Raw genomic sequence first — 576,716 nt, forward strand, 5'->3', positions numbered from 1 at the left:
AGCAGAGCCCAATTGCTTTGGCCAATGCAATATTTCTAACTTTAACAATTTTCCCTATGTAAGGATGTGGCTTAATTTAATGTACCATATTCTGTACCATGTCAGCAAGGATGAAGTGAATAGCAGAAATAAGATTATATTCCTAGCTATGCTAGAATTCAAATTATTACACTTAATAATTTAGATTTGGAAAAGAAAGCTAAATATCAATATAATATCTAAAATGGCCAGATTAATATCACGTGTAGAAGTTATCATCTTTAAGAAGTAAAAAAAAAAAAAAATTAAAATTGACAAATTCTAGTAACTAGAAGTATCTCTTCTGGCAGATGGAGACAGTATGGCCTGTAGATAGCCAATACCAATCCAATAGTCAAGCTGAGGAATTCTGGGGCAAGAAAAAAGAAAGTTTTTCCACAGAGAATTTTCAGACTTGACAAGCATAGAAAACTTTTTGAATTATTATTACAAATATCTATATCTCATTCCTGTCTGGTAACCATTTACCCCATACTTTCACTACATCTTTAACTTGCACTAATTGTCATCTGCTCCACCTGGATAATTCAGTTTGGGTTTTTTTTAGACTTCATGTTTCTCATCTGCTGCTACCTGATAAACTCCTAAATGATTTCAAAATAAAAAAGCCCAAATGAAACAAACCAGTACAAGAAATCACAAAATTCAGTCTACAGAATTAGACTGAGTTCACACCAAAACTCATCTCTCTTTCCTTCTTCACTCCCTGATTCCTTAGCAAGCCCCAGATCTAACAAGATTTCCATGCTTTAGAAAGAAAGGTAGATTTAAAAAGAGGAGGAGGAAAGAGAGGAGTTTTTACCAGGTTGAAAAAGCAGAAGAAAGCAAAATGAACAAAGACAGGTATGAGTACAATTAAATGTAGGCAGTGCAAAGAAACATTTGGGGCTACTCAGCATCACCCTGATGTCTTTGTGCTCTTCAGTGACTAACAGACTGCAAGAGAATATCTACTTTTTCCAATTTCACTGAGCTGAAGAAATAGCTGAAGACATTCATAATTTCTGATCTCAGCTGAAGGGTTGATCATAACGTATAACCCATCATATCTGGCCATAATTTACATAAAAATAAGTGGAGTCTTCTGAGACATAACTTGACAGTTAAGGAACAAAAAGACTTCTTACAAGAAAAACACAACAAACCACAAAAACACCGACAAAAAAAACCCCACAACACCTCTCCAACCTAGCCTGATATTAATAATGTTTAGGCATATCATTTCAAATGTTAAAAAGAGGACTTCAGAAAAAACTTAAAGTTTTACAAATGCCATGCTCCAGACATATTCCATCTCCTGGTATCCCTGGTACTACACCTGTACAGTTCAATAGCACTTGTAACAGCACCACCAGGGCATCCCCTTTTATGCACTTACTTAATGTCTCTGATTTTCTAGTAAAATGACAAAGTTTAAGGGAACTAAAATATACTGAAAATCTGAGCTGTGCCAGCAGTTTCCAGTGATTACCTGACATGATTTTTCCCCTAGCTGATATCCAAGTAGTTAAGGAATTTATAAAGTCCAGCCCAGTTCATTCATATAAAAATTAACTTTCTGTACCATGTAATATTCCAGACACATCTGGAGGATGGAAGAAAATGGTTAAGGAAATTCATTAGCCTATATATTATTGTAGGATTTATTCAAATCTTGTAAATTAAGCATGAACAACTGGAGAGGAGGAAAGCCCAGACAATGTTCCATAAGAGAATTTGGAGGATCATTTTAGACATAAAACCTAAAAAAGTAATAATACAGCTTGGAAAAACAGAAATATGGTGGAGGAAGCTGTAAAACAAAGTCACAGCTGATTGGATTTTTTCCTGGATTTCTACTCTCAATAAATCTGCATTAAAATCATTATTTTTTTCTTTATTGCAAGGAAGAAAGCTCAACTTGTATTTCAAGAGCCATGCTGAAAACCCGTCCATATTTTATTTAGCACCACAACCAGGAGCAAAGAGCTCCACTGGTCAAAGACAACTCTGTAGTAAACTTGTACTACTATAACCTTACTGGCGTCCTCCTCAGTAACACTTATCCAAGCCCATTATCTTTTCTAAAGTCTTTTGCATGGAATGTAAAAACTTTTTTTTTACAAATTTGTGATTTTGTTTTATAATTTACAAACACTACCACCCATAAAAAAAGAAAACCACTCAACAGGAAAAAAAGAAAACAAACCCCACCAGTAAACCATTCTTCCTGATAACCAAGTGAGTTTTGTTTCCCTTGGACTATATTTAGTGGGCAGCAGAAAATAAACAAAAACCCAACCACCCTAAAACAATACTTTCTGATGGTAAACAAAAGGTATCTCTAAATACCTCCAGGAAGATGTTTTAACAAGTAAATGACCTCCTCTTTTTAAAGGGTAGTACAAAAACTTGTCACAGCAGACTAAAATACTAAGAAGATATGGTTATTTTAAAATAAGTTTAGTTGCAAACAGAAAGGTTGATCAAACAATGATCAGCATTTATGTATGTCTATTATAATTACTTTTTAAAATACTGACTTCTGGTTTTATTAAAAGGAGATAGGATATTAAACTCAGTGAAGAGTCACCTTCAAATAGTAACATAGTGCAAAGACCCATCTTACCATACCAGAAAGAGTAATGAGTTATTTCACATTTTAATTTATATTAACTAACTGTCCATTCAAGCTGATTTATGACAAGCTTGCAAAGACCTAAAGTGCTGGTAGGTACTTGGAAACACAGTTCATTGCTTTGGAGCTCAGAGACACTACATGGCTTGCCATGACTATGAACACAACACAAGACAAGACATTTTTCCTTGGCTTTTTGGCTTGCGGATATCCATGCAAAACACTTTGGCCAAATCCTGCTTGAGTTTGTTTGACTTTGTACTTTCCATCCTGCCATTTGAACAGAAACAGTCTCAGAGAGCACAGATGCAGCTGAACTTTCACAGAGTTGGGCATTTCTGAGGAAAAAGAAAACTGTATGAGATAAATGTGAATAAAGGAGAAGAGAAGAGCAAGCAAACCTGGCTTCCTACTCTCTTTGCAGACCTATCAGAAAACACACACTGCCCCGTTTTCTGCTTCCCTTCTGTTGATCTCGTGTTTGTCTTGACACAACATGATAGTACTACTGTGAGTTAAAAAAAAAAAAACACTTCAGACAAAACTGGCTTGCTTAAGTATTAAGAGAAGAGATGAGTAAATAGAGGGAGGTAAAGAAAGAAGAACACAATGACTTCAAAAACAAAATAAAAACAAACCCAAAAACCATAAAATTAACAATTTAAAAAATACAGTCATGTATGTGTGCACCAGATTTATTAGACTGCAGCCTCTCTGGAGCAGGGACCACGCAAGACAAGGTGCTTATTCAGTGCTCAAGTACAAGTTTGCCATCAGCTGAGGCTGCCTTTGGACATGACCTCATTGTAAAAACATTACCCTCAATCACAGCGGTCCTTGAAAACTGCCCCCTGGCTAGTTGATTGTTATTACAGATTTCACAGTAGCTATTACGTATATTTGCATCTGCGTCTTTAAAATCATGAGTGAGAGAGAAAGAGATACCTGGGGAGTTGCAGGGGGAGAAATAAAAAAGCATGTCTGAACAGATGATCTTTACAGTTCCCTCCTCCTGCTGCTAGAAGCTTCCCACTCAGCTTCTGCTCCTATTTGTTCATCTTTCTCTGGCAAGAACTACTCTTAACTGTGTTAATTTTCTTTTTTGTGGGTTAATGTTGGGTAACGTGCTTGCAATTGCCCACAACTAATAGATTTCCAGTGATTGACTTTACTGCACCCCTGGCAGTAAGTAGAGCATATTTCTTGAACCAGGGTCATTTTAAAAGATTCCAGAAAGTACCTTCAGACATTTCATGGTTCCATTTAAACAGCTACTTTCTTGGTTCCATATAGGATTTTGAGGAGGAGGACAAAATCTTCAAAGGGAGGTCACTGTCCTCTAGAATTTTAAGTTAGAACCATTTCAAGAGTTTGAACAAAGCATGAAGCATGACCTTTTTTTCATTTATTTATTTAAGGCTAAACTTGGCAGATATGAGAATATCCAACTGTAGTTAGACAGCCATGATCTCAGCCTCTGGCTGTGCAAAGACATCTTAAATCTGTAAGTTCTGTGCAGATCCAGGGGATTTTTGCCAAAAAGTTTCCTGAATAAAAATTAAATATTCCGTCATGTTAAGCTTTACAATTTTCTCTTCTTCCTGTCCTAGCCTACTATAATCCCAAATTAAAAATATATCACACTTTAGGATTAGCACTGCTTATACTGCAGTTTCCCAGCCAAAAGTGACTGCTATAATTCTTTAACGATTTAAAAAAGGTTAAGTGTCACATATCTTCTGCCTTTAAAAACCAGTGAGGCACAGCCTTTTCCTAATTACTGTCCAGTTACCTGGGAGTGAGAAGGGAACAAGATATAGTCCTGCCGAAGAAAATCTTGGGAACACCTAATGCCTGGGTTGCAGTCACAGAATGAATGGCATCTGTCCAACGCATTCTGTGAGAATGTGGCAGTGGCACACTAAAAGCCACTTATATCATTAGCTTCTGAGGCTTAGATAAAGGATTATCTAGATGCTTTGGCCCTTCAAACCCCCCCCCCCCCCAAAAAAAAAAAAAAAAAAGGTGTATACAGCATATTTATATATGCATAACTATATTGGTCTCTTCCTAGTGTTAACCTACCCCTTCCTTCAATTTAGCAGCTTCACATCTTCATTAAAATCTTTTCCAAAGCTACACATGCAGCATTAGCAGAGGTATATGTGTAGGTTTCTTTGCAAGTACTAGCTACCACCAGCCAGGACTGTGGCTTTGTATTTCATGGAGCAAAGAGAAAATTATAATGGTCTGTAGCTTTCTAACTATCTCTGCAGACTAAGTGCACTGAGTCTCCTTCCCCCAGATGTGGCAAAGGCAGGTGTGTGGCTAGGGCACAGTTATCTTCCTGTGCAGTTTTGGATCTGTAGGGCTGTGTGCTGACATTGTCAGTGTGCTATAGGCCCTTCATCAGGTCAGGTTCTTGTGTCTCCTGTGCACCTTCAACTCCTTGCCTAAACCTTAGCAAGTGGCTCTTGCATATGGCACTGAAATCCCAAGTACCTTCAAGTGCCAAGGTAAGCATATACAGTTTTAAACTAACAGGCTCTGCAAGTCAAAGGAAAAGTAATACAATAATAGCCAACATTCAAATAGGCCATTCTGCAGAGAAGTATCTGGATATTAAGAATGAACCTTTTTCAGGTACCATGACCAGAACCTAATGCAATCCACATGATCCACCTCAAAATCCTACATGGGCCACAGCACCATCTCCTGGAATCAAAAGTTTCATTACAAGAAAATGCTGCACTTCTTCAAGTACTGTGAACAGAATCAAGCAAAACAAAAAAATCCACCAACATCTCCAAAACACTGTAGGCAAGGGGCTGGAGTTAGTGAATGCAAAAATTGGCCTGCACAACGTTTCTCATGTTTCCAAGAAATTACTGAGGTTCTTAAGAAATAAAGGCATATCAACGAAGAAGAGAGAACTGTCCACAGCTCACTCCACACAGCTGAGGACACTCTTCATGCTCTGCTGGAAGGTGAAGCTGTTAGTTACCACTTCTAAGACAAAACTTCCCACAGTGCAAATCTGGGAACCTGGTTTAGGTTGGCCCTTGAAAGAGACAACAAGTATTCGTGCAGTCTTATACAGATGGCACAAAAGACCTTAAAAGCAGTAGGAAGACCACAGATTCAATTGTTTCTATACAGCCTCTAGGAGTGAATGCTCCTAGCCCCACTTACAGCAAGGTTCACACAAAGTTGAAGTCATTAGCTTTTTTTCCCCAAAGACAGCTGTAGAGCTTGCATGGGCTAAACACTGTTAAAACAGAGACCTACCATCTGAACATACTAATTTCCAATCTTTAGTTCCAAAACATAATATTAGAAAGTGATTAACAACATAAAGAGCAGATCTGCAAATCCTGAATAATAATTATAGCATAAGCCTATCTTGGCTGTATCTATACTGAAGGAAATATAACAGAAAAAAAATGCAGGTGAATAGTAAAAGCAAGAAATAAATCAGACTTGGCATGAGCAAAGCCTAGAAAGCCAACCTGATTGCATACAGAACAGTCAGATTTGTTACTCTAACATAACAACTACAAGACTAAAACAAAGACATAATCATGACTATGAAAAAGGAGCTATTTGTGAAGATAGTGTTTTTCTGATATTCAGCCTGTGCTCATGCAGAGTTTGCCTTCTTCACGTCTTCACTCTATCATTTTTCAACTTTCTTCTCTAAACTTAAGTAGGCCTTCCCTTAAAGGCTGTATGTCTCTTAGTACTTTTCTGAGGATTTTTTCCTCTTTCATTTTTTATAATTATTACTTCGCAGTGCTATCATGTATGACTCCTCCACTCCTGGTCCTATTGTACTGGTTTTAACTTTCCAGTGTTTTATCTAGGCCCAACACATACTGAAAAAAAAGTAAGAATCAATTAATTACCAGCTTCCCCCCCAGCTCTGATACAGTACTCAAGTAAAACACAGTTTGCGTGGCTTTAATACAGCTTGACACTTGAAATACAACTGCTCATTCCACATGTGATCAGACATACTAGGAATGGACTTAGGAGCACAAGCTCCTAATGCCCAGTGTGTGGGCACACCTTAAATGTCAACATTATTACCCATCACACTGTGACTGAAGTGATAAACACACAAACCAACTGTATTCTAGCCCATCACACCCAGACAGCATCTCTCTGCTCCTCCTCCAGCATAAAGCCACAACTGTTGCTCACTGAGTTGCCAAGCTTTCTACATTATCATTAAAAACAGGATTATGCTCAAATAGTACAGAAACTTAGGGCCACAGGCTGAAAACACTTAGTGACTTCAGTAATGAATAAGTGCTTCATTAGACATTAGAGTCTCTATTCTTGTGCATTAATAACACAATGCCTTAAAAAAATAAATAAATAAATCTGCATTTTCATGTCACTTGCCTTTTGCATTTCTCCTCCCTTCCCTCATAGAAGCACTGGACACCTAGATATGCTCAGAAACTATCCAAGGTGCTATCATCAACACAACTCATCGTCCTGTCAACACAGAGTGATCAGGTGAATGTGGACACTCTAACAGGGGACCAGGACTCTCCCTCACATTTCATAGTAAGGATAGATGCACATTCCTTTGCTGACCAGGAACAGGGAAGCAGCTTCATTTATTTATTTAATATTTATTTATTTGCAGAAGGAAGAAGAAGGCTATGAAAAACCAAACTGAAACCATGCAATGCATTCCTTGTAGATCCAGGAGATTCACACCTATTTTCATTCTACCAGAAGTTTAAAGGAAACCTGCAAAGCTTTTACTTCTTTTGTTTCACTTCCTTTATAATCCTCTCACCTTTATGCTGCCCTCCCTATTTAGCTTTTTCTTCAAGTGTGAGGAGGCATCCCAAATCAAGGGTCTTCCTCCTCTGTGAGCCAGGGTTCTCCATTTCCCAGGCAGCACCTGACCAGTCAGGGGAGCACCTGAGGCAGCTGAAGACCAGGTTCTCCAAAGACTAGTCCTAGTCCTCCCTGGAAGGCCACTCAGGCCACTGTGCAGTCAGGAAGATGTCTTCATTGAAGGTCATTTTCAGAGCTGCTCTTTCCCCATTGCCTCTCAAGTTAGAGAGACAGCAACCACCAAGTATGGACTCAGCCAACTGCACAACTCTTTTCCATTTAACAGCAGTTTCTACATTGAGTTAGCACTTCTAGTACACTGGAGTATCTGCAGGTGATCTGCAGGCTGGGGCCAGCCAGGATGGACACAGATGGAAATGAGACTACAACACTGTCATCATGAGAACTACTCTGCAACTTTATGGAGCCCAAAGCAGAGTCTCAAACACTTAACACAAAGCTTCAAGATACGTTTGTCCTTGAAATGCTGGTTATTTAACCAAAGCACCATTTTTAATAGCTACTCAGGAGACTTCTTCACTGCTTTTTTTGCTGAAATTATGAATCCTGTCTCACTGGGTGTTTTTACAGCATTACCATTCATGCTACATGACCAGCATAGCTGAAATTTCCAAGTGCCCACAAATAATTAAAAAGCCATCTCCACTTTTTAAATGTTTGGATAAATTTATTTATAGGGCAAGTTGGCAATTCCCCCGAAGTCATACCTTCCAACCAAAGCAACTATGTCAGGTACTTAAAATATCACCCTTTCCCCTATGGCTCTGCCTCTCACGTCAGCTGGGATAGCTTTTTTCCCCTAGAATGCAGATAGTGACCTCAAGACTTGCTAGCAGCAGCTAAAGACCAAGCTGTACTAGGCAGTACTGCAGGGCTGGGCAGAAAAGGCCCCTCCTACTTGGAAACACCAACTCAGCTTAATGCTCAAGCACTGGCCTTTGTATTTTACTTCAAACAAGGCTCATAAACTCATACCCAGGCACACACTAGCACAGCACTCTAAAACAAGTGGGAAAAGAAACACTCCTCAACAGTCTTTACGATACAATGGATGGAAAGGCATGTCAGCACCAAAGCCTGAGGAAGGTATTTTTTCCAGAGAGTGCTTACAACACTGTTCCAACAACAGCATATATACTTGCCCCCGATCTCTCTTCCCAAACATTTTGGATCCTCCTTAGCTTTACATTTTTCCACCAATCTTAGAATGCAGCTTCACTTAAATTGAAGTAAGTTCATAAAACAGCCATCTTTTTCAGCATATTAAATCTGATCCTCTGAAAAAGTTTGACCCCATAGATTGTTCACAGCATCTGGAGGACAGATCCTTGACTGTCTCAGAAGAAAGAGATTAAAAAAAAATTAAACACAGGAAATTATTGGTAACCATTGAGCTAATCAACTTTGGAAAGCATGGTTCTTTTTTCATTAACAAAACCCTTAATAAGCTGTTGATGCAATTCTTTTGTCTTTTTTTTTTTTTCTTGGTGACACAAACTTCTTCCTGTGAATGAAGTCAAAAGGATCACTTATTTCTGTGTTATTACAGTATCGGCACAAAACCCAAGCAGTACAATAATTCCTTTCCCATGCCCTAACAAACACATAAGCCTCTGTCGCTGAAAACCTTAACTCTGATTAGCCAGATCTTCCAGAGTATGATCCAGAGAGGGCTTGTTTGTTTCAGGGATCAGAAGCTAAGTGGAAAGAAAAGAATGCTCAGGACACAGAGGACGGAGAAAAGTAAGTAAGTATGTGAGAAACTGAAGCCACAAATCACACACACGAGTGAAGAACTGCCAAGGCAAGAACTGCTTTGCTTTTCTACCTGCATCAGAGAAACACAAATATAAACTACAGTGTTCAGAGCTCTAAGGAATCACAATATTCACTTGCTTAATAAAACAACAACTGGAATAAATACTCTAGCTAATTGCATTGAGAAGACAGTATTTGGAAAACTAATTCAGAAGTTGGGTGCAATTCTGACTTTCATTACATCAATGTAAGCCTTCAATAACAGGATAGAGCTTGGTTTCCTGTGCCAGATGATCCCAAATTAAGATTTAATAATAATCAGAACTTAATACCAAATTTCAAAACAAATGTGAATGCTAACCAGTCACACAAATCAAGTGTTAGAGAGAACAATTTAGTATTAACTGGTCCCCCTAGTAATCACTAAGGAAGTATCCCTTGCATAGAAGTGACCCTCAAGAGGGCTTTGATTAGTAATAACTAAGACCATCAAAACCTTGAAAACATTTCCTTATGCACATGATTAACTTCTATGTAAATAGTCAGTACCATCAAAATAAAAAAAAAATAGCAATCACATCTTAAAAGTTACTTGTGGGCAGACAGGAGTTCAACTTTGTCTCTCGAAGAGTTTTGCAACAATTCTCTCTTTAGAGACCAGTTTTGTAAAGCACAGAAAACTCTCAATTATAACTCTCATTTGTGACAATGGAGACCATTTGAACAACTGGACCACAGGGGAAGTTGAAGAAATGCATTTATTTATCTTCATACAAAATGCAAATTGAGAAAGAGCAGTCCAATGAGAATTTACAGATTACTCCTTCCTTGAATCCATCATACTCAAAAATCTCTGCAAGAAAATTTCCAAAATACTGTATTGCACTCTATCCAGAAACCACTGGAAAATTGTGAGCAGCATCACTGTATAATTTAGGCACAAGATCATATTGCATTTGGTCCTGACAACCATCCATATTTTATTTGTTTGTTTTTAAACCAACACTCTCCATTTTCACATCTTCTACACTAGCTTTCAACACATTCATAGAAAAAAAATAATTCACAGAAAAAGGACCTTTCTTCAGGTTTTTTTGTGCTACAATTTTGAGCAAAAGGGTTATTACCAGAAAGGAAGTCCTCTGCTTCAACTTCAGCTGAAAAATATCTTTGTCATTTGACTTGCACTGAAGCCTGAAAGATCTGGTCAAAAGTCAGGAGTCATCTGCTGAAATACAGCTGTCTACATCCATGCTAGATGTTTGGACTACTTTTATATTCAATTGGCAGAAACAGCACTTCTCAGATCTGATTCTGCTGACTAAATGTAGACTTCCACTTCAGGAAGAGATGAATTGATCCCTAGAAATGTTCTGCTTCCTGGCTATAAAGGGAGTGCAGAGAGCTGAGTTTCAACACACAAATCCCACCTTCTCCATGCTGGGTATCACGCTGAACAGCTATATCTGGTTTCTCCGCTAGGGCCTTATCAGCTTTGCTGGAATTTCTGACATTTTAACTGGTACAAATAAACCAGTGTAGTTAACCTAAGCTTCATGCACAATCAAGATAAAGAAAGAAGCACCTCTGAGAAGCAATTCAGCTCAAGTAAGAACCTGAATTCTCCCCAAAATATGCCACTGTGTCGTCAGAGATTATGAGAATGAGCCTACCCCTTAATAAGGTGGAGAAATGAAGTGTCTTGAATTAGACAGACAGGTTCAGGCTGTTGCTGCTGAGAAGGTGGGAGATACAGAGCAGCCTCATCCCTTATCTCCTCTCCACACCAGTGAGGCTGAAACGCACGGCATCAGACCCCACAATAAAAGGCGAGGTTACAGTATGGATTACAGAGTCCTTATAAAATACTTTGAAGGAGAATAAAAACAAAGCCACACCACGGAAGTTTGAAAAATCTGTATTGTGGCCTACATAGTGTCTATCCTCCTACAGCTTCGCCAAGTGAGGATAAACAAGAGCTGAATGAAACTCTGCAAGCGCACACTTCTGTTGGCCAAATATCCAGAACCGTCTGGAGCAGCTAAGAGTTAGTCCACACTCTCTTAGTATTTAAAAACAGAAGCGCAGACCCTCAAAAGGGTCTGAGACTCCTCTGTTAGCAACACCTGCTGCCAGCTGACCAGATAACATAGAAGAATAAGATGGCAGACCTGGATCCAGGCTCTCTCATTCACGCTTCTGCCACTGAAAGAAGTCACCTCGTTAGCTGAGGACAGCCGGGCTTCCGCATTCAGCTTCTGCAGGAACACAGGATTTGGCAGCCTCCAGAAATCTGAGCTCTCTGTTTTTCTTCTCTTGGTTTACTAATGCCCATTTTGCCTTCCCTGCCTCCCTGCTCCAAATGAACACACATTTTAACGCTAAGCCCCAGGTGTTACACAGTTTCTCCATACTTCCAGGCAAACACCACACACTTGCCCTCCAAACTTAGCAAGTATGCCTTCTCCACAGAGGTAGTAAACCTACTGTAAGAGCACAATGCTTCATAGTAAGATGCTTAAGCTTAATTAAAAAAAAAAAAAATTCTTCCCATCTCATGCCTTAAGAAAGTCTCACACCCACCATCTTAACACAAAAATACATTCCCTACAAGACTGTGATACATTGCACACTCTTAATGGTTTCTACAGTTACATAGGCACAGACAATGTAATTAACAAGCAACATTCCTTCTTGTAAAAAAGGAGGAAGAAAATAAACATAAGTTCACAAAAATATATTTAAGCTCAGAAATAAAACTACGTTTTTTAACCTAATTTCATTATTTACTATGTGAGAAAAGAAAGACCCTGGATTACCAAGGTGCAAAACACAAGTTTTCAATCTGTCTGATTTGCAACATACATCGTGTCCCCTTATGAGGAAAATGATACCTTATTTACTCCCTTTAGATACACATCAATACTTTATCAAGTATTTTTTTTCACTTTCCATTTCATTTGTTTTGTGCATACTGAAATCAAGAACAATCCTGTGTTAAAGTTATATTATGTTTTCTATTTCTTGTTACATAACCAGAAGTGTTACAGAAAACATTATTATGGAGTTAAAAAATAATAAAAAAGGCACTTAAAAAAATTCTAACCAGAAAAGCATCACTGCATCACAATAATGTGTAAGGTGCTTCTACACCCACTACTGGCATACATTTAAATTAAAATTATATATAATCTACACCAAACTTTCTGAATGCTGAATGCCCTTTCTGCATTTAACCTCCTCCATTGCTGACAAAGAGGTAAAATTTTCCAGGTTAGTAACAGCAAAATTCCACATTTTGCAAAACATTGAATGCTGTCATGCATATAAAGTCATTGTCAGGGTCTGAAAATATCCCTCCCATGTCAAGATTAGTCTTAAGCAGAGAAGTGGCAAGACAATATGAACATGTTATTTTCTTGTGGGAAAGCCAAGCAATTAAAAACCAACAACCACATAAACCCTAAACCATATCTTTTGAGAGAAATGGTGAATTTCAGTGCTCCTTTCTAATGAAACCAGAAGAACACATCAACTACTGTGCTGGAAATATTTCCCTGCAAAAGCAGACACATCCATGGTGGTAAGGGAATCTCACGATGGAGGTGATTTGTGACATTAGGATCTTTCACATCATTTACAAAAAGGGCCACAGACTCCATGTTGGAAAACACACTCATGCCATCCCTCTGTGCTCAGTGTACACCTGCCCAGGCAAAAACACCATGTTTCTGAATTCGAGCATGCACAGAGACATACTCACACCGTCATCTGAACCCACCACACACCCACCATCTCCCACCAGAGCCACTCGCAACAGCCTGAAACACTGCTCTGAATCCAACCGGAATTTTCCTCTCCTCTCTGCATTACAGCCACAAGCCCAAAGCCCTGTAGCTCAGCTTGGTTCATCTGGGCCCACTTCGTTAAAATAAACACAAAGGAAGGGAACCCACTGGGCTGGCTGAACAACAAGAAATTCGGCTGCAGAACTCCCTCACACTTATGCGCACAGCCGATTCTACACCAGGCGCCTGCTACGTTCACATTATTTTGTCAAAAAGTACGGAGCAGCTTTCACCACAAATACTTGGAGCTCGAAAATTGCAGCAAAACCAACTTCAGCTGGGTGCAAAGGGCGCTACAAGAGCGGCGTTTGAAGCCCCAACGTGACGCAACTGAAATGTACCAGGGACAGGGGCTCGCTGCAGGACACTGGCCCCACGCAAAGCCACAAGGTATGTACCAGGTGCCTATAGCTCATCCGCTGCCCCGGCTAGGAGCGCCCTGCAAACACATTTACACGAGCTACAAATCAATGAGGCACCGTGGCTGTGCCCATGCCAGTGACAAACTGCAGTGGGGAAGGGAGCCTGGGCTGCTTGGCAGACCTGCCATTCCCCTCGGCCACGCTCCCGCACGCCCTTCCCTCACCCCTTCCCCCCTGACGAGTCCGGCGTGGCTGCCGTGGGAGCAGCCCCGCAGCCCTGCGCCCGGCGCTGGGAGCAGCCCGGCCTAGGCGCCCGAGCCGCCCCAGAGTGGGTGGGCTGCAGGAGGCCGGCCGGGCCGGCTCGTCCCCGCCGTGGGCTGCCAGCCGCCCGGCCACCTGCAGGCCTCCGCCGCCCTACCTTGCTCCTCGCCGGCCCCAAAGCAGGCTCTGGGGTCCTCGGGGGGGAGCGGGGCTCCGCCGCCCTCCAGGGCTTTGCGTTTCTTCGACATCTGGTCGGTGTTTGGGAGTTGAGTTTCTCCTCTCTCTCTCTCCGGGGAGATGAGTGTATGTAGAGAGAGAGGGAGAGTGTGAGGGAGAGAGACACAGGGAGGGAGAGAGAGAGATTGAAAGAAATCGCTGCTTAAAGAGAGGGGAAGAGACTTTGGAGTGGCTGGAGAGCAAGTAGGAGGCAGGGACTAAGTGGAGAAATCCTACAAATCACAATCCCATCAATTCAGCCCCACGTCTAGAGGGGCTGCTGAGGTCTCCCCCTTCCTTGCTCATTCATCTGAGTGTGTGAGTGAAAATTAAAGATAGAGGTAATAGTCCTCTGCTGCTTTTCCAAATGTTAGCAGGTGGTGCTTTTTTCCTTTTTATGGGGGGTGGGGGGGGGAGGAAAGAGGGAGCTGATTGATATTATTTTCCTCTGCTGGGATTTCTTCTGGTTAAAAAAAAAAAAAAAAAAGGGGGGGGTAAAAGCTGAATGGATCGGGGTGGGGGGGGGGAGTTGGAAGGGGGGGTAGTGGCGTGTGGAGAGCGGGGGTAACGAGAGGATTAAAAAGAAAACCAGGAGCAGAGGAGGAGGGATGAGAAGAGCCTGCAGGTGCAGGGAGGCAAAATTCCCTGCAGGGGTCATGTGCTCTGGGAGCCGGAGATCCTCGGCTCCCCGGAGGCTGCCGGCGGGCAGGGGCGCGGCGCGGCTCGGCGGGGGCTGCGGCCACCGCGCCCGGCACCTGCGGGAGCGGCGCGGGGCTGGCAGCAGGCACCGGCAACTCGCACCTTGCGAACTCCGCCGCCGAGTCAGTACCCCCGCAGCCGGTCTTTCTCACTCCCTTTGTAACCCTTTCGGCTCTGGGAACTAGATGTGCCCCTCCCCTGGGGAGTCCCGTCCCGTCCCGTCCACCGCCGCCCCCGACCTGCCCCCTATTACAGGCGGATTTCAAAGCTTGCTAGAGGGTATTTGTTAGAGGGGGTGGGGGGGGGGGGAGGAGGGGGCGAGGACACAACTTACCCTCCAAACTATGCACAAGCTCGTCTCTGCTTTCCCCTTCAGATCAACTTTACAGAGCAGATTCTCAGTCAGTCCGGGAGGCAAACAGGCAGGGGAGGAGAGGGGAAATTGTTTAGGAATAGCTGCTGCCAAGTGGGTGAAGTTCAGGGCACAATCCTGGCTCTTCCACGCTCCAGCAGCCCAGCATCTTCCCGGGGTCTGGAGAACAAGGTGTTCAACAAGTCTTCCTTATTACCCGAAATTGATTGATGATGGCTTTCCCGCCGGGCTGTATTTAACAAAACGATGCAGAGAGCTACTCTGACGAGCAGGAAATTTTAGAGGAGCTTGCAATATAGCTGCGGCTTTAATTTATCTGTCTCTCTCTATACATACGTACTTACACACATACACATGCACACCTGTGTACGTGTGTATGTATATATAAATAAAAAGATATAACTCTCTCAATACAACGTTGGGTCCACGGGATCTTAGAAAAGCTTGCCTGTCGGCTGCGTGGAAGTTAAAGAGTTTTTCTTAAGCAAAAGGGGCTGATGCTTGGACACATCTCACGTCCAACAGGAGGCAATGACGTCTGTAGCTTCATTGCTATAACAGCACCAAGGCTGCAATTGCCATTCACTGAAATGATAAGGGGCGCTCAGACGTAAGCAGTCTGGACCTCTAGCAAGAGACTGAAGCGAAGATGATTTTTTCCCCTCCCAAAACAAATAATAATGCTAAAAAACACCTCAGGAAAGAGACGGGGAAACAGGGAAAGGAATCTAGGTCTTGCAGTCACACGCTTCTGCAACATGATCCTCTAGCACCAAAAACATTTAATTTTTGCAGCTGACTAGACTTTGGGAAATTTCAGTATATTATGATTATTCGGGCGGGGGGAGGGGAGGGATTTTTTTTTTTTTCCCGTAATTATTTCTGTCTCTCTTCAAGCAGGCATTGATGAAAGCCGGGTAAAAGTGCCCTCCCCCCATCTTTCCAAATATATTTCGGCTCGGGTACATGCTGAAGTGTTTATGGCTAGATCTTCTTAAGTAGCAATTTCTTGCTGCAAAGGGTGCAAGGGTATGTTTTTTGGGGTTTTTTTGCTTAGCAGTGTAAGGCACTTAGAAATGAGAATGGAAAAAGCCGCTGGGTAGCAGGGGGCTCCTTGTGGCGCGGGGTCACACTCTGGCAGCGCCGCGGCTCGGACCGCGCGTGGGGAGCGCTGCGGAGCCGCGGCGGGGGCGGGCGGCGGTGCCGGGCGCGGGGGCGGCCGCACCTCGGGGCTGCCAATCCCCGCGGGGGCGGGAGCGCTTCCCCCGCCGCCAGCCGCTGCCCTGCGAATGACGGCGCGGGTGCCGCAGGAGCTCCCGAGGCAGCGGGCACCGCACCGCGCCCGGCCCCGCCGCGGGGGAGGCAGCGCCGCGCCCGCCCACGCGTGTCCGCGCTGCGCCGCAGCCGGGCGGGGACAGCAGCGGGCAGCCCCGGCCCCGCGCCGTGTCCCCGCCGGAGAAGGGCCCGGCCGTGACACGGGCGGCGCTGGGGAAGGTCCCGGGGGATCGCGGTCCAGCCGCGTGCCTGCGTTCCCGTACCGAGCCATAGGGGGGCTGCGGTTGTCATCCCCAGCCAGCTGGTGAGGCCGGGGGCGTTGTGTGAGGTGGCCCCCGAGTGCTGCTGTCTGCTCTCTGCAGCCCCAGCCCCGGGCTTGGTGTCCAGAATTTTCATTCTGCGTCCTCTCAGGCCTGGGGCAGGGTTTGTTTGGCCTCCAGCTGATTCCAAGCAGTAAGTGGCTATTTGCCCAAACCATTGAGCCATTCTGTGCCGGAACAATTGTCGATACCGGTGATGGAAGTGGTAGCGCTGCAAGCCCAAATCAGGTTCATGAGCTGCTGAAAGCACCCATAAGGTACCGGGTTCTTTCTTCCTTCAAAGTTTATTTTGGTGAGAAGCAAAAGGCAGCAAACTGGAGTGCCAAGCAGGGAAAGGAGGCATAAAGACTCGTGCTAGCATGGATGCTAAATTTGGTATCTGTGGTGGCCCTTGAAATATCTTAAAATAATTGCCCACACAAAGCTTTGGTGAGGCTGGCTGCATAGTAAAGGAGGAGAGTTTTCAAATCATTAGCAGGAGATGCTTTCTTACATAGTCTGGTTTAGCAAGGTGTTTACTTTTGTGAATGATTTGTGGAGGTTTTGGTGACAGAGTAGCACATCCTTCAGCGAGATACTAAAAAAATTTACAGAGACCGGAATTGTATGTATTTGTCAAGCTTTAGGGGAAATCCTATGCTATCTTCTATTTAATTTTATCATAAGTACTACAGTGCTAAATGGTTCTTTTTTACACCCATTCAGCACCCAGAATTCACAATATATCTCTCACAAAATAAGACATATCATTCTGCATCTGTGTTTTAGGAAGTTTCCATCAAGATCTGCCTTTACACAAAAGTTTCCACTAAATTGTTCACGCTGATGACAGATCATGTTTTTATTACAGTATCATGGAAATCAGAGCTGGAAATACAGAATAGATCATCTCTTGGGGGGAGGATATGGGGTGAACAAGATAAATCTACAAACAATAATCTCTGAGGTTGTATCCAGCCAAACTATGTCTAACTAATCCCTTTGGGATTTTATTCCATCCTCTCTAGTAGATGTTGCCAAAAAAAAGCTTTCCATTCACTCACTTTAGCACTTTTTAAAATTATTTCATCCTACTGCATACAAGATGAGGACCATTGCCTTTCCCATAATTAAAAACATTTGGCATAGAGAATCATTAAGGTTGGAAAAGATCTCCAAGATCATCAAGTCCAGCCTTTGACCAAATACCACCATGCTCACTAAAACCATGTTACGAAATGCCATATGTATAACAAGAAAGAAGGAGGAAGAAGTAAAAGGAATGCAGTACCAGTTTCCATATTCTGTATCATGGCTTTCTACACTCTCAGTCTAGAAGAGATTGTGCACTTCAAATCATTTTGGGATAGTCTTAGAGGGAAACAAAAAAAGGGGAGAAGATGGAATGTTGCTGGTTTACTGGCAAGACCCAGAGTAGAAAAGCAAAGACTTCTGGTGTGGGGATAATACCACTTTGAAATAATTTACCAGTGTTCGGGGTTTCTTGGTTTATCACCATTACTTACCAATTTTTAATTTTTTTTTTTTATAATGTTAGTAAGCAGTTCAGTAGTAATCATTCCCACCTCCAGAAGAATGCTCCCTTCCTTCCCTCCTGCCACTGTGATTACCTATCACACAGGTAGGCCTCAAGGAAAAATACCTAATCATGTACATGAGAGCTCTGATATTAGTTAATTTTTAATGCCCTGAGAAACAACTAATTTTTATGCTATTACTCAATTTCTATGCTATCCACTTTCAGTGACTGCAGTAACTTCATTTGGATAAAATTACATGAGCTGTTTCTTGTGGTAGGCTTACATCACCAAACTGAAGTAAGTGGTATTCAGTATATAATGCCCAGTCTTTTCACTAGAAGAGAAGGTGGTCCTGGTCTAAAACCTTTGAAGGCAAATAGGAATCTTTACATCACATTCGGTCATCCCTCCCTTTGAGTTTTGAGAATTCAGCCATGGGACCTGGAGTTAAGTCACACAGTTGTACACAGAGATAGACTAGAAGTGTTTTCAGGTTTATTGATTTAGACTTGGGTGTTTGCCTCACATGAGTCAATAATTGAAATCGTCAGGCAAAAGGTCCTCAATAAATATTTTTGCAAAATAAAAAAAATGTTTGCAAACATTCTACTTTTTGCTTTATTTTTTAAAGCATTGCTACCCTAGCCTGTCAGTCATGTTCACAAAGGACCATTCATGGTGGTTTTCAGTGACTAGTCAATCTGAACACAGTGTATTTTAAAGATACACACAATTAAAACTTTAGAGGATATAGGAATAGTAACTGGCAAGACAAACACCTCTCAGTACAATCCACACTGACTCAGCAAACAACCAAACCCAGTGGTCATAAAGACCAAGGGAGATCTCATATTGCAAGTTTGCTTTTTATTACTTCTCATGTGGCTGACTCAGTTCGGAGCTGTTTGGCCCAGCAATACTTAATGAGTATGTAACAGAGAGCACAATGAGAGAATCAGTTGTCTTTCATGCAGTCATATTATCACTTCTCCCAAGCAGCTTGGATTTTTTTTCCTTCTATGTATTTAGGAGGTGTATTTATAACACAGCATTTCAGATATTGAAGATATCTGTATCATTAATGCCTATTTCTTGCAAAAGCCATCTCCCAACTCAAAGCTGGTTTTTGGTATCTGTCCCTGAACTGTGAATACACTCCTGCACTTCTTGACGGAATCCTTACCACTTGTAGAGCATTTGGGTTTGTCTTCAAAGTGATTTGCTAACATGAGCAAATGTATCCTTCTAACACCCAGAACAGTTGTTGTATGTTATTATCCTCATTTTGTAAGTTGGGAAACAGCAGCAGATAGAACAGACTCTTCACCTATCGTCTTTATTCACATTTGATTAGTGCCTTAATCCCTGGATAGTTCCACTGCTTTCAGTGGGAATTCTTGCATAGTAAGATACTATTTGATAGGACTGAAAATCACTCTGTCTTTTACTAAGTGATTTGAGCAAGGCCATGGAGAGAGTTTCAGTGCAGGTCTAGAACTGAAACTTTTTTCTCAAACAAACATTCTTTTGTTTCATCCACTTTCCTAATTTAAAAAGAAAACCCAGAACTTAGCTCCATATCTGTCATTTTTCCACCTCCCAAGCTAATTTGCAGTAGTAATAATGATCAAGTAGCCCCACTATACTGACATTACATACAATACGAGTTGACACATTACACAAAGAAAACTCACAGGACTGACGCAGTTCCCAGTTTCTTGTGCTATGAAAATGACCACCTTTTTGATCTCCTAATTTAACAATTCAAAGGAGGGGGCTGAAAAGCACAACTCTTATAGGGAAGTTTCATATGAAATTCAGCATAGGAGGAAGGTAGGACTAAGTCAGTTTCAAGATACAAAGCCATGTCTCTGGGTTTTTTAAATGCTGTTCTTTCAGCATGAAATATGTACTCTAATTTCTCTTTGTATTTTCACACACAGATAAAGATAGGTACAATTATTTGGAAAGGTCTTGCTAAATTTCCTCTGTTAAGTTAGATGGAAATGGGTGTGTTCACCTTCCAGGATCAAGTTATTTTGTTCACTTTTCCTTCCAGCTTCTGCAAAGACCTCATATTTGTTCAACATGTGACCACTACGTCCTGTCCTCTGCCTCCTCATAAATCTTAGCTATCATTGTGCAGTAGCCTTTTTAATTGTAAAAGTATGGTGACTTCTTTGAGCTGTTACCAGTTTTTAGAGCTGTGCATCGGTTGACTGGATTTTCACACACCTCTCTGTTGAGAAGAATGGAAGTGTTCAGGGCAGCAGCTCTTTAAGACAGAGGGAAGCATACAGAAAATTCCTATTGGCAGGAACGCTGATTTTCCACTGCTTTTCCTCCCTTTCCCTGCCTCTTCTCCATCTCTTTCTCTTCCTCCTCTATTTCTATAGAAGGAATTCCACAAGTCCCTTTCTTCTGGGAGATAATATCCAACATCCCCTACCCAGTAAAGGAAGCACACACCTGCCCTGTCAGTGTCTATGATGTCAAGGTGATGAAACTGTAATTATGTTTCATTTTGTAAAAGACACACTGGGTCATTCCAGTTAAATGTTTCTAGCTTCTCTAGACTCTAGCCCAGCATCAGAAGGTAGGAACTGAGAGTTTCTATGATGACGGGGGTATGTGGAACACTCCATGCTTAAAAAGTCGTTTTCTATACCTTAGGCAACCAAAAGGGCTGGAATAGGAGAAAACTGTCTGCAAAGTTCTCTGGTCCTCAAACATTGCCACATTGGGCTATGGCCCTGCCACTTTCCATCATGCTCTCTTACACAGATCCAGGACCTGTCTGTCTTTCTTCATTTATTTTATTTACTTCTATAGCCCTCTTCCTTGTAGCCTTCTTTACAGCTCAAAATATCTATGGCAAGACACAGAGGCCCCTGGGGGCTGCTGGCAGAGTTTGTGGTAGGGAAGGAGCTGCCAGCACAGGGCTCTGTTACCTTCTCCTGGCAGCACAGCATCAGGCTGGGAGGCAGACCAGGGATGCATCCCTGTGCAGTGAAGAACAGCTCAGACCTGCACTGGGGAGTGCCAGGGGGGTACACCAAGGTGTACCACCTGCTCTGCCTCCCCACTTGCTCTAGCCAGCACATTTTGCAGCACAGAGCTTATCTTGATGCCTATCTTGATGTCTCTTGTACTCAAATGTTTCAAGCAGTGAGGTCTCAAATTCATCTGGGTAAAAACTGATGTTTGATTATATATAATTTCTATAGGAATGAGCAGAAGCAACTAAGAATCAGTCTAAATAAGAATTAGTCTAAATAAGAAGTTCCAGTGTTGGAAAATCATGCAATTTCCTCTTACTGTTCATTCAGCTTTCATTCTGTTTTTCAGCTATATAATCTCAACTATCCCAGTGGTTCACAAGAGTTATGCTTTTAAACCCCCACCACAGTGTCCAAGCTACAGGTTTTTGTTTCTTCACTATACTCTGTGAAAGATGGAGGGAAAAAAATCAATTCTAACTGCATGTTTCTGCAAGATAACCTCCACTCTATATTTTCAATCATTTTTAACTCTTTATTTAAGGAATTCAGAATAAAGCCAAGTTCTGTGAGAAACATGCAACTCCTATTACAAATTCTATTCTATAGCAAATCTTTTACCCTTATGGTTTTGTCTCTCAGAAGGTAATTGACAGTATTTCCATCTGCATATACTTGGTAGCAGAAAGAAAAAATAACTAAAAAAATCCACTAAGTGTTGCATACTATCAAAATACACTATAAATTTAAAGGAGAAGGTAGAACAAAATATTTATAGTCTTTAAGAGGCAATTCAGTGACCATACACAAATAATTTTTTTCCCTTTAGATTCAACAGCACTAGTTTCTTCTACCGCTTTTATTAACATAGAGCAGGATTTACTGCATCTACTTCCAGAAAGCACAAAACTAGTATAAGTGAGAAAAGGAAGGATCTGGATCCCGAGATTCAAATCTGTCACTGGTGGCAGCTCTATTGATGTGCTCTAAAACTACTGTGCACGAGAGAAAAGGGCAAGTTAGGCTGAGCAACCTGGTCTGATCTCTCAGCTTTGGCTTTGAGCAGTTTGGCTGAGGCCCCTCCTCACCTGAACCTCTAATTCTGCTTTCTAAGTTCTTTTCACTTTTGTCTTCACTAGTGACTTTAATGGGAACTGATTCAGACTTTTCTAAACACACTGGAGTTTTTGGGATGGTTTTTGAATTGGAGATTTTTTTAAAATAAAAACATTATTCCCTCACTTATTTTTGCATGACCATTCAAGCCCACTACAACTGTCTGAAAGAACTCTCTTACACAGTTTCAAATAGTGAAGTGGATGAACTAGTATAAGTGAAAATGTAAGACAGGAAGAACAAAAACCACCACTACTCATAGTCACAACTCTAAACAATGTTCCAGATAAAAATTCTGGATTAAAAGCTCCATAAAAACCTTCAGCAATCCTCATTTCTTCAAGAACACAACTTCTCTTTCAGAAGTTTTGCTTTCACAAGTTTAGTAGAACACAGGACAGAGACCTTTCTGGGGAGAAGAGAGGAGGAAAGAAAGGATTCTCTTCTTTCATTTGACAAAAAAAAGCTCCCAAATTGCTCTGATGGTTGTGGGAGTACAATCAGGTGACATAGGCTCCTATGAATGCCCTGCCTGCATGAAGGAAAAGTAATGTACTGCATGACTTGACACTGGCTAGGACACTGACACCAGCAGCCATCTTATCAGTTTCCTCTCAGATTCTGACACTGTATTAGCCTCTGATTTTTCCAGTCAAGGCCTGTGCGTCACTTTTTTTTTTTCTTCTTCCTTGCTTCCCTTCAGAAATCATCCTGCTTGACAGAGGAGGAAAAACTCTTTACTTGCATGGCCCTTTTCATAAAAATGTAGTGAATAGAGAGCTGAAAGTTACCAGACTGATGACCCCAACATGTGAGGTCCTTTCTAAGTAGTGTTTGGGAACAGCACAGCATCAGTCATTAAGAAAGTATTTTCATTGGAACACTAAAGGCAGGAAGCTGCAGCAAAAAGTTTATTGTTGCCACCTTTCACCATTTTATGAAACTCTTCGGGTCCTGGAGCCAAGTCAAGGAATCATAGAATGTCTTGGACTTGAAGGGACTTTATAGATCATCCAGTACCACCACCCCTACTGTGGGCACAGACATCTCTCACTAGACAGGTTGTTCAGAACTCCATCCAACTTGACACTAAACACTTCCAGAAACAGGGCATCTACAATTTGTCTGGGCAACCTGCTCTACTGCCACACCACCCTCACAGTAAAGATTGCTTTCCTAATATCTAATCTAAACCTGCTCTAAGTTTGAAGCCATTCTGCCTTGTCCTCTCAATACATGCCCTTGTAAGTAGTCCCTCTCTGTCCTTATCAGTTCCTTCCACATACTAGAAGGCCACAATTACATCACCCCAAAGCTTTCTCCTTCAGACTGAACAAATGCAATTCTCTCAGCCTTTCCTCATAGCAGAGATGGTCCATCCCTCTGATCAACTTGATGATCTGTCTCTGGACTCAGTCCAACAGGTCCATGTCCTTTCTGTGCTGGGGACTCCAGAGCTGGATGCAGCACTGCAGGTGGGGTCTCACCAGAGCAGAGGGGGAGAATTCCCCCCGGCCCTGCTGGCCACACCGCTTTGGATGCAGTCCAGGATACAATCGGTTTTCTAGGCTGTGAGCACACATGGCTGGGTCATGTCCAGCCTCTCATCAGCCAGCATCCCCAAGTTCTTTGCAGGGCTCCTTTCAATCTGTTCATTCCTCAACACAGGTGCCTCACTTTGCCCTTGGTCTTGTTAAACTTCATGAGATTCCCATGGGCCCACCTGTCCAGGTCTCTCTGGTTAACATCCCATCCTTCAGGTGTGTCAATAACATCAAGTGGCTTGGTGTCATCTGCAAACTTGCTGAGGGGGAAATCCCAATGATTACATTGTAGCTGCAGAGAAATGCCTGGGATTGGGATTTGAGTTCTTTCTTAACTGACAGAAAAGTCAGCTACAAAGACAAGCAAATTCTAAGTGTCAGTATCATCAGCAATACAATCATTGCTTTTCTTTGCATCTTAGAGAGACTGTACAGGAAAAGCCTTGGGAAACTCACAGGAAAGATGAATTTCTCATCCCTGAAGGCCACAAGCCCCAAATTTCCTATAAGCTGCAAGAAACAAACTCGCAGAGAGGGGATGAGCAGGCGGTTTTCATTTGCTTCCCAAGTTGTAGAGCAGTAACTCCCAGACAATCCACACTTCCTACCCACATCCATCAGCCTTCCCCGTTCAGATCCATGAAGGCTGATGCTGTGAGCCCACGGGGCCACGCAGGCACAGCGGGGCTGGGCGGGAGGGGCACAGCCCCTACTCCTGACTCGGGGATGGGGAAGGGGGTGCAAAGAAACACCAGCAAAAGAACGCCGCCCAGCGATGCCCCCAGCCCGCCGCAGCGCTAGGCAGGGCAGGGCAGGCAGAGAGCGCCTCGGCTGCGGAAAGCTGGGGATGGGGGACAGGAGCCTGGCGCTCCCTCCCTCCCTCCCTTCTCCCTCGCTCCCCCCGCCCGCGGCTGCTGCCGTCAGAGCTGCCTGCGTCAATGCTGCCTCAGCGACACGCACCGGGGCCCTGCGCTCCCGCTCCCCCACCCCCTGCCGCTCCCGTGGAGCCCTTTTTCTCTTTTCTAATTCTCTTCTGCCTTTTCTATTTTTTTTTTCCCCTCTTCTCAATGAGATGCCTTACTGGCATTTATTTATTTATTTTTTATGATCCCCGCTCATGGAGCCGATGCTGTTGGCGCGTTTAAGGTTCCTTTGTGCGAGGGGATTTCCACCCTCCCTCCCCCTTTATTTTAAAAATTAATAATTTGAGGACTTATTACTATTTTATTTATTTCACGCACGTCTCGTGTCCCTCCTCAGGTGCCGATCCCCACACACGCCGTCCCCACCCCCGATTTTCTCCCCTTTCTCTCCCTGTCACTGCAGCACAGACTGGAACCAGGAGGCTGCACCAGCAGACACTCGGCTTTACTATATCATAACGGATTTCCCTCTCTTCCCAGAAAAGCAAGCTTTTTTTTCCCCCTCCTGTTTAATAGCCCACTCACTCAGCATTTGTACATTATCCGCACACCCACCGCTATTTCTTCTCTTGCCACTGCCTTCACCACCCCCTCCATTAATCATCAAGTCCTGGGCTCTGAAGAATAATGGTTTATAAAATGGTTGCTCTGTGCATGTCCTCAACTGCACACATAACCCCAGCCGCCTGTCTGTGTGCCTCTTCTGCACATCAAGGTCAGAGGGAAGATTTAAGGGCACAGTTAAACCTAAAACTTATGCATTTGCATTTTCTTCCCAACTGTCTCCTTCCACCCCGTTTCTTTTCCTCTGGAGAATTTAATGGCAAAGCTCCCCGGATTTCTGTGGGGTCAGGCCTTGCCCTGTTTCAGAATGTATCTGTGCTTAGCTCGGCAGAGGACAATATCCCGGTCCCATTAAAGTCAATGGCAATCAGTGAATTCAAGCGTCACCGGATTTGGCTGGCAGAGCATGCACAGCCACGCTCTGGCCAAACCCTGCCCCGTTTCAATTCAGCTTAACTGCAGCAGTGCCAAGCTGCTGCGAAGCTGGCTTGTGATGCTGGCGCAGCGCTGCCCTCTCATACAGGAATCCTTGGTGACGTTAAACAGCTGGAACAGATCCTGCACCTCCCTGCTGCCGCCATGCAGGGAGCCAGAAACTGGCTTCCACCTCCTGGCACCTCCCCAGCAGATAAAGGTCCTTCGAGGTCGAGATTGGCTGGATAAATTAGAGCAGCCCAAAGACTATATTAATTCATACTGCAAACGAGTCTGGTGCTGCCCAAGTCCCAGTGGTGCAAGGCACAGCCATTTCTGCATCCTCCCAGCTGCACTTACCCCTGCTCCCCTCCAGCTCAGGGCTGGGTACATTAACAATTACATGAGATCAAGTCTTTTTTTTTTTCTGTCAATCCAAATCCCAAACGTGTTAGACAGTTCAGTTCTGTAGCTCCAGCCACTTAGAATAACTATTGTGCTCCTAAATAAAAGAACAACCAATTTTAAAAGTGTAAACTAAATTTCTGAAGAGGGAAAGAAATCTACCAACTGAATAACTTGTGCACTGCAAGAGCTTCACTGTGCATTTGAAACTTACTATTTGCATTTATTACACACAGCAAAACACAAACAAACAAAACCTCAAAAAAACCCCAAACAGCAACAACAACAAAACAATACAAAAAACCCCTCCAAATCCAGTGTCATAAAAACAGTGCTGAATGGCAATAGGGATCCCCACAGCAACAGGAATATGAGCTTTTAATGCCTGGCTTATACATACAACTGCATTTACATCACTTCTTTTTTCAGCTGTATTGTAACTTAATTGTGTCAGTGAGGATGTTCAATAGCTATCCGTTTAACAGATAGACCAAGAAGCTATGCAGGACGAGGTTTTCAGGGTCTCAACCAAGCCCTGGTTCATCATACCAGATACAAAGCAAGCAGCTCAGCAATCTGCCCCAGTTGCAGGACATTTGGGGAAACAAGGGCTCCCACAGAGTCCCAGGGATGGCAAACACCCTGACTTTACCCATGGTCATCTACATTCTACCACAGTGACTGCCCTTTGTCATAAGTTATCATTCTCTTTTTTTTGCTATTTTATTTCAGTGCAGCAAAACCAACCTTGGGATGGATTTGTGGGTATTTTTCACATTATGAGCATGCAACTCTCAATCTCCAAGTATGTAAATGGGAGATGGGACAGATAGCATGTACTAGCACATACTAATAAGGGTGACTTGACTGCTCATTTCCCTACAGTAAAAGGTGACCTTGTGAGAGCAAGGGTAGCCACAGCTAGTGCATGCTGCATGATACTGACAGTGGAATAATGCCCACGGAGCAGGAAGGGGCCCACTGTCTAGACAGAAATAGTCCCTCTTCCCTGTCAGCATGGCAGAGGGGAGTGCCTACCTGATGGACAGGGTAGCTCCCTGCCTTTTGCACAGAACAAGGCACTGCACTCAATAGATCTGCCTTTGGAGAAGCAAGTTTGAAACCAGTCAGCCTTTGCTCTGCCTTGAGAGTTGCTCCAAATCTTTGCCTGCAGATTGCAATGCTAAACGGAGACCATTATCTTGCATTGAGCTACTTTCATCCTGAAGTGCTTTAAAGGCTTAGCAGATATACAAGCTATGGTGCTATATGCACAGGAATCACTCCAGCTGCTAATGAAATGCAGCCACATATTAACCAGAGTCATGTGGTGCCTGGTCCCTGGGTGTGATGACTGCCAGATTTTGCTTTACCCAGCTGAGTTGAGTCTAGTTTTTGGTTAGTGAAGTACTTCATGCCATTTGAAAAGGACAGCTGTTAGGATCTTTACATAGAGATATGTAGGTATAGGCAGTTACACTCAGCCCAGAAATTTGAAATACCACCACTGAGACAAGAGTCTCTTCTCTGGAGTCCTTCTTTGTTCCACCACCCATACACAATATTAATTATCAAAACGGTCCTCTTTCCACTTAGTGGTACAGAGCCTGAACATCCAGAGCCTTTCACCCATGGGGTAGTTATTCAAAGGTCTCCCCAGGGCCAGATGTGAATCAAACACCACGCATGCTGTTTTGGTGATTTATAGAAAATGAATTAATATTTTCACTGCAATTTATTGGAACTGTATGGGTAAAGCACTACAGCCACCTCTACAACCAGCTTTAATTCATATGTATCTGTCCTGTCTGTAAGAGGGAAGAAAAGTGAATCACCGTATATTTACCGTTATGGACAATTCGTTTTCAAATGAAAAAGCACAGCAAAATATAAACTGTGTGCCTCAAATGAACGCTATAGCATCCACTTAGTACTGTACACACACCTTTGTATAGACAGCACACACGGCATTAAATAAGCATGCTTCCCTGTCTCTAGCTAGGGTAGAGAGGGAATTGTGTGGTGAAAGACGTAATTTGTACATTAGGAAGTCTCTGTTGCCAGATCAGCAGCAGCAGCACTGACGTCTGTACTCTCTCGCTTTGTTCCTGCTGCTATAAATCAAAATGACTACAGTCCAAATGCCTCACTTGTTTAACTATAAATGCACTGTTAGTCAGAAAAATCAACACCAGGAGGGATCTAGATATACTGCATGTATTTTAAAATGATTAAATAGAGATTCCTCGAAAAAAGGAAAAGAACAAAAATTATAAGTGTATGCTTTCTGCAACAAAAACTTTTGAAGGGTGGAATCCAACAGAGCTATAAAAATTTTGTGTATACAGGCACTGATGTCTTTATTAAATGAACTATCAAATTTGCCTTTCTAAATGTACATTGGGATTGAAATTTTTTTCCCCCCAAATTAATGCAACCTCTTTAGAAGCCTATTTTCCCCTGTGCCCTCCTGTATTTTCCTACTTGGGGAAACTACTGGAAGGAAATTTTAAAAGGATAGATGAAATGGGTCACGTTTTACTTCCCTTTTTTAATATGCTTGTGTGTTTAGAATAAATATAAACATATCTAGCTCAGGCTGGCTCTCGTTTTGAGGAGAATTTTAAAAAGCTAAATATCTCATTTGCAGATAAATGAGCTCCCAAGGCCTAGAATACAACTTAGATCCTTTCCAAGTTCTAAAAGAGGACTTGATAGTTACATAAAAATGGTGGTGCCAGTGTCTGCTGCTGACCTGTTGCTGTGGGAAAGCAGGGGAACTCTCTTCCTAACACCTGGAATCATTGGAGGAAAAATGCAGCACAATTTCTTGAATAAAGGGAAAGAACAGAAGAAATTAAGAAGGTAACCTTCCAATACCAACATCAGCTCAGCTGAGCTGTAAATCCTGTGTATCAGGCGACCCAGCCAGAAATGTGCTGAGCTGTAGTTCTGAAGAGGAAATAACAGGATCAGGGAACAGCAGGTGAACACATTGTCAACGCCACTCTGACGTTGCTGTTGGAGCTGCTGCATTACAGTTCCTGAGACCACCAAATTTCTACAGTAAGATCTTCAAGAGAGTATCAAGGCAAGAAGTCTAAAGGTATTAGCTTTACAGAGGCTGTCTTGTTCAGACTTGGCTAATGAATTTGCAACCAGATGTTCATTTTAACCTCTGATCCAAAATGCACTGAAGTCAATGGAAAGTCAATTGGAAGTTCCAGATTATTGGAAAAAGTTACTGTAGAGACAATTTAAAAAAAATTACACAGAATGTGGCTGTTGGTCATTCCGTTTGTCACTGACTGTAGGCAAACCTGTGGAAGGGCAAAGGAACAGATGCAGTTAGCAATTGTACGTCACTGCAGCTGCCATGTGAATTGGTAGAGACTACAATTCGAAAATAACTGTATTTACCTCTTTCTCATGCAGGCCAACTTAGCCCGCATTCCTACTCATTTGCCATGGATTAAGAGCATGTACACATGGTTACTATACCTCAGCTGGAACTTCTGTAATATTTTAGGAAGTTGTAACTACGTAAAATAGAGGATAATAATGTTATCAATGCTATGATGTTACCATCACTTTTTAGAAACATCTCAACAGGTCACACAATACTTGAAATTTTTGTTTTGTTTCACTTCAGTTTATAAATATAAATGTTGAAAGAGAACTATCTTGAGGTAACAGGCTTCTACAACTCTTTTGAAATTAGTTCAATTAACACTGATTTAAAAAGCTGTAAACAATAAGCAGTATAAGACATATTAAAGAGTCAGACTGGGATGCAGTGTCTGCAAAAGCAAAGCTAAACAAAGTCTTCTGACTTTTAAAGAAACTAATTTGCCTTTGCAGTCACTTCCCTGGACACAGTTTGCTCCATCTGGAATCTTCAACTCAAGACTTACTGGATATTTTTCTAGATATTGTAATCTTACTGCAGAAGTTTGCAGCAGGGATTCTCTCGGCTCCACTCTTCAGGAAGACAGACAGTTATCCTAATGGTCCTTCTAACTCTGAAGACATCAGACCTCAGTAGCTGGTGAACAGTGAGCACAGATTAGTCTACTCTTTTACCTCTAAAGTAGGGTGCCCTTTGGGAAAAATTCAGTTTCTCCTCTTGTGTATATCGGCATCTCTATGATTTGCACACAGATCTAAAAAGTAATTCTAACAAATCATGCACTATCTTTGCATCACAAGGAGGCTGTAAGTTGATGGACATTCAAACTCACAGGAGAAGAGAAAGAACAACAAATTTCAGAAGAGGCTTTGGTGCAGTCCTCCCTCACACCTATTGAATTAGGAAAGAGATGGAATTAAACTGAGCAAATGTCCATACAAAAATCTGGTGAGAACTGCAGTGGAGTGGAGACATCTAGCTGCCTTCTGTCTCCCAACAGCATCTGTGAATCAGGAAATCCTGGATCTGGAGCGAAGTTATAGATACTAACTTCTTTAGGAGAAAGCAAACAAGCCCACCCTCGTCAAGAGGGGGCATAAAACTGGGATGGAGAGAAGATTATGCATACTGTTTATCTTTCCTCTTTCCCTCTCTGGACCCTTCCCTAACAAAATCTTATTTCCTTTTATTCCTTAAGTTTGGATTCTTAGGCGGGCATTTTATTTTTGCAGTTTGGGTTACATGGTTTTAGAAAGCAGCTTTGGATGTGCAAATTACCACAAGAAACCATGCTGAAAACACCTCCTTGATCCAGCATTGGAAGAGCCTGTATAGTTCAGGCTGCACCCCATGCCTGACTACAAAGCCTAAAAGCAGAGCAGCATGTAATACTGTGATCAACTCTCCCTTACATTGTAAGCAGGCTCAGTTCCTGTCTATTTCCAGATGCACAGCAAATGCACAGGCTTCCCAGCAAGGTGGGACTGTGCACAGCACATCACACCTGCATCCCCACAGGGAGAGACTGAGCAAGCTGCATGGTGTCCTGCTCTGTGGAGACACTATTGGACCTCTGCCCATGAGCAGCAGCCTGCTGAATCCACACACAGAAGCATAGATCTAGACTCATGAGCTGAGGAATGGAAAATTAAGATTCGGTATCTACCTACTTGAGAGCTTTGAAACATCATGTGTGCCCCCCATTTCATATGGCCTCAAGCTGCTGCAGCCAGATGTCACAGGCTCTGGGACTGCAGCAGTCAGCAGCAGGACATGGCAGTGAGGCTACAGCCTTGCTCCTTCAACTGTTCAGCACTTCTCCTTCCAGCTCCAGCCTGTGCCTGCTCCCAGTGCACATAAACATAGGCACGTGCTAGCTCCAGCAGTAACTAAACTTTCCAACACTCACAAATTCTGACTCTACAGCTTGGGAACTATCCAAAATTGCAGTTGGAGCCCAGCTGTTCCATACCATCACCCCATAAACAAAGGCCAGGCAACTCTGCATTTATGCTTCTGCAAGAGAGGAGAACAGGGAGGCGCTGAACTGGTCTTGCGTGAAAAAGTACAGGGATTATCCTAGTTACAACTGTCTAATCACAACAAAATAATCCCTGTGACCATGGAGGTGAGGCCAGTATTCGGATAATGACGTGCATCTGGAATGAAATAGGAGATTTCGGACATCAGGACAAAGGAAGGATAATAAGAATACTGGCCCAAGCTCAAACACTAATGCATACCAAACATTAATGCACCACAAAAAACAGCTGCTGCAGAGGATTGGTTTTGATTTTCTTAGGGAAGAAATATCACCAGCAGAAGGAAATCTGCTGTTTTATGTTCTGCTGGATGAGGAGACAGCTTGTGTTCTGAAGCCCACACCTATGTCAGGAGCAACATCACATCCACACTTCAGACCAAGGCAGACACATCTAGCTCAAAACTGTCTGAGTTTGCAGGCAACTCTGACAACGTAAGCAGCAAGGTCACATCCGCAGAAGCAAGTACTTTTCTCCCCTCGAGAAATCCCTTGAGAATGAATTTGAGGTTGTCCTTATCAAGCAAGGAAATTTGCACTGCAGCATCAACTGCTTTTCCTACCAAAGCCTCCAGGGATGTTGAGTTTGTTGTTGTTCTCCCCTTCTCCTTTCCTCCTTTTGTCAGCCCAAGAGGAACAAGAGAACCAAGTGAAATCTGCCAGCTCATTTGGTCTTTCCAAACCAATGCTTTTGCCAGGATTTTCTGTGCCTTCTGTTGCTAGGATTTTCAAATGTCTCCCCAAGTCTCAGAGTGATATGAAACCTCTTAGCTTCTAGGATCAAGTGTATTTACTGTAATGTAAATTAATTGTAACACTTTGAACTGGAGCAAAATCTATCAAAGGAAAGCACATAGTGAGCTACTCGTGAAGGCCATTATTCTAGAAGGAAAATGTGAACATAAGAACTAAACTTTACCCAGAAAATTTAAGCTGAACACTTCCCCCATGATTAGGGCAGCTGGAAATTGAGGGATATAATTTTCAAGAAAGCTGTGGAGAAAAACACTTGGTGAAGGATTCTCACCATTCTGTTTACAGGTGCCAGTGTAAGCAATTTTGTGGCTTCCCAGTGAAAGATAAGTGAATGAATTTGAGTTCAAGTCTTACTTGTAAGAAGCCCTCATGTTGCCATGATGAATTTTGGCCGCTTACCAAATCTGAGAGAAACTCAATGGACCAGCATAATCCCTGATCACTGAAGTTAATTGAGGTTGAGTCACACCCAGAACAATCTTTCCTGTTCATTCATTAAGAGAGAGAAGACTAAAACACTACATAGACAGCTTCTGGTATCAGAGGCAAGGTGTGCTAAAAAAAGGTATTTCTGACTTAAGAGCACAAGGTTTCCTCCCCATCTCCCCAGAAGAGAAAAATGCAGTTTTGTAGTAAATTCAGATCTAGACTGCCACGTTTTCCTAGAGCATCAAGGCTGGCCCCACTACCTTGACACACGAGTCAGTCACAGCCTGTTGTGCCATAAAGGAATTTTCACCACCTGACTGAATTAACAGCACCTTTGTCCTGTACCTGCTGGACTGCACTGGGACAATCAAGGTTATTTAAGCTTAGTCCAGCTTACACATTGCTCCAACTGGGACAATGACCAAGGTAGCAACAGGAGGATAGCGGAATGATGTTCTGTCACTGCCTTGACTTTGACTCTGTGCTTGTGCCTGCAGGGAAAATGCCTACTTTTCTTATTGCCTTGAAAATGCCATTACTGGTGAGGCATTTCACATAAAAGACCTTGAAGAAATTAAATTTAGGGTTTCTTTTCATGCAGTGTATGAAAACAGCATTCAGACTCATACATAAAAATTCCTTCAAGTATCTTAAGTATCCAAGGAACAAATTTTTTGTTTTGATAGCAGTAAAACCCAAAGATGCATTTACAAACATACCTCAAATTTTCCCAACTGCAATTATTAGGCAGATGTTCTTCCTGGTCTGGCATTCAATGGTAGTTATTCAGTCACTGAGAAATTGCTTTACAAAACCAGTTCAGAGCTAGCTCTAGTTTTGGGAGTCTGGAATCAATGGTATGTTCCAAGGAGATATTTACCTTGGGTTCTTGGCTTTCCTGGAAAAGAGTCACTAGGCTGGGACTTTACATCAGCAATGTAACTTCTCTGTATTCTTATCAGTAATGGAGGATGCCAAAGCTTTTGAAATAACTCATGTTCATCTTTTACAGAAGCTTGAAAAACAAAAACACAAGCATTTGCCCCTGTTTTTTACCACTGTTTATTTTAAATAAAATAATGATAATAAAGAAATATCTACTCCAGAAAGGCTTTTAGAACAAGGAAAGCAAAGACTAAGCCTAAATGATCCATTCCAGATTTTACTTCATACTTAACTGCTTCTGAAAAAGGAAAACTTGGGTGGTTTATCAATTCCCTGTAGATATCCAGCCAGGATGTATGTATTGAATTTTAAAAAACACTTCAACTTACTTGCTGCAGTGAGGTACTTTGGTTAGTTCTTTACCTGAGGTAATAAATTAAAAGCAACCCATTATCTGGGTTGCAGTGCAACTCATTTCAAAAGCCTGACATTTACAGTAGAGGAACTCAAATATATAAACATTTCCCACTTTTACTAATACTAATCTCTCAATTCACTTTAACCACAAATGATTTTAAATAGCTAATAGATCTTTAGAATCACTTGTATTTGCAGTTCTGGAATAGTCATCAAATGTCCTAATACATCTACAGTAAGGTAATGCATCCTGAATATAGTTCTAAGAACAATTAATTAAAAATGGAAAATGTTTGGAACAGTTCTAGTAAGATTTATTTACAAAAGCTGTTTATGTGGGCAGTAGTAACTGTTGTACTCGTCTTTAAAGCCCCCTTGGAAGTATTTACACCTAAATGGAATGAAGATTTCTCAGAAGAAAGATAATGATGACAGAGGCAGCAAAGTTATGTGCTACCTGTTGGTTTAAAGGTTTTTCTTCCTCAGCAGGGTTAGATGGATATCTCATCATGGTGTTAAGGAACAGTGCTTTGCTGAAGCTCTAATTCCCTTGCATCTAGACAGAGGAAAAACAGTGACTATCACATGCTTTCACAGTTTCACAGAAATACCCATGCATGTTGGAAGAGCAGCACAGTCACTGATAAACATCTCTGTAGTGAGAGCCCACACTTCACATGTCAAGAATATGCTGCATAGAAAGAGCAGAAGAGTTGCTCTTACAGCTAGTTAGGAACTAGAATTCCAGTCTTCTAGAAAAACCTCACGTTTTCCTTGCATATTACAAAAAAATAATGGCAATTTCAGATTTTCTCATAAACCAATTGTGAAGCCAGTCAGTTAAGACAGCAACCTAGCATATTATGCTTAATTTAATTCCTATGTCCTTGGTCAGTCGCTGTGTTTCATGGGAACATTAGTTCAGGGGACTTTAACCCTCTTTTCTTCCAGAGCCTGTACCCTAGATGCACCCTTCCTCACATGCCATAGCAACTGTGCCTGCACCAACACCCTTCCTCACATGTGCCTGCAGCAGGAGAACCATGCAGGGGGAAGAAGGAGGACTACCAACTGCAGTAGAAATCAATTAGCAGGTAAGGGATTAATGACAAGCCCAAAAGCCTACATACAATACTCAGGTAGACAGCCTGCACAGCCTATCCACACACTTGCCTTGCACTTGCTGGTGTCTAACTTTTATTGCCATATTATCTCAAACAACAGGGTGCTAGAACTAGGTTATGGTTATAGAAAAATGGAGGGACTGTCAAAAAGTGAAAAATGTCACTTGTTTTATTCTCATCTCAAAACCTTATGGCTTACCACCCTGAAAGGAGACAAGGGTGTGTGCAGCAACAAAATCTTCCATTGTGAGAGGACTGACAGATCTAATCATCATTTCTGCCTCAGAAATTTTTAAAATGCAGTATGTGAAAACATGCTGACCCTTGGGAAATAAGTGGGGCTGTTAAAAATAAATAGGTTCCAGCTTTTCAGGAAGAGCAGATTCACTACAGTGACGTAAAAACACCCAGCAGCTTGTCCCAGCCATTTCCCGTGAGACACTGCTGATGTAGGAAGAAACAGCAGCTCACACAGCTGCCTGGAAATTTAAATGCCAGGATGTTACTTCTTGAACATCTTATTTCTTTTCCAAACCTCACCTTTGACACAGCAGCAGTACTGGCACAGTCCTTCCATACCCTCAGAAAGACCCTTTGACCTACTGAAGACTTTGTTTTTTGAAAGAAAAAATGAACAAACAATAAAATAAAAAAACAAAAAACAAAAAACAAAACCAAACCGAAAACCATAACAAAATATCACATTATGTCTCCAAATACATTATAAGATACTAGCAGTCCTACTAATGTCCTCTTACTGCTGAGAAAAATTTTAGTTTTAGAAGTTAAAGACTTCATAGTTTTCATTTTAGGGTCTTTAATTTTCTATTGGAAGGGATAATGCAGCCCAAGTATATTGTGTGTGTCATGAGCACATACTTGCTAAAAAAGAGGACCAATGCTGGGATATGACACCTTAATGCAGAGGTACGGTGTGTGGTAAGCCTGAGCCAATCACATAAAATAAAAAAATGAAGTGCTGAAACAGGTTTTTCACTGAATGGAAATACTGATTTACAGCAGACTATTTCTGCTGAACTACAGCTGCAGGCTTGGTAGTGACAAAGCAAATACCTTCATTTTCAAAGCATACATCTGCATTTTCAGTTCAAAGTGGTTTGTTTCAGACGCATGTAGAGACTGCCTGGGTGAAGTATTTAGTCATTTTAGTTAGGAGGACAAGTCTTTCAGCAAACATTTCATGGTACCTCTGTTTTCTCTCATATTAATTCATCAGGATCTAGCTTCTTTACTGTTTCCTTCTTAGATTTCCACTCACTTTTTCCACAAAAGCCCTGTTAAATCCTAACCAATGTTTTCCATAAGACGGAACACATGAATTAGTGTTTGTTTATAAAAAGAGTGCAGGGATTACATGCTGGAAAAGATTCTTTACACATAATCACTTCAACACGTGTGTCTTTCCACCCCATTTACAGTAAGACTGCAAGTCATGTTAACATCTCAATAAGAAAAAGAATATTAGTTTGCCTGTTGTACTGCTCCAAGAGAAGGAAGAAAAGACTGTTTGTATATATTAAAAATACAAAGATTATATAAACCCATTAAAATATGTGTCCAGAAACTGAATGAAAGCAGAATCATCTCAGTAGGTTCTCCTTCATAGATAAGGATTCACGTAAATAACATCAAGCAAGATCCATTTTTTTTTTCATCCTCTCATTTGCCCTGGATGATACATAGCCACTACTAGAGCAGCAGAAGTCCATTTCACAGATGAGGACCTTCAACAGAAAGTAATCTCTCTTCAGAGAATTTCTGGTGGCAACATCTGGTAGGAAAAAGCCACAATCAAAAACTGAGAGATATAGTGAAGTTGCATGTCTTTGAAGAGAAACCCTATAGCCTGTAAATTTTACAGGACAGAACTTGACACTTTTAAGTAGGTTATTATATATGTAAGGAATAGGAAGGAGCCAAACCAAACAAGATCCTGTGATTTCTACCACCAAGAGCTTCCCTTGACCACTGCATCATCCCCCTCAAACCTTCCTTTCTCAGACCTCTTCATCAGAAAAGGGAGCCCCTTAAAGACAAACCCAGCTATCCCTGTCACAGGAAGGTCAATCTCTACAATGATTTCAAAGGCCCATGGTCCTAAAGGAATAAGACAGCAGCCTTGCAATGAAACCAAACACAGTGGAAGGCTAGAGTTTTGCTGTTGGCTTCAGTACTAGCAAGGCTGGTTTTGCTGTTATTTCAGAGTCTAAGAATTACACTGGCAGCACCTCCTTCCTCAGCTCAGTTCCTGGTGTTCCCCAAATCAGGGAGTTTAATGATCATTGAAAGCTTGTTTCAGAGTTGGTGGAAATTGAGCAATGGGGCTAAAAAGCTATTAGACAGAAAGGAATGGGGATGGATAAACAGACAGTGAGCTCACATGTCTTGTTTTTGTAGTTCAAGCTAAAAAAGAACTTTTTATACATACATGTAGAAAGGGCTAGTAACTGGCAAGATTCTCAGTATCAAAGGAAGCTTGGCCCTGTTTCAAAAAACCATCAGCCTATTTGAAGTTAGCTGGTGTTTTTTCTCTGGTAATGACTTTAACAGTGTTCACTTTTACTAGCCACGCTGGGCACTATTCCATTTAACAGACTACAGAGCTCAGCTCTCCAAGTAATGCTGCAAGCCCAGCAAGATTACTCAGGGTAAGTCAGCCAGACATGTTGCATTTCTTCCTGAAATGAGCCTGTTGCAGGTGGAGGGGGTGATATTTTTATGAATCAGAACAATCTTCTCCAAAAGACAAAAACTATGTCCCCCATTTTGCCCTACTTCAGATGGGAACAGTCCAAAATCCACCAGGATGGACATTAATTGGAGCAGTTCTACTGCAAGGGGCTCCAGGGGTGCTAGATGCCAAAGAAAAATATTTTCCAGACCTTCAGCACAGCTGGAGCTATGAGAAGTCTGGCTTTGATTCACCAGAGGGTGTAAGTGTCACAACATTCATTATGGGGGCCCTTTGCTTTTTTGATAAATTCATGATTCAGGTCTCTAAGTTAGAGATAGACGGGAAAGAAGTGGGTCTGTGATTTATTGCTAAAGAGAAATTTAAAGAAATTAATTTGAAGATGAGTACATAATTTTTAGTTATTTTCATTATTTTTCCTGATGTCTTTGCATTAAAAATATTCCTGAAGAAAAACAAAATCCCAAAATTAAAATTGAAAATTCAGTCTTTCCCTGAATTATCACTTTTTTTTGAGACAATAAAAGCTATCCATCACATTTAGTGTGACTTCACAGCTAATTCTGATAGACCCAGTCCTCTACAGCATAAAAAATTCCCTCTGTCGTAACAAAAATATGTAAATGGTTCCAGATATCCTAAGCAAATGAGCATTTGCTTATCTTCAATAGACTTTTTTTTTTTTGCATTATCCTTATTAGGAATGACTGGATACAAAGCCTTTATAGTTCATTATCAGCTTTATCACATAGGCAAGAAAACAAAGTTACAACATCTGTTACAACAATTTAGCTTCCAGACACCTCAAATTACAAAAAGACTCGGAGTTGTAACTGCCAAACTGCCCAGCTTTGGTCCATAAATTGTGATGCAAGTTCCACTCCTTGATCCATCAGTGTTGGCACATGATGTTCATGTAACTTCTATGCCCAGCTTCCATCTTAGTAAAAGTTGATCTCACTCATTTTTATGAAGTACCCTCGTCAACAGCGCTAGAAATAGTGTTAAATAAAAGACTAGCAGAATTTTTCTACCCATGTCTTGTGTCCAGCTCTAAACTTGCCACTGAGTGTAAAACAGCCCTCAGAAATTTTTCATTTTCTTTTGTGTTTCATAGATATACACTGATATACCATTTATTTAACAAAACATTTTAAGAGTCCGTGAAAAAAATTGCACATGCAGTGCTTACATAAAACATGGTAGTCTCATTTTAGCTTCTCTGTCTTTAGGTGAATTTGAAACTTCCAAGTTCTCTGCAGTATTTTACATTAAGGACATTCAGAAGAGAGCAGGGTCTGCTCTGCTGTGTTACAATTCCAGCTTAGTTTTCATTCTGTATTACATTTTCAATGCATCTGCCTCACAGAACCTTACAGCAGTCTCCCAGTACCTAAAACTGTTCTACAGAAAAGCTGGAGGAGAAGTCACAAGGGCATGTGGTGACAGGATAAGGGAGAACAGCTTCAAATTGAGAGAGGACAGAGATTAGATACAAGGAAGAAATTCTTCCTAATGAGGATGAGACACTGGACCATGCTGCCCAGAGAAGCTGTGGATGCTCCATCTCTCTAAGTGTTCACAGCCACATCAGAAAGGCTTTGAGTGTAGCCTGGTCTAGTGAAAATGTCCCTGCCTATGAAGGAGGGTTGGAATGAATGATCTTTAAGGTCCCTTCCAGCCCAAATCATTCTATGATTCTATGAAATCTGACTGTTTTCTCTTCTGAATTAGTATTACACAGACAGTGATGTCCATTTAGAATGGAAAATAAATAGTTGCATTTAGAATTTAAGAACCCCTACACAAGAATTACTGCCTTACACCAGATCCATGTGCTTCTGAAAAAATATAAGAGAAAAAAAATCCTCAATAAGTAGTTTTGAAATGGCTTTTTAACTGGATTGTTTTTACATGAGTTAGCATTTAGTTCATGTCCCATCCAAATCACTCTTGCAGCTTTCAAAACTCAGCGTTGTAAACCTCAATAGGAAAAAAAAAATCTAATTTTGTTTTAATATCAGGTCAGGAATTAAAAATTTGCTTATGGCACAGGAAACAAGCCTGTTAAATCTTACTTGGAGATTCCAAAAAAATAAATGCATTTGGCTCTGTGGTTCTGCTATTCAGTCCTCATGGGTAACAGAGATCATGGTCATCATCTGAACACACATGGTAAAAGTGAATTCCACCAGGATACCAAAAAGCAATTGACCTAATTCTATAGCCAGTGTAACCCAGCAATGACCGTTTAAAACAAAAATTATGCAGGAAATAAAATCCAAACCACGCTATTTTTAAAAAAAGTTATAGTCTCACATTCTCACATAAGTAAGCATATGACTATTCTGATATTATTGAATGAACCACAGATCAGGCTTGGTATGAAATGGTATCAGACCAAACCTGTCTTCTAGGAGATAGTGTCTCCTTTTATTGTTATGCTCTCCTTTTAAATCGCTGGCACTTTCTTGCCTTCAAAGAGATAGCTGCTCTCCCTCTCTTTCGTGAAATCCCAGCCAGATCTGATACCCACACACACACACTGCTACAGTTCTGCACTTACAAGTCAGCCCTGAAAAGCGGCAAGGGGGGCTACTACAGACCACCTTGAATTAGGCAGTTTTTACGGATGCAAATGGAGAAGCCTTAAGCTATACATAGACACATCATTGTCACTCTTCCTTCAAGAATGTCAGAAATTACAAAAGAAGACAAGAATATTTCTTAGGTCTTAGCCTGTTGGTTAAGTTTCGGGTTTTTTCAATTAATAGGAGACATAAGAACTACCCACTAAGGAGATTATAATTTGTACTGTCATTAACTGATTTATCATTAATCACTGCAATGTGGGAAAGCAGTGAGGGTTAACCCCCTTCTCCATCCTTACCCAGTATTCTGCTCAAAAGCAGAACTGACCCAATTGCAACCCTACCTGGAAACCTCAGTTCTGGATCAGGCACCCATCAGCTAAGTGTCTTTCAAACAGAAGGCTGAGAGCAATTTACTCTGTCTAATGCACAAAATCAATACTCTGATGTTAATCTGTGTGAAGAATATGCAACTGCTATTTCTCTGGACAGATAAACCACAAAAAAACAGCAGAAATTCCATGTCACACCAAAACTACAGCCAACCCAGCCAGCAGATTAGTTCAGTATAGTGAGACCTGCCTCCCTGTGCTTTCACGTGGCTATGGGATTGCTGGTCATTGCTATTATGACACAGCCTTAATTATTTCATCACCCATGTGTGCCGCAGAAACATCAGGCTGACATCTGTTTGTTCTAACAAAGTGATAAACAGGTGACTGCTGTAACAAGATGGCTTATGACCATGACTGCTGTGACAATGAGTGGAAATTGCAGAGCTCGATGCCATATGGCATTTGTCACCAGACAAGAGAATGGAACAGAAAGATGATCTTCTCTCTCTGCTATCGAAACTTCTTCTGCCTCAAGACACCAAAACCACAGCCTATGACTTCCTGGGCAAAACCTAAAACACTTTTCTAGTGTTCTCAAAGCCTGTACAATCTTTCATTATGCTGCCTTTACTTGGCCATAATTTGATCTCATCACTTCCTTACAGAAAAACTAGGCCATAGTCCAGGTCCAGCCTGGACAATATCCCAGTCTGTGAATTAGGGATGTGGCTGGAAAGAGATAGACTGCAGAAATAACTGAACCAGAACTATCACTTCCTAGGGAGGGGTTGCAAGTGACTGCCAGATCCCTATGGAAGAGGTGAGCATTGCTTCCCTCTCTGCTGCTTTGCTTGAGCATAGCATGGGCAGCAGTGTGTTTTGTGTTCATGTGTGCTCTGAGCATATTGAGAGGAGGCAACTTAGGAGTTTTCAGCCACAAACATTCCCTAGACTGTGGATCCTTAAGGCCCCCAAGTTGTCACAAGGGACCCAGTTCCCCACACTTTGCTACATGGTGTGTATTTGCACATCCAGGTTTATGTGCACAGCTTTTGGACCAAACAGGAACTTCCTTGGGTTTACACATCTCTAGCAAGGCAGATAATGAGTGGACTGTCTAGTTTTTGCTGTCTTTGATCTAGGTGGATAAATAGCACTGAAAGCCTTTTGATGTCAAAACACTAACTCCAAGAATCTTGAATTAACAGGACTTCTCAATTTCCTATAAACTGACTTGTCAGAATCTGTCACTGGAGAGGGAAACTTTAAGGCACAGATACTTTCTGTTACCATATATGTTAACATATACGTCAGCATATAGTCACTTGAAAACTGGCCAATAGCTATTCCTATTTATTTCCACTTACTGATACATTGAAATATCACTAGGAGCGGTTATTCAATAGATTATTATGATGCTAAGTGCTCCTGCTGTATCCTACCTTTCTAAAAAAAACCACACAGAATTGCTGAATTGCAAAGTAACTTCTGGAAATCATCTGGTCCAAACCCCCTCCTCAAAGCAGGATCAGCTACAGCAGATTGGTCAGGTCTGGTTTTGAATAATCCTAAAGGTGAGACTGTACAGCCTGTCTGGGCAACCTGTTGAATTGCTTGACCAACTTCACATACAAAGTGCTTGTATTTTGTTTAAATGGAATACTTTGAATTTTAGTTGGCTCCCACTGCCTCCTGACTTCTGAATTTTCTTTGAGATAAGTTAATTCAACAAATCAAAGCTTGCATCTAATGAAAGAAACCCTGTCTATTCCTCCTACAGGCCTCAGCACTGGAGAGGTAAGGATTAGAAGGACACTGGATTCTATGCACAACAACACTGCAGAAAACACATTATCCCTTGAGAAACATGCAACCTCCCTCCCAGGGCGCTGCTGCAGGGCTGTCAGGACCTGCACCTCACAGCCAACTGCAGCTCCAGCTAAGGAGGGCTGTTCACATTGCTGTGTGAGCCATGAGTGCACAGATAAGCCATACTTCCCATAGCCCTTCCTTTGGCTCAGTGGATGCATAAAAGTGCCTTCCTCTGCAAAGGACAAAGCCCTTGACTCCATGTCAGTATGATAGGATGTGAATTCCCCAAATTCCCAGGATCTGGAGATTCTGTCCATTAATGGGTAGCAAAACTATACACCAGAATATGCAAACACTAGTATTACTCACAGTTTTCTTTCATGCTAGAAACTCATCTAAATTCCAGTAAGAACTTCTCTAGGTAAGGATCCAGCAGTAGGGAGAGCTTGAACATTATTTTAGAACTAAAAATGCAGCAGCAGAACAGTTTTTCTCAACAAAATCTCCAGCTTACTCATGGAACTTCTACCAGATTTCCCTCAGCAATGCTGTTATAGTCCCTGAAGCATATTCCAACGTTTTTGTCATCTGATCAGCCCTGCATAATTTTCTTGATAGCAGCTGTGCGTGCTTTCTTTGTACTTCCCCCCCAGTGCATTAATACTTTTTTGTAATCTTTCCAGAGATTGTAAAAAATGGCTTTTGTTTCTTCCTTTTCTTACACTCCCTTCCACATTAACACCAACTTATACTTTTCCTTAATGGAAAACATCCAGGTTGCACCAAATAAAGATAAGATGCAATCCTGAAACTTGTTTTTTTCAAATCTAGAAAAAGAAATATATTTGCTTGTTATGAGAGACCTGAGCTTAGTTTATGCTCTGCCACAAGTCTCCTCTTTAACCTCAGCTGGACTCAGCCTACCCTGTTCTTGCCGAGTTATTCTGGAGAGCTATTGGGAAAATAAAATACCCAAAAAGAAGATATATTGGGTGAAATCTTTCCATATCACAATAATTTTCCTATTAGATACTAGAAGATTGCAATAAAATAGATTCCTTTGCATTTATGTTGTTGGGAGTTTAAATGGAAGCCAACATTATGCAGATATCTATTTTAGTGATGCTCATAGTGGGAAAAGTCAGGAAATAAGAGCAGTGGAAATGAGTACATCACCTGTAGAGTTACATTCAGTAAGAGTCTCTCTCATAGAGGTTACACAGCTGGTGACTGAGATAAAGCAGAAAGAATATCACAAACTGTGTGTTTTGCATGAAAGAGTCACCAGATTGTAATATGGGCTATTTCTGTAGTTCTTGTACATGATGAGTTCTCCAAATCATGCTGCAATTTATTAACCAGAGAGGAAGGAGAACAGTGGGGAAAAAAAAGATGTTAATTTGTGACACAAATTCCTTACTCAGTTGAAGAGGAAAGAGGTCTAAAAAGTATATCTGAAAGCAATATCCTGGCATGAGTTTAATCAAATTTAAAGTAACTCAGGGTAATCTTCTGGGGCCTGTTATGTCTGTGAAAAGTTATTTCTTTCCTTAAGCCCTGCTTCCCTTCTGGAAGCCTGTTAGTCATGAAATAAGCAAGCAGTAGTGTCTGAGGCAGTAAATACAGCAGTCACCCCCCATCCTACCCTCCACCCAGTCTCTCCTTACTGCTTCCCCAAACAGTACATCAACTTTTACTAACAAAACAGCTACTTTTTTTTTTTCCCCCTGAGATAAAGAGGAATGAACAAGAGCAACGGCAACCGTCATAATGGACGGACATTACAGGGTTTTGGCAGTCATATTCAAATGCTGGAACCAGAAGTTTAATATTATTTGAGGAGACCAATTTGAACCACCATTTTCCCCTCTTGTTCTTTAAAAAATATTTTCTTTAGCACATGAATCCAGTGCTGTTGACTGAGATTTCTGGAAAGCCTCCGAAGACCTTCTTATGTTTCTCTGTTTAGTTTTTTGTTTTGATTTGTTTGGGAGTCTTTTAATCTCTTTACCCACAGTGAAGTATCTAGTGTCTTCCTTTATGCTCTTTTCTGTCTTAAAGAAGTCACTATCACCAGCAGAACTTGTTTTTCTTTGCTTTTCTTTCCAGGAAAGAAGGCTGGGTTCCATTAAACCTCTTCAGCACTGAAGTGAGCAAGTGTCCCACTGGACACCAACTGCATTCATGTTAAGCATCTCCATGCTCCAAATTCTCAATAAGATATTGAGAAACACAAAACTACCAAAGACAGCTACCAAATGCAGCTGGTTCTCAGTTTTCAAATTTAAGTACCAATTTGTATCCTGGGTCTAAGGCTGCATTCCCACAGTACTGTCAAATTTCACCTTTGATTTTAGTATGATTACTGAAGGATGCCCCTCAAAACCCAAAAACAGCGTAATTAAGAGGCATCTGGCTTCTACCGTGTTAGCTTAGAGGAATTTCCATGCTGCACATTAAATCCAAGTGCAAGAAAAGGACAAAGCAGGCGTGTGTCTGTGACAACCCTGAGGACAAGCTAAAACTCAAAAAAATCAAACAAACCTTTATTTTCTTTTTAGCTTGGACTAGTCATAGCTCCAGGCTTGGAGCCATTTTTTTCATGCAGAGGGCTCCTCAATGCTTTCCATGAAAGATCCCCACAAGATGCTGTAAAACTCAGTGCGTTGGAGATTGGGGAAGGTTGTTTCCAACTCCTTCTCTCAAGCTGTTCTCAGTGCAATGGAACTTTCTGCACACACAGCTTTTCCTCCTCTGAAGTTTCCTTTATTCTTTCAGCTCTGATTTCTGGGATTTCTGTCCTGTTATTTTCACCATAGGCAAGATATTATTACAGCTTCTCCTTCCCTCTCCTATCCCCTTGCATGCTGTCAAGAACATTGCAGAAAGAATTATTGCCAATTCATTTGCCTGCCTGCCAATTAGCAGTATACTATGTCAGAGTCAAGTGAGTAAATACCAATAAACCATATGACAACTATCCAGCCCATCAGACCCTCTGACAGTTTTCAGTGCTTTCTACTTTATTAGAATGAGGTATTAATAGAACAGATATGTTTCACAAGACCCATGTATCACAGAACTAATTTTATAGCCAGAAATGCAGATTCTTTAGCATGGTTCTTTATGCCAAACACTGTTAAATCATGTCGTTTTGAGGACTTTTTTCCTTGCATTCCTGCAATAAAATAATCACACTGGAGAGCGGGTAGCCTCCTAACTTGCTCTATCTTTCTAATATTTGATTATAAACACTTGATAGAGGGACCAGCTCATGTTGTTTGCATAACATCCTAAGGTCCCAGGTCTAGATCAGAATTACCAGGTCTTCCTGTAAAACATAGTAGTTTAGCAGACACTTTATGTTAACAGATGCCTTGGATATAAATAGAAGGAACAGGTCTCTCCTCCAAAAAGCTGGCAATGGAAGACCTCAACTCCCTATTGTGCATGGTGCCAGAGAAATTTTGCTTGCCCAGAAACACTTATTTGAAGGCAACACAACATGGGCATGGAGGGCAACTGCACACTTCTCAGGGAGGTGCTGGAGCATAAACAGACTACAACTTGGAAGCAGCAAGCAGCCAGACATATGGTCTCATGAAAATATATCCATCTCATGCCATGTATATTTTTAATACAAGGAAACAATCTGACATAGCTCATACTCAACCAAGTTAAACTATTCATATCAATATGTACAGGTTAGTAGTTTTGAAATTGTCCACTTGGACGCTGCAATTCTTTTGCAAGCAAATAACCTTATGCTGCATCCATTTCTTTTTCACTGAAGAAAACATTTCAACAATTATTTCCAGCTTGCACATATTGAAATGTCCACCCTTAAAATATGGACAGCTGAATTACTGGAGAAAGGCCAACCACAGTTCTAAACTGCAATTGAGAGTGAAGCAAGACAGATACCAACACCCCAAACACTCTCACTCAAGCCAGGGCTGTATAACAGAAGAGTCTCTTTGCAGCAGTAAATTCAGGCAAGTTTTAAAATGTGCTGGCATGAGGAAATAAAGGCAAAGCCTAATGTGAACAAGGCACAGTGCTACAGGATGCTTTGTGAGTTTTCAGCAAGTGACTGTTTTCTGACAAAATTAAACTGCAGCAAGTAGCTAAGTCAAGATGCCTTGCTATTGCTTAGCCAGAGATTTTAGATGAAAGAAAAATTGCTTCTCTCCCCGTTCTTCTGAGATGCACATGCAGCTTCTCCCATTAATGGTTCCATTCAAATAGGATCCTTATATTGACTCACTACTAAAAGATCAAAGTTGATCTGCAGAAACATTGTGCCTGTCCCCTCTAAGTCTCTCCATTAAAGATCCTTACATCTTTTTCCTAAGAACTTGCCCTGTGCTGTTCTTCAGCAACTGTGCCAAGAGCTTTCTCCCTTACATATCCCCAAAGACCTACTTTGAAGCAACACATTCTGTAGCCCTACACCCCCAGCAAGCAGAGCTCTGCAGTACCCAGCACTTCACTGAAGCATTTCTTTATGCCCCCACTCAGCCATTTTATCAAAAGAAAACCTACTATAAGTAGTAATTCACTAACAAAGTACACAATCAATATTTCCTCACAATTAATAGAGGAAAAACATGTGGTCAACAGACTTCCCTAATAAAAGGGACAGAAACCTATACTCGATACTACTAAACAGAGGTAACTTACACTTGTGAAAAAGTTTCAAAACAATTCTCCCTGGAATAGTGGTATATGTTGCAAAATTTCCATTTTGTCCCTGTATACATGTTAAATGGATTAAAACAAGACACACTTGGTAAACCATGACTGCCTCACTGTGGATTAAAACAAGGCTTGCTTCCAGTTTTTTGCTATTACTACCAAAATACTAGCTTTTTCTTCATCCCTAAGAAATATACAACAAAAAAAAGACTTTGTTCAGGTGAATAGTCCAAAGTACTTCTGAAGATACTATCACAGCATCTAGCTGTCTGACAAATAGCTTACAATAGGTGAAGCTGAATAATCGCTTGATCATGGCTGGAGTCACAGCATGCATTTCACAGTATAAATGCAAGCTGCATGTGAATTATCCTCAGGTTTTTGCAAAACTCTCAATAGCCCTGCAAAAAAATCTGTTTCAACACTGAATACTAGGTGTTAAATAACATTAAGATATGTTCAAAAACTTACCTGGCAAATTTATTGCCATACCCAAATTCCTATTTCCTTTTTCCCAATATTCTCATGAACTTATCTTCCTTGGAAGCACAGGCTGGCTGAGCTGCAGCTTTGAACTTCCTGGAGGATTTGCTTAAACAAGTACAGACTCACATCTGATCAGATGGACAGCAAGAAACCTGATTTTATTTTCCACATTCTTGCTCTCAGAGCATGACCCCTTGGGTCCATTACATCTTGGGATCCATTACCCCATGTATGTCCTTTGAACCTGGTTCCATCAAAAGCAGTTAAACTGGAGTTGCTATTCCATATAGTCTTATTTCCAATTCTTTTACTGCAGCGTCCCAGATTGCTTACAGTAAAATCAGTGCTTATGCAAAAGCACAGACATAACCTCATACAGAAGACAGTAGTACCTTGTGAGATACTCAACACTTTGAATTGTATGTGGAACCTCTTGTTGTAGCTGGGTGTTGTTTAGTGACTTCTTAGCCAAATCCAGAAGGATCAGTTGCACAGCAGTCTGAATTATGCAGGCTATTGTAATAACTACACTCTCAGGGCATTACCTGCCATTCAGCCACATCCCCATTCTGACAAAACATAATTCCCCACATAAGCAAGCAAAAGCCAATTTATTCCTGCCCCATCCCTTTGACTCCAACTGCCATCCTCCCAGTCTAGCCTTCATGAACAACTATTTACCTGAAGTTTAAAATCAGTAACTTTTAAGTTAAACTGCTGTACGACTTACAGATGGTCACCAAGAAAGTACTAAACAAACAATGAAAAAGCATTATACATCTATCCTCATGCCCTTAACAAGGTACTAAAGAGCCTAGGAAAGGCCACAGGCAGAACCTTCAGAGTGATGCTGGAAGCATTCCCAGGAATGCTGGGAATATTTCATGAGTCCTCAAACTGACGAGGTCGGTCCAGAAGAAATTTCTCTCCCTGAGACTCTTTCCTAGTGTCTGTTGATTATTATTAATGTTATGAAAAGACTCAGAGTAGCTGTCATATGGGACAACTCTGAATTTTAACAGTCCCAAGATAAAGTGATGGGATGAATATTCTCAGGAGCCACAGTAGTCCCTGAAACTCATGGGCAAGTGGGTGATCAGCATTTTCTTCAAGCTGTATAAGACAATTACTATTTTATTGGGAAAGATTAAATATCAAGCTGAAATCTTGGTGAAGGAAAAAGGAGGAGGTAACCTTGCCTTAGTAATACTCTTGTTAAAAAGAAAAAAAATACAAATCTTAGCTCTTCAATCTTTGATTTTCCTATTTACTTGGATTTTGGTGAAGTCTGTGCCCTTTTGCCAGCAGTTAGAACTATGCATTCTGTGCTTGTCACCTCCTTGGCTTCCTTTCACACAGCACCATTTCCTTGCTTCCTGCCCAACAGGACTAAGCCAGCCCAGTTTCAGACAGACCCCCACGCCCTTGCACCCTCCCATCACACCAGATGCCCTGAGTTAGATGCTCCAACACACCCTGAGGTGCCTGCTCTGCACACACAGGGTCGGACAGAGGGGTGGCTGATGCAGGCATGCAGCAGCATCTGCCCAAGGAGACTTGCTCCAGGTCTTCTTTCCAGTGAGAAAGTTCCTCAAGGCTCAGTTTCTCCCACACCTTTGGATGCATCTGGCTTCCTGCTCACATGCAACAAACTGAGCAATAGGCTCAAAAGCTTTTGGGATAATACTGACAGGCAGCCAGCAAAGTCCCACCTGTGCTGTTTCCTTAGCAGGCAAGGATGAACATTTGGGAAAGGTTGTGCTGGATGGCCAGAAGCTTGGGGCTTGATGGAGAAGAGAAGGGAGCAGTGTGCTTGAGGGATGTTTTTTGTTCTTTGATCTTGCTGCTAAAAAGATATGTTTCTTATAGTAATTGATTTACTGATTTTGAAAACTCTTCTTTTTCTAAGTTTTATACCCTCTCTGTCATATGAGAACCAATAAATTCACAAGCTGCACTGACAATAAAGCTTTTGAAAGCTAAGGTGCTCCATTCCTAACACATGCTTTTCCTGCATATGCAAAGCATCTGTGGCTAAAACAGCTCCTTGAGGAAACCCAAGGGAGGAAATTCAAACATTGTGAATCAAAGCTGCAGAAGGAGAGGCTATTATTCACAAAAAATATCTTCCTGTCCCTTAAAGAAAACATGCAGGACAAGAACAATGTATACTCACTCACTGAACACAGACAAGTCTCACTTCAGAAACATTTTACCTTGATGTGCCTTGCTCTGGCCTCTGCTGCTCTTCCCTCAGCTCTGAAGGCAGAGCCTGGCCAAGGAATTATGACAAAAGGATTGCTGAATAAATTGGTTTTGTTTCAAAACTCCAGCCTGATTTTCCAGGAAAAAGGGTTTAGTTGTCTATTTCCATGAACAACTCTCCTCCCTGGAATAGGGTTTAAGAGCTCCCCCTCAGCAGTACATGGAACCTGTACTGGGAGGAAGCATTAGAAGGACCTGGGGGACAAAGCAGGGAAAAGAAAAACCCATAGCAATCATGACATGGAGAAGAGGAAGTTTCTTCATTAATAAAAAAACCATGTCTTTGTGCACTGGAGCAAGAACAAATACAAAGTTGTCTGTGACAGGCTTGATTTTTCCTGGCTGCCTGCAGAGGCTGGAAGCAGCAGCTCCTCGGGCAGGTTGCCATTCACACACCCCTCCAGTGCAAGATCAGCCAACCTGACCAGGCTGCATCAGCATGGAGCACATTCCACACCACGAAGCATCGTCATGTATTTGCTTTGGCAAGGTGGTTATGCTGAACTTCAGGCTGCTCCACCTTAGATCACACAGCCCAGGGGCACTTGGGGCTAAGTGTGTGAGGATGATCCAGTGGTTCAGTACTACAGATCATCTACAGGAGAGCACTGAATACCCCTTAGCAGGCAGGTGTCAATGTATCTAGGCAACCTGGCTCCCTAGACAGGCATCAGGAGTTTATCCCCAATGTCCTTTTCTCCTACCAGAAGGTCAATGTGACAGTGTGCTGTCAAGGACTTGATCCTAAACCAGAGCCCACTGCGGGTCTCACATAGCACTGATCCACGTTCTAACCTCTTCCTGTCCTAAAACCAGTGCTAAGGGTCGAGGGTTTGCTCCAAGAAACTTTGAGAGCTGGCAACAGCTAATGCCCAGAAAGCTGGAAACACCCCAGGCATAGCAGCAGATCAATCAAAGCAAAGCATCAATCAGAAAGCACTGCTGGCTATGGCAGTATCTGCTCTGGCTTCAGAGGAAGTGTCACAAAAGAAAGGAACAATATTGATACAGGTTTTGCACGTGCATTCATTGCCTGACCACCAAATGCTGTTAGAACCCTTTAGCTCAAATAATCTCTCATTTTTCCTAGGTCACAGATTTCTACCTATGGCAGGTTTTTACAGTAAAGCAGCTATTCCTTCTCTGAATAGTAAATAAAAACAACAACAAAGACAACATTAGATGAGGTAATCAGATTCCAGACTCTCCAATAGATTTATTCTTCTGTCAAGGTGCTCCTTTGGAAAACCTGAGCCAGTTCCAAGAGAATCAGCTTTTAAACTAACAGTGTACTGATCCAACACAAAGCTCTAAGTTATTCGACAAGTATTTTAAAAGTGTGTTTGATCTTACTAAGCTGGTTAGCTACCTCTATTTATTAAAACAGTGAGCCTAGCTTCAGAATATAGTGTTGGCACTGAATGTAAACTAGTGTATTTCCCTCTACCAAAACAGATAAAACACACATAAATATGCAGTGAACAATGAACACATTCATTCAACAGCCTTCAAGGGTCCTGGGTCAAGGAGTGACACTCCTGTGTCACTCACAAATATCATTATCAGGGCCAGCAAGATGCCTCATACACTCCAGGAGACAGTTAAGATAGAAAACTGTACCATGGACATTGCAACTGCAATCATTCATCTCTGCCTCCTGGCTTCATGTGTCAGTGTAACGTCACTCCAGGAGAGTGTATTCACCTTTTGCAAGAGAAAGGTTCTTAGCGCTAAGCCAAAAAGCCAGTCAGAGCAGTGCAAAGACCCGAGTTCACTCAAGACTGATCTCATCCATCACACTGCCCTCCCCATGTCTATAGGCTTATTATATTTTAATTATAATTTTTCTTATGTAAAATTTATAGGATGTTTCTTTCCAAACTAGAAAAGCCTCTTGGTAGCACTGATGAGCCACAGAGGGAAAGCCCTTCCCTTCTTGTCAGTATCAGACTAGAGAGACCCAGCCCAAAGGTCTGGTTCACAGTCTCCTCCCCTATGGCTTTTTGCATTCCAGGCAGGCCAACAGATACAAAAAATAAAGGACATATTTCAAGTGCACTTTATTTGAAGTAAATTACCTAAAGTGGAAAAGTTTGTGTTCATTAGCAGACTTATTCAGAGATATGAGAACAAATCTCAACAGTTAACCAGGGGCCATACTTGGTGGCATTTATGAAACTATATGCGTAGCCACCAAAATGCTATCACTTGTCCATGGCTCAGCTCTTCCAAACTTCAGTCAAAAGAGATTTAAAATGGTCAAGAACATCAATCACAGATGCCATTAAAGCAAAAGTAGAAAGGACAAGACTTTGAGCAAGGCAGATTCTGAGAGGCAGAGCAGGTGCACAAGTAAGGGATGGATTTATTGGATTTGATCATATGTAAGACAGCACCAAAAAAGTGACTAAAACACAGGCAAATCTGAAGTTACTGTCTGCATCTTTCAGATATGCACTTTTAAACTAAATTTTGTTCTCCTCCTTGTTAAGTTACCTAAAACTTACACAGCACTCTACAAAACATTAGTATTTCAGTTGCTAAAATGCAATTTATTAGCAATGGAGGCAATGAACAAGCCAAAACATGAAAAGAAGCTCTAAAAATTTCAGTTCTGCTTTGCAAATGTAATGATGGTTTCATTTGCAGCAGCGTTTATTCACAGGGCCGATTTGAGGTTGGTTCACACTACAAAGTTACACCCTCGGAGGTGGGAAAGCCAGCGTGCTTTAGTAATTAGTATATAACATGCTTGCCTAGCAATTAATTTACAGTTGAGAGCTGTGCCAAACCACACATCCTGCTGCAATCTCACCTGCTCGCAGGAAGGAGAGAGAGGTCTGTCCACAAGAGGGAGATCACAGACCAGCAGTGGAGCCTTTTCCTCTGGTACAGGTCCACACTAAGGAGCTCCTACAGCTCGGAGAGGTGTTCCTCCCTCTCTCCCTGAGAGCCTAGAAAGCATCCTGGGGGATGGGGAAGAGCAGAACAGGGCTAAAGGGGAGGGGAAAGCAGCATTTTAGAGGTTAATAAAGTACTTGCTTGCTTCAAAATTCTGAAAGGGATCTGAGCAGGCAAATAAAAAAATTGGCTCAAAACAGCTGTAGCTTTGTTAGATTTCTATTTTTCTTATTTTTAGTATTTAGTCTGACAAAACCATTTTGATTAGGCAGGCAAAAAGGAGATGTTCAAGCTCGCAGTAGCCCAAAGAGCACGCCTGATGCTTCGGCAGCTTATTTATCAGTCAAGAGTGTTTTATACTATACAAAATATAACAAAGCATTTATTTTTCATTTTTTTTCCTTATTGAAGTAGCCCTGATGTGCTGGAATCGAGGCCTGAGAACAGAAACTACCAGTTCTTCATAGGCAAGGCATGCTTGATCTTGTTCTAGGAATAAGAGTGACATTGTGGTGGTCACTTCAGGACCTTGGCACACCCTGTCAGCCAGCAGAACTCTGGCTCCCGTGCCTCAGGGAGCACATGTGCCACATCTGCAGCACAGAGCCGAGGAAACCGTGCTGGGGCTGCGCCCTGACCACACACTTGGGTGGGGCAGTGCAAGGATGGGCTTCCTGCAGTGCTCCTTTCTGAGGCCAAATCACAGAGCTGTCTCAATTTTTCTAACTCTAAATACTTGCTGAGTGCCAGCAGTGGCACCCTGAACTCTACAGAAGTTCATCACGAGATGGGGGCAAAGCAGATAATTCCCAAACATTTCAATTTCAAGAGCCTACAGAGGGAAGTCTCTGCACAAAGTCCGTTCTCCAAATCCTGATTTTTGTCCAGAGCACTTTCCTGAAGCAATCCACCAGAAAGTAGCATGGATGAGGCTGCAAGCAGAGCCAGAGTAAGACTGTCAGCACACACACATATACCTATGGGGACCATCTCACTGGCAGCAGTACACCAGAACCCATTCCAGAGGGGCAGAACAAAAGCTAAAGCAGAGACCAATGTGTCTGTCAGAGTCTTTGACTCTTAAAAGACAAACAAAAAAAAAATATAGTGCAGGAAAAAACAACTAAGAAACTCAAGTTTCAGGATGAAAATTGACAGTTCAGTGATAAATTTCAATCCTTAATTTAATTGGGATCACCACAATCACATGACAGATGGAATAAAACTGAGGGTAAATAACAACCATTATATTACAAGTCTGTCAAAGCAAAACATACCATACCAGCAGCCTTTCTGAACATGGACTTTGTGCATGTCATCAGCCAAGCTTCACTACTGCAAATTTATACAAGGAAAAGGAGAAAATCAAGCTGTGGGGTGAACCTATCTGCTGAAACCTTGCTTTGGCACATGAAGTTTGCTTTATTTAATTACCTAACAGCAGAAATTCAACAACGAAATACATTCCTTAAACTGACAAATTAGCAGGCTGAGAGAGTGCTGTCATCTATTCAGTAACCAAGGCAAGATTAAAAGTGAGCTTTGTTTGCTCTCACTGGTCAGTTTAAAAACACAAATTCAGTCTTCTGACAGACAATTTTTCAAGGGCTGTTTAATTGCTACCATTTTTCAGCAGTCAGCATATTTGCAGAATTCACTGGCATGCCCTAACAACAGCTCTGAGTTTGCAGAAGCAAGTGCTTCCAAGATGAGTACCATTCCTCACCTACATAGAAAAATGTGCTCATAAGTAAAAAAAAAAAAAAAAAAAAAAGCTAAGTAGAGGAGAAACTGCTTGTGTCCAGTTGCCAAAGTTCATCTCTTTTTATTCAAACTTGAATGGAAAGTATCAATGACCTTATATTCAAGTTACCATACAGTTGTTTGTTATTTTTGGAGTGCTAAAAAAGCAACTCCAGCTTAGGGTAATCATATTTACTCTCATTAATTTCCTATTACCATCTACATGAAAGCCATAGTGTGACAGCATGGCAATCCTCTATGATCTTTCTGTAGAAGGGATCACTACACTCACTACAAACAATCCAGTCAGAGAGAGAAGAAAATTTCCATAAATGCAAAACAGGAGTTATTTTCTCAAGTTTCCTGACTCAGTGCTCCCCTTCTACTTACATGTCTCAACCTAAATCTGGATTTCCCCCTTCCCCCTGCACAGATCCCCAGCTCCTGCCCTGCAAGCATCCTGCCAGCAGCTGCACAGCAGCTGAAGCACCACCGAAAGGGGACAGATTCTCTGGCTGCCAAGGGCAAAAGAAAAGCCTACATCCAGCCTGCAGCTATTTTTTTGGGGTGTTTTTGAGCGTTTGCATTTGTACAAACCAAAAGAACAGGAGGAGCGCAGAAGCTTCCCCTGGCACCAGTAGCAAGACTGTATTTCATTCTGCAGAGATGCAAACTAACTGTGGGAACTGCATAAAACTGCTGCTGGGGCGAGTGGAAATTTCTCTTTCCCCTCCCACCTACCATAGTCAACCTACAACTGGGCAAAGAACAGATGATGGAAACTTATAAGAGCCACCCAGCAAAAGTGGGACAACCAGAACACATCACTATCCTGGATTACAAAAATTATAAATACCTCTCACACAGACCATGCCCCTCTGAACAGTAATTCAGGCACAGGACACAGCATGGGACACCACTTCTAATGCATTGAAACAAGAACTTTCATGTGGGAAGTTCTCAGAATTATTAGTTTCACAATTACCACTACAAATGCTGTATTAAGGTGAAAGACAGATCAAGAATTAAGTTTCACACATTAATTGCAGTGCCCAGAACCCAACTCAAAAATCCAAAACCTTTTGCAAAACAGTGCCAATGACTGTGCAGGTAACTAGCAGAAGCCACCTTGAATTTAAAATAACATGAAATTAAGATAAAGCCAAGACCAATTACCAGCCAATTTCAGCTTCTCTTAGAGGAGCCTCCTTTTCTAGGAGGCAGCAGAGTTTTCTGACACCAAGACAAGTTGGTATTTTGAAAGCTGGCAGAGTCTCCAGGTTCCAGCTAGCAGCCAGCTCCCTTTCATTGGGGATGCCCTTTTCCCCTCAGCACTGGCAGGTCAAGCAGCAGCCAGCATCACCACTGCCTCTCTGTCCCCAGGACAGGCAGAAGATACAGCATTCTTCCACCCCAGAAGCAAGAGGGGCCTTGCCAGCAGCTAAAGGCAGCCCTCTTGACACAAACAACTATCAGTTAAGACCAGTTAGTGAGCACCAAGACCACACTGAGCAAAACTGCTGCTGTAGAGGCTGTGCCACAGAGCAGCTCTCAGGACAACACTTCCACTGTCTGGGCCATCCCACCACAGCACTAAGCAGCAGCAGAAGACCTCATCAATCCACAGCAGAGCTCATTCCTTCCAGTGCTATCAGCATAACCTTCCACAGCATAACCCCAGCCCAGGAGACATTCCACCCCTTACCTGCAAGTCCAGGCTGGCAATTCCTGAGGAAAAAAAGCCAGGCTCACCATTATCCTGCACACCCCAAATATATCTGCAATTCCCTCTCTTCCCCACTTATGGATCAACCTCCCACACAGTCAGCTGGCTCCGCCTGCTCCAAAATCCCCACCTGTGCCCACCCAAACTAGCATCACCTGCCTGCTCCCCCTCAGAGCCCACTGAGGCCAGCCAACAGGGAGGTGTGTCTGTGCCACCTGTGTGCCAGCTCCGTGGGCTAGGGCAGTGTCTGTGGGGCCACAAGGCTTTTGTAATGCACCAGGAGCTCTCCAGCCTGCACACCAGCCCCTGCTAACCAGTATTGGATCTGGGATCACCAATATGAACAAACAGGCAGATACATTCATGAGCTGCCAAATGTTCTGATTGCCTTTCCACATGTCCTGTCAGGCTTCTCTGCTTTTTTCCTCATTCAGTAAACGGGTTTTTTCCAGATTGCCTGTGTAGCTTTCCTTATATTGACCAACAGAACTTGGGCCTTGGATGACACTGCAAGGAGAAGTCACTGAACAATACTGAGAGCCCAAGTGCTGCAAAGCAGAGCCCAGGCACTGCCAAGAGTGAGGACCAGAAGAGAACACCTTCAGTTCATGTGCACAAAGAGAGGAGACAGAGGAGTGGGGGCACTGTACCATTAGAGCAGGATGGAAATTCAGGCTAACACAGGCGTTTTTCCACAAGCATTCATTACCCTGCTTCTGTTCTCATGGGAGCTTTAGCATTTTTCATTAACGTCTTAGTCCAAAAGTGAAGAGAGCATTGACAAAATCTCCTGGAGATGTGAGGTTAAGAGATGTCATCAATGCGGAGCAAAAGGGAGATCTCCCACAGGACCAACCAGAAAACTGGGGAGCAATCAAAGTGTTATAAACTGACTGGGACAAGGGCAAAATCAGTCAAGAGACTAGTAACACTTTCTGACAGAAGATTGGAGATCATCAGCAACGAATAGCTAAAGAAGGTTGTGGATCATCACGACCAGTCAATCACTAATCTAACTCTAGATAATGAAAATGTGCTTCTCAAAGGTATCAAAACAGCTAATTCCAGTGGAAATAGGGAAGCAGTATGCCATTGCACAGGCTCTTCTGCAAGTTCATGCTTTGTACCACAGACACTCTATCTTTCCCTTTCTTCAAGGCAGACACGGACAGAAGGCCAGCAGGAGAGGGAAAGCTACCAGGAAGGAGAGGATTTTTATAACCTACCAACAGAGAGGCTGAGAAATTACTTTCTAACAATGCATATCAGCTTAAAGACTACCAAGGGAAAAGAATCATTTAAGCTGGGAATAGGTTTTGGCTCAAGATCAGATAGTCATAAGACTATTACAGATAAATTTCAGCTGGCAATTAAAAGATAGCTCCTAAGCAATGAGAAGCAAGGGGGCTGCAAAGTCTGCCAATCAAAAAAAAAAAAAAAAAAAGCAACACCACTAGGCACACACAAAAACCTCCCCAGAATCTCACCCATTGTTTTTAAGATAAACCACAAAGTGTTTTCTCAAAAGGTCTTGGTGAAGGGATTTCCTATAATTAAGAAACTAGATTCAGTAAACCCCTTCCAACTCTCTGGTACAAGTCTGGTAATTGCACATCACAGAGGAATTATTGCATTGACAGAGTTACTGAAGCAATTAATTAGTTTACTAGCATCAAGAAACAGTAACCTACTTTTGTAGTGCTGCAAGACTGGGAGAAGGAAAAGCAAGAAAAAGCTTCAAGTTGCTTGCCCAGAGGGTACAGACTGTCATCCCCAGGAGTCCTCAGGTCACACAGCTGTGGCACCATCTCAGGTGGTGCCTCTGGAGACAAGGCTCAGAGACATGTCAGGAGTGCAGCACCAGAAGGGTATTAGGGTAACTGTGCCGCTCATAAAAAAAAATCAGGTGCAGGGGAAGGAAGCTTTGATTGGCTTGAAATTTGAATTGCAGTGAGCTGTGTGATCATACAGGAGATATGCAATATATGGCAGCCCCACACTGCTGCTTGCTCCATATGGACCACCCAACATCCACCTTTAGGAAACCGGGAATGGGCTTCAGCACCTCGCCTGCTCCTGTTGGCACTGTAGATAGACTCGAGAAATGACAAACATGATAAACACAAGGCAGCACTTCAGCTAACAGACAGGAGTAAAACTAGCAGTGTCCACTTAGGAGAGCAGGGAGACCAGATGAACTCAAAGGATGGAAGGACAAAATCTGTGAATGATAGAGCACTGGTAGCTCCAGGAGGAGATTCCTGAGAAGCCCTGTTTATAGCACTTCCATTACTCCTCAGTTTTCTGGTTGGTCCTGTGAGAGATCTCCCTTTTGCTCTGCATTGATGACATCTCTTAACCTAACATTTCCAGGAGATTTTGTTTCTGCTTCATTCTTCTTTACACCTGTCTTTGGGGGGGGGAGGTTAATTTGTTTTTTACTTGTGGTTTAAATGCATATTTCTGCTTCCATCTTCTTTACACCTGTCTTGGGGGGGGGGGTTAATTTGATTTTTACTTTTGATCTCTATTACTTTTTATTTATATTTACATGAGTCATGCAGTGCCTTAATGTATATTATCTCAACTCATAAATCTAATTGATATCTATGGGGGAGAGACAGGCTGGAGACAAGGCATTTTATTCCTGCTTGGAACTCGTTATTGACATGGCTTTTGGAAGCAGAGCAAGACATTTCTGCACACCTGAGATGAGAGTTTTACAAAGATTTTTTTACAGACAGCAATTATTTGTTACTCAGAGGAAAATAAACATAAGAAGCATTAACCCACTGGGATGGCAAACAGTATAAATTTCCTAAGACTTCAGAGCATTTGGTGACAGCTTTGTTCCAGGGCATTTGGACCCGTCCCAGCCTCACAGCAGTCTGTAGCCCCAGTGTTTGTCTGGTGTGCAGCACAGTCAGGAGTGGTGAGGAGTCATGGTGGAGCTGGTAGAAGCAAACTCACAGGTGGGGGATGCTTGAGGTGAGCCATCTCACACCAGCCTTCCTCAGCATTTGGAAATGTCACCTGCATTGGTGCATCCCCCAGCAGCCTCAGGACTGCACCAGCCAGCAGCTGAGGAAGGAGCACAGCACAGCACTGCTACCCTGAGCCCACGGGTGAGAAAAGCTTCTCCAGATGGGTGGCACAAAGTTCATTTTCAGATGCAAGTATATAGATAGTGAAATGCTTCATCTGCTTTAAAGTGATTTTAAAATTGCACTCAATTAAAGGTTTTGGTTTCTTTAAATTGAAAGTAAGAAAGGGAATTTAAATTGAATTAAATTGAAAGGGAGAGGGAAAAAATTCCCACACCAGAAAAAGCCAACTAGGTAAGATCCATCTGATAACAGCATTAAGCAAGGCTGAGCTCCTCCACTACACGGCCCAAAGGCTTTAGATGCAGGCAGGTTAGTTCAGAGAGCCACAGCTCATTCCTATAAATAAGTAGCCTCAACTATTTTTGTCCATGTGGACATGGAATCACTTCTGCAGTACAAGGTCTACAAGAACCTGAGAAACCAGTGAGCCCTGTGCTGGGCAGCAGCTGTGGGCTGTCCTCCACACACACTGTGGGGGAAAAAGATCCACAGTGGGCTGCAGGCTGCAGGCTATGCCCAGGGACAAGTTCCAGCCCTAGGTCTAGGACCTCTCTCCTGTTTCATGGGTTCCCTTCACCGCACAGGCTGCCCAGGGACATGGTGGAGTCACCATGCCTGCAGGTATTGGAAAGACGTGTGGATGTGATACTTGGAGACATGGTTGAGTGGTGGTCTTTGCTGTGCTAAGAGTTGGACTCAGTGATCTTAAAGGTAATTTCCAAACTAAATGATTCTACGGCAGATTGATCATGTCTGCTTTAAGGGCACAGCTCTGGGGCAAGGGATAAAGCTGGCTGGCTTCCTCCCCAACAGGAGCTGGGCTCCCCCCAAATCAGCTCTCCCAAGTGGCATGCACTGCTCAGCTGCACACAGAGCCACAGAAGTGCTGATCACAGACTCCTGAAACAGCTGAAAGCACCAGGCAGCAGCGTGGCATTTATTATTGGGGGCAGGGACCCAAACACGTTTGACAATCTGGTTATTGAGGTGTAACACAGCAGGTGCCAGGCCTGCATCCAGCCTCAGTTAGGAACTGGTCACTGTGGGAAAAAGAGTTTTCACCCAGCACCACATGCAGCAACCATCTCTGAAAACCAGCCAGTCACGGATTTACCAAAACAAGGGAGAAACAGATGGGGGTGGAAAAAGCAGGGAGAGGTGGATGAGAACTGTTTGAACTTTCGCCCACAGACAGAAACTGATGTGCAGCAGGAATCATTTTTGAAACCACTCAGTGGAAGGTCAGCATACTCCAGGTTCAATATGGCTGATGTGCATTTGTTTCACCCTTCCCACCACCCCCACAAACTAGAAATCAAGCATGGAGTTTTTCTTAAGAATCTTTACTTTTTTTTTTCCTTAACTTAAATTATACATCCAAAATACAAGTATAAAACCTCACAATGAAAGATGGGGCTAATTTCTACAAAACAGTCTAAATAATAATGCACTTAAATCATTTACACAATTTTCCTTCACAATAAAATAGGAGCACTTAGATCAGTATTTACATATTGACAGAAGATGTGGCTGTGCAGCCATCCACATCTGGCTGTCTCCTGCTGGAGTACCTCTGGGAGACTTGCCTCTGCAGGGAACAAGCCCTGCCAAAACCCTTCTAGGTGCAGGAATCTACCCAAAAGGCACCAAACAGACCAAAATGGTGGCAAATATTTGCTTTTTCATCTTAAAGCTGCCACTGCAGCACACAAGCACACATCAATGAGTTATTTAAGGAATTCCCTGATACAGAATTTTGCTTTGCTATATTAGGCACTTCATTATACAAGTTATTTAGTATGGCTTATGCAAAAGAACTCACTTTCCTCAGGATATGTGTTTGCCAGATTGAGTGGGAAAAAGAGACACAGATAAGGGCACACTTTCAGCCAACGTTCTGGGTTAGCCTGCATTAGGAATTTGGATCACATTACTTCGTATCAGTAGCGAAGGAAATATTTTATCAAGACCTGTTCCTTCCAGCAAGTCAAGCACTCAGTGTGTTTTAAATCTTAGTATATCTGCACTTTGGTGCAAAATCCTTGGTATCTACAGATTTCCCTCTTCCAGTAAGTGAACTACTTACATCCATGCTGTTCCATGTGCCATGGGGTGACATTTCCCACATATGATTGTCTTAAAAGAGTACGCTGTAGGTTGAGGGATTATTTACATATCTTAGTAGTAGAAGATAAAGTTGTAACTTACGAAATAATAAATACAAATCGGAGTACAAGATTGAAATAAAATAAATTAGTATGATTCCCTAAGGTGTTGAATTCCTTCTCTTAAGGCCTGAGTCAAAGATTCAAAGAAACAAAAAAAAACCTGACAAGTGATGTATTTTAAATGGTTCAAAAAAGGTTTTGTATAGGGCTTCTAATTAGACACTGTCTGTTTGAAAATGAGATGTGTAGCTAAGATGGTGGGTATTTGAAACATACATGATCAAACAGCAAAACTCACCTCTAAAAGGATTCTTTTGGGTAAAACCTTTTAGACCAAACATTAATACTGTTTTTATTGGGAAGAACATAGTTCTCAAAGATTGTCTCAACGTTAATTCAGCAGCAAGGAAATAAGCATATAGTTAAGAACACAACGTATTTGTGAAGCAAATACGTGTTAGTGCACATGATTTTCCAAAAACTTCACTCCTCAGCTACATTTGTGCATATTTCAGAATGCTTCTAACTAGTTGGTTAATAAAAATCTTCTCATGACTATAGCTAAGTTTGCCATTTAAAAAAATTAACTGAAAAACAGTTAGGAGTAACTTACTCAAGAACGATGCCAAATTTCAGGTCCAAATATATCAGAACACCAAGAAATTTGGAATCCAAGTAAAAAATTTTAAAACTTAGGTCTATCAACCTCTAAAAAAGAAAAAAAATATTAAAAGCAGTGAATCTGCTCTCAGAATTGCACACTCACCAGGTTTGTAAACTCTACATGAAGTCAGTGATGCACTGTTCACTATAAGAGGTATAATGTGGATGCTCTATGCAGAGCAGTGCAGATGCTTTTTGGTTGCAGTTTCCTTCACGTCTCCTCTTTCTCCTCCTTGAGGATCAAGCATCTAAAGTAATTCAGTAGCTAAAAGTGTCTCAGAGGGAGAGGCCTGTGTTTACATGGAAGGGGAGGTGACAGGTGTCCATGTGGATGCCAGCCTGGCATGTGCAGAGGTGTCATACTGGCTCTCGGGCAGCTCGGCGGGCGCGGTGCCATCGTACAGGGGGGAGGCAGAGGAGGCTGCCGGCACGGGGTGGGGCAGAGCAGAGTAGTGTCCTGGAGAGCCACGCAGGAACTGGGAGCTCAGCCCGTTGGACATCCCGCTCGGCTGGGACACCGGCGTGATGGTGCTGTTACTCACAGACCACAGGTTGGGGTACTGACTGAAGAGGGAAAGCCAGAGATAAAACCAGTTATTAGTGACTCCAGTGCCTGCTGGCAGCTCCTCAGCTCACAACACAGCCCCTAGGCCAGGTCTGTCTGCGGAAACAGTGAAATTCTCTAGGCAGTTCCCAGCCACAGCGAGGCAGGATGGACCCCCAAGAAGAACTTGTGCTCATGGCATCCCCACAAATAAATGGAACTCCCCTATTTTTCAAAAGATAGGAGGTTAGATAAAAGGGGTGGCAGAAACACATTCCTTGAGGTTCCACAGTTCCAGCTCTACTGGTTTTACTGAACAACTCAGTGCAGGAATTGAAACTCAGGGAACTTTGCAACTTCCTAAATATGCATCCTGGGGATCAGACAGAGAAAGAAGTGCTAGAAGAACCTCTTTACTCAATTTATCTGTTCAGGACGAAAACTTATGTTCAGTAATACAGTTAACTCATACTGGGTAGTAGTAGGTAGCCTGATTTAACTGTTAAGAATCCATGTGCATGGTTCAAATCCAAAAACACTTTCCACAAACAGAATGGTAGGTCTGAATCTGCAGAGAAATATGTCTGAATCTTGTTTCTCTGCAGTTAATAGCAAATATTTTACCACCTTTTCTGCATCTTTTTTCAATTTTCAAGTTTAGCTCTAAGGGACTAACTGCAAGCTAAATTTTTGCAAAAGGACCCAAAAGTTTAATTAAGGTAAATACAAAGAGGAGAAAAGATTCATTTTTTATGATCACAAAATATCAAAGACTTTCACCACATGTACAATCCCATGCTATGCTAGTTAGCATAGCTTGGCAATGCTTAAGTAAAGAATTACTGCCCCAACCGTGTGCTCCTTCTCCATACTACAGTTCACTGCTCCATCATTTGTAGCAGAACAAAGGTTTATGGAGATGGCTGGGAAAGCTGTGACCAGTCAAAATGGAAGGGATAAATAAAATAAACTTTTTAAACACCATTATGCATAAGAGAGATGAAATTTGAGAGCATTCTTAAATTCAATCTATGTTTGTTTAAACAATTTGCAATCCTTAATCCATCGAATATTGCTGTCACAAGTATCTACATTTCCAAAACCAAAACATAAAAAATAAAATTCTATTTCTTCAATCTGTTTTCTGTATGGACAGTCCTTCTCAGTGCTCCAAAAGTGCTAATGGGTCATACCAATGGCCAAAATGCCTTCTAATATGCTGGTGACTCTTTACCTCCTTTTTCAGCCTTTTCTTCCCAGAAAGTACCAATACAGGAATTTGAGGGCTGCTGAGGGATGGAACTCCTACCTGGAGCTGGTAGCTGTGCCAGTGCTGTGACCCATGGGCAGCATGGCTGTGTGTGTAGTAACTCCCAGAGAAGACCAGTTGTCATGGGACTGCAGCATGGACAGGCAGGCAGAGGAGTTGTCAGCATAGGCTGCTGAGAAAACAAGTAATCACTTACAAACACTAGAATTAGGCCAAACAGCAATCTTGTATCTAAATGCAATGCAGAGGTTTAAACCACCCTTCCCCACTACTGCCTTGGGAATGAAAATAAAATTATACACACAGAAAAAACCAAAGCCAGTAACCAGCTACATCAAGCTCACACCTTTATCGGCATTGCCCCGATGTGTTGTTTTGCTTCACTCATAACTGCAAAACCTTATTTCTGTGAAGGGCCTGTGGCCAAAAGGCTGTCTGCAAGCCAGCTGCTAATTCAGCACGTGCTATTTTAATCAGCCAGTGGGAAAAGGAGTCACCTGGAGACCTTCCATCTCCATCACCTACACTGGCAGTAACAGTCTGGCAAAGCTGGATAACGAGCCTATCACTGGATCATACATCCCAGTTTTGAGCTGAGCATGCCACCTTGAAATCTGCCTTAGGCACCATCAGGAGTGACTGGACTGTGGATCAGACTACTTGGCTTGTGACCCAGACTGGCTGGCTCACAGAGCAGGGGCACTAGGAAGCTATAAAGGGAACCCCATACAGACACCCATACTGAGAAAGAAGCTGCTGTGGTATCTAGCTAAGGGAAAGAGGTTTTTTGCTGAGGACCAGGGAATAAGAAAGAAAACCATAGAGGTTTTGTTCTTTTATTCTTTTTTAAGACTTGCACAAAATTTCCAAGATGCAAGAGAAGTTCACAGAGAGCTAGTTTTCCACTTCAAAATGGACTACAAAGCTACATACAAGATAGGTCAGGCTGCATCTAGAAGCCCATGTATTACTTCACAATTCAAAATAATAATTTTTTTTTAAATGGAAACCTTCAATATCTATACAGCCTGAAAGCTGAAACTGTTAACCATTCTTCTTTGCCAGAAGAAAAGAAATTTTAAAAAACCAATGAAACAAACAAAAAACCTCCACTGCTAAAAATGCCCTCTTCACCCTTAAGTACCTAGTGCACGAGGTACTAAGTCTTAAGAGATTTGGCTACTTCTGAGCACATCTTTTTTAAAAGCTCTGCAGTTTACTCAGCTCTTTATTATTGCTACCCATCCAGCGGTGGGACTTTCACAGACAGACACTGACTACATCCATAGTTAACAGAAACTAAAAATCAGACCCTCAGTTTTAAAGACACTGGGAACACGTACTCGGCTCAGCCCTCCCTTTTCACAGAGCTGCAGGCTCAGACTCACTTGGGGAGTTGTTCCTGTGCGTGTAGGGGCTGGTGTAGGGCGCGGGCCGGTGGCTCCTCAGCGATGAGTACCTCTCACAGCTGTGGGCAGGGGACAGCGACAGCGGGGCTCCAAACTGGCCGTGAGGATTGGCAGGTGGGCACAGAGCCCCACTCCCAGGAATAAGCCAGCTACCTACTGTGGGGGAGCGAGAGGTCTGTAAGAGGGGTGCGTGGTGCAGCCGTGCAGAGAATCACAAATAACTGAACAGCGAGGAAATGCACGCTCACGAAAGGAAACTGAGTTTTGACGTAGCTGAAAAATCTGGATCTTTACAACTTTGGTAAATGGTCTTATGAAGGAAAATTAGAAAGCAGCTTAGAAAAAGTCTTGTGTCAAGCTAACTTGTTTTTAAATTACCATTTAATCACAACCACAGTGAGGAAACATGGAAATTGTTAAACTCTCCCATACGTAGGTAGTATGTGTTCAGTAATTGTTACCATAGTATTCAGTTTTAAATTGTTCTTTAGGGGTCTCAATCTATAGCTAAGCTCTGAAGTTGCTCAGACTGCTAAGAACTCTTAAAAATTAAGTTTTTTCCCTGAAACAAATTAATTCCTACTGCAAACCAACTCACCCATCATTTTTAGGTTGCATTTTGTTGTCAATCATCTGTTAAAACAGTAATCATTAAAATGCTCACGCTTTTCAATCATCTGAAAGAACATTTTCAGCAAATGCCCATATCTTAGAGTACTTAAAACATGAATATTGTCTCAATAAATTTTATGAAATAAACTTTTGTCTCCATGTCTATGTGAACATTGCTGTCCTTGTATAAAAAGGCAGAAATCTTTTTGGACATAAAGGGAACTCTGCAGGATTCTATTAAAAGATTTTGAACGCAATAAATCCTAACCACAGAGATTACAGTGTTTACACAATCGTAAACATGCATGAACCACAACCACAGAGATTGCTAACATTCCTCTCTCTATGAACTAACAAGCTAGCCATCAAGCACTGGTCTTGAAGTTTGCTTAACTTAGCAGAGAGTAGATGGAAAAAATCAAAGTTATGCTCACGATGCACAATGAAAGGAAACATACACTGTGAATATCCAGACTGTTGGTTGTCTCCCACTTCCTCCATCATGTCTTTGTGATCACTTCTATAAAAGAAACCATGTTGTATTAGTTAAGAATATGCCTTCACAAACTTATCTTAAAAATCCCATTTTAGAATTAAGTTAAAAGCTCTCACCTTTCTTTTGCATCAAGAAATGCCTTTGCAAACGGATTGTATTTAATTTTTAAAGCTGTGATCTAAAAACAACAACAAATATCTTTATTCACATGTATCACCATTCATTATGACATTGGTATTAGGATTTGAATTGAGACTATCCACTGAAGTTGGTAAAATCACAGATCTTTGAAGAAATAAAAGTAAGCCCATAATAGCAACTGATGGGCACGAATTAAACAGCTCCTTAAGGTCTGACATATTATCAAAGCACTAGGAGTTAGTCTCTCTACCAAATTTTAAAAGACTGAATTGCCTGAGTTCATTGATCATCCAAGGAAACACCTAAGAAAGGTAGTAAACTAAGTAGTTATAAAAATCTTCACATTTCAAGCCAGAGCAGACTGGACATCAAAGAAATCTCAGAAAACTTGATAACTGCAACTTCATTCAACACAGATATGCATTTGGGCTAAAAGAAAAAGGGTTGCTCCAAAAATGGCACTTTCAATCATTGCATTTGTAAAAAATACAACTGTATTTTTTACCATAGTTGTTTGCCCCTCAGCGTCTTTTAAAAATTACTCCCTCCTATAAGGAATCTGCAGTACATATTGAGACGAAGAGTGGTCAGAACTTTGCTCTATAATTCATTCATTCATAGGGCTTTTACATACATTAATTTCATCTTTTATATTGAGCTTCAAACAAAAGCATAGGAAGCACTACAACATGCGAAAGGAGATCCATTATTTTGCTCTGTAACATGCACACTTTGCTACTTGAAACATCCCGGTAGTGGCATCCTCTCTTCCCCGCTGTGCATACCTCCTCGTTCTGGTAGGCTGTCACAGCTATAAACTGGGTTTCTGGGAAGGAATGGCTGGTGATCATCCGCTGCGGGCCACCCACCCGCACTATGTGAATCCGTGGCTCGTACTTGTGCAGGGAGTTCAGCATGATCTGTGAACAAATACAGCAGGTGAGCAGCGACAGAGCAGTGACAGAAGCTGCCAGGCACGAAGGGCACTCAGGTTTAAGTATTCATCTTTCCATCAGAGGTGGAAAAGGCAGTAAGTACGAATAAAGCCTAAAGCTGAAGCTGTGAGACAAAGAAAGGCACTGAGGACAGACACCATAACTTTCTGCACAGTTATCCTGTTACTTGACAAGGCACGCGGAGTCCCAAATGCATCAATGATAACTCAGCCAGAAAGATCCATCTACCACACCACTGACATCAGCAGATATCCAGACCAGAAAGAGATTTTCAAAAAAGACAAAGTGATGACACATCAAGGCACCCATCCTCTGCGGAAAGAATAGCTCTCCCGAATGAATGAACTGGGGGCGGCAGGGCGACCCATCCCAGCACGCTCGGTAAGGGAAGTATGAAAATGAGCAGTAAGGAGAGAGCGCGCCCGACAGGTCCCGGTGCCGGTATTTACCTGCCCGCCGCCGTTGAGCTTGTTGGTGAGTTTGACTTTGCTGAAGGAGACGGGCGCCTTCATCCAGTGCGCGCCGAAGTTGGGCGAGTCGGGGTGGATGTAGACGCAGCTGGGCGCCTGCGGCTCCGGCTTCCCGCCCGGCACCCACTCCCCGTTCACGTACTTCCAGCGGTGCCCGTCGGCCGCCACGAAGTCCAGCAGGAAGGAGTACATGGCGTTGGGGTCCAGCCCCGACACGCTCACCTTCAGCACCGGGAACATCCTCCTGCGGGGCGACACGGAGGCGCGAGGCACGGCGGCGGGCAGCCGCGACCCCCGGGCCGGCCGCCGGGACCCCCGAACCCCCGCGGGCGGAACCGGGCTCGGGAGGCGGCGGGGGTCGGCGGGGCCCCTCCCTACCTGCCGTTCTTGGTGACGATCATCTCGTTGGTGAGCTCCTTGAAGCGCAGCCACAGGTCGCTGTCCTCCAGCGCCACGCGCAGCTCCCGCTCCGTGGGGTCCCCCTTCTCGCTGCCCGCCTGCAGCTCGCTCTCCACGGCGCTCAGCAGGTGATCCACGCGGTACTGAGGGGGCTTGCCCGCGCCCTCCGCGCCGGGGGAGCTCATCCTGGCCCCGCGGGGCAGCTCCCTGGCACTGGCACGGACACGGCACTGCACGGACACGGCGCCTGGCCCGGCCGCCTCCGCGCGCCCTGAGCGGCCGGGCCGCTGTTATAGCCCGCCATAAACGGGCCGCGGTGACATCACCGCCGCGGCGGGGGGGCCCCGCTGATTGGCGGGCGGCGCCTTTGATGGGCGCGCGCGGCGCTGCCCATTGGCCGCCCGCGGCCATATCAGAACGGTGCCCGCGGGAGCCTGTGATGTTAATTGCAGCCCGCGGGATTAAACGCGGCTATTTTATGTAAATCTGCCCCCAAATGTTTGCACCTCTATCAAAGCCGCCGGGGCCGGGGCTCCGGCAGCCGCGGAGGAAATGGCCCATCTCGGCAACAGCCTCACAACCGGCCAGCGCGGCACCCTCCCGCCTCCCGGCGCAGCGAGACCCCCGGTCCGCTTCCAGGCGGGGAGATCTGGACGGGAGGCGCTCCCGCCGCGGATTCATCTTTTGGGGAAAAAACGGGAAGTCCTCTTCTCCAGGTGGCCGCGAGCTGACAGCAGCACCTCGCCCCGCACGCCCCTGCCCCCTTGTCAGAAACTTCTGCTGCAGGGAAGGGAGCAGCTGGCAGCCACAAACCTTGCGGGAAAAAACAGCCAAAGAGCTGGAACCGCACTGTCCAGCGGCTGGCCACAGACCTGGCACTGTGCACGGGCACTCCCCGCTTTTAGCGAGCCCATGAGCCCGCCCGTGAGAAAAGTGGCCGAGTTTGCCCCGTAGCACCAGCACGGGCAGTGCCTTCCCAGCCGGGATGCTCGACTGGTTTGGAGCCGTCCCACCTAAATAACTTTTTTTAAAAATCTGAAAATTAGATCGATAGCCATCCCACCTAAACAAAAACATACTTCTGAAAAACAGATCGATAGTTAAAGGCTTTGCTTGGTGTGGGAAGGAGAAATCCCTCCCGAGTTCCTGCGGGCTAGCGGGGAGGAATTCATGGGTGAAACTTTGCAACGCAGTGAATTTATTTTAAAGTTATTCGACACAAAAACAAGGGCCGGGACGAGGGAAAAGAGGGATGCTCTGAAGCACTCCCGCCGGCCGGTGTTGTAATAGTTTGCATTCTCCGGAGCTGCGACGGTCTGTGGTGTGAGGGAAGTTTATTACCTTTCCGTGAGAATCCCTGGATAGAGGGCGAGGGGGAGAGAGGTGACAATGAGCAGGAAATAGTTCAATGGGGTCTCTTTAAACAATAACAAGTTCTTTAAACGGGAGCAAAGGAGAGGGGAAAAGAAGCGGAGCGGTGTAAAAATCAGAGTTGTTTTCAAAACAAGCATCTCCTCTTCCCCAAACACCGCACACCATCGCTGTCGGGATTTTTCAAATTTTAGGAGAAAGTGCCCGGGATACACTGTCAAGCTGCCTGGCAGCAGAAGGAGCTGGTAGTCAGGGCTGCCAGGGGAAGGCACACTGAAGGTCCCTTCTGCGGGATGCAGACGGCGATTTTGGTTTAGTAGCTGCGGCTTAGGGCTGTAGTTTCATTACACAGCACCATCAGGCTCATGCATCATTCACTTACTCAGCTCCTCAGAGCTTGCTTTCTCCCTTCGATCTGGCAAGCCAAACTCCTCGAGCCATCTCTCTTGAACCACTGTGCAGAAACAGGCGGGAAAAAAAAGTTATTCCTTCAGATTAATTCTTGTCTTAAAGTTTCTTAAAGCTCTTTCTGCCTGAGCACCTACTGCCTGCTTTTTGTCCACTTCAGAAGGGGAAAGCAGCATTTGCAGATAAATTAGGGGCAAAGTTTACTAAGTTGATACGTGGTCACCGCTAGCCATAGTTGGAGATGATCTTTTCGCTATCAGGTGTTTATTTCACTGAAGGCGCCCGCTCTCAGCAAGCACCCACGACCTAACAAAGCCCACGGACGCTCAAACCCAGCAGGAGCACGGGACGCTGGCCCTCGGGTGCGCTGGCAGCCCCATCTTCGGGTCTGTGCTTTGAAGGAGACATTCCCAACATCTCAATCCTGCAAAAGCCGAGTAACAGGAGAGGCTAACCCCGAAGAAGGACTCGCACGGACAGCTCCCCGCTCCGTGCAGGTGACAGGGACAGAGGGGACTTTTGGCCCCTTGCAGAAGTCCCGTCACTTTTAGGGTGCCGTGCGCGGGGAAGGGGGGAAGGGGAAAGGGGACGAGAGCAGTGGGGGTGGTGGGGGTGGTGTTGGTGGGTCCTTGTCTTGCCTCAGCTTTTCCTCAGCTCGACGCCACCTGACAATGAACGTGTTTAAGAGCCGAAAGCAGGAACAGCCGGAATTGAAAGCGGCGGAGCGGTTTCGGTGGAATATGAACTGTTCTGAAAATATATAAATCAATATAATTAGAGACGATCTAAATTTTTATTCCTGTGATCTGAGCTTTTAAAACACCATTTAATCCTTTCAAATGGATGCTTCAAGAAAGGACCAATCCCTCTGTAGATACATGCACTCAAGGAATGAGAAGCCCTTCGGCAGCAGACTCCTATATGGTTAATATTTTTTGCATTGATCACTCTCTTTAGTCAAAGAGAGGAAAGCTGAAGTTGAGCTTGATTTGATATATCTCACATTTTACTTAATACTTAGCAAAAGAGTGAGCTGCTCGTCCAAGACAAATAATGTATGTTCTCAAATTTAGCTCGTAAAAAAAAAAAAAAGTATTTCCAGCTTTAAATTTTGAAATCACCATTAAAAAGAAAAAAAGTTTCCGGGAGTTTATGTATAATTTTTGGAATGCCATAAAATAAAAATAAAAACAACCTAACAACCGCTCCAAAACAACCAACAAACCCAAACCGTGAAGTTTTCCCTCAGGTTGGATTCCTGTCGTCTTCATTTTATTTCCTTTCCCCTCTTTCTGATCTTAATTGCACTTTGGTTCTCAGGAGAGAGGACTCCCCACTTCCACAGTCTTTTCAGCGGGAGCTGCAGTGCATGACAGTTTACAGCCAAAAAACTTCCTCCAGCCGAACAGCTATAAAGATTCCCGATTTATAGCAATACTTTCCCTCTTGCATGGGAAGATTAGTAGCTTCCAGCTGTCACTTCGTGTTCAGAAGGCCTGTCCGTCATTCCCTCCCTCATTCCCCGGGACATCGCAAATCCCCAGACACCTTCCCAGCGGGAACCAGCCCGTCCCTGCGGTCCCAGGGTACCAGCTGCCCCTCCGCAGCTTTAACCGCCTGAGGATGCCAGTGTGTTTAAGTATTGGAGGTATTTGTTTCAATATCCTGCAGCCTGCAGTTCTGGGGGGGACCTACTTGTTTAACACCACCTTTGGTACCAGATCCGTGTCCCTGCTGCACCCGGGCTGGGCCAGCACCCGCTGAGCCCGGGGGTGAAGCCCACCTTCCAAAGGTCAAAACTTGCCGCTTCTAATTCGCTGAAGAGCCAACACCTGCTTTCCCTCCACCTAGGGTTTTTAACCCTTTCCCCCCTTAAGAATAATGAACACATTTATCATTGTATATCTGTAATTGAGATGTGCATTTCTGTTTGTCAGTGGCTTTTTCCTGCACACTGAGGAGGAATGTCCTACTGATACTACTGTCGAGGCATTGATGTCCCTGTAAATGCCATTTTCCTAGAAAGGCTCTGGATCTTGTTTAATCTGGCATATAATTTTCCTTATATAAAGATTTACACAAAGCCTAAAGATTGTGTTGGAAGAGCTCTTTATAAGAGCTCACCACTTTGTAACCCCAGCATGCAAACATATACTTACAAAGGACATGATAGCCTTTGAAAACGTGTATCTGTTTTGTCCATTTTAATGTGGGTATTTAGACTCTGGGATAAGTACGTTCCAGGATCTCCACTTTTAGTATTTAATAGGACTGATTTTCTCCACATGTTTTGATGTAAACACTTTTTGGAGAAACATTTTCTTTTTCAAGTAGTCTGGGCAGAGCACAGCATGTTGGTTTTGGTATGTTTTGCTTTCCCCCTTTAGCATTTGGGAGGCCAAGGCAAAGGCAGAGTGCCATCCTGCATTTTTGGAAGGTGGCAAAACTCCCGTTGATTTAGTCAGATCTTTGCTTGAGTACTGCTAAGTGCCCTCTCCAGCTCAAATGCTCAGATCCTTAGGTTTCCCTCATGAAAGTCAAAGATCAAACTTCCAGTGACTTCAGTGCCTGCTGCACTAGACAGCACCAACTGGGGAAAGGCAACAAAATAAATTAAAGCTCCCATGAAAGTCCTTAAGAGAATGTCTGGCACAAAGATAGATGAAATCAGCAAACGTGGGAGCAGAATATCTTGACCTAGAATACCTTTTTCAATATCTTAGCGATATTGTTTCGATGACAAGAGCTGTTTAAACCAAGTTTTCATGAGTGAACAAGTGAGAACAAGGAGATGACACAAACAAGAGCCACTCACCACTCTTAACAGACCATTTCATTTAAACCTGCAAAGAGGGACAGGCACAACAGGGACTACAGGGGATGCAGAGTGAAGTAGTAGAATAATAGATACTGTTTATTTACTGTATTATCCTGGACCAAAGGGTAAATTTTTAAAACTCCAATCAAGCGAAAACTAAAACAACAAAACAAACAAACAAAAACAAAACCAACCAACAAAACAAATAAGCAAAAACAAAATTAAAAAAAGTGCCACCCAACCCCACACTGAAGACATACTCTGCTTCAAACAGAAACCATAGAAATCTGAGGACAGAAAGTACTAGTGTTGTCATAAATGTCCCAGCAGCAGTCCTCTTGGGAGACAGACCCTACCATAAACAACACCTTTTCTTATACTTCAATCCATATAGTTCCCAAAGGGCACTAATGTAAACTCTACTTGCTGAGATGTGCTGGAGGAGGTTAAAAAGCTTGTGCTCAGGTATTAAGTACAAAAGTCCTCAGATTTGCTGACACTAATGACCAAATGACTTTTACTGGAAATATTCATCTTTTCCCTAAGCATATGCCTGTCTTTATAAAAGTATGCAGTGCTGAGAATCAAACTTTCTTTCACAATTATTTTAATATCAATAAAAGATTTGAGGAATTTGGAAATCTATCATTTTTCCTCTACTTTGAACATTTCATGAAGATTACTGCAAGGCTTCAGACAAACTGGGTACTTCACGGCTAGACAATGTTAACACCTCCACATAGAGAGATATAAGTCCTGATTTGTAATTGCAGAATTTTAAAAACCAAATCAATCTCTTTTCCGTTTTGTGAGGGTTTTTTCTCCTCCTTTACTGTTAAGTGTTTTTCTTCCTTCTCCTCACTTGTCCACAGGAAAGACAAATGCACAGCGTTAATGAGCATTATTTTATGTTTTATAAGTAAGGATAACATTCTTAGTATTCATCTGTCAATTTGTGTCTAAATCTAGATTATCTCATGCTTTGGAATTAGTAATTGCCTTGAATGTGGCCTTGAAGCTTACAGCCCTTCCTGAACTCTTTATTACCAAGATTATTTCCTGATTTCTTGCTCTAGGTAACTCTCCTATCCATAAAAAATAAAAGGATTTGGAGAGCTTCAGCAATGAGGGGTTACTGAAAACAAATTCTCTGCCTCTCATCAGCAAGGAAGCTCTCAGATAGAAAACTATTTTCTTTATCTCATTTGAGATAACCTCTACTGACTGGCACCACCAGTTTTGTATAATTGATGCTGTTTTCACCATGTTGGTGCAGCAGATTCAGAGGAAAAGACAGAAACTTAACTCAGTCTAGGGATTATTTGAACTCACACATAGCATGCTCTCACATCAACTGAGCCACTTTCTAGGTCCCTCCACTGTACCCTTTCTTACACTGCTCTGAACACAATGAATTTCTTCTAAGCTGTATGTGACGTATGTCTGTTCTCTATACCTAACTCTTCATCTTACCCACACTCACTTCACCAACAAGGTCTTCTCTACATCTGTTTTCATATTATTACTTCCAAGAAAGTGAAATATTCACAAATTGATCAAACCACTACCATATTTCCCCGTAAATCTTTTTCCTGTTTTGTGCACAACATTTATGTTGCTCACCATGCTGGACAGATCTGTTCAGAGGAAAAATACACAGGAGAGGGACCCCACAGAGCAGAAGAACAGGACTGTCACTCCAATGAAAAGTTAAATTAAATGTAAATCTGGACAAGGAATAAATAAGTGAGGCAACATTCATTGGAGAGTGGTAATTGCAGAGAAATCAGGAACTGCTGACACCACAGCTCCTTAAAGAAGCTCCTGTTTTTCTCAGAGAGACAATGGGCAAAACTAGTGCCTGTCACACAGGACTCAGACCTGGAGAGCACCTTCTGGGACCTACAGACATCCTTGTGGTTCTCTGCTTATGGCTCCATGAGGAATGTAGACTGTTTTGCTAGTTTCAGCCTTTTTGCATCAAATGTAGCCATCAAGCTCTGACAAACACAAATGTTTCTTATGGTTTCCTGGTTTGAATTCAGCTAAGGTTAATTGAGCCTTGGCCACTTCTTTTGGCTTTATGCCACCTAACAGGTTTAGGAATGGGGAAATGGTTGTTGTAATGTACTGCACAAGCCTTTTAATGCCAGGAGAGCTGATTCTGGGCTCTACTGACTCACTGTCTCCCTTCAGGCAAGGCTTCAGGATGTCATTTCACTCACTTCAGAGTGAAAATATTATTCAGAAAGTTTCATTGCTAATATCCCAGGCTTGTTTTCCCTAGAACTATTTGTAATGCAAGCAAGCATCCAATAGCCTAATAATACATAATGAAGAGTAATTACATGTCAAAACAAAAATTCACTGCCTTTGATGTCTGGTAATGCAAATTTGGCTTGATTTTCTAATAAGGTTGTATATTTCCTGCTGGATGTTTCTGGAGCACTGGTGTTTTTATTAAACTGCTCATTTTAGGACACTTAGTTCCAGCATGCTGTGGACATTGGTTCCTTTTGTACATTAAAATTGTTTAAAAAACCCAAAACAAACAACACCAAAAAACCCACAAAAAATAAAACCTCCAAACCAGTCCACAGAGTAAAAAGGAAGCATGTAAGCTCTACCTTTTTATCTAGCAATCTGTGCTCTCAGTACCACGTGCAGGTACAACAGAGATGATAAATGAGGAGCAAATGACAAATGTGTGGGGACACCACTGCCTGTGCCATAGGAAGCAGTGCTAGGAATGCCTAGGGGACACTGCAGAAACGTGAGATTCTCCATTCAATCATGGACTTTCCACTTACATCCATGGTAATGTAGTACATGAATAAACTTGCAGACACATTGCAAACACTAATTTGCCTTCTTCAGATTTTTTTTAACAAGCGGAATTAAAACAAATTAAAACCAATCTCAGTCATGTTACATTCTTTTATACTGGTAAAAAACACCACTAATTGAAGCCTTCTCCAATTCTATCCTTAGACAGCTTGTTACTTGCATTTAACACTGGCTTTGCAAAAATTTTTTAAAGAAACCAGAAAGAAGATTTCAATATTGTCCAAGTCAGTAATTTCAGGTGCATTTCATTTCAAGAACCTTGTGGCAGATGCCATGTATCCCCTAGAATTAATTTCCTGTTTCTGTCTGTCCAGATGTCAAGGACAGGGTCAATCTAAGAAAATAACTTCAAGGCACCTTTTTTTTTAGGAAGAAAACACTTCAAGCCTTAACACATTGGCAGCTTTGATAAAAATAGGATTTAATTCAAGACTTTATCCTTGGCAGATGTCCTGTCTCACACATTAAGTTGTCTACACTTGTAGTAAATATATTTCCATTCAAAAAGCAACCACTGTGATGCACTGAAAAGTCTTCACCACATTTTACATCTAGAAACACGAGATTACAGTGTGCAACACTGGCACAATATTAAGTAAATAAGTCAAGTATACATTTCTAATAAAGAAATTTCAAAACTCACAAACTCATTTTATTAATGAACCCTTAATGTTAAAAAAGTTCTTAAGTATGAGCTAGTTTATACAGATTTAACCTCAGAAATATTTCTGTTGAAAGCATAGTAAATTTTTCCATGAGTAATCCACACATGAATAAAACTGAACAAAGTATGAATATGTCCCCAGTTCTTACAATTTTTGTTCTTAGATCAACTACTGGAAGCTGAAGACTCTTGTATTTACAAGGCTGGATAATGACTTGTGACCCTATTTTATTACTGCTTACATGTTTAACTTTTTTTGTATTTGCACACTGAGTAACAGTAAAATAGAAGTGTCACTTGAGAGAGTGTACACATTACAAGTCTTCCTTTCAGAAAATAAAGGATTCGAATTAACTAGTCTCCAAAATTCTTGCTTTGTCCCTGACTTTCCTTTTAAAACTCCTGCTTTGCCACAAGGAGGTTTTGGCAAAACATTTATTTTGGGAACGGGGGAGGAGATAGAAAAGTAGGGGGAGGAACCTAAAAATCTCCACCTTTTGGCCATCTCAAGTCTGCCTGGAAGCTCAATATGATGCAATTAATGAATGGCAATCCTCCACCTTCAGTGCTTCCTTCCCTTGCTCGAGACAGATGTGCTGACAGCATGGCACCTTCTTTAAAGGAGCTCAGTTTTATGGAAGCTGATCTCTCAGCAAGGCACAAGTGGCTACAAGCTTTTGGCTGCCCCATGTATTTTCAAGCAAAATCACCGTGTTTCACGCCAAGTATTCAGAGACAATAACAGAGATGAAAACCCTTTCTATCCAGGGTCCAGCAAATGCCTCTTTTTTCTTTTTCCAGAGTACTTTTGAGTGTCCATACATGTCAACGTTTTCTTTCATTGTTTTGGAAAACACTCTTACAGACAAATGTATCTTGTTTGCAAGCTTTCTTCTCACATGGGGCACACATTTTTCTCTGCTTAGCTTTAACCCCCTTCCTTCTAGGCATATCCTGATATGCAGCCTCAAACCAGTTCTCTCCCTCCATGCTTTTACATCTCACAAGACATAAAATACCACCCTCTCCTCACTTATAGCCAAACTCAAGAAAGAAAAATAACTCAAAATTCAGCCTGAGTGCCTACAATTAAACACCAAATAAGTTACCTGTTAATCAGGGGTGCTAAATACCTACAATTCATACCAAAGTAAAGAACTGCAGAAAACTAGAATAATTCAGCCCCCACAACCTCCATTTCCCACCCTCCCTCAAATACAGAAAGCATATTCCCAGCTTTAGTAACTAAACTTATTGTGATAGGCTCAATGACAAAGGATAAAGCTATTTTAAGCAGAAATTAAGTTATTGGATTGGATTCTCATGCCTAAATTTCATCTCAGAATTTTAATACATTTTTAGCTTAAATATTCCAGTAAAAAAAAACCAAGAAGATAGAAGAAAACAACTAAATACACAAAATCCCAGATTGCCTTCCAAGCATAGCTCCAGGAAGCCTTATGGATATCAACCAGCTGTCATGAGGGACAGAGAAGAGAACTGCTCCTTCCACACTTCATTCTTCAGAGAGCCTTTCTGAACAAACAATCTGAAGGATGCAAACAGGGTAAAATCTTACCCTCAGGTCTTTCTCTCAAAAAATTCATTTTCCTAACATTGTCAATGTTCTGACTCAAAGAAATACCTGAGGAAAATAGTGATCCCTAACATACTTAAAGTGTTTGTGGAGATAAGTTTTGTCTCTCTACATAAAACTCTGGATTAAACTTCAAGCATAATTTAAAACAAGAGCCACAGTTTTTAAAAAAACGACAAAATTTTCTATAAATTATTTCAGAGTTAAGAAAGCAATGTGAAATTGGAACAGAATCATTTGAACAGAAATACTGAACAGTAACTGAACAGTAACAGCAAGGGATAGGGGGATGTTTTCAACTGATAAATTTGAGATGCCTCAATTGAGAAACTTTGACACTTAATCCCAAATACTTCTAATTATTTTCACTTCAGAGCTTTGTTGACTAGGCTTCCAAGTAGAAATCCTGAAGTGGCTGCAAGAGCTCCATCTTCCCTTCTGCTTGTAGCTGAAGAGCTTTGGGCTTAGCACCAGAAAAACTCCTGTCACTGAAAGTCCTCAGCTGAAAAGTGAGAGTCTCCTGCAATAGAACAAACCCATGGCAACCTCAGGAAGGGAAAAGCAATTGCCCACTTCATATCTGTTTTGAAATTACTTTCTTCATTCTACATAAATTAGCAACTCTAGAAGACTTCATAGGAAAAGGAAATTATTCTCACAGGATGCTGGAAACTTTTCATGGAAAACTGGCTGAAGATCTGGTGTAAAAAGGCTGCCAGCAGAAATATTCTCTTCTGGAAAGGGATGCTGGCTTAGCAATATGCTTTAAAATAAATTAATCACACTTAACATTTCTTCTGCCTTTTCCCATCAGCTAGCTATAAAGAGAGAAGCAAAGAAATAGGTAAACCTATTTGAGAATATTTTCACCCTAAAGGAACATGGGAATAGATGGCTTAAGAGTTTTGCCTGAAGAACAGCTATGGTAATTTAATAGTATTTCCCTTGACAAAAGTGTCTAGATTAAAGGCTAAAAGACCATATTTGCAGTTTCTAGTTATTTAAGCATCTCACGGAAGAATGCTAAGATTCAAATATTCAAGGCCTGAAAACAGCAGTGATTGGCAATGAAAGTAGAGATTAATTGGAGAGTCAATGCAACCTATGAGAGTCATAAGAATTACAACAATTCAAAAATCACCCACAAGTATGTGGAGTCTGTTTTATTTGTGGTGCCTAACAGAAGTTGTCAATTTCTATGTATTTTGCTTTGGAACATAATTTGAAACAATGATTTGGGTTTGGCACTTACTGATATATCAGCAATTAACAAGTTGTTAAAAACATCACAATCTTTTGAAGACCATATTGATCCTTGGGGTATTTTCCTGGCCTTTACACTACCTTATTTTCCTTATATTTTAAATTACCTTCAGTTATATGCAGATAATAAAAATAAGCCTTTATTTGACTCTATTTAACTTACCATTGTCAGTCCAATTTTTTTTCCCATTTGAGCAATTGTTCAGACGGAAATCAGCCCAGCAATGACATAAAAGAAAAAAATCCTAACTCCTTCTTTAGGTCTTTTTTGCTTTGAGGTGTTATCTTCAAAGTCCTCAGATCTTTCTCAAACTCTTAATTATGTATTTCTTTTCTTATACCCTAAATCAACTGCTAGACTTGGGGCAAACCTAGGATCCCAGGACCTTGCAGGGGAAACCTGCCCAGCAATTTAATTTCTGTCCTACGTGCAGAAAGGGAGCCCCTTTAGGGGAGCAGCAGAAACCACAGTTCAGGCAGAGTGGTTTTAGTTTGCCCCCATAGTAAAAACTCTTAGGCTGCTATTGCAGCCTAATGGGGCTGCTGGTGTGCATTCACACAGTCCTACTGAAATGCCCTCCTCATTAAATGGGTTATTCAGAAGCCAACCTCTGCACTGACTTCGGTTTCTAAATAACTTTAGATTCAATGTCAGGGTCAAAATATAGCTCCCGAATGGCTTCGGGATGGCAGAGTACCTGGTGATCCCTAGGATGTGTGCAGTAGAGCAAGGAAAGGGGAATCAGTAGATGAAGATCTGGGTATCTAGTCAGGTTTCTTTGCAATGCAAGGTCTCCTTTTACACCAGTGTACTGTAAATTGCCAGGGAATTGCCAGCAAGGATAACAGCATTTTGTCACAGTTGTGATTAAGAGACTGAAGCTTTAGTGCCCCTTTAAATTGCCTCTCCTGTTGTCCTAATTCAAATAGAATTTCATTGTTTCCAATGCATGGGAGGAGGATTCAGGGGGAAACACTAGCAAATTTCACTTCTCTCCCAGAGAGGTATGCAAACAAACAGCAGAAGTGAACTTCTAGAGAAATTATTTTACTGCCTATTAGTGTCTGCCAGTTCTCATAGATCCATCAGGATGCATGAGAATTCCCTTATAAAGTAATTTATGAGCTGTGCTGCAGAGCAGCACTTTGCTCTTTTGATCTTTGATATTAGGGATAACCAATACGTAGGCACCTTCAGCTGCCTTGCAATCTAAGCTGCACTGGCCCAACTGCTGCTTGTTCCATTAACTCAGTTTTAAGTAACACATGATTATCTCAAGCATAGCCTGGAAGCAGGCAGGACTTTTGAAGAACATGATTAGAAATAAAAGGGACTTCATTTTCAATCCTACTTTTCTTTATGTCCTGGATTCAGCCAGGATAGAGGTAATTTTTTAATAGGTAAGGAGAGACACAGCACGTTGTAAACATCTTTTTTTAGCTGCTTAAACTTGTTTTAGCAGTTATGCTCCTAATCAAAATACGGTGGTGGTAATAGTTGTTTTTTATGGTTTTGATTAAAAATTCGGCATATGCCCTTCCAAAGCTGGGAAAACGATAGCAGTGCTTTCTCTTCCTTTTTAAAGAGAATGTAACACTCTTATCCCGACCATCCTCATGGCAGCAGGTTAATACTCTGCACCTGAGGCCTTGCTGTACTCCACTACAGAAAGCTACAGTTCCTTGCTAAACATCTGTAAACAGATTTGAAAATATTATTTCTATGTGTAAGAGCTCTCTGAAAACCTTGTGAAGCAACTTCACCTCACCTTCTTCACTTCCCTTTAAAGGTGCTTCTTTCAATGTTGTTGAACTTGTTGTGAAGAATGTTCTTTGTTTTGTACAGATCATTTACACAGCAATCTCTCATAGTTGCATGCAAGTTGCATACAGTCTTTCCTGGGACTTGTATCTTCTTCTAAAGGAAAATATGGCTGTGTTTAATGATAGCATTTTCTTAAGGCATATGATGGTTGCTTCTTTTCTCTGCTGTCTTCTTGTATGCAGTCAGTGGGGCTTCAAATGTTCCGTGTTTCCTCCCTGGAAAAAAAAAAAAAGAAAAAAAAAGAATTAAAGAGAAAGAGCTGAGCTCCTGCTGCACATCTCCAGAGCCCTGTGGGAACAAAGAGCCAGGAGTGATGGGAGGGAGGACGGAAAACCAGTGGGAAGGGGCAGGAGACAGACAGGGCGGTGGGGGAAGGGACCGTGGGGCAGCGGGGGAATGGGAGCAGAGAGGAGCCAGACCTGGTGAGCTGAGGAGAAATTGGGCAGGAGAAACTTCTTTGTTTGAGGGACAGAAAGAACAAAGGGGAAGGGGAAATGATGGAAGCAGCAGAGCTGTCGGGTTAGGAGCTGCTCGTTGCTGTTCCTACCCACTGTCCACCCGCACCCACGGAGGGAAAAGGAAAAGGCAGAGAGGGAAGGGATTAGCATGTGCAAACACGCTTCTTTTGCTCTGCTTGTGGCAATCAACTGTCTCCTTTTCCTTTCTTCTCTCTTTGGTTGGCACTTTGGACAAAAACAATTGGATATGAAAATGTAAAGTTGAAAACCTAATACGGAAAGGCTATAGAAATACTGACTCCATTGATCTAAATGTAATTTGTCACAGGTCAGTAGCACTGGTTTCTCTTAGACAGGGCTAACTGCTGCAAAGAAAACTAACCTCCTCTAAATCTAATATCTAAAACTTAATTTTTTTGGTGTGTCCTGAGAGATTTATCAGGGAGAAGTTGGCATTAATGTCGCAAGTTTTGTATTGTTTGTATACAAAACTGTTTTGTCTGAGGTTAAAAACTCCTAGTGGAAACCATTTATTTGTGGAATGAAATGTCAAATCCCTGTGAGAAATTAATCCATATATTTACTTATCAAGCAGACCATCTAAAATATCAAAACCAGAGCAATACTCACCTTTTCTAAGTTAACCAATATCAGTTCTTTGCTGTAGGACTGTTTTCCTCCTAGCAATATTACAGCAGAGTAGTCAGCATTTCAATGTAATCTGCACTACAATGCCCTATGTTAATGCAGACAGATACTTCAAAAACAGAACAACATGTTAATTGTCCCTCCCATATAACTCTTGGGCCTAACAATTAGTACCCACTTTTATTAGCAGTTAAGTGCAGAAATATACCATTTAAAAATCTTACAACCTTTGTTCTGGATTTTAGGTGACTTCCACAAAATGTGTCTTTACTAATTTCTTTTGTAAGATTGAATCTTTGTTGTAAAGAGCATTTTTATTCCCTGACTTGTTGCCTGGATAGTAAGGTGGAGAAACAGGATACTTTATTTTGCTAAAACTTTAGTTTTATTTTTAAATTTTATTTTAAGAGATTAGTAAAAGCTGGAAAACATTCTTGATTGGTCATGATCATGGGTGAATTTTTTTCCCAGCTCTTTATCTGCTGTACTTGGAACTCTGAATCTGGTCGTTGGAAATGAAGCTATCTTGAAGGTTTAACTCCTCAGTTATAAAATTGGATTAAACTTCAATTTCTTGATCAAATCTGAAAAAAACATGGTTAAAAAGAGAGTACTATCAAACTCAGGAAGATTCTTCCTGCGAACATGAATTAGCAGAATAGCTATGTTCTTGCAAAATAAGCTGGCTAATCCCATTTTTGTTGTTTGGTGAATACTCATTGCCAGCTTCACTTTTCACACATTTATCATTTCAGTTGCTCTGTTTTAAGACGCGCTTTGTTCTGTGCAAGATAAACAAAACAAGCAGCAATTTCTGGAAGTAAAATATGGAGTTGCCCTGCAGATTCCTTTTGCTGCAATGAAGTTTGCACTGCCCTTACATGCTCATCCCCATCCTGCTAGTAACCAGGGTGTTCAAGCCTTAAACCCAATCTCTTTTGCATGGTAGCAGTGTGATAAATACCCTCCAAAGGCTTGCTTACGTAGCAGTGGCCACCAAGCACGGGCTACTGATGCCTGCTGTGGGGCTTTTCTTGCTGCAGTGGTGGGGGAGTTGCTGGCACTTTGATTTTATCCCTGCTTAAATGAACTGAGAGTTGGCCAAGCATTCCTCAAGCACCCAGAACGTGCTTTATGTACCTGGATAAATTTGCCTTGCAATTTACAGCTGTGACAAGAAAAATAATTTTCCTGTCCCTTTCGTGTTTTAAAGGATGAGGGAATCAGTTTTTACAGATGTAAAAGTTGGGTGTTTTATCTCACATGACTTTCTGGTGCTTACATATTTTTTCCTCCATCACAAATTATTAACTTTTAAATTTTTTTTTAACCTCCTAGCTCTCAATGGATATTTCTAGCTGAAAATAGTGACTCATCTATGAGAGGGGTTTTTCTTTTCTTCACTGACCATCTTTGAATCCTCAGTGTTCTCATCTCTCCCATGGCAAGAGTTTTGTTCTCTCATGCAGCTGAGGGTATTGTCTCTGCTACCATGGTCTGTTTATTTCCATGAGCAGCTACCAAGAGAGTGTAAACAGCCCACTCAAACGTGAGGTATGAAGACTTCCATAAAATGACACTGAAAACCATGCTTTGCAATATACCATGAACATGCTTCTAAATATGCTTATTTTTACTGCTTCCTGGAAAGGTGAATTTGTTGATTCATACTCAGTTTTGTTGCTGGCCCATACTGGTACATGGAGGGTCTTACACTTTTCCTTCCAGTTTAGTTGTGGTACAAGATAAAGTAAAAGATCACTGGTATTGTGGTTTTCAGAACTGGAAGAGGAACTCAAGTTTCATTACAGCAGTTTAAGCTTTGAGTTGCAGCAGCACCAACCATTCTGAAAAATTACTTCAGAGATTTGCTGCAGAAAAAGAAGACAAAAGAGTGGCAAAAACCTCTTGTCTTCATGTAAGGCCAGGATTATTGTTTATACCAAAAATTTCAAGTATTTATAGATAGTGTGTACCTGATGTAGCTTTTGGTGAAGTAATTTCTTGCTTCTATATTTTAGTAATTCCTTTCCAGTTTATGAAATTTTTCTTTATCTGCCTTATTAGACCAATGAGTAAGTCTTGATTTAGCTGCTTAAAGTTAAAAAATCAAACAAAATTTCACCATTACACTGAAGAATTAAACCATGTAAATTAATAGTATCAGTCAGTCCTGAACAAGGGATGTGTCATCATTGTAGTTACATCAGCTTATTTAAAAATACTTCTAGTATTTTGCTACTTAATTAAGAAGGGAGAAAAATGCAGTATTTGCAAAAATAAGCATTTTCACAGAATATGTATAATTTGAATTGGGAAAATCAGTATAAACAAGAATCCGGTTTTAAGGCAAATCTGAGTCCCAGTTCTACTGTTTGTTAAACCAGTCTAAATGTTTGGAGCCAAGTACAAGACCTGCCTTGGAGCTGGATTCTGCATAAGGATGGTGTCTTATTTCTGATGGGGCTTCCTTGGCTGGACTGCACATCCTATTTTACATGTGATGCCAGGAGGAGCCCCCTCTGGTAAGTGGAGGATTCCTGGGTGAGTGGAGCACGGGAGCAGGGTGTGGTGTGGGAGCCTGGCAGAGGCACTCTGTGCTTTTCTTTCTTTGCTTTTTTGAGTTACAGCCCCTCTGAGTCAGAAGAATACAGGGTAGCTGAGCTGACCCAGGGCATTTAGTATCATTACACTGATGTTCTTGGCTCTGATTTGCTGATTTACTGAGGGACTGAGTTTTCAAGACAAAATGCCGTTTACTTATAGCCAGACTACATCTTGAGATTTCTTTTTGTTTCAGTGAGATGAAAATATTTTACTTTGTTTTTTTTTTTTTTTTTTTTTGGGGGGGGGGAGCTTTTAGGTTTCTTTTTGGTTAGGTTTTGGTGGTTTTTTGTTTGTTTGTTTGGGGGGTTTGTTGGTTTGTTTGTTTGGGGGGGTTTTGTTGTTTTCTGTTTGTTGTGTTTTTGTTTTTTTTCTTTGTTTTGTTTTTTGGTTGGTCGGGGTTTTTTTGTTCAGGAAGGAGAATATGTTTCAAAATTCACGAATTCTCATTTTTCATCAGATCTACTCCTAATCAGATCCCCAAAACCTGTACTTTAAGAGTTCCTAGTACTGCATTTTAGGGAAAAGTTATTAATAACAGTATGTGCATGCCTATACAAGAAGTAGAGTTAAAGTCTTTGTTGCTGCATTCAGACTTCAGTACAAAGTCAAATCCGAATCTCCCTTCAAATTAGACAAAGCTTCCAAACTTCGTTCAAGAGACTTATGGAACCAAATACAATCGTATGGAATCAATGAGGAGAAACATACCAGCACTGGATGCTTCAGAGCCATGTCCTGAAGTGTCAAAAATTTCTTTTCAAGCTACAGCACTGGCACTGGATTTCTGCAAGACATGTAAAATACACCTCTGAAAAGGCTCATTATAACCAATTCATTTCATAGACCTAATTTGAATATTTACAGCATGGTGCTATGTTTGCAATACAATTATATTGGATATACTTTTTCTATTGTAATAAATTAATTTCCGTCTCTTCTGTTTTCTAGATCATCTCTTCTCTAGTAGGATAACATCAAACCTTCCTGACCTCAAACAAAGAGAAACTATTAGCAAAATGTTTCTCAGAACACCTAAGCAAATTTATCCAAAAATGAGCTGTGAAAAATTTTATTTGCATGTACTTTTGCATTCAAGGACGTTCCAAATTAGTTTCTATTAATAAGGGTACCAAAGTCAGCACAAATGGCACAAATCCTTGGAAGGTAAATATGTGCCTTGTTCTGTTTGAAGAAATCTTCAAAATGGCAAAGTTATAGACTTTTGAAAACATGCATCCTGGTTTGCACAGCAGGTTTTTAACATCAGAAGCAAACACCAGGATGTGATGTTTTGAATATTCACTTTCAGTATATTTGAAAGCTCACACCTACTTGTATTTGAATGTGTGATTACTTTCAGTAACTGCATTGTTCTGAATCAGTTACAAAAAGAAAAGGGTGTTGGAGACCTTAGTATTTATAATAAATCATGTTTCTGCTTTCAGTCAGAGAATGAAAGAATATAGGCATTTTACTCGCTATTACTCTTGTAGACATAAACTTTAGATAGAGCTTCCTGCAAGAAAGGCTGTGATCTAGGAAATATGCTGATTCAAACCATTATGTGGAGAAAATATACTCACATTTCTGTGACACCATTATCTTAATTTCTCAATTCATAGAAAACTTTCATGCTTTGGAAGATCTCTTGTAGTTCTCTCCCTGATGCTTCTTTCTGGCCAAAACTGGAATTGTGTTTTCCTCCTCACTGTCTCAGTGACACTTGGTGATTTATGCTGTCTTGGAAATAGATAATCTGCCTTGGGATAAGAGAAAACCAAAACTGAGTAACACAAAGCAATTCTGCACCCTCCTAGCAGAATACTGAACAAAGCTAAAGGGCACAATCAATAACATGCTTGGAACTGAATGCATCTTTCAAGCTTTGGCTTGAAACTTCTGTTAGTTACTGGAACTGTTCACCATCTTTTTGCCTAGGCCGTAGTTTTAGACTGGATTTTGGAATGAATAAGAAAGCACATTTCTGCCAGTTGGCTTGGGGAGTGAGGTTCATGGCTAACTCATTTCTGAGTTCACCAGTCTAGATCACCATAAGTGACAGAGGATAGCTGAGATAGAGAGAAGCTGAGATGCTTAAAAATAGGTAAGAAAAATGCTGTCAGAATCAGCTACTATTTGACATGTGCTTCCTGTACCAGAGTAACACACACAGTCAATATCTCCATGCACACTGCTTGTTAAGCACACAGTATGAAGAAGCAATTGGAGGAATAATGCAAAAGGGGTTAGTGTTTGTTTCTCAAGCCATACATCCCTGAATTCAGGAAGAATGTCCCACAGCCTGAGATTATCATACGCCATCATTATCATTGATTTTACTGGTTTTGATATTCAGTAAAGTATTAGCTAAATAAAGGAAATATTTATTTATTACTTTATTCTCTTTTGTTTCTTGAAATAATTGTTCTTTAGTCAAATATCTGTCACTGATATATCCAAAAAATCAGAAATTAATTTAAACAAAATGGGTCTTTGCTCTCAAATTTTCCCATTGACTTTCATTTATCTTTTTAGTAGTAAATATTCAGCATTTCTTTTTATTATGTACTATAATAATAAAAGCTTACTACTCCTGGTTTTACTGCAGTTCTGGACTCATACCTGAAAACTGGTATTCTGTAAAAGTCCTGATATCATTTTCTTGAAAGGCTTATCTGTAGGCATTAGATATCATGAGATATGAAACCCTATTTTCAAAGCCTAGAAGATCTAGAAAAAATAAACTTTTGTAATGGTTCATACTTGAGAATACAGAATTTCTAACCTGTAGAGTAACAAAAACATGAAATGTACATGCAAAAATTATTTTAAATTTATTACTTTATCCTTGCCTCCAATTTCTTTGAATTCTTTTTCTTTCAATAAAAGTCATGCAGAGCAGAGAGAGGTTGAAAACAGATGTGAAGCCCTGCCCCTCCAGTCTTCTGGGCAGATTTCCCACTGATCTACCAGAAGAGTACTTTTTCAAATAATTTTTAAAATAAGAATTTTGGTCAGAGTTAGCTCTACCTTGAAAAAGTGTACCTCTGCATACCGGGACAGAGTAATATACATGCTGTTATATATATACTGTTAGAGTTCTCTCCCAGCATTACAAACAATCTCCTGTTTTTCTAGAGGACAGAGAGTCTTTTGTCACCAAAGCAAGTGCTTCGTCAGAGCTCAAGTATGGAACCAGGTTTTGTTTCACAGGGGAGAACACATGGGTCAGGGTAAATTTTAAATAGCTCAGCTTTCCATCTAAAATGAAGCCTCACTGTGACTTTGAGATCATTAGAACACGTGAGAGCCCCATCAAAACACTGAGGCTGCTCTCTGTCACGGAGCCAGCTGTATTCCTAAAGGCTTCAGTGAAGCTTAACCAAGGAGTCTGCAAGGAGGTCCATCAGCTTCCTGAACGAGACTGGGGTTCTACAAGGAGAGGACTTTGTTTAACAACAACAAATACAGGCCACCACTCTCATCCTCCACTCACATTCTTAGAACAAGATTCATAACATTTCGTTTATTACTCTGGTAGCTGGAAAGGGATTTTAAAATGGGAAAACAGTGATCTGGTCTTAAGGCAACTGGGATTTTCTTTTTGTTCATCTGGTTCTCTGTCCCTAAGGCCTTTTGGTCCAACAGAGATGTGTTCATTCATGGAACACACAACATGAAACAAAATAGACTTATAGCCTTCCTTTGCCAAAGGTTGTTGTTATACATGGGGAAATAAATCTGAAGTGTAATTAACTTTTCAGTTAATTGCTATCTGGCCTCTGTATTTTTTTGAGCACGTGGTTAACATGGGAGCGCTAGTGTCAGTTATTTTAATGATTTTTAATATTTGGGACAATTTTTCCCATTGTTTTGGTAGTCAACAATTGTGAACAACAATTTTTTGCAAACGGAGAAACAAAAACAAACACTTGTAACTCAAAAGTTAGTATAATAACATATTTTAGAATGTTACATAAATCTGTTAAATAGTGAAGCTACTTGTTTTTCTACATAAAGCTCAGAAGAACTGAATATATTTTAATACAATATTAAATATATTCATACATAATAACAGTAATTGACCTCCCAGACAATGTCATAGTAAGAATGCAAACTAAAAATTTTCCTTTCATGTTGAAAATATTTCTTTTTTTACAGGTTTTGTACTGTAAGCAAAAATATAAAAAAAAAAGATACTGTGACTATTATAAACGGAGCTTACTCAAAGGAAATTTCATATTTTAATCAGGAGATAAACATTGTCTGTATAATACTGTGTAACACTGGACATTTAATGACCTCCTTAAATTCCTATTCACACAATTAATTTGATGAAGCATTGCATTGGACTCAGAAATGCCAAAACAAAAAAAGATTCTGTATAAAAAAATCTTTGGTTTAATTACCGGGTTTTTTTTACCATATTGGAAGAGCTGTAGAAAGATATAATTTTCTTTATAAAATATAATTTTTGTATTATGTATCTGAAAATAGATAGCTTTTAACTTCCCCTATTTTGTTGGCTGTTCCAGCAAGCAAACATGACTTGTCACTAACACTCTCTGCTTTTCATTTTTTTACTGTGTGACAGCATCCCTCGTTCATGAAATGTATATCTACCTGTAATTTACAATGAATAAATAAATTGTCATAAATGATTTTGAGTAGCAATTTTTAATCCCAACAATCTTTAAATTTTATGTATATAAGATGGCAAATTCACTGAGGTCTTTATTTTGTTGTTCTGCATGAATTCAGTAGCTTGAATTATTTGCCTGCCTCTCCAAGGAAGTAAATCTAGCCAAAAAAAAAAAAAAAAAAGAAAAAGTTATTTTATTTCTAACGAGAGTTATTCGATCACTAAAATCCCTGAGTGACTTCAGGACCAGCTGTGAGCCAGGGCTCTGGAACTGAACTTCAGAAGATTTCAGGAAACGTTCTTAATGCAGCCTCCACTTTCAATTTATAAAACACAGGTGTGGGTGACTCGTTCTAAAACACTTTCAGCATTCTGTGTTCCACTAGAGTGAGACCCAAGCAATGGGTAGGGCTGTACAGAAACAGGAGCAGGGCCATGGGCTCCGTGGGCTGCTCGGCTGCACATTTTGGAAAGGAACTGATACGGCACTGTAGGGGATGGATTTTTCTGTCCCACACCTAGCACTAGTTACAAGTTACAGTGAAATAAACTGAAACAGCAAATGAAATCAGACAAAACAGTGTATCCCGGTGACATCTTTGGAAACAACCTGTGAAACCAGTAGTCTGGTATATGTAAAATAATGTTTAAGACCAGATGTGACATCCTTTGGCACTGACCACTCAATACATCTGTGCCTACTTGCAGTCTTTGGGACTTTGGTGACTGTACCTCGCAGAGCCCGGTAGAAATAATTCCCTGCTATGAAGAATGACAGCAAGGAAAGTGCAGCTTTAGCTTTCATCTGGAACTTCTGTCCTCAGGAGTTTTGAAGCTATATTTGTTAAGTGGCACGTCATATCCGCACCTAGAGATTTAAATACATACAGTACCACTTCTCTGGGCATATATGAATCTGCTCATGTGTACTGGGTCTTTAGGTGGCTGGGATTTAAAGAGCGAATGCTCCCATACCTGCTTGACTGGAATATTTGTCCCTTTGAATCCAAATTAACAGCTTTTTAAAGGACCGCCAAAATCCTCCCACACTTAGCGAATTATTTTGGCATCTGCAGTAACAGAGCATGATGCTCACAGTTACTAGAAGCTCCTCTGCTTTTTCATTATTCAGTCCTTTACGCCTCTGAAAAAAAACCCCAACCAACCAACCAACCGAAAACAATCCAAAAAACCAAAAAGCCAAAAAACCTCAGGAGGACTAAGAAGACCAGGGCTCCTGGGAAACACGGAGTTAACACCAGCCGGTTTTGTTGCCAGGCGTAGGAAATAGCTCACCCCGGCAGTCAATTTGCCTAATTGATTAGAAGGCTGATTGCAGCGGCGAAGGAGGCGATACCGGGAGGGGGGATGTGCATGCACAGAGGCTTCCCAGGAATGGGGGCTCCTGCCCTGGGAAATCATTCCCACCCCTCATCCTGTGGATGGGCACCCCGCCCGTCTCCAGCGGGTCGGACTCGGAGAGACGGGCGCAGCAGGGCAGGGAGCGCCGGTGTCACCTCCTGGGTGTCACCTCCCCGCTGTCACCTCGGGCCCCAGTGGGCACAGAGCCCATCCCGGCCGGGAATACCCTCAGCCCCCTGCGGAGAGGCTTTTCCGAGGGACAAACCTTGTTTTGCCCACCCAAGCTCTCCCCACCCTCAGTCGCTCAGGGCTTTGCTGCTGCGGCATTCCCTGCTCCAGCACTGCTCCCAGCAGGGACCAGAGATGGTCTTACACTTTGCCTTCCAATTTAGTTGTGGTACACAATAAAAGGACAAAATGAATCCACTGATACCGTGGTTTTCAGTACTGGAAGAGGAGCTCAAGTTTCATTACAGCAGTTTAAGCTTTGAGTTGCAGCAACACCAACCTATTCTGAAAAATTGAGTGACGGCGGCGAGTGCCCGCGGTCCCCGGGCTGCGTGGTTCTCTAATCCTCTCTCGGGATGCTGCCCTGGCACTCCCAAGACAGTAACCCAGCCCCTCGTCTGGGCTTTTCCAGCTTGGCTTCATTACGATTACCATGATAAAGACCAGCTTTTTTTTTTTTTCCCCGACTTCCCTTTTTAAGTCTCTACTTGCTCTTGACTTTTCTGAATTTCTCTTTGAAACCTTGACACTTTGGTCGTTCTCCCAGACAGATCTAATTACAGGAGTTCAAATAAACCTTGGGGTTTTTTGTTGGGCTGGGAGGTGAGGGAGTGAGGGGAAAGCATGGATAACAGAGAGATGCTGTGAAGATTTTCTGGAAGAACTCACCTCCTGACAATGCTCTTCATGTCTTCTCTGCAATTCTGAGTGCCCAAAAAGTTGAAGCTGTGGGACATAATCCAACATCCAGGTTTAGCATAAAACAGAAATACCAAAACATGAGTCTAACAGGATAAGTATGAATTGGAGGCTGCCAACTCTTTCCATGTGCAATACTCTGACTTCTTCCAATAACACTTCACCATTCTTACCTTGAAAAAAACATAACAGTTTAAATTTTAAAAATAAGAAAAACCCATGTAAAGGCTCATTCAAACCATCACACTGTGAAACGGCCTGGTTGCTTACAGTCTGCTACAGCACTCATTTGGTGCTGAAGTGAACAAAAATGCCTTTTAATTTTTCCCTCCGTATCTCCAGGATTCGCTGGATTTCCTGGACAGTTCCCAAACCCGCCCACTCTCTTTAACTTGTAGGAATTACTGATCCCCATGTTGCTAGGGTTGCAAGGCATTACCAAAAAAAGTATTTCTGGGCCCTTTATGAAAACTTCTCTGTCTGATCCAGACATGACAGAACTCAGGTCAAATTTCCTGAGAGCAGCACGATTTCAGTCATGGCTCACCTGGGGGTGGTTTCCAGAGGTTTTCCTGTATGTCAGTACCAAAAAAGGCAGTCAGCTAGGGAGGGCAACATAGCCATCATCAAAACCCAGGGTAAAAGGGAGAGCTATGACAGGGGTTGACTTTTGCCCTGCTGACATTTGTAAATCACCTGGAACAAAGACACGTGGGAAAACTGAGCCTAGCCTCGTCAGAATAATTATTTTGTTATCACCAATTCAATATTTAGTTCTGTCACTAGAGGTGCTAATGCATTTTTAGGAAATCAGGCTGTATTTCTATCGTTGTTTCTATGTATGTAAGGCTAGATGTTGTTTCTTTTTCTCCCATTACTTCCCAACTCCTTTTCCAGGCTGTAAGTCCTTGTATACCCATACACTTTATCAGAGAGGCTCCTGATTTAGTGTTCTGAGGACCACTATTAGAACCACTAGACACAGCTTTAATCCTTTTGACAAACTCTATTTGTATTCCTCCTGTATTAATCTTGGAGTCCATAATACATCATGCAGTGAGAGAGTAGTGGATAATTTTATTAAAGCTGTGGGTGACACCAGGTGGGAAGAGACTACAAGGAAGTTGGGTTTAGAATACAAAGTGATTTGGATAAATTGAAGGCATGGTCTGAAGCGACAGCAGCAGGCTATCCAAACGCAAGACAGTGCTCACAGGCAAGAGTAATGCACTGCATGAAGCCAGGCTGCCAAGCAGCTGCTTAGGGTGTGAGATGAGAGCTGAGTAACTACCAAGGGCTGCAAGCCTTGCAAACCCAAACACTGCAAGAGGAACCAGAAGCATAAATCCAGGCTGGAAATCACAAAAAGATAATAATTCAGTCATTGTGCTGTGTTACATCTTTGAGGCAGTACCACATCCAGATGTGTGTGAGCTGCTTCAAGTGGGACACTGAAGCAGAACAATGAAAGTCAACAGAAATTCTGAAAATGCAAGTAATTAAAACGGTGATAGCTTAAAAAAAAAACCCTGAAGAAATTATGATCTGGAAGTCTGTGTAAAGGAATTGATAGGGTTTTTTCCTATATATTTTGTTACTGGGAAAAAATAATCTAAAAATAATTTTTAAAAGGAGGAATGGCTCTAGTTGCAGGAAGAAGGTTAAGGTTCCAGTTTGAGAAATACACATTTTAAAGGAAAGGAGATGGGGAATCTGGGCCGAGTTTGACAGGGAAAGCAGGTCCCTGAGAAAAGGATATATAAATATCTATTAATGATGAGTGGGTATTACCTGAGGCTGCACTGGGAAGACGAGTGGCTTAGATTATCTTTTCTTTAAAATATAGGAATCTTCCAGTTCTACAGTTCCAATAGCAAATTCAGCCTAAAGCTTTTGCAGTAACAGAATTTTCCAAAATCCAATCCCTTAAAAAAATGTACAGGTTTTGAGAGAGTCTCATAAAAATAAACTGAAATATTTATGAGCTATGTTATTGATTCACCTGTATTTTACCATCCTCTACAAAATGCTGTTATCTGTTCATATTTTATTGTAATATTTTAGGGGAAAAAATTGTCTTGTGCTTAACTAAGCAGAGAGTGCAACAAGCCATCAACTCTAGGCAGACTTTTTAAGGCCATTAGTATATAAAAATTACTTCTGAAAACACCATGAAGTCTGTCTACAGTACCTGACCTTAAATTAAATCAACACTCCTAAACTAGCTAAAGAGAACCATCAGTCTGCAAGCTCCCTAGTATGCTTTTCTGTTAATTCTTAAGTCCAGAGATAGAAAAGAAAAATCAAGGAATGACAGACTGATTTATTATGCTAGAGTATGTACTAGATTACTAAAAATAGATCATGTAAAATAAATTAAATAATATCTTAAACTGATTTACATAAATATTTTTCTTTACCTATGATATATCAAATTATGTACTTCAACTACAGTTTATCAACATGAATCTAAGCATTCTTTTTAATTTTCTGCTTAAAAATATTGTATTAAAAAATCACGTAAGAATAATTACTCCATGCTCCAACATTTTTTTTAAGTTATGCAAATCACCTGTGTATAACAGAATTCAGTTTGGTGTCCCCTTTTTCCCTTTTTTGAAACTTTTAAACACACTGACACACTGGACCACATTCAACTCCTGTATGAAACTAAATTTCTACCTGAATTTGGTGGATTTATAGTAATATCCAATGTTACTTTTTCTTTCAAGCAGAGAACAGACTCAAGACTACTGCAGTTACACAGCACAATGAAGTTTTATGTCATTGGTATTACATCTTGGGACTTTACTGTGAGATAATTTTATACTTCATATCAGGACAGTAGATAATTCTGTTGATTTTTTTTCCCCCCGTTCATTCTGAAAGATTTTTTGTATCCCCAGTAAATTCCCAAATTAATTTTTTGAGGCTAGAGCAACACTCACTGAACTTGTTCAGGATTTGACTGTATTGTCCTTTTATCACCCCACAGAAATTCTCTACCTGGTAGATAGCTCATTCGGTTCTGAATTACTAGAGTTTTATCTTTGGATCTCACCCTAACATAGATGATAAATATCAGAATACTCTTAAGCCTTGTAAATTAAACGCATATAGCTCCTATATGGATGACAACAGCAGTTTGCATTTTCTCCCTGAACACACTTTAACATGCATAGACAGGAGTGGGGATATACTAGTTCAAAGTGAGCTTTTGGCCTCTTGGGGGCACAGGAAAGTTTGGTTGCTGCAGCAATTGCAATTCCTTTACAGGATCCCTCCAATTCGGATTTCAGCTACAATAGCACAAATCAAAAGCAGCCTCCTGATGCTAGCACGGATATCGAGCAGAAGTTAACACTATATACGTATAATAAAAAAATTCAACCTGTGAGTCCTGGAGGTGTGTCCTTGTTGCTATGGGAGTGGTAATCATCAATTTCCTGGCTGGTATGGGCTCCAAGTACCCTTCAACATAGCTTTAATGTTGTTTTTCACACTTGCAAAAGATACAGATTTTAGCTGTAGTTCAGGCGTTCCCAAGTGAAATAAGCTCTTTTCCCTGATATTGTGCTAGGATATTTAACTTAACAACGCAGAACAAAACAAACAAAGAACAAACAAAACCAAGCCCAACCAAAAAAAAGATTAAAAAAAATTAAAAAAAATAGTCATGTTGTGATGAAACCCTTACAGTGTTACCTTCAACATTTCCAACAACCTCCTGCCAGAAACCATTCAAACTGGTGGCTCAATGTACCTGAGACAGCTAATTAAAGAAGGAAGTGGTCAAAGTCATGCTTTTTTTGTTGGTTTTTTTTTTTTTTTTTTGGGTTTTTTTTGGGTTGTTTTTTTTTTTTTTTTTTTTTTTTTGTAAACTTCAAAGGTGATCCCTCTCCTTCCTCCTCTTTACATTTTACTGTCTGGCTTTCTGCCCATCCTGCAGCTGTTGGCTGAGCCTGTCTTTCATGGCGTCAAACCTGCCTCCTCACGGTCCATAAAGTTACAGCAGAGATCGTGATACGCAGGTGTGGAAAAGCCAGAAGTGCAAGATGGGCCCGTTAATGATTTTTCTGGCACCCCATGCTGAGCTGCTGAAAAAAACAGAGAGCAGCTCGCAGAAGGCAAGGGACTCTTTGTTTGCAGAGGTATTTGAGATTGTATTACTTCTCCCACAGCAAAGGTGTTGGGTTTTCACTTTAAGGGCTGTTTACAGAAATGATTCACCTTTTATACTGCTTTTAAAAAATGCTTTGAGGCTTTAATTGGACACGGGATTTACATCACACCAGTATGAAAACTCTTACTTTTCATTTATCCCCCCATTAAATCATTCAGTGATCCTACTCAGTGATAAGCAGCCACCTCCCATTGTGTGGACTTCACAGAGGAAAATAAAAATCAATCACTAGGGATTCATTTATGTCATAAACTTTCATCTGGAAATTTCTTCAGCCATTTACATGTGGGCAATGAAGGCAGAGGGGACCAACTGCTGGGGAAGAAAAGAACAAAACAGGAAAAAACTCAATAATTTTCGGTTGTTCTTGAAATAACTGAACAATTTAATAAACTGTATCTAAAACTCTTATCTTATAAAAGTCACTTAAAAGTTTGCTTTATTTTAAACGGTCCTTGAGATGTGAACTGGGCGTAAAGAACAACTTTTAGCAACTCCAGCTCAAGATTTTTAGAAATGGGTGCCTGAAACGAATAGCCTACAGGAACAATTTTCCAAAACACACAAGTGGCACATGATATTCTCCACTACTCAGAATCAATGGGACTTGAATTTTCAGATCATCCAAACACCAAGGCATGGCCTGGATTTCACAAAATATTTAGTGCCCAACTTCAACTAATGTCCCTATCTCTCTGTAGGAGAGAGCCTGAACAGCTGCTTGTGGGCTTTAAATCTGCCCCTGAGCCCCTAATTAGGTGTGGGATGCCAGCACTTCTGCAACCTCTAGGTCCTAGATTACCTACCACCCCAAATTTTAGACATTTGTATTTTAACCTAGGGGCTTTACACCAATGTTTTAAAGCTGGGCAGCATTTTGGTGCTAAAAAATTGTGAGCAAATGACTGAGAGAAGCAGCAGGCGAGGAACATATTGCAAGGGGATGGAAGGTTTAAAAGGAGTTTTAGTGAGTCAGAAAAGTGTCAGCTGCACTGTCATCTCTGCTGTTTGCTCGTACAGCAAAAGCTTAGAGAGGGAGGGATTTGTCTACACAAAGATACTGGGCATCGCCCAGATCTCAAAGCTCTCAGTTCTGCAGCTGCTCATCCATCTAGACCTATGCCATGGTTTAACCCCAGCCAGCAGCCAAACCCCACTCACTCCCTCATCAGCAGGATCAGGGAGAGAATCAGAAGGGTAAAAGAAAACTTGTGAGTTGAGACAAAAGCTGCTTAATAGGGAAAGCCACACAAATAAGCAAAGCAAAACAAGAAATTAATTCACTTCCCATGGGCAGGCAGGTGTTCAGACATCTCCTGGACAGCAGGGCCCCATCACATGCAATGGCCACTTGGGAAGACAAAGGCCATCACTCCAAAGATCTCCCCGTGTCCTTCTTCCCCTACCTTATACACTGAACATGATGTCATGTGGTTTGAAATGTCCCTTTGCTCAGCTGGGGACCTGTCCTGGCTATGTCTCCTTCCAGCCTTCCATTCACCCCCAACTTCCTCATCAGTGTGGCCATAGGAAAAGCAGAAAAGGCCTTGGTTCTGTGCAAGCCCTACTCAGCAATAAAAGAAACATCTCAATATTATCAACCTTGTGTTCAGCACAAATCCATAACACAGCCCCATAGCAGCCACTGTGAAGAAAGTTGATTCTTCCCCAGACAAAACCAGCATAACCTATATGATTGATGTGCCCCATCTGACAAGCAGCCATAGATGAATTTCAAGCTCCTGACCAGCTCACATATTTTTTTTCCTAATACTTTATTTTCACTAACAACTATTTCTGATGAAGCAATTCCTAGAACTGGGAGCAGTCACAAACCTGAAGTCAAGCAGAGCTAACCATAAATGGGCTGAATCCAGGTGCACGATGCTTCTGCAACTGCTTCAGCAGTTGTTTGTGCCATTCAGTGGCTTATGAAGTTCTGAGGCATCTGGACATCTCTTCAAGAGAGACCAGTAGGAACCAGAATTTTTACTGTCTGCAACAGTAAAAAATGCAGTGTGGTCTTCTCTATGCCTCAAGTCAGAGCTGGCATGGCATGGCTTTGCTGACAAGCAAATGAATGGAGCACCCTTCTAAAGCCATCAGGGAATGATTTGCATGGATTTCATGCTGCTCCTAAATCCAATTCTGTTAGCAGAATTCGAAGGGAACTTGGTACATGTAAGACGCTGTCTCTCCTATTTTCCAATAACTGCTGTGGAAACAATGCCTGGACCTTCAGCATAGAAATACAACACAAACTGTCCAACCCAGGACTCGATAAAGATGGTCTGTGACCTAAAAAAGCAACCAAAGCTCAGAAACCTAACTCAGGAACAGAACTGTCAGACTACTCTTGTACAGCAAGGAAATATGGAAAGAGACATAGAGAAGGTAACCACTCTCTATATTTTTACTGCAAACTTATTTCCCAGCTGTCAGAGGGAAGAGTAAGGTGAGCTCATGAATAATTGCTTCTGCAGGTTCCCTTGACCGCCAGACTAATCTTTAGCTATCCATCCTGCAGCAGTCTGTAATAACCTTCCCACTGTGTGTCAGCAGATAGATTTTTTACAGCAAAGCACAAGAAAACAAAATCGTTTTTAAACCCCAAAATCTCGATAGCCTTTGTGCTGCACTCACAAATCACCTCATAACATGGACTGGCCTTTCTCCTTATGTTTGTGATGCCTCAAAATATCTTCCCATCTGTAGGTATCATAGTTCATGACAACTCTCTGCTATCAGCTTTTCAAGAAAGAAGCTGTAACCTTGCAGCTCTGGAGGGTTATGAGCCAGTGCTTCCACAAGAAATTTTTTTTTTTAAAAAGCATATTAGGAACTGAAAAGCTGAGGGAGACTGGATATGGAGGGGGAGGTGTTGCTGAGTACTGTGGTAAATTATTTGCTGTGCCACAGGACTCCTCTTTAGCCACATGCATACTATAAAGTCTTTTTGCATCACAACTCTCTTCTCTGGTGATGATGGCAATACTCTGCAGTAATAACTCTGTAGAATAATAATAACTGTAGAAATGGCTACCAAGTGCAGTTCTGGTAAGGTCAACGGAAAAAGCTGCTGAAAAAAATAGCTTTAATTTCATACACTCATCTTAGTAATTATAGAGCAAAATTTAGCTGAAAGGAGCCAGCAAGGGCTGGGGTTTTCACACTTACCATAGGAAATATTTGTTCTGTTTCTTTTTGGGCTCTGTGTGTTTATGAGAACGAGGCAGCCATTGGCAGGGTGCTGATCCCAGCAGCCTGGCTGGGTGCTGTGGGCAGAAGAGAGAAAACAAAGTCAGTAGGATGAATTTTATACATGGGATATTCAACTCACGATAGTTTATTTGCCCCTTGATATGCCATCCTAAAATTAATCTTCCCCTGGAAAAAAGTAACTAACATAACATGCAGGAATGTTTTGGAGATAATGTTTTCCTTATGGAAGCCAATCTCCCTTTATTTGAAAGAAAAAAGACTTCTGAAGAGGACCACATTATGTTTCATCCATGCTTCACTCTCTTCTCATCCTGTGTATTTTCTTTCCATTGGGCTGTATTCTTCACTAATCTACTTTCAATGGAAGCAGAGAATAAATGATTTAGTGTCAGCAAAACAGGTCCAGTTTTACAAGGGCATATCTGAAGTAGCCCTTCCCTGTTATGTCTCAGCCAAAACAGGTGGAAATTATCAGCTACAGGAGGTCTTCTCCCCTCCTCCTGGTATTTGTACAGCTACGTAATCAGCCACATCAAGAAGGCATCTACAAACTAACCTGAAGAAAAATTAGAGAGTGGAATGGGGAGATGATTTTCCTGCAGATCAGAACTAAGATCTGCCTCCCAACACAGGGGGTGTGAGATCCAGCAGGAGCACAAGCAGGAAAGAGCTGGAGTTGACAAATTAACTTTACACAGCACACTTACATCAATCCAAAATTGCTGTGAAACTAAAGTCCTGGCAGTCAACAATTAAGAATAAAGACACATACACACACACCAAAAAAAAAAACAAACATTTTTTTCTTTTTGGTTGAGCTGTGTGAGCTGGCTCACTCTAGTGTCAGAGAAGCATTATCAGGAGACCAAGGACAAGAAAGGGAGGGGAGCTGGCATAGCAGCTATAGCTGTTATGTAAGCTTAGGTGTAGCACCAACCCATCATTTAGAGCTTCTGTGGCAAGCTGATCATTAGCAACACTACAACTTGAAAACTCTTGAGATAATTTTATCTCTTTTTCTTGCTGGCTAGAAAAATTACAGTGGTTCTTCCTGAGATCTGTCATAAAAGGCAGTTATACACGACTATACAAAATCTGTCTGAGACAAAGAACTGAAACAGAGATTAAAACTTTGCTCAGGCCACGTAATCATTCTTTCAAAGAAAGAGAGGGGAGGGAGAAGATCCTACGAAGTGTTGCACAAAGGCTGTTCTGATGAATCCTTAAATACAGTGATTTTACTTGAGGCTGTTATTATACTTTCCATGAGCCCTGGAGAAGTGCAATTACTCTGGTTCCCTGTTTGCTCCCGTATCTTCCTGCATTTGCCTCTCTCCCAGGAGCAGCACACAAGCTGCACAGCACTGGTGATTCAGAAATGCCTGGATCTGGCTCTGCTGGAAGCAGCCTAAGTGTAAGGTATTTACACATTTTCATTTCCAGGCATGAGCCAGAGGTGCAAAGGTTCACAACTGGGGCAGCAAAGGAGACCTCAGCCATGAGGTAGGCTCGACTGGATCTGATGGCAAATTTCACACAAAAGCTCACGTCAATGCCTCAGCCAGTTTTGAGGCTCTCAGATGAAAGAGTTTATGACAATGATTTACTGAATAAAAACAATGAATGCCATCAGCAGATTCTCATTATTTGACAGGTTAGGTTGGCGATAACAACTGTGTGGATGTGATACGCTTGGATTTTGTAATGCATCTGATTTAAAATTTTCCCATGAGACTTTGTACTTGTCAGCACAGGAAGGTTCAGAATGAGTACATTGAGACAGGCCAAGTTGAACTGAGAAAGATCCTGAGCAGCATGATCTAGATTTGAAGTTGAAGCAGAAGTCACATGAGAAAGCTCCAGAGATCCTTTGCAATTACTCTTTTCAATGCTTTTAAGTGCTTATAGCAGTAGATTTGATCTGGTCACTTTAGCAGAGGCATCCTGCTTCCCTTGAGTACTTTACCAAGAGCACTTACAAATAGTGACAGCCATGGTAATTATCAAAACCGAGCACCTCTCTGGACTCTGCCTTGGCCAAATATCAGCCACTGCCCCGTGTGACAACTGAGTGAAATATAATGGACCCTTGAACAGGGTCAATAATCAGGCCCTCTTGGACTTAAAATGTAATGAATAAATATAGGATTATATGAAGAGATGTCAGGGAAAAAACACTCTTTGAAGTTTAGCATTCTTCAAACTGTGAGACCATTAGTCTTAGCCTGGAGAAGAGCTTGTGTACCTCAGAGACCATCTCCTTTTTGCAGCTGGTCTAATTTAAGAAGCCTACAAATAATCTTGTCTGTGTCTTTCTGACCACACAATTCAACACAAACTGCTACTGAGAGGGAAAGTGACTGCAAACATCCCTGTTACAGCAGGAAGATTAGGCAGGAGACCAGCTGAGCAAAGAGAGAAGGCAGCAGGGCAGCCTCCTGGACCTGGTGCCAGAGGTTAGCTATATATTGTACTTTGTAAACAACAAAGTCCTTGCAGCTCTTCTCCTGCAGAAACCCTGCAAACAAGTTAAAGCAAGGAAAGGGAGTTATTTCCAGCAACCTCCACAAGTGTGTGCATCCCACAGTTCTTTGTCAAACAAACATTAATTTTGATAAAATGAAATTTAAGGAAGGATAAGTCTCAGAGCAAAGCTTTCATCATAACTCCCCGAGTCTTTGTTAATGTGTTAAACATAGGAGCTCTACTTTAATTCCAGCCCTGGGGAGAAGGGAAAAAAAAAAAAAGAAAGAAAGAAAAAAAGGAAAACCTTGCCACAATGCTTAACTATTATGGCCTAAAAAAAGAAAATTGCTAAGTTCTTGCAAGACAAGTAATACTTCCATTTCCTGCATGAAGAAAACAAGGGGGAAAAAAAGAGATCCAAAGAGGGAAAGGATCAGGCATTCAGCCTAGCCTCCTGACTCAGTGAGAATCGATTTTTTTGCTTCTTGCTGCATGGTCCTGCAAGTCAATGCAGATCCTGACTTCTTGCCTCAGATCTGTTTCAGGAGAGATTTTGCACCCATCAGGCGAAGTGTGCCAGCACTGGAGTGAGCAGTGTTATCGGGTGTTAGCTGCAGCACTCTGATACATCCTTGAGAACTAGCACATCATTAGGGATATTTTCACAATGGGATGTGGGGGTCTTAGGTCCACGTCAGACAAAACTGAGGATGCTTTCAAGGAGGAATTAAAAAGACAGTAACAACTTTTAATAACTGTTCGTTTAAATGTCCTTTTCCCATATGACTTCAGCACTATTTTTTTAAATTTAAAAAAAAAGTTTTGATAAAGCAAATCTGCACACGCTTCTGTTAAAAATAATAAAAAAAACCAATTACACAAAACACCCACAACACACCCAAACAATGAAATACACACCACCACCCCTTTCCCCCAGATGGAAGTATTTTTTGAAATGTGTTCTGGAAGAGAAATGAACAGGAAATATATTTCATAGTGCAATACCCACTATAACAGAAACAAAGTCTGAGTCTCTGCACTTTGGGCAGTTATTGCCACCTCCCTGAATTAGCCACAGTTTACACCTACTTGTGCTGATATAAACGACAACACAAGAGCAAAGTGATAGAAAACAGGTTTGCAATGTCTAGCTTCAGCCAAACACACCTGCAACCCTCTCACAGAGCAAACTATATCTAATTTACTGCATACTACAATAACACTAATAAGGTCTGTGGAATCACATGTAAAAAATTAGACATTTTATACACTGGCCTTACAAAAGATTTCATATTGATCGATATACACACCAACATTGAAACATCCCTGTTCACATGTTACATTCTAAACACATTTTAAAATAAATTAAGATGTGTTCTTTGGCACAGCTGATGCAGGACCTGCTTCCCCAGCAGCCACTTTGATGAAAAAAACAGTGAGAGTTCACACTCACCAAGGACTTGTCAGCTGAAGGCATCACAGTTCCTGGAGAGCACTTCCAATTCCCACAGGCAGGTCTCTGTCTCAGTGACACAGCTTCAAGGGCACACCACAGACAGCTATGAGATTAAATATTAAACTCCCTGGCACACTGGCACACAACCTCAGCCATTATTATTTGTAAACTACATGGCTGAACAACTCCAGATTTTCAAAGAGAGAAGTGATCCTGTGGTTCACTGTGAGTTTGCTGAAAAGCACAAAGACCTGTGGTGCTTCCAGCCTTCCTTATCTATGCTGCTGAAAATGAACTGATATAGATCATTCTACACATCAATCACCCCCAGTGGGATGTCAAGAGACCACAAATATCATATCTGAGACTACTCTACTCATGAAAGAATTTGCGCTTAAGAACTCTAGATGATTTCCTGATTATCAAGTTTCATTCCAGAGATAACTGGAAATGTTTTATTTGAAATTAATTCTTGAGGGACAATCTTAACAGAACATCTATTCAGATTATCTACCTGTATCCACTCTGTGTAAACAAGCTTATTCCTTAGCATTGCTAAGTGTGTGAAGGGAAAAGCCCCTGTCAGAAGAGTCATCAGTCTATTCACAATACACCATCTGCTTTACACCAGTTTCCACATAGAATGTTTCCCATCCATAACTCACCTGCATAATAACCAGAAAACCTCTACAGTGGGGTCCTCCTCGAGTACTTTTACTAAGAACACATTTATCTCCTAGCGAAGGAAAAAAATTAATTTCAAATCCATGCCTTGTCTCTGATGCAGTGGAAAAACCAAATTAGTCTCTGCTGAAATACCACTTCCTTTTAGGATGAACTGCTTTAAATGTTCTAAGCAAATAATGATTTTTTTCATTCTTAAACTCCAAACTGTTTTTTAGAGATTTATCTTATATATCTGCCTCTCATTCTTAGAAATTATATACGGTATCTGTTTTTTGCATAGATTCTCTGGCATCTCCTGCTCCATATCCAACTCTATTTGTTGCTAAAGTTAACGGTAACTTTAGAATGAAATGAATGTTAACACATAGAACTTTAGAAAGCAGAATTTCACACTAATCTCAGCTGCTGTGTCTAGAGTTAAAACAGGAGCAGCTGGTGTCCAGGAGGTTCTGGTTTGGGAGTTGTGGTGCCAGTGGAAGGTGGACTGGAAAGAGAAGGAAGTTTATTTATATGACTGATGACAATCTCTTGCCTATCAGGGCTTGCTTTTCTCACATTTTTTTGCCAAGAAGTGAAAGAATTTTGGTGTGAGTCCTCAGAAAATGCGGTTCCTCAAAATTCCACATCAAGAGGCACAGTCTCTCTTCCTGTCCCTGCACTGGGGGCCAGGTCCCACCACCCACAGCCTCCCTTCTCCCAAGGCAGGTGCATTTCAGCCGTGCCTGGGAGAAGGAAAAGCCAGAGTCCCTTTCAGGACATCTTGGGGCACACAGACTGGTACTGCTCTGGGAAGGAAAGGCTGGCTGAAGCATGAAGAGGACCAGTTTGGGGATTTATTTTGTTGTTATTAGAAACTAATGAGGGAAGGAAGAGAAGGGAGCCACAGTCTTTGCTTGCTAAGATTCAAGTAGTCACCAGACACACACACAAGACTCCAAGTGCCAGGCCCTCCTTGGTATTTAAACTTCTGCCTTATCCCTCTGAAGCCTGATGTTCCTATTCACAATCAGCACCTCTTCCCTGACCCAACCTGGCCCCTTCCTTTTTTCCTCTTCCTCTGCTATGCTGAACACTACACGAACCTCATTCAGTTTTGTCCCCTTCTCAGCTATGTGACAGTCTGCACTAAATTTCTCCTTCCTGATTCTGACCCTTCCTTGTCACCCTTTTTCTCCTTTAAAACTTACCTTGGCTTTGGCCCCTCCTTTTGGATTTATGTCTATGGATTTAAGGAAGAGATACCCCATTTATTTTAACACACAAGCTCAAACAGCCATAAGTTTGACCTAGGCTGCAAGGAGCAGACTGTGGGCACTTCTATGCCCCCCAGTCCTAAAAAATCACCTTCTATGTTCCATTGCAGCCCAGCACACATATGGATTTTCCATCACCCTGGAATGGCTCCTCATTCTCCACTATCTCTTGTCCTGTCTGTGAGAGCTCTTCAAAGCTCTATCCTAGGTGTCATTTTCTGTATCTTATCCTCAGGGAGCCTCTCCTCTTCACACTGATATAACTATTACCTTTAGGTAAATGGCTCACAAATCTGCATCTCAATACCAAAGTGATCTCCCTCAGTTTAGCACTACACATTTAATAACACTTCTGATCTGCTGCCCTGGAAGGATGACTATTTGTTTAAAACTAAACTTTGCAGTTATTACTGAGCGGATTGTCTTTTTCCTTTGATGTTATTTCCTTTTATGTTATTTCCTCATCTCCATCGCTGTTAGCAGCAAAATTCTTCCCGTTTCTAAAACTTCAATTTTCAATTCCTACTTTTAATACTTACTTTTTCTACCTACCAGTGCTGGAATAATTCCTGCCTTTCAAATTGTCCTCCACAATAAAAGAAATAAATCCAGACAACATGCTTATCCATATCTTGGCCGTCTTGTTCTACTACAAATATTTTCTTCTTCAATTCTTCTCTGCTTCTTTTTGGACCAGTGATGAACTGAATTATACAAATACATTACACTCCCAGGACATGTTGCACTTGATATAGTAAGGTAATCACAGAAACTCTAATTATATTAAAAATAAAATGCAGCAGCAGTAACGAAAATTGTTGCTCTATCTCTTCTGTGACTTCCCTTCCTGTACTGCTGAATTTTCAATTCCTGCCAAGTTATACCTAAGTTCTATACTAAATCTGGGTAAAAGCTCTCACTTGCTGGCTTCTTGCAGTGCCCATGATGAACACAGCCTCAAAGTGACATTTTAAAAAGCAACTTGGCCTTGTATTGAAAATCTCCTCATCAGATTTGTGCCTGATTCCCACTCCTGTTTCCAGATACCAGTTTTTACAAACCTTTCTGGAACCTTGATACAAATCCACCCAGCGTGCCCAGAAGGGCAGAAAGAGGGACAGACAACAGAGCTACAAACACACCTAATTTCCTTAGAAGAAGAGTGAAGAAATTATTAATTTACAGATTTACACCATTTGCTTACACTTTTAGTTCCTTCAGCTTCCTTTCAGTTAAAAGAATTACAATGGAAGAGGCAACAATCATTGCATTGAAACCATCATCTTTATGATTCAGATCTATTTTTCTAGAGGCATGAAATGAAGGAAGGAGTGAATGTCACTGATGCAGGATACTCTGCCATTTCAGAAAGCCAAGACACACCTGTTTCCTCTCAGCATTCTCATTGATTTCTTCACGTGCCAGACCCACAGACCATTTCTTAGGGGCTGCTGATGCTCTGCCAACACCAGGAAATCAGAGGAAACCTTCCAGCACAGCAGCTGAGCAGCATGAAGCCACTGTGCCCGTGCCAGGAAACTCTCCTACCTTCAGGCCAAGGCAAGCTGCTGATCTGCAGCCCTTCCCAGAGCACCACAGCCACTGCTCTCCACAACAGGACTGTCTGGCACCTTTCAGTCTCCAAGATGTCGGGGTCTCCACCTAAACCAAGATTACAGACTGCATTTCTGTGCCTGAGATGGGTTTTATTAAAGCTCTGACATTCAGCAGTGGAATACATACAATTCTGCTTAGACATAAACAGTGTTCCAAGTATAATGAGTAACATCTGAAAAAGTAATCTATTTTCTTGCTAATCAGTCAAATTTCATTCACTTCCAGAGTTTATTAGATTTAGTGGCTTCTTGCAAGAAAAAAAGAAAATATCTCCTTACCCAACTTGTAATTGTTTTAATAGCTATTTGGGACAAATTTGCAAGAATTACAGGTTTTTTGTAAAATATTTTACATATGGACTTTTTTTTTTGTTTGTATTAATAGGGAGATGATCACTCTATGTCCTTTCCAGCTGAACTATTCTACACTGTTTTGTCTTTTAACACTCAAGAGAAGTATTGAAATGTGAACTCTGGATCCAGTCCTCCTCTAGTCTAGGGTTGTTCCCTGCAGCAATCCCATGAAAATTCTGTTTTCTCAGAATAACATGAAGTGTAAACTGTAAACTAGTGTTTCTGTAAACTAGAGTGGGAGAACAAGAACTGGAGAGAAAAATTATTTTAAGGAATTTTTTTTTTTAACTTCATGAGGCAGAGGATCCTCATTTAACTGAAGCTGAAGAGCACAGCTGAATCAAATAAAAATTGAAAGAAGACTTGCCTATTCTTTTACCATGGGAGCAGGCAATTAAAGGAAAATGCAATGGAACTAACATTTATGGAAGTTTGCACTGTGAGCATAAGCACCTAAGAGTGCAAGCAAATATTAATACAGTGGTTGAATATATCTCTGTAACCCTGATGGGCAACAATACAGGAAATGCTCTAGGCAATGTCTATGTAAAACCCACATCAATTGCTTGTATCAGTTAAAAAAACAGAGATACATTTAAATTAGTGCTAGTTTGTGAGCAGGCCTTTGATTGAATTCCATTTGCATTTCATAGAGAAAAACCAAAGCTTTCTGGGCCTGTTTCTTCATAGAGTTGCACCCAGGCAGCTGACTATAGACTTGCATTGCATAGGTTATCATTATAGAGTGGCTCAGTATGATAATTATTTGCAGCTCCTTGTGTGACTAGAAATATATTCCTAAAATGCAGAATACTAGGAGGAAGGAAAGCCAGCATCCAGAAGCCAATCTGTGTGTGTGCCCTGTTCCCCTCTTGCTTTTCCTTCCCCACTCCTCTCCTGGGACCACAGCTAAGCTGCTCCAGGCTGGACATGCCAACAGGAGCCAACTTATTGCAATCATAAACTTATGGCCTGAATTTTCTATTTTCCATAGAGCATTACTGTTCTAAAAATACCTCGACTGCTCTTCATTTGCTTGTCTTTTGTCGGGCCAGTATTATAGCCTGAAAGGCTCAGTGGTTTTCAAATAATTTCCAAGTGGCCTTTTCCCCTTTTCATGCATTAAAGGCTGCCCCTTGGTTTCTCCACTTTACTTTTCTCTCACCTGTTTGTGAACAATCACTTCAGCCTCAGCCAAGCACACAGAAACAAGCCCTGAGCCAAGGCATATTTGCCTTGGCTCAGGCAAACAGGGTCTGTGTGGCCACCCTTGGCCCGGGGCAGGATGAAAGGGCATCCAGGCCCCCTCACGGTTTGGTGACACCCCAGACAGCCCTCCCTTCCTTTGGGAACAATTACAGAGAGGCACCCAAAAGTGGCTACAAATAAACCTCTTTCCGTGAGCTGAGAGAAGCTGCTTTCTTACTCGGGACCTGTTTTCTGCTGTCACTTACACTGGTGGGACCCCAGGGTGCTGTCATGGAGGGAAATCACCCAGGATTTTCTCTGGGTGCATGACCTGCCTTCCTGGCAACTAATCCAGACTAGGCAGTAGTTCACATGTGGTTTTATCTCAAATAAAGAATGAGAACTATTATACTATTATACTATACTATACTATGTGTTTTCTCTTTTGCTCTGTTAATGGGTAATTTCAACTTTCTTTCATGCTTTCCTTGCCAGTTCTGCACACTGCACAACAGTTAATCTAAATCCTCCTAAAGACATCAGCTGGAGGCTGAATTCTATGGAAAAGTAATTTTGAGAATGGATGAAGTTTATAGAGACAAGTTTGCCCGGACAGTAAAGGTGGAAATGAACATGCTTTTAATGGCAGTGGAATAAATCTGTTCCAGTAAATCATGGGTGCCAAGCCTTCCTGTCAGCCTACACAAAAGCATGAAGCAGCCCTGAGCCCTCCTCCTCTGCAGGATCCTCTCATCACAGAGGTTCACTGCAAGCTACTCCTGGCTCCAGCTTGGAGAATATAGCTGTCAGGTGCAAAGAGAGAAAGCAGAGTGAAATTTGCTTATCCAAGCCCTTTTCCAGCCTACAGCCAAAAGATACTGTCTGCTATAGTCCAGTATATACTGTGGGCCAAGGGCAAGAACTCCACATTATGTATGCACATTATGTATGCACACAGCACTTTTCACTCTAGTCTCACTGGAAGGAGAGGGACTGGGTCTTAAACTGGACAGGAGGCTGAAGCCCTCTTTTGATCAAAAGAAAAGCATTTATCATATCAAATCAGTCATCTCTTCCTCTCACATTAGAAGCCATCTTAAAAGCCTCAGCCTTATCGCTTAAATCCTTTAAGTCAAATCTAGCTTGCCACCTGCATCCTTGCCACAGGAGGAATGTGCAGCCTGACAATGACATCAGCTGCAAGGGACCCAGCTGAAGCTGTCCAAGGGAGAGCTGGGCATTGGCAGGCCCATTCTTCACCACTGGAGATGAGGACATCAGACACGTGTGGGGGCTCTGCCCCTTCTGTGGCATGGGGCCAAAGCTTGTACCTTCTCCCTTGAGCCAAAACAGAAAGCAACCCATGCATTATGGGTGAGTGATGGGGAGGAGAAAAGTCCTTTACACAAACATTACTAAAATTGCTGATGATGTTACATTGTCTATGTGATGAATATACTACAAGTCTGGAGAGTGGGGAAAAGTGGTTCTGATGATAAGTTACTTGAGTGTTTGGTGTCAGCCTTTCTGAGAGGAGGAAAAAAGGTGTCTCATGTCACAATATCAAATGGAGAATCACTTAAGAGCACCTGCCTCATGTTAAGGAAACCAAAAAAGGTAATTTCAATAAAATTAAACTAAACGATTATTAAAGTTTCGTCTCAAAACACTCCCTAGCCATTTTCTTCTTTTTCTCTTTCAAGCCCAATAACCTTCCTTGAAAGAAAAATGATTTTCTGATTCCTGTTCCATCACTAGAATCATAGGGATAATAATGTTGGAAAATAAAAGGAGAGAAATAATTTCAAAATCTCATCTTCTTAATTTATTGCAAAATGGTCTTAGAAGACTGGATAGACCACTCCTCATTTATATAACTTTATTTCTTATAACTCGTATAACTTCTTACATATTTCTTTAACTTGCAGTGATACTGCCAGAATTTACAAATGCTAAGTTTTTCCAAATGGTTCAAAAGTTAGGGGTCAGATAATACACTTTTTGTATTTACAAATTAAACTTTAAGCCATATTGTCAAATGTACAATGTACAATAATGTCAAATGATAAAGTCTTAGTTTCCTACTCTGTAATCCTCCCCCCAAAAAAACATACTTCTCTTTTCTTTCAAACTCTTTCATTGTCTAGGTTATCATTTGGTAACTCTAAATTTATAAAAGACAATAAATTAAAAATTCTAATATGGAACTGTGTCCTTATGATGTGTGTTATATTGCAAATATGGCAATTAATACAGCAACTTATACACGCAGAACAGGTAAATTCAAGGACAAAGTGACCACAGATATACCTATGCACAATAAAAAATATCTGGATTTAAGATTAGAAGAGAGCAAGGGTCACCACATTTTTCATTGCTGTAAAAAAAAAGGATGCTATTTTTGTCCCTTGCAATACAAATGAGCTTAGTAGGCCCAACATGTGAAATACCTTCCGGACAGAACTGACTTTATGAAAAGATAGATGGATGGAACCACTGAGTTCATAATCATACGACCACTCTTGACTTCTCTCCAGAGCATGTACTACTTAGGAAAAGAATGCAAACTGCAAATTAAAGCCTCCCTTATCCCCAGCAACCTGAGTGTCTGGCCCAAGAAATACTGCTAAGTCTGGCAGAGCGGGGGAGCGATGTGTGCATCGCACGGAGGTGTGAGGAACGCGGCCACCCCGGCTCATCTCGCGGGGCACAGCTGCAGGGGCAACTGTACACAAAGAGGGGAAACAACTGGCTTTGAGGGGAGGAGGTGAGAAGGGGCCTAAAAAATGGGAGATGCTTTGGTTTCCTTCATATCCTCCTGCTATTTCAGCCAAGCATTTTTCATTGCCGACCTATATGAGAAGTGGTTTCTTACCAAAATAGTTTTCAGATGTCAGAATGAGTCCCTTTGATTAATGTAATTAAAACTGGGTGTGCTACTGAGTATTTTCAAGCATTCTTCATCAGCATCCTTTAAACCTGCCCTTTTTGCATTTTCAGTTTACAGCACTTTTGCACAGGGACATAATGTGCTGCAAGGGAAGGTGTTCTAGCAAGACTGGGGCAAACACCAGCGAAGTTTCTTCTAAGCATTTTCACCCTCCTTATCTCTGTGTCATTCTTCAACTTACACACCCCCAAACATTCTCACTGTCTTCATGCCACTTAGTTTCTGTGGGGAACATCAAAAACCTGGATACCTTGACCAAAATTCTTTCCTTTAGCTCTTTGGCTTCCCCCTTAGCAGAAGCAGCAGGTCCCTGAATCGAGCACAGAACTTCCCTAGCCTAAAACCACTGTCCAAATAATTAATATTTCTCTCCTCCAAATTTCCATAGTCCCTTTCCCCCTTTTGCTACTCCCAATGTATGCAGGCGTACACGAGTTCCCTCTAAAATTTACAGTAAAATGAAAGGATCATCCCAAGCCCTCCAAGAAAAACACAAGGGTGTTAAACTTCATTCTTCACGACTGTGAAGTTACAAAGAGCTGAGACACTAGATGAGCATGTTCCCAAACCTAGGGCCAAGTTTAAGCCTTGCCAGGCAGCCATCTGGCTGAAGAATACTGCAGGGAAGGCAAGGAGCAATTCCACCACCATGGGGCACAACTACTCTAGCAAAACCACAGTAAGCCACAGCTTGACAGAAGAAGAAAGAAGAAATTCTGTTCCGCTGGAAAAATGTTTCTTTTCAGGGAACATCTATCAGTGAAAGAATTCTTTTGCCTTTGTAAAAGCATTTTGACCACAAGGAATGAGGCAGCAGGTTTCCTATCACAGCAGATCATGGCAGCTGCCTCCACTGCTGTCCTGTACATGTGCAGCTTGGGGAGGAATGACTTTGGATGGCACAACACCACTCTGAGTAGCACTGTTTGAAAGCACAAGGGTTCTGTTTAACTATAACATAAGTTGCTTGCCTTTTTCAGCTGCTCACATCCTTTGCTTAGAGAAACCAGGGCCAGCTGCTCCAAAATGGATCTTACAAAGGCACCAGAAGGCAAACTTTTGGAAGACACCACTCTAAAGTCAAAGAAAAACCATAATCAGAATTTTACTGGCAACATATGAAAGAAATCAAAATGGTTCCATTTTAACAGTTTTCCAACACTTGGGTACTCAATTTGTAGAATAGCATTTATCTCTATTTTTTTAGCATCACAGTACTCCTATATTTGTGTAAGATATTTTATACTATAGGCAGAGTAATCTGTGCTCCAGATTGACTGAAGGCAATTGAAACACCTCTATAGAAATCTAGGGAATAGTTTTAATCAACTAATACTGCTTTCCCTTATTTCATATATCTAGTAGCTGTAATTCAACAGTCAAATTCAGATTAATGGAAGACCTGCAGTAAACTTCTTTCAATGACTTTTAAGAGGATCAAAATGAGCAAGTGATACATAAATTATCAAAACCAAAAGTCAAAGTATTTCTCGCCCTAACCCAAAGAAAAATGTCCTTGAATAATCATGCTGTAGTTTTCATGACAGTCAGTCATGAAAACCACTTATTCACATGTTGGGCAAATTAATCAGACTCTCTACATATTCTGGCAGAGAGGCTTCTTTTTTATTTAAATAATTGAAAAATTACTTTCGATTCTAGTGTTTCACATGTCTTTTCAAAAAGTAGTCCAGTTTTCCTTTTTCTAGAGACTGGGAACTGTGAGAGAAGAATTGCACTAAAGAGACAACACCATATTACTGTGCTTGATTCTCAAGTGACACAAATGAGCACTGATCCATTGATGTTAATGAGTTACACACTCCCACAACACTTAAAGATCTGGCTTCTTTTCTTGCTGCCTTCTTGCTGTCACTTTTTGCAATCAGTTTTGGTTTGGGGCTTCCTTTCCTTCCTCCCCCCAGCTAAACTGCCGAAATATTCAGCTATGACCAAGTGTGTAAGAAACTCAAGTTTTTGATTTTATATCCTCAGGTTTTCTTTTGAGATGTTAACTATTACAGCCCAGCAGAAACAGCAGCCTAAAGTCTTCACAGTCCTGTTGGTTGTGCAGTTTATTCTTTAGCCTTACAGTCTGAGAAAGAGGATATGAAAATACTAGATTAGTTAATACTCAAACCCAAGAACAAATCAAAGAGAATAAATACCTTGCTAAATCTTAGAATATGCTCTAGAAATATAATTAGGAATGAGAATACCCTAAAATATACTGAACTGGGGACAAATCTGTTTATTCCTCCTTTGCTGTTTTCTGAGCATCATCTTTCCACTCAGAGGAATGCAGCACTTTTTTCTTACTGTTCAAGATCCTTCAGGAATTACTGATAAGGGCTCCCACAGCCTGCAAAGTGGAAAATCTGCCTGGCTATATGTTAAGGATATGTTGAAATCATCTTCCTTCCTCCTCTCTCCAGCACCTAGGTCAGCACAGAATATTAAATATTTGGAACTCTGTACCTAAATCCTGGTTGTCTACACTGTGTAAAGTTTCCTTCAGATCTAAGTAGCTTCCAAACTCCATGCCTGCTAAAGGAGAGCTCCAGCCAGCGTTATTTAGGTTGGTAACACCAAATAGCATGAGGTAATACTCTGTGGACAGTGCACCTGCAAGGTGTATGAGCCAAGTGCACACGGGAGGGATACGCAGGTGAAACAGCTGAAATTAGAGTCAGTGGTAATCAAGGAATTCGATTTATGTCCCCAGACAAAGTGCTCTGCACTTCAATGAGAGCTTCTCCCACATTGTCTTGTCTGCCTCTGAGGCATCCCAAACGCTGTCTGAAACCTGCTAGAGACCTGGCTCTCAAACACAGCCTGATCACAAACTGATTCAGGTCTTTGCAACCATGCTATGTTTCTGTGTATCAAACTGCCCACCCCTGTGAACAGAGGACAAACACCTAAACATTCTTACAGTGATAATTAATTGCTAAATTGGGACACAGGTATTTTTTTCTCTCAAGTCTGTGTTGTTCTCTAGGATTACTGAAACTAAATTTCCCTTGACACCACTCAAAAGAAACCCCAACACCACAACCCAGCATAGGAGAAGCAGAGGATTTAAGATTATAGGATTAGGATGTTTTTACTATTCTAATTCCTTCTTCATGAGTAATGTGTATATGTGGATATTCACCACAAACTATTCACTGTCCTAGTTAAAAACGGCAGTTTCACTCCTTTTTCCCAGCGGGGAGGTGTTCACACCATAGCTGAAACTAACAGGGAAACCAAGAACAGGATAAGCAAAGAGTCTGAGACACTGACCTGGATAGTTTTCTTTTAGTCCCTTTGGATTAGAAGAAAACAACAACAACAACAACAACAAAACCCCACTAAACCAGACAGCAGCTGTATCACATACAGAAAGGGGATTATTCTGTAAAAAAGTTCTGAGCGTTCAAGGTTTCATTCTTCTTCATCTTCGACAGACATCCCACAAAATAATGAGATTTATAAGAGAAACGGTCATTTTAGGAAAACAGATGCTTATAAATAAACCAGTGTTATCTGAATTATTTTTCAAATGTTCAATCATGCAAAGCTTTGCAGTAGGCAAAAGACATGGTTATTGCATAATTTTTCAAAATAATAAATATATATTGCATATAATATATAATTTATTATATATTATATGTAAATAATGTCTTGAAAAAAATCTGTTGATCTGTTGCCTTTTCAAATTGAAAAACAATATTCACAGAAAATGTAACTTTAGAAGCCAAAGAGGACTAAGGAACAGTCTCAAGTACAAGACAATTTGCAGTGTGGCAGTTGATGTCCAAGGATGTCCACTTAAAAGCAAAATAAAGTTTTGGTCAGTATTTTTTTTTCCTTCCAGTAGCTGGGAAACAAAGCACAAAACAAATGACAAGTAAACATTCAGCCACAGGAAGCCATTAACAACAGTGGGCACCAATTAGGGCCCAGCAGGTATCCTTTACACCGCCTGGTGCTCTAGCTCCTCCTCAAATACTTTGGCATAACACTCACAAACTCAGGCTTAGGAAACAACAGGCTGTTTCATTTACTCTGCAATTTGTAGCCACATATTCCTGCTGATAGGCCCATAAACCTGTTTGTAGTCTTCTTCTGTTTCCCTTCAAGTTTGTGTCATTAGAAACTACAATTACTGTCTGTCCAAAGAGAATACTCTTCAGGAAAGAAAATAAAATTGAGATACTGTGATCCTTTTCCTCTTTGTCTCTCTCTCACTCCTTTTCAACTTTTCTTTTGGAGGAGAATGCATAACACAATGGCTGATGTCAGGCAAATGGGCTCACTGAGAAAAATATGTGTGAATTCTCAGATTTTTGCAACAAGGACATGAATTTTTCAAATCACACATTTTCTAGTAGAACAGAGTGAAAAGCACATTGTTATCAAAAGTAAGTCAAAGTTTGCAAGAATTAAAATAGAGCAAAAAATATATTCTACTTCAGCCAAAACCACTGCACAAAATACATGCAGTTTTGAGATCCTTATATCAACTGTAAAATATTTTGTATCTCCTGTCCAAAAAAACCTCAATAAATTACCCAAGCCTTTTAAGGTCACTCATGGATTCTTCCTTACTTCTTCCCTTAGGAAGCACATAGTTTTATGTGACACAAAAGGATATTCTCATCTTTACATTGAGATTGTAAAATAGAAAATAACAAAGCAGGTTGCAATCCACCAAACTAAGGTTTTACCAGCTTGTCACTGTTTCTCTGAAATGTAAAAGTACTTTCATGGCATTATAGCACTGCAAAAAGCAGAGGAAAGTCAGAGTGCAGCCCAGACAACTGAGAGATCTTCTTAGTGAGTGTCACGATATAAAACAATATGGGTGAAACAACCCATTCAACTCCACTTTTTTGTCTTACAGCCATCCACAGCCAGGGTGCTCTCATGTGCCATCTCTGTTTCTATCATCACTGCTAAATGCAAGTTAACCAAAACATCATCAGTTGATAGTTTCTTGATGTTTTTTGGCATTACAAGACAACAAAGAAAGCAGATTAAAACCGTGCTAATTCAGAAGTCTCCATGTTTCTCTTTGATTTTCCTTCATTTTAAATTATCTTCTCTACTGTTTTTCGTCATTTAAAAAAAAATCAAAGCAAACATCAGCAAACGAGTCGTTTACTTTCCAATTGCACTAAATGTTAATCCCCACTGTCTTTTGGCAAAAGTGTGCTCAGTTACCCATCTCTTTGCTCCCTCCACTGCTTCTGCTGAGAGTTCTCACTGAAGCTCCCTGCTCCTGCTCCTGCAGCAGCATGACAGAGCTGTGCAGCCTCTGCATGCAACAGCCCCCACAACCAGTGCTCAAAGTCATCTGGCACAGAGAGAAAAACTCTACAGCAGAATTCCCAGAACCCCTATCCCATGAGTTTTGAGGAATAACCAGATATATACCTCGTGTCATGTGTCTCGGTACTGCCCTACAGGTGTGTGCTATAGAAATGTCCTCATCATGCCCAGATATTGGCAGCCTAGAATCCAGAGAGATCATTGGCAAACGACCCACAGTCCTTGTGTGTCCCCAGAGCTCACCTGTCCAGTGCTTATGTCATGGGAAGTGTCTAGGAGCCACTGCATCAGCCCTGGCTCCTCACTGCTGCTGCTTGGCAGCTTGGCACCCCAAGGAGACCAAGTGGCCACCAAGGTAGAGGAATTCAGTATCTGTCTGATTCCTCTTGGCTCAGAAGGGAACCAAATGCTGGAGGCTCCACATCATTGTTTCCTGGCATGCTGGGACAGGAGCACTGTGTGACAGAAGTGAGTGAAACAATCCAGGCACTGATATTCCTCAGCAATACAGAAAAACGACTCGTGAGGAAGCCTGAGTACAGGAGGCCAAACCAGCTTGCCCATTTCCACAGATCTAGATTTATCAAAGAGCTGGACTCAGTGGGCTCTGCTGATGTGCTGATCTGTGCATACATGTGAACTCAAACATCCTCCTCCACAGCTAAAAGACTACGACTATTGTGGACATTCACAGAATTTTCAGAATGAGGTTTATTTATTCCATTTGAGATTAGCCTGGCCTTTCCCAGGTACCAGACTGGTTGGGGACTTTCACTCATTACAATGAGAGCTTCCCTGTTCCTCTGTGTGAAACGAGCAGTTGTGCCTGTGCAACTTACCTGCATACACAAATTTCGGTTTTGTCTTGATACTTCTCAGAAAGAAACTTGGGACACAAAATAACATACCTAAATACTGTATGCATCTAAGTGCACACAAATCCATACACAAAACAGCAACTAATAAGAAAGGTGTTACTTGCACGAAATAAGATACTTGCATATAAATAAGCTACCCTTTCAGCACTAAGAATATATCTTTGAAAACTACATCTTATACTCTAAGGTTAAGAGAGGTAGTGCCCCTGCTCTTCAGCCACCTAGAAATCAGGTGGCTCGTCCAAGCCAGTCATCTAGGCTCCTTCTGTAGTCAAGCAAGAGAGATAAGTGTCTCCAGATTGCCATTTATCCCATTCTAGGATAGGTGAGTAAAACAGGTGAGATGAATCCCTGGCATGGTATCTGCTGAGGAATTACTTCCTAGATTACTCCCTTAGGAGAGATACTTAACTTTTAGCAGCTAATGTTGAGAGGAATCCCATGCTACAAGATTAGGGAGGATTATAAAGATTCACACACTTGTGAAAATTCCCATTATATTGAGCTTACAAAGAAAGCCAAAATTTAAATTTCCCATGCAAACAAAGCCATCTTACGCTCTCCATTCAAACTGTAGATCACTGTATCTATTATAGTCAGAGATTTGTGGAAGTTTTGGGTGTTTTTGTAAAGAAATAATGCAGTTCTATTTTCCCAAGAAAATTAGGTTCACGTTCTGAATATTAAGAAACTGTCTGCTCTAAACCTGTTAGCCATTTAAATATGACAGGTATATAAAAAAACTTGAAACACTTAGTGGGAGCATGTTACTACGTAAAGGATAGATCTGTCAGTGCTGCCAAAGAGGAAAGGTGGAACATGTCATCACTCCTGAGATCAGAAATGAAACTTAACCCAGAGAAGGAACTTGTTTAGCTCACTGCTTCCATTCACCTGACACTGCAGTGTCAATTAGAGACAACAGTTTTCCCACATCTGCTGCTCTTCAGGAGTTCAAGGTTCTATTTAGGTTTTGCACAACATCCATGCAAAAGTAAAACCAGCTCCCATCTGGTATTTCTCAATGGTGCCTCCTGCACTACTGGAACCAGTGGCACCATTTCTTTTTTTCCATGTGTTAACTGCCTATAAATGTAACTCATTTCACATAGGCAAATATCCCAGAACTAAAACCTGCTCAGCACAACTGGGCCACAGTTTGCAAGTTCTTTTAAACTACAAATAGTTACATTAAATAGGGGAAAATACTTAATACTTTGATGAGATTCACACCTGGCATTCTTGCAGGGCTAACTCTCAAAGAAATTGAAAAATTCAGGCTCATATTAGTAACATGTATAATCTTCAGTCACAGTTTTTCCCTGCATGGAAAAACTTATTCAGGGCTACTTCACAAGCCCTGAATAAACTAAGCTCAGAAATAGGTTGAGAAAGGGGCAGACATTGTGTTTACTGTCTTTCTCTGTTCATTTTCTACTGTCACCCCCTTTAGGATTTTCCCTTCTCATGTCAATTATTTACAAAATGGGGAGAAAGCATAAAGATACGATTAAATGACATTATGATTAAAAGTGGCTCTAAATTCTAGAAGGCAGAGCCCGATGCCAGAAAGCAAGTACAACAAAGACATGAGATCTGCCTTTCTCTGCATTGCTGTGGCCAGTTGAAAAGATTCACAGCTATCTATCACTAATATATTGATATTCAGGAGTTGAAAAGCAACTGTCAGAGTCACAACTGAAACGTCAGCCTACATACAGTCATTGACATCTTGTGTTCCTTCACATAGAACTATAACCCTGTCATGCTAACAGTCCCATGGGAATCCAAAATGGGTGAGGAGGGGAGCAAAAGCTTTCTTTTCCTTTCCTAGTTACTTTACAACCAGTTCACCTGTCTTGTCCCGGAGTCTGGTGCTGCATTGCAGTGCTGCAAGCACTGGGAAGGCTGGAGAGGTGTGAAAGGACCATAAAACAGAAACACCAGGAGACACCATGGAGATGATCAGGTCACACACTGCAGTTTTACAGCCCCAGTCTGCAGCCACCCTAGCTCACAGACAGGCAAAGCCTGGCCTTCTGCAGGCAGTGAGAGGAGCAGAGCAGTGGCTCTGCTGGATACACCCACTTGCTCCCACTCTCCATAACCCATCTCATATGTCCATCCCCAAGCAGAGCAGCTGTGAGATTTGAGTTCACAAAGGGGGTGAATTTGAGGCATTAAAGCATGTCTTGGTGCATTGCTTCACTGCAGAAGTACTTTATGGGGCTTTTCTTGTACTACCTGCTACATCCAACAGAAAAAGAGATGTAGGTCCTCTGTTAGATGAGATTCCAGCTCTCAGTTTCTCCTGCAGTCACTTTCCCCCTCTTCCTCTTCAATATTCTCCAAATAATTTTCTTCTGAAGAAAGCATCTAAAAAAAATTCTAAAATTACCATCCTTTAGTCCTACACACTTTCATTTTTTAATACAGTCTAGTATAACCAAGCCTGAAGTATTTAGGTTATTTTTATTTTTTTTCTCAAAATAAATAGCTGCCGGGATTAAAAATCACTATTAAAAATAGTGATTATCTGCTAATATACAAATTAATTGCATACCCAAGCTGAAGATTTTAAGTTTTACAGACTTCATCAGTACAAATGACTCAAGAGGACCAGGAGTTTCACACCCCATAAGATGCATTACAGGCAATTTAAGATTAATGAAACAGAATCTGGGAGCACATCTCTGTCCACATCTGCATTAGCACAGCACAGAACGGAGGAAGCTGAACCTGCAGAATGAAAGTCAGCACTGAGGACCCAGCACCCACCCAGGTTTTTTTTAACTCTGAGCTACCTCAGCTACCTCTAGTATGGAACTGTGAACCAGAACACCCACTGGCAGCTGGCACACACAAGGCAAAGCATGTCCATGCGTGCATCCATGCATCCATCCATCCATCCATCCTCAGCCTCACTTCCCAATGTGAGCCTCCAAGAGCCAACAGGGAGCAGCTGGAGGCTCACTTCAAAGTAGGTCTGAGGTAATTAGCTCTAAAAGCTTTTGCTACATGAATATTAATAGTAATATTTTAATGTATCTCAGGTATTTCCAATTTAAAATGGTTGGGATAAAGCCAATTTAAAGTTTATCAGCAACCATGGTCACTTAATTAAATATGCTTGTTTTCATCACCACTGCTGTTTTCCTGCTCTATACCCAAAAAACCCATGGCACACCATAGCCATGCAGACTTGCCTACAAATGAACATGAGGGAAATTAGACATCTACAGGCCTTTACAACAAAAGAGCTGAGCTATTAATTTCTAAAAGTGTAGTCTCCCTCACAGGTAGATCTTGGGCAGAAAAGAAATTGTTCATTTTTATTTTTTAATCTAATTTCCATACTTATATTAAATCCATATATATAACTCTCTGTGGAAAACATACAATTTAAACAAGCTTAAGACCCTAGAAGAGAAGAAAACTTGAGCTGTTGTTTCTTTTTAGGCTTCAAGGTCCACATGACACATTTGACAAGGCTACAAAAGTTCTACCATTTTTTGTGTGCAGGCCCAGGTAGAGGTCTGCATTTTCCAGCCACCCATGTGTTTATTTGACATAACATATAATGGGAAATAATGCTGTGGAAGCCACGAGCAATAATGTGTGAGGCACTCCTGTAAAAAGAAGCATTAACATACTTTGACAAATTGTTATGACAGCTTAGTAATTGGATACAGCAACTTTTCCAGACCTATTGGCACATGAGTGTGGGAAGAGCTTGCCTGGAGGCTGCTGGTTCTGCAGGACAGTAGCTGCAGGCAATTCAGGGCACACTTTCACTGGCAGCCGCAGGTCAGGAAAATAAAGGGAAAAAAATACTTCGGAAAAAAAGTCTCAAAAAAGAAAATATGAAAGTAGACTTTTGATGGTTTGAGCAACATAAAGCTACTTAAAACTGTTTGAACTGTTATATAAGAGTTATTTAAAGAATGTAAATAGCTGGTTTGATTTTAAAAGCACTTCAGGTTTTCTTAACTCTCAAGCTTGAACAAAATCACCTAAGTTTTTTTTTAACAATTCCTAACAGTTCATGAGGCACATTTGAGACTAGGCACCAGACAAAAGGGTGCATGCAAAGATCTATCCTATTCCTTCCCCACCTGCAACTCTCAGCTCTTGCTCAAACTGAACACTGAATTTTAAACTTGTGCAAAACTTTTATTTCAGTTTTGTGTGACTTACATCAATTCGGTCTAAATCCACTGCTTACTAACACAAGCTAAACAGATAGAATTCTAAATTACAATGACTGTTAAAGACAAGGATTTTCCACTGCAATATCTAAGTCAGTATGAAATTGACCCTAGTTTTAAAGATAATTTTGTAGTATGCATAAAGCCCTAAAGTACTCAAAAACAAGTATGCTACTATTGTTAATATAAATAAAACAAAACTTGCAACACGGCTTGTAGCCTTGTAAAAAGGCTACAAGAGCGGCCTTTGTAGCCTTTTCTTAATAAGATTTTGATAAAATACAAGTGAAAATACTCTTTGCTCAGCATTTCCCTAATCTTTACCTATAAAGAAGAAAAGGCACAGATGGGTCAATACTTTTCAAATCGATTGATACTTTACACAAGACAAAATTAAGATTCATATGTCATGATTAAAGCAATTCTCTCCCAATAGTGACTGTGTTACTCCAAAAATAATTCAATGCAGTATTCCCCTGCTAAGTATGGAGAAAAGTGTTTCCTTTAGAAGAGGAAATTCTCTTAAGGAAGTTGTTTTAAGCTAAATAAAAGTTCAGGATGAAGCCAGCAAAAGGTGTGAAGGATTTCTCTTTGATTTCCCAGCTTGTGTATTTGGGCTCAGACACAGACTACATTTTATGCACATATTAATAGGATGCTAATAAGTCTACAACTCTACTTTGACAGGGACCTGTAGAGACAACCTGATATGTGGCACCAGATATAATAGCTGTCCTAAGCAGGAGATTTATTTCCCTCTCACACAGGGGGTGAATCAGACAACATATTTTTTAATTGCAAGTTCAGGTGAAAATGTCTTGCAAAGTTAGGCTGCTGTTTTTGTTGTAATGTTTCTCAGTTAAAGTAAACCTTCAAAAGGTGGAAATAGAACCCAAGCCTTTGAGACTAACTAGAAGCAGCTTTTGCTCTTCACTGGTAACCTTACCTTGCAAAATGAGGCCACTCAGTTGCAAACCCTCGTAAATTACCAGGTCATGAAAAAAATCCTGGTATCAAAAGCACAGAAATTGGCAGCATTTATTTCAACAGCTTGCTGCATCCCATGGAAAACTTGGAGAGAGATTCTATCTAGCTGCAAACTGCAGAGATATTTCCTAGTTAAATCTTCTTAAAACAACATTGAAAATTTTATAAAAGCGATAAAAAGAATAATAATTCCTTATTATTTATCCTAATTTCTATTTACCATTTAAAAAATAATCCAGAAATTACATCTATTATGTCTGGTGCCCCATATCCTAAAATTTAACTTAACCACACATTTAAGCAAGGTTTCCATATACTTGCTCCCCCAAACAAATTTTGTTTTCACCATTTCAACTTAGAGAATATTTTCATATTTCTTGAACAACAACAGCAGATTAGGACAAACTTTTTTCATCTTCAGACACTAAAAAAAGGCCTTTTTCTTGAACAGCACATGCAAAATGAAATTTAAAAAATAATAATAATAAAAAAAACCCCTAAAAAATCCCAGAATGCACAGATAATCTTCATTTTAATTTGAGATTAAAATTCTGGAAAATTGCGGTTGTTCTTAACCTGTTGACACAGAAGCTTCTCCCTTTTATTGGCTTTTGCTTTGAAGAAACTTTAAAAAATTATAGCAGCAAGGTTTTTGGTGTTTAAAAAAATTCTACATGGCTTAAGCATTTTACATTTTTAAAAAATATAAAGATAGATATGTATTTTTCAATAAATTTATATTTCCAGTCTGGTCAATTGACCAGCATGTGTGCATACAGATACCAGTAAAATTGTGTGAAATATCTTCTCCTATCCTGGATGATTCTCAGCTTCAAATTTCTTTCTGCCATCTCAAGGCTCTACTGAGAAGGACTTCAGCCATCAACAAAAAGGATGGACAATTGTCACTCATCAGTTGTTCTTATCTGTCATCTTGAAGAAATTAATGCAGACTTTCTATTTCTTACTGTGAAATAAATGAGCATAGTTCTGAAATTACAGAGTAGTTTATTAATTTGGAAGTTGTCTGAATGGGATTCCCCTCCCCTTTCCTGCCATTTCTGCTTAGGGAGCTTCATCTGTTCCTTGACCTTCTCCTCAAGGGAATGGGAAGAGCAGAAGCAAAGTGCTGCCCAAATGACAAAGCTGGGAATCCAGCTTGGAGAAGACAAGTAGGAAGGTCCGGAGCTTCGGGCACCAGCTTCTCTTGCCGAGGGAGGAGGTCTAGGGGATCTCCACAGTGCCTTGAAGGCTGTGCCTTGATGTTCCTGTGTCTGGTTACAGTGACACTGAAAAAATAGCAACCAGTCAAGTAACTACTATTGCCTCTTGGAAAATCTGCTTTGGTTTCCTAGCTGCAGGACTTAAAAAGCCAGGGTCAAACCCTTCATAACCTTCAAAAACCTTCATTAAACCAGAGCTCAGTCTATTGTATTGTTATGCAGGCTGCACACAGATACAAAAGCACACATACATGCTGATGTACCATACTAAACACATATAAATGCACTGCTGGTCACATTCTGTACTGTAGGCTGTGAGATGTGAAGGGCACATGTGCCTGCAGCCCTTGGGCAGCTGTCCTGCAACCCTTTGGGTGCTGTTCAGACAATGCTCCAAAGCCATTTTGTCTTCATGGTTCAAGCATTATCCTTGAATCCAGTAAAGCATTTATGACCCGCTGCTTAGGAGCTTCCTACATGTGTAAAATCAAGCCAGCTTTCTTCCTGTGGCTTACCAAACATCCACATCAACCTTGACAGGCTCTGTTCAAATTCTGACATGTGGCAGCTGTTAAAGGTCACATGGGAGTAACAGAATCCACAGAATGCCTTTTGGGAGAGCTCCAAAATATTTGAACTATTAGGAAACACACATTATCTGAAGGCGATGGCCAGCTCTGCAGTCAAAACTGAAATGAGAGCATTTCTGTGCAAACACAAGTTAATTTTCATCTCTGCTGTCAGGGTCCCAAATATCAGAGTGGCTGCAACAATTCCACCATTGTGGAAATTTGTGAAAGCTCCTCTGGGACACTGTGTGTATCCTACCACCACTAGCCACAACCTGAGTCCTTCTCTGCTGCCTCTCACCAGTTCTGACACCTAAGCAAGCCATCTTCACCCTCATCTTCCTCCCTCCATCAGCCCACTCAGGACTGGTTTGTAGCACAGAACTCTCCCAATGTAAACCACATACAGGGCTCACCCCAAGGTAATAACAAACCATTACTTTTGGGAAAATGAAATGCTGATTTACCCTGAGGTCAATGTGATGAAGTCCGCAAGGAAACTAACCTTGGCAAATTCACTTCACAGCACCTTAAGACAATGCAAGTTTGTTTACTGCCCTGACACAAACTCACACTTTTTTCACCAGTGGAGAAAAAGTTTAGTGTTCCAGAAGAACAACCTTAAAGGAGCAGTACTGGCAACTGTATTATTCTCTCTAGGATAAAGCTAAATAAATTTTTAAAAATAAAGAAAAAGGAAGGAAACCCTAAGATACAACAGCTTAGCTTATTTGATCGGGGACTATTTAGGTTTCAACAACAGTCTTGCTTTTACCTGTATCATGGAACTACATTTTTCCCTTGTGGGCATAGTGGATAAGTGGAACCCACAAATGTAATTTTTTTTTCTGTGACAATCATCCACATTTCAATCTAACATTCAAACAGAAAACCAAATCTTAAATCTATTTAATTGTCTTACTACATCCCACAGATGTTAACCATGTTTTACTCATCTGTGAGCCCCCAAACTACTATGAGCACACAGATAACAATACAAGATTATTCAGGCAGAATAACCCCCAATACAAAACACAAGCACCTGCCCACGATGAGATCACTGAGATCACCACAAAAGTGCTGTCACAGAAATGCTCCTGTGCCATTAAACCCTGAGCCCCACACCACATGGGCTACTCCAACAAGCCAGGCTGCTGAAGGCTGCTGCCAGGATGAGTCAGCCCTCAAAAGTCAGCCAGCAGGCTGGAGAGTTTACCCTGAGGTGAAATGTAAACACTTGTGCCAAGATATGCTCCATTAATAGATGAAAAGCAATAGTACTACCTTTGTGTTTGTTTCTTCCTCTCCTTTCCTAACTAACTTGCAAGCATTTTTTCAGAAATTGGTCTGTTTTTAAATCTATGTTTCAGTATATTGGTTACATAGTTTACATACTGGAAAAATTGCTCTTCAGAAATAGTCTCCAATTCAAGTAACAGCACACAGCTCGATTAACTCATTTATCTACAGAGACTATGGAGTTAAACCGAATTTTCAGCTAAAGACAAAAATGAGGAAGCAAGAATAAGAAAGTAATATATTGCATACATTTAGCTATGTTATACTCTGCAGAGAAACATATTTTAGCAGATATTTAGAGCAGCTGTTTAGACAATCCCACACCACACCCAAGTAAGAGTAAGTTTTCAAAGGAGAAGATGTAGAATAGGGAATGAAAAGTACTGATAGAATAAACTTAAAGAAACCCAAACGAACAAGAACCCAACCAATTAAAAAAAAAAATTACAACAAGCCTGATATTTGGGTTTTCTTGGTTTTGTTTTGGGTTTTTAATAACAACATTGAAAGCAAAAACAAACCCCAAATCCTTCACACCAAACAAAATCTAATAATAAATGTAATGTAATCTTCAAGCCAAACTCTTGTCTTGGCACTCAGGAGTGCTGAGTTTGGATGTGACAGTGTCCAACAGTTTTGTCTGAGGCCGTTCAGGGAAGTACTGCTCACACTGTGCAAACTACTTCTTGTATATTCCCTCAAATATTGAGACCAAAGTTTTTAGAAAGAAAAAAAAAATACTGTAATGGCTTCGGACACCTAGTTAAGCAGCTTATTTCCGAAAAGTGCTGACGACCCAGGAGCTCCCATTCACTTCAAAGTGTAGGATTTGGGAATGTTTGTTGCTTTAAGATTTATGGTCTCCCTACATCCTAAATGAGAGATTCAAGAAATTACAGCAAGTAGCTCATCTCCATTAAAATTAGAAAGGAGTGCTAGACTGATTTGTGGCATCTGTTCCAGAGACCAACACATTCATGTCTTCGCTGATGCTGCTGGAGGAATAAATGGTGTAAAGAAGTGAGGATACCCGAGGAAAGGCTTTGCTGAGGAGCAACAGGGCACCTCATCACACAATCCTCGAGCTGACAGAAGCCACAGCACAGGAGACAGAGAACTCTCTCTTCCTGCAGACTAGTCAGTAGCAAAGGAACAGAATTCAGCTCACAGCTCTGACTATATTCCTGTCAGCCAGCCAGCTCAGCAACATTGTGTAAAAACAGAATCACAAGCTGGGCAATAACAGACCAAGGCAGCATGTGGAAATCCATAGCTAAACAAAATAACACCATCAGGAGCAAAAACTTTGATTGAAATATGGTGGGGGGGAGAATTCTTATCATGTAGCAAAGCTGTTGTACAGCCAAGCTGACAGACCAAACCTACAAAACCTCTACAGAATCTCCTAACATTTAGATATTGATACCCACAGGGATTTTTGGGGACTGGCAAGTCGCCAAAATAAATGTGTTATTTCACTCCAGGCAGGACTGTTCCCCAGTGCTTCCTGAAAATATGGCATGCTTCACCCGTGAAAGTTTGGGAAGGCTTCCTATTCTGAGAGGGAAAAAAAAAAAAAAAAAAAAAAAAGAGGAAAAAAAAAAATAGCAACTGCTAAGGGTAAGAGTCCATAAAGGGATGTTACTGTTAGCAACCTGAGTGACAGACAGGAAGGAGATTTCCACAATTGGCATTTGGTGAATTGCAAGCTATAAAAACTGTTTGGAGATTGGCTGGGTTGTCTGCAATTTCTGGGGACAGTAATTTAATTCCGCCTGTTACTAAAAGATCTTATTTTATTTTTATTATTTATTTCAGAATTTCTTCCTATACCAAAGTAAAGCAAAAAAGCAGAACAAATTACACTTCTTACTAGGTTATTTTATCAGTGATTGTATAACTAGAAAAGCGGTTTTAATATCTCAGGGTTCTTTACACCTATCATTAGAAAAAAAAATTCATCTTGTAGTTACTGTTACAGTCTTCCATTCGTCTGATTTATTTTGCTTTTATTATGCTTTTTGTACAATCATTATTTTCCTCTTGTAAACCTGCAAGTTAGTATTATAATACAACTATGCTGAAGTTGAACCTTAATAATCCTAGCCCACAGTGGTCTATTTTAGCTGAGCTGGAGAAAGAAAATCCTCTCCTGCACCAAGAAAGCTTTCAGAGAAAATACAAATAAAATCCTACTAAAAAAAATAATTCTTCTTGTAATTCAAAGAATTTAATACATAAATATTGGGTACCCCACTTCCCAACATCCTCCCGCTCCTCAGCTTCACATCTTTTTCTTCTTTTGCTGTTAAAGATTTCGTTTGACTCTACAATCAGACATTAAGATCTGATTTATCTGCTTTCGAACTTCCCTATTCAGCAAGTCCTGGGAGCATAAATAACATTTCTGTGTCTGTAGAGATCCTATTACATTTTAAGGTGGCACTTGAGGGGATGGGAGAAAGGAGAAGTCTCACTAAATAATTCACACTTGGCAGGTTTTTTTTTAATTAAAAAAGTGTATTTTTCATCTTATATACACAGACACACGTGTATATATACATATATATGTACACACACATATCTATATACATATCTATATCTATGCATATATATGTGTGAATATGTATAGCTATATATACATATATACATATATGTACATATATATATGTATATATATATCTCCATCCTGGATATATGGAAAATGAAGGAAAAGCTAAAGGAGCTCAAATTCTTTAGCAAGTTGAAACTATTGAAATAATAAGCCCTTTGAAATGTCTTTTCACCAACTTGTTTTATCTTTAAAACAGAAGAGACAGTCTAGTCTTTGATACACACCTAAGAAATTTACCTGCATTATACAGTTAAAGGAAATAAATTAATACAACAAAGAAGAGGATGCTTAACTTTACTCAGAGTGCTATGGACCTCTTAGGAGCACAAACATACTAACACTTCTATTTGATGCAAGTATAGGGTGGCTAAGTTGGACACTGAGACATTTAGGGCACAGAGGAATGAATATAAGCAAAAGCACCTTGTACAGAATACAATTATAAAAAGCACAGGCCAGTAGTAACTGCTTGAAGCAAATGTCCATAGTAGCAGTGGCTTTTTTCCCTGGGGAAAGGAGAAGGCAACAGCAGATTTAGTGCAAGGATCCTTTTCCTTCCCCAGTTTCTGGAAGCCTCTTTTCCCTAAACTCACCTTAAAACAACCTTGGCGGGAGATGTGCATTTTCCAGCGGCTGGCACGCACACACACTATTACCCGCACACTTTCCAGCCCCGGAGCAGGAGCACCAGAAGGCAGCATTTCCCGGGATTTCCCAGCTGTGGGCAGCTGGCAGCTCCTGCAGAGCCCCAGTAGATGGCAACGTTGACCTGAGCGTCCTTGGGCCCCGCCGTCCGTGCAGGGCTCTGGGAGATGCTCGCTTGTTCCCATGTGCGATCCCGAGCCTCCGGAGCCGGGATCAGCGCCTGCCTTAGCGTGCAGGGAAGCCTCTGCTCCACTGCAGAACATGCCAAGCAGCGGTGCATGGTCAGAGCCACGGGAAAAGGAGGAAAAGAAAAGCCACAGGAGCCAGCTTTCTGAAAGAAAAGTGCATTCGAGCCAGCAAAGGAATTGCAGAATCATAGAATGGTCCGGGTTGGTTGGGACCTTTCAATGTCACTTCATCCTGCAATGAGGGACCTCTTCAACCAGCCCAGATTGCTCAGAGCCCTGTCCAGCCTGACCTAGAATGTTTCCAGGCATGGGACATCCACCACTTCTCTGGGCAACATGTTCCAGTGTTACACCACCCTCTTTGTAAACAAATTCCTCCTATATCTAACCTGACTTGACCATCCTTCAGTTTGCAACCATTATCCCATGTCTATCTCAACAGGCCCTGCTACAAGTTTGAATACAAGGTGTCTTTTCAGCTGTGTCCCATTACTGTCCCTGGCACTACAGAATTACAGCTGTCACACTGCTGCATGCACTGTCCTGCAAGTGACATGAGGGTTCCTGAAGTACAAACAAATCTCTCTCAGTTATCAGCAAGGCACGAGCTGAGAACCAGCTGTGTCAGAGTGCACCCTGATGGAGAAAACACTAGAGCTGTGAGAAAATATTGGGAGCATCTCATAACAGTCACTGCAAAAGCTTTTTTGAAAAGAGTCTTCTGATATAGCATCTATTTTCATATGTCATTATCCAAATAAATACTGCTGAATACCATCGACACCATTCCTCTAATGTCTAGGTTAACCAGGGTGGACTCTCATTTGATGCACAAGGGAACAGTCTGTACTGAAAATGACGAAAGAACTCCTTTCCAGCCTAGCTCTGCAGACTCTCCCCTGCTAGCTGATGAAAACAATGGGCACTACAACACAGTAACAGCAAAACATCACACCTAAAAAATCTCATTTCCTTTAGTACATGGCAGATTTTTTGAAGAATGCCTTTAGCATTTTAGGCTATATAATCAATTTTTGCTCTCGCCCACACAGACATAAAGAATAAAGATAAATTCATTAAAGATGCGGTAGAGTAACCACAACTGATGTCAGATTCCATTCTTTTACCAAGGTGCTCCACCAATACAGAAACTGTCTTGGCACTAAAAAGGGATCATGAGCCCTTGGGCAACCAAATGATTTCCTTGTTATTTGATCAGAAGTCCTGAAATTCAGTGCTGTCTGCTACCAGGTAGCCTTCCACAGTTATATTACCTGATGCATTAGGGCTTGTTTCATCACACCTTCTTAATCTTCCTCACTAAATGCTGATTTGACATTTATCCTCTCTGTTTGCCATTTTTGATAGTCACCTGCTGTTATTCTGTACTAAGATAAATTGGTGTCAAAAAAGAAGAAGCTGTGCAATTGTGGCAATGGATACCTTTGGGTTGTCTTTGCCAATATATAATTCAAACCACGAATGAAGCTAGAATATAGTTGGCCATAACACATTTATCCACACTACACATATTTAAATACCAAGAACATGCATCTGGTTCTCAGCCATCTCCAGTAAACTGGAGTGGAATTGTGCATCCTTTCTGGTAAGTTAACACTCAGCAGACACAGTCTTCTGCTGGACAGCCAAAATCCTACAGGCTGCAACAGCAAACCACAAAGATGCCATAAACAACCTATAAATCCTGCTGAAATGCAAGGTTTCTTGTTCCATGTGTAATACAACTAGTGTATCAGGGACATACATACCAGGTAGGTAGCTGTAACTCATGACCTCCAGGTGATGGACAACAGCTGGAGATCTGCAGGGATGGTCTGTGGTAGAGGAACAGCTCTGGTGGCTCACAGGCATGCAAGACTTGCTCAAAGTTTTGATTACAAAGAAGTAAACTATGCCAATTAGTGGAGTGTCTGTCACACATTTAAAACCACACAGGATTTTAATGGGTTATCAAAGAATCAAAGCAATTCTTATGACTATGGACAAAAAAAAAAACCACAAACAAACAAACAAAAACCCCACAGAGATTTTAAAAAATGTTTCATTCATATCTCACTAAAATTGGACTACTTAGAAGAGCTATACTACCTGATAGAAGAGGGTATCTGTCAGACCCTCTCTAAGCTTTAGAAATGGCAAGTGTTCCAGGCAAGCAGGAGCCTAAAACAGATCAGCTCTTTGTCCTGCACTGATCTGTGCCCTCAGATCTGGCTTGAGGAACTAAAGTATTCGTGTACCAGACAGAATAATCTTATGTTATTTAGCATACTCTATCTGTGGCATGCTGGGGTTTTCTGGTTTATTCTATCAAATGTTCAGCATCCAACTCTGACTAAGCCTGATACTTTTCTGGGCTCACCAAGTTTCTAAATGCCATTCCAAGAAATAGACCATACAGAAAGCATCCTCTCAATCCAAATTATAGAGCCATAGCTCTTGTGGCAAAGCTTCTGAGGTGGCACAAGCTCCCTCACCAGAGGTCAAGAGGCAACACAGAATAGTTAACATGTACATTCACTCACCACTACCAAGTGCTATTTGAGATGAGGTCTGACCACAGCTTTCTTGTTTGCAGGAGACTGACAACTGCAAAGAAAACAGTTGCCATCTCACAGAAATACCTGGCATTACTGACATCATTCATGCACAACACCGCTTTTCTCCCTCTTTGTCTCCCTGTAGTACAATCTGTTGCTCTGAAATCTCAAGAATGCCAGTGATTGATTTTGAAAGTCAGTGAATATCTAATGTGTATCTAATAAGCAGCAAAATGAGGCAGATGTGACAACAAGCAAAATGACACAATAAAAATGACTGATGTTTAAAAAGAAGCTCAGTTTTGTTAAAAGAAAACAACAAAAACAAACCACAAAAACATGAGCATAAAGCGCCACTACTTCCTCCTCCAGCTTATTTGCAAAATCCATCTCGCTGGTTAAACACCGAAGCACTGCTCAGGAGGCACATTGCTCACAGTGGGAAGAATCCCACTTTGATTGCAAGTAATCCTTTGCTACCAAGGACACGAGCAAACATGCATAATCCTGGTGGTTCCCAAGCTGCAGAAAGGCCTGCAGACACTCCCTGTGTGCAGAGGAGTGGAAGGGAGTCTTGGCACCCACCTCACCCTGCAAGTATGAGGCAGCAACATTGGCTGGGGCAAAGAGCCACAGCAATAATGCCTTATGGCACTGACAGTGTTTTGTAAGTGAGAGGGCTAAAGAGAGAAACTTGGAATCAGTAGCAGTAATTCCACCCATGCCAGTTCTCCTCTCATTTTCACACTCAGCCCTTGAAGGAGCCTGAGCAGAGAAGCGCAGCAAACCTTTACAGTTGTGTGAAAAGCATCAGGGGGAAAGGCACTGATTATGCCGTGGTTTCAGATGAATGTACAGCCGAGGTACCAGCACAGGGATCTCCTGCCTCAGAGAGGACGGGGCTGACAGATGGTGCAGGTGCTCGTGTTCTCTAGAGGCAAGATGATGTTACTGAGAATTGTGTCGGCAGTGCAAGATTTATAAGAGAGAAATGGAACCATGCCACAGACTGAGGTATTTTGTTGTTGTGCCATATCCCTAAGCTCCTGTCTACTCCTCTTCACATCAACCTTATTTTTCCATCTCCCCTCCCCCGCTCCATCTTGCAGCAGCTCCCTGGTGACATCCCATTTGCCTTTCCCCACAGAGAGCTCCCCGGCAGCACCACTCTGAGACAATTCAGCCAGCTCTCCAGAGCTGAGCTCACAGCTCTGTCTACAGTGAGCACTCAGGACAGACATACAGACAAGTCGAGGTGAAGAGACATTGTTGTGGGTCAGTGGCTGTTGACCTCTTCTGTACCAACACAGCTCTGAAGCTGATTTCTGATCCAACCTCAAATGGGCTTGAAGATAGCACAGCAAAAGTGCAGAAAGAAAAAAGAAGTAATTAAACTACCATGAGAAAACTTTCTGAGACAAGACAGTCTAAGACTCCTTTTAAGCTCATGCAACTCTCCATTTGCAAAGCTTAAGACTTTGTAAGCAGTATATCTTGTACCATGAGTTTTCATCCCTCCTACAGCACCTGTCAAGGGTAATTCAGCCTTGAGAAAGGCGAGGAATAAATCAACAGGTGGTTGTTGAAAGGAGAGGAAATGACACGAGTAATACAAGGCTGGCTTCACACAAGAGTGAGTTACAGTGCACAGCATCCTGGCATGTACACAAGGAAAAGCAGAAAAAGTATTCAGCAGATGAATAAGCAAAGACATATCACAGAATATGTCGAGTTGGAAGGATCCACAAGGATCCACATTGGCATACCCGTGTTTCCTTTATGAGTGACCCAAATCTTACTCCAAGTGAACACAACTGCTGAGGAGTCACTGTAAATGTACCATTAAATCCAAGTTCAAATCTGCCTATTTGTGTGCTAATCGTCTCAACTGGCCATTCACTCGTTGGATTAATTGCTGTCTGTTCATGAGATACTGTGTTGAACCCACACTTCCTTGTGTCAACATTGCTTCATCCTTGTGTTAGATGATGCATTGTCTACTTTCTCTAAAGAATTTAGATAAATACCCACAGAGAGCACACATTATAGTCCCAACTTCAGTACTCTATCTTTTTTCCCCACACAAAAGGGTTTTTGTTGTGCAAAAGCACCTGCATCACAACACATATAAATTAAGACAAGAGCCTGAATCTACAGCAGTCAGAAGAGGGATGTAGTCGCAGTGAGGCAACTCTTGGCACTGCCCCATCCTGCTGAGGCATTAAGCTCATAGAACAGCATTCACAAGTCCAAGCCAGACACCAAAATCCAACAGAGCCTGAGGCTCTGAAGGCTGAAGATGTGCCCTCTCACAGGAGCACACTGACTTTTTTCATACCCTGGCTGGAGAGGTGAGGATGAAATAATTTAAAAACCCCTAAAGTAATGAAGAAGTACCCAAGAAAAATGTTTCTCAAATCTGTGCTCAGATGTTGCATTCAACATATTTGCAGAGATTTAGCTATTAATTGTTACTATCTGTAAGAGCTGGGTTCTTTTACAAGCAGAAACGTTTCACTGTCATCTCTCTGATGGTGAAAACTCTCCTACAAAGTGGTAAACTTTGCATAGCATGCTAAGCAGTGGTCACTGCACTCATGTCCTCTGTATGAAGGAGTTCACACCCACATCCCCTCACCTTCCAGGAGAGCAACATAACAACCAGGCTGTTGATGATACTGAGGGAGAATTTTTAACTTCTCTTCTGACCTTACTAGACAAGGCAAAGAAGATGCCCACGATGCAATAACTCTTCCCTAAGACAAGGACATGAACCAGGTAGAGAGAAATCCTGCACTTCATTTATTCCAAAAATTGTTTTTTCTTTTAACTACAGTAGTTGTCAAGAAACAGTAACTCACAAACAACTTTTCCCTCTTCCAAATCCTTGTTTCCTATCTCCTCATGAACACACAGTTTCTCACACACACAAAGCTGCCCTTGAAACCCTAAGAGCTGTTTTTGAAACTGGAGCTTCACAAGCCAGATAGGACACAGTTTCACAGGGAAAAAAAAAGTGTTTACTACCCATAGCCAAGCAATAAAAATACCATTCAGGCAACTGCTCAAACTGTGTAAAGAGACCAAGTTACATGATCTCTATTTGCTCCCTTCCCACACACAGGCTCCCTGGCAGACGAAACACAAGAAAGACCCCATTAGTATGCTCAGGGGGTGAAAGCTTGGATTTGCCAGCCTTTTTCCAGGAAACACAGTCAACATCAACCAGAACATGTCAAAGTGCAGCCCAACAGGCTGCATAATTAGGCAGGTTCTGGCATTTTCTAGTGGCCACTGCAGTGAGCTGTTGTAAAACCCATCACAATACAGCATAAAAAACTTCTAGAAACACAACCAGGCTGCACAAGGAAGAGCAAAGCCTGAACAGCAAGCGATGTTGAAATCCCTTTTTAAAAGTCTGTATGAGCCTTTTAAACAAAGGAGGATGGATGAAATACTTCACACCTAACTTCAGAGTGATTGGCCCGACAGCCATGGTGTGCAGGTGTGTGAGACATTCTCGTGTGCTTTTTTCAAAGAGGAAAAAGTGAATGCCAGCCTTCCTCCTGCCAGCATAGGGCTGAGTGAATAAAGTGGCTCTGTCTGTGGAGCCAGTTTGTCACCTGCTACCTGATGGGTAGCAATCATGGGAATCATAGGAAGAGTTGGTACATCCATTCTCTTTGGCATTTCACAGGGATTTGCCAGCATTCTTAGCTCAGTCTCCTCTTCTACAAGACCCAACAGTGACAGCCTCCAGCCATTGCTCCTCCTGGCTGAGTCTTTTCATCCCTTCAGCCTGGCTCTGACCTGAATCTGTATCTTTTTCCCAGGCATCTGAGCATGGATCACTTTCCCCAGAGCTGTTGCCTCGAGCTCTTGTCCTTGTTGAAACCCCAACCCGAGGCACAAGAGGCTGGCAGAGAACACTGTTGGTGTATGAAAATCTATTCCTGCAGCCCCTTCTGACCTCCTGATCCCAGAAGGCAGCCGTGGCTGCTAGCAAGGTTCTGCTCCATGCTTCAAGCCCTCATTTTAAACAAGCTTCAGACTGAGAAAGCCTCCAGAAAAGAAAACCAGAACCTGCAACTTTCAATTTAATAAGACCTTTGAGAGTGTGTGCAGAGTAAAAAATCCTGTTTAATTTATCATTTGATCAAATACAGAAGCCTTAGAGAAAAAGGCTGCTATTGAATACAGAAATACAACAACTTAAATGTCAAAATCCTGCTTTAAAGCGCAGAGAAGTTACAATAGTAACAGTAAGTTATGTTAGTAATTATGGTCTGAAATCAGTGCACATTTCTATCCTTCCCAAATTTTTACCAACAGCAATTGAATTATTCCTCTTTTCACTGAAATTTCAAAAATATAAATATTTTTGATGCACACACCTGGAACAGAATTTAATTCTCTCCTCAAGTGGCTTAAGGGTTAAAAAATAGCACCAGGATCTAGGAGACATCACACAGTTCTAAATACATAAAATACTTTACCCACTTATACTTTAATCTGGATTAGAGCATGGCCAGTCAATGCTGCAGTACAAATATTTGGCAATGGCCACAGCCATGCCAGAAATGTATGAGGCAGAAGGGAAGAGAGCTGCTCATCTCATGCACATTTCGTGTCAAAATATATCATCTGTGACTGCACATCACACCTCAGCATGGCTTTGTGTGGAGGAGAAGCCGCTCTGATTTACAGCATTAGAGATGTTTGCTAAACGCCTTAATTGCCCTGTCTTCTTTCTAAGTGGCACTTCATTATTAGCTTTCACAGTGTGCTGTGTAAGGCAGATATTTTTTTCCTAATTCTTTATTGACATCTTAAAAATCTGTATTTTACTAATATTCCTTTGAATAAGAAGAGTGTCTGCTTTACCTCAGCATTCAGTGATGAACAGCCACAGTCAGCTCCTCGTTACTATGGCAATATTACATAGGAGGTACAGAAACAGACTGATGCTTTTATCTTCTCCCTTTGTACCTAGAATATGCTCACTTCCCCCCTCCCCTCCTTTATTTTTGAACAAAACAGCCACAAAGAGGGATACTGAACAGAGAATCAAAACAGAGGTTATTTTATTAACTTTGTTTTTATATTAACTGAGGATAAATTGCAGGTCTGTGAATGAGATATAAACACCCAAGACCTTCAAATAGGTTCTTGTAAACAAAGTGTTTTCTTTTTTTTCTTGAAAAAAAGAATTTTAAAAAGAAGCCTTAGTGACCCACTCAGCTTGCTTCTCAAGCAAAGCTGAACCCCTTTGCTCTTTAGCTGTACCCAGGCAACAGTGAGAGGAAGGATCACTCACACAACTGGCTGTTTCCCCTAAAAACATCTAAACCAGTCAATGTAGACACATTTGTCTGTGTCAGCTGCAATGAAATCCCGTTTTTCGTGTGACCCCCATCCAGGAGGTAACAGACAGGCTCCTGCATGATTACTGACACCATCTCATCTCTATTCATTTGTTTCTAACCAGCAATGGCCTGAGCCCTGCGCTCCAACTCCCCTCAAGGTTTATAGCAAAACACCTCATTTGCATCTCTTGACCCCGCCCCGTGTGGAAGCTCTCCCTGCTTGTTTCAGTCAAAGCAAGCCCCAAGAAGAAAGGGCTCGGGGCTGTGATGGGCTGGGATGCAGGCATGTCAAGCAGCTCAGTCAGCTGAGCCAAGGCGGGAGCTTGGCCACAGCTGGGGATCAGCCAGCGGTGGCACGGGGTGGCTACAACCAGTTTGTTGAGCTCCTTTTGTTCTGCTTGCAATCTGTATTCATCCACCAGAGGTTAGAGATGCAGCTATTGCCTTCAAATTTATTTTCAGATTCATCAAAAAGAAAAAAAAAATCATGGAACAATTTTCTCCTAAAAGATCAGCTCTTCAAACTCAAGAAATGAAATGTATGTTTAGGATTTCTAACATGATATATTCCAGTTGTTCATTCTGGTGAAAGCACCATTTGGCAGATAACTTTTTGTAATCCATGGTTCTACTGACACTTCAGTACTGCCCTAGACAACCCATTTTTCATTCTTCTTTGTTCCACTCTATAGTTTTGACAGCTAAACATTCTCAATGTATGTTCCTCTGGCTTTCAGCATTTAAAAAATATCTTGTCACTGGAGGTGGAGATTCCTGATAACTACACTTAAGTCTATAGGCCATCGGTTTACTCTTTCAGAAATTTCATTAAACTCTTAGACATAACCTGCATATTCCAAATAATCCCCAAACTGCGAGATTTTTATCTCAGACATCTGAGGGAAACAATGTAGGAGCACATATTCCATAAGAACTCTGGAAAAAGAAGACACCTCAGCAGTAAACTGTAAGTATGACCCATAACAAGGTTACCAACAGACATGTGAATAACATATCTTGCACAGTGAACTTTCCCGACATGCTAGGAACCAAAAAGTAGTCCAAAAGGCATTGTAAGCATCAATACAAATTCAATATTTGCTGTTTCACAGTAATTGCACTCTGCAATATTGCCATTTTAAATTAAAGGTATCATGGAGATCATTAAGAGTATCTGGGTCAGACTATTTCCCATTTTGAAAGAATCTTTTTGTAGCCTCACTGGGAAAAAAAAAAAAGAAGCCATGAGATTAAAAACAATAGAATAATGTTTTCCATGTATTTGTAATTTAAAGGAATTGCTTGCTAATGACATCCTGTGCAATATCCTTCAGATACAATTGCCAAGCCAAATTATTTCTACTCTAAAATGACCTGAGTGAAGTCTACAAACATTTTCTTCAAAGCTAAAGAAGCTTAGTGACCACTACGAGTTGAAAAATACCCATTTTCCATGGACCACGTGGTTGAATACAGTGATCAGTACAAAACATCCTCATAATAAGTACTTAACTCCAGGGCATCAGCATTCCTGTTTAATGCTGGCTGAGCAAAGCGTTTGTGCCTGTCCCAAGAAAAGATCTCAGGCACTGCAAACTGATATGGGGAAGGCACGTGGATGTGTAAAACAGACCACTTGGTTAGAGGCTCTAAATTCACTCTCAAAATCTGTTCAGCACTTCACAGGGTAGTAAAAGAATAAATCCCAGTGACACATAGTCCCACACAACAGCCTCTCAGGAACATTTATTTAACTGTTGGCTCTTTTTCTGTCTGGTTTGAAACTTTGAACTTCAGGGGTGAGGGTGAGAAGGGCAGAGAGGTTTAGCTCACTCTCAGGGACTATATGAGAAGTTATAATAGTGGTTGCTGCAGGAGAAAAACCACAGGGAGGACTGTATTATATGAGCAGCTATTAAAATGGCTGGATCTCTGTTAAGATCTTCACTTACTTGGCACTAAGCAAACAAAATGCTTTCAGAGAACAAAGCCATAATTACTGCATGGATTGTGTTCAAATAAACAAACAAAAACGACTCACAAAAAAACCAAACCAAACCAAAAAAAAAAAAAAAAAGAAAAGAAAGAAACCAAGAAAAAAAAAAAACAGAGAGAAAACTGAAGCCACAGGTTCTTACTGAGGACTGTGACCTGTTTGGTGGGCTGGGCCATGTGGCCCCAGGGCAGAGCAACCCTGCTCGGTCCCTGGGGCATGTCCGGGAGGTTCTCGGGATTCTCTGTCCCAGGGGAGTGGGACACCCCCCTCCACCAGCTTTTCCCTTGACAATTCCTCTCAGGTGCTTCGTGCACCGAGAGCCTTTTCTGCAGAATTTTGCTTTTATTTGCTCCTATTTCTGTCCCAGTCCTAAACAGCCTCTGTTGGTTTTCATTTAAAGTTCTGTCGCTTAGTGCTGTTCCCACTCGGGTTTTGCTATTCTGGAAGCTCCCTGGCAAAGCAAGAGCTGTGATTCATTTCCCAGCCCCTCACTGCGTGACGCACCTGCCCGGCTGTTGGGACCATGCTGGCGGGTGAAACTTTGCCAGCCAAGAGAATGTTAAAAAACAATAAATTTGGAATACCAGAATTTACTACAGTTTGCTCTCTCCTGTGCTAATTGATAAGAAGGTAACAGCTTCGGTGCTAATTAATTTTTTATGTTTAATTAGGAACCTTTTTTCCTTTTTCATTCAAAACTCAGCTTTTACCAGCACTCAGAACTGTGATAGCGACAGGAAAAATAAAGGAAGCATTACATTCCTTTCAGAGTGCAGAGAAGTGAACATCAGTTGACCCTCACTGAAGAGTTCATTTAACCAAAAAGCAGAACTAATTGGGGGTGTAGAAGTAATTCTTAGAATTTTTATCACACCTAACACTTCCACCCAAAATGTGAGCCCTCACAATAAGAATGACCTATTGTCACTGTTGTGCAGGTGGCAATTAAGCACTACAGCAGCCACTCCTCATCACCCTCCCTGCCTCCACCAGTGCAATGGGGAGGACAATCACCAGTAAAACTTGTAGGTTGATATAGGAAGAGCTAAATAACTAAAAAAAAAAAAAAAAAAAAAGCAATAATGATAACAAAACCAAACCACAACAAACAAGTGATGCACAATGCTCACACCCACTCACCAATGCCAGACTCCATCCCCAAACCCACATCGACTCTCTTGGGTAACTACCCCAGTTTATATACTGGGCATGATATTTTAGGGTATGAAAACATCCCTTTGGCCAGTTCGGGTCACCTGTCCCAGCAGTGTTCCTTTCCAGTTTTCCTTTTGTGTGTCTCCTCACTGGCAGAGCATGAGACACACACAAAAAAGTTTTTGACTTACGGATGAGCACAACTTCACAAAAAACAAAAGCTTTCAGTGTGTTATCAACATTATTCTCATGCTGAATCAAAACACAGAGCTGTACTGAGAAGAAAACAGCTCTATCTCAACCAAAACCAGAAGAAGCATTAACTCAAGACTGCAAAACACAGACTGCATCTTTTTTTTATATATTTTCAATTTTATAAAAAAATTGAAAACCAAACCAAGAAATCTTTAAGCCGTTCCAGTACTCTCAATCCCTTATTATATTTTACAAAGAAGGAGGAAAAATTGCCCTAAAATTATGTCCTTCAAACATAACCTGTAACAGCTCTTTCAATAAAATTGAAAGGGACTAAAAGACCTCATTGCATCATCTATATATGGAACTTACTGTAATCACTGGGAACCAGCTTCTTTCTCTGGAAGTGGCTCCTAACTCATAGCTCATCCATTTCCTGGCTTGTCCTGCAGCTGGGTGAGATCCAGGCTAGGGCCCATCAGCTGCAGGCATTCATTCACTGAGGCTCACAGCATTTTCCCCACGCTCTCAGAAGAAGCAAGAGCACCTGTGAGTAGCAAATTACCAGCACTGTTTCCAGAGACTGTTGCTGCAGGTTTTCCTCCTGGAAAGGAGGGAAGGGAAAAAAAAATTCACATCTTTCTTAAGGGCCAAGAAGTGAACTGCAGTACCTTTGGTTAGGTAGTGACTTGGCACTGCTTTGGGCTCCCCTCCTTGCAGCAGTGTCAGCTGTGAACTTGCACATCTGCCACACCTGGTCATTGCAAAATGGTGACTACTCTTCCAGGAAGTGCCAAAGCCAAACCTGCTCAAAAATCTCTTCCTCTCTTCACAAAAACACCAATCGGAAGAGGCTTTTCTTAAGAGAGAAAACAGAATGTGCTTTTACCTCACAAAAATCACCCACAAAACCAAATAAAGAGCCCCCCCAACTGAAAGGACAGTTGTGGTCAAGACAGACACTACCCCACTGGTCCTCTCAGGACAGCAGCCCCCAAACTGATGCCCTCACCCAGCTGTGTCAGATCCCTTAGGCACAGCTGGGAAGGGTGTGAGATGGTGGAGATGTTTGACAACAGCTCTGGGAATACTGTTTGTCAGGGCTTTACGAGCATGCTGGTGAGGAGGATCACAAAAGATAAAAGCTGGGCAATAACATGCTCCCCCCTCAGCTTTGAAATAAAAAAAAAAATGATACTAACTGTATCAGTGGAGTGAGAAAACCCAGAGTTAGGCTAGAACCCAAGGGCAAACTCAGAAATGCACAGGGTTGAGGTTGTTCAGTTAGAAAAACATAGGTTTCACCTGTGTCTGGCCTCTCAGCCTTGCTCAGGAGCAGCAGGAAGACAACACTACTTATTGGCTACCTTTAAAAAAATTACCCAGAATATGTGTTGCTTTGGGGTGTTTTTCCACTGTAAATCATGCTGATATGTTTGGAGGAAGAAGCTATCTACCCCAAAGGAATTATTGATTATTTTAAGCATTCACAGCACCAGCTGCTCCTAACTCTCAACAGCTAAAAGGGCTATGAGTGGGAGGCTTAGGCTGAGGCAATTGGAAGATGGTTAATATACTGTAAAAAGCAAATGTAGTGACTTCCAGGCTGCCTGTTGGTTCTTATGACAAAATCAGATCTGTGCCACCTGAAAAGTGTTCCTGAAGACATCTGATCTGTTCACTAGTACAGAGCCAGAAGGGTTCTTACTTACAGCAATATTTACATTGGGGTGCAGCTCCCCAGGCTGGAGGGAGCTGGCAGTGTCCTTATCTGTCCAGGGAAAGCTCTCTCACCTTGACTGAGCACAGTGCAGTAGAGGGACAGAAAAGACGCTGTTTCACAGCATCCCACTTGAACGTTCCAGTCATGCCAACCACAACCTGTCCTGAACCCATGTGTGTGAGATGGAGGAAGCTCAGGCTGACTGGGGATCAATAGGATAGGAAGTTTTGGTTCTCAACACTTCATAAGGCTTTTGCCCTCCCATCAAGGAAAGGAAGAGTGATTAGTTCATTATATGATGCCTACTGACATATAATTAAATAATGGATCTTAGACAGCAGTAGCTATTCTGCACTGAGACAATGCAATGACTTATTGGAAGGTTACCACCACTTTCTCAATCTCCACAGGCATTTTTGCTTGTGGAACCTGCTACTGGGCTCAATTGTCTATTATAACACATATTAATGAATTAAATAAGTAGTTTTATTATGTTTAGCTACAATTTTTAGATACTGAAATCCAAGAGTTTTCTTTTAAACTGAAAAAAATACCGAGAGGCAAGCAACATGCAAAAGGAACAGAAGTTACTGCTGGTTTGTAGGAATTAACTTCCTCTGTCTATTCTAAAACCACTTGTAAGATTCCTGGGCATTTCATTTGAAAGCGTTCAGAACACTAAGGGCATAATTTCTCATTCAAAGAGAGCAGAAAGGTGGCAATACTGAAAACAATAAATCTTGACGTTACCATTTCGTGAAGGCGATACTGTTCCTAGCAGACATCAGTTATATGACTCCAGAGAGTCCAGTGGCTCTTATCATCCAGCCCAAAAATCAGTCATTTGGGGATGAGCTCATCTCAGGCCAACTTCTAGTTACCATGTACAATGACTTTCCTAACATAAAAGATCTTAGCTGCATGATCAGCTTTGTTCAAATAAATTCTTTTGGGGAAATAAATAAATAAATAAAATGTATCCAGCCATTTCCCAAGTTGTCAAATTCTTCATTCTAGGAGCAGGTTCTTTCTTCTTCAGAGTTGGCAGCCCTACAATTCCAGCCCCTCTTACCCCATACTGCATTTGCTGCAGCTGTGCATTCAAATTTATTGAATTTTTTGCCACACTTCAGACTCTGAACAAAGCAGCTTTCAGTCTCACAAGTAAGCTTTAACATACTTCAGCCCCTAATGAGTGAATCACACTTCATTGCAACTGGAGATACTGATTGTAGTTAATATGAAATCATGGAGCAGTTTAAAGAACAACATTAAGAGTCCAGGATGCTCATTTATAAACTCACATTCCCAAAAGTGAAACAAAAGGAAAATTCAGCTAACAGCTCAACTACTAGCATTTCCATCATTGTTAGAAGAGGGAAAAATGACAACCAAAAGTGGCTTTGACATCAATCCAGCATATATTAAATTTGGCAGGAGATCCGCAATTGTTGAGGCAGATTTACTTGAAGATGTTAATGAAAACTGGTAATATGACAGAACTACATGCAAACTCAGCTAAAATGATATGAAAATGCATGTATTTCATAGCTATCACTACAAATGACTCTACACTTGCTTAAATGAAATGGAATTAGTCTCCATAAATTTTCATGCCCCATGCTTTTGTCTCTGGCCTTTGAGCATAGCTACTTCACAGTTGCCTTATTTTGGTTCTTTTTTTTTTTTTTCGATGGCAGAAAAAATGCATTTAATAAATAAATATTTTCTCAAACCATCTCCCCAGTCATTCCTGAAGTTTCAGGTGAAAAAAAGGAAAAAGGTACTTGGAAAAGCATGGAGCAAAACAAAATGCAGCACATGGCTACATCGTGCAACTAATATACAGAAAGGCTTAGCTCACAGGATTTAATGGACGTCAGCACAGACATCATTTGGTGTAAACAACTGACGTCTTAGTGAAATTTGTAATACCCAATTTGTGGCACTAAACGTTGTTTTACTCCTCTAAGTAAATTCAACTGAACGTGTTCCTACATATTCAAACATTCATTTGCAAAATACTTATAGAATCACAGTAAATGCTCAGGTCTGACTGTTGTTCTGGGAAGCTGGATAACAACAATACAAGAGCAACAGTAGGTGGTCGAGACACTGTAAGCCTGGTAGACTTACCCTTCCTTTTCCGCCCCTAATTTCTGTGCACATGGCCTCTCCAGCCCCCTCCTCGCCTCTCCCAACACACAGAGGTCGGAAGAGCACCAGGCATGGCCATAGCCCGGAGCGGGGAAGGATGCAGCGGGCCCCGGGGATGGGAGGCAAGAGGACGCTGACAAAGGATGCTGTTTCTGTGCTCCCTCCCTCTCTCTTTTCTATTCCACCTCGCACACTGGCAGCAGCTCGAAAGGTCGGGTGTATCTGAATTATTGCCTAGGAGGGGATGGAATAGCTGAGTCCGTGCACAGACCCAGCCGCGCCTCTCCGGTTCGCCGGGAACCGAGGCAGCCTCTGCCCACGCCGCGGCCGCCCGCACCGCCCCATCCTCCTCCCGCTGTCCCCGTCTCTGCCCGGCAGGACCGCTCCCGGCACTGCTGCCATCTGCCCCCGGCAGCCACGGGCTCGTCCCCGCCTGCTCCGTCCCCTGTCTCCGCCGCCTCGCCGAATCCGCGGCTCTGCGTTTTCCCTGGAGCCGAGCTGTCGGCGGCTGCTCCGAGGAGCAAACGTGTGAGCGGCACAGGCTCCCCGCACGGTGACCACCAGCCCGCCATCCTTACCTTAGGGACACCGAGACCGCAGACACCGCCGGGCTGGGACAGCCCAACGCGAAGCCACCAAGGCGCAAAGGCTACCTCAACACAAGAGTCCTTTATTCAAATAAATAAAAATGAACTTTTATGTACAAATATACAAAACCATTACGCACATTTTATAAAGTAGTCAGAAATCTTTAAAAAAACCGCGAGGGTGGAGGCAGGACGCTCACAGTCGGTGCCCTCCCTCTCAGCACCCGGGCACCGGCGGGCGGAGGCCGGCGCCGCTCCTTTGTCCCTCGCCCCGGCGGCAGCGGCGCCCCGAGGATCGGCTCCGGGCCGGGGGCTGCGCTGCCCGGCCCCTGCCGCCACCCGCCCGGGCTTCCAGGGCACCGACAACACCACACGGAACACGACATCGCCGATGGCGGCCCCACCTCCCCCCGGTCCGACCGCTCCGGCAGCCCCGGCCGTGCCGCTGCCCGGTCCCGGCGGCGCTCAGAGGGTGCCCAAGTGCGGCAGCGTCTCCAGCCGCTCGGGGTGGTCGCGGCCGGCCGCGCTCTCCACGCCGCGCAGCCACTCGGTGCATTTCCGCACCAGCCCCTCGTCCGCTGCGGCCCCCGCCTCCTCCTCCTCGTACTCCTCGTCGTCGTAGCGGTGCCGGTCGTTGAGCAGCGAAACCTTCAGCAGAGCGCGCAGGTCGCCGCGCCGGGCCGGGGCAGCTCTGCCGGCGGGCGAGGGTGCGGGCTGCCCCCGCTGCCGCTCCAGGCTGCGGCGCTGCAGCACCCGGATGGCCTCCGGGGGCAGGCTCAGCGAGAAGCGCCCCGCCGCCTCCCCCGGCGCCCCGCCGAGGCTCTCGCAGGAGCGGCTGCCCGCCCCCGGCGCCCCCGGGCGGCCCCGCGGCTGCGGCGGGGTGGGCTGGGGCCGCGCCGCCCGCTCGGCCGGCGGTCTCCGCGGCGGCGGCCGCTGCAGGGACGAGCAGGGCCAGGAGCTGGAGAGGGGGCCCGGCCGTTCCGGGGGCGCCCCCCGCGCCTTCCTCGCCGCCTTCTCCTCTGCGGGCCGAGGCGCTGCTTTCTTGGGGGCCGAGGCGGCCGCCGGCGGCTTCTTGGGCTGCGCCCGGGCGGCAGCGGGGGAAGCGGAGGGGGTCGGCAGGATGGCCGGCAGGAGGGGCGGCAGCGTGGCGGGGCGCCCGGGAGTTCCCTCCGGTTCGTCGCTGCGGGCCCAGGGAGGAGCGGAGCGCGCTCCGGGCAGGGCGGCGCTTCTCCCCGCGGGCGGGCAGGGCCCCGCGGCGCGCCGGGGCTGCAGCCCCATGGCCAGAGGCGGACGAGCAGCCCCAGCCGCCGGCGCGGAATGCGAGCGAGCTCTGCGCCGGCAGCCGCCGATTTTCCCTCTCGATAACCCGTCCCCCTTCCCGCCCTTCGCCCGCCCCGGGAACACCCTTCTCCGGCGCGGGGTGGGCGTGCGCGCGGGAACGGGGGTCGTGCCGGCACTGGCCGCCCTCGATGCGGCGCTACTGCCGTGCCCTTTGCCGGTCCTCTCCCCCCCGCCCTACAGCAGAGCTGGAGGGCATGACGGGGCTCACGCCCCGAGGGCAAAAAGGCTCTAAATTCCTCCCGAAGTCCTCAAGCGTCAAAGCGTGAAAAGGCAATATTTTAAAATCATGTTAAACTGTCTTGCCGTCTTACAAACATGAATGATACTTTGAGCTCCTTGATTACATGAAGTATCGTGAAAAAGGGCAGGCAGACAGGACAAGAGACAGACACACTTAGATCCAGGGCTGACTCAGACACTGTGGAGAAGCACTGCCTGCTTTGGTAATGAAGAGTATAGTCTAGAGATCCTTCTTCTAAGCGTCAATGCCTTCTGTGACAGAGCTAAAGCACATCCCCCCGGTGGAGGTTTTTTGTTTGTTTGGGGTTTGGTTTGGTTTTTTGTGATGTCCAAGACAGAAATTTCCTATCTTTTCAAGTACCCTAGCCAATAACAGGCAGTGGGAGAGGTTTCATGGACCAGTAACAAGTAAACATTATTTCCTATGGATGTAAGATGATTACCACCACTCCAAAATTTAGCCTTAGAAGTCATGGCATATAATTTCTATAGCATTTACTTCAAAGTACTGTTTTAATTAGAGACCAAAACTTTATCAAAACTTTACCAAAACTTTATCAAAAAATGGGCAGCATGTATGCAATCCACAGGGACAGATCTTCACACCTACGGTTCCACACTATCACAAAGGATATTACTACACTGTGAAGATTCCCCAGCTGTGAGCTCTTGGAATACTCACACAGAGTAAACAAAGACAGGATGTGAAGAAGCAAAAGATACAGGGAAAACAACACAGACTGTGTGCTCTGTATGCAGATGGAGGAAGTAAACCTTTAAATGTTCAAGAGAGAAAAAAAGCCAAGGAAGGCACATGTTGTAACAGACCAAAGTGCATATGAAAGCATACCAGCACGTGGAACTTTCGGTTCTTGAACCCATTCTCTCCCGGTGATCTAAGAGATGAGTGGTAACTACTTCATTTACCATAGTGGACAAATAAATAAATTTTGAATAACCAATGTCATTCTAATTAAAGACTACAGTGAAGGTGATTGTGTAACCACCAGAACTAGTTAGTGAGGGGCAAAAGCAGCTCTGGAGCAAATGAAGGCCTGGCCCTGAAGCACTAGTGGGATGGGGTGGGATCTCCCCAGTCAGCTGAGGTTAGCAGCAGCGACTGGGGAAGGTGCAGTCACTTCCAGGATGATCACTGCCTACACAAATCCTACTTCAATGAAAGCTAAAATCTAAAAGGAACTAAAAATTCACTCAAGGGTGCCCCAGTATCCAGGGCTGGAATAGCTGTCCCTACATCACATAGCACTAGTGAGCCCAAGAGCCTGCTGTGGGGCCAGACTACCTGCCCCCCCATCACCTGCAAGGAGGATGCCTCCCTAGCAATTTACTGTTACTAAACAGTTAAAAGGTGTGGCTTAGTTGGAAGTCTAGCTGCAAAATAATGCAATCACCCTGTACACAGCTTCCCCAAAAGTTGTTGCTATGTTTTGCAACATACACTGAGATTTAAGAGGAACATACTGTACCTCAATTTGTCTCTTCAGCCTGAACTCTGAATACTAAAAACACTGAGGTTTTCCCCTTCCTGACACTGCTGATCACATCTTTTCGAAGCCATTCCTTCTAGATTTGTGGATCAAGAGAAAAAAAATTCAAACCAACTCAGTTTTGAATACACATAAGTAAGCACATGCATCCTGTGCAAAAAAGAACCTCCTGCAATATAATATCAACCATCAAACATTAAAGATTTAACTTTGCTCCAGAATAATTGGTTAGTTCTTAGCTGAAAAAATTAGAAATGCAAACCTCTTACTGGAGCCAGGCAAAGTGTTAGAGTACTTCAGTCTATTACCACATTAAGTCAGAATGAACAGCTTGTCTAAATACTAAAAGAACCTTTAAGATCACTTCTGCAGATCAATTAAACAGATTTGGATATAGTCATATACACACATTTATGCTTTCATATTTATTCAAGTGTAATGCTGAAATTTCCAGCCCTGTGTAGCTGATTCCTAAATAAAAATGCATCAGGCACTTTTAAAATGAATTTATTTCACAAGTCTCATTTATACATTAGCCATAAGTTCTTTTAGTAAAAAGTATTTAGGTATGAAAGTATTTTTAAAAAAACATTTAAAATACAACTTTTTTAATAAAATCCAACAGGTTTTAAACATACCTTTCACATTCTCATCAAGTTTTTTCCATAAGGCACATGTATAGACATTTCAAAGGAGCAGTTAATTACAACCTTCCAAATCTTTACAATGTTTATAAAACTCTGTCTTTGGTAATGCATACAATGGATAATATACAAACATAAATGGCACATTGCAAGTTTCAGACAGAACTGTAAATGAAATCTTTATGCATACTACCCAGACCTTAGTGACTTGCCTCCGCTGGGGAATAAACTGTTTCTGGATACAAAGTAGTGTTAAGACTACTCTGCATGAAGTATTTAAATGTACTTTCTTGTTAAAAAAAGCCTGGAAGTTCCAGAGTAAACAAAAATAATTCTCCAAATTTATTTTAAAAACTGTTTCTAATAAAAATTATTTAATCTCCCAAGGCAAGGAAAATACTAAATTGCTACTGAGTATTTCAGAAGTGGAAAAGTAGAGTTTTTTGAGCAAAGTTTACAGAGGAAAAAAGTTGCCTTTTAAAGCGGACAGTGGTTCCTGGCTTTAATTTACCCTAGACAGGACGAGAAGCATTTAATCACAGCATCCCTTTAAAAAAGGAAAAAAAAAAAGTCAGTTAAGGTATTTGTTATTTTGTTTATATACATCTAAACCATTACAATTTATTTCCATTACCATTATTTACAATTACAAATACGGCAGAAACTAGAGACGTGTATCAACAGCAGATCAAATGCAGGATCTGTGTTGGAGTGTCTCCACCAAAGCAGTAAAGCCTAAAGCCCAGGCTCAAGCCTGGTCGGTACCCAGGGCTTTCCATGTTGCTTGCATTGCAGGCCATGCTGAAATGCAGACACAGCTGCCAGTGCTCCAAGCCACATCGGAGCTGGACCATTACACTGCAGGAAATAAAGCACAGGCTGAAGGGTTTGAAGTGTGCACTGACACTGCAGGATGGAGAGAGCTGCTTCAGCCTTAAGATTTGGAAGAACTGGAGGGTTCCATTTTTTCAATCAACAATAAACTGTTTTCTGACTGTTACATTCAGATCACTCGCTTTAGTCATCTTTAATTTCCCTTTTCCCAGAAAAGTAACAACTTACTAAGGAGTGGAATTTGCATTCTGTTGCTAGTCAGTTTCAAAAACAAAGAAACATACTATCATCACTGCTTAAAGTCACTTAGCTGTATGGGTTTTGGCTTTGTTGCATTTGTTGTTGTTTTCATTTTAGTCTGGTTTGGTGGGGTTCTTTGTTGCCAAGCCAACAGGAGAGCTACCATTAATTTAGGAAAAAAACAAACAGAAACCAACACTCCCCACCCCAACAAATCCCTGAACAAGTAAAATTTTCTGAACAGCAAGTCATGAATAGAGTAAACCAAGGAACGATAATTTCATGAAATCAAGAGAAATGCATACTTTAAGCAAATGATATAATACTGTTCTCTGGCACTTAGTATGGTTTAGACCATTGTTCCCATAAGAAAGGCAGTAAGCAAATAACTCAGTAATCCCTAAAGAAATCACAGTATTACTAAAAGCAATCTGTATAAAATTCAGTTCTTTGGATCATAAAATCTAATAGATAAACAAACCCAAAGAATTAACTGATGCATATAACCTAATGTTCTTCTGTCCAGAACTTAGAAGTACTGTTGGTAGGGAGGAAAAAGTCAGAGACTAGAAGCTCAACTTGCTTTCTCTACAGAGAAAGCCATTAAAAAAAAACAAAAAGACAAAAAAGGAATGAACTGAGACTGTCTCATGGCTACTGGAACTGTAAGAGTTCAGAATACTACTTTTGACTGGGTTAGCCTGAATTGTCAGAGATAGTAAAATGACGGTTTGAAGCCTGAGTTCAGTTACTTTATTCACTGTAATTATCAACAATTATCTTAAAAAAATCCTTCCTCGATGAAATCTGAAGCTTTAAAAAAAAGTACAGATTTTTTTGGCAATGCTACAGAAAACTACCAGATGAAAGGGATAGACAGTACTTTGTATTCTTTTTCCCCACGCTTCTATTACAGCCTCATTAAATGATATGGAAGTGCTTAATTTTTTTTAAAAAACCCCACAGTCAGGAACACCAAACTGCATTTCACATGAATCACAGATAAAACAGACTCTTACATTCGATTACTTGCATGTGTTTTCACTATGTGTTTGGTCTGCTTTCATTCCCTTTTTGTACACACAAGAATGAAAGAGAGAAGCTTGCCAGAATGAAAATAAAGGCAAAGCGTTGCCTTTGCCCCTCCTAAACATGATGGAGGAATTCAGAAATACACAGAAAATGCCACTATGTTGTTTGTTTGCTTTTAACTAGGACCTCAGATCCATAAGTTACCTTTAATTTTAGTACCAGAAAAGTCACTATTGCATCACTGTATTGTTAAATCATTGGAGATATTATCTAAACAAAACTTTGATTAATTTTCAGTGGTGGAAACTAGAGAGAAATTTATTAAAGAGAATTACATATTATTGTTTTGTACTTCTATTTAAACCTTATATTAAACATGGCTTTTAAGTTCAGCTATGCCATTTTCTAAAAATTAAAAGGGAGAGTGTTGTATTTTTCCACACATGCAAAGTACTTTTTGCCCCTTCCCAGCATAAAGAGAACTGATTTTTGTTAAGATGGAAATTACGCAGACTCACCTTGCAAAAGGAATATAAGACAGACTATACCTGAAAAAAGAGGAAAAAAAGTATATTTGCAGAGTGTTCATGTCTCTCCTAGAACCAAATTATTTCACTTTAGCGCAGCATTAATAAAAGCAACCTGTTGTAACAAAATTTTAAACAAGATTACCTATTCAATTTAATGCTTACCTGAGAACAGATGATATGTTTGGACAAGAACTAAACCTAGTGATATGGATTTGATGGTTTACTTTTTCTTTGTTTGGTTGGGATGTTTTTCTTTTTTTTCAATGTAGTTCATCACTTCTATTGCACGTGAACTTAAAAAATCAGACTTACTAGTGCCAAATCCAAAAGGAATAGAGATTTTTGGGAAAACAGTACTCAAGATGATAGAGATAACTTTTTCCAGTTTAAAAGACAATCTAAATTACTATGCAAATATACATCTAATCATATTATTTATGTAACTAAATAGAGATATATGCTGTAGGATGAATAATATTCCACAATTGTGACACTCAGCTGATAATTCTATTATTCTCTGAAACTTTCTTCTCCCAAGCCTCCAGGCAGTGTTCTGTTCTCATGCCCAGCCTGATCAAACCCCAGGACACTTAACAAATGTGAACTGTACAGTCTGAGCTAGTGCTCTTCCCTCAATCTAGCACCATGCCCAACAATCCCTGTCCTGAACAAATGGTTCCTTATCCTCAAACCCACATTCACTACAGACTGTGTATTCAGGGCAAATTCAAACAACAACTGTGGTCACCTTGGGTTGCCCGAGAGTGAGCACCAAGTAACTCAAAGGACAAGGACACAAAGTGTGTATCTCTGTGGAAAAAGCAGTAACTTCCAGAACTTCTGCCAGGCTTGCAAGCATTATTCACCTGACTGCACTCACACACTGCCAAACCCAGCCCCTGAGCACACTCATGGTCATCAGCACCTGCTGCACTCCATTCACCCTCTCACATCCACCCACCCTTCACCCAGTATACTCCTGGGGTAGGACACATCTTTTGAAAATGTTTTTAGTTTCTTTCACTTGAAAAATGAAAAAATAGTTAGAATTTTAAAAAGAGGAGAGTATACTTTTACAACATAGAAAAAGCATGACAATTTTTTTTTGCATATGTATTCCTTTCATAAGGCTTCAGATAAGTTCACACGTTGCAGAATATACTTCAAATTACCATTTTTGCAATATGATTGAATACAGATTTTGCTGGAGTTACACAACCTAGCTGGGAAAAACAGATTGAGGCTAGCATTTGGGCACACTTATATGTGAATCATATATATATAGATTTATAATCATGCGGGTGTAGGGGCAGGGAGAAGAAATTAAATGGAATTTTAAGAATCTTACCAGGTCATTGCCAAGAACTGCAATATGCAGAATAACATTGCCAAACCTTTTTTATTCCACTAAAGAAAAATAAAGCAAATACTGCAAGTTAGTTCATTTTGCACCACACCAGTCTATACTGCAAATAATTGACACAGACTGTTCAATCAAGAATTGAGTTAACTGACAATGCCTAAATTTCCCTGTCTTACTTTGCTGTTTCTTTCCCAACAACTCATTTGATCCATCCCTCCATTGGCATCACGCTATGTAAAACTTTTCTACTTTTGGAAACACCTAACAACATCAGTATTAACATTCACTCATGTCACTGTACTTCTGCCAATATGGAAGTTCATTCCAGTGACATATTTACTTCTATGGAATGCAACTACAGTTAGCTTTCAATGAAAATGCTTGAAGATACTTATGGGGTTTTTTTTGTCTTAACCAGCTCAATATTCTGTATCCATGGCTTCTAAAGATGGCTATGCACTGTCTGATGCTTTCTGACGTAAGCATGCACCACTGAAACAAAGTAATATTTGAATTTGCTTTTCTTAGTTTTTATTCTCGAGTTCTGCAGACTAAACCTGATGCTCTAGATTTTGCATTCTCACCTACATCACATGCAGGTTGAAGGATGCATTTGCTTTACAGCCAGCAGGCTCATCACTCCAACCTAAGCTCAACTGCGGCTGACAACAAAAACACCACACACGAGCTCACCCTTCCTCCACCACTGAACTGTACCTTAAAGCTACAATACAATTAATAAACTAACCAACTGAGATTGCTTTTTAGAGAAAAAAGTATTCTCACTTACCCAGAATACAGCACACAGAGTCAATATTAGGCAAAGCTGGAGTGAGAAGGAGAGACAAAGAAAAAAAAGAATGAATATTCAAATACAAAATGAAGCAAGTATAGTAACAATTTCCATGTTTTCAATGGGCAATCAGGACTTGAAAATTGACTTATGAAGCAAGCAGAGCCAAAGGCTGTCACACAGTGACTACATGATGAACTCCATGGTGTTTTTCAAAGCCCAGTATGAGGTGTGCATGGCCAGAAGGGCTGGGACAAGTCTTGAAAGGCAGGAATTGACTTGCAGAACCAGCGGGAGTATAAGCCAGTGTGTGCACCTTTACGTGTTGGTTCTATTAAGAGGTGGGTTTAGATGACAAAGCTTTAATGAAAAGAATCAAGAAGTCTGGTAACTGCTACTCCCTTATTCCAGTACATACTACCATTTTGAACCAGATACTCATAACACTTGGCTCTGACAAGAAAGATGCGTGCATTGCTATGAACAACCCTTTATTAAAAACATCCATTTTCAATTACAGGATCTGGAAAATACAGGCTATGCCTCACTGCCAGTGTTTTTTCATCTGACACTAATGAAGAGTCCACTAGGGAGCAGCTGCCTCAGGTACAGTCAAAAAGCTCACATGAAGCTTTGTTCGAGGTCCTTAAACACATCAGATAGAACGTTACAATGATATCATTTACTATGCCAAATAATCACACCATTTGGGCAAACTTAACCATCACTTAGAACTTTTCCACTAGATCTTATCTGGCTTTCCCCATTTTTCATTACACATAGTACAAAACAGAACAAAACCACAAATTAATTTTCACTTGAAAAAAAATTTGTTGGTGTTTTATTGAAAGGAAGAAAAGTAATATACTCTTGAAATTTTCCAAACATATTTGTGACTCCTGAACCACCTACAATTCTAGCTTTGTGTCAGGATGGGGATTAAAACAGTAAAATTCATCTAAAGTTTTCAAAACTTTAAATTTAGCAGTTTTTCTGTTTTACTGAAATTTCCATACTAAAAGTCTTAGCTCTTATCCAATGTTCATGTTCACTATTAGATGAAACCTTTCATTCTCATTTTCCCAACTTTGCTGGTAGCCTCTCTGCACAGGTAGGTCTGTGATGTATGCTCTGCTCTCTGTTCTCTTTCCATTTCCCTGATGTGTTTTGTTTTTACAGCCTTCAAAGAATGTTATTTTCTTTGTCACCATGTCTGAGCACAGTGGATGACAGGATCATCGGAGCAAAATTATTTTTGTGCCTGCTGTTTTAAGTGTCTGGCTTAGGCTCCCAGTTTCATCGGAAAAAGCCCACAGCTGTAAAGTGTTGGAGAATTCATGCCTACCAAATACTCTCCTAGAAAGAGTACTCTCTAGGAGAACTGGAGATATTCTTGGGAATTTTTAATTCACGCCTACAAAACAACCTTCCTATGACTCGGTATGAGTTGAAAATAATGACAGAACAAAAGCACTCAAACAAAACAAACCTCTTCAACAAAGTTTGGACTCCAAGCAATGATCAAGTGACTTCCCCAAAAGACAGGGGCAAATGCAAGCTTCTCAAATGAGATTACAACTATTTTTTTATGTATGTGAGAGGAAGAACATGCAACCTCCATAAGCCATCCAGAAAGAATTTACGAAGACCTTCTTACCCACTAAACTAGAAAAACAAGTTATATGATAGGGAGAATAGGAAAGCCAAGTACATTTCTAAATAAAAGTTGAAAAAAATCAGTGGGAACAAGAGAGAAAGTATTAAACAGAGAAGCACCACGAGGAGAAAGTTGTTTTAACTACCTAATATAGAACTTTGCAATAGGAATTCTGATACTGGGGAGAAGGTTTTTTCCCATTCTTCTGGAAGAAGAAATGATGGTCATGGAAGTAAAGGAGCCAGGGATGTCACAATGGAGAATTTCAAAGCTGAACATGTGGCCGCCCAGACTTTGGGAAATTAATTTTCTCCATTGTTTTGAAAGTACTGAACCCTGACCTTTACAGACCAAACTGCAACCAAAAAACAGCTGTCAAGCTACACTTGGTGGCCACTGACTTTTCAAAGTAGTTAGAAAAGTCTCTCCCCTTGTTCTTGAAGAAAATATTTTAGAAAATAAATTAAAATAATTAATCTGCTATTAGCATTTACTAAGAGATATTTCATAAGGAACATTTTATTCCAAATTATTAATTAAAAAATCATAAACAACAAAAACACACATGTTCATAGAAAGGAGCTAACGATCTTTGTGACATACAGCTTGACTGTCATTTCTCTGCAGAAGGAAGAGGCAGACTGAGAAATAATCTCCCTTTAGAAAAGCATCAAATTTAGCTTTGAGGCTAAAGAGAAACCTTTTAATAAAAGGAAACAAAGATAGAATATTTACCAACATCACAATTGTAGCTATTAATCGTTTTGGATCAAACATTGCTTTCAGTTGCTTCAGTGGCCCCATCAGGAAACATGTACTAATAGGAGAGAAAAAACAAAACAAATTGTAAATCACGTTCAAATAACTCTTTCTAAAAGACTGTAGGTAATTAACCAGTTTCCCAACAGACAGATGACTACAAAGGCTTTAAAAAAAGATATTTCAGTGCTTAGCAACAGAGACTAACTAGAACAGAAGGTGAAATACTCCATGAATTTAGCCTTGGAAACAGTTTATGAGTCACCCTTGGTCACGAAATTCTTTCCAAAATATTACCATAGTGGAAAAAAAAAGTAACCAGCAAAAACAAGAACACTTATATTGGTTAAGAGTGGACAGAGTATGACAAGGATATACTTAAGGAATAACAGAAGAGCACAGAAGCAAATCAGTTTTCATGAGCTCTTTCATCAAATAAGGAAAGACACATTTCCACTAATAATCTGTTTGATGGTGCTGAATGCCATTTATAAATAAAGATGATTAAGAAAGCAGTACAGTTACAGTTAAATTTAAATCATGTTACGAGATAGAAAATGGGGGAGAGATTGAACAATGACTATAAGTAGCTCTACATGGATTTAGAGATGGGTGGGTGGTCAAAGATGTTTTGATTGTTATTTTAAGATGGCAAACACCATAATAGATAGGAAAAAAAAAGATGAGAGAACTCAGCTGCCGAAGTAAATGAGATCATATCCAAGATTTCAGGAAAGAGAATGGGAACAAATATAGTGGTCAGAGCTTTTTACATTACTAAAACAAATTATAAGTATAGCAGAGTTATCAAGTTGAAGTCTAGTGAATTTTGTGTTGAAGCTGTTATAACAACTGACTTGCCAAAATAATGTCAAGTTACAAAGATCAACCTGCTGTATAAAATTTTTGTTTACCAATAAATTTTTTTTGCCCAGGCAGAATGCAAGTAGCTACAATCGAGATTACAGGGAAGCTCTACCTCTTTTAGTCAAACTCAGCAAGCAAAAAGGCAGGGAAAAGTTCAGTAGCTTGTATTAATCCTGCTGCTTTTTCCTACTCTGTAGTTAACTTGAAGGGAGAATGAAAACCATCAGCAACACCACATGCTGTACCTTTTTATGCAAAGAAATGCCATCTGAACTAAGAGTTCACAACCTCAGGAGTAATCCTCAGGCTTCAAATATTTGAGATCAGTCTTTTTCTTCCTTGTCATTCTGCTTTGTAGAAAACACAACAATTTAATGAGAGAGTTAAAATGCCTGTAATCTTGTGGTGGTCTGATTGCTTTACTACAGAGCAGAAAACCTAGTCTAACTCCTTTTCTAGTCATTAATTTTTACATGAAATGAAGTAGGAAAGAGTTTGATAGAGCTTCCTCCTGAAACGAATCATAAGCCTTCTGTGACAGAGAAAATATGGGCATCCACATTCCAGGCAGTAAGTAGAACTCAATTTTCCACATCCGAATGTTCTCCTATCAGCAACTTTGACATGTATCTCCTTCACTTTTTTAAATCTGATGTAGACAGACCTCAAATGTCCATATTAAATGGAAAAAAGTTATTACAATTCAATAGAAAAAGAAAACTTGTGAATTCACTGCAATCCAAAATAATTTTTTCACAGTATTTTTTCATCTAGTCTACTGAGCCATAAAATTAAATTAAGACCAAAAAACGGGGAATTGAAGAACTAGAAGAATTAGTCAGCTACTGCAAGGACAGGGATGAGGAAAATACAGTGATAAAAAGGAGTTAAGTTTTGGCCACATAAAATAGGCACAAAAATATAGAAAGCAAAATGCATTTTTTGTAATCTGATTTGTATTGAGAAGACCTACAGCACAAGAGCTGCTCCAGAGATGAGAAGAGATTCCATACAGAGCAGAAAGAAAGACTGGAAAAATTTCTAGACATCCTCCAGTTAAACAGAAAAATTCCTTTAGATACAACCATTCTGTAGGAGACATACTCATCATTCTTGAGAATAATCAAGTATCGTTGTTTTCATGTTCATGGTTAGAAAATAACAGTAAAAACAAGCTAGAGGGGACTAAACAGGCTAGTAAGAGTGGCAACTGCATTTTGGTTTAAATACAGACTTGCAAACAAGCCTAGAAAAGTTTAAATCTGCATGTCAATTTGAGACTTCATTGTCATCTCTTACTGTTCTAAAAACACAGTTGCTTGACTTTTATATCGAAAAGGACTACTAAAGGAAAAATGGGCCTCTTTCTTCTTCTAATTTTAGCTGGAGTGCAGACTAAAGTTTTTCAGCATTCTCCTCAAAGAAATACTAGTCTGTAAAAACTTTCCTCTTAACTCAATTAGACTTGATTAGTACTAAGTTTCTAAAAAGTTCATTTAATTTGAAGAAGTGAAAAGACACTCAAAGTACCAGGTATAAACAACACGACCAAAGAACCTCATCCCAAACCAACAACAAAGAATAGAGTAAGATAAGGGAGAGAAAAGCAAACACTTAGCTTTGTCTGTCTCCAGTATTGACTTTTTGTCTTGTTTTAGTATGAGATGGAATAGTTCTGCAATTGAGACTCAATGTCAGTATAGACATTATTGTCTCCTAACAAATTTGTTGAGGAAAAGCAGTATCTTCACGTTTCTCAAATGTTAATGTCACCTTACCTGAGTTTTAACAGATTAACAACGCTTTGACTCAAAAGTTAAGTTATTTGACTAAAGTAAGAGTCCATGAAAGTCAAGATCAGACTCCATGGAGTTTGAGTCCCATGACCATGCCTCAACTACACTAATAAGAGAAGAAGGACAATTGAAAAATTGAAAATACCTTATAGACATTAAGTTGTTTCTTCTGTGTCTTTCAAACTGTGAAAGGAAAGTTTTCAATCTTAAAAGATTCCCTCTGCAAATCTTTTAGGACTAACTCTTATGTGGAACGCTTCAAAGAATCAGAGAGTTTAAAAATACACTGAGCAAATTTCAGATTCTGCCTTCAGCCTTACAGTCAAAACAAGGATTTCCTGAATGTTTCCTTTCTGAAAGTTTTCTTGAAAACAGGATGATCTCTGTTAAAAGCAAAAAGCTCTTTCCAGTAATACAAGTGACCACACAGAGGGCAAACTACCAGTTTGCTCCTGAAGTTGAGGTACTTCTGTACCTGGTAAAAGGACTTATGAAGGATTTTTACTTTGTAAAAAAGTACAAAACATTCAGCTAGCAATCTATGATTCATACTTCAGATATCAGTTCTTATGTGTCCACAAACAGGCATGTAAGGTAACTGATAAACAACAAAACTGTAAAACAAGCAAGTTTTTGTTATTAGCATTCAATATAAAACAATGTTGTTTATATACAACACAGACAAGCACTCTAGAGTAAAAGCAAATGGAAATGTAGCTGAAAAGGAGGATACTGTTCTAAAACCAGTAACTAAGAAATCATACCTGGCGAGCGCAGCAATATTTCCCAGGGTGTAGAACACTGCAAAAAGTTTGATCCCCTTTGGGAGCCACAGCAATGCTGTTCCCTATAAAAGATAGGTTATTGATGTGTTTGCAATTAATAATTCAATTTATTTAGACTTTATAGTCTATAAATACAACTTCATACTATGGAGAACATCATTCTGACAGACATTAGCAGAGCACACTGCTCTCAGAGTTGCAACAGTCACTACCCAGCACACTTCTATTGCCACCTGCTGGCAATGTGCTGGTTCACTGGATTTCTAGATATTTTTAAAACTAGGCAATGTCTGAACACATTTATTTGTACTGTTTATATCCTATTTCACAACACTTTCACTTTGGTTACAATGCCCCACTGTACACCCTACAGCTCTGCACACAAGATAAAATATCATAAAGCTGCACTAATATTCTCCTCCAATGAACCATTTGGGCTTGCAGCCTAAATACACATTGAGGCTGACTAAAAACATTTTAGAACTCTTACTTTCAGACATCTCTTCTTTCCACTGAACTTAAAAAAATCCAAAGCCTTCTGCTGATCACAGTTCCCTATGATGAACAGGGAGAAAAGGGACCTTAAAGATCACCTAGATACAACTGCCACTGCCATGGGCAGGGGCACCTTCCATTGGACCAGGCTGCTCAAAGCCCCATTCAGCCTGGCTTTGAACAGTGCCAGGGATGGCACATCCACAACTTCTCTGGACAACCTGTTCTAGTGCCTCACAATAAAGCATTTCTTCCTTATATCTAACCTAAATATCCCTGTTTTCAGTTTGTACCCATTACTCCTTGTCCTTTCACTACAATTCCTGAGGAAGAGCCCTTTCCTGGCTTCCCTGTAGGCCCCCTTCAGACACTAGAAGGCTGCTATGAGGTCTCCATGCAACCTTCTCTTCCCCAGTCTGTACAGACACAACTTTCTCAGCCTGCTAGAGCCTAAATAGAGCCTCCACTAGAAGCAAAACAAACTGTGATCTGCACACTGTGTCCTGAAAAAACCCAACCAAACAAAAAAGCAACTGCAGTCTCCTGAATTGCAATTTGAGTAGAAATCTGTGGTGAAAAGAAAGGAAAAGAGGGAGTGGAAGGAAAAGAAAGGGGAGGATTTCCCCAGTGTTTTTTCAGCTGTTCCTGGGAGTTTCCATGCAGCTGAAAAACTGCCTTCTAGTGCAAGTTACCTGTGTCAGATTTTGACAGAGGCAAGCAATTAACAGATCTCAACTCTTAACTGCAGGCTGCAGACTCCTGCCAGTCCCTAAAGTTCAGGAATGAAAAAATGATTTGCTGACTGTAAAAACGCCAGGAGTGCAGCAGGTTTTTCAAGTGTCAACACACAACCACAATCCTCACCTATTGATTTGCTGAGTGTGACATGCTACAATTGTGGTTTCTTCAGCCTTTACAAACCTTTCAAGCTTCCGCTCTCTTTTTTCCTTTCATTGGAGAGAATAAAAATAAGACGGGTACACACCCCTTCCCTAATACACCAGTTACTAAAAAGAGCGTATTTTGTCAGTGTTCAAACCTTTTAGTAAGAAAATGTATTATGCTACAGTAAAAATGCTCTCTTCTGTAATTGGGAGAAAAATGGCCAAAATCATAATTTACATATCAACAGATCCAATTATATATCTAATGTCCAGTTAGATAAATAAATACAACATTTAGAATGCAGGATAAAACAAACATGGAATCAGAAATAAAAGGAATATAAATGAAGTTCAACCGTAGAACAGTAATAAAGCACAAGGAAAAAAATAACTTTACTTACAAGAAAAGAACACACAATGCCAGCAACAAAGCATATGGCAAACCATCTGACTCGGGTACCAAAGCTGAGTGTTGAGGCATCAAGGACCTTAATAAGAAGACAGGAAAAAGAGGATATTAAAAATCTGGTTTAGAACAATCTAAAGGATATTTTTTTCTTTACCACTATAGTCCTGAATTTCAAAATAATTTTAGCTGGAAATAATTATTTTCCTTGCCTAACAGTTACTCATGTATTAATTATTTCATATTAAAAATCATATTATCAATCTGGAACATTTGGAAACGTATTTACAAACAAACAAAAAAGACAAAACCCATAAAGGTATATCCTGGCATGCAAGCAATGCTGCTTCACTTTCAAACATATTTTTTTATCACCACACAATTGAAAATAATCACAATTTCACCAAATCAAAAAAACGAATGGACCTTCCAGCAATTTGCAGAGGAATTAATCCATTTATGTAACACTGCAGGTTCCTATAGACATTACCACCTTTTCATGTTACTAGAGAGGACCCCTTGTACATATTAATGCCAGTATCCACTGCAAGCATTACAACTCCAATTACTGTTCCAATTACCTTCCTGAAGGTGTAGGCAGATTAACACAGTTTGTCTCATCAGACTAAACTAACTTGCTGAAACGAAATATTTCACTTCCTGCTTCTCTAGAACCTAATGAGCTGAGCTACCTGACACAGCTCCTGACATGAGAACAGAATTCATGTTCCTTCTATTCTGATGACTTGGCTAATGAGCCAAGCCAGCTCTGCAAGCTGTCAGAAAAGCAGCAGGGCTGATGTAAGGAAAGAGGCAGGGCCACGTATCTGGCAGAAAGACTCCTTTCAGTAGAAGTGATCTGTTAGATATGCTCAGCTCATCTCCACCCATGCTGTAAGAACAATGCATTTCATCTTACTCCAGGTCACTACAATTAAATGTACTTTCTGTTCTAAACTGGCCTATTAAGTGAAGCGTTGTTTCAGCTTAGATAAAATTACTTAAAAAAACCAACTTTCCTATTTGTTCAGATGGCACAGGTAAACCTGCTCTCTTGTTATCTAGTCAACAGGTATTCTAATCAAGTCTTATTATTAACCAAATACACCTGACAAATCTTCCCCAGCCAATGAGTATGATATTTCTCCTTATCACTTGAGAAAGTTCTCTTTCAGGCAGTGGTAAGCTAACCAAAGAAATTTGGTTAGAACAATTTCACATCTGTACAAAAGAAGAATCTGCATCTAGTTTAATAAAAAACTGCCACAGGCATGCACACCTAAAGGTGTTGTGATGACAGGACTTTCCAAAGGTCAGAGGATGCAGCTTACCTTGTTAGGTCCAACACTTTATCCTTATGTATGCATTAAAGAAACAGACAAAAACAGTAACTGAAAGATGGTTTAGTATTTAAAATCATATTTGATAGTCAGAATCCCAAACTCCTGCATTTTTAAGAATAGTAAGAATAGCTGGCAGCACACAGCTGAAGATACCCATTTCAATCGTGCCCTTAGTTACACCTGTTCATGCAACTAATCACAAGCACACACACACACACAATAGAGTAAAAATCCTTTCCATCTGTGTTCAGAAATGAAGTGTAGATAGGCCAAAAATATCAGTAAACCAAACATACACAATTCAGATTGCCTAGAAAACAGGGAAAAGATTAAGATAAATCCTTTATTCAGGTGCATCAGGCTCATTGCTGCCACTTACTGCTCTTCTACCTCTAATCTTATTATCTGACAGTGCTCCTTATGTGACTACCAGGAGATTTTACTCCTCAAATAAAATTGAAAACAGATTTATCTTCATTTAAATCCGTAAGAGTTAAGAGGTGAAAAAAAAAAAAACAGCACAAGAAAAAAGAGAACCACACAAAGGCTTGGAGCAAAAAATATCATAAACCCCAAAAAGTTCAATACATTTTATGGATTTAACTCTTAGAATCTAATTGACAATATATATATAACACATGAACTAAAGGTTGATGACCTGTGGCATGAGGGCTGCCAGAGCATTTTGTGTTATAATAAAACCAAATACATTAAATGGTATTAAAATGAAAGCTCATCCTTCCAACCATTCCCAATGATGTCACCATTTATGTTGTCAAGCTGAACCTATTTAATGCAGTGCTTGAAATCCTAAAACTGGGGATCTGGTAATGCATTTCCTTAGAGGACTGAGGGGAAATCTCATTGCAGTCTACAGCTTCCTCATGAGAGGAAGCAGAGGGGCAGACACTGATCACTTCTCTGTGGTGACCTGAGACACGACATGAGGGAACAGCTGAAGCTGTGAAAGGAGGTTTAGATTGGATATTAGGAAAAGGTTCTTTCATACAGAGGGTGATTGGGCCCTGGAACAGCTCCCCAGGGCAGTGGTCACAGCACCAGCCTGATAGAGATCAAGATGCATTTGGATAATGCTCTCAGGTACATGCTGTGACTCTTGAGGATGGTGTTGCGGAGGGCCAGGAGTTGGACTCGATGATCCTTGTAGGTCCCTTCCAAATCAGGATATTCTACAATTTATACTTTTTTGGATTTCATGGAAGCAATGGAACTCATTGCCTTTCCAAGACGCCTGTTTCACGCTGCAGAGAAGCACCTTGCTGCAGAAGTTGAGTTACACAGTTCAGCTGCATAAACCACAGACACCAGCTTGAGCTAAAATGCCAGGCTCACTCTAGAAGGTGAAGTTCTGACACTGCACTTATCCTGCCACGAGGTAACAGCCTAGGTTCTCAGAGACTATGAACCCTAAGAAAAAGTCTAAGATGCCCTTGCAACAAAAGCAGGAAACAAGGCAAAGGTGCTAAAGATTTTTTTTGTGCATCTGACATAAATTATACAGCTAATCCCAGATTTCAGATAAAAAGAGCTGTCATTGCAGTCTCTGGTATTTGTATTTGGAAAAGCTTTTACTTAGAAGACTGAAAAAATTGCCAGGCATGTTCCACATCTGTAGTTCCTGTGGAGAACTACACAGTAGTGGTGGCAAGGGAGTTCCTGTAAAACATATCCTTCTTGCTCTATTGCTTATCAGCTTGTTTCCGACAAGTAAAATAAAAATTAAACTGGAATCAACAAAAGGAAAACCTGAGTTTTCTATTGCTAAACTTTAATGCCAAACTCCCGAGCAAGAAGCAAAGCATTTTATTCACAGGCTATTTCAAGTTAGTAATATATGAAAGAAATGACCAAGACATCCAAAAATCTAGAGGAAACCCTAAGTGGAAACTGGAATTTGGAATGGAGACTTTCTGAAACATAAGGAACAGCCTTGCAATAGTTGCAAGTGTTAATAACAGCATCACTGCTGAACAGTCTGCAGTGGACACATCATAAAAAATATTAAGATAATCACAAGGCTGCCTTTAATCAAAAATATTTCTTGTGGCTCTGAACACCCACCTAGGCTCCCCCCAATATATTAATGATCTTGTAACAGTTTTCCATGTGGGCAAACAGAAAAACAGAACCACTTTTTTATTATTCCAGAAGCTAACAACTACATATTTTCTCAATGGTAAATATGCAAGCAATTGAGAAAATTCGAAGAAGAGTTGAGTAAATCTGCAAAGTTTCTAAGCCATGGTGAAAAAACATTTCTAGAGATACATTCTCATTTTTCCCTAACAGGCCTCCTTAGATGTTATTTCTAACAGCAGTTGAGAGTATGATGCAAGAAATGTAACGTAAGAAATGAAATATAAGAAATACAAAACAACATTTCTTATAAAAATATAAGAAACATCTGGTCTATTCCTCTTTGTTGAAATCTTGTTGAATGCTTTAAGCAGCTGTCAGCTGTCATGCAACATCCAGTGTATCATCACATGGACTGATTTTACATTAGTTTTGGTGTTGATAAAACTAAACAGCATAATGCTGACCTGAAAACATCATTACACTGCTACATCTATTATCTATTATTAATCTTTTTGGTAATGAATTCCCTTTTTAAAAATATATTTTGAATAATGGATCTAATTGCAGCAAGAAACAACAGCTGGTCATCTGAAGAATTTAGAAACTACATAAAGACTTCACTGAATCTTCACACAGTTCTTTTGTTATAGACTTGTCTTCTACTTAGCAGGAATGACTTGTGACTTCATGATAATGGTTCTGCAAAAATCAAGGGAAAGAATACAGAGATATCTATGGACAAGAACCATACTATGGCTATTACACAACTATCAGATATTCCAAAGAGAAGGCCTTTGTTTTCAGCCAAACACATGACTTGTCTGCAGAAAGATGATGAAAACGGCTGAAGATTTTACATACACAATGCATAACCTCACGCTTTCTTTCACAGTCTCACCTCTTACCAAGTGTTCCTCTCTGCATGGGTGCACATACTTTTTGCTCTAATACACACACTTTAGAAACAGTCAGCACCACTCAGCTCTAGCTTTACTGAATGTCACGTATGAACTTCCTCTCTAAAAAGAGGATTGATTTCCACTGTTCTACAAACACATTGCTAGCCTGAGAGAAAAATACACCTGAGAAATTGCTTGACCTAAACACTTGACTTTTTTCAAAGTCAAAATATATTTATTTATTTTAAATATCTTTCTGGTCCATCTCAGCATGAAACTCCTTTGCACCGTACCAAAGACACATTTATAAGTTTTCTTCTATCATGTACCAGACAGGCTTTAAGTATAGGCAGATTTTTCTTATTTAAAGTCTTTTCTGGCTGTAACAAAATCATTACATGCAAAAGTGAAGTCCTATACAGTTTAATTACTGACATTTAACAAATTAAACACATTCTTAGCTCAGTTCTCTCCACAGGATATAAACTTCAAATATTAAAGGATTAAATATGTAGGCCTTTATCTACTGATTGCCACCTTAAAACAACTATCACAGCATCAAGTAAAGGAAAACTCTCTGTCACTATCACGTGCCTTGTGTGAAATGCGCCTGGTGATGGCAGAATAATCAATTCTCTTGGAGCTGAACGGAGATTAACAGAAGTGTAAGTATTTCTTGGATAATCCTGAGAAGAGCAGAAGGTAAAGCATCTCTCCCGAATGTTGGCAGCCAATTCTGGTGTGAAAGGGGACAGATTCTACACTGGTTCCAGAATCAGTGGACACAAATTAGGTGCTTTGCTGCGGCAGAGAGGCCAAATTAATGAACCTTGAAGACCAACGGCAACTCAGTGCAAGACCAAGTGAAGCATGCCAGCAATAAGCTGCTAAAACTAACATCATGCCAGCTATGCTCAGGTTGTGCTGGTTCCCCAAGTTTTGTTAGCCGCAGCTCAGATCCCAGCCACATTCCAGCTCCCTCCACCATGCTCCAGCAGCAGCAAGATACTGCTTGATGTGGGGCACTTTGACCTGCAGTCACATGAATTAAGAGGCAGCTGAAGGAATAAATGGCTCTTTGTAAGCATGCTCAGCTTTGCTTCATCCTGGAGATTAGTTCTCAGGAATGTATGGTCTTCAAACACAGTAAAAACGAAACAAAAAAAGCCTGCTATCAACGAGGAAGATAGTGGGAAGGAAATAGAACAACTAAACCACACTTAAGGAGTAAGGGGCAAAAAGCAACTTCAGCAGAACGTGCACAAAACGATGTTTGTCTAAAGAAAAACTTCGCTTCTGCAAATTTAAGGGTATAAGGGAATGGAGAAACAATTTACACTGAATCGCAGACTCGGTCGGGTTGGAAGAGAGCATAGTATGTTACCGGATCCAAACTCCCTGCTTAAGCACAAGAAAACCTTGTAGAAACCGAAGGATCCCAAGCCACCAACGCAGCCAAAAGAATCGCACAAGAGTAATTCGCCAAAACTCATCTTCCGGGCAGAGCCGGCTGCCCACAGCCCTCATTCCTCGGCGCACGCCGCGAACTTTGGTCTCTCCTTTGCCTGCCCATCTCTGCCCCGCTCTGACACGGTCGGGCAGGCTCCGGGTTGTGCGTGGGGGCAGGTCGGGGGAAGGCAGCGCGGGGAACACTGCAGTGCCCGAGACACGGACCGCGGGCCGGGCCCGGCACCTCCAGCGCCGCTCGATCCCGCCGGGGCGGGGAAGGAGCGCGGGCTCTCGCCGGGCCGTACCTGCGCCGTCAGTCCCTGCTCCTCGTCGTCCTGCCCGGCCAGCACCCGCCGCAGCTTCTCCATGGCGACCCACCCTGGGCAGGGCACGGGTCGGCCGGGCCGCGCCGGGGGTCGGGACGGGACGGGGCCGCGCTCCGCCGCGGGCCGCCGGCCCAACCGGGAAGTGACGCGCGCCCTGAGGCGGTGGCGGGGCCGCGCCTGCGCATTCCCCGGCTCGCCGTGGGACGGCGCCGGCACCGCCGCCCTGCCGAGGTGCGGTGCAGCCCTCGCTGCAGGCAGCGGGAAGGAAGGAGGGCTTTTTCAGCCTGGCCCCGGCTTCATCGCCGCCCTCGGAATCGGCCTTCGCTCAGCAGCGTGATTTGCATGAGCGCAGTGAACACAGGACACAGAGTACAGAACACAGCACCGTGGGTGCGCAGGGCCCCGTAGAACCGCGTGGGACACGCAGGTGCTGCGGTACCTCCTGCAGGTGGAACTTCCCGAGCATCAGTTTCTGCCCGTTGCCTCGGTCCTAGTGCTCGGCACCACCGACCAGAGCCTGGCTCTTCAAATGATGCGCAGAAGTTCCACTTGGATAGGGGAAAAACTTTACTGTGCAGGTGACCGAGCACTGGAACAGATTGTCCCGAGAGGCTGTCTAGCCTCCATCACTGGATGTGTCCAAGAACCATCTGGATGCGATCCTGTGCCGCATGCTCTAGGATGGCCCTGGAGCACAGTGTGGTTCAGAGGAGCGGGCGCTCTCCGGCTCGGCCCGGCTGTGCCCTGGGCACGGTGCAGGCGGGCCGAGCGCCTGGGCACACAGCCCCAGGCACACTTCGGCCCTCCTTAGATTGGCCCACCTGTGAGCAAGCCAGGTGTTTTTCGTATCTTTTGAAAAGATCCTGTGCTCCTGCAAATGCAACTGTGAACATCTTCCAACAAAGCTTCATTACTGACAGTGACAGGTAGTGATGATCCAAAAACAAGGAATAAGGAAGCAAAAGCTGAAAGAGATAACCTCTTTCTTTGCCTCAGTTCAGGAAACCCATCTTTTCTAATTTGTCTGCAGATCAGCCTAAGTCACAGGCCACATGGTGGCTTCATCCAGCTTCGTGGTAATTGTTTCTGCTGTGACTCAGACATTTCAACATCCAGTCATCACTTCTCTAGTGACACAACCTCACTCACAGGTCTCTGATGCTCTGATGTAGAAAACTAAGGCATACAAAAACCAGCTACAGATGAGCTATTTCCCAGTGTGCTTGGCAGGCGCCTGGTAGTAGCCAGGCGTGTGTGTGATTCACAGGAAGACTGAGCTATTGCAAAACTTTGGAGAGAAAGGTAAAAGCTTTTATTGGCTCACTGTGGCCAAAACAACACATAATGCAAGGAAGTACCAAACAGCCCTGTCAGCTCATGTCTGTGTGGCATCATATGCTCAGATCAGGTAGTGCAGGCACTTGGTCAGCTGAGACACTACTGGATACCCTGCCAAATCCTTCAACCCATTCCTGTTACTAATAATAGTCCGGCTGAGAGCTGATGCTGATGTTCACCAATTTACAGTGAAGCACATAAAGTAATAGATAAGTTACTGATCACACTGCTGGCTTTCTGCTTTGCTTGCAGGTTACCCATAGCATCAAATGTGTACAAAAATACCTTGTAGTCATGGCTTCTCCATGAACAAATGCAGCAATTGTTTTAAGATTTTAAGTCATCCTAGGTGCAAGGAGATGTGGTATATCCAAATCTGTAAAACAGGAACATTTGAGATAATCTTGCTACTCTCCCTTGGCAGTGAAACATATTAAAGTCTGGAGATCTTTCTGTCCTGAAACTGTGATCTCTGATCCAGTCAGACTGCAGTGACAGATTCGAGGAGATTAATATCTTGTCCTGTCAGGAAACACCTTTAAGGTTTCACACTACCACATTTTCTCTTGAAAGAGGCTACTAGTATCATTTCCATCACTTGACACCACTCTGAAAAGGCACCCCTTTAGTCACCTTAGGACAAGAAACACAACATGAAATTATTCCCATCAGCCTCTATCCTATTATTCCTATCAGTCTACAAATCAACATCAATTAGAGCAAGTTACAGCAATGGTTCTCCCCGAGTAAGTTATGGACTAAATGCTTTCGAAATTAATTAATGCCTTCCAAATTTTAAGTGGCTTACTTTGTACCTTTACATTTTTTCTAATGCAATGGACCAAATACAGCCACCATGTAAGTGCTGCCATAACTGACACTGCCTTGTCTTGCACCAAAGGCTGGGTTTGGACCAGTTATTTATCTCCACACAAGTTTCACTTAATGAGAAAGACATGACCCAGATTTCAGACGAAACGAATAAGCGGAAAATTCCTAGTCTTGTTGCCATAGTTACTTGAAACCTGCTGTTAAAGGAGGTGGGAAGAAAGGGAAAAGGATGAAAAGTAGGAAGAGAGCAATATCATCGTTAGGCTTAGGCCATGTGATAAAGAGAGGTGATGATCTGGAAGGAGCAGGACCCCAGTGATGACACCCAGAGCAGGTTATCCAGAAAACCAATATTCCTGCTTTCTGGCTGCTATTGAGTTGATTCCATTGGTTATTTTTAAGTGGTTACCACAGTGACTAAATGCAATGCACTGGTAGGTATTAGATCTGCAAAGGCAGAACGGGATTGGGTGGGGAGAGACAGACTTCTCCACAATTAATTTAATAAAGAAATTGCCTAATATTAAACATCAGACTGATTGCTTTTCTACTTTATAGAGATTGTAAAACTTGCAGCAATGTCTTGCTCAATCACAATAAACTTTTTAGCCTTTGTGCAAGTTGGCAGCAGAAATACTCCAGCTCTATAGAAGCAGAACTACAGTCATATTGCATCAGGCAGTGAAGACACTTCTTCCCCCAATGCAGATAGGACCAATGCACCCTGTGAGACACAGGCTGAAAACCTAAGAGAGCTGGTAACTGTGCTTGTGAATATTTCCTGTATTACTGTTTTATATTCTACCGCTAACTTTAATGTCTATCACATGAGCATGAAGAAACAGACTGTATTCATTAAGGGCTTTGGACTAAGTGATACGAACATATAACTCTAATAGGTTTTTTTATTACTTGTCTCTATCTCATCTTTTCATTCCTGCTCTTTTTGACTGCCTTCACATTCTTAGAACTGGCATGTAAAGAAATAACTTGTCTGCACCTATAGCAGTGTAATGCAGTTACACATACACTAGAAACACACACAGTTGAAGTAAACACATTTGGTAGTTTATAACTAACTGGGGTAGTTATAAGACTGGTCTGTCCTAGTCTAGAACTGTATTTCCATGTCAAAACCTGTCTTGGTCCCAAGAAGAAAACCCTCCCTTTTTTACTGCGTTCTTTGTCTCTAAACTTACTGAGACTTCCCCCCCGCCCCCACGCTCAGTTCTCTGCTGTGCTGTCCTTGCTCAGATGGAGCATTGTGCTTTGTACAGAACACAAAAGGTAACCCTCAATGCTATGGAAACCCACATTTTACTACAAGTGTGTTTTCTCTGAGAGCTGGCAGGCTGTATTGGTAGCACTGTGGCCAAGAGATTTTTCTGCTAGTCTTAGAGTAGGGAACATTGACTTTATTTTGAAGTCTTAGAAGTAAAAAAAACCCCAAAACAAAAAAAACAACAACAAAAAAACCAACTCCAAAAATCCCCAAAACACCCCCCAGCCCCCCCCAAAAAACCACCACCCATATATAGAAACAGTGGCTAAAATGATTATAAAGCATGAGAGAGTAGTTGAACAAAATTCACTATCAGTAGGTGTTATTACACTCATTAAAGAAACCCTGCAATTCCTTCTCTTCTGAACACACAATTATGATTATTGCTTTCTGTCATGTAATTACCATGCAATAAAATGATTTCCACATTTGAATCATAAATCATCAAGTTTCCAGATCAAGGACACTCAATCTTGCAATAGCAGAAGACATTGTAAGCTACTTTGATATCATAGTCAGTTGTAGTTTTAAGTCTTCCCTTTAAAAAGTGACTCAAGACATCTCTTGCTCAAACTGGGGAGGAAAGGGGGAAAGACAGATTGAGAGCTTAGCTGGTACTCTCTCCTAGTAGAATTCCTAAGGGTGTTGCATTCCTTACCAGCAGTGTAGCAGGACTTGCTCAGAAAGGTGAGAAATTCTTTTCTGTCTGAAGACATCAAAGAAGACAGCAGCTGTTGCTATAGCAGTAACCACTGCAGCAATAGAGGAAAGGCCACGTGGTTCCCAGTCTTACTGTGGTGGAACAGAAGCAGAACACACAGGGCAGTGCCTGGGAGCAGAGCAGCACAGGTTTCTAGTGACAGGATACATCCTACAGATGAAAGTTGTTATTAACCAAGCCGTGAAATTAAAACCAAGTAGATATTTCAGAACAATGGCAAGTACAGACAAGCACTATAATCTTATAAATCAAATGCAAATACTGAGCTCTAACTTATAATTAATCAGTGAAACTCACATACCCCCTTCTTTCAGGCTGTGCTACCTGAGGGCAATATGAAAAGAACAAAAGGAAGCCATTAGCACCATTAAGGTATTCAAACTCAAGAATATACCATCTCCCATCCTCTTTAAGCTATTCCTCACCTTTTTGGATTATCCCAAGCAGCTCCATCCTAAAATGGCCATATGCCAGTGTGCTTCAGTATTTTGTGCCAGAGGAGTAGGACGCAGACTAATCATACAATTGTTTACTGCAATAATTCCTTTTAATAATATTTCAATTCCAGTCCCCTTACTCCCAGCACCTTTAAACAAAGAAATGGTATATAAATGGTTTGATAAATAATGCTTTGATTGACACAAGCCACTTGGTGGCACTCTGCCCATGTAAACTATTTTATTCAATAGGCAGACTGACAGGCAGTAGAAATCTAGGCCAGACTGGATTTCCCTTCCCAAACAGGGCAGGGAAGCCAGGTCCCTTCACGTCCCATAAAGAATGCTTTGCTGCCACCCCTTCCCCTCATTTAAGTCTATATGGACTACAGGAAGCATCCCTGGTTTCACATTAATCAAAGCAAGGTAAAACTCACTTTCTTCCTGCAATTCACTCTTGTTCTAGTCTCATATGAAAGAATTTGAGCCTTGTCAAGTGAATGGATAAGGGGAAGAAAGAAGGAAAAAGGTAGAAGGAAATAAAGTATGGTGCAGCTACCAGGAAAATGAGAGAAGGAACTCTTGCAAATGGTATTCTCTCAGTAGAGAAGCAAAGACACTCAGGAGCAAATGAACAGTAATCAAAGCAGGTGAGAGTAGAGTACAGCCTGTACTGCAAGCTTCATACAAGAGTAGCATTTCACACCTATGAAGTTCAAAGTCAGCTGTAGTTTATTTTTCTCTCCGGAAGTTATATAACAAACTATAAGGTGCCAAGATAATCAGCTGTCCTTATCTGCTTCTATCTCACTACTCATTTGTGCAGAAGTCTAACAGAGCTTCTATTCCAGGAGATGGGGGGGGGGGAGGGGTTTCTTTTGTGACAAGACAGCAGTACTGAAGGGGAAGTTTTATGCAGTAACTCTTTTAAAGCAAGAAGCAGCAGTCAGTACCAGCTTTAGCCACCGAGCAGACATGCCCTATTAGCCTCTTTCTTGTGTATCCATCAAAAAATGTTGCCATTACAATAGAATTAGGAGATGGTCGATTAAGACTTGGTCTAATTGCTAGAAGACAGTATGTAATACTGACTTAGTTGCATAATGAGAGCAACTATGCAGTATTTGCATCTCTTTCCTGCTGGGGGAAAAAAAGTATTAGAATTCAGAGGACACTTACCTGAACACAGTACATACCACTTCCTTTTTCAGCTGGTTTTTGCTTCATGCTGTTGCAGTAATAAAGTGACACTCCATAATAAAGTTTCACTTTTGGTCTGTTATCACAGTATGAAAAACAAAACTTCTCCAAGTGTTCAAGAGTTTTATTGCCATTTGGAACATGTTTATTGTTCAAAAACACTGCACTGAAAAAATCTTTAACATACATTCTCACATTCTTTGTCAATTTTATCTTTACAGCAATGTAATTTTCAGGCAGATCATGCAGAAAAACCACTCTCACAATGAAGTCAAAAACTACTGAAAGGCACTTCATGTCTTTCAGATCTTAGACTCCAAACAAGTTTAGTTTTTGCCTGTGTAAGAATTACATACATCTAGAGTAACTCAAACAGTAGGAAAAAATAAAATCCACTTAGAACTTCTTAATGAACAGTATCAGGCTTTGTTGCCTTCCTTCATTCAGTGCTATGCTTTTGTTTTACCAAGCCTTCTTTAAATAGTGTGCGACATAAAGATGGATGTTAATCAAGTCCCTTTACTGAGAAAAGGCATGCAGTGAGGGAAGAGGGATGGCTGCTCACTTCCAGGCTGCCTATCTACATATTTGTTCTTGCAGATCAGCAAGCCACTGCTTAAGTTTAAAAAAAGATAGAATAGGAATGAATGCACTCAAGTTTAATGGCTTTTAAGAATATGTTAATACATAAACAATGATACCACCTACAGTTCTGTTTACTGACCTCTGTTCATCCTGATTTTAAAATGAGTTTTGTCAAACCATCATGGGCCACTTTTGTAGACTGTTAGATAAAGTTGGTTTTCAAATATTGCTTGTTATTTGGGTGACTAACTTTTTTATTAAAAGAATAGTTATTAAAGGTCAGTAAGGCAGCAAGACTTAAAATGTAATGGTTTACATTGCTGAATAGTAGCTTTTAAAAGGCAAGATATAAAAATTATTAGAAGAATTCTTGGTGGGGTCATATTCATAATGGGTGTTTCTGTTTCATCCCCACTGTAATTTTCACAGCAACTGTAGATGGCATGTCTTCCTTGGCTGTCATTCAGGATGAATACATTCCCTGGGTTATTTCAAGTAATATATTTAGTTCTTTTTCTCCAGCCTGCCAAAAGAAAAACAACTTTTGTAAGAGTGGATATTGAAATGCAATTGTTATTAAAAACCTCTGAACTTACAGTAGAACTTTATGAATGGAGGACATTGGTCAGTAATTTACACAGAGACAAGTCCACTTGCAGTTTTGCACACAGTCTCATTTTCTAATTTATAGTTCAGTAGATTTCATCCTCTATTGCTCCACAGTAATTTCTTGGGGCAGAAGAGAGAAAAGCCATAATCCTGACTCACCAGGATTGCTCGGGGCAGTGTCTGCACTGCTTGCCACACAATCAGGGTGCAAGACTGATGACAGTCTGTTCCCCAGGCAAACTCAGTTGGCTCTACCTCATGTATGGAACAGTCAGCTCTGATAGATTTTGTGTGACTTCTTTCAGGCGTACAACTACTTCACAGTTTTATGAATGTGTCCATCTCAGGAATTAGTTACCAAGATGGACACATAGACAAACCAACATACTACAAAGAAACAACCCCCAAAATCACCAGCAGCTGCTGAAGGCCTTGTCTACACTCTCTCGTCACCATAAGGGCTTCCTGCCTTTTCTATGTACAGGCCTCAGAAGGTTCAAAGTGGAAAGTTCTGCCCACTGACAACAAGCTTGTTAAAAAGGTTTGCAAAAGGCAATGAAGTTTAACAAGCTCAGAAGCCATGCAAAGCTTTGCACCACAGTTAAAAATCACTAACAGGGTATTCCAGGAGCCGTTAGTTTAGGACTTCCCCATTTAAAGATGTAACTTGCCTGTATTTGATCAGTCGTCCTCCTTGAATAAGTTGTGCAATTTCATTAGTGAAGTGGCATGCAAAAAGAAGCCAATTTCTTGGCTGCACTTTGTAGGCAAATCTCATGAAAGCCAAGGAGTAACAACATAGTGCTGCAAAAGATGACAGATCTTGTTAAGAGACTGTAAATATCTGCATTTTGTTGAATCATAATTTTCCTACTGGTAAAATGTACTGACAGGTAGAAGACTTGTTGCTGCTTATGAATTCTCCAAGATCCCAACAAACGTCCACTTTGAGGATCCAATGCAAGAAAACACAAAACAGTGCTCATTTCTGCTATACAAGAAAATCTACATGGCTGCAGCTTTCCATAAAAACTAATTTTACTCATACACTACCCTGTGATGCAACTGAAGTCTTTTTAGTTTATTATCTAAATAATCTCAGCTAGAAAATAACAGTTTGTTGCATTAAGACATAGTCTGTCCTATACTACTATTCTGACTATTTCTAAGATGAAGTATTTTTAAAGACACTAATCACTTAAATACAGTTTTCTGGGAACATTTTATAATAAGACTTTAGTATCAGGAGCTTCCAATGCCCAGGAAATCATGAACATTCAGAAACATGAAGTTTTGTTACCTGCTTTCTAGAAAGAAGAGGAACTATTTGGATCTACTCTCCTACCATAATTAAATTTAACTACAGGAAATTACAACCCAAGAATTCCCTAGTTTCGTAAAGTTCTGACAGGCTTGAAGAAAAACAAAAAAAAAGGTAAATTAATTGTTCAAGGAAAACAGCCTTTTAAAAGCACAAATGTTCTTTTTTCATCTCCCAGGTTCCATACACACACCAAAATATATATACACTTGCAAAAATTTAAAAAAGTTTTTTCAACATTGCTAAGCTGGGTAGCTGCCACCAAAACACTATTTTCATAACAGTTCTGCTGTACTGGAGACTATTTAAACTAGTCTTCTGTCTCAAGGAAGCTGATTAAGGGACTGAATTACTCTAAGAAGAGCCTAATGATAATGAGGCTATAAAATTTCTTGAGCCAAAGGTATTTTGCTTGTGGGAAGAAGAATTACTCAGAATTAAGTTAAATGAATTAAGGAAGAGACATAATGCCAAAGTTAAGCTAATAAATTGAAACTGCAAGACTTCTAATCCTAGAAAAGAATTTGAAACTAGAGACAGACATCTAGGCAAAAACTATACGAGTTCCAAAGAGGTGGAAAAATATTGCTTATGTGTTTAAAAACAATTTCTCATTAAGAGTCACAATAGTCTCTCATAGACAACTGCTTTGCAAGGAGTTCAAGTCTTCTTTGCTGCTTCTCACAGCCTGCTGACCAAGCATTACCATTTCTTCACTTGGTCAGTGTTGATAAATATTTAAATCTCACAGTAACCACAAAGCATCATTGTTCTTTATACAAAGAATAAAACTGAGTAAAGAGATACATTTTGAACAAGTGTGTATAATAGTACAGGATAACAAGAGTTATACTTCAAGAGACAGTCTGGTCTTGTAAACTGCTAATGCTCAAGAGCTGCCTCACTCTCCCCTCCCAAATTAGTGGAAAGCCTTCCAAAAAAGAGCCCTTCAGTTTTTCAGTACCTCAATTTAAATGGCCTCTGAAATTATGTAACAAGATATTTGATATCTATATCTGCTTTGGTCACAAATTTGTAGACAACTAATAAAGTGTTGCTGCTTAAAAGACAGAAACTGTATTCTGGAGTCAGTTTCCTAACAAGAAGTTTGTCTCAGGTCTTACCAAATGTCATTCGGCCACTAACAATTTCTGGCGATTTCTTCATGTCATTAATAGCAGCAACAGGAAGACCCCAGTTGGCAACTGGCCCCCAAAAGTGCTGTAAAGAGGGAAAACAATAAGAAAGTTAAACAGAAACAAAAATCTCCTGCAGTATTCTTACAGTTTTTTCTTAGCCACTCAAAACTAGAAGGCAGGATTATGGGTAAAATTCCAATAAAAGACAATTTTTAATGGAAGAGAGAAACTAAACCTTTTTTTAGTGGGATCTACTCTTCAGAAGCACAGGTAAAGAAACCTACCCTGGATCTTCTTTCATACGAGAGAGGAATATTTAAAGCCATTGAAACAGAATTTTGGGCAATTATAGCTCAGCAGTCATTAAGCATCTGATTGGCATTGTCAGATACTTCAGATTTATAGCTCACTTCTATGCAGAGAATTAGCATTTCCAGCTTTCAAATAAGACTCTTCAAAAATCTAATGAAAAGGTAAGGACTTGATGAAGTGAAGAACTGAAGCTGTTTTCATTTTATATGCTGAGGATGAAGAAAAGCTCAGCAACCATCTTTGAAAGAGCAGGGCCATCAAGCAAAGCAAACTGTTACCCTGAGCTTCATCTGCAATTGCTGAAACGACTTGGTGATTACTTAAAACTCAGTGATTCAACAAATGTCAGAGGAGAGCAGTTAGCAACAGGTGTGTACACAGATAAAACAGATAAAAAGTGGAAAGGCTCTAATCAGAAAAACTGACAAGTTTATTTTGATAGGCATTATCTAAAAGACTCTGAACTGAGAAAAATGGTGTCCCAAGTTCAATTTCCACTACTGTTATGAGTAACAAGGCTTCATCAGAATTCTTTCCACAGAAGATGCACATAGTATTTGCCTCAGCTTCTTCTAATCAGAAACTCACTCTCAAAAGTAACTTGGCCAGATAGAACAAAAGAGATGCACCTCACAAGAAAAAGCTTTGTAGATACCAGCTACATCCAATTCTTTGGGCACTTTTGTAACTGTAACATGTTTAAAGATTTAGAATTCTCAGGGGGTATTTAAATTTCTTGCAATTTTAATTCTAAGATACTCTTGCAGTCTTCATTGCAACACTACAGTCAGACTAAAAGCCACACTTGCTTCCTGCACTTGCAATAGAAGAAACTTAAATAGAAAAAGGTGAGTAAAAGTTATACACACAGTTTTGATTCAACTTCAGTGCAATATGCAAAATACAGTATTTCTGCAAATTCAGATTTATAACAGTATTCTGAAGAACAGGATAAAAGCATTTGTTTGCTGTATTCCTAGTGATAGGGAAATTGACATCTGTAATAGTTAAAGCCTCTCAAGCACGTCAGATGTAATATGGCCTAACTGAGGAGAGCTGCATGACTACATGGTATTTACTGTACCACCACACCAAAGCCAACTTCAAGTGGAGAGACTCTACCTGTACTTGGTGATGGCTTTATAGTAATTTCATGGGTCTCAATAGAACAACTGTAGTTTATGAAAAATAAGCTTTTTTTAATCTATGAAATATTTACAGCTTTTAAGAATCTGGGTGACAGCTTCTGTTTTAAAAAGTAAATTAAATCAACTTGGCATTTTTGCTTAATCAATTGCCATTAGAACATAACCAAATAATACACCACAGATTATGGATGACTCAAATCCAGGCTGTGCAATCTGAAGTCTCATCAGTAAACAAAAGTACTGCAGCAGTAGCTTTTCTCTGCTGACAAGGAGTTTTATTTGGAACCTTGAGGTGGTGATGCCTTGGGTTTTAAGTGCCTACAGGCAGGCAGCCCTTTGAAGTCTCACAAGAATTAAAGTACACCTATAAGTTTGTCTTTTGTCTAGGTAGAAGAACAAATCTTCCATAATACTATGATTCACAGTACAACAGGCATAAAATTCCCACTTCCACTTTCAGAGGCAAACTGAAAGGGTCCAGGACAGAAGAGTGTAGTGTGAGTAATTTTGTACATTTATTGTCTGGCCTGAAGGCCATTAGAGATAAGCTAGGTAGTCTGGTTATATACTGCTGTTATGTAGAATAATGTGTTTCAAACTGCTCCCATCTCCTTAGCAAAGGAGTATGGAAAAAAATGTAAGACCTTCTGCAAGTGCTAACACTTGGTCACATTAACCTCAGACTTGCAACTAAATATTCCTAGTGCATCACTCCTGGAGGTTTGCAGTATGCCTTTCAGGTGTAGGCAAAGTCATAACAGTACTATGGGAAAAAGACAGCAAGTTATTGAAGTTAGGAAGAATATGAAACCAGAAATCCCTTCCCTTTTCTTACCGTACTGTTCAAGTGCACCATCATTGTTTTCCATTCAAAAAGCATATGAAAGAAAGAAGAAAAAAAGCCACACATTAGTTTCTTTCATAATCTACATAGACAAAAGCATACCACAAATAGAAAATAGGTATAAGTCAGGAAGCTGTCACAGCATTAACTCTGAATAATGTATTAGTGTTAAAAAATAAAAAAAATCCCATTTCCCACAAGAGCTATTACAAGCGTCTCACTAAGTGTTGGCTGCTCTTTTTTCCAGCTACCTGAAATCCCTTTATGGTCAGTGGAAGACATTCAACCCTTCAGAGCACCCAAGATCCCACCCCAACTAGTTTAAAGGATGCAGAAAGACATCAGGCTTTGTCAAGACAAAGCTAAACAGCTAAAATTCTTCAATGAAAGCTTTGAAGTCGCTTGGAATTCTCTGTGTATCTCTGTAAGTAGGACAAACCAAAGACTGCCAGATATGTTCCTGTCACTAAATTTGGGCCAACCGTGGCTGTGCCAAACATGAGCTATAACACGTTCTCAGTAATACATGCAATTGCACTTCAGTCATGTATGGGGCTCATTTCAGTGATCATCTAGTTACCAGTTTATGTAATAACTTAATGATCTATGCACAAAAGATAGACTACAGCATACATTTAAGACTGTTTGTTATGAAGCTTTTGTAACAAAAGCTTACTAACTTTTAAACATCTTCTAACAAAGACACTGATAAGACTTAGTTCTGAATTATGATTTACAAGAAGGCATTTCTTTTAAGAAATAGGTAGGCTGCTAGAAAGTCTAGAACTGCTCCAAGTTGCAGAACACTTTAACTATCACATCCTCACATTGATTTCCATGTTCATAGATGACCATTTTATAAATAGCTATGGTAAGGGAACAGTCAGGTCTACTTAGGAAATCACACAGGATATGTGTTTCAGCGAGTCTTTGTTAAAAGCTGGTTCAAGGTGCTTAGTTTGGATGTCCTTGACTAGTCTAACCACTTGGTTTTTGTTTTCTCTTTAACTGATCTGCGGTAACAGTTGACTGAAGTTCGAGACAAATGCAAACTAATTTTTTCATACAATCTTAACTAAACAAGTTCAGATGTTGTGTCAGATGCAGTGTCTTCTGGCACCACATTTTTGTGCCAACTGAAGTCAGCCTTAATTTTTAAAGTGCAAGTTGTTTCCAGGGGAAGTGAAAGCCTAAAATAGAATCAAACTGATAACACTTTAACAGAGTAGGCAGCTCTGGCAAAGGTCTTACAAAGTTGTCCTTACAATCACGCGGGATAGAGTAGAGGGCAAACCAAGGGCACATGGACTCTTCCAGGAAACAGGCATCCAGCCCCAAAGCTCTACAGCCAAGAGAGTTGGAACCACATCCAATAGTGAGGATACTGCACCATGTGCACTCATCTATTTCTGAAGTGACTCCATTCTGAATTAGTAGTTTCCAACAACTTCAAGAAGCAAGTTCAGTCCCCTTGACAAAGAAAACTGTACTAATGTTTTCAGAACTGTGGACAACAACTGTTGGATTTACTCACTCAGTTTCCAATTGTCAGTTTTCCGTATAAATGTCTAGACATGACAAGAGGAACCCAGGGCTGTTGAATACCTTGCATCCATACTAAGTTCCTTCCAAAAAGGCTATAATTGCAAAGATTTAGTTTTCTAAAGTTTCTGCACATATTTTCCTCATTCTGGCAATAAGAATATTAATAGGCCAGAGGCCATTCTGCAAACACAAGTGAACTGTCACTATGTGTTTTCCCCATACTGCCATCCCCTAAGTGGAAAGGGCACTACCCTTCTGCTGCAAAACAGCAGATTCTTCAGTTCTCAAAGCACATAAGGCAAGCAGATGCTGTGTCCTTCAGTTTCTAGCACATATCACTACAGGACTTCTTATTTTAAAGTTCTTATGTCCTCATATTTAAAAATTTACTAAAGAGAACTGAAGATAGCTAATTGTAGTTCTATAACCAATGCTAACTCCTCTGAAGTTTGTTTGAATTGAAAGAAAGTTCATTCCCTGGAAAACCTCAGCACTTAGTTCCTAGACAGCTCACATCAGTTTATCTCTATTTCAAAGCCCTCTAAATTACCAGAGTCCCTACATTTGCATTAGTGCCAAGTCATCAGGAAGGGACTTTTCAGAAGTGCCCCAGCACACTGCAATGTCCAAGCTTATTCTTCTGTTACCAGGAGATTTTAGGATTCCTTTGAATTCATTATGTGACAAAAGCAATTTAGGCTTCTACCACAAAAAAATGACAGCTTGTCTAGAATGATGTCTTCTCTATTAAAAGAGGAGGAAAACTGTTTTATTAGATGCTTTTCAGAAGGTTTTAAATCAATAGGATAAGAAATAAGAGGATGCAGTAGGCTACTATTAGTGGCTTAGATAACACAACTATAGTGACAGCTGCCATCTTTACAATTTTGGGAAAAATGCAACTTCAGTTTCACAATACACAGAGCTACCAGGCTTTAATATGCTAATCAGATAGTTTTAACATAACTGCTGCATTTCACAAGAAGCAGGAAAAGTCTACCTACAGCTTATGTTCTTACTATGCTCATTTTGAAGCATTGACACAGGGTAAATTTGTATTTATATGATTTACAGTCATTCAGATCCCTATTAATCACCAGTAGAGAAAAGCCAGATATGAAACCAGCAGAACAATTAATTTTTAATTACGGTTTTAAAAGCAATTTCTCCCGTTTCCTTGTGCAAGATCCAAAAGCTAACCCATGACACAATGCGATTCTAATGCCAGACATATCCACCTAAGCAAAGCAGCATGCATTCATTCCGCTTGCTTTCATGTTTGCGGGTTACGAAGCTGAAATCAAAGCAATTTATTCCAATAGATGTCTGCAAGTTTTGGTTGCCCCAAGTCGTAATAATGGAGCGCTTAACCCACCACTTTGGGTAACTTCAATTATTCTACTGAGGGTCAAGTAATCTAAAGCCTAACACTGGTATCCCAAACAATACCTTAATTCATTAATTCTGACATGTTTCATGTTTATAAAGCCTTGATTCCTTGCAGCAATTAGATACTGATTTTTAGAACGGACACCACAGTCTCAGAGCTTCCAGGACACTTTTGCCCCATGAGCGAAGAAAGGACTTTTTCTGGGGTAGTGTCCCATAGTCTGGGGAAGAAATCACCTTCAGGAAAAGATGCAAAGAGATAACGCTCCATTTCTTCTATGCAGAAGACAGACAAGTCTTTTACTGACAGCTATTTAAATTTTTAACTCAACCAAAAGTCAGTAACTTAGACACTTATCTCCTAGTGGGCAAGAAACAATGCTGAAAGGACAGAGAAGATGGAGCAACTGACTTAAGCTCTTCATGACACACCCAGTAACAGGCGTACAAATTAAGCAGGTATCTTCCTATATGGCAAGGCAAGACACATTCCATCCACAATGGTAGAAACCTGTGGAATGCTCGTTTCACTGCAATACAGTCTCATATACAGCTTGTTTGAAGACTAGATGAAATACACCTGAAAGTTTGTTTTTAAAAAACCTTCTCAGTCTTAGGTGAGGATAGACATATTTCCAGTAACTGATGACATTAGGAAGCGGCTGTTATCTCATTTGGATGTTTGTTTTTCTAATTATCAAGCAGATTACTGGTTTAACGGCCATTTATATGCTTCATATGAATCCTGTCACAATTAACTAAATCTTCGCACTAATAGGTATCTATCCATCTTACATGGTATCCTCAAGACTTTCAAAAGGAATTACAAAAGCCTGCTCCGGACCTTTTTGTTTTGCTTCAACGTTGTTCTCTTCCTTCTCGTATTTTTGTCCCGCTGTTTTTGTGGATTTTGATTTTGTGAATACAAAACAAGTTGGGCAAACTTTCCAGTGCCTCACCATTCTCACAGTAAATATCTAATCTAAGTCTATCCTGAAGTTTAAAGCTTTACTGAGCCTTTATATTATTATCCCTTGTCCATGCAGCCTTACACTATCTCCTGCTACTTTAATCAAGACGTTTCTCAGATAAACATATGCCCTCCTACATGCTTGCTCAACATCAAAGACCAGTTGCAATAGATATAGGTAAAACAGTAAGCAACAGCTACAGTGAAATATTGCTCAACCACGTTTATTAGAAGAGACCATTTTTATTTGTTTAGCCTATCAAACAGCCTGTCAGCCAGAAAAACTTCAGTCTGCCTACCCGAGACTGTGGTTCAACAAGATTTAAATATGCCAAAACTGTTCTTTAAGGCAGTCTTGTAGTTTCAGTCCAGAGTGCCATATCCCTTACCACAGCACGAAGATAAAGCTTGACACAAGCACTGAGCTGTCTGGGAGGTGGCTTAAGCCACATTCCCACGACAGCAGGGCTCTAACAAGCCTCTGGAAAGAGGTACCTACTTACACGCACTCAGAGATTCAAATAACCGATCTTCACACTGCATCCATGATCAAGCTCGCTTCTGCCCACGGCAGAGCAAAGCTCATTCTGCCCTTGCGGCAGGCAGCGGTCGGGCTGTCCCGGTCTCGGGCTCCCGTGCCCGCTGCCACCCCTGTGCCCAGCGAGCCCCTGCCCGCGGCGGGGCGGCACTCGCGGCAGTCACAGCCGGGCCGGGAAGGTCACGGAGGGGCGCAGCTGCCGCGGCAGCTTCAGAGCGCGCCGCGTCACTTCAAGGTCAAGGCCGGTTTGCCCGGGCCGGGGCGGGACAGTGACAGCCCCCACCGCCCCCGCGGGCCGAGGTGACGACGGGACCACGACACCTCTGGGCCGGCTCCTGGCTGCCTTCTCCCCTCGCCCAGTCGCCGGCGAGGGCGAGCTCGCCGGTGGCCAGCCGGTGCCAACCGTCCGACCCCGTCCCGGGCGCCCCGAGGCTGCGGGGGGCGGAGGGGTTGGAGGACCAGACGCTGGTCTCTGCCACCCGCCCGCGCAGTGCAGTGAGCTCGACGATGACGCCACCCGCGCCTCGCTCACCTCATCAGATAGTCCCTGAACTCCTTACTGCGCACATAGTCCACGGCCTTGCGGCCCAGCGCCGCCGCCATGGCGTCTCGGCGGCAGTGGGGTAGGGAGCGCCTGCCTAGCCCAGCCGCCTCACGCCTCTTCGCCGCCGCCGGTGACAAGTGCCCCGCGCGCCGCCCGCCGCCCGCTTTACGGCAGCGCGCACGCCCCCCCGCCCCGTCCCCGCGGCGCTCTCGCCGCCCATTGGCCACGGCAGCCCCGCCCCCCGCGCGCGCCCCGCCCGGGGAGACTGTCACGGGCAGGGGGAATGGCAAGGGGCCGTAAAGCAACGCGGCGGGAGGAGGGGGGAAGAGCGTCGCAAAGCGAGCCGAGGAGGGGTCGCCGTGGGCCGAGCCGCCGGCATTCCTGCGCAGCACGCGGGACAGCGTCGCGCGGCGGCTCCGAGGGCCGCGATTGGCTGCGGGGCCGCGGCAGGTGGCTCCCCATTGGCGCGCACCGCCCCGGCCGGGCGTGTGGCTCCGCCCCCGGTGGCGCGAGTGCGGCGTGAGGGGGAATGGGGGCGGAGGCGGCTCGGTGACACTGGCGGGGGCAGAGATCTGGGATAGACTGCGCTGAGAGCATGTGGAGTTTTCCTGTCTAGAAGCATTCCAAACCCACCTGGACGCGTCCCTGTGTCACCTGCTCTGGCTGACCCTGCTTTGGCAGGGGAGCTGGACTAAATAGCTCCAGAGGTCACTTCCAACCGCAGCTGTCCTGTGATTCTATTATAAGTAATACAGTAATTTTAGTTGGAGTGGTCTAAGATCCTATATCTCACCAGCACTTTCTGTTTCATACCTGAGCAGAGGTTACTTACGTAGAAGGGAAGATAAACTCTAACCTTGCGAATACTATCTCTAGAAAATTTGGGCCATACAAATTCTTCTTCTTTGCTCAGTGCACTAGAGATAGTGAAAATGGATGTTTATCTCCTGTGCTTTCCAAAGACTGCAGCCTCAGTTTTTAAGGTCCAGAGCTGAGAGTGCAGCCTGGGGCACAGCTATGCTCTGCAAGAAGCTCTGGACACCGTGGCTGTTTTGTTTCCTTCTGTTTCCCTCTTCCCTGCAGGATCTCAGGTTAAAAACCAAAACACCACAAAAAAACCCCAAGAAACCTAAACAAACAAACAAAAAAAATTCCCCCTAAAAAAGCCACAAAACCCCACAAAACACACACACCAAACCCAAAATGCTCAAAAAATGTACAAAAAAGTTGCAATCATAAGCTTCTCTTCACCCTTCTTCCCTCATTTCTTGCTTAGAGAGCAGCAGGTTTGAGAAAAAGCATTGAGTAACCTCTCCTTCTTCTATATATATTCAGCATGTGATAGAACAACCCACAACAACACCCTGCTTTGCTGTGTGAGTGGAAGAATTTTAATCCCCTTGGCATATTGCATTATGAAAAGCCAAAATGTAGCCCAGCATATTTCTGTGGACTACTCAGAATCCTATTTAAAAGCAGCAATGTGAATCTGAACGAGATCTCAAGGAATCATTTATTCCAGTCGATTTGACATACACAGAAGGTCTATGAAATCAGCTCTGTATGTTGAAACAAAATCCTCATGTGGCAGGATTCTACATATCCTAAATGGCCAGGCTCAGTCATTAATATTACAGTGACAGTTATAGAACTAATTTTTAGCCTTTACATAATAAGGCTAAAAATGTAGTCTTATTCTCCTTTACTGAAAATTTGTAATTTTTTTCTTAACTCCATATAAGGAGCAAAACAATAATCTGTCTGCATTAGGAGGCATTGTTCTTTAGTCTTTCTTCCTGGAGTAAAGAAGTTCTTCTAGCCTTTTCCCACAGGCTGTGTCTATTACATTTTTTAACCTTTTGCTTACTCCATTTATGCTTAGCTTTCTTAAGTCATAGCCAAGGGTCATCATGTCTCAGTCGAAGCCTTACTAGCAGTGCAGTCTTCTCCAATTTTGAGAGTATCTCACTTTTTTTTGTTGTTTTGTTTTCAAAGTAGTTAATGGAAAAATCATTAACCTGAAACCTGTCCAGAAGAAAGCAGTCCCACATGACAGGCTCTACCAGTTACACAACAAAACTAGCTAGCAAGGATTTGAAGTTTGCTTTTGTTCTGTATGTATTTATAGTGCTTTTATTTGCATATGGTTTTTAGGCTTTTTTTGTACGAATATAAAAAAACTGTACAAAATATCCCCTTAATGTATCCATAGCTTTTCTTTTACCCCTTTTAGCCTGCTCAATAGAGAAATTAGATTGGATTTGGCGTGAGTTGCTCTTGAGAAGTCCATGTTAGGTGTACTTTTGAGCATGTTGCTCTCTGAGTGAACATTAACTGGTAGTCTAATAAATTATTGAAGCAGGGTTTTTTTATGGTGTTTTTTTGTTTAGCTTTGTTTTGTTTTTTTTTAATGTCAGAATTAGGCTATTTGACTTATAATTTGCTGATTTTTTGTGAACCCCTTCTCTTCAGACATGTGCTCTTTTCCAGTGCAGGACTACCCTGTCCTTCCATGACCTAGAGGAAAATCACTGATGATCTCAAATTGATAATTTCAAATTTCTTTTGTGAGGGCCTGGTGGATTTAAGAGCAAGTTTCATTAGGTTTTGCCACACTTTTTTTTTTTTTTTTTCAAAAATATATTCCACCTTTTTTTTCCTAGTCAGAACTATACTTCTTTCTATTTTTTTCACGCTAAATTCATACGTATTTTGGGTTATTATTGCCACACTTCTTTTATTTGTCATGGACTCTCTCTGCATTATTTAATAACTTCATCTTCCTTTGTCTCATTTTATTTTCTAATGCTTTTATCAAACTCCTTTAATTGTCTTTTATGTCCCATGATAGTTGAAACTGATTTCATAACTCAGCCCTTCTGATTCTGCAAGCTGACATGATTTCTTTATTTTCATCTACTCATATGTCCTTTTGGCCATTTACTTGTTCCCTTTTAATTTTTAGGTCATTATGTGCTTATGAATAAGACAAGCCATGTATGTCAAAGGATGGCTCCTGTGTTTCTTCTAATCAGAACAAGTAATTGTAGCTGGTTTGGTTTTCAAACAGACAGATCCCCTGCAATCTCTTATCCCTTAGATTATCTTCACAAATACCCTGCCTGCTATTTCCTGGAATTTCTTCTGAAATTCTCATTGCTTTCTTTTGTTTCTTGTTAGCTTTGTACTTCTGACCTTTGCAAGGGGATGCTTCTGAAGTTTCTTTGCCTGTCCAGTTATTCTCCTTATTTTCCCTCAGCCTTTGGCCAGGTCACTACATTTTTAACTCACTTACTGACTTTTGTTACTGTTGATCATTAAGCTACAACTTTTTGTCGCTGGATTTGAAAGCTGGTGTGCCTGAGTCCCCTTCAGTGTTTTTAGGTGATGGACTCTATGGCTGTGCAGCAGTTACTCTGCATGGGATTCTCTAACAACAGAGGCTTTCTGTAGATAACAGTTCTGCAGCTCTTCATCCCTTGCTGACAGCTGTCTGCACTCTACTGAGCTGACAGAAGAGAGCATTCCTGACTCCTCCATCTTTGGCTCCACAAGGCTTCAGTGCACCCAGGGATGGTGTTTTTGCTTGCAAGGACACATACATAAGGTAGCCAGAGCTGGATGAGCTTTAATATTTGGTAGTATGCTCTGAGGAGGTGAGCTGTTGGATGATTGGTCTGTTCAGCAAATTAATGCTGTGTCTTCCTTAGAAAGGAGTCTTCATATCCCATTCCCCCTTTCTGGTTCTGGGGGTGACAGGGCCAATCCTCCTAGCTGCGGGGGACATATGGCACTTCCTGTTGTCATCCCAGAACTGCACCTTAGGAGTTAGTACACCTTGGTCTCCGTAGATTCAGATCCAGCTGCTGAGTAAAGCAGCCTGCCATTTTTCTCATTTTCAGGCATCTCCTGTTTTCCTCTTGACATGCCTTTGCAGGCACATGCATGGTGGTATTCTACCAGCCTGGCAATAATGGACATTGCAGAGCAATCTACTAATGATATGCATTAGCTAAGCTTGACAAGAAAATCAGTGCTAAAGAATGTTTCTAATACAATTCTAAACAAACATCTTCAGGAGGAAAGAGTGGTGCCTTTTCCCATCTGTGAAAAGAATTGCAATGAAGCATTATTTGGAATGTTGCTTGACAGACAAGGGAACAACAATTAAACAAGTTGTTGAAGAAACTGTGACTTCAGGACTGAAGGAGTTAATATTTCCCTGCTGTGGTAGCTCCAAAGTTGCAGAAAAATATGAAGAAAAGATAGACTACTTGGACAGTCTTCCTAGACCTTGTAATGAAATACCTGTTCATTAAAGGGGGCAGAAATCCCATGGTAGGTAGACAAGATTGACTAGAGCCAATATGACATTTAATCAGCTGCAGTCTCAAACGGAGCCAAGTGAGAGCACAGCTTGATGTGACACTTGCATTTCTCTTTGCATCTTTGATTACGGATACATTATCCCTACATGCTGCCATGATGCTTGAGCAGTTTTATTCCATGGGGAGCACACAGCAGTAACTAAGTAGATTGAACACCTGAGAATTCTAAGAAGGGAATCTTTGTTATAGAAGTAATGAATAACATCTGTAAAATGCATACTCAGTGCTGACACGTTTGCGAAGGCATCCTAGTAGAAATAGGACTTTAGTATTAGTCTGAAGAAAACTGAAATAAATGCCTAAAAACTAAATAACCCAAGAAGAAGCTATACCTCTTTTCAAAAAGCACTTTCTGAAATTCAGAACTACTTGGTGATGAAAAATATAGCTATAGCTTCTAGAGGTAACAGTTCTCAGTGACTGACCGTGGAGCACATTATTGCACAAAATCATCATGTATCATTTGAGAGATCTACAATTTCTGTGTAAAACCTGATCAATTAGGATAAATTAGCACATTTTGGAGCTAGAGGCATTCCATCATCTGCAGTTCTGGTAGGATCTGGAGTAGGATCAAACAGCAAAAAAACCAAAACATATATTGCCAGCTGAGGCTCTGCAAATAAGACAATGGTCTTACAAAACCACTAGAAAAAGACCCTCTTCTATGAATGGCCAAAATTACCCTATGATGTGGGCATTACAATGGACAGAGTCAAAAAGTGAAAAGCAAAAAAGATGCAGAATGGATCTTGAAAAAAATTTTGATTGCCAAGACATAAATATTGGCAAATTAGCAGCTATTGTGATTAACAGTGATTATAGGCAAGCCAAGCAACAGCTGGGCAGCAGGAACTAAAGCAAGGGTGCTGCCTATAACAATGAAAAATGAAAGTATTTTGTCAGCATAGAAGACAAGCATTTCAGGCAGTTGTTGCAATTATCACTGCTTTTTCCGGCCTTACATGCAAAAAGGCCTGTCAGTCATGATTAGATTACAGGTGGGTGGGGCTGAATACTTAAAGCTTTTATTAGCTTTAGTTATTCCTGTTATTATAAACTCTGTAGGTAAAAGCCACGCAAGCTCTAGGCTCTGGTCTATATCACACATGCATAGCTAGTCCTGTGCTGTGAAAAGCTGTCATGTCCAAAATTGTATGGACAAGGGGAAGCAGAGTACAGCAGTCTGGCAGAGAAGCAGCTGAGTTTGTAGTGAGGCTGTTCTTTTTCTCGGTGCCTGAGAAGCAGCCTGGAGGGCTGGAGGTCACTGCTCAAGGGTGGGGCAGCTCCCCACTGCTGGGCTCACTGACAGCACCAAACCTTGTGTGAGAGGTGGGAAACACCAAACCAACCCGAATCAAACATAAAAAAACCCAAACAATGTCTTCCCCTGCTTAAACTTACAGTACAGCTGTTCGTAAGGGCAAGTTTTCTCCGGGGAGTTTTCCTAGAAATCAACCATCTGTAGATGAAGGAGGCCCCCTGCATGAGTAGTACTGCATAAATACAGTGCAGCAGAACTTTCAGGCAGCTGGAGGATAGCGCCTTTATATGATGAGACCACTTTCAGTCCTCAGTTACTCAGCATAATAAAAGAGACATACAAAATTGAAAGTGAAATTGCATAAGCTAGCTTCCTGCTGAAATATGTGTACTGGTAATGGCTATATTGATGTGTGTTTTACTGTCATGAAGACTGCTTCTAAATGTTTTAAAGGCATTTTCTGGGCTGAAGTTCATCTCGAAGTTTACTCATGTATAATATTGCTTCAAATTAGATAATTTTCGATTTTAATTTTAAACATAAAGCTATATTGCTAGGGTTGTTTAGAAGAAATCAGATTTTAAACATGGGGAAAAATGTGATGAAATGGGTATATTCACAGGTTGTTTATACTTGCAGTTGGTGATGTGGATACAGGTTACATGGGTATATTGATTACTATTCAATAAATGGACCTTTAAAAGTGTCCTTTTTCTTTAACTTACGAAATTCTCTTCAGTAAAGAAGTTGTTACAAAAAATAGTAATTTTTAATAGTCATGTGCCCACTTCCTGGCGAGAAAAAGCACCAAACTGCAGTTTCTAGTGCAACACCATTGCATTCCTGTTATCCCTGGAGCGATTGTGGAGGATTAACTTGTGTTTGGGAAGGAAGGGACGAGGGCTGCTTGTTCAGTCAGATACCCTCTGTACTTTATACTCCTAAATCAGGTCAGCTGGGGTAAGAGAGCCTTTTCTTGTAAAATTGCCTTGAAAATTCACCTCCTTCTCTCAGCTGGTGAAACTTCTGTTAGAGTTAAATGACATATACTCATTTCATTGCTGTAATTATCATGTCCAGAGGAGCAGAATGGCAGGGTTGGTAATGCTCCCTAGTAGGCTGTACTTTCTAGCAGGTGTCAAACTGGGCTGCAAAGCAGAGTTGGTTTCCTCATCCTGGAAAACCTGCCTTGGTGATGAATCCAACAGGAGTAAAAAAACCAAGGAAAAAATACTTTTCTATTCCATTTTTAAAAACTATTTCCAGTTTCTGAGGGAGGACTATCAGTGATGTGGCATGTACTTCTCAAGTAAGATTGGGAGGAGATTTGCTTCCTCCATTGCTGCCTAGCAAATGTGTACTGAAACACTTGTGCTTTATGAAGACACTTCATCACCGATTTTCTCCCAACATTTGTATGTCCTTAAAGTGCTTTGACCCATACAAACATCCCACTGATTATAACGAAAAGGATCGAGTCAGGGTTCTGACTGATGGCAGAAAGTGAGGTGTCAAAGCTGAGAGACAGTGGTAAATAATTACAGTCATTTTAGTTATGTAATCTTCTCCTCAGGACTCATGGGTCTTTATTGAGCTGCATATAGTATAAATTTACTAGAAAATGATAAAAATATAGGTCTTTGGCATGGTTTGCTACTAATAAATTAACTTACTGTATGGTCTTTCCTGGAACCTTCGCTCTCCTCAGTCTAAACAACCTAAGCGAGGCTGAGGATGGCCAGGAGCAGGGGATCATGCCTGAGAGAAAAGTATAATTCTGTGCTTTTCTCCTCTTTCAGCCCTTCCCCAGTTAAACAACAACCACCTAAACTACTGCCACTGGAAAACTGAACATAAATATTGGTAGACTTATCCTAGGGAAAAAAAAAAAAAAAAGATTGTCACGTTTAAGACAAATGCATTAAGACAAATGATTACACCAGGGCTCACTTCAGTCTAATTACAGTACTCTCAGTTTTGTTAAACTTAAGTGTTTCTCTTGATGGAATGACATTTTTCTCTTGCTCGCTGGAGAACTGTGAGAGCAAGATGGTATCTTAAGATGTCCCTGACTTAGTAGAGGAAGCCAAAGGTCTCTAAATTGGTGACGTGTATCCAAACAGGGACCCTGAAATCACCTTTAGCCTTTTTCCTTGACTAAAAGAAAAAGAGGAAATTTCAGTAGGCTACAGTGTATAAACGAACTATGGGCGTACATGATGAGTAACTTGAAGGTAAACATGCCAAAGTCCTTTCCAAAGCTACTGGGATCAAAGTGAAATAAGCAATAGGTCATAGTGGACTTCTACAAAGTCATTCAGGACTCAGCACAGAGTCATTTAGGTTTGCACAAGGCCTAACAGACCAAAAAAGAGAGAGAGAAAAAAATTTAAATATTTAAGTGTGTATACTTATAGAAGAATGCACACATTTTACTCATGTACCCAAATGTGCATGTACCAAATTGAATTGGGCGGTTATAGACAACCTCCAAACTATGTAGAGAGGATCTTTTCTTATTAGAATGATTTGAAATGTTGTGTCCCACAGATACAACATATCCTTATATGGGTATTGATCTTTCCAATAAACATTAACGTTAGCTGGTGATGCTATGGCTTCAGTTCACAAAAGCTATCTTGTTTTCTACAAGAGATATCTTGTTTTTCACACCAAGTGCCTTATAAATTAAGTACTGTATCCAAAAGCTACTGATCCTTGGCACCTGGGCTGGACAGTAGTGTCTGCCCTGCACAGATAGGGAGTATTAGTTAGCCCTTGCAGAGTGCAAGCCAAACCTTTCACACACAGCAGGAAGTTCAACAAAGCCAAACCAAGAAGATATGTGGAGTAGATCGATACCCTTACTGTGACCCCCCTCTGTGACTTTGGTGCTGCTTTCTTGCTCAGATTGTCCCTCTTGAAGGCTGTGCAGAAGTACATTTTTATAACCTGCTGAAAGCAGTTCCTTCTTTTCTCTGAAAGCTCAGGAGGAGCCAGTGGGAGCATCATCTCTGCATCACATGGAAACCCTGTGATCCCAGTACTTGCTGTGGGTGCTGCAGATCAGGGCAGGGAGCCCTGTCAGCTCCTTCCTTAGGCTGGTGTTGGGAGCATGATGCACAACCTCCTGGGAGCGTGATGCAAGCTTCCAGCAGTGCAGGCTAATTCAATGCTCTTTGGACTCAAAGAAGGAATGTCACTTTGCAGGAGGGTGCCCTGATGGGAGTTGCTATGCAGCACTTCCATACTGAGTGGCTGCTCTGCACTAATTTCTGCCACAACATTCCTCAAGGAGGCTGCTGCTGCCATGTTTGTCACAGAGCTACAGCAGTGTTTGTCACAGAGCTGGAAAAAGTCTCATTAGATGTAATCCTTAGTGTTTAGGTTTACCAAAAAATAGTTCTTCTGGGAATTGCTAATATGCACCATCTTGAAGCTGAGGAGATGAGTGGGGTAGTGTTTTCCCTGGACAAGCACCTTCTTTAACAGCCACCATGCATTATTAAGAACAGCATCTATACTTGTTATTTGATAATCCTTCCTTCCTGTGATTAGAATTGGAATCTCTCTCTCAGCGTGTATCTCACAGATATTCAGAAGCTGTATAAAGCCAGTCAGTTCACAAGCTTCCGCACAGCTTCAGGCCTTGGTCATATAAAATTCAAAATTTGGTGGCCTAATTTTCACTCCATTTTAGAGAAAGTTTAATTCTAATTGGAGATCTCATTTGAAATTAAAGTCTTATTTATCTCTTTTTTTTTTCTCAAAGGTTTCACTCGTGTTTGATAGCTATTTCTGTAAGGCCCTCCTGTGGTTCATAGGATTAGTGCACTATTAATACTATAATAATTTATCTGGATTTTAAGGCAGTGAGTTTTTTACTATGTTTAAGGAACACCATTTGCCTGGTCTTGTTACAGGTTTTAACCATATTGCACCAACTGTGGGGAACAGGTTGTTCTAAATTAACACTGTAATTAGTCATAAACATCACAACATTTCAGAGTGATATTCTATATTTTCAAAAGACAGCAAATATTCTCCACGTGTGCCATAGTAAAGATACAGATTTAAACAAGGAAAGTTCATCCAGGTATTTGTGGCCTAGAAATCTTTGAATTAATCTGTGGAGTTCATACATCAGTCTTGATCTGCTCATTCAGTGCTGACTGCTTGTGGTAGGATGATATGAATGCATGTCATATTTGAAGCCCAAAGAGACCATCACAAGCATTTAAAATTGATTTCCAGGTTAGTGCAGGCTATTGAAGTAATCTGCTTGCTTCTGCACTAACCTTCTGTCTGCTAAGGGACACTACTAAAAGTGAAACAAAGGGAATGACAAACTCCTTTTCTCCTTTTATGTTTTAAGAGCAGGTCTTTAATAATCTCCAAGGCAGGTATTTTGGTGGTTTTTTTATCTGCACCTGAACTCTAGACTTTAAATATATTAAAGTTGTATTAGTTGGTGCCATTTTAAAAAATTACTCCTGAGGCTTGAACGGTGGGGTTTGCATGACATTTTCTTACCTTTAACATATACTTCCTAATCTCTTCTGATGGCAGCATATAGCAAAAGATCAGCACTGCCAAGAGTTTCTTAAAGCTGATGGGTCACCCTTGTCACTTCTCTCAAGTGAAAGGCAGGTTGTTTCTCTTCTCTGTGTTTAAGTCTCCATTGTAACAGCTGATGTTCCTAACGGGTAAATTGCTGTAGTACCAACAGGTGAAATTAGTAAATGAATGAGTAAAGGAAATAACTGATTATAACAGAATTTGCAACAGAGACAAGAGCCCAGACAGCAACATGATAATTAGGAAGTCTGGGTAAATGCACTGGAAATCACTAGTCTTCCTTTGCATGCCTTAGCAAGGAGACTATCATTAAAATTAAATCTGCAAAATTCTACAGGAGGGAAAGAGTTAGGCTTTACAGCTGCAGCTGTTTTTGCCAGTGACCACAGACCCTGAAGGACAGGAAGAATCAATTAGGCAGGAGTGTGCCAAGCCAAAACAATGCACAGGCTTACCAAAGATCGTGAGTCACCAGCCTCTTAATAAACTAATTTCCTAAACAAAAATGGAGTTGATCTCAGGCCAGCTTTGGTTGTTTAGAAGAAAATCAAAGAGCTCCTGTCCATCTAGATGAATGGACAGATAATTTTTTTTTCCCATCTTGTCTCCAGACAGCTGGCGTATGGCACTTTTAACAGATAATGCACTGAAGTTATCTATGAGTAACTTAAAAAGTTGGACATAGCCTAAAATCCTTGTCTTCAGCTCTTCTTCACAGCTTTTAATGCAAAATCTTTGCTTCTTGTGATCTTCAGACACTAGTTGCTATTGTTACTGCCTCTTGTTTGCCCTGCTGTATTGCCTGAGGTGCTCAGCCAGCAGTTGTGCAGCCCTTGAAGATGAGGCTATTCAGGCATATAACAGGATTTTCTGAGCCTTAGGACAATTCCCATGGTACATTGTTGTGGGACATAAAAAGGGGGTGAAGTGGATAAAGGAGGAGAAAGGCACAAGAAAGAAATAAATGTTGAATAAAGAACAAAATTACAAATGGGAGGAGAGTTGTTGGCTACTGTTTTGGTTTTTTAACAAAGTTTTAAACAAGTGTGTACCTCAGGGGGAAAAAAGCATGGTTACATTTCTCAGTAAGTGCAGAGGTTTAAGATGGTTGCCAATGCAAGTTTCCTAGAAGGGCTATGTCTTGGTTAGGCAATTGAGTATATTCTGGAAAGCCTTCCTCTCAGATATCTCATTTATTCATTTTCTAGCGTTGGAGGGAAAGATTATAATCTGCCTGCCAAGGGCCTGGCATGACCCATGGCTTCCTAACCAGGTCCTCTGAAAAGTTAATGTGTGTCCAGCAATGGATGAACTTGGCTCATTCCTGACCAAGAGGAATTAGAAGTGGGAATGGAAGAGAAAGGCTGGATTGGTTTTGGTTTTTTTCTCTTCAGTTTTCCTAATTGAATGTTCTTGTGCATAATTGTGGTTCTCCAGAGAAGCCTCCTTTTTTAACTGGGGGGCCTGTAAAGACAGGTGTACCAGATTTGTTTGCCTTCCTACTAGAAGAGGCTATAAACCCCCAGGATGGACCTGTGGGGCAGAAACGGGGTAAGAGAAAGGTGGAATAGCTCATAGTAGATGCCAAGGTACAGAGGAAGAGGATGGGAAGGGACATGCATGTCCCAGTGATGAAGGACCATAAGGACTAAAGGGGCAGGAAGTTTCTTTTATTAACAGAGAAAAAAAAGGAAGGACAGAAGTGGGAGTAAGACAGGAGCAGCTGGCAGGAGAAAAGAGGCATGAGACTGCCTACAGTCAGAGCAGAAATCCTATGAACAACATTCTTGAAGTCCAAGTTTGCTCGGTTGTGCTTGCTTCGACCTAAATCACATGCTGTTTCTCCATCTCTGCTACCACATGCTGTTCTTGTAAGGAACCTGAGCCAGACTCACCACCTTTGTGATGTTGCCAGGTCTAATGACAATCCAGATGTGAACGCCAGTGTAACTGTGTGCAGGCTCAGATGTAATGCCAGGGAAGCAGAACCAATCCCTCAAAGTAGGAGGGGTTGATTTTGCTTTTATGGTCACCAGTAAGCCCAGCAAACAGAAAAGGCTATGCAGGCTGCTTGCCAGAGACCACCAGTTTCCAGAGGAATGGTACCTTGGAAGATCTCAAGGGGACAAGGTAAATTTATGCTGAGGCAGCTTGTGTATAAGCACTCATTTGCCTGGCACTGAAATCCTAAATTTGTCTAGTGGGTGAACTGTGTGAACGATGGGCATTAAAGGCTTAATTGTTGCTTCTCCAAAGAGAGGTTTGAGTATTCAGGCTGCACAAAGATAACAGTTCCAGGTATAATTTGAACAGCTAACTGTGTGCTTTTATTGTGACCAACAGATGGCATTCAAACCTGGCCAGTGCTTGGGGACTGGAAAGGAATTATGCAAAAACAAACAAGATCCTTTTTTGTTTTTCTTTTCTTTTTATTTCTTTATAAAGAAAGGAAAGGATGGGCATGCCAGACCAAAATGGCAGAATACAGACAAAGGTGAGCACTGAGGCTTCTCCTTGGGGGCCATCCACAGTAAACCCTTGCCTTGGTAGGGTACTGCTCCCCATCCCTCCTGCCAGGAGGAACCCAGCATGCAGCCAGCCCTTCAGCACAATCACAGCTCTTTGAAGTTAGTTTGCACAGTTTCACAATACCATCAGCCCACATCATGGTGGGGCAGCAGCAGCTGAGGCCAGCAACATTAGCAGCAGCAACGTGGGATACAGTGCACAGAAAAAAGGGAGCAAAGAGCTTGTTTGCAAACAATTGTAGGTAACAATATAGAAAGTCCAAAGATCGTCATTCTGCTATAAAAATATTACACTTCATAAAACCATGTACTATAAAAAAAATCTATTCAGAAACGCTGGTAAACATAACAAATATCTGTACACTGGCTGCCCTTTTCATACAGGAAACATAAAAAGCGTGAACCTTGGAAATCATCATTTTGTAAACATGAATATGGAGCCTGTAAACAAAGTGCTAGATCATGGTTCATATTTTGTCAATTTAATACTACCCAAGTAAATCCCTTGCACACATCATCACCTAATGGCCAGACTCCACTACTGCAACAGGAAAGAGGACTTGACTCTGAGCTCTCCCACTAGAGTCACTGAAGGTGCATAAGGATTAAGGAATTAACACAGGAGTGAAGGCAGCAAGATTTGGCTCTGAGTAGCAAATAAAAAACAATCTTTTAGCAACTGGTTTTCATTTTCTGCACTTTAAACACATATTTTCCAGCCTCTCCTTTCAAAATTTGCCTTCATCAAAGAAGGCATGCATTTTCCTCATTTTTCTTTCAGGCTAAAGCATCTCTGAAAAATAGGTCCATAACATCCATTTAAGAGACATAATGGAGTACAACTTGACTCTGTAACTGTGTATACCAAAGCAAGAAATAGTGGTTGAACGGTTCAACACTGAACATTGTGGTTTACATAATACTGGATGACAAAAAGGGCCAAAATCTTAATTTCAGATTCTAAACTTTGGGTTGCAAAATATTTTCATGTGCAAGCCTTGTGATGACATGCATGATCAGATGCTGGCTGACATATATGTGTTGTCACCTAGTTGCACCTGGAGAAGCAAGGCTATGTTAACAAAAATCTATGAAGAGAGTTTAGATAAAATTCGGCTCTAAGAATTACTGTTACTTTATTTACTCTGTAACATTTTTGTTCTGCACAGGCTTCAATCCACCCTTCTCCTGAATACTAAGAGTTTTAGTTCTGTACACACTGAGAACCTTACTGTTAACTCAATTTTATCTTCTGAGTTTAAATTCTCATGGTTTTGCTAATTTTCAGAATAGGAGAGGGTGTGCAATTGTGTGCAAATGTCTGCTGTGGACAGACATGGAGAGAGGAGTGTGGGACTGTGTTCACACAGGACCTGAGGTGCCAGAAGCATCTTAGCTGCGGTGTTTTCAGGCAACACAAGATTTCAGGATCAGGGTCAGCTAGGAGGTAAGAATATACACTTCTAAAGGAAAATTATGTATACTTCAAAAGAGGAAAAAAAAATGGGCTTGCAATTTTACTTTTTTTCTTTTTGAATGTATTATATACTAAAGCATCTTATATTTTAATGTAAGGAATATCTGAAGGGTTTTGCTGCTTGCCTCTCTTTTAGGATTCAGATATGTGAATGTGGAGCTCACATGGCTCTTGCTTAAAGGTGTCATCTCTGGATGTTCAACAAGGGAACTTTGCTTCTAAATATTTGCTTTGGCATTTCTGATACACACATCCTAAGAGAGGGCTGCAAAACATCTGCTTGAAAATAATTTTCCAGTGAAAGCTACAATATATTTTCTGCTATAGTAATCTGCTGTATCTTCTGTGTTTGACTGCCTTACTCCTTCTAGGGATCGAGAAAGCTGCAGCATGCCCCAAAATCAAGAATTTCCTCTGCAAAAATGGACGATTTAAAAACAAACCCTGGGGTTTTTCTATCACTTTTATTAAGATAATGGTGGCAAAAATACATACAGTCAACATTATTTCCCTAGGACATGGTGTCTGTGGCCCTGCACCTTCTGGTTACAGGGAGTTTGTATGAACTTGTGGCCAATTTTCAGAAGCCTGGACTTGTCCTCCCTCTCTGTGCAGAGGGCTTGGCACTGGGAACCTGCTGCTGTACAAGCATCACATCATTTATAGCCCTGACTCTGAGCCACACCTGGGCTCTGCTCAGCATAACAGAGGGACAGAGGTGACACTCCGTACCCTCTCCAATGTTGGCAGCACTGTTGGCTAAACAGATTCTGTTGCCTTCCTGCTGTCCCCAGCCATTTGTTCTGACGCACAAACATTTGCTTTGCCCTGTGGTGACCTGGCTAAGGGAGGTGTGAAAGAATAGATGAGCAGCTGAAGTCAAGAGAAAGTGACTGCCTGCCATTTTTAGTGTCAGCACTTGCATATGCTGGCATAAATTCAGTAGACCAGCAGCATAAGAAACCTTTGTGCCATCCATGGCTTAGGGGGTGAGCCAAGCCCTGTCATAATTCGTATCACAGACACACAGCAATTGCATACTTGACTGAGGTTTGGATGTATTCAGAGATACCAGAGCTGGGTACAAGTTGTTGGAGAGAGCTGAAAGGGTCTGGCTGAAAAGAGAACCCAGTATTACATCCAGGGTTAGATGAAGTACTAGGACACACAATTCTAAGAGTGTGCCATGTGATGTCATGATGTCATGTCACACAAGATGTGCTTCACTCAGCTCTCTGTCCTTGGGCTATTCCCAGCACCCTGGGCTCTCAGGGAGCTGAAGATGATTTTTTTTCTGAGGAAACAAAGCAGAATCTATTCTCAAGTAGACTTCTTTTTCAAATGTAGAGATTTATAACAACGTGTCTGTGAGGGTCACTTGTCATTTGCTGAAACAGGCTTTATAAATGCTATCTGCTGTTAAAACTTGCTTAGAAAAAGTTAAACGGATTTTAAATAAGTGAAAATTCATGAGGGGCTGGGGCAGGGGTCAGCTCTCCCTTTGAGCAGCATCTCCCACACCTCTGCCATACAGACAAGCTGTGGTGCTGTGTAGGAACTGGGATCGTGCTTCCCATGATATTCTTCATCAGGGCCATTTGGCTTCTTCAGAATCCTGGAATTGCAGAGGTGGGGTCCAGCTCTGCAAAATGTGGGGATATGCCTCCTCTTTGCTGGGCAGACACTTCTCTCCTGAACTGAACAACAAAACATGCATGGATATGGTCCTGTGCAACCTGCTCTAAGTGAACCTTCTTTAGCAGAGGGGTAGATGGGCTCCAGAGGTCCCTTCCAACTCTAACCATTCTGTGACTGATTTTGAATTGGCCTCCAGATGAGCTGACTATGTGACAGGCACACTGTAGTATGCCTTGGACAGTCATTGCATTGTGCAGCTTGATGGTTAAAAATGTAACTGTAATATTCGTAATAGCCTAAGGCACTGTATCACTTTATGGATTAAAAACTTGCAAGATGGTATGTTGTAATTCAAAGAGATTTTTAGACTTTCAGGAGTTAAACATAACATTTAATAAAAGTCTCTTAAGGTTATATAAAGAGAGAGAAAGAGAAAGAAAGAGAGAGGCTAAGTCTTTTCAGTTTTCTCCTAGAAAAAAAAAGTGCTTATTGCTGAGCTATACCATGGCCAGGAGTCTAGAAAGGAGATGCTGGTACAAAAGCAGCCATTGCAGAAATTAGGCCACAGTCTAGGAGCCTGTCCTGGATCCAGCTGGGCCAGGGGAAATGGTGGGTGCTGTCAGTCTGAAATAATGACTGCCAGTGGCATATTCCTTCCCTTCTGTCTCCCTTGTATTTGCTTATGGAGACTCTTGTATTTCAAGTCCAAGCAAGCTAGATCAGCAAGACGACAGTGGAAGTAGTTTAATTGGGTTCACCTGACTGGAACAGGACAGAAAGCCCTCAGAAGAATACTTCCCATGGCAGGACTGCAGAGGGGAGACTGATCTGCCCTTGGAGGTGGAATGGGGATGCACATCTGGGGCAGAGGGGAGGCTGGATGGGGCAGTTTCTTCCATGGATGGGCACAATCTTTTTTTCTACACCCAGAGTTATCATTACCATTATCAATGAGATATTTCAAAAGAACACTGCAGACAAAACTCCAAGTATCATCACCTCAACCTCTGAGAACACTTCTACCCTTATTTGGACAAGCTGGGACAGCATTTTTGTGCATGTGTTTACATACAGACACATATATGCACACATCTGGATGCACTGGCAACAAAACCTTAATGAACAAAGCCCACTATCTGTATGGGCTTATGTATGGGCTTATAGTTATCACTAGGCTTATAAAGTAATTAATGAGCATTAAGATGTATGAGTCCGTATGTGCCTCTATGATAATAGCTGGTGGGTTAGAAAGAGGTAAGTCAGGAAGAGATAAAAACCCTTAAATTTTGGGAAGAACAACATCCTGTAAGGTTGGCTTACATATTCAGTTCAAAAAAATGCTCAAAGACTTAAGACTGAGTATATCTAGAGGGAAGTAGACTTTTTCCAATGGTTGTGAGAGAAAGCAAACTGAAGCAATGCAAGATGACCAGGAGATCTCAGAGGGAGACAAACACTGTACATAGTATTTTCAACAGTCTTTCTGCCCGTGTACAATACAATGCCTCTGACCATTAAAATACATTTTGTTAAAACAGCACATATCAGCTGGTACTCCAGAAAATCCAGCCCTCCCTCCAGGTTGCCCTTTGCATCCTTATGCCCACTTTGCCTTTTTCCAGGACAGAAGCAATTTCAAGGGAAACAAGGCCTGGCCAGAGCTGTTCTGCACCAGCCAGGATATCCCTGCCAGTGGATATCCTCACAGTGTGCTGTTAGCAGAAACGTGTGAGACTTCTAACAAGCAGAAAATTCTAAAGGCAGCAAAAAGCTGACACTGAGCACAGCTTAGCCAGAGGAGAGAATGTGGGCTGCTGTGTGCACAGGCATAGACACCCATCTTTGTGTTTGCACTCATCAGTCCCAGCCAATTCAGCATCTGCGTGAAGTTTCACAGCATTGTTTATTTTAGAAAAGAGAAGGGCTTCAAGGAGAGCTGCTTTGCAGTGATCCTCTGTGCACAGCACGTAAACTTGAACATTAAATATCAGTTTAAATTATTAAGAATACATTTAAATTTAAAAATAGACTAATGCAAACAAACTTCATTCAACACTGAAGGAGAAACCGTTTTAGGAAGAATATTACTATAGCAAATGAAACCCCTTGGACACTCTGAGGCAGTGATCTGGTAATTCCAGTTCAGCACCAAGATGCACAAACTACTCAGCAAGCAAAATTTACCATGTCTAGCATATGAAGCTCCATGTTCACATTTTTCTTTTTTTTCCTCCCCTGTCACAACAGAAAAAAGCTAACACAGCACAGTAGCTTTCCCCACAAAGCATCTGAGGTGACAAAATTCACTCAGAAAACAAAAATTAACAAAAGCAGTAGAATCCCGGTCAGCTTGTGACCACCAGTAAGCCAAGATGGGTAAGAAAATTAATAAAAAAATAGTTCACATCTGGCACCACAAACCTTGCTTGCTTTCTTTGAAACCAGGGAATGAGAAAAAAGTCCATTTTGTAGAGACCATTTCAACAGAAGTTTTCTTTGCCTGGACCTGGAAAACCCAGGTATTAGGGCACAGAATTTTTGTTTTATATGTATATAAATACACATGTACATATTCATATAAATATAAAAGCAGAGCATCCTCCCATTTCTCCTCATAATTTATTATTATTAAAGCTTGTAACAGAGTTGGCTGAACTCTTCAGAAGTGGGTACTCTCTGCACATTCATGGCACGGGGAGTTTAGCTCTGCTAGAGCAGAACACCCAGGCAGGGACATGGAAGGTTGGGTGATGGAGGCAGATTTGGGTGAACAGCCAGGGGAGGGCAGGGAGTGATGACTGGAAATGGCCTCTCGTACCCCAGCGTGGCACTCTGGCCTGCCAGAAGGGCTTGTGGTGAGCAGGCTGGGTGATGGTGTGGGAGGAGGGCTGCATCAACCTGCTTGGCCCCAGGGCAGCCCAGCCACCCTCTGTCTTCTGCACCATCACTGAAGGGGGACTGTCCCCTGCTTTGGGAGGGAGTCACAGTCTGCCCCCCACCCACCTGTACTCTAGCTGCCTTCGGATTATTCTGCCTGCTGTCCTCAAAGCCACTCACGCCCTTCCCTGCCTCTGTTCGGTTCCCCAGCCCCGCTTGCTGGCCAAGACCAGACACCTTTCTCTTGCCTGATCCACAGGCTCCTACTCACACTGCTTTACATGAATGCCTTCCCAAAGTCTCATAAGACACATTATTTTCCTCAGAAGACCGAATTTCTCAGAGGTTTTTTGCTGAGACTTTTGAGCAAGTCAGAACTGGTGGCACACTCTCCTTGAGAGGTGCTAGCTTCATTCCAGAGAAGGCAGGGACAAAGTGCAAAAGAATCCTCAAAAACAGAAGGTATTTACACCACCACCAGCTCTCTCTACCTCATGTTGTGTAGCACTTGTTCCAGAAAAGGTATTACTCATGTGTCTCTGCAGCCTTCACTCTTCCTGGGGTGAGTGGAGATCAGTAGATGTCTACTGGTGACCAGCCAAGTCACTTCATCATGACACATGCTGGAACAGCATTCTAACCCGACTGTGTTCTTCGTAGCAAAAAGTGCTTTTCTTGACAAACAAAATGAAAACTGTTCCCATGGAACATCTTACAGACTCAAAAATAGCTCTCCTAGGGTGGAAAGGATGGAGCTCACCTATTTCATTTGGCTTTATCTCAGTAAAGAAACAGAGCTACTGGCAAAACTGGCACATCTTTGGAGTTGTTAAACTCAGGACCCTGGCTGGAATGTAAAAGAAAAAATGCAGCAAATGAGAACTTTGCCGTACGTGGGCTTCTGCTAGTTCTGGCAATTTCATGTGCAGGTTGTCCAAAAATGTTCTGCTAGCCAAGTAAAGATGAATTTCTCAAATAATAAACTGTGGGTTTTCAAGGAGGCCTTTTGGGGGTACTGCTACAATCTAGTAGAGGTAAGTCTTTTCATGCCTCTCCGCTGAGCCAGATTGGAGGACAATACAGGCTCCAGCCTTGGTGCCTGAGGTGCTCGGTTTAAAGCAAAGTAAGTGGCTGCCATTGCACCCTGTAAAACAGAGAAAGAGAAAACTTTGAGCTGAAATTCAGTTCTTTGATGCTTTTCCCTTCTCCTATTCAGTATCCCAAAAAACTGTCACACATGCACAGTTTCCATGAAATGATACCATTTAGGCTGGCAGACAGCTAGAGAATCTCAGATTGAAAATATTGAAGAGCAGTATGTGCCACCAGGTTATTACAATGTAGCCTAAAGTTAAAATACTGAGCAGGTGACAGTGCCATATTAAATTTAGCCTCTGTGGCAAATGATCTTTCCAACTCCTCTATCACTTTTCAGACTATTTACATCAATGACAGCTCATTCTGCAAGCAAGGATGAGGGAGGGGTGAAGGAGGTACCTTAACCAGGTGAACATCCTGTCTGCTGAGTTGGTTTTGAGACAGGTACTCCCTGTTCACTATCCATGGATGTCTCAGGACTTGGACTGCTGTGAGGCGCTGATGAGGGTCTACATGAAGCATCTTAGACACAATGTCCTGGGTTGAAAAGGAAGAAAACAGTACAAGGGTTAATAGCAGTGCAGGCTTTACTAAGATCTTCCTGTTGGCAGTGTCATCATTAGCATGTCCAATGGAGAGACTGATGCACTTTAGACAGCCTTTATGTTCTTTAAGTGTCAGGTCTGATCTTCAAAATTTTCAAGTGTAATGTTCAACTCTCAGCTAATAATCCAGTAAAAACATAATGTGGAGGGTATTCATCTTATTGAATGACTGTTAATTATTGGCGACCTTGTCAGAGTGATAAACACCTAGGGAGAGGATGCCATCTGGAGGCATCTCCTCATTGACCTTGAGGCATGCTTGCAAGAGAAACTTAGAGTAGAAACTCAACACTCAGGAAACTAAAGTTCAGTTAAGTTACACATCTTAAATTACACATCTGTTACAACATCTAAGCATTTTAATTTCAAAACTGGACAGCTGATAAAAAGTTCACTGTGAGGTTCACAGGTGCTGGTAGCACGATTAATATGTTACTAGGATTGCTTGCAGTTTTGTGGTGGAAAGTATCAATGTTCTTGCATTGTTGCTAAAAATGAAATCTCTTGCAAGAATCTTTAAAGCCTGTCAAAGTTTCTGATTAATGCTGGGCAACTGGAAGCTCGCAACTTTCCTGCCCATTTACCTGTCTCACAGACTAGTGCACAGCTTCATGCCTAAAGATCTCAGCACCAGATGATTTTTTTCTCCCAGGATTTTCCTTGCTTAGTGATAGATGGGAAGCCTAATCTGTGAACTGTACAGGAATTATAACTGCCTGGTTAACTGAGAAGGTGAGTCATGCATAGACTATACATCTGTGGCACTGATAAATCTACACTTCTTTTAGAAGTGCAGTTACACCAAAAAAAGAATTCTGTGGTATTTAAATCTTGAGAGAAAATTTGAGAAAGGGTTCACTGACCTTTGCAGTATCAGATACTGAATCCCAGTTTCCTCCTGTAAGAGCATATTTGCCACTGCCTATCCTGGCCAGAATCTCTTCTGGGGTGTCGTCTGGTCCATTTGCAAAAGGAGTGAATCTATTGGGAAAAAAAAAAAAAAAAAGAGAGAGAAAAAAAGAAAAAAAAAAGAGAGAAAAAACTATTTAATTTGCAAGTACATGATTTCTAGGTTCTAGTATTAACTGCCACTGATTACAACAGGAATTTGGTTCCAGAATGTACCACTGATACTGCTACTTCATTTTCACTCAAACTATACAGGCTGGTGGTTCCTCATATTGATTCGTAGAGGAAAAGACAGATTCCTTATTTTTTTTTTAATTTTTGTTCTGTTTTAATTTTTAGGAATGAAATATTCTTTGTAAAAATAGTCGGGTTTTTACCTCTTGTTTTAACTCTGCTTTATTGCCAACACCTTTATTGCCCATACCAGTACCTTGGTAACAGCAAGAACATACAAAAATTATAAAGGAGAAGAAATACAATCTGAAACAGTAAAATAGGGAAAGAAAACAGAACCCTATTTCGCCATGCTTTGTTAATCATAATGTGCAAGTCAGTTGGGCAAAAGAAATTACCTGCAATAACTTACTTCCTTGTCCAGCCAGTCAGAAACTACTTGTAACATGCACCCAGCTTGTGACAAAATCAGTGTCACATGCAGAGGGTACACTTTTTGTCTTCATCAAGTGACAAGAGATAAGGTTTTTGCAGCTGAATACCATCTACCAAGCCCATTTTTACTCGGCAATCTTGAGCAGCTGTGCAGGTTTAGAATAAGTAGGTTTTTTTGATTTTTATATTTTTCCTTCAATCTGTCTTCTCTTCAAACTTGCCAGGGTGGTTTTTAGATTGTTGAACAGTTGGTTTGGCCACAGCTTCCCATCCCAGCTGGTTTCTCATAGCAAATTCAATTCCTCATTCTGTATTTTCTCATTTTCAAAAATATTTCAGACTTCATAGCAGTTCAGTCCAAAGAGATAGATAATGTTATTCCAGTCTGTAGCTATCAGGAGGGATGTAGTAAGAGTTAAGGACTGGCAAAAACTCTGAGGTCTATCACTAGCTCCATTAACATGATCCCTGGCCTGTGCTCTAGTCCTGGCTGTCTGGGCCCTCTCTGCTCATAGTGACTAAAGGAGGAGAAAAAAGCCCTGGATGAAAATTCTTGTCAGTTCCTACTAATCTCCTCTCCATTCATAAATGCAGTGCTGGCACCTAAAAAGGAATTCCTCAACTGATTGTGTTACTATTATTTCTCTAGTAAGTGCAGAAAAAGTGAGATACAAGTTACTGGCACCTGCCAGTAAACGGAATATCCACTAAGTTATGCTATTTGTATTTCTGATTCAATTATATTTGGAATTTTTTTCTTCATATTCAATAAAGAAGCATTCTGAATATAATCAACCAAACAAATATAACTCTGGGTAATGTGTTAATTTTATTTCACTGATTCCAGCTGTGTAGCAGCCTAGGGCATCAGCCAAATAGAAACAGGCTCCTGGAGATCCAGCAGACTGGGAAACTTCCCCAGAAAGTTTTGATATATTTCAGCTGACCTTGAACACATCTGTAGTCAAGAATAAAATAGATGAGATGGAGACCCCTGGCACCTTTTCTATAACCCACAAGGCAAGAGATGCAAATAACAAAGTCAGAGTCCAACTCTTTGTTTTCTGTATAAAATCTAGGAATGAATCCAAGCTTCTTGTCACAGCTGAATGATCATCTTAAACAGTTTAGAGAGGTCACTGAAAAGCTGCAAGCTGTGCTTAGGTATGATAAATGTGCACATACCATAGTCTGAGAAATGAAATGCAGGGGCCTGATAACTCTAGATTGGGTTTGCACACTTAATTTCCCAATCATCCCAGCACATCTTATTCCTATCCTTCACTGCTTATTTCAATCTGTGTCTTTTCCCTAGATTTCTTGTTTTAATATTTCACTTTAGCCAGCACATTGGTAGGAGTATTTTTGCCAAGTACATCTCAGAAGTTTCTGCTGCCTATTGCTATTCTTGCTGATCTCTTAGTTTACTTTCTGAATCATATTTTTCAAATATGATCTGAAAACTATGTTTGGGTGGGATATTTTTAGCTTTTAGGGGTGCTCAGACACTTCAACAACAGTAACAAATGAAGAATAATGAAGCTGAAGAGAATGCATGTATCAATAGAATGAATTAACATTCTTCCATGGATAAGGTGAACATGATGAGGCTCTTTTTACTGGTATGCATCTCTCCTAATGGAAAACTCCCACTGCTTTGGTGGTGAGTGGGCACTTTAGGAGTCTAGGTCTCAGTGCATACAGGCACTTTCTGTTAAAAACCTAAAGTATTTGTCAACTGTCAAAGATATTTATGCATTCTAGAAAAATCTTACTGCAATTCTAAGTCTTGACATCTATTTTCTTGCTTTATACAACTGAACACACTTCTCTAAGAGGCCAGAATCCCTGTCTGTGACTCTTTTCAGGCTTAGTGCTGCAGTGCTGAGCCCACTGAAGACTGCTGCTCTAGGAGAACCTCGTCACTCACCCTGCCAGCATGGTGTACAGCAGGATCCCCAAGCTCCAAATGTCACAGGCTGCATCATAACCTTGGCGTTTAAGGACCTGTGGGAAGGAGAGAGAGAGATGAAAATGGTTAATCTGCATTCCTGAATTTTTAGTTTTTGATCTATGAAAAGTACTGATTAGTGGTTATGTCTGCTGACATATCCCAGATATGCTTAGCTGCATATCTGCCTTGAACAGGTGGCTGCCTTGGGATCAAAATACTCAGTAGTGCTATGGAGCAAGACAAAGCCCAGGCTGAAAAGACCTGGTTAAACTCAGCACATCTTTCCTCATCACAGTTAGAGAGATAAGTGCAGTTTGTTGGAGCTGGGGAGTCTGGGAGCTCCTCTGACCATCCAACATGCAGCAAAGCAGAACAATATTTCACTGTTTTAAAATGTTTAATAAAAAAAAAAGCTCATTAATATTTTGAAACATATCCTCCTAACATAAAAGGTACCAAAACCACTGTGGATGCATCACAGGGCTAAATGGCAGTGGTAAATATTCCAACTGAGCTCAATTTGGATTTGATACAGCAAATGGATGTACACTGAACCATATCTAATGTCAGACTAATGAAAATGCTTGAAAATTGCAAAAAAACCTAAAAGGCTTCTCTTACTTCTGTATAAAGAAAAGTGGGCACATTTAGACTGGAGTTAATAGCAGGCTAAAACTTGACCCCCTTTTCCTGTGGCACAAACAAGACCCATGGTAGCCAGCAGAGATCTGACCAGTAGGGTCAATCCTAATACAGGATGGTAAGGTCTAGCAGTAAGGAAAAAGTCCAGATTTTATTTGTGCTAGTGCACACTGAAAGAAATACCTATTGAGCAGTGCAGGTCCAAGTGAAAGTGAAGCCACCAACTAAGCTCAGGAACCACCTCCATATCTTCCCATAAAAGCAAACTATGCTTTTAGTTTAGTTTATTCAGTTCTGACACACAGGGAGATTTGTCCTCTTTAGATGGACCAGTAGATAGATCTTTTTGCTAAGCACATGAAAAAGGAATGTACAAATTCAGCAAGTCTTTCTCTGACTTGCAGCCTTGTTACTTAGGAGTCATTTAAGTATCAGATGTCCATTCCAGAAAAGACCAAATTCTTCTAAGGAAAAAAAGTTTGAGAAAATGTTGCCTCAACAGTTTTTATAAACGATGAGTGGCAAAGCAACCATCTGTCAGGTATGCTGCTGAGCAAACATTTGCTACCTGGAAAAAAGCCCAACAAGCCAAAAAAGCTCCCACAGCAACAAAACCAGAGAAGAAGCTGCAGTTCCTTCTGTTGACAAACCTGGTAAAATCATGCTTCTGCCTCTCTCTTCTGCACATAAGATGTAGCCTTTCTGGCTGATTTATTTCTTTCTATTTATTTAGTTCCTGCATTCATTTCCCCTCTACTAATGTTAGTTTTTATGGGAAAAACTTCTTTTCTATTTGACAAACTCAGTTGCTTCTTGCTTCACCTGTGGGACTTAATATCCAACATTTATCTTTTGTTGTGGTTGTTCTCATGTTTTGAACAATTACAATTTCACTCTTTCTCTGTTTTCCTCCAATTACCAAGGACAATCAAGACCAAGGTAAGAAACAGAAAAATGGGGTAGTGATGATACTTAGCGAAGCGGGTTAATAAGCAAGTGGTTACACAATCCCAAAATGATTAGTCACTTCCAGAACTTAGTGGGATCTGAAACAGAGGCAGAAATTGGTTCTTAGTGCTACACCATAGCAAGACACTGTGGGGATAATGGGCGTCCTGGAGATAATGATACCCTGGGTTCATCCAGTTCCGAGAATGGCTCAGATATTTGTCTAACTCCCTTTTATTTCTGTAGGCTTTGACTTTCTGGGTTAACAGTGTTATAAATATAGGTTTTTCTCAGTTGTAACAAGCAGAGATATGAATGACTACAAAAGCAAATAAAAAACCTCATCATGTCAAATCACAAAGCAGTAGTCCTTCACAAATTCTGTAGGAAAACTGCAGAATAAAATATTTTTATTTTATCCAGAAGCACCCTACTGCACCAGTAGTACAACAGCCTGGCTCTTTCCTCCTGGCATGCAGCACGACTCGCACTAGGTGGCAGCGTGCCTCTTTCAGATGGCCTTCATCTTGGCTCTTGCTATCTCCTAAACCCCAAATTAACTGTTTCCAAAATAAAGGGAGATCCAAGTGGGCGAACATGTCCTCCTTCTTCGGTCACCACTCTCTTTGTCACCAGCTCAGCTGACTTTCTGCCTCCTTAATTAGTTTCATGAGCATGTGGCAGACATTGCAGTAGTACTCCGGGAATGTGAAAGTCAAATCTAGGCTGGAGGGCAGCATTATATCACAGGTAAAACGTAAAAGCACTTAAGGCTTTATGCAAGCTCTCTGCCAGTTCTGGTAATGTTTCAATTAATCTCCAATGTCTCCTGCATTAGCAGGACCTGTCTTACTCATCATGAATGTCTGGAAGTGTGATTTCTGCTTTCAGTTCAAATCAGAGGAGTCTGATCTGAAACTGGCTGAAATGTTTGTGATTACGGACACTATATAAATTAGCCCATCATGAAAAATAGGTCCACTTATATTAAGCATCGTGTACCTTGGAGGAAATCTGAGTGCTTCAAATCTTGCAAACATGATTATTTTTTGTGGTTTAGAAACTGAATGGCTGTGGTACCACACAACTTTTTCAATCTACTTTGATAAATTTTAAACAGCTCATTCCGATTTCTAAAATGCAAGCCTAACCAAACCGCAATAAATACCCCAAACCAATTTATCTTGGCAATACAAGGGGTTTTTTTTCTGAAGAAAAATCTGTTTTGAATTTATATTGCCCCAGCAATGGTCTCTATATAACAAATTCTCCTTCTGATGCTGGAAGGCCATGATTCCTGTCATTTTTGGTATCATGAAAGGATCTCATACAGAAAGATCATCCTATTTTTCTCTGCCCAGTCACAGATGAACATTGCATGGGAGAAATACAAGACCTAGGGAGGAAAAAGAAGACTGCTAGATGATAGCAACTGAGAGACAATGGTATTTGATAGTAGAGAACAGATGAAGTATTGAAAGACAGTGGTTTTTTGTTTTTCTTATAAGGACCAGAACAAGCAAAGGAAGACACACATTGGAAGTAGTGCACTGCAAGTACTAAGGTTTTTGATTTTCATCACTCCAAGAAATGGGTAATTAGCCAAGAAATTATCTTCTCGCTCCTTCATTGTGAGGAAGCAGATATGAACATCTCATAGGTGAGATACAGCAAAGAGCCCAAGCCATGAAACAGCCATATGAGCCAAGCCCACTCCTGCAGGGCTGCATGAAAGGAGCAGCACTTGCCAGTGATGCAGAACCACCTCTCCCTATGTTTGGAACAAGCTGTTTGGTCTTCCTCCACTTTCCCATCTGTAAAAATGAGAAAGCATTTCCTACTTCCCCCAAAATAGGGGGGATTGGTACTAGGAGAGCCCAAGAGGAGAGACGTTTCTTTAGCTCAATGCAGTCAACAATAAAGCTCTCACTGATTTCAGCATAGTAACGATTTCATGCAAGGAGTTTTCTTTTCAGTTTTATTACGGAATCATGGAATGGTTAAGGGTGGAAAGGTAATATAGTTCAACCTCCTTGCTCAAGCAGGGTCCCCTAGAACACTCAGGATTGTGTCCAGATGGCTTTTGGATATCTCCAGAGAAGGAGACTCCACAACATCTCTGGGCAACCTGACATCAAGATTTTCCTCTTAAGCCTTAATCCTGTTCTGCTGCAGTGCACTAAAGGGAAAGCAGTCTGATCAGAAGCAGCTAGAGAAAATATGATATTTATCCCAGTAATGAGCCAAAACATTGTGTGCACCAGTCCAAGACAGACACCAGCTTCTGTCAGGAGAAAAACAACTGCCGTGACAGGACCAGAATAGGAAAGTTGTGGTAATAGAGGCTGTGCAAGTGCCAGTAGCCTGGTTTCTGCCTTGCTCCTCTTGTAAAGGCAGCAAGGGAGGAAGGACTGCTTCCTAGGACACACTTACTGCTGCAGGCTTTGAAATGTGATCCTACCTCAGGAGCAACAAAGTTGGCTGTGTAGCAGGGAGTCATGAGCAGCCCGTTCTCCGCTCTGAGTTGCTTGGCAAACCCAAAGTCACAGATCCTGATAGAGTCTGGGTTTCCTGACTCATCCATGTAGAGGATATTACTTGGCTTGAGATCTCGGTGCACCACCTTAAGAAAGGACAGCGAGAAACAAGTGAGAAGGGGAGGTCAGGGAGCACTTGGGCTTGGCTGCCATTTCTGGTCTGCTGGTTGAGGTCGGTCAAGAGCTCATGCCGAAAATATTTAAGTTTTGGAAAAAAAGTTACTTAAAAGCCTTGGACAAATGAAGGGGAAAAAAATTAAAGTCTGTTAAAAAAAGAAACAAAATGTTTGAAATCCTCTGCGGGTGTATTAAAATGGAGGCTGCTGCTCTAAGAGAAGACAACTTCCTGAGGGTGGTCAAAATGAGCTGTTGTACAAACATCTTGGTGGTTGAGCTCCTGGAGCTTGATGGCCCTGAATACTCAGCTGAAAGGTGAAGAATTAGTCATATCATGGGAGGAAAGTGTGTAAGGGTCTTCTTGTGACTGTCCACGTGAGTGGCTCACACCTGAAAGGAAGGAATTTCTTTCCTAATTTCAAAATGTATTCCCACAATTTCATGCGACTGTGTTTTTTACCAGACATGCTGCATTTCAGTGGCAGGAAAACAGCCTTTATTTGTTACAGCAAGACTGAGAAATTACCATGAAAGCATAGAAGCTAAAGCATGAAATGCACTTTGTTTTAACCATGAAGCAGGAAAAGCAGTAAATATTTGACTAGGTATCCAAACTGCTTGTCCCTGAAATGCAAAAAAGGAGAGATTTTCAAACTGCTGTATATAAAAAGCTTAGACTTTAAAAGTCAGATTTTAACAGCATGTCAGAAGTCTTCCCCATCAGCTGCTCAAACTGCCACTTCATTTGGAGAGCTGAGCTTTTGATTTAATACTTATCTGCTGATTCAGCTACCCTACCAGTGTTGCTAAAAGTTCAGGTTCTACAATAATGATTGTGATAAAAAGTAAACAACTAATATCTCAAGAAGGTACATGAACTTGAAAATCACTGTAGCGTGGGAAAGAAAATACTACTTTGACATGCTTCAGTTCTGTGAAAAATGGACAAAAAGCCAATGACCTTAGTTCACAAACCAAATGTAATTATAAATATGGGCGTAGGTTTTCTTTTTGCGGGAGGGGAGCAACATATTTACATTTCAGAGAAACAGAATCACATCACATTTGCCATTTCAAGAAGTTGAATTTGAAGAAGGTTGATGCAGCTAAGCCAATAAAGCACTGCTTACTCCCTGAGAGTGTAGGTAGTCCACAGTCCTGGTGATGGTGCAGAGCACAGCGCTGGCCTCCCGCTCTGAGAAACACTTCTGCCGAAGGATGCGGTCCAGCAGCTCGCCTCCCCGCATCAGCTCCATCACCAGGTACACGAATTTCCCGTCATCATAGACCTGGAACAGCAACACAATAAACACATGTCTTGGACCCATCAGCTTGGTAAAGGTTGGTCCTTTAATCACAGTGTTGGCTTGTTTGTGTGTGAAGTTGCAAGAAGAAAATGTCAGCAAATGTGTGGGAAATGGGCTTTTTACATTCAACAACTAAAAAGAAAACTTTATAAAATTACTTAAGCCATCACTTTTTTCTGGTGTCTGCAGCAGCTTGCTGATTTGTCCATGCAGAAACGTAGCTTTCCTGGTTTTCCGTTATGCCAAAAGAGCAGGCTCAGCTGTTAAAAACAGCACCACTCCACACAGCTTCAAATGTCTGCTGGCTCTCACCCAAGCATTCTTCTCAGTAGTGTTCTCTCTTTCCACTTCCACAGGGTAACATTTGCCATTTCAAATATCAATATTTCCCTTTGACTCATGATCAGCTAAAGAGCTGTTGGCCAACACTTGCATCTAATGATATTATATAGTTTACATTAGCAATTCTGATGAATATATTGTTGATATCAGCTGCAAGACATATTTACATTCAATATCAATGGCAGTTGGTAAAAGACATTTTATCATTTAAATTGGAGGACAACCATTTTCATGTCATCATCCTTTATCTGGACTGCAATAATAGCAAGTGTAATAGTCATCGATGCTATATGTTTTTGGAAAAGAATATTAAAACTTCTTTTGCACAGATTTTCAGATACTCTTTAACACTTAGGAATTAGGTGAGACTTTCCTGAGGGCATGTGATTAGGCAATTCTTAAGGTCTAAACCATAATGTACTGGCCACTGACACAAGCAAGATTTTGTTCTGTAAACTCTGAATCTGACATGGTGTGGACAATCTTAGGTGAGACTTCAGGCAGCTAAAATAAAACACCTCTGAATAAAGGCCATTACTTCATTTAAGCATAGTGAAGGATTATTTTTCATATGAAATGCTGAAGAAAAATACCTTAATGACTTCTCAGGCTGCTGGAGTAGAAGGAAAATAGTCCCTGGCACTAAAACACTATCAGGGGAAATCTTAGTGACTCTGTGAGCTCTCCTCTTCCTATCAAAGTAGGCTGCACGGGAATGGCTGCTGCTCAAGAAAGATCATCCCCCTGTCCAGCAGCACCACTGTCTGTGCTCAGCAGTGCCCCAAAACATGCAGCCAGGGAGATCTCCTTTTAAATAGTGCTGCAAACCCAAACCCATTTTTTCATTCTCCAGCACTGTTTGGTGCCCTTTTGGTTTTACTTACAGTTTGTTAGATAGCAACTGGAGAATGCATAACCTGACCACTCTTTCCAAATGCTATCCAGTAATTTGTTAAGTCATGTTTTTCTCCTTGATTTCAGTGGGTCTGGTTTTAGCTCGGACCTTCAACTGAAGAATTTTCCAGACATGGACTAATAAGCAAGCCTGACTATAAGGGGAAAATCATTTAATGTTAAAGTGCTCAAAGACTACTCACATCTTTAAGAGTAATGATGTTTGGATGCTGTCCATATCGCAAGAGTATCTCAATTTCTTCAGAGGGGTCTCTCTTGCTCTTATCAATTATCTGGAATAAATGAAGGACAGTGTAGTCAAATACCAGTGAGCAGCACTAAGCACAAACCAACAAATTCCTACAGTGTAAACAAATTACTATTCAAAATTCTTCCATTAATCATTATTCTAGGAGAGGGCAGCTCAAACCATGTGCAAATGAGAGCCATGCTGACTGTCTGCCAAAGCCAGATGGAGCAATAATTAGTTTAGATTCTGAAGGCGTAGGCCCTCTTTCTGATGCCTACAGTTCTGTTTACCCATAAATAATGGCATTTACAAGAAGTGTCATTTAGAAATCAAACAACATTGAGAGTTTTAAAATAATCATATTTTTTAAATTACCTCTTTGACATAAAAAATTGATAGAATCATAATACTGGCATATGCCTGTATATATGCTGATAAATTAATAGAAATTAATTTTCATATATATTTGTCAGAAATGAAAATGTATGGACTTTTACTGTCAGGAGAGATTTGAACCAAAACTATTGGTAATCCCTTGGCTCTTTGGGCCAAGCTGTTGTACTGAACAACAGAGTGACCAGACATTGTATTTGGCCATGTAACCAGACTCTCTACCCATTCCTAAACTGGAAAGAAATCTGCTTCATAGATCACTTTTATGTAGTCAGCGTCTTTTGCTTTATTAGAAAATATAGTAAGACATGCAAACTCTTTAGTTTTGTAGCAGCAGGTCTTAGAAAAACATGACACATGCTGAGAGCATCACTGCGTAGAAAGCCAGCTATCAGGAGAGCACTGACTTCTCTTTAGTGATTCTGGTATCTATATTTGTCATGTCAGGCAAAGAGCTTTAGTCATTTGTCCACTTGAGAGCAGTGATTAATGCTTCTCACTTTGCAGATTTAAATGATAAATATGAAACAAAAAATAATCTTAAGGGAAATCTCTGCATTTTGGAATCTCAAAAGTAAGTTCACAGGAAATGATGAAAGACTCATTCTACAAGAAACTCATTAGGATTACGCTATTTTGGCCCTATGTCTTATTGCTAGAAAACAACAGCAGTACTTTTGAATAACAGGTTTACCAAAGTGGAATGGGTGGCATTTTCAGAATATAATTTCCATTATTGCCTTGGATTTCAAGGCTTCCAAACTTAAATGTGGTTAATTCTCTCCAAGAACTAAGCACAGAGCACAGATTTTAAATGATGGTGTAAGCAGGAAAAAGTAGCTTTTTAAAAACTTCTTTTGCTAATGAGGATAAATGCCCGCCTGCTTTTTTATAAAATGCATGCATTTTTCACAGTTTAATTATGGTGACACAAATTCAAGTAAATGAGTAGACTCTTATGCATTATCCATAATAATGCATAACTGGATATAAATCAGAGGTTTCATAGTCATCATGACAGGCACATATGTGCCGTGATAATGATGGCCAGTAGTTGTCCATGGCTTAGGTGTGCCTCTGAAGCCATATCAGTGACTTGATGCTGATTTGAGAGAAGTGTGACAAATCAAAGTGCACCAGGCAGCTGATGCAGGTAAATGGTTGTTGTGCACATTTGAATAAATAAAGGAAGGCCTCAAGAATAGGTGAATGAAATAAAAATTTCTGCTGCTATTCTCCCAGTTTAGCTGAGACATTCTCAAGAAGCCAACGAAGCCCTGATCAACTGACTCCACATGAGTACAACCACAGTGACTGAATGTGTCCCACTCAACCAGTAAGCCTAACATACAAAAAGATCCTCAAGGCTATTTCCTTGGCTACACTGATAAACCTCTTGTCAAGTTACTGGAGTAACTCACGTGAGCCCCTGTTAGCATCTGCCTGCCTTGTACAAACCATCAGGTATTACCACCAGTGTGAAGTACCACTATCACTACACTGCTGTAGCACGCTATATATTGCAGATTCCTTTTCTGCTGCAGTTCCCTGTGAAAGGAAATATCCAGAGCTGTGGGAATTTTTAAGCGACCATTAATAATGCAGGACTATAAAATGCATATATATGGCCTAAAAAAAATCCAAACCAGGAATAGTCTCAACTATTGACAAAACTAAAACCAACATAACCGGAAGCACTCTGCTACTGATGTAGTAGTAACAGCAGCAGATGACATTTAGTGCTCCTAATTCACAATATGCTATGTAAATACAAATTGCAAGACAGTCCCACTAAACATGCACGCTTTTTCTTTTAATGTGTGCGCAACCTGTGATACACTGACTGCACGGAGAAGCTGCCCCAAACCGCACCACAAATCACTGTCAGAGCTGTGAAAAATTCCTCTCAGTCCCTGGGCAGTCTGACTGGGCATATCAGAACCATTTTTCTCCTCCACAGCAAGAGATTGTCACCCTGACAGTGCCTCTCTTCGGCGTGCCTGTGAGTTACACTTGGCCCATGACTGCTAAAGCAGCAGAGGAAGTGTCTCCTGCAACTTCAGCAGAAATCTGTCTGCAGTACGCACAGTTTCATTATTTGTATGTTGCAATAGCCACAGCAGTCCATTAAATATGCCCTACAGCTCCACTGTGATACTCAAGTTCTCCTGATCTTCCTTTTCACAAAGTCATAGAATCCTTTAGTTTGGAAATGATCTCTTGAGATCATCAAGTCCAACAATTAACCCAGCATTGCCAAGTCCACCACAAAACCAAAGTGCCTTTTCTACATGTCTCTTAAATGCCTCCAGGGATGGTGACTTCACCATTTCCCTGGGCAGTCTGTGTAGCTATTAACGACACTTTCAGAGAGTTTTTTTGGTGTGTTGTTAAATCCACCCAGAATTTCCTGTGGTAAAAAAAGAGCATTTGCCACCCTGGTCCCTGTTTCCTCTGAGACGCTGTATTTTGCATGAATACAGACTCTTCTCTGTTCCTCTCTGGGAGAGCCCATGAACCTCCTGCAGCTCTTCCTGTGCAAGCAATGACATCTTTTTTTTAGGACCCTCATTCTGATTTGAATTCAATGAAAATGTACATATAGAAACTCTCTGTTACAGAAATAAGAGAAGATCTCAGCTACTCGTCCAGAGAATTTCAGTAATATGTAACGATGCTACTTTTCTATTTCTCTCTTTAGATGTGTGGTGAAGAAGATCAACTCAAAAAGCCACCATAATGTATAGGTAGCTTAACTGAAAATGTAACATGAGCTCTGCTGTACCTTGGCCCAGACGAGCACAAGGGTCATCCATTGCCCTTCAGAAGAGAAAGAAACTGAGCTATAATGCAAATAGACTTTTTTTCTGTGCATTGGACACTCAGGGACTGTTCAGAAACTCATCTGTGTCAAACAGTGTATGAAAGAATTTCAGAGTAAAATGGGCTCAGCATGGTCAATAGTGTCCTTTGTTCTGATAGGGGATTTGTTTTTTCTTTAACTATCACATCCTTTGTGACTAACTGAAAGGAAAAGGTGCATTTTCTTTCCTCAGTGGGATTTAAGGTAATAACCTCATGATATTTTAAAACGAGTCAAGCTCCTTTAAAGGACAATTCTGAACACTATATTAAGGAAGAAAGAAACAAGAAAGAATATTTTCAAAATCCTAATTAACGCAACTGTCCAGTTTTTACAAGTCTTCTGCATGGAAAAAATCATCTAATTCTCCTTTACTAATGGGTTTTCAATGGATTTAGTCTTGCCAAAGCAGACTGATGAGTATAAAAGAGATTATCAGTAAAATTCTGTGTGGGTAAAGCCTTGCTGGAATTGGCACAGCAATTAAATAGACAGTATATATATTTGCTTGTTGCCTTTTTGTGAAGGTATTTGCACGCTTCCAACTGTGTAGATAAATCTCTTCTTCTGGACCTAGTTATGCCATTAGCAGATGCTGGAGCCTTCAGCTGTTTGATACCACCCTCCAGCTGGGACTTACAGCCTTTACAGCCCTGCCAAAGAAACAGTACGTGTGAGCACTGCCTAATCCACTCTCAGTGAACCAGCCCTGCTAATACAAATTGCCTTTTCCAACGCTGGAATTAACCTGAATGACTGTGCACGAGACGAATGGAGAATGGCTGTGTTTCTCACATGGAGTTCTCCATCATTACAGCTGTGAGATTGGAAAAAGGTGGGAGGAAACAGTTTAAACTGCCTTTGCTGTCTGGAAAACGAGCAGCCTAAAAGAAAAGGTGAGAGAGAGGCAAGAGAGTGAGAAAAAGCATGGAAAAGAAACATGAGATGCACTGATATGAGCTTGAGGAGAAAGGATGAGGCTCTGGTCAGGCTATGTTCGAGCTAGCAGCAAGGAGACTGCTCTGTTGGGTCTTTCTGTGCTGGGGAGAAAGGACCTTGTGCATCTTTAATGACCAAACAAGACGGTATTAAAACATTTTCTTGGCTCTGACTTGACTGTTCTCTTTAAGTGGAAAGGGGCTCAAAAGCTGTCTGACCATGTCAAGTGAAATGGATGATGGTAGCCACCTCCCTTTCTAGGGAGGCTGAATGCACCCAACACTGTCACAGAGGTTTAACCCTTAATACCATGTGGTGTGTGCAATGACCATGGACTGCAGCACAACTTCTCCATTTTATTTTATAGATTCATTCCACAACAAACCCCACAAAACACGAGGAAGCATTGAAGGTACACCCTGCAGCACAGGAATAGATAAAAAGCTGATTGAGGAGCTTTGAATTAGGAGTTTTGGTGGGTCATACTGCAGAGGCATAAGACATAGCTCTTTTTGCCCCCAGTCCTAAATGGGATCAGCCTCTGCATTGTCTTTAAATGCCCCAAGTGACCTTTCCTGGCAGCTAAAACTGGAATGCCAGAATGTGAACTGGGGCAGCTGAGCTACTGGTACAGTCCCAATCTGCTGCTCCAGCTGCAGTAACACAAGGTCCAGCAGAAGGTAGCAGGGCAGACACCTGGGCATTGTCATACCTTGCACAGCCACACCCGAGGCTGCCAGTGTATTTAGGCAGTGGAATGATGTAAAGCTCCTTTTGACCAGCACTAGGGAACTTTGAATGGATTTGTGAAAAAAGCATGCAGGATGAAGAGAGTTTTATACGCTTTTTAAAGCAGCTTTATTTTCTGTTATGTACAGTGTTTTCCAGAGTCTGTTTGGAGAGTAATTGTGGGTTAATCTTTAAGAACAAATTCATTACGTAGTGTGATGTGATGTGATACTCTCTGTAAAAATCCTTTCCTTTTCTGGGAAGGGAGGGATGAACCAAAGGAGAATTCATTTTGTATCCCTTTGCACATTATATCTATGTTGTGATGTATTTGAAAATTCAGGGCACCGCTAGTGAAACCGACTATAGGTGGGATTTGCTTCTGTTCTGAAAAAAAGAGGTGTGACAGCACACAGAGATTTTAACCTGACAGTTTCATCTACAATATTAATTCCAGTGAAAGTGTCACAGAGAGAGAGGGTTCTGCAGTTCTGGGCTGCTGGAAAATGTACAGGTTTCCATTTCAGTAATATTTCCTTCTAAAAATAAGCTCTATTCATGCCAAGCATCTGTTTTAATTTGGTTCCTTTTTTTGATGTCAAATAACTCAAGCTGGATGAAAATCACTGCAGAAAGGCTAATATTATTTAAAAGAACATGGTATAATTTTACATTTAAGAGGTCTCCAAGGAGAACTTATCCAAGCCTAATAGTTTCTGAGGGACTATTTGCTGTTCTATTAGTTTTGATTAGCTTCAGAAATTCATTGCCTCCATCCATGCTTAAATCTTTCAGGAAAATAGTGAAAAATTACTATTAGAAGAAAAAGGCCTAATTAGCAATACTTTTCTGAAATAAGGACTGCCCATCTGATCAAGCTGTGCAGGTGAGACATTAAACATTTCTGCACACAGAGCATGCCCACTTGCTGACACTGTTTGCTGACTTAGCACTCCTAAGTTGTCAGCTGGAACTGTTAATTAACTGCTCTTGTTAATTAGCACTTATATGGTAGCACGTTTTCTAAGCAGAGCAGAAACATTAACAAATTTATTTCAGTAGCACCTGTGAAACAGAATAGCTCATTTTAGGGAGAAGTCTTCAGTTTTGGAAGCAGAATAGTTTGGTGGGAAAGGCTCTGCACTGTGTTTCAGCCTGCTCTGCTCAGCGCACATCCTTGGATCAGACTGATGAGTTTTCAATCTGAAAAATAACTGCAATGCTGCTCTCACCTTCTACAAAAAACTTCAGGGATGGAAACCAGTGTATCATATTCAGAATTTAAATATGGGAAAAATTACTACATCAGTATGGAAGACACATACAAGAAATATAGGCACAAAGGACCAAATTCTGTCCAAAATACTTTAGGTATTTGGCAAGCAAGTTAGTGAAGAGAAACATGATATTATTAAGCTGTAGAAAAACTGCTGCCTGATCCTAGTCTCAGAAAAGATCTAGTTAGCAGAGAGAAATACCATATTCTCACATTCTTCAGAGGTTCAGCCATGCCAAGGAAAGAGACACTGAGAGCTTTGTGATGAAAAGGGAAGGAGGCTGGAGGAATCCTTATACCAGAGATGTTAAACCACTACAGGTTTAAGATTTGCTTTGAAGCTGAGATTAAGAGGTGGCCTGCACATATTTCTGCATTTCTACCTGCCCTCTCTGATTATTTTGTTAAGAATTTAAGCTGTGCTTCGACCCCCTTTACCCCAAAAGTCAGCAATGGCTCTTGCTGCTAGAAACAGGCTGGCTACTTGTAGAAATGCTGCTCCTACCTCTCTGCCCTGCCTTCTCCCACGTTCTTCCAGCAGAGCCCAGCACTGTACAGCCTTTCTGAAGCTGCAGCTGCAGGGCTCTGCCTATTCAAGCAGCATCCCCTTGGAAAACTGACTTATTCTATGAGGAGACTATCTGGCAGAAAGCATAGAATCACAGAATGTAGAATCCTGTGTTGGAAGGGACCCATCAGGAGTACAACTCCTACCTGAACACACTCAAAACAGTAGAAAAGTGAGGGCCATTGAAATTTTGCAGGTATTCTGGAAAACTCAAATCTTAAAACATGAGGACACCATATAAAATATGCTATGTTGCCTCCTGTTATGGTGAGTGTACAGAATGACCCTGGTGCAGGGTGGAAGTCAGGCCCTTTGATTAAGTTTTTGAAATGGGAAAACCAAGAAAGCCTTCAAAAATACTCCCATAGATCAGACCTAAGATCGTCATAGGCAACAATACTCTATCACCCTTTGCTGCTTCATCCATTTTACTGTAAATAATTTTCTCTTTCCATCACATCTAGAGAACACCCTCCATGCTGTTTGTAATCACTCTTAGTATGGTAATTAGCCCTTTTTAGGGCTACTAATGCTGGTTCCTTTGCAGAGCACTCTAGAAAACAGCCCTCCCTATGCCAATTCAAAGAAGGATAAAGATTTGTGCTTAAATCTGTTCTAAAGCCTCTATCTCCTAAATGGCACCCTGTAGGCTACCAAATTTGGTGCCCCACTGCCAAAAAGCTTGAGTGTGCTTCAGACACACAAAACCATCTTTTACCTAAGTATCTGGGCCATTGTTATTTCCTGATGACCAGCTTTGTAAACCAAATTTCATGGGAAAACCTGAAACCTGGTAAGAGTTCTCTGTAGTCTATCAAGGCAGGAAGGGGTCTTGTACCCTGCATTTTAAGTCTACATTTCCATTAATATGACAAATCCAACTGCCTGGCATGTGAAGGGGAAGACATCTCGGTCATTTCCTTGAAGAGTTTGCTTTACCAACTGCTCTCAAAATTAGACTTTTTTCCCCTTAAGTTCCCTTTTTTAGCTTCAAGACATTCTGTCTTCCCTTGCTGTCTTTAGCAGCCAAATGGTTGTCATCCATCATTTATATCACCTTAGAGATATTTATAGATTTTGATTGCATCCCACCGAGCTCTTGTCTGTCTTACATCACACGTATTTGTCGCTCTCTTGATAGAGCCTGCCTTGTAATTCTTGCATATTTTCTACTATAGATTTTCTCTAATTTACTAATATTCTATGTTAAACCATGGATATCAAAAGAGCACATGATCTCACAGGGTTTAGTATTCCTACTCAGGCACTACAAGAAAAACTCATTTATATGCATGCATGTTAGTAAGATAGAAATCTATAGGTGTCTGCATATGAATTGTATTAATAAAACTGTAACTCCACTAGCAACATATTTATTAAATGCTTGTCTGATGCTGGTATTCAAATATTTGTATTTCCATCCTATGAATTATTTGAGAACACTGAATAGCTGCATTACATATTCAGGGAAGGAAAGCAAATAGGAATGAAAGATTTCAGAAAGACTGCAGTCAGAGACACTTTCTCAATAAAATATTGGAGAGTATCGTTCAGTATCGTTAGTGTGATCTTGCAGAGGCAAGAGATGTGCTCTTCAGAGATAATTTGATAAGTGATCTTGGGGAAGAGCAAGGACAGCTAGAGGCTTCTGGAAGCACAGCTGGCACTCTTATTTCCCTTCACTTGGCTAACAGGTTTTATAACGAGGTCCTTTTACGTGACGTTATGTTTTTCCTGATGCCATTTTTTTTCCCCAAAAAGTGTGAGATATGATAGAAGCCTACTCCTACCCATACAAATCTGACTGTGACAGCCACCCAGCAAAGTCAAGGGGGGTTTGCATTACTAGGGACTGAACAAGAACTGAGACAGGACCTCAGCATCTGATCCATGCTCATTCAGCCCATCCTCTCTCTGGCAGAGTCCTGATAGGGCTCTGCTCCAGCAGCAGGTAACTTCTGCTAAATTTAAAAGAGACACATTACCAGTGGCTCTGACCTGGAGATTGGTGCACATACCCTGGGGCCTGACTCTGTACCATGTTCTCGTGCAGGGAGAGTGGAGAAAGGCTGGACAAGCAGTGGATGAGTACCTGCTGGTTTGACAGGCTGACAGACCCGGGGCCAAGAAATCTGAGGTCATCCAGCAAACTTTCCATTGACCTTCCTATTTAAATACTGATATATTTATCCTTTTTCCACCAGACACTAAGTACCTCCCAAACAGACAAAAATAGATACAAAGCCTTCCCTGAAATTTCCACTGTCTGTTTCACTTCAGTGACTTTCTGTGGTTAAGGAGAGACAATATTAAGCAAATCTCTCTAGATCTACACTTTAACTTTCAAGGAGATTTAATGGTGTGTGGACTGATTTTTTTCTTTTTTTCTTTTCTCATTTCACTAAGTAAGGTTCCTATTTTCTTTACTTCATTAAGCACTAAACTCCTGACCTAACCATAGTACAGGCTATGGAGAAAATGTAGAGCCACCAAATACTACTGTGTAACCTCCTGCCTTCAGATCAGTGTGCAATTTTATCTACTTACATCAATCACCTAGAAACAATGAAACTATGACCATGAACATCAATGGAAGAGGAAAATGTAGTTTAAGGAAATTAAGAAAAAACTCTGGAATTTAAATGGGTTTTGGTGACTATGTCACTCACTGTTATTAGCAAATAAATACACATACAGAACCAGTTTGATTACAAAGGCCTGCTAACACTAGCTCTCATGATTTTTATTTATTGATAGCATGCACACATTACTTCTCTGCTGGTATTGAATTTTTGTAGCTAATTCAAATGCATCTTCTCTCCAGTCTGCACATACCATAACATGTTAGATAGATGTGCTTTCAGTGCTTTGCAGTTGGCAGAATTATACATGAGCTGTTGGATTCACTTGGTCTCTAGCATAAACTAACTTGTATCCCACTGGAAGACACAGACTGCAAACTTTGGCTTTGCTCACAACTGTGGAACATCTGGAGCCAAACAGTTGGTTAGTACATTACAGAGATAGGAAAAAGTCATGGGATTCACATGTGTTTCAAGATCCAAATTCCACTGTAATATTGGCATCTGCAAAATTGGACTTGTCAATTGAGACTATCTCAACTGTATTTTTCTTATTCAAATGAGGGAAAAATATATATCCTGTGTTTAGGATATACAATCTAGTTTTTTGCCTTGCCTCTAACAGCATAGAGGGACTAAAACCCCAAGACTTAACCAGCTGGATATTCTTTTACGCTGGAGAAAAAGGCAGTTGACATCAAGATGTTGAATCTGGCATCTAAACCACCTTCCTCTGCAATATTGGGGGCAGTACTGGGGGTAGAACTGGCCCAGCAGCAGAAATTTCTACTTGGCAATTATCCACCAGTAATCTCTCCTGGGGTCAGGAGTCAATCTGAATAGATAAACCTTTAGAGACAGGGAGATGAAATCAAGTCCTTTTCTAATTTACTTAATCTGGAATCAGTAAGAAGCACATCCAAAAATCCAGCTTGAAAGCTTCTCTAGCGTTCCAAACTCAAATGCTGTGCAATAGTCTTAAGAAAAGAAAAGCATTTGGAGTATGCTAATTGCATCACATCTCTGGAAGGATTTGAAAAATCTGACTCACAAAGAACTCTGAATTCCAAACAAGAGCTCTTAATGTGTTTAGGCTTCCATTGCAAACTTTCTTCCACTCAGAGAAACCCCTACCATCTCCTCTAGCATCCTTCTTTTACCTATTTCCTATAGATACCAATGTGACTTAATACTTCGATCTGATTTCTTTGCTTCTGACCTCACCATTACATTTATACCCATGTGAAGTTTGTAACTATGACTGACAATGCCAGTTCTCTCTGCTATTAAAAATCATTAGGCCTGCTGTAGTCAAGGTGATGAATATTATAGCAGAAGAATCTGAAACACAGTAGAGGTCCATCAGAGGAGAAACACGTTTTTCCCCCATCTCTCTTCTTTCTACCTGAGTTTAAGAAGTATCTACCTCAGAATATTCTGTGATTCAGAAGAATGAACAAGTCCTTACTTGTATTTCAGAGTTTTTTACTTTTTTTCACTTGGGAATGAGATGGAAAGAAAGTTAAGAGTAAAATTTTAAAAGCTTCTCAGAGTACATATATGCAAGTAGAATATGGCACGTAGACTTGCTAAACCAACATGTGCACTGACCTAGACAGGTGGTTGCTAGTTTCAGGGTAGACTCAATTTGCAGGAAATCTGACTGTCTACAGGGTTTTCTCTTGCAGGGTAGTGAAATGCTCTCAGAAGTGGAGATATGTCTGAATTCTGAAATATTGCACTTCAGAGCCTGAGGGCATGTCTAAAATAGCTTTGGAGTTTATTATTAGCATTTCATTTTTACAGATGACATGGAAGAAGAGGGAATAGTTTGCAAGAAAATTCTCTTTTTCAGCAGGCTCCATGATTGGATTTACAGAGGCAGTACAGCTGCCTACAGGTGCAGAGACGTGTCTGGGGGAAATTCCAAAAGCTCCTCAGCGAGCAACATGCCTCATCTCAATGAGCTCTGAAAACAGTGAAAATCCAGATCTGTTCAAACACTTTACAACACCAGCAAAGAACTTTTTTGCACTGCTAAACAATTAATTACCTCTACAAGATGCCCCCCCCCCAGCTAGTAGCAGATGGGCAGCAAAAGGAAAAGCGATGAAGTGTTTTGCATTTTAATAAATATATTCTGCTTCTGGGCTAGGAAAGGTTTTGCTTTCCTGACTGTAGCTCTGATTCAAGTTACTCTGGCCAGGTAAGACACCACACAACAACAGTAAACAAGGTGAGGGGCAGGCTCCATGGAAGGATTATTTATTTACACAGTGACATGGTGTGTGCCTTCCCACAGTCATGCCAGCACGTAATTTCCTTAACTCCTTCCCTATCACCAGCCTCCCCTGAGGGAAACAGGATGGTGTTCTCAGAGGTGTTGGCAGTTCCTCTGAAAGAGGGAGCTTTTAATGAGGTGGTGCAAGGCAAATGGGGCTGCTGTCTATCACACAAACTATCTCTGCAGACACTTTTTCCTGTGAATGTTATGTACTACAGAACACTGAGAAAATTATACTTACTAACAGGAATGAAAAGAGCCTAATTACAGTGATTTTTATAGAGAGAGTTAAAGGATGCATGTCAAAAGGGACTGATATATAATTATGATAATATCAGTTGCAACTCCTGTGCTATCTAATTACTTGAAATGGGTGGCATTGTGCAATTTTTTTGAAAGCGAGCTACTCTGACAACAAAATGATATAATCTTATTATGAAATTACAATAAAATTGAAAGAAAAGTAGAATTAATATATTGGTAGGAGTAATAACCAGAGAGGCAGCACTAAATGTGCTGGAAAGACAGAATAAACAGAAACCCACCAACTGTCTCCAGCCCCAAATCTGTGCTACACATTTGACTCACACTGTGTCAGCAACTGAGATGCTGCACATGTTGCCTACACTGGCAGTCAAAATCAAGACATATTTACGTGACAAGAAAAGAGTTGTAAGAAGTGGAGGAAGAAAGGGAAAAAAAGAGGAAATATTAAAAAAATTGGAAAGAGCATAAACCTAGCAATCACAGTGCCAAACTCTTGTGGAGCTTTGAGTGTCTCCATGCCTTGGCTTTGTTCTGGATCCTCTGAGGTACCCCAAACACTCAGGCTGCTGAACATGCTGGACTCTGTCAGATTCGGGCACTTTGACATCTTCAAGGGATGAGGATTTTCTATTTTAGTTTCACACTGGCTGTATTACACTGATAAATCTGTCCACAATACTTGATATAAATGAAATATTAAAAGTATTACTTATATTTAGTATACATTTTGTTCATCATGGATGTATTTAAATTATACAGAACCCACACCTACTATAACATAATGTCACCTGTTGACAAATGACCTAGGCACTGAAAAGCTCTGATTTTTAAAATTCATTAGAAATGGAAATAGTAGCACATTCATATGCAAGCCCACAGATCTGCTGTTAAGTCCATGCTCCTAATTATGGTGTAGCCTAGAAAAATCAACTATTGTTTGAACAGTGACATCAACAGATTGTAGGTTAATAGTGGTTTGCAGATTTTTGTGCCATCATGAGGAAACATGAAAAATTTCATTGATTTTCATGGATATTGCCTTGCCATCGGTCTAGTAGTGGAAAATAAGACTGAATAAAATGTTTAATATTATATTATTATTATTATATACCTGAGATTATTAATATCATGAACTTGAGTTCATGATTTCACGATTGGAGATACAAACACCATAACGTTACCCTAGGACAACTTCCTTAAACTCTCATCATCTCATTTAACTGCAAAGACAATCTCATTTATTTGAAAAATTTACATCTCTTTTCTAAAATTTTAAAACAGCAAAAGTAGAGTGGAAGTTGGCTAGATCCCCTCATTTACTGCAATTAGGTAAATACACTTCTCTATGTACTGCAATCTGTACATGAGATGCTACAGAGTGAAAGGATCTGACTTAACTTCCCCTGTCTTTTCAAATTCCACATTATAATCTAATCTTGTCCCTTTTTGGTACAAGAACAAAACCAAGAAATACTTTTCTAACATATGAGTGTTTTCATTGCTAAACTTTTCTTTAAAGAAAAGTGCACGTTTGAAACTCCTCCTCTGAGCTGTTTCTGCCACTGGTCTGTACTGCCCCCTGAAATGCCTGCATGCTGTTTATTCACTGAAGAGGGATGATGACAGTTCTCTGAGCACGGCCTTCCAAAGTAGTTAATTTTAAATCTCTGCTGAAGATTGACTTTTGCTCGTTTTGACAGCATTGGTTTTGAACGTGAAGAAGACAAAGGGAAATCTGAGTTTTCCAATGTGATCATGGTTTTCACTGTAACATCAGTTTAAATAGAAAAAAGTCAGACCTAAACAACTTATGAAAGAAGAATAAATCATGTTTCAACTTCACAATAATTTTATATGTAATTTTTAAAAATATGATGATTCAGTGTAGGATATATTAAAAATATTACTCAGTTTGCAAGGAGCATGGCTGATTAACAGGATTTCCATGCAAGACAGTGAAGTTTTTTTCCACTGAGGAATTCTACAAGATGGGATTGAAGTGTGAAAAAATATTAAAGACTTATCATGAAACCTGCCATTTTACAAAACAGAAAAAATCCCAAGCCACACCCAGCAACAAAAAATAAGCCAACAGAATATCCAGTGACCCCAATGCTGCCCAGGCTGGCACAGTAGTCTCAGCTGCATTTCTAGCATTTACCAGGGGCTTTCTTACCTTCACTGCAAACTCCGTTTCTGTAGCTTTATGAACACATCTCTTGCACACTGAATAGGAGCCAATTCCTATGTCCTCCTTGATCTCGTATCCATCAGTGAAATGAATGTTGTTCCCATGTAACTGCTACAGGGAAAGACAAAAAAAACAAGGTAATCAGGCCATGGGTATGTAAATGCAAGGATTAGCCTCCTCTTGAAGAAGGTGCTTGATCTCCTCTCCTTCACAGAGCTCTCTTGTCCTTCGCAGCTTTCTAAGTCCAGTTACAAAATTCTGAAGCTCTTTACTTAAACAAGGAAACATGTCTCTTCCCTTTCTACCTTTTTCCAGTCGTAAGATGGAATTGTCCATGCAGAAGTAGCGGCAAAACCGCTGTGATTTTCTAAACTATTTTTAGAATGCAGAAAATCACCATATATTCGAAATTCGTAAGAAACTGTGGCCCTAAATCTCCTGACAAACTCACATATAAACTGATTTCTAATTACTGAGGGAGGGCCAGGTAACATATAAAATACTAATAGCTTCACAGTGTTCAAGAGAGATACCCTATATATGAGGAGTGCCTCCAGATCACGAGAGGTCCTGTCTAGGATACGTTTATCTGAGATTTCTGTGTGAGAGAGAAGTTACTATTTTAAGCAATTAATTCATATGCTCTTTGGAAAATGTCTGGGCAGGTAGACTGGTTCAATGGTGAACCTCAAATCTGAGGTTTTGCTGCAAATTCCATTCCAGGACTCAAGAAATTACCAGCACCTCTAAAAATCCTCCAGAATCATCTGTCTAAAAATGTAGCCTTGCTAGCAAAGTCCACACAGAACCTGCTAAATTTTAAGATGTGAATATGTCAATATTCAATACATTTTTACAAATTAAATCACGGGAATATATATAACATTTCTGAGATATAATTGCTTGGGTACCATTTCACTTACTATGGTATAAGAGCATCTTTAAGAGTATGACACATTCCACTGTAAATAATTAAAATAGAGATGAAAACCTAAGAAAACCACAGGTAAGGTCTCCCCACTTGAGGCACATATACCTGTGGCAATGGGTAGGAGAGGGAACTTTTTCCCAGTGAGAAATTTGGCTGCATCTTTAAGCAGCCAGGTTCTTTGTCCCTGTTCATTTCTCTGATGTATCAAACCTTTTGTAGCAATTTATTTCTGGTTTAAAGTACAACTGGATAGATTTTTTTGTAGGGGAATGGCAGCAAAGAACCAAGTATCTGGAATGTTCCCCCATCAAGTACCCTGGTTTAGGTGAGTACACCCAGGTTCTTATGCAATAACAACAGGAATATGGTGGCCTCTTAATCCTTTGCCAGCACAGACTGGATCATATAATCCAAGGCAAAACTGTTGAGAAAGAAATGCATTCAGTGAAAAAACAATATTTCACTACCTGTCCTGCATAAACAACTGGAATCCTGTTTCAGATATTGAGAAGCATTTTTCATTTTAGTTGTGACAAAGTGCAGTTCCTATTTCCTTTGCAAAGATGGTGAGGAATGTTTTATACATGAAAACCTTCACTAAAAAATTCTCATTTTTCAACACCTACATGCTGCATGTAAAACACCTCCTTCCTACGCTAGGTAGCTGTGAAATACCAGTGAGAACATTAGGCAGTTAAAATGCTCTATGCACATACGTATCTGCACATCAGATGTGAAATGTAACCAGCTTCAGTACCTGCACAATTGGGTGAACAGTGATTTTGTGCACATCTTGCTGTGCAGGCTCCTGCACCAAGTTAGAGGCAACAAAGCTGAACCCTCTGAAAAGATGATGAGCATTGGCACTTGGAGGAACACCTGGGGAATCTGTAGGAGAAGGAAGAAAATGGCTTCATTAGCTGCACAAAAGAACAGAAAGGAGTAGCACCACAACAGAAAAAGTCACCCCTGCCAGTCAACTGCAGATCTGATAAACTGGCAGCCACAGGGGAATATAATTCATCTCCATATTGAGACTTTGGTGTGCCTTCTCCACTCCTTTCCTCTCTGGATTTGAGCAATGCAGGGGTACTGTTTGCAAGGACTCTTGGACACGGGCATTTTTTCACAGGGCATGTTCGTTCTTAGGCAAAGTACTGCCTGTGCCAAGAGTGCACAGAGAGAGAGAAGGCACAGGGCAGAGAGGCTCGGGGAGAGAGAGGAGCCTCGGGGCAGGGCACCCTGCAGGGCTTAGCAGACCTTCTCCAGGGAGTGGAAAAAAGCTACAGGCTGCTGTGTCTGTCCTTTGCACCACAACTTGGCTACAGAAATTACCAATACTGAAGTGGCACATTGTGTGAGTCAGGAGAACACAGAGAATGCATGAAACCAAGGTAAAAGCACAATACTCCAGTAGTGGTGGTTTGTGGTGTTATAGGAATCTTCTGGAGCAGCTTTAGGAGCTGGGACCTACTCCAGGGAAGACAACAGCTGACCTGTCCTCAGGTGGAGAAAACTGTTAGGATTGTTTTAACTAAAATTCATTTTCTCCCCATCCTTCCCCTGGAATGACAAAAGGAGGGAAGGAATGGCTAAAGTTCAAAAAATCCTGAAATATTCTACCTTTGGAATGAAATAAGCAGAGAACAGTTCTTTGTACCTGCACCACTGCTCAGTGAGAGAAGCAAGTAGAGCTCTGCTTTACTTAAAATTCTGAAAAGCTTTAAAGAGATCCGTCTCCTCAGTATATGTTTTATCCCAGGTATTTTCCTCAGCAAGAAGAATCACTTTGTAAACCATTCCTTGGCAACTTTCTGGGTATTATAAAACCTATATTACTAAAATTCGCTAATCTTTTATTTGGTTTTCTGGGGGGGTTGCATGTTTTTTATCTCCTTTTCCTTTCACATTTCCTCCAATGTGCCATATGATTTGCTGACAAAGTTACAGAGCTAAACTTTCTTTAGAAAGCTATTTCCTTGTAGTAAAGTGTGTAAATACCCAGTTATCTAAAGAAAATACATCCCCACTGAGCTTTATATCTGACTCACCTGCTTGAGGCTCTGAAAATATGTAAGAATGTGTTCTTAGCATGCACATGCCCTGTATAAATCTACTGGTCAACTGAATAGAGGAACTGAAGTCAGAATTTGATAAAACCAATATATATCTTCTTGGGAATAAACAAAACTGAGACTGCAGCCAATTCTGTTTCTCGTCGCAAAGATGCCTCAGCTTTGGCAGCAGTCAGGAGTCAGGGTGCTCTTATTGCACAGCAAGCAGAGTTCAGATGGAGAAGATTATATTTGGGAAAAATGACATGGGTTTTTGTTTATTTCTGTGTTTCTGATGGGCACTCTCCTTGCAAATATGTGGATGAATCACACCAGACCTCTTGCATCACTGGATACTTCCTACCATGGCATATCTACAACAGAGATTTTTACACAAGGGATTAATTAAGAGGAAAGAATGTTTGTTTTACAAAAAGGAAGGACAACAATTTGCATCTGAACACTTCTTAACCTCAGAAAATCTGTGATCCAGCTCTAAAACTAAAATGGTAGGTCAGCTCTGTTTAAAAATAACTGTTCTTTCATAATTCACTCCTAATAGCTTCAGCAAATACTGCAGAAGAACTATTGATGATTTGGTGTTTGCTATTGAATATTCATCACCAACAACTGATTTGCCCATTAAAACATTTTTGCTAAGTGCAAAATTATGCATAAATCATGTTAATTAACTGATAGCTCAGAAGCCTAAATCATTTTTCTAGGCCTTATAAATCAGAATAATTTCATCTATCTGAATTAGATCCACTTACAAGCACCAATCTTGTATAATGGTTATCTTTCTTCCTGTGAAAAGTAATAATGCTTTGTTCTACTGGAGCATCTAAGTTTAAGGGTTTTGAAAGGCTTCATAGCTCTTATTTCCTTCAACATGTTTCACTGGGGTTAGCAAACATCTTATTTCAAAGGAGAATACCTAGTTACTTCAGGTGAAATGTTACATACTTTTTTTGCAGCAGTAAAGCCAGTCTAAAACATCTCTGCTGCTTACAGCCTGCTATCCCATCAATTACAACAGTACCAACATTTGTGGACTGAAATCTAAGTTGGGTCACCAGAATGATCTTGTTTTGATCCTTGCTCAAGTCACCATTTCTAACCTAGACTGCTTCAGCTTCCAGCTCCCTGTAAGGAGCTGAGTCACCACAAATGAGACAAGGGCCCACAGTGGTGAATTGAGGAAGCAAATGGCCAGAAAAAGCAACTCCAACTTGGACAAATCTCTGAGAAAAAGTGATGTGAAACTATACCCACATAAATGCTCTGTCAGTGTCAGAAACCACATCTTTGGCACACTTAGACCTGAAGTTAAGAATCCACAGAATGCAGTTTCAACCTCCAGGGTAAAGGAAGTTTCTGAGGTACAGTAAATCACCGGGCTGACAAGATTTACTGGATCCAAAACTTTGACATAAGCCTGCTTTCAGACAGGAGAACTCATTCATAAAGACAGTGTAAAATTAGTATACGTTTCTGTATCCCCTCCTTGATAGTGACTGACAGCTTCATTAAAACACAACTGCATGGTCATGAAGCAGGAATTATTACAGAGCTTTCTATCTGAGGATGTTCTCAGTAACATGGTTAGTTTGTTTGGGGTCTGTGTCCTGATAGAAAAGCCACAAAATAAAAATCATTATTACTCTATTCCACTGGCAATGTGAGCCAATTTGTGATACCCATCCCAATTTGTGTGACCCAACCAGTCAACAGTCAGGGCCTGCAAAATAATCTACCAGTCTGCAAGGGTTTTTCCATCATTCTGAAAGTGTAAATGGATTCATATTTCCAATTACACCTATTTTGAAATGTTTGATTCTCAGGCCACTATCCATGGTAGCCCAAAGTAGAATTGAGGCAGGCCATCTCCCAAAAAATCTCCCAGCCATCACCCCAAAACAAACCTTCCAAGTCAGTGTCTTGTACTAAATAACAAATTTAATTAGGCCACAGCAGTAACACGTAGAGTGTAAAATATAGCCCCAGGCATCAGTACAATGAAGTGCTGAACTTCCAAAGCAATCCAAACCCTTAATGCTTCTCTGCACATCAGTGAAACTTCCCATGGCAGCACCAGAGCACACATCCCTCAAGACCAGGCTAACTTGCAGTCTCCAGTATTTCAGAGAAATCAGTGCCTCCAAAATCTAAATTAAACCTAAAATCAGATGTGTGCAATGTCTGGAAACCAAAGATCATGTCTCTATGCAGTGGAATAGGAATTTCAGAACATGACCAACGTAAACAGGAGACAGGTGGATGTTCCAGTTTTAAAAAACAATAATGTAATATTTTTATTGTTTGCAAAAGTCAGCACATCCTTGAATAAAAAAAAATTATAGAAACTGACTGAGGAAAGATTTGGAGTAGATACTTTTATTTCAAATGACATGAAAGGAAATTTGATCCAGGTTTTGAATAGAAGTTTGGGCTTGTTTTAAGAAAAAAATGGTATCGGTCATGATAAGCCTGAACAAAAACTGCAGGAAATCTCTGATTCATGTGTTACAATGTAGGTGTTTTCATAATGAAAGCTCACATCTTTCCCCCTCACTGCAATAGTTCTGAGGCAATTTGAGGATTGAAGCTTGAGACCTTATACTTGATTATTACCACAATACTATGTGATTTGTGATTTACAGTGCTTACCACCTTCAACGTGTTTTACAAACAACAACTAATTCAATTTTTGCACTTCAGGAAGTATAAACAGGTACTTCTTTACACAGGTACATCACAGGCAGAAATGTAATGTAATTTACCCATGTCTAGCAGAAGGCAACCTTATAAGTGGGATTACCACCGGACATTAATGATATTCTTGCTTTCCACTTAAAAGAGCGGAAAAACAGAATTTTGTGGAACAGTCACCTCCACTTATATAGTGTACAAAGCGTGGTATTTCTGTTAGGAAATATAAGTTACAGGAACAACATTCTCTCTGCAAGCATTTTCTAAATATGGTGGGCCAAATTTCCTGTTGGCATAACTCTGCTGACCTGAGAACTGATGATTTTTCATTGTTTTTAACCACACATTAACTTCCAACAGTCCACAATCTGTGGGATGTCATAATTTAATAAAACATCTATACAATATATAATTAAATACTCACTTGCAGAGATACAAAATTCTTTGAAGCCAAGGTAATTTAAAATAGGTAAATTCAGCTACTGTAAGCAAAAATTAGTAACAAAATAGCAAAACGACAGTTATTTTTCCTTTAAAAAATGTGAAATCTGCTCTTCCTGAAGACGAGTTAATATGAAGCCTGTGAAGTGCTTATGAGCTTCTTTTGCTGGAAAAGCAAAACCAGTCATTGCTTCCTGCTGGATATGGCAAAACTCTGTAATGCCACAGGTGATCAGACTTTTAGAATGTGTTGGAATAGAGAGGGCAAAGGAAAACTGAATTTACTAACTGAAAGGATATATTACCTGTGTGCCACCTTACTAACCTGTGGGGGTCCGAGATGTGAACTCTGGATCAAAATGAAAGGTGTCTTCTGGCCGCCCCACTGCAGGCTTGAAAGGAGGCTTGATTTCTTTTCTGTACAGTTTCTACAAGGAGAAAAACAGATCACAATCAGCATCAATGTGTGCACTCAGCATCTGGAGATAGACTCCCCTGCTTCCTTTGGGGTGTCCTCTCTCAGCTCCCTGCTATCCTTGCTGGACTGACAGAAAAGGATGATGCAGCTGTGGTTCTGGCTCTTGCTTTACTATGGGCTTAAAATCTGTGCCCTCGATGGTTCCCGCACATTGTAGCTACTGGAATCCTGAACATAAACACGAATGTTCCTGGCAAAAAATTAGCCCATAGACTAATAGTATTCCAGCTGGGGCATCTGGAAATTCACGGGTCTAAGGGGAGGACTGGGATGTGCAATGGTAAGACCAGGAAACAGGGGGACTTCAGCAGTGCAGCAATGGCAATCAGCACAAAGAACTGCTGGGAAGCCAGGACTGCTTTAGCACTTATTATTTGTCAAGAACCAGCAATGTGTTTGGTATGCTGCCAGGCTGAGCAGAGCAACAGGCTTGGCTGCCTGGTCCTTACAACCTAAACAAGAAACATGTTCTTTTAGCATATCTGGTAAAAGAGAAGGGGGTTTATAGCTGATTATTACATGAAATTACATCAACAGATGCTGGGGAGAAAGCACTGTGGATGAGTGGGAAGTCACACTGAAGCTCTACATGTGGGCTTGAACTGAAGAACAAAACAAAGGAAAAAATAAGGAAGAGGAGAAGGTATATAACAGTACTGCTAGGTGTGCGAGTTTCTGATGGTGACTGAGGAGTCACGTAGGGAATCACCTAAGTAACAGGCACCATGAGTTCATCCTAATCCATCCTTTATGCCTTTATTATGAGGGACTTCATGGCCTTTTTACTCCTTGTCAGAGATCTTTAAGAAATTGCTACACCATGCTCCATTGCAAGCATTCATACACACACAGACATGCACACTGAGGTGAGGATGTTTGGATCTGATCCAAAGCCTGTAGAGGTTAATGGAAAGAGCCCTATTGATTTCAGCCATCTTTGCATCATCTCTGCCTGAAATGGTCAAAACTGAACATCATGCTGATGGCAGCACAGGGAACAGAGCTCCAGTTTGACTCCCTGCCCTGTGTTGCAGTCCCTAGACTGCATTTCGTTTCTAGAAATGCTTTTGTTCTCAGATTTCAAAGGGCTGAATTAGTTGCGACAGACAGTTCCCCATAATTAACATGTCTGAGCATAAATAAATATAACATTTAATGCAAACTTTCAAGTTATGATAAGAAATGGAGAATTCAACTTTATGACTGCTTGCAATATGTATTTTTAGGCTAGCTCTTAACTTCCTAATGAGCTGATTTTTCAAAATGTTTAATGGACATTACTAAATGCTTGTCCAGCTCCTTGCGTGCAGGAAGATTCTTTTTAACTGTGCGTTTTCTGGGGAATTAACTTCTGTAATACAAAACATGTGGTCAAATCTAAGATATATACACATCACTACAGTTTGAATTTGATTTTGCATTGATAAATAAAGGTTCTTGATGCAGAATGTTCTGTAGCATAGTATTAGCCTTAACATAAAGGATATATTTGTGGTTGAATTATGATTCCTTGGGAAAGTGAAATAGTGAGGTTGGAAATGACTCTGCAATAATTAATGGCCATTTCACCATAAAAAGTTCCTGCTTGCACAAAACTGCTCCATATCTTCAGAGAGGAAAGGAGATGAATAACTGCTGTGAGCCACAATGGAAAGCCAGTCTTCCAAATAATTAAAAGCCAATTGCAATCTGGAGCAGGAAGTGTCACTCATCAGCTGAACAGATCAACCTAGTAATTAACATACATCTTTTTCTATCTGCGCAGAACTTTACAAGAAAACTCAGCAGCTACTGTAGGTTTTTCTGTTGCTAGGATTTCACCTTGAGAAAGCTATTTGCTTCCCAGCTTGCCTTTATTTGTCTTAATTCACAACTGCAGTGCTTCTACTGCAGAAAGCAATATAGTCACATGCACATACTTCCTCACGGAATTAACTGCACAGCTCATCCTGTGAGGTCCAAAAACTGGAAAATGTTTCAGAGCTGTACATCATTCAGGAATTGCACTCTCTTTTCATTATTGTAACCATATTCTCTCTGGCCTCTTAATTCCTTCCCCCATCTGTAGTTTCTTAAGTGCTGCTGCAGCTACATTTGTATTTTGAATCCCTAACCCACATCCTCTGCTACTAGGGAGGGATTTAAGATTCATCGTGAGTCACAGGCCACCTAAAGATTTAAAATCACAAATTCTCTTTCTGGGAGAGGATGGAAACAAAGAAGATGCTCGTGCGAGTGAAAGGCACTGCCTTTGAGCACAACCCTGATGACTCCCTTTTCCATTTCCCTACCAACTTGTGATAAAAATTAGACAACAGAACAGCAAAAGGTAAACTGCCTAAAGCATTTTTCCCTCCAGGCTCTTGAAAAGGGTAACTAAACGAAATCATTGAGGACCAGGAAAAGCAGAGTAGTATCATCTATGGGCTTCTCCATCCCACACTGGCTCCAGTTCTCTGAGTGAGCCACTACAACCCAAGCCAAATCACTAAACCAGAGGGTGGCCCAAGACAAAGGCCTGCTGCAGGCAGAACACCTCTTCCTTTAAAAACCTGTCCTGTAGCCTGCAAAACTCAATGTGGCACAAGCTGATCTAAGAAAATAGTAAGAATCACAGTCATTGCTTCCTATACACATAGAGAGTGAATCTCTTGGAGGATTTGAGATCCTTCCAGGTTTTTCAAGTATATTTCTAATTTTAGCAAATGTATTAATATATTGTCTCTTACCATGGCCCCCAAATTATTAGGGATGATGTATCATGACTGTAACCCCTTCTGGCAGAAACGAACCAGGGTGGGAAATGACAGCAAGTTAAATTTCAAATCTTGCCTTCGGCCATTTCTATCAGACTGTCCATAACTTCTGGTGAAGCTTAAGCAGTTATGTACTTTCTAAGTCTTAGTAGTCTTAGTGCTGTATGCAAAAGTTACAGTGAGTTCCATCATCTGTTTAAATGGGAACAGGGTCCCAGTTTTCCCGGTTTAAATTCCAGTTTTGATATCCAAATTTTTCTTTTGGGGCAACTGATTAGGCATTTAAAAGAGACTTTGGATATCACAGTGACAACTGGAGCAGTTAAATTTCAGAATGGGTATTTAGGATCATCATATGTTTGCACAGGTATAAGAAACGGAGGATTTTTTTTTTCTTCCACATTGTTTCCACATCCATAAAGGAGAATTGCACTCTTTAGCCATTAATGTTTTATTGAGAATACTATTTATTTATCTTTCCCAGTAAAGACTAAACTCCCACATTCCATCAACAGTTTTTTTTTAAACTGGCCACAGCATTGACTCAGCACAGAAAATGACAGGTATGAAGAATCACTGCATAACCACAGTGTTGTTGGATCCAGAGGCTGTGCTGAGGGAGTGCATAATCCATAGAACAAGGGAGATGGGCTCCAAGGTGTGAAAATACTTATTTAGATATTCACACCTGAATACATATCCATGCTTCTGACTACTTATCCACCCCTCATGTCCTCCTGAGACTTTCATGATAAGTACCTATGAATTAACTAGAAATAATTTCTATAGCATTTTAAGAAACTTTGAGCTTCTATTGACTTTCTTTCTGATTTAAGACAAAAATATTTTTATTTGAAATAACTAATCCAGGTGCCACTGTCCTTTTCTTAAAACATGTTGCCACATCCCTAGTATGGTCTTCATCTGAACACCTTTCCATCTGGAACTTAAGTAATACACAAGAGAGACTAGTAATAAAATGCTGCAATACTGTGTTTCTTTCTCTTCTTATTTATAAGTAGCAAATTTTTCATCATCTTTAAAAAACACACTCCTAAATATCCCAGAGATAGAAATGCTCTGTACATGTGCATGGCAAATATCAAGGTTTAATTTCATTAAAAACTATTTAGTCATTTCCTCAACTGAGTTTCTTTGATGAAGAATTGAATTATTCCTTAGACACCTTCTAGAAATAGAAAGATGCTACCCTCCACAGTGGTGCAGTTGTAGTGTGAGAATAAACTCCCTTGATACATATACCTGTCATGGCAAATCCAATAAGCAGACAAAAGGATGAACTACATTCTAAAATGCTTGTCCTCTCCTAGATTAATGACTCAATGTTATTGCCTGCAAATGATAGAAAAGCTAGCAGAATTCAGACCTCAGGATTACGTTTTTGCTGTTGGTAAAATCTGTAATTAAATAATTCACATTTTCAGTTCAGCTTGATCTCTGATTAATATTAAAGGAAAAAGAACTGGAATCCACTTTCTTCCCACTCCTTTCCTCAGCTGTATTTGACAGTTCATTTTCAAGCATGTCATTTGCTCTAGTTCCAATTTAGTCTGTCATCCAAACAAAAACTACTGTTTATAGCCCACTCCTCCGACAGCAATCTGAAAAAGGAGATTTCATTTTTCATTTTCAATGAAAAGCCAGAAATTCATTATGCATGACCTGGAAAGAAACAGTAGTAAAATATCAGGAATCAGACTGTGCTTTCTCAGAGCCAATGACTTAAATTATCTGAAGTCAATTCATTTTGGGTCTGCTTGTCTTAAGAGGAAAAGGAGGTGCAAGGTTAATAAGCAGGTAAAACTGTCAAGGAGCTGGACATCTCATCTCTCCCCTGAGCATCCCAGCCTTGATCATCAGAGACAGCCCATCCATTTAACAACAGATCAATTGAATTTACGTCATGGTGCCTGCTAAATGCCTCAGAGCAGCAAGACTGATATTTGCAGAAACCTCCAGCTATTTTTCACTCTGCAAAGTGGGAATTTAGGGCTTTGTTACAGGGTAACAGCTGTAAAAATGTGACTCTTAGAGAGTCTCATGCCACCATTTAAGTCTGGGTTCAGATTGTTCACAGATTCTCTGGACAGAATTCACAGATTCTGTGTCAGATTGTCCACAGTCCATTTAGTGCAGAAGTCAGCCAGAAGTTAAACCTAAAGTGGCTGGAGATTTTGCTGAAGGATGGAACCCTGGAACATGGGAATGGCTTCTGGGAAAGGCTGGGAGGAGGAAGGCTCCCTGGCCACATTCACGTTTTCCAGGATTGCCCTTACTGCTTTGGCATTCAGTGGTCACAGGTTACCAGCACACCGTGCTTGGCAGCAGCATCTGCAGCATCCTGACAGGGGCTGTGCCTGCACTGTGTGTGCTATTTCCACTGGGTGTTCATCCAAACCAGACATTGTATCTTGGCTGTGTCTGTTTGAAGACAGTAAAAGATGGGAAATGACTGCCCCAACAGGTAAACATTTCAGGGACAGAGAAAATAGCCAGCTCCAATCCAAACCCAAAGGGAACAGCTCTGAGAATACTGTGAAATGAAAGCCTGAGTCACAGGGTTCCATCTGCACTTCTAGTATGACTGCAACATCAAGATTTCACACATGGCTTAGAAGGAAGAATCCAACTAATTTCTGTTTTGAATCTCTCTTTAAAATTAGATGATGCAACCAGGTGCTTTGTTCCTGGCTATCATGTCACTCTTGTAGGAAAAATCATACTTAAAAGCAAACCTATTTCACACTGCATTTCTAGCAGACACTAACCCGTACTCACCCTTCATGATAAGGGGGCTTTTGATGCAGGATTACTTTACTACAGTTTGGAAATTTTCTGTGCTGTCAGTCGCAGCAGTCCTGTCTATCACAGCTGTCAAGGTAGCACAGAAGTTCTCCAAAAGAGCTCGCCTCTTACTCTCTGAGGTCTTTATATTGCCAAGGCATAAAGTAAATAATCATTTCTGCCCCATCCCAACAGTGCTGTTTGCTGACTGTCTGAGAACTGATATGGGAGATTCTGAACACATTATGGGAGAACAAAATGAGGGCACCAGGGACACTTTCCCTGCAGCTGTACAGAGACCAGTGCTAAACATCTATGTCTGATCCATTTCTGTTCTCTGACCCTGTTCTGTTTCTGTCCATGGAGAACACATTAACAACTGGTTGGATGATTATTTAGAGTCAGAATCCTGGCTTCAGCTCAGGGCCAGGCTCACATTGCTCTGAAATGCATACAGTGCTGTAGCTGCTGGAACAAGATAAGCCTCCCAAGATCTCCTTGAGTGATTGCAAAATTAGGATAAAATGAGGAAATATATTACAAAGATGATAGCTGGTCGGTGTAATAGTGATCTGTCTCCAAGAGAGTGCAATAAGCACTAATTATGTTGGATTAAAATGGATTTTTACAGCTATATTTCACAGCAGAGTTAGGGGGCTGGATAACACATCAAAGGGCAATTAAATCCACCTTCCTCTCTAGCTCCAAGGCATGCTCAAGCATACCTATCTTCTTCGTGGTAGATATTTCCCTGTATAGAAGAGTTTTTTCAAATGATGGAGGACTGTAGAGTTTCCTTAGGACAGGAATGAAATTGTTCCCTAAAGAATGGAGCTTGAAAGAATCACCAATTATCATGACAGAAGGTGGTCTTGAGTATTCTCTTGGGACAGAACTGACTTTTCTGGAAACCTTTCCAAGATGCAGAGCCTCATTTATTTATGATGAGTTAGTGAGCTGCTGCCCTAGCAAACACGGAAGGAAAAAAAACCCTTTCACTGTTACAGTGCTTCTTATTACAGTAAGATGTAGTCATCTGACCTATATTTTGATGCAAAGCTGAGGACTGAAGAGATATTGAGGGAATACAGAAAATAATATTATTGTTATTAATATTATTATTATTATTTAATAATTAACATAATCATCAACAGCCCAAGTTCTTTGGATTCTCTATTTTTTATTTTCACTTACTGTTCTTATAAATGTAAAGTTTTCACACAGAATCTCACTATTGGTAAGAATCAGAAAAGAAAAGACACTCTAGACTCCAGAACATATTTAATGGGACTGAAAGTCAGCTGGACTATAAAGGAAAGTCTCAAAATCCACCTTCATTGATTATATTTTAATGTGTTTATGAGTCATGACAACTCTTCAACATGCAACCCAAATTAGATTTTTCTAATGAGCATTTCAAAATAAATGGGTTTGTGGGCCTTTCAAAGGCTACCTGGGCACCACAAAATGTTCTCTCACAGAGGAATTAGCTTTACTGCAAGGTCCTGGGCAGCAGTTTGAGAATGGTTCTGTCACATAGATTCATGTGGTTTTATCAGAATTTCTCATAAGAACTGCATCAAAGTTACCTGTTGTACTAGCAGTCATGAGTGAATGCATTAAATACGGAAGAGACACAACAATACTATAACACAAGTTGGATAAAATTAAACTAGGAAATGCAAATAATTTAATTTGAAAAAATACGATGCTGAAAATGTAAAGTTTAATCTCTTATGTGTCTAAATCAAATACTCAGATAATCTGCACCACAACCACCTTTATGAGCTGTAGCTGATAGCAATAAAATAAATCCTTGATTACCGTTCTCTTAAGTACATCTGATATGTCTTACTTGAATAATGTTTAATTTGATCAACTGTTCCAATTTTGAGTACTGATGCCAACATGCAGGCAAGAGAGACAGAGGCACCCACTGAAAAGGCTCTAACTCCTCTGTGTTAGAGAAGTTAGGCTCTCTATGTCAGAGAAAATATTCTTTTCCTATGCATGGCAGTTTGTCTTCAAAAAATATAGCTAAGAAAAAAATAATGCTGCTTCACTTACATTCCAGTCTATAGTAACAAAGAAAGGGTGACGTTTAATTTCTTCTACTCCATCAAACCCAGCACCTGAGAAGAGAATGAAAGAATCAAAATGAAGTCATGCTTATAAGAGAGCTCCATGATGTCCCTTCTCCTCTCCCTCCCCATCCCCACCTTTTTTCTGACAAAGTGACAGTCCCCATCTAAACCATTCTAGTCAAGAAATTCTGAATGGTGCAAGTGCCATCCCAGTATAACTGCCATAGATACAGACAGGGCACTTCATTAATGAGCCTCTGATTCCAAGGGTCTTCTACTTTTCTCTAATTGAGGCTGCTGCCAAGGCTTTGGGTGAGACATGGGATTTTAGCCACAGCAGAATGCATGCACCAGCAAGGTCAGGAAAGGCCCCAGGATATCCTGATGCTCTGGCAAGGCTCCACCAGTGGCAGTTTTTCTGTCCACACTGAATTTTAAATCTTGACTAGCTACTGTTCTCCACAGGCACAGAAAGCTGCACTGCAGGCAAGTATAGACTCAAAATGCCAAAAGGCTCCAAAATGGTTTGAGGTAAGCCAGGATTTTAGGTTCCCCCTCTTCACATACTGTCTTCAAATTCCTGAGAGTACCGAAATCATCACTCTCCTTAATGTTATGTTTCCTTCACTATTAAATTTCTGTTACATTACTGTAGGAAATTTAGGAAAAGTCTTCTGAGAATCTAATTCCTTCATTACTTTTGCCTTATGTTTTCACTGAAGATTGAGTTTTTTATTCCTTGAGCTCAATTTATTTGCTTCAGTGTGCTATCACAGAACCAAACAAGTATGTGGTAACAATTAAAGGAACTGTCAGAGAGGATTTTAAATGCCATTTTGGGGGTTTATTTGACCTTACTAATAGCACCTCTCATTTTCATTTCAAGGAGAAATAAACTCTGGAAGCAAAGGCTTTGCACTGCAGTTCTGGAATCAGTTCCTGAAGGGTACCCAGCCTACTTCTTCACCAGTATGCTGAGCAACCTTGATTCCCAAAAAGATTTGGGATTCCTAAGCACTTTGCAAGGGGCACTCAGCACCTCAGAGGAAGCTTTTTATACAAGCAATATTTGTACTTTGGGAAGATCAACATTACAAGCAGCTTTACAAAGGCCTTGTCAACTGAAGCTTTTGTAAAATGTGATGTCTGCTCTCCTTGTGTCATCGATATTTGTCAAAATGCAATGATCAGGAACTGCCTCCTACAGCCTGCTTCACATCACTGCTGAACGGATACGGGAAGCAAACATTTTGCAAAGAAAACATGCAGGATTGTCTGTCAGGCCTGCTGGAAAACAGCGAAGAGAGATGATCTGATTAATTCCCCATCCCAGTAATCTTTCAGTAATCTTTCTGTTACGGAATGATTGAGTAGGTCAGGACTTTTCAGCCTGCAAACAGATGACCAAGGAAGTATAAAATAGACCATTAAATGATGCCAGCAGGAATCAGGTTCAGAAGAACCTGGAGATGTTTCCTCAGGAAACAGACAGTTGTGTGATGTGGAATTACTTGGAAAAGATGATGTGGTGCAAAACACTTATATGGGTTCATGGGGAGGCCAGGAAACTGCTGAAAAGAAATCTTTTGAAGATTACTTCATCGACAAACCACAAGAGGCTCAGAAAACCCCTTGCTTGACCTTAAAGCAGGAATAGGGTAGGAGACACTGTAAGACACTAGTAACATATCCTAGACTGAGGATAATTGCTAATGCATTAAATTTTCTCTTCCCTGCCCCTTCCTGACTGCTTCTGTTTTCCCTCTTGCTCAGCCTAATGGATACGTCATTGTGTGTTGGGAATGACATGCTTTTCTTCAGACCATCCATTTGAAAGCCACACTTCTTGATACTGTTATTGTCCCTTTTTCCACAGACCTACAGAAATAAGGACCAAGAAAAAAAAAAGTCCACCCACAGCTACTTCTCTTAGTGGGGGTTGCAGTGTTTGGTAAGAAACACAAGCATGCAGTTGAGGCAGGCATCTGTTTGAAAAAGTTTCATTTCCCAGTTGGGGCCACCTCAGCTCCAGCACAGGAGTATGCTGTAAAGTGCAAAGGCTTAATATATTAAAGAGATTTAGGACAATAATAGCCTCATTTTGCAAAGAGTGGCTTACTTCCGATTCTTAGCGACTGATTTTATGTGATGGAGAATGTTCAGCACTTCCTGCAGTTTTTATTCCCTGACCTTCCCTGCCAGGAGAATTGCTGGTGTAGCCCACAGCCCCTTCCTGGACTGTGTGCTGTGGCTGCAGGCAGTGTGTGCCTGCTCCTCTCCTCAGCTGGAGGCCCAAGGGTGCATTCAGGAGCAGCTCTGGGAGCCTGGAGGACAGTCCTGACCCCGCTGAAAAGTCCTCGGGAGACATTAGGGATCCGTGCTTATGGTGGAGTCTCTCTGGATTTGCTCAGCATGTTTCAGCCATTCATCTACCACCTGCAAATCTACAGGGATACTGCAAAGAGATGTGCTTTCATAGAGAAAAGAAAAGCACTGCAGAGGTCATGACTGGGAAGTCCTGCTGGATGGAGATGGACCTTTCCTGGCACAGAGATGGCTCTCCAGCAAACATCTGAAGCACAGCACGACCACAAACCTTTCACCTTCCTCAAGGTTTCTAGTGAGTTTGGGTTTTCTAACTTCACTTCAACTTCAGTTTAGCAATAAGACCTATCAGTCAAGAATAATCAGCACAATCAAACCTATTGCCTGCAAAAATTCGAATGTGGGTCACATGAAGGTCTGAGAAGATAAATAATTCTTTCAGAGCAAACTGACAGTTAAACCACATTATAGAGTGCATTTATATAAAAGCAGCCTCACATTAGTGAGAACTTAATTATCTAAGTTTTATGCCTGCAATGAAAGTGCCTGCAAGCAGTAAAGAGTAGAATGTTTTATTTTTAATTGTTTTTGATTATTGAATCATTATGGACAACAAAAGCCTTGAAATATTAAGGGGGGAAGAAGAGACCTAAGAAACCTGAAAGTTGATAACTTGGATATTCAAATTCATCAGAAAGAGTTTCCAGATAATAAAATGTTACTGTCTCCACAGCTTCAGAATCTTTTTAGTGAGCTAGAATTTTTGAGGTATTTTTCTAAGGTATACATGAAAGCTTCACAGTCACTCTGACAAAAGTGAAAGCTGCTTTGTGTTCAAACTCATAATTTTATAAAGTTAAAGCCCAAAGTTTTGTAAGTGCCAAAGCAGAATGTATCTCACCTGAAAACATGGGATTAAGAAAATAGTAATAATTTCCTTGGCTTTTACTCTGAGCCTATTAAACTTTCTTGGCCAAGATTATCAATTATAAGGACGCTGGACACTTTATACTGCTCAGCAACATAGTAAGTTTGTTAGATAATATGTTTTTTTATATAAAGTAAATTTTAATATGTATTTGTTAAATAATCATGTTAAATAATAAATAATTTATTTACCTGCCTGAGGAGATCCAGACCTTAGAGCAAGTCCCTTGCCTAAGTTCCTGGAAATGTAATGAACTAACAGTTTAATCATAAAGTTTTACTTCTGAGTGCTTAGTCCTTATTTGTCTGGGTATTCAGTTAGTTAAAGAATTTAAAATTCTGCTTATCCTTAATCCAAAATTTGCTGTACTTAGAGCAACACTACCAAAGAGCAGTGCTATGCAGACTTCAGCAAATAGACTTAGGAAAGAACAGACAAAGCCCAAAACCAGAGATACCAAAGGAAGAATTTCCATTCCTTAAAAATCTGTCACAAACATTAATATGGGCATCAGACTTAAAAATAGAAGCAGGTAAATCAGATTACTAAATTTATTTTCAGTCTTTTCTAGTTCGCTTCAACCCTAATATTTCTTCCATTAATAATCCAAAGCTTCAAAACAAAATTTCAAAATACCTAATCAATCTTCACTTCCGTTTGTTAAGATAGCAAAATCAAATGGCAAAAAGCATCTTTTATCTTGTAAATGTTTAAAACTGGATTTTGGAACTAAATGCACTTTCCACATTTGCAAATTTATGAAACAATGGCTGAAATCAAGTGTTTGATTCATAATATGGTTCATTTATTTTAGCATGCTTCATTAATTTTCCAAAGATTTTTCAAAACTGGATGTCTGAGCCTACTTTTAATACTATTATTCCTTTCCCAGGAAAAGCTAAAATCCACAAGGTTGAAGCAGTCCTTTTATCTACTGACTTCTGTTCAGTATTTAGGCCAACTATTCAAGCTTTTCTTCTCTTTTTATCAACAGGTCCCTTTCCATCTTCCTTTGTGCTGATTCTCTATCAGTTAAAACAGAGAATGCCTTCAGGAGCTTTCCATTGTTAACCCTGAAATGTTAAGATCTATTTTTCTGCTACTCTTTCAGATTTTATTTCCTTAGATGTTTGCATTATAAATAACTTCTTTATTTTTTTTTTCTCCAAGCCATCCCAGTATTTCAATAAACCTCAGGTTATAAAATCTTGACCCCTAGCAATTCCTCATTATTAAGATACAAGGGCTAGAATTGTTATGGTTAAAACCAAGTTTTAGTGAGTAGCTTTTTATTTAAGCAGTGATATCCAGAGACTCTCACTGACTTCACTGGAGCTCCATTTTGAATGGAAAATAAGCAGAGCAGAATAAAACCATGAGATGGAGACAGGGAGGAAACAGCAGAAAGAAACAGACGTAGGAAGTGGGAAAAAGTTCATATTTGGGGAAGCACCTAATTTTTCTAAACAGAGATTAAACCTAGAAATCCTAATACTCTATTTTGTCCAGTGTAAAACAAATTGCTCGAGAGCAATTGAAACCTGCTGAGAAAATGTGTTTTTCTGCTCTCATGTTCGCAGTGTATCAGACTGTAAGACTATTGTCTAGATCAGAGATAACACAAATGGGAAAGCATTCCCTCTGTGAGCCATATGGGATGCCCCTGGCAGGAGAGAGGTCACCGTGACATGCTGCAGGACAATCCCCACTGCCACCCAGCACTGGGCTTTACTGACTTGTCCCCACACGTCTGTGGGGAACAATGACAAAATCTGCAGTGGCAATTATTCCATAGACATTGCCCATGACCTCATCAAATGCAATTAATTTCTTAATAAAACCCATAAACAAAGGAATGCATGACATAAGATACATTATCCAACAAATACATCTAGTATATTGCAATCTAAGCAGGCTTATTAACAAAGGGTGAAGACACACTGATGCCTTAAGATTTTAGCTTTTATGTTTTTCAAATCCTACACTGCATTAGTGCATAGGTCTAAACTCCATATAAAGGGTAGTTAACGTTTTGGTTAGACAAAAAAATCCCTGCAGACCTGAGATACAAGGATACACCACAGCCTCAGGCCCTGAAAAGTATAAAGAAAAGTGAATTGTGGGGGAGCGAGCTTCATTACCCGAAGCTGTAATTGGAGAATTAACACCTGATATGCAAACAGACCAAACTTGTGTCTGTCTGAAAAACTTGTGACCATCGTCTCTCTTGGGTGTAGCCTCTGCAAGGCTTTTGCACTTCCCAGGGTGTATCTATTGAAAGCCTTCAATAAATACCTACTTTATTCTTTTAACTCTGTCTGGCTGAGGTAGCCACTCCAAGGCATCAACATCAGTAGAAGGGAAATGATGTATCTGGGTAATTAAGAATAAAGTCTACTGCAAGACTGCCCCTAGCTAACAGAAAAAAACAGAATTGAAATGCATTTGAGAACAGGAGAGATGAAACCTGAGATTTGCAGCTAAATTATACAGATTTTAAACTACACTTGTTTCTCAGTTCCTTATATTATCAAACATGGCAGGCATCTTAAATCATTCATAAAAGCTGGCAGTTCACTCACTCTCTTTACAAAAAAAAACCCAAAACACAAGTTAATATCATGTTTTAGATTTCAATGCTTTTGCCTGTACTCCTTACAAAATTCTCTAGTGATGCTGAAGGTTCACTGTACTCTGGGAAGGAATGCCAGATGCCACCTAATGAAGAGGGTAACCATTGGAAAAGATGAGCTGAGAGTACAACTCAGCAGCTGACAAGCACACAGCGAACGCCCTGATCAAAGCACACGTACCTAATCTGTTGGAGGGGTTCCTTTTGAAGAGGGCTCGCAGCAGGCTCTGGGCTTCTATGCTCAAGAACTGCGGCATTCCCAGCTTGGCTCTGAAAGAACACAACGCTTGAAAAGAAAATAGATTTTTCAAGCTTTTTTTCCATCCCACTGTGGCTGAAACAGCGGAACTGTAGTGGTCAGGACGGGCAGACACATGAAATCAGTGACCAAAGGCTAGCCAAGCATAGTGCAATGCACAGTGAGAAGCTGATCTTATTCTGCTGATCTTAAGGAAGGTTTGAATCCCTGACTTCACTAAAGATGGAGCAGATCTAATGGATCTCATAAAACATTTGCAACCTAAATAGGTCATTTTCCTACAGAATTTTTTCACTTTTTCAGTTTGCTGGAATAAATTTGGGAATCAAGACGAATTTGAACAATCAAACTTCATGAAAAAATGTATACTAAACTGCATACTGTTTAAAGAGAATAAAACTTTTCTCTTGGCCATTCACCAACACATTAAAAAAAATTCACTAGTGAGCAAAGCTAAGCTTCAAATACTTTTGTCTGCATTTAACATTAAATGAATGGGACATTTCAAAGGAAAAAAATTGAAACTTGGCAATAAAAAAATATAAAATGTGTTTCAGAAATCTGACTTTTCCACATTTTGTGCATACTGACATTATCACAAAAAGTAAGATAAATTTCTTTTGTAAGGCCCTCTCAATAATTCTGTTCCTACTGTTTATTCTGAAGGCAATTTTAGAGTTAAACACAGGCATCAGCTATGTGTGCCTCACTAAAATCACGCTTTGGAAAGTTCATTATGCACATCATTATTCTCTACCCATCACATACTTGGGCCCTATGGAGTCTCCAGAGGGCACAATTAACTCAGAAAAATAAAGGCAGTTTTGATACTCACTTGAGAATGAGTGCCATTGTCTCCTTTCTGTCTTTTCCCTGGAAGGGTAAGGATCCTGTCAGCATCTCAAACTGTGGAGTAACAACAAAATGGTAATTCAAATGTGCATTGAGGTGGTCTGCACAGACACCACATCCATCTTCTATTTCCAACACAACTGAAAACTAGAGGAAAATAAATGATCCAACAAGCTGTGCTTCAGAAAAAAATGGCACAGCAAGTCTGAATGACTCTTCCATTCCAGAGATGTGCTACGAACTGTTTACACTGATATTTGTTGTCAAGTTTTGGTATGTTTGGGAAGAAGTGTCATATATGGTGTTTCTTCCAGCACCTGCTGTTTTGTGACCAATGCTGGCAATGAGGTATTTGGCTGGAGGGACTCTTAGCCTGCATGGATATGGCTCTTCTTAGGTGTTTGGCATGGACTACCATGCAAGGAAAATGGATTTGATATGCCACTCCCCACCTTTTTAGGCTGAGTCAAACCACCTCTTAGATTGTATATTTCCACCATTTAAAGATGCTACTACTATATTTTGTAGGAGAAATAAGACTAAACCCTGCATTCTCAAGGCTTTTGAGTGTGCCTTTTCTCTCCTGCTTTGGTTCTTCTGGCTGTACTCAGTGATGAATCTCATAAATGTCACATTTAACTGAAACCAAATCTGAAAGCAAAACTCAACAGTCATCATCAATTATTTGCCTAACTCAAGTGTTGAAACATCAATCAGTTATGGTTCCTTGGAGACAGATTAGTGCTTTCAGTAAATTTGACAGGAATTTCACATCTGTAAGAAGTGAAAAATCCCAACAAAACCCCAGCCAAAGAAGCTTGCCTAACTTGGATTCAACACCAGGTCTTTCACACAGCTCTCACCATGGTGCTTTATGGAGTGGCAGCTGCTTTCTCTGGCTAAGGGAGGCTGAAGGCTGTGCATCACCAATACAGACACCTAGAACATAATTCAGCTAGGACACAAAGGAAAACAGCATCCGTTGAGGGTAAGGTGAGCTGTTACCTGTTTGTGTCTGTCACCCGGGCTTTGGATCTCTTCTACTACAGTGAGCTAATTAACTAGAGTAATTAATTAATCTAATAATTAATATTCATTGCTATAAGTAAATACCTGCTAAGGCAGGAAAGACTCTTCAAGGCTTATGTAGTTTTTGTGCCTAATCCCATAAGAAACTGCAGACAGCACGTTTGTACTAAGAAGGATTCTTTCATTACCAAAACTTGTGTCAGACTGCCCCACAGCCTGACTCTTCCTTTTGCCCGGATTAAATTCAGATATATCAGAAGAAAAATAAAGAAAACTAATGGTGAAACTGCTATGCTAATTTTGGGAGAAGGGCAGAGGAGATGTTTAGAAGCCAGATAACTAATTGAATATAGTTAATTCAAGGATTAATCTTCATTAGTAACAAATTACCTCAAGGCACTAAAACTCATAGTAGAAACAGAAATAAAACCACTTTAAAAAAATGTATCTGGCTGCTAAATATAAACAAGATTTAGGAAAAAAAAATGTATTAACGTCTGCTTGGGTTAAGAGAGGCAAGAAAAGAACTGCCTGGTAGACCTGGAGGAAAGCAGCTCATTTTCTACAAGGAAACATAACGGGAGAATTTTTAAACCTGCCTAGATGACGCTGGAGCTTAAATACCATTTTCAAAGTAATTCTGACCTATTAGACCCTTAGTCCTGATAAAAGTGCTAATATATACTGGGAATGAGGGGCAGAGAACATTGCTTTCCAAGGCAGCAGCAGAAATGGTACAGATTGTACCAAGCCCTCCTCATAATTTCTAGAGTGTTTATGCTCACGGTAAGTACCGAATGTTCACTTACACTTGCTCATGTTACTTTGTTATTATAATAAATCTAATTTAGCGGCACCAACAGTGGCTGCTACATCTCATTTATACTGGCATAAATGAGCTTGAAACTGCTGGTGCAGATAATACAGATAAAAGCAACTTCCTTGTCAGTGACTGCCTGGGAAAGGACCACAGTTCCCACCCACTCCAATATCCCAGGAATAGCTGCAAATGCACCGTGGCCACAAGGGATGGAAACAAGTGGAAGAAATTTGGAAGAAATTTAAGCTGCAGGAGGAATGACTGTTCTGGAGGCTGCAGGAAGCATTTACTGTGCTGCTGTAATGGCCAGCACTTGGTTACCACCAATTACACAGGCCTAGTGTTGAGATTAATTCAGGTTCAGAAGAAATGCACTTAACATCAATATCTGCAGTGAAAGTTAAGTGTACAAGAGCTTTTTACTTTAATGAACTTAGCTAAGCAGCATCTGGAAGAAAGCATTAGTTTCTCAACTGCAGTCTTGACTAAATGTGTTGAAGATTAAAAATGAAAGAACAAGACTGAAAAAAATAGAAATTGTTCATTTCATCAGTTCAAGCTATTATTTCACTGCACAGTGACCTGTCTTCCTGCTTATTTTTTCCAAAAATTCAAAAATCTTGCTAAACCTAAACATGAAAACTGAAGTGGGAACATGCTGCTTCCACTCTTGCACATAAATATAGAGCTGTATGGGTCACAGCAGGTTGACAAGAAGCTGAGACTAGGGGTGAATGAGCCCTGCAGTATTTCTGTCTATTAAAGCAGTCCCTATAGTTTTGCTGGGAGACTCAGTTTTCATTCTCCCTACTTCCCCATCTGTATAAACCATCTGCTCCTTCCTTCCCACTGATTCACTTCCCAGGTGTTTTGGAGGGCCACCTTCTGTACTTCAGAAAGCTGCACCTCCCTCCAACCTTGACTTCCTTTCTGTATCAAAGAAAGTACAAGAAAGGAAAATATTCTTTGTTCCAGTTCAGCTGCCTATTTAGAACCACAGAATTAGGCTTAATAGGAAGGGGCTTTGGAGTCACATAATCCAACCCCTGCTGAGGTCTCAAAATATTATGTAGTGCTTCCTCCCTCTAGTTTTCAGGGCAATCTCCAACTTCAGTAGGCAAAACATGAGCACTTCCCAAAAGATATACATATAGGAAGACCTTGGAAAAGAATGCCACATTCCCTGGGGAAATTCAGGATGCAAAAAGTGACTCAGGAAGGTTATTGAAGAACATAATGAATGAGAAAAAAATCCTCAGTCTGGGTGACTACTATTTGTATCTTCCTAACAGATGGAAGGAGAGCAGGTTGTGCATACTACTTTAGCCCGAGTCTCCTGAAGTATTGTGAGCATAGGATAAAACTCAAAGTAAAAAGAAACTTGATGCCACTCAGTTTTGAAAAACGGAGAGAGACTCATCAGAATGGCCAGGTTCTCCTCTCAACACTTCCAGTTATTTCCCAGGTATCAGAGAAGTGCTCAAGCACTCAGTTTAATAATTGCAAAATGCATTAAATATTTTTCATTACCTGTGTTGTGAAACATAATGACTTAGTGCTCACAAAGGGGTGAATCTCTTAACATAGCAACAGGCATAAACATTCAAAATAATGTTCATGACGACCATCTCTTGCACTGGGCATAAAACAAGTGTTGCAATGACATTTTGAAAAAGAAGATTGTAATACTTTGATATTTTGCATTTATTTTTCCAATGCCACTGTATAGTTACTACAAAATTAGTACAGAGCAGAATACTTTGGATACCAAAGGGACATTTTCTTTTCTTGTGAAGACTTAATTACTTGCTGACACACATGAACACATTTTTTCTTGTTTGGATTAGCTACTAAATCATCACAGCCATTTCTCTAATTATAGTCCCCTCTCTGCTCACATGACTCTCAAAAGTGTACACTGTTTTTTTTTCTGAACTGAAGGAGATACAACTTCCATAAGGTCTGTGACCTTGTAAATCAGCTGGTAGGATGAATTGCAAAAGCACTGCTTTGTGAGGCCTTCCAAGATGTTTGTACATGTAAGATCAGGCAGACCAGTTTATCTGGGCTCCAGAGATGGCAGTGTGGGCATCAAGAACTCTTGCAGTGCAATGAAGAAGTATTAGTTACATGTCCAACTTCTTGACAAGGTAGGCCAAACACTTGTTCATGAAAATTTCTTTTGCAGAGTACATCCTATCCAAAATCTCCAATGCAGTGAGCAAGATACAGAAAGGCAGAAAAGGAAAACTGTTTGGTCATGTTAAACCACATAAATTCACCAGCAGAAATTATAGTTGGGTTTCAACAGTCATCACCACAAATTTAATGAGAAACAGGGAATGTTTTCTAGAATGCTAGAAGGGAAGAATTTCAAGATTTTTATAACTGTACCTGCTGACTTACAGTAAGGTACCAAAAACCAATTCAAATAAACTGAGCTGCAAACAAACAGAGCAGGTAGCAGTTTCAGTTGTGTGCCTGTGCCAAAGACCTAGCTGGCAGTAAATGAAGTTTTACTGTTGTTGACAGAAAAACTCCTGGTGAATAATAATTCACAAAATTATTAATAACACAGTTAATAAATAAGACGAGAACTTAGTCATTTTCAGACAGGTTTGTTTTACTATTATTAATCACAACATGCCACATTTAAGGAATGTGCAAGGATCATTCAGTTTGATTCTAGTCTTTGCCCTGGACAATGTGGGTTGGCAAGAAGCTGCCAGCACAACCTAACTCTTCATGCTGAAGCATCAATCCCCCTTCACAGAACAGACAAGTGAGTGTTTAGTTGCTCTGATGATGAGGCTGTGCTATAACTATCTGCCTAAAATGTTCCCTTTTGTGATACGAATTTCAGATATGAAAATTGCATTATCATATACAATTCTTTTGAATCTTTGCATATTTCATCAACTGGTATATTTTCTTCATCTATTTTATATCATACTGCTAAGTGCTTAGGAAGAAATGCTAATAAATAATTTGAATACCATATAATTATCTTCAGTTTTTCAGACTGACAGAAAAACAGCTTCCATAATAGAACATACATGTGATAGAACAAGGAAAACAAGGAGAAAAGAGTAGAGTGAAAGACAGCATCAGAAAATCCTTCGAGACATTTAGTATATGGAAATATACATTTTTCAGTCCCAACCAGCTAAATCTTGAAAAGGGAAAAAGGTTGAACTGACTGACATATTTTTCTCTAAGATGTCTGGTAACACTTAAAGGCTTAAAGCAATAGCTTGGAGTTTAAAGGGTTTTACTTTCTTTAATTCATCTCCTTTTATAAGGACAGTATTACAAAATTCTTATATTTTCTAATTCTAATATGCTGAATCCTTAGGGGAGAGTTGAAAAGAGAAATGGAAAGAAAAAAAAAAAAGAAAGCCTAGCAAAACACAGGGAGGAAGTAGTCCAGTTCATTAAGAGTTTAATAACTGGTGAAAGAAGAACAATCTATACACTAAATGAACCATCATTTAATGGGAGACAAAGAGTGAGAAGACAAAGCTATTCACCAAAAATAAATATATAATGAAAAAGTTAAAGGCTAGGGATAGATTTATTCTATGAGACATAACCTATTGATTTTTGTGAATAAATGTACAGGGTTCAGAAGTGCTGAGCATCCACAAATGGATTTGTGGCCACAGGAGATAAGGAGATGTTCCACTCCTTTTATAATTCAGGCGATAAATTAGAATATTTCTGTAGATTAACTGCTGCCAACCTGCTAGATCAGTGATGCAGGCCCTCCCCAGCCCAAATTTTCACTGTATTTCACACTGCTTCCTAAAATTTCTCTGGTGCCATCAGTTGTTCGCTTCAGGCAAGCAAAATTTAAACATATTCTATGGATTTTGGTATGTAGTGGAATATATAGTTGCCAGAAACAGCCTCCATGCCACAGGAAATGGTGCTGTATTGGAAGGGCACATTGCTACACTGATTTCTGATTCTGCCCCGGTTCTGCTGTGACAACCACGGTGAGGTGCCCTGTGAGCCACAGCTGCCTGGTGATGCCATGCCCTGAGCACAGGGTAGGTCTGCACCTGCACACTTCAGGAGAGAGCAGCACCACCTCCATTATCCAAACACGTCCCTGTGAGAGTGCCTGCTGTCTGGGCTCCAGGGACAGCACTGGGCTTGATAAAACAATGCTCCCAACACCTGCTTCCAAAAACTTAGTGTTCATCAAAAAATCAGTGTCACAAACCAGCTTCTTGATCTTTTCTTCATCTACCTCAGCAACGAGAGCACACAGACTGGAGAGGCTGCAGGGGGTACAGGTTAGCACCTGAACGCGCAATTTTAAAAGGAGAACGCAAGAAAGTCTTTCCTCTCTGAAAGACTTCACTGATACTGCAGTTTTTATCTGAAGGGTCTGATCCCTCCAGCCGAGCAGCACAATGTGTGCCTTACCATGAGCACGCCAAAGGACCACCAGTCAGCACTCTGCGTGTGCCCTCGCCGGTTGACCACCTCGGGGGCCATGTACTCTATGGTCCCGCAGAACGAGTACGCTCTCTTGTCGTGGTCGATGGCTTCTTTACTCAGACCAAAATCTACACAAATCGAAGCAGAAAAAGGCTTGTCAGGTCTCTGAAAATTATTCCTTATGCTTTTGCTCGCTTAAATTGTTTGAACAAAGCACTCCAACCAGCTGGTGAGGTGCCCTTCTGTCTGTGTGCAGAGAGAGGCCACAGGCACCTGTGTGCTGGAGCCCTGCCTACGTGGAGTGCCTGGTGCTTGTTAATACACCCTGAAAATAGGCATATCATTTTCCCTGCTCAGAGCCTGAGGCTCTGGCTCAAGGCAGAAGGGCCTTTAAATGAGCAGATATATACAGTTCAGGTTTGGTGAGGGCAATGCTAGTGAGGATTCTTGCACAGCTAACCAAAGTATTAGGAATAACAATCCCAGATTACACCAGTGAGAAGGTTGGCTAGACAGTGCCTCTAGAGTGGCAAAGGGATGTCTTTCCAGCCATCCTCTGCCTGGATTAAATGGTTATATTGGAGGCATCCTTCCATCCACAGTGGCAGGCAACCAAACCTGCCTGCTTCACGTCAGCCAAGAGCACAATTTCACCAAGAAAATGCTATGCTCTCCATGTGCTGGGCAGCATGGGGGATGACAAATCAACAGAGAAACTCAACACTCAAACTCTTCTGGCTTCTAGTTTTTGTAAGCAAACTCCTCCCAACCAAAGATCATGCATGCAATATACTGAAGAAAAATAAATCAGTTTATGGCATGAAGTTTTCTCTTCCTCACATACCTGTTATCTTAATGTGACCCTCTTCATCAAGAAGAATGCTATAAAGCAAAAAAGAAACATTCATTCATTAGACAGGCACCAAGTGCAGTTAAAAAACATGAATTAAAAATGTTCAAGTCAGGTAAGGAGATATGCAAAATTCAAATACTTACATAAACAAAACCTTAGTGGATTCTATGGCTCCAGAAAGAAAAATGAACCTCAGAGGTTTATTTAATCTCATGTCTGAAGCATGCACAGCCTGAGGCAGTTCCATGAGGAGCCTCCTCTGTGCTCCACTGAATGTTCAAGGTGTGCATGCAAACAGAGCTCAAAAAGAGCAGGGTGCTCAAAGCCAACAGCTGCAGAGTATATCCTGCTTCCAGCAGGAAAAGGAGCCACACATTTCCTGTTCTTGTCACAATAAAAGGCAAGCACACAAATAATCAGGGCATAGACTCACTGGACCTAAAATTAAGTCCAAAGTTTCATGCTGAAGTAATAAAAAAATAAAACTTTTAGGCACAGTGACTAGTCACACCTAACTGCATGTATCTCAGCATCTGCTTATTTTTTCTGTCCAGAGCACAGATGAAAATTCAGCCTGGAAGCCAAATTCAACTGTTGTCACATTTTCTACCTGCCAACATATTTTTTCCTCACAAAGTCACTCTAACATTTCTGTAGTTCACAAAAAACAGTGCTAGCTTTAATGGAAAAAAGAAGGAACACTGAATTTAAAAAATAATCACAGAGTCATAGAATCACTAGGTTGGAAGAGACCTTCAAGAAAATCGAGTCCAACGATTTTGCTAAATAAAAACTGTCATAGTAATGAAGGTGGTCTTTCTTCAGCCCTAGTTAGTATATTTCTCTTTTCAAACTGATCCAGCATAGTGCCAGATATTTTTATATTCCTCTTCTCTTAGAGAATCACTTTAATCTAATTATTCAGGAAGAAAAATAGAACAGAAGCGAACCAAACATAATGGGCTATACTTTTGTGAAAAGTTGTGTCTGAACTGAAACATAATTGAAAGAAGATGCTCTTCTGTCATTCATGTGTTTAGAAAAAGCTATTGTGCAAGTCATCAAAGGCCAGCAACTAAGTCAGTACCATGAGTCCAATAATTAAAGCCTTTTCTTCTCGATAAAAGCATCTTACCTTTCTTACTTTACTCTTTCTCCACGGCTTCCTTGAACACATCATTTTCAAGTACTGATCTATACCAGGCATGGTTAAAAGAATTTTTCTGACTGTAACCCCTAAACTTCTTCAGAAGAAAACAGAATAAAACACCTGCCAGTGTGGAAGTGACCATGAATCTGTGAACTCCCCAGACCTGGATCTGGGAAAAGAGTAGGGGGAATAGAGCTCACAGAAATCATACAGAATTTTGTGCCACACCCAGGAAGCCCCCGTGAATAACTATGCAATTCAAAAGTTGTGGAAATTCCCCCAGAAACACTGATTTTACAGTTAATGGGTTTTAAATTTCATAATTTCCTATTGAAAATCCATGCTGCTTCAGTATGTACACAATACTTGTTTCCCTTACTTTGCCCTGATTAAAGTGTGCACACCTTACCCTCATTAAAGGGATAGAGGCAACACCAAGAGAGCTTTCAGACTGACAATACTGCCTGAGCATGAGTTAGAAACATACAGCAACCCTTTCTCACACTGTTTGCATGAGTAGCAAAATGAATAGATCCTGGCTTCCAGTGGGTGTGTATCCTATATCCCCTAAAACGTGATCTACAGTTCCTTCCTCCGTCTCATGTTCCCTAATCACCCTTCTACCCTGCCCTCAGCTGCTGGCAGCAGCACCCTTTGGACATCAGGGTGCCTGCCTCCACATTTGCCATCTGGCAGCACAAATAATGCTGCAGTTACTAGCCAAAGATTATATTTCATGTAAAAAGAAAACGATATGCTAACAGCGAGGGGGAAAAAAAGGCAACTGTTGCACAGAATTGTCTTAGAGTGAAATTAAGAAGAAAAGAACAAAGTACCTGCTTCTAAGAATGAAAATTACAACAACAAATAGTTTTCCTTGGCAGTAGAAGCAAACTTGTTATCTGATCATACTCTGTGCTCTCTTTTTATCTTTATCTTTATCTTTATCACTTGCAATTCCTTTTTTATCCCACAGCAGACATCTTTTTATCCTTTTTATCCTTTTTATCCATGGCAGACATTCTATTGTGACAATCACAATTACTTTAGCTATGGTTTGCAGGATAAACTAATCTGAAGTAAGATAGTATTATTCTATGAAAGGGGGAAAAAAACCCCAGTAGTTCTTAATATGATTCCGGCTTCAGAATAATCTTTCATCTAAATTAATGTTTTGAAATCTTTAAAACCATAAAAAAGTAGACTACTATTAAACGCTAAACTATTTTACAATCACTCCAAGTGATAAACTTCAGCTAGGAGGTTTTTTCTTTTTATTTATTTTGTCTAATGCTTGAGTGCTTTTACAGGATACTGTCATCGTCAAAGCAGTAATAACAGTCATTAGGTGAAAAATGTAACAACACCATAAATAAGCGAACCACATGTAGGCTTGGAACAAAAAAGGTCACAAAACAAGGGTGTTTCTTAGATAAGAGAAGACTGAGGGGAGACCTCATCAAAATCTACAGGTTTCTCATGAGGAAAAGAGGGAGGGCAGGCACTGATCTCTGCTCTGTTCTCGCCAGTGACAGAACCCAAGGGAATGGCCTGAAGTTGTGTCAGGGGAGGTTTAGATTGGATATTAGGAAAAGGTTCTTTCATACAGAGGGTGATTGGACACTGGAACAGCTCCCCAGGGCAGTGGTCACAGCATCAAACCTGACAGAGCTCAAGAAGCATTTGGACAACGCTCTCAGGCACATGCTATGACTCGTGGAATTGTCCTGGGGATATTCTATTATTCTATCATTGAACATCTTAGCATCAGGATCATCCCACAAAAATTCAAATGACTTTCATGACCTCAGTTTAAAAGTACGCCTTGAGAAAATAAAGGCTGGAAATCTCCATGCTAGAGGCTGGGGCAGCTAAATTTGTAGCCAAGGAATGACATAGTCCAAGTTAAAGGAGAAGTCTCAGAGCAGAGACTGCAAACTCCATATTAACTTTTCTGCTGCAACTTTACATGGGGGGAAAAAAACTTTGGTTGGTATTGTTTTATATCATGTCTTAAATCAAGGCCTGAACAATTCTCTCCCGTTTCTCTCTCTCTGTTTTTGGTTTTGAGTCATGTCCTCTGGGCTTCACTTTGAGGTTCAACATCCCCAAGTCAATGTGAAGTTCTGCCAATTTTAATAAAGCTAGAACTCTGGGGTTGCTTTTTGTTTTTGTGGGTTTTTGTTTGGTTTTTTGGTTTTTTTTTTTTTTGTTGGGAAGGATGAGAATTTAACGGAGGAGTTTTGCAGATATACAGAAGGTTCTATAGGAATGAAAGAAAGTTTTGATATAGAAGAAAAGAATTGCTGAGCCAGTCTTACTGGGTAACTAGAAGGCAAAGAGCAAGTGAGTTGGAAGGGGTTTTTATGGCTTAGAGCAAAGGATAAATCCACCTCAAACAAAAATTGTTTTTACCAAACAAAAGGATTTTCACAGGCAAACAAGAAAGCCAATGTTGCAAGTAGAGAAAAGATCTCAGAAATTTCCACTGCAGAACAAGTCCCAAAGCTTAACATGTAACTACTAACTCCAACGATTGGCTAGTCACAAACATAACATGGTAATTTCAGCAGTTTTGATAGGCTATATGCAAATGTAAAAGATAATGTGTATGATGTTGATTGGTAGTCATGTATTAAGACGCTCTGTAATGAAAAGTATATAATGCATTGTAACATGAATAGAATTGGGCTTCAGGACACACGGTTTGCCTATGGCCAGCAGCTATAGGCTCACCCACGACCCTCAACTGCTGTAACCTCATCGATGCAATAAACAGCATTTTAAGAGCTGGCTGTAGCCTCCCTCTCTCCGTCAGGCTCTTTTTTTTTTTTTTCTTTTTTTCCCCCCGGATGATTTAAGTTTCTTTCTAAGTGATAGCAGTTTTGCAGAAGATTCAACCCACACTTTATGTTAATCAGAAACTGCAGCCAAATTTTCAGGTGAGAAATAAAACCTGAGACTTTATCAAGAGTGTTTTATTTCATTGCACATTTTGTTATGGAAGTACCAGAGGAAGTAGCCAAATATCTACTAAAGAGATGAAGATTCTCACAAATTGTCAGTGTTTTGTGACATTTCAGTGTTTGCATGACTCCATACTATTTCACATGACCCCATGCTATCTCACCCTGCTGAACACAAATTCCTCTCTGCCATCAAGTCAAAAAGGGACTGCTTACATCAGTGGAAGCTTTCCACCATAAACCTTTGTCTTTTACTGATTGTCAGATCTCCCCTCTCTATACAGGGCAGTTACATTCATAAATCAATAGCCATGGTTGGCAACTTGCTGCATTAAAAAGGGGTGTTTGGCTTTTATATAGTTCAACATATCTGAAGTTGTTATATGCTGTTATATGAACTGTCTCTTGTGCAGACAACTGAGGGCCTTACATCACTCCTTGTTAACCTAAGCTCCTATTCCAGAACTCAAGGTTCATCTAGGTTCCTAAAAAGAAAAATTAATCATAGTTTGTCCATTTTCAGATGGAAGAGTTATTTCTAAGCCACTCATACCCTTAAACCACAGCATGGAAATAACATATGCATCATATGCTACTTTAAAATAAGTTCCCATTTTTCTACTTTGGTATATTTACCATATTTTATAGCTTGATTGTGCAGTTCTTAAGTAAAAATGTGCCTCACCATAAAGAACACAGTGACTCCCAGTGTGACTGAACAATACCTTGTTCCACAAGGGATGCCACTGAAATCACCAAGACAACTCAAGAATAATTTGTCTGCAACAATTCAAGAAAATCATCTGCTTGTTCTAAACAAGACTTTAACTAGAAAGCTCAATTACTTGTCTTTTTGAAGTAAGTACAGCTGACTTGAGAACAACTCCCAGCTGCACTTGAAATTAACTCATAGCTTTGAATTGTTAACATGGATTTTTTGCTCAGGGAATCTTAAAAAAAAAATAAATAAAAAAAAGATGAACCTTAAAATTTAATCTACTGAGGGTGCTTCTAAGTGGTTTGAACAGTGGGGGTTTTTTTTGTTGTTTTTTTTTAACATAAACAACTCAAATGAGCTTTATTTTAGAATGACCTCACAAGCAAACTCAAACCTATCAGCAGTTACTTTTGGGAGCTTCTGAAGAAGAGCAAAAACATTTAACAATTAAATCAATGCAGTGCCTATCTTTAATAAAGGGGAGAAAGGGAGAAAGAGAGGAAGAGAACTGGGGAATTACAAATTAATTAATTTATCTCCAGTTATGCAAATCTGACAGAGCAAACCTAGTGCTGTAAACATGCTGGTAGTGCCTCTGCTGAAGATGTGTGTGTGTGATTCTGCATGTTGCACTTCAAAGGAGAGAGGAAGCAAGGGAAAACAAAGGGGGTTAATGAGAACGACTGAACCCCTGTGAAGACTGACTAGTGAAGAGGAGTTCAGTACCTGGATTGCTGAGGGTACAGAAGAGGATCTAAAGAAAAGGATGTTCTCACAGTCCCCTGAGGCTGCTGCTGCTGAGCAGGACAAGCAGGTTGGGGCTTCTAGGAGGACAGGACAAGGAGCACTGGTCTGCAGTGGCAGTGAAGAAATTTCAAACTAGCTACTAAGAGCAACATTTTAGCTAAACATCTGCTGGAGCACTGCCAAGCAGTCCTGCCTAGAGCACAGATTCTCCATCAGCTGTTTTAAGCCTAGGCTAGCAACACACCTGTTGTGGTCTTGATCCTGCCAGGGGGCAAGGGGAGGATGAGAACATCCTGCAATGGTCCTAATTTTCTTTTATTATCTTATTTAGAAACATATTATTTTCCAGATGTAACACAAAAATTTAGCATTCTTTTTTCCCCTTAAGAGTAATTGTTTTATTCTTCTGTATCTATTTCTTTAATGTAAACCTGAAGTTCCAGAGAAATCATAGGTTGTCATGCTCTGCTCTCCTAAGTCTGACTACACGTTTGTAGTAGGCTTTGCACCTACAGAACTATTTTCAGAGGATATGGTTTTCAGGCAGAGGCCTTGCTTTATCTCCAGATATGAACTTCTGGGTCATTCCCTTTCCTGTACAACAGTTATATTCATGTAAACTAATTTTATACTAGGTCAATTGGATCCAAATTGAACTGCATTACAGTTAAACCATTTAACTGTACATCAAAGACCAGAAACCATATAGACAAAAGTTAGAAAATGCAAGAGTGAGGTCTGCCACCTTAACTTTACACAGTGATCTCTCTGTATAAAGGTCTTCAGTACGTGATGATGCTTTCTATTTTCTTCCAGTGAAATTTTGTCTCAGTTGGCAGACTGGTAAGACTCAGGGAGGGATTTTTGCAGAGCAGTACAGTGAAGGGGATGGCTGGTCCCAAATCAGACAAAAATACAGAGAAAACTGGATTCCACCTGCACCTTTTCAACATGCTTATATTTGACAATGACAAATCAGTGACACCTTCCTTCCTTGGATGAGCTCTAATTTCTCGATTCACTGATCCCTGATTTGAAGCACTGCAGCTTGGTCTGCAGTAATATAAAGTGCTCTCACTTGCAACTGGAGTCATTGAGAGATGTTTTTTGAGATGCTAAGTGACTCTTTCTGCTGAGTGTTTTCTGCTCAGAAAAATTCAGTCCTCAGTGTCTCAAATACAATGAACAATTTTGACATACACTTTATTTTCTTCTTGTTTTCTAACTTCTTCTAAAGCAAAAAATTACAACATGTGCCTAAGAGTGTAATGGCGTTGTGACATATCTGAATATACAAGCTCATGTTATATCATGTGTTATCTCAAAAATCAGCCTCATCTAACATCAGAGAGAAAAGGAGAGCATGATTCATACGAGTGCTCAACAGAATCAAAGTTTAAAACAGAAAATCTACCGTTGGAGTTATTCTATTGTGTATGTTTGTTGATGCTGAATGGATAAATGAGCAATTCAGAATGAAATTGAAACCAGATGATGCAAGAGCCTGTGGCTGTGGCAGCTGAGATGTCACCACTGCCTACCTGCATTTCATATCAGGAACAAACTCATACTTTTCTTCCTTTGGTTGTTTAATCTGTAGGATGGCTTCCCCTATTTGCCAAAGACTCAATGGCTGCATAAATGGGCAAGAGGAAAATTTGGTCAACTATAAAAAGTCCTCTAGCCCAAAAGACTGAGAGCTCTTACTATGTACCCTTGTTGAACTCACATAGTACCACTACTGCTACCACTATTTTTCTAACCAAAACATAAAATTGAATTTAAAATTTAAATCACATAGAACTGCAATGGAGATAAACAGTCTCCTCCCCTTCAACTTCTCTTCTACAAATTCACCTTCCATTACTTTTGGTCTCATGTTTTGCCTGTGAGTGTGAAAGTAATAACACTCCATTTTGAAGAAAGAGCTGCATATTTTTCAGTTTGATGTCACAGAAGGAAAATGCTGCTCTGCTGTTAGACTTTGAAAGCATAAGTGATTGCCAAACAGACTGCCCTCAGTGGTTATCTTTTATAAATGCCAGTGACCATTACATTAGAAAGGAACTTTGGAATGTTACAGCCTGATTTGAGTTGTCACAGCAGAATCCAGCAAAGCACCATGCAAAGGGCATAGAATAAAAACAATATCACATCACTCCCAGTGAAACTGAGGGTTTCATTTGCTCTACTGATGAATTGCAAATAAAAAAAAAGAAAGGAAAATTAGGACCACATTATGAGTGAAAAATAGATGCAAATATAAGTGAGAACAAGTATTTTGGAAAATATTTTGCACAGTTAATACAAATGTTTTAAAAGTCCTGATTATCATTTTTCTCATGAGTTAACAGGCACACAAGTTCTCAGACATGCTCATTTACTTTCAGCAATGGCTACAGTAAAACTGAACGGTGCCACACCATATTCTGTATGAGCTGGGAGCAGAGATGCTTTGAGTGGTTTACACTGCATCAGGGGGATGGCCAGACTGAATGCTGCAAACAGAGAACAGTGCCACTGAAGTTAAAGGCACAGGGATCTGAATTCTTTACTCAAATCATTCACAAAGCTGAAGGCCAGCACACAGAGGTCCCATCATACTGGAGCACAGTCAAAACATTTGGCCTCGTGCTAAGGTGGTGTGATAGGAAAACCCTACTACTGTTAGTGATGGTCTTGTGTAGTCTCACAAAGAAGAAGGAAGGCACAGCCCCCAGCACCTTCTCATTTAGTAGCGTGACAAGGACCAGAAGCAACCTGAAAGTTCATGTATTTATGTTTCAGTTCACTGTTCCTGGTTAACTTACTTTTCTGGTTTTAGATCCCTGTAAATAATTCCAAGACCGTGGAGGTGGTCTAATGCCAAGGCCAGCTCAGCTAAGTAGAACTTGACATCCTCTTCTGTAAACATCACCTAGAGAGAAGGAAGAGAAGAGCACATCTATTTATTGGACAGTGGTGGGCTGGTTTGCCTTAAACAGACACGGGGAAAGAATTGTCTAACCTGGGAGTGCTGGAAGAACCATCATACCAGGTTCAATTTTCCATAATTTGTCTGAACTGATATTAACAATTCTTACCAGATTCTCCCTATAAAGCAAAACTTGATCTGTCGAGTACCTCTGTTCCTTAAAACATACTGCTCTTATTCATCTGTTTGATCTGTTTAGATGACATTATGTCACAATATTAGGACTAAATTATAACTCCTTAGCCTTTGGAAATGAACAGCAAAATCAAAGACATCCAGTGCAGCCCATATTGCTGTCATATCCCTTAGCTTTCTATAATTTTGGAATTTGGTTACCAAATCCCCTGAAATAGCATGGGAAGCCTTTCTGGGGAAGTGGAATACTTCCAAATTTGAGCAGAATACACAGCATGAAGAGAATCAGAGATGGATTTAAAACCTCATGTCTTGGAGGTTCAAGGAATATCAGTGCAGGTGCCCTAACCAGTGATGTTGGTGCCAATGGTGCTGATATGGATATTGCTAACACTGAAAGCTGTGTTTTAGGTGAGAAGAAACTTTTGTAATCAAAAATCCAATAAGCTCTGAAAAACTCAGAGGGCAGGAAACCCCTTTGGTTCAACTTCCATTATATCTGAGATGTTCTCTTTAATTAAATTTCAATATGCACAGAGATAATAATGCAGAAAAAGAAGCTGATATATTGGGTACACAAGTGTGATTATGCATGACAGAAGTAAAATGAGTCAGCTCAATACAAATTTACTTGTCATATGTAAATGTAAATTCTACAGTAGAAGTTGCAGAGCTTAATTTTAAAATTAAGTCTCTGCTCTCAAAAAGGGGTAGCCAAAATATCTGACTGCTTTGAGAAGTTCCAGACAGCTAAGAGAAAAAAATAGATGATTCAGAGAACAGATGTCACATAATTTAATTAAGAATTTTACTGCATAGGCTAGAAATAAAAATACAAGGAAAATAACAAATAAATACACAAGCAAAAGCTCTCAAATTTAATTGTATTGCATGTAAAAAATACATTAATTTTAAAAGAGATTTAAATTACTTATAAGATTTAAAATAAATAACGTAGGCAAGAAATTAAATCAATAGCATCCAGGAAAAGTCTAATCTATACATATATACCTAGTTAAAGTCAGATATCTCAAAAAGACAGAGCAAGAAATAGGGAAGCTCTGCATGCATGCATGCAATATATGTATAAGGGATCTGACTGAAAGTCCATTGAAATCAATACCTTTCAACCAAATCGATTACAACAAATTGCAAACAATCCAAGTTTTCCCAGAACTTCTTTCCTTGCAATACCTTGCCCCTAAACAGGTGCAAAGTATAGTCAGGAAAGGTGAGCTGCAAACACTGAAAATTTCTTGTCAGCTTAATGATTTGTTAATGATGGTATACAGCACAGGAGTTGGTGAATTGCCCTGGACATGCTTTGGGGAAAAGACGAATCTTTAAAGAAGGACAAAGTCTGACCTGTTGTCTTCCACTTTTGAATTCCCTGGCTGTGCAGAACAGAGTCCTGTCCTCTTAGGCAAGAGCCACATTTTCTTCTTCCATGAAACCAGAGAGGCCCTTGCTGAGATGGCAGCGCTGCCTTGCTAATAAAGCTCCATCTCATGACAATAGCAGAAGGACATTTTCAATTTAAATTTTTAAAATATTTTTCTTCATATTAAAAATAACTGCTTCCAGGGACTGAATATTTGTACAAGGATCATTACTCAGCAGTGCAATTAACTTGTTACCAATGTCTTCTTGCATTAGCAAACAAGCTTTAAAAGCAAACACTTGGGATCCCCAGTTGCAGTGCACACAGCATCCTGCAGCATGTCACTGAATCAGGAATTGAACGGCAGGGGTGGGGAGAGGAAAATACTGTTTTCACAGCTTTCTTAGTCCATCAGTAGCTCCCCAAACCCAAAAAGAGCAGCAGAGCTGTGATAGTCCATCTCCCATGTCCGGGCTGGTGCGTGGCCCTTGATCCGCTCCCAGCAGCTGCAGGGGCTGGCCCTGACCCATGGCCATCCCTTCCCTCTGCTGGCAGTGTTTGTGTTTTTCCAGTGGCTCTGTGCTCATCCCGAGGGCAAAATGTATTAGGGACTGATTTCTCAGAGTGGGTCTCATCACATCCAAGACACTCAGAAAGCTTTGAGTCTGGGGATATTTTGCTATGGGAATGGCTTAGCAGTGTTGCAGTTTTCTCTGGCAGCGATGCCTACGTGGTATCTGCTGCATTACCTCTGGCATAATTAAAATACAATTATCAAGAATCCACTTAACCATGCAAGATGAAATAGCTCCATTACATACATATATGAATATTCCCAAGGCTATTTTTGCATTCCCACGAACTCAATCTGAGTTCTGAAAATACAAGACAGTCTTTAATTTCTGAGTTAAAGATCTATCAGCTTACCTCTTTGGAGAGTCTGGTGAAAAGGTCCCCTCCCCGCAGGAAATCTAGTATTAGATACAACTTTCCCTCTGTTTGAAATGCTGCATTAGAAAAGAATGGAGATGTTGGAAGTTTGAATCAAGATAAAGTCCCCAGCGAGTACATCCTGTTGACTAGCAGTGTATCATTCATGCCACTGCTTCACTGTCACTTCAAAACTTTGAGAACCACAAAAACCATTTCTGTATAGAACTTAGCAATTGAGCTTAGGCTATGAAAAAAAATAGTGTCAGTTGAGAGACAGCAGTACATTACTAATACATTCATTTCCATGCTAAGCAGCTGAGTTATCAGTGTTTCCCACTCCACAAAGTATCAGGAGTCATCAAGAGCAAGCATAGAGAGAAGTTCCCACGTTTGTGTGAGATGAGAGCCCACATACCCAAATGTCCTCAGAACACCCATAACAGTAGTAATGAGGTTGGGGTGGCAGGAGGCAGCTCCAGCAAGACACCACATTCATGTACACATGTATACAAATTTAGACTGGTACTGATTATTAAACCCCATTTTTATTTAATTTCTCTGTCTTTCTAAACAATACCTGACAGCAGGTAAGGGGTTGGCAGACGTAAATTCACTAGCACTACCTACCACATCAGACTATAAACCAAATTTATTTTGATAGAGGAATAGCTGAAACTTACAAATACTGGATGTCTCCTTTAGCACAAAGGAAGAATTTCATACAGGTAGCCTCTATGACTTTGTTAGAAACAGATTCATAAGTAGGCAAGGAGTATCTGCATGGAAATGTAACACATCTAATCACAATTCCCCAACCAATTTAAGAACAAACATGAATTATATTTTATTATAGTTACCATAATGAAGCTTGACTATGAAAGGATGGTTCACTTCTGCCAAAATATCTCTCTCCATCTTAGATCGTACCCGATCCCGAACTATAAAGAAAGAACAATAAGAACAGTGATATATTAAGAGGCAGAATGGCCACTGGATACAGTACTGGAATAAGGTTCTGGCAATCTGGATTCTGATTCTCACTCTGCTGATGGCTTTTATGACCTTAGGAAAGCAGACCACTCCAGTGTCCTCTATTTCTGACTGTCTGGTCTGTGTAGTAAGTTCTCCAGGAAGGTTCTGTGTCTTTCCCTGTAGAGAGCTGCCCTAACTAGAATGACCACAGTATTGCAAACTACAAGAAGGCAATTACACTTCACAGAAGAGGATGTTAATGTGAAAATGAAAGCTACACAAAATTAATTACTTCATTTAAGATGAAACAGAATGTACCAGTCCCAGAGCAAGTCAGATTAATCGTGTTCAAATAAATTAATTAATTTGTTTTGCTGATGCTAGCAGAATTTATGACGTATCACTGAATAGCACTTTCTGGAAGTGATCTATATATACAATACTCAAAACTTCCACTAAACCACCACCCAAACAATCAGTAATAAAGAAAAATTAAAAAAAAAAATTGTAAATAATTTTTTTAATGTGTAGAGATAACTTTATTGTGTGAAAGCAGTAAGAAAAATACTTTTTGTGGTTGAGATTAATAAAGAGTAAGGGAAATAATAATTCAGAGGTGAGCTGAGCTCAAGCTAAACAAAAATAATGCTGAAGATTTTATACCAAAGCCATTTAGCAGAATATTCAGACACTGAGGAGGATTCAAGTCCCCATGTTATCAAATCTTGACCCTAAAGATGCATTTTTCAGTCAATCACTATTTTATTGCAAGTATTGGCATTTTCTTCTTTCTCTTCACAATGCCAGTACACTTTTCAGATGAAAACACCTACAAGAGATATTATGAAACTATTTCAGGTAGCAAAGCCTGAGATCTCAGTCAGACTCTCCCTGCAGGCATGTGTTGTGGAGCTGTTTAGAAGCTGAGCACTCTCAGCACCCAAGTAAGGAACATACCATAACAAAACCCCCATCTATCACTGTACTTCAAAAACTGATGCACAGAAATACATCCAGACCAGCTGATCTGAAAACCTTAAATAGTACTGGTGACATACTTGGGTTTCTTGCTATTTTGATGCTTTGCTTAGGCCAATAGTGACATGAGCTTTACTAGCTTGTTCAACCTAAGACAACTTGTAGATAAATTCAAAATAAAGGGAATAGCAAAATTGTAATCTCATCTCACAAGTAAAAATCACACATCCTACACTCACAAAATGCTTAACCCATGTGAAGACAGACCGTTTCTTGTGCTGTCCATCAGAGATGATCCTATGTGGGAATTCGTGCTGGAGAGGTGGGCATTGCTGAACACTCTACATGGGACATTTGCCATTAAGCTTTGTTAGGCAGCCTAACAAAGTGTCTACCTGCATTTGCACTGCAGAGTTGTGAGAACAGGCTGTCAGAACAGCAGCACACCCTCCTCCACCCATCACTTTAACCTCTCCATAGGCAAAGTCCCAGCTGTGCAGCTCAGTGCTTTGCCAAAGCCCTGTGCCCTGCTTGCTGCTGTGGTGGTTACTGGGTGTGGACCCTTCTCCCCACATGCACACCAGAATTAAAGAGAAGGTGATGTCTCCACAGAAGACATCTCACTCTCCAGCCCTGTAACCACCCTGAACCTGTAGCTGCTGCTTTATGGGGCTGCATCTCCTCCTGGAAACCCGTCTTTTGGGAGTAGGAATCAGGCTTGTGAAGCTGGAGGCTGAGCAGCATCACAGATTGTCCCTGCGTGGGCACTGCTGTCCTCATATGGCGTGGGCTAGCCCAGGAGCCCTCAGGCACCCTTTGGTGGCAAGAGCACTAATGAGGGTGGTGGCAGTGGGATGGGCTCTGCCCTGCTCCCTGGTGCCCCACCATGCTTCCCTTGGTGCCAGCTGGGTCCTGTCAGGGTACAGATGCTCTAAATTAGTGCTCCCATGGCAGATCATTTTCCACTCACAGCTTTCCTCTTTAAAATCGGATGCAGAGAGAGATCCAGCATGACAGTGTGTATTACAGACATCTTAGGGGCCTGCCTTGGCCAGGGGCACTGTGCTGGCAAGCAAAGGTGACAAACAGCAGAGTGCCAGTGTGAATATCTGCTGACTCAGCACAGCACCTGGTTATTTGGGTGCCTCTGAGCAGGTCAGTCTCTCCCAGTGATTTTGGAAACTGTCTTCTTGATGTCACCAGGCTGAAATTGGTGTTTGAAAGCTTAAATTTTTTTAAACTAGGAATGGGTTGTCAGATGATAGGTTTGCTGTCTTAGTGACTTTTTCTCATTTTTTTTGTCCTTTTTGACAATTTTAACCAAAGTGCTGCTGAATTCCCTGACCTGAAACATTAGGGAGAGAAATCCCCCTGCAAGTGTGACAAAAGCATTTGCCACTTACAGAAAGCTGTTTCTGCAGGAAGAAACATGCAGAAAATACACAAATAAGGTCAAAGATTTCACAATCTGCCCAGAGATGTTTGTCAAAAAGTACTATTGATTATAAATTATTTGCTCATCCCTACCTTTCAAAATGACCTTTCAATAAGAAATGTCACTGCTTAACCAGGAGTAGAGCATTAATTAATTAATAAATAAAGCAAGAACAAGGGGAGCTATAAGCTAAGTTAATTAAATCAGCATCAAAAAGTATTGCAGCAGGAGAAATAAATCAACAAAATGATGGCTTTAAATTTATTTCATTACCTTCCTCACTTCTTTAAAACTCAGCACTTTGCCTCAAGTGGAACAAAAGCAAAATAGGACTCAGGCTTAGGAACTTGCAACTCAATTTCAAATTCTTCACATAGCACAGGAACACAAAAAAGATAATGAAAATAGAATATATACATAAAACTCTCTGCAACATCCTTTCCAATTCTATTGCTGCTATTTTAATCTGTTTTTAACAGTGTCTGTTGTAGGCAAAAGAAGAGAACTAAATTCTAAATTCAAATCCACACTGCCTGTGCCCAGAAGACAAAGTACATGTGTGGTGCCTAACTACCTGAGATATGGAGAAATACAGGCTGTCTAAAAGTCTCATTTCGGTGGTTCTGCTTGGAAATACTATTTGCTTTACTGTGTTTTTTTCCCACACAGTACTAAACTCAAATCCTCTCTGAAGAGCAGCCTTTGATGTTGCACCTTCATCAGCAGAGCATTATTACAACACAAAGAAAAACAGAAAAGCATCCTGTTGACACACTGGATGCAGAAGCATGCCAATAATGTCACATAGGGACTTCATGTGCTTTTCTTTTGAAATGCATATCATTCTGTGAAGGTTATTTTTCTAGAAGAAAGGTCCTTTGTGGCCCACAACATGGAACCTTTTAGAGATGGGGAAAGAGCCATTTTACCATAGCTTTACCACTGAGCCCTATGCTTCTGCAGCAAAGGTAAAAAATCAGATCTACAGAGCAGGAGACACTGCTTTGTAGAAGGGCACTCTGAAAAATCAGTAAGAATGTAGACTGGGTTTTAGGAGTCCTGGATCTGGGGGAGGTCATTTTATCTCTCTCCCCTTCTCCTTTTTTTCTCTCTTTTTTTTTCTTCCCCTTCCACATGAAACAACACATTTGGCTTTTAAGAAATCAAAGAGTTGCCTCTGTTTGTTGTATTTTAAAGTAGCCTTGACGCTCCGATGTTGAGATTTGGAATGAGAGATGTCTCTAAATCAATACTACATTTTAGTATTGAACTTGATTTATAACCGTTATCACCCATTAATTATTCTCTTTGTTTGTAAAAGTTAATTAAATCTCGCAATAGCTCTCTGAAGTACCTCTGCTCAATTTTCCAACAAAGAGAATTAAAGAAGAGATTGATGAAGTCTGATGCTAAAGAAAAAAAAAATTAAAAATCACATGGAACTTTTCAGGAGCAAACATGGCTTCTAGGACATACAAACTCTGCTGAAAATAAATCCTCAGACCAGTAACCTGAGCCTTTGCCATGTGTTCCTCACAGCCTTCCCAGCAAGGAGCAGCCAGGTGAGCTGAGGGTGCTGCCTAGTTGCCTCCTTCCTAACCTCTGGAGCCTCCAAAACATGGAGCCTCTGGAAGCTGCAACATCCTGCTGTTTCCTCACTGGGGCACCAACTTGGATCTCTCTTCTTGACCAAAGAAATCCACAGATGCTGCAGGAGATTAAGCGTGTTTTAGATTTTTGGCTGAAATTAGCTGTTGGGCTCAACCCCACCATTAGAGAAATACTGACTGACAGATCAACCAGAAGAACACATAAATCTTATGTCCTTATGCAGAGGTGAAATTTCAAATTTTGTGTACTTTTAAGCAGAACTGGATCACTGAATATCCACAGATGTGCTTATGCATAGATCCCAGGTGAAGCTGTTTCCCAAAAAGGTCTGTAAGCTGTGGATGTGAAAGGGTATCCAATAAGCCAAATCCTATGGTGATGTACATCACCAGCAAAGTCAGAATTACACCCCTCACAACTTCATAAATCAGTTCTAACTAAATGAATAAAAACCAGACTCAATAAACAGCTTGATGAAGAGAAAAGAAAGCTGCCATCTGCTAGAAGGGAACTTCCTCTAAAAATCCAAAACCTACAGGTGGAAAAACATCTGTTCACAACTTGTGCAAAACTGAAAGTCTTCAACACCTCTACAGAATTGCATCTGGAACTTTTTTTTCTTTTTGTGGAAACCATATGTTTGATTTAAACTAATTTACCTTAGTGGATGTGATGTCCTGTGAAATCATCAATAAAGTATTTGTTTCTTGAATTTGAGTGTTACATACTCCTATATTTCATTTGCTTCAGTTGTACTGAAATGGGACTTGTAACTATTTTTTTCTATTATTATTACTACTACTGCAGGCAATAACAATTTCAGTACTAACTCTTATTGACAGGTAATAATTACCTATGCTCTAGGAATGGGCACAATTTCAAAATGACAAATTAATAAGAAAGCTGGCCTTAGAATTCAGAGGTCTCAGTAAACACTATTCATCAGCAGCACTGGAAGTTATGCTGAACTGAAAGAAGAAACTGGTTTCATATAGTTTTTCAATAAAGAAAAGTTGTTTAAAACATATATGAAACAGTTGGCCATTTCTCCCCATACTAAACAGGTATTTAAAATTTAGTTCCAGCATACAAGAAACCAATAACACAAAGAATGACCAGGACATATGACTCAGTCCTACTCTTAAATACAGTCTAAAGAGGGATGATTTTTTTTTCCATCAAACTTCTTTCATATTTCCTGGAAGACTCTTTTCTCCCTTGCAGCTCCTGCCCTGCTGCAGTGCTGGTTAACTCACATGCAGCTGCAAAGAAGAGACAGCACCAAGATTCATATTTCCTATCCATGGGGCATTCCAGTATCAAATGAGTGTCTGCCTTGTGTTTTGCTATGGAGATGTTGCTAAGCCAACAGAAGCAATGAATAAGTTATTTTTTTCTTGTCCTGCTTGAGATGGAGATGATCCAGACATCCAGGAACTGCTGGGTCTCTCAGGGTAATGAGTTTCTCCACTTCCCTTTAAGCTTGAAGCCCAGCATGTTTTAATCAAGCACTGCTGCTCTTTGCTCTGAAAACACACCTGCTTGGTGGGTTTTACAGGGAGAGCTGAATAAAGTTTGTGCATCACCTTATTGTGAATTGTGAAAGCTGTCTGTGGTTTGGTATTCATCACAAATACTTTCTGCAGCTTATCATCAAAGGCAAAAATACAGCTTTTACGATTGAAAAGTATGAGGAATGAACACTGGCTCAGGGGTGAAAATGCAGAGATATTTCCTCTTATGCCAGCCTTCTACAGGAAAAAAAAATGTTCCCTTTATTCCGCCTCTCCAGGTCTAAAAAGCTAGTTGTGCTGAAAGGGGCATTTCTTCTCCTTCAGAACCTTTGAGAAATGGCTAATTCACTTGCAAAGCCTGGCAGAGGTGAAAGGGAGTGAGGGTGGCACAGGATCTCTCCAGGAGTTCTTGGCACACCAACACAGGCCAAAGTGCCCCTGTGTGAGAGTGATTTAAAGCCCATCCAAGTCCCTTCTCTTTTGTTATATGAGCCCCTACTATTCTGTTTAATAGCATGGTATGAAACCTTCTGCCTGGTCCAGTTCAGATTTTTAAGGATGAGACCAATAATCTTTTATAAAATATTAAGTGAGAATTCCTGGAAGGAGAGGAAATGTGGTATTTCCTCTCTGTGTAGAATGTATGGACTGGGATGCTGTCATTTGCCACCAGGGCGCTTTTAGTCATAGGCTGAAGTAATCCTAGTAAATGTTTTCTGTAGACCTGTTTGAAACTTGTAATTTTGAATATTTTCAAAGATGTCTTTGCTGTGGGTTTTTGTTCTCTAAGTTGGAACATAAATCCTAAATTCAACAAGTTTGCCAAAATTAAATTGAAAAAAATTATTTTGGCTGCATCAAAGTACTCTTTGTTAAGAATTTTATTTTTTATCTCCTCTTTCTTAACTCTAATTATAATGTACAACTATAAAATTGTTTAAAAAGATACACAATCAAACCAAAGAATTCTGGTGAAATGCTTAATACTGATGTTTTAGGAAACAAAATTTCCCTCAACTGTCCTGTTCCTGTGGATGGACACTCTTATCAGAAACTCATCTTTCCTTTATCAGTTGTAACATAAATTCAGAAGATGGAATAATAAAAAACCCATCAGGAAGTTTTCAAACAGAACCCCTATGTCTTCCAGGTTTAGGGTAAACATACAAAGTTATGAAGTGATGTTTTTGTGATTGTCCTACTTGGAGTTACCAGCTTAGTTTGATGTGAGTAATGTGAGCCAGTGGCTGGACAGTGAGAGGTTCATTTCTCAGAAGGGAGGGTTTGGATGGATTTGGTCATGGGACACGAGGCAAATGTTAACATTCTCCCTAAGCTGTCCTGACCACAACTGCACTGTGCTGACTTCTCACTCTAAACACTCCTTCCATTAGGCTGCTTGGATGTGGTAAACACAGAGCCAGTCCAATCTGACTTGTTCTAACAAAAGTTTTTGGATGAGCGTTTCAGTTACTGAATTGCAAAAAATTTGGTTTCTGAAACAAGTAACTAGTATACTTAAGGCATCACTAAGGAAGCTGGGAGAGTGGCTTATCATCCAACATTGAGGACACACTTCATTTAGAACATATGAAGCCCTGAGACAAATTCTATTTGTAAACCACACAGGATGAAGTTTATCAGGTTACCTGCAACCCAGCCCTCCATGCTACCTGCACTCAAAACAAACAGGAATTCAGAATTTAAATAGTTCAGTAAAATGGTGGCATTTAATGTTAACATTCAGACAAAACAAATCTCTGCTTTGCCCAGGACCTGACGTGATGCAGACATACTTAATATAGCTCTGCTGATATGCTTGTCTCATAAAAATAAAAAGCATCTGCAAGACGGCTGTCTGTCACTGAAGAAGCCTCCAGTGCCACCAGCAAGCAGGGTGTGAAGTCAAGGCAAGGTCATTTCCTAAATTAGAGCATAAGAAAAAGCCTGGTCTCTCACTGTTATCAACGTGCTCATTAAAAGCTTTGCGATCAGCAAGCCTTGGTCACACTGACAACAACAACAAAAGGCTGATTTATTGTTTTCTCTTTTGAGATGAGAAACACAGTCCTCAAACAATTGTGAACTGATTTTCAGCCTGGACTCCACTACCGTATAGGGAGTGTTGTGGAAGATATGACTAAGTTCAGAGAGTTTCTGGGTGAAATCATGGCCTTAAAACAGTCAATAGTAAAACCACTGTTGACATTAATAGGATCCCACCGTCTACATCTCAGTGCCTATATACAGCTCTAAAAATATATGTAGCTGCTTGAGCTCTAAAAGAATACCTAATTGAAAAGGAAATATTTTTTTCCCCGTGTTACTGAGTAACTGCCAAAATCCAAACATAAACGGTACTGAGCAATGACTACAGGGAGGCAGGAGGAGAGCAGATAAATATTTAAAGGATATAAACATGGAAGAAAAAGACTTATTTATCAAAATAAAAGGAAAGAAATTAATATAAATAGGAGGAGGCAAGTGAAACAGAGAAAGAGGAAATGTAGGCTATGTTGGGCAAACTGTAACTGCATGAACCCCTACAGAGCAGAGCAAGGGCTTGGGATTGGAACCTCCTCACTGACACATTTTAAAACGAAACTGAACAGAAAAGTTTAAATAACTATTTAGTAAGAAACCAGTCTGCCGTGACTGCAGGGGAATGAGACTGCATTTTTACTATGTGCTACTTTGCTGCAGTGACTCCACCTCAATAAAGGACATCTTAAAATGGAAAAAAGAAATCTAGATTTCATTATTATGCACAAGTGTTTGGAAGGCTGTCTGAAACACAGCATTTATAGCGGGATTAATGCCCATAGTATTATATCAGAACATTCCACAAAAGTGGAAAAAATATCAGAAACCAAAAATTCATATTGGAAGTGAACTTGAAAATCCTATGAACAACCACGAGCAGTTTAGTTTCCACACAGTGCTTTTAATTCTGTGGTCTCAGATAGCCTCATCAATAATCTTTGATCCCTAAGGCTGTCACCCTGTGGGTGATAGCTGTGGGTAAGGCAGAGGGACAATGCAGCCCCTCTGGGACCACCCAGCCCTGTGACAGTCCTTCCACTGACTGCTAGCAAACCACACTCACACACACACACAGAGTGAAACTCTTTCAGGCTTCCTCAAAACTTTGCTCTGGAAGTTGCTTGCTTTGTGCTGGGAACACCATGTAAAAACAAAAATACAAAACAGTACTTCTAAATGTTGCAAATACTTCTTTCTTATGATAATATACAAGGATCAATATAGTACCTAGCTGTATGACATTGACATTTTACATTGGAGAGCTTATTATATCCATAATGAAACCAAATTTGAACAGATAAGCATTTACAAAACCTATATAGAAGACAAATATTTAAAGGACATCAAAGTGCAGGACAAAGACTTATTTATCAAAATAAAAGGAAAGAAAGGAATATAAATAGAAGGAGATATGTGAAACAGAAGAAGGGGAAATGTAGGCTCTCTTTCAGCAGAAAAGTCAATTCTGAGTTTGCAATGTTGATGAAGACAATTCCCACTCAATGGCAACTATGTCATAGCCCAAAGATCTGAAAGATGACCAGGGACACAGTACAATTGTCTGAACAACTCAGCCTTTGCCCAAATTTACAAAAATAATCTACTGCTGCTGAGAAAACGTCAGTTAAATTACTGTGCCATGGAAACCTTTTGAGTGTATTGACTACTATTGCATGTAGATAGAAAATGCTGTAGAGAAAATAGAAAGGAGAGGCTGTCATTGATGCTGATTGCTGGTCACTCTTCAACCATCAAAACCTTCATCTTGGACCAAACGCCACAGCCACGAGGAAGCTGAAACTGACGTGTGACCTACGTGAAGAATGTGAAAACAGAGTAATTTTGCTTCTCAGAAACGAATCCCAGATGATAGTCTCCCACACGGTGCCATCTAACTTTTATGGACAGCCAGCCTAAGCGAGCCCTCTCTTACGTACTGAACCCTTTCTTCCTTCAGGAAGCAAGCCCTAGGCGAGCTGACTTTTTAGGGGAGCAAGAAAGAGGTGGTCTGACACAAGTAAATTTGCAAAGGCACTGGAAAAATACAGCCCAAAAGTGACCCCTAAGCACTGGTTGTTGAAGAACTTCTTGGTGTCATTTTCAAAACTCCACAGAGGAAAGAAAGCTCTGCTTCCTCAGGTAACAGCAATTAAATCCACTTTGCTCTTAAGTTGTGAGGAAAGTTGGCACCTTCTGCAGCACTTCTTGACTCCTAGCCTGCACAAAATGTGCATGTAAATGGGCCAGGTCCAGAGGGTGACCCAAAAGCACTGCTGTCTGGTTCAGCACATACTCACTAGGCTGATCTTTACATTTTAGAGCCACTGGGAAATATACAGAGGAATCAAATATTTCTGTGTTTGTGCACGCAGAAGTTGCTATTTCTTTCCAAGACTGAAAAATAAGTGTATGGTTATTTGTGGAGAGGGGTGAGTCTATATCTCAGCTGGATCTTTAAGGGCACTTCCAGGTCCAGCAATGTTTGTGTTTTTCTGAGCTCAGAGACCTGACATTTGGAGGGTTACAATTCTCAGACTAAAGAAGCCATGCATAGGCAGCTGTTCCAAGGATGCAGAGCACACAGCCTTCCCTCCAAACTGCAGGGCAAGGATACCTCTGCTGTGAGGTCTAGACTGTCCTGTGGACAGCACTTCCCTGGTGATCTTTTCAGAAGCAGGTAATAAGAGGCCCAAGAAGATATAACAAATATAGCAGAACTTCAAGAAAAGATAATAAACCAAAATTTAAATGGTGAACCTGGATGACTACCAGGGCGTCTCACCAAATACAGGGACTGTACAAAATAGAAAAATACACCTTGAAAACCTTGGCACAACAGAGCTAGTTTTACCTGAGGTGAAGACTCTTTCTGAGTCTCATTTCATAAGGTAAACAGTTTCTCGTTTTGTTGACATTTTCTTCCTTTCAAACCAGAGGGAAACCACTGGACTTGTGTATCTGATCTCTAACCACATTTTTTACAGGGAAATTGAGTCAGATACAGAGGAAAACTGAGGAAGCCACTTTGGTTGGTGTCCTGGGAAATCACTACTACGGTTTTATCAGTGGATTAGACAGAAATCACACTGCACTAAGTTAGTAGTTTGATTTCAGGTATAATTGATATTATCAATCCTACATCCCTGAGAATGCCCAAGATCTCCATGAGTCACTAAAGCTGCTCTCACAGCTTACTGCACCTGTAACCATCACACACCAGCAAACCTCTAAGCCTGCTGGCTTAAACTGAGGGGATCATAAGCTGGAAAGCACTTCAGAGGTTTTGACAAAAGAGATTATCATTTATAAACCCAGTAAGCACAAAAAGGCAGATTGCATTCTCAGGGTCAAACGGCTTCCAGTGCCAAGACTTACACAGCCCAGTGGCAACCAGATGGGCAGACACAAACTGCATCCTCATGATCCATCACATAACCCTTGCTACATCACCACTGCAATATTAATAAAGTTCACGAGCATTATGTCAGTGAATTACGGCTTCATGCCACTTTCTCTTAGATTGCACATCTCCTGGAGGAATGGGTCTTTGATTTTTGAGCTCCCTTACATTCCAGCACAGCAACCTGCTGGGGATTTATGGGCATTTCATGGGTGTTTAATGAGGCTTACACCGTAACCAATCTAAACAACTCTTGATCACGGAATTCTGAAGCACATTCAGTAAAGCGGATGGAGCCTGAGAAACCTCGAGAGAAATACTGAATGAATCAGAGCAATCAGCTTGCTCTGTCTCTCTGTTCCAGCTTTGCTGGTGAATACCAGACACAGACATACACAGAATAAACACTCCCTGGTTTATTTCTGGTTCCCTCAGATTTACTATGTATTCAGGATTGGCACTAAAGACTCTCTGATAACATATCTGTAATCGTTTAAACATATAGATCAACTTTATTATCTGTCAATTTTATGTAAAACTCTGATTTTAAAGAAAAAGTAGAGTGTAACAAAGGTGTGAAAGCAACATTTGAAGAACAGTATTTTAAGAATATTATTTAATGACATTCTGAAGGGCAAAAGTCTCACTCTTGGAAGGTATTTAAATGCCTAAATATCTTTGAGCCCCTAGATGCCCCCAAAAGGGTTTATATTTGCAAAGGAAGCTATTAAGGTAATGTAATTTAATATAGAGCATTTGAAAGAGAGATAAGTTAGAGTTACACATACGTGCAGCCTTAAATCTGATGTATTCTATATCTGGCACCTTACACACATAACATCCTTAAACACTTTTAATGAGGTTTTCCTAAAGTTAATAATTAGAATGAAACACTTATCTAGTTTCTCTTCAGAAAGCTTTCTGTTTTAAAATCAGATACCCACAAGCTCCCAAAAAAGAAAAGGCAGAAAGGAAAAAAACTTATGTGTGATGCTCTCATTTACAGCAAAAAGTAACAGTAGCTTTTCCCCTTTCCCCATGCTGTTACAGGTGCTTATTCAGATATATTCTATGTTTAAAATAAACCTTCATGAGTTTAAGATTAATTTAATTTTCACAAATATTTGTGTGTACAGCATATGCCTCTGCAAATTTTTACAATCTAAACTGGAATATTCTGGAGTCTAATTTTCCCTTCACAGCAGGAGTGGTCCTGCTGATTAGCAGATCTTTTTCAAGCTCAAATATACATATACGATTGATCTACAAAGTCTCTTTTGTATCAAAAACCATTTTTGAACTGCAAACGCTTGAAGAATTCTGCTGCTGCTTGCTGTGCCCTTCTTACACTAACCTTTGCTGTTGGTGAGGTTGGGATCATGCTAACAAGGGGCAACCCTGGAAAGGGGAGGAGGCAGCAGCAGCTGGAGAAAACACCATTTTGTACTTCTGCTTCTTCCTAAACATTACAGCCAGCCACAGTCAGGCTCCCAGGGTAGGAAATCCCTCAACAGGACCTACTATGGTTGTTCTTCAGAGCAAGTACCATCACTCCTGAAGGTCTCTTACTAATCCAGGTTTTATTTCTTCAGACTAATCCAGGAAAGAAATCAGCTTTGCTATCCCATCTTCTTTTGTTTTCTTTCTGACTTCTCCACTTACATGCTTTGCAAAATTTGTTTTATAGAAAATAACCACTATAACATTTAGGGCTGCCTGGCCATTGTCAATGGAATTGTCATAGAGAGATCTGACTTTCCTGCTCCATGTGGTACTTGTGCAGAGTGCAGTTGATAAAGTAAAATCAAATTTGTCTCGTAGCATGCCTTTTGTCAGCAGATACTGAATGCAGTGCTAACACGTACTTGTAGCTTTGTTCCCATTGCTTGACAGGGTCATAAATATTTCACACTGGAGTGACTTCCGGCCCTTTTAAGTGTAGGTAGTCAGCAACAATGCAGCACTCTCACTTAAAAGATGAAATTAAGCTGTCAGAAATATTATGTCTCTGCCAAAAGTTACATGGAAGCTTACTGACAGCAATCCTCGTTGTTGCTCGTCTCACTCACCCTGTTGCCAGTGGGGTTCTGCCTTTATTTTTGTACTTTAACACCTGTCAGTTTTAACTTACTTGTAGAAACTGGTGTGGACAGATTAGTTCTTAGCCCTGTGCTGGTTATCTTGAGATTAAGGGGAAATCCAGAGCTAGCAGTCAGAGGCGTAAGTAGCCTGAATGGGAGAGAAATGCAATCCACCAAAATCACAAAGTAGCCTTTTTAGATCTTGTGCCCCACACTTGAGAAGACAATAAATAGCATTTCTATGCTATAAAGAACCACAGAACTGCAAAGAGGTTCTTGTTGTTGGCAGAATAGAAACTTGATGGAACACTTTGGGTACTTTCAAATTGCAACCTAAATTTTGACATCTCCTGAAATACTGCCACAATAAAAGTCTTTTGTTTTACAGTGGAATCTAATGTTACATGTCTCACCATCAAATATTAAGTAACAACAAAGTGTTTGGGGATACAAAAAAACCCATCTCCCTTGCCAAAGCTTTTTCTGCCAAACATTCCTCAGAGTTATATAGAAAAAGAGAGAATACCCAGTTTTCCCTTTTGATAAAAATACTCTGCATTGTCAAAAGAAACAGGAATAAGTTTCTGGTAGATTCTGAAGTCTGAGGTGTTACACAGACCTTGCTCAGACACCATCATTAGATGATGTTCCCCAGCTGAGCTCGGCTAAGTTTGGGCATTTCCCAGCCCTGCTCTTGGTTGAGAAGCCAGAGAATCACTCTGTCACACACGTGATGTGCACAGGCCTGACCCATTGCTGTTCTGTTTAAGTGTTTATTTACACTGGGCTGTTCTGCTAGAACAAACATTCTCGTCTAGACTCCAAACAAAAAGATACACACGCCAGCATTGCTTCAAACTCATGTTCCCCTGAAAAGGCTTTCTTAGGGAAAAAAAAAAAAAAAAAGCCTGGTGTGCCTGATCCCCATTTTAACCAGTACTCAGAAGAGGTGCTGGCTCTGCCTGACACCACCTGAAGTAGCTCTACCTTGCAGTTACTGGTAGCTTTATTCATATTTTGGTTCCCCAAAGCAAGGCATGCTGAAGAAATCTGTATTTTTAAATGATCAGAACTATCTGGTCACTCGATGATTATTCTTTGCATTTGACACTGCACTGCATTGCACAAACCCACACTGTGCAAGATAAAGCAAAATATCTGCTCCAGACAAAATGAATGCTCTCCTCTTTATCTGCAAGAAGTGTCAGGCTTTTGAGGGAAAGATCAAAGCAGTGCTAGGTCAGGGAAACAAGAAGATGACTGCATCCTTCTTACTCTGAGGAGGAACAACCAGTAAGGATTTCAAGTGAAACTGAGCTTAATCTCTTTGTTTTTCAGTCCTGGGCTTGACTACCACTTCTTTTTTGTCTGTAGCAAGCAGTGGCCCCAGAAGAGAATGACCAGCTTTAAACATCAGACATTTGGCCCTAGCCTCCCACAGCCCATGAGCTAGGAAACAGCATGATCTGAATGGTCTCAGAATGACTCCTCACACTTGAAAACGGGTTCCCATGGTTTTTCAGGCACATAGTGAGAAGCACCAGCTGGGAAGACCATTCTGCCCAGTAGGAGCCAGGTTTTACTTCAGCAATATCCTTATTTACCTCAGCAACAGAAAGACAGTGACATTTCAATACAAATTAATATATACCAAATAGAAGTCATAAAAACAACAGCAAGAAAGTAAAGAAAACGTGCAGCTGGGAAGCTGCAAACCTCTGTTTTTCTGTTCTCATACTGTATAGGTAACACATTTTTGTTTAAGTTCTTTTTAGAGCATTCACCTACAGAGAGGCAAAATTTTGGAGGACGGCAGAGACATATTTATGCATTCATATACTACAAGGTAGCAACAACATAAAAGACAGCAAGAAAAATAAATTACTACATGGCACAGAAATAGAGACTGCAGCCACTGTCCCAACCCTTACCTTTCAGAGTTGCCTTCTTAAGTACCTTCATGGCATAAAGCTGGCCTGCATCAGACCCTTTTATCTTCCTGACTAGAAATACCTGTAAAAAGCAAATGTTTTGCATAGATGAGTACTGAATTTCTATTTACTGCATTCCATAGGATAATAGATATTATGGTTCAGGAAATCTAATGAAAATTACTAGCTGAAAGCATTTCATATCTATTTCACCTGCAATTGGTTGAGCTAGCTCTGGAAATTTTCTGTTTAAAGACTTTATCACCTCACAAAAAAATCAATTTTCAACATTATTAATTGACTTCATATAATCAGTTAAAGATGGGTGAAAAGTTACACATATCTCTTCATATTCTGACTAGCTTTACATGAAAAAAAATTACGTCTCAATTGTGTCTGGGAATGTGCAGTGTCTTAAAATTATTGCCATCAATTAAATTAAAGAAAAAAATCAATTTGGTGCCATTCATGCATAAGTCATGAGTAGCAACTTGCCTAAGATGCAGCTGAAGCAGAAAGTTCATACAGCTGAAAATCTATTGTTATTATAAAAAAAAGACAGTTTTTCCTGTCACGGTCTCCTATGCTTCATCTTCTGACAGTGTAAAATTTTAATTAAAATAAAATAAAATTTGTAGCTAAACTTGTACTCTATTTATTGTAGTACTTGCAAATATTTCTTGTCTGCCCCTCAGTGCAAATGAACACTGGAGAGGTAGTGAACAATGGGACCAGTTTGGTCTTTATAAGACCTTCAGTGTTTTAATAATTGAAATAAAAGAAACAACTCTTTTAGCTGGTTCCCAGGACACACTCTGCTGAGGTCATAAGTTTTTTGGTTTTTTGTTTTTATTTCAGCACCTGTGTTACTGGACAGAAGCTGAAGTAATGCCAAATGTAGAAATAAAAATATAGTCCCACATACATGCAGTCCTATATATGCATTAATATACAAATTAACAAAGACCAAGTGAAATTATCTAACTAATGAATGTCTATTTGGATTTAAAATATCATTACAATTATTTTAATAATTGCCTATCCAGGAACCATTCAGCTTTGTCAACTATCTCCACCTAAAATATAAAAAAGCCAAAAAGTAAGGAAGAAGGAAGTATGTTTCTAGCACAATTTTTTCAAGTTGAAAGACTCTTCCTCCTAAAAATCCCCAACCTGTAAACAGATTAGATTTTCTCAAACCCATTTGAGGAAAGCTTTGTGGAAAGGGAGAACAACTTTTATCAAGCAGGTACAGAAGGTGGGAAAAAAAAAGGTAAAAGGGTAAATTCTCAATTCTCTCTGAAAATTTCCTCAGGACTCTTACATCTGACAGCATCACAGCTGCAACACTCCTATGACATGATCTGATGGGGTTTTGGTGAGACTCTCCTTCTCAAGATGTTTCCTGTGCATAGGAGATAAGCACAGCTCCTCAGCCCAGCTGCCCTGACCAGCCAAGCTTGAGCACACATTGCTTGCTCCCAGCTCCTGCTTCCTACTCTGATGAACACAGAAATACCTCCAGTGCTCACAACTGTAGGAAAAAAATGATGAAATCTGGATGCAACAGGTTCACAAAAGACTTTCTGAAGCGTTTTTTGCTGTTATTCATGATAAATTAAGCTCAGCTGGTCCAGCATTAACAGGAAGTCAATTAATTTAGAAGTTTACAGAAAAAGTTGGGATATTTTTCTGTCCAGGTCAAGTAAAAAATTTAATTTTTGTATTACATTGAAAAGGAGAAGAAAATCAAAAGCAAGCCTTGTCCAGACACTAGATTTTCAGCTGTACTATTATTTTTTAAAAACGTTTATGGGCTTTTTACCTCAAAAACCCAAACCCTTAAGATAATGGATTTCAGCAGCACTGTGTATAAAACAGCACAGCATACTGCATCTGCAGAAATATTAGGCTGCAGTTCTAGAAATATCTTGTCTGCCATATAATCTTGCAATCTTGTAATATCCACATTGCTGTAATAAGCAATATTATCAATTTACATTACCAGTCACTACTCAGCTGTTCACTGTAGCATTCCCGTGCTACAGTAGATACAGATAGGGCACTTGTCTGCATTCCCTCCAAAAGAGATGAGTCAAGAACACCGTGTTCTATTTCAGAGGACATCAAAGCAACCACCAAACCAGAAAGGAACAGAACAAATGAAAATGCACTGTATTGCAAAATGATGTCACCTATCTGATTATTCTTAAATGCAATGCTACATTTTGTTCTTGAAACCACCAAGTAGCCCTGAAGTGCTTACTTGGCAGGTTATATTAGATGGACTATACTAGTTTTCCAGAATAGCCTGTGCATGGGGCTGAGCATGACTTTCAATTTTCTAGTCTGATATGTTTGCAAACACCTCAGGTTATTAACACCTGAAATAGCAGAATTCCCTCAGCTGGAGAAATTGGTGCATCACCCAAAACCTGACATAAAAAGCTAAGCGAGTGCTCTGCATCTCAAGAGTGTTGGGGGCACTCCCTCTGACACTAAAGACATCTTCTCTAATCCTGCAAGAAATTATTTAGGCCTTGGGTGAACACCTTGAAAACTTAATGGTCTACATTTCCAGAGACACGGATTTGAACCATTAGCTCAAATACCAAGGTGATAAAAATGTAGGTGGTTTGGGACCGCATAAGAAATGCAGAGCAGATCTCTCTTCCCCATGTTTTTGCAGCCAGGCAGTTTACTGATATTTCTCACATAAGATATGGAAAGTGATTTGTAATTACATGCAGCTCCAGACAGGGACATTGTCCACACTCACACTCTGATGCCTCAGAAATCAGACTTCCTTTTGGGAAGTGGTTGCAAACACCAGGCATTTTGCTTATAAAATCCGTAAGGCTAGAAAGCAATACTGAAAATGCATCAATACAATATAAGATAACCAGAAAACCATTTCTAAAATCTTTACTGCCTATATATGAAAACTAACTATTCTGCCTCTGTTACTTTTATCAAAGATGTTTCTTTCTGTTGTTCTTCTCCTTCTTACACTGAATCCCATTGTAAACCTAATTTTGAGCTGTTTCGTTTTTCACATTCATTTAATATTTAAAACTTTAATATACCATGCTCTGAAGAAATTCTTGATTTCATGACTTGGTACTGAATGTTAGCTTTCTTGAGATCTCTCATCTCAGGGAACTTCTAACAGATTTAATTATAGATATAATTCTAGAATAACTAGGAAGTTGATAAATACTCTTAATACAGCTTCCTTTCAGAGGAAAACTAAATGTCCTGATTATAAAATATGCTTTTAAAACTCCACAGAATAATATACTTATATTTATAAGGAATTTGATGCCTAGCTTCAACTATGTTCACTGTTCCAGAGGTTTCAATGTCTAATTTAAACCATGGAAACACTTTAAGGCTGAATTGACTTCTCCTTCTTTCTCTCCATCTTTCCTTCCTGTTCTCAATTCCAATCAATATGCCCTGCTGAAGAACTGTCTTTGGAATTCAGAAAAATCTTTTTTCTTAAGGTATGTGGAGAACGTTATTTCTCCACAAATTAGCTTGTGGTCATACAGGAAGGGTTTTTCCACCATGCTCTTGTGCTATAAATGATTACTGTATTCTGCACTGGGGTTTATCTCCAGGACCTTTCAAGGCCTCTGAGTGTGAACTAAAAAGTAGTCTGGAATTTGGAAATGTGCTTGAGGTTGTCCTCAGTGGGAATTGTGCAGCTAACTTCTTTAAGTCTTTGAATGCTCCTATTTACACCTTCCAACTAAGCAGCAGTGGTACACTCACCTCCCTGATGCATAGGTCAGAATCCATAAACATTGTTTATCACTGTTCATAAACAGTGATGCTTACTAACAATCACTGGTGCTCATTAGTCCAGGTCTAGAGCCATAGCTGCTTTTTCCTAAACTGGTTCATATGCAGAAATCTAGCTAAAAGACTGAAGTGTTACTAAAATGAAGATAAGAGGGCTTTCCTTATTTGCTTTTACAATATAGTTTATATTTGGATAATATAAATTATCAGCAGTATGAATGAACTCAGAGAAAGAACACAATATTTTCAGTGTTGCTCTGGGTGATTAGATGACAATAAAAATTACCTTTCCATATGAGCCTTGTCCTAATACTTTCAACAGCTCAAACTGAGAAGGATCTGCTTTTTCAAAACCTTCCTTGACATGATGACTGATGTCTATTTCCTTCACGATACCTTCTTCCTGCAGAGGGAAAAACAAAAAAAAAACCAAAATGCCCAAATCAGAGCCATTATCTTAAGGAAACATATTGTTTATTAAAATCTTTTCTGCAGTGCTACAATCATGTAGCAAATTTTGAAAACAGAAAAAAATGCTTGTCTAAATATTCCACATACTTGTTACCAGCTGGGGAGGGTAATTGTCAGGACATCCAAACCTGGTACTTCTGTTTATTAAGCCTCAAGAAATGACTAGATAATGACAGATTATACAAGCTGAAGCCAAAAATACACTGCAGAGCTTGGTGTTCCCATCAGAGACCTTGCTAGCAGAGTGGCATGTACTCAAATCTGTACTAGAGAGGCTCCATCACACTTCTCTCAACATACTTTCTCAGCTTCCCCTCAAATCATCATTTAAGTCAATCTTTAAAAACTTTCTTAGTCTTAAGCAGCAATTCTTCTACTGAGTAGACAACAAAGAAAAGACATTGCTAAAAAAGCCTCTTCCTATTTACTTCAAAAATAAGAAAGTTACTACTAGTAACCATTTCAACAGAAAACAAATTAACGATTAGATGTAAAATGAGGTGGTGCTGGGAGAAGATTGACACACACTTTGTCGCTTGCAAAAATTAGTTTTATACCCTTTGGATTTGTTCAGGTTCTTTTGTTAAAATCTGTCCTCTGTCAATAGATGCACATTCCTCAAAGACATCAGTTGAACCAGGACCTTCATCTTGCAAGCTGTGACATATGGCATTAGTTTCAGGTTTTTTGCTCCATGTTATTTTGGCATGTTCCTCTAAAAAGAGAGCAACTGGGTCATTTGAGACCCAGAGGGACTACACAGAGTTTGCAGCAACCCAGAAAGTCATTGAGCTGAAAAGAAACCTGCAAGAAAGAACCTGCTTCTCAAGGACACAAAGATAAGGAAAGGTAATACTTACACACCCTTTTATTTCTGTAGTGTTTTGTACACCTACAGTTGAGCTTTTTGGTTTGTTTGGTGTGGGTTTTTTTTTTTTCAAACTACTTGTTCTAACTTCTCCACAACAAAAATATGGATTTTCAGTACAAACCTCTTTTTAAAAATCTCCCAGTTTGAAAAGACCTACTCAACGAGGAATAAGTTTGAATATTTCTGCACTTGGCAGAGATAACTGCAATCTCACAAGCATTTTTATATGGACTTTTCCAGCAATTTTCCTTTCTCCTCCCCAAAAAATCTTTATAAGACCCAGAAAGAGAACATTTATATCCCGCTCTTAAAAAACAAACACAAAAATATTTGGCCAAAACACATTCTGTGCTAAATAAGAATAAATTTGATTCTCTTCTCCAGAAAAATTGTTATCGCTTTCTACCAGCTGTAATTTGTCAGATACATGGCTTGCATTACCCAGATTGCTTTCTACATTGTATTTTCATCCCTCCTCTTCCCTGCCTCTTTACACTCACATACTTTGGAACAGTAGACTATATCCTCTTCTTGGTTTGGAAAGCTTCCTGTAGTTCATTCATGCTACCACAATCATGGAAAATAATCATAATTTCAGAGCAATTCCTTTTTCTGATCCTAATTCCTACAGTTTCAGGTTTGCCTGAAAGGAAATGCTTGAAACCAGTGAACAGTTTTCACAGAGAGATCTAAAGGATTTCTAAGTACAGAACTGCCAAGATCTCTCTTTTCGTTTTTCTGACTTTAAACTGCTGTGCGAGATAGCATAACTTTCTGATATTAAATATATAATCTTGTTCTATTATTTTGTATTCCAGCCTGAAACACGAAGTCACTTTCAGCTACATTTGCAATTTAAATGATGAGTGAGTTTCAATTTGCCCGTTCATATTACTCATCAAAGTCAAAGACCTACAACCCTAAGCATATTTCTCATTGTATTACTAAATTTAATATAACCTCTTTAGGTTCATGAAACATGTTCAGTTACAGGAATATATTGAAAGTATTAAAATGATGAAAATTCAGCTTGCTGGAAGAATGCTTAAAAATTTCTTGCACTCCCATAGAATAGCATGAATAATTTATAACATGCAATAAAAACAGTACTTTAATTATATGCATCTTTAATTAAAAGCTCAGGGGAAAAAAGCGTGTTTACAGCAAATGGAACCAAATACAAGGCCTAACAATGTTTATCAGAGAAGCACAGATTTTAAAGACAGAAAAAACATGCTAAATTTTGTGATTATCAAAATATGAAAGCGTTGGTTGGAAGAGGCTTCTAGGGGTCATCTAGTCCAACAATCCTGCCCAAAATATCACTGACACTTAATCAGAGCAACCAGCTGGCTTTTTGTCCAATGTGGTTTTCAGTGCCTCAAATGCTGAAGCTTGAGCCACTTCCTACAAAAGATTATTCTCTTTCAATTTGCCCACAGTCCAGTCGAGCTGGCTGATCCACGTGCCCTGAGGAGGAAGCAGGATATTTTTCTAGGAAGGTAGGATTTCCTGTGGATTTCCTGTGGTTGCCTCACTAGAAAGGGGCAGCAAGGCAGCACTGAAGAAAAGGCATGCCAGACAGCAGTTTTTTCACCCATCATCACCACTGTGGTGTCACTTGTGAGCTGTCCAAGAGGTAGATAGTATTTTAGCTGGTATGACAAATCCACTTCCCCCTGGAGTAGAAAGCCAAACTGGCAGTGCTTGAGACTGAAGACAGACACAGCCCCTTAAAGGAAATAGATGCTGGTGTGTTTGCACCATGCACCCATTTGCCTTGAATGTATTTCTATAATTTTATTACTTACTGCTGCATAAATCACAGAATAACTTTGTTTGTTTTAATTTTCTAGCAAAAAAAAGCCCCTAGCACAAACCAAACAGTCTTATAGTCTCTATTTACTTTCTTACTTACATGGGATTTTCTCATTTGAAGTCTTCCTGTATTATGCTAATATGGAATCTGGCATAATTTTTCTCAGATATTGATCAGAGTGAAACTCAAACTGTCAAAGCACAGGTATTGTGGGCAGGTCTCCCAACTATTTTGGTCTGGGTTACATACTATAAACTTTTCTAATACAGGTTTATTTTTCAGTGTTCTAGCAAGTGCACCATATCTGCATCAGGAATTTGCATAACAACAATAAAACTGAGACAAAAGAATCACAATACAGACAAAGCCTGCACACTGAAGAAGCTCTTTTGATGGAAAGGATTTCAGTCTGGAAAAAAAAAAAACAAACAACCAAAATAAAAAACCCAGCCAACTTTAAAACTGGTTTTGATCAATAAAGTCGGTGGAATCAAAAGTGAATGTTCCACAGTTTGATCTTGCAACAGCTGTGCACACCAGCCCAGGCTCTTACTCCCTGCTGACTTACCCCACACTGCATTAGCTTAATCTTTTGTAAACTTCTCTAAATATTTATGTTTGCACAAAAAAACCATCATCCTGTGACAAAAGTGAGATGGATGTTCTTGGTGGCTTGAAGAAAGCACACAGTCAAGCAGGATAGACTAGAGGAGGGAGGGCAATAAATTGGAAGGATAAAAGAGGAATGGAGAGTTCTTCTCTATATTAATACAAGAAAGCCCTATTCCAGGTCTGATTATATACTGCATTACTCACTTAAAGGCTTCCCCCAAAGCTGGCAGAAGGTTTGGACATAAAATAACTCACTATTAAAATGGAAAGACCATTTTGATCTCTTCTCCTCTGGGAGAAGAGAACCTCTTCTTGCCCTGGGACTGTGGAGAGCAGACACATCTGCTTTGGGGCTCCTGGAAGGCAATAGCTCCCTGTAGCATTGGTCTCAGCTCACTTCCAAGACTTCTTCATGCAACCTTGGAGAAAGAGATGCACTAATGCTCAGTGGCTGCTTGAGAGCAACAACAGGAAACTCTTCTAACTGCAACAATACTTCCCAACCCACTGTCACATGTAGAATCAAGAAATGTAGGGGTATGGATTTGGCAGTGGAGTACAAAGTCATTCAAAAGGGCAGGCCTTCCTGGAGAGCAGCTCTTCAATATATTATCTTGCCTGTTCCACAGCTTCTCAGCAAACATTATAGAAAGAATACCTCCTAGAAAATGGACAGGTTTAACACCTTTTGGAGTCTTGTCTGGCTACTCCCCAGCTAGTTTCTGAACAAGCAGAGCTAAGGTCACCAAACAAAGAGACCACCTTAGCTGCCAGATATATTTTACCCACATGCAAAAAACTATCCTCACCAAGACTTCCTGAAATATCAGGAGGGGAGATTACTCAAGAATCAGCTGCTTTTACCAATGGAAAAATTTATGCTACCATATCATATGCAAAAGAGTCACAGTGCTAATTTTATATGATTATTGTTTTGAAAAATCTGTACGAAAGGATTCCTTACAGGATGCCTGGTCATCTCCTCAGTTGCAGAGGATCAAGACTGGCATACAGGTATGGCTGTAAAGGGTAAGTTTCCCTTTCCAACAAAACTATCTGCACTTTTGATGTGCAAGTTTTACATCTTCAGGCTTGCATGCTTTAGGATCTGAGGCCAATTGAAGAAATCAATGAAAATGTGGCAGGAGGAAATAAGAAAAAAGCTTAACTCAGAAGTCATTTTGCTGTTGTTTGAGATAACCATTATTTGTCTACAGCATATGCTCAGGATACAGACTTTATTTTATTACCAATCTTCCCGTTTGGCAGGTTACCACCTAACATAAACCCAAATCACAATTATTTAACTACCAAGTATCACAGTCAACACAACATTTCAAAGCAGTATGATTCATTAAGAAAGCATGTTTAAAACAGTGATATGGGAATAGTTAGGACAGGATGTGTCAGATAAAGATGAGGCCAGGTTTCTACCTCTGTTTCACAGTTTCTAATCTGGCTCAACCCATAGGAGAATAATTTGTGTCACAGACATAATAGGCTATTCAAATACTGCCTAGGGCAGGAAATGAATTGCTGGCCTGCATTCAGTTCTTTGAGGACAAGTATCTATATTAAAGAAAAAAAGTATAGGAGCATTTTCATTAGACTCTTCCCAAGTCAGTCTCCAGCAGCTGGAGTAAAAAATTAATAAGAAACCTTCCATTTTAAATGGGTTATAATCCAAATTCTGGCCTCTACTGTCATCTGGAAAGATGTAAACAGTAATAATGCCATAAATGGGCCTTGTTGCTTTGTTAGCCTCTGTCAAATAAACATTTGCTTTAACAACAATGAACTGGACTTACTGAGCGCTTAAAGAAGCATGTGGAACTCACAGTGAATTTGCTGGACATTGTGCCAGGTCTGTATCTGGCTTTCCAGCATAAGCTTACCTACCTTCTCAAAAGGTCATATGGACTTGAATAATCCATATTATTTATATTATATCGTCTCTTACAATTTTAAGAGAGATTGGGATTTGTTTCCCAGATCTTTCACAAAGGTGAATAGAATGTGTTATCTTTAATTTGGAAGTCCAACAAGTATGTCATAACTTACTGGAAAACAAAAACCTTAAGAAACATTTCCGTGGAAATCAGCTGTTAAATTCAGCAGACCTTTTTCTAGAGAGCTTAACTATTAAGCTCTCTTTAAAATGCTTAATACTTCTTTCCAGCTCCAATTTTTCATCCTACATTTTTAGTTTCTTCTTCCTAATACATGCCTGTACAGCTGGGGTTCAGCTGAAGTCCAACAAACTAAATAGGAAGAGATGAATCACAGAGAGTAAAGGCAGTGAATAAATCTGCTGGATAGATTGGTGAAGTCCATGAGGTGATTTGAGTACTTGGGAGATTTGAATAAAATCTTTTGTGCTACAAGGCATCCTGTGTATCTTTGATGAATCACTTAAGGCTGAATTCAGCTAAATAAATGCAAGCATTTATAGTGCAGGAGGCAAGGTTTTGAACTAGGTTTACTTTGCAGTCAATAGAGAGGAGTGATGAATTCAGGATTAAAGGAGATCAGATCCTTAAAAGAAATCACATCCTAAAAAGTGCACGTTTCTGTCTGATGTCAAGATAACTTGCTGAGTTAGGGGCTTCTGCAGTTGTATGAGATGAATTCACATTTATCATTTGATTTTGAAACATACTTAAATAGAGAAGTATTGTGGACAGATTTTTAATACAATTACAAGAGAGATGTTTGCTGGCAAATGCCATGAGACTTCTATTGAAATGGAAGATTCTGCAAAAGAACTTATAAAATTGAAACATCTAGACAATTAAAACATCCTCTCAATTAAAACAACTCGAGGTGTTGGAAATAGCCCACTGGTCAGGATTTTGCAGCTTGCTAAATTAGGCATTTTTTCTACTTGCTCCCTAACTCAAAAAATAGGGATAGTTGCTTTTTGCTATCCCGTGGGAATACCATGAGAATTAACATAGAAAAAATGTGGAATCCTCATACTGCAGTAATGAACCAACAAATTATCTGAAATACACCTGAGATAAACACGAGCTATCAGGCAGCCTACCACTGAATTCTTTAGCTCTGAAACATTTTGAAGTCTGGTGCTCTTTATCTGAAGACTATAGTGTCTTTACAGACCCAGTCCCTGACTAGGACAAATATATACAACACTGTGACTGCAAAATTACATGAGGAGAACAATCTTCCTATTCCAAGTGAAGATATACATTAAGTACAGGGAGACACTGATTCTTGATCTAACTTTCAACTGTGGGCATAAATCACTAGCCAGGGTAACTCTAATTTTTATGCTATTTCTTATGCAAACTGCAAGAGTTTAGGAGAAGTGGTGAGTAGAAAGAGTGCCTAATAAAATGTTAAAGCAAGAGGTTAAAAAGAAAAAGACAAAAGCAAAACCATCTGGTCACAGAAAAAAATACAAACAGTTGGCCAACCTTACTCATACGGCAGCTCTCTACAAATACTCAAATACAAAAACAGTATCAAAATGAGTCACACCATTAAAAGACAAAGAACTCAGCAATATTGCTGTTTCTACAATAAATAAGAGCAGAATGTTTTCACCAACATCCTACTTGGCATGGCTTCCAGGTGTGCCACGGTCCATTGCTGATTGCTTCTGCCGGTGAATAGGCAAAAGAAGAACACTTGCTGCTCATTCATCAAGTAACTAACTCCCAATGCATGGAAGAAAACGTGACTCTTAGAAGGGTAAGTATTCTTGTTTCCTTATGATGATTCTATGTCACCATTAAACAGGGTTATGAACAGGAACCTGAGCAGGGTTACGTGCAATGCTAGGGGCCAATGTACGTGACTGCATTGAAAAATGATTGTGTTCTTTTTACCAGCTCAAGGCTGGTTCCCAGCTCAGTATTGTTCCCTGTGCACTCTGGTCTGACTCACAACCTCTCTGTGAGTGGCCTGGGTGACTCCTGGCAGAGACCCTCCCAGGGATGCCCCCACCAACCACTGCAGCCACTCAGCAGAGCTGCCTGGCACCTGCTGCAGCACATCAGCACGCACAGGAAAGCCCCAATGGGACAGCCCTAATGTGATGGCAACCTATGCTCCATGCATTTCCAGAATACAGGTACCCCCCACATCCCCGTGTCCCAGCTTCCCATCTGTAAAATGCAGGTAAGGCCATCTTCCTCTTTCGTGTGGTTAGGCACTGCCCTCTGGAAAGATACCAAATGCTCAGATACTATGATATTAGGCTTGAAAAAGAAGGAAGACGGAAAAAAGATCTATATGTTAATGATACTATTCAAAAAATATAAATACGTGCTAAATTACTCCAATTTCCTTATTGCTATACTCAGCTGCTTCACAGACTAGAAGAAAAAGGTGCCTGATGTTTTACTAGTGCATTTGAGTGTGAAATAAAAACTCCAGCTGCACAAGAAAGATAAACTGCTTAAGCAAAACATATTTGGAACCATTTCCTCACTGTTTCATGATCAAAAAAAAAAAAAACACTGCCCACCACGGCAGTGTAAATGGCACCACAACACAGTAAGTAGAAAATACAAAGCCCTGGAGCATTTGCATGGTGATTTTAAAGAACTGAATCATCTTTAATATGCATACTAAGGGAAAAATACCAGGTTTCATCTTGAAATGTGAGGCAGAGTCGACAAAAGGCTGTAATAAGAGATAATTGCATTAGTGAAGTGTTGGATTAGTCCGTTTAGGAAATATACCCGTCTGCTGTTTACACATCACTTGTAGGGTTTAGTAATTATCATTTTGTCTTCAAGAGGAATACTGACCTGCTTGCACATTTTGCATCCTCCCATTAATTAAATCAAGCATCCACTAAGGGTTCAACCAGCTTGTACTTCACGAACTGGAGTCCTGCTGGCATTATGTTAGGGAAAAAAGTGTTGTAATGAGGTTCATTATCTCAATGGCATTTTACAGGCAGAGTATTAATAGGGAGATGGACTCATGTAAGGTCATTATGGAATCAAAGCAAATACAAATTAGTTTTAATGCTACTGTTCACAACATAGAGCATCCGTGAAGGCACTGAAGTAGAGAGGCTGAAGCAGCTGAATGAGGCAGAGAGAAGATAGTATAAAAGGAAACTCTAAGAGATGATATGATAAATTTAGCAACTTGGACAGAGGAATAAGATTTGAAGGGCAGAGAGAAAAGGAGGTATCAAGAAGGACGTAAGACAAGGGCAATTGGCTTGTGCCTATGCCAACAGACAACTAAACCAAGAGAAGAACTGCAATATTAAATGACTTAAAATGCAAATTTTGCCCATTTTATGCAGCAGCTTACTCCAATTTAAATACCTAACCATCTTCTTGGAGTGAGGAGAAAGTACAGGCATGCATGTATGTACTGGAGTGATCTGATGGGGAAGCTGGCAAACAGCCCTGGCACACTCAAAACTGCTCCCAAAACAAAGGCTGAGAGCATGATGGGGACCAGAGGTGCTCTGCTGCACAGATGGTTAATGGCCTTGGGCATCCAGTCTTCTCCAGTAACTCAACTGGGCCTCCAAAGCACAGTATGAATGCAGTGGATGCAGACTCTGCTTATTTATGTAGACTCCAGCTTCAAGTTTTTAAGTTATACAAAAACACACAGATTTAAAAAAAAAAAAAAAAAGGTTACACAAAGTACCTGACAATACCCCATCTCATGCTGGCTCCAGTTTCATGGACAAATATTTAGCAAGGGATACTAAAACTTATCTCTTCAGCTGTATACTTTTATTACAACCACAGCTAAGACCCAGGTCATTATTTTCAGGCGTTCATAATTCAGTGCCTAAGGACTGTTACCATGTACAAGTACCTCTTCAAACAGAGTTTCAGCAGTTTACTGAAAATCTGGCCCAGGAAAAGGCCCATAACATTTTGTGGGTTTTTTTAGCTACTAAGAAACCTCTAGTTTAGGTCATGTCCTTCAAAGATTCACACAGCCGGTCTCCAAGGAAGAAGCTGCTGAATAATTATCACATATCATCTTTTCTGTGAAGGGAATAATTGTTTACAATTACTGTACTCAACAGAAGCATATATTATGTACACACACTGACTCAAAAGTTGTGTATTTTCAGAATGAGAATAAACAAAACACAAGAAATTCCATCTGGATGCAAAGAACACCTTTGCAACACTCTTCGGAAGACTCCCTTATTTCGAAGAGGTCAAACTGCTGCACCAATCTGTTTTGCAGAGATTTACAATGGATAAAGTGATTTTGTCTAACAAAAGTGGGGGGAGGTGATAAGTTAGTTGGTTGTCAGCTGACTGGGATCTTAACAAACTTATCATGACAGCTTCACAGCAGCAAAAGTTCAGTCACAGCTGATCCACAGTCTACTGAAGTCTACTGAAAATGATTTCCAGAGTAGGATTCATCCAAACATATGTCCACACTCTGTTCAACAACCAAACTCTTTATGAGTTAGCTGTCTAAACTTCTGTACTGACAGCTGACAAAAAAAGAGGGTCCTTTTAGGTTTTTCTTTCTTTTAGACATCAGTACGTCTCTAGTAGTCTAAACCAGGACTTAGTAAGCTTGCCTCTTTCTGCTGACTGTAAAGCAAGTCTATGCTAATTAGTTCAGATTTATATCAGTTCTTCCTTCCCTCATTCCTCAATGACTCCTTTAGCATTAGATGGAGCATACACGCTGTGCATTATACTGGATATTTCCAGGCCAGTTTTTGATCAACCCACCTTTTTCACTATGGATTTTCTACACTCTCCAGCAGACAATGCATGATGGTCTCATAATTACATTTTTCTGACCTGATATATACTTGTACAAACAATTGCAATATCTTTCTGCAGAGACTTTCTTACCCTGTGTGGTTACTGCCATGTTCTGCCAACCCAAGTCAGAAAAATCAGGGCTCTTGGCCATGAAACTGGAGGCAAACCCACAATCCTGTGTCAGATACCACACCAAACTTTTACATTGGGAGAAGCTTTAACAGGTACGGGAAAAAACAGTTTCTTCAGTCTCTTAATTCAAAATAATTTTTACTTATTTCCACAGTCCTTGTAGCATTTGACCCATTAGATCACCTGGCATCATTTAGAAAACTGCCAAGACAGCTGAAAGCTGAGCCCAGGTGCAGCGCACATCCCCACGTTCCTGCAGACTGTGAGGCATGGCTTTCATCTGCCCTGCAGCTCTTTTACTCACCCAGCCGTGTAAAGGGACATTTACATCAAGTGGTCCTCGTTCTTATCTTCAACCACCTTATTCACAAAAACCCTACTTAAAACAAAGTGATGATGATGATGATGAAGGAAGGCAGTGGAAAGGAGCTCTTTCTGTTTAATCCATTTCTGTGCAGAAGCTTCTGGGGTTTTAAAGTATTGAGTATACCAGTTTTAAAGCAAATGTACTGCTTTAGCCTCCATTCTACAAGTATTTTGTTAACATATACACAAGGAAGAAAAAGGTCAAATGGAAATTACCAAGTTCCTGCTAGGTAGTTTTCATTGACCTGCAGCTATTTCAATACTTTTCTGTTCTGGCTGAAAACTGTTAAAACAACAGTTGTATGAATACATGGCATCTTAACAGGTAAAGTCTTTGTTGGTTTTTGAGGTTTTTTTGTTTTAATAAAAGATAATCCAAATGGCTTTACTGAAAATCAGTTTGCTGTGCACTGTAAAGGGACAAGGTGCAGAGAGAAGACAAACATATAACTTCTGTCTTACTGAAATGACAGGTTTGCTCACAAGTGATTACAGAACTGTACCTACAAAAAGACCAGAGCACAGATAAAGAACTTTGTAGTCCAACATCATGATCTCTCTCACAAGTTTATTCCCAATGAGTTGGAGAAGTTAAAGGTTTCTACTGTACAGTAAACTGTGAGATTGTTCCTATGCTCAGGAGCATCCACAGAACTGTCTGGGACTCCAAGAGGAGACTAACCTCCCATTCAAAGAAAAGTGAATGGGCACAGATTAAATGAGATCTTCCAATACGATTTTTAACATTCATTTCAGATACAGCTTCCATTAGTAACCCGAACAAAGAAAAATGAACAGCAAAATACAGTGCCACACTTTACACAGGTGTACTCTTTTTTTTTAATATCAAGCTAATAAAATGCTTTTTGGTGCTCCATATGGTGGATGCTATCCCACTGACACTCAAAATCACCTAGTGAGCTGGCTCCACTGGGCTGCAATGTCAGTGAAACCCTTAATGAAGCTGGGAGACAGAATTCTGAAGAATCTGATGACACATTATAATCATCAATAATTCTTTCCTACATAAAAAATTAGAAAATCACTTGAATTCAGTAATTGTGCATGAAATGCAGGACACCAAGCAACAGCAACTCTGTTCCTTTGCAGATAAGGCATTTATTGTGCTTCTCAGGGAGTCCTAGACAATTGTGCCCACACAGTATATTAAAGCCTTTATACTGAGCCTTATTTTATAACCCTAGCCAGCCAACCATATATGTATCACATGTAACTATAGTGATGTTTTATAAACAACAACAAGAAGACAACTGAGTGGTAAGTGAAGTAATTCAATCAACCAGTAACGACAGGAAGCTGAAATTAATATTATGGACAAAGGAAAAATAGAGAACACAACCAAAAGATGACAAGTGAAAGCCAAAGAGGAAAGCTGAAACCACACAAAAGTGTTACTTTAAAGAAGCCTTTAATCAAATACACACGTCCAACGCTCATTTGTTTCCCCCATTTTGTCATAAAAGGAGCAATTCCAGTGTTTCCAAGACACCATGGGAGGTAAAGTTTCTGCAATTTAAGACAATACCGTAAAGAAAAAACCTCTTTAATGTAAAACACAGTGAAAAGCTGATTATGAATTTTGCTTTGCTTGTATTCTTAAATTAATTTGCATTTAAAACCATTCTTTTTTCTTGCTGACTGCACAGCAGGGTCCTGCTATGCCAAAGCAGAGTTCCAGCTCGCTTTATTAAAGGCTCAGTTGTCCAAAGAACATTATTTTTGGACTGTGTTTTTTTGGATTTGTTTTCAATGTTAAAAATGTTTCTTTACCCACAAAGGCTGAGTAAATTGTCATCTGCTGTTTTTGAATTTTATCCAGAACTTACAACTGAAACTTTTTTGTACAGGTCAATACCAAAATCTTCTGTCTTCATAGAGCTCTTTATGCTTGTGAAAATACACATGAATGTCATCAGTGAGTTTGGGTCAAACCATGTTACTGAAACCATCTAAAAAGTCAACTAACATAAGAATTACAGTTCTGCATAGTTGCAATAGCTAAACTTCCAGTCCTATGAAGTAGCAAGTGAAGCTGGGTGACATATAACACTGCTGTGTAAATAGCCTTCGTTTGGAGATTAAGAGTAAAGAGAAACAAAAATTCCACATCGGCTTCTCATCTCTGTACCAACTTCTATGCCAACAAGGACAGGTACATGGGAGACTCAGACTTGGTCTTGCACTCCCTGCCAGGCCACTCAGGGACTTGGGGATAACACAGTTGGCCTAAACAAAAGCTGTTTCCCACCATCTAATGTGCGCATGGAAACACAAGCCCTAAACCAAACCTGTTATAATGTCTACCTGCAACATTTTGCCAGTTGTACAAGACTGGAGGCATGTATCAAACCTAAATTATACTATGGATACAGTCAGTGGCAATAAACCTAACCACAGCATAAAAAACTCAGGTTAGAAATCTGGAAAATCCTTCCCTGGGAAGGGCAGAAAAACTTCAGAAGAGGTGCCACTTCATGTGTTACTAACTTGTATCCCACCACCCTTCAGCTGCCCCTGTTCTGTTTTGTCCTATCCGATATTACATTCTTTTTTCGTGTTTTTTCAAGAACCCACAATGATCTCCACATGGATATAAATACGACTAATCCTATTAAAAAATGGTGACCATAACAATATTTGTAACAGATATTCAGAGTCCACCTTACAAATATAAGCCCCAGCTCTTAAATACCCCTCTCTTTATAAATAGGCATCATTAATTACCAGCAACATAAGTAGATGTTGGAGAACTAACTGTTCTTGTAATAATTTTGCAGGATCAGGCCCTAAAAACAGAGGATACAGATGGCGATCACAAGATGCACACTGAGTGAAAACAGTTCTCCTTTTCCCCAGTGGCAGATTGCCAGTTAAAAATCTGCTAATGATGGTACAAGAGGAAGAACTGTCATGCATATGTGCCAAATTTACTCATATAAAAAGTGAATTTGGCATCAATATCTGTTGCAGCTCATCAACAACATGAGTTAAGTGGGGCAACAAATTATGCCCCTTTTAATCAGCTAGCACTGTCATCTCCTTTATAAACAGGGAGAGTTACTAAATTTGTTTTTGGTAAGTTTAAAGCAGTAAAAGAAGATGGAAACATCCTGTTAACAAAATACTGGCTAGACCATCAAAAGACTTCCTACAGACTTTAGAGCATCATCAAAACACATAAATAGCATCACTCCATGAAGAAAAGTCAGGGATGAAGAGCAGATGCATCACTTGGTTTTTAAAAGCTATTTGAGAAATAGTACATTATTAGATCCTAACTGTGGATTTCCAACAGTGTGACTTCACTGAATCGATGAAGAAATAAAAGTTTGAGGAATTAGGCCTTTATTTTACTTGTTGCTTGGCTAAAAAACCAGATAATGCTGTGTTATTTCACCTCTTGTAAAAGGAAGCAGAATGAAAATCTAGAATTTTACCAGCTCATCTTCCTTCAGAAAGAAAATCTTCTCTGAAATAACTAAATGCCAACTCTTTTGGTATTCAGGAGGTGGCACTTTGCTTGGGCCATGTATCCCTGACATGAAAATCTGCAAGGGGGAATTCCCACAGCCCCTGATACACTAACCCCCTGAGAAGAGCTCCAGAACCATATCCATGCATATTTTAGCACTCCTCAGTGTGAAAAACTTCAGTTATAGAATATAATGCTTTGCAAAGAACAATCATTAAAAAAACCAACCCTGGATTAAAAATTGCCTAGGTATTTAAAGAAACTTTTCTTTAACTGATACAGGTCTGAACACATGATTACTTAAACAACAAAAAACCTAGGCCTGTATGTTTATACAGAAAGTGACCATGAAAATCTAGATTTTCATCCAGATTTGAAAGCTTCTTGCAAAGGATGCCAGTAGATATGGCAATCTACGCAAAAATCTTTCAATAATATAGAGCTGTTTGAAATCCAGTAATTCAAAACTAACTTAGCTGAAAGCGAAATGAGAAGTTGCATGGTTCACCTGGTTTATGAAAGACTCATAACCTTCAGTAAACCCGTGCAAAACGATTTGCCAAACAGAAGCACTTGACTGTAGAGAATGAATATAAAACCTTTGTTTATAAATGCATAAGGTAACTGCCTGAGGAACAGCCCAGCAGTGCATTAGTCCTGCAATGGCCCCTCATCTTGCTTTTTCTCTCTGTGAAAGAGAAATTAAATTCCCTTGAGAGTTTCTGTTGCCATTGAAAAACCATTTCCACAATCCACATACAGGATTTACTCCACTGACCACTAATGCCAAAGGCCCCTAAACCACTTACACTGAGAGAAGATGAGTTTTGCAATTTGGAGCTGCATCTATGAAGCAATGAAAAATTGATGGTTTCCTTTTGAATGCAATAGAAATGGCTCCTTTGTACATTTCTTTCCTCAGGGAATTCATTGCTATAATTTTCCATTAGAAAGTTTCTGTACTACTGCAATGATGACCTAATCTGGGTCATCAAAAACCTAGGATTAATCACATGCCTAAAAACAAACAAACAAAAAGTTGTTATGCAAATTTACTTGCTTGATGGTCTGCAATTATTTTTATCAAAAACATGGGCTGGGAGTTCTGCATTTTTCACTTACAACAAATAAAAAAGTAATTTACATTTCATTTTGTTCTATGCTATTATCAACAGCATATGCACTGCAAACATCATCCACTGCAGGATGCCAAAGAAACAACAGAAACACTACTCTAGCTTCAGAAAACCCTGCATGTTGGGTAAGTATTAACCTCAGATGCTGTGAGGTTAAGATGCTTGCCTATAGTCACACAGTGAATTTGACAGGACCAGAAACAGAGGCCAAATTTCCGGGTTCCCCAGCCCTATCGTAAGGCAACACTGATGTAATTGCTTATTTTCATTTAAGTGTCTGTACAATTCATGTTTCTAAATCTTCAAGCTTGTACCAGCAGGTATTAATGCTTTACCTCAGATTCAAAAGTATGTACACTAAAAGCTCTTTTTTAGGCTAATGGAAATGAACTGGCCCATCTTGAAACACTGAGCTGTTTAGAGCATGCTGATGCTTGCAGAACTGTATGGGAATGCTGGGATGGAGCTCCTGGACCTGGCAATGCAGTGCCTAGGTCAGCTTTGCAGGATGTCCTGGGACATTTCCATACAGCTCCTCTCTGACCCAACCTTTGCTGGCACAGCCTGAAATGCCACCAAGAGGAGTTATTCCCCTTAAATTCAGTATACCCTCACTAGGTGGGAGGGTCTCCAGTGTGTTTTGGCAGGGTGCTACCTGCAGGCATAGGATATTCTGGCTCCCAAAGACCAAATAGTGGCTCATTAGAACTGTTAGAGGGCTCAGCTGCTTCAATTCTCACTCCCATTTCTGCTGACACAAGTATGGGCCCAACACGTCTCTCTGCAAGAACTCCGAATTGTTTCTTTCCAGTGGTCCCAAGAGCATCCAGATGTGGAGAGCTAAAACAAGTTGCAGGTACCCATCCTTTGGAAACTCATCATTTACACTGCTCACAGAAGAAGCACGGAGAAGCACACATGCCTCAGACCACCACACAAATAAACAATCCCTTCTTGTGTCCAGAAACTACCTCCAGTACTCACCCAAAACCAAAGTCTGCAATTCCAGAAAGTTTCCCACATGAAAAATTAAATTTCAAAATTTCTTTCTACCTTCCCTTTATTCATTATGGCTTAATTTCTCTTGCCAACTGACTGCAACTTCCCCACATTTTATTTCAAATTTTTCCCCTGACTTGCAGGGTTTGTTGCTCTTAGTGGTCCTAGCCATTTTGGAGGTTAAGCAATATCTGCTCAGATAATCAGAAGAGAAGAGATTAACAAGTCAGAGAACAGTCATTACCTGCAGACATTCTGAAAATAGCCATCTCCACAAATCCAGTGGACAGAGTCATCAATTACAGTAATCCTACAGGAAGGCAGTATTTGCATAGAAAAAGTATTTTAATCTCATAAGTAGAACACACAGTGAAATAGGTTTCTCTAGCTCCAAAAATGTCAGCTCCAGTATTTCAGGAAATAAACAGTGAAATTTGTGCTTGCAATGCCACTAAATATAAATTATGTCATATTTCTAGGGATTAACCAGTTCTAGAACAAAGGATTAAGTCTGAGTGAAAGAAAACCAAAATCATCTAGACCATACCAGCTGATGCTCTTAATGACAATCACCTCTCCATGAATGTCTGGGACTACCTGCATGTACAATAGCATACATGTGTTTAATACTGGAGCCAGAGGCATCCAGTTATCCCAGTAAATTTGGATAATGCTGAAATAAAGATATTCTTTCTTGAGGAACTCCAGCTCAACTTTGTGACTCTCCTAGTTAAAAGAAAAATGTCCAAATGGAAAATTGTGTTGGTTAGGCAGTTGCAATTTAAATTTTGTATCATAGCAGTAAAGATAAGGAGACATGGGTAAGGCTGAGATGGAAGCCACACATACATAAATCTACCAGGCCTGTTGTTACCTCAAATGACATCACTTCACAGCACCTCTCTGTACATGAGGAACAGCACGGTACAGACCAATTCATTCCCGAATTAGAAAAATAAGACTGGACCAAGCCACTTTCCCTGGTGGAGACCAAACTGCTGCTGGAGACACCTGGGGTTTGATGGAGTCGTTTGAATTGTGCCACTTATTGAGCACTTGTCCCAGGAAGGTGGATGCTCACTTGGCAACCCTGCACAGCCACCTGCCAGCTGAGGACAGGGAGACAGGCACCTGTCATGGACTTGAAAAGAGACAATCTTAAAGATCTCCAGAAAGTTCAAATTCTTGGAAGATTTTGTGACAGCATCTTGGACATGACGATGCACCTGTTTAAAACACGTGAAATGCACTGATCACAAATGAAACTCTTTTTACAAGAGTCATTGCACTCAGAAATTCATATACAGAGGTTTTCACACCACACTGATGTGGGTTTGTAGCCACTGAGGGAAGCACGGGAGCTCTTTCCTGCTCAGATCTGCCCATGACAGCATGGAGAAGATTCAGACCCTCCTCTTCCCAGCTGAACTGGCTGGAGCTGTGGAATGACTGCCAGGACTGGTGGGACCGTGCTTCACTGCCCTTTCTCCTGTCCATCAGACCCTCCCTTTCTGAGCTGTTTGCCCTGTGTCGGGTGGGGGCAAGCCCTGCTAGCACAGCAGAGAGGCAGAGCCCCAGTCAAGGGAAGCTAAATGAGCTGTAAAGGGCAAAATGTACAAGGGGTGCCATCTGGCAATAATATAAAGAAAAAAAAAACATTAAGTGGGTTACATAAACCAGTGCCCTAAAACCCACATATAAAGGCAGTTAAGGACACTGTCTCATCCAGCCTCAAGTGCCACTGCAAAAAGAACAAAATTAAAGTTATGCAATGCCTCATATTAGGGCCAAAGTAAATAAAGTCAGGACATGCACTTTGACAGCAATGTGAACCAAAGCAGCCTGTGTTGCTGGGTACAACCCCTGAGCTCCTCCTCATTGCCATGGCAAGCTGGGATGAGTGGGAGATGAGCAGGGGCTGCCTTGGCTGCAGGAGCCCCAGGACACACACAGCCCTCCCATCCCGCCTTCACGAGGCAGGTGCTCACGGTGCAGCTCACAGCAGAGGCTCACCACAATGAGAAAAGTCCAGCACTGTCAGAGAATTAAGGTCTCAAATGAAGTTATAGGAAAGAATCTGGCTCAACCGTGGTTTCTATGCAGCAGAGCTCCTGAAGAATCAGTCAAACTTTTAATTTTTCCTTTGAGTTATATAGTATGCAGAAAATAATAAACAAGCAGAGAGCAAAGCATAACACACATCTAAGAAATACTGTTTTCTAAATTTTACTCCAGGTATAGTTGCACAATGTTCACAATGCTGTAATGCTTTGGCTTTATCTGTTCCCGTCAACCAGTATCAAACTGATCTATCTATACTCCTAGCAGAATTAAATATTTGGTAACTTCTCGGCAAAGTAACATTTAAATAACACACAAATGCCAATTTTGCATTAGCTTTCTCTACAGGGAATTGAATTTAAGACCAAAATCTTAAAAAAAGCTAATTAAAAACTTTTACTGAATTTTAAAAGCTCTGTGCAGCTACTTCAGATGATTGCTCATAAATTCAATAAAACTCTAAAGATTACTCATGTCTAGCAGTGTTATCATCAAGGGAAAGTAACTTTCTTTTTCATTTCACACAGAAAATGGACTTTTATTATGCTGATAATCACCCCTACACACTGAGTACTCACCAGTGTTAGAAGTTGAAAGCTATGAGCAACTTTTATTTCTTATTTTTAGAAAATTGTCATCTTTTCAGATCACTTCCTCAGACTTTAGAACTGGGGGCTATGTTCTTCCTAACAATACCTATTAGTTCACTGTCAAGTACCCTTAGCATCTTGGAAAGTCTCTTTGTATTTAATAATATATGCATAATCAAATATATATTGAGTAAGAATTTATAATTGAAACTGAAATAGAAACTGATATAAAAGATGCACAGTGTTACATCTGTGGATCATTTATATGGGTCACTATCATTTTTAACATGAAATAAAAATTCACCATTGAAAATTTCTACTGCACATTACAGAGATATTTTAAAGAAATTTAAAGATCTGTGAGACTCCCCATGGTTTAAGAATAAATATTTTAATATTTGAATCTGCAACTTTCATCAAGGATCAAATTAAGAAAACAGGAATTCTTTGCCTTTTAGACCTGCATGATGCCTCTTAACCATTTAATTGTCCTTGGACTCATTTTTTCACCCATAAATATTGGCATGAAACATTCCACAGCAGGCAGCTACCCTTCCCAGAGGAAATTCGTCAAATATCCCAAAATTTGTTCTTAATATTTACTATTGACATTCCTTACACACTGTCCTAAATTCTGAGTGACTTTCAAAAGTTGTCAAAACTGAAAGATCATCTGCAAAACAGAACAGCCCTCAAGCTCTTCTGCAACTGTGGCAGCCCTTAACATCATCACACACGTTGAGAAATATTCAAGCAAGCCACTGATGAGAAAATGTTAGAATGCAGAGGGTAAAAACATTTGTTTCCCTATTCTTGACCAGCTACCCTTTCCTGAGAAAATTAACAAAACATACCATATGTCCTTTTTTTACTGAGGTTTTCATCTTATTCGTTTTCTTAAGGTCAAGTATGCAAGTTTTCCCCACATCCGGACTAATATTTTCATTTTTCCATCATGTGCATTGTGTTCTGGAAAAGTGTCAAAATTTACTTAGTAGGAACTGACACAGAGGAAGATTTACTGACAGGATTAACGTTTCACTAGTGAAAAGTAAGAAGCGTATCAAACACCTACGCTACGGTTAAAGAAAAAAGAAGACAGTAAAAAAAGAGGAAGAAAGGAAATCAAAACTGCCCATCATTAGGGCTACTGGCAGCTGAGCAGGCTGCTCTTCAGTTTGCTCAATTTTCTCTCATTGTTTCCTTTTGCTCTCATCTGCCACTGTGTCTGTCTGCCTTGCCCTTGCCCCAGTGTCCCGTGGGTGCCTGACAAGTTCCCTGGGTAGGGTCATCTTGTGTCCCCTGACAGAGTGGAGGACCATGGCTGCTGGCCAGGGATGCTGTTCACTCTGGCAACATGTGCAGTAAGCAAGAACAATGATGGAAAATTCCACTCCATCCAATGTAGCCAGTGACTATTACTCTTCTGTGTTTATATTTATCTCCTGTCCCCCGGCAAAATCCTGCCCAAACTCCCATTCAGAGTACAGCTGAGAGGAGCAGGAAGGGAGAAGGTCCCTACAAGGAACCTGGCAGGTTGGACAACCTCTTGCTTATTCCCATCAAATGTCCTGGGCAACCCCTTTGTGCTTTGTGTAGGAATTTGCCCCCATTATTGTGCTACATTATTTAGTTTGCTTAGGAGTTCACTGAGAGCTGATAATCTGCCTATCACGACCAATCTGGAACTGGAAAATGGTCATGCACATTTTAAAAACAGTCTATCACATCATGTGTATTGATTATCTTTTGGAAACACTCCAAGAGACATCATTCTGCAAGTCAATCTAAAATAAATATGACCTGAATTTATCCAGTACAGGTTGAAGGAAGCCTTGTTACTAGGCACCTAGTCGGGTTTTTTCCCCTATAAAAATTGTACGCATTTTAACAATATATAGCTGTCTATATCCTAATATCACAACCTCCTGGCAGTTATGAATCATTAAACAGGATTGTATGTGTCATGTTTCACAGATATGCACTGATATTTTAAAAAGTTCAGTTCCCATGCTCCAAGTACTGAAACACCTTTCAAAATCCTAAAATTGTACCACTCAAGTGACTTGCTCTATGCACTTAACTAACCCCAGCCATCTATCTACCTGTGACCTACCAGCAAGAGAAACAAATGCTGTCAGGCAGGAGTAAACAGATGGCAGAAAGCTGAAGCATAAACAAAAGTATGACTGAAAACATTGAGAAAGAGAATCTGCAGGTCTGCAGCCCTGTTGCCAATAAGGAGCTGTCACTCAGCCTCAGTCAGTCAGTCCCTCTGCAGCAAACCTGCTACAGAAAACTTTACCTGGCTGAAGCTGGGACATGGAAGTTGTATTTGAAACCAAGGTTTAGATCACTGAGTTTGAGAAAGGCTGTTAACCTTTGATTTCCATATTTGATTTCCATATAAGGGAAAGTGATTCCTAATTATTGTATAAATTAATTGCTTCTCAGGGTTGATCGCTGCCACTATTTACTACTACAACCTGATGAAATCAGGCTCTTCTGTTTAATACTGAAACCTATTTGCATGTTCCAGAAGAAGAGAAAACAGGTTTAATTTTCAACAGTCTATCTCAATGCCTCTTCCTCACTGGAATGAGCTATGAATACTATAGGTAGGTATTTCTTGTGCAAGTAAAATCACATTATACACCTGCTTCATTAATGCTGCTCATGAATAAGGATGAAACATCAGGCAGAGAAAGGTGGATACTCTCTGAAAGGGGAAGAGGATACAACTCCGGGATAACAGATTTCTGCAATAAATAATTTATAACAAATTTTTACAGGACATATGTTTCATGGAACATAAAACTAGTAGCATAAAATATCGTTACCTTCTGGTAACTTAAGATCAAAAATCTGTTCTCAATTTCGTCTTTCCTGCCCTGAGCTTAGACTCCATGCATAACCCAGGGCTTTGGACCACCCTAAAGGGCACCTGAAGAGCAGGGCACTGAGTGTGAGGCACTGAGCTGTCTCAGTTCTGCTGTGACTTCCCTGCAAAAGTGACAAAGATTAGCGTGCCATGTTTTATCCACTAGATCCAGGCAGCAATACTATACTGCAGGAGAGTAGGACTTTGCTGTGATGTGAGAAGCCCTAATGCAGCTGTGTTGGCAGGTGCAGCTCAATCATCTCTGCATGCCACCTCACGGCTAGAAAACATTCAAACCTTCTAAAATACTTTGAAGTTAACAGCACACACAATTCTCCTTTGCCCAAGCTGTGCTCCAACCCAGCAAGCAGCAGACTCAGAAGCAGGAAGGTTTGCTTTCAGGTTCCTGAGCTCTAAACACCATTTTTGGCAAAATATGAGAGCAGCACCACTAGAGAAACCATACCTTCAATCACATGTTCTGCCTCAGCTATTGCAAGGGGGGGAAAGAAGATATTCTGTAGAAGAGAATATGCCCCCAATAGGGAAGTTTTCCATGAGGATTTCCACTTGTCTTCCACATTCATTACACACCATGTTGCATCATGCAAAGAAACTTCTTGGAGTACTCAGCTCACTATATTAAAAAATGTTGCTAAATTAAAATGGATCATGCTACTTTTCTCCTCTTCTTCCTCCTCCTGTCCCCCCACACACCATGAAGGTATTTTGGAAGAAAAGAATACACCCACTACTTAAATGGATTATAGGTTCACAGGTTATACGTATGTATGTAAGGAGGAAATAATAATATATAAATTCAGCAAATCTGCAGGGTACCCTGCCTACAGAAAAGAGATGCAGGATTTCTAGCACTACAAACACATGGAAAGAGGGTACCCTGTTAAGTAGGGAACAAAGTGCAGCAATGACTGAGACTTGCTGTGAATAATTAATGACATTTTTTTGACAGTGACTTATGCTCCAATTCCTAGAGGAAATAGTCCACTTAAACTATTTTATTACAGCTGTATCCTCAGGAAAATCTAAACTCAGTTTAACGAAGCATTCGGATCAATGTGTGATGCACTTTTCCCCCTTAGTTCTTCATGTGCTATTCAAACTCATACAGCATAGAATTAAATCAAGGATGGCAAAAATATTTCACTCCCTAAATTGCAATACATTTGCCTAATTAAGCAATTACAACCCACTGTTGCCACAGAAATTTGCTGAGTAATATCTCTTTTCCACTTAGGCTTCTGCACAACTAGAGCAAGTAATAACACACGAAAATTGCTATAGTTAGATCCTTAGCAGGCACGATGGATACATCAAAAATTGGTTTGTAACTTTAGAGGAACCAGAGCTTTAAATTACAGTGGAGATATTAACAATGCAATTAATGAGAATTATAACAAAATTTAAATTCTCTACCCATGCACCTTTGGGAAAAGCAAACAAAGTAAACAAACAAACCCCAAACCAAATCCAAATGTTGGTTCACTCAGCTTCTGATCTGTTATCCACCCCCTTCCCTCCCTGCCAGCCTCCTGTTAAAAAAAAAAAGACTGATTTCACACCAATTCCACACTTGAGAACAAGATTTCCAGGGAGCTTTTCTTTTCCTACTACGTAGGCAACAAGCAATGATAGGATCAGATAAAAGCAAATAATGAGATTAAGTCTCATTAAAAGCCTCCTCTTGTGCTTCAAAGGCACTTAACTCTATTAGAGGTAAAACTGAGAACAGTACATACACCTACAAACATTACACAGTCACATGTGCAGAACAGGCTCCACGCTGCAGAAACTGCATTTCTGACCACAAAGCAACAGTCACGTCAAAAGACAAAACATTTTTCTGAAATGCATGGATTTTTTTCAAAGAGACAACACAATAGTAGACAGGGTACTTGATATGCCTTGCATTTACAGTGTTTTCTACCTTTTAAATATTTTTATAGGTAGGTTTGCAAAGCTGTAAAAATAATCACTTCATATCAACTTGTTGATAATATTTTTTTTCTTTTTGCATGATAAAATTATTGGCTAGCAAAATTCTTAAATTTCTGTAGAAACAGAGAATGCATAAAACATACTTGAATTTTTGTTCCAAAGTTTCCATTACAAACTTCTTTAGTTAAAATAATTAATTAATCCTCTGATGGACAATGTTCATTCTGATTCTGCAAAGTAAATTGATAATTTTTAAAATTAACAATGAATCCTAAAGAGTTCAGTGCCATCCAGGTCAAATTTAGCTAGAAACTGACTCTAATCCTAAATCAGATTTTCTAGCCAGCCTCTATCCTGCCAGCACAGAAAAGCTACAGATGGCAGAACAGAAGAGTGCAACAATACCAAATAGGCACATTAATTTTGAAAGAAAACTGGGAAAAAAATATCAACAGAATTATAACTAAATTTCCTATTAGGCAGGAGAAATATAACACAAAACAAAAAGCTGCCTAGTGTGAAACACTGCTGAAAATACAGTGTTTCCACTGAAGCAGTCTCTGTGACCAGACAGGGTCACAGACTGGAATGGGCATGATGCTGACAGCAGTATTGTGAGGCAAAGAGATTTTTTAAAATAAATTCTCCCTTTCCCCGTCTCAGCTTCTTAACTCCTCTACTATATTCAATTGCATTTTTATAGGTTTTTTTGTTTTGTTTTATTTCTTTGGGGTTACGGATAGAAATGAAAATTAATGTCTATGAGAAAGATTTTACTTCAAAGTTAGTACTAATACACTGTTTTATCATGTTCCTCTGGAAATGTAAAAAGGCCTTGTAGCAGGAATATACATACACACATATATCTATATATGTGTAATATACGTATTTTTTCTCAGTATGGGTCCCAACAATAAGCACAGAAATCCAGACCCACCATCTAAACTACAACAATTTCCACACAATAACCTCTTCCCTACTGCTAGAAATGTTTTGTTCTTAACATCTATCTTCACAATTTCATACATTATTTACAGAGTAAAGGACAGTACACAGCACATTACCTCTCATTCTAAAACTATCACAACACACCCATGGATTATGCAACAGTACTTTAATCCAGGCAGTTTTTTTCAGAGCTTTGTTTGCAAACAGCAATCCATGGAGTTATCAATGCCATTATTTTAAGAGGTTTCATTTACAGGCAATACCTATTTAATGGCTCATTTTTAAGCAGTTAAACTTCTTATTCACCTTGTGAACAGGTCTGCCACCAAAGGTTTCTATAGTGACAGAGAAATAGTCCAGACAGAAATGCTGTGGTCACTAGGTGTCAAAAAAAACCACAGCCATGCTATACAGGCAGAGTCCAAGAAGGTTTCCAAATCTTTTTCCACCAAATCCCGGGGTACCAGTCACTATCCATCACTGCAATAAATTTAAAGCCTTCTTCCAACAGACCTAGAGAAAAAGCCAACTTGAGTGCCATCTTACTCCAAAATCTGCCCCCACCTCTAACAGCAGAGTTTAGATTGTGACCATAATTCACATTACAACAGAATCAAGATCCAGTCAGCTATAAAAAGGAGACAATAACATTCCTTTAATAAGGAACTCTCTCTTCATCCACTCAGAAAAGCCTTGTTCCCTGACAGGATTTCCATGAATGGTTTTCCAGTTTCTCTGCTCTGAGGGTTGGAAACTCAATCAGATCACGAAAAATAGCCTCAGAACTATAAATTTAAGTGTAGAAAGACAAAGTTATTATGCTTTTCTCAAGTCTAGCAGCATATCACCAGAGAAGGCAATGCAATCCATTCCTATGCACTGAGAGAGGCAAATTTATCTGCCCACACTTGAAAAACAGGAACTGCTTGCAATGGGCAGTATTTTTTGCCACATCTAGAGTAATTTCCTGCTAAAAACAGCTGAGTGGTGCCCACAAAACTATGACATTTATAGTCATTATCAGAAAAAAAAACCCCACAAAACCAAACCATTCTCTGTCTGTGCTCCAGTCATGAACAGCTGCTGTTTTCACTGCTGGTGTGAAGACCAGCTAGGCAAAGTTGTCTTCAAGAGTCCTTTCCTCCAGAGAAAGAAAAAGTGTTTCAGTGAGAAAGGGTCCCTTAAAGACATTAGGACGGTGTGGCTGTTATCCTGTCCAAGGGGTGGCTTTGCCACTGGACAGGCAGACTAAGGCTGAAGTGGAAGGGCTCAGGCTGTAAAGAACACTCACAATCTGGGGAGACTTGTGGGATGGCTGTAAAGCCTCAAGAATTGAAAGACCTGTTCCACAGTCACAACTGGCCCACAGAACAAACTTCTCTGAGGTGGGTAATGAACAGGAAGCAGAGCAAATAGAAAAGAAAGCAAAGCTCCAAGTTATTTGCCTTTTGTCTTGTATATTTTGGTGGGTGCAGTTGGGCTTTCTACAGCATCACAGCAGGAGACAGTTTTCTTTTGAAAGAGAAGCCCAGAATGGAGGTGACCAACAGAGTCCAGCAGTGGCCACCACAAGTATAGTAGTAGCAGCAGCCAAGAAGCAGAAGGGTAAGATGGGTGTAGCACCCAGGGGACCTAGAAATGAGGATAGAGAAGAATGCAAGAGGAAGGTTGGCATTGGGAAGATGGTGTAAATGGGCAGGGATTTGGGACTGGAAGAGGAAATAGCGGGTGGAAATAGCTGGGAGGGACCTACAATGGCTGAGGTTGGTGGTTCAAGGACTATGAATAGGCTTATGCTAGGATCAGTGGGGAAGTTGAGAACAGGTGGAAGTTTTGGGAGGCTCTGGGGTTGGTGTGGGGGCCTTCACTGAACTGTGCAGGGCAAGGAACAGAAAGGACTCCATGAAAAGACATTTGGGAATCTCACTGGAGTTTAACTGCAGCCAGTACCTCCTTTTACTACTCCAGCCTAGGAACAAGGGTGCACCCAGGACTATTTTACTTCCTGCAGAACTGTTTACTTTGTATTTAGGTTTTGTGGAGGCTGATGCAATGGGCTCTGGGTCAGTGACCAAGGCAGTCTGGCAGAAGCAAGGAATTTTTTTATTGTAGAAGTCCAGACAGGTGATTCAGACACCACTGTCACACCCACAAACGCCATCAAAACACTCTTTGTCATTACCTCTAATTAATATAATGCAGCTGAGCTAGGGATTGAACAAACTTCAGTTGCTGGTCTTATGACAACTTTGCTGCAGAGTCTGTGGTCTCTCAACCTTCCTACCCCTACATCCTGCCAGAACAAATAATGAATAATATCAGGTGCTCACAAGAAAAAACTTGGGCTCTACTTTCTGAGATGTTAAACACTTATGGATCCTATTCATTCAAAGCTGTGACTGACTACCTGCTCTGAAAACTGACACCCCTCCCCATGAGAACCCCTAATCAGCAACTTTTGAAAACATTTACTGCACATCAGCCTTCCATAACTGACAGAGGGACTGTGACCAGAGGACACCCACCAACCTAATTTAAACTGTGATTAGGACTATTGTATGATAGAATAAGATTTAGAGTGAGAAAACAAAAGTTATCAGGCACTGGTAAAAAAAAAAATCACTTAAATAATGCGCTTTTTGCAGCATGCAACAAAACATAATTAATCCTGAAACCTTAGCAGCTTGTGTTAAACTGAGCCAGTGGCAGCTGACCTTCCTCAGTCACTTTGACAAGTCTATATTAGTTGTCCTTATTACATAAAGACAATCAATCAGAAACTGGAGAACAATGGCCTTATGAGGGCTCATAAAAATTGAATGCAAATCCTTTGTGCCACTCAGGGAAAAATTATTCCCAGAGCTACAGACACACATCTGTGCCAGAGTCAACATAATTTTTTTTTCTGAGTAAGGTCTGGGCCCAAGAAGAGACCTCACTGGCTGCCTCAAGAGAGTCAACCATTGGAAAACGACTCATGTTTCCCTGTTTTGCTGCAACTCCCTCATCTTCTCTCATTACTTTGGCACAGAATAAAAAGGTATTTATACAATTAGTTGCTGTACGTGTTTTACTTATTACTCTGCTGTACATGCTCTATGCTAAAAATTTGGCTAATTTGTCCACAAATTCCACTTCAGCAAGTTCTTCATTACTAATTGGGATTACCAAGGAGGGACTCTGAGCAAAGACCCCTCCACTTTCCATCCCCTAGAACCTCCTCATATGTGGCAGGCCAGGAGGGCTTCACATCACTGATTTCTAATGCACAGCATAGAGAGTACCACTGTCACACATGATTGAAACAAGCTAATACCTTCAATTTTCAAGGGAGATATGGAGCAGAAAAACAATTATCAAGGAAGAAATGAGATCCTGGGTGCTTAAGTCATACAGGTCTCCTAGAGGTCACCAGAACTGCAGTTTCTCATATATCACCAGAAGAAGAAATATGAGGTCTTGTTCAAAATAGTAATGGGCTGTTGCATATTACATTTGGAAGTCCAGATGCCTGTTAGAAAAGTCGATAGCTGATAGTCAGGGATCCTGTTTGGCATACATGAAAAGCAGCTGTTACTAATATACTTAGTTAACCTGACACCATGAAGCTTATTTTCAGTCATTGCTGGGTCAACTACTATTTATTCGTCCTCCCAAACACTACGCATCTCCTTTCTCATAGAAAGACCCCACGGCCATCATCAAACTTTACCTTACTTATATAACTTTTATTTTGTTTGTTTTCTCCCAAACCTGCATACAGATTTAAATCAAGATCCAAGCACTGCTCTTGGTCCTGATTTAAAGAGACAAAATATCAATATTTAAATAGAAAACCAGAGTCATTCTGCATCTGCTTCAATGAGACTTTCTCCCCTTCTTTAAAAGGTGAAAGTAGTTCTCAGAGGCTAAAACACTGAAAAAATATTTTTTCCCAGTGATTAAAAAAACTTAGAATAGTCTTCTTTAATCTTCTTAAAGTGTTCTTTCTGCTGTGCTGATTTTCATCTGAAAAGCATTTAAAAGGGTGGACTGTATTTGGCAATCTTGTTTGCTTTGGCTGTACAGCTTAACCAAGATACTTCACTAGGTGCTCCTGGAATCCACCTAAGCAATTAAAATGCCACATGCAAAACACTTCCTAACTTTTCTTTTGCAGTTAGACTCTGTATCTGTTAGCTTCTACATCCTTCTTCATAATCACAGATATATGACATGTAGATATATATATAATATATATAGTAACACCTCAGTGCTTTATATTACTCCAAGGTAATCAGGAGGGAGTACAATCAGTTGACAAAACATTAGTTTTATTTTCACTTCTGAATGATGATAAAGAAGTTAATACTAGAACCACTTTGCATATACAAAAAGGTGGCAACAAAGGATCTGAAAGCCAAACAAGCCCTATGACTTGTAAAAACTCACACCCAAGTACTGCATTTCACAGTGAGGTAAAAAAAACCCCAAACACTCCCAACATATAAGACATTGCAAGTCTCCACTGTGTACTCTTTTTGGCTTCCATGGAAGACATATGCTGCTGACCTCTTAAATTCTGTTTTAATCCTCTGTTGTAAAGAAATCCCACAGTATACAAACAAAACCTAATCTGTATCTGGGGTCATACAGAGCTCCTGAATTCACAAGCTCCATCTCTGACTTAGTTCCAAAGTTTCCACCTTGGACTGGGAAATTATAGAATCATACAATGTTGCCAGGCAACTTTCATTTACACCCTATGTATATGTGAATATGCCATTAATGTAGAGTGAGCAAACCACTTAGGTGTATGCTCTCCACCAACACATTTCTGCAGAGTCAAAGAAAAGACCATCACATGACTCAGACCTGAAACTTCCTCAGCAGAGATGTGCATATACTTCCTGTTCTGTACACTTGGAAGCAAAGATAGTAGGGCTACAACAGCAAAGCTGGCTTGAATTATTAGTGAGACATACATACTTGCAAATGCATTTGGTAAGTCAATCCACAAAATGATGCAGTATTTAATGATAAAGAACCCAAAGACTTTGGTGAGGTAGCAGCTTCATCCTCTAAGCAAGCTCTTTTCACAAAAATGTCATAACTGTTTACATGCTGACAGATAACTTAGCTTGCCACTTCTCACGAGTGTGGGGAGGTGGGGAAAGAGGAAGCAATATGTAGTGCAACACTGTACTTGTAGCCAAGCAAATATAAAATACATTTGACAACTAACTACAAGGAGATAACCACTGCTACTGTCAAATCTATCTTTAAACATGTGCCTAAATAAGGGATTTAGAGTCTGATTCGAGTGCTTGCTGAAGTCTGTAGGGCTCTGTATTTTTACCTGATAGGAGTACTCAAGCTCACAAGAACTAGAAGCAGGTACACTGAACCCAGTTACAACGCACCACTATAAGCTGGTCCTTACACATCTGCTCAGCACTGTTTTCCAGAGAAATGCAAATCACAGCAAAGCGTGGATGATGCACAAACACCTTCTCATAGTCTTTTTCAATAGGTCCAACAGACAGCGTAGACTAGGGCAGCTCAGGCCTTTAATGTCATGACTTCCACAGTTCAATTGGTTTCAAATAACATGTGCCTTCTGTTATGTTATAATTACTCACTGTATCTCAAAATGTGGTTGGGGGGAAACCTGCAGCTAGAAAAAGAAGTATGGGGGGGATAAGTTTTCAAACTGTAGTTTCAGAAGTGATTTGAAACTGACTGACTGTGACTACTACCTAGATTTCTGCTGTCCTGAAGATTTTCAGAAGATTGTACACACTTTAATCCAGCAGAAATAATACTGTTTAAAATCCCCCAAAAAACATAGAAAACTGTAGACCATACTTGAAATATACCCATGCATTTGAGTTCCAAGCAAAGTTTTTTTGAAAGATTCTACATCTTAGGGAAAGAGAGACAAGAGTGGCAATTATGATATTTAATATATTTTATGATTTACAGGCTGTAGTAATCTTAATTTGACATTGGAAAGAGAGCATTTGACAGTAGTTTTGCAGCAGAAACAGAACTATTTTAATTTATAGTAGGTAACTTCAGTTAAATTCCTGAGCTTTTAAACTTGCAGACAAACAAAAGGCCAACCTCTCAACTCCAAGTTGGCACGCTAGGTAATTTTCTCTAAGCCTCTTGCAGTAGCTGGACATCTGGTTAACTCCCTGCCTTTGGCTGACAGTAATTTCTAATCCGGATTTTACTTCATGAAGATTTCATTTAAAAAATTCCTTTCAAATAAAGTCAGAACATGAAAACAAAATGTAAATGTTATACGCACTGACAGACATATGTGTTATATTGCACACTTTAAACATCAAGACTGTGGTCCTATTACATACTAGTAACTTAAATATCCTGCACAATATCAAGAACAAAAAACCAGAGGTTTTTTAATCCTTTGGTTTTCCCCTGTCCCTGTATGAGTTGAACTCATTCACTGGATATGTGATTCTGAAAATAGTTTTCATTCCTGTAACTTGCTTTTTTGCCCTTGTTTGCTTTCTTGCCTACTGCTTCTGCTGTCTTCTGCAGTTCATTAGAGTACAGCAGGATTTGGGCATGTTCTTCAGTGGTATTTTGATAATTAAAATCACAAAACAGCCCAAGTCCTCTTTCTTTTTTCTGGCCGCATATTCTTTCTTTAGATGGACTGATACCAGAAGCAAATATTGATTCATTTGTCTGGCAGTCTCCCATTGGCTAAATATTCAATCTTCTTCTTTTAAATACTGAAACAGACTTTTTTTTTTTTTTATGTATGTTTTATCCAGGAGACATAACTCTTACTGTTCCCTGCAGCCAGCCTCAGGTCACCTCTCTTCTGTAGATAGATCTTTAAATTTGCATATTTCCCTCAAACCAACCCTATATTGTCATTATTATCCTGCAGACCTGCAGGAAAGAAAATCTCTGTGATGTACTGTCTTTGCTGAATTAGAAGATGAACTATTTTAAGAATGATGAGTCATAGAAAACATTAAAAAAAAAAAAAAAAAGCTGATATCATATACAACAGCTTATATAAATACAATGGCCAGGATTTTCAATGGAGTTAGCTAATTCCTGGGGGTCCTCTGTAAATTCCAGACAATGTGTCTACTTACTGTAACTCATACTTTTACTGCTTCAAATCTGCTGGTTTCTCTTATCTTTCATATCTTTGAAAAACGATTTGTAGGAAAATAAATCATGCTGTCAACTTCCTCTATTTAAAATCTAACGTTTAAAACCAAATAGATTCCACAAATATTTGCCTGCCCACCAACCCAAAAAAGAGGTTTAGAGACTGTTTTATGCATACGTATTTGATTCAAGCTAGCAGAGTAAGAATTCCCATGATCAGTTGTGATATAAAGGCTTTAACAATATCAAGTTTATGCAGTATGATGAAAAACTGGTATGTTTATTTAATAACATACCTGTTGACCCCTTACATCCAAGTAATGACAGATATTTAGGATCACTTCTATTGGAAGAACGCATGGAACTAACTACTTTGTGCAATCCTACCTACAAAGCAAAGGCAGTCACAGAAGAGCAGAAACTATGACTCTGGTCCCAGGGTATTCATTATCATAACCAGAACAACTCTTACATGTACTGCAGTGCTGCTTCCAGGGAAGGAAGTAGTCGGACATTGCTTACTGATGGGAAATAGAGACTACAAGCTTTGTTTTCCTTTGCTTCAACAAGCAGCTTTTGCTTTTGTTAAACTGCCTGTATCTTGACCTGTAAGATTTTTTCAATGCATTTTCTCTTTATTGTCCAGCAGAGGAGGCAGTGACAGAGCAACTTTGGTGGGCACCTGGCATCCAGCCAGGGTCAGCTCACCACGTTCACTCATTCGTGATGTTTCAGATTGACTCTTTTAAAGCAATTTACAGTAGTTTGAAGTTCAAGGGAGCAAGTTACCTGCATCTTGTGTGTCTGCATTTGCAAGTATTTAGGGTTTTAATTTAGAAAGTCAGAAAGTATATGCTGTACACTTTTCTTACTTGAAATGCATCTGAATTCTGATTTTGATTAGACCAAAGTTACTATATTGGATAATTTTGGTATCTCCACTACATATTTAGAACTATACAATGTTCATTGCTCTATTCTAGTTCCTTTGATGTAATAAAACTGAATTGACTTTTTGTGCTACAAGCAGATTTTTCAAAAAGCTATAAAGGTATTAAATTTTTGTAATAAATGTACTGAATTAAGAAAAGGCAACAATTTAAAAGTTCCTCCTTTCTTTAAAAATAGAAATTGAAGCAATATTCATGTAAACATTTAAGCACATGATTAAATATAAGCATGCCTACTCATCTGCAGAAATATCTGCAGCTTAGGGGCATAACTCCCAGTCTCCTTTCAATTCACTCATATTTCACATCCATACTTTTGAACAAAAATAAGGAACTTCAGTCACTCACAGTACACCAGAGTGCCAAATCACTCTATGAACAATGACATGACAGTCAGGGACACAAGTACCTCACATGACACAGAGCTAAAACCAGAGACTCCAGCTTGGGACCTAAAAAGCACGGATCACATTATTGCCAGTGCTTTGCCAGCGTCATTAATCCTGTCTCTATACGGGACTGTATGTATGTGCAGGCCTATGCTGATGATTTATAGCGTTCTCGAGACTCCAGCCACTACAGGAACACGACAACACACTGTGCTTTCTGCTATATATGCCTGAAAATATTTATCAGTCTTGCAATAGAATGCCTAACTCCCACCTCCTCATCCACAGCCTTAATAAGAGAGCAAAAAAACTGTAAAATTTGCATCTTTGTTGCAACAAAACAAAGCCCTTGCATTTAGTGAAAGACATGTTCAGAGGGTACTCTGTGTAATTTCACCAAAAGCCTTTTTTGCCATCCACTGAAACACAAATGTATTATTTTTTTAAATGTTACTCTCACGTGTATCCAAGTTAATTTTCCAGCCTCACAGAAAGAAAGCGATCAATTGCAAATCAATGGGTGGAAAAGAGCGTGATAGTATATTGTCCTATAAAAGGAAATGGCAGATACAGTCTTGAAGAAAGACTTTATAACATAAATCTGATAAATAGAAAGAAAGTGTGCTGAGAAACAATTCCACAATTCTGCCTAATTTGGTATGTTTGCAGAAATTTTAAGCACACCAAAATCTCATGGGAGCCAAGAGGGTGAGGCACAGCTCAACAATTCTGACAGAATATCCCTAGTCCCTGCCTGCTTCAAGTAAACTGTTAAAATCACCGCTAAAACAACATTTGAAAAAATTAAGTAAATACAATGAGTCAAATTCAGTCATCAATTCCGGGGGGGCACCTCCCATTCATCCTTCTCATCTATGGAACAGAGAAAGAGAGCAGAGATACGTTTTTTCCATGACCTTTTACTATTTTTCTGTGCCATGAAGCAGACAAAGAATTCCAATGACACAAGAGGAAACTGAGGGCCCTTCTCTCTCCAGTTTTATGACTGTGTTTGTCCAATGGCTCACAATTGGCTTCTGTTATTCCTTCATACTGCTCTTGCCCATGTGAAAGATTGGTATTTCCACGTTTCTTTTTTCTTTCTTTTTTTTCTTTTTTTTTTTTTTTTAAATTTGGCTCCTGATGCCAAATTCCACAATCTTCTTCATAATTAGGAATCTCTCTTGACTACTTCATTAAAGAGGCACTAACAAAGGATGAAAAACAAACCCAAATTTTGCACCCTGGCTGCTGTTGCTCTGTGATTGTAATTGCTACCACCTTAGAAGCACTGCTAGCAGTGCAGTATAAACCTTCAAAGGCCTTGTTTCATTAGCAAACCCAGACAGAAGTCACAAAGAACAAGTGTTCTGACAAAGGTCACCACCAGCATATGACTTGCCTTCAGAAGAAGACTGTTAATGAGCTGCTATCTATCTTGGACCCTCTGAAATAAAACTGTGGTACCTTCTAGCTGTCAGGAAAAAAAGGGAAATCACAAAAAGAACCCCCCCAGATGTTTATGGGCAGCTGCCTCCAGGTCCTGTTTCAGTTTGCATGCAGCTTACCATAAGCAGATGGTTTTTCCCTAGACCATGGTGAGGGGGGACAGTAACAAAATGCAAGACGGGAAACAGAAGAAAAAAAGAAATTGAGAACAAAACCTCTGAAACAGTTTTAATACTTTGATTTTTTTTTTTCTGCTGCAGCTGCTGACTATTTTTGAGACAAAGAACAAGCTCCCCCTTTCTGAATATAGAAATATAATACATAAAGCAAGACTGCTACCTTAAGAAGCCAAGCCTACAAAACTGACTGGTGATATTAATTTTATCACTCATTAAAATGCCAACAGATTTTAGTTATCAGAAACAAACTGATCTGTGGAGATGACTTTTATGCTCTGTAATGAATTCCCTGTAAATTTATGTTTGTTAAGCACTACTACCTCATGGCATACGATCAGCAGGTATACGACTGGGTATAAAAACTGAATTACTATCTTGTCTTGTTTCTATTAGATGGCAATGGTAACATAGCAAAGAGATGCTTGTTTCTGCTCTTCATAAACAAAATGATTTGTTGGTTTCCAAAGCTGTGAACCCATGAATTTTCCTCCTAACACTAAATTCCTACAAAGAGTGAAGGAAACATTCACTGTTCATAAGGCTTGGATAAACCTTTGTGAAGTGATGTGAGCTAAGGCAACTTAAAGCACCTGAACATCCTCCTCGTCTTCTGCTGGACGTTCAGGTCAATTCAAAATGTCCTGATGTTAATCCACCGCTTCCAGAACTGTGGGACAGTTTGAGTGGCAATTCCACCTCACTGTTGTAGCTGGCAAAGTTCTTTGGTGCCTTAGTATGTCAGATATTTTACAAAGCAGAGAAAAAGCCTCCAGCATCACCAGCTTGCTTTCTAAACCACGTATTTACCTGTGTAATATAACAGGCCCTGTGCAGGCAACTTCACTGACTTGTGTGAGCTTTAACAGTGACACTCCGGCTGCCTCCTCTCCATTTGTCACTTGGCCATGCTGATTTTTTGGTCAGCATGCAAGATTCAGCCTGCTAATCCAGAAACATGCAAGTCATTTTGCACATTTGTACTAGGTCTCCTGTGCCCTGGACTTACTGAAGGTGCTGCTTTTGTGCACCCAATATCTATGTGCACAGCAACTGTTTGTTTGAGGTCACCACTTTAGCTTGGGTTTTTTTTTCCTAAACAGATGGTAATTCCAATTGTAAAAGGCATCACAAAGATGGGAGTGAGTGAAAATGCCAAGAAAGGGATGAAGAATGGAAAAGAAATTGCAAGAGTAAAAATCTTCTGCACTTTCCAACTTATTTGAATAGCTACATTCCCCACTCCAACTCCTTCCAAGAACAATAGGCATGGTTGCCTAAAGGTCATTCTTTTTTTCAAACCCCAAATTGTTTGATTGTCTGCTCCACAGACTGCTGCCCTTTTCACACTTCCCAAATGATATATTAAAATGTGTCATTCTGTTATGGCAGTTTTGGACTGTGCCACTACTCATATGTCTATTGGAACCAACATGCTGCAAGGCAGTCAGATGTGACACAGCACTCAAAAAATTCAATTAAAATGTTTCTTCTTGCTTGCAGTCCTCCACAAAGGACAAGAAGAAAAAAAGAAAAAAAACACAGTAGAAAACAATGGGCCTTATTATTGATGAAAATATTATAAATACTTATTTGCCAGGCAAACCGTTGTATTCAATGATTTATAACAATTATTACTCAAGGCAAGTTCTGTTTTTAGTAATACAGAAAAAAAGATGAGGCTTGGAAGCAATATCTGACGATTTCAGAATTAAGATGTTCCCAAACATACTTTTAAAGTTTGTTCATCTGATTTTTGAACAGTTGCAGTCCTTTATGCAACTTTAGATAGAGAGGCAAATAATTTCATCTATTGTGGGAAGCTGTCAATAGGAGTTACTGTCCTTCTTTTCACTGCAATTTTTGTCACTTGATCTAAGAGTTGAGTACTTTTCCTCAGGGTGGAAAGCGTGAAGTAGCCCATGACTTGGCTTCCTTCCTCATGATCCCTTAGGGGAACTCCACCACAGCATACAGAATCCATAGAGAGACCACGTGAGAATCAGAGGTAAAGTATTCCTGAATGAAAAGCCTGAGCTGTAAAAGGCATTGCCAGAGGCAATGAGGTCAAGTGGAACGAGACCATCTCCAAGACACACCATAAGACACACTCAAGTCAGCTTTTCATCACAATTTGTAGCCACTCCCCAGAAACACCATTCTATCAAAGGACAGCAGAAGAGTAAAACACTCCAGGCACACTTCATCATGAAGGAACAATTCACCAGCCAAGTGCTTAGAAGCACGTTTTTGACACATGCTGCAGGAAATCCCTTAAACAACTAGAGAAAGAGGAGAGAGACAACACTGGGATCCAACATCAAGATGTAAATCCCCTCTTGTAAAATTCCCTTTTTAAGGCTGCTTCCAAAATTCAGTCTCATTTACATCCAGATTACTGTTTCATCGCTAAAATAAACTCTTCAATTTTAGTTTTCTACTGTCTTGCCTGAAAAGAAAGCTCAGGATGTTTAAGGTCAGTCTATATGCCTACTGCATTGGGCAAGGAGAGTTCCTGAAATTCCCTGCCTCTGTCTGGGGACATGGCACCAAGCTGTGCACAGTCATGGCTAGAGCTAGGCTTTGGGGCACAGGGTGACATCTCTTCAGCCCCATGACATAAATGAATTTGGGAGCAGAATTGATGGGAGGAGGCTTCTGGCTTGCAACTGCTTGTGTGTCCAAAACAAATTCTAAGATATCTTTCTTCCTCTCACGTCTAACACTGGTATTCGTGGGTATAGGTAGTAAAAAGCTTGCATGCCATATCAGCAGTCTCCTTGCTCTAACACCGTGTGTCTCCATGCAAGAGTGAGAATGTTTTTGACCTACTGGAAATACAGAGAAATCAGCAGTGGTGAATGCACAGGGGACCATTCAGAAGGTAACAGAGGAAGAAAACAAAGCAGAAAGGACAGTCTGAGTTCAACAAAAACAAAAGAAACAAAATCAAAACAAACCAAAAAATGCCAAAACCAAAAAAACCCCACCAACAATAAAACAAAACAACCCTTGGACAAAGTAGAGGGTGAAGGAAAGAAGAGCTACAGGATGTGCAGACCAACAAATCCTTTTCTTTTTGAGAGTCAGCGAGTGTTATTTAAGAGGAAGCTCATTCACTTTCCTGAACTAGTGAAAATTTTTGTAGAGAGACAGATACAACTAAGACACAGTTCTGCATTATTCATAAAAATATTAGCAGTCTTTGCCTGGACTTGTCTAGGGATTATGATTTGTATGACAAATGCAGTGGTATAAAATCTGCATTCTTTTCCTAGTATGCAACAGGCTATGTCATTAATAATAAGCATGAAAATAGCATTACACGATCACAGACTGCTTTTCACAGTAAAACATTTTGCTATCTCCCATTCACCATCATAAATACAGTTCAGATTATACATTCCAACACACATTATATCCACTTTTATGATATGATGGGGAAAGAAACCAATTTGCCTCTCTCATAAACTGCTCAATATGGGTTGTGTTTGTCCCATGGCCACAGCTTGGTAACTTTGCTATCCTGCCTGGACCTCTTGCATCCTTCCAGCAGATCTAGCAGGTAACAGCTTCCACTCCCATGTGCCCCACCACACCCATGAACGCTTAATAATAGCTTGACATATCACAGCACTGACCTGCAGTGGTGGGAAATGGCCAAAGACTTCAGTTTTAGCCATTTTTGGGACACTGGCATAGAGGTTGCAAGCCTTAATCTTGCTCACTTCAAGTAGTAGGAATACAACAAATGGAATGAGTATAAACTTCTTCAACAGAGACTGGTACAGGAAACATATTTAAGAATGGGAAAATCTCACTCTTTGTCTCAAGGTGAGCACAAGTATTCATCCCTAGCTTACTTAACTTTAGAATATGAGCCAGGAACAACTCACCTAATTCTAGTGTAAACTTATTCATAACCCTTAAGACTTACAGCCTTTTAATCAGGCACCATAACTGGAAAAGCCATAATTGTCAAGCATAACTTGAAACTCCATTAATTTCTGTATGCTGGAGCTGAATTATCCTTCAGGTCATCTAGATAAATTTCTGATCTGTGTACAGACTACCAAGGAAATTTAAAACAAATTGTTCCACTCCCCAGGGGGAAAGTATATTTCTACCCTATCTCAACTGTTCTCTGAACACAAAATGAGGAAGAAATTATATTCTAACCTCAGGAGACATTACTACTAAGCTACATCTACAGAAACTAGTTTTGCCTCCTGCTGCTGCTTAGTGTAAATAAATAGCTTGTGGCAACATCCCCACTTCCAAAACTGTATTTGTAGTTTCATTGTTGAGATATCTATAGACTGGAAACCATTTTTAGCACATCCTGTCAACAATGAAGGGAGAAAACTACCAGGAAGAGGATGCATTAGGCTTTTACATTAACTGGAGGTAAAACTAGTGCACAGGACAGCCTAAGAACTGGGCAGCTGTTTGCTTACACAAACATGCTGTGAGTTACTGGTTTGTTTTTCCACATTAATTCTTAGTTCACACGACACTACAGATCTCATGATTTTACAGACATAGAGCTCAAAGGAAGAGAATCATATTTTACTAGAAGTATTGGGGAAGGTTTAGAAAAACCCAGCCCATGCTGCCTATGGCAGTGAACTCACACATCAGCAGCCCTGAGCTGGGCTTCCCTGGGCAGCCCAGTGAGCAATTGCACCTTAACCTGCCATCCCAATTTAAAACTGATCATCTGCATACACCTCATGCACACTAAAAATAACTCAGTCTTCTAACTTGAAATGGCAAACGTTACTCAGTGCACAATCCAATTTGCTACCAGCTTATTGCCTTGCATGCCACTGGAAATGCAGGACTAGGAGCCCGCATTTGTAATTTACTATTGGTGTTTTACACAGTTTGCAGTAGTACATGAAAGTAGGAAAAAATTCCCTTCAGAAGAAAACTTGATGCTAAAGGCCATCACGTTGGTCCAAGCATCAGTCAAGGCCTCAGAATGAATTCGTAATTGCTGAGCTTGAGCTTCAGCTTTTATTGTACTCTAAAGTACTACTTTTATATTCCATGTTAAATGCAGCCTGGTCTCAGCAAGTAATTTTGGCTTAGGTCTTGAAAATGCATGTTGAAATTTACACCTTGAATTTAAAATTATATGTTGAAGGCCTTGCTTAAACATATCATAAATTGAAGTTACATTACAATAGATTTTTTAAGTCAGTAGAAGTGGCTTTGAAAAGAGTAGTATTGCTTTTCAGAGTTTTGGTGGTAATTTTAATAAGTGAAATAATTATTGAGGAGTTAAATAAGGGTACTTTTTATACGTGTGCATATCTTTAACACTTGGAAGCAATGGAAGTACATAAATATTTTTTCTCTCTAGTCCCATATACTCTACAGAAATCAACCCAGCATCTTTTTAAAAACTGGCATGGACCATATATTGAGAAATGAGCCATTCAGTCTGTGGGTCTGTTTTTTTCCCCAGAAAATTAACTCAGGGAACTTTTGACTCTGAAGACAAACAAAACAAACCCAACCAAAACCAATCCCAGATCTGTCAGCTTAAGTACATTATCCAAGTTTTGGGGAATGCAAAGTACATGAACCATGCAAAAAGAATAGTGCAAGTGAGATTGTAAGAATTATTAGCATTTTTGTTTTACAAAAGGATAAGAACATCATCTAGAAAAACACAGGTGGATCATAACCTAGTAACGTCGTTATAGTGATATTTTCCAGATTGGAACTGTGGTCCCATGCACGTGCACTGAATGCTGTAAAAGACAGCTTATTCTTCCAGTAAAGCCCTTAAACAAAATTTTAAATGGCAGATTGCCTGTGATGCTCTGCTGAAGGCGTTACAGAACAACAGTATCTAACTTGGAGAAGATGTCATTGAAAATGGGAAATTGAGTTTGCTGGGCTTATGTCACTCTTATTTAAGGTCTGATCTGCAACATCAAGCTTTTGCTGGCCTAGCTTTGTTATTTGTGAGCATGAAAAAGAAATGTCGACTGGTACAGAGAGGTAACTTTGACCAAGCACAGTCCTCCTGTTGGGTTTGCTTCCTTCTTCCAGGGAGATTTTGTTTGCATTCCTCTGTAATACTGCAGGTGCAATCTGCATGTTCTTTGTTGGACCTCGCCGTGCTAGAAAAGCCAGGAGCCCGTAAATTGTCTATTATTCACAGGATTTCCAGCCAAAAACTGGAAAGACCAGAGGATATTAGCTTTCCTCTGTTCAAACTGCATCTACAGCTGGAGGAGTTACCAGCTGTGATTCACCACAGCGCACTTTGGGGAAGGCATTGGGGGAGGGGGGCAAGACTAGCAGAGTACAAAACCAGCTGGCAGGAACAGCTGCAGAAACAGTCAAAACAGGTTTTTGCTTTTTCCAGACATCCAGCATTCTGTAAGCTTCTGACAAGTTTCTCAGCTTTGTGTCGAGCGTTCACCTCCACACCCTTGTTTCTCTGTCTTCTATTTCAAGTGTGTCTCCTTTCCTCCCTCTGCCACATTCCTCTCTCCTCCCTTCTCTCATTTTAAATAGAGTTCAAAGGAAGCCTTCCTGCCTTCTGAAGCACTGCATCTTTGGTCTGAGTTATGCTGAACTTCCCCCCTTTCTGCCAGCCCTTCACTGCCAGCCCCACCATCACACCCCTTACTTACAAAGTCCACAGAGCATTTTCTGTCTTCACAATCAAAGCATCTGGCACAGCCATGTCCTGTTGGTGGGTACCAACACAGAGCAGCCACAGCAACAGAAATAGCTCCTCTACTGAACTGAAAGGCCACTGCTCCTCATGCATATCTGGTGTGGCTAAACATCCCAAAAAGAAAATATCACAATCTCTTCTCAGACACACCCAAGGCTCAGAGTATGGACCAAAGGTGTCGGGCTGTGGTGGTTGTGATCCCCAGGTGGGGACAAGCTTGAAATCTGTGAAATGAGCTGTCTGGAGCATGCACAAGATAGGACAGGCACAAATGTGTGTATATACGTGTGTGTTAATCTGCATGCACACACCTGTGTACATCCAGGGAGTGCAGCAGGACTGCTGATGGCAACAGGGGCCAGAACTGGGGAAAGGAGGCATGGAGAATCCACAGCTCTCCGTATGTGCTGAGTAAAGAAACTGAAGGCTTCAACTCATCACCACCCAACTGTTCATTTGTCCATTTGCAATTTCTCATAAATATAGAATATTTAAAGCTGTGTACTTTTAAAATAATAGGTAATACGTAGAGCAACAAAAATGCAGATCTCCATTAACAATAAGTGACAATAGCCTTTATTTGGCAGATACTAAACAGATTCTTAACCATCTACCTTATTGTTAATTCGCAGTTATTTGTCTAACCAACATTAGAAGTACTTAGCAAGTATTGCTGTAAAAGAATTTCAACCTGAGAAGTAATGCCAGCTAACACCACATTAAAAAACAATCCCAATCCTACCTTAGAGAACCTCCTTGTTAAAAGAAAAAGAACAAAACTCATTGAACAATCTGAGGTCCACAGCAGCCCCCATCTCTAAAGGAGCAAGAGCATATTTCTATAGGACACTGGAGGGGTACAGCATGCTCTGTACAGCCTTCTCTACTGCTGGGCCACCTTGGTCTTACTGGGGACAGAAGAATTGAGAAGTGCCATCTTTCATTACTGTGCTATAACCAGCCTGAGCTTTTCAAACAGTAAGATGCTCTTCCTAACAGTCAAAAAAAGAAACAAAATTAAACCAAAACTGTGCAGGTACACATAATAGATTTTACCATGCAGGAGAATACAGAATGGAGTCAGACTGCAGTATTTTGAAGACAACTGAACTGGTATACATTGATTTTACTCCCCATAATTTCTCCTTTAATATAAATGCAATTACTGGCTCTTTGTCAATAATAAGTAGTATTTCTCATCAAAATACTAGCAGTATAACCTCTTTAAAGATGATCTTTCGACCAACAGATGAATATCAGATTTAGCTCTCTGGTGCTTTAAATCCAACAATACTAATATAGATATATTTGATTTGTAAAAATAAATTACCTGTCAAACAATATTCTTCTAAACAATTTGGTTAAATAAAGAAAAAAAAAAAGAAAACAACCAAAAAAACCAAACTGACTTATTCCCCATTTTGGAACAGTATAAAAATGGACCCTTTAGAGCTTTCCTACAGTGGTCTTTTTTTTCCTTATTCTTGCTTAAACAAGAAAAAATTTCTTCAAATCAACATGTGTCTCATTTCACAAATAAAAGGTAGAATGAAGAATGGTTTTAACACTTAAATGGGATATTGGATGGCTATTTTCTGTCACTGTAATTTTTTTCCAAATGTATTTCTCAACAAAAAGTATGAGTAATTGCAGACTTATTCATAGAACAGAAAACAAAACAACATAAAATTGCTTGCTAATATAAAAAACCCCACATAACCATCAATTCCAAAAAGAGGCCATCAGCAACTAACAGTCTAGCCTGTGCAGATCTGCTGGAAGGATGCTGGGAAAGAGAAAGACAGACAACATATTATTTGTAGAGAAGCTATTTGTGCACAGAAAGAAGCAGCAGAAGGTTTTGAATCCAGCCTTAATTTACAGAGATTTCTGTGTATCCTTCCAAAAATGAACTGAGGCTCCAACCATCAGGGTTTGGCAGATCTAGCAATGGCAATCTCATATGTTTCTGCTTCCCAATCAAATATGTGTCTCCACCTCCCTTGAAAATTACTGCTCCTGTGTCAGAGGCAGCAGTACAGCTAGAGATCTGCCCATCTCTGCCCCAGTCCACAGCCTGGGGTATCAGTGACAGCCCTGCTTCATCCATTACTTGAGCTAAGACACCAAGGCGTTTTCTGCAGGCTGCCAAAGCACAGCCACCCATTCCCTCCTCCTGCCACTGCTGCAAAGTGGGTAATTGACCACAGAGGCACTTCATCTTCCCAATTTACAGAGCCACTCAAAGCAATGTATGCCTGCTGAAAAAGCGGAAATTTGGAATACAGATGGGTCCTGCTGCATATGCGTAAGGGCACAGCAATGTGCCACAGTCACATCCCACCTGCTTTGGCAGGGAGGGTAAGAGCTGGGTAAGGGCTGCAGGAAGGAGAAGGAGAGATGTAAGATTCCTCATTCTCCTGTAAGCCAGTCTGTTGACCAGAGGCTCTTAGACTGCTCTGGGTCAGCAACTTGTGTTAATACGCAGGAGAATAAAAGTAAAAAATGTAATAGACCAAGGCAGGGAGATGCTTGAAATAGCACCTCACTAAATTTCTCATGGTGTGCCATTCCGTGAGCTTATATTTATGTTCTGTTTAATATGGAGGCTGACCTCCCCTGCCTTCTGCTCTGCCAAAGCATGCTGCCCACAAGGAGATGGCTGCAGTATACAAGGTGGTGTTCTGCTGATCAGCTTCTAATCAAGGCAGCAGATAATTGTGAAAGAAACAAGATTTCAAGTCTAGTTTGGCCTCTTTGGTTCTCTGATCATGCTAACCCAATTCATTACAGATTGCTCCAGGCAACAGAGGTATGTTCTGTCTGCCTCCTTTCTCCAATGAACAGTTTATGCCACAGGTAATTTTTTCCCCATCTCTGTTCATTCTCAAGCCTCTCTCTCTTCTCCCCCCCACCACTTCCTCTAGGCCCTACACCATCTGTGCAAGCAGTCCTTCTCTTTATGCACACTGTTGCATTCTATTCCTTCTCTCTCTGTGATCTATATTTAGTTGTTTTCCTGTTTATACACCCCTCCAGAGAGGGGTATTGTTGAATGTGACTAGTCAGGAAGAGAAACAATGTGGTCAGAGCACAAATCCTTTCAGAGTAGTATCTGGGATGGGAAGCTGTGCAGAACTTAGTAGGATAAAAAACTTCTTAAGATTAATCAGATGCAGAGATCTGAATAAATCCCATAAATCCCCATAGAGGACCCTGATCAAAACCCAACAATACCTAAGCAGGGGAAGGAACAAAGGCAAGGAAACGCATGCAAACTTTATTCTGACACTGCACTTTTTTTTTTTTCCTTCCATACAATAAAACTCCTTGGGTTTGGAAACCTTACAGTATTTGTGTCTCTTTGCTCAAACTACCCCTGAATATGAATCCAGAGTGCATACATGAAGTAAGCTCTAGGAAAAGTATACTTAGAAGCTGCTGAGGAGTTCCGTGTGGGTTGGTCCAGAACCAAAGTGGTTTTAGTGTAAGAGTAGTAAGCATAAACCTGGTTCTCTAGAACGTGTCTGCAGTACCACTGAAATCAGGACAGATTAGTGCACAAGAGCTCACCATGCTGGCACAGTAAAGAACACCAGTGCAGTGACCAGGGAGTGTCTGTCCGGTCTGAGGGACACTTGCACAACAAATAAATGGAATGTTTCCCATCTTCAAGTGTCTAAGAAAAATAAGTAGCTTGTGAACGGACTGGTTGTGAAATAAAACACAGGTGTACTAATCTGGGGGAGCCTGATAGCGTGGATATTCTCTGTGAGAGCTATTTATCACTAAGAAATGGAGCCCAGTGGAGAACACATACATCTATTATTTGAACCAAAAGAAATATCTGAATTTTGCTTTGGAGTTTTACCATTATAACCATGCAGATAGTTTTGATTATCATACAGAATCAAAACCTCTTATAGTCCTTAACATTATGCTAATAAATGCATTGGCAACCCAGAGAGAGTTTTGGGTGCAAGCCATTCACTTCCCCAGCATGACGAAATATGAAAGGAAAAGCTAGGCAGCTCTGTAGAGCAGCACAGATATTTGAAAAACCAAAGAGATGTGCAACTGGTGATTTCATATTTAAGCTGTGTGTGTCACTAGTAGATGGTGCAGTGTGTATTAGAAAAATGTCAGTGCAAAGGCAAAAACATCTCTCAGTGGTTAGGACTTAACTATCAATGATGAGCTGCCCTCCATGACCTGCAGACATTCCCTGGCCAAAGGGGGTCCTCAGCCTTTGGTACAACACCAGAAGGGAGAATATGTGGTGCTAGAACAAGGGATAATGCCTTTAAACTGAAAGAGGCTAGATTTAGGCAAGATATTAGGAAGAAATTCTTTACTGTGAGGGTGGTAAGGCTCTGGAAGAGCTTGCCCAGAGAAGTTATGGTTGGCCCATCCCTGGATGTGTTAAAGATAAGGTTGGACACAGCTTTGAGCAACCTTGACTAGTGAAAGATGTTCTGCCCATAGCAGGGAACTTGGAACAAGATGATTCTTAAGGACCCTTCCAACCCAAGGCATTCTGCCATTCTATGAGAAAGGGAAGGGCTACAGAGTGGAACTGAGGACAGCAGAAAAACCTCAGAAGTTTCAAGGAAAGTACATTTGCAGCATGAAATGATCTGCTGTGCTTGTTTGCTTCAATTAGTGGCAAGAACGGTTGTTTATAAGATATTTAAACAAGGGGAGGTAAGCGGCTTAGTCTACAGGATGGGCTTCAGCAGTGGAACAGGAGATGCATCTGAAGCAGCTGGGAAAAGGATGATTTCATTAGGAGCACTTTTCAGGGACAGGAAGAGCCTCTTACAGACCAAAAGGGAAAAATCTACACCTGTGGGGACAGGAGACAATACAGAAAAACGGCTCAACCCTGAGAACAAAAGGGAAGGAACATCAGGTCAGAAATTGTTCATTTATGCCCTGAAAATAATTTCAAGAGGAATTAAAATTCTGAAACGGAAAAAATATTTTTAAAATAAGTTGCACAATATCACTTTGGGGAGATATTTTCATGAATTTAAAAAAAAAGTTATCTTTTTAACAATTTCAGTTCAAACAGAATGTCAGCAAGAATGTGAGCTGCTGATCCGTATGGTGACCAGCAGAACTAAACAATCCTCCACTCTGAGTCAATGAGAGGCCGTGTACAGTATTATGAGATCAAGCTCTAATCCTCTTAGTAGCATTTTCCATGGAAAAACTGCCATACTGTATGTATTTACATCGTTAAACGCGTTATTCATGTAAATGCCATATAGATGCACACACAAAATATGGCTGTAATTAGAAAATACTCCTTAGAAATTATATTATCAGAATCCTGTTCAGAAACTGTCCTGAAAAAGAGCAAAGACCACCAGACATTATTTGCTTATGTTCCCTTTATTGCAAACAACAGAACAGACTGTCTGCTAAAAAAGATGTGCATAATCTGGTTAGTGTAAAACATTTGTTATACGTGCCCACACAAGTCTCCTCCTCTCCTGTATGCATTGATGTCTCATTTGCAATTCAGAGGCAAAGTGCAAGGAGGCTGTGCTAAAGTGGTCAGTTTTCACTCCCAGGTTTGTGGGGCACAGGTGTGTAGTCAAGTCTTGGCTAAGAAATTTAGCAGCTTCACCAAGTGAAGCATCACCAAGCAGAAATTTTAGTTTGCTATTTCCGCATCCCACAAACATCAGAAAATGTCGAAATTTTGCGGATTGACCCATTTGACTGTTCAGCATGCAGATATGAGACACCAAACTAAGTAATGTGATAGTGTTTAGTTAGATGCAACAGAATTTAAAAGCAATTATTATAATGTACTATTTCAATTACAGCATCAGTAAACACCAATATTCTCCCCAGACTTCCTTACTCCAAATATTCCTGCTTGAGGAACTCCTCATTGCACCTGCAAAGCCTCTCTTGCCAGTCTAAATATCCACTTTTATCCAAAGGAATTAATTATTCATGTCATCAAAGCAACAATCAGCTAGCAAGGCAGGATATTTCAAGCAAACACTGATATTCTATTATAGTTCTGTAACAAAGATTTTAAAACCTTGTACGTTATTATACCATGATAAGTTTTTCTGATTAATTCTTTGTCAGCCTATGCTTTCTACTAGCTTCTATATGATTTTAAAAATAATTCTACTGATAAATTAGTCTGGGGTTTTTTTTAAGTTCTGTGAGTTTTTTACTCCATAAATTATAGCTAAATGTCTCTTTTCCCCCCTTGGTGCATCACATTTTAAGTGACTTCAGACAATATCTTTGGTACATTCCCAGGCAAAGATGATCACTACATTCCAAAGGGAAAAACAACCAATATTGTAGTATATTGACTTCCCCTTATAGCAAAAGCATCTCAGTAACCTTGATAAAATAGCACTACTAGTGACTTCTTCTGCCTCACCCATTACATTAGAAGCAGGAATTGCTAAAACAAAAGAGCTTGCTTACTTCATAGTAAGGGAAAAACTTTAGCAAGAAACAGCACTGTTAACGATAAATGACATAATTGCTGAGGACTATAGTATTTCAAAGCCCAAATATTTACACAGGTAAATAGACTAATCCCTTTGTTTCTGCAGCAAATCCAAATAAATTTCTCACAAAAAAAAAAAAAAAAAAAAAAAAAAAAAAAAAAAAATCCTATTTTGCTTCCAAAGTCTTGTGATGTTCTGAAAAGAGTGGAATGAGAAATCCCCATTTCTTAGCAAGCTGTCCCCTTCTCTCCCACCATCTCCCTCTGTCTGGTTTCTTTAGAGGCAAAGAAATATGCTCCCACTCCCTATTCGTTTTGGGGCAGCAGTGTTGTACTTTCTCTAGGCCTCTATTTTCAAGAATCTTACAGGAACATTATGTCTTCGAGAACACTATTTTTTCTCCCTTTCTCCATGAAATTTGACAATGCTTTCAAAGCAAAGGGCCAGAAAGGAGTGTGGGGGCATATACAAAGCCTCATTTTTTTAGGAACCTAGGCTAAAAATGAATCCAAATCAACAATTCAGTTTTTCAGTAAATTTCTTGTGTTCACACAGATGACTACACGACAGACACACAGCACACTGACAAGTCACCTTTTCGGAAAAGTAAAGGAAAACCGGTGTAATACTCTGACATTTTGGTTTGCATCCCTGCAGGAGTAGTAGAATATCTCATTCACCCACTACTAGCTGGGAACATCAGCAGTTCAAGATTCACTTTGCTGGTTTTATTTAATAAATATGCCTTGGAGAGTTTTTAGTTTAGGAGGAAAGAGCAAGACACTCTTTAAGATCCAATACAAGAGTTTCAATTACACTGAGAAAAAGAGAAATTCCTGATTTGACGGTCTCAACATATTTTAGAAGGCACGTGAATAAAATATTGTGCTTTCAGATACAGATGTATTGCCATGGGCACTTTACCCTCCAACACTATCAAATTTAGCCTTCTAGGTTCACAGGCTTGGCCAGGGGATTACACATTCAGTTATGAGGACACTAATTTTGTGCTAGCTCAAAAGTTGGTAGTAATACAAGACGTGCTTAAACATTAAACTACAAGATTTTTGTTGTTGTTGTTGTTATTGTTTGGGGGTTTTTTGTTATTTTTATTTATATAGTCCTTGTTGGCAACTTGAGACCACCAGCCAGAAGACAGAGAAGCCAAGGAAGTTTACCTAGAGCAGGTTGTTAAAGCATTCTGCTATATCTCAAATTTTGGAAATTAGGAAGGACTGCTGCTCTGTCAATAACAATGCCAGTCTGCTATGGTGTTAAGTGTCCCAACAAAAGCAATACAAGTTTTCTTCTGATTCAGATCTCATTACAGTTCCAGGGAGGGAAAAAGAGCAATTTGATTTGCTTTTCATTTGAATCATGTAGGTTTACACTGGTTTAGTCTTTATGGCATTGTAAATATAACAGAAATAACTAAATATAACATAATATAACTACAAAGGGAAGGTGCTTTCAATGGAAGATTTTTTTATCATAAATGACTAACTTAATGCAGGCTACTTTTAACTTTGTCATGGAAATCCCAAGATGAACAACTACACAAGTTTACTTCTTTCAGGAAGCTGAAATGGATGATGACTGAGCAGAAAGGATGAAACTTTGCATGATTTCACATATCTAGACTGACAAGGGACCAAATCATCATCTCATTTTCACTGAGTTCATTAAGGTTCAAAAGAAAACAGAGAGGGTGAAAATATAGAGGCAAAACAGGAACAAAAGCTGTCATGCAACACCAAATGTCAATACTGATGTCTTTATTTCACTATTTTCTAAGATACTGTAGATGCCATAGTAACATTGCTTTAAAGTGAGAGTAGAGGTGCTGTGAAAACGGTACTATATAAAGCTGAAATCCCAGACAGACAGACAGACGCTCAAGCTCAACTGGGAGCAGAGCTGAGTCATAGGTACGAAACCCTCAGCAACACACTCAGGAGCTGTGAGGCAAGGAGACTCCCTAAGAATTTTTTCTGCTGCTCTCCCTGAGGGAGAAATTATCACAAGAAACTACAGAAAGCCAGAATGCCGAGACATTTGAAGAGAAATAGGCAAGCACTGCAGTATGTGAGACGATGACATTTCGAGATATGGAGTCAGTACTGCATCTGGGATTTGCTCCAGAGCCATCTGACCACTGCCCAGCCTCAGAGGTGAGTATCATCTCTGAATCAGCACCTCCTCAAACAAAGCTTTGTTTTTACTGACGACTGCCCAGTTACCTCAGTAAAGCGAGGGTGGAAAGTACCAAAACAGAGGCAGTACAAGAAAAGCAAAAACATGTGATTGCATTGTTTGAGGCTAAAGCATAAAACAAAAAAGCTGAATCAGATGAATGATGGGGTGAGGGAGAAGGAAAAAGCAGAACTGTAACCTTACAAGGGAAACTTCTGAGGAGGCAAAGTGAGTTTCAGTAGACACCAGGAGGCAAGAGCCTGGTCTCAAGGGCGCAGTTTCCATGAGTGTGGAGCTCAGCATTTCCGCAGTCCAGCTGTGCAATTCCACACCAGCACACAGCACATTCAAATCTTCAACCTTTATTTACAAGAGGGAAGAAAAGCCTGTGGACAAGAGTAAAGAATCACATCCCAGGAGGGCAAAACAACTTAATTTCTTCTCTTCAGTAACTGAGAAATGGGGAGTTGATGTGCCTCCCTGAAGAGATGATACAAAATCACAGACAACAACAGCTCTCTGACCACCAGAAAGATAAATGAGTGCTTGTAGACCATAGCTGTACTCCATGGAGAGAGCTCTATTCTTATTTCTCTTTCAGTCCCACAAATTTCACACCAGCAGAAGGATTTTGAAAGCTAGGGTAAAAGGGCAAACTTTCTCGTGGCTGTGGTGCATACAGCCCATTAAATGTTTTGTAAGTCCCCACTTCCCTGGGGATTGGTTATAATTACCATGGTTGTGCCTGTGGTTAACAACAAGGAGGAAGAGATGAACAGAAAAAATAAGGCAAAAACCAAACCCTAAACTGATCAGTAGAAGAATAAGTGGTCAAGAGCAGAAGCAAAGCACTGATCTGTTTTTTATAAATAAGGCGCTTTAAAAAGTTATGTTTTTGAAACAACCTAGATCATCTGCATTGGAAAAGATTAGTTTTAATTTACTCATTTGACACATTATGAGAAAGACAGAAATACTAAGTCAAAACCTTAAAGCTTTCCTTAAAACTCCAGGGAAACAACTCCTCTCATAAGATCACAAATGTCTGCCTGTTATAGTATTTCTTTCAATACAAACATTACTCAAATTAGTTTTATGGCTTCTTTTACAACTTGTTACAGAGAAAACGTTTTTAAACCAAGCAAGGGAAAAACTGCAGTTGACACCATTCACATAATTATCTTTGTTATGGGTAACTTACACCCTTTTATAGCGGAATACTCATCTCCAAGAGTAAATCGGTAGGTAAGCTTTACCCTGATGTGTGGAGAGATTTTCAAAAAGGCATTTGGGATAAAACATGTATCTTTTGGCAGATAATCACAAGAGGTAGTCTGTGCTTTAGAAGTGACAGTCCTCAGAATCATTAGCGGTATTTCTTCTAATGTCCCATATGGGTTTTCCTGTCTGGGAAAAATGAAAAGTTTGTTTGCTAGAATACAAAATCCCTGTTGCAGAGGAGACTTTCAGAAATCCATTTTATGCCATCAGGGAAAAGATGCTATTAGGTTTTTTTCACTTTTTTTTCTTTCAGAGAAAAGCAAATGCAGATGGAGTTCCTCTGGTGTATGAGAAGGGATGCTGTAGCATTGATGGCATTAACAGTCATCGGAAGGGAAAGCATCTGGATGCTGCCACAATTGTACTGGTGGAACAGGAGAAAGTAGGTGAATAAATATTATCTACTTTGCAGAGTAAGTTTTGTGGCCCACCATCCTTATCAGCATTGCTACTTGGTAGATTATGTTGTGACATTAATTTTTCCACAAAATTATGAAAACAAAATGTAGGTGCACTTGAAGTATGCTTTTAGTATGGATTCTTCAATTCTGCAAATGCATAAAAACTTGAAATCATGGGGGGGGGAAAAAACAAATCTCAGCAACTGATTTTGAGAAACTGGTTTGTCTCCAGCTCTGCTAACATGGGTGATTTTTTTTTGGTCTTGGATCAGTTTGGAGTTAACATGGTATGTGCAACTGTCTTTTTTCAGACCAGAGCAAAGGCCCCCAATCTGCTCATCCTTATGACATAATGGTTTAATTTAGCCACAAAGCTAAGGAAAATGCACCTTAGTTTAACCCAACTCCTGGTTTATGTGTTTTCTGCCTTACAATTGCTAAAACTTCACCATGAACAAAAGAGGATGAAATAACGAAAATAGAACAGTCTCATTACTTCTGACTGGCAGGTATCATAAACCTGGACAACTTCACTGTGCTGGAGAGATTGAGAGGGGTTAATTGAAGCCTACTTCAGTGGGGACTTTCTTGCCTTTACAACACACAGCACTTTCCTGTGTGGATTCATAGAACACACTTTCACCCATTTCTTGAGTAAACCCAACCAAGTGGTCCTCCTTTGGCAGTAGAATTTGAAGTAGACAGAATGCAGAAGTAAGAGCTAAGATTAACTACCACACTTTCCTTCCCTCCTTTTATGCCTATTTCACTGGTTGCCACATACAAAGAAGGTAACTCTCAAAGGCACAAGAATCTGAAAAACAAGAGCAGATACATCATCTTCTCCATTCTTTCAAATTCAGGCACTGCAATGTGTTTGAAATCAGCCATAGAACGCCAACACATAAAAATCATTTACATTTTGAAAACATCTTGGTTTAGCTATCTTAATAGTGTTGATTTAATGGAATATTAAAAGAGTTGGTTTTGGAATAAAAATTAGAGATTTTACTTGCCAGAAAAGGGCTTCAAGTTTTAAAAAAAAATAACTTCTGAAGTATGTTTTATTTAACATCTGCACACACTAAGTGCTAAAATTTAAAATCTAGTGATACGAATCAGCCTTCAACTGTGTCACAGAAAAAAGCTTGCTTTCAGATTTACTCTTTAGTAATAATTGCAATGCATAACCATACAGTGATAAAGTAGGAACTGTGCAGACTAGCAGCAGATCCATCAGGGTTTCAGATATTTAGAGAGATGGCTTTTCAATTAATGCAATTATAATGTTTAACTGCTGTCCCAGACACGTTCTAGTCACAGAGGTTGTATGATACAGGAAAGATTGGCATGGAGGTCTGCTGATGCAGAAGTTTAAGTCAGAGTCACAGAACCTGTACACTAGTTGCTGGTAGCTTGAAGGTAGAGAAAACAAAGTTGAACTGATTCAGGTTTTTCTTTGTTACTCACTAGAAAAAACCAGAAATTTCTACTAAAAGAAAAGGAAGGTGAATGTTATAGATAAACCCACACAGTCAGCTCACCCCCTTGCAAAGCCTTCAGTTTATTCATAACAATTCTTGAAATTAAAACCATTTACTGCTTTCTGCAGTCATACACAGGCTCAGATTTGGCCCTGCGGGAAAGAGGTGTGACACCCTTGAATTACATCTAGACTTCATATGAGTTCACATGTTAAGGTTTAATGAGTTAAGTGTCATTTTGCCAATTATTATCATTACTTACCACCTGAAGGCACACTGGCAAACTGCATCTTCCCTTCTTGCCTGTGCACTGCCACACAATGCCTAATAATATACTGCAATCTCAGGAAAAGAAAGACTTTCTTCATTATACACTTTGTGGTTTTGTCTTCTGTACTCTAAAAGGTCTGCATTCCAGTACCCTTGAACTCCTGGCTCTCAGCTAGAAGAGAGGTAAGTTCTCCCACATCTCACAGTAAAAGCATCTCTGCTGAAATATTGATACATTTCAGATAGAGTACGCTTCAAAGTAGTGAGAGAGACCGAACAGCAAAGGACAGCTGCGCCCTTCAAAGTCTTCCAAAGCCATGCTGTGGCCAGCCCATCACCATCCATGCACTCACTGAGGGAATGTGCACCCCAAACTGTTTTTCTGGAAGGCACTTCCCTGCATGAGTTGGACCTTGAATGGATTGATCACTTGCTTCCTTACATATCCTCAGTCAGAAAGCTATTTTCAAGGCAGATCTAGTGATCCGATCATTTATTTTTCATTTCCTGAGACTTTGTTCTCCAGGAAGCAAAACTGTACTTTGTAAGAGCTGATGGTAACACAGAGTGTGTCCTGTGTGCAGAACCAACTGCTGCTTCTCTGCAGTACTCGGAGTCTTTACTAACAGCAAATACTTTTACGGAATCCTTGCTGAACTGGGAGAGTAAGTCTTGTTAAGTGAACAAAAGGAAATGACTAGCAAATATTTACATGAAAATTATTTGTACTTGAGTAACTGGTAAATCAACATAAGGAAGGTTTTTGTTCTGATTTCTGTCTTACTTTAGAAATATTTCCAGTCACCTGTGAAGACACAAATGCAGAAAGCACACACAAAAGGAGTCTTCTGAGACTAGCAGAAAAATGCATGAAGCAAATGCTATTAATAATAAAAATAGATATAGGAGAGCTAAACCCTCTGAGAACAGACTTCTTGTGCCACAGGGTCAGACAGGTCATCACACTATGAGCTAAAACTTTAAGTTAAATTACACGTTTTTCACTTGCATAAAGCTACATTACTCCAAATAAAAGCTAGGCAGGGGCTCAGCGGCCCATAGGTTCCAACCAGTTCCTGAGGTTCAGCTCTTCATCTCCTGCACACCCACACACAGATGTTCCAGGCACAGGGAAGCAGGGCACTACCTGGCTCAGAGACTGGAAGGGCACTGCCCTCCCCCTTTCAGTCATTCCATCACTGGTTTGTAGGCATGTGTGTGTCCCACCAGTGGATCAGACAGGACTCATCCCTCGACCAAAAGAAGACCTCTTCTGTTATATGATGATCCCATGGCCCTGCTCTATGCCCAAACGTTTGTGTAACCCTGGCTATGTGACCAGAGCCTGCATTTAGTTGTGTGATCTATGTCAGAATTCATCTGACACCAGAGCCCATGGATCAACTCTGTCAGCACTGGCTTGGATGCCAAATACCATCAGATCAAGGAATTATGCAGACACTGACATGGTGGAAATGGAGCATAAAATGACAATTTGGATTGGTCTTTGGCAGGGTAGGGGCCTTTGAGATATAATTGATTTTTGCAAGGGACAATTATAATCCAAAAAAGGAAGAGATACTCCCTAGCAGTGACACTCTAACTGGCCCAGGGTCTTGTTCCTGGAAGTCCCTAACTTTCAGAAAAGGAGAACAGGCATTTTTCCCACCCTACCAGGAAGACTGAGGAGCGGGACCTGAAAAACTTTCTCATAAAAATCCTACTGGAAAGAAAACTCCTTTTGACAGTTACAATGGGGAGGACAAGAAGACACAGGCTTAAAATGCCTTAACAAAACTTGTGTTACATATTAGGAAAACCCTCAGATGCTAAGGACAATAATGCAAGATATAACACACACAGACGTTATGGGCATTTACCACTGGAGGCCTTCAATAAGAGATGTCTAAGAAAAATGTCTTTGGTGGAAAAGTTTAGATATAGCTGATGCTGCCTAAGAAGGAAGAGGAGTCCGGATTAAGGGTTTTTAGATGCCTTCTTTAGATACCAATTTTCTGTGATTTTCCTGTGTACAAGTTGTCCCTACATCTACGTGCTTAATTTTCCCTTTCTGTACTTCAGCAGTTAATTTGAGGCTTGTTGCAAGGAGCACATATCAAGCCTGAGGCACGTGAGACTTTATTTGGGATAAAGTCAGAAGCAGTTGGGGAATTAGGAGCAATTCCTTTATTATGAAAGTATACACATATGAGTATTGCCCTCAAACCCAGCATAAATAGGTAGAAGAGTATCAAAGGACTTGAATATTTATCCTAATTTTCCTTTTTTTTCAAATGGAAAATGCAAAGCACAAAGGTCTGAACCATCTATAATGACACAGCAAGTTGTCAAAATGAGTCCAAAAAATGGATTTCCTGGCTCCACAAGCGACGTGAGGACTACACCCTCCTCCTGCTCATGCTCTGTCTCCCCTCCCTTGCCTCCCTTTCCCCAAGCAAGCCGTGCAAGACTACAAGAACTGCAGCACTTCCTCATAAAAGTCTTGCCTGCAGCTGGGGAAAGTTACACACTACAACAGTGTCGGTACCTTCTGCTGTAACAAGAACATGCATCACAAACATGATCATTACCACAGGGGGAAAAAATAAAAACTAAAGCTGTCTCAGGACTTACACCCTGCAGAAATGTTCCCGGCTTGATAAACCCTATCTCCTTTCTTTAACTTGCCTTCATGCTGGCTAACATTTGACAGAAAGCCTCTCTTCCTCTACCAAGTGAGTAACTAAAAAATAAATAAATAAATAAAAGAGACAGAATTAAGGACATACTGCTGATAAGGAACAGAACTGCTCTTTATACAAGTGCAGAAGAATTCACAAGCATTTTGCAAGTGAAGCATTGTTGCTCCAGCCCACTGGAAAAGGAGCAGTCTGGCTTAGCATTTTCTGGGCTCTTTCCTAAGGCTGCTGTAACTTTAGCTTGTAGGAAATCAAAATCAGAGCCTAAGATTAGAACCAAAAATCTCTCTTAACAAAGTATTACAAAGCCAGTGCCAGTCCTTCTGCACTATCACTTACAAGCATAGTCTCACTTCCATTTCCTACGTGCCAGTGCTGGAACCGAAGGAGGACCCAAGCTTGAATCATCCACAAGAGATCTTGCCTCTCAAAATGACCATGCTGAGGCACATCAGGCTCCAAATTAATTCTGAATTCATTTCCAAGAACTCTGCTAGGCTCTAAGTCCCATACATAGATTAAACATAATTTGGATTCATCATTACCAGTAAGACTAAAAACGAATTAGAAGAATTAAAGTGTAAGAATAATGAACTAAAAATACATCAGGAATAAAAAAGTCAGAAACATATTCCAAAAGAATAAAAGTCAATGTTTTAATTGGTTGTTTTCTCAAAAGAAAAAAAAAATACTCTCTTGCGTCATTGGAATAAATATTATCAAATTCTTTATATGCTTAGGTATTTCCTAGCTCATTCCAATGGCATATTTAAATTTTGATTTATAAATCAAGGGATATTGCTCACTGCCATAAGATGCATTCCACTGGGTCTCAAAGTCTTTAGCAGATCCCCACTCTGTGTACTTTATCCTGATGGTTTCGCATTCATGTTCATCAACACTCAGCAAGAACCATAAACAAAGCCCTTTCTCAGATGCACACATGCAGTTCCCATTGACTTTGCTGGATTTTCAGCTGACTTCAATCAAAACTCTGCGCATGCAGAAGGGCAAAACTTGGCTCTGCACATTCAATAAAATTACATCACTAGATACTTTTTAAATGAAGGGCAATGCAGGCCATACTGAAAAATAATATAAACTGAAACCCCTAAACTGTAGCCAAATAAATTCAAATTTCAGTCAGGTTTTTCCAGAATAATAAAAAGGGCGTACAGTTTAGGCAAGATGAAATGAAACCCTAAAACCATCTCATTTAACAGAGTGCACTCTGCCTCTTTTAGCAGGACAAAGTGTGAAACCCAGCTATTTACACAAGGTGATGATCTTGTTGCTTCAGGTATAGCAACGACATTGGCATCTGAAACAATCAAGTAAAGGTCAGGTTACAAGCTGTGATTTGCTAAGTCCTTTTCTGCAGCTGTATCCTGGCCCAATAAGCTATAACTCTCATTACAAGTGAATTTGAAACTTAGAATACCACAGTAGAAAAAGTAATAGATGACATTAATAACTAATATTGTATTATTTTTTAATCTACTCTAATAGTGGTATTTTAAACATATTAAATGCCTGAGCCTAGGAGTATCTATCTTAAACCATCCAACCCTTCTTCCCAACTTGCCAAAAGAACAACATAACAAAAATCCCACACAACCTAGTAAAAACAGTTCCCTTCCAAATTTCAAATGACATCGTGCAACACAATTTCTGCCAGGTACATTAGCTAATGCATACTAAGCAAAGCAATGCCCCATGGTTTTTTTCCAAATTTCTTTCCTTTATTTTACTTTTACTCATTCCATGATGTAACAAACTGTACCTTTTTACTGCATCTTTAAAAATACCTACCTACTGGGATGAAGAATATTCTCACTTCTAAAAAACGATCTAACAACAGGCTTTTTCACACTTTCTGTTTGTCTGATAAGCACTTGTTAGCCTGCAAGTACAAATTTATACACAGAAGTACTCAGGGATGAAAACCACAGAGGAGACGATGTTCATGTTTGGTTGTCACTCCCCACCCAAAGAAGAAACATCTCTGATGATTTTCACACTTAAATAGGAGAACAGATTTTATGAATAATTTTTTCTTCATAGCTGGAACAGACCCTATTCTCCACTCCATTATAATACTGAGTCACTTTGCATCAAGTTGGTCATTACTGACAAACCCAGGAAGAAAGGAGGGAAGTGGATGAAATGCTCTGAAGCTACAAATGTGACAAGATATGTATCAGGTTGCTTCTTGAAGGAAATTATTTAAAATCAGAATAAAATCATTACAATACAACTCACATAAGGGAAAACTATTTCATAATTATTGAGAAAGTCCAGTAAATCTAACACCGGTGGTCAAAGGGATTGCAAAGACTTTTTCTTTCACTTTTGAGTTGTTGTTTTTTTTTTTTTTTCTTGTAAATCAAGCAAGAGTCTAGCCTGATACAACTGCTGAGTCGTAGTGGTCATTCACACTAGATAATCCAGTAATTTAAATAATTAGTATGGTGGAACCTGTTTCTCCTAAACTGTGGCACTGTCAAATGGTTACGAGGTCTGGCAGGGCTCTGCTCTCTCTCTCCAGATCAGCTCCCCTCCTAACATCCCATCCTGACGCTGGTGGCCTGTGAAGACACTAATTTGTCTCAGAACTCCTTCATGTAACTCCAGGTCTACTTCCTGTTGTCTCTGTTGGAGCATGAACTTAGATAATTTACCATGTGTTACATGGAACATTTATTCTAGCTTAAACTCTGTGACACAATCGGGAAAGGAAAGGTATCCCCATCTCTCCCCTCAGTCCTACTGGGATGCAACTCTTCCAAGGAGGGAGTTATTAGTTTGTTTTAAAAGCATAGCATGCCTGTTTGATGATGAAAATAAAAATGTGAATGCTCATTTTCCAAGAAAGTTGATTTTAAACAGTTAGGAAAGAAAATAAAAACCAACAAAACACACAGGTCAAAAAACTCGGCTTTTCAGCCTGTCCTGTTTAAGCAATGACACATGAAGAACTTTATGTTCAAACAATTACCTGGTACTTTAAATAGGACACTAAGGGAATAACATTTCAAAATGTATTCACACAGCATAAGACTAATCCTCCTCCTGGGAGTACCAGTGCAAATCAGAGTAACTCCTCAGAGGTCAATTGAAGTACACCAGCACAAAATAAATGTGTGACACGAGGGAATCAGGCCCCATCTACCTCTATTTTAATGCAGAGGTTGCAGATCATCTGCAATGGTAAAGTGAACAACATAAATATAACTGACATCTATTCAATTGATCTCACATCCTGCCGACTATTCACAGCTCCAAATACAGGGCTGAAGAACAATGGTTTGAGGAAGGCAGGCAGAAATCAGGGTTCTAACCCATTCACACATTCGAATTTGCTAATACCTCATACTTGAACTGCCTTCATCTCCCCACACTGCTAAAGCATGAAAGGTTTAGTTTGACATTGTCCTCCCCACGTCCTAAAGAACAAGTTCTCCTAAAACAAAGTAAATGAAAAAATACCAGGAGAGATGCGTGGGGGAGAAGATAAATGCAAAAAATATGTGCAAACATGAGAACCTATGGAGAAACAATCAAGAGAATCCCTGTCTAACATACCACATATATATGAAAGGCACTAGCATATCGATTAATTATTTGGAAACCTAGCACTAAGAAAGAATGGTATGTGTGCAGGGGAAGACTAAAAGATGAGGCTATTTCAAACCATGGTGTCATTTGTGCTAATTTAAGTGGATCTGTAATTATTTCCCATAACTTCATGATGTCCTGAACCGGCTTCCTCCTCCCCTGCAAGGCTGACAAAAGGACTCTTGGCAACACACTAAATATATTATGCAATGTATTGGATACTACCGAGAAAAAGCACTGAATTACACAGAAACAAAGAACATTAGGTGCGAATATCACCACCTCCAGGGAAAGAGCACCTTTAACTACTTATCACATCAGTAAACGCAGGCATTCTCTTGTACCCCTGTAACAGCATTTGCTACATATAACAAAGTTAAGGCGAATTTTACCTCAAATCTACTTAGGCTCGAGCTCTTTGACCGAGACTTCTTGCGGAGATAGACCGAGAAGAAGCGACGCACTGTGAACTTCTTCATGTTCATGTCCATCGCCCTGTCCCGGCTGCGGAGCGCGGAGGAGCTGCGGCGCCGGCGGCGAAAGCTAGCGCATCCCGACTGTCCCTATTTATATCCACAGGCAGCGGCTCCTCGGGAGAGCCTGGCGCTGCTCATCGGGCCGGGCACGGCTGGACCTGCCGGGGGGCAGCTGCCCGCTGCCCGGAGCATGGAGGAGCTGGGCTGGCTCCCTCGGCCCCGGCGGCGCTCACATTGCGGCCCGGCTCTGCTCCGCCGCTCCGCTCCGCCCGGGGCCGCCGCGCCCCGCCGGCTCCGCGCACGATCAGCGCCGGAGGATGACAGCTCCTGCGTCCCGGGCGGAGCAGCTCTCGCACAAACACTGCATGTGCCGAGTGCTCCGCGCTCCCTCTCCTCTCCGTCAGGCTCTTTCAATTTCCTGCTTTCTGAATCACATGGGGAATAGGCACATGCTGCACTTCTGTTTTTAGCTCAGAATTCAGACGCTGCTATAATTATTGAGGGCTGTGCTGGTCAGACCCGAGAAGAAATCAGCTCCCCTGTGAGAGTGGCTCCTGGAAGAAAGCTGAAAGATGTCGTGCCCCCACTGCCAGAATAGAAGGGTTTGAATCTCCTTTTATTCCGGGGAGTATGCAAAACAGCAGTCCCCCCCCTCCACCCCCGAAATTGAAAAGCTCACCATCCAGCTCACAATCACCCGCCCGCTTTACATTGAAATACCTAACACTGGCACAGCCCTGAAAATAGAAAGCACAATCTAAATGGTAAGCATTACTATTCTCATTGTACTACAGCAGGGAGCTACAGCCCTTCTAGGAGGTTAAGTATGTACATCTATTTACGGGCTGTAATTTTGAGCTGCATGGCAAGCATGCAGACTTACAGCTGCACCCCCACCTCCCCGCAACAAAATCACATTTTTCAGCTTTTCTTCAAAAACGAATGGATCTCAGTGTGTTCCAGAGACCAAAGAGCTTCCTCTGCCTATATCACACAGTTCAGGCTCCTTTTCCATGGCAGCCTTTCCATTTTGACTACTAAGGAGCACCCAGACATGTCTTTCTCCCGTGACCTCACATGAAAAGGAAATTATTTTGATGACTTATTAATGAATGAGATAAATAAGCCTAGGGAGAGCGGACATCACTACAGCCTGAGAAGACTTGGAGGTTAAATTACAACACCTCTCAAGTCCATCTGCTCTAAAAGAGAGGTGCATTTTGCTTTACTTGCATATCTAGGCTTTGCTGTGAGCTACCTTGGCTAGCAATGCCTGTCAGTATCTGCTTTTTTCTCAGGTTCTCTGTCCCATTCTTCTCCCTAAAGCTCACCATGGTCTATATGCACTCAGAGAAGTATTAAGAAAAGAAAAGAAAGGGGGAAAAAACAATATTTTGGCATTTATGGTTTCATTAAAAAGGAAGCTGGATTGGAACAGCTGCCATTAGTGATGGGCTCTATAATCTCATAGAGACTGACTCTGCTATGCTTGGACCCTGGTCCTACCTCAGCCTAAGGTAACAGTTTCACAGTGATAGTCTGGACAGCCTGCTTTTTCCTTATCCCTTCTCAGAACACCTCCTGATTGCTTCTCTAATTCTTGGTTTGCAACAAAAATACCTTTGGGGGTTGTTTTCACTGTGCTGCCCCAGTGCAAGCCATGTCAAGCCCAGGAGCCCTTTGCCATCACAGTTCCCTTGTTTCGCCAACTAAAGATCCAGGAGCAGAGGCAAGTGTCCAAGGAGAAAACCTCAGGTATGTATAGGTACACCTATACACAGGTGAAACAATGAACAGGCTAAAAGGCAATTTAGTTGGTCAATGCCAAAATTACTTGCTGATGCAGCCTCTCTAGTCAAGTTTTGTGTCTCTTCTCAACCTTGCTGCAGTAAAATCTGCAGTGTCACAAAGGCCTCAGACACTCAGTTGATTACCTGACCTCCCCCTCACCTGTCCTGACACACCACACAGCTGCTGCTACTTCTGTCCTGCCTTTTTCCTGGCAAAGAGGTGTCCTGGCACAAGCTGGACCAGGCTTTGGGCTGGCAAAGGCTTTTGGCAGCCACACACATTCCCACCTGTGTAAGACACTTGAGCTTTAAACAGCAACCAGACAAGTCCAGGGTAAGGTCCTTGAACCCTTCTCATCATGGATGCATCCCTGGTTACTGACATATTTATTAATGCAGAGGAGGTGATAATTTCCCAGCTTTGAATACACAGGCATTGTGCAATAATATGAAGTATATGAGTGCCTGTTACTATTACACTGGCAGATTTATCACAACCTTCCCTTCTCATTACATCAGTGGTGATTTCACATACAGGGACGTGCATTCACCATTAAATGTGCCTCCACTGTAATAAACTTCCAATAAAATTACACAGGCCATGACTTAATACCTATCAGGTACGCTTATTACATTCAGAATTTTGTTCTTTACCACTTTTTTTTTTTTTTTTAATCCATCATAATGTATTGAAATTTATTGTGCAAGTCAGAGCAAAAACTAGCCCTGTACGCTAAAGGTTAGACTATAACACTGAGCACCATGCCCAGGGATAGAAAGTAACTCTCTTACATTCTTGACATGGCACAGGTATGGAAATAGACTCACTCTTCTTATTTTCTTACTCTGCTTTCAGACAGGTGATTAGGGATTTAATACAGAAGGACAACCAACCACCTTCGCTCTACTGGGCAGCAGAGCAGCAGAAATATTGAAGAATATATTCCAACTTTCGCAAAAAAGCAAAAGCAACTGAGTTGCAAAATTTAAATTAAAAATGTACATAAAAATACAAATGCAGAAATTAAACAAAATACACGTGCATGCAAAATTAAAGCATAGGGATAGATACATGAAAAGCGAATGCTACTACAGTTCCATGTAGCACGCTTCAAGACTTAATTGAACTTAACTTTTCTTCAGAAAAACAAATAAGAGGTATCAAAAACATTAGCTCAAACTTTCACATAAGTCGACAATAATCAGTTTTCATGGTGATTCTAATAAAAAGGTGCAAGCCAAAAAATAAATTCCATTAAATTGGAATATTCAGCATAACATTTATAAATATACTACTTTCAGATTGGTCTACAATGTGAAATATTAACTGCACTTAGAAATTCATGTCTTTAAATTATTGATCTTCTCTGAGCAATTTTAACTGCTGAGGAGCTTGATGGAGAAAAAAATCTTCAAATGTCTCTGTTTAAGACAACAATAGACAACAAAAGTGGTGGAGGCGGCATATGACACATTGGCATCAACCAGTAATACTCATCTATATTCTGAAATATGCTTTTTAAAATTAGAATCATATATGCTATAACACAAAAGAAATAAATACAATATCATGGCTGCCCCTCCTCCAAGTGGGCTTAATAACAAAATAAAGTTTACTTCAGCTGGAAAAAGTCTTTTAAAAAACCCGAAGCCAAAAAGCTCATAGCCAGGATTCAAGACAAAGTCTCTAATAGGAATCACCAAAATTGGATATTATATAACCCAAGTCTGAATTTTTAGAAGATAAATGGACAATTCCCAATTAATATCTAATGAAAGCCAAAGGTCCTTTCCTCATGTCTACAGATGGACCATTGCAAGAGCAGTAACAGACTGAAGGACTCAGGCTTAGAAAATTAACAGGGGGCAGCAGAACAGCCTGAACAGCACCCAAGTGAGAAGGATGCCAGTAGCCAATGCCAGATGAGTCATCAATTTCTAAATGATAGAACATGCAAGTCCAAGATATCTACCACAAACTGGATGATATAATTACCCAGAGAAATTTTGATTTACTGTATTACACAGAACATCAGGCCTGATGTCAAAATTAGGCCTTCTATTTTTTTATGTGAATCAACAATTTGTCAGCAAACCCAGAATGATTCTGCTATTTGAGTAAATTTAGAGATCACTGTGGAAGTAAAAAACGATGAATTGATAGTATCTTCCTTGCAAACGCAATCAGTATTACCAATCCTTCCTCAGTAAGTCCATCAGAAAGCCAGAAAGAAATCCAGGGAGAAATAAGAAAGCATCAGAAGCAGAGACACCACAGATAGAACAAATAAGATTATTGGAACATAACATGCAGAGAAAAGGAAAATGAGATTCCCACAATAGAGGCCCAAGAGACAATGCCAGAGAAAAGGTGAATTACACAGTGCCATTTATGCTCTCATCAAAGAAACTCAGGAGCAAGAGCAGATGTTTCCAAGAGACACCAATCAGCTGAATAAGGAACAACATTTTCCCCCCGGTGGTTAGATTGTATATGACTCTTTCAGTGACTGCTGTTTCCTCATCCTGAATGCTGGACAAATTGCCATATGGCTTTTGTTTCCTCACTGAATACCTAAGATGGCTATTTTTCTTATTGATGTTTCTTTCAGTAATATGATGGGTTTTGCCCAAAGAAGTGCTTGGGCTTTGCTCTCATTACACCAGTGCATCCATGTGGTTCTCAGCCTTTCCAGCTGCTGTACATAGTTAAGTACTTGTCCTATTTAGCACACACTTACTTCACTGGAGTTTTCTCTCTCCAAAAGGCACAGTGCCCTGCCAGCACTGCAGAATACAGGCAGTGACTTTCCATCTCTCACCAGCATTGAGAAGTGATCACCCATGATGGCTGGTTGGGATACAAGTGAAGAGGCAGGAAATAAAGTGCTTCTTCCTCTTTTTCTCCCCTCCTGGCTGTGTATCACAAGCTTCAGTAATTTTGATACTTTTCTGTATAAGTATTATTCCAGTGGAGGTGCAGGCCCCTTCAGCCATCTTGCAAATTAAAATCACTGCTCAGAAGGAAGGAGACAGCAAAGTCATACATCTTCTCTCACGGAGTCTGATGAACTGGCAGGACACAGTCTTCTCTAACCCCAAAAGAAACATAACAGCCCTACAATGCCTGTTTAATCTTGCACTTGTTACCTCAAGGGAAAAGCAGAGTATCTCTTATACCCACATCTATGTAATTCCCTTCTTGCTAAAAGCATGATCCAACATACTGGCAATGACACAAAGAGTAATTAGTATAAATAGAAGTGCATCAACCACAGGAGAGTGACTTTAAAAATGCCTGTTTTGCTTGATATGGTGATATTCCACTTAGTGGATTCCATTCAACACCTTTAAACATTCTTGAAAATGGGTATCAAAATTAATTCTTGATAGATTTGAAATCAGTATTTTGCAGAGATGCAAGTAGCTTAGATAGAGGCAAAAGTCCGAAGAGTTTTCAATAGGCTACATCAATAGTAAGATTTAAAAAAAAAAATTACACAGTGGCACTAAGAGGATGAACCATCTTTGTGCCATGCTGGAGCAGAACAATCACATAATATCCTGAGTTGGAAGGGACCCACAAAGTTTGAGTCCCACTCCTGGCCCTGCATTTGACAACCCAAGAATTCCACCATGTGTCTGAGAGTTTTGCCCAAACTCTTCTTGAGCTCTGTCAGGCTGGTGCTGTCACCACTGCCCTGGGAAGCTGTTCCAGAGCCCAAACACCCTCTGGGTGAAAAACCTTTTGTTAATATACAAGTTAAATCTCTCCTGACACAGCTTCACACCATTGAGGTCTCCTTGTTTCAGCTGCCTAAAAATCTTCCTCAATCCCTCATCAGCACTCACCAGTCACATAATTGTAGTGTTACTTTTAGACTACCAAATGAGCCACCCTATGAGGACATGTGGCTTGTTCTTATTCGTGCAGGGAGACTCAGAAGTGCTGAAGAAATAACAGTTCCAGAAATAAGAAAACAATGTTTGATTGAGTTTTCACCAGATGACAGATATTTTAACTCTCTCAAAAGCATCTTGTGCCAGTGCTGGAACATCAGATTGGCAAGTGTCACAGCTGCTGTATTGACTGCTCCCATACGTGCTTTGCTTCTTACAGACTCACGTGAATGTGCAACAGCTTCACTGGCCACACACACATCAGTCAGCTGTGAACTACTTTTAGGATGGAGATCACAATGCCTAGCAATCTGCTATACTGGTCTTTATGGATTTTGGTGGCTTACATAGAAATATAAGTCATGGAACCCAAAAATCCAATTTCCTTCATATTACGTAAGCTTCTACTCCAACATGAAGGAGATTGCTGAAGATAAAATTCTGCTTTCTTTCTTTTGGACAATCAGAAAATCATACTGCTCTCCTATAAAGGACTGGAAGTTTTCTGGAAGGAAGGAAGGATGCTACTTAGTAACTGAAGTATGAACAGTCTTATCACATGAATATTTATGAATATGACTTTGAGTGAACATTATACAATAGAAAATTGGATGGAAGAATTTCATTATGCACAGCATATGTTTACTGTTTATTCAGACTAGCTGCGAACGATATTAAAAAGAGAGGCATTTATTAAAAATCTGCTAATAGGCAATTTTCCCTTAATAGGCTCTGCAAGATATCCTTCACCTAACAGGAGAAATAGTGCATGGAACATTTACTGCAGCACCCATTTCTACTTCTAATAATCATTGACAAAGCAAGCTGACATTGCAGTGAGCAGAAAAACCAGACCACTGTTTGCCATTGAAACCCTGAGAAACAGAAAAGCGTATAATGGGGCTTGCAAATTTTATTCAGGAAAATTTTAGGTAAAATTATTCCCTTTAATTATTTAATGAAACCACACACACGAGGTACAAAAGCATCATATTCAGTTGAACTGTGTGACCTGAATTAATATCCTTCCTTTATATCTGAAACTATTTGTTTGACCTTGAAGAACCTTAAACTCTCTAGCTATGCCTTGCTTCAGGGCTTGTTCAAAATTCAGACACATCCTGGATCCTCTATCAGAATGGGGGTACAGTTGGAACCATTTTCCTCTTATTCTTCCCAACTGGCATCTCTTGTCCCCAGTGAAGAAAATACCCCCTGGTATTTTCAGCCAGAAAGGAGACAGAGTGCACTCTGACAAGTGAGTATGTAAACTCAGGACCCTAAAGGTTTGCACCTGCACTGCAATGCAGAGAAAAAACTCTGCTTCAAATCTCCTTCCATAAAATGGGGCTGGAGTATTCTGTCACTGCATGACAGCTCTTTCAGAGAAAACACAATGATTGATATTATGTGTTTCACAGCTGAAATTTTAGTTGAAGGCTGTCACATATTTGCTAGATTTATTTACAGAAACAGATTAACTGTGAGTAATGTCAAAGAATAAACCAACGGGACATGCAAATTTACCTTGGTAGGCATTACATCTAGCAGGACAAATGACACATGGAATATTTTCAAAATATATTACACACCTAACACACTGAAAATTTGGCTCAAGATTGTATGAATTCCTATCCCATGTTAGACACAACAAAAATGAGATTTGTAAATTAAAAAATCATTAATCACTCTTGAAATCTTGAGCATTCATTTCCTTCTTGTTGGACTTGTATGGCTTTTTAGACAAATTTTGAAGGACTGCTTTAAATTAATGTAGTGACAGTAGTTAACTCCAGATTACAGGCACATCTTTCCCTGCCTGTTTTTGAAATAGAAGCAGAAGAAACAGAGAGAAAAAAAAGGTCTAGATTCTGTGCCTAATGTGTCTAATACAGCAACATAGTAAGTGTGAAACTGGAAAAAAAACACAATATCATTTTAACCCTCAAAAAGTCAGTTAGGTTCCATTTGATATTCACCAAAACACATAATGATTTCTTAATTCATCCAGAAGAATGTAGTCCAAGGTCCTATTTTACTGCTGACAAATAAAGGCAAGAAAGACAAACCATAAAATGTCTTAGGACTGATTGTTGTCACAACACTGCACTATTATTTGGATATCTTTAATATGTTAGATGACCTTTTCCTTATTTAATTTCAGATACAAAAGGTAGTACCTTCTCTTAAGTATAGTGTCACTTTTCTCACCCAAGTCCCCAGGCAGCAAGGAGTGCATGAGGCTCTTCCTACATAACTGAACCTGCCCACACTGGAAGTGGGTTTTCCTGGCTGATGCATCAACAAATATCTGCAAGAAATTTCAGCATCTTGTATATGTCTTCCTACTCATCTAACTAGTGTGTGAAATTAGTTATAAAGAACACATGTAAAATATTCAACGTCAAAATTTTTGATTAACCTAATGGACAAAAAAAAAGGCAACTCATCATATTAAGTCAATTTAATCCTTTGACATCTTTCAGTGAACTTCATATATCTTTTCAAATCCTGAAATAACCCTAACATGAGATTTACAGAGAAATAAGCAACACAATGGATAACACAAACAAAACAAGAATCTAACTCCTCTCATGCACAGCGCAAAAGTGGCTGTTTTATCTGTTTTTCATCAGCTAGAGATTAAAATGTGCAATTAATCCTATCATAAAGTAAGCCATGCTATTTAGTAAAGGGTCAAATATTTATTCATATGCTTCAATATACAGGGAAGATGTGTGTGCAGTTATGGCCAATATGTTATAAAATGCTTCCCAAGCAAGACTGACTATGTAAATACATTCTTCAAACAAAAGGAAACATCTTTTAACATACAAGAATATTAAATTTGTTACTTCACTGGCAATGCTGATGTTTGACTCCAATTTTTTTTTAACCAATCAAAAATCCTGTAAGAACCACATATGTTTGAACCATAAACTTCTGTTAATGTCACAAAGCAGTCATCTCAAATTCATAAGGTTTGCAGTGTATAGTGTGTGATTCACATGATATACATTCACTGGAATGTGACACCTTTGCCCTAATACGCTACTGGGATCTGATTTCATATTCTGATACTTCCTTTAACATCTGAAACTTACGAAATTTTACCATGCACAGTGATGTGGGGCAGAACATCTACCAATTAAGAGACTGACATTGTTCTCCTGCTTCGACTCCCAAAGGAGAAAATAGATGCATCCATCAGATAGAAGGAACAAATAATGCAGCTACTACACAGACTTGTAACAAGGTTCTCCTTCCCATCATCACAGACAAAAGAGAAATTTTACAGCTTCCTAAAAGCTTTTCAAGGGCATCTTGGTCTAGCTGGGCTGCTTGGGAGCTGCAAGCAAGGACATCAAGGAGCATTTCAAAAAGGCACAGCAGACCCTTGCTATTGTATGCCTTAGGGACGGAAAAATGCTTATTTTTTTTTTCCACTGTGATTTTACTTTCTTAATATTAACATATTTAGTCCTTTGCTTCACTCCAGAGTCCTCTCCTCATCTCTTCTTACTTCCTATTCCCCAAATCTTCTCTTCAAACACGACTCGCTCCTCTTAACTCAAGAAAGTTGAAATAATAAAAATAGCAATTAAAAAAATATTTAAAGAGCAAAACTTGAGCTTGAAAAGAGGATTACTTCCTGATACTTTATTTTTAGGGACTATTTTATGGCATGTATCTGGACTTCAGAATATCCAAAAACCATGCAAGAAGAAACATGAGACAGAATAAACCAGAAAAGGATATTCAGGTGGCTATCCCTGTCATGTACTAACACTTAAACTGATAATAGCTGGAAAGAAATCGTTTTAGTAGCATGACTGAATTTTGAAGCATTACTGTATGTCTTCAAGCACACAAAGCTTTAAAATCTATTGGTTTCTGGAGTCACAGTGATTCATGGAAAACACCAGAGTTGAAACATGCAGCAGGTGTCTGGTCACCAGTGGTGTCTCCCGTGGCTCAGTATTGGGGCTACTCCTATTTAATATCTTTATTGATGATCTGGATGAGAGGATTGAGTGCACCCCCATTAAGTTTGCATCAAATGACACCAAGTCAGGGTGTTGACGTGTTGCAGTGCTACAGATTTTGGGACAAGCAGTTGGAAAAGAACCTGGGGGTGGTGGTGGACAGCCAGCTGGACATGAGCCAATGCACGCCCAGGGTGGCCAAGAATGCCAATGGCATCCTGGCCTGTACCAGCAATAGTGTGACCAGCAGGGTGAGGGCACTGCTTTGTGCACTCAGCCCTGGTGAGGCTGCACCTCAAATCCTGTGTTCAGGTTTTGGGCAAGAAGAACATTGAAGTGCTGGAGTGAGTCCAAAGAAGGGCAACAGAGGCAGAGAAGGATTAGGAGCACAACTCCTGTGAGGATTGGCTGAGGGAGCTGAGGATGCTCAGCCTGGAGAAAAGAAGGTCCAGGGAAGACTTTACTGCTCTCTACAAGTACCTGAAGAAATGAGATTGTATGGTCTCTTCTCCCAGGCAACTAGCAATAGCACTAGGAATAGGAAATGGCCTCAAGCTCTGCCAGGGGAGATTCAGATTGGCTATTAGGAAAAAATTTCTTCATAAAAATTGTTGTCAAGCACGGGAACAAGTTGCCTAGAGAAGTGGTTGAGTCACCATCCCTCAAAGTATTCAGATGACGTGTGTGGCACCTGGGGACATGGTTTAGTTGTCGACTTGGCAGTACCAGATTAACGATTAGGCTCAATGATCTTATAGGTCTTTTCCAACCTAAATGATTCTGTGACTTAACTGAAGAAAAAAATACAACAGCCCTGGCCCAGTTAAGCTGCTGGAAGATGAGTGCAGTTATAAGAGATGCTGGGAAACAGGAACAGAAAGCAGTTCTTCATGGGAAGGAGGAGTGGAGCTAAAGCCACCTGCTTCTCCCAGAGATAAACATGGGTTTGAAGGCTGTGTAGAGGTTTCTTGTATTATAGACAAAAAGATCTTGGCTCATTAGTGGAATAGCATTAGTCTTGGCATAGCCTTCACTTGTGGCCTCACTCTGCCATCTCCAGGCCATCATTTTCTTCTTCCTCTATTGGCAAAAGTATCTCCACAGCCACAGAATGAACCAAATTGGAGAACTGGTCCAAATACCATCCCAGAATACTAATTTTAAGCCAGTTCAGTTCCCTCATCTGAATCACTAAATAAATATCTGTGCCTACTCAATATTTTTTCCAGTGGTGGGGGCAGGAATGTGTGTGCTTGTGAGGTGGCTCTGCCTCCTCTGTTGGCAGGGATGGGTAATGCCAATACTAATGCTGGCTTCCCAGACAGAGAATTGGCATGCTGCAGCTGCCTGGCCTGGCAGAACTGGAATCCCTGAGCAGGCCACATCAAACTATCCTTTCAATCACTGTGAAGGTTAAAATAATAGCTCTGGTATAGAAAGGACATGTAAAAAATGTCCTAAAGTATTTTTCTTTATTGTAAAACTAGCCAAAGTGAATTGGCTAGAGACATGCAAAATTTGGAATTATACTTTGAGATAATGTACTTTCCAAAACGTTGACTCTATAAAAGGTTCTTGGATTGTTTAAAAGGAAAAAGATCCCAAAATGGGTGAGATAGTAACCTATAGCTGCACTGCAGAAATTCAGAGGGCTGTTTAAAGCCAAGAACTAGAACTGACTGGGCTCCCCTTTAGTGCTGAAGCCCAACCACTGGAAGTGCAGTAAGACTCCTAGAACTAAGACTGCAAGTTCCAGTGGTGTTAATTGTCACCACTTAAACTGATTTTCTGAACAGTATTTTCTGGCACTTATCTGATTTAATCTTCTGCGGGTACTAACACTTTCCCTGTCAGGCCACTCCATGTTCTTCCAGAAGTGTGTAACTGCATGCACAAGTATGCACCTCTTACAAATCTCTGTAGGTATGTCAGGTGTATTTATGCCAGCACATATGCAGAACTTGAGTTCAGGTTGGGTGCTACAGGTCTGAGACCCCTGCGTGAAAGCAAACAGCACGACCTGAACTGTACAGTTTGGATGTGTTTGATGCACATTGCTCTGTCAATTTGTGAACCACTATCAAATGCAACACGGATGTAACCACAGGCAGCCAACATGCAACATTCTTGACCTCCTATGAAGTTTTAATGCCATCACAAAAGCGTCATACAGTTATTTAAGTTTTCAGTACTTGTTGGTCTCATTGGGAGGCTGCCTAGAAACTCACCATCCTATACACTCCAGGCCTACCTTAGATGCACCACAGCTAAAATCTTTCATATAGCACCTTTCCCAGCAGGTTCTTTTTCAAAGGATAATCATATCTCCTCACAGTTTTGACTAGGATGTGCTAAATGAAAGTGAGATTTTAACCTCTCCTCAGTCAACCATCTCTCACTGCTTGTGTCCCAATATGCAGCCCTGTCCTAAGCTTGACTATGTCTATGATTATCTTCTTTGTAGATGTCATGAACAGAAGAGTTTTTATTGGAGCTTCAGTAGCATCGATAATTAGTAACTTTTCATCAGAAGAAATACTTTAGTATTTTCTTCAATTTCTCCATTACTATTTCAAATTTGTAGTTCACTGTTGCCCTGTAAATTAATCAGGAAACTTAGCCAGTCCTCCTTGGTGGTATAACTGGGACTTCTAAATCTGTTGTATACTCAGTGGAATAAGACAAAGTTCTCTGATCCCCCTCCACATCCTCCAACATAAGAAGGAAATGGACTAAGTCCAGAGGAGAGCACTAAGCAGATCAGAAGTCTGAAGCACCTCTCCTACAAAGGCTGAGATGAGAGAGCTGGGATTGTTCAGCCTGGACAGGAGAAGGCTTTGGGGAGACCTTACAGCAGCCTTCCAGTACTTGAAGAGGGCTGATAAAAAAAGATGGAGAGTGGCTTTTTACATAAGCAGATAGTGATAGGACAAAATGAAATGGTTTTAAATTAAAAGAGGGACCATTTAAGTTAGATGTTAGGAGGAAATTCTTTACTCAGAGGGTGATGAGACACAGGAAAAGCTTGCCCAGAGCTGTGGTTCCTTCATTCCTACAAGCAGCCAATGCCAGGTTGGATGGGTCCCTGGGCACCTGATCTAGTGGGTGACACCCCTGCCTGTGGCAGAGGGCTGGAACTACATTATTTTTAAGGTGCCTTTCAACCCAAACCATTCTATGATTCCATTCTCTTCCCCTGATAAATAACCATATCTTTTCAGCATACTATTAACTTGGAACATAGTAGTGCTTGTTTTGGTGACAACTCCAACAAAGCTGTGAGAAAATTCTCTTGCTGAACCACTAATGCATAATCTGAATTTTCCCCTAACCCTGATTGAGTTTTGTTTGGATACTTCCTGGGGATTTTTATTTGAAATAGAATGAAACTAAGCAATTACAGTATAAATAAACCATCTACTATTTCTTAGATAAATATACTACCCTTAAATCACTGTTAAAATTCTGAAGTTTCAAAGACAGTGCCTCAGTAAAACACTCTCAGTCAGAGGTGGTTAAAATGGTATTTTTAAAAAATATGCACGACATGGCAGTCAAAAGAGACAATTGCAAAATTTCCTGTAAGGTTTCAGAAAAACTCTGAGAACATCTGTGAACAACAGCATGAGGACCAGGCAAACATAGTTTGGAAAATACAAGAACAACATATGTAGGTACATCTGACTGCTAACAAATGGGTCACAGTGGGTATGCAGCTGCCTTAAGCCTTCAGTGACTAAAGCCCACCTTCTGATGATACCATCTGAATATAAATAGTGGGTCTCTGGTTCATACATCAACATTTCAAAACTTCACGTCAACTTTGATTTCTAGACATTTAAGGGAATCTGCATATCCTTCTTGGAGAGTTGGAAGGCAAACTTCATGTCCTTATTTTCCAGAGGCAACTTTGCTTTTTGGAGTTTTTCATCAGGCAAACCCCACAAACAGTTTTTCCAGAATATTAAAAGTAATTGAGATAATGAAAAGCTAATAGGCTCTAGCTTAGAGGGTTGCAAAGAATAGCCTGCCATTATTCAGAAAGCCCTGTAATAGAGCACCTTGTTAATTAGAGATGATTCACAGATGACTTGCAGTAGATTATGGTAGTTCTGAATAGCAATGATATTTTCATATTGAGCTTTTATGTACTCAGGAGTAATGAAGCTTTAATTTTAATTAAAATAAAGCATTTTTTTTAAGCCTATAGGTCCAAGCAGTACCGAAGTACAGAAAATTAACATCTTTTACTAATTTTCCATATTTAGAATGCTGCACTTCATAGTTCTACTTTAATAATGTTCCCCACCAAAGGTTAGCTAAGTATCTGAATAGCAGCTGTCGATAAGAAAGCAATATGATTGTCTCTTTAATTGCAGAAGCACACAGTGAGGTGAGAAGCCGCTTGCTCAAGGCCTGGCAGTAACTCTGTGATAGAGCTATGAAAAGAACTAGGTTCATTTTAAATACAGGATTATCCCCTTACATCTCCATGCCTCATCACAGAACACCATCTGCTACACCGATGGGCATTCACTGCTGTAGTTATGATCATTACAGTGGTACAGTTTGACATTATAATGACCCATTGCTACTGATAAAGAGATTTCCATGCTCTGTCACTTTCCCTTTTCATTTCCCTTAACACCTTCTCTTGCCTTTTGCTAGGGAGTTTACAATGAATTGGTCCAAGGAACAGAGATACTCTACATACACACATTTTCTGCTGGCTTAGTTCCCCTGAACCCCCCTAGGATCTGGATGAGCTTCAGTACCTGAGAAAAAGGAGATGCTGGGAGCATGCAGGACCAGAGTGGCAAGTCTGTGCCCTTCCAGAACAGCTGCCCATGGGATGGGCTTAACTGTACTGCTAAACAGGATCTCACCTTTTCAGTATATGTTTTACTTGTAGCCTTCTTTAAACTGAGTTCAAGATAATTACTCTCATCACTGATAAAAACACGGTGTTTTGTTTTAGAGCTGTCAGAGGTCTGTCCCAAGCTTTCCATAGGCAAGGCAGGCCAGCCTGTGCAGCCAGCAGCACTCAGGAGACCTGCATGTGTAATGCCAGGAGATGTCAGTAGTCCTGTGGCCCTGATGATCCCAGAGCTGACTTAGGGCACGAATGTTGGGGCTACCACACTTCTTTCCAGGATTTGCCAGAGTAAATACAACATGTGCCTGTGTACAGTGTGTGCACACAGGAGCTCACACCACTCACACAATTCACTGTGGGCACACTGTGCTTATGCACAGTGGAGATCCAGAGTATGCAATCACACAGACTAGGACCAACAGGCAACCTCTTCCATCCATTCTGTCACCATGTCTCTTCCTGTGACCCCAGGCAGCTGCAAAACATCATTGAACTGCAGGACTGCCAAGCTGTGAAACATGACCTGAAGTGACATTGACTACTGCATTCAAAACATTTGATGAGAAGCTATTAATTTGTCAATTGATACAGGCAATGACACAACACCTCTATCCCTCTTCAGAAAAGAAGGAATGGAGAATGACAACTGGCATCCAGCAATGGCATTTTGCCATCTGAAAGTTTGCTATAAAATTCCCTAAGATTTCTTACCATTACATAGATTTGCAGGATTCAATATTGTGAATGATTGAGGGAAATGCACTAATTGATGAAAAGCTCAAACACTTAATCCTCCAAACAAAAACCTTCTCAGTCTCCCCATCCAGTAGTGTATGTAGAAAAATCCAAACCAAACCAACCAACCAACACCAAACACCACCACGTCCCCCCAAAACACCTGCAGATTTAAATCTTGGATTAAATTGAGTAGACAAAAAAGAGAGTACACAACATAAATGCAAATATTTAGCATTTTAACTTCTCATTTAGGACTCATGGTAAGACATACTGTCATTTTTCCACTTAATTCAGAGTGAATTCACTTAAAACAGAGTGAAATACAAGCAAGTAGAACTTTGGTCAGGAAGAGATTACTCATCTGCCAAAAGCTACCTGCATCATTTAGTGTTCCCAGGATCAAGTCAGCTCTTCAGAAAGCACACATGTACTCTATATAAGCATTAAATACATAATAGGTGCTTGCGTAACACAAATTAGAGTGCAAAAATCAATAATTACTGCAACCTAATTTGAGAAACTACAACATTTCATAAAACATAGAAACAACTAATCAAAGATTATGACTAATGTGGAAAAGCACAGATAAAGAAATCAAAACCTTTAATTATTTCAAATATAGGAAAACAGTTACAGATTATTTAATAACTGCATGTTTCAACAATTTGCATTTCATATAGCTGGTTTCACTGTATATCTAATAATAACATGTTATATTTAACAGCACGAGCTTGTCTTTTTTTTTCACTCACTAGAATAGTGGTTGATTATGTTTTCAAATGCTTTTTTGTCTTATTCATTGATCTGAGTTTTACCAGATCCCAAACTAAAGAAAATCTCTCTTTAACCTAAGTTAACAGCCAACTAAATATAATTCAGAGAAGTCTAAGATAATGAAAGCATGCTTGAGTGTAAGCTATACTCATCTTCCAACCACATGAAATGCTCAAAAAGCAGCACAATCATCACTGTATTTTTCATTTATCACTGGAACTTCGTTATAGCTTCAACTAAAGACTTTTCTTTTTCAGTGAAAAGTTTAGGTGGCTGAAAAACCCTTCAAATCTTAAAAACCATTATGTCTTTATGCACTGCCCCTTAAAAACCATTTTTTCCAATAGATGCATTTCATAGAAAAAAAAGTGTGTGTAAGCAGCTGATGATTCAGCTTCATTATAAACCATTTTCCAAAATTTGTTTCAGATGCAATAATCTTGAAGTGAGAAAATAAGTGGTAGTAAGTACCCTTACATTTCAGTCAATAAAAATTTAGAGGAAACATGGAGTTCCAAAATAATACTTTTAGTTTCCTAATCTCTTAATGAGACAAAAAAAACCCCACAAACTTAAATCTACCACAAGAAATCATTATACATGTATACTTCTATTATTTGACATGGTCTTTAAGATTTCCTATGTCATTGCTTCTGTCAGCTCACAGAGGTTTGTCAGGACACACTAAAAAGACTAAAATAAATTCCTGGAAGAATTAGCTTTTGCAGGACTGTTATTTTCTTGTACTTTTAGCAAATGGCCTCATCATAAGCAAGATACATACATGTGACCTTTACTGTGTCTGAGTAGATGCAGAGTCACTCTATAGCTGCCATACCAGACTCATGGCATCACAGCATTCAGCTCATGACTGTTCCTATGGGACTTTCTTAACAATCCAGACACTAAAGATTCAATGCTCAGAAGGATTTAGGTTTGAAAAAGGTCAGAAAAAGCAAGACCAAATACTCTAAGTGATAAATAGTATCTCTCATACCTAGAAAATGAGATGGAATGGCAATACTTAATTCTAAAACTTATTTTGATTAGCATTTTGTTTAAAATTCCTTTTGGAGAAACCTTGTTTCTGCCCAGTGATATAGATATGACAGACACTGAGTATGCACAGCCACATGGTCCAATAGCAACAGCTGAATGTGTAAAATAGACATGTCCAAAATAAATGAGGAAGGGATCAGACAGAGTCCAGAATAAAGAAAAGTAACCCTTTAATTGAAGCCCACAGGACTGGTAAACAAAAGAGTAGAGAATGATTAACTCATTAAAATAGATGAGCTTTTGAATTTTGTTTTTGCATACCTGGCCTGAAAAACTTAATTAGACCAGTGTACAGCTGTCACACTTGCTACTTGGGTGATACTGCTAAGCATTCACATAATGTCAACAATTTTTCAAAGACAAATTCCTACGTTTTGCAGCTTTCACTTTTCACTAACAGTAATTGGCTCTATAAAGAACTCGGAACACTACTGGAATCTATTAGGCTGAATGACTCAAAAGCATGCACAAGAAGAATTAGCTTTATATTCTTCACTCTTGAGCACACTGCCAGCTGGGCAGGGTTATGCCAAGTAGATAACTTTGTGAACAGTCCACTTGAAATCAAAGTCAGCTAATGCAGTGGAGGGCACTGCTCATGTTCAAAGAACATGAATTAACATACCAGCAAGGGGAGCAGTAAGGTTACTCATTTTGTTTCTGAATGACCAATACATATTAATATCATGCTATTGTCACTGCATGGAAAGCCATGCACAAATACACTTCTTTCTCCTGCAATCCCCAAAGGTGGGCTGCAGACAAAGTGAGTAAAAGTCATGTCACTTCTGTTTCAGGTTTTCATTGTTCTCAAGTTTAATGAGATTTTCAGTTATAGCAATGCTTTAACTCTGTCTTGTAAAAATTTCCTCCATTGGAACGAAAATTTCCATCTGGAGCATTTTCCCCTCTCCCTTTTAAGCCACAGAAGTGTGACATATGCTAATAACTGGACTTAAGTGACAGACAACCATGGGGGAAGGCATATTCTCAGCTCAGAAATCAGGGCATAAACTTGCAAGGTCAGAAAAGGCATGGCATACAGGGTAAATTATGCTTGTGCTCAGAAGCCAGAGAGTCCTCCTGGAAGCCAATGCAACCAGCAAGTCTTTTTGCAAAGGTTGAAGCTTCCTTACAGATTTAAGCATTTTCATGAAAAAAAGAAAATCAAAACAGATCACAGAAAGAAGATAGCTTAAGGATTTCCCATGGGATTTATGTACTTCTTGTCAGCAAAGTAATTATAAGCAATAAGGGCATCTTTCAAATATTAGTTTCATTTTACTAGATTGCTAAACCCAACAAATAGTAGCACCCACTCAGGAGGTCAGACTGATTTCTACTCAATACTACAGCTTTCAGAAGCTACCCAGCAGCAAATTCACTTGGACTTTCTGCTAGAGAAACAGCCAGGAGAGCAGATTTTCTATTAGTTCCTGAGAAAGTATTGCTTTTTATTTTTCTTCATGCATCTTAAAGAGGGAACAGGAGAACAGTGAAGAATAGAAAGGGTTGCAGATAAGAATTAACTGATTGGGTGAATAACTTCTAGATTATTAAAATTTTACTAATTTCTGCTCCAGAATGAAACTGCAGGTTTTGCTTTTCATTTAAGTAAAATGAAAAAAAAAATTGAAACAAATTTTAAAGAGATTAAGGTGTACAAACACATTTAGAGAAAATATAAGAATATAAAACTTCCTTTCAAAATATAGTACTTAAGTGTGTTTTGCTTGGGGAAAAAAAACCAAAAAACTTGAGGACCAGTTACTATCTTTCTTATGGTACTCTTCACTATTGTTCCTGCAATAGTCTCCTAGTAAAGAAAACAAATGCAAATTTTGTTCCTACAGAATTACACAGATGACCCCATAATCAAAGACAGCAAAATCTTCCACATAAATCTTTGCAGGACTGTAATACTGTAATCTATTTCTAATTCCCTAAACCACTATGCAGATGACACAGCAGAATTAGACACATATCATCTGAGAAGACAGCTATGCAATTATAGAGATGTTCAGAATCAAGACAGGATTAGTACTCAGTCCCCTATCACCAGATCTCAAGGATTTCTGTGCTTCTCTGCTTGCAGATTTAGGACGTGATCCTGAATTGCACTTATTCCCCCTTGCACCTCAATTTTCATGCAGAAGAAATTTGCATGCAAAGGCAATGAGGTGTGTGATGTTCAGGATGATCTGTAAGTGCCTTCATAAAACTCATTTGCCACATCCATCACAAAGTGCTTTTTAGCACCTTCCAGGTTTAGTCCCTCCCCTAATCACAGCCCTTTACATGCATTAGCCAGGGTTATACTTCAAGAAAGGCTAATGTAGATCACATCATCTACAGTGAGCAAATTCACACTCCCATATGAAATTTCTCTTCATTAAAATAACACAGGGCAGAACGTTACAATTAACAGAACCATTACCCTTTAACTAAACCTCCCTTGACCTGCCCCATCAGCAGAAAGATACCTAAAAGTTCATGGAACTTCAGTTTGCACCAACCTACACCTCCTCCTAATCACCAGAAGGAAGGTAAAAAGCAAATTAAAATAGATGACTCTTCCAGTACTCACAAAGACATTTCTCTTTCCTATTTGACTCCTAGAAATAAAAAAACTGACTAATTCATAACATTTGATCAGTTCTCCTGCTACGTTATCAATTCCCCCAGCTGTGACAATGTTTGGTCCTAGGTTGGGCCAAGAAAGACTGAACAGCTCAGCTGCCATCTGTGCCTTTGAAATGCCCGTGTCTTTATTGGAGACACTCGTGTGCACACGAGCACACCCTGCTTTGAAATGCACTGACTGCTCAGTACCAACAGCAACGGCTCACAGCTTTGGGAGAGAATCCGTCTTGGAAAAAACATCCTCCCTAGTCATTCAGAAATATAGTGCAAAAGCCTTTCTGAGGAATATGAGAGACTGCATAATGTGTTTCTCGAAAGTTTCATTCTATCAAAGAGGAAGTATAAAAAATGCAACAGAGCCAAATTTTAAATTATTGATTAGTTGTTGATATGCAAAGAAATAAAGAGATGTGGATACTATGCATCAATTGATTCAAATCCAAAACAAGTGCCCCATAAAGGCTGAGTTTTCAGTTTGAGGACAACATTTTGAAGATGCACCCCATTTTGATTATGAATACTATTAAAGAATGATAGCATCTCTAAAACACTAGTTACTTTATATAGTCATCCAACATATGTATAAAACCTATATATATTAATTCAATGATTTTATGAGCTCACCCTCTTTTTTTTAAATCCCAAATGAAAAAGCTAGTGTGACCTTGAAAAATTATGTGAAAATAAATTCCCATCACTGAACGAGAATTGTTACTTTGGGCTAAGTTCTACATTATGCCAAGTATCTATTAGAGGGATATAAAATAAATATAATTTATTTTGTATATTACTTAGGGTTTTATAGTGTTAAGACATCATTATCTCACAGCAATCAAAACTCTTAAAACAAGGAAATAATCTGATACACTTGAATTATAATTTGCATAGGGAATGCATGATCATTTAGTCTCATCTTCATCTTAAATAATATATTAGTCACAAATAGTGTTAATATGAGCTGCTAATAGTGCAGTTTGTATTCAAACCGACAGGCAAAACCAAATTAAAAAGAGGAAACTATTACTTTGGCCAGCTGTGTGACTGAGCTCAAGCTTTACAGAAAACACTGAGTTTTAGGCTAAGGCAAAGCACAAAAAGCCTTGGTCTCACCTAAGACTTTAGTACAAGGTCAAGAGTGACTGGAAAACAAAAAGTTTAGCGGGATGGTGTCTGTGTTTAACTCTGCACATGTTTGCCTGTGCTGTTGCAGATGATGAGATATACATGCCAGTCCCCAACAGGGGCACCAGGGCATGGAAGGGGCTTCTCTCTTTTTAAACTGTGCTCACAGCTGCCCAGACAGACATGCCTGCACTGCCAGCTTCTGCTTCCAGGTCCTGTCTCTGGTCACAAGGAAATCCAGCAAGCTGTGTTGAAGCAGAGACAGACTCAGAGTGTGCAAGACAAAGAAAATAGACTCGGATCACTCCAGCCATTAGCATGACCTATCTGTATCACCTTAACTTCAAAGAGCAAACCACACAGTCTGCTCCCTCCTCTGAGGGGCTGCAAGGGCAGAAAGCAGCAAATACACAGGACAAGGGGGAGTACCACAATGGCCATGGACCCCAGAGAGCACTGGGTCCCACACAAGCTCTATTCCCAGACATCAGCTCTAGGCAAGAGGATCTGCCTCTCCTTGTCCTGAAAACACCACCACCTGCTGTAACTTCATCCCCTATAAGACAAATGCAACATTTAATTTGAGTTGATTCTCTTCCAAAGACGGATGGAGATGAATCCTCTCTGATGGCAGAAAACAAATTGCTGGTACTCTGGATTTATTTTATGTTTTGGAACCTTGTCATTTAATGAATGAATCAGAGGTGACAAGGCTAGGAGAACAGGGAGTTCATTAGCACCCATCAACATGTGGTATACAATATGCTAACTTCAAATTTGTCATTTGTACCCCAAGTCAGACATGTTTCTTTACTACCAGTCAGTTAATGAAAAGTACAGCAGTTTCCATGTTTTGTCAGATTTAAAAATGGAGCAATGAATTAAATTGGCAAGTGGCAGCATTGCCACTTGAGGAGGAGGAAGAAGCTTGTGATGACCTCCACAAAAACAATGATCAGAAGTGAAAATAATTTCCCAACCACCAGCAGTTGGGAAACATTTATGACCTCACAAGGGTTTCAGCAGTGATCCTCTCTGAAAATCAGGAGGCAGAACCTGAAACTAGGAGAAACTGCTTCAGTTTGCTATCTCCTTTTCTCCTCAATGCAATTTAAAGAGAAAAATACCCTCCTAACTTAAAAATATAAAAGTTTTTACTGTTAGAAACCGTTTTTGCAGAACATGGCTAGGTCAGGCACTATATATGACCTAATAACTTGTTTAAAAGAAAAAAATCTGCAGATGGTCAAAGTCCAGACAGCACTTATTACATATCTGGCAGAACTCCAGGAATGTTTTACAGGCTCCTCAGGACTCCATAGCCTTGCTCATGATAGGACTAGCTACAGTGTGTAACAGGGAATCAGAGACCTGACATTACTTGTTTTGTGTAATTTCTGCTCACTGTGGGATTCAGCTTGTTCAGCAAACCCAGCACAGCCCCAGCTGACCTTACACTGTTACTAGAAATATTTTCAATCTGTATGAAGAAGTTCAGGGGTCAGACTACAAAGAGAGACTGTGTAACAGGTAACCAAGATGTTGTAAAATATGCTGTAGTACATATTACACTAAAATGTAACATGCAGCCAGGAGCTATAACAAGATCTTCTAAGCTGGTCAAAATGGAAAAAGTGTGAGCTAGCAGACAGCATGCAATATCTTTTAATTTTATTTTGATACATAATCAAATCAGCTCCTATCCAAAGCAAGAGGAAATTTGAGAACAAGCTACAATTTGAGAATTTTAGGCCTGTCTATTCCTTATTGTGTCTAACATGATGAAAATAATAGCTTAAACCAATATTTGCTTCAAGGACTCTGACCTCTTAGTCAAAAGTACAATCAATAAAGGAATTAAGTTAAAAACATACTGAATTACTATTTAATACATACAGAAAAGGCATTTTAGAATCATCTGTCTAGAGAGTTTCAAGTGATTTTCCTATTGCACATAGTGGCATGAAACGATTACTCCATGTTCTTTCTTCTGATTCTGAGTCCAATTATGATAACATAAAGAATTATAAAAAACAAAGAATTCTGTCTGGAGGTCATGAACGACCTTGTGGCACTGCAGCCAGAATGAAGATTTTCTGCTTGGGAAGGGGGAAGAGTAACTTTCTATGGGTCCTGCCAGCAATGGCCCTGTCTGTGGTGAGGCACAGATGAGAACACTAGCATTTTTAGCTTGTTGGATTTTTTTTTGTTTTTTCAGACTGAAAAGGATTAAACCACTGTTACCAATCCTTACTTTTCAATTTTAAGCAGTGAAAAATTGACCTTTCATAGCTAGTAATCTAGATATACATACAAGCATTTAACTATCTTCCCTCTAAACCTGCTATATGTACCAAAAATCAACTTATAAATCCATTGTACAGATTGAATACATTTTAAATAGTTCTTCCTCACTTTAGTTGGAAAACTAATTTTCAAGAATCAGTACTCTGAATATAGACACATGAGAACAAGACCAATAATTTTCAGAACTAAACAGCACAAAATTCATGACGAAAAAGGGGGTTGCAAAGACAGTCAAGCTCCCATTCTCTAGCTGAGTAAGGTTTAGAAAGTTGGTGGGGGGCCATAAATTTAGACAATTTTTAGAGAAAGTAGTTTTCTTCAAAAGAAACAAAGATAGCATGGAAAAAAATCCCAACCTGAACCAGCAAATCTTTGATTACTTGGAGGCCTGTATAGCATTAAAACATATGTTTTTCCTGGAAAACAACTGGAATATTTGCTATTCAGTTATTCATCTTTCCACTAAACAAAAAATTCAAATAGTTAACTCTAGCAATACAAGTAATTAAAGCTTCTCTTATTCATTTAAGTACAAAAGATACCAAACAAAGTTATGGAATTAAAAACCAATTAATACCCTAGAACAAGACAAGACTACAAAGTTATGGGCAACCCATTATTTTTATTTCAACTAGAATTTTGCTTGAATATAAATGTGCATTTGTGGCTACATGTTTTATTCTAATAGGAATTTTTAAGCGTCATTTATAAATCCCTATTTGTTTCTGAGCATGGAAACAAACCTGTAAGAACGACAAATAGAGATGCAAACCCTGCAAATGCCACTTTGTCAGCTTCTCCTGCCTATAAGCTGACACACAACAAACCCAAGCTTTCCAGATGCCCCTTTAGTCTCCAGCTTCTTACAGGCTGGGTCCCATCCAAGGTGGAGAGAAGCTTGTAGGGGTGTTGCCATTCTGCCCCAGCATAGGTGAGCAGGAAAAGGACCAGGACTGGCTGAATAGGAGTAGAAGAATTGTTGTGTTTTCACAGAGAGGAAGAAACCTTTCTGGGAGCCTATCTACACTGTGGAATAGAAAACAGTACACTTTGAATTCAGGTCAAAATTACTACTCCCTTGACTACTTCTGAAGGTGCAGTCTGCCTTTTCACTTGAATAAAATGAGAATTTTCCAGTCTAACCACTGGCACATGTTTGTTGAACACTACATCTGAGAAAGTAAGTACAGCTTTCCTGAGGATGCAGCCTGTCCACCAGACCCTGTGCAACCCTCCTCACACCCGGGGAAAAGCAACAAGAATGGACACAATGGAAATCTCCAGGCCTCTAGGGTGCAATCTTTAAGCCACCTTGCTACACCAGAGAACACAAAAAACCCAAAAGTTGTATGCACTGCACCTGGTGGTACTGAGGGAAGCCAGGCAGGCACCTTAGGAAGAGGCTGGAGATAGTGGAAGACTACATAGATACAAGGCCATGGAAATGGGGAAGATTGATACTGTTCTGTTGCCTTTAAAAACAAAAACAGCCTAAGAAAAACCCACAGAGCTATTCTTTGAGCTGTGTCTCTTCCTCAAACATTCTGAAACCACACATCTGAAAAGAGACAGAAGCTGAAGGATCTCTGCCAGCTTGTTTTTTTCAAGTTTCTGCTCTTTTCTCCTCATTTTACTTACCTGTTTCAAGAACAGGGCTTAAGTCAGGTCAGCCTGTGATGTCACCAGGAATCAGGTGACAGCTGATGTAATTAGGTGAGCCCAATCAACACAGGAGGAACAGGAATGTGGGTCGTAATCCTGGAAGATTAATGAATCCCTGCAAGGTCATTTGCCAGAAACTGAATCTCAGCAGTTTGCTGCAGTTTTACTGCTGCCCTGCTTAACTCTAGAGCAGAGAAATGAAAACATGCAACGCTATGAGTGTAACTAGGTGACTCAGTTTGTTGATACATTTTAATATTTATGCTGTTTAATCAATATCTTGGAAAATGAAACTAATGTTCATGTCCTATTTGGTAGATGTGGTGAGAAAAGTAGTATATCTCTAAAAATTTTCTTAGGACACAGCAGGATAACTCTAAGACATGGAATTCTTCTAAGCAGGTATCCATTATGATGTTTTCTTGTGCCACTAGCAGGGTAATATAATGCCAGTCTAATTTATAGTTTTACATTTTAGAAATAAAATAACAAATTGTTTGCATTTATACTTCAGATTTTCCTGGTAACACTCTTTGCCTCCATCACATTTCCAGGTCAGAAAAATCAAACAGGCTAGAAATATAATAATTTTGCAACTTTATACAGGCTATACTAGCTTGAAAAGTCTCAAAACTGCTTTGTTCTACCAGGAGTGTTATGTGTCCTGGGACAGGACATCCTGACAACTACTGGGGAGTCAAGACTATCATCACTGCTAAGGGCACATGACAGCAAGAGCCCAGAGAGCTGTGGAAAAGACCCAAACATAGCAGCTGGAATAGGATCCACAAAAGGGAGGCAAGAAGCTAAGTGTTTTCAGACCACACTTCAGAACCAGATTGGCAAGAGAGGCACAGAGATGGTGGCCCAGCTAAGCAGATGGTGTTCTCCCAGCACAGCCGGCATGGAGAGCTTTCCATCTGCTAGCACATTCAAAACAGACTAAGAAGGGAATTACGGGACTTCTAGTATAAACAACGTTTTTAATACTCGCTGAAAAATATTTGATTTCATGTTAACATTGATGAACTCAGGCTATGTAGCCCCAGAATTACTCAGGAGAGGCTGAAAGGATTAGCAGGAGCAGCAGATTGCTTCTTTTGGTGTGCAAAGTCACAGCTATCACACAAGCTGCAGAAGGAATTTCAGCTGTTAACAAGACAAAATGGTTCTGCTGTTGCTGTTTTCTTCAAAAGAAATGCTAGGTACCTAGACACACAAACACACACACGTTTAGCAGATATCGAGCTATAAGCATTTTTCAATTGTTTTGGTGGGTATGGGGTGTTTTTAGTAAGGGAGGTTTCTGCAGTTAGGATGGTATCAGAGATACCATGTAAAGAACTACCTGTGTCCTGATCATTGCTTCCTCAGAAGCAAAGTGGCTGATGAAGTCCCACACAAGGATGGTGGCACAGGCACAGCTAGCAGATCTGAAATACAGGTTCAGCATAGGACATCTGTAGTACATTTCTTTTCCTACAACTGCAATTATTATTCTATGAAAAAATTAAAATCCAGGCCCCAGTATTTATTTAGTTCAGGACTTTTTCTGCAATATTTTTAAAATGACATAGTAAGATCATGCAATCTAAGGAGGGCTGAGGCACCATCTCTTGGAGAATAACTCCAACTTCTAGCTGGAGAAAAAAGCTAAGTAGCCTCTAGGCAGCATCTGAGAAGGAAAGCACACATCACCCTCTCCCAAGTCCTTGAAAAAGCATCTCTGACAAAAGCATGAGCTGCTGCTGCTATGGGTTAAATTCTCAGGGCAAAGCTGTAAATATCCTCACTTCTCACCATCCTCTGACTGTTCTTACCCACCAAAAGTGCCACAGCCCTGCAGCTGCCAAGAATCCCCAGAGAAATGCATAGGGTAGCAAGTCCCAGAACACAACACCTCTATGGGCCAAGGCAGCCCTTGCTATTCCAAAGGCAAAGGTTAACACAAAGAATTAAATGAGATGACAGCAATTCTATTTTACTTTTTTCTTTATAGATAAATAACTAAGAAATAGCTGATAGAGAATTAAAATGTACAAAAATAAGGCAAAACTCCTTGATATGGTAATATGGAGATATTAGGGAAGACCACGTGCATCAGAACTGGTGAATATGGTAACATTAATGAGGAGTACTTAGGCACATCAGAAGAGACTTTTCAAAATATGTTGCCAATTATGTCAATAACATGAGGTTAGAATATTTTACATCAAATTAAAACTGCTTGGATCATTAAATGTTAAAAAAATTCTGCTTTGACATCAGTAGAAATCATATAAATAAAAGCCACTTTAAATTTCATTTCCAGTTGCTGTGCATTTGTTTTTCTGGGTGAAAGAGCACTTAATGTTGCTGGAAAGCCATTAAGCAACAGTAGTCATTTCCTAAACGTGGTTTACACTAGCACTCTTTACAAAATAACATCTTTAGGGACTCTTTAAACTTGCATCTCAGAGTCAATGCAATATTCATGGACTGCAGTATTTGTTCATGGCTCTTCCTGTAGTTAATTCTGTCATTCTGCTATCTTTACTAGTCAGGAAAGCAAAACTTAAATCAGAATTTAAAAAATATGTTGGGAAAGTCATCCATATTTATACAAATGGTTTGTAAGTTGAAGAATTTTTGTAAAACCTAGCAACATATTTTACAATACTTATTACAGTGCAAAACAAGTAACAGTTGAATTTTCCCCTTGCAAAACAGCTTTTCTGCCCTTAGAGTCTGCAACACAATGTGTGGAAGCATATGAAATACATATGTAGAGAAGAAGAAAATGAAAAGATACTCAGTGGTGAGAAAAAGCTGTCTGAGGAAGAGCACTGAAACAGCAGCAGTCCTCTCTGAGGTCTAGATGCCCATTCCACAAGAGCAGCTATTTTAAGAGTAACTGTGGAGACAGTTCAGAATTTCAATTAAGCACCTGAAAGCACCTAAATAATTTTCAGGGCCAGACAACATCACCCTAAGCTTGGTCTGCCTAACCCCTTTAATCACACCTACTGCTACATGGATTATTCCCTGAACAGAAAAGTAATTTGCAGAAGAGCACACATGGAAGGACCAAGGGACAGAAAGAACCAGGTCTACAGTACCCTGAGGCTGGTGAAATCTCTTTTTACAAATCCTCAAACAGGCTCCCTTTCTCCTCACCAACTGAGGGAAATTACCTGCAAATGGGAAAACTGTAAATGTAACTCTCACTCCCATTTTGAGAAATCAAATAATTTCGTACCTCAGACTGCAACTGTCAGTACTGCTTAGGTGTCAAAGCTGAAAAATGACTACAATTCTAAATATATGTCTTCCCAGAACCGATAAGGAGCTCAGTTTTCACTCAATCCAGCATACACACCACTATTATTCTTGCCTCCAAATTCTCTACAGGCTGAGCAGAGGGTACCACAGGTAAATGGAAGGGAAGCCAGGCAGTGGAAGTCGCTGGGAACTAGGAGGAGTGCTCTGATGAATGTCAGGCATGCACAGCTACACATGACAGCGAGTTTCTGGGAGCTGTTTGCAGACATTGAGATGCAGCACAAAGCTCACTGCAGCAATGGGGCTGCGCTCCCCGTCTAGGAGCGGCTCGGGGGGGAAGCAGCTTTCTCATGTAAATCATGCTGACAGATGGTTTGCTTCAAGGGTGTGGTGGTGAAACTCCACACATATCCTAGCATTCATACGACTAATGTAAACCAATTGGATTGGTCAATTCCTTCTTCACAGAAAATTACTAATAATAACAATTTCAAACCGAGGCACTACTATTTCAAACAACTTCATAGGCAACACGCGACTTTCAGTGAATTTTAACCACAGATGTTTTACTGTTTTTACATAATAAATTAATGGTCAAAAGATTAAGTCATGCCTAGATAATAGGAGGACATTTAAAACTGGGCAAAACCTTCCAGATGCATTATTCTTTTGCTTAGCCTTAGGGGACACATCTGAAAGCATGCACCAGCCAAGACAGATGGCAGCCAACACATTCCTTCAGTCATACACCCTGGCTTATGCTAGGTCCTGATGAGTGCCTCAAGGCAGTGAACCACCATCAAGCCACATAATATGTGCCCAGCAGGTACCATCCAATGCTCATTCCATGTAAATTAACCTGCCAAAAGGAATATAAATGATTGCCTTCCTCTTTTGTTCTATGTAGTTAACAGTACCTAAGGGGAACCATAAAATGCTCACCAAGCTTGGTGACAGACTGAGTGGTCCCAGGACGACACTCAGCAAAAAGCTGTGGTTGAGGATCAGCATTGATGTGCTTGGTTCTTCTAAAAAACAGCCTGGAGAATACTGGCATGAAATACTAAAGCTTAATGATCATATTGACTGAAAGCAGCTCCTAAGTAGGGAAGTATGTAGGCCATCACAAATTCTGCATAGCACAAAAGAGCCTCATCTACTCTCCTCCCATCAGACAATGGTTGCTCCCCATGCACATTCAGTGGTGGTTGCTCTAAATCATGAAATCTGCCTGTGCAGGCTACAAGGCCTCAGATGCCAACACTTCCTTCTTAGTATCACATTTCATAGCAATAAGGGCCTCATTACTATTACTGCATTGTATTTTAAGGAGACATAAAATAGTTACAAATAAGTGTTTACCCACCTTACCTAGACTTCAAAGGGCATCCTTGAACCTTTTAAAATTTTTTTAAAAAGTAGAAAGGAGGACACCAGGAACTGCTGAGCCCACCTCTGTGCCTGGGAAGATCATGGAACAGAACCTCCTAGAAGCTGTGCTAAAGCATGTGGAAGACAAAGAGATGATACAAGACAGCCAGCATGGCTTCAACAAGGGCAAGTCCTGACTGACCAATCTATGATGGAGTGACTAGATCAGTGGACAAGGCAAAAGCTGTGGATGTTATGTATCCCAGTTTCTGCAAGCTCTTTGACATGGTCCCCCATCCTCCCCTCTAAACTGGAGAGATATGAGTTTGATGGGCAGACTGTTAAGTGGATGAGGAATTTGTTGGATGATCACACACAGAAGGTGGTAGACAACAACTGCATATCCAGATGACAAATGGTGACAAGGGGTGTTCCCTCAGGGGTCCCTACTGTGACTGTTTTGAGCTCTCCATCAATCACATAATGGCATCAAGCTCACCCTGAGCAAGTTTGCAGATGACATGAGTGGTGGAGTTGACATGTCTGGGGAATCAGATGCCATCCAGGGAGACCTGGACAAGCTCAAGGGCCCATGGGAACCTCCTGAGGTTCAGCAAGGCCAGGTGCAAAGTCCAGGGCAACTCCCAGAATCAATACAGCCTGAGGAAGAAAGGGTTGGTTTGAGAGCAGCCCTGCTGAGAGCAACTTCTGGCTACTGGTGAATGAAAAGCTGAACTTCAGCTGACATGGTGTGCTCAGAAAACCTTATCCTGGGCTGCATCAAAAGAAGCATGACCAGCAGCTGGAGGGAACTGATTCTCCCCCTCTACTTGGCTTTTGTGAGACTCCACCTGGAGTGGAACAGCACGGGCCCCTTGGAGCAGGTCCAGAGGAAGGCCAGAAAAACGGATGGAACATTCTTCTTATGAAGACAGGCTAAGAGACCTGGGGGTGTTCAGCCTGGAAAGAGAAGGCCTGGGAAGACCTCATTGCACCCTTTCAAAACCTAAAGAAGGCTCACAAGAAATATAGGGACAAACTTTCTATGTGGGCCTGTTGCAATAGGACAAGGGGTAATTGTTTTAAATCAAAAGAGGGTAGATTCTGACTTGATATAAGAAAGACTTTTTTTTTTTTAAATGAGGGTTGGAAATCAATGTGGCTCTGAGCAACATGAAGATGTGTCTGCTTTTTGCAGTCTGGAACTAGTTGATCTTTAAAAGTCCCTTCCAGCCCAGCCCATTTTATGATCTTCTGGTAGAGAAAGAACTACCTGGTGATTTTTAGATATAGACAGATAACGCAAAGATTTTTGCAGATAAGTGATGTTTCCCCTGAAAGAGATTGATGACAGCTCTTAGGGCCTAGAATAAAAGTTTAGTCCTGATATAAACTACAAAACAAATAGGTCTAGTCCATCAACATCTGAGGTGCATGAGTGAATCAGTGTAAGACTAGAACAAATTGAAGAAGTAGAAAGGGCAGAAGCAGATGAAAAAGTAGAGCAATACACTTGAGACAGTGGAGGTACACAGCATCCTATAGCACCTTAGGTTGGTAATTAAAGACAAGGTAAAAAGAGATAGGTTTCACATTGTTACCTGTTCATCTTTACAGGTATGTATTTTTATATATGCACATGCTATTGTGGACATATTTTGCTACAGAGACAATAAAATCTGCTAAAAACATGAGAGATAAGAGTAGTTAATTCCAGATAACAGCCCTTGAACACAGTAGACTTTCCATGATGACCATTGCCTGATAGGAAGTGTATCTACTTTGGAAGCAAACCAATTGCAAATTTAATGATGAACAATGACAAGGATTTTGGAAGTAAAGACAACTTCCTATTTTTCTATTTGCACAAACTAAAGGAAAGATATGACTTCCTGCAAAAAAGGAAATTATCTAACTGGAAATTAGAAAAAAACCTCTGTGGAATCTACTCTTCTCCTTAGGGCCAGGAGTACAAGGATGAGAGTATAAAAGCAAAAAGCAAAAAAAATTAATACAAGTTAAACTTTTTGTTTAGAAAACTGCTACTGCAATTCTTTTGCTATGTGTACAAAGAAATTCTGAAAACATTTAATATACAATTATTATAGCTTTGTATTCTTTTTATTACAAAAGTTCTTCTTGGTGTTTGTCCTCTACTGTTTCACCTTGGTTTTAACCTGAAAATATACTCATATTTTCTCTTATATAATTGTAATTGAGATAATAATAAAGTGACATAGATAATAATAAATGTACATAAAGTACATTCCCTCCCTGAAGGTTTCAATATGCACTGCGTGTCAAGAGAGAAAATATTTTAATGGATTGCCACAGAATTCAAAATGAAGGTACTTTCAAGTAACAGAGGACAACTGAACACCAAAAATGGAATCTAAAAGGGCTTGAAATACAACAGGCTGAACAGACTCATCTATTGAAATGAAAGTCAGAAGATATCTTGTGGAGAGAAGTATGTAATTACCCAGGTTGAAATCTGGCCAGGATACTGAGTCAACACAGCTACTTTTGTAGAAACAAATGGGTCAGAGGCTGGGCTGATACTTGCACACAAAATGTAGGGAATTCAGCAGCAATGCAGTGCATCACCAGTAAAGCACAGGTTGGGGAAAGAATAAAAACCAGCACCTTAAGTCATTTTCCACACTAACTGTGCTCCGTTTGATCAGGCTTAGAAATACCACGAGCAAAACTGACATTGACAGAAAATGAATGAAGGGATAAAAATGGAAGAGAATTACACCACAAAAGAATTGTACAGTGTTTACAATTTCAAGTCTGGTTGTAGATGGGTAAGATAGGCAAAGGTTTTCCTGGGAACATTTCTGTGATGTTTTCATTTAAACAAAAACATTTTGAGCATTATTTGGTTCTCCTTCAACAAATCAGGAGTAACTCTACCAAAGACAACACTGTAAAAGTTGCTCAAGAAGGTTCACTGTGCACCAAGATGAATCCATTGCTTTAATCAATAACAAGGGATTTTTAGTAGTAATACTAACTGGATGCAGACAGCAGCTTCAGGAATTATCTGTCGTAGGGAATATGTCATCAGTCTCTAGAGAGAACAACCTGAATAGCCAATCGTGTACTCCCAAGTCAGGGCTTGCAGCTTTAGATACACCATGAGGCAATAATTTGACTGGCTAGAATTGGTGAACTAGAAAAACGTTTTTCTCACAGTCTCTCTCTTCTGACTAGACTTCCACTTAGTCTGTGCTTCAAACACTATGCCCAGATTTTCACAGTAAAAAGAAACAGTAGGTGGAATAGTTACCATCAGGTAATTCTGAGCAGGTAGGTTTACTGCTTCAGGGATTTTTGACAGCTATACTAAAGAGCATTGCTATGAAAAAAGAAAAAAATACTAACAAAAGCTCTGGAAAGGAGATATGAAAAAAATGCAATAGAAAAAACCTAGCAAATTAGGAACTCAGGTGAATATAACAAAATAGGCTTAGATTAAATGAGGAGTAGTTTAAAGGACTATTGCTTGATATAATTACTCCAAATAAAATCCTGAAATCAATGAAGTAAAGCAAAAAAGGAGTGTAGAGAAAATGCTAAGGAAATGAATGTGCTTGTTATAATCCATTAATTTTTAATTAAAGTCAAGATTTTAATTTTCTAGTTTATTTTCTTCTTTTTTTCTTCATATGTCTTTCCAGAGGGCTTGTTAGACTTTGTTCTCTGATTTCAATATTTCATTCCCTTTCCTGAAAGGAAATGAAATCTTGCTATTTCAATGAGGATTATTTGGGCAAGCTTCAGTCCATTTCCCCGGACTTCTTGTCATCCCATTAATTTTTATTGTTTTCACTTGGTTTTAGAATTTTCCCATTTTTTTTAGCCTTTTATTTCATTTACTTCTTCTCCTCACTCTTTGTTTACCTTTCTTCCCTGATGTCAGGATTTTAATTGGATTAAATTTGCTAAGTTTCAGTTCTTTTTCATTATCCCTTATTCCATCTTGGTCCATTTCATTGTAGTCACTAATTTCCAAATTTTCTGTTTTTTTCCATTGTATTTTATTTGATACTATCTCCTCTCTTGAGCATTTGTCAGACTTTGTTCTCTGATTTCAAGATTTAATTCCCTTTCCTGAAAGGGAAATTCAATCTTAACCTTGCTGGATTGTAACAATATTCACCCACAGATGAGGGGAAAGCCTTCACGTGGTTTAGATGCTCTAATTTGTCTCTGATAGAGAAATCCTTGTAACATAAGTGCCAACTGCATCAAGAGGCTTTCAAGAAACCAAAAGGGACGTTACTGCTGGAGTACACTCTATTTCTATAGCATTACTAAGCTTTTGCATTCTGTACATTGTGGATGCATACATAATGGGAAATACAAAAGGTGGGTGGGCTAAGGATTATGTATTTGGGGCTTGCAATAATAAAAGGAACAATAAAACATCGATTTTGCATGTTTTTCAATTGGCCCATCTATATGTGTACTAAGTTTGTATGTGAACATCTGAGCAATCTAGATAGATAAAATCCACACAAACATTTACTACCAAATTTTGTTGTTTGGCTTTTTTTTAATATGATTTTATAAAATGACATTGCCAAGTAAGTGTTTTTTCGAAGTATGCAAACCCCAGTGTTGCACTGACATTCATCTTTGCTTGTGAGCAGAATGAGGAAGGTACATTTTGCTGTAAAAAATGTCTTTAACAAACACACCAAGACAAACATTTAAAATGACAACTTTCTTTGCAAAAGGGAGATTATTTTGCCCTCATGGTAGCTGAAGGGCAAATTGAAAGCCCTCAGTCTTAATTGGATTCTGAGTACTTGAAATTGACCCACATAGAGCATTATCTATAGAAAGGCATCCCCACCACAGCTAACAGCAGCTTGGCACATCATGTATCCAGGCTGGCAGAATGAGCACTTGAGGCTTTGTTAGCTCTGGCAGCTGTTTGCAGAATCCAGAGAGTTGCTCTGAGGTGCCTTAAGCTGCTCTACCTCTGCAAGTGGCTGTACAACTGTGCATTGTCACTGCCACTGTGGGTGAACTCCTAGTAACAGTGACACACCTGTTATATTTAAAAACAAAAATTTTAAAAAATTGTAATGCAGCGAGGCTCAGGCATGATGAAGAGGCACATGTGTAAAGGTCGAACTACTACATTTTCCAGTAAAAACACTGTGTTCTTTTTTACTATTTTTCTCTCAGGCAGTGAACTAGAGGGAGTATTGGTAGGTTGGTGAGTTGAGGAGACAGCAGTTAATTGATTTTCAAAATAGGTCTCTCTAAAATAACTAAGCACCCTTACATTGACTTTAATTGGTGCTGGAGCATAAGAATTCTTTGACCTTGACTTCTTGTTAGAACAGGAGTGTCCATACATGCAAATTCTTTGCAGATAAATTGAATATCAGGTATGAGGGAGGAACAGAAGTCAGTTGCCTTAATGTGAAATTGAGTATCTTAAATAACTAGAAATATTGCCAGAACAAGCAAGAAACTAGCTGGATTTTATAATGGCATTTGAGAACTTCAATATGAACACACCCTTGCACAACAGTTTAAACTAACATTCAGTTATGTTCAGCATGAACAAAACCTTCCCAGCACACCACTGAAGAAACAGATTTTGTTGCCAAACACTTATCACTGGAATACTTAAACAATTCACTTTACAAAATAGCTGAAATGCATTAAACCAACATCAACACTGAAGTCTATTTCCCTCATGACAAAAGAGCTGGTACTTCCAAGGGAGTGCAGATATTCTTGGTTCAAGCTGCCTTTAATTTGGTTATCAAAATATTTTTCTCACAAAAAACTATGTAGCTTCCACAAGGAAGAAAGACTCAAAGCAGGCATTTCAGATGATGGCAGCATTGTCAGCCTCAACATCTAACAAACCCTGTATTATTCTCCACACCAGGGAGCAGGGGAAATGAAAATCAAGAGCAATTTCCATCTACAACCTGCTTAGAAGCAAGTATATTTCCAGGCCAGAAAGCACCAAGCAGATTTTAAGCCAAGTGTCAAGTGGCTGTTCTCATTTTATACAGCTAATATAAAGTGACATTCACCATTCATGAAAAATATTAAAGATTTTCAAAAAGTCAATTTTGCTTGCAGACAGTCCAGTTGTTCATAACTGGAAGACCAGGATGTGTAATATCCCTGTTAGTATGGAGGTGCAACAAAATTAGCCCAGTGAACAACTGAGAAGTTTCACAGGCAAAAGACACATTTGAGTGCCTTTTACTTCATTTCCCTAGTGGAATAAACAGATCAATTATTAGCGGACATAGCAAAACATATTGGTAGCTTCCTTGAGAGTGAAGTCAAAACCATGCCCATTAATTATTTCAAACCAGTTCCAAAGCAGATAAAGGAATATCATTGCATTTGTATCACCTTATATTTAAGGAAGCACACCATATGATGATGAATAAACTCTCCTGAAATTCAAGCAATACAAATCAAGGTCAGAAAGAGGCTTTGATGAACTTCTAAAAAATTTGGGAGTGGGATAAAAGTAGAAGCATGAATCAGAATTGATATCAAATAAAAAATTTTTAGTCACGTTATTAGATCTGTTCTCCCTGACAATGCAAAGTTACTCTATGCAACAGAACAACATCACAAAAGAACTCTACAACTCCATTTGATAAAAGATGAACTTAACCTCATGGGAAAAAATCTAGAATCCCTTAGATAGAAAAAGTGTCAAGTACCATAGGCTGAGCATATGAACATAAAATATTAAAGCCTAACAAGGAGGAAGTGACAGGTGACATTTGCATGTGCTTTAAGAATGTCAAGTGATAGCCTGAAGTATGAATGGAAGTGCAAAGAAGAGGTAGAACAATAACAGAATGAAAGGTGACTCTTGAAAAATTGAAAAAGAAAATTGTGGGACCATGACACTGGAGAAACTGCTCCTGACTGGCTCACAGGTGTGAAAGTAGAAACAACTTGCATCCAAATCCTCAAAATATCTCAAATGAGGACACTGACACAGACATCAGACAGCTCAGAGTTACAATAAAAGTAACAGTTTACCTTACCACTGAACATCAATCTACCTACCCACTGTAGTGGATCTAGACTTCCCTTTAAAATGCTTCCCATTACTGATCATCAGATAGAGCAGTTAAGCAGAACAAGGATTCTTCAGTAATATTTGCCTCTGAGTGCTGAAAAGAACTGCCCAAAAGTATTAAGGTGCTGTTGCAGAAGGAGCTATCTACTATTTCTCTGTTGTAGTCAGGAGGCTGCTCCAGTCAAGTCTGGCACAGCATCACAGTTTTGCTTAGGTGAGAGAAATGGAGTACATTTTGGGATGATTCACTGGAACCAGGAAAAACAATGGAATTTTCAATAAAAAAAAAATTCAAGCGAGGAGACTACAGACCCAAGGGAGTTTGCAGTTTAGGACAGCAAGCCTTTGCTGATTTAATATGCAACACATTATAACAGAAGGTTAAATCAGCCTCAATGTATCCATTCCCTCTTACAAATTATGGAGTCAAACTGCTCTCAGACAACCAAAGCAAGTAATCGAACAGATCAGCTTTTTAGACAGATTGAGCATTTTAAAGTATTGGACTATTAAAGCACAGTTTTGCATAAGGAGAGTTATATTATCTACTAAATTTGCAAGCCACCAATTAACTGCTGGAGCACTTACCCTCTTACTTTGCAAGGCAGGATAGGTTTTGTGCAAATAGTGCATCCTTAGAGAGGGCAAAAAGACTTTCTATGAGGTTGTGTTCTGTCAAAGTACTGTAAGGAGCTAATCTATTTTGGAGCTCAGGTTGTTACTGCAAATATTTTACACAGCCCCAGTCTATTTTGGAGAGGAGCTTTCCCTTCATTCCAAGGAACAAACACAGTTAAGAATTTGGGCAGCACAGGCCACTCCATGATGTTTTGCCAGCACTCTTCACTGATCCATCCTGGTGGGTAGAGAACACGTGGAAGGGAAGAGCCCATATCAGAAGTGTCTGGGCCTGGCTGCAGAGAGCTGCCAGCAGCACTGCAGGCAGACACCTCGTACTGCATGAGGAGGAAGTTTGTCACATCCTATGAAAGGAAAGATAGGTTGCAACACTTCCTAGGTATTTGAGTTTTGTTTTCCCAAAGGAACTGCTCTATGCAGAAACCATTATAAACAGAGTGCTAAGGCTTTTCCATAACTCAGGAGAAAGAAAAACATGTAAACACTACAAGAAGTCAAGACACAAATACAGGCCAACGCAAACATCATGTTCCCTATTATCTACTTTTCCTATCAGCAATAGGAGTAGCTTTCATTATGCATCATCATAAATTATAATATTAACAAATGAATATTTCAGGAATCCTTATTGATACTTTTTTTAAAGTTCTTGGATTTCTTGTACTGTTAATAGAGCTATGCAAGAAGAAATTCTTCTGATATAAAAAAAAAAAATAATCTCTTTTTCTCTTCATCCGAAGAAATTCCAAACTGTCTGAAAATTCTTATGACAATCTAGACAAGCATTCTCCCACAGTTTAACCAGTCACAGCCTCACTGGAAATCCAAGATGCCATACTTGAAATCCCAGCACAGGCTATGTCCTACCAGGAATGAGTGGCTCTCTTATAGACTAGGTGAGTGCACTAATTACCAGCTTCTCTGCTATTCTCAGGTGAGCTGCTCTCAATTATTCTACTGGAGTAACCTCATCTTGTGTAACTAATTACACATTCACAGGGCTAACTAGGCTGTTTTTCCAAGCCCACTGGTTATGGGACTTATCTCAAGTTGTGAAAGATCCAGATTCAATTAGTATTTTAATTACTTACATAAAGCAGAACTGTTTTCACAAGAGAGACGGAAATTGTAACATCCCAAAAATTGCCTCAAGGTTAAGACATTCATATAGGACACAAGTGACAATTTCAAGTTCTCAGCCTGAACTGCATTCACAAGACTTACATATGTGACATTGTGTGTGTGCTCTGCCACAGTAGGTGCTCCCATCTGGAGCATCCAACTTCTTCTGTTGAGAAATGATAAATGTGACAGAAACAACAAATACCCCATTGGAGTGCCTGATAATTATTTCAGGCACAAAGGCCTCAGCTACAGTGGATATTTTGCAGTTTAAATTATATAGGCCATGAAGACCATTCTTTCCATAAGATAATGGAAGAGGAATCTGCAATTCCTATTCCATTAGTTCCTTGGTTTCTCAAGAAATACTTCATGTGTGAAAAAAGTAAATTAATTTACCCAAAACATACACATTTTTATGAAGGATGTGCCCAAGTACTAAGTTAGTGCACATTATGTATGGTGTCCTCAACCTATGAGAGTATATTACACTACATGGTTATTCACAGCTTATACTCCACATAGTGTACATGCACATAGTTCAAGGTACCCTACTCTTTCCATCTGTGACCATCTTAATATGTGAAATAACTGTAACTGAACAACCTTTTAGCCTGGGAATTTTCAGAATGTGAATCTGATACATTTTGCTGTTGAAATTTTGGAATTTTCCCTTAGAAAAATAAGAATCAAACATTTTGTTTCAAGAAGCTTGTACTTCAAAATACTGATACTCTAAACTTCATATTATGTTGTTAATGTCTTATGTGACCATTTCAGATGGCTTGTATGTTCTGGGGATGAAAGCAATTATTGAATCCTTGGCACTTCCCTAGAGGATGGGAGCTGCATTTGGCAACTTAACTAATTTCTCAAAGGGGAATTACTTTTTGGACATCTTGTATTGATTTAATTAGTTCTGTGGAGCTCAACATTTTGAGTCCAAACCTTCTTTGAAAAAATTTCCACACCATAGCATTTATAGCTGCCTCTGTTCCTGAGGAATCTATAAATGGAAGTGGCATTGCTACCCATGACTCACATACGTTGGCAGCACTGTGTGGGCAATTCAGCACAGCGTGTTCCCATCCCAAGACTGATCTACCTGGTTGGAACCTGTTTTCACTTCAACTCATCTCCTGCTCTACAAAACTAATATTTGTATCCTGCCTCACAACAAAATAAAGGAAAGAAAGTAAAAAGGAATCAAATAATGTCGATTTGATATACATGGATTATTAATACTTTATCTTGACAGAAACTCTGTACACATAAGAATATGCAATGTTTCCTTTACTCCTAGTCCATGAAGTTTTGAGTTATCTGGTGTTGTCTTGACTTTGCTGGATTGATAGCTGTAATATAAATTCAGAAACTACTTGTCTGATCCTCTCAACAGCTCAAAGCTTTACATTCCTCTAATAGCAGTTTTCAAATACTATTTTATTAAATAAAAAGTTATTTGATGTAGAATTTGATGTCCTACTTTTTAATTTCATGTCTGGTTCTCCATTTCACCCTTTTTTTTTCTAATAACACATTAAGCAACTAGCTTCATCAACATTTTTGCTGTTCTGCATTACTTGTCCCTAATTCATGGCAAGTAATCCTGTACAAGTGAGACTCATTGAAAGTTTCTCAGAAAGGAAGACAGCTGTTTTGAATTGCTATAATCTGGTATGCATTTTTAATTATTTGCCTGAGTAGTTCCTCATTCTACAGTTGAGGCTACAGATTGTATTTAATCCAATATAAGTAAGAAAGAAACACCTATCATTATCTGGGTTCCTGAAATATTGAAACTGTGGTAAACAATTCTCAGACTTCTATCACGTCCCCCCTTCCTCTCAAGTCCCCTCAGCAGTCGCAGAGTAATTCCCATTCCTCATTTTCTCTGTGGCCACAGATTTGCTGTCATTTGCAATCAAATTAATTCTGCTCAGCTCCTTGGTGCTCACTCCTACATCCCTGTGAAGGACCACAAGGAAAACAGTTTTATCGGAACATCAGCAGCATCTTTGCAAAATACTCTGGGAGAGGGAGCTGTGACGACCTCTGCAGGGAAAACCCTCAAATACAGCCTGCCAAATAAAACATCTCCTCCCTGGCACACCAACGCAGACAGGTGGGGGAGTACAGCGGAGATACACGAGACTGACTTTTGAACAAAATGAGCAGACACCACCCACCGTGAGGAGCCTGGACTAGGGTGAGTGATGAACAAGGACTCCACACTGTGGCCATTTTGGAGTTTTGGGGCTAAAGAATTATGATATGCTCAAGAAAAAAAAAATTAATCTGATCAAAACTTGCTAAACAAAAAATAAATGAAAAATAAAAAACAGACTAAATAAAAATATGATAAATCAGTATTTTTCTAGACTGTAGGAAAAGCCTAACAAGAATAGTGGAAGGACACAAACCTACATTGTGCTATGGAAGGCTGCTGAGATGTGATACCAAGGGACAAAAATATCTTCCTTGCAGAAGGGATTTTCTCTAAGCAGATCCAGGCATGGACCCTCTTTTACTAACAATTTTGTACTGCGCCTTTTCTGAATAAATGCTATCCAGGTGTTAATAAGTGTTATTTGATGGTAACTAAAGAAGCAGGTGTGGCAATCTTCCCCACCTTTCATACTACTGCATTCTGGATTTTTTTTTTACCTCTCCATTAAAATTCCAGTCAATGAATGAACTGGAATACAGTGAATTTACAATGATTTAAAACTAATCAACCTTCCAACTTTATCTGGCTACCTGCAAATGGTCAAATTCAACAAGGAATACAGATAATTATAAATAAAGGAAGAAAACAAAACAAAGCTAAAGAAATGCTAACAAGTACAAAAAAAAAAATCACCTCTCGCCAATCAGAGGAAATTGAAGAAGGGAAGGGTTGTGGCTTAATTGAGAATATAGAGCTCTCTGGCATATGAGTCGCTCAAAAAATAAGGGATATCCTATTGAATGATGTTCCAACTGCTCCAAGAAAGCAAGTTGATATTCATTTCCAACTCTGAAGACCCAGACCCATCTTCAAGGTTGAACCCGTGAAAGTGAAGTTCACTGTGAGTAAAAGGACCAAACCTAGCGGTCTGCTTTTCTGTTCACTTCCACAGAGCCATGATGTGTGCAAGGTGCCAGCTTTGGTTGTCAGAGTAAATTGTTGAGACACATAAGGTAGCTGGAGAGAGGGTAAATGGTATATTCAGAGCACACTGGGTGTCAAGGACTGCCAAAGGTATTTGATGCTGCTCTTAGTAATTCCCCAGCCTTTCCAGCAACCTTGCATCCTCTCATACTAACAGTTACTAGATTATGGTCTCCCTTCTTCCTTTCTGCGTTCATCAAATCCAGAGATGGCCTGCATGAAGAAACAATCACTAGGTATTTGTGCCAAAAAGGAAGAATGGCCATTAACTAGCACCTCTTTCAGACAGGAAAAATAAGTTATTGGCAGGAATATGAGTGTCAGGATGTTTGAAACACCTTGTCCTTTCACTAGAGATTTGTACATGTGATCTGCTCTATGCTGACCAACTGCAAACATCACATTTGCACTGAAACACACGCCAGCTTCCAAAGACTCCTTATCTCACATATTTTGTTACACTAAAGCCTTTTGGTAAGAAGCTAAATTGGAGCAGATGAGGTGAGGGGAAAAGGAAAGGAAGGCAAGAAATCTGTAAGCCCCAGACTAAACTGTGATAAAGATTTCCACCCATGCTACAACAATATTTGCCTCAAGAAAGCAGTTTATTCAGCTGCTCAGGAAAAAGGCTCAGCTACTTTGTGATAATGCATTTTCCTAATGACATTGGTGAGTCAGAATGGCACATGCCATGGAGACACCACAAGTTTGAAGAGATTCTTTTAAGGGGTGTACTCCACGTTTGAGCATTTCTCTACTACTGACAATCAAAAGTATACACTTAGGAGGAGGTCTCCTCCAGTTCTACAGATTAGTCTGAGTAAACCTAGGCTGTTTCTGTGGGCAGGACTCTCGACTTTTTCTCAGAAAGTCCAAATTCATCTTGCTGCTCTGCCACAGACTCCCCTGTAAACCCCAACAGTTACTTGTATGTGCTTATGTGGGCCAATTCCAGCATCCTTCTTCCCACAGATCCTCATGACACAAACCACTGCAATCTTTGTAAATTAAAAGAAAATGAACTTCAGTCCTAATGGTTCACCTAGAGGGCTTGACTGTGGCACTACTATAAATAGCCTCTGTTCTTGGGGGGAAGAACTGAAGCATTTAGTCTTGAGTTCTGTTACTACAAACACCACAGAGTAACACCTCCAGCAACATCTAAAAGGATTCTGGGACATGTAACAACAATAAGATATATTTTTCAGTACCAGCCCTCTTGCATTTCTTATGAGGAGACTTATCAGAGTTCAAGCAATGGGATCGCAGACCAAATGGTAAAGGCTTAGACTCTTCACCATGTTCATCTCACCACCTTAACAGACTAGAAAAATTCAAGGTTTTTAGGTAGTTGCTAGGACTAGTTTAGCTCTTGAGCATATTACATGCTTAATTCAGCCAAATGAACATTTTTGGTGCCCCTTTTCTTAAAAGCTGAAAAAGCATAAAAAAAACTAGCACAGCAATAGGTCTGCTGTGATTCAAGGCAAAATACAGCAGGTATTGCAAACAGCATAGCCTAACCATGTTATCAGCTTGTGTTCCATCTCCACACTAAAAGCTTAGACAGCACAGCTTACAACACTGCTCACTCACTAGAATCCTGTTGTAAAAATTCGCTACTAAAGAGGGCCTCAGAGTGTCTCCAGTATGTACTACAGAAGCTGACATATGATTCACGAGTCATCTCTGTCCCCCACAGATATTTGGGTTTTTTTCTTAAATATAATTCCTATACTACTCTAACATTTTCTTAGACAAAATATACCAACAAAACAGGGAAGGAAATGCTGAATGAAAAGCTATGTATGTTAAAAGCATCAACAAGCAGGTCTGCTGATGTTATAAGGTCAGGCTACAGCATTTTCTAGAATTGGGAATGATGCTGCTTCTACATCAGCTTATTTCAGCCCATTTTAACTAGCAAACACAGCCATGTGAAGACTCCCTCCAAAGAGTCACTTTCGTGCCCCAGGACTTCTGTACATAAGTTTTAATTGAAATGGTTCAGCTCATTTATTAATTTTTCCAGAATATTTTCATATCTATGCCACAGTCTCCATTTCTTCAAGCTGCTAAACAGCCCCATTTATTTAATTTCTTGTTTTTGCTAAAGCATTCCAGATTCTAACTTCACAATACATAAATGCACCTGAAAGAAATGAACATGGTCTTCAGAGCAGGTAACAGTAACATGTAATATGTTCAACCCCTCAAATGTCTTGGAAGAGGATGAAAAAAAACAATATACATGAATTAACTGAACACTCGAAATTCCATTCAATCAATGGCACTTCCAAAAGAAGTTTTTAGTGACTGTGTAATTAAATGCAGTATCAGACCACATAGCTAACAAGTATTCAAAAAATCACAAGTTTGTCTTTTTAACCCTAACCTTTTGAAAGTTTTGGCTTAGAACAAGAAAATTACTTCCTTCTGGTGCCTTTCTGTAATTCAAATGGAATTTGACAACATTTTAAATTGTCTCTTTTTTTATCTCTGAGTTCATTCAAAGCAGGGGTAAAATATCTCCAGTTTTTCTAGCTTCATTTAAACTGGGGACAATTTTACCAACTGTTATTTTTTTAAGGTGAATTCTTGTAGAATAGGTGAAAGGCTGTAACTCCTACTTACCTGGACTATGGGATGAGCCAGGTTCTTACTTGATACCTGCTCTGCATCAAGTGCTTCTCCATCCAGGTACTTTAGATAACCATTTCTGTATGTCTGTGCCTCCTCCCACAAGCTGTTAAAACCTATCCATGCAGGCATGAGCAGAATACTTGTTTCCTGGTGAGACCTGTCTGCCTGTGCTCCCAGAGAACTGCCAAATGCCCTCATAGAGAGGTGACTATGGCATGCACAAGCTCCCTTGACACATATGCTCAGGGCAAACCTACTCAAGATTTCATTCTCACTAGGTCGCTCAGTGTTGGTTTATCTCTTTATCATTTAATTAAATCACCAATAATTGGATTTTGTAGACAAAGCTGAACAAAAATTACTATGAAAGGCCAGAGTTAAAAGATATTGAAGACAAATTTCACAAACTGGGAGTCTGGCAATCAAAGTCTACCAACTCTTTCCTACCACAGCAGAGTTCTGTGAAGAAATATGTTACAAATGGCTTTTGGCTGCCTGCCGAAGCCTCAGTTGTTCTGACATATGTACAGTGAGACAACTGCTGACTCAGTGTCAACACAACACATATCCCTGCATCTCCCAAGTCACTCTTAAATAGCAACATCGTTGGCCAGGCAGTTCATTTTACACACTAAAAGTAGAAGGAAGACAAAAGCATACATTGGGTAAGTTCAGGCCAATCCTTCAAGGGAAAGGGTTCATAGCAAAGCTCTCAGTGGAATCAAACATCCCATCTCACTTTTTCTCCTGGTATTCTTCTCAATAAATAGAGGAATTTACTGAGCATTCCCAAAAAACTGACAGTACCCAGATGTGCTGCACTGTCTGTAACTCAGGTGGGGTACACAAGTTTTGCCTGTCTCTATGGTTGGGCATCTCAAGCAATATCGAGATGTTACAGGAGCTTCCCTCACCTCAGCTGCTCTACACCTCACAGGAATCAGCATCAAGATGCTGGAAACACAATTAACTGGTTAATCTCTCACCAGTTTACACACTTAAAAGGTACAAAATATACAAATTACAATGTTGTAAAACTACTTCATAGAACATTTTTGATGCATATATTGAGGCTCCTTTTAATTCATATCTGGATTAGCAACTATTACTTTGAGATAATGCTTGAACTTCCCAGATCTTAAAATCCAGGGGGGAAAAAAAAAAACCACCTACCTTTGTTTTGAGCAGATACATTGATCGCTCCAAAGGTTTTGACAGCATTTTCATCATTATGAAGAAAGAATGCAGCACATCTTAATTATGGCTTTTGAAATGTTTTGCCTTCCAAGAAGTCACATAAAGCCTAACTCTCATTAGGACAAATACCACTAGACAAAGGAATAGAGTAAAAAGCAGAAGAGAAAACAAAACCAATACACTTAAAATCCAGATTAGATTACAATTCAAGTTCATTTTAAAAGTAAATATCAATACATGTAACACATGAGTTCTATGGGATTTTGTTTTACATTGAGCTAGAAAGACTAAAATTAAAATTTAGGAGCCAATTTAATTCTGAGTTTAAGTCTACCAATTTCAATGGAGTTGCAGCAGGGTAAGATTTGTCGCAGAACATTAACTGAAACATTGAAAGGTTGAGCTCACTTAAAAATTTAAAATACATGTGAATGTGTTTCAAATTGAATAAATTTGAAAGTCTGACTTTGTGAGACTTTCTGGAGAGTAGAGAAAACACTATGGTTTTCCTACTGCTGCCTGTGAAATTATTTTATTCTATATGAAGTTTCACTTGTATAAACACTAGTTCTTGTTTCTCCTTATATAAGCAGAATGAGAATCAGGTTCCAAGTTTCTTGCCATCTGGTCTGAGACCTCCCAATCAGTTGGCTATTGCTCCCTGAAAAAATTCAGATGGATGCAGTAAAAGGCCACTGGCATGCTAATTTGTGAACTGAAACAGACTGCAATGACAAAATTGAACTGAAACAAATGAGAGCTAATGAGGCATTGTTATTCACGTCTTATGTGATTTTGCTTCATCAAATACTTGCATACTCAGGACAGATGTTTACTCAGGATTTTGGAAAAACTTCACTTCTTTCAGCTGTCCAAGTTAAGAAACAGCCGAGTAGCTTTTCCCAATATAAAATGTAGGATTACAATTAAATTACACTTCAGCTTATAAAGTCACATGAACTAAAACACAGTCATCATGTTGTAAAACTCCTCACTTAAATCCACAAGATACATTTATTTCTCTACTCTGTAATTATTCACTATTGGTAAATTGCCATCACTTGTAAAACTACTTTTAATTAAAAATCTCAATATTTTCCTACTGATATCTTTCCAGTGACAAGTGCATATACGAAGGTAATCTGCATCTAAATTCCTCCAATATAAAACAGGAGCTGTAAGATTAACAAATCTTTAAAGAGCTGTTTTTCTTATCTTCTTTACAGGGGAAGAAATCCCTTTATATTTCATACATTTTTTTGCTGGAAAGTACTTCAGTCAACTACCTAGCTCTCACTCATGGCAAGCACAACTGATTTGTACACTCCTCAACACCAGTTTTTCTGCTCACTGTAGCTACCCTCATTTTCCCTTCTGCATGCCAAAAAGCTGATTGAAATATATTTGCTCAGTCTTTACAGGTAAGGGCTTTTTTATCAGACATAGAAGAGTGCACAAAATGCAAATACTATTTAAAGAGCACTCCTTTTTAGTGAAAATGGAGTTCTCCTACTTATCTTGGTAAATAGGAACTAGTCAGGATTGTTAGGCAGAGCTGCTCTCCCAGCCAAACAGGTTCATTCAATGATCTCTAGTTTAAGCTACAATTTTACTAGACTGATCGTGTAAAGTGAAAGACGCAACATCAATCCCTCCATCCCAAGAGAATTACAGTTAAGGATTTATCAGGCAGGGAGAGCTCATTTTCCATTCATGCAACCCAGGATATGGGCAAGACAACAGCTATTCATCCAGACTGCTTGTCCTTGCCACCATGCACACCCAGCTGGTGGCAGCATGTAGCCCTGGCACTCTGCAATCATTATATAACTCATCTTGTAAAAGCACCTCAACACCAAGAGGGACAGATGTGTCAAAGATACAAATAGAATTATAGGGAAGGAAACAAGTTACTCTCCTGAAGGAAATAAAAACCTCATAGCTTGTAAAAAATAAGGTATTTTCTAAATCTTGTCATCTCTTTCTGCTGTCAAATTCATGCTGTATCATAAATAGCAAAGGTACATTGTCAATGATGAATGTAAGAAGCCACATATTTAAACTGCAATTTGTTTCCTAGAGTGAAGATATATCTTCCCTATTGCATGCTTTGAAAGGAAACAAATAGCATGAACTGCAGCACTTGGGAGGTATTTGCATAAGTTTACAGGCATCACTTACAGAAATGTTGTCAATGCTTACTTTCAAATTTTATTATCTTAATTTCATTAGCATTTTCCTTTCTTACCCTTCCAAGGAAAAGCTAATGTGCACTTTCTTCCTTTCCCATTGTGCTAGAAAGGAGCCTAATGGGTGCTTTACACTAACTCACACAGACATTATTTCAATTACTAGTTATTAAAGTGGTTAATTTAAAAGGTTTTTAACTAAAGACTAAAAATGCTTGAACAAATAAAGATTATTTTACAACTAGGAAGAAAATCACTGCCTACAATGCTTAAACACATTAAGACAGATAAACTATTCAAAAATTCCTGGGTAACAAGAGCAAGGAAAATGCTAAAATGAGCTATTATAAAAAGATAATAAGAACGTACTACAAGAACCCACTTCCCTTGGATAAATCCAATGCAAAAGTCAAGCTTTGCTCTTCTGAACTTGTAGGTGATCAGAGAGAAAGGAAGGGGCAGGGGAGCTGCAGACCTGCTTCATTCCTAGTACCCAACTCTCTCCGTGGCTTCTTCCAGCATTTACCACCCTTGGTACCAGCTGACAAGGAGGTGCCTCAGGGTGACCCTTCCCACAAGAGCCAGTACCCAGCACGGAGGATAATTCTGGCATAAGCAAAGGGAAAAAGTGACAGCAAGAACAAAGAGGGAGCTGGGCCAATGTGCAGACATCCAAATCACCCCCTTGGGCATCAGCTCTGCAGCATCAGCCACAGCTCACACAGAGAGGCTGCCACAGGCAGGCAAGGATGGCTGCAAACCCTTCCAATTCTTAAACAAAACCTCTTACAAAAGTGTTCTTAGAAGGAGAATACAGTATAGAGAATAATTTACTTCTTTAAGTACAACAACTCAGCTACCTGGGTGCTCAGCCTTTGCTTCTACTTCTACTCTGTCACACTAGGGTAATTCTGGAATAAATCAACAGCTTTCCACAGAGTTAAGATTTAAGTAGTGTGAATTAAAGCAAAACTCAACATTTTGTTAAGATGAAGATCTTTGAATCAACATGGATCTCTGTCCTAGTGCCAAGTCACAAATTTCTGAATTTCTTTCCACGTGTTTAAAACAAGTGTCTGCACATCTTTTTGTGCTGCTTAGGCAAAACCTTGGCAAAAGTAGCAGTGACAGAAATTTTATGTGTTGACAGGCTCCAAATTCTTGCAAATCCTCACTTTTTGTTCTTGCACACTAGATTTATTTCAGATATTCTTAAGGAAAGAACGAAGAAAAAAAGGCTACACAATATCACTCCACTGCCCCCAGTATATCTGGAAAGGGCCCAGCTCTGCTAAGCAAGAGAAATGCCAAAACCAGACAGAACTCTGAAAGATTTAAACTACCTAACACTAGAGGAGGGCAGAACCCTGATGTTCTTCTCTGGATTTTATATAAATAGAACAACTCTTCCTTTTCTCTCTAGTCTTGGCAGAATGTATTATACTTGCTCTCCCTACCATGGCAGGAGGAAGAGCATCAAGCTCAGACTTTGAGAAGTCTGGATTCAATTCCCTCTCAGACACCAGCTCCTTGCACAACCCTGAGAAACCATCATTTTCCTGTCAATTACTGGTCTGTAAAAATAGGGTAATGTTGAGATAAGGATGGGATACCTGCCTAAATAACAGGGTAGTGAAGCATCTAAAATAATACAAATGTGCCTAGCCTAATTCCAAAAATTACCGGTCATTTTATGAAGCAATTTTTCTTTACTTTCTAAATACAAAATATTTTTGGAAATATTCAGAGAGAAAAAAAAAAATCTTGACTATTAGCTGCAGCTCTTCCCCTAAAGCTTTCATTAACTTATTCTTTTGATAAATTTGGAACATACAATATGTAAAGCTACAAACTTTATAGTGAATAAAGCATCATTTTTTTCCCCCACTTCAAGATCAGAAGTAGCACATCACATCTCAAGTACCTTCCTAAAACTACAAAAATATACTTCTTGGCAAGCATAGATTCATAACTTTCGCCAGTGAGCTGCTTATCATGAAGACTGTGAAAGAAGCAGCATCAAAAATCAAGCTTATTTTGATTTTAGCTTGTGTCAGTTACTCTATAAATTACCAAATTAAAATTGCATACAAATAAATCTTATTAGAGAATTATAAACAATTTCTAAGGGATCAAAAGAGTTACAGGGAACATTGTACTACACAACTCTAGTTCAGTGCTATTACTCATGCAACACCAAGTACTAAATACTCTGTACAATTCTTATTTTGGCACAGGTTTTAAACAGCATATTCCATCCAAAGTCTCCTGCATAATGAGTGGTACAGATAAATAGCAGCTGTTGAATAAATTACCCAAAAGAAATAAATTAGTAACTGCTGAAACTTCTGCCAGCTCAGCAGCAACAGGTAGCACAAGCTCTCTTCATTCAAGTTTTGCTAAAGCAGGACAGGCAGGGAAGTGTCCCCTGCACACACCTGTGCCTGGAGAAAGAGGCAGGCAACACCACTTCGGAGCTGGAAGGAGCAGTCAGGGTCACATGGCTGTGGTGAGCATTTTTGCATGTGATTCACTCTCACTTTTGTACACTTTTGTTATTAATGTTGTTCCTGTTACTTTTAATTTTTTTTGTCTTATTTCTGTTTCCAGTAAATTGTTCTCATCCCAAACAGCGATCATCACCTTTTTGTGTCTCCAATTCTCCTCTCCATGCCACCCCAGTGGGAAGGGACAAACAATGCTTTGCTAGTTTAATTTATTTAATGTTAATGATTTCAACATGGTCCTTGCTTCCCATGTTCTTGCCCCAGGAAACACCCACTGCCTGTGGTCTTGCAGAGGCAGAGAGCAAGAAGGTTGTCTTCTTGTTAATGCAATGCACAAATAGAAAAAGTTAACCTTTAGAGAAATATTATCCTTTAATTGGAGAAACACTCCCATCCTAGGCCAAAGTCTGTATATCAAACACTGAAAATAATGCTGTGGCAGTTACTCTTCAATCTGTATTTCAGTGTTTATAACATACATAGATTAGAAAAATGAAAGCCTTTAAAACTGTGGTGACAGAAGATCCTACTCAGTAGCTGTATCTGCCCAAGTACCCTTCTGTGAGCTTACACACGTGGATCATTCCAATATATTTTCCACTTATATGGCCATGGAAACTCTACCACTTCCACCCAAGGACCGGGGTCAAATGAAGTTGTGGATTATTTAAAAGAGAAACTTGACTGAAGGATGTTATTCTAGAAGCATTAGGACTTATTGTCACTGCTGAAACCAACAATTCAGATCTTGTATACAAAGAACTCTACACACATGAAAAACAGGGTAGGATATAAACTGCAGCCAGTCTTTTGAGAAATACAGCAGGCAAACCATGGTGTCTAGAAGTCTTTACAAAAATACATAGAATTCTCAGCAACATCCATCAGAGGCAACTCATCTTCTGATAGAAATTATATTATTAGGCATATGAAGCTTTCCCCCTTTTTTTTTTTTCCAGACAACTGAAAGACCATAACACCTGTGACACTTGGCCAAGCAACTCCCCCTGCCCCAAGTGCCATCTGACTCAGCCCTGATTCAAGGGACCAGCTGACCACTGCTGGCACAGGACAGCCCGTGCCCCTCTGCCAGGGCCCTGCTTTGGAGCTCCTTATGTACCCCCCAGAAACACTTCCTTACCTTGACCCAAGGGAAGCTTTCTTCACAAAATGTTTGTGTGAAAAGCTTTGGTTCCAAGGGAATTGTTCAGGAAAACAACACAAATAGACATATTTCCCTCACAAAAATCGTGAAGAGTTGGAAATTTGGTAACAAACTCAGCTCCACTAAAACCTGTTATTTTAAAATTCAATAATAAATGTCAGCTATGTTTTTAAGCACAATGAGTCATGCCTTTTATCAATGTTTAACAATTTTCTTTAGATCCTATTTATATCTTTTTGTCGTTGGGGATATTTTTTCCTTCTTTATTCATTACTTTATAGATCATTCTTTAAACAATTAAATAATTCACACAAAAAAGCTCAATAATTTCCAAAGTTCAAATACAGAAGAAAGTAATTTCTAATCAGTTATTGTCAGAAATAAACAAATACAAGAGTCATTCTCATAGGGCTTCAAAGACCTTTAAAACCTACCAAAAATTTTTTTTGTAGAAAAAATCTCAACACTCTTCTGAAGGAGATATGCATGTGCTTGTAAGCTGAAAACTTGAGACAGCCCAGGTTCATATAAGAGTATTATTCTCCAAACCAAAGTCTTGATGAAGACTTCCACACTTTAAACAAGGAGATTACACTTAATTAGGTATTTAAAGGAAACCTGGAGAGGGGGGCAGAGGGTGATCAATTTAGGACTAAATGTTAGTTAAAAGCCTTTCAAGGTGCTTAATAATTGCTAGATCAAAAGAATAGACACATTACTACAAATAGATCTCATGAAACAAGAAACTTTGGATCTTCCATGAAGTTTAGGAGAAAATTTAGAGAATGAGAAACACAAAAATCAAGTGGCTAGAGTAGTGCTATGGGCAACAGATTACAAAAACAATAGTCTCCACAGCATAGAAAAAATTATGTGACTCAGAAGGAGATTTAAATAGCAAATTCAAGACACCATACTCTCGCTCCTGTCACTACTCTGCAGTGAGAATTTGACTTCTGCAAATGGGTCTGATCCAGGTCTGGTCTCCACATGTCTGAAAGAATGTAAGGAAGTTGCAGAAGATATGAAAGAACAGCTAGAAAACAACCCAAGAATCATTTTCCCCCTTTGTGATAAATTCATTAGAATGAGCTCTTTAAAGAAGGTGCCATAACTGTAAGGACAAGCTTGATACTCCAATATACTCAAATTCAAGAGGGAAATACATCAAAAAAACAACAGCAGAAGCCAAAGCCCACCACTTCCATACTTCCAGCAAGGCAAAAAACCTTTTGAGCTAGAGTTACTAGATAGAGGAACAAACTGCCAAGAGAAACAAGGAATGTGTCTGTCCCCTGAAGACTTTAATTTCTGGACATTTTCTTTCAAGGACAATTGCAAGCTATATCCAGGATAACCCAGGAAAACCAGATACTGTGCAGTAGATGATTCCAGGCTTACACTCTGCAAATACATGAAGTAGAAAGAAGCAGAATAACTTAAAGAAATAGGCTAGTTATCAGAATATGCTACATTACAGGAAATATAACTTGTGAGGACTTACTGTGGGCTAGTCACTAGTGACAATTGTGGAATTCAATAGAATTATGTGGGTTTTCTTCTCCTTAATTGTGATGTACTTACTGCTTGCTCCTGGAACTTTATATGGTTTTCAGAGACATTTAGTGGCCAAATAATATACTGCAACTCAATGTTTTTTAAAAACTGAGAATGGAATCACATCATACCTCCTAGCAGAGTGAAAGATCTGAAGCATAAACATGACATAAATAAAGGATTTTTTAAAAAATTGTCTCCCTTTTCTAACATGAAATTTTGCTTAGCAAAGAATAGTATCTTTCCCAGAAATAAAGATACACATTTGTTGAACTTTTGCAAAATAATAAATGGCTATCTGTTGCTTCGGAACAACACACACTGCCAGCATTATTTGTAAACCCCAGTCCTGGACCAATATTCTGTTGTGCCAAAATTTTATTGATGATGACAGCTACCATATTTGCAAAAATTCCATTTCATATTACTGAATCAATCAGAAAAAGAAGTCTCTGTTCTATAACTGTTTCTTCCTAGCGTTGGGCTTGGACATGTAATAGGGCTGGAGGGAGGAAGTGACTGACCCCCTGCACCTCCAAGGGACATGGGAAAGCCCTGTCCAGCTCCCACACCCCCTCATCCCCTTCCTGTGCCTTCAGCCTGGTCAGCTGCTCAACACAGAAATTCAAAATGGGAGACTTGTCTCCCAAAAATCACATGACTTGCTCAAAAACAACTGACTCTTCTGAAATTAATATTGCAGTTTTTATGTGTCTTCCAGCTTTTCAGGCTATGCCACATCCAATTCCCACTTTCAAAGCTTTCTCTAGAAGGGCAAATAATATATTTTACTTTTAAAAGATAAAAAGTCATGTTTCTAATGCATTAGCACTAGAATTAGCATTCTAGCTGCTGAGGTTTTAAAGATAACTCTATAAAAATCAATTAGCAATAATTACTGAGGTAAAGAGCTAAATTCCTCTGTTTCTGACTCAGAAGTGTAAACGTTTTTCATCCATCATCTTTGGAAGCCAAATTGTAGAATTAACTTTTTTAGCTTTGAATATCTGCCGAGTAACCCTGGGTAAGGTAGAACAGAACGATGGTTCCTAGCACTAATAAGCAAATATCATCCTCTTAAAATCACCACTTTATTCACACCATTACTGTGACACACATAGCTGACAGGAACTCCACATAAAAGAAAGGATATAAACTCATTCCTTAGCTTGTAATACCAAAGTCACAGATAAAAGGTTAGAGAGAGGGAAGAAAACATGGGGAGAAAATACACGGATTGACATGACAGATAACAGGAACAAGGTGGTTTGGTTTTGGTTTAAACTGTTGAGAGATTTCAGAAAGCCAGATACACCTGACTGGAATCATACTGGCTTCAGTGTATCCATTAGACGAAATAGATACACTCTTTATGCCCAGGTATCCTGGCAGGTAGTAATTTCCATTTGTTCCTAGAATTTATGAACCATTCTTCTCCATTTGTTTCAATTGTTTTGAGTGCAAAATTAGCACTTGAAGTTGTAATCAGTGTATTTAAGTATCTACAATATGGTACTACTGGTTTCAAGCTGTTTCAATTTTATTTTAATGGTAAATTCTTGTCAGATCACCCTTCCAATCTTTATTAAGACTTGTATAGAGTGTTTTTTCCACTTCACAAGCAGTTAGAATTGGGGTATATCTATCTAAAATATGCTCAATAAACAACAGATGCCTAGCTGCCTGTTTGGTCACATATTATGAACTTCCAGCCATCCCATCCCACCCCTCACACTTGCACATGCTCACAGAGCAGAGATCCTGGTCTTGCTGCACACAACCACATACAGCAGTTGCAGTCCCAGTCAGCTGCATGTCGTCCTGCAGAAGGTTGGAAATAGCAGCTCACATCTGGATTTCCCAAGGAGCCAAGCAGGTCACTGGCAGGAGGCTTCCCCGGAGGGCCAAGGCAGTGCTGTGAGGACAGGTGGGTGTGTGGCTGATCTCAGCATGGGCCAGGGAACACTGCCTGCCTGGGTCATGGGCTTACACGGGATGTTGTAGCATATGCCAGCTGTCCCACAAGTGGATGTAGTGTGAACACAGCCGAGAGGTCTCTTGGAGCAGGAACTTACTTCTGCTGCTGCCCAACATGGAGCTCAGACTCAGATTTTCAGTCAGAACAGAGAAATAGGAATGTGACTGTCAAACACTGTGTGAAACTGTAGTGAGAATAGGGATGAAAGACTTATGGTTTGTTTTCTGCAGGAAACTCCTCGCATGTGTTGATAGATTGCTTAACTTTGCCTAACAATTCACATAAGGATACACAGAAAACAATCTGCAAAATTTCTGGTACAGAAGAGGATGCTGACCAACAGCATAGACTCACAGTGGGGAAGGAGAACATGTGATGAAAGCTGCCTTTTTTCTTTCTTTCTATAGTATCCTCAGACAGAAAAGCTTTTTTTAAATTACTTGCCCAAAATAGAGTACCAAACACCATATGGTGTAAACGTCGATTACTTCTGATTCAAACTAACAAGTGGTGCCATTCTAATTACATGCAATACTAGTTTGAAAGGCATCTATTACAGAGGAAATGGAAGGATTACATTAGTAGTGAGAAGAGATTAGTTTCTAGTTACCTTACAGCAGATAACACTAAACCAAAATTAATAATGGGTATGATTTTACAACTAATAAAAATTCCACCTTAAGGACTGTAGGATACAGATAGCTGAGGTTTCAAACACATCTGCTACAGCAAACAAACAAGTCTGTATAATGGTTACTTTTGAAATTAGGGGATACAGACCTCTTGCGTGGGTGCATTTTGTCACAGAAACAGAAGTCTGATGCCATTTTGAATCAGGAAAAAGCCACATCAGCCTGAAGAAAAGGTGGGGGCTGCGGGCAGAGTAGGCAGGGAGAGGGAGAACTTTGCTGCCCTTAAGGGTAGAATCAACTCTGAAGCAACAGATCACTACAGCACACACTGAACAGAAGTCATGCCCAACAGCAATGAACTCAAATTGCAACAGCAACGACCTTAATGAAAAGCTATTCCAAAAGGCTGTATGGGTTATGTCTCCCTCAGGCTTTTGTTTAAAACTATCCCAATGAAGCAGCTACATGTGATTAGCAAATATGACGCAGGCATAAAAGCAAGAGGATATCTTGGGTCAAAACAATTAGGCCAACATCTGCCTCAGAGATGATCATACAATCTGTTGAGAGAAGTAGTATAACAGGAAAAATATGCAAAGATTTCTCTCTCTCTGCACCTTTCTGTCTCCAGCCTCTCTCCAGAACTTCCCAGCTTCTAACAACAAATGGTCAATTGACTGTTCAAAGCAGCAGGAGCTATGGCACACACCGATTTACTGAGTACTGCTAAGCATTCTTAGAAAAGTACTTGCACACGTGTTTTTGGGACAGAACATCCCATGCCACAAAATGTATATGGAGCTCTCCTGGTAGGGGAGTTAGGAAAACCTGAAATCTTCCAACAGGAGGTGTGTGTGATGTCAAAATTAAGAGGGAAGCTGTAAAAAGCAACAACGAGACTAGATACAGCAGTGTTCAAGAGCTGTTGAGGCATGGACTTCAGGAGGTGTTTGGTGATTGCTGCATCCCTACCTTTGAAAACTCCTTGGAAAATTCATAAAAGACCATTTATCATCATAGGTGTGCATCATTACTGGCACTCAGTTTAAAAATATCTTGTACCACCAACGGGAGAATGGATCCAAGAGTTCAATGCTATCAGATTTGCAGTTCATAAACTTCAAATAAAAATTGCAAGTGAGAAATAAATATTACATTAAAAAGAGATGCCTCCTTGTCCTCTATTATAACATAGACACTCCAGCTTTATCAAGTACATCAGCTGATACAAAATTATTGTAGGGGTATTAATTATGATTTCTTGATAGGTCCTTTTTAAGTTTTCCAGGATATTCTCATGTTTGTGGATAATACTAAAGAAAATCCCTCTGGCAATGTAAAAATTGCTGTACTGTTTATATAGCTTTTTTTCCCCCGAGAAAAAGACACTATAATAAAGTTCTGAAAACATCAGTTATTTCAATGGGTGAAGCATACAAAAGGAACACTTTAATGGCTTGCCATGGAAATTCAAATAGCAATGCTCAAACAGTCTTCAAAGAGTAAGACATTCGCTTTTCTCAAGAGTGTTTTACTCAAAAATTTTTGAAGTAGTTGCATAGTTAAAGTATTCCATGAAATCATTGAAAAAAAGCATTGCCACACAAGCCATCTACACAGTTAACATCACAATACTCTATACTCTACTGAGTTCCCCTCTTACAAATTTGCTGATGTGTTCAATAGATGTATGTTAGTTATAAAGCACATGATATAAGCAACTGTTATGAAAATTGTTTTGGCTTACAGAAAATAAATATTGGATGAAGGTTTGTGATCAAGAAAATCTGCAGGCAAAATTAATTTCAAAGAAGTGGTTATAAATTTAAACAGAGAAAAGTTCCAGTTAATTTATGAAGCAGCAATAAAATTGATGTAGTGTAATTGAAGAAAAGATTAACTGGGAAAAATTAACTCAAGTCTGAAGAACCCGTTAAATGTATTAGATACACTGTTGGTGTCTTGACAATGTTGATAGAGTATGCATTCTGATGGAGGCTTAAAGTACATTTATACCAAAACAAATATTACACTTTTTAAAGTAAATATATATACTCACACAGTTAGGAACAGCATTTAAGAAAATTATCAATTATACAGTCTTACAAAGATATTGAGACTTTCAAACTGGAGCAACTTTCCAAGGAGAAAAGAGGGGGATACAAACACAGTCTGATTTTCTTTGTTCTCCCTTATGACATTTTTTCTTTGTAATGAACCTAAAATATAATGTAATTCTGTGACCTTATGCAGTCCCTATTTTAGCATTTGTATCAAAATATTTTTCTAGGATAACAAAATGGCAATTCTTATTTGCTATATATATGCAGAAGAAAAGCTTCAAAATTAGTGATGATGGATAATAAATTAGTGTATTCCGAACATCTATAGTAATAGAAGCCAGTTCAAATCAAACAATCCATCAAAGAATCAACATCTCAGCATTTGTCAGTATAGAACTTTTTTCCTCTCATCAGGGAAAAGTTGTTTCTTCTGAAGGCTGAAGAATTAAGTGAGCAAATGAAGCATATTTCCAAAGCATGAAGTCAAAGACAATATTTGAATTAAAAGTCACAGAATTTTCTGACTTATAAGGGATCCACGAGGATCTTCAAGTCCAACTCTGAAGTGCATGGCCCATACAGGGATCAAACCCACAACCTTGGTGTTATTAGCACCATGCTCTGAGCTCACCTCAGGGGCATTATCTCTTCATACATGCTTGAAAGGCTCACTTAGCACAGAGCACTAGGCTGAACTGTACAAGGTAAAAGAATATGCAGAAAAGGTCTCTACATAGAGGTGTTTGGGTTATTTAAATAAGTATATGGATATTTGCTATCATGCACACTCATTCCAATAACACAAGCCAGAAATACAAGAAATATCTACCCGTTTCTAAAAGCTCTCTACTGTTGTCACCTCAAATCTACTTTTTCTCTTGAGAACTGAAATACCTGTTAGGCAAGTGTCATATTCCTTTACACAGCAAATATTCGTTTACACAGCACACTGGGAGCATAAAGCTTTTCAATGAGACTGAAACAACAAAAGCAGCATTACGTTATTCTAAGTGCATCTGAAGTTAGTAGGAATGTAAAAGTTAATGTCCCAATAATACTCTGCTGTCAGAGATGGAGGAAAAAAAATTGAAAGAAGAGCATGGAAAACAAATATCAAAGTCAGACATGGAGGCTGTAATTTCCCAAAAGCAATACACCAGGCTCTAAAGCACTTTTTCCTTGCGAAGGAAGAGTATAGCAATTCCAGAAAAGAGTTTCCTCTACAAATGAAGAAAATTATGGGGGGAAACCATGCAAAGCTCTTAGCTAGCACTCAGTCCTATAAAACTGGCAAAAGGAGCAGTTCTGGAATTTCTCTCATCACTGTTATGGGAAATGAGATCACACCCACGAAGCTTGGAAATAAAATTATGAACAAACACAAAATTCAACACCAAAAACAAACAAAACCAAAACAAAACAGAGGCTCTTGAAAGAACATTTATTGTTAAAAACAAAGAAAACCCTGTAACTTGTAGTTTACAGTTGCTGGCTATTAAATCTGTTTAGAAAACAGTCTAAGCAATACTTTCAGCTCTTCATAGTTGTAGTATTATGTAAATAACACCTTTTTCACAAGTGAATCTCCTGGCACACTTCAATCAAATTTTATTCACTGTACATTATCTCTCTAACGGCCTAGATCCCCAGATGCAGAGCATCACTGTCAGGCTTTTGGTTTATGCAAACTGAAGATGGCACATATAGGAATATTTTCACTCCAGCTGCTGCACTGCCATCTCTGAAATGGAAAATTAGAGCATTTTCTATCATCTCACAAACTACTCAGATCAGTAACTGAGAAGACTTATTTTAAATTAGTCCATAAAGAGAATTCAGGGAATAATCAAGCCAATTCACATCATTATGTACATGAAAAAGTTAGGTATCAATCCACATGCTCCATTTTGCAAAATACAAGTTATCTGCAAAGAAAAGGAGACCCAGAAAAGATAGAAAGGGCATAGAAGTTATGATGGGACAGTTCTGCCCATATTAACATGCAGAAAACAAACTATCATCTCATTGCTATGAAGGGCAGGGATACACTAACGACACAGTATTAATTCCCTGAGATTAAAAAACACCCATTCATCTGCTCCCATCGCTGTGCCTGCACTCCTGTTCTATTTAAGAGCAGTAATGGGGCCATGAAGCAAATCCTGCCATCATCCACAAAAACTCCTTCTGGTTTAGATCACCTAGCAATATGGGCGCATATTCCTGCAGAGGAAACTGAACTGTAATCTCTTCTCCAGCTTCTTCTTCTTCCAGGAAAGAAAACATGTTTCAATCCCAAAGTGGAATATAAGTATTTGAGTAAGTGTCTGGCCATTTGGACTACACTGAAATTGCCAATTTCTTTAAATTCTTGTCTCGAACTGCATAAAAAGGGATATAAAACCAAAAGAACCACCATTGTAAGATTGGAACACAGTTTCTTTCAAAGATTTAGTTGCAATATCTGTTATTAACACTATCTGAGAAAGTGTCTAGATATGAATCTGGTAGGAAGATAGTGTCTTTTACAATGGTATCTGATATTAAGCTCAAAATCAAGGTCTGGTAAAAAGTGCAACAACTAAAAGACCATTTATCATGGCCATCTTCCTAAACTAATATGAATTAGGCTTCCTTGTACACATTTTCCATGCTATTTGTAATAGCCATTTAGATTCCTGGAAGTTTACTCAGCAAATATTTAATGTTATCAGTCATCATTAAGCAGATCAAACAGTTACATTAACCTTGTACATCAGGTCAGCACTTACTTGGAAAGCTTGTCATCATCTCTGATTGTTAATACCTCAAACCCTTAATAACATCTCTATACATCACAAGCCCAGGGTCAGGGAGTTAATGACATGTATTATCCACATTCTCAACCACAGAACTGGGAGAGAACTAGGGTAATGGAGAGCAACAGAGTGAGATAGTGTTCCAATAAGTGAAATTAAGGGTGAAGCAGAATATGGGAGAAGTATAGAAGCCATCTAGGGGTGTTTCATGGTTTAATCCCAGCCAGCAGCCAAGCCTCACACAGACACTCACTCACTCCCCATCACTGGAAGAGTAAAAGCATCACTTTTGGTCATTTTGGGTCACCTGTCCTGGCTTTGTCTCCTCCCAGGCTCCCATGCAGCCCCAATTTCATCAGTGTGGCAATATGAACAGCAGAAAAGGTCTTGGCTCTGTGCAGGTCCTGCTCAGAAATAACGAAAACATCTCAATATTATCAACTCTGCATTCAGCACAAATTCAAAACACTGCCCTGTACCAGCACAGCATCAGACCTACCACTGCTGAGATCCAGAAGACATTTTTTATGTATGAACCTCAATAGCACAACGAAATAGACAAGTTAGAGGTATGAGGGAGTGGGTAGAAAGGTGATCTTTGGAGCAGACTGAAAATGCTGCAATCCTATGTGTTTGGAGTCATATTCTGACCCTCTGTTTTACCACTAGCTATTATTTTGAACATGAATATCTAAATTCATAGGAATAGCTGGCCATAATTTTTCTGCTTCTGGGGCTCATATACTTTAACAATATCTCTGTAGGCTATTGTGGATTTTTCATATGCACTGTACTTTAGTATCCAGGTTTTTAAAGTCCTCCACCCTACCTCGCCATTAAAGGTATTTAGGATCATGGGAAAGTGGTGGGAATTCTTCCACTAAAACTGAAATTTAGTTATTTAATAGAGAGAAGCTAAGCACTTCGGTGTCATTCTTCCAAATCATGACACTTTCTTTTCATCTTTATTTTCACATATTGCTGTCCATTAATAGGCCTCCAAAAATCTTTTATCTCAGAATGAATCATGAAACTTGAATCTTTTGTGAATGATAAAATATTGTCTCCAACATAAATAGAAGAAAAAGCTGTTTTGAGAGCTACCAGACAGAAATAAATGGTATGTGTGTAGACAGACATAAGAACCACATTCATTCTCAGGTTTTGAAAGACAAAACAATTCCAGAAATCTGTGCAATCTCATTTCTTGCTCTACATTCCACTGCTGTACAACTCAGTGATCATTTATTAGAAAGAGGAACCTGCATTACTAGTTGCACGTAAAAAACGTGACCAAGCTCCCAGACAAGTGTGAGCTGTGCAAACATTCTTCCCCATACTATTGGACTCCAGTGCAGCAAACAAAATGGAACCAAAACAAAAGCCCTTCATCCCTGCTAATCAAAACTTGCAGCAGCCCTAGTTTCTTTCCGGGCATATATCAAACACCACTTGCAGAAGGGGAAAAAATCAGGAAATAATCAAGAGTTACCAAGTTAATATTACATTTAAATAAGACTAAACAGACTAATAATTTGGGAGTTGTTTTTTTGTTCTTCATTTGTACATTTGCTTTAAGTTGTCTTGACAAGCCCAGAACATGCAGTGATTAATAGCCATGGCCTTTTCTCATAGATCAGTTTTTGCCAGAAACAAAGTCCTTGAATCAGATTATTTGGTAACCTGCATGAGTCATTGCAAATTATTCATACATACAAGAACATTCCTTTTTATTTTTAAGTGTTGCTTTTAACTTTAAGATATCTTACAGAGTTTGATATCATATTCAGATAGCAATTGCTTTCATTTGAATAAAAGCTTTTGTCTTTATGCACAAGGTTTATTTTCATCTAGTGTAATATATTCAAGGTTAAACAATCAAAGGTCGAGAATGAAACCAAGAGAGTAACAATGTAGATAAAGGATCATCTAAATGAAAAAATCTAAGTAAGTTCTTTAGAATTCCCCTTATCACTTTCAGGGTGGTCATAAACAATGCTGAATTAATTTGTTTTAGTATCAAGGCAGGATTTTTGTTTCCCCCTCCCTAAAAGCAGCTAAACCATCCAATGCCCACTGTCCCTGCTGATGAGGCAGTCAGGTGGATTTAATAGCACACCATCTGTCTGTCTGAACAAGTTGCAGTGGCAGTGCTGCTAAAGCTTAGAAGGAGCAGTTTACACAGAAATCAGTGCTGCACAGAGTAAATAAAAGCTTCTGAAGCTAAACGCTAAAAAACTCTGACTTTCAATTAAATTATATTCCTAATGAAGCATGTGATATTTTAACTGTAAGGACACTTGCCCCATATCTATACCCCTTCATTTTCCTGCATCACACATTCAAGACTATTCTGAAGTACATTTCCATCTTTTAAAAACAATACTTACTATTAAACCTAGAGATTGATGAAGGAAGAATGACATGCATGTAACAAGAGCAGTTTGTCTAGGCATAATTGAAGCATCCTTTAATTCCTTGCTAAGCTAAGGCTTTGCATTTTTCAACTTGCTTGTCTTGAGAAAGATTTCCAAGTAGCAGGAATGGAAAAGAAAACAAACAGAAGGAATGAGAAGAAACCATGTTAGGTCAAGCAGTCCTTTGACTAGAGAGAGCATTTTTAATCTTTGGTAAAGAGCATTAAGCCTGAAGTAAATATCCTCAGAACACAACTTGAAAAGAGATATGATGAATATGCAGGTGTTAATTTTCTTTTTTCCCCCAGCAAGTCAGGAAATTTCCTGCTTTCATTGTATCCATGACCTAAACAAACGTGTGTCTTTAGATTTGGAGAAACACGTTTGTCTTCTTTGCATCATCCAATCTAATCTTGCAAAAACCTAGAACCAAGGACAAGAAGACAGTAGGGACACTTCTAAATTTGAAGACACTCCTATTTCAGTCAAATAGAAGAAAGTTATATGCAATGCAGTGCCCTAAAAGCTTTAGTGGGCTACAAGTAATGCTGCAAGGCTGAACATCATGTTTATGACTAAACTCCATATACTGATCTTGGTGCCATCCTGAAGATTATCCACAATCATAGATTAGTAGGGCTTTAAAAGGAATTAGCAAATTTTATATGTTTTTGTACTGATCCTTTATTCAATTCAGTTAATGTGAAACATTATCTCATTGCTGACCTCCAAATAACTGTCTAACACTATGGGTCACTTTCAGTTTATATTTAATTTACATATTTGCAAAGGTGAATAAACTTTCACTAGTAATAAAAGATCAAAATCTGCTTAATTTGGAGAGTCTTCTCAAACAGGCAGACTTGGTTATTTTATCTTATCACGCATTAAGTTACAATAATAGCACCAAATACACTTCTTACCAAAATCACGTGGTACTTCTAATTTTGTTAGTCTAACAGCACTTTGAAGTCTAGAAATTTCATCACAAGCATTCTTCCCACATCTATAACATTACTTTGAGTTATAGGACAGAGCATCTTTTTTTCTTTCCGCCTTCATATGCCATTCATTGAGAACGTAAGAGGAAAATTAAAGTTGCTCAACCATAAACACTGGCTCTCAAATCAGCTTGTAGGATTCCAAACTCAAGTTCATAATTAAAGACATACTTATATAGATCCTTATACAGTGACGCAGGTTGAGAGCTTGTAAAGCAAAAGCTTTGGCTTCTCTTCTCCATTCACATCCTGCCTGCTCAGATGTCCCTGAGCAAGGAGAGCTCCCAGGTGGCTACAAAAATGGCCACCCCCTGAGCCAGATCCTTACAACAGCTTACAGAAGCTCCCTCCTACCTTCCTTTTCATTTTCCCCAAAACAGACATCCATCCCTGCTTAAGTCACCCTGCCTTGTTTTCCCAGCTCAGTCCTCTGAAGACTGTTGCCGAGTTCTTTTCCCTTTGCATATTTTCTTCCCCCTCTTAAGTCTTTTTGAATGGATATTTAGTGTCAGCCACCCGTGTCTCTGATGACTTTTCTGCCTTGCTTTCACTGTCTTCTCCTATTCCTCCTCTCTAACAGCCCATGAACTAATTTCTATGGACTGAAGCTGTTTCTGTGAGAAGCACTGCTGCTAACAAGCCCGAAAGGGGAGGCCTCTGCTTTTACACCTGGCAAGCATGAGAGACAGTCATTAGCCAGGTAGGAGGAGATCAGCTGGCTCAGCTGCATGAGGCCATGGTGCTCCATGCTGCCATGGAAACAATGGACAAAACCAGGAGTTGGGCATCATTTATTCAGCAGGCTGTTTGCATTTTGCACCTTTTCTGTCCATGAGACCGGTTGCTAATGTAGCCTTGCTAGCCCAGGAGCTGTTGGAGGGGAACATCTGTTATGCTCCTTTAACTTCTCTCCTAAAGATCAGCACCAAGCCCCAGAGCAGCTTTGATATTCCCACACATGCACACACAGCGTAACAAGCAACTGCTCTTCATTACTGCTGATATTGAATAGGCAGTTGGATCAGATGTTAACATGAAAATTAACAAGAGATGGCTTTTCCCCCAGCATACCAGAAACAGCACTCTGCTTCAGATCCAAGAACCCCATCTACCTTGATCAGAAGCTGAAACCAGAATGCTGGAGTCTAACAGGAGAGCTGGTAAAATGCTCATGACAGGCTACTGCTGCCAAGTCAAAAAAGGAGCCTGGGTAAAGTTTTCCTCAGGGACTATGACTATAAATGTGCTTCCTAATTTTCTCCGTGGTAGCTATAAGTTTAGATTTTATTACAACATTGAATCTATATTCTACTGCAAAAAAGATTATCTGAAAACACCAATGTTCAACAACTTTCTGACACGTTTTCCCATTTTATTTCCCTATCATCATGATCATGCAGAATTTTGACCAATATTAAAGGAAAACTTTAAAGTTTGAATTCTCAGCATGAAATAATGGAAGGACTTCACTTTCTATTTCTTCCTAGCAGACTGAAAAAGGAAATCTGGAAAGGCTTTACTAATTTAACTAGGTTGTTTTTTTTTGTTCTAGATCCATTAATATAGACCAGTGTTACTCAATTCAGGAACCAACTTCTCAGGCAGGAGGACAAAGAAAAGAGGTTAGGACTCTTTCTTTTACATTAAGTAGCTGCACAGCCGTAATAATGTAGGTTTGGTTTCCCTTGCCTTAGCCTCTCTGTCCTATATTACAGAATCACAGAATGGTTGGGGTTGGAAGGGATCTCTATCTATTAGACATCTAATAGACTATCTATTCCAATCCCTCTGCTAAAGCAGGTTCACCCAGAGCCGCTTGCAGAGTATGGCATCCAGGCAGGTTTTGACTACTTCCAGAGAAGAAGAGACCACAACATCTGGGAAACCTGTTCCAGTGCTCTGTCACCCTCAGAGTAAAGTTTTCCCACATATTCAGATGGAATATGCATTTTTTGTTTGTGCCCATATTGCCACCTCTTCCACTGCTACTTACCAAAGATTAAATTAGAAGATTTTCAACACAGAGACTTGACAAACATCAGCTGCAATTGTCATCAGGTTTTCAATGGAACATTTACACATGAGGATCAAGACACACACTAGTCTTGGGTAACTAACTTTATCACCTGCAACAGTTGACCATTTGCCTCTTCAAAAGCATTCAACAGCAGGAGAAAATTGGCAGTAAATATTCTGCTTCAGAGCTAGGGAAAAATCATAGGTTTTGTTAGCCTGGATTTACTTAAGCGGGCAAATACAACTGCACAACCATCTGAAGGACTCTCTTTGAATCAAGCAGATTGATTTCTGCACCTGAATTTGTCTTTCTCAAAGAGGGACACCATAGCTCTAGCTTTTAGTAGGAAAATGTCATTTTTAAAAACTTTGATGTAAAGTTAAATGTGATGAACCAGAAAGCACTGAAGGCGAGGAGAGTTAAACCTTCTCTTCCAACATGAAACAAAAAGGCCAAGACCAAAACAGAGAAAACATCTTACTTAGGTTTATCACTGTTTCTTCTGTAATTTCTTTTTAATCAACAGGTCTCTTAAAGCTATCTTCAGCTATTTTACAGATGCTTTGTGCCATTCAATGAATAAGGCAATCTTATTACCCCAAAAGCTGAAATATTGAAGTGATACCTTCTGACACAATATAAGGCATGAGAAAAATCATTTTACTTCCAGGGAAAATAAAGGAGCTTCCAAATTTCATTAAGTCATTTTTTGGCTTTGAGGTTTTGGGGCTTTTTTTATTGTTTTGGTTTTGGGTGGGGGGAGGTTGTTTGCTTTTTTGTTTGTGAATTTTGTTGTTGTTGTTTTTGTTCATTGGGTATTTGCAGGAAGAAGAGGGGATGTTGTTTGTTCTGCTGTACCCCTCCATCACTGCTGCACATATTCATCTATGGAAGGAAAGTTGCTTTCATAACTACCTGTTGTCCCTGCAGTGCACCTGAGTTGCTACTTCTTTCCCAAACAAATGAAGATGTTTACAACTCCATCCTGCAAGATAATTAATGCAAATCAATACTAGAGGTTGAATCTTCAGCATAAAATAAACATACTCAGTTTTGCTTATGAATACATACATAGTACAATAGGTACACAAGGCCATGCCATTTCCCAGCTCTTCAAACTGATATGCACTTGTACTTTTTTAATGCCTTCATGAATAGCTCATTTTACCCTACACAGCCCTGTACCTTCAATTGTTTTTTGTTAAACAAAAACAGTTGCTATTCCCTACAAGAAGAAGCAAAAAATTATTTTTAGACTTTCTAGTCATGTTCCTTTCTGCTTACAATAGTTATTAGTCTTGCATTAAGATGACTTTGTCTACCACCAGAGTCTGAAATGAGATAGAGTCAATGCCTTCCCATGTTAAGGAGTTGCTCTTTGAGGAGGAGGCAACAAAAGAAAAAGGGCACACATGGCTGCAACATCTCTCTGACTTTCAGAATTCAGACTCCAGAAACAATCCCCTTGAGATAAAATTTAAATATGTATTCCTTTTCTTTTTTGATAAAACGCTTAAGGAAGTTAGTGTCTGTACAGTATCTGTAGCAGTTGCCTTGGTCATTTCATGACCTATGTAAATGTACCTTTATTTTCCAGACTTAAAGTGTTTATATTTGAGCAAGCAGCTAGGAAGACCATTTTCTGGGTTTTCTTTTTTCAACAGGGCTCTCTTTTACCCTTGAGGAAGGAGAAAATCAATATGAATATTAAGAAGGGAGAATAAAAGGGAACAAGATCCTATAAACATGCAGTCATAAAGAAGCAGAACTATTTGCTTGCTGCATTCAGCCTTCCACAGTAATACAGTACCAACACCTTGCAGCTAATGCCTAAGAGCTCCATCAATTGAGTAACCTCATGCAAGAGCTTTATTTTGAAAATCTAAGTTCATTTCCCATTTTGGTTGCTTCAGTGACTCACAAATATATTTCTATATCTATAATACGGAGGACATAAAACAATTTTAAACCAATTTGGGATGAGAACTTTCATACAGAATATTTTTTTTTATACAGGTCTGTCTCCTGGCTTGTAGAATCTCATTTCAAACAAAATCAAGCAAAGGACTAAGAGCAGTAGAGGAGCTTTCACTTAGGAAAGATGCATTAACATGTCTGTAAGGGTTTTTTGTGTGGCAGACTTTTAGAAGTGCAGCATAATGGAGAGGGGAATAAATAATCTAGCACAGAAAAAACAGACAAGGCAAGTCGAAATTCTAAACAAAGATGTAAGTAAAAAGCCACAATAAAGTCCATACACATTTCCTTTGTTACTTGACTACCACAGTCAGAATAGGGGAGAGGAAAAATCATCTTGTGCAATTGTATGGTGCCTACTAGTTTACTTCTCTGAAAGCAGAGCTGAGGAATACTTGTATCCTGAGATCTGAGAGCAAAGCAAGAGACTGCAACATAAAAAATTTATGGTAAAAGAAGAGAAAGCTTACTACAGTTCAAGCTAGAGGCAAGTATTGTAGTTCACTGATAACTCTTCATCTATTGGATTCTAGTAGTGTAATGCAGTAAAGTACTGCCAGTCCATTTTAAGACTTACTATCTTATTGGATGGCTATTAAAGAAATACTAAGATTTGCTTTTCCTTCAACACTTCCTATTTCCCTTTATGTTTCAAAGATTAAATAACATCCCTGACTTCAAACCAAAAATACATGGTCTGTGCTTCAAATCTTAGCTAACTACCTTCACAATTCAAGTCAGGAATGGTGCATCCTGGATTAGAGCTAGTAAAACAACAATCTTGTATTTGTTTCACACCATCCATCCCCCAGCTTTGCCCTCTAGGGTCTGTTTGTCTGACAGATCTTCCTAAGGCACCCACCGTGGGCACCTGTGCCAAGGACCAATCCCATAACTTCTCTACAGAGCATCACTGGAGCTCCAAGGTTGATCTCACAGCCACATCTTATCATTCCTCTCTTCTACCAGTGTCTTTTGGAAACTAATACCGTCTTGCAAATATGGCATACAGTACTGAAAAGCCAGAAAGTTAGAAAATACAAAATCCTAGTTTATATGCAAAGTTCCAAATGCAGTGTCAATAATTTCTAACGTTTTTTATAGAACATTACTCTGCTTGGTGCAGGAGATCAGTTAGAGATTAAATGCAAATAATACCCATCAGGGAACTGTAAATGAAGATATAGCTCAGACTTACTTTTTAGATTAAATTAGGCAGTGCTGAGATGACACAACTGCTAGTAAGAAATAGGTAAGTTATCTCTATACCTACACAACTAAAGTATAGATTCATTACTCTCTAGAAAACGTGGTATATATGCTTATATTCCCTCTAAGACTCACACAGTTTGGTAGCCTGCATCAAGCTTAAGACAGGTGAGAAAAAACCCAAATTATGCCTGCATGGAAATGTACAGGAATCTACCTTCATGGCATGACTCATACCTTCCTTTATATAGTATCACCAGAAGTTATTGAGAAGAGATTTCTGCCAAGATTGCTGCTTTTACTTCCTGAGAGTTTGAAAACTGGATACGTGCATGTTTCACCCTTTTAACTGTAATTTCTGAAGGTCAGCAATAACTGCTGAAAGAGGACACTGCATCACTCTGGAAAACTACAAAAAAGGTGAAACACGTCAGTTTCTACTGGTCCCAGTATGGCAAGGAAAAAATGCAGCTGCCTGTGTAAAAACACATATGGATTATACTTGCTGCAGATGCGTGATACCCATATTCAAGGGGATGCCTTGATTAACTGGAAGACCACCTTAATTAAAGCAAAAAGGCAAAGGCAGATCACAGTGGCAAAAGAGTAAGAAAAATTGAGTTGGCCTGAGTGGCATTCAGAATATGAAACAGCTAATAACAGGAAGGATGACTTGTGCTTGCAGCAGAAGGTGCACAGCGTGTGTGCTTTGCTGTTAGCAACAATACTGAATCCTGGATACAGACAAAACAAATGGAAAATCAATGCAAAGAATTCAGGGATTATGCCAGAGGACAAGAAACAACTTGAATATTCCACAAAGGAGGAAGCTGAAGACTCATTTAGGTGCAGAAAAGAGTTCCATGTCTCAGAACAGTTTTCCTTGGGTGTAATCCAAGGAGAAGGTACAATGGAGTTGACATAAAAATCTCCATGCTCAGCCACTAGCTTTTCCTTAAGAAGAAATAAGTGAAAACATTGGTAGTTTGAGGTGCCTTAGATTCATTCTGGGAGTGATGTTTCCTCAAAGTCAGAGAAACAAGTTTTCCAAAATAGTCTATGTGTTAAGCAAAAAGGAGTCAAGTTTTACCTGTCTTTGTAGGAAGGTTCCAGTACTGAATGATTGCAGGAGAAAGTTGCTTGGACTTAGATAGATAGAAACATTTTGGCAAAACAACAATCTTACAAAATCTGTTTGCTGCACATCAAAAGAGTAACCCTTGAGCAACTGCAACGTGCAAGACTGAACCTAAAACATTCAGAGGACCTGATATGGAATGCATGTTGGAGGATGCTGCTTTACATTGCATTCCCAAATTTTAGCTGGAGAAAATACCTGAAAAAGTAAGCTGAGAAGTAGGGGAACTCTTCAAAACAATAAGAACTCTTCTTTAACAGTTTTCTCCATAACTTTCATTTCATAAAAGCACAACCACCAGCTAAAAGTTAAGGAGGTTGTGGCCGAGGATTCAAAAATATATCAAAATATAACAGAACAAAGCTAGCAATGACACCGAAATATTCTCACTTGCAGCTCACTATCCTGATTCTTGCCTCTTTTGGGTTTCCAAAAATATTATTTAGAAAAGCAAATAAACAAATATAAGGTCAACTTAACATTGTTTTATTGCAAGACTGGCAATTACTCTACTGTTTGTACATTTCCAAGTTTGAGGGAGCTCACAGACACCAATGGTATTTAAGGCCCTGAGCCTTCAGGCATGCTGCAAACTATCATGACCAGACATAGTTACTGTTAAGAACTTTAACAGGAGTTGTACTGGATGATAATTCTCTGCAAGTAGCCATTCAGCTGCACCATAACTACAAGTAGTGTTTAAATTATTTTCTATATAATAGATAAAATGCCTTCAGGATTGATTCTTGAATTTCTGTATCCTGACATTGTTTTTGTTCACACTTTATTTAGCTTACATCTAGTTCTATGAATACTCAAATTTTAAGTGCATATGAGCAAAATTATTATGCCTGAACATCATGCAGCTGTTGAAGTTACTTTTCTTCCTTCCCCAGTCTGCCCCACTTTATTCAACAAGTCCTGTAAAGATCAGTAGAGATCAAGGTACAAATTCTGGTTCCTTTCTAGTGGATGTACAGAACCAGGTATAGTCAAAGAGATAGCTAAAAAAATGCTATCATTAAGAATAGGAAAAAAAAGTTGAAGCCTCCATTAGCATAATTCTGTGGCTTGAAAAGTCTACTCAGGTGCAACACACAAAGTGCAAAGTATTGGAATGATCACATATGTTCTATCAAGTACCAACAAACTCCTGAAGGACTTTCTGGCAAGCCAATAAAAGGAACAGGAAGGATCTGGGTTGTTAAGTCATAGCCAGTGACAAGTGGAATATTGTGGCTCTGAAGGTTTTGTGCGATAAAACTCATTTACAACCACCATTGAATTAGCACAGATACTGCAATCCTGAAGTTAAAAATAAAGTTAATCAGAGGAGGCAGAGCAAGTAAAAGGGCTCAAGGACAACTGAGACCATTTCTACTGTCCTGGCAATAATGTAAGTTCACTCCACTGAACTATGCTATTAAAAGTTTATTGCTTTCTAAAGCTGAAGAACATGTGCTAAAGAAGATCGAGATAAAGAAACATATGAAGTATAATAGACCAAAGCGTTGGAAAAAAAATGTCAAAAAGCCAGCCAAGAAATAGAGCAATAAGTTTAAGAGGATTAAAAAAATTTAAAAAAACCAATCAAAATCGCATTACTAACTACTATTGAAGACACTTGTAAAGGAAACTGAAGATCTGTGAAGAAAACTTGCTCAAACAAGGTAATCATGAATTGTTTCTGAAGCTGCTAATTCCTTCTCTTCTCTAAAACACACTATGAGCTTTGCAGTTTAACAAAGGGTAAATAACTTGAATGACAACAGTGCACAAAGGACTTGCAGGTACATTCCCTGACAAATTTCCATGCAGAGAAAAGTACCTCTTTGGAGCCACTGATCATAAAGTCATTTGGGGGAATGCTTTGATTTTCAGAACAAGAAAGTGCTATTTATCATCACAAGGCCTATTTAAAACAAAATCTAGCATACTACCTGTGCAGAAAATAAGAACTGACTAATGCCAACTCTTTGAACAGTGCTGCCAGACCTTATGCAGAAATGTGCACCCCCTGAACCAAAAACATCTCCAATTCCTTCAAAGTTACAGCTTTGGAGAAGAGTTTCTTTATTTCAAGTATCTTTCATACAAACATTACTTTCTGCCTCAGACTTCTCCTCCAGGGCTGTAGATTTCTTAGTCATTTGAACATGACTTTTCCACTAAGAGTCTGCAAGCCATAATATATTTTGCTGTTCTGAAAGGCAATACAAATGCAGAATACACATTAAGCTCAGATAACAGGCTACAGGGAAAAAAAACTCCACCAGAATAAGAAGGAGGAAAGTACCTCAATTATTTCATACTGACTTTGTCCCCAGAAAAGCTACTGAGCTATTCTCTGCAAACAAGTTCCACTCTTATGTCATATTTTCATGGCCAACACAGAAGCCCCATGGAATACAGCGATTACTCCAGCCTGAGTCCAGTTCTTGAACACCAAGCCTGTGCAAGTCCTGATGTCAAATTCTGCTGCTTCACCATGCTCCTTGCAAATGCCTCTTCATCACAACCAAGTCCTCACAAATTCTCAGTGAAATGTTTTGGAAATGGACAGCATACAGAAAGAAGCAGCAACAAAAGAATTTAGGGGTACATCAGAAGTTAGGGCGTGTATAGTGCTCAGCCAAGCTATAGAAGATCAGTGCTTAAAAGCATAAGGAATGCTTTTATTTCTGGCCTTGGTATCTATGGAAGCTGCAGAGAGGAACAGCCCTTTATGGCACAGGGCTGTTTTGAAAGTGCTATGAGAGGTGCAGAATTATGCCCAACACACTGCAGGCAAAAGGTACCAGCTATGCATTTCTGCTGTGAATGGATCTCAGAATCTTCTACAAACTGCAGTAGCTGATCCGAGCATAACCATAATTAATAGTCATTAACAGAAACAAACCAAAAAGGGCTTATCTTCACAGAAAGCCATATATCTACTCTCAAAAACATTCAAAAATAATCAACTTAGTATCAAAGTATGTCAGCCATTTTCCAGAGACACACCCAGTGACTACAGTACTGGGGCACTTGACAATGGCACCATATCACATGCACCAAGATATCACATTTTCCTAATGCACCAAAATCAAATATATTGGGGAGAAGAACAGTTCTTATGCAATACTTTGCTAAATTCTGTGCTTTCATCTGATATTACATAGCTATGTGGAAGAGCCTTTCAGAAGGCAATTACAGCCCACCACATACTCAGAGGTATTTCACCCTACTGGGTAGCTGAGCAGACAGAGGCAGTAGCACTTGTCAGACTACCAATTCCTCATCTCTTGCACATTTCTCTTACTTGAGATTCAAAGCATATTCATAGCAGTAAAAACAACATTAATTTCACTTTCAAGAACAAATACACCTTCATCTTTATATATCTTTGCAGTAAACGTTAACTACTCAGTGTTCCTCGGCTTGGGCATCAGGCAGCAGAGTGCAACGAGGAGTCACCACACAGGGAGCTTCTTTCTGAAACTCAGAAGAAATTTTATTAAAAGGGTTTACACTGCTCTAGCATTTGCCTCAACACACGAGGTACAGGGATATGTTTGAAGCCCTGACGTATTTCCCAAATCCCAGTGGGAAGAACGTGGAACTCAAAGCACCCGTGTTTGCCTCCAGCCAAAACAAAAAGGTATTTCAGAGAAAACTTTCCTGAACTAACGGTGAATTAGTCATACAATCGCTTTAAGTCTCTTAAAATGCACAATGACAAGTATATTGATAAAGGAGAGAGAAACATGCAAGGAAACAAGGAGGAGAAGAAGCTATGATATACTGTACACCTCCACTCAAATTTTAACTTTTGACTGCAGATTGCAAGATGTTGCTGTACAGCTCAAAAATCTGCACAATACTAGAAAGCTTCATGTAAGAGAAGTCAACATTTTCTGCACATTCAGCAGCAAGCCTTCAGGCAGTAGTTCTAGAAAATACTCTTTAAGGATATTACTATAATTCTGTGCTCCAGGGGAGAATGCCACTGCTGTGCAGGAAGGATTTGGAGGGTAACATATCATATTATTCTGATATACATTTATGTGAGGCAAAATTTGATGTATGTAAGTGTGTGACACTACACATAATTGTCTTTTGTTGATTTTCTTGAATTTAGTCTTCAAGCAGTGTTTCAAGTAATGTCTCTTTATCTACCAATTCTTTAAAAGAGTCAATTTACAAGACATACTTAGTAGACGTATTAGGCTAGCAATAGCCAGGAAATTCACATTTTACAAAGATCAATGTCACAATCCCCATTCTGTTCTTCAGCCCATCGGCCCTTCCCATCTTGGAGCTCCAGCCAGATTCCTCAGTCAGACCCTTTTCCACAGCCTTCCTAGTCCTATCAAAATGAGAATCTGTTGGTGAAATGTAAGCTTTAGGAGACAGATGAAGCAGTCCTTCACCCTCTGTCCATGGAGAGCACTCCTTCACCTGCATGCATCAAGGTCCTGCTCGTCCCAGAATCTCTCCCAGCACTCCCAGGGGAGGCAATAGTGTGTCATGGCCAGGAGAGGTGCCCAGTGGAGCACAGCAAGGCAGAAAACAGGCTGGCAATACAGCCCAAGCCTTGCTGCAATGCAAGGAACACAGAGCAGCTGTGGCAGGCTGAGTACAGAGATCACCCAGAGGCATCTAGCATCTCCAGGCTTTACCCTTGGCCAAAAGGGTACATTTGTCTTTGAAAGCACTTCCAAGGTTCGTCTCACTGGATCACAAGCTTATTGAAATATTAACAGAGTGTTAGGCTCCACATAAGCAATTTTATAGGAGGTCAACAGGTACATCTAGGAGATGGAAATTTGCTGACATTTCCACAGCTCCTCCTGTATCACAGTCATGTTTTAGGGTTGGTTTTGTTTCATTTTTTTCTGTTCGTTTTTTGTTTTGTTTTGGTTTTTATTTTTAAGAGGAGGAAGAATGAAGCCTCCAGTAAATGATCATTAAAGAACCATGGATCAGCCCCATCCAGCCTTTGGACTTGGAAAATATAGGTAACATTTCACTTCCTTGATTCATATCAGAAATCAAGGGAGTTTTTCATATTATTTCTCAATCTGTTGAATATAAATACTGCTATTCCATCTAAACCCCTCTTTAGGGCCAGTGTGCCAATTTAAAAACAACCCATTTTCCCTCTACCTCAAGTCCCAGAATAAAAAGTTTCTTGCCCACGTACTGTTCTTGTCTGTGTCCACTATTGTTTCTAGGCCCTGAAACAATTGCTATATCATGTGCAGCAAATGACATGCCAACACAACTCCACCCAGGTTGCACATTCATCACCAACAGGTTCTCAACTAGGCTTGATTTTAATTTTTAATCCAGTTACATAACTGATGGACCACAGGAGTTGTCTCACTGGCATACCAGTGGTATGTGTAAGTAGATATTTCCGAGCTGTGCTCACAGATTTGGGCATGGCTTTGCTCAAGACATGCAGCTTGGGGGAGGACGAAAGGGTAAAGGCAGTGCTCAAGAGCTGGATTGTGTTCTCCCTCGTGTTGTGGCTCCCAGAACCCTCCACAAGCACCACCTCCTCTTGAATTTACTGACGCACTTCTATCAAAGAATTATGCTTCAGTTTCTTCTATTTCTACCAACTCAAGTCTATTTAGACTGAAGTTTTCCATGCCAGAAGCTTGCCTCAGGCTAAATTCTTTTTGCAAACTTTCAGGCTTAACTAGTTCAGCTATTTCTGAGAATAAGATGAGAAGAAAAATACCTATATTGCTTAGGTCAGAACCAAACCATTCCTCACTTCCCTCAGGATAAAACATTCCTTTGGAACACTGAGATGAGTACAAAGGGCAGAAACATGTACAGGTCCTGTTCCACGAGGAAAGGACAGAATAGAAGTATAAAGATTAGCTCCCATCGTAATTTTGAAAGTGATCAAACTACTTAAATTCAGAAGTAATTTATATTCAATCTTAATATTCCTTTTATATAAATATACAATTTTTGGCTGTAACATGCAAAAGCATGTGTAGTGTTTATATGTGATTGAAGGCCATATTAACACATCATTTGTCTTTATATTAGTTCTATATATGTATTATAATACACAACTGTAAACATGCTAAACTCAGAATTTTATTGCTTTCCTTTCAAAATTCTTTGCCTTGACTTGTATAAAAATTCCCTCTTCTTTTGTGAGCAGCCTGCTTCATTCTGTGTTGACACCAAGAACTGAACAAGTACTTCAGCTACAAGAAAAACATATTCAAAAGCACACTTTTCTTGCTAGTATCTTGTTAGGTTTAGGAGACTTGTACACTTCAGAAAGTTTCTACTGCAATTTATCAAAATAAACTACCAGCAAAACACAGGTGCATTTTCTGCCTTCAGTGCTACAAAAACATGTGGACCAAAAAACTCATAGGGCATTAATTTCCACCAGTGCCACACAGAAATGCCCAAGACTTGTTTTCTGACAGTGAATTAGACGTGTCTTTTTAAATGACCATGAATGTCTCATGCCAACAGTAAGAGAACCAAACTGCTCCTACTTGCAACTTTGCTTTTTAAAGTCCAACCAGAAATAATATCCAGTTGTTCCCTCTTTCCTCACCTCATAAAACAGATGCTTCAAGAGTTAGTTTGACAGTGATTTATGTGTATACTGTGATTTTTTGCTCAGAATTATCATGACCATTACCTGTTCTGGAATCGAGGACCTAGATAATTTTAAATAACTACATATTTTCTAGAGCACAAGTATCAGCAAGATTTCTTGTAAAAACATCTATGGATTTACAGCTAATACTGCATGTTCAAAAGATTACAGTTATTCCTTAACACCAGTTTCCATCTGGAAGACAATAGAGCATTGGGGTCATCTCTAGGCATAATCAAGGCATGCAGTTGCCTAGAGAAACACAATATATGGGGCAAAACACTCTTCCCTCCTGCCCCATCCTGCCTATACCACAGTCCCAGAGAGACAGATAGATGTTCCTGCATTTTGCAGGATAGGGATCACAGGGCAGCAGTTTGCTTCATTTGCAGAAGGGACAAATGGAGCACTCTCCTAATTATCTCATCTCTCAAGTTCTCCAGCAGCTGCAGCAACAACCCAAGGCTGCTTCTCCAGAGCTCTGCCCCTGACCTGGTGTCCCAGCTCCAACCTGTTCTTCTCCCTTCACCATGTGGAGATTGACAAGCCCCAGATGTTCATACTCAAGGAGTGTCATCCTCAAAACCCATCCAGCAGCCTTGCTGGCCCCAGACTATAACGGCTCTTGGCAGCTTAACAGTCTGAGGCATTGTAAGCTGAGTGTGACAAAATGAGTCCTTTCCCATATCTGGCTTCAAAAGCATCCCTACAACTGCCAGAAGTAATTTTGCTTGGCTATCTTAGTCCTAATAGTAGTAAAATGAAGATTCATTAGCATGTACTCATAAGACAAAGCAATATCAATAGTGGTCATGATGTGCCAACCTCATACACAAATCACAGCCCCTGTGACTCAAACACTTAGGTCCTTGCAGCCTGAGCCAAGGGCCCTGCCTCCAGCTGAGACAACCTGTACCTTTCTGTGGCCCAGATACAGGAAACCCACTACACACACACCCCCTGTTTGTGGGTTATTTACAAAACAAAGCATGAGGGAAACTCCACACACTCATTTGAAACAACTCCTCAAGTTAATTCTCCTGCTTTCTATGTTCTCCAACATGTTTGGAAAGTATTATCTCCCCCTTTTTCTCTAACTGTGTCCCAGTCATGACAGAAGCTGACTAATTGCCAGATGAGGCACATTTCACTACCTCAACACACACAGGCCCTGAAAGAGTCACATAGTAATGTGAGTCAGTTAAATACCATTAGAATTCCCCACATTCCCAAGAGTTTACCCTGTAATGAACAATCTCAACACTGAGGACAGAAGCTGTGACACTGAATATTACAGGTGGTGTCCGTGCAGGATGGGGGAGAGTCCTTGAAAGCCGTTCCATTAGGAAGGGTTCAAGCTCTCCACCCAAGCTGGGCAGGCATCCCCACCATGATAGAGCAGTTCCCTCAGGCTGACTAGATCCCTGAGAACACAACAGATAAGCATGCATATGAAAAACAGTTTTATAGACATGTATGAAATAGATTATTTTACATAAAATACAAACAAATATCAGAAACAAAAATCACAATATACCTTGCCCACGTGTATGATTCTCCCATGTGAGAATGTACAGAAAGACATTTAACAGGTTCGTGCTGTCCAATTCTTTTGGTGCTAGATATCTTTTCATTCTGCTGTCCTTTGCATCAGTGACTCAGTCATACATTCTTTAAGGACAGAAACTTCTATTGGTGGCAATGAGGAAAAGGCAGAGGCATTTATCACAAGCTACAACAGAGCAATATTCTGCCAATACTGCAGTCATTACCAAATTGTTTTTCACAATGCTGAAAAAAATTAAAGATCCTCCTTTTTAATGCTATAAAGAACACATGCATTTCCATAAATCATGCAATCAGCATTTACAGCACAAGATCCCTGTAAAAGAATGCATCAGCTGAAATCTTAATTTGTTTTCCTTAAGTGCTTCTCTCTTATTAGGTGACATTACAACTTGTTCTTAAACAGTGCAACTTTAAATTACCCATTTTTAATAAAAGCTATTTTTCTCTGTCAGAATGCTGTTCAAAACGTTTTTCACTAGGTTTTTATTTTCATGCTGACTCAGTTACTGAATTATACTTTATTACAAGCAACAGTTTTCAGACCAAGTCCTCAAATCAAACAGTTTCGGTGATACTGTATTGTCTGTCTATGCATACCAATTTTGTAAAGCATACTAATTCGATGTTAAAGTGCCACAGGAGGAACACCCCTCTGTCTTTACATGATTGTTTCATGTAGAAACAGAAGAAAGAAGCAGCACAGTTTCAGAAGAAACTGAGCAGCACAGAGAAGCTTACATGAAAGTGTAATATACAATTTACTCTCACATCTTAAGCAGCTGCCTTTTCTTTGGAAGGACAACTGTTCTTTCAAGGTTCAGTAGGCAATAAAGTTGTTAAATGTTGTCTTAACAACTAATCTTTTCTCATCCTGAAAAAAATTCTCTTAGGAACCACTGTAAGATTTTGGGTGCTTAAAACATGTCCTTTTTCAGTCATTTTGGATTCTAGAAACCAGGGTATCTAGAATCCAACAAGTCACTCTCCAGGGCAAAGTCATATTTTCAACACAGCCACTGAAGACTCAACTCTGCAACTGCCCCTTGTGTAACCAAGAACAATCATTCACTTGTCTAAGAGCTGCTGGAACCTACACAAACAGCAAGCTGAGTAATATCTGATAAGGTCTTTGATTGTTGCTTCAGTATATTATATTGAAGAGTAAGCTCTGAAGATGTTCACTGCAGTAATCAAATTCAATATCATTCTTCAGTAGATATCTTATATTTTCCAAGAAAAAAAGTATCTGATCTACTTTATTAATAAACTTTTCAATTTGGGGCATTCTTTATTACGTAAAAGTTAAAAGCATGTTCTTTCAGCTACTTAATTGCACCAACATCTAAACAATATTCAGGTAGGCTAGCCATCAGAGAGATGTTATATTCAAAAAGCAAGAAAGGAGCTATGGGTCCTTTTCCAAACTTGTTTCAAGAAAATATTGCAGTGAGAGTGGCCACATTAAATCAAAATATTATTATCTGAACTCCATATTTATCCCAGAAATCCCCCTCAAAAAATATCCATAAGTTCTTCCCAGTCACCACACAAATACATAGTTCACCTAATTCATCTTTCAGTTGGAGATTTCTTTTTTTAACCACAACTTTACAAACTCCTTATATAGAAAGGGAAACAAAATTCTATCTACTAACTAGCTATGGTATATTCAGGCAAGCGAGGATGACACAGGTTATTGATTCCTTTGATTCAAATGACAGCATAAGACAAACCTGACGCAGTCACAATAAATTCATGCACTCACTCGAGCGTGAAGTATGCACACAATTTAGGGCAGATCTGACCACTTGTTCCGTGGTACCTCCCTTTCTTAGCATCTAGGAAAAAACCTCTCCAAACTCAACCTGTACATAACTCTTGGAAGGATGACAGCTATTTTCCACAATTCTTTTGCACATTATCACAAATAAAACCAGTTTGTTTAAAATACTCCATCCACCTCCAGAGAAATTCCAGGAACCATCAACACAGATGAGTACTACATTATTTCTGCTATGTGGCTCCATACAAACGTCTTTTTGAGAACAAGTTGCTACAGGACTACTGAGACTACCAGTAAACTACTGCTAATTTCATGTTAACTTACATTCATCACCACCTTGGTTGTACCCACCTTCACTTTGTCACTTCAGACTAGTATCTCAGTTAAATAAATTTCTAGCAACTACATTAAAGTAAAATCCAGCATAAGTCTTCTCCCTTGCACTTTAATTGACTGGGTGCTTTCAGTCCTATATTCAAGAATATAACAAAAAATCCCCTGTTGTTAATATATCCCAGTGAGATTACAACCATGTGATCAAATATGCCAGCATCAAGGCATATATAATAGCAAATGGCAAAATTATTCTCAGTCAAAATAAGAAACCCTAAAAGGATAGTTCAACAGCACAACAGTGATATCAACATTTAAATACTGAAATTTCCTCCAGAGAACAAGGTACAACCAATCATCTGCATCTGTGAATGTGCCAAAAATCAGTGAACCGTGTGTCAGATATAACTTGCATTGAAATGCAACTGTCTTCTCTTGTGCCCTTTTAAAACTGTTTTAATTAGTACACAATCAAGTTGAGTATTTCATTTTGAATAACCATATTGCAGGTATCAGTATGAAATCTCATATGTTAAATTATACAGCATGGTGAAAATACAAAATTCCAATTGACTATAGCTGCAAATGCCCTGCATGAAAATTGAGATGCTCTACAGAATAAAGAGACTGCACTTCTAATCAACCACTAATAAACCCTGGGCAAGTGTAGCCAAGATAAGAAGGAGGGGGAGGGGAAAAAAAATCCAGTAAGTTTTCACAACCTACGGGATAAATCCTTATATGTTGCCAACGCGGGATGCAGATAACACAGACATTAAAATTAAAGAACGGTATTTCTGATAGCTCATTACCACAGCATTCAATACCTAGCTAGGTAAAGTGCTTTACAGAAACATATGATCTAGGGATAGTTTTAAACCCAGATTAAACCCAGTTTTAAAATAGAGTTCTACCTGAAAGTATTCAGTTTTCTGTCAGATGTATCCATATCTCCAGTGATTTCGGTGAATATATTTGAAAACAGAGTGCAAATATACATTCTACACAAAACATATACACATATGTTCTAATACCAACTTTTTTAAATGAAAACCAGTCGGTGAGCAGCATTCTGTTTAGTACACTGCAAAAAACTTAGCACTAAATTGCTTGGCAGATTAGAATATTCAGTGCCACTGAATCCAGGAGAACTGCTAAAATCCAGCATAATACTACAGGGAGACAGAACCTGTAAACTGTATCTGTAATCAAACTGACCCCTGTAGCATGCTGCCGATCTGCTTTTGATGGATATTAATTGCATCCCAAACCCCAAGCCAGGAATAACACTACATTGAAAGAACAGTTCGAGGCATCTCAGTACAAAGAAAACACAAAGCTGACAGCACAAAGACAACGCAGTTATCAAACTTTGTCACCAACCTCACTAAAGCAAATAAAAAAAAAAAAAAAGGCACTTTACCTTTTTAAGGAAAAATTTCTGCAATTTTCTGTGAGGCAGCTTTATCATCTTTTATTCACCATCCAGCATACAAGTCAGGCATTGCAAGTACTTGAGCCATTCTGCAGGGGCTTGACACCTTTTGCCTTCTCTATTAACTCGCTGCAGTCAGCTTAGCCCAATGCGTCACCAAACATCAGCCCAGCCCCGCAACAGATTAAAAGGCAAGAGCTAGGCTGGATCTCATTTTTGACTCAAACAAGGAAGATCTAATACAGACACTCCAGCTCCAGCTGAGTACTTTGGCTGTGTTGGCAGCATAAGGAGGAAGAACAGGTATGAGGTCTGCATTGCTCCCTAAAATAAACCCTGCAAAGTTAAAAAAGGTGCTTATACAGAGGCAAGAATTTACAAGAAGATGAAAGAGGCACTGAGACGCTCAATATCTCACTGATCCTTTCAAATGCCATGCTACAGAAGAAACTCGGTGTCCAGGACTCTGAACACGACCCAGCACTGCCTGCTGAGTGCAGATTGTCGCTGTGCACCTGTTAATTAAGCACATTGTGTGATTCAGCCAAGCACAGGAAAGAGCCTGTCACTTATGCTCTCTTCAAATCATTAATGGGAAGACTTATTTCCTCTGAGTAGTTTTTAGAAAAAACTCCACACAGATTGCAGGCAAAGATGTTATATACAGATACATATGGAGGTATTTATAGAACTCACCAATGCCGAGTTCAATTCAATACCATAGGAACCAGCAATCATGGGCATCGCTGCCTTCCCTTTGAGAACTTGCAACTAAAGCTCCGCTGCAGATTTGGAAGGACAGGGCTCAGCAGCACACCAGTAATGCAGCATTTCTGGGGCACTGCTGTCCTAAAACAGCAAGTGCTGTATGGTGACCTGATCTCAAACATTGTGTCCACTCCCAGTTATGCCAATAGGATAATCCCTATGTTTAAGAATGAAGCACATGCTGAAGCAGCTAGTTTAATCAGTTTAAAAAAATCATTCCATGATCAAGCTACTTCCTTGATTAGTGTTTGAAGACTCAAGTCTGTGTAAGAATACACAGAAGCGTATGTATAAGAGGAAATTCTTCCAAACATTACTAAATTGCTCCCAAATCTCCATCTTCTGATTTTGTACTATAAATATTTCACACGAGCTGCAAATTTCTAATAGTTCATCTCTATCTGTATCATTTTTTTGTTATTTGCATGATTTTCTTACCACAAGGACAATGTCCCTCTGCCCTCTCACTGCTCATTCTTCAGGAGCTTAAGTCCCAGAAGCCCTAACAAAAGTCCCTGCAAATATCCACTCCTAAAAAGACGTGCTTAACCTCCAGCAAGTGGCAAGGTCTGAGGCAAGCCAAGGTAAAAGGAGGTTAAGAGAGCTCAGCACACTCTTGGCTGCAGATGTTTGTGTTTAAGGGTTGGCCAAACACGACAGGCAAATGACGATGCAGTAAAATGCAGAACCAAACCCTGAGAACTATGCACCCCAAATTCAGCTGGACAGGCAGCACACTGAAAATGCCACAGAACTGCAACCTATGTCAAAATATCAGTCAGGAGAAAGAGGGAGACCCAGGACAGTTACTGTGAAAAACCAACTGCTGAAGATAAGCAGTAGACCTGGTATTTAGATTATTCTGAATATCAGGTATTCAAACTGATGGAAAATTCCAGACTAGTTTTCTGAGAAGCATCCTACACCATGAGGATATCTATCAAAACAACATGGAGAAGATAATTCCAAATCTGATTTCAAGAAATTGTTCCAAAACTGACAACTGGGGAACACAAGAAGCAAGACAGAGGGCAATTCTTTGCTGTGTTATATGCTTGAAGCCTTTGGGTTCAATTTTAATAAAAGTTAGGAAAAACATTTCTTAGGAAATTCTCACTGTGTACTGTGCAGGGTGGAAAAGAATCCAAGATACTGGTAAAAGAGATGATGAACACACCACAAAACCCACCTGGATGCATGTGGGAACATTAATTGCAGCTATAGTATCTTTCTCAACAGTTTCCACAACAAATGGGCAAGTTTGGGTTTGAAATCTGAAGCCTTTCAAGTTTAAAATAACCTTTGATTTTGGGGTATGCATTACCAAGAAGCATATTACTTTTAAAACTAACAATTCTTATTCCAAATCACTAGGATCTCCATAATTTCTCAGGATTTGAGCTTATGATGAGGAGATTACCCAGAGCCAAAAAGCATTGACTTAGAATTTCGTTTTTACTATTGTAATAATTTGGCTGCATTTTCATTTCTGCATTCACATCCGCAAAAGTTGCAAGGCTTTTCTCTACAAGAGCAAATAAAGATACTTTGAAGAGATCTTAAATTCAAGATTTTCTTCCTTTGAGATAATAATAATCATCCCAGAGTCTATATGTATGTAGTTCTTTAAAAAGTTTAGCTCAAGCTAAGCAGTTAGATTCAGTCTGAAAATACCATAAGGACACTTCCATGCATTCTAATACATAACCAGGTTTTGTTAAAAAAAAAAAACTGTATTACAGCAAAGGTCAAAGGTAGATTTTCAGCTGTAATTCCAAATTGCTGTGGTCTTCTTGTTTGTGTTGCTTAGTGTTTCTTTAAAATCAAGAAAAACACTGAGGACTGAAGACACACCTTAGATAAATACCTAAAAATAATGCTATGTCTGGACGTCAGAATACATTCTGAATTCTGTCATGGTTACTATGGTAGATAATTGCTTTTTGTTAAGTCTGACAGTGAACAGATGTAACACATACAGACCCTGCTTATTCCAATCCTCCCAGTTAAAAGCAACATTTCACATATAAACAGGTAGTCCAAACTCTGTGCATAAACACCTTTGCTTCCAGACACAGCTATCTGCCCTTTTCAAGTCAGTGCACTGTTATATGTTACACAGGCTTTGCTTGGGCAATTTAAATGAAATAATTTTCATTAATTGATGAATGCTCACCTCATCTTTCTGACCTAACCAAGAGAAGGAACACCATTTTTTAAAATTGTTGTTGCTGTTTATTTATTTTTGTTTATGAACTACACAGTTCTTTAGCAGGCCTGCTCCCATCTAATACTAATTCTTATTAATATTAGAAAGATGGCATTAGCATCCCCTGAGAAGCTAGCCATAAGTAAATTCTGAAGACTGAAAAAATAAAGCATCCTGTGGCTACATTTATATCTTCATAGAGAGCATATATACAGTATTTTCTATTAAAGAAAAATAATATACCTCAAGATTTTTCTTTCAATACAGTGTTACTCTTGATTGGAACCAATATTAGAGAGTTCCATACAAATGTAGGTGGTATTAGATACTCTTTTCTACACCCACTGAAGTTATCTTTCCTTAGTAACTCAAATCTGAAAAGATCAAATACCTCCCTGCTTTAACACACATGGTTAAAAAAAACAAGCACAATTTGAAAAAAAGTGATTTTATCAGCAATTATAACCAAATGTTAGTCCTGTAGCTGACAGGTTTCCATTTTACCTCCTGTTTTGATTTACAAATTCACAGACTTAAAAACACCAGGAGAATTGTTTAATACTAGTTAGTGTCTGCACACTCAAAAATCAGAACTGACATTTTTGTCAGCTTTTCCCCCTCAATTATTTTAAGTCATTACATAGAGAAGTGAATTTTTTCCTTTTTGTTGCTGAAAGGATTTCTCCAGACACCTAGCTAACACAAATCTGTTTAAGCTTCTTAGGGCTGCAGAGTAAATGACTGCTCCAGCTCTCTTACAGATCATTGGTAACTTAGATCAAGAAAGATTCCAATATGATTACCTGTTTTAATGCTTTCCTTTCCCCAAACCTACCTAAAAATAATTAAGCATATTTGATCACAAAATTTGGATTACAGAAAAACTTTTTTCTTTCTCCTTCCACTCCTCAAAAGCCTAAAGGTATGATTGTATCATCTTCTCTTCTGTCCTGATATACCAAGCCCTTCTCTTCAAGAGCCACCCTGAGGGATAAACAAGGAAGCAGACCACAGTGCTCTGGTCTGGGCAGCACTGACCTTGGAAAACAGAGCTCTACTCCTTTTTGAAAATAACTGGTGCCAAAATCCACAGCAGTTTAGGCTTGGAAGTGCCTACTTCAGGTAGCAGTAAGAGAACCTCATTTTCCCCTCTTGTTCCAACTAGCAAATATCACTGCCTTGGCAGATCCTGCTCAAGCCTTTAAAACAACTCTCACCTCACACCTTCCCAAACACCCAACACAAAGGCAGTTGGCTGGAGCACTGATACCAAGGACTACTGCAATAAGAGCAAGGAATTTGTTTCTCCACAGGACCTACTTTTTCTCTTTGGTGCCCTAAGAATCCTTGAGCTACCCTTTGAGATGCTCTCAATGAAAGAAATGACTGCATCACCTTTATACCAAAACAAACAAACAAGTCTCTGCAATTAAAAATAGAAAAAAAGAAACATGACTACATTACAGTTGAGAAATATCTAGACGTAGAAGCAAATAAATGGGAAAGGAGACCAACTTTTAAGAAAAGATGCACATTTTATTTCCTCACAAAGCTTAAGGAGATTTATGGCCAAGGTTTTTAAGGGATTCATTTCAAGTTCTGCTGTGAATTTGGATACTGTGATCAGTGTTCAATAAAGATTTTCCTTTCTTTGTTAAGCTTCTATGAGGGTAAAACAGCTAGCTTCATGTATTTTCTCTAAACCTTTATTATAAATGCAAGCCAACTTCAAGTTCATTTTATTAAAACACCTTTTTAAGCAACATCAGTACACAGCAGCTATTAAAATTTGGCTTAGTCTTTTATAAATCTTCCCAAGAGCCAAGAGATGTTTTTGTGGAGGGGGATATTTGACACACTCACAATAATCCATACTCTTTCTTTCCCTTCCCCAACAGACAAAAAAATCAGGTTACCCTCAAAAGGTGCAATTTTGATCTGTATTGAACTAAGTTCAAGTTATTTCAGACTCTACACTGTGCATCTGGTTAGAAAGAATTCACATTAGTTAAAATATGAGATAGCCCTCCCTTATTTCTATTATAGTCAAGACCTATGCTCAAGTTAGGAACAAGAGATGGGGGCACCTCAGCATTGGTGAGAATAAGGGAAGGGAATAACAGGGTTAAGGAGCCTAGCAGGGGAAAATAGCTATGTGCATAAACAGGCAGCTCTCTGGCCACTACTCATATACTCTACTAAAAACACCCCTTGCTGCAGGCAGAAGAAAGGGATGGAAGTTGTGAACAGAGCATCCAGACAGTAAAAGTCTGTAGGTTGCAAAAAAGTCCTTGACACCAGGCTTCTTCACATGCAGTTTACCTGATTACCAAAGCCACACATGCTTTCAAAGATGATCATAAGGTGATTCCCAGAACCCTTTTTACTCTGGTTTCTACTGTGTTGATCAGTGAAAACAAAGGGAGGAAATTACAAGTTCTGACTATTTCCAGTATATTCTAATGCAGTAATTTGCTCTCCACTCATAAATGCCACTAAATGTTCAGTAGTGATCAAATACCTCTACTGACAAGGTAAGGTTTGTTGCACAGTACAAAGTTGAAATTACTTACATTTGGAAACCTAATCCAGTGCCCCTAATAAATTCTGTTAATAAATGCATGACAGAACCCTTTCTTAGAATTGTCAGAGACTCGTTCCTTTAAATGAAGGTCTACACTTTCAGATATGCCTGAGTCAAGGAAATGTATCAAAATGTGTGATCATAGCACAGCTCAGGAAGCTCTAGCATGATTTAGGCAGCACAACACTAACAGCCATGCTGTGAGAGCTCAGTCTTGATAATTTCAACCTGAAATTGAAGCCAGGACTTCTTTGTAAAGGTCCAGTGTGAATCATGGGACATCTCAGAGAAGGACCCTCAGAGAAGCCACTCATGGATAAGATTCCATGCCTATCAAGCTTTCAAAGGAATTTAATTTCTGAGAAGTACAAAGATTGGAAATACTTGCACTTAGGACCCTGACATTTAAAAAATTGCCTCTGAACAGAAACAAGTTACATCTTCTCACATATAGGAAGAGCATCAAGGAAGCAGCTGACATTTTAGAGCAGTTTCACTCCTCACCCACAATGAGGAGTCCATAGCAAAGGTCCAGTTGCCACACAGGCAGCAAAATGAACAGCTGAATATTCCAGAGGAGGCTGCATGCAGGTCACTGAGGAGCTCTGCCAGATTTAAAGCTCAGCTGTACCCTTGAGGAGCTCTGCTCTCCTGATGACCCAGCTCTGAAGTACCACACATCCTGTGGCTCTGCAACTGCATTCTTATCAAGCCTGTGATGCACCGTGTCTATCAGCTAAGTACCACACCCCAGTCAGCAGAACAGCTCTTAGCACTGGGAACATGCAAAGGACACAATGGTTTCTTGGCAAACAGGTTTTTGGTGGGTTTGGTGAGAGGTGATTTGGTTTCATTTTGACTCCTACCTTTGTCTTTTTTTTTTTTTTTTAATATCACTATTAGCATAATATAATCTCTCTCCAGGTAGAGGTTTCTTTGACAAACAATGGAGACTGTAATTCAGCAACCTCAAGAGCAATTTAAAGCATTATTTTTGTCTACAGATGACACTTAAATGACAATTTGGGGAACCCTGATAGTTAATTTCCATTATAATCTTACATGCAGAGCTAACTTTACAGCAACAAAAAGGTTAAATCTGGCACTTTCACCAGGCAAACAAGAAACACTACCATTATGATGATCAGAAAATATGCTACCAGGTAATATGTCAAAGGAGACATAACACTGTACACTCAAGCTCTGATCACAGAAAATTTTCTCTGACAACATTTGTGAGCAAGGACTGAATTTTTTGGACTTGCACTTCCAGCACCACATACTTGACATCTGAGCCACTGCTTTTATTGTGGCAGCCCACTGCTAGGATTGCCTGGAAAAAGAGAACCCAATTTGCAAAAGAAGTTGGACTTTGGGTATTTCCATTTCTTTCACTTAGGTATAGGATTCCACTTGTTTTTTTTTTTAAGTTTACTTAATTTTAATAAAAACACAATCATTCCAAAATTCAGTGAGAACTTCTCAGAAGCACCTGGACAAAAGAACTCAAGAAGCACCAGGTCAAATCACTACCTTCCCACCAGTATGGTGGTTCTGACCTCTTACATGCAGATCCATGTACATGGATCCACTGAAAACAGGATTTTAGGGAAACACAATGCTTCTTGGGAAGTAGACACATCCTACTTCCAGATTCAAGTTTTAGGCATACATTTTACAGCATCCCAAAGGGACAAGAAGAGCAAAGTGGAAAGGAAATTTAAAAAAAAAAACCAAAAAAGCACTCAAAATGTCTTCATAAATATAAAGTCACTGGACAAAAAAAAAAGTAAGACTGTGGCAGGAAGAATAACTGGTGATTCATCTATGGCTGCAACCTGAAATTGTCTAGGGTTTCTATTGGTTTTTTTATACCCTTATGGTAGATCTGTAATTTAGATATATATTGGAAATATGGCACGTTAGTAAGTTATTTTGAACACAGATTCATATCTTCACCCAGCCTTTCCAATAGACAAGAGTAAATACTAGTGAATAACCAATATAGTTGTGAAAATGGAAAAGTTTTCATACCATAAATTGTTCTTATTACAATAATCACTGTAAAGATTAACTCACATTGAGGGCAATTCCTTAGCACAGTGAACCAGGAAAGTCCATTGCCAAAGTGACTGCCTCAGAGTCAGAGTAAAATCTCAGGCTATGATTAGAGTGTCTCTTAGACGGGTTTTTGGACATTTTAAGTATTCCAAGTTTGTAGATTATCTAAAAGAATACACTTCCAGAGTTACAAAAATATTTATTGCATTGGTAACTCTTATGCCTTGCTCATAGCTATAAAGGATATAAAAACAAAAGTAATACAGGACTTAAGTCAGAGACTTTGGAAGAAAACAGAAAAGTCCACAACTCTAAATATGTCATGTATTTTCTTTATGAAAAAATACAAACGTAATCCTATTATCTTAATTTATTAATATTCCATTAAATCTACCTGCATCTTAACTTCATTTGTGATTCTTGCACATTTTAGACATACATATAAGAAAGAAAAAAGTTGTAGCTTCTTAAATTACTTGATCTTCACTTCCCCCACACAAACCAAAAGAACCATCTCCTATCTGTTTCACATTTATTTAAAAGATGCTTAATATTCTTCCCATCTCCTCATATACATTTCTCTCCATTGCTCCAATAATTTTCCACCAACTCTTTGGTCTCAACAAATGTGTTTCTCTATACTTCTTCAAAGGTGAAATGACTGGAACTGAAAAGAAGGTTTCAGCTGAGAAAAATCAGCACAGTGGCATAGCTCTGCTGGTACTGCCTATTGACCTCCTCCTGCCTACAGTACCCCCTCCAGTGCTCCACAAACAGAAAGAGAATTGATGCTCCAAAGCCTGTGTTCTGCATCTCCCACAGTGGCACAATACTTGCACAACAATGCCATCCCTGCATACTGTTACTGTTCTGAAAGAAATTTCTAGAAATAGCTACAACTACTGACTTAAAAAAAAATAAATAAACCTTTTTCTCTTCACCTTCAGAGCGTCTTCATTTGATTAAAGATGCTATTATTCTTCTATTAAGACATTATGTGGATGTACCAAAAATGGGAATGTGGACTATAATATCACAATGACAATATAAAAGTTCTTTGCTCCTGGATTTAACAAATCCATCTTCCCATTGACTTTATTATCTTAGATAATGTACAGTAGCACAATAATATTCTTTGTCATAATTCCAGTAATTTCTGCAGTTGATCATAACCTATTGCAAAACAAACTCTGCTAAATAAAGTCCCCTCAAAGGAATGTGCTAGGGGATCAATGCTTGGAAAATGTAGAGCTTCTCACAGGAGTTTTATCTTCCAGGTGAGACAGAGGATCCAGAATTTTAAAAGCAATAAGGCAGCAAAACCACCATTAATACAGGGATGATTCTAAAGTCTTATTTACAACTTTGAGTTGAACCAAAGTAGCCAGGAAAAGAGCAATAAAAGCTGCAGCTTGATTTTGGCAACTGCAAGATCTATATAATTAAGGATTAGCTAATGCAGGACTGTATTTTCACTGAATAACCTTCCACTAAATTTGATGTATTTTTCTAACTGAATTTATGCAGAATTTTACACTGTTAACACCTTTCAAAATTTCTATATGAACAAGCACCCAGGAGCTACCATTAAGACTTTACAGATTTGGTCTGTAATGCAAGAGAGCAGTTAAATTGCCTCTCAAGTACTTATCTGCAAATTTACAAGGGAATATGGAAACAGGATTTTGAAATTTGCATTGATTAACAGCATTAACTTGCATTAAGTTTGGACTGAGAGAACAAGAGGACCATCTGTATGTTGTGTAGTTAGCCAAGCTGTAGGATGCTTTACAGGATGATTCGCAGAAATTATCATAGTTCTGACTCATAAATGGCAAATTATATGTTTGGGCTGAAGTCATTCAACTTGAGCAAAATCAAACATAAGCTTCTAATAGCTCGATTAAAACAGCACCACTACCTAAAGGAAAATATAATTGGTTGAAGAAAATATTGCATATTTTAATAGGTAATGATGAACTAGTGATGGTGTGAGTTAAATGACAGAAACCCGCACTAGAGACCTGTGCTTTTAGGAGCTTGTGAAACCATTTCTAGACTGTACAGAATCCCTCCATTCACAGATGTAACAGGTAATTGGATATGGAGAATGCTTGGAGGTGATTCAGGTTGAAAGACACGAATTCTGGCAGAAGCTTTGCAGTTTTGTGAGTTAACATCAGAAGAAAAAAAATTACATTCATCTGCTCTAACAATTCCTGTCTAACATCAGCCATGAACTTTCATCCTCTTGTGCCTATCTGAAGCCAAATATCTGGGGTTTGGCTAAAGACAGTTTTCTAGAGAGGAATTCAATTCTGACTTGAAAATTATGAGAGAAGGACAGGCTCACCTCTAAAATATCACCTCCCACACTCCCGAAAATCTGCCAGCAGTTTCTGTCTCTGTTCTCAGTGCTGAGTCTGGGGCACAGGCTCCAGATGCCAGTTACAGCTTCTCACACCAGCTCAGTGATTGTGAGAGTTTCCCAGCTACTGCAAATGTGACTCACTTAAGTGCATGCTGTGCCTTCTGGTCAGTTCTCATCATTAAAAAAACTTTAAATTGGTATTCTAAGAAAAAAAGAAAACTCCGCCCTAAAAAAATGACTGAAAAGATACTCAAATTCTCATACAATTGATTCATTTTTAACTGATAAAAACCCTTTTGCCAAACAAGACAGACCTCTGCTGTTGGATGAAGTTACTGCAAGCTTTGCAAGCTTCCTCACTACCCTGGAATAATTCCCTTGGGCTGGTTATAGGTTATAGCTTGCAGTGCAAAGCAAGGCTCTTGCTGCACCATAGTGGCATTTGAGGTGGCTTGTTAGCAGAGGTAGCCAAGCACAAGACGAGGTGGTCACTCCCTCCATCCTAATGCATTTCTTCCTGAGGGGCCCATCTCATGGAAACAAACATGCTCAGAATCTGATAAAAAGCTGCCCTTTGTGGCATCGCTGTTGCTCCTAAAAATAAGGTGCTATAGCTCTCACAAGCAGAATTAAAAGATGCAATTGCCAAGACTAAGAAATTTAAAGATTTAAAATGAATGCATAAACATTGCATTTGGCTATCCCACAAATATCAAAATGCCAGCTTGCAGGTCAGCTTTCCATTGACCTGAGGTCTATGACACTGGGACTAACACGTGTCTGCCAGTCACAGCATTCCAAATTGCATGACAACTCTGTCAAAGTTAAATTACAGCTGTACTCAGGCTACCCAGTGCCAGTCTCCCTGTCAGATCCCTGTTACTGTGGACTGCAACCTTACTGTGATGGTGTTCAGATACTGGAGCTGAAAATGTGGTTTCTTATTCGGTTAAGAAACAACCAGCATCTGCCTTATGCCTTCCACTGAAATAGCAGACTATGATTTAAGAAACAGAATTATCCTTCCTCACTGTTCAAAGCAAGAGAAGAGGGGAACAGGCTAAAATCCCCATTGATAAAATAATTTGAGTTGGAAGCAGCCACTAATAAGGCAATAAAGGTGAACTACATGCTCAAAGAAGTCAGCCCAAAGTCACATTTGACTCTGTGGCAGAAATGAGACAGTTATAAGCTGGGGCATGTTTCAGAGGCAGGATCTGGAGCAAAGGATGTCTATTTCTTTGAATACTTGGCTGGGGTATGAGAATTAAAGTCTTGCTACGAAAACGTAAATAATAACAGCTATGATAGCTGTCCTTTATAACAAAACTCAGTTTTACCATCTGCAACAGAATTACACTACATGCAGTTTATTATGGTGTAGTGATACAAGACACATCACAGCAGTTTAAAACACAGATATGAAAAAAATTATCTGGAAGCTTTGAAGGATCTTGAATTCAAGACTAGAAATACATAATTGCCATGGTTAAGTTTCACCCTGCTTTTTGGATTTGTTTCAATCTTCTTTTTTGTTCAAGAGGGTAAGACACTCAAGAGTTACTACTAATTAAAAGGCACAGTGTTGCATTAGTGCCAGCAGTATAAACACCATTTTCAATGCCTGAAGTATGACAGTAATATGACTGCAGCAGTTCCATCTGTAGAAAATACAGTTAATGACCGTCTTCCCTAATGCAGAAATGTGTCTGATGGCCTAAGATCAGTCAGCTGGGAAAGGAAGTCAGGTAAAAAAGGGACCACACTTTGCAGCTGCCATGGTTGCTCACTACAGCAGCATCTCTGCTATCAGCTGGAAAGATGAGCAAGGGGACAAGTGAGCTGTCAGATGTCCAGACTGAAAACTTACATATCAAAAGCTTTGTGGCATCCAAATTTTCAAGTAAATTTTACTGAGCTTTGTAGTAGCTTCATGAGCTGAATATTCAGTTCTACCCAGCGCACACTAGGTGTCAGTCCTGCCCCAGTACAGCGGGGTACAGGAATGTAGGAATACACGGAACGAGTATTCCCAAAACACTCTTTTTCTTCTAGATTACTAGGGGTCAAGCTTGCATAGCGGTCAAAGAACAAGAATAAAAACAGCTTTCTGTTCTCATGGACAAATATTAAGAAACTACATGCTTTGTCTTTAAAACGTGTTCTTGTAAAGCTGGGATGGTCTTGTAACTAAAACTAAGAAAGGTTAGAAAACAGGTCAACATGCAGCCACAGTAAGTGCAATCTGGTTTCTGTAGGGAAATAAAGAAGCTAACAGACTTTTGTACGTGTTTTTAGGAAGATGAAATTTCCCAGAGAAAAGGTAAGTCAAAGTTGTTCCTGCTAGAGGCAGAACTAATGGAGCCTATTTCTCAACAAGCCTATGGCTGTTGTTTCTTGGATATCTTTCCTCCTTCTACCCTTTAGGACAGAGACATAGCACACAGATTTCCTACAATGCTTATTGAATAGTGTATGTTGATTTGTGGCCAGGTACACTTCTGCTTTTCCATCCCTTGGTAGGGTACTGCTTTGAATCTCTGCTCATTTGTGAACATTCACAAAGTCTTTGAGAACAGAGGTCTAAGTGCCTACTTTTCTTTCCAGCTTAACTGCAGCTGGCCATGGTATTCACATTGTTGGGATGTCTGATCAGTGTGATTCCCTAGGAGCACCCTAAAGATCTAATCAAGTCAATCAACTTGGACATCCATCACAAGATTGCTGCCTGACTGCTTGCTTATAGGTCATGCACTCCCAGGTACAGCAGTTTTCAGTACAGTTCTATGAAATGAGACTTATCTTTGTCCCCATGGCAACAGACTGCAGTCACCCCACTTAGGAGATGGGATTGCAGTTTATTTGCCAGCTTCAGTCTAGCTAGTTCAAGAAAACTTCACAATACATCCTTAGTAGTAGGGTTAGGGTCTCCACACAGCATACACACATTAGCTAAAGCTCATGCTGTCATCACATCTACTCCTGAGACGGAACTTTTTTGTTCCACAGCTGAAGAAATATCACACACAACTGCAGAGCAGGTCCTGGTAGGAAATGCACATTATATCACATTATCTGAAATTATTTCAGCGTGCACCTTACAAGAACATGATGTATTTAGATAAAAGACACAAAGTGCACATAGTGTACCTGTGTCATTTCCACCTCATCCCCACAAAAAAAAAAAAAAAAAAAAAACCCAACCCCACAAACCCACAAGCCAGTTACTTAAGATGTTTGTGACTAATACAGACACAGGACAGGAGAGGCAACACTTCCTGTACCACAGATAGAGGTGCCCAGCAGGCACTTGGCTTCACTTGGCCCTTTTGCCTAGGAACGTTTCCAAGTACCACGTTATGCTAAAGAGGTCATTGACCTGAGAATGTCCAGATTCATGTCAGAGTAATACTCAGAAACCTCAATTAAATCTCTGGTTTCCTTAAACAAAATTCACATCTACCCCTCACAACACGGAGTTCTGGTAGGCCTGTGAAATTTCATGTCATGCCACAGCAACACAGATGAAAACTATTTCATCCCTTCTATAGAGCTGGTACCATCTTCAGCCACTGGATATTTCTGCCAATTCATACAGACTGAAGCAGCAAAGGGCAGTCAACCTCCTCAAGACATTCACCTGGGGAAGGAGTTATGCTCATTCCATGTCTTCAAGCTGTGAGCAAAGTTGATTCTGGTCTCACACATTGGCTTTGTTGCAAGAATTGGGAAAGTCACACACCAAGGCCTTTTGCTTCTATTTCTCAGATTTAGTCTAGTATTTACACTGCTATATATGAAGCAAAAAAATGTTTCAGAAAGAAGAAACCATTAGATTACTCATTTCAGTCTTGAACAGGTCATTTGATGACAATAACTTGCCATACACAATGTGCAGATAGATTTGGTTGCCCAGATCAGCAATTACCTGACTCCCCATAAACAGCATGCCAAACTCTTTACTTTTTCCTAATCTCATAAGAAGAATAATGGAAGGGGGGAAAAAAAACCTATTCTTGAAGTTTCCATGTCAAACTTTAGACCCCAAGGCAAGTCTCTTTTCCTCATAGAGAGGACAACTCTCTCTCTCTTAAAAAAACATCACATGCAGTCTTCAGACATGAGTTTCATCAGAAAAATCTGCTATTCAGGCCCAGAAACAGATCCTACATCAGATACTTAAGGGCTAAAGGGCAGTTTGTTGTTGATGACAACGTAAGCAAGGCAACTTGTGAACAAAGCACTGTGTATTCCTAACCCAAATAAGCAAATCTCCAGTATTTCTTATCTTTAAACTATACAGTCACAAGATCAGGTCAAACTCCAGTTTTCAATATATTTTCTGAAAAGATTTATCGTGTTCATCTGTGGAAAGCCTAACAGAAAAAAATTATCAGTATTCTACTAGATAATATTGAATTTACTTTCTTTTTACAGAGAGGTAAAAGGCAGTTTTAACAATGCATTTTGTGGCCCTAAATTCAAGTGATCAACAGTATATCTGGACATCACATGATGTCTAAGTCCTAGAGAAATAATAGCTAAAAAACAGTGCAGAAAGAGCTCCCCCAATTTATCCAAGATATCTCCAGATACTCTGGCAAAAAAATCAGAGTCACAAATCTCAGAGGGTTTTTCCATTCCCTGTGATAAAAAGTCCAGTTTCTCTGTCAGCTGCAGACAGAGATTCCAACTGTAATCACCCTGCAGATACCACAGGCAAGGCATCCAGCACTTGTATTCTTTGCTGAAGAGGATTTGCAGGTGCTTCCCCATCCTCCAGGTTTTTTTATTATTATGAAAGAAGCACCCTAATCCAAGTTAGATTTCCTGTTCAGAACTGCACAAGCCATTATTTCCAGACAGCTAGAGACTTACTCTGCTTCTCATGCTGTCAGCATCTGCCTCATACAGCACTTACTGTGCCATTAAATGCTTTCCCCAGCTGCCAGCCAGGAACACAGAGCTGCTTCATCTCATAAAAAGCAGCTCTCCCAACTCTTCATGCAGGGTCCATCCACATTAGTTAAAGAATAAAAGGCAGAAGGAACAAGCTAGGCAAAACAGTATTTTAATGGTCCACTCATCTCCTGGGGCCTCACCTCATTCAAGCTGTACAGCTGAGAATCCATGTGTCTTCTCAAGGGGAAAACTCTCTGCTAAAATCAGCCTCATAAGTACATTAGAAGCATTTGGTCTGCACACATGCTTTTCTTGCTGGTCAGTGACATTTAAGTGAATAGCTGGCTTTCTAGCAGTCAAACTCAAGTCCAAGGTTTTCAGCAAGCATAAGGAATACTATGCCAGGCACAAATTATCAAATTTAAGAGGAAGCCCTGTGGATTGACAAGCTTTCTCCTTCAATATCTACAGCAAAGAAGTTTCCAGAAGCACTTCTACCCAACATTTATAACTGAATCACAAGAAAAGCCAGTGGAAAAGAAGGCTCACCAAGTGTTCTGTGATAGTCACAGCTGTTTAAGTCTCCAACCTGATGGAAACAGTTGTTTTGGCCACTTGTTGCCTGTAACTATGCTTGCAATGTGCTTTTAAAGGCCACTGAGACATTAAGAAATATAAAAAAGATTTGTAATGCCTTGAAGGCAAAGATTGGCAGTAATATTTAGACAACAGGTACCAGATACAGACCACCTTAAAAAACACAAAACACTAAACCCATCCTCCTCCCCCCCAAAAAACCCACACACACCCCCAAAAATAAAAAAAAAACCCCACAAAATAGCATAAAAGCAACATGGAAGGCATTTCTGATTTTTAAGCCTGCTTCAACCCACTCTGCAATAGCCAGGAGACCTTCAACTCCAGGCACAGTGGGTGGGAGTTAAGAGCCAGAGTTTAAAATATGCTGTACTGATGTCCTTACAACACCTTCCAAGAACCACCACAGTCACAGCACCAAACCTGGCAAATTGATGAAGTCATCACTTCAAACCTGCAGCAAGAACTTCCCATAGCTCTAGATATTCCAGAAAGTAAACTCTGGTTTAAAGATAAAGCATTTCATGGGCAAGAGAAGCAATGAGTTGCTATACCAAACCACTTTGTACCTGCAGTCAGAGCCCAGAGTTATTTAGCATCTAAACTATTAGAAAAGTTAAATATGAAAAAGTCAGGTCCCCCCAGTATGTTGCCAGTCTACAAGATTATGCATATTTCAGGCTTTTCAAAGAAGCTTGGTCAAATTTTCTCCTAAAGCTGATAGAGCAAGTTAGGAATCGATTTTAAAAGAGAAAAAAGACAACCAAACAAAAAAAACCCCAAACAAACAAAAAAGCAAACAAAAAAACCCACCCCACACCAAAAACACTAAAAAAAAAACCCTCATAGGACTGGGCAAAAACTATAACAAGACTAAAGAAGAATAATTTTGTACTTTGATTTAATCAGTGACAGTTAAGAGATAAACAGTTATTTCATGCAGAGGTTGGCGTCTCTTTTCTCCCAATTCAGACATTCAATAAAGTTTTTTATTCCTTGTCAGTTACATCTGAAAATATTCCTATTCTTAAAGCTACCTTTACAAATAAGTTTACTGCAAAACCAATGAGTTAGAGAAGTCAAAATGAGGATTCAGGTATAAAACTGCCAGAGACTCCTGGCTGGTTTTCTAATGTGCATGAGAACTGTTTACCCATCTGGAAGGAAGATTTTCAATTCCTATTTCAAATCCAGAAACCTAGAAGGTTTCAGGAACAAGAACAAGGATTCTGCCTAGCTTCTTCATCAATAGGATTGTATAAGCCTCACCTAGACAAAGCCTCTGGGGTTTTCAAATGTTATAACAAACACAAAGTAAACAAAAAAAAACCCAAATAATCAGGTTCTTCATTTGCACACTAAGTATACATCTGTTAATCTTGAGCATTTTTAAGTAATTAAACATTTTTTTCACACAGATGCTTCAAGGTTGACAGTATGCACACCAAATACTTCACCTCCTTCCCAAAGTCAATTGCTTACTCAAAGCTGGTTCTGAGAACCTAAAAGGTGGGCAAGACTGCCAACTACATGCAGCATATTTCAGGAAAATGACTCACTAAGTTCAAAATGTTTTACACATTTAATTAAGCCTTACGCTAACTCCAGTTGGCAAGCAGGAGTATGAATCATGGAAGCTGGATCACAAGAGCAAACTCAAGGCAACACAAAAACTTAACTGCTTCCTTCTGGAGCTGAGCAGTGACTTACTGAAGGAGGGATCCAGCAGGATACCCCTCACTTCCTAGGCCAGGGTAGCACGGAGGGGAAGCAAGGGGGAGGCAGAAGGGCACTGCCATGACCTGAAGCCCAGAGGCTGCACAGCCAGTCACTGCTGAGGGCTGACATCCAGCCCTGTGCTGCCTACAGACACTGCAACACTGAGCTACTGCTCTCCCCCTCCTGTGTCTTCCACAAAGAAAGATGTCTTCTTCCAACAAAGGATGGAACATGGAGGACAAAGAGGCAGGGGTAATGGTGTCATTAGCACAATTTTTGTGTCATCATTGTGCACACCACTGCATGTACCTAGTGGTTACCAGGTTGTTACTTGACATATTATGCACCACAGTATCCTGAGCTCCTTTACTGAGGTAGAATACTAGTAGAAGAGCTCAAACTTGCACAAAAGAGTCCTGATGTTAAAAAAAATTATGTACATGTATGCCTTATCCTGCTATCCACAGGTTGCCCACTCCCACTGCTGACTGCAATGAGCTAAAGTAAATGAGAACACAGAAGAGAGCTCTGAGGTCCCACAAGACCACAGAAGAACGTACAATAGACATTTAGTTTAGAAGGATTCACAGAACATCCATTAGATGTGCTATAAATCAGCCTCCATCACACCATTTAAAAAAGTAGAGCAGTAGCATATTAAAAAAAACATACACACCACTGGTTGGCTGCAAGGAAACAAGTGCAGTCATAGTCCTTTGCACTCTTACAATATGAAATATGTAAAGTAGTTTATAATGAAATTCCCATACACTCATAGTGCTGTTAGTGTATCCCTCTCCATCCTCAACATCCTGACCTGCAGGATGACAAGCTTCCCATGTTAGACAAGAAACACAGGCAAACAATCTTCATACAGTCAGGATCTCACTGTTATCATTTCAGCCAGCACAAAGTTGTACAGCTGAGGGCATATGTTCTGCAGAACAGAGGTACAAGAAGATCAGAGGTCCCCATTACAGCAGCAGATTAGGTTTTTCACAGGCATGCTTGGATTTGCTTCCTTGGTCAAGCTGAAACCACTAAGAACCATCCTGTCAGATGCAGTAACTGCCCTCCCCTAGTCAAAGGGCACTGGTGTTAAATATTTAGCTCAGAAGAGATACTTGTGGCAGGGGTTGTACTGATTTTCAAGACCTGTCCCACTAATGCACTTGAGGCTTCAGGTGGCCGCACCTACCCTGTAGAAGGAAAGATTAATTCTTCAACTATTCCCACTATCTATCTGAACAATGCTGAACTCTTCACCATAGTTACCAACACTGAGCTATCAGACAGCAAAACTCTTCATGCAATCCTAAACCAAGCCTGATTCAAACCAATAAGTAAGCAGGGAAAAACTGTCACCTTCTTATACCTTCTCATTCACCTTTACATTCACAACAAGATCTTGTGCAAAATATGCATCAAGCCTGGATATCAAGTCATATTTAGTATTGTGCTTTACTGCTTAAATATTTGTTGGATAGTGGAATCAGATGTTTGTAGGATTTGATCACTTGCCTGTCTACAGAAGTAAACAAACTACATACTGCAAACTAACAAATACCATTCAAAACTACACACTGCAAGCTGACAAATACTACTCAGATCTTTGAGCTATGTTAATCTCCCTTTCACTCAACAAGACTGTCACCCACAGAAACATATTAATATCTACAGTAAGATTGCTTCTCATACACCATTTCCAGAAGAAATCTCTCTGAAACCAGATGCATACTCTGGAGCTTCAGGGCTACCTTTTCCTCCTTGAAGTGTGACAAAACCTTATGCCAGGCTAGGAGAAACCAACAGCAGGAAACTAAGAGAATAAACTAATCAGATACAGAAATAAATTCAGGCACACACTACAAATCTCCTACCTTGACAGATTTTCTGACTCTATTGGGTCAGATGTCCCCTGTGCATCTAATCTACAACCCAACAAATTTCAAAGAAATTAGTAATCCTTCAGTTTTCTCTCAAAAGTAAACAGCATTATACATACCAGGCATAGGCATTTAGATTTGTCATTTTCTTCAAGTATTTGGCTTCTAACAGTACAAGAGACGACTATAGGCATCCGTGGGGAACCTAGACAGTTGTTTGAGAAGGAAATCCCAAGAACATCTGTGTGCATCACACTACCCAGCACACAGCCCTGCCGGGATAGGGTCCTGCCCTTGCTTGGCACCCACAGGGCCAAAGGACCAAGGCTCCTTCTGACAAGTGGGGCAGCCCAAAGGATGCTGCCTCTAGGAAGACTTCCCTCCGGAGAAAACCCATCATCTTCACCTCTGCAAACTGCAGGACAGGCTCTAAGCAGACCTCACCTCAGAGGCCTGTTGTGTCAGGTGCAGTCAGGAAGCTGGGATTCACTCAGCATCACCTTGCTCTAGCTTTCATTTTAGCAACAGAAATCAGCCCATCTTCTACTGCTACACTTCTCTTTCTAAGGAGCTCCCCAGACTAACTTGAAAAGAGGTGAAGAGACCAAGCATTTCAAAGACTTTAACTGAAATCATAAATCAATAAGTAACACCCCCCTCACCATGCCCTCCCTATTCAGCTGTGCAGAGTGCCCAGAACAGCCTTCAATATTTCAAGCAGGATTTCAGAAGCAGTTTTCATATGACAGACACTCCAAGAAGGCTCACTAACATAACCAAAACACTACTCAAGCAGTTTAATTCTTTTGTAACAGCTTCTTTTATAGAAAAGATGACTCACAATCCTTACCTTTCTTAAGAAAGAAATAAAGCAAAACATGTTAAAAGCTGCTCTAATATATCCTGTACAAAAAGTCTCTCAAGACTGTTCATCATACTAGAAGATTTTTATGGGAAAATTCAGGAGATTATACCAACTAAACATGCATGATTAATAGCACAAACCAGGAAGCAATCCACTCAAATAACAGGTGTCAGGTATAAGAGTATATCCACTTTAAAAGTACCATACTGCTCACTATTCTGTTTGCAACGTTTGCTTCCATAAAGAAGTATTGTTAAATATATGTATTACCTTTTCACCTGAGTTGAAAATTGAGGATTGGACTGAAAATATAAAGTTTTAGATTAGTAAATACTGAGGACCCCTCAGTTACTGATTACTGAAGGTGACAACTGTGGTTGCTAGCGTCCAAAAGGATCAAACTTCTTGTTCGAGTGCTAAATTTGAATAAATATGCCTGATCTGCACACTTAAAACCCAGACCACCCCAAATAACAAAAGACACCAATGAAAGAGATAAACTGTACTTCAACTATCCATCATATATGTCAATGCCAGTTACAATCCACTGTGTTTCCCCTCTCTTTTTCTTTTGTTTGATGTTTGCTATTAGAAAGAATACTTCTAGACCAGACTAAAAAACCTAGTAATCACTGTAATTACTGACCTCACATAACTAAAAAGGGGAGAAAAGATATACAAAAAGACTAAAGTAGCAATCAGGAAATCCACATCCACTTTTGAGGAGACAGGTCTGACCAGGGGCAGAATTTGTCCTTTACAAAACTCCTCACACCCAAAACTGAAATGTTTAGAAGACTTCAGGTTTCTACCTCGTATAATTACAAAGAGGTCAGTTGATCAGGATACCTACATGTCAAGAAACTTAGATATACCAGGAATTCTACATAAATGCTAGATCAAAGTTTTGAGCAGCTAGGAATTTGAGCAGTTCACAGACACAATATTGTCACAACACCCACCTGCTACCCTAGACATCAGGTCTTTATATTCAGCCCCACACTTTCCTGGTGTTGAAGCAATCTTCTTCCACAGAGGTGATAGACAACATGCCTTTTGTGGCCAACTCTCAGAAATGACTGGCTGAATGAAACAAAGCATCTGGTAGTTTTAAGCAGCCAGGTGCTTGAGAAGAGGTAATTTGCCTTCCTTCTTGACTTCTAAAACAGTGTTGTTTTTGTTGCTGCTCTGAATACTTCACATGCCACTTGTAAATGTCAATATCATCTTTGTATCATCTGAGTTTGATAAGCATGTCTGAGTATCGATCACACATTCTATAAACACAAAACTTCTGCAAGTGCAGTTCACTTGTTCAAAATGCAGCCAGACTAATTTATTACCCAAAGCTCTCTTTCTAGTCAGCAGGGAAAACTAGTCAAGTCTTGAAAAAAAATAAACTGCACCATGAAGCACATAGCTAGAAACAGAAGCTTAAAACCTGACATCTCCAATAACACTCTTCTGTGTCTAACCATTTCCATTTAAGAATATATATTTTTAATATATATATATACACACACACACACATATATTTATTTTTTAAAGATTTAGAGCTATCTTCTGATTTTTTCCTATCAAATCTTTGGAAGAAAGCAGTCAAAACACTTACTTCCAAAATAACAGTGCCCATCTTGCCTCTTTGTCACATTACTTTTCCTACGGTGCAAGTTATATATAAACCTTGGAAAAGTGAGTAAAAGAGTCAAAGAAAGAACACATTTCAAAAGAAAACAGTGTTGTAAGGAGAAAACAAACCAGAGTGAGCAAAAGGATTAGAGCAATCTAGTAGGAAAAAAGTAAAACAATTGACTTCCACTTCATTGTAATATAAAAAAATAGATTTTCTCAGCCTAGAGTTGTAACCATCTGTGTGTAAATTGTCGTTTGTTTCCATTTTAAATACCACATTTCTTTAGGAGGCACCATACCCATCACAGAAACAATTTATCCTTGACTCCAGGGACTGCCAAGTGACTCATCTCTCCTGATGACACAATTCACTCACAGCCAGCACACTCTTGGGCACCAACAGCCATTACAGTATAAGATTATTTTCATGAGGGAATGGTTTTCCCCAGATGAACTTTCATTTAAGTAATAACCCTTGTTCAAAATCAAGCAATCCAATTCCATGAAGCATTTTACATCTTGCAAATACTGTCAGAAACTCTTTTCCCTGTTCAGCATGACATTTGCTCAGCTGTGACTGCTGCAGTGCAACATTTATTTTAAAATAATCTTCCAAACACAGTGCATCCATGTGCCTGTCTAATTGATTAAATCAGAGTTGGTCATTTTAGTGTCCACTTAGCAAAAAACATTTAGTTGGTTAGCTGTTGGTTCCATTGGTAGGCACTGCAAACTTAAAAACCCAACACACAACAGAAAACACAGACAAAACCCACACCCCCATGCACGGTCCCTGAACTCTGCAGGCTGCACCACCCCACTGCATCAGTGCTTCCTGGGGGGCCAGGAACAGAGCTGAAATCACCATCACACCCAGCTTCTGATTCAATAAAGCCTCAAGAAGATCAGGGCCAACACATGTGAAAGTTACACTTCAATAGGAGGGAGCATCAGCTACAATCTCAAGGGAAGCTCTGCTGCCAACTATAGTTGCCAGTGACTTTCTAAAAAACCCATGATTTAGGGTCTCAAGAGATATGGAGACAGAATTAATTTCTGGTTCTGAAAGACTAAGATTTCTGAGAAACACAATCTGTCACCCTTTGGCCACGGAGAGATTAGTTTCAATGAAGGTTGCAATAAAAAAACCTAGAACCAAAAAGTGCAATGTGAATGGGATATCATGTATAAATATGTTGCCAAACATACATGTTTAAGTTCACAGGTCACAAGTCTTTCAGTTTATGTAATAAGTTTTTCTACACACCTCTTACCTCAAAAATTTGAAGTTTTCTATGTCTTCATTTGCTTTATGAAACATACAACGGGGCAGAGAAAGAAAAAACAAAAGCAAAAAAATAATAGGCTTGCCTTTCATATTCATATCTCCCCTTTGTCTGTTTGAATTCAGTTGATGAGGCAGTGACAACAAGAAACCAATTTACAAAGAATCAGAAGTAACAAAATTCTATTTCAATAAGAGTAGTACAGCTGTTGCCCTGTCAGCTGCCCCTTCATTGCTGGAATTCTGAACAGAGGCTCTGGAGTGCAAGAGAAGGAGACATTTCATTCATTCCATGACCCCAGCTGTCCCCTCTCACAGTTTAGCCACACAGACAGTGACAAAAAACCTTGAACCTTTATCAAGGACACATTTTTTATACACTATTTCTCATGGAATTAAATAGAAACCAGTATTCTGTTGGTTGCCTGATCAACTTCATTCCAAAACAAATTGCAGTTATTTATTCTTTTTTAAAGTGTTAGACAATAGGCTAATATATAGATAATAATATAATCTACATTATATATAATGTATATTAATACATTTTGGGAATTAAAACCATTTCTAAAAATCAATTTGCAAAGTTATTATCTACCAAGTCCTTTGTAAGAGCTAAATACTAGGGTTGTTTTTTTAATGCAAAATTAAGTAAAACAGCTTACATTGCCTATACCATATGCTCAGAGAACTGTGGAAAGGAGAACTAATTTGTTTATTAAATACATCACCAGTACAATTTTGTAAGAATCGATGCAAGGTCATAATTTTCCAGTCAAGGCCTACATATGAGTTCACTGTGCATTTATTTCCATAGAGAGGAAAAAGTCATCCCAGACAGATGCCTACAAATCTTTCTCTTAGAAAGGTGTGTAGCACAATATCTGAACTTACAATTACTTACATACCGTAATTATAAAACATTACTTAATAGAAAAAAAAAAAATCATTACTTTAAACCTTTTTCTTAAACAAGGTTCCTTAATCTTGAGTGTTTGGTTGCTTGGTTTTTTGGAGGAAGAAAAAAATGCCAGTACATTCAGTAAACATGTTGCTGTCATCTAGCAACCCGAATCAGGATTCCATCCTCAAAAGTTTTTACATCATATTATGAAATTGTACTTCTCTATACTTTGTGTCATACCACTCATTTGATGTTAATCTTCCTATTTGTTTTCCCCTGAAAGGAAAAGCTCCTCTTGCAGGCCGTTTTTTAATAAGGTACAGACTTCTTGTGTGTAAACATATATACCAAGAAATGTTTTGTGTTCTGTGATCATTCCTAACAACCAAAACACAACTCACAAAGCAGCAGAAAACCCAAGTTAATCTGTTTGAAGGACCTCAATACACCTGTGACCTATAAGCTCAACCACAGAGATGCAGATTCTTTTTCTTCATTGTGCAGTCATTTATAATTACTATTAAAAATCATCACTAACATACATTTAATTTTATAATGGATTGAACACTCCATACCAGGTGTATTGAGACCTTTAATTAATTGAGGCAGGAGACAAGTCAAACTTCACCAGATCCTACTGGAAAAAACAACAGCCACCTCTCCAACTTTGCAAGAAAAGCAACTCTTTTAATAGGAAACCAGAATGTTCTGACCTGCTTTAAGTTGACTGCTGGTTTTTTCATGAGACAAATAGACATAGCAGCAACTCTAGTGTTGGCGTGCACTGGTTAAGCTGTTTTGATATAATCCTAGTGAAAATCACAACAAACAGCCTGGAAGCACTCCCTGTTGTCTCTGCAGCTGAATATGGTTCCAGCCCCTTGGAAAGAGAGGCTGCTGCTGGTGGTTCAACATCACACTAGCACAGGTGTGCCTCAGCACTGTGGCAGGTACCTACCACAGACAAACTGGCCAGGAAGAAGCAGAGGCCTTCTTCAGAGACCAAGAAGGCATAACAATGCATAGATCCTAAACCTCAAAGAATCCACTTTATGCACTCTGGTATCATCTGAAAATCAAAAGCAACCCAAGAGATTACTGCATGGACAAATTCTTGATACAAGTGATCGACAAGCCAATAAAGGAATTTGTTCTGCTGGACCTGATCCATACAAACAACAAAGAACTGGTTAAGACTGAAGTTCCAGAGCAGTTTGCCTTGCAGTTACCACGAAAAGAAGCCCAAGATCCCAAGACAAAAGAGAAAAGCAAAAGTCAAGATCACAACTGTAGACTTCATCAGAAAAGATTTTGTTCCCTTCTGGCATCTGCTTGGATGAATCCCATGGCAGATGACCCTGGAAGACACAGGGGTACAGGAAAGCTGGATAATTTTCAAAAGATCACCTCCTTCTAGCTCAGGATTTGGCCACCCCAACCAACAGAAAAGTCATACAAAGCCAGCCAAAGGCCTGCATCTGAACAAGGAGCATCTGAAAAACCTCAGACATACAAGAGAAGTATATCTAAATGGAGGAAACACAAGTGTCCAGGAGGAGCATGAAGACTACTAAGCATGTAGTGGTGGTGTCAGGAAAGCCAAATCCCAGGTGCCATTGAATCTGGTGACAGAGGCAGAGTAACAACGACTGATGAAGTTTTAGCAGCAGCAAAAGGAATACCTTTCCTGCTACTGAGAGAGGAAGGAGAGATGGTGACAAAGGACAGAAGAAAACCGAGGTACTCAGTACTTTCTTGCCTTGGCCTTGGTAATTCTGACTCCCAACCCCCTGAAAAAAAGGTGGGAAAGAAGGATTTGGCTTTGGTAGAGGAGGGTCAGGTTAGGGGGCATTTAAACAAACACAACATACCCTGCAAAAGTAATGTGGGACTTGATGAGATACATCCATTAATGCTGAGGGAACTGACCAATATCATTGAGTGGCCACTCTCAGCACTCTGAAGACACATGGCAATTGGAAAAGCTTCTTGAGAGGTGTGAGAAAGCATGTAGCTTCTCTCAAGAAGGAAGATGCAGCAAACTGAAAGCAAGTCAGCTTCACCTCACTACCTGAAAGGGTGATGAATCAAATCTCTCTGGAAAGAATTCACAAGCACATGAATGGCAAGAAAATTATTTGCCGTAGTCACCATAGATTTGTGAAGAGGAAAACTGTGCTTAAACAACCTGACAGCTTTTACTATTTCATAGAATTAAGGTGCAGGCTTCAAGTAAGACTTTTGACACTGTCTTCCATATCTTAGACCAACAGATGAAGGACTGAATCAGATAAGTGAACAGTGAGATGAATCAAGAACTAATCTATAATACTCAAGGGGTTGTGATCAACACAAAAGAGTCAGCCATTGGCATGCCCCAGGGATCAAGACTGGGTCCTGGATTATTTAACATCTTCATTAATGATTTGGATGATTGGTCAGAGTACACACACTACAGGTTTGTAGATGTTACAAAACACAGTAACAGCTGGCAACACCAGACAGTTGTGCTGTGTCCAGAGGGACTTTTGCTGACTGAAGAAATTGGCCAACATGACAAAGGAACAAGCAAGGTTCTATACCTCAAGAAAAATAACCCTATGCACTGCTATAGGCTGGAGGCCACACAGCTGGAATTCATCTTGGCAGAGAAGGACCTGGACATCCTGGTGGACAAGGCAAATTGAGCCAGCTGCCAAAGAAAGTTGACGACACTCTAGACTCAATTAGAAAAGGTGCTGCCAGCAGGTCTAGTGGAGTGATCCTTCTCTTCCACTCACCACTGCTGAGACATCTGGAGTGATGCCCTGCTGTGGGCTTATGCAGTTAAAAAAAAAAAAAAAAAAAAAAAAAAAGACATGAACATACTGGAGCAAGTGAAGGTGAACCACCACAAAAAACTAACAATGGAGGAGCAGATCTGACCTACAAAAAAAGATTCTGAGAAAGCTGCTGAGAAAGCTGCAATTGTACCCCCTGGAGACGACAATGCAGGAGACAAAGAAAGAATAGAGAATGTGTCTTATTCACATGTATAAATACCCAAAGAGAGAAAATAGAAATGATAGAATGAGACTCTTTGCAGTGGTATCTCCAGTGAAGTGACAGGAGGCAGTGGGCACAAACCAAAACACAGGAGATTTTAAACATGAATGTTTTCTTTTCCTCTTAGGGTGATCAAATGCTAGAACCAGGTCCCAGAGAGCTTGTAGTGCCTTCCATTCAAGGCACAACTGGATGCAGTGCCAAGAACTTTCCCACCACTAACACTACTTTCAGCAAGGCAGGGAAGGTTGGGCTAGATGAGCTCCAGAGGCACCTTCCCAACCTCAGTTTTCTATGTTGCCACAAACACTTATTGCCTTGATAACAGCAGCACTAGAGCAACAAATACAAAATTTCCACTGATGTGCAGGTTTCATGCTTTCCTCATTGTGATCATTCAATGCAGTTTTCCCTCAGTTCCTAAAAAGTATCACACAAGCTGTAACTGCCATTAGTTATAGAAACTTCATCTTTCTTTGAAAATCCAATAAATTCATATCCTCACTATACACAGTGGCAGAAACTGCAACACGTGCTTGCCCTGAGCTCCATGCAGAGCTGCTCCCTCCAGTTTTATTACTCACATTTTCACCAGTGCACACAGTATCAGCAGAAGTTACATGTCTTTGGAAGCTGCACAGGAGTTAATAGTAAGCCTAGGTACTACCATTTTCAGTTTTGCCATGCAGTTGTTTGTGTTTCAGCACTTCCACTGCACATCTGCTCTACTTTACCCGAGAGCCCCATGCAATGTTTGAACTAGAGCATACAAATTCCCTTGAAAGGGTAAAACAGCTCAAAGCAATGCTACAAGACAGCTTCTGAATGCTGCAGTTTCAAAGTACTGGGAGCTATATTGTTCATATACCCATTATTTTAGAAAAAGGTGACAGAATTTTGCTGTCAGCTGCACCTTCAAGGAAGTTTAGATAGAATGCCAACACTTTGACCTAGACTAGACCCAATACACATCACCCTTAAGTATGCTGGGGCCTCTAACCAACACAGGTGGTCAGACTTATTCTTCTCTATCAAGAAAAGGCCATTTTGTCAAAAAGAACCTCTTAAGGAAAAACTGCATACCAGAAGTCAAAGCAGTAACTGCTGCAGGAGTCTAAAATCCTCTTAAGGAAATTTCCATCCACTAATCTGCTTGCTTTTGTGGCAGGACAAACAGGGTCTGTGGGATGTTCCTCCTCCTAGGGAAAAAGCTTTGATATCAACCCTCAGTAATCTGGGTGACAATTCTAGAGCAGAGCTGACACAGTGCTCTAGGGCCAAGATATGTCTCAGGAACAACGTTGTTGTTCTATCCAACAATCCATTTAATGTATGCCCCCAAGACATTTAAAGAACTTATCCATCAACAAGAAAATCAGACCTCAAAAAAATGAGAAGTGCAGTTTTATAATGCATTTTACCACCATTTGTCCACACTATACTCAGCATGGGAGAAACAGCAGGAGGCCAACATAGCCTAAGGGAGCAGGTAAGAACCATTGCATTACATTATTTCATTTCATCCCTTAAGTCACACTTCAATGTCTGAAAACAAAAAAAATTTTTTTTGAGGTTGAGCATGGTACAGCTATCAGTCACCTGAAAAGTAGAATGTTCTTTGTTACAATACCACTACAGCAGGACACAGGTTTCATGGAAATGGAAAAGGCTTACAAACTGAGCCAGAAAAGGGCTGAAATAGCATGGCAGCAGCAGAAAAAAGGAGAAGAAAAAGCAGAAAGAAACACCATTACTGACATTAAATTGCACACTACAATGTTTACATTACAAAATGAGAACATGGGATTAAGGTTTCTATACAAGCAGTCATTTAATGGCATTTTTTCCTGCCAAATTTCAATCTTAAAAATTATAAGAAGCATCCTTAATGAAAGTTAACTAGGTTTAAATTAACTTGGGAAACAAAGGCTATATTCATAAAAAAGTCCTAAAACCCACAAACCAGAAATTTTATCTTCAGCAATTTGCTCAAAGAAAGTGATGAGCCAAGCTACCTGCACTTAATTTGTTCCCCAAGCTTCTTAAAGAGTCATTTACTGCTCTTTTTAAGTAATGGTAATGGAAGGGAAAAAAGTCGATTTGGAAGTTGCACTCATTTCAGAGATCAAAGCTAAGATTTCTTCCTCCTTCCTATCATTAGGGGGTTAAGCTATCCCTTTAACATAGTAGAAGTTTAAAAAAACACATCCTTGCACAGAAAATCAGACATCAAAGGTAAGCGCTATGTTTCAAGGAGTAAGAGATACCAGCAAGTTGATCTTCAAAAGGTGGCTACTTAGACAATGCATCTTTGCAGCCTCCCTTCAGACCTGAAGGGATTCAGTCTCCTTTGCCTTTTTGACATCAGCAGATGGCTGATGGTCTATCAGGCACACCTTGGCTTGCTCTACACAAAACAGCAGCACCTTGCACTGACTCATAGGACCAGTGTCAAGCTTTGTCCTAAACTCATCATAATAGTGAGTGATGATTTGACCTTGCTGCTTTATATCTTCATACGACTTACTTGACATTTAAACACTTTGAGGCAAGACTTTTCCTTGCCTGTAGGTTTGGATTTGTTTGGGGTTTTTTTTGTTTGTTTTTTTCTTTTTGTAATTAGCACAATATTACAGTGCTAATATAGAATAATAATACTACAATATTATAACCAACAGATTAACTTGAAGCAAAGGGTCAGCTCAGTCTCGCTGTGGTGAAGAGCCAGCCAAGGGAACAAGCAGTAATGACATCAATTCAATAATGAATGGAATTACTTTACGCACAATTTCCAATACACAAACCTTGTTAATATAACAGTTACTCTTTTCGAGGTCATTACAAAATCTTCTCTGCAGAAAAACTGTATTCCTCAAGAAGCTGTGTGCTCTTTCTTGGAAAAAACGCACAGCCAATAGCTGTAAAATTAAATTCCCTAACCTCCGGTAGAACACATCTTTTTATTCCTCACTTGACCTTGCAATAAGAGACCAAAAATGGGTCTGCTTTGTATCTTGACAGCTACAAGCGTGTGGCTAATATCAACCAGAGACATTTTGTTTTGTGAAGACAGAAGGTGATATTTGTGTGATCCATGAATCAGCTGACTTACCTCTTTTACAGGTTCTTCATCCAGGGCAGCATCTTCCACCACAGTCTAGTAAACAGAGAGGAGAAAAGAGAAGAAAAATCCTGTAAATATATGCTACCAAGAAAGACAATTTTAAGCCAAGATCTAGCACAAAATACAGTCAGTTTAGTTTTAGGCAATTAAGTTGCTTTCAATTTATCCTTGTAGTAGGCTTGTTCTATTCTTCACACTTTGCACAGGTAAATTAACCTTTGAATCCATAGGGACATGCTTTCTCCAAGATATATAAAATGTTAAGAGAAGAAAGCATAATAAAAGGACTATTAAAATTTCTGATGAATAGTTGAAGCCAAATTTGTCCTAGAATGGATAAAGAACAAAATATTATCACTGAAAAAAATAGAGAAATGGAACATCACTTTTTGCTGGGAAGAGAGAATATATGTGTATATATAGGAGCAAATTTTCTAAACACTCAGCTTCCATTTAAATGCTGTGCTCACCTAAAATCCATGAAGTGATGAAACCTTTGGAAAACAGGTAGAAAGATGACATAGAGCTTGATCAGACAACCCTTTCTCAGGACAAATATTCCCAAGGCTGTAATTCACTATCCTATCCATCCAGCTTGAGTGGGATCAATAGCTTTGCCTACTCTCAAAGAAATTCTAGAACAGCAAATATTCCAATTTTCTTGCTTACTTGTCAAACGCAATTAATGACCTCCTGAGTCAACAGGTGAAACTCTAATCTTCCTTTACACAAACATAATATAGAATATGCCCTTGATGCTCTCTTCCTAATCAAATGATTGATTTACTATAAAAGCTGTATTTAATATCTGCAAGTCATTCACCTGAGTCATGCACAGGCACTAATAAATGTCTCTGTTTTAAAAGGGTTTTTGGCATTGAGAAAGGGGAGGAGAAAGAGGTCCATATGCATCAAAGAATTAAACTGTCTCCCTCCTTGTCTACTAACTGTGAAAAGCTTCCGTGAAAAAGAACAACTTGCAGACAATCATGAAAACATTTTATCCCACACAGATTCAGAGACCACGACAGTTCTCTTGAATCAGTACAACCACTAGTGTTTAAGCTGCATTCAGCTCATTAAAGAGTAAATGTTTCTGCTGTTTGAAAACGTCCTCATGGACAAGAGCCCATAAAAGATGAAATTAATTTCTATGTGCTTTTACTGGATTTGAGCAAACAGTACTTGAGTAATTCTATCTACAGCATGATCTAAAATGGTCTTAAGTTATAGCATATCTGTATTATGCTTAGAGACAGCAATAAATAGTGCAAATAAATGGTGCTTTATCTGTTGTTCCCATCTAAACTGCAGGAGTTTATGCCTGCAATTCTTTAACTCTCTAAGTTCTTTGTGAGATCTCAGCAAATGATAGATTAGTGTAGCTCAGCTATGCTGTTCTTTCAAGCAGGAAATGAAAATAAAGCACCATCAAAACTTACAAACCCACATATCTGATTAACTGTCATTGCAATGGATCAATTAGCCTTGGTAAGGAGATCCACACAGTTTATTCTCAAAGTCCTCTAAATGGTCCTCTACCAGCCAAAGAGGTGACAGTACAAGGACGTTGTCCCAGGCAATTGAGCTTTAGTGCAGGATTTACCCTATGATCTAGGGGAGTTTTTCTCAGAAATTGACAACAGAAAAAGCAATGACTGAAGTGCTTTCTGTCTGGGCCAGAAAGAACAACACTGGGCACACAAAAAACGAACTGATTTTAGAAAGAAGGGAAGGAAGAAGAAAAAACCAGGCATGTATATGTACTTTGAATAGCAGTCAATAGAAAGGTAGACTTGGGAGGGAAGCACCATTTCTTTGATGTTCAGCAGAAAATTGTTCACCATAAATATAATTATACAAGTCTTCTCATGGGGAAAGTGATTTAATAAGGTGTCAGCTGTGATTAACAAGGTGTCTAAAACAAAATCAGGAACGATACACGGTTTCCCAGCTATAACCTGTTTATTGGCCCTCATATTCCTTACATCCCACAAAGTGGAACAAGCAACAGTATTCAGAAGTGAATTACATGATTTAAACCTTGGCAAGCCCTCCACAGGGGACTCCAGAATGAACTATGCTGGTAGAATATATCACATTATCACTTCTGCTGTATTGTTTACATGTACAAACTAACAACTTGCATGAAACCTTTCCTGCAGTTCAGCAACTCCTTTTGAGTCGAGTGTTTTGTGCTCTCCATAACCGGTGTGGCTCAGTTACACTCCCATCTTGCCCTCTTACCCAAGCCCTGTTACAGTACTTCCAATCAAACAAGGGGATGGGGGGTTAAAAAATCAACACCAACCTCCCCCCCACCTCACAAGTTTCATTGATCGATTTTTACCACATGCCTGTTACAAATGTGCATCCTGTGCTACAAACAATTTACCTGAAATACTCGAGTGTTTGTGGACTGCTCAACAGTCCCAGAAATGCTGAGTAATCTACCTTGTCCCATTACAATATAAAAATCATAAAATCATGGAATAACCCAAGCTGGAAGGTACCCACAAGGATCACAGAGCTCAGCTCCTGCACAGGACATCCCCAAGCATCACACCATGTGACTGAGAGCACTGTCCAAACACCTCTTGAACTTGAATGATGCCTTTCTTGACACAAGATAACCTTAGCTGGCAAGTAATGAAAACACTGCAAGACAAATTGTGAGCACACGCAACACAGCAGCCCGCTAATTGTCACAGCATCGGGTTTCCAGTATGATCCGGAAAGCGCAGTCTTACGCTAAGAGGGAATGAGCAAATGGGTGATCCGAACCCAAGTGAGCTCCACGGACCTATTCGAGCCTCAAATTACAGATCACATACTTCATGTTTAAATGTGAGCCAGAGTCCGACTCAGCCCGCTTGGTGGGTTTCCATCTGTTGGATATGCTCTTTCCTTTCCAGCCACCCCACTTCCCCGGGGCACGGTTCCGACCCGAGCCCGGTGCCGGGCGGGCGGACCGGACAGGACGGGACATCCCGCACTGCCCGGACTCTGCTCCGAACCGCTCCGCCTGTGAGGCAACAGGTTCCCGAGCCTCGCCTGCCTCCCCGCCCTCAGCGGCGAGCAGAGCGGGCGAGGGATGCTCATCGCACCCCGTTCCGGGATGTTTTTTGGGACAGCACCGAGGTGCTTCCCCGGCGGGAAAGGGGGCCCGGCAGCACCGCCGCTGCCGCACGCCCCCGCAGCCGCTCACCTCCGTCTCCATGGGCTCCACCTCTATCCCTTTCCATAGCTCCAGCAAGTGGGCGATCGGCATTGCTGGGCGATTCCTGCCTGAGGACGGGATCAAGCAGCAGGAGCGCGCGTCGCGAGCGGGAGCGGAGGCAGGAAGGTGCCAGGCGGGGACGGGACACGGCGCCGAGTGGGACCGGGACTCTCCAGGCACCCGCTGGCCAAAATGGCTCCGCGCTGCCCCCGGGGAGCTGCTGCCAGGCGGGGCGCGGGCGCTTCGCAGGCGCGGGGGCAGGACAAGGCAGCCACCGAGGGATCCCCGCCGCCCCGTCCCGTCCCTCTCGGCCGCCTTGGCTCGCTTTTAAGCTGGGCAAAGTTGCTGCGGAGGATGCTGCGGCGGCGGCGGGCGCTGCCATGGCAACGGCGGCGCGGCCCCCCCGGCCCCGCCCGCAGCGCCCCAGGGACCGGCGGGGACGGGAACGGCGCCGGGCAGAACCGGGGATGGAGAGGCAACAGGAAAATCTGTCCGTTTATAGCCACGATGTAGAACGCCGGAATCGTGATAGAGCGTGCAGCTGGCAGAAGGATATCCAAGGTTTACAAAGCCCAGTATTACTCCAGTCTCAAAACAAATTAGCCCTAATTTCCTTTACTATTTTATCTCCGTACTACGAAGCTCGTAGTAAAGTCTGTTTATTCACATGCCCTTTCCTCCTCCTTCAGATCTCAAAAGCTATTACAACCTTACTATAGCAAGCATGACAACACATCACATGTCCACCTGCCAGAAACCATGGTTTAGGCAGATATTGATTTAAATTCTCCTCGAATTTAGGACAAAATATGCATTTTAACTTGTTCGGGCAACTTCATTAGGGGCCAAAAGGTTTCAATGTTAAATAAATCACTGTTCTTCAAAGAACTATTTTGGAACAGAGTCAATGTTCAGAGTGCATTTTTTCTCCTGTTCCTTACTCAAATTGCCATGGTCTGCTTCCACATAGGCAGTGTTGTACAAATCGAGGACAAGTTTTCATTAACAACAAAAATTCTTCTGCCAGTCTACAATGAAAAATTTGCTAAGTGTTCCTCCTCCAGTCCCATCTCAGCTTCCCCAAACCCTATTTAACATGAATAAGCTCCCATGTGAGTCCAAATTCTAAACATGGCTAGGAAAATCAAATTCACTAACCATAATAAAGAAAAGAAAAAAAAACCCTAGTCCTCAACCAGAGCCACGCATTCAGATAGTGCTGCAAGAGCTCAGTCTTTTAATTGTGTTAGAATATGAACACTCTTCTTGACATCTGCGACAACACTTAAGTAACAACTTGTAACACCAATTATGCAGTTTCATCTGCTTTGCAGATTGAGCAATTAAATATCTAGATTACTGCCTTTACTCACTGCTCACCAAAAAAGAATAGTGGGAGTGATGTTATTCACATTACAGACACGTAACTGAGGTCAGAAGCTGCACTCCCTGGCTCTTGTGTCCTGTCCCTGTTTCTTCCTCAGCAACACATGAAAGATGGAGTTCCTACCTTTAACTTGACACACAGGCACTCCCAAACGGCCTCATAGCACCAATGACTGGGAGGAAAAAAATACAAAGCCAGGACCAAACAAAACAAATTCAGAGCACAAACCACACTTGTTTTACAAAACCCAAGAACCTTTATCAACCAGACATATTATCCCTGAGAACATTGTACATAATTATATCACATGCCATCTTGATTTTTAAAAACTGCATAAACTCCAATTTACAGGACTGTATTTTAGCCTTTGAGATACAAATCTTGGATGCTACAGGCTGAGAGCAAGAGCAAAGTGTCTGTGACAACAGGGAACTGGGGAGGTTCAGATAATCCCAGGGGAGGCAAATCCAAGGTTTGGGGTCATTGCACTGTAGTCAAGTTAAAAACATGTGCATGCAGATCTAATGTTTTTACAACTTTTCTATCAAGTTCACTTAATTCTTGACACATATAATTACATGCTGCCTGAAGTATTAATCTGTTATCAAACCGGGACAGCAAAACTCACAAGTTTATTTCCAGATCAGTTTGGTTAGTCTAAACAGGGAAAAAACAGTGACAAGATCTGGTTATTCCTTTGACACATACACTTCTGTTATAAGCCTGATACATATATTGTGCAGTAGGCTGCCTATGCTCTTTCAGCACTAGGATGACTTGGACCCAAATTATATATTCAACAATAATTGGACTAACCAAAGCATGTATTCCATACTCTATTTCTTATTCCTGCCTAACAGTGCATTAGTTTTTAACCTCGGCTCAAATGAAAATGAGGGTCTGGGTAATTTTCCCCTGCCCTTTATTTTGCAGAATCGCAAAATCAGGAGTAGTCCACTTCCAAAAAACCTCATTAGGAACAGTATAAAGAATTAGAAGGGAAGAGAGGGATGGAACATAGAGGCAAAAAACACAAAAGAGCAGACAGAAATTCAAAGAAATTGGTCTCCGAGGACGCACAAGAAATCTGGTCAGAGCAAGAAATATTTACAGATATTTTTCTTAAGAAAATATTTTAGTTAACCACACTCACAATTTAGCAGAAGTAATATTTGCAGATATGTTAGCTAGGCTGAGAATTGCAACGAGATTAGTTCAACATGCATCAAGAGAATAAAAGCATTTTTAATTAAATGTGTGAGGAAGCACTGGACTACTTGCATGGTGAATTTACATTTAGTTTTACCTGTCTCCTGAGTGGTAAGCTAATGGTCGCTGCCAGATGCAGAGAGGGGGATTAGATACCTCAATATCCTGCTAGGTTACAGTAACTCCTACACTAGCAGGAGATACACAAGTACAGAAGAAAATTTCTTAAGGGCATTGTGTGCAAATCACATTAAGATACTTTCATAACTTGCATGTCTGCTGCTTTGTGGAAAAGGAAAGGACTATTTCCCCATTTGATGCACAAAAGGAAAGAAGCACAGAAATATTATCCTCTACCACTAGCTCAACACACTTCCAAGTTCATGACTTCAGCATTCAGTTGAATGGAATCACCTCATGCCAAAACACATGCACTCATCTGCATGCAGTTTGAGCTCAAAGCTCACTCAAACCTTGAGCTAGAGAACTTTCTGCTTGTCCAACAACCAAAAGAGACATAGAAGTCAGCAAAAAATCCTCTCTCCTTCAGAGGCATTCCTACCATCCCCCTCTGCTACAGTGCAAACATCACCTGCTATTAGGCTGGCTACACTGCCAGACCAGCATCACCTGCCCAACCTTTGTTGTTTTTTTTTTTCCTTTTTTCCTTTTCTAAATTTCCATCAAGTATTAACTCAAATGAAATGCATATAACTTTCTGGGACAAGACTGACCATTTGCCTGTGTGTTCATCTGCAGCATTACACAAGCAAAATTTAAGCTTAATTTTCAGTAACTCCCAGGCAAACAAGAGCTACCTGGAACATTTTCTTAAATGACAGAATCCCCCAACGCCAGCACTGAGAAGAGATCAGGTCTCTGAAGTGTCAGTAGCATCAGTAAACGTGGGAGGAAAAAAATTGCCAAGAGCAAAGTAGTAACACTCCCCTGTCCCTTTGACATGCTGCTCTACAGAGCATCCAGAGAGTGCATTACTTGTCTGATGCCAGTTTTGGCTGCTACAGGACTCCTGGAAAGTCTTGAACGCTCAATTACAAAAGACCCAACCGTCAATCATCCCCTAACCTCCAAAGAAATCAGACTGTACAATGTGTGCTGAAGTTCCACCAAAGGTCACTTAAGAGAAGAACAAAATCAGAGTAGAGCACTAGCAACATTTCCTGCAGATTAATCCAATTTCCAAAAGCACAAAAAAGGAATTTCTTTGGTCGTTTCCAAGAATACTTCAAAATACCTCACTTGACAGTAAATGGTTGGCATAAGCTGGGGGATATGACTCGAAAAGTCCTGCTGATAGAGACCCTTCAGCCAAAGGATTTGATACTCCATGATGAAGAAAGTGCTGCTGGCCACACACAGTGACAGAAGGTGACATACACAGACAAGCAGAATCTCAACAGCAAGAGGAGAGGCCTGAGCATATCCCAGTGAAGGTTTTTAGATCCACACAGACCACTGTCATTGTGTATATCCATCACGATGATGTATCCATCATCTGCTGCTCTAGCTCACCAAAAAATGCAGCCTTATGGCAGAGAAGTGGAAACCATGGTCTTTGAGGCTCATATGGGACTTCCACTCCACCATCCTAAATGTGAAAGAAACATGCTGTGCATGACTAGTTTCCTATAATCTGTACAGTCAAACTTCTACTCTTCCTGGAGAAAAGCAAATAAACAAATTCCCTCACACTACTTTTTCTCCATGAGAGCAGGTGCTGAAATGCTTTAAGCTCACTTGTAATTAAATGAATATATTTCTCCTCAGCTTGTTTGTTCAGTATCTCAGCATTAAGTACTTCAAGCTCAGCACTTGAATAGCTTACCATCATTTGTGCAGAACCAGAGAGAAGAACAAAACAGTATCTACACACAGGTAATTGTGCCAGACACAAGAGAAATAGCATTTACTACAGTAGGAGAGGCATCCCTAGTGCTACTAAAACAATTTACTGTTCAGCTCTAAAGTACATGCCTGAGAAACAAAAGAGGAAATAGTGGTGGATAAGGCATTCAATATCAAAGCAGTGTGCATCTGCCCCCTGCAAAGCTTATAACATTTTCAAATTAAAATCATGTCTGCTGAGTCCCCTGAAATAAGAAATGCTCAAAACTGGAGAGAAAGCCAGCTTAATTCCTAACCTTTGTAATAGTGTGTCTTCACCATTTGTATTTAATGAGAAGGTCTAGACTGAACATTAAAATCAATATGCTTAGAGAGCAACAAGAGTAATTAGACTCCTTCAGTTTAAAGGGGGCAACAAGCCAGCCTGGTGCCTCTGCAAAACAAGGATGAGGACTATTAGGAGCTGTAGAAAAACACTTTTCACATCTGTTAGTTATCTGCATTAAGGCTGCAGCTACTTAGCACATCCTACATTAATCAGCTCTTAATACTACTGAGTAGTTAAATACTGGAAGAATTAACTTGGAAAACAGAAAACCTAATTCAGATATCTGCAGTAGACCAGCTTCCTTTAACACTGACATGGCTTAGCTGATGTCCCCAGGAGGGATAATTGGCTGGAACAGCAGATACCCCACTCTGTTCCTGCACGGACCCATCAGTTTAGTTGAGGTACAATACTGGGTCTGGATTCAACAGCCTGAGTGCCTTGGGGCTGGTGAGCCAGTGCAGAATACTGGAAGCAGCACCAAGTGGCATCAGCAAAGCTCCACAATCCACCTGAGTGCCACCTACACTAAACCAGGTGGTGACTGTTTTTTCACAAGCCATTTGGGTACCTGCATCATGTTTGCACTGCAAGCCTGCACAGCTAGAAAGCCTGAGCTGATTTGCTGACAGTTTGTCTGAAATCCAAATCTTGTTAGTCTCCTTATCGTGCAAGGCATTAACCACTCTCAGAGCTGAGCTGCCAAACACAGAGTAGCCTTACCTGCTACATCCCATACCTAATTAAAAAAAACCCCAAACAATTGAAAGGACTCCTGTGGTAAAGATGCTGGCCCTCAGAAACATTTACTCAAGTAATCTCCTACACAGCAATTCTCTGTGCAAATTTCTGGGATGTTCTTTGTTAAAGCTGTAATTCCCCATTACTCACTGGTAAACACCAGTTAAAGATGTTCAACAAATTTAAGGTGTAGCAAAAGCTTTCCTGCTACACGAGACTACACTAAATTCTGTGAATTCATGTTCTCATCTTACCAGCATAGAAGAGGCTGTTTTCCCCAAAATAGACACTATGTAGCTCTTCAAGGAGCAGCTCAAAATGCCCTAGAGCAGACATTTCCAAGGACACATTCCCATCTCTGCCAATTCTTACTGCAGCAGCAGTACCTGGGCTGAACAAAGCTTCCACTTGCCTGCTGCACGCAGCACTTCTGTCAGAGGCTGGAGAGCTGAACACAAACAGCTCCAGTCAGGCTGGATCAAGGCTTCTCAGCAGCTGCAGCACAGCTTGAACACTTACCACAGCCAAAATGAGGGGATGGGAAGGGAAAAGGACTCTCACATTGCCCTCAGCTCAGGGCCAGGACAACTGATTTGGAGGCAATAAAGCAATTCAGGATGATGAGGGAGAATGTTTGACACTTCACTTACTCTACCTGCTGCACCCAACAGATAATACCACCCCAATGTACCCTTCTTCCCTCCCAAGGAAAAAAAAACCAAGGAAAAACTCTTCCCTGTCATCTCAATGCCACAGGAACGAGGCACACAGCAAAAAGATGGTAGCTGCAACCTAGTCTGTCCAGCTGCTTAAACACTTCCTCACTACAAGGAGCAAGAACAGCTTTGGTACCTCAATCGGACCATCCAGAAGCAGCAGAAACACCAACAGGAAAAGGTAACAGTGCTGCACTGCTACTAGAATCTCACTAGGGTGGATGTGGCTCCACCGAACAGGGTAAGAGCACTTGTCTTACTCCAGCCTACACAGGGGGAATTGTCCTCAAGAAATAAATTTAAATCTTCTTTAACTTCCATTGGCAAAACTAGGTACTTTCATACAGGTCACCGTTTCTGTCAGTAGCTACATTTAGAAGTCCAAGCAAATTGCCAACTTAAGTACATAATGAAAATTATTATTTCAAATCTAGAGCAACATTCTGGTGACAGAATACTCAGGAACTATTTTTTTTCATATAAACTTCCTAAATTAAAAAAAAAAAAACAACTAAAAAAGCTTATTTCTTTAATGCGGTTTCTGTAACAGATAAGGAAAAATTGTGATAGCAGAGACATTAAGACTGCCTGAAAATACAGAGAGAGGGCTGTAAGCAATATTTCAAGCATAATTCAGTAAGAGTAGCATTAATGTGATGTAAGATTACACGTCATAGAAGACCTCACAGTAAAGCTATGCCATGGCTGTGGCACAGACACTTTAGGTGATTGAGGACAAAGGTATTGGTTCATTTGGGGGCAGACTTTCAGTTTAGATCCTGCTAAAGGTCTGCTTAAACACATGGAATAACTGAATGATAGCCTTCCTGAAAGGAGATCCATTTTCCATTCAATGTTAGGAAAAAAAGCTAAGTGTCAAGAAAATGGACTTTATTACATTCAGTGGGTTTACTCAGACAAAACACCCTCATCAAACATGTACACAGACATGAGATTTTGAGCAACTGCTAAGACACTTGAAGAAACAATGGAGAAACAAAACATATGCATTAATAAGATTCACACAGAGTCTGAAGAAGCCACAACTTTGAACGGAGGGAAGGATTGAAATATTTACAATTAATTTTGAAAGCTTGTGCATGCTGCTAGGTTTTCACTCAGTAAACCACGATCTCACACTCTAAGAACAGGAGGGAATGCAGTACTTTATGAAGTACTTCATAAATTCTTCTTTAAGAGATTAGTCGGGAAACTAATATAGTCTATTCAACATAAACAGCTCCAATAATCCATTATTTCAGGAGCTTTGCAACATCGAGTGTCTTTAGTATCAAAGGGAATTATTTCCTCTCAAATGGAGCATTGAAATCAATAAAGAGCTCAGAAAGCATACACACAAATTAAACCAGCAATCAAGAATTTCTAATCCAAAACCAAAGCCAGTATGAGTTCTTTCCATTCAATCAGTTCACATTTGTCTTTTCCAATATGACTTCAGCTTAAAGAAGAGAAAGAAAAATGGAGTTGCTAAACTCTGCAGGTGCTTTATATCCAATTCTGGTAAAAAAACAAATCCTACCCCAACATGAGTTAATTTCTCCAGTGTTTTGAATTTTAAGCAGACAGAAGTAACAGTTTTTTAGGTTTGCTATTTTAAGCATGTGACATACTGTATTTTCAATACTTTTTCCAAATGAATACCACAGTAGCTGCTTATTTTTATAGACAAGTATGAGATAACTGAGATTCAGACTTGAATATCTGAGCTCAAGAAATGAAGTATATTATGGGTGATGATTAAAGGTTTTTTTGGTTGTAGCCCACCCAGCATCTCTCAATTGTGCAATTCCAGAAAGAATTCCCCCTCATTGCAGCAGTTGCCATTAGCAAAGGCAAGGACAGAGGGGAGAGCTGGGGAGAGAAAATGATAGACCAGAGCTAAAATCCTCTAATGCTGTGAGACTGAACAGAGAGCCAGGCTACACAGCACAGCTGTATACCACCCCCACATAACTCACATTCCATATCCCTTTTAAGAAAATTTTTCAAAGGCCAAAAAAGCAGCTTGATGGGCAAGTTAAAATCATGCTGCACAAGGGACCAAACCATTTAACACTTCCAGTGCCCACTAGCAGAGAGACACCTGCTGTAACATAGCAACTCTTTCCAAAATAGACATTAGAGGCCAAGCAAGTGCTTTCCCCAGCAGTGTCACTGAAATGAGTTATGGGCACAAACCAGAATTCTCACCTACTGGGGGGGTAGAAACACACAAGGCTGGGATGGGACATCCACAGGTGAGCCTGTTATGCCACACAACCAGGCTCCCACCGCATAAGGAACACAGACAGAAATAACAAGCATGCCTACACACTTTCCACACCATTTTCCGCTTTCCAAGATGGATAAGTCAGGAAGGTATGTCCTAATATCCTATCTCTAGGTGCCCTTGTTCCCCCTCCTGAGAAGCAGCAACGAAATGGTGCCACTCAAGGCCAGTTTCTCACCTTCACAGGTCAAGGTGCAGCAGTACCACAGCCCCAGGAGCCCATAGGGATGGTGTGCTGCCATATTCACCATCCAGGTAACATTGCTGCCCTGGAGTACAGCAATACCAGCACAAACTGCAGAGGACACCGCAGTCACAAAAGCAGAAAAAAGCCCCGCATACCCAGCCTATGCTAATTTAAAGCCCCTCCTTCATGTAACAAGGATCACTTGGGTGAGGGCCACCTGGAGGAGAGCCACCTGCTCCTAGGCTCCAGAGGGAAAGAACAGCACTCCTGCTGTTAGTGCTGGAGCCCTTTACAGGAATGGCTTTCTGGCTCTCTGCCTCTTGTGGTGGGTCAGACACACACCCTGCCCTGAGCAAGGACAGCGTTTGTAGTGGAGGAAATACAGAGAGCTGTGTAATCTCACATCTGACCCATGGCGCTGTCAGTCAGATGAGCACTGGCTGACTGATATTTTGATTCAGATCCATATTAAATTGTAGTAACTTTTATAGAGTGGGGTTTTGTTGCTAGCAAGAATGATTGAAAGAGGGTAAAACAGAATAAATCCCAGCTAGTAAAAAACCTGATGTCTTAAGATATGGATTTCCTGGGTCTTCTTTTATCATCTGTTTGCTATCTTTCCATCAAAAGAGTTTGAAAAGCTCTGGAACAAGTATAGTATATTAGTTGTTCCAAAATTAATGTTTTTCTTGTCTGTAAATAAAATAAACCCTGCGGTAGAATTTTGCATTTCATTTATATTTGATATTCCCTTATATATTATGATTTCTGTGTTTTGCTTCAAGAATCATTATATGTCCCTAAGTGGCTTTTGTATTTCTCAAAAAATTTAATGCCCAATTTGTGAAGCAAGGCATGAAAAGCAAAAGCTTGCCAAACTTGGTGTATGAGTACTGATCAATAAAAGTTTATTTGTATTAGAAAAGAAACACAGTTGTTCTGCAAGAATTTATTATCATGAGTTACAGGTTCCAAAGAAGTTTCAAGGCCTTGCACACAGATGACCAAATGAGCCTGACCACCAGCTGGCCAAAGACTTAAAAAGAGACACAAATCAGACCAGGGTTGCAGATGTTCCACAGCAGTACTGAATCAGAGAGTGCAAGACAATGGTGACCAGAGGCAAACTGGTCTTAGATTGTGCAAATGAGGCACAATTCTCCTTGGAAAGAGGATTCTGCAAGAGCAGTCATGCTGCTAGATTTCAAAACAAAGTTCCCTTGGCCTCATTAGAGCCTTTCAAACAGATATATGGGGCTCTCAGCTGCTGTTACCCACTAGACTTGCAATTTGCTTTTCAAATTTTAGCAGATTTGTATGAAGCTGAGGTAACAGCAGAAAGAATAATAGCAACACATTCAAGTTTAGCTGGATTGCACAATCTCTCAAGTTAATTCAGATCTGGAGCAGCGTGGTACAAGTCCCTCACGGCATTTTCATCTATACTCAATAAGCAGTAAAACAAGATGGAAGGGATAACTCCTCCCTCGTTTCCTAACTTCACTCATGTTCATCCTCTCTGACATCTAGCATTTCCCCAGTCTCTGGCTTTGGTGTGCCTACCTGGGTCTTCAGGGTCCATTGACTCCTACACAGCATGATTGCCTTCAGCTGATTTTTGGAGGCTGAAGTTGGGAATTAACCCTGAATGTTCATCTATTCAGCTAACCTGGACCATCCCATGAGTGCCACTGGTAAGGACCCTTAGGGCCTTTACAGTGCTGACAAAAGTCCTGTGCACCTCCTCACAAGAGCTCCATATTCAATCAGCTCTTCTCCACAGGGAAATCCCCTTGTCTTCTCCAGCAGCCAGCTGAGCTGATCTCTTTGGGATACAGCCTTTGACTGGAGTGAGCTCCAACTTTCCACCTCTGTGGGCTGTGCACATCAAAGTGGAGCCTCAAAGGACACCACATCAGCCTGCTGTCACCCTCGTGTGGTGACAGCACAGGGGGCTGCCAGGTGTGGGCTGTCTGATACCTCCTGTGGCAACTGCACAGTGCCCAGGCCATATGCAGCCCATTGCTGTGGAAATTTTCAATAAATGTGTTGAATTTCTTTCTATCCTCTCAATAGAAAGCATTTTAAAGTTTTTTTCTGGAGGCAATTATCAAGGTCAGTGAAGAGGAACTGGATTCTAAATTATTTTGCATTGCAGAACAAAATCCCTTGTAAGATTAAAAAAACAAACCAAGTAAGAAGAAGGAATTTTTCTCAAGTAAAGAAGGACTCTTCAATCAACTGTTCAACCACAGTCAAGTGAAACTGCTATGTAAATTATCTTAATCCAGTCTGAAATTTGTGTCTAATTAGGATTGGGACTGGTTTTACACATGCACAACCTTTCCTAGACCTTTCCTAGTATCATAAAGATACTACGAAGGAAAATTATGATTAGTGATCCTCAAAAGTTTTAAAATTTTATTGACAGAGGATTCTACAAAAAGGACTTGAAACTGAGGGTCAGAAATTGGACTGAGGGTCAGAAAGGCCACATGAGCTACATTTTCAGTGTCAGACAGAAATACAGCAAGGAAAATGCATTTTGTTTTAATGATGTACTTGACTTCATATAGACCTTTACACACTGCAGTCAGAAATCTTTTTATTTTTTTTTCTATGTAGACGAGTCTACATCTTGCACAGATTTCCTCAAATGCTGCAATATATTAGCATAAATGAGATTTGTTAAAAAAATCTTTTTACACTTCAAAATTTTTTAAAATAGGAATGGAGACTTATGTGCTGGAGGGACTGTTCTGATGTATGAATCACTGCTTCTAGAAATCCATTTAGGTACAGATTCATAATGTCTTAATGATATTTCTTGAAAAAGAAGCTCTACTAATGCAATGAGAAGCTCATGTTCTACTCCCTTCTTATCGTGCCTGATATCCTGTGCCAACCATTATAAAAACAGGAAACCTTTGCTCTTGGTGAGATGCTTCAAGAATTATACTTTTGCCAAGATAATCCTTAGCCCTTGTGGTAACCTCCTGCATACAACAGGGTCACAAAGTGACCTCAGGAGTCACCTGTACAGCCTGACCTGGTTTCACTCCTCACTTTCAGGAGTGGAAAAATAGAAGTCAAAGCTCACTAGTAAACGAGTCCTGTATGTAAAGATCTGTAGCTTTGTAGCTGATCAGGACTGGTCAAACTACCTTCAAATATTTGTGCACTTCTACGAAACCAAATCTGGAATTACATTGGTAAAAACTTCATGCTAGCAACGAATATCTGCTACATATACCATAAACTTGTAGGAGAAGACAGTTTCACAGGGGCCAGAATTACTCTGTTGATGGCATAGATCCAATTATAAAATTCCTGGACACATTTTGTTCTGCCTAGGTTAGTTAATTGCATTGATACATTGAAGAATGAAATCCAGCCCTTTTTCAAATAAGGGCACAGCCAGTTTTTCAGAAATTGAGTTTGTGTGATTTCCCCAGAGCTCATTAAAAAGAATTCCACTTAATGCTTTGGTTGAGGGTTTTTGCTTGGGTTTTTTTGTGACAGTTAGCTATATGTGGATGTCATTTTGCAATGGTTTCCACAACAATTCTGAAATGGTTATTATTAAGCACTAAGTATTAGGATACATGTTCTTATGCACCTTGTTCAATAAAGTAGATACACATGGAGTTATGAAACATTTCTAATTTATTCTTTGATTTTAATATCATAATGATTGCTGATCTGTATGTTGTGTAATGTGAAAAAATTATATTTGCTGTAGCTGCCTTAATAATGACTTTTCATTATCTAAGCTTTTAAACTGTTCAAAAAAAGTAATTTTATCTTAGAATTTTGTTGTTTTTAAAACCTCTAAGTTCTACCTCATATTTAAAACCTGTTTTAAATACTTCTTTTTACTGCAAATAATCATAAATAAGTTTCTACTGCTCAGGTATTTGATGGCTTAAATGTTCTAGAAATAGTTATACATTTATAATTTCTATAGGTCATCTCTCATATCCTGTACACAACTCTGAATCATCATTCAGTTCAGTTAATTGGGGTCTGAGAAATGTTATTTTCTCCCGTCAAGATATTCTGACCTGAGTAATTACTGGTACAATTTCCACTCTAATATCACAAACCCCATTGTGACCAATAATATAGCTCCACAAATAGACTGCAGAAAGAAAAGAAAAAATATTATCCATGTTGAGTAGTATATGAGACATATGAATGCTTGTCTTTTCAAACAGCATCTTTATCACCTGTCTGTTACCACCTGAGAGGCAAAGGCTTACTTGGATAATTATGATTTCTTAGTATTATTAAAACCAGAAAAATGTTTTTTATTATATACATCCTAATTAATTTGCAAAATATTCTTTCAAGCTCTGCTGCAATTTTCCTTGAGACTTTACTATGCATGGTTGACGAGAAGTTTCCTACATCAAGCAATTTAAACCATTTCTGTCAGTGTATTATCTTGCCATATAACATGACCAAGTAGCTAAGCCACATGGCTAAAAACAATCCCAGGCAAACGGCTGCCCTGACTTAGATATATATCTAAGTACTAGACCTCTCAGACAGCACTCTCCAAACAGTTTTAAGAGACAATTTTCCTCCTTTGTCTCCTGTTCTACTTAGTTCTAGCCAGAGAATTCTGTTCCTGATCAATAGATCCAAATTCCACCCTAGATCACCAGTGGAGTCAATTAACTACGTTTGGCCCAGCCTATTCATTGCAGTCATGCCTATTTCACAAAATAAGCAAATAACTATCAAAATTTTCTACAGATCATCTATTTCTTTCTCTCCAGATGTAATTGACTGGATAAATCCCTGTGAGTCTGCCACCTGTCTTCAAGTGTCTAACACTTAGAGACCTAGAATCAGGAGTAAAACATCCACCAAGAAGAACAGTCCCTCCAAGTCTCAAAGTACTGCCTCACAGTAGCTCTCAAATTGCAGAATTTATTTCAAAGGAAATCTCACACCTCTAACAAAGCTTTAGGGGAAAAGACCCACATGTGCATCAGGCTTTGCAGACAGATGCTGCAGAGATAATCTCAGTCTTTGGGAGAACTTGATAAAAAGCTTATTTTGCTTGCTAAGCAGGAAAACTTGTGAAGTAGGAAAGCTTTCTCTGGGTACTTCAGAGAAAAAAGCCCTTTGGGACAACTGACAGCACAGCTTTCCACCAGCTCCAGCATACAAAGTTTTCAAGGACAGCAATGATTCATCTCCACATGGGCAATGCAAGTTGTCTGGGGGAATTGGAAGTCTTATAAGAAATGTTTTAAAATGCATGCTGACTTGCCTTGTTGTTATAAAATAATGCATTTTGAAAGCAGATACGTGGCACATTATTTTCAGACTCTGTTTCTCCTGCAGTCATTATATTTGTGAAACAGCACCTGTAGGAACAAAACATTGTTATTTATAATTCTGCTCTCTGTCACATAAACAAATCCTCTGCCAAATCCCTAACAATAGTGTGCAACAAAACAGAGCAAATAATGCTGCAAATCTAATTGAAGCTAATACAGGCAGCACTAAATCACTAAATGAGGTTGTGATCATGGCTGATTTTACTTGTCTGTAATCTGCAGTTAGTCGCTTGGTCCTTTGGTTTCTTTCCCTCTTCTGTAATATCCAGAATAGGAAGGCTAATATAAACAAGGCAGAAATTCAGGTTAGAAGTACAGGTAGTCTCAGAATTTCAGAACTGAATTGTCTGAAATGCTAATGTTTGGATCCAGCTATAACAGAACAATGCACAGCTCTATACTCTGTTATTCTTGGAACTGTATCTTGGCTGCATTAGGGATACTTTCTGGTGGTTGCTGAGGTCTAGAAAAGGCTCACTGGCTAATAAAATTCAGACCTGTAGAAAATCATTAGCTTGGAAAGTTATTCTCCCAGGACAAAAATGCAGCCAATGACCCCAGTGTGGACAACTGAGATTCAGAAATGTTCTGGATGGATCCTGGAACAAATCAGCTATTTGGCCAACCTGGACACATCCAGTATGTCAGCTGGATTGATAGTCTTCTCCTCTAGCCAAATCCCACTTTTCACTACACAAACTGGAAAAGTTTTCTCAAAAGTAAAATGTTTCCCCAAAAGTCACAACTAGCGGAATCTGGAATTGCTTATTGTCTCATATAAATAACACCAATGTACAATTTTCTTTATTTTATAAACAACCTTGAAATGCTTCTGAGAGCAGGTCACATGGTAGCTAATTCCAGAAAATTATATATAAAGTCTGGAATAAAATTTGGTAATAAAGTGTCTGGTGCAGTCAGACTGCATTATGGCATGCTCTTTATCTCAGAGTCTTTATATCTAATTCTCTGTGCAGAATAAAGAAAATAAAGACAAAACTTCCTATGGAAACTTTTCTAAGGCAAAACTACCTCATTAAGATGGTTTTCTCTGCAAACCTTTCTGCTCTGTTACTTGAATGCAAATTCCAGTTGTCTTTTAATACCAATATCCTTTAATGAAACTGAAGTTGACTGTGACATTTCAAGAAATGTTCATGTAAACTATGTCTTCACAAAGAGTGACTATGAAACACAACCTCTCAGCTGAAACTTGAATGACGACAACCTAGAAGAGAAACATGCTGCTACTGAAAGCAGGGAGATAAAACAGTAGCTTTATTGTCAGTCATTCATAATGATGCAAAGGTTAGGGATTAATAGAGTCTGTGATTTGTTCAACTGATAATAAAAATTTGCCTTAATGCAGTAGGACCCCCAAGTGCTATAGGCTGAGCCAATAGCATTGGGCTCCTGTGTTGTCAAGAAATTGAGGGGGGAAAAAGATGTTAAGCAGTTTCTGAAAAGCAGCCACAGCCTGGTTTCTTTCTCTAAATCTAGCCATGATACTACTTAATATTTCATCTGAAATCCTTGGCTAAATGGAAATAATTTTATTCCAATTTCTCTGCTACAAAGTATTAGTATTACACTAATATTGGTAAATGGCTTTTGGCAGCTTTATTACATCTTAGTCAATCTTGTAAAAAAGATAAATATAGTACAAAGCTTACAAAGATGGGTGGTATTAAAATCATTAAAAATTGCAATCATAAATAATAGAATATCTGTGTTGTGTATTTAACTAAGTGGTCTTGGAATTATTTCTGTTACTGAGCTCTAAAGCACTGGAAAATTCCCAACATTACCTAAGTTAAGCAAACATGATGAACTAAGCATATAAAATCTGTCTATTTGTTTTTCTGAGTTGTTGTTTTGTTTGTTTGTTTGTTTGGTTGGTTGGTTGGTTGGTTTTGTTCTTTCCAGTGTACTAGAAGTCACTGGCTTCTGAATCAGTTCCTATTACATTATCTAAAATAAAGTTTTATCTCCTTCTAGCCATCACAATTGAAAAATCTTAAAATAAATTGCTAAGAAATTGCCAGTATGATATACTTGTCATGCTCACTTTCTAATTTCACAATGACCTATGATGATGACATGGTGCAGTCAGATTACCAAAACACATTAGGATTGGAACAGGAGCTCATTAGAAGCTGTTTATAAAGAAGGCAGTTCTTTTACAGAATAACAAAGCAGCAGTTTTTTCTTTCAAAATAGCTAATAAAATTTTCTTCTGAGAAACTGTGATAAATATCTGCAATTTAAGTTTGTGTATTTCTCCCTGATTGACTGTAATGAGTCTCAATTTGTCTTGTAAAACGAATACTTAATTGCTGTGTTCAAAATGACATCAGGTTATTACAGTGTTCAGTACATCTAAACCAAAAAGTTATTAACTGGCTGATTTGCAAGCCTAAAGGGATTTCAGCATCTCTATTAGATAATACATTATTTATAATTTAGGGTTATGGAATTAGCTCTGTCTGGCTCCCTGTGGCTTATAAAATAAGCTGCCAGTAATTAAAATTTCCACCACTGACCACTAGTGACTTCCGGCAGAATTCAGCTGGAGAAGGAGAAATGCACAGAACACTGCTAAGCAAAAAGAGATGGATGAGAAAAAGCATGGGTGCTTCTTATGACATTCGGGGGGATTTAGGCATGAAAAGCATAAAATCTTATTTTATGAAACTCTGCTTCACCTGGCACCTTGTTCTGCAAGGTCCTCCCTCTCACTATTTTGTTCAGACGTTCCCCAGACACTTGGATATGCACTGCTGAGGCTCATCCATTTGAGTGAGGAGGAGGAGGAGTTTCAACACCCAATGCGCTCCTTCCTTGCCAGTTAGGTTATTCCTTTACCTATCAGTTTTTGGGGCAGCTTCCTAAGAGTCCATGTCACTTATCCCAACAAGAAAAAATTCATTGCAAAAGACAACAGCCATTGTGTTTAACACACAGCTGAAAGTGCTGGAGCTGTTTGCAGCAGTCAGCAAGGGAAGCAGTGGTCCCAGCCACAGGAGAGGAGATCCCCAGCACTCTCCTCTTGGCAGGGTCAAACAGAGACAAGGACTTCCTTCTCCCCTCTGAGCATCCAAACCACCAGACTGAGGGCTTTTTTCTGCACAGGGCTCCTCCAAGTCTCTTCTTGTGAAGCTGTGAAGAAAACTGGCTAGACTGCCTGAAGTGGGGACAAGCCCTTGGTTCTCATCTCTGCTACAGAACCTGCTTCAGCAATTCCTCCAGAGGCCTTTTCCAGGAGCAGAAACCTCTTTGGGGTGACTGGAAGAGTGTGACTGTATTTACACTAACCAGTGCTGTCTGCACTCCTGCCAGGAATGCCATACCTGTTTTATCTCAAAAGGCTTAGGAAGGGCTGCACCAGAGCAGCAGGACATTCCTCCTTGCCACCCTGGGAAGAAGCTGGATTTAAGACTCAGTCTAACTATTGCATGAGACATCTCTCTGCAGTGCCACTTATTTCACACCATGTAAGCAAAAGAAGCTCAGCTGCTTAAACCAGGGTTTTGACCACTGTAGGGATCATGTGTTCTATTAGCTCCAAAATCCATGATATTTTTAAGCATTTAGACTTCAATTGCTTATCCAGAGCTAGGGAGGATGAAACGGTCCTCTGAAGACAGCAAGTACATGGAAGTCTTATTTAATATGTGAGACTTAAAACTGTCATCAAATTTCAAGCTGAATTTCACTTGCAGGGGGGATAGTAGCAGAGCCGAGTAAGAAAACATACCTCAATTTCCCTGTTCTCCCACCTGCCCAGACAGACCAGGCTAGTCATGCCATATTTCTGTTTAAGTACTTGTGGAGGCCCCAGACTGTTAACTAATTTAATAAATATCCATTTCCCCGCCATTTCAAATTGAGTTTTTGAGCTGTTGTTCTTGGTCAGTTTTAAGTGTGACAGCAAGTCTGTTAATCAGCCAGGCTGGCAAAAAAACAGGTGCCAAACACATAATAAATAAAGGATTAAAAGCTATCCATCAATACACCTACCTTCTTTCAGACCTGCAGGGTTCCTTGCAGTCAGAATCCTTCAAAATCATAGAGGGGGGAAAAGGGGAGAGAAAATAGGTGTTTATTTTGAGAATATTTTGTCCATGAGATTTAAGAGATTTTTCTCTCCTATAATATCTGTGCCTTCAGTTGCTCACCGAGATCAAAAGCATGGTCCATTCATCTCTCAAGTCACTGAGGATAATGAAGGGAATCAAAGAGAAAACAACACAAGGCATTGGAAATGAGAGGTTAGTTTGTGTCCCAGAGCTATTTTATTACAGTGATTATCCAGCAGTAGGCTTCAGAAATGACAAGCTGCTCACTAAATCCCACAGAAAACTGTGAGACTGAAATCTCTGAAGGTATCCAGGGGCTGAAGACCAAAAAATAAGTCAGGGCCAGCTGTTACATATAAAACAACTGCCTCAGTAGGATATGAGTATTCTAAGCCCAAACATCTGGGAGTCTGGGAGACAACAAAGTGGTTCCCACTTCACACATCAGTCAGCCAGCCTCCTGGCTAATAAATCCTTGACAAATGCATACCCCAGGCATTTAGCAACTATCTGAAAATTAGGGTTTATGAGGAGGGGCAGTCCCTTCACAATGTTCTTTGGAACACAAGCCCACAACAGCTGGCATGGGGAATTGTTAGCACAAGTCATCTGGGTATGTGCAGCCTTCATAACCTAACCTATGAAATCTTGGTAAGGGAGATGGATCTGTGGAAGGCTGATGGACTAAAATCACAGCAGTCAGGTAACATGACAGCTCTTCCAACCTCTGCTAGAAGTACACAGCTTCTCTACCCTCAGCTGAGCACTTTGGATAGAGAAAAGTTTCTCCAAGGCTGACAGAATCAAGTTGTACTTAATACTAAGAAGAAGTAAATGATGTAAAGGCAGGCACCTGCTGGGATGCATCCTGCTTGTTTACAGAGATTGTAATTGTTACAAGGTAACTGCTGTATTTTTAATTCTTGTTAATTTTGTTTTGGCTCTTCTCTCCTGATTTGCATGCAGAGCACACGTCTCTATCACAAACAATTGTGTAAGACATAGAAAAAAATCTAAGCAAACAGCCTCTTTTTTCGGTAAATAAGCTGTACTCAGAAAAGTATTTCTTGCAAAACAGCACTATGGTATTCTCCAGCTTGCTTGAGAATTTTATAAGACCTTAAAATTCTTATCAAATATGGTAATTTTTATTTCTTTTGCTCTATAAAAGATTACTGAAATATCGGTCCTTTAGAGTGAGCATTGCAAATAAATGTCAGCACTGTTATTTTCATGCTGAATGATGTATTGATTTACACCACCAATCTGTGGGCATGGTTGGGTTTGGCTTCCCCTAAGGTCAATTTAATCCTCCTCCAGTCTGTGATGTTCCAGTGTACTTTGGGGTAACGAATAATGAAAATCACAGCACAAACACAAAATAATCTGCCTATCTCCCATATCAGGCCTCACTTAGCCTGTATACAAAACCTCTTATTCTTCAAAGCAAGAGAAATTTAAATTCTTTCTAAAATTAATTATTTGTATCAGCTCTGGGTGATCTATGGCAACTTCGTGGAACAGGGAATATTTACAGGAACAGGAGGCATGCAGTGACCCTTGTGAGGGAAGCTGCCATATCAGCATGAGTCTGAATTTACAATAAGTACAACATTCCTCATCATTGATTGCTTCATTCCTGGGAAAGCAACTTGCAAAGTCCTGACAATTTCTCTTTGCATCATCAGGCATCAATAACACTGTTATCAGCACCATTAACCTTCTGTGGCCTTGGCTAAACGGTGCTCAGTGCCAATCCAGAGCACAGCTGACTGAAGCAAGACCACAACAGAACTGAGGTGCCCAAATTAAAGAACCCATTCTGGTCAAAATCCCCCTTCCCAACCTGCTGCTTTGCAGCAGTAGATACCTAGCCTGTTCCCCTTGGTGGGACTTGATTTGCAGTGTACTGACACGCTGCATGGACACTGCAGAGCTGCCTCCACTCCTCCTTCCAGTCAGCAGCAGCTGGGGCAGTAGCACAGCCAAGCATTCTCCAGCCACCGAGGGTGCAGAGCAGGGACACAGCCAGGGGCTGTGCCACCTCCATTCCAGCCTCCAGAGGCAGCTTTGCCCATCCCTTGGGCAACTGCAACCAGCTGCTGTGCCCACAAAGAACAAGAGTGATGGAGACCAGTCCCCTCTGCTTCTCCCATCTCCTGTTGTAGGTTGGCTGCAGATCAGCTGTCTGCTGGGAGGGAGACACAGACGTGAGCACATGATACATGCACCTCATGAGACTGAGCAGAAGCTGCATTTCCCAATCTCCTATCTGCCTCACCATAAACTTGGTTCAAGCTGGGCTCCTGCGCAGCTGAGCAAGGCTCAGCACAGGCCATGGAGAGAGAGAAAAAACAGAGAAACTGCCCATGCCCCAGGAAGAGGGGCTGTCCTTGGAAAACGGACACACACCCACGCTCTAACCTACTTGCCAAGGGATGTTTAAGCATTTTGCATGAGAGAGCACATGGACTAAGGGTATAAACAAGCTAAGTCCCTTTGTGGAACTGAGTAGTGTTTTAAATCACTGAGACCGCACACAACATCTCTGCTGGAATGTAGTTAATTTATTCAACGATGCAGAAAAGAATATAGGACTCATCATCCCCAGGCTGTGCTCCATTTTCAAGGCTGACAGAATTTATATTGCACAAGGAAGTGAGTGACACTTTTCAGAACTGAAGTGAATTTTATGGCTCTCAATATACCTTTGTTTACTTCTTTTATTTAAACAGCCTTAATCCAACTCTTGAAAATACATACATTCTGATGGAAAGCAACTGACAAAGCTCACAATTGGCTGTGAGCCATTGCTAGAGAGAACACAAAGGGCTGGACTTGATCTTTGGTCTGAAGTGGTGATAGCATTCATTCATCTGCTCTCCTGGCTGCCCAGATACAGAGCTTAAAACATCCCTCAAATATATCCCTTAAAACTTCATAATGTCTTGGCACATCTCTGTACAAAAAAAGTAGGTAGCTTTTAAAATACATTTGTGTCTACCCAGAAGTCAGGCAGGTGGGTTTGTCAAAACCCAAGCAACAGTAGTCATATATATAGTGTTTTATTGCTACTACTGAAAAGTTCACCACAGAAAATTTAAATATTTCATCTGTAAAAAAATTACATGGGTTTTTTAAGGTAAACACAGTACTTCGGGTATGTCCCTTTAAATGGGACTTCTGAGTATGTCACCTTGCTTTAGCCAAGCTTTACTTTTTCTCAGTCAACTTTTACTCAGTTGCTAGCATGTTGTCTCCCTCACTCATTTTGGATTATGTTATTTTCTTCTCAAAGTTCTAAGATTTATCAGCTCCTTCGCATTTCTTGCATTTGAAAATTAGGCTGAAAAAAGCATGGAATCCATACTACCTATTCTGCTGCAGTTTGGTCATTTGTGACTCATGTGAGTATCTGCTGACTCTTGGCAAAAGTCAGCTTTACTTTTGACTGAGAAATAAGACTGAGGAATTAAAGCAACTGCAGAAAAACAGGCAAACCCAACAATCACTTGTTTGACAGACCATAATTCCTTGGCTGTTAAAATAAGTATCTGAGTTTCAAGAAAGGTCTAAAAAACCAACAGCATTCTGGAATGGAGATGTAACCGAGCATTAAATGAAAGGTGGTAGAGAAACAGAGACAGGCACTAGTGAAAGTAAATGCTTTTTAACCCCCTCAAAATAACAAATTTGTTTCTAATACTGCATTTCATGTTTTCACAGTAGCATTATTCTAACAAACAGATGGTTCCTTGAGCCTTAATTGTCTTTGAAACACAATTTGAGACACAGATCAACACAGCACTGTGGGGAACATGTCATAAAAATTTGGTTTCCTTTGGAAACATCCGACTTCGTGCCATGTTAATCATTATGGGGTAGAGATGCATTATTGCCAACATCTGTACTTTTTACTGAAAATCCTGTAGTATTTATTGTTTCATCTATGAAAAGCTGTTTCTTGGAACAAAGTGATTACATGACAATCTTGTTTTTATATAAAAGTGCAGGCACTCACAAGTAGTAATGCTGAATGCTCAAATACAACCAAAAATTAGTAACAACGTATTTCTAGGGCCTAACATTCTCTTATACTAACATGTAAGCTCTAGCATTGGTTGTTCCTCAAGACTGTATGGAGCTACTGCCACAAAAATAATCAAAGAACAGGTAAGGCTACAGACACAGTTTTCCTGGGATGTTTTAGGTAGAAGAGCCCAAAGTTGCAGAAAGTTATTATTTCACTAAGAAGTTATGCAAAAGTCGTCTTTGGTCCACTGTGATCCCTGAGTGAGAAAAGGTTCAACACCTGAGGATATGATCTCTGTTCTGCACTTCTGGAGAGCAATTATGCAAGACACTGGCTACTACAGCTGGGAATGGACCTCCAGACAGGTCTCATTTTTTTGTTTACAGTATTTTCTTCTCAAGAAATTGTCACCTCATCTCAGAGAGATGATCATCCTTTCAATACAAAGAATTACTTAATTTCCCTGATTCACTGGTAAATACCAAAAAGCACCTGAAGTGGCAGACTTAACTGCATGACAAGCTCTTTTGAACATTGATTCAAACCATAAGCAAGCCAAAAAATCCAGACCAAGCTGTAGATCTGATGCTGATGCACCATGTGGACCGCTCTCCTTTAATAGCAAAAGAACTGTTTTCCAGCAGAAATCTTCCCTCTAGATCTCTGATATGAACAGGGGCTTAAAATATTACATGACTTTGGGATTTTTGTTGCTGTTTAAAAAGTTTTTCAAACTCTTATGGCTTCATTTGTGATCTTGGACTTCTGAAGGATAATAGGTTGGGAGAGTATCATTGCAGACCGACAGCTCCGAAGTTCCAAGCTCCAAGTGAGTCTGCACTGGGTTGGAGTCACCCTCCAGCGCCGTGCAGTTTACCAGCTGCAGCTGTTTGGTGAAGCAGATTTCAATCTGGCCAATTGTTTGTGCTTTTTCACCCTAGAAACATGAAAGGTAAGATCAGCCTCAGGGGAAGGAGAAAATAAATAAATTCTTCAGCTACATTGCCCTAACTATAGAATACAGCAGTGATTATTTGCGCATTTACCAGATGAAAAATGCAAAGAAAAGAACAAGAGGCATCCACTCTTATAGTACATACTGTTACTCAGTACCAATCTGGGACTTGTCTAACTAGTAAGCCTTGCTATGAAATGCTGTGACACATTATCCTGGCCTGCACTCATCTGTACAGGCCACAGAAGCTGTTCACCTCAATGATGAGCTCTGGGTGAACCCTGTGAATATTGAAGGGCACATGTGGCCAGAAAGACACTTTTCACCAACTCTTCATAGCAGGACAGGAATTGAGGCAAATAAAAATCTCCATACATGGGAACACAAAGTAAATTTTATAGTAACTTTTACACAAAAGGGTACAGAACCAAGCTGTCTGTCAGAAGGAGCAGATGCATCATTTTTGGACTACAGGAGAGGCTAGGAAGAAAACCACTGACCATGAGTAAAGCAGGCAGGCATGAAGGCCTTTCATGTGGCAAAAAGATTAAAGGAAAATCTCCCCAAATACTCACATCTAACAAAACGTGAGAAAAATTGGTTTTGAAACAAGCAGAACAAAAAGACAACTACAAGACAAAAATAACTGTGGTGTGAGTTTTTTTGTTTGTTTGGAATTTGTGTTGTCGGGAGGTATGTTTATTTTGGTGGGGTTTTTTTTAAGAAACGTAAGAACAGACAGTGTGTCTAATCCATTTCAAACGTCAAAGTACCTCCATCATGCACTTAGGCCTTTTTTAGAGTTCTAGACTTGTCCATGCCCAATCTCCAAATCAGAGATGTACTTTTTCATTTCTATTACCCAATACCTTCAGCTGTTAAGTACAGGAGACCCAAGCTGTACATTACTTTCCTGTAATTGGAGCAGTATCCCAACTGTACTAAAAGCAATGGCAGAACTACAGTGAACAGAGATAGAAACTGGGGTTTGTATCAGCTCTGTATTTCTTTAATAGCAAAAGGTGGGTGCGTGTACAACCCATATTCAAATACTATTCCTTTGTTCCTTAAAGAAAGTTATAAACACGTTTAAAATATTACAACCTATAGATGTTTGTCTTGTTAACAAACCTATGAGTACAAAATCTCAGAGCATTACTAAAGCAAGAGTTGACAACACACTCCAATAGCAACTGTATCTTAGCAAGTTTTCATGAACTGTTGCCTGTGTAGGGACAGTAACTCTGCCGAGAGTTCTGTAGTAAATCACTTTTAACAAGCTGAAATATGAAGGAACCACTTTCACTCTTGTAAGTTAACCTTGTGGGTTTTGGTTTTTGCTTTATTTTTTTGTAAGAGCAGAGTAACCTAGCTGGAAAAAAAAAACAAAAAACCAGAAACAAAGAGCTCTATAACCTACACATGTAGGTGTTCAGAATACTATTTTGTTCCTTCAAAGGCACTTTTGTTTCAGATATGGTGACCTACACTTTACAGAACAATGTCTCTGTGTACCACCTTCTCTACTGCATCGTGATGAACAGCACAATCATTGGCAAGGAAAAGTAAAAAGACATGGAAATTGGAGACATGACTGGCTCAAAAGGAAAGACTACAGTGACCCTAACCACAGTGAAGCTCAAAATGCCTTTTTGTACCACTTTAGGTATAGGCTTTCTGGAACAATCTCAGAGAAAAGCTTCTGAGCTGCTTTATTTCAGAAGGATTCTGTTCACTGATTAACTTCTTCATGCAGAACTCAAGAGCCATGCCCAGTGGAGGGAAGGCTGCTGCTGACAGCAGCACCCTCACAAAGGCTGACAGTCACTGGGGCTCCATTCAGCTCACTCTTGCTGGTTTTAGTCATCTGCCATACAGCAATTCAACTTTAGCAGGCATGGTGGAAAGTGCTCAGCCATAGCAACACCTCCGGCATGGTGGTTACACCATTCATGCAAGAGACGCAGGATTAAATCTTTTAAGACAAAGAGACCTTTAAAACCCAAGTGCGAGAATCAAACAATACCTCTATGCAAACAGCTGTATACACAAAGAATACCCAGACCTAAGTTTCACCATACTGAAGATTTTTCACTCTATTTTTGCTATTTTTGATAAGAAGTGCTCCTTAAAAGAGGAAGTTATTTTTTTGTTTGGTTTTTTTTTCCATTTTGGGAAGTTAGAAGAGTTTTTACCTCTTCTGGAGGAAGGCACTGGATCTTTGGTGTTATACCATAAAATCTTGTAAGAGCTTCCTTTATAGCAGTCATCTGAAAAATTAAAAAGCTTATAGAGATTAAAAGGTCACAAGCACGTCTTTCAACAGCTGCCACAGTGGTTAAACTTTCAAGAACTTTTATAAGAAGCACAACCTTAAAGAACTATACAATTTTAAAAAGATCATTTGTTCTACAGAAATTAGTTGACTCCTGTCCATCCACATGATTTTGTTATATAAACGATTGCCTCTTACCTTGTAATATGAACTGCTCGGCTTTATCCCAGCCTTCAAGAGACAACTGAAACAAGGATAAAACATTTTAAATGTTTCCTGTATGCAAACATACCTTCATAATCATTAGGTAAAACAGATAATCTTAAGAACCTGTAAAGCATTACAGAGATGGGAGCAAGGGCAATTTGTCTTTCATTCTTTGCCAGCCTAGGAAAGGCCATTTTCTGAAAAGACACTTCCCATCTAACTTGGTAGGGTCAGGAAGAACCCTTTCCCACACCTTAATCTGGGAAACTAGGATAGTTCAGTCTTCAGACACAGCTAAGGGAAAGGGAATTTCAAAGTGCTCTGTTCAGTGCCAGGTAGGATATGCAGGTTAATTGCTTCCTTTCCCCTGCCTTGAGCCATTCCCACGTGCTCCTGCCACTGCAGGGGCAGACTTGTGAGGGTGTTCTAGGCACCCTCATATTCAAACACAGTATGGGCTTCCTGTGGTGGGAGACACACAGCATACTGGAAGAGGGATACAGCATGTCAGACAGGATTAATGTTACTGTCAGGGCAGAAATTGCTCCTAATAAATATGTTTTTGAAGAGGAAAAGCTGGTCACATGAGAAATGAGGTAATGCTGAAGAACCTCTAGCCTGTGTACCCTTTCCTTAAGGCTCAGTCCTGAGAGAAGTCCACATTTCCAAGCTGACAAGACTCAGGACCTAACACGTGATGAATCTGTGAGTCCCAGCTTCTTCTGTAAGAAGTGGGAATGATCAGTATCTTGCAGGCTTTAATCCATAAATGCTGATAATGCTCAACCCTTCCCTTCCAAGGTCAGTTTTGGCACAAGGAAAATTCTACCCGGCTGACTAAAGGACAAGCTGTTTTTCACTGTCATTTTACAGTAGATATAAGGAGGCAAATAAAATAGATGATGTTCTGTTAATTCTTACAGAAGGCTGCATGATGTCCTCTTTTTAATAATTTGCATTTTGGAAACAATTTTCTTAATCACTGACATTTTTCCTCATTCAAGTAGAAATGACATACAATGAGAACATTTTCAGTCTTTTTTCTCTTCAGTAAAGAAAAAATTAATTATATTCATTTTCACAATAGATAATAAGCTTTCAGCAATTAATTTCAACATACTTCAGCCTCTATTCTTTTGCAGTGCTGCACATGATGATACGGAGTCACATCATCGGTCACTGTGCCATCTGTAAATGTTTTAGTCACACCATCACAGCTACTTAGGTAATTGACTTAGACATCGTTAATTTTAACATTACATATGAAATGATCAAACACTGTGAAGAAAAATCTGCTACAGTTTTAAAAGACATCTACAAAAAGGAGGTGGGAGGGAAGAAAGACTTATTTCCTTTGTGCATATGCACAATAAATGGGACTTTGTCTAGGAGATTGCTTGGACAGGATACTGGCAAAGCATAAACAGGATGAGCTGGTTTGGGGTTTCTTTGGGTTTTATTGAGTTTTTTTAAAGGTTTGTTTCTTTGTACAAAACTACTTCCTCTCTCAGATACTGTCCTCTTATAGTCAACAAATTTAAGCCAAACATCCTCTCACCCATACCAGCACTGATCAGGAAAGGACTCTAACCTTCTGGCATTCACCTGCAGCCAGAACACATGCATAACAGCACTTGGACAAGGCACAACAGTCTCATCAAGACTTTGAATCTGGAATGGCCAGTGCTTTGGAACCATAAAGAGGAATCAGTCCCTACAACAAAGCGAGAGTGTCACATCAGGGCTGTCAAAAAGGACAGCAGAGGACTGCCTGCAGTAACTGAACCCTTCATAACCTCCTCTCTTGCTGTTGCCTCTCAGCCTTTTCCCAAGATGTCCTGCATGATTTTGCCTGCAGCTTGTCCTTCCCCCTGAGCAGAATACTGTCTTAAAAACAAGTCTGGGGCTCAGCATGACTCAGAAGTTTGGGGAGGGGTTGTCACTTGATTTAGAACTTTACAGATATCCTACCTTCTGGAATCAATACAGCCTGTAAAGCTTCTCAAAAATTTAGTGGCTCACACTGTCTAGAACGATGCTGCTAAGGATGCTGCGGCTTATCTGACTGAAGTGAGCAGAGACTGCTTCTCAGGGTAACAACTCCTCCTCTGAATTCAGTACTAAAAATAATTTATGCTAATTCGCATTTCCTCTCTACCATCAGATTTTTAGACTTTCATTTGAGGCTAGATTTTAAACTTTAAGGAATTGTTTGAAATAAAAGCCAGATCATCGAGTCCATTTACATACCCATTGAGATCAATATGCTGGTAGAGTTCTAAGGCTTTACCAAAGTATTTTTTCTGAGAATTAAGGACTTCAACAGTGGCTGCACAAGTGCCATGTTTGTCCCACTCATGTTTCCTAGGAAAAAAGCAGAATGCAAATTTTAGAACACATTATTTGCAATATATGTGCTGTACAAGCTAGCCATTGTACTTTAATCAAGTATCTGAAAGGTTACACACGTGGAGTAAGACACTGCATTCAAATTTATCACACATGTAAAAAGTAAACCCAAGCAAGATCACTCCCACCACTTCAATTACAGTAACATCTATATAGTCATGAAATAAATATGTATCATGCTGTTATGATACAGTGTATTTCCACAAAAATGTTTGGAGATCAAAATACAAAGAATTTGCCCAGAAAATTACTATCGCTAAGTTTTTTCTAAGTTTTAGTGGAACTTTTTGTGTCAAATGCACCTTCAAAGCACTAAATTTTTTCTGAACTCTAATGATTAACCCATATTTTGGGTGAAACAGTTTAATTGCATAAGCTGCTACGATTTTAGCATCAAATTCTATGCTGGCCTGTGGCAAAATTTTCATTCTTCCTCTCAAGTCTTGCTTCTAGTTCACTATCCATCCTCCTAAGAGCAAGGAACAGAGAGCAAAAGAAATTCTTTCAGTGTACAGCAGACAAACTCAAACAGGACAAAAACTGTGAAAAAGACAAAAATTTTTCTATCAGTTCTAAAGTCCATTGAAAGACTAAGCAGTATAATCTTTAGTGATACCGACTGTGGATATCTTTTTTTTTCAATTCTTTCCAAATTTTCACAATCCACTTGTACTACATAGGTATCAGTTCAGCAGATGCACACAAAGATTATCTAATCAAATTATCTAAACTCCTGCCATCACAGCATCCTGTGACCTTATGATGCCTTAAGTACATCATCAAAATCAGAGAAGAAGGATGACTATTATCCACTTGAAAGCCTACCTTGGAATTGTCTGTTCATATTAAAAACTTCAGATTTTTCTTAAGGAATTAAAACACCTTAAAAGAAATTATGTTTGGATCTAGACAAATAGTGCGCTACTTCTTTACAGAGAATTAATAAAGCAACTGTGGAGATTTGAGGCATGGGAGAAGATGTTATACTCTAAGATTTTCACTGTATCTTCCCAAATTAACCTTGTAGAGCGTTCTCATCTTGGCTGTAACATTCAACACAACTGCATGTCAAATGAATTGTTTTTTGCCTGGTAGAGTCCAGTTTCCATGAGCGGATTTCTCCACAAAGGATTTTAAATTACTAATGAGAAAAGACACCACAGTTTTAAAGTAAACAGAAGCACTTTTAGGGGTAAACTTAGCAAGAGATATAGCAGAAGCAGACAACAGTCAGATCCAAAGGGCTGCTGAAACAGCAGCAAGCTGGAGGCAAGGCTTTGCATGTAAGATGACAATTTTAATTCAGAGAATGTATACGTGTATGTAAAACTAATAGTGAAGTGTTTGTCTTTTGAAGACTTTCAGTAGTGCTTTTAAGTGTCCTGCTTTTTCTAAAAAGAAGGCAGAAATAGAGAGCCAAAGATCTGTTGGCATTCAAGAAGCCTATTATTATTGTTCCCATGGAGTGGCTTGGTGCAGTCTGCACCAACAGTGTCTGTGCACTACCATCTGCAGCAAGCCAAGAATGCACCAGGCCCAAGTATTTTAATCAGTCCTGTGAGCTTCCAGAATGGACAGAGACTTTAGCCTCCACTAAATATTTATCAAGACTTTAACATGACACTCTTCACAGTATTACTTTATTTTGCAGCACAGCCAAATAAAGATACTGAAAGCAGCTGACAGTGTTTGTGAAGGCCTCCATCCGTCTGCACCTCTTGCACTCACGAGCTTGGTGGTAGCACAGAGCTGCCATCATTAACTTCACTGAACAGAGAAGTGGCTACCATGACACAGTGCATTCTGCTTCTCTATTTTCTCTTCTATGAGGAAGTCCAAAAGGAAAGCTCTCTCAAGACCAGCAACACAGTGAAACTAGCTAGGAAAAAATATCTAGAAGCTGCTTTTGCAGCTAGCTGTGACATCCCAAGAGTGCTACTGCTACTCAGATTTAATGTGTCAACAGCAGCTCTTTCTGCTCCCTGGGGACAAAGGGAGGAAACATTCTCTCACTAAGTTTCATTTCTCTAAAACTTCTGCTGTAGCCCTCTCTTCCGCAGCTGTACTTTACAAGAGAACAGATCTATTGTAAATGAGACTGGCAAGACACACTGCTTCAGCAGCCTCCTGGACACTTCCTCTCATGCACAACATCTCACCTGAAGAACTACTCAGATGGATTTTTATAAAATAATATAAAAAATGCTTTTTAGGGCTTTTTTTGTACTCACCAGAACTGAGTGCGATTCAGAGATGAATGAAGCACATCAGGCCAGTAGTGTCTCATGTCTGACAGAAGATCCTAAAAATACCACAATTAATAAATGCACCTACAGCATTGAAAAGCTATTTCTTATACAATCTACATATATTGATATATTTTGTACAACTGAAGCCTCATCTTCCAGTGTCCCTAACTGAAACATTTGACTGAAGAAAAATAAAAGGTCTTTTTCCCCTACGTTCTGCAAATGCTGTTGTTGGAGGTAACAGGTACACCTGCCTAAATATCTGACCATCCTAATACTGACACACTGCCTCAAAGCAAGACCTTCCTTCAACTGTCCCTGCAGAAGTTATTCAATCATGCAGTGATTCACATTGGTTGGCTCAAGCCTCTTATCCCTGTTTACAAATGAATTTCTTTTTAATTAAATATACTGGGGGTTTTTTTGAGTAGAAAAAGAAAAAAAAAGGTTACTGGCCTAGGAGAAAACACAGAAAACAGTACGCTGAACTCTTTCTTTGTTCTGATTTTGCAGTAGAAAACGTGAAGAGAGAACACCAACTGACTGAATCTTTTTCTTTTCACAGGTACTTTTTGCCACTGCAGATACATCACCTATGTGGTGGTGGACCTCTAGATTTTATTAAGGAGGATGTGGCTGAATGAGACAAACTGCATGTTCACATAATCCAGTAGGTATAGCTGCTAATGATCACAAGGACAGCAACTTCAAATAGCACCAGAAGCACTAAAAGAATTTCTGGATCCCTTAAAAAACCATACTTCTCAGTATACATTAAGAGTAATAGTATAAACTGCAGATTTTGCATATAGGATGTGCAAGAGTAATTGCACTTAGCTCTGCCTGGTATGTCTGTTTTTGTTTTAAATACCTTGATCTCGGTGACATTGAAATGCCATGTCCTGTTACAGTCTTCAGCTCTGTCAGGCCTAGGGAAGCAAAATAAAATTTAAAAAAAGTGTCTCCTAACTCACTACTGGTAACTAACATATCATTGGCCTTAATTTTAAATATGCACGATTATAGCTGGAGATTTTACTTAAAAATGCAAGTAAACCATCAGAACCTACAGTGGTTTAGAAGTAACACCTTCAAGACATTAATTATGGCCAAAAGATTTCTCATGAAGATTCAAAAGGTTGTGATTTTTTTTTTTGGCCCTTTGGTCCCCTTTATTCTATGTAAAAGTCATTCATGTGTGCCGATGACTTGGAAAGGTCCTGCACACGGTGTCACTGGTGTCACTAATGGAAGTGACCTCCTAAATCGCTGCCCCAACTGATGTTCCTGCAAGTATCACCAAGACACTCTCAAGGAATCAATACATAATGCTGTTCACTTTTCCTGGAGAGATAGCTTAAACTCCTGTACTTGTATTTTAACCTGCAATTGTCCAGAAAATTTTTGAATTGCTGCCATTGGCATCAATTCCAGTGAGTCAATTCCTTTGAAGCAAATTAGTTTTCCTATACTTTTGCAATACTTTTGTGGAGATAAGCCACAAGCAATCATGAGATATTAACAAATTCCTTTTACTCAAGAGACAAAAAAAAAAGAAGGGAAACAATAGCTCCTTTTGTGCCTGAGATGATTTCTGATCTTATGAGAAGATTTATAAATAAAATGCTTATGTGGCATTTCATTGAGTCATGAGATACAGAAGTGCTTTTCAGTTTTACGTAAACCATAGGGTTTTAACTTTGTTTCAAGGAATCATAAGAACAGAGAGATTAAGATCTCCAAAAAACCCCACAAAAAACAACAAAACAAACAAACAAACAAAAAACCCAAACAAACAAATCCCAACCCAACAAAACCAAATCACTAAATATCCTGGTACAAAATTTGATTTTTCTTTTCCAGGCTAAAACAAAAACACTCTATAATCATACCACAATCCATGGATTGTCCAGTACTTTGGAGGGTCATGACAATCATTAGCACTCATCTGTAGGAAACAGAAACACAGGGTCTTTGCTGCATGTATCCAGAAGTAAAAGTTTAAAGGCAAAAGTAAAACCTCATTCAGTGATGGCCCGAGGCTCTCCTGTGACATGCTAACTTTTACTTGCCAAATCAGGAATTGGTGAACTCCAGACACTTGAAGCTGTCAGGGATTATGCCACTTAGGGACCCACTGGCATTAAAATTTTGAAGCAGATCAGCAAAATCTGAACAGACAGTGTAAAGAGAAGACAAAAGGACAGGTTCTGAGGTAACAGGAAGTAGCGTGATCTACACTAAATGAAAAGGGCTTTATCTGCATTTATAATATTCCAGGTGTCAGTTCTCTGTATTTTTCTCATTACCACATCTTTTCAAGGAGTGCAGAGCCATTAAAATAAAAACATGCAAAATGCAAAACTATAATACTGGACAAGCACAAATCCCTCTTCAAGCATTCAGGACTAGTTTTATCATAGTATTAAAAGTGAAAAATACAAAGAAGATATTAAATATATTGCTTATTCCAAGTAAAACAGACTTATGCTTTAAGGATTTTTGACTTCAGGGACAAGAGAATGGAGAGAAAAAGACAAAATACAAAAGACAAAAATACCTTCCTACAGAAACAGAAAAATAGAGCCTCCAATAAAAACTGTTGATAATACAGAGAAATAGCCTACACTTTAATTACTGTTTAGAGCAGAGACATATCCCTGAAAAGAACAAACTAAAAAACATCCATGTCACACATCATAGAATACCATTAATGTATTTTTCCTGATTATTCTGCTTAGCAATTACAGCTCTTTCAAGTAAACACTTTCTGCCATTAACTAACAACCTCCCCAGACGTTCTTTTCCCATAATAATAGCTTTACTTTTTGGCTCTGCATTCTGTCTTAATTATGCTACAATGCCTTTTATGTGATGCCAGAGCAAGAGCAGAGTGTAAAGAAGAGCAGACAGGCCTGTAATCTCACTAATTGCCTTCCACATGCCACAGGCCAATGGCCGCAAACTCGCATGTTCTGCAAGACTTTCTTGCTCTGTGTCCATTTCCTTCCTCTCTTCTCTTGCCAACAAATACAAGCAATTACACCCAGCAACAGCTTTTTTTTCCAGAAAGGAGTATTTTGAACAAGCACACACTGCAAATGCCTAAAGAGTATTGCTCTGTCATGACACAAGCTCTGTGGAGCTGGAGGGGTTTGGCTATCTAGCCCAAAGTACAGCAAATTAATAGCTGACAGCTTGCTCAACTGAGGTGGCAACAAAAACAACTGCGCTCCTAATTCAGTCTTTAACTGCAGCTCTCAGACATTTTAATGGAACATCCAGAGCATTTGAGATTTGAAATCATGGCACTAACCTTCCTAGAAGTTTCTTCTACTGCTCCATCAGACTTTTGGCATTACCCTGTGTGCTGGCAGAACTGGGAGGCCAATGCAACCTACAACACATCAGTTCACACTCTACATGCTTTGGCCAGCTTCATTCAATCTCCTTTTTCATTCTAGCTTTACTATCTTTCAATGTCCATTTTAAATCAGTATCATAAAAAATGCAAATGCTGGGTACCCCTGCTTGCTTGTACAAAACCACTTCTTGTCAGCCTTCCTGTTTATCACAGACTGATTGCTTGGGGATTAATTCAACCTCAGGCAACCACTGACTTGAAACAGAGGTACAAATATTTATTTTCAAGTGGCACTGGACCCCAGAAAGCCCAATATACCTAGATTAATTTGAAAAAGACGCACTGTTTTCTCCTGTTTTAAAGCAATCTGATAATCAAACCAATCCAAATGACATGATCCATAAAACTGATCAAAGTGCTGGTGAGGCTGCAGAGCACCCACCATGCTGAGAGGGAACGCTACAGCAGAGGGATTAGCCTATTTGTAACAGCAAGTCATTGCACCAACAGCATGGACCAGAAGCATGGAAGCTTTTATCACCTCTGAAATGCCAAAAAGTGCAACAGCATCAACGAGTCTCAGACGTGTTACCTGTTGAGCTGCCCAGGTTACAAATCCCTTGGTACAGCAGCTGGTAAATGTGAAAGTAGCACTACTGGATCACAGATACACGAAATTGAAATAAAAAATTTGCTTCTGGGAAGTGAAATATTTCATCCTGTTCTCCCTTCCAACCACCTTGCTTTAGCAGACCATCTCTTAATTATGATAAATTGTAAGTTATTTTGTAATGAAACATGGCAACTGCTAAGAAAAATTCTTGCTTTTCAAACTGTGAAGAGAGTTCAACTCTTCAATTTCTTCCCCTCTAACAGTGTGCAATTATTCCCCTTCCTCCTTCTCCCCAGCCCCTGGGATCAAACTAATGAGTAAATGAACCACATTTATAGGGTTGCTGAAAAAAACTGGGATGCAAGTAAAACTTCCTTCTTATTCAACACCTCTCTAGAAGGAGCTGATAGGGTAAAACCCTTCACGAATATAAAGACCCACAAAACCATCTAAACCAGACCTTATTCACCGAAAAACTACTGAAGTTGTAGACATAGATTAAGATTTATTTTATGAGTTACATGGACACTCAGCAAAGCATTTCTTTCGTTCCAGAACAGTGTATGGCACGACTTGAAATGACTTTGACATACCTGGCTTAAAATGTGAAGAAATAGACCTAAGGAACTTTTCGATCTCATGCTAAATCACAATAGTGTATTGCCTTTACTTTAGTCACCTTAATTCTTTCTGTATTATGTGACTACTTCTATTATTATCAAAAAAAAAAAGAAGGAAAAAAGTGTTTTTATTCTTCATTTAAACCTCCTTTATAAAATTATTGCCAAAGCCTGAACTTCGGAAAATTTTTTATCTCATATTAAAAAATTAAAAAAAAAAAGACTCATCTGTTGCTTAACACAACATTCAAACTTTAATTCAGGCTGTTCTGTTCATTACTCTATTCTATTGTCCTTTTTTTGACTCTTTCCTTTGATCAGTACATATAAAGCAGTAAAAGGCAGATACCAGCAGGTTCCATTTCTCTATTGTCCTTCCCATTCCTAACAGAGAAGGAACTGAATAACTTACAAACTCACACTGGATTTTCCACATTTCACACACATACACAAAAAAACCCAACCACACAGAAAATTTTATCTTTCTGCAACCTCCAGGATGCAAAAGCTGAAATAATAACTGTCTGTTAAGTTCTGGAATAAAAGGTCTTCACAACTTCATAAAAAGGGAGTAGGAAAGTCTCCCTTCTTGCCCTTGAGTTGCTCTTAAGTCACACTGATTTGTTACTGAAAAGTGTGGCACGAATTAGCCACAGGCACAATTTTTTAAGGGAACATGAAATTCATAGTCACTTGAACCTAGCTTAGATATATTTGCATAAGTTAGTCACCTTAGGTCAATTACATGGTACTGAAATTTCTAATCACATTACAATAAAGAAAATCTCTCTTCCTCCTTCAACCTTTTCTACTGTAGCAGTCAGTAATTAGGCCCTGGGTTTATCACTGCTTCCATGACACCATTTCATTTTAAAGGGTTAGTTTGGAAGATAGGATTACAAAACACTTTCCAATTTAATTGTGCTGATCACACTCAGTGTTAAAAAACACCAGCTGAACACTTACTTTTTCAAGCCCAGGAAGAGCTAGGAGAGATGTATTGTCAAAATTCTGGCAAGCTGATCTGTGCCCTCTAAATTTTAAAGAGGGCCTTTCGGGCCATCAAAAGCCTAAAAACCTTTTCAAGCACAGATTAGTAAAACAGGTAGGAGTTAAGATGCAGCTCATCCACATACCTCAAGAACATGCTACATATGAAAGAGTTTATAATCAGATTCCTTTATATAGGAGGCATAAACTAAGAAGTACTTTCAGAAAAAAAAAAGTATCTCACAGCTTTTTGCCATAAATGATATCACAACTTTTGCTGTTTCTTTCACAGCTTTTTCCTTTCAACATCATGTCAACAGTTTTAAATTGAATAAAAGCATTAAAAATATTTACATCCTGAAAAACACTAGTTATATATAAATACTCCAAACATGCAGAAGAATCTACCTACTTAAAAATACTTTAATTCCTGAATTTAGGAACTCCTCTTAAGTTAAACAAGAAAGCTGTTATAGTAGTACAGTTGAGATCTTGCTTCTTCATATGGCTCAATGATGGGAAACTATGAAAAAAGTAGATATTATTTCAGTATCTCTTTTTCTGTACTTCTTTGAAGGCTTCTTACTACAGAATATCATAAGAAATCAACAAAGTGTAAAAATGCCTACATTTTTTGATGTTCAATACCTTCAATTATTCACTACAATTTCACTAGAAGGTTATGTAAATTATTTGTCAATTTATCAATTGCACTACCCTGGAATTCAGAGGAGTAACCAGCACAAATACACAGTGGGAAAACTGGTTGGTAGGGTTTTTTTTAATTTCGAGTTTTTAATTTTTCTTTTCTTTTTTTTTCCCCCAATTGTTCTCATCGTATTCATGTAAGCAAGGGTTTGCATTGCTACTGACTCTGAACACTGACTCATACTAGGCACTATAAACTCTTCAACACCAACATCTCTGCTTCAAGTCACTCACAGTGATGTTTAATCAACAGAAAATCAGATACAAATTGCATCAAATCTTCGCTTATTTCCACTCAAAAACAGGCAAACAAATTAAAAACAGAACAGCGGTCTTGGTCTTCGGACTCACTCAGTCACACACATCTGACTTTTGTATTGATACTGCACTCCACATTTAAGTAAAGTACATCTACTTTTCCTCAGATATTTAGGCAGCACATGACTTTTGCTGCTACTGCTTTTCTATTTACAGAAACAGGAATGAGAAATAAAAAAGTATCTAAAACAAAAAATAAGATTCTAATGTTGTAAAAAAAAAAAATAACAAAACTAAGAAACCTTTCTCACTGCAGAGACATTTGGCTAAACCTGAAGCTACTTTATTATCCACAAGATTCTTCAACCTTGTGTCAGTAAATCTGATTGTATTTTTAACTTAACTATACGGGAAGAGACCTTTGAGTACTTTCAGTATAGGAAGTGTTCTACTTAACAGATGATAGTACTTAATAGCAATAGTACCCCTCTTAGTTGTGCTTTGACAGATGTATATTGGAAGGTTGGGTTCATTTTGGGTTCACACCCCTCACAGCAAAATATGCAGAAATACTCAGAGACAACTGCCACAACATCTTTATAGGTCTCTTTCTGACTGAATCATTATTTGATGACATAATAGAAATACTGGAGCCAACATTACACAGCTAAAAACTTAACTGTGCAGCAGACAGTTCAAATACTGATCTGTCTTCAGCCAAACAAGGCAAGCGAGTCTTCCTACAGAGCCTGATGAAAGTCTAGGATTAAGTTTATAAATAATAAGGTGTCACAAATTCTGTAACAACCTTAGTGTACAGTACACCCTACACTGATGACTCTATCTGTAACACACCACAATCTTTCCTGCTATGGCTGCTCTGCATTGCTGGGGGAAGCAGCAAAAGTTGCATCAAGATCAGGAAAAGCCTTTACAAAGGCATAACCAAGATTAAATACTTAATGGGCTTTATTCAATCTGTTTTCACGCATTTATTACCCAATGCTACCTTTTTTAGGATGAAAGAGAAACACAAAAATCTCACCTTACATACAGTCACTGGCCAATGATGAGCAAAATACAGCTTTTTCCAGCGATGAGATTGGATGTCACTGGAGAGAGATAGACAAAACTATTTTTCTTCAAGCATTTTAAAAAGAGGAACACCTTCAGGCACACAAACAAGTCAGAGAGAACCATTATTAGGAAACCTGCTAATATCCCCATTGTTAAAACAAATTCTACTTCTGACACCCTACCTCCATATGCTTTCTATTTCTTAAGTATGGAAAAAACACATTGTTTTGTTTTATATTTAGGAGAGCACTTACTGGCATGCTTTTAAAATGAATTTTTTTTAAATAGGTGTCTTTGTTTAAGATGTTAAGAATCTTGTAATTCTTCTTGATAGGCATATTATCTGAAAAAAAACCCAATCTTCTTGGAACTGTAACTACTCTTCTAAAAAAGAAAGATTACTATCACTCACAAACTATGCTGTTTACACTGCATGACATTGCAACTGGATCTTGCAAGTGTCTCCAAACTTTTTGATTAAAAAAAATTGAGAATAAAAAGTAAAGTACAAACTACAACTCTCAAGAATTCTGACTTTCTCAGTTTATAGGCATTTAATTCAAACAGTACATTTTAAAATGCTGATTAAAAATTAAGTAATTTTTAAACATTTAAAAAGTGATCAAACTATGACAAAGTCTTAAGGTTACCTATGGAAGAATTTAAAGGGGTATTTAATATTTTACAAGAACATGCCTCTTTCAAAGCCTCTAAGAATAAGAGATTTATAACTCAAAGACCCATCAGTACTATCTTACACATATACAGACGGGGAAAAAAAACCCTCAAAAATTTGTTCAAGAAGTGTTGGAAGCCTGTATCACATCACTTCTGTAGAGGCCTTTTCCAACAGTTTGGAGCAGACTTTCTGGTTAAAGCAGAAGTAAATAAAAAATCTGCTGCATCAGACACTACAGAAGATATATTTAGTTATTAAGCAACCAGACAAAGTAATTAAATAGAAGAGCAAATGGGAAAAAATAAACAGAATTGTAAATTATTTAAACTGACAGCACTATATGCAGAACTGTCAAAATAAATTGTTATTCTCTGGAACCTAATAGCCACTTGTCAGTCATTAGTTCTTGCTAGAGGATATATTACAAAAAGAAAAAGGAAAAAAAAAGGAAAAAAAGACAAAGCTAGTTCTTCTTAACCTGAGGACATCCTAGGAATGCTTCTGTGTTCTATCACACTGCAGTTTTTTCCTCTAGTTTTTCTACTTTGCAATGGCCACATTTTCTCTTAAGCATTCACATGTATCTGTGGTTTTCTATAAAATTTAGGAGAATAGCTCTCAAACTTACCAGGGCATAGTCACAATGAAAACTATTAATACTATTGGGGTCTTTACTGTTGCCGTAGAAATCTGAATAGAAGAATTGCCCTATATTGCAGAGAAGTTAATTTCCTTGGTTTTAAAAAGTCCTTGCTTAGAAATGATTTTTGATTAGACTTTTCATTAGATCTTTTATCTATACTTGAAACAGCAGCTGAACTTCTGCAGTATCAGTCATGCCCAAAAGAGTTCTCCTAGAACACACTTTATGGCTAAGGATAGGTCAGAAAACTGCACTTATTAAACAGAGCAAGTTAGGCTCAGAACTGGAATCCAAGGAAAGTAATTTTCAATACCTATGCAGCTTCAGAGATATCCCCCCTTCTCTGGGCCTGAGTTATCCTGCTCTGTGCAGCTCAGGAATGTTCCTCTAGAGCTGACTCTTGGCCAAGATGGCCAAGCCAGAACCTAAATCCTGGGCATTGAACAAACATCCACAGTGTCTAAGCTACCCACCAGCTGCAATGGAAGATGATGTAACTGAAACTGAACTGAGCACCCCTAACCATTCTCTTGCCAAAGCACTGAAAGGAAGCAGAAGAGTTTATTTCCTCATATAATGTAATAGGAATTTTGGCTTTGACCACAGAAGGGTGTGATTTGAGGCATGGTTTCACCCATGGCCCACTGGTATTGAAGCCCAGATTTTGCGAGGGTGCAACAACCACAAAAAGGTGGTGCAGCAATCTGATACGGCCTCAGCTGGGATGTCATATGAAAAATAATTTTATATTGTCAGAACTGATAAAACAGCAAGGAAAATAAAAAGATAAAAAATTAAACAATGCAACAGTTAGTGGAGTTCACACTACAGGGATTACTCCAGATTTTTTGCTGTAAGTTTAAAAATAATTTTCCATTTTTGTCACTACAACATCACAACTCTAAATGATTCATCTACAGCAAGATTGGAAAAATTTTAAGTGCAACAAATGGAATTTAAGTTTCCCCTCTTTCTCCATGCTGACACATGTAAAGGTCTCCTCAGGCATTATCCTTGCCCCTCCAGTTAATGTAGATGCCTTATTATAAACCACCTAAGGGAAGAATAACAGCAAAAACAGTACATAATGACAAGTTTACACTAGAAGTTAAACCATTCTGAGCTGCACTTAAGAATGAATTGTCAGATGCTTCATTTTAAAGCACAACTTACCTTTGAGTAAGTGTATGTGAAATACACCAACCACACAGTGCCATGGAAAACCAGCCCAGAATCCAATAGTGCAGCTTTGCAGGTTTCATTTTGTTATCCAAATAGCTGTAAAAAGGTGTTGAAATAAAAAATCTGTTATCTATCCAACACACTTAAATGTTAAAATGCAGAAAACCCCACTACTATGTCAGAAATAGCAGGTAATAGCAACTCTAGATTAGATTTACAACCACGTGTAAAATGAGAATCTCTTTCAGAGCTGTGCCTGATTCTCCAGCTTGTATGGTCATTTTAATAAACTACTGCCATGAAGGATGACATTACCATTTCCTATATTTTCTTTACTTGTGCATGGTTGCAACAGAGCCACCTTCCAATTAACAGAAATATATGTGTTCTACACAACTATAGTTTATGTAATTGAAGACTCTACTTGTAGTCAGCTCAAATGCCCAAAGTGATTCATTAAAGAAACTTCGAACTTAATATTGAGTATTTGTATTGGATTGGCCAAGGCCAATATCAGAAACTCACAGGAAGCCAAGAATGATGTGCAAAGATGAAATTCTATCTAAATGCCAGTTGACTACTAAACTAGTATTTTTTAAAAAGCTGCTAAAATCACATGAGTTTCTGTTCTTGTTATAAACCTGAGATAGCCTCTATGAAACCATGCACAACTTGCCTAATACTTCATGGACCTCAGAAGTAAGGGGATAAAAAAACAAATGAAACTTCACAAACAAAAGGACTTTCACTTGGCACAGGTCAAAAATCCCAACTGTCTCCCAAATCTGCCAGCCATTTCCCAGTATTTCAAATGCTACCGTCTAGAAAGGGATGTACATGCATAAATTTACATGCAAGTTATTAAAGCCTCACCAAACCTACTTCCCAACTTTCTCAAAATGACAACTCTACACCACAAGACACTGTATGCAACCTAGGTGACCTTTCTAAAATTACTCACAAGTCGTATTCCTTTTTTCTATGAAGGTGTTTTAATTCATCCTTACAACAGTCAAGTAAAGCCTGTTTTGACACCAGTGAAGACATGGCTGATTCAGCCATTACACTGAGAAAACTCAGTGTAATTCATATTCACAGCTCACTATAGAGAAGAGCCCATTTTCCCATAGCTGTTATGAGGCTCTGGACCCAGCTTGCAGAACCCTGAAGTTCTCCAAACTCTGTGCCAGAGCTGAAGTACAAAGGAGGGAGCCTCCCTTCTTGCAAAATGTGTGGGGATTTCAAAACTCATGAGGGGCTTGGGCAACAACAGTAACCGTTAACCAGCTAAATTTATCACTAGATCTTGCTAAATTATGAGGAAGCTAACACCTTTAAGACATGCTTCTATTTCATACATTAATGTCTCTCTAATTTATAATAGACACATTACCAAGGTACTTGGCCCAACAGAAGATATAATAAGATAAATACTGGTCGCCAACTGCTAATTTCCTGATCAAGTTTCTTAAAAAACACTGGAAGGAATATGACTCACCAGGTAAAATAAGAAAAAAAAATTTAAAATCTTTTGGAGAGTACTACTTGTATAGAAAAGCAAACAATAATGTAGAACTAATCTTTAGCAAAAGCTAGTAAAAGCAAGACATATATGCTGTATAAAAGAAATTGATATAGTCATACAAACCAATTGGATAGCAAATTTCCCCAAGAGTTCTGCACCTTAAGTGATGTCCAGTCCCATCATTTGAACAACAGGAATTAATTATATGAGATTCTCCCTTACAGACATGCTTAATGATTTCATCTTCCATTACTTTCAACTGAAAACAGACCAAGCAAGACTACTTTTCTGCATGAAAAACTATCTACTCAAGACAAAGCATTGAGAGATGTAATGAGTGTAAGATTTATGTAAAATTCTGCCCTACCTATAAAAAGTAGGATGTACCACTTAAAAAATAGTAATGTCAAACATCATCAAAAAAAAAAAGCTGCAAAGGTGTGGAAGAAACACCTTAAGGAAGTCGATTATGAAAGACAAATAACCCAGCAAGCATTACAGCCTTTCTTTTGATGTAAGTAGGCAGAAAGAAGCTTCTTTTTTCAGTGACTGTTGCAAAAAAAACATAAACACGATTATCTCCTTTCTCACTGGACTCTTTATGTTTGATGAAGTAACAACCAGGAACAGAGGAGGCTTCAAAAAATGCTGCTATCAGAGCAGCAGAAGTTTATTCTACATAATTTATTCTACATATTGCTCTTGAACCTTGGAAGCAGAATATAGGGCAACAAAGACAGTGAGCAGGTTTGAAAGTCCCCAGTCGGTAACTTTCACTTTTTTCCACTGACAAACAATACATAAACTCTCTCTTTTAGCTCAGAAGAGAACCCTGCAGCTACCACAACTATCCTGACAGACTGAGTGATTTATTCAAGCTGATCTTTTAGTTGTCTATGACACCGATGGCAGCGGATGGAAAGTACATCAGTCTCACCTTAAAGGCACCTGAATAATGCACTTTTGAGGAAATACACGCATCCAAATAAAAACTGTATTAACAACTAAGATGCATAAAGCACACCCATTTTTAATAAAAATTGCTTCTGTTTACTAAAAATTACACTAATTACTAATTTCACAAATACAAAAAAGAACAGATTTAACAAATCTTACACCAACTCTTCTCTAATAAGAAACAGGGATTTCATATCATGAAAGTTAGTTACAAATAAAAGTCATGATGTTCCAAAAGATTTCACAACATAGAAAACTTAAAACATACATAAAATTATTACTTGAAACTAGGCTATCAACTCATTTTCATTACGGATAAAATTCCAAAGCACAAGAACAGCTTTGGGATGACTGTTTGTTTACTATACATACAAAAGGAATGCAAAACACACGTTTGTCTGTGTGAGTAACCCGGTCAGGGCACGGTCATTTTCAGTTATGTTGGCATTGTTCCATGCTGTTTCCAAAATTACCTGCTCAGGCTTATAGAAGACTAAATAGAACTTGTAATAAACGTTGAGGAAATCCTCCTTTAACACATTCACTATAGCTGGAATTCTAAGATACCATCTTGAGGGGACTGCTGATGCAGCACATGCTTCTTCTGTACATTAGCAATTAGTCTCCTCTTATTTTACTCTCTTATTTTCTTTTTGTTTTGCTTTTAACAATTAGCTTGACTAGCAAACCCCTCATTAATATAAAACTTCCTGCTCTACAGTTTAGTTCAGCAAAATCAGAAGCAAAGATGCAGCAGAAGAGCACTCAAGCATCAGCAGGAGATATCCACCGTTTTGACACAGCACGCATGCAGCTAAATGCAGGCAACAGTGTCCAGAGATAAGATTTAGGACAGTTAGCCTGGCATCTAAAGCCACAAAAATGACCACACAAGGCTTTGGTAGCATCCTAAACAACTCAGCATGCACTGCATCTGCCACAACGAGTTAGATAAGCCGAGTCACAACACTATATGCCAGAAGCATTAATTTAATTTATAACAGCCCTCTTAGCTCCGGCAACTTTTACCTCCACTGTCCACTCAGCTAACCATGCATCTTAAGCCCGAGTAACTGCAAGAAGCACTCTGAAGGCTTTTCAGAGGCAATACTCTCTCCCACCGCCCCTGCAGGTTTTCAGCAGCACCCCTGCCACAGCGCTCAGTGCGGTGCCGGCCGCACCTCGCCCTGCCCGCACTGCAAAACCAACACGATCGACGTCCGGCAGCAGAACGCCGTCACTCCCGATAAACAATCATTACACAGGCGTCTGCACAAGCTGTAAAGAATGCAAATCACACACGCACCGGAAGCGGGAAGCCTCCAATCGACAGGATGCCAAAGCTGATGGTAAGTGTAAAAAAAAAAAAAAAAACCCAAAAAAACAAAAAACCCCTATTAACAGTTTTTCCGCCTCTGGGAAATTGCAGCTATTTATTTGGCTAACTTTCGATTTGTTACCTATGGAATTTAAAGCCTAAAAAGTGAAAGCTAACACAATCTAAGTCCGTCCCAGGCCTGCAAGTCCCACCTTTGCAGTTGGCGCAACTGAGAATCTCAGCAGCAGAGAGCCACTCTCCCAGACAGAAAAACTCAGAAACACGTCGGGCGAGCCGAAACGCAGCTCCCTCCTGCCCGGGAAGCGCAGCCCCACGGAGGACAGGGGGCGGTCCGGAGGAGGGGCCCTCTCAAATCTGACCACCACTGCCTCGGGTTCAGATCTCAGCACACCTCGGCACGCTGCACGCACTCCCCAGGCCGCGTTACCTTCCGCCCGCTCTCCCGGCGCTGCTCGCAGGAGCTGCCCCGCGCCCGCCCCTCTGCCCAGGCCCGCGCTCGGCCCCGCCCCGGAGGGCGGGCAGCAGCACCGCCGCTCCCCACGGCGGCTGCCCCGGCGCTGGCCGCTCCTGGGGACGCACAGAGGCGGGGCGCGGCGGCCCCGCTGCCTCCCTGGAGCTTCCCCGCGGCCAGCCGGGCACCGCGGGAGCAGGCCCTTGTGAACGCGGGCAAGAACGGAGCGCCGGGCTGGGGAGGAAGTAATTTATGTGGATGTTTTCGTTGGGTTCTTTAGCATATTCAAGGATTATGTTGGTTTCATACTGAGCGTGTGCGCGGCACAGCGGTCTTCGAGAGTGCGATGGGGACTCTAAATAGGAGATTACTGACTAATGCAAGCCCAGGGGCTGACACAGGCGTAGAGAAGTTTGAAATGATAACAACTCGTGTTTGGAAGACGTAGGAAGTTTCTGAGGAAGGAGTCCCGAGGGATGAGTCAGGACTTGGCTTAGTATTTTCTCAGCGGTATGTTAAACTATGAAACATATCCTGACCCCTCTTTCTCTGCCGATGCATGAGTCATAAATATAAAGTGTGATTATTAATTACTATTACATAGTTTTGAACTACAGGGGGCATGTTACAACTATCTTACACTTAAGGAATATGTAGGCAGATCTGCTTCCACAAGCAAAACAACATTTGTTTTAAACAGATTAATTACAGTCTTTGTAATAAGATCTTTCTTCAACGTCTCAGTTTTATTAACTGGTAAAAATGTTTTAATTATGTTTATGCATTTACATGGTAGGAAGAAGGATGAGGCAAAACTAATTTCTTTGCCTGCCTTTCTGTGGAAACGTGAAAATGTGCTGGATGGAATGAGTGATACATCTTTTGTTGTTTAAGAGGTATCAAAAGTTTCAGAAATTTTCTCGAACAGTTAAAAATAGTGAAGCTCTCCAGCTCCTTGTGAGCAGTGTGGCTGTCCTGCTGCTGAGGACATCAGGGCTCCATGTGGCACTGAAATCTTTGTCACTGACCATTAAAGCAGTAGATGAGCACACCCAGTTGTTCTCTCGGATTGATTTTTGATTTTATCTTTATCTTAATTTGCAGACGGGGGTGAAAACACTGGGCTGTACTGCACGTGCTCTCCAGCCTGCAGGGTCTTGTGCTCCAGTGCTAATCTTGTTTGAGGTGCAACAGGGATTTTCTCTCTGACAAATTACTGCTTTGCACTTTGTGAAAACTGAGCCCAGGTTTCTCATTGGGGTGGTTACAGAGAGACCCAAAGCTACTCAGAAATAGTGTAGGCCTTTAATTAATACATTAGGACAAAGAAGCCACATTTTTATGTTACAGTATAAAATACTGTATGTTAATGAAGGCTGTTATTAAAAATGTTTTTGTGAAATACACATAGACAATGGACAGCTACATTGGATATCTATCTCCATAAGACTTTCTATTTGATATTTATCTGTCTACTATGATCTTTTGTTTCTCTACTGTCTTTTGTCTCCTGATCTCTGCCTATTAACACTCATGATGCTGTGAAAAAATGACGAAATGTCAGAATATTTGAAAAATTTCTTTTAAATTTCATGAAAATTATATTCTCCTCAAAAAATTCTGAACAAATGTGGTAACACCCTAGAATTCTATAAGTTTATGTGCTGAAGTGTGTGGCCTGGAAAAAAAAGCCCAGCCCAAAATGAGTTGAAACACTTTAAAAGAATACATTTTTACATCTTTCAGCAGTTTATATTAGAATTTAAGAATCAAGATAGAGACTTTCAAATTTTTTCTCCCTAACACAATGTGTTGTTTTTGCTTTGATTATTCTCATTGCACATATAAAACAAAAAAATCCAGCTAGACTTTATTCCTAAAAGTGTAGTAAGGAAACATTTACAGTACTCTGAGCAGATATACACATAATTGGAATATATATATATTCTTATGTCCTAATTTTATGTCAATAGACTTGGTCCACGGATTATTTTGAAAGCTTACATTTGATTTAAATTCTGTTAATAGCCTGTAGCTACGTATTTCTATGATTTCCACAGAGCTGACTTGGGAATTATATACATTCAAAATGGAAACATTTCTTTCAAACGTGAGACAGTTTGAGGCAGTGTACTGCAATAGGACACTAGACTGTGCTTTGCTGCCCTCAAGCTGATGGATATTTAGCTATATAATATTCCGCTGTTTTGCACAACTCACAAAATGTTATCTGTAGAATGGATTCAAAATATTCTACATGTATTTGAAAGCTGGAAGGCACCGTTTATGAAATGCTAAATGAATCTTACAAAGTATAAACTATCTTCTAAGTCTACTGATTTTACTTCTGCTCTACCTTTCCTTTATCAATTATTTAGTCAAGTGGGTTTTTTCTTCCCATTAAGTTTAGAGATCTAGTGAACAAATAAAAATAACTGTAGTACCAGACATTATGTTTCTCCATTTACTATTTGTTTGTGACACGGTTTTGAAAAATTAAATGGAAATAATTTTGTCTTAAGTGCTTAAGTACATTGTGGGTTTATGTTAACACAATTTTGTACTGAAGTGGAAGACTGCTAATATTTCCGAACTTCAGGATTCCAAAATGCAACACTATATTCTTTGGGGAGCTGTGGGAATGGGCGTGGGGCCTCCCATGTGTTCAGCAGAAGTGGGGTGGAGTGATGGACACCTGTCCTCACACGCTTGGCCAAGTCTTTAGAGCATCCCCGAGCAGTCGGTGCACGTGTTTTATAGCCAGCCTCCCGCAGCTTCGCCCGGGAGCTGTACGTGCTCCCTTGGAGCATTCCTAACTTACGAAATTATTTTTCATATAAAACTTCTCTTCAAGAAAAATTATAAGCAGTTCAGCGTGGAAAAAATGCCACATGTAGTGCTGCAGAGAAAGCAATACATTTCACAAAGCTATATTATACTTCTTCTTTTAAGGAACAGCAACGAACATACTTGTTACGAAACGAAGGCTCCAGAAGCCCCTTTTGGTGCTGTTCAGGTGTCCTTGTGGGCAGCAGAGCAGGCGGGTGAGACCTTGCCCGGAGCCCGGTGCTGCCCTTAGAAGCTGCTGGAGCGAGCGTGGCCCCGGTACGGGGCTGCTCCCGCCTTCAGCCCGAACGCTGCGGCTGCCAGCTGTGGGAGCTGGCGTTCTCCAAGCGCTTCTCCAACTTTGACCGGCTCCCTGCTGTGACCACTTACTTCCCTGGGGAGCCCTGGGGTTGGGCCTGCTCCAGTGCCTAACCACTCTCTGGATGAAAACATTTTCCTAATATGTAACCTAAATCGCCCGCGACTCAGCTTCGTGCCGTTCCTTTAGTCCTGTCGCTGATCAGCACAGAGAGATCGCTGCGTGTCCCTCTCCTTCCCCTCACAAGGAAGTTGTAGACTGTGCTGACATGTCCCCTCAGTCTCCTCCAGGCTGAACAGACCAAACGAGTTGAGCCGCTCCTCCTGTGGTTCCTTCGGTTCGAGCGTGGCGGGAGAAAAGGAGGGACGCAGGGCGGGTCTGAGGGGCCGCTCACGGCGCGGGGGCCGCGCAGTTCAGCCGTTACCGCCGCCCCCTCTTTGAACTTCCCGCCCGCCGCCCGCGCTGCGCCTTCGCCGCCGCAGTTTCCAGGCTCGGCGGGCGGCAAAAGCGCTGGGTGGCCGCGGCCTCCCTGCGTCCCCTCTCGGGGCGGTGCTGAGGGTGGCCACTGGTCTGGTCCGCTCCGTTCCCTCGGGTCCGCCCTAGGCTGGTGCCTCCGGTGGCGGCGAATCTGCCGGGCCGGTCCCGCCGCTAGCGCGGTTTGGGCGGTTGTCAGGGAGAAGCAAGATGGCGGCCGCGGCGGCGGAGGAGGACACGGAGCTGCGGGACCTGCTGGTGCAGACGCTGGAGAGCAGCGGGGTGCTCAATAAGATTAAGGTGTGCGAAGAAGAGCCTCCCGCCGCCGGGGAGCGTTGGCTGGCGCTGGCGGCGCCTCGCGGCCCTGCGGAGTGTGGGAGGACCGAGGCTGCGTCCCCCCTCACTGCCGCTTGCAGCCGGTGTTCCCGGCTGGAGCGATCCCTCGGCGTCGCGGCCTGGCGGTGGCGTCTGCTTTCCCCCTGGTGTTCGCTGGTCGCTCGTGGCGGAGCTGGTGCGAGGGCCTGGGGCCTGACCGTCACACGGCGCTGCCCCGCGGCCGCGGGAATTCGGGATCCCCCCGGGCGGGCAGAGCGAGGGGAGCGTGGGCAGCCCGGGCCCGACCGTGAGCGTTCGCTCCCCGGTTCCGTGCGGCCTCAAGAGCTCCCTGGCTGCCGCCAGACTGGCTGGGAGCAGTGCAGTGGGCAGCAGCGTGGTGCCGGACGGGGCGGGTGAAGTTAATACCTGCTTCGATATGGAAAGCCCTTACTGAAAATTTCAAGCGGGAGTTGTGGGTCGCAATTTAAGCACTTGTTCTTCTTGAGTGTGGGTTGCTTCAGTTGTACCTTGAAGGCTTGTTAAGTCTGAAAACTCTCTGGACATGCTACCTGCTTACAGGGAACAAATAACGCTATGTTAAGAAAATATACGGAGGATAGTGAAGTGCACACTGCTAATGAGTCTGTGGTGCAGCCTGAGCCTGAGTCAGAAAGGGTAGGAAAATTGGTTCCTTGGATTCTTGTTCAAATTAAAAGCTTCCAGCAATAATTAACTATTGTGTATCATAGAGTGCAACACAGGTATGGAAGCCTAAAAAGAAATGGGTTTCCTTCAAGGCTGGAGGAGAAATCAAGTATAGCTTTCAGATCAGAGATGGTGGTGTTTATCTAAAGTGCTCTTCTTTAAGTCTCCAGAGGTGGATGGTCAATGCTGGTATTTCAAGAGCAGTTCAACAACTGAAGTGGTTTATGGAAGTGGGAGCATCTTTGTGTATGTACTTCCAAGTTTACTGTATTTTGAGCTAGTCATACTTTTCAGCAAAATAATATTCAAAACCATGTTGTTCGTCCCTTTCAGATGGGTGCTCCTTATATAAGTTCTGTAAGTGAATTAAGATTTTAGCTTAAGTAACTGTGTTCTGAGTAGTGAGACATTTCTAATAGATGTCAGAGAGGCCTTTTGGGCCACCTGTTAACCACTCACATGCTGTTAAGCAATGCAAATATGATGATAGTAAAATTGTAATTTTAAAAAGCACGGCAAGGCAATTGGGTCACATTGAGCTCACGAGCTGTAGTTTCTTAATTCCCACCTTTGTGTAGTATGTAAATTTTCATACTATGGTTCCCGGTCCATTGAGTTTTATGTGAATAACTTTATTGCAGTTCGCTATTCTATAATGCTTAAAGCGTGTGGTATCCAATGGTGTGTAAGGTGCCATTACTGCAAATTAGCATATTAGAAAAATACAAAATGCAGCCTCCTTGAGACAGATTATGTCTTTCTTTAATACAAGGCATTACTGTTAAATGACTGATATGCTTATAGCTAAGGCTCTTGACTGGAAGAACTAATGGTGGTTTTTTACTTAGCTGTAAACCTTAATTGTCATGTGAGTTTGATGAGTGTTGATTGGCAATGTTAATGACTTACACAATTTGTTCTACTATTACCTTCCTGTTGCTGGAAGAATTAAGCTTGAACAAGGCTTCTTAAACTGTCATCTTTTAATTGAAATTAGATTATACCATCCATTTAAAAAATTGCAGTCATCCTTTTATTAAAATAAATTAAACTTGATTTTGTTCAATAGTGTTTATCTATTATGTATGAATTTTTTTATTATGTGGTAGAACTGAACATTTACATGTTATTGAAACTGATGCTTATTTTATACTTTAGAATGAGAACTGACCACTTTTCAAGATGGATGAGGCTAGAAAGCTACAAATAAAGTATATGTGGTTCATTGAAGTAGTTACATTAAGGAGAAAAATATGTGGTCAATGTATAGCTGCGTTGGTATGAAACACTGGAAGGACTAGAATTCAAGGGGAATTATTTCAGTGGATAGAATGTATCAGAGACACATTCTGTAATGTATTGAGAGTAATTTTTAGAAAGGAATTTATTGTCATAATTTAGTTCTCTACTAAAATACGATTTTATAATGGCTTACTGTTTATTAGTTTATTCTTATTTAGAGATATAATTTCTTGGATGCATTGGGGTTGATGTAAATTATTTAGCTGAAAAAACGTTACTTATATGACATTTAAAAAATTTGTTAATGATTTTTGTATTTGTCTTAAAGTTTGAGCACTGGAGTAATTAATAAAGTAATATTGAGAAAACTGGAAGTTGTATAAATGCATTTGCTGCTTGCAGTTGAGAATTCCCTGTATTCTCTAAACTGCAATATGTGTTAATATATATACACACATAAATATGTATATAGTACAGCTGTATGCTATATATAGTTTTTTGATCATTGGAATTAGTCTGATGAATAAAACAGCTTTCTAATGAATTCTCTAAACACACAATATAACTGTAGATATTTGTATTTCAGTGAAAATTATCACTGTTTCCATGTGATAGTGTACAAATAGGGGGTGTTCTGTCTTGAAGAGAATGTGATCTTTCTCCTAGGGAAGCTGTCGTCATTGAGCAAGAGGAGCCATTATGCTCCTTGTGTATTTCTTTGTTATTTTATTTTGGTTTGGTTTATATCTTTTAATCTTTTGCTTTGGAATAATTTAAGTTTATATTATCTGAATTTTACATCTTCTCTGGAACTTGCTATTGCTACAGTTACATGAAGGGGTAGCATCACTAATGTCACATGCCTAGTAAAGCTTTTGGCCAGGTGGTAGTGCTAATTTCTTACTAATCTGCTTCAAAACCTGGACAGCTGAGGTACAGGACCTGAACAGCTGAGGTACAGGCAAGTGGTGTGACGTTAGAGGGGATAAAAGTACTATTTTTTAATATGAGCATGTGCACTGGTCAGTTAAAGTTGTCCTGTTTGCTTTTGCATCTTCAATCCATGTACGATAATGAACAGTGCTTTTAAGTGTCTTATCACATGCTGAAGGATGAGAACCTTTAAAGCCTTTGCAGCTGGAGATCACAGGGAAGCTACTACTGAGTAAAGTTGGTGGAGATGTTGCCGGTTATGGTTTGACACCAGCCTTGGATTTGTGATGCATATAGACTGGTAGAGATTTTTATCCTGGTTCACACAGAGGTTTAGCCTGGGTTGGTCACCAGCAGTTAAACAGCTCAATGTTCTGCCGTGTCTCTTTCCAGAGCAATGCATCTGCTCTGTATCTACCAAGGTATATGACGATTCTTTTGGAGTTAGGAAGTGGAGATGCTGAAAGTTGTGCAAAAAGGTTCCCACATGCCACTAAATTTTACAAATGTGAGAGATTGTTTATGCTTGAGCATGCATGGGGCTGTTCCACAATGCTGGAGCAGATGGCAGTTACACATTCCTGTGCTATAGCTGGAAGGTCTCTGAGCATTACCCTGCAAAATCTTATGCATTACTTTAATAATTTCACTGCCCTAAATCACACATTTAAGCACGCCATCCTCTGATGCACATCTTGTGAGTGCAAGCTTGCAGGAGATTTTGCACCTCCAGCTGGCCCACTGCAGATTTCTGAAGTGTCTCCCATATTGGCACTTGCTGAATTTGCCTACCCCTTGATTCTAAGGGAATACATCATGTTGCCTATATGGCTTCAAAAACTGTGTGTTAAGCTGCTGAAGTGGGTTGAGAAGAATGGTTGAATTTGCATTTGGCAGGCTGAAATTTATATTTTGGTTTCTGCTAATGGGTCTTGGATGAAAAAAGAAGCCCAGGACTTCCTCTGCAAAAGCTGCAGAACTCGAGGGGTTTGTAGAAATGTTGAGAAATGCACGAAGCAGACAGCAAGGCACTGCTAGCTAGCAGACAATGTTTATGAAGCTAAAGTTCACACTTCTTTACCTAATATTCCACAGCATTTGGAGAACAGTATTGGACAACCATTACTCTTTCAAAGGAAATACTGCCCCAGGAATAGAAAATATGAATAAAGTTTGATAGGAAAAATTATTTTGATGAGATCTCTTTGGAAGGTGTTGGGATATTGGGATTAAAGGTGAATTGTGTAGCTGTACAAAGGAGACAGAATGCAAGGAGAAAGCCATATCCAGAATTTATGCTTATTATAAGAAGTCATCTTGGCCACTGATGTGCCTACATCCTTTGAGGTGTAGAAATGTGTTTGAAGTTTACAAGTATTTTCCTGTTGGAAAACATTGTCTCAAGTTTTATCTTGGGAAAATCAGATCTCTTGTTTAAGTCCTGGACAAATCTATTCTAGCACAATCAAATACTACCAAAAACACTCCCAGAAATTCCGTAGACATGCTAATTACTATTCATTTTGGAGCCTGCAAGTGGGAGGTACTTAAAGGTTGCAGGGCATCCTTTAGTCCTGAATGGTCTCTGTCTTATCCTTTCACTTTTCATCCAGTATCTGCTATGTAAGATGCTGTGGATGGCTTTACAAGCATACTTCTAAATCAGACCAATAACCTTGTTAATGTAGGTGCTTCTTGTCTTCCTATTAAAAGCATATTTCCAAATTAGGCAGGCATTTTTTGAGATGCCACCTAAAAAGTGTATTTGGGGAGTTCTTCAGATAGTAAGAACTTTATCTGCTTTTCCAGGGAGCTACAGGTTAAGGGAGCTGTTTTCATGGACAGTACTTAGGGTACATGCAAAAGGGCCTCTGTTTGGAATAGGGTAAACTTGCCCAGGTTCTAAAGAGGAATACTGTAGTATAGTGCAGAAAACATGCTTTTTCCATGGACTTCAATTTCTGATTTATAGTACAACAACAGTCAGTAAAAACTAGTGTTGTCTGATGAGCTGTAAATGCCTGGGAGGAAAATGGGAAATTTAATTTTGTTTCAAAACACTGACCCATACATTTCTCTAACACAGACAGTATTTGTCACATACAATGATGGCCTTGCTTGTTTTAGCCAAGTTCAGTGAAACCAAATTGCTGTTTCATTGACATGAGCTTTTGCCTGATAAAACTACTTAGGGATAGAAGAGAATGGGTATCTGTCACAGTATGAGAAAGAAGTCTGTAGGCTTGATGGATATAAGAGTGATAGACACTTACTCATCAACATCTGTCTCTGATGACATAACCCTGTTTTATTGAAGATTTAGAAATAATATGGATGGGGAATTAGAATATCAAGATTTGGTCTGCTTTACTACTAGACAGGGAATAAAATTATTCACGGTGTATTTGGATTGTGTTGAATACTGCTAGCAGAATGAGGCAGTGTGGAATAGGGAGTTATGGAAAATTATAAGAGCAGATTGTAACAATGTATGAAACACCTGTTGGGCTGGTGCCAAAGGCTACTAGGGCAAAGAGAATTGCAATCTCTTCATACCTATTAAAAACAAAAGAAGTGTGAGAAGAACACTGTAAGTGCATTAATCTCTGTAATTGTATAAACATATCTGCTAGTGGGAGCAAACTGCTGTGGCAATCACAATCTCTGGTGTTCAAATTCTCTATGGCTCAGGTCCTGAAAAGCCTACATGACATTGTCCATCTGACTGGTGTAGTATCATTCATCTTGTAGTAGGGTGATTATTCCTTTGGCCTCAGCTTTGTTATTTTTGCTTTTTTACTTTCTTCTGCATGAAGTTGAGTTGCTTTAACCTCACACAAATTCTAGTGTATGGTTCTTTGTCTAAATTTATTGAGATGGTATTTTGAGAATATTGTGCTATGGTCTGAGCAGTATGCACCTCAAAGGATGAAGGTCAATGTGTTGCAGTAGTGTAAACTTTCCTTGTGGGAAGAGTACAGGAATGTGTAACTTCAAACACTGCAATGCTCACAAGACTGGAGGGTCGATTGCAGGGCTGTGTATCTGTGGAAAGGCTTTAGGGTGGTATTCTAGATGATGCAGGTAAGATAAAGAGGGGTGTAAAAACCAGTGGCATTGTCTTCTGGTGGTCATCTCCTGACCTTAAGTTTATTAATTGGGCAGTAAAATAAAAAAGGTGAACCAGCTATTCATGGGGAAAGACTGCATCTGAGAGAAATTGACCGTGTGTCATTAAATAAATAGGGAAAGGAAGAAATGCACCTCCATTAGTAATTAAAAGCCATTGCATTGGACGTAGAGGAGTGGAGCAAGCAAACCATCTCAGTTAAGTGGAAAAAAAAGTGACAATTTGATATTGTTCCAGAATCTCAGAACCGGTTGAACTCTGGATTAGCTGATGTACTGGCAACTACTTTCAGACAACTTTATTCTCCAGTCCCATGATCCAGACCATTAGGGGGGTTTGCCCCTACCCCCATGCATAGGCTGGTGTGTTTTGTTTTGAACAGTTGTAACAGCCAGTCAGGAATTCTGTGTTATTTTTATTATCCTCTTATGTAAATATATTTGGTTTCTGTAGCCTAAGTGACAAAGAAAGCCTTGCAACTGTTTCAAGTTTGTCTTAGCGAGGTAGAACTAAATAAACAAGTTATTAGCTGCTGGTTGCAAAGTTAAATGAAAACTGATTTTGTAAGAATAATATTTAAGTTAATGGGGTGTGTAAAAGGTCTCACCAATTGACAACTGTACCTCAACACCTGAAAAAAAAGGTAATAATCAATAAATTAATTGCTTATAAGAGGATTTTCTGACTGAATGCTGTATCCCAGCAACTGAAAAAATGTGATTGCAGTGTCAATATGATCATTGCATATAATTGTAGTAAGCATTTTACTCTTCTTTTGGTGAGAAATCCTTTTAGCTTTTTTGCATTGTTTTTTGTCCTTCAACTAGGGGTCCAAAGAGGAATTTCCTTAAAAAAGAAGTGTTTGTTTTTCTCATGAAGGGTGTTTGGGTTTTTTTATTTGGCTGTTTTTTGGATGAGATTTGTTTGTTTTTTGGTTTGTTTGGGTTTCTTTTTTGTGTTTTTGGGGGTTTTTTTTGTTGGATTTTTTTTTTAATTGGTTGGTTTTTTGTTTGGTTGGTTTTGGTGTTTTTTGCTTTGTTGGGGTTTTTTTATGGATGGGCATTTGCTTTTGGTTTTATTTTTTGGGGGAAGGGACCAGTTACTTCATGTTTAGTTACCTCTTGTAATATATGTGAGAAAGTCCAGACATTCTTCATATTGGTTTTATTCTTAGTTATGGAAATAAATTTTCAATTCTGCTATTTTTTTTGCTGTTGAGAGAACTTTAATATGCTGTCTTTTCTAGTTTATTACTGCCCAACTTACTTCAAAATGTTAGATTAAGAGTTGATTAAGTGAAAAAGTAATTCATCAAATGTTTGTTATCCATTACTCATTTAGTGAAAGTAGGAAAAACTGTAGTGCTTACAAAAATTTTTACAAAGTAGACAAGGCTTAAGCTTCAATATCCAAAGTAGTTCTTAGAAGAATTCCGATTCTTTATAGTAATATGTTTAGAATCAGGTAGGTAAACCATTGCTATCAGGAGTATTTGAATGACTGTGATCATCTTCCTTGAGAAATTCTGGGGTTTTGAGTGTAATCTGACAAGAAATCATATCAATTTGTATATCCTAATGTTTAGTTTTTAATGGGTTATTACAGCCTATTTGTTTGTATTTCCTGAATGAATTGTAAATGAAGGGTAGATGTTCTGGAGTTGCCTGAAAGAGATGGATGTTAAACTCTCAGAAGAAACTAATAGGAGATAATTTAGGAACTTTGAAACATTTTTATGTACAAAGAAATAATTTAGGATGTCTTGTATCAAATTATGCTGCCCCCTGCCTTGTTCTCAGACTGGAAACTATTATTTCTCTGCCTCAAGTAACATTGCCTGTAATCTTAAGTGTTTTAATTGCACTGATAGAGATTACAGTCCATGCCAAGTTGCTTGAGGAGAAACAAATAGCTGTAAAGCTACTTGCTAGCTCTTTGCATCCTATTTGCTTAGGAAAAAAAGTGCTTGTAGAAATGTTGTTTGTTTTGTTTTTTATTTGGCAGGCAGAGTTACGAGCAGCTGTGTTTTTGGCATTAGAAGAACAAGAGAAAGTAGAGGTAAGAGAACCTTTAAAAATAAATCAGAAAAAACATCCTTTGTGTAGAATTAAATATAATAGCTTTAATACTTTCTATTTATGAAATGTAACAAGATGAAAAGATGTATTTCTGCATAAGATTCAAAAGAACACAAAACAGGACTATCAGGGTGTTTCCTGATGTTTAAAAATGAGAATTGTTAAATAGCCTTTTGAAATTATAATTTTAAGTGCCTGTCTCTGCTGGGTTTATATGTCTTCTGTCCAGTTGACCAGAATAGCTAAGTATTTTCTCCATCAAATATATTTTTTACAAAAGAGATCTACTTGACTGATCAAGATTTTATCAAATTGGAATAATGTCTTTTGAAATTGAAAATACTGTGTTGAGGTGCTTTGACAAGTGTATTTCAAAGGCAGTTTAGTCCAGTAAAATGCCAGTGCTAATGCTTATGGTATTTCCCATAAGGATGTTGTAGGCTTGCTTCAGAAAAATTTGCTTTAACACTTAAGGGTGAATTCTCAATAAGGAGATGGACTATGTACTGATGCTTTGGCAATATATTAATATTAAAGGAATGAGATACTGATTCATGATTGCATAACAGTACTGCTGTGGTATACAGATACCAGTTTTGTGACCTCTTCTACTACCGACTTTGCTTCATTTCCTCTGTCTTTCCATTTTCTAGAATGGGGAAGTAGAGTGCTGTATGTCCAGCCTCTCTGCTTCAAAAGGAGAGGAATGTAAAATTGTTCTATTCCTCTACTGGTTAGATGGTTGTGCTCTTTCTGGAAAAGTGCTTAACTGAAACAGGCAATATTGGGATGTTAGTAAGGATGGGAAGTAGTTATTCTATGATATGAGATTCCATATTCCAGAAGTTTAACATAAGATAGCAGAGGAAGATGTGGTGGAAGAGTGATATAGAAGAGCAGTGCCATCTCTTTATGGTAAGCTTCAGGGTATTATAGAGCACCCAGAGAATAACATCCCACACTAACTAGAGAGTAATAGCAATAGTTCCAAGTAATGTGAAGAGAGATTTGCTACAGTACATTTCAGCTCACCATTTCTCAAAAAGCTTACATATATAATGATATTTTAAATTTACACTGTTGACACTGGTGACATATTAATACTTACCACTACTCTGAATTCTTAAATATTAAGCAAGATTTCCTTTTTTCAAGTAGCACTTCCTTTTGTGTTATCATTTGCAACTGTGATAAATACCTATAACTGATCCTTTTCTTATCTAGGATATCCATTCCATCTTAGGAATGGCATTTAGAATGTGTTTCGAAAAATCCGGAATGATTTTGACAATTCCAGACATAGCATATTGATTTATTTCTGTTTAAAAATTGAAGTGGGCAAGTCTAACAAGGGAGAAAAAAAATTCATAATATCTTTGAAGGCATTTTAATTGATAGAAGTTTAGTATTGATTTGTGTTCTAATAATTAGCATGGTCCACACTTTATTTGGAAGATTTGTAAATTTCAGTTTTTTAAAAAGTTGGACTGAATTGCCTTAAACTTTGCACTATATTAGAGGAGCAATTTGTGAAGTTAGTAAGTTAGCAGCTTAGCTTACCTCTTCAGTCATTAGATAAATAAAAATCAATATGCTATTGAGAATTTTGATGAAATTACTTTAGCTCTGAGACAAATTTAATTTGCTTAAATAAATTTATTGCTACATAGCTTTTACTTGTAGAATTCATACAAAGGTAGATTTTTAAGAAATTAATTGCACGGGCGGGGCATCATTGTGCAGCAGAATACACCAAAACCTTAGCTTGCTGTGTTTTTCAGTTTCTTGCTAGCATGTAGATGACATTAATTGCTATTTGGTTTTTGCTTTTTGACAGAATAAAACACCTCTAGTAAATGAAAGCTTGAAGAGTTTTTTAGGTACAAAGGATGGTAAGTTCTTTGTTTAGTGTATACTTCTCGAGATAATAAAAATAGGAGACAAAGGATTAAATCTTTGAATCTTATGAACAGTGAAGTTTCCATTACATTAAGTATGCTTTTGTTCCTTTCAGATGTCCTAATTACTACTCATTCAGAATGGAGTTAAACATATAATTTTTAAAGTTAATATTGCTGAAGTTGTATTTTTGATTAAGGCATTGGAGTTAATATTTCATGAGGCCTTATAGTTGTACTAACTCAGAGATATTCTAGACCAATAGAAACAGTAACCAGTGAAAACTAAGAGTACAGGTACGGGAGTGAATGAACATATGCAACAAATGTCAAAATTATGTTTTTAAAACAGCTGAATAGTTAAAAAATGCTGCACATAACTTTTGTAATGCTCTTGCAGTACTACTGGCTTAAATGATTTTGATATGACATTCAAGTTCAAGATTACAGAGTTAGTATACAAACTTGCTATGAGGTTTGCTAAATGTCTAAACTATGTCCGTACTGAAGCCATGTGTGCTGGTGTTAATGTTATATCATTGAAATAAGATTTGTTTCTGTCTGGTGTATTTTAACTCTACTCATTTTCATTTTAGGTCGATTGGTAGCAGGTCTTGTGGCAGAATTTCTACGGTTTTTCAATCTTGATTTTACTTTAGCTGTTTTTCAGCCTGAATCAAGCACAGTAAGATATACTGGTTTTGTTTGTATGCAGTGCTCACTGAGTGCATGGCAATGAATATAGAAGCTATGGCAGATTTGTTTAAACCACTTACTTGTTTTTATTAAAAATATTTTTTAATATTTTGTCTGTAATAGGTACTTAGTGCCATGAAAATACTTTTTTCAGGAAAATGGGCTAATATTAATATTTGTCTTTATCAAAATCAGTGCTAGATAATAATTTAATTTTGAATTAACAAGCTGATAATTTTTGTGGAATCATATAATAGTATATGAATCCTGCACACCCTGCAACATTTGTTGCCACTAACTTTACTATGTCATAATATTAAGTGACTGTTGTTACATGAAAATTAAAATAATCATCTACTCTGAGAGAAATTTCAGTGACACAAAGGACTTTGGGCAGATATACTTGACAAAAATTAAATCAATAGAATAGTTCAATTGTGGCCTAACTGATTGCTTTAAGGCTTTAAACCCTTTTAGAGGATTTTCATCATCTTTGTCCCTTTGTCTCTTTTTATGATATAAAGGTTTTTTAATAATAATTTCGGGTTTGAAGCAGTTTCATTTCACTGCAGAATTTCTCATTATATCTCAAGTACTTTTTTTTTGTTTGAAGTCAGTTTAAATACTTAATATATTAAAAATCCAATTTTTTCAAATCAATAAATTAGCTGACTTCTATTTCTCAGAACCTCATGTTTCTTTACAGGGCCTTTTTCAAAGAAAATCCCATACAACTTCGTTCTTTGCAAAATATCCTTAGCCAAATTAGTTGCTAATTTATTACTAGAACACATCTATACAAACGTTCATGTTCATACTACTAAATAGAAACAAATGGAAACAGCCACACTTTATGTTGTGTTGCCACTCACTCCTGGGAGCAGTGCTTCATTTGTATTGTAAAGGCATCTTGTGCTCTTTGAAACACCCCCTTCTGTTTTCCAATAAATGTGTCAATTTCACCTATTGCAGAGCATAATTTGCCAAAGTTAAGTAAGCTGGCCAAGACTGCTGTGTATGGTGCTGAAAGATTTGACTTTGTCTGTCTCTACTAGCCTCTGCCCCTGCACAGCTTCTTGTAATGTCTCTTTATCCAGTGTGCTTGACTAGTGGTGGCTCAGCAAGTGGTTTGCTTGACCTGTGTTCTGATAGGAAGTTTCACTGTGTGATCATAAGAGATCCAGATGAACTAGTGCCCCTTGCAGTGTTGCCATCTGGGGTTGTGCTAACCAACCTGGGTTTGCTGTAGCATTTTGCTTCTCCTACAGTGTGAAGTTTAGTTTGAAAAAGTGTTGTTGGGGTTTTTTTGTGGAGTTTTTTGGATGATACTGAATTGCTTTCATCCCTTTATCTGTCCAAACCCATGTTTTTTTTTAACATGAAACAGAGACTGAAAGTAAGTGTTGGCTTATGCAAGTGTAATTCTGTATGCACAGGAGTAGCAACTCCTCATCATGCATGAATTTGCTGGGACCTCTGGCTGGGTGTCCTTGGATCCACTTTTAAATGTGATAAGCTAAAGTAATTTGGCCATATAAATTCTTAAATCCCAAAGCATGGTAATGATGGCTTCTTGCATATTTAAAATAACTTCACATGATCGGTGACAAGTTCATGTTCAGATCAGAAGTAAGTTATGCAATAGATGGTAGATGTGTAGATGTGGCACTTAGAGACATGGTGTAGTGGTGGATTTGATGATCTTAAGGGTCTTTTCCAACCTGAGTGATTCTATGATTTTAATCCACCACCAACAAGACATCGTAAATAATCACTGTTTAGTTTAGGTAGAGCTGTGTTAAATAAGATTTTTTTATATTACAAAATTCATCTTATGTTTTCTGACAGTTATTTCGATGTTGTGATTCTTTTTTTTCCTATTGTCCCCTCAGCTAAACGGCCTTGATGGTCGAGAAAACTTAGCTCGAGATTTGGGAATTACGGAAGCAGAAGGTGTTGTGGGTGGTCCCCTGTTGTTGGAGGTTGTTAGGAAGTGTAAGCAGAAAAAGACTTCAGGTAGTGAAGAAGTAAGTAATACTAACTTGAAATTTCTTTCTTTATAATTCTTTATGCATTTTTTTAATGATGAAAAATAAACTGAAATTATGTACACTTGGCTGTTGTTGTACTATTATACTGTTTCAGGTCTGTATTATATTATGCCTTCAACTTAATCAGAGAGATAAGAGAGAGATGAACTTTATGACTGTTACTTTTAATACTACCCTAGGGCTCTTTATTAATATTCTACTGCAACATAGTAGCACAATATGAACGTAGATAAATGACACAGAACACTGTCACTTATTTTCTGATTTCTGGTATGGTTTGATAACACTTTTAGCTGTACTTATTTTCCTTGGCATACTTCTAATTTTAATATGACCTGAAAAGCCTTGAATGAGTTTTGTCAAAAGCTTTAAAGCCCTACTGAAAACATATGTACTTAAAATTACATATATTGAAGTATAGAACTTCTTGAAGGCAATGACAGCAGTATTTGAACGGAATAGATAGATAATTAATATGTTGATTAAATGAATTAAACCCAACCAATAGCATTTGATTGTGACTTGAAAGAAAGTATTCTACACTCAGGATGCATTCAGTGTCCCAAAGAAAGCTTAAATTCAAAAGTAGTTGTCATAGACTTCTTAACATAGCAATTTTCTGTCACATGAAGGGGTGTTTCCTTGAGCCCATATATTTCCTTGTGTTTGATCAGTCTGGGAATGCCCCAGGAAAGCCAAGGCCCTTGTGGCTGGCCAGACTGTCAGTGTCCTGTTATGGTGACTGCACTGAGCAGTCCACTGTACTGGAGCGTTTAACTGACTTGCTGAGGGACATGTGCCAGCAGTGTATTGGAGTCAAATCCCATAGTACAATTTAGAAAGGAGAGCCCCTCCTGCATCTCCTCCCTCTCTGATTTCCATACCAGTCATAGTGTGTGACTATAACTTCCCAGTTTTCTCTAGTTCTACCCTCAGTCGTCTTCCTGGTGTCAAGGTTTGCAAACTGTCCAAGTGAGGATGGTAGCCTTGTTTCTGGTTGGATGCAATTATCCTAGGATCAGAGAATCATCAAGATTGAAAGAGACCTTTAAGGTCATCCAATTCAAGCATCAGCATAGCACCATCACTGTAACCCCTAACCCACAGCACCCAGCACCAGATGCAGATGCCTCTTGAATGCCTCCAAGGATGGTGACTCCACCACCCCTCTGGGCAAACTGTTCCAATGACTGACCACCATAACAGTGAAACATTTCTTTCTAATAGGTAATCTGAATGCCCCTGTCTCATCTTAAGGCATTTCCTCTAGACCTCTCACTGCAGGAACAGTAGAAGAGGCTGGTCCTCACCTGACTACACCCCCCTGAGCCTCTTGTCTAGACCAGCTGCCTCTACCATTATTCTTAGGACATGTTTTCTAGATCCTTCATGAGTCTCACTGCCCTTCTCTGGACATGCTCCTGCACCTCAATATCTTTTCTAATGGGAGGGGCCCAAAACCGAATGCAGTAGTCGGGATGCGACTTCACCAGTGCCAACTATTACAAAATTAAATTAAAGTTTTAGTAACTGCGTATTTGAAACTTCTTAGGTGGCTCCAGTTCTAAATGACAGCCAGTGCCCCATATCAAAATCATCTGATGGACGGTCAAGTGCACACTCTATACCAAATAAGGTAAGATTAAATATAATGAAAAGCTTTATAACATACGTGAGATGAGTAAAAGAGAACCCCTATGAAACTGCAGGTATGACAGCATTCACTTAAATAATCTGCAATTTCAAAATATTTATTCCACTCAGCAAAACTTTCATGTATGATTCCAAGCAAAGATGAACTGTTGGGCTTATACTTTTCTTGCATAACATAGTACAGGGCCCAGAACAGAAAAGTAGCTGTAGCTTCCCTTTTATTGTAGTCTTAATTTTCAAAAACAATTCTGTTCCTTTAGGATAGGAAGTAAAAATATTTTTATTACTACCACTTGTGGGTTTAAGTACTTTTTCCTGCCCTAGAAAAACTGAGCTGCTGCCAGCAATTGAATGTGATTCTGACTGAGATAAAACAGCCTTGGTATGAAAAAGACCTACCAAGGTAATTTTAACTTTGATGGCCTTTGGTTTGAAAATCTAGCTCCAGCCTTCTGAGTGGGAGTTAATGACTGATGAAAAAATACTTCAGACGGTACAACTTGCATACATATTGGCTGGATTAAATAATACTTTCTGTTGTGTTTCAAAACTGTACTGCTGTTAGTTTGTAGAAAGGAAGCTAATGTAGTAAGTCTTTTACTGGCTTAATTTTAATAAGGCTAGGAGAAAGCAAAAATAGCAGTACTCTTTGCTAGGTAATAATATAAAAACATTTTTCTTTCTCAGCACATTGATTATCTAGGTAAATTAGTATATTGTACTTGGCCACAAAGCCATGCTAAGTTACAGCTTGTGTCATATGACTTGATGTTAAAGGTATGCACATGGAATTGTTCTTACATTCTAAACTGTAGGTCTGAGCCATAAGCATGAGAAGAAGATTGAAAGTTATGTACTTTTAAAGTCTCACTTTTTTCATTTTTGGTTTTAGTATTTGAGAGAATGTGTCAGTAACTCCAGTTTCCTTACGCTTATTACTTAAAAACCTAATACTTTATTGCAGAGATTACCATTTAATATGGAATTTAGAGTAATTTTCATGTGTTTAAATTGATTTCTTTTGAAGACAATGGCTATAACGAAGAACCTTTGAGATGTTGCAAAATAACATGAATAAAGTATAAGAATCAGTCTGTAGATTTCTTTATTTGGTAACCAAGGTATTTTTAAATTGTTTGCTTTTATAATAGAAGTGAGGTAGGTAGCATAGCAATGCACAGGATGGAACAAAAGATTTTAATGGCAGCAGCAATAAAGAGCACTTTCTAAAGTGAGAAAAAAACTTTTTTCTGGTGTGATTCTTGATGATACTAATGAACTTACTAATACTTTTCAGGAATTTGAGGTAATATTTTAGAAAGTGATGCTAGGTGTATGTTATGTGTTGGGCATTTATATATACACTTAGATTATTACATGACATGAATACTTAGTCCAGTCTTTATCTTTCAAGGCTGCTGAAAACACTCAGAGTGATACAAGTGTCTCATCAGGGGAAGCAAGCAAAAGAAGTATTAATTTTCTGCCTAATGAAACAAAACTAGATCCTCAACTAGAAAACAAAGACTTGAATACCAAAGAAAAAAGTGATCCAGTCGTGGATGAAGATGATGCAGAGGGAGATTCTTTCTTTGATGACCCTGTACCCAAACCAGAAAGAACTTACAGCTGGTACGTAACATGGATGTTCTTCTTAATACATGGTTTATTTTGTCCTCTGTTAATACATGGTTTATTTTGTCCTCTGTATGCTTGCAGACATTTGAGAGCTATTCATTTTTTGGTTATTTGCTTTTGTAAGTGTTCATATCGATAACATTTTGTTTCTAAATTATTCGTTTCTCTGATTTTGTTCTATTCCATTATTCTATTCTATTCTGTTCTGTTCTATTCTATTCTATTCACAGTGTCCTCTGGGATCTCTTGGATGTACTATGAATGGAAAAACTTTTATCACTTTAAGGTGCATCAGTTAGGGTATCTAATGTCCCCAGCCTATTTCTTTGGTGGAATGAACACATAGGAGGCACAGACATCAGTGTTTCTTCTTGCAACAGAGCTGCAGTGGTGATCTGTTCTAAAGGAAGTGGACAGTGATAGGGATAGTTCATTAAATATCAGTATGGCTTCGTAAGGAATACAAAAAAATGCTCTGAACGGCTCCACAGACTGTAATAAAAAGGAAAGTTTTCTTACAGCTGAGGATTTTCTCTTCAAATTGCAACACCTTTCGTATTTTCAGTGAAGTGTGGTTACTTTGGTAATTGGTGTGCCAATTTTGCAGATGCATCCAAAGCATATTTTTTATTGTTCATCTGTATGGAGTCTGATGACTGAAAATGCCATTTAAAACAAGACTAGTGACTGAACTATACAGCAGCTTCGTTATAAAACTGAAAAACCTATCTCTGTGTTATCATGTTGAGTTATCTTGAAGTTCAGCTTAGATACCACAGTATTGAGCAATGCTGCAAGATCATTTCTTGGTGTTCTTTTGCTGTGCTCAAGTAATCAGAGCATTGCTCTGGCTTAGCAGACATTAAGAAGAGGTTGCAGAATCATTTGTAAGTCAGTTTGGTAGTTGGCTTTTCCCCCCAGCTATGCTGATAGTGGGCAGAGCAGCATAAGCTTTTTTTGTATTATTGTTATAGTAGATGCTTAGTCTTAGAGTAGGATCCTTCTGGTAGAGCACAAAGGAATCATGCCAGGTAAACCAGGTCTCTCTCTAGTAAATTAGTGGACTCGTTGTGAAAGATTATTTATAATACAGCTTTTGTTGGATGTTTTTCATTGGAGTAGACTTTTTTTTGCCTTGAGGAACAGTGATTGTACTCTGGAAAATACTGTGTGTTACAACTAACTCTACTGTAGTGTTTCTTTTCTCCTTTTCTTATTGTTAATATCAAGATTAAAACTGCATCTAAGTGTATTTATTCCTCCTTACTCAAGAGCTCATTTAACTAGCCTTTAACCAAAATAACTATTGTAGCAGGGAGTCTAAATGATAAATTGGGTAAATTAGAAAAGTCTGTAAAAACTTTTGCATAATAATACTATTTACTAATTTCTTACTTTTTGGGCATTTTCGTATGACAGCAAGGGAAATTTTCTTTGAAACTGGGTAAACTAGATTTATTCTAAAAGATAATCCAAGAAACAGAATAATTATTTAGTAAAGTAAGGATTTATTTTCCTTGTAGAGAAACTCCCTACAGAAAAAATTTCTTCTGGATCGTGTGTCTGTAGTAGACTCACAGTCCACAAGTAGTATTTTGTAGCACATAATGTTACTGTGATGGAGCTATTCTAGTAACATCCCATAATAAGGTTTGCTTCTAGCTCATTTACAAATGAACTAGAAGCTATTTGTAGCTGAGCTGTGTACGCTGAATTGCTCATTTTTACCCTCCTGACAACTCTTCTATTCTCCAGGTAGAATCCCCTTTGTGGTACTTTGGGCTGGTGTGCTCAAGTCCCAAGGGGTAAATAAGTAGGGTAGCTGCCAGCATTGCTTTCTTTGCAAAAAGGTAAATTTCCTTATGGAAATCTTGCCCATTCATTTAAGATGGGTTCAGAGCAAGCAGTTGCTAATGACAGTGTGAGAGATGATCCAGGCACTCATTATCTCTAGGTCTCTGACCCATTGTTCAAAATTTTGAAGCACTTTAATGTGTGATGTTACACATGATATTTTGGTGATCTAGATATAATGAATTACTCAAATGATGCCCATTATTATAACGAATGAAATCAAAATAGCAAACTGTTCTGGCGATACTATGTGAAAATCTTGGTCTCTTTTAATCTGTATTTCTTCATCCTTTACTTGCAAGTAGGATTTCAACTAGGTACTAGCCAAATGGACTTTAACATGTGGTTACATCTATCTTCCTATAACCAAGGGGTTTTCGTTCTCTGAACTGACTACTCTTAGAATTAATAGCTTCATTGGACATAATCTCTTTAAGATGTAAAACAAACTGGAGTACTGATTTATATCTGAATCTTTCTTCTTTTGGCTGCGTTTACATGTGGGGATGATGAAGGTCCCTAGACATAAATAGTGATGCTGATGAAGGTGCTCTGTCTGTGAGAGAAGACAGGCAGAAGTCTTTGCATGGGTGAGAAAATGGCTTTCTTAGTCTGTGTTATGGTTGACACTTGTGCCTGTGAACTGCCTACTGCTTTTAAGGTTGCAGAGTGAATAGTCCTTTTTCCTTGCTCTTTTTTTGCTGTAGTATTGCTGTTCTAGTTTTATGGCAATTTAATAACAGAAAAGAAGCTAATGATGCATATTTTACAGTTCTGGAGTACTTATTTATTTGGTTTTTACAGGAAAACTGAGGCTAATAAAGCAGGAGGTCTAGCATCCCTTTCTGATGCACCGGCTCTAAAAAGTGGGTTAAGCTCTCTGACTGGCGCACCTTTGCTAAAGGAGTCTGATAGTAAGTTTTCATATATTTTTGTGTTCTGATGATTGTAGAAGTTACTGTTGTAATGAGATGAATGAGCTACAGGTTCAGATGGAAGAACGATAGAGTATGTGGCCCCCTTCTGGTTGTAATGTGCTTTACAGTAGTGCTTTCTTAGCGATTGATGGCATATTAATTTGGATATATTGTACTACCACTGGGGCTTTTTATGCTTTGGAGCATGAAATACTTATCTACATCCCTTTTCTTGTGTGTATATAAGGCAGTATATAATTCTACTGCTCAGTTTTAAACTGAAATTGGCTTATTCCTTTGTATTATCTTAAATTATTTGTACCAGTTCTGTAGAGGTATTTGTTTTCATGTTGTAAATCCCTGAGTAGTGGAAGATTATTTCTGTTTACTCCTCAAGTTTTTAAATGTTATCAGTCCAATTTCTGATAAAAGTGCTTTTGTTTACAGATTTGGATAGAAACTCTGTTTTAAAAGACCTGCGATTGGTGAATGCAAAGCTGGGATCACTAGAATTAGGTAAGTAACTGCTAAACATGAGGAAGCTCTGATATTTTTGGTTGGCCATAACTGATAAATTACGGCCCACCTTCTTAAAGGAATCTGAGAAACTCAAATGCACATATTGAACTAAAATCTTCAGTTTTTACTTATGTTATTCTGTTTAACATAGACTGTGAAGTTTAATGTAGTTAAAAGCAAGATGTGGTCTAAAGAAATACAGAAAAGTGAAAACTGGTGTCTTGTGGGTTAATATTTTGCACATGGAACATGTGTTTGATTCATTTTAAGCATGCATTTACTAATACCAAGTGATGAATTTTGTTGAGGTTTCTATGAAAAGAGCAGGTTTATATTTTTGGTAAAAGATAGCCTGGTAAATATTACTGCTTTTCAGTGGCATATTTAGTTGCCCTCCACACCTTTGAAAGTTACCTTTTTTTGGTGCTATACAAAGGAGGTGTGACGAAAGAATTCTCTCGAAATAGAGCTGTCAAGTATTTAAGTTTTGTATTCAGCAATGCCGCTAACTTCCTGAAAATGTATGTTCAGTTTTGAAGCAGTTTATATTAATGATACTGACATTAAATAATGACAAACATAGCTCGTCCTTCTACTCTTCTAATCAGTATAAGTAATTTAATCTCCTCCCACTCTTGCTGGTCATCAAACCATGTATATTGGTGCAGGAATACATAGGGGTTTTTTGTGTTTCCTGAAGAGAAAAACTTGTTTGATTAATAGCTTTTAAATCCTATTTAGGAAATGGAGATGATGATGAATATGCTGATGACTTCAACAGGTAAGAGAAGGATCATACCTCAGTAGGGTAGTACTCTATGCAGCATAAGCATATCCACTGGCATATTTGAATTATTTCATAATATGGCAGACACTCACTATCACTGGGATCTGTCAGTATTTCTGAACTCCTTTAAACTTCAGTTTGCTATTTTAATAGTTATAGTTACAAGTTTAAAAACATCCAAACCATCTCTCTTTTTGTATAGGGATAATGAGTTCCTTAAAAACCAACTGCTGACTTCAACATAGTATGCTGAGTTTTTTGGGGAAGGGGTTTGCGGTTTGTTTTTTTTCTGAACCATGCACTTAATAATGTTTTAGCAATTCATGCAATTAGTCAATAATTATGTTATATGCTGAGGTATTCAGCTGGAAAATAAAGCATCATGAGTAGTCAGTAATAAATACTTAACAATGACATGCTTATGATGTGAAGGCATTGGTTTTGTAAATTGTATGATTGAGGCCTAAGTATTTCTCAGTATTTATTATGGCTTCATTTAGGTAGAAAACCTTTAGTTTTTATGGAGTTTTAAGTAAATTCACATCTAACTTGCTAGGAAGTGCAATTCCAGTAAAATGTCAGATGAAAAGTAAATGTCATACCTGGGTATTTGATAAGGAAGTCTTATTTCTATGCTTATGGTTTTCTTTCTCTTTAGTACGAGTCATCGCTCAGAAAAAAGTGACATCAGTATTGGTGAAGAAATAGATGAAATTTCTGTGGGAACAGAAGAGTCAAATGCCAGTGATAAAGTATGATTATTTTCAAATAATAGTTGTTGTTTTTCTTTATATTCTTCTGATCTAGTCTTGACTTTGTTTCCAACCTTCTGTGAAGTAATGTGCTATTTTCCTTAGTTACCGGGTTGTATGTTAAGGTTCTGTTATTTGTTACTGTTTTTAACACCTAGAATCCTTACTAAGTTAGATGCTATATTGATTAACAAAATCACAACAAAACAAAAACCCTGCAACAGTTGTTTGGTAGCACAACTCACTGTGCTTATCTAGGTATGTAAAATATATTTGAAGCTGGTTCAGTGCCCAACATACAAAGGTTTACCCCAGTACCTCAAGATCCGTCTGAGTACCTCCTAAAGGATTGTGTAATCTCTCTGAAAGAGCTTGATGCCAAAAGGTATATGAAGGAATACATGACATAATACTTACTGTTTTTGTGATTTCTGAGTTTGCAATTTTATTTATTTTCTAGCTTGAAAGCATCACACAAGACCTTACCATTTCTCAGTTAAGTGACGTTGCAGATTATCTGGAAGATGTGGCATAAAATTGGACAGCTAAAATCTTTCATTGTGCTGGACAAGAAGACTGCTGTGGACTATTAATTTCAGACAATCACCTTTTGCTGGAATGTCCACTCCCTATTTGTGCCTTGTGTTTCAGAAAGACTGTAGGTGAAGAAGGTTTTTAAATATTCTTAACAAGAACTAAATGAAATAGTGTGTTCCCATTTGAGTCTGATATCAGAATTACTTTCTTCATTTAGTTCAGCTAAACCTTTCACAGCAGGAGGTGGATTTTCCAAGCGGAATGTCCATTGCTGGCAGTGGACACAATGAAAACCAGTTGGTAAGAGAACATCAAGAAGAGGCATATGGCTTTATAGTGAACTTGCACTGTTATTTTAACAGTCAGATTTTTTTTTTAAATAACCAAAGCAAGAACCTTCAAAGGTAGTGGTTCAACTCACACTTCTTCTAACACAATCTTGTCAAGTCAACATGTAGTACGTATTTATGGTAACTCTAGCCACAATACCTAATTACTCCAGACTTACTTGAAATTGCTGTTTTACAGATTCTTCTGAAAGTTGGACTTTACCTTTTTTAAAGGCATATTAAATTGAGAGTATCTAAACTCTTAAACCTAAATTTAGCTATATTTAGGAGCTAAATTTAGCCCTAGTCTTAACTCAGAATATTCTTGTTTAAATATGTTTGTCAGACCATCAATGTTAAGACCTAAGCTGTTTTTATATATAATGTCATCAATGTTATCTGTTGTTACATCAAGAAAAGTAATTTTGTAAGGATCCACAAATCAGTAACTAAATCTTATGGGTAAGTTTTTAACAGTGTGTAATGCTTAGTGGAGCTTTTATTTTTGAGGGTTCTTCATGTGCTGTAAGATCACTTTCATTCTTGAAAATATTTTAAGTAAAAATGAGCGCCAAAAAGTGAAACTACTAAACTTCTGCTTTTCAGATTTTGACTGCTGTACAAAGTTCAATGCATATGTTGTAAAAAACCATACCGAAGATATTATGGACACTAAGTTCTAGCTAAGAGCAAATACTTGTGTTTTCATGATGCTCTTGCAGAACAGGGTCAGTCATGGCAAGGTTGATAGTTGTTCAACAATACTGTTGCAGATGGCACTGCTATAATATGTAGGTCATGGACATTTGTAATACTGAAACGAAACTTCAAAATGTGCACTTTCTGAACTTTATGAACACATCTGGAAAACAGACATGTAAGTGAATATAAATAATTTTATTTTAATTTTTTTCTTTTTTTAGGATTTGTAATTTTCTTTCTCAGGCACACTGTTGGCCTGTCATCAGTAGTCAGCACAGTAGAAGTAGCATGCTAAACTAAAGCCATTGGTTAAGTGTATAAAGCTGCTACTAGCTCTGGAAGCTGACTTAAATATTTTTTTGCACTGGGCCAGCAGGCCTGGAGCAGTGCTGGGAAGTTACATAAATGACATGACATAAATCATTACATAAATGATTAGAGAGGAGACAGCAAAAGTGTGCCTTTTATTTATGTGCACCCCAAAAATAGCCAGCAAAAAAGCATCAGAGTATTTAGTCATGGTGTTAACTTTTAACTTTGTGCCATATTGTAGCAGCTGAACACAGAGGAGAATTTTTTTCATCCCAAAAAGTCAATGTGCCATAACTTCAAATAGGAAAAAATGTTGTAACATATGATATAGCCTGTGTAAAAATTTCATTTAAGGGTAGGGAAACCTGTGCCTCAAGATACTGTGTATGGAAAAGTTTGGATTGGACTTTTTTTCCCCTTGTCTTTTTTTCCTTTCTTTTTTTTTTTCTTAAGAAAAGCATCAGCATGTCTGAAGGAAATAAAATTCCACATGAAGAGTTGTTTTCTGGCTTTCATTTTTAAGGTGTATGGAATAATGCAGAGGCAGTGTTGTTTGCTTTCTTACATGCCTTGGGAAAACATGATGTTCCATTACCAGTTAGCTGTAGGATATGTGGCAATTTATCATACCAAAAGAAATCAAAAGTTTATTAAAATATTTCTAATTGCATTTGAAGATGTGGCCTTTTCATTAACTAATTAGATATTTTAAGTGTTAACATAACTTGTGTTAACAGCCAGGTATTGTTCTCTTAGCTTGAGAGTTAATTGGAGACCTTGCACTTTGGCTCTCATTGAAGGAAATACCAAAAAGTGGTACGTCTCCATGCTGTTCCTCCTGTGAGCTTTTACTGAATTGTGTATAATAATTCAAATTGTAAAATAAAGCTATTGTGCTGGCTAAATCGTGTCTTGAGACTTGTTGAACCAGAGGTCTTAACATTTAGATAAATTAAGGAAGCTCTGTGGGATTTGAGGGGTTTTTATGAAAAATGCTTTTTTTGTACTCCAGTCTGCAATTGAGAATCTCTTTAAGTCCAAAGGATCTTGCAATTCCTGATGATGAATCTGATTAAGATTTGTCAGAATTACATTAAGTGGTATCAGCCCAAGTTGTCAGATGGTTTATGATTCAACAATGAAAAGAAACCTGACAATCTTGATTGTCAAATTTTGTCTTGTTTACCCTTGTTAGAGGTATTTAAACATAAGTGAGAAGCTCTCTTGAATGCTTTTTCACTGTATATTTCAAACCATTTTGTTTAGTATTTCACATAGGCTTCTCCCAAAAGGGCCAGTGTAGTTGAGTACCCCACCTCAGATGTTAGAATTGACAACCAGAGCCCTATCATAAAAAATGGGAACATTTCTGTGAGCAGAGAAGCAAGTGTTGGAGGGGGATACTGATAACTGCTCTGTGCAGTTCTGTATCAGCTAGGTCTGGTTAGAACTACCCTCTTTTGTTAAATGCTCTCTAATTTTTTTAACAAATTCTGTGGTTTTTCAGAAGTAAAAGCTAGACTATGTCTGACAGTTTCATAGCATTAACATGGCTCTTGTAATAAGGATGGATTATAAAAATTATACCTGTCTCTTTTTTTTTTTAGTGAAGTTACTGCTTTCCATCTCTTTAAGTTAAATGGGAAACCACAGCACATCTCATAAAATATTTCCTTGTGATGCTTTCCCCAGATATAATAAAATCACTATCAGCTTTAGACGATTTTGACAACATATGGGCACTACACCTAGCTCTTGAGACAACTGAAAGATCTGATTAGGTGATGCTGATAAAGATGGGCTTTACTACTTTGTTTTCATTTTAGTATAGTAATTTTCACTGATGAAATACTATCAACGAAGACCAACCTCCTCTTCAGGAAAAAAATGCATCCATGGTTAGAACTTTGTGGTGCCAGATGCATGTCTTTTTGCAGGCCCTTTGGTTTGATGTTTTCCTTGTAAGGCAGAGCCAAGAGAAATTGAACTGAATTGCAAGAGGTACAGTTTTGGTAGATTTGTAAGTGATCTCATTCATACTGAAGCTAAAGCCTCTACAGGCTAGATGCCAAAATCTCCCAAAGCATTTCTGTAGCTGAATTATGGACAGATAGGCTGGATAAAAAGCAGCTTTACAGAAAAGGGGCTGGAGACAGCTTCAAAGCCTGGAAGCGTGGGTCAGTGTGCAGGCTGAGGGAAGTGGTTACTTCCCCTTCCTTGTGAGACCAGTACCTGGAGCGTTGTGCTCAGCTTGGCTCCCCCAGTACAAGAATTGCCAACGAAATAGAGCCTGGTAGAGGAACTTAGAGGGTGGTGGGGGGGCTGGGGTATGTCTTCTATGAAGAGCTGGGACTGTTCTGCCTGTAGAAGAAAAGGTAAAGATGGGTGGCTAAACTGAACTTCCATGCTTACAGTGGACCATATGAAAGAGACCTGTGCCCAGTAAAAGGAGAACAATCTGCAGTGAGAGAAATTCCAGTTGTATGCATGAAATAAAATCTAAAGAATCATCATGAAAATGGTCTAGGACTTAGAACAGATAGCCAGAGAGATTGTGAAGTCTCCATCACCAGAAATTTTCAAAACTCAAATGGACAGACTCAGAGCCACCTGATCTGCTTTGAGTAGCAGGCTGAACCTCCACCCAGTCCTTTCAACTTAGATTATTCTGTGCTACAGAAACAGACCTATATGGAAAACTAGTTATTATGGGGATAAACCATCTGGCTTGCCTCTGTTCTTGCAAACCACCATTTGCAGGTAGAAATAGTTTTGCTACAGTTCATCAGTGCAGGTATTTATGTTCATCCTAACTGTCCCACGGAGAAAGGCCAAGGTTTGCAAATACAGTAATTTAACATTGACTCTAAGGATTTAAATCTTAGGTCCTTGAAGAAATCTTTTAGGAAACTTGGACTTGGAACATAATTGAGTAGTGTGCTGTGTGAATAACTGCAGCTGATCTTTACACTTGGATCTAAGTTTAAAAACAAAGTGTAAGGTTTCTAAAAGTTGTTTTTCAGTTTCTTAACAGCTTTAAGTGTTTCGTTTCAATTGTTCTGTTCTATGGGGAAACCACAACAGATCCAAGGGAGTAAAATCAGGTAATTTGCCCCATTCCCCTGTAAAAGTATCACATGCACTTTAATAGCAAAAAACTGCTTCAGCTTTTTTTTTTTCTCTGAAATGGAAACGTTCCCACCTTGTGCTCACAACATGGTCTGTTTTGGCTGACAGATGTCCTTCAGACTATGCTGCAAGGGGAACTATTGGAAAAAGGCTGGCATGTGGTAGAGCAGTGTTTCCAGATGCATTTTTGGCTTAGGTGATTGTGGCAGACTCGCTTTTAAACTGATGTTCCCATCATGTTTCAGACATAATTCTGGTGCTTTGTGTTAGGTTATGTGATTAAAAGCTTATCTCCACAAAACACCTGCCCAGCCAGGAGCTGAAACACGGCTGGGAAACGCTGTGTGCAGAGAGGTGACCGTGCAGCCCACCTGCTTTTTATATTGGTGAACATTGGGTTTGGGACTAAGGCTCGGCTCTTATAAAGACAGAGGAGCAAGGGAAAGCCCAGTACTGAACTGGAGCTCTTGAAGCTGAAACCCCTTGCCCTATCTCTTTCTTGGGCCATCTCAGGTGAGGTGCCCCCAGACAAGCCCCCGGGTCACCACATGGGCTTAGTGACTACAGAGATACAAGCTGATGGGATGTTGGAGAAGACTTGGGGGTGCATAAATCCTGTTCTGGGATATTTAGAGCCAGAACCAAAAGGGGAGAAAGGGAGGGGTCACGGTGGTTCGGAGGAACAAGCATGGGCAGAGAGGGAAGGAGGCAGCTGTGGGCAAACAGGCTGCTGCTCGGCAGTGTGTCTGGCTGTGCCTACCCCTCACGTTGCTGTCTGTTCTCCCTGAAAATTCTTTCTAAACATGAATAAAATGCTTTAAACTATCTAAGTAATACTGGCTTGTGGATAAATTAGAGATGAATTTATGCAAAATCTAGAAGCATGCATTTCCTTGAAATCAATGTGATACTTGGCTACCTAGAAATGTTTCACACAGATTGGGTTTTACAAAATTACTCTAGCAACCTTGATAAGAAAAGTACCTTTATGGTGTTAAGGGGCTGACATCTTGACTGATGTTTTCTTCATCTCCTTTGAACTGCAAAGTAAGAGGTCTGTGCTCTGTTCATTAAAAAGAAACTGATAAAGTTGAAAGATAAGTAGTTAAAAGCATTCCAAGAAAGCCAAGATGAAATTACAAAATGTAAGTTCTGGGTTTCAGAGACTAAAGCAATCCTGGAGGTGATAATTATGTACGCTTAAACTTCATAATTTAACACACATTCATGGGAGAAATATGAAATTTAAAATAATTCTTATGGAATAAATTGTAGATTTAAGTAATAGGCTCTGTCATTAAAAAGCAACACACACCTACACTGTTAACTGTAGCAATGCAAACCTGGTGTTTGTCACTTACACTCACTCAGTAGACTAAAGTTAATTAAATCCTAGTGAAATTTGAAATTAGGCACCTGAACAGAAACTGTTAACTGTACAAGAAGGTTTGAATTTTGAGCAGGTTTTGGCAGTGCAGGTGTCTTTAAGGTGCAGTCGCAGATGCAGGAAGGTGTCGGAGAAGGGAGACGCGGACACCATATGGTCATCAGCAAAGTCTCATTTATTGATACGCAGAGTGGCGATTAAATACAATGCTTAATTAGCTCATGCATAGTGCAAAATCTTAGCTCCTCATTGGTCTAGATGTGCTGCTTAGCTAAGCACTTCGGCATTCATGTCTTTCTCAATTCTACGTGCCTTCCTTATCTCAAGGACACTGTATCCTTGAGACTGAGGCCTACTTTGCTAGCCTCACCAAGTTGATCTGACTATGGCCTTTCTCTTCTAGCCATTCCTGCACCAGGCTCTCTACACTTCCCCCGTTTTCTTTTTGAGCTAAAAGAGTGGCATGCCAAGCTTTGTTAACAGTCTTTTGAATAAAATTTTGTAAGCAAGTTATCAAGCAAGGTAGCACAAACAGTCCTACAATGGAGCTTGAAGAGCGTCCCACTATTAGTCCTCCAAAAGCTTGTCCTTTGACGATCACCGGGCCACGAACTCCAGTTGGGATTTTGGTGGGGCGTGCTGTTAGCAAAGATGTCTTTACAGCGGCTGCCAGGTCGAGTCCCAGGCTCCCTGTTGTGGCTGGCTGGAGACAGGAGATGGCGCTGATGTCACGGCGGCTACTTGTGTCCGGGCGCGGTCCGCCGGGAGTTTCCCGACTTGCGGCGGCAAGCTGACGTGTTGTGCGTGTTGCTTTGGCAGTTTTGGCACCACACTCCTGAGGCTCGGCAGTCCTGTCGGAAGTGGCCTCCGCTTCCGCATCTATAGCATCGCGCCGAAGGAGGGCGGTGGTCGCTCGATGTGGCCGGGGCCGCCGTAGAAGCACGGAGCGGAGCAATAGCGGCTAACACCTGTGACTGTGTGGACTCGGCTTGTTTCTGCAGTCCCAAGCCTAATTCTTTTAGTGCATTAACCAAGAAAACCTGCGCCCCTGTCGGCTGTAGTGCCATCCTTTCCAATGCCTCTTCTATCGTCCAATTGGCCCCCAAAGTAGATAATACCCTTTTTGTTGTCTCATTGCTATTCTGCAACGCACATTGCTTTAGCAGCGCCCCTCTCATATACTCTGGGATTCCTGCCTTTTCAATAGCAGCAGCAGCCTTATCTACAAAGTCCCCAAAGGATTCATCCCTTCCCTGCTTTATTCCCATATACATGGGTATGCCTGAGCTATCCTTGACCTGATCGATGGCACTCCTTACTAGATGCATGGCTTCCCTAACCTTGTCGGGTCCTGAAATCATTTGAGCCTCTGTTCTGCGGTACTGTCCTAACCCCATTAACTCATCTATTGTAATTCCAACTAGCGGATCTCCAGCACCTCTCTGCACCGCGACTGATTCCTGGACAAGAGCCTGCCAGTGGGCGTTAAAGAGCAGCTGCTGATGCTGCGTGAAAATCAGCTTCACTATGCTTCTTAAATCATTTGGCAGCAACAAGTATGTGTCGAACAAGAAATCTAGCATCTGCCTAGCTGGCTCACTCCGGAACCCGAACTGACTCACTGTTTGTCTCAGCTGGGCTAGCAACTTCCAATCGGGGGGCGAATATGTTCCCACTTGCACAGCTTGCCCCTGCTGATTTACTCCCTGGGTATACGTTACAGGAAAAGCCCAGGCTCTCGCCGCGCCCACAGCGGCCTCGTCCCCGGTCTCCAAACCGTGTCTGGCTAACATATTCCACGCCTCCCTTCGCCGTTTAGCCATCTCCTCCCACAGGTCGCTTTCCGCCCCAGGGACAGGGTCTGGCTTCGCGGCAGGCTTAGGGGCGCTAGGCTCAGACCGGCAAGGGGATTTTTCGCCGCTGGGCTGAGGTCCTTCGCCCTCGGAAGGCGGAGGTACTCCGCCTTCTGCAATTGTCTCCGCCGCCGCGGCGGAATCCTCCTCAAGCTCTTCTAAGGGGGGTGCCGAGGGCCAAGCGCAGCTGGCCATGTCCGTCATTCCTGCCATCTCCCCAGAGATAGGTATTTCAACTCTGGTTGTGCTTGGCGCTCGGGGCTCGTTATCGCCATACTGAGCGTTCCTCCTATATGCCTCTACTGCCTCCCGAGCCGCCCTTCTCTCAGCTTGCTGCTTTAGTAGTGCGTTATGAACTACCCGCCAGATCTTTCCCAGCTTTTTTGCCGTTTTATCATCCTCTAACACCGCCTCCCACAACACATCCCCTAGCTTACGCCACTCATTCAAATCATGCACGGTGTGAGGGTTAGAGAATAAACCTTTAGCATAACCCCAGGCTAACAACCCCGGTATGTCCTTCCTGGGATTAATCTCTTTCAGCCCTAACTTATTTACATGTACTATAAATAAATCATATGCTGCTTGCCTGTCCATTTTTTGTCGTCAGCGCTGTTGCAACTCTCCGGCTTCGGCAGCACGTATGGCCCAGGACCACCTTTGTAGCTCCTGGGGGTGTCTTCCCTACGTCGTTTGACACCGACCCGGTTGCAGCAGGCCCCAACTCTACTTCACCGACCGTGGCGCGTTCTCCCCCGTTTTCTTTTCAGCGACGGGGGGGCGTCGGGGTCACCATTTGTCGGAGAAGGGAGACGCGGACACCATATGGTCATCAGCAAAGTCTCATTTATTGATACGCAGAGTGGCGATTAAATACAATGCTTAATTAGCTCATGCATAGTGCAAAATCTTAGCTCCTCATTGGTCTAGATGTGCTGCTTAGCTAAGCACTTCGGCATTCATGTCTTTCTCAATTCTACGTGCCTTCCTTATCTCAAGGACACTGTATCCTTGAGACTGAGGCCTACTTTGCTAGCCTCACCAAGTTGATCTGACTATGGCCTTTCTCTTCTAGCCATTCCTGCACCAGGCTCTCTACAGGAAGGTGCTGATGATCTCAGAGAAAAAGAGGACGAATTCTCATGATCTTCTACCATGAAAGAGAAATTAAACTTAATGAATGCTTTCACGAGTTTCTGGTTTCAATAAATGTGTGCTAATTTGATGGTACTTAATGTGAAGGAGTTGGAAGTGCCAGTCAAACAAATGCATTGGGGCTATAGGTCTCATCCAGCCTTGGAAGTGAGATTAGGATACACTAGTGTGATGTTAATGCTTAGGAACTCTTCTGCACTGATTCCTTGCATGCATGCTTTTACACTAAATATCAAAGTATGTTAAGATAAACTATGGAAAAATGCAAAGGAACACAGAGAGGCACAAAAATATATGCAGAAATTAGTGCCAAGTACCACTTTGAAAGAACCCAAGTCAATCCAGTTTGTACAAAGAAAATTAAATCAAGCGCACAGACACGAATTGAGACTAGCCCAAAGAACAATGAAGCTGAGAAGGCAATGGGTGGTAGCAGAGAGCAAGTTATGTAAAACTGATTGACACAGTAAGAGTGCTGGCAGCTCTACAGGAGCTGTGGCTTCGTGCAGGAAATTCCCTTTGCACTGACAAGGGCTCTGCTCCCTTTCCCAGGGCATGTGGATGTGTTCTTGATAGTGAAGCAGATACCAAGCTAGGCAGTTTAGAGAAGGGAGAAGCAGGTGCAAGGATTGAGTTAGAGATTAGCCATGAGGAGCACTCTGGTTTTGAACCAGGAGGTCATAATCGTATTTATAAACAAAAGTTCAGAAAGTAGACCTTAGTTTTGCCTGCAGCCTGGTGTTGTAGGGAATGAGCAAGAAAATCCATTTGTTGGGAAAAGATTAGGAGATGCGTGGCCATAGCAGTTCGTATTAACTACATGATGTCACAGCTCTGCCCCACTGTTTTTTGTCACAGAAATGCCTCGTGACGCTAGGGCTCTATCAGTAGAAGCCATGTAGAGCCTGTGAAACGCGTGATTTTTCGGGGCAGTGCCATGCTATGGTGGGAGCAGAGCCGCAGAGGTTCTTTCTCTTCCTGCCCCACCCCGCCTGGGGCTCCGCTCCAGCCTCTCAGGGGGGCCTGGGGGACGAGGCTGCTCGTCTCTTTCTAGCTCTTCCTTTGCTGAAGAGCAGCATTTCAGGTCTGGCTCAGGCTTACAGCCATGTGGAAGCTAGAAAGCATGTGGTGGTGAGAGAGCCAGTGCGGCTCACTCGGTCCACTCAGTCGGACCCAGCATTGGCCATTCCCGCTCCTTCAGACTTCCAATCAAAGGATCGAGTCTGTGCAGTACAGCTACAGACCTGAAGGGAAAATGGGGTCACAAATGTAGGCCAATTGCCCATGCATCACGGAACAGGAAATCTTGCAGAACAGCCTTTTTCATTTACTCATATCTCAGTGTAGTTAGAAGTTTTAGAAAATGTATGCATTCTGACTCATGCTGTTGTATAATAAAAGGATCTGTTCATCATGGGAAGCAAAATGAACACTGTTCAGTTGTGTAATCTTTGACAATAAATAGCATCTATAAATTTTCTTGTCACTACTGTTTTTTTACACAGATTACCTGCTTTTTATTTCTCTATGGTAGAGTCAAATTCTGCTAATGAACCTTTTATATTTACTTGATCGTCTCGTCCTTGAGGGGTTAGGGAAGGGAATTGAAACAAACTTTCAACAGGCAGGAACACGAAAGAGGTCATTCAAATCAAGCAAATCTAATTGCTTGGAGCTTATTTTCGCCCTCCTTGGTCCCAACAGTACAGGAGAGCAGAAGTTGAGCTATGACAAACTAATCACATAGCTAAAGACAGATTTCTTTCTTGAGAATGGCTGCCCCTTTACTCATCTGGTTTTTGTTCTTAACCTGAGGGTTTAAATCACACAGCAGTCTGTTGTTAGCTACCAGCCTGGGGCACACAGTTACTTGAAATGATTGTTCTGCCATTACTGACTTCTTTATTTTCAGTAAATATGATATTTAATAGAATTGAAGGCTCCATCTCAAGATGTGGCAGTGCAGAAAAGTATCATGGGGTGTAGAATTTGCCAACACTTTGAGGCAAACAGAAATTTTGCCACTTTGCCACAGGTACTGCCCACCAGTGCAAGGTGCTGAGAGGTTTGCCCCCCACTGACCATTTCTCTGGGAAGGGGCAGTGTCTTCTCTGTGCACAAGGTTGCACTGGGGAGTGGAATTTAATATTGTTATGTTAAACCTACTGAAGTGAATAAATGCAGGGACACAGATGTGTCTTATGGACTAGTTTTAACTTCTACCTGCAGAAAACTGCACATATAGATAGAACTACCCAAGCACAAATTAGATCTAGTCTCAGTCAGGCACAGAAAGGAGGGGGATGAAGAACAGATGAGGATCGATCCTCTGCTGTATATTTGGGGCTGGAATGGGCAGTGGTGAGGCAGTGTGGGACCAGTACTGAAGCCCTGGTGGAGCATGGTGAGGCACACTCCAGCTGTGTGGTGCAGAACATTCCTCACTTCCAGACTTGCATTGTGGTGCTAGCGAGAAGTTGAGCTATTTTTCCTTCTCAGTAGTTTGATGGCTTATGAGAGGGTAGAAACCTCTGATCTCAGTAAAGGCCTCTGCTTTCATTAGTTGTGAAGCCTGTCAAAATGGGAACTATGCCACTCTAAGCACAGCACAGGTAACCACAAGATGTTTACTTAAAAAATCCTGTGGCTGATTGGGGTCTGAGAAGATAGCAATGCTATTGCTCAGAAGGAAACAAAACCTATTCTGGTGTTGATCTGAGTCCTGAGAGCAAGTCAGAGGGGAGAGACAGCAGGCCCTTGATGTGAGTAAAGACAGTTCCACATAGCTCTGCATGTGGGTGGGAGACCTCACCAGTATATTTGCTGGTCTTCCAGGGGCCTGGAAGAAAACCCTTGGATTGCCTTCAAATCAAGCAGATATGTTTTCCCCTTAGGAACACCGTATAGTTCCTGAAGAGTTCAACCATGGAAGTTGCACTTTTGGTGGTACATTGAAGCCGGTGTGTAGTGAGAATAGATCCTGGAACGAGGCAGACTGAGAGGTTAAACTTTCAGGAGGGGCTGTGAAGCAGAATTGGGCACCCAAGAGATGTGCTTAAGTCCCCTTGTGCAGGGGCTGTGCTTCAAACTCCAGTCTGAGGTGCAGAGCACTGGAGTGGTATAGGGACAGAAAAGTTCCTTCTTGAGAGAGCAGGCTGGCAACCGGCCCGTGAAAAAGCTGCTGTTGACAACAGCTTCAAAGGCTCACAGTGAGGATGCTACTGTACTGTAACATAGTACTGAAAACCACCCTGGGCCGTGCAGAAGTGCAGAAAGAGAGAAGATGAAAGACTTTTTGAGTAGGATGTTGTTACCTCAGATAAAACAAGATAAAGTTGTAAGCAATCAGAGATCTCTGTATATATGACTATTAAAAGACACAAGTCTAGTATTTTCCAACTATTCTGGTATTTTCTGATTATTAGAATGATAAGATTTGAACTTCATTAAAAATTATCTTAAGGCCTCTACAAAAAATCCCCACTCTTAGTTCATGGCTTATGGAAAATTGAAATCTAGCTGTTCCTTTCTTTTTTATTCAAAAAAGCAGCTTTTAAATTAACTTATAATCAGAGAGGAGCTTTTAAAAATAAAACTTTGTGCTACTTTCAGTAAGGAGGTATCTTCCTCAGTAAAAGCTCAAAATAACTTTTAACCGCAAATCTCCTGTTGCTTGTAAAAATCTTTCAGTCTAAAAACTTGCCTTTTACAGTCTTTATTGCACTCAGCAGTGATGGAAAAGGAAAATTAGTGTAAAGAAAAGTTATTTCTAAATCCTAAAAAAGCCTTAAGGGAGAACTGCAAAATGCTGACTCTTCCCACACACCACTTGTCTCACACTGGACCAGTCTCACATTCACCTTCCATTTCACTTAACCAGGCACAGCAGCTGCATTTGAGAGCTTCATTTTGTGCTCAAGGGCTTCTCTCCAGCTGCTGGCATGGCCTCTCACTCACTCTCTTGCACTAAGAAATGTCTACCTGAGTACTGAAACTTTGCAGCTGGTTCAGATGATGAGGTAATTACAAGTTACTGTTGCAGTTGAGTCATTAATCCTGTTATTGGTTCCACTGCTGTAGAGCCGAGGTAATTTCAGAATTCTGAGGTGTAATTCATAGTTATCAGGCAGTAGTATCTGAACAGCAGAGGACACATATCTAGTAATTACAGTGTAGCTTCTTTCATAGTTTCTCTTCAGTAATACAATTCAGTGAGGCATCACAGTGCAAGCATTTTTGTTATATTTATATTTGTATTCTTTAAGAGACCAGAAAATTATCACTTAAGAATATCTAAGAACCTTCTGACTGAGCCAAACAAGTAGAAATCCATCCTTTTCTCTGGCACATCTGAGCCAATGTGCTCATCTCATAAAACCACTGGAAAAGTGTAGCAAAAATCCCATATTAGTGAAGCTGCTTGCCTGTTTTAGCTCTACCGAAGTAGTAACAGCAAGGATGCTTTGACAAGGATACAAGCCAGCTTAAAGCCAAAGATGGTGTGGGTTAGATTGATCAGACAGGTCTGTCAGCATTTGAAGTAGAACAAACACCTCTGTGTTTGTCCTGCTGTCTGCATTTTCTATGGCACGTCTTTCTCTTTTGTAGCCATGGAGGCTGAAACCCGGATGACAGGGAAGCAAATTTTCACTCCAACCTCACAAAAGACAGTAAGTAAAATTTGCATCACATAGCACTTGTGTATGTCAAAAAAGAAATAGGAAAACAAGCCCCTGGACAGTGTAACAGAATTCTCCTTCTGTTGGACAGGCTGAAGGGCATTCCTAAAGGATGGGCTGCTCTGTGCCATCTACAGCAGGGTGATGCAGGCATGACTGGCACACATGACACATCATGTCCTGCCAGGGAGACATCATTTTCCCTCCACAGTGTGAGGATTAGGGGACCCTTTCCAGACTTCACATGTCACTGTGGGTTAATCTGGACTAACTTCACCCATGTGGGTGAGACCTTCCCTATTGGTTGTGGATGGGAGTGACAATTTTCACCAATCCCTGTTCCACAATCACAGGAGAGGAGTTAAGCAACCCAACCATATTTAGGATTAAGATCTGGGCTCTTCTTTTTGGCTTTTGCCTGATCCCAGAAAGAGATGGTTTGCTAAATATGGGGGAAATTCCTCACTTAAAAAAACCCCAAACAATAAACCAACAAAACACAGCATTAAACAACAAAGAAAGAGAGCAAACACTTTTTTGTTGTTTTGCCAAACTAAGATAGTCACCAGGACAGAAATGCAGGTGCCAGAGCCCAGGAGAAAGTGTCTGTGGCAGCAGACATGTTGGCCCAACTGTCTTAAAACCAGACTGAAAAGCACCTTTGAGATTATCCATGCATTTAGAAGTAGGCAGAGGTCTAAACACCTCAGCACCTCACTAGTGTGAAGCCTTCTCTTGGTCAGGAGGGGCTGAAGAGTCAGTGCTGCAGTATTAAATGCAGTGCACTGGTTAGCTGTGGGCTTGTTGACCCTGTGCCTTCACACTAAGGTTGAGAAGTCAAGGAACAGGGCACACAAACCTCATGTAACCAACACTGCTCTGAGGACCCAACTACCTTTTTGGATTTGTATATTTGACACTAAGGTAGTGTGGCAGATGATTTTTGTGGTGTGTGAGTCAGGACACTTAGTTCTGGCACTCTGGATTGAACAGGGAGCAGATATGCTCGAGACAAAGGGACAAAAGGCACAGAGGACCAGCACCTCTTCTCCTACAACTGACAGCAGGTTGGAGGAAATGACTAGCTGGGCCAGGTCTCACTTCGGCATTTCAGGTAGCAATGGTCAGAGGTGTTTTGGAAGAAGCTGAGCTTGGAAATAACAAAAGGAATATTGTACCTGTGAAGTAATGAAAGAACAAGACTGCTTTCCCAAGTATTACCAGCTGAGTTGTGATCCTCACTCCAAACAGACTGGTGAGGTGAGTTGAACATGGACAGAAAAAATATTTTGGGGCCAAGAGAAAGAAACATATCTGTCAGATGGTCACCTTTATAGGAGGAAGCAGATAGAGCCAAGACTTTGTGTAAGGCCACAGAGACCAGCAATGGGAAGCAGCAGCAGATCCTGATGAGGGTGTTCTAGGTAGCATTTAAGTGGTGATTCCTGAAACAGGCACTAAAGTTTCAGAGCAGTGAGAACCCACTGGGGATGAGTGATAGACCAGTGCAAATTTAGATGCCTGTTAAACCTAGCCAACAAAGTGGGAGGAAGATGCAGTGAAGCAGGACATGGTTAATACTAGTTCATTTTTCAAAATCTTGGCAGTGGAGGCAACCAAAACATCCTGGAGAGTAAGGACTGTGGGTTGCCAGCTTTCTCAAGTCTGTCCTTACAAACACATATACTTTTCTCCCTCAGTAAAGAAAATGTTTGTGCTGCACAGCAGTCATATAATTCTAAAATAATGGAATAGTTTGGTTTGGAAAGGGCCTCCAAAGGTCATCTAGTCCAGTCTCCCTGCAACAAGCAAGGACAATGCCATGAAGAGATGAGCAAGGTGCCTGGGCAGGCATCAAAAATAATCTAACTTGGAGAAAGATTAATAGATCCTTTGGGGGCTGTACTGTATCTGCCACCTGAACTATCTGGCATAGCTTTGCACTGAGTAAGGAAGATACACTGAGAGACCTGTTAAAAAGTTTGCTGCAGATGAAGTTTCCTTGACAAGGCTAAGAGCTATAAACAAGTTGCTGGTTTTCCAGATTATATTGGGTTTGCGTGGCAATGTTTTGGTGGAGGTGGGTGGGGGATGCTACAGCTTCCCATGTCAACAGACCCAATGCCAGACACACTCCAAGACAGATGCATTTCTGGTCAAGGCCAAGTCTATCAGCGATGGTGGCAGAGCCTCTAAGATAATGTATTTAAAAAGTGGGGGGGGGAAAAAGCCTTCACAAGAGCAATGACAGATAAAGAAGAGAAGAGCAAGAATATATGAGACAGCTCTAGAGATGCCCAGGTGAAGCAATCAGTGAGTGATTTCTCCCTGCCCTTATCTCACGAGTTTTTCATTATATTTTTACTCCCCTGTCCATTTTGAGGAGGACAGTGATAGAACTGCTTTGGTGGGAAACCACCAACCAGCACTGAAGTTCAAATCAGTGCCAGAATGCCTACACAACTGTCCTGTCCCTTTGTGCTCCTGGTGTCACCAGGACAGTTATGCCTGGGTAACCGGGCTAGCTGTTCTTCACTCTCCAGGCTATTGCCCTATAGTATCATTTCAGTAGATTTAGCTGTGCTGCTTGGTTCTCTAACATACCTGCCTCACATAGCAAGTTCCTGTCTCTGGGCAGGCTAGATTATATTTAAGGAAAAAAACCCATCACCCGTCAGGAATGGATGTAAGCACATGCTTGCATTCACTGTATAGCACAAATTTAATCAACTGCAGTTGCCAATTTGTTGCTCCTGTGAGGAAATGTTCAGTAATTTGCCTCCCATTACTTCTTTGGTTTCTTTTTTTTTTACTTTTTTTTTTACCACCTCTGAAATCACAGTGGAAAAATCAATATTATCAAAGCCCTAACCACCAGTGATTGCATGCATAAAGACCTAGAGATCAAATGATAACAACAGCTGCCCACTCTTAGAAGGGAAGTGAAAGGTTACCTGTCTGCTGCAATATTAATTCAGACAGATGTGTTTGCTGTGCACACCAGAGCATCCTGTGTCAGCAGCTACTTTCCCTGTCATCTGCTTGGCACAACACAGCTCTGTACATTTCCTTTCCCTCCCAATCCACACAGAAATAAATGGTTATGCTCAATGCTCTAAAGGGATCACGGTGCAACTCTTCTGCTGTGAAAGTTAAGTGTCTGAAACATTTAAAACTTGTTTAAAGCAAAATTATTTAAACTTGCTTGATTATCTTACTGATTAAGATCTGACCATAGAGAGGATGTGTGATTAGGACACAACTTCCTTCCTATACCAGCCTGCACAAGTGGCATCTCATTGGTGACTCAGTATGGGAGCACTAATTCCTCCTGTCCAGAAAATCTGGAAGGAGATATTCCTCCTTGCAGAGCAATCTCTTGTGGCAGTTTCTCTCTAGGTAGCCTCAGATCATTGGTGTGGTTAGTGGTTACAGCCTGCACTATGGTATAGGTGTAAAATGAGGGAGTCATTGTCTCATTGAAGTGGCCAGCCAGCATCTCCAGTTTGTCTTTGTAATCAGCAAAATCACAGCCAAAATCACAGCTCACGTGCGGGAAGGTACGTGCTGTCACTTGGTCCACGCAGGAGGAAAGAACTGTCTCTGATGTGCTTCCAGGCAATGCAGGGACTGCATATTGTGCCGACACAAATTTCAAATGTAATTCTTCCATTTCATCATCTGTGGTTTTAGTATTAAACTATCTTCAGCTCTTAGTCAGGCCATGAAGCCCAGCGCTGGAGAGATGGGACTGGGGCATTCCATGGCATGGGTCTCTTGTACAAAACAGTCATATGAAGAAAATACAAGTCTAAAGAGAAATCAGGTCACTGAATTCAACATATTCAGGGTAAAATGTAAATGCTTAGGAGTACAAAGTGATGACAGGCTCTGAGAAACTACTTTGGTAGTTATTTCAATGAGACATGAAACAGAGAGTGAGTGCCTGAGTCAAGCAATAAAAAAATATTACCACAATGGGTATGATCTGACTATAGGACCAAAAACATTTATCTTTATCTCATGTGTGCAACATTTCTGACATGGAAATTTACTTGTCCTCTACAGCCTAATGTAAACACTGGCAGACAATTCAGCAGAACTTTCTTGCAGGAGACCACAGACTTCAGAAAGCAGCAGTTATTTGGAAATATCTTGTAAAATTTTGTCTTCTTTGAGGTAATATGCTTAATTTTAAAAAAAATACATTCACTTTAGCAAGAATATGATCTTAAGCCCTTAAATAAGGGACTGTGACTTACCTTACACATTCTTTCTTGGGATTTCAGGAACAAATATATATTTTCTGGTCTATAAAACAGTTTCTTTTGGGTTGAAAAGGTAGGAAAAATAGATTACAAGTACCAGGCATCTTCACTCAATTGGCCCTTGGCAGTACAAGGATTGTGTTATTTTGTTGATCACTGTAAGGGTTCATTACTTCTGGCATAACCTGGGGAGATGCTTCCACCAGAAATGGTTCTTAAACCTTTTTAAGACAAGCAGTCAAAACGGAATAGTAAGAAACAGACCAAGTAGAGCATAATCTAGAAAAAGCTTTTTCTTAAAGTAAAAACCCCATGATTTCAATAAACTAGATTTTTCCTTCAGAATGCCTTTAGCTATCCCAGAAACATTTTGATGAAAAATTGAAGTGTGTTAATTGGAAAAGGCTGGTCTTATGTCTCATGGGAGTTGTTGTTCCTTATGATTTCTATTCCTTTTTTTGTCTAAACTTCTGTGAGATCGACCATGGAATGGCATTACTCACTGACTAGTTTATCTGTCCAAAGCTAGAAAACTTAGCTTGATTGATAAGCTGAGACTACAGAAGAGGATAAAAACATAAACAAGCATATAATAACTCAGCAGTGCATCTTGGTGCATTTTATAAACTAGCATTTTTGCCATAAGAGTATCCTGAAAATTTTTAATTTATCACTTTGGTTTATCAACATATTCTCCAACAGAATAAAATCTGTTTAACCAGCTTCTCTGAAGTCAGTGATTATCAGCAGGAGGGTACACTTACTGCTCTTCATGCTTTATTCTGGAACTCAGGCCTGCTATTAGCTGAGCTGCTTCTAGGAAGTGATGCTGCAGTAAAGCAAAGTAGTGCTCTGAGTATGACTGTGCTTCTCCTTCAGAAATTCCATGTTTAGTCTAACAAGAAATCACATTTAAATCTTTACCGTGACCAGCAAACTGTTTCCCATCAGTTTTTTTTCAGCTTCACTTCATTTTCAAGAAAGATATTGAGTGCATTGGACTGTGATACCTTACAAACACAGTCACACCTTGGGCTAGAGGTGAGACCTAAGCACTGACTGTGCAGGCTCCTTCCCAAGTGCTCTGTTTACCACTGCTACTCATGTAATCCCTGAGCCCTATTTCCTCCTGTGGGAAAAAAATCCCCGTAGAAGGCCTTTAGGAGGGCTCTGTCTTCCCTGGCTGGTTTGACAGAGGTGACCAAGTGATAGAAACACTGAAGTATGCTGGTCAGTGTGGGAATGGATATGAGTCACTGACACGTGACAGGAGGGCTGCATCTGGCAAGGGGATAATGGAAGCAGATGGGAGTGAGGTAAAATGGGAACAAAACTGATCAAAGGGGAAGTGAGGGGTATTACAAAACACAATGCTGAAGAGAAATTATAAAGACGACAGGAGATGGGAATAAGAGAAATCTAGAAAAGCTGAACAAAGAAAGAGGAAGAAATAGGGAGAACAAAAATAGGGAGAACTAAACACAGAAATACCAAAACCAGCAAAAACGTTTGACAAGAAGTAAAAAAGCTAGATTCAAACAAAAGAAGGAAATTTTGTTAGAATTAATGAGAAATAAATATATATTAAATGTAGGATGGTCACCATGAGAAAATTAAATAGGTAATATAAACAACTTGAATGTAAATACATAATTTACATTTTATAGTCCGAAAGAATGATGAAGAGACTAGAACTTCCTCTGATGGCTATGGTTTTGAATTAGACTGATCTAAATTTAACTGAAGGAACATGAAATCAGATTAGAAGAGCATAGGGGTGCATGCTGCCCTTCTTTTAGAATTAAAAAGGTGACATACTGTGTCATTTCAGAAGAAACGTGGATTCTGGAAAAACTCAGACAATGGCTTTACTTTCTTTACCTTGAAATATTTTCTTTCCTTAATTAATGGTGGCAGAAAACTAATATGTGGTGAGATTTAAAAAACCACAATTACCGTATTAGCTAAGTGAGAGCAGGTTTCCTTTCAGAGCTCTGACATATGAACCAACACTACCTAACACACGGATTAACAAACAGTTGTGTTAAAAAGAACGAACTCTTTGCACTTGCCACAGTGTGAAGGTGAAGCACAAAGCACCTGTAAAGAAGGCTGACCAACTCAAAGAAAGTGTTGAAAAGGTAAGTTGGACTAGATGACTTGTGGTAACTTTGGAATTCACCAAACAGTGAATTTTTCACCTTCTGAATGATTGTTATTTATGCCGGATATTGAATATATTACAGACTAAAAGTGCATTACACGTTTAAATTAGAAAGCAGCTAATTATGGAATAAGGTGAGCAATAGTTTTTGTAAAGGATCGGCTAAAACTCTGATTTATCTTTTAATCAACCATTAAAAATCTGATCTATATTTTGATGGCTCTCATTCCATGAAAATACGTTGATAATATTCAGTTTCTTCACAGGCTAATCTTGGTATTCCAAAGGTAAGTTGTTGTCTGAGAGAGATATTGGAAACTGTTAGTAGAAGTGCTTGTCCAAATATGTATTACAATCATGATGAAGTCACAGATGGTTTTACTCCTGTTACTCATTATTTGCTGGTGACATGATTGCCATGTGTTACTTTTGTCTTGGTGTAATGAAGTTTGCTTTGCAAGACACAGATCCATCTCTTCACTTCCAGTTACGAGAAAGAAACACTAGAAATGCTTCAGTGCAAAATCCCACAATGACATACCAGCAAATTCCATTACCAACAGAATGTGATCCTGCTCTGAATTTGCTGCTTTTAACAGGGTCTGAGCCCTTGTTTCAAACCATCACAGACTGTGAACAGGAATCAGTAGTTTTCTTCAGACAGTGTTTACAGAAAGTGAGTTCTCTTTAAACAGGATCAAGGCTGTCATATGTAGCTATGTTACTACAGCCAGCACATGCACCTCAGTTTGTCAGGAGTAAACGTACTGTGCCCTGCAGCACTTGAGGGACAGGAGATTTCAAAATGAAGCTTGTGTTTTCTTTCTAAGAAAGTCCAGAAAGTACCTTCCAAGCCTCATCTCAAGCTAATTAGATGATTTGCATTATTGCAATTTGACATGCAAATAACAAGTTAGCAAACCAGCACAAAAATGTAGTTAAAAGAAAAGACAAAGCGCCTTTTAGCAAAGGTTCAAAGAATGGCTGAAAACCTGTGAAGTTTTCATGATGGAAATTGTTATGAATTACAAAATTGTAAATAATAGAGTGAAGAGTACTTTACTATTGTGATTGAGGATGTCTTGAAAGATTCACAAGGAGTTCTGTCTTCACCTCCTTGTCTCTGCACTAAAACTCACACATCTTTTTTTCTCCATGTTACTGGGATTTATAAAACCATTTTCAATTGCTTAACTATGGATTTAATCACAACCTGCTCTAGATCTGTGATGATCTGGAGTGATGTAGTCCAAACAGTGATAAGTGGGCCAAATTAAACTTATAGTGGCCCTGCTGAAGTTATTTGAGTCACAGATAGATTTCGCACTTTTTTGCTTTGTATGCATTAAACGGTGAGGATTGCTGTTCAGCAGTAACAATCAAGACATGCCTTCACCACATATGCATGCACATTTAGGTAAAACAAGACTCTCATTGCAGGGCTTTCAGGTATCTCTGTGTTGTTCCTTGCAGATGTTATTTGTTTATAGCTGAAGTCTTGGATCCTGTGAAAATGTGCCCTTGAGAAAATAACATGTGCCTGCTTAGACGATTAGTAGAACCATTATGGCATGGTGCTTTAAATGTACCAGTTCTCCTTTTGACACCAGGTAGCATTTTTGTTCCATTCCCTGAGTGTGGTCAATGGAAAGAAGACCCAGTCTTAAGCTGGGGGAGCCACTGCTACTGTGATATGCTCAGTGTAGAAAAAAGAGGTGAGTGAGCAGAACATCTGTCATCCTGCATTTCTTTAGGTCCGTTGATCTATTAATTTAATAATATCTTAGAATCTTACAAGACTGTCTGTGTTTATGCCACGTGGCATCTCTAATGAGATACCAAACACAATTTCTAAAATAAATAAAGAGTTCATAGAAGGGGGTTTACCAGGTCTTTTATTTTTTTCTCCCTTCCTGCTGGTGCAAACATCTAAGTTGTGTTCAGAACCAAGGTCTGGAAAAGAAACATTTCTAGGTTTTAAAATTCAGGAGTCATGAAATTAAATACTTCCATGTCTGGTTCCAACAGTCTTTAGCAACAGACCTGAACAGCATGAACATGAACAGCAAATGTTTGTGCCAAACAGGCAAATGCAACCACATTTTGCTTATTTACTTGCTTTTGCACATTTTGTGTTACCAGATCTGGACAAACGTTTGGGTTGTGTGCACTTTGATATGTAACAGACTACAATTTTTTTTCTTCTAGAACAGCTGCTAATCTATTTGGTAATTATTACGTGTCTCATTTCAGTTTTACTCTAAGCAGTCTTGCTAATTTAAATGATTGGTGTTGAAACTACTCATCTGCATGACATTAAGTGTACTCTTTACAAAGCCAGGTCAACATTCGGGGCATGTTCTGAGCACAATGACAACTAACACCCTGCTTATTATGATTCTAATTCCAGCTTGATTATTTTTAAAATAATATCATTACATAGGTAGACTAATAAGTAAATTAATAAAATATTTGCCTTCGGCTTGTATATTTTCAGCACAGCAACATTTTCCTTTACATAAAAAACAAGTTGTATCTGCTGCTTCTAAGGAGGAAGTAGTGGTTATTTTAATTTAAATCTGTACCTTTAACTAGGACTGTTATTTCTTGTTTTTTAAATTAGAGTGTAGTCTTGTTGAGGCTGAGGGTAAATGTGCTTGAGGCAGCCAAAATAGACTTTAAAAGAATCACATATCCTCTTTCCCCTGGCCTTCAGACCATTTTCAAATCGGGTAAGTACTAAACTAAAACAGGCAATCTATAATCCGTGTATACATGTGGCAAATGTTTTAAACTGAAGATGTAAGTGGGATTCTACTTAAAAAGTACTTAAAAGTACTTAATGACTGAATTTTTTTTCTTCGTAGAATTCTGTCTTTTTCCTCAAGTCTCTCTTTATTCATTGTGTTTTGTTTTTATGATACAAATAGTATATTTGTTCTTAAGATTGTGGTTTAGTCTTATGCTAGAGAGCTCACACAGTGCTTTCATAGTGAAGAGAAATGTGATGATGTGGATAAAGTGGAAGAATACTAAGCTCAAAAAGTCAAGGCTTATATATTTAATGTTCAGAACATAAGTGTTTTTGAGTGCACATGCACAGACATGTACTATCCATATGTAGTACATAACCAATGTTAGGACATACCACCTCATATATATCTCTATATGGAAATTTATTTTTATATTTACCTTATACATTAATGCTAACTAAAGATGTAAATATGCAGATTGTAAATAATAAAGGTCCCTACTGAAACACGATTAGAAAGATTTAAATCAAAAAGGAAATTGTGTTTATAAGAGTTATGATTCAATTTCCTCAGCAGCCATTACATCTTTTTAATAACTTCTGTGAATACTGTTTCAAATTCAGAAAAGGAAGTCAGCTCAAGAGCTTTAAATTAGGTCTAAATTTGATCTCTGCAATTCTGATTCCAGTTTGAGTCCTTTGCTACAGCTCTCATACTAACCATCTTCAGGAAGCTTCTGCTGGACAGTGGAAGTAATTTTATGAATGGATGTGTGGCTGGTGGTGCCTTTTTGAATTCCTGTAGGATCAGGGAGAATATGCATGTCTCCTGTGATGAGTACTTGTTTCCCACACGATCTCTGCTGACTTCTTCTGTGAACTGAAAAACCTTTTCTTAGTGATAATCTGAAGACATGTCCCTTCTTAGTCCTCCTTGCAGGCTGTAGGAAATACCCACAGCTCCCTTTCTTCTAAATGCCTTCACCCAATCACCTTCCTTCTGTACGTTATGCTCATGTTCCAAAGTGGCTTTGTCTAAGTGGAATGAAAAGTGACTTTTATAGAGAAGATATGCTTCAGAGAAGCAGAGAAGATATACGTCAGACTCTCTTTGTATCTTTTAATCATGTGGGTCTTAAAAAGACATGAATGGCGAACACCTAGAATGGTATTTTTCTTGCAACAATAAAATAACACCTTCTAAAATAATAACCTAGACAGATACCCCTTTAATTCTGTCCATCTGAAGAGTTATTGTAGCTGCAGCCAAGGGCAAAGAGTAACAGAAACACCAAGCAAGGTCATGAGTGTGGCTGGATGACACCAGAAAGTGTAAAGCAGCAGACAGTGACTAAAATTGTGCAAAGATGAGCTAGGGGACCACAGCCCCAGGTTAATTGCATAACTTGCCTGCTTGCCCAATACACCTCTGCACTTTTGAGAGACACCTTTAAGTTGGTAGAAATTTGCTTCAGAAGGTGTTCAAACAATTTCAGGCTGTCATACTCCTGCAGTTTCTAGAAATCAATTTTGAAAAGCCAGCAGACAAAGCTGAGAGATAGTTAAAGATCTGTTTAAAGGGCAGGAAATCCAGATAAGCTGAGATGCCTTAGCTACATCATATAGTTCAGGTCTTTACCCAGCTGCAGCCCTCTGTCATGACTCATCCTCATTATGTTTTTGGAGAGTGTTCTGTCATTTCCCTCCCCCAGTTTCCCCATTATATCTGGACTTCATCTGCCCCACTTTTACAAATTCTCTCTCTCTCGTTTTCAACATGAGGTAATTCCCAAACAAGAAGGTTTTGGTTTTGTAGACTTAAAATTGTCCGATGTGCTCTTCCCAATTAGTAACACTAGCAAAAAGCAGACAAATTCGAGACAAAACTGCCCTTCGCAGTCTTGACAAATATGTGACTTCATGTCATCCCATCCCTGAAATTTCTGCTTTGCTGGTAGGTGAAGTTCTCAGACAGCAGCTAATGGAAAGAAGGGAAGGACTGAACTCATGCAAGGGGATGTTGAGGAATTAAATCTCCTGCCCATGAGCTCCTGTGTGAGGTGAAACAAATTATTTAAGCCCAGCTTCCCACACTTGGCTACCAATGGCATATTCCGCATTTTATTTTTCTGTGAATTTTGACTCTGTGATCTTATTCGCAGAATTCTGATCCTGGATGCAAACAGTCAATGGATTAAATCCTTTTCTTAGCTGAAGTCCTTCATCATTTGGAATACTTTTAGAAGAGAAGTGATGTTGAGGGGGATACCTGTCTCAAACTGAACATCTTAAGTAGGTACTTAACTTTAATGACTCAGATTCTCCCTTGTAAATAAAGGGTAATACTTTTTCACTACAGGGTGTTGTACAAGTTAAGTAAGCCTCATTTGTAAAACAGTTAGGTATCACAGTGATAAAGAAAACAATTTTTTTGTAGTGTGTTGTCTGAATTGCACACTGAACACAGCACTGTAAATCTGTGCACTGACCAAAGACAAAACACCAGTGCTCAGCCTGTTCATACATTGTGTACTATCCTTTGCACTATAAGAAACTATTATTCCATTGCTCTTCAATTACCTCACTAGTGTAATAAAAAAGGACAAATAATGTGATGTTAAAAGTGCTGAGACACTGATAAATTTTCAGAGTGGGAAAAAAGGGTAAATTGTTGCATTACTGTTACGAAGTTTACTAAGTAAGTACCGTTTATTTTTTCCATATTTCCCTCAATACATGGATTGCCATTGTCATACAGAAGTTCTCCAAGCAAATTTAATTTATCCTAATTTCTTGTGCTGCAAATTCAATGTGAAGTAGCAGTCACATATTCTCATATATCATTTATTATCCTATGAATAAACATTCGATATATAAGTCTGTGCTCTTAATAATAGTGATAAAAACCGTTCACTTTCTACAACAGCACATTTTGTAGAGATTTGTGATTTGTTAACATGCTCCAGTGATGAAGTTCTGAGGTTTTGATGAGGTTTTGAGTAGGTTTTATTTCCAATTTTGTTTTTCTACTTGTTCACACTTCTTGTGCTGGTTTCCTGATTGAAAAAAATTTATTTTGTTTTCAGGAATACTTGGGGAATTATTTGAGGTCCTTCTGAACATATTTTTCTGAGAAGTGTACTGCCAAAATGAATTTTGTAAGTACTTAATTGATAAACTATATTAGTATACCAATAAAGTGATGACTCTGTAAGAGCCAGTTCCTTGAGTCTGCAAATCCATATTCCATAATTTCAGGAGTAAAAATCTGAAGAGGTGTTTCTGACAGCAGAGCTCACTGTCAAAGCACACTATTTATTGGATTTTCAAGACACGTTTGGTGTTTGTCATGCAGGTAAATGTGTCTCAGGCTAGCTATCACAGATTGCCTGTCTAGCTGAGTAGAGAGAAGTAATCATTTTTGGACTTGATTTAGTCAAGCTGCATTAGTATGAAATGCATAACATTCTAGAAAGTCCTGTTTGCCTTGTTTGATGGTAAAGACTTGACCCCTAATTCAAATTCAGACTTTTACACTGTAGAGTCTTCTGTGACAGCAGATTTGTCCTGTCTGCATAATGCATTTAAATATAAAGACCTTTGAAACATCCAAAAGGATTATTTTCACATTTGTGTTCTAAGTATGATTTTATGAAATTTTCTAGATAGCTCTTACAAGCCTTGTCTGTAGTGTTAAATGCATTTGTAACTGGAATGTGTGGTCAGTTATCTATCATGTTTCTACTGTACAGGGACTAAAGATTAACATCTGTGTGTTAACTGGTGTTCTCCTTTTCTACAGACAGACCCTCCTTCCACAGATTACCCCTATGATTCAGACTATGTTTCTCAAATCATGCCACCTTGTTCTAAGTTGGAAGTCAGGAACTTCACAAAAGCATTTCTGCCAGTTGCATATTCATTGATTTGTGTCATTGGCCTCTTTGGTAACACCTTCGTGGTGATGACCTTCGCTTTATACAAAAGAACCAAGTCCATGACGGATGTGTACCTCTTCAACATGGCCATAGCAGACATACTGTTTGTTCTTACTCTTCCACTGTGGGCAGTGAATTACGCTGCTGATGAATGGATTTTTGGTGATTTCATTTGCAAAATGTCTAGGGGTATCTATGCAATCAACTTCAGCTGTGGCATGCTGCTTTTGGTCTTTATCAGCGTGGACAGGTACATTGCTATCGTACAGGCAACAAAGTCTTTTAAACTCAGGGCAAGGACTCTCGCACATAGTAAAATCATTTGTCTGGCTGTGTGGATATCATCAATTTTAATCTCCAGTTCCTCTTTTCTGTACAGTGAAAGTTACAGCTTCTCCATCAATGAAACCAAAGAGATTTGTGATCACAGATTTGATGGAATATCTGAAAGCACAATGCTGAAATCGCTGCTGCTGTGGCTACAAGTTGTGTTTGGATTTTTTATACCTTTTGTAGTCATGATTTTTTGCTACACCTTCATTGTCAAATCCTTACAACAAGCTCAGAATTCCAAAAGAAACAAAGCAATCCGTGTGATTGTATTAATTGTAGCTGTTTTCCTAGTTTGCCAGGTACCTTATAACATTGTTCTTCTCATAGCAGCTGTCAACATGGGCAAGATTGACAAATCTTGTGACAGTGACAAGATAATGGCTTATTCAAAATACACCACTGAAGCCATAGCGTTTTTACACTGTTGTGTGAACCCTGTGCTCTATGCATTTATTGGAGTTAAGTTCAGAAGTTATTTTGTGAAGCTAATGAAGGACCTATGGTGCAAGAGAGACAAGAAAGACAATAAACGTAATTCAAGGACAAACTCTGATACTTATCATTCAAGACAGACAAGTGAAATTCTGACTGACAATGGATCGTCTTTTACTATATAATATAATTTGAACAACTTCAATACTGAAGGGCTCTTCTCACCAAGCATCCCAAACTAATGTCACTGTGCATGTGGCAGCAAGTCTTCTGATCTTCTCTGTGCCTCTAAAGGCACAACGATCTACAACTCCTGTCAGGAAATTAATTAGGATAAAGGAATAATAGTGTCCTGTGTAAAACTAAAGCCTTATTCACTTCTCTTGATGCTCTTCTAAAGTATATTCTCTTGGAATTATAAAGAAAGTGAAGTTTACAGAGAAACCCTCATCAGTGTGTAAGGAAAAATTGCGTCTCATCTGTCCTACACCACTGAAATATCCCCAAAAATAATAAGTAAATGAATAAGGTAATGTCTAGGCTCTTTCTTACATTTATGTTGTTTCTGTTAATTACTTCCACCTGGAAATCCTACTGAAGTGTAGCCCTCCACTGTGCTTATATAGCAGACAGGTCACATTGTGACAATACTAATAACCCAAAGAGATGGCATTTTGAGGAAAGCATGACAAGGAATATGAACTGAGAAATGGAAAAACAGGCTCAGGACTGCTGACATAGCTGGGCTGCAGTGCTTAGTCTTGTAAATCTTTGCCCACTGCTATTCTGAACAGAGATTGAAGTTTTGCTAGAGAGTTTTTTCTCTTTTCTTGGCACAGGATTCAGATGCTGGAATCCAACAAAGCTGATAATCTGATTAATACCTCTTTGTAAAAAGTTGTCTCTTTCTAGCTGACATTCACATTCTGCTTTTTAAAAGGCAGCTAACTGTATGGAACTGCAATTATTCCAACACTATTTGTTGGAATGTGATTGGTGACGAAATATGAAGCATTTCTTTGTATTTAGCTACCGCTAGCAAAGATTCCTTAGGAATATATTTACCAGCTCAAATATGCATATATATAGTTTCAGAAAATACTTAGAAGTTATTATCTAAAAAAAGAGAGCAGAATCTGACTTAATTCAGCCAGAATTTTTACTGAGTCAGTATTTGACTCACTATGAATGTAGGAATATTTGTAATAAATGCAATTAGTTTTACCCAGCCTTGGGTAAAACGCTTCAGCAAATCCTCAGTGGATCTTCTGCTCATTGAGTGAGCTTTACCACTGTTGCTGTCACTGTGGGACAATGAGATAGACAGAAGCAGGAGCTGAAGATCCCTTGAGGAAATCATTAATATGGCACATGAAACTAGTACTGCCTTGGCTGGTACAATCCATCCTTGTTTCCATTGCAGTGTCAGGTTTTTAAATATCAGTGCCAGATATGATAAAGAGTCCATATATTTGTCATAACTGAATAGCAATTTTGCAAGAATATGATAGAGAATTATGTAAATACAGATGCATGTAATTTGCTGTACCTAGCCATGATGATTTTCTGGAAGAGAATTTAGTGAATAAAAAATGTAACTGAAAAGGAAAAAGTCTCCTCATATCTAAGAGTTCCCTGCTATATGTGTTGCCATGAAACTTCCTCTTACTCCATGCAAAATCTGTCAAAATCTGAGCAGTCTGTCCATCAGGGGCTCCCTGAGGGAGTGTGCCCCAGGGAGGGAAGGTCAGAGCTGAAGCAGCTGCAGCGGCTCTTGGGCAGAACCTCCCAAGGCTCCAAAGTGTATCCCCCACCTCCTGCCACCCCACTGCCATGCTTGCATTGGCCTTCAGCCACTGAACAACCCCAACACTGCCCCAACGAGGTTTGGGGGCCAGAGAGCAACCAAGGGACAGTCACTGACCCGGCACTGTCACTGTCCCACCACTGTCTGTTAGACCCTGGCACAGGGCAGGGAAATGTTGCAACCCTGGTCACTGAGAATTTTAGACTTTCTGTGCTGACAGGCACTGACCCCCAAGAAAACACTACTTTTGACCTGAGGCCTTGGAGAAGGCTTCCAAAATTGAATGACTGGTAGAACTGGGATTATGTAGTGTGTAATTTGAATAGAAGTGTGTAATATCACATAGCGGAAAACTTAGAATTTGAGGTTTTAGAATATAGCAACATATAGAAAGCAAGATGGAGGTTTTAGGGCAGAAGTTTGTCTTTCTTTTTCACCTTCTTCTTCATGGGTCTGAGTGGGATTTTGTAACTGGATAAAAAAGTCCACATTGCGGGCCATGGGTGGTTGGTTATTGGGTTAAAAGTAAAAATAATTAACTTGTCATTTCTTAATTGGAGAGTTTATCCTTAAAAGACCTTGTAGAGACAGAGATACAGCTTCATTTTTAGCTTGTTAGCTTGAGGTGCTGTGGAATTCATGGTCTGTGAGATTGTAATCTGGATAAGAATTAATAAACATCTGAGTCTGAACTAGAAATACTGTCTCGGGCATTTAATCTGAGTAAGATAATGAAAAATTCAACAGATATTTAAAAATACCTTCCCCCCACCTGTCCTCCTCCCCAGACATAAACTTTACTCCTGATTCTTTGCCTCCTATCCCACAGCTAACAGGGAGATGGGAATGGGGGTTACAGTCAGTCCATCACTTCCTGCTCAGAAAGAGGAGTCCTTCCCCTGCCCTAGCCTGGCATCCCTCACACAGAAGACAGTCTTCCATGAATTCCTTTAGCATGAGTTCTTTCCATGGGCTGCAGCTCTGCAAAAACTGCTCCAGCGTGGATCCTTTTCTGCCGCTTACATTTCCTCAAGAAAAGGCTGCTCCAGCGTGGGTTCCCTGTGAGGTCACAATTCCTGCCAAGAAACCTGGTAGCACGGGCTCCTTTCTCCACAGGGCCACAGGTCCTGCCAGGAGCCTGCTCCAATGTGGGCTTCCCACAGAGTCACAAAGTCACAGCCTCTTTTCAAGCATCCACCTGCTCTCATGTAGGGCTCCTTCAGAGTCTGCAGGTGGCTCTCTGAGCCCCTCTGGAACTCTGAAGGCTGCAGGGACACAGCCTGCCTCACCATTGTCTTCCTCATCATGAGCTGCAAATGTATCTCTTCTCTGGTGCCTGGAGCACCTTCTGCCCCTCCTTTGCTGGCATTGGTGTCTGCAGTGTTGGTTCTCTCACATATTCTCACTTCTATCTCCTCTGTCCAATAATTTTTTTTCCCATTTAGCATCATTATCATGGCTGAAGGGCTCAGCCTTGGCCAGAAGTGGGTCCATCTTGGAGGAGCAGTGGCTCTGTTGGATGTGGGACAAGCTTCTAGCAGTTTCTCAGAGTAGAATTCACCCTTAAAGCTCCCGTACTACAAAACCTGACCGCACAAACCCCATACATCTCCCAAGGGGCTGCTGTGCAGGGAGAACCACAGCTCCAGCCAGTGGGATGCTGGCTTTGTTACACACACTTTGGGGTAAACTACAGGTGGAAGGGTGGGTAGATAGAAATTTAATTTAGATTTTGACATTTTTTGTTAAATCTACCATAACGTAAAAGAGAGAGACCAGTTCGGAGCAAAAGAGTGGAAGAGAAGGGTTACTCTGCTCAGTGTCCAGAAGGAGATGGCCAGAGTGGCAGGCTGGCCAGTGGATGTGGTTGATGGGCCCTCAGATATTCCATCATTCCTTTGGTGGCCATGTCAGCAGAACCAGCTCATGAGTTGGGGCTGATATTAGTAGTTCAGGGCATGAAAAGAGCACAGATTTAGAGGAGCCTGGGAACTTGGTGTTCCTTTTAATGCTTATAGAGCAACATTTCAAAGCTTACTATGCATACTGCATCTTATGATTATTTTCTCCTTGTGGTAACTACATATGACAAGCATGTGGTAACTACATATGACAAGCATATGGTAAGATTTTCTTTTTTGTTGCAGATATTCCATCTGGGATTTTTGGAAAGATAAGATTTGGTTTTGCACAGGATCTTGTTTCCCACCACATCTAAAGAGAGGAGGACATATGCAGTGTTGCATCATGTCTTACACAGAGAAGATGTGGGTGATAAGCTTCAAGAAGTCGATTTGTATCTTCCTCCAGCTGGGGACTGGGGTTGGATTGTGATATTGGCTGCATGTACAAGGTCTCTTTTGTTAGCAGGTTCCATTCTTTGGGTGAGTCCACAATGGCCCTGCCTGATGCTTCCTGGTCTAGCAGTCCAGAAGGATGTAGGTCATCAGTGCACACTGCTGAATAAAGGCATAATACCTCAGTGCAGACAGTCTAAAGCTAAATCTGTTTTCTGACGTCTATGATCATGAAAATGGACCTGATTTATTATTTTTCTCCCCACAATAAATGACAACTTTCTTCACAGGATGAAATTCAAATTTCATATGGTGTCTCTTCTATTTATATATTACATTTCTTAAAAGAGTGATCACTATAAACTGATGAGCCTGCAAGCGAGTCGAAGTGGATAGATAAGATCAAAACCATCTGTGCCTTGCTTCAAAAGGCAAAGGAAAGAAAATTATACACCAAGGTAGATGATGAGTGGAAACTGAAGGGAAACAAAAAAACAGTCTAGAGAAGAACGTCTTGTTATGGAAGGTTATTAATGATGGTGAAGTACGTAACAGATACAACTCTGCTTTGGATCTTTGTAGGGCAATCTTGTTATTTATTGGGGAAATTCTGGGGAAATTTTCTTGCTGGAGAAGTAACAAGGTATGGTACTTGAAGCTTTAAAAATTTGGACACAATTGAAAAAAGAGTATCAGATTAAGTGAAAATGATAACAAATTGTCAAAACAGTTTGTCTCATGAAGCATCTAAAATATTTTGACGTCTGGTTATTTTCAGATACTATAACAAATGCCAAGGAAGTGATTTCACAAAACCACGGAAAGTGGTTCCTAATCTACTTTTTTGTGCTGCTGTCAAGTAGTCAGGGTATTCCCTCCAACCACCTCCTTTGGCAGGGCGTACCAATCCTCTGTCACCCCTTGTGAGTTAAGGACTCATAGCCTCTTTGAAATAATCCACACAGTTTTAAAAAGGGTGAAAATTTCGCCCCCAAATTTTCCTACACCAGTAGATCTTATTTCTCTTCTGCATGTCCTTCAGGCTGAAGAGGAAATTAAATGGCACCTCCTCTACTGTGGATATGTGACACCAGACTCGGTGGTAATGATGTGACCACTAAGCAGAGTGTTGTTCTCTTGGCCTCTTGGAGCACAGTTCAGTTCCTTTTATGATGAGTTCCTTAAAACAATTTCTTCATTTTTGCTTGAATGAACTCCATTGCCTAACCTGAGTCTAAAAGCATCTAAGTTTTATTTACTCTAGAAAAGAAAACCTATTGATTAAAAAGCTATTTTTAAGGTAAAAATTCTCATCCACCAAGTCAAGGCCACTTTCCCCACAAACTGAAAAACCCATTGCCTGTACAAATTTCTAGCTGATATCCATAGTCAGTTTTCTTTGAATTGCTGGTATCATGTAACCCAACTGTAAATAGTGAGGCGCCATTCATATTTCTAATGAAATCTTCATCTTCCATTTGCATTTACTACCTTTATGTTACAAATATATATTGAATTATTGCATTATCAATTTGGACTATATATATTAGGATCAGATAAACAAATCAAATTAATATTCTTCTACTAAAAGTTTTTGAAGCTCTTATTTCATTTTAGTGTAGCTTTATCATTCCCATTATTTTAGCAACTACAAATTGGTGTTATAATATGTATTTAATGTATTTAGTCTGCAACAACTGGAATTAATTTATAAATTTGTGATTCACTGAGGATTAGGGGAAGTAGAAAACAACAGCTTCTTCCACAAGCAGCAGTGGCTGAACACTGAAATAAAAGGTTTTTTCAAAATAGAAAATATGTGATCTGAATTTATGCCAACTGCAGACAGCCATGATGCTTCAGGACAAAACGTGGTAGTATTATTTCTGAATAATTTGTACTTAGTCCTATCTACAGATTAGGAATGAGAAAGTAAAAAGTAACTGATTACCAGAAAATTGGTGATTTTTTCATTTGTTTGTTTCTTATCCTATATTAGATCTTCCAAATACTGTTTTTATTGTGATTTGTAGTGCCATTTCTGAAAATTTTTACAGAAATATAGAGCCATTAAAGTAGTTACTATTGGAACTCTGATTGCTGTTCTTGATTTTCTTTGCTCATCTTTTTGCTATTCAGATTTTAACCTAGGAATTTCTTGTAGGTATCAGACCAAGTTTTGCTTCTAATTCTTTAGGTTTTTTGCTAGTATCAAGAATGTTTTTATAAAAATAATTTCTAGGTACTGTATTCAATTACAGAAATACAGTATGGAAGAGTTAAAATGATACTAAGATACAGAAAATATACTGTTGGGTAGAATGCATGAATGATGTGTATTTATGGTTTATAATTTGATTTCTAAGAGAGACTTATATATGAAAGTTAAAAGAGTCACTAATGTGTTTCAGATGAATTATAATGTATTTTAACAATCTTTCTCATAAGATTATAAAAGAAAATTACAATAGCTTTGCATTTATTTTTCTGATTCAGATTCAAACTGGATTCAGCTCATAACAACAGTGGTAAAAATAGTGCTGTGTTCAGAAGCTTTTTGCGGTCTGCAGTATTTTCAGACCACCGGGTATATATATTGGGTTTACCTTTCAAAAACAAGTGCTTAGAAGAAAGAACAATATCAGCAGACACACTAATAGTGCAAACAGAGATCAAAGAACTCGGTGTACTTTTAATGTTGGAGTTGATTTGGCATTAGCACGATGTTTGTTATTGAAAGTATTATGTGCTCTGGGGTTTTCATAAAAACATGTTTTTTTTACAGACTTGTAAATGCAGGAAACATTTTCTACTTTATTTTCATTAACCTATTGTTCTTGTCTTAGGCTGCATGAATCAGTATTCATTACAAATTGTTTCTAATTACTGGTGTGCTCTCTAAACAATTTTCACCCCTCTCAAGTTTTCTATAAATATCTGTTAATTTGTAATTTGACTTTAAAATATGTTGCTGGAGAAAGACAAGGAAAACATGGTTTTAAGATGGCTTTATTGTTTGAACTAGATGATTTAATTCCTATTCACTTTTTCTGTTCTTTCTTTTTGTTCTCATAAAGGTACAAATCGTTTTTTTGTACTAATGATACAACTCTGCAGAAACTCATTAAGTTTATGAAGATAAGCATAAGCATTTTGTGAAAAGTATGTTCGGTTGAGGTTCTAAAATATCTTAACCTGATTAAGAACCGAGGGTCCAGCTGTCAAAATAATACTGCTCGTGGAAATCCCTTTTGCAAAGGAAGTAGGGGTTAGTGGTAAGTGGCAGAAAGTCAGTTTTGTTGCTGTGAGCTGTACCCACATTATTGCTGTTCTCGTCTGCTACAGCTAGTGTAGGTGCACAGGCAAAGCATTCTTCTTGGGAACTTCACTCAAGGTGAGCTTCACTCAAGATGGAAAAGTGGATGCCATGGTATAAAACAACTGAGTCAATTATGTGGCATCACCCAGTTCAGAAACAGAAAAGTGCTCCAAGGTTTAAAAACTGTCTGCAAATCTTTGTTGCTGTGTTCTTGACACAAGTGTGCATGCTTGGATGTATTCGGAAACCATTTGGGCTTTTTAGACCCAAACTCAGGATTCATTTTGAGTTTAGTAGCCTGTAGGATTTACAAAAGTATCAATGATCCTTGAGTGCAAACTTCTGAAATTTCACATCTAATATCACAACTTGTTGTGAGACACTGCTACTTTCCTAAGAACCCCTTAAGATTTCTTCAGAGAGCACACGTTTCTTTTAGGCCTAAAATTATTTTCATTGTTTCATTTTTAAAAATCATCTGTGTGCTTCGATTTTAGTTTATTTGCACACTCAGACGGGTGCAAGATTTCCCTCTGGTGGTTACAACACGCACCAAGTGTCTGTAAGTGCAACGTCACATCTGCACTATCTTAGAGTTTTATCATTTTACATCAAAAGGCTGGACACATACATCAGACCTTAAATAGGTGTAATTACTTTGTAGATGTAATAAAAATTTCTTTACAGCTTGAATGAGGAGAATCATATCACAGAGCGCAATGTAGTCACACGTCCTACTTTTCCCCCCAAGTCAGATCCTTTTTTATTGTGGTCTGGAATTGTCTTTGTGTGACAGAGGATCTGTACCCAGTTATATCAGCACACATTACCAGTTACTTCAGCTTTCTCCATCAGCTAGGAGAGTATTGTCCAGTTAGAAGAAATTAATTTTTTTCTTCATAGCAAATGTAGCGTCTCTAGAGAATTAAATCTCTGCCTATTTTTCATTTTACTTGTAAATTTCTGTTCTTCTGAGACACAGCAACATATAAGAAAACTGAGAAAACATCATAGGTCCATTTCAAGTTCATTGCTGGGAGTTGTTTGGTGAATTCCTCTTCAGTTTAGGATTAAGTTGTAGAAATGAACAATAGGGGAGGAAGTTTGAAATCCATTCTCAAGCTGCTTTTAATTCCTATTCTCTTTAGGGGTTAAATTATTACAGAGTCACAGAACGGGCAAAGATGGAAGGGACCACTGTGAATCAGCTGGTCCAACCTCCCTGCTTACACTCAGTTAACAATGCTTACTTGTTTTGTCTTAGGGAGTTGCTGGTTTTGCTGCACTGGCCAATAGGTAAATTGATCCTTGTTCCACCCAGAAAATTCCACACAAATTTTACTGCCAGAGATTAAGCAGAATTATTGAAAAGAATTGCACTCACCTTGTGGCAGCCCACCGCAGAGACAAGTGTCTCTATATGTAAAGCCTTCTCTCTAGGTTTATTTGTACATGGTACTGATGGCTTCTTCATAAATTCTGTGTAACCAAGAAGTATATTTATGTATATATTTATATATGTATTTACATATTGTGTATATATTTATAAACTTGTGTAGTGCTTCCTAATTTGTGAACTTCCAGGTCTCATTTTCATCTAGCTTTTACCTTCCTTAAATTTCTTTGTCAGAGGTCCTAAGCATCCTGCTGTTTCATATTTATTTGCTTTGCAGATCACTTTAGGATCACTTCCTCTGCTGGACAGCCCCTGACTAACTGTAGAGCAGGGCAGACTTCAGGTGGCTTTTGACTGAGTTTTTCTCCCATTATATTTGCACTCATTATATTGAATAATGAAATATTTGGATACTAGAGGATTGCTAACATCTCACCATGTCAGTCTCATGGATACTGAGGATGTGGCAGCTCAGCCACTGCTCCAGTCTGGGACAAAATGTTGGTATCAGAAGCTTGGAAAAGAAATAGTGAGAGAAATGTAGCACATATATCTAACAAGAGACCATAGGAAAAAATGTAGGTTTCTCTTTTTAATTTCCAGAGAAACCTTTACTAGGACATGCTGACTGATCTTCTTTTGCTTCATGTAATTTGGGACATTTTCAGAATGTTGACCATATTTAACAGGTAGCCAAAGCATCCTACAATTAATGGACATGGTGTAGAAATGAGGAAGAAAGAAGTTCTTTTCCAAACCAAACTGATTTGGAAGTTTGCCACTGTCACAATAATTCTGCTATGGTGAAACTTAAATGGGCAGCATGCAAGGCAACAGAAATCTCTCCACGGGAGCTTTTACAGAGGCCAAGATAAATTATATGTAATTCAAGCACCCTGGAGTATTCTAAATGGTAGACAGTAAATGAGCCGTGCTTAAATGAGAGTAGCTCATGACAACTAAATTATTACACTGCATTGTGGATACTGTTACTAAGTTGTTAGTAGTGTACATTCAAAACTAGTCAACAAATCACAGTAACAAGTTACTAATTCAGGAAGAGCAAGCCCTCAAACTGTGCTGTTGCAGCCAGGGGAAGTCATGAGCTCAGTCTGAAACTGCTGTCCAAAAAGCCAGAAGGAAGTACCATAAAGCTGAGTTTGGAGGTCACACTGTTGTTACATGCTTGGGCAGGATTTTTGAGGCAGACAGCCATCCAGGCTGCCAGCAGCTGAGTGAAAAGGAGGGATTTTGAAAACACAAAGAGAAAAATGAGTCAGCATAGACTCATTTGTGGCTGCTTCTAAAGACTCCAGCTTGCTAGTTAAGCAGCTGGCAGATTCCTACCAGGAGGGGACCTGCTATCCACTTGGAGAAAGAATAAAAAATGTTAGGAACACCACTGTTAAGGTGCTCACATTTTGCAGAAAAGCATTGCAGCAGGCCAAGTTCAGCCAAGCTTCTCTCAGCTGGGAGTAAGGAACAGTGTCACTCCACCCCACAGGAAGGATTCCAGTGCTGCTCCTCTTGACTTCAGTGTCATGATGGATGTTCCAGCAGCAAATATTGAGACAAATAAGATATAATATTTAATTATATACAATAGAATTAAATTCTAAATTTAATTAATTCTAGGAACCACCTAGAACTCTATTTTTTTTAGTAGATACCAGTCTCTCTTCTCACTTAAATCACTATGAGCTCTGAAGTGTTAGATATTGCTCTGATATCATTGATAGCTCTGTTTTTCTCTATAAAGGCAATTGACTAGCTAAGCATTTTTGGAAATTATTCAGTAGCATTAAAAAAAATATATTTAATGGGATTTTTGTGTTTGTGCATGGTATTTTTCATTGTATCAGTTTAGACATATCCCATAGCATACATAAGTTAATGTAAATTAATGCCAGACTTCATCGGTTTTATGTTATTGTTGGATTTTATTCTGTATACTGTATATCATAGAATGGGTTGAGCTGGAAGGGACCTTGAAGTTCTAAACCTCCTGCCATGGGCTGGGATGCCACCCATTTTCCAGGTTGCTCAAATTTGCATCCAACCCCGCCCTGAGCACTTCCAGGGATGGAGCATCCAAAGCTTCTTTGGGCACCCTGTCCTAGTGACTCACCAAACTTAAATTATTTCTTCCTAATATCCAATCTTAACTTTTAAAGTACTTTAATCTTAAGGCAAATTCCCTTTGTCCTATCACTACGTGCCCTTGTCCCTCTCCAGCTCTCACACAGGATCCTTTAAGGTACTGGAATGCTGCTGTAAAGTCTCCCCCGGGAGCCTTCTCCAGGCTGAACAGCCTCATTCCTGCCTGTCTGTCTTCACAGCAGAGATGCTCCAGCCTTGTCATCATCTTTGTGGCCCTTCTCTGGACTAGACCCAACACTCCATGTGTGTTCATGTTTACAGAAGGCCAGTATAACCCATGAAGCTGCTGCATACTTATTTCCATAGGTAGATAAAATAAAATAAAGTGTCATTTTGTTTTGGGGTTCTAAGATTTTCAACACAGAAGGATCAAGATCTGTGCCTGGATTATTAGGCATCAGAGCAGTGGAGATGAAGAATGATAAATCATTCATCAGATTTTGGAGAATGCAGTGAGTGCAGGGTAAGTCCAGCACTTCAATGCTTGCTAAATATTTTATATTCTGTGCTACTTAAAAGAAAATTGTCACCACAGATTTATGTCTCTTTGTTCTGTTTATCTATATGCCTTAAGTTTATGGCTGCTACTTCACTGTTAATAATATGATTTTTAGAAGTAAAAGAGCAATTTTTAGGACTTTAAATTAGATTCATGGGGTTTTTTTCAGGGGAATTTGTGAGGTTTTAGCAGTGCTAAAAGATCAGGCATATATAGACAGACTGACTTTGTTAACACTTCCAGTTAACACACCAAATATTTTAAAATTACCAGGGTGGAAGGCCTGTGAATATGTAAAGTATTTTACTTATTTACTTTGTCTAATATTTATTAGGCAACTGGCTGAAATAAAACATGTTCCTCATTGTGATAGTTTTTAAATGAAAAAAAAAATCTGTTAAAGCAGAGATTCCCCACAAACACTTCACAAGACAATCATCAGCTTGTATCACTATTCCTTGCTTGCTGCCTCTGGCTGCCAGGGTAGTGGTGCAAAGGTACTTCTGCCTCACAGGGAGCAGTTTCGACTTATTTGGCCATATTTGCTGGGGAACTACTGTGTTGCCAGGAGCAGGAGTGACTTCATGGTGGTTTTGACTGAGAGGTGCAGACCAGGAAGAAATGTAGGGGTCAGGGCTTTAGGTGAGAACTTCTGTTTATTCAATAATTCCCTGACAACCTGCAACCACGAGAAAGCAAACATTGAAAAGGTTCATCACAGAGCCAGTTTTCGTGTTCAGTTTCTTATACAAACTAAAGTCAGCTGCCAGCCTAGGCAGTTACCAGCCAAAACAATTTCTCAAGTATGAAACCTCGTGAATACATCCCCTGATGCTTTCGTGAACCTAAAGTACATTAAATGGATTAAGAAGTTAAATTATGATGGACAGTTACTGGAATTTCTTTTATTTTTTGCTGGAATAAAAGCTGACAGTGTCACATTTGCCACTCAGACACCTCCCTACCAATACCAAGGTCAGAATATCCTTAATGATGATGTCAAGAAAGTTGCTTCACAAAATCTGGTTCTTCATAATGCCTTACTTGAGGTGCCCAAAGCAAAGTATGTGTTGAGAGAGACCCTTGGCAATTCTTCCTCCTTTCCAGATCCCACCATTCTCAGTTTTGAGATTGTATTTCCTTCATTTATACTGTGGAGAAAGCATGACCAGGACATGGAGCCTCCATGCACCTGGCACAAAATGTGATGCCAGTGGGACAGGCCACCAACAGGCTTTGTATTTTTACCCCATTACAGACCATAGCCTATATGCTGGCAGCTGACAACTACTCACCATTTGAACTTGGAGCCTGTGAACAGTTCAGTGTTTTTTTTGTGGGTGTGTGTTGTTTTCTACACTTTAAAAAAAAAGTAAGAATACCCAGAACAAAACGAACACCAAAATCCCCCCCAAAATCACAACCAACTTGCATCCAGTGTTGCACACAGAAAAATCACAGTCTGGTTGGAACTTCTAGATCCAGTTGAGTTTGACCTGAAGTGAAGATCTGTAGAAGCCAATTGTCATATCCTGTGCAATACTAGGACACAACCAGTACTCCTCTTGACAGCAGAGAAATGGGAAGACTCAGGAATTTGGTGTTCCTTCTTAAAATTTGAAGGGAATTGCAATATAAATAAGGGTCATGGGCTTTACTTCTTTAAATATGTTTTCTTAGTCCATTATTTCTGTCCTGTCCCTATCCATTCTTCTGTCTTTACTACACCTGCTTCCATTTTACTTTTCATTCTTATTTCAGATGCAATATGTAAGGTTCTTATCTTAGTGTACAAGCATCTGCCCAGACAGTCTTGACTTCTGTTGGTTTAGATTTATAGATTTCCAAAGTGTTTCCAGAGGAATCCAAAAGGAATTTTAAGATTGCAAACAACATAAGGTTTCCCAGCTACACATCATGGATCTGTCAAAGCAGGTAACAAAGCTGGTAGGATGTGCAAACATCTTACACAAACCAGTTCCATTAGGGTAGGAAGAAGAGATTAAATTATTTTCTTGCGAGTGAATGAAGTTCCTGGAGACTCCACATTTCTGAACGAATAAAGTACCTTTGAATCAAGACGGGAGTCCTCACCAACTTCACCTGCTGAAAGAAATATCCCCACCCCAATTTTTTAAGGTAAGTAACAAAAGCCTGGCCCGTGCCCTGGAAGGGCTGGAGCCAAGTACATAAAGAGGGGAAGCAGACTGTATTTTACCAGCTGTCTCAGACTTACCAGTCCCAGGGAGAATGATGCAAGCTAGTAGTGTAGCAGTGTTATTCTACTATATCTTTTATCTATATATCTTTTTGAAATAAACATTCCTTTGAGCTACTTAAACATCAGGTAGTTTTCTAGTGATGTTTTCGCTTGGTTTCTTTTTCCCCATAACATTCGTTTTCTCCTTTTTCCTTCTGTTATCTTCATCACCTGCCTTCTTTGATCATGAAACATTTTCTCTGAATGTAAAGAATTTTACAGGGTTTTTTTATTGCATGTAACCTAAAAGCATTTTATATGTATGTATATGTATATTTATATATTCTTTTACATATATAATAACACATAAAAATACATATGCATGTTCTGCAGTTTCTGGAGTCTGAAGTTACTCTGCATTCAGCCTGGACTAAAACAAAATCTCTCTTGGATAAAGAGAGAACATAGTACATCCTTATGACATATTTGTTCATGGTGGGTTTTTTTGTCACATTTCCCTAGAATGGATTTTGGAAAGGTAAGCATGGAAGTAGACACTTTTAAGGAGGAAGACCATCCATCCCAGCAGACTGTCAGTGATTTGACAAGCAGGGTACCATCTTCCAGTTTAACTGAGAAGGCTGTATCTTCTTTAGACACAGTTTGGATTGACAATATGAATGAGTCCTCCAGCAAGAGCTGTTCATTTTTATTTCATTCAGAAGTCAGTGGTCTAATAAGTAACAGTAACGTCTCAACAGCTAACCTGAGCCACAACCAAGCTTTTCAGCCTCCAAAGCAATTATCTTATTCAGCCCACTCTGATTTTTTCCCCCAGAAGTTGACTTCCATTGTAAGCCAAACTGGAATTCATGATGCAAGTGAGACTATGGAAATGCTCAGTCCTCCTTTGCTCCCTGACCCAGAGATGAACCATTGTGCTACCACATAAAAAACCATGGAGCAGGTTGGTTTGCTTTAAATAATGACTGAATTTTCAGCTGCCTATTGTGTATTCCTGGTAGTGGCCCAGCCTGTCCAGAAAGACAGGGTCAGTGACTTTCATGTCTGTATATTGGTAGGAAGATTTATGGGCAAGACTGGGAAGTGAATCATAACCCTGTGTCTGATGCTGTTGCTCTAATGCATCCATGCAATAAAGTGATTTTCACAAGAGACAATTAAACAATCTCGCCCTTATTCCTCTTCTTTGACAGTGCTATTTCCCTCTGTCTAGTGGGAAGGATTGCATGTTCTGGCTCCATGTTCTTGTGTCAGTAATGGTTGTGGGGCCCCTTCATGTTCTTTTTTCATATGTCATTTACCAGGCTTCTTCTCACGCTCCACATTCTTTTATATATATATATTTTTTTTTTTTTTCTATTTCTGACTTCTTCCTCTTCTTAGTTTTGACAAAGTGCATGCAAGT

General features: G+C 39.9%; 9 protein-coding genes and 2 long non-coding RNA genes across 24 annotated transcripts; 3 read left to right on the forward strand and 8 right to left on the reverse strand.

Annotated features, from left to right (window-relative positions):
• The first annotated feature begins 13,079 nt into the window (after window positions 1-13,079).
• Window positions 13,080-45,845, forward strand: LOC148224300 (uncharacterized). Its single transcript, XR_015802308.1, has 3 exons — window positions 13,080-13,530; window positions 35,020-35,162; window positions 44,753-45,845. It is a non-coding gene; the product is annotated as an uncharacterized LOC148224300 (long non-coding RNA).
• A 15,909-nt stretch (window positions 45,846-61,754) lies between these two features.
• Window positions 61,755-68,886, reverse strand: TBXT (T-box transcription factor T). Of its 2 annotated transcripts, none has more exons than XM_088161418.1 (8): window positions 68,677-68,886; window positions 68,278-68,542; window positions 67,658-67,792; window positions 66,848-66,909; window positions 66,694-66,755; window positions 65,603-65,779; window positions 64,254-64,383; window positions 61,755-62,964 (listed from the first exon to the last, which is right to left on the reverse strand). In XM_088161418.1, the coding sequence occupies exons 1-8, from the start codon at window positions 68,880-68,882 to the stop codon at window positions 62,697-62,699; spliced, it is 1,305 nt and encodes a 434-aa protein (XP_088017544.1). In that variant the 5' UTR covers window positions 68,883-68,886; the 3' UTR covers window positions 61,755-62,696. The 2 variants fall into 2 exon arrangements, with proteins under 2 accessions (XP_088017544.1, XP_014730000.2); XM_014874514.2 differs by having other exon boundaries at window positions 64,254-64,386.
• A 992-nt stretch (window positions 68,887-69,878) lies between these two features.
• On the reverse strand, window positions 69,879-144,898 carry LOC148224301 (uncharacterized). Of its 8 annotated transcripts, none has more exons than XR_015802314.1 (9): window positions 144,569-144,898; window positions 99,495-99,592; window positions 92,105-92,161; window positions 86,787-86,959; window positions 85,912-85,987; window positions 81,435-81,705; window positions 71,115-71,226; window positions 70,451-70,522; window positions 69,879-70,054 (listed from the first exon to the last, which is right to left on the reverse strand). It is a non-coding gene; the product is annotated as an uncharacterized LOC148224301 (long non-coding RNA). The 8 variants fall into 8 exon arrangements; XR_015802309.1 differs by having other exon boundaries at window positions 86,787-86,963; XR_015802312.1 differs by having other exon boundaries at window positions 71,115-78,922; window positions 86,787-86,963.
• Window positions 144,899-145,500: 602 nt separating this feature from the next.
• Window positions 145,501-149,145, reverse strand: PRR18 (proline rich 18). Its single transcript, XM_088161419.1, has one exon. The coding sequence runs from the start codon at window positions 146,452-146,454 to the stop codon at window positions 145,642-145,644; it is 813 nt and encodes a 270-aa protein (XP_088017545.1). The 5' UTR covers window positions 146,455-149,145; the 3' UTR covers window positions 145,501-145,641.
• Window positions 148,757-167,618, reverse strand: SFT2D1 (SFT2 domain containing 1). Its single transcript, XM_014875826.2, has 8 exons — window positions 167,447-167,618; window positions 161,346-161,432; window positions 159,545-159,627; window positions 156,094-156,175; window positions 153,699-153,734; window positions 152,894-152,952; window positions 151,534-151,563; window positions 148,757-149,456 (listed from the first exon to the last, which is right to left on the reverse strand). The coding sequence occupies exons 1-8, from the start codon at window positions 167,507-167,509 to the stop codon at window positions 149,417-149,419; spliced, it is 480 nt and encodes a 159-aa protein (XP_014731312.1). The 5' UTR covers window positions 167,510-167,618; the 3' UTR covers window positions 148,757-149,416.
• Window positions 167,619-173,382: 5,764 nt separating this feature from the next.
• On the reverse strand, window positions 173,383-184,362 carry MPC1 (mitochondrial pyruvate carrier 1). Its single transcript, XM_088161420.1, has 5 exons — window positions 184,209-184,362; window positions 180,720-180,723; window positions 176,916-177,012; window positions 175,142-175,274; window positions 173,383-174,384 (listed from the first exon to the last, which is right to left on the reverse strand). The coding sequence occupies exons 1-5, from the start codon at window positions 184,277-184,279 to the stop codon at window positions 174,366-174,368; spliced, it is 324 nt and encodes a 107-aa protein (XP_088017546.1). The 5' UTR covers window positions 184,280-184,362; the 3' UTR covers window positions 173,383-174,365.
• A 17,611-nt stretch (window positions 184,363-201,973) lies between these two features.
• On the reverse strand, window positions 201,974-464,302 carry RPS6KA2 (ribosomal protein S6 kinase A2). Of its 3 annotated transcripts, XM_088161421.1 has the most exons (22): window positions 464,150-464,302; window positions 460,930-460,974; window positions 288,745-288,861; window positions 284,652-284,733; window positions 269,544-269,624; window positions 268,681-268,760; window positions 266,074-266,180; window positions 257,674-257,711; window positions 256,815-256,957; window positions 250,515-250,585; window positions 249,602-249,690; window positions 243,519-243,583; window positions 235,738-235,840; window positions 230,963-231,093; window positions 229,260-229,385; window positions 215,136-215,225; window positions 213,520-213,678; window positions 212,197-212,358; window positions 208,122-208,198; window positions 205,537-205,654; window positions 204,468-204,605; window positions 201,974-204,114 (listed from the first exon to the last, which is right to left on the reverse strand). In XM_088161421.1, the coding sequence occupies exons 1-22, from the start codon at window positions 464,210-464,212 to the stop codon at window positions 203,989-203,991; spliced, it is 2,211 nt and encodes a 736-aa protein (XP_088017547.1). In that variant the 5' UTR covers window positions 464,213-464,302; the 3' UTR covers window positions 201,974-203,988. The 3 variants fall into 3 exon arrangements, with proteins under 3 accessions (XP_088017547.1, XP_088017548.1, XP_014731283.1); XM_088161422.1 differs by lacking the exons at window positions 460,930-460,974; window positions 464,150-464,302 and adding an exon at window positions 430,981-431,131; XM_014875797.2 differs by lacking the exons at window positions 460,930-460,974; window positions 464,150-464,302 and adding an exon at window positions 349,179-349,534.
• A 20,563-nt stretch (window positions 464,303-484,865) lies between these two features.
• On the reverse strand, window positions 484,866-508,905 carry RNASET2 (ribonuclease T2). Of its 2 annotated transcripts, none has more exons than XM_014875784.2 (10): window positions 508,593-508,905; window positions 504,572-504,676; window positions 502,045-502,111; window positions 496,339-496,394; window positions 495,318-495,375; window positions 494,429-494,499; window positions 492,039-492,152; window positions 489,780-489,825; window positions 489,502-489,576; window positions 484,866-487,288 (listed from the first exon to the last, which is right to left on the reverse strand). In XM_014875784.2, exons 2-10 carry the CDS (start codon window positions 504,658-504,660, stop codon window positions 487,097-487,099), a joined length of 768 nt encoding a protein of 255 aa, XP_014731270.2. In that variant the 5' UTR covers window positions 504,661-504,676; window positions 508,593-508,905; the 3' UTR covers window positions 484,866-487,096. The 2 variants fall into 2 exon arrangements, with proteins under 2 accessions (XP_014731270.2, XP_088017549.1); XM_088161423.1 differs by having other exon boundaries at window positions 508,829-508,897.
• Window positions 508,906-512,463: 3,558 nt separating this feature from the next.
• On the forward strand, window positions 512,464-536,424 carry CEP43 (centrosomal protein 43). Of its 2 annotated transcripts, XM_088161425.1 has the most exons (13): window positions 512,464-512,771; window positions 520,801-520,854; window positions 522,712-522,766; window positions 523,369-523,457; window positions 525,361-525,495; window positions 527,072-527,155; window positions 528,587-528,804; window positions 531,180-531,254; window positions 531,469-531,578; window positions 532,029-532,097; window positions 532,842-532,881; window positions 533,546-533,639; window positions 534,100-536,424. In XM_088161425.1, the coding sequence occupies exons 1-13, from the start codon at window positions 512,682-512,684 to the stop codon at window positions 534,172-534,174; spliced, it is 1,188 nt and encodes a 395-aa protein (XP_088017551.1). In that variant the 5' UTR covers window positions 512,464-512,681; the 3' UTR covers window positions 534,175-536,424. The 2 variants fall into 2 exon arrangements, with proteins under 2 accessions (XP_088017551.1, XP_014731257.1); XM_014875771.2 differs by lacking the exon at window positions 531,180-531,254.
• A 3,897-nt stretch (window positions 536,425-540,321) lies between these two features.
• LOC148224302 (endogenous retrovirus group K member 8 Gag polyprotein-like) lies at window positions 540,322-542,163 on the reverse strand. The gene is made up of 2 exons (XM_088162768.1): window positions 542,126-542,163; window positions 540,322-541,922 (listed from the first exon to the last, which is right to left on the reverse strand). The coding sequence occupies exons 1-2, from the start codon at window positions 542,161-542,163 to the stop codon at window positions 540,773-540,775; spliced, it is 1,188 nt and encodes a 395-aa protein (XP_088018894.1). The 3' UTR covers window positions 540,322-540,772.
• An 11,670-nt stretch (window positions 542,164-553,833) lies between these two features.
• Window positions 553,834-564,096, forward strand: CCR6 (C-C motif chemokine receptor 6). 2 transcript variants are annotated; one of them, XM_014874503.2, is made up of 4 exons: window positions 553,834-554,131; window positions 559,069-559,202; window positions 559,993-560,064; window positions 560,709-564,096. In XM_014874503.2, exons 3-4 carry the CDS (start codon window positions 560,056-560,058, stop codon window positions 561,792-561,794), a joined length of 1,095 nt encoding a protein of 364 aa, XP_014729989.2. In that variant the 5' UTR covers window positions 553,834-554,131; window positions 559,069-559,202; window positions 559,993-560,055; the 3' UTR covers window positions 561,795-564,096. The 2 variants fall into 2 exon arrangements, with proteins under 2 accessions (XP_014729989.2, XP_088018957.1); XM_088162831.1 differs by lacking the exon at window positions 553,834-554,131 and adding an exon at window positions 556,784-556,886.
• Window positions 564,097-576,716: the final 12,620 nt, after the last annotated feature.

Source organism: Sturnus vulgaris, chromosome 3, assembly GCF_052056855.1.
Source record: "Sturnus vulgaris isolate bStuVul1 chromosome 3, bStuVul1.hap1, whole genome shotgun sequence".
Classification (NCBI taxonomy): Eukaryota; Metazoa; Chordata; class Aves; order Passeriformes; family Sturnidae; genus Sturnus; species Sturnus vulgaris.

What these genes read in the sequence shown, in the direction of transcription:
- CEP43 (XM_088161425.1), top strand. Translation starts at nt 512,682, where the DNA reads ATGGCGGCCGCGGCGGCGGAGGAGGACACGGAGCTGCGGGACCTGCTG. An exon ending in TTTTTTAGGTACAAAGGATG is followed by an intron (nt 522,767 to 523,368) that starts GTAAGTTCTTTG and finishes TTTTCATTTTAG; the next exon opens with GTCGATTGGTAGCAGGTCTT. An exon ending in GCTGGGATCACTAGAATTAG is followed by an intron (nt 532,098 to 532,841) that starts GTAAGTAACTGC and finishes AATCCTATTTAG; the next exon opens with GAAATGGAGATGATGATGAA.
- TBXT (XM_014874514.2), bottom strand. Translation starts at nt 68,882, where the DNA reads ATGAGCTCCCCCGGCGCGGAGGGCGCGGGCAAGCCCCCTCAGTACCGC. An exon ending in AGCTCAACGGCGGCGGGCAG is followed by an intron (nt 67,793 to 68,277) that starts GTAAATACCGGC and finishes ATTTGTTCACAG; the next exon opens with ATCATGCTGAACTCCCTGCA. An exon ending in ACAGTCTGGATATTCACAGT is followed by an intron (nt 65,780 to 66,693) that starts GTATGTTTCCTT and finishes GCTCCCCCACAG; the next exon opens with TAGGTAGCTGGCTTATTCCT.
- LOC148224302 (XM_088162768.1), bottom strand. Translation starts at nt 542,163, where the DNA reads ATGGCGATAACGAGCCCCGAGCGCCAAGCACAACCAGA. An exon ending in GAGCGCCAAGCACAACCAGA is followed by an intron (nt 541,923 to 542,125) that starts GTTGAAATACCT and finishes GTCTGAGCCTAG; the next exon opens with CGCCCCTAAGCCTGCCGCGA.
- MPC1 (XM_088161420.1), bottom strand. Translation starts at nt 184,279, where the DNA reads ATGGCGGCGGCGCTGGGCCGCAAGGCCGTGGACTATGTGCGCAGTAAG. An exon ending in TAGTGGCCGAATGACATTTG is followed by an intron (nt 175,275 to 176,915) that starts GTAAGACCTGAG and finishes CATCTTTTGCAG; the next exon opens with CACTATGTTGTTACTCCTTG.
- PRR18 (XM_088161419.1), bottom strand. Translation starts at nt 146,454, where the DNA reads ATGGGGCTGCAGCCCCGGCGCGCCGCGGGGCCCTGCCCGCCCGCGGGG.
- RPS6KA2 (XM_088161421.1), bottom strand. Translation starts at nt 464,212, where the DNA reads ATGCCGATCGCCCACTTGCTGGAGCTATGGAAAGGGATAGAGGTGGAG. An exon ending in TCACCAGACTCTCCAAAGAG is followed by an intron (nt 266,181 to 268,680) that starts GTAAGCTGATAG and finishes CCTTCTCTCTAG; the next exon opens with GTGATGTTTACAGAAGAGGA. An exon ending in CACATCTCGGACCCCCACAG is followed by an intron (nt 231,094 to 235,737) that starts GTTAGTAAGGTG and finishes CTTCTCCTACAG; the next exon opens with ATTCCCCAGGTGTTCCTCCA.
- SFT2D1 (XM_014875826.2), bottom strand. Translation starts at nt 167,509, where the DNA reads ATGGAGAAGCTGCGGCGGGTGCTGGCCGGGCAGGACGACGAGGAGCAG. An exon ending in GCATTGTGTGTTCTTTTCTT is followed by an intron (nt 159,628 to 161,345) that starts GTAAGTAAAGTT and finishes TATCTTTTATAG; the next exon opens with GGAACAGCATTGCTGTGGCT. An exon ending in TCTTATATTCCTTTTGCAAG is followed by an intron (nt 149,457 to 151,533) that starts GTGAGTCTGCGT and finishes CCTTTTTTAAAG; the next exon opens with GGATGCTGTGATTAAATGCT.
- RNASET2 (XM_014875784.2), bottom strand. Translation starts at nt 504,660, where the DNA reads ATGAAACCTGCAAAGCTGCACTATTGGATTCTGGGCTGGTTTTCCATG. An exon ending in TCAATGTCACCGAGATCAAG is followed by an intron (nt 494,500 to 495,317) that starts GTATTTAAAACA and finishes TGGTATTTTTAG; the next exon opens with GATCTTCTGTCAGACATGAG. An exon ending in CGAGCAGTTCATATTACAAG is followed by an intron (nt 489,577 to 489,779) that starts GTAAGAGGCAAT and finishes TTAATTTTTCAG; the next exon opens with ATGACTGCTATAAAGGAAGC.